Source organism: Triturus cristatus, chromosome 2_2 (genome assembly GCF_964204655.1).
Source record: "Triturus cristatus chromosome 2_2, aTriCri1.1, whole genome shotgun sequence".
Taxonomy (NCBI): Eukaryota; Metazoa; Chordata; class Amphibia; order Caudata; family Salamandridae; genus Triturus; species Triturus cristatus.
Genome location: NC_140582.1, coordinates 260,897,686 through 261,394,090, shown reverse-complemented (window position 1 = coordinate 261,394,090; position 496,405 = coordinate 260,897,686). Strand labels below are relative to the sequence as shown.

The following is a 496,405-nucleotide window of genomic DNA, read 5'->3' as shown; positions in this document are numbered from 1 at the left end:
ACCACGTTTCCTGTCTTGAGCTATTGTCTCATGCTCTCCATGGTGTTGCAGTGGCATGGTGGCTCAACCAACTGTGTGTTTCATGCCCTACATCGGTACCTTGTTTAGTAGATGTCAGGGATCTTCCTTTTCAGGCTATGCAATGTTACCTATGTAGATTGGACTCATGTGACTGATGTGTACAGCTGTCTGATTAATTTCTGTCTCTCCACCCTGCCCACAGCATCGTCGGGGGACACAGAGGGAGACATGGACACAGGCAAGGCGGAGGGACCGAGCACCAGTGCCAGCCGTGACATCGGGGCTGGCACATCGAGTGGGACAGAGGTGGAGGATAGTGCGGCCGAGGACCTGTCGACTGGCACGTCAGAATACGAAGCTGACAGGTCCGAGGAGGATGTCTCCGAGTGGGCGGTGGCTGCACCAGCAGCTGACAGCGGAACAACACCTCGCACCGCCCCCTCAGTTCCCATCAGCCGCCTCCCACTTGCTCGTGTCCCTTCCCAGCGTGCCCGGTCACAGCATGTCTCCTTCCTGCCAGGCACCGCACCCCCTGCCCCTGTCTCCACTGCTGCCGCCAATGCAGAGTCTGTGGACATCCAGCGGCAACTGCAGGTTGGTCAGGCTGCGATCCTTAATGTCCTCCATGCCCACGGCAAAACCCTCACCAACATCGAGGCATTCTTGGAGGGCATTCATTCATCGCAGGCTGACCAACGCAACTTGCTGAGGTCCATAGACTCCACACTGACTGCAGCAGTGGGTCTCCTGCAGCGCGACCTCCCCCCACCTACCCCTGCCCCATCCACACTTCCCACTCCCATGCCTGTCCCACGTACACCCAGACGTCGGCATGCACCCACATCAACAGACACGGGCACCACACCAGCAGGGAAGGTCCACCGCACTCCTCCTGACACGCACACACAGGGTGAGGTAGGCACACCCACTGGGTCGGGGGGCAAACGTGTGACACGCAGCCATAGTGGGAGTCCGCATTCCACCCAGTCCACTCCCTCCAAATCCCCTCCCCTCAGCTCTCCTGGCCACATCTCCCCCAAGGACTCCTTCATGGCCGCTCTGTCCCTGAGCCCCACAGTTACACCACCACGCAAGCGGTCAAGGAGGTCCCCGGTCAGGGTGGTTGAGTCTCCCCCCCTGTATCCACCCTCCCCCGGTGGCGCTGCGACCCATCCCTCTGACCCCCCCCCCCTCCTTGGGGCCTGAGGTCCCTTCGGGTGCAGGGGACTCCCTGGAGGACCTTGCAAAGGTGTGTAGTGCCATCCTGGCCTCCGCCTTTGGCACTGACCCACCCCCTGTGGTGGAGTCCTCCATCCCTGCACCCACAACGCCGCCCCTTTGCCCTGATGTCCCTGCGGTGCCTGTTGCTTCCCCCCCCCTGATGCCCTCACCAGTGTGGAAGACGATGCCATTTGACTGTGCAGGCAAGGTAGGGGACACGCATCCCACTGTGTCCCCCATCCAGCTGAGAATCATTGACTGCCCTATGGGCTTTGTGAATATTGAACTGCCTGCGATCCACGGACATTGTGCTCATGCTGAATAAAGCTTAATTTTGTTTTCATTATCACACTACTGCTATGCTGGTATTGGTGTTGGTGGGGCTGCTACATGGTTTTGGGTGGTGTTTAAGGGTTTGGGTGTGTGGGATATGTAGTAGTGTGCTGCTCATTGGTGGGACCCTGGGATCTGTGTGCCATCACAAGGTGTTGGCTAACTTTCTTTGTTCATGTAAGCAGTTACTGCATGGTGCACTTGTCCCAGGGTGTATTCCTTCCTCTGTGTACCCAGCTTTCTTCCCTGCAGGGTGTTCCCAATGTTTAGCGCAGAGCTGTGTCTACATGAGCTGTGTGTGTGACGGAGCCCTTCTACTTTGGCCATGCATGCAGGGCCATGTCTCCACCTGCAACAATCGTGGCATCCTTGGTGATCACTGTACTTGTGTGTGGAGTCTGTTGACATGAGTTCATGGGGACATGTTCCCTTGTAGGCAGTATGCATGTGGATAATTCTGGCCTCACACACATGTGTTACACCCCTCCTGTCTCAGGGCACTGCTGGGAGTGATAGGCACCCACCCCTCCTGTCTCAGGGCACTGCTGGGAGTGATAGGCACCCACCCCTCCTGTCTCTGGGCACTGCTGGGAGGACTCTGCACACACCCCTCCTGGCTCAGGGCACTGCTGGGAGGACTCCACACCCACCCCTCCTGTCTCAGGGCACTGCTGGGAGGACTCCACACCCACCCCTCCTGTCTCAGGGCACTGCTGGGAGTGATAGGCACCCACCCCTCCTGTCTCAGGGCACTGCTGGGAGTGATAGGCACCCACCCCTCCTGTCTCTGGGCACTGCTGGGAGGACTCTGCACACACCCCTCCTGTCTCAGGGCACTGCTGGGAGTGATAGGCACCCACCCCTCCTGTCTCAGGGCACTGCTGGGAGTGATAGGCACCCACCCCTCCTGTCTCTGGGCACTGCTGGGAGGACTCTGCACACACCCCTCCTGGCTCAGGGCACTGCTGGGAGGACTCTGCACCCACCCCTCCTGTCTCAGGGCACTGCTGGGAGTGATAGGCACCCACCCCTCCTGTCTCTGGGCACTGCTGGGAGGACTCTGCACTCACCCCTCCTGTCTCTGGGCACTGCTGGGAGGACTCTGCACACACCCCTCCTGTCTCAGGGCACTGCTGGGAGTGATAGGCACCCACCCCTCCTGTCTCAGGGCACTGCTGTTAGTGATAGGCACCCACCCCTCCTGTCTCAGGGCACTGCTGGGAGGACTCCACACCCACCCCTCCTGTCTCAGGGCACTGCTGGGAGTGATAGGCACCCACCCCTCCTGTCTCAGGGCACCGCTGGGTGGACTCTGCACCCACCCCTCCTGTCTCAGGGCACTGCTGGGAGTGATAGGCACCCACCCCTCCTGTCTCAGGGCACTGCTGTTAGTGATAGGCACCCACCCCTCCTGTCTCAGGGCACTGCTGGGAGGACTCCACACCCACCCCTCCTGTCTCAGGGCACGGCTGGGAGTGATAGGCACCCATCCCTCCTGTCTCAGGGCACCGCTGGGTGGACTCTGCACCCACCCCTCCTGTCTCAGGGCACTGCTGGGAGTGATAGGCACCCACCCCTCCTGTCTCAGGGCACTGCTGTTAGTGATAGGCACCCACCCCTCCTGTCTCAGGGCACTGCTGGGAGGACTCCACACCCACCCCTCCTGTCTCAGGGCACTGCTGAGAGTGATAGGCACCCACCCCTCCTGTCTCAGGGCACTGCTGGGAGTGATAGGCACCCACCCCTCCTGTCTCTGGGCACTGCTGGGAGGACTCTGCACACACCCCTCCTGGCTCAGGGCACTGCTGGGAGGACTCCACACCCACCCCTCCTGTCTCAGGGCACTGCTGGGAGTGATAGGCACCCACCCCTCCTGTCTCAGGGCACTGCTGTTAGTGATAGGCACCCACCCCTCCTGGCTCAGGGCACTGCTGGGAGGACTCTGCACACACCCCTCCTGTCTCAGGGCACTGCTGGGAGGACTCAACACCCACCCTTCCTGTCTCAGGGCACTGCTGGGAGTGATAGGCACCCACCCCTCCTGTCTCAGGGCACTGCTGTTAGTGATAGGCACCCACCCCTCCTGTCTCTGGGCACTGCTGGGAGGACTCTGCACACACCCCTCCTGGCTCAGGGCACTGCTGGGAGGACTCCACACCCACCCCTCCTGTCTCAGGGCACTGCTGGGAGTGATAGGCACCCACCCCTCCTGTCTCAGGCCACTGCTGGGTGGACTCTGCACACACACCTCCGATTTCAGGATATGTACGCTTGGAACATACACGGTGGGGGTACGCTCAATGCATTCGAGGTGAGGGTACGAGTCTACTTACACTGGTGTGGTGGGGGTACGCTCCATGCATACGCGGGTGAGGGTACGGGTTGTACTTACACTGTTGGGGTGTGGGGTACGCTCCTTGCATACGCGGGTGGGGGTACGGGTCGTACTTACACTGTTGGGGTGGGGGGTACGCTCCATGCATACGCGGGTGGAGGTACGGGTCGTACTTACACTGTTGGGGTGGGGGGTACGCTCCTTGCATACGCGGGTGAGGGTACGGGTCGTACTTACACTGTTGGGGTGTGGGGTACGCTCCTTGCATACGCGGGTGAGGGTACGGGTCGTACTTACACTGTTGGGGTGGGGGTACGGTCCGTGAGTCCGCGGGTGGGGGTAGGAGTCGTACTTACACTGGTGGGGGTGGGGGTTCGGTCCGTACGTCCGCGGGTGAGGGTTCGAGTCGTACTTACACTGTTGGCATGGGGGGTACGCTCCATGCATACGCGGGTGGGGGTACGGGTCGTACTTACACTGTTGGCATGGGGGGTACGCTCCATGCATACGCGGGTGGGGGTACGGGTCGTACTTACACTGTTGGGGTGGGGGGTACGCTCCTTGCATACGCGGGTGAGGGTACGGGTCGTACTTACACTGTTGGGGTGGGGGTACGCTCCATGCATACGCGGGTGGGGGTACGGGTCGTACTTTCACTGTTGGGGTGGGGGGTACGCTCCTTGCATACGGGGTGGGGGTAGGGTCCGTACATATACGTCCCCACGCTATGTGATGCTTGTGCGGCCCGTACCCAGGCCTTTGCCACGTGGGTGCGATCCGTCCCGCCATTGTTGGGGTGACGTGTGTGGGCGTGGTACGACTCGTACCCACGCTCTTCAGGCGTGGGTACGGGACGTACCTGTCTGGTTGTGTTGCCGGTTCGCGTGGTGACGGACTTCCGTTGTGGCGGTCGCTGGCTTATCAGGACACGCCCCCACCCCCTCGTGGTGACCAGGGCATGGGAGTCAGGTATGTCCAGGCCATGTGTGGTGTGTGACTTATGTGGTTGTTTTGTGGCCTGCCCTGGTCCTGCCACCCCCACCCCACCCCACTTTCCCCCCTCCCTTAGTTATTCTGACCTTCTGCGGCGTCTGCGTCGTAACCTGTAGAGGAGGTGGACTGCTATGAGGGCAGGGATGACTCGTAGGTTCGGGTCCATGTCTGTCCGTCGCGTACTAGTACTCCTTGATCGCGTCGTCCTGTCGCGTACGGGTCCTCCTTGGTCGCGTCGTCCTGTGTGTCCGTCGCGTACTGGTCCTCCTTGTTCGCGTCGTCCTGTCTGTCCGTCGCGTACTGGTGGTCCTTGTTCGCGTCGTCCTGATTTCCCGGCAGTTTTTGGGTGCCGGAAAATATTCACCGTGCGGGATGACGTCGGTGCGAATCGTAATTCCTGGGTCGTGAATGGCTGGCTGCGAGCGTCCCGACGTCAGGTCGGCGCTTTCCCGAATGGCATTGGTAGGGTTTTTTTGTTCGGTCGGGCTTTTTTACGAATCGTACGGTGATGGTGTACCCGTGCGAATCGTAATTCCTTGTTTGTACATTTTGACGACCGGGTACGCGTCGGACGGAGAATATGCTCCGTCCGACGGTTCGTACCCGGTTTTTACCGGATCGTGATCGGCACCCAAATCTTCCTTGAGCGCTTTTTATTTTTCCTTGTGAAACAGCACCTTGTAACTGTCTTGAGTCATGTTTTGACACAGTCCTGATTCTGCAAGACATGTTTGGTTTTCTTATATTTTCTTTGGGTCATGAGGTATCATTTTACTCGGGAGACTGAGGGGAATGCTGTGGGGTAGGACATTTGTGCCGGCACGATGATTCCACCCAAAAATATGTGGAAAATGTGTTTTTTTCACCTAAATTTGAGATTGGCAGGGTATTCTGGAAAGGGAAACGTTGGGGGATCCACGCAAGCCATAACTCGCTGGGCTCCCCCGGGTGTCTAGTTTTCATAAATGTGTGGGTCTGGTAGTTTCCCAAGATGGCGGCCGAGCCGGGGGCCAAAAACCCAGGTGACCCCCCCTTGCAAAACCAGGTTGTTTTGTGATAGGTAATTTTGATGTCTCCTCAATACGTTTTGGGCCCCTGCCTGTTGCGGGTACTTGACCCACTCACGAGGGTGAAGTATCATTTTTATCGGAAGACCTGGGGGAACACTGGGTGGTGGGAAGTTTGTGGATCCACGTAGATTCCAGAACTTTCCCACACAGAAATTTAAGAAAACATTTCTTTTTTAGCTAAATTTGAGTTTTGCAGGGCATTCTGGGTAGAAAAACGGGGGATCCATGCAAGCTATACCTCGCTGGACTCCCCCGGGTGTCTAGTTTTCAGAAATGTGTGGGTTTGGTAGTTTCCCAAGATGACCGCCGAGCCCGGGGCCAAAAACCTAGGTGACCCCCCTTGCTAAACCAGGTCATTTTTGGAGACATAGGGGACATCTGCGTTTTTGGTCCCGGGGTCCGCGGCCATCTAGGGAAACCTACCAAACCCACACATTTCTGAAAACTAGACACCCTGGGGAGTCCAGCGAGGTACGGTGCCGGCACAAATGTCCTACCCCACAGCGTTCCCCTGAGTCTCCTGAGTAAAATGATACCTCACTTGTGTGGGGGGGGCAAGGGCCTGTGACTGGGAAGAGCCCAAAACATAGGGAATAAGGGTATAGCATGAGAATTCTAAGCTCTAAATTTTTTTACGAATATGTTTTTACCCAATTCTGCATTCGACACCCACACAAGTGAGGTATCATTTTACTCAGGAGACTCAGGGGAACGCTGTGGGGTAGGACACTTGTGCCGGCATGGTGATTTCACGCAAATATATGTGGAAAATGTGTTTTTTTCAGCTAAGTTTGAGGTTTGCATGGCATTCTGGGTAGGAAAACGTTGGGGGATCCACTCAAGCCATACCTCATTGGACTCCCCTGTGTGTCTAGTTTTCAGAAATATTTGGGTTTGGTACTTTCCGAAAATGGCAGCCGAGCCGTGGCCAAAACCCCAGGTGCCCCCCTTGCAAAACTAGGTTGTTTTTTAAAAATTCATTTTGATGTCTTCTCAATAAGTTCTGGGCCTTTGCCTCTCGTGGGTATTTGACCCACCCATGCGAGTGAGGTATAATTTTTATCTGGAAACCTGGGGGAACGGTGGGTGGAAAGAAATTTGTGGATCCACATAGCTTCCAGAACTTTCCCAGACAGAGATTTGAGAAAAAAGTGATTTTTTACAGCTAAATTTGAGGTTTGCAGGGAATTCTGGGTAGGAAAACTTTGGGGGACCCATGCAAGTCATACCTCACTTGACTCCCCCGGGTCTGGTGTCTAGTTTTTAGAAATGTGTGGGTTTGGTAGTTTCCCAAGATGGCCACCGAGCCTGGGGCCAAAAACCCAGGTGACCCCCCTTGCTAAAACCAGGTTGTTTTGTGATAGGTAATTTTGACGTCGCCTCAATAGGTATTGGGCCCTTGCCTGTCGCGGGTACTTGACCCACCCACGTAAGTAAGGTACCATTTTTCTCTAAACACTTTGGGAAACGCGGGGTGGGTGGAATATTGAGGATCCAAGCAGATTTCAGAACTTTCCACCACAGAAATGTGAGGAAATGTTTTTTTTTGGACAATTTGTTAGGTTTGCATGGGATTCTGGGTAACAGAACCTGGTGAGAGCCAGTCAAGTCACCCCATCCTATATTCCTCTGGGTGTCTAGTTTTCCAAAATGTATAGGTTTGCTAGGTTTCCCTAGGTGCCGGCAGAGCTAGGGTTCAAAAACTACAGCTAGGCACTTTGCAAAAAAGGGTCATTTTTCACTGTGAAAATGTGGTGTGTCCACGTTGCGTTTTGGGCTGTTTCCTGTCTTGGGCACTAGGCCTACCCACAGAAGTGAGGTACAATTTTTCTCGGAAGACTTTGGGAAATGTAGGGTGGGTGGAATTTTGTAGATCCACACAGATTCCAGAACATTCCACCACAGAAATGTGAGGAAAATGTGTGTTTTGGACAATGTTTTAGGTTTGCAAGGGATTCTGGGTAACAGAACCTGGTGAGAGCCAATCAAGTCACCCCATCCTGGATTCCCCTAGGTGTCTAGTTTTCACAAATGTATAGGTTTGCCAAGTTTCCCTAGATGCTGGCAGAGCTAGGGTTCAAAAACTACAGCTAGGCACTTTGAAAAAAAAGGTTCATTTTTCACTGTGAAAATGTGGTGTGTCCACGTTCTGTTTTGTGCCGTTTCCTGTCGCCGTAACTAGGCCTACCCACACAAGTGAGGTACCATTTTTCTTGAAAGACTTTGGGGAATGCGGGGTGGGTGGAATGTTGTGCATCCACGCAGATTCCAGAACTTTCCACCACAGAAATGTGAGAAAAATGTGTTTTTTAGACAATTTTTTCGGTTTATAAGGGATTCTGGGTAACAGAACCTGGTGAGAACCAGTCAAGTCACCCCTTCCTGGATTCCCCTGGGTATCTAGTTTTCAAAAATGTATCGGTATGCTAGGTTTCCCTAGGTTCCGGCAGAGCTAGGGTTCAAAAACTACAGCTAGGCAATTGCAAAAAAAGGGTCATTTTTCACTGTGAAACTGCGGTGTGTCCACGTTGCGTTTTGGGCCGTTTCCTGTCATAGGTACTAGACCTACCCACACAAGTGAGGTATCATTTTTCTCGGAAGACTTTGGGAAACCCGAGGTGGGTGGAACTCTGTCGATCCACGCAGATTCCAGAACTTTCCACCACAGAAATGTGAGGAAAATGTGTTTTTTTTACAATGTTTTTAGGTTTGCAAGGGATTCTGGGTAACAGAACCTGGTGTGAGCCAGTCCAGTCACCCAATCCTGAATTTCTCTGGGTGTCTAGTTTTCAAAAATGTATAGGTTTGCTAGGTTTCCCTATGTGCCGACAGTTAGGGTTAAAAAACTGCAGCTAGACACTTTGCAAAAAAGGGGTAATTTTTCATTGTGAAAATCTGCTGTGTCCACATTGCGTTTTGAGACGTTTCCTGTCGTAGACACTAGGCCTACCCACACAAATGAGGTACCATTTGTATCGGGAAACTTAGGGTAACACAGAATTGTAGAGCAACTGTTATTACCTATTGACTTTCGATGCATTTCTGCCTTCCAAATTAAAGACAATGTGAAAAAAAAAGTCATTTTGAAAAATGACCTATAATTCTCATGCTAGTATGGGTATTCCCAATTTCGGAAATGTGCAAGTATCTATTGTTTCTAAACTCGATATTTTGTTCCCATTTCAGAAATACTTAGGTGTCTTTCATACCGATTTTTCCATGTATACATTTTCCCAGAATAATTTCTATATACCCTGTACATTATAAAAATCTGGTTTCCAGATCTGACTCTCAAGCAGATTACCCAGTTGATGGCCTGGAAGTTGGGAGGCTTGGGTTGCAGCAGTTAGGATGTTGGTGGAAGGATGCTTGTGAAATGCAGTCAGTCAAGAAGAATTCCACTCCTAAAGCATAATCCAAACGCTGGCAAATCTTTTTTTTTGGGTTCTCAAAAAAATCCTGTGATCTGGTTTTAGGGGATCCAGTTTTTTATTTTGGATTTTCTGTGGGATGGGTTCTTGAAAGGTTTGGCACCTTCCACCTTAGCGTCCTAGTGGGTTGCTACTAGATTGTGCAGTGAATCTAGGGGATGATATTTTAATGGCCTTCCTTTGGCAATGAAACTACTGAGGAGTTTTAGGTTGAGGAAGCCGGTTGCTTTGCGTCAGGTACCCTCCTGGGACTTATCGTTGGTGCTGGGAGGACTTGAAAAAGAGCCCTTTGAGCCTTTAGAGCAAGCAGGGTTGGCCTGTTTTTATCAAAAGTGGCATTCCTTGTTGCCATTACTTCAGCAAGGAGAATTGGGTAAATGTGCTCCTTGATTATCTCCTATCCTTACCTAATTTTTTTCCCGGATAGAGTTGTCTTGAGGCCTCATCCCAGTTCTCATCCAAAGGTTCAATCATCTTTTCATTGCTCTCATGAACTAATCCTTCTGTTTTTTCAGTCTACAGATGATAGTCCATCTTCCTTTAACCTAAGCAGAGCTCGTTTAGTATATTTAGATCATGCTAAGCCCTTTGGATATTCTCAGTCCGTGTTTGTTTCGCATGGTTGAGCATGTAAAGGGCAAAAGGCTTCAGGTTTAGTAGGTGGGTCAGGCAGGCGATTGCTCAGGCCTATTCATCTATGGAGGTGGATTTACTTAAGGGAGTTGTAGTAGACACATCTACCAGAGCAGTAGCCGCATCTTGGCTGAGACAGGTGGGGTTTCCTTACAAGTAATCTGTGGGGCAGCTACATGGACCAGTTCCAATACCTCTCTGTCTCATTACACATTGGATCTGTTCTCACTTGCTGCGGACAATTTTGGTAAAGTGGTGTTACAAACAGCAATTAATGAATTGTTGTAAATATATTTAGGATTCGTATGCACTTAATTGTGTCATGCGTGATTTTTGCACTTGGGTACATCTTCATGTGTCATAACTATGACGAGGACAACTTCCATGGGGGTAAAGAAATGGGGGCATATTATCAAGCCAGGCGATAAAATTATCGCCGCTTTAGCTGCAGAAAACTGCCACTAAAACGGTGATAATGGGCTTGATAATATGCTCTATGGAATTCCAATTGAAGCCCATGTTAGACGCCCTTCACATCTAACATGGACTTCAATTGGAATTCCATAGAGCATATTATCAAGCCCATTATCGCCGTTTTAGCGGCAGTTTTCTGCCCGTAAAGCGGCGATAATTTTATCGCCTGGCTTGATAATATGCCCCTATAGTTACTGGTGACCTTCATTACCCTTAGGATAGTTCTCCTCGTCATGGTAGGTTCCCGCCCACCCTCCCTTTCAGAACAGAATTCTATGGGGCATATCAACAACAACCGGCGATAATTATCTCTAAGCGCACTTAGCGCTAGGATAATTATCGCCGGCTAGCGTGAATTTTTATCTCTGAGATAGCGTGCTAGTAGCAACGCTTATCTCAATAGCGATAAAAATCCTCACGCTAACAGGCTAACGTGAGATTATCGCTGGAAACTCAGCGATAATCTCATGTTACCTTGTTGATAGGGACAGGCAAACTTAGCCATGATATCCTCCTTCCATAGGATATCATGGCTAAGTCAGAAAAATACCAGACGTAAAAAGGCAGCGTTAACCACAGTTAGCGCTTCTTTTTTTGTCTCTAACAGGATTAGCGACATTCTTGATAATAGGAGAAATGTCGCTTAGCGACATTTCTCCTATTATTTTACTCTGAAACGCCCCCTTTGCATCTCATTAGAGATGCAAGGGGAAGTGTAGAGTAAAAGGGTGCTAACATGCAAATTTGCATGTTAGCACACTGTTGTTGATAGGGCGCTAGTTTTATCTCTCCTTTCTTGGCTTTTAAAGCCAAAAAAGCAGAGATAAAGCCCTTGTTGATATGCCCCCAAGTGCTTGAAAACTACAGAAAGTGGAGCCGGAGGGGAAGAAGTTTTTAATAAAAGATAACAAAATAAAAATAAACAAAAAGCTTGTCTGTCTGGAGGCAGAACGGTCTCATGTGTCATTACTATGACGAGGAGGACTGTCCTAAGAGTAATTAAGATCACAGGTAAGTAACTCGTTCTATGCCGTTGGCGGGCTACGAGATGTGTTTTCGTGGCTCAGGTTTGTTTTATTTCACATCATACAATGTGTCCCATTCAGCACAAGTTTGCACAGCGACGTGAGAGAGATTCGTTAGCATATTCCCATTTCCCTCTGCCAAAAGTTCGTCGATGGCACACAGAAGCCTTTTGTGCCTCCTGGTTACATTTCCCAAAATATGCTTTAAAAAATCCGAGTGCCAGTCGCTAATCCGAATGTAAAACGACCAATGAAGTTTCCAGAACGAATAACGAAAAGCTTTTAGTAAGTGAGAGAGAGAGAGGCTTAATGCGATTCGGCAAAATGGCAAGGGTTATATTTAGGGAAAAAAAATGATGGCTGTGCGCCTGGAAATAATTTGCTGTAAATCGCACGCTGGAACACGCCCCACACTCCTTATTAAGAACGACTGCTGCGGCGGCAGCTGCTCGTCAGAATATCATACCTTACCTAGGAGTAACGGCTGAACTTTCCGCGAGGTCGATTAACTGGCGCGAGATGCAGGCTCCGCGAGCACAGGTAGGCAAATTCGTGCAAACGGAAAAGGGACCAAGGTGGTGCGACGTCTGGTTACACGGAAACGTGTTGATACGGGAGCCTATTTTTACGGTCTGTTCAGAGAAAGTTATTTCTCAAAGTTTCCTACATGCCATTTATTCCGATAAAAAACGGGAGACTTGATTTTAAGCTTATAATGATGTTTATGATTTTTCTTTCATTTTATTAAAACGTTCTGCTTCCCAAGGCAAGTTAATGAGTGTGCACTGTGTGTGTGTGGGGGGGATGGGGGGGGAGTTCTTGTCTGAAGTGACACAGTGGGCAAAAAAAAACGATGGCCTTGAATGTGGCTAAGAATAAGCATAGGACACTTACATTCATTTAATCATTTGGTTCATCACCTTTTTCAAATCCTGAGTCAATACCCTAAGTGCCACTGGTATTCCAAACACAGGTCCCGTGGTCTCTGTGGCATAAGAATCACGCTGCACCTCATTGACGAGGCAGAGTAGGATGAAAAACATTTGGGATTGCTTGTTTCCCGTTTACAGGGAAACTGGTGTTACGTCGTGGGCCCTTGGCCACATGCATAGAAATAATGGACACTCTGCGGCACACATAGAAAGAGAAAAATGCATCTCAGGAAGGTGCTCCTTCCTGTATAAAAAAATCTTGCCTAGAATGCAGACACTCTTGCAACATGACGCGTGGGAGCCTGGGCTGGCGCTACTCAGCCAAAAGTGCGCCAATGCTTGGAAAGGACAGGACTGCACTGTATAATGGTAAATACGGCGAATTAACTGCACTGTATAATGGTAAATACGGCGCATTATTGCCCTTTAATGCAGCACAGCAAGTTGGTTGACCATGCCTGATTTGCATGAGGGCAGTTACTGTTTGAAATGACATAGAGATGAAAAAGCACAATGCGCTGGAATGCGGCCAACAATAATTACTTAGATTAATTTAAGCATTCCACCCATCATATTTTCATTTTCATTATACATGGGAAGAGTAAATACGAGTCTACTTGATGGCGGTGTGCACCTATTTCCCCATGTGTAATTCCCTGCATAGTAGTAGTGTTGGGTTTTTGCTGCAGTTTCACTCCCTCGAATCCGTGGTGGCAATGATTGACTTGAGCTGGGTGAGTCCCAGATTCACTCGCAGGTGAGGAGTAGAGTCACTGAGAAAGAACTTCGCAGAGAGATGCCATATAAAACATGCTAACATTTGGGGACACTAAGAGTGAGATTCAGAAAAAGAAATATTGCACAATATTTGATCCATTCATGTGATTTGTTGAGGAGTAACGTTTAATACAGAAGAAAAATTAGAAAAGAATGTAATTGTTTTGCTGAAACAATATGGAGTCCCCTAAATCAGAAATGTTGGCAAGCAGGCCTTTAGTCGATTTCATTAGGAAAATAAAAAAATAGACATTTCAAAATGGCGTTTCTTCGCTTGAATAGGCAGAAAAGCAATACAGATTGCACAGATCCAACGTGCATATGGGATTTGGCTAATCTTTCATCGTTTTCTGCCTGGAAGAACCAATATTTAAAACAAAATATATGTTTCCTACATCTGTTAATTTCAGATTAACTGAAATATCTGAAACATATTCGAACCCATCATATGTTATATGTCGTATGTTCGTCGCAGTAGCAACATCAGTAGTCTGTTTCCATCATCCACATGGTACTCAGTGAAGTCTTCACATCAAAGCAACCTGTGTGATCTACCTGTACACTGATTGACACATGTCACATTTAAAATTGTTCTTGGGAAAATTATGAACCTGATATAGCCAGACTAATGACGTTGTTTCACAGTGCTTGTATGCCCTTGTCCTTTCTTTTCCCTACCCATTTAAAATAGTCAACCTTACCTTTGCAATATCAGCTACAGCATATATAGTTAATAACATTTGCTATTAACTAGTAAGTTCAACCCACAGCCAACCGGCCTCGGCCACCTCCTGACACACACTGACAACTCCCACAGCCACCTGCTCACCAATTGGACACCATTCACAAAGTCACTCACCACAGCCATCATTACCTCATTTGACTCTGGAGCACTGACAGACCCCTGCCCCCACCAGGCCTTACACCCGGGACACAAGGAAATCAGCAGCACACTCACCAACATCCTCATCTCATCCAACACCACTGCGACCTTCCCTGATGCATGGAATCCCGCAGAAATTATACCCCTCCACTGACCCCAGCAAGCTCAAGAACTCCCACCCGAACTCGCAGCTCTCATTAACGGCCACGGTCCTGGAGAAAGCCATAAATCACCAGCTCACGGACAACCTGAAAGGAAACAACCTACTCGACGCCTCCCAGCCCTGATTCTGCTCCAACCACAGAACCAAGACCACCTTGATAGACACAAACAATTACATCAGATCCATCCGCGACCTTGGTGAGACAGCAGTCCTGATCCTTCTCGACCTTTCAGCGGCCTTTGACACTGTATCCCACCACACCCTCATCACCTCACTCCACCACATCGGCATCAGAGGAAATGGCCTCAAGTGGATCGCCTCCTTCCTCGCAGCACACACACAGAAAATCCGCCTACATCCCTTCATCTCTGAACCCAAGAGCATCATCTGCGGCGTCCCCCAAGTATCCTCCCTCAGCCCTACCTTCTTCAATGCCTACATGACTCCATTTACTGACATCATCCGCACCCTTGGGCTCAACATCATCTCATATGCTGACGACACCCAACTCATCCTCTCTCTCAAGGGAGACACCGTCACCACCAGATACAATTTCCAGAATGCCTTGACCAACATCGCCGGCTGGATGAAATCCAACTCCCTGAAGCTGTACACGGACAAGATAAAAGTGGTCATCTTTAGATGGAACACCGCCCCATGGGACAACACATAGTGGCCCACTGCACTCAGACCCTCACCTACCCCCACCAAACACATCTGCAGCCTCAGCATCATCCTGGACAGCAACCTCTCCATCAAGCACCAGGCCAACACGGTACCTCCTCCTGCTTCCACACCCTCCGCATGGTTCATAAGATTTTCAGATGGATCCCTGTCAGCACCAGGAAAACAGTGACTGAAGCCCTCGTTACCAACCGACTGGACGACAGAAGTGCACTTTACACCGGAACCACAACCCATCTCCTCAAATGACTACAGACCATACAAAATGTCACATTCAGATTCATCCTCAACCTCCCCAAATGGACCAGCATCACTCCCTACTTCAGAAGCCTACACTGGCTCCCTGTCCAGAAGAGATGTTAGTTCAAGCTGCTGACTCTCGCCTACAAGGCCCTCCATGGCACCGGACCCTCCTACATCAACCACTGCCTGACTTTCCACCAAACGACCAGACAACTCCGATCCTCCTCCCTTGCACATGTCCTCGGCATCTGGCGGAGCCAGAGTGGAGGTCGTTCTTTCTCCTACCTCACTGTCAAGTCCTGGAACGACCTCCCACTCCACCTCTGAACCTCACCTTCACTTGCCAACTGCAGGAAGAGACCTGGCTGTTCGACTAAGGCCCACCAGACCTCAGTGCCTGGATCCCCCCTTCCCCCCAGGGTGATAAGCCGTGCTACACAAATAATGATTGATTGGTTAATGTCTGTTAAAGCCTGTTCTTATCAGTGTCTGTGGGAATTGGTTCAAGTATATCAGGGTACTGAAGCTACTTTGGGAGTTTTACTACTAATATTCCATAGACTACTGCTGGACCTAAAATGAAGTACCAAAGACACACCTTTATCACTTGATCCTTGGGTGAGCAAAACCATGATCCAAGGCTTACTCAAAAAGGTTGTAAGGGGTCAGAAACTAAAAACTGGGTATATCATTAATATTGTAATTGTAATTGCATTTATATATCGCTTACTGCCCCAGACGAGGCATTGAAGCACTGTACAGCGAGTAGTGTTCTACTCCTGAAGCTAAGGTTAGTGTTTAATCCAGTAGTTATTGTGAATTATTGTGATTAGTTATGTGCTTTCAACAAAAAATAACATGTATTTACTCGAGTTACAATGTGATAGATTATATGAATACCACTTAGGTTACCACTAAGGTATGATCGTTGGTGAGGGCTAGGTGGTTTCAGGTGAATGGTTTGTAAGGCAGATAGGCTGATGGCGATTAGATGGTGTTAAGTTGCAGGGATAGGGTTTTAAAGAAGGAGAGGTTGTGGTCGGTGCAACAAGGTGTCAGTCAAATGCAGAATCACAATGGGAAAGAGTAAGACAGACAGGCATGAGTCTGAGAGGAAGTTATACTCAGGAATAGTAGGCATGCAGAGGATGGAAGTTAGGAAGAGGGTCACTGAAAAAATGAAAGGAGAGGAATCAAGTGGTAGAAAGTAAAGGTCAATTTTTCATGCTCGGTTTTAGGAGTAGTGTGGGAAATTCTCTGAGATAGCTAGCAATCTGAAGATGTAAGTTGCAGAAAGAAACATTACATACAGCGCTCCATGTTTGGTGCAGGTAGCTTAAACATGCAAATCCAACTGTACACATCATTTAAACACCAAGTGCCCGAGCCTGGTGTGTGCCAAGCCTATGGTATCCCTTTAAAACATAGTCAGGATTATCCCAAAAATGCAGCACGATCTGTACATTAACCAAGAGGAGGTGACACAGACGCCTTTTTTAGGAAGATGCCTTCTTTAGAAAGTCTCATTCAATGAGCTTCCCAAACTATCCTACGTTAAAGGGAATTTTACTTCCTAAAAAAATGAGTTATTTGACACTGTCTGCGAGCTTCTGGCCAATGCCCTGTCAGACTACACCGTGATTAGTAACTTAATCCCATTCTAGGTTGTACCTATACCACAGTAGAGCAACTGCTGTATCCTTCCACCAATCCCTGTGGTGCAGGAGGAGCCCTCTGCCAGTCTCTGCAGCTGCCCAGCATGCCCAGGCTCTTGCTGTCCTTCCTCTAATCCCTACATTGCAAGTTGAGCCCCTCTGTTAGTCCCTGAACCTGTTCATCATACCGAATGGTATCTACCTCTGTCTCAGAAGATAAACCCAGAGTGAAGAACTACCCAGCTGCACAGATAGCACACCTGGTTTCAAGCGAGTGTGTTCCTTGTTATTTAAGTGTATTGGGACAGTTGTGTGCCAGCTCCTCTGCAGCACAGGTCCAACAGGAGAGAGAAAGTGCCGTACTCAGGTGACCTAGAGAGCGGGGCTCCGCCAACGCAACAGTTGCTAGAGTTTTTCCACAAGTTTTGTCACCGTTTACAATGATGTTTGAGTGTCTGTGCTGGTAATCAGTGTGTTTTCTTTTGTTTGTAACTCTGTGAGTACACATTGATCAAAACTTAATACATCATTCAACGACCAGAACAGATGAATCATTAAAAAGCATTTTGAGAAAATGTCCCAAGTAGTCATCTAGGAAGGCGACACTGACATGGGCCACCATTGCAGGGCAAGGAGACATCTCAATAAAACGTTAAAGACAAAAAAAAAAATAACCAAAAACTCACATTCAAATTGGTATAGTATTCCGTTTGTTTATAGCTTACTGCCTTCATTTCATATCACTTCGTGTCATTTCTACAAAGCAGTGGCAGCTCCTCCGCTAAGGCGGAGGAGCATCGCACTACTGCACAAAAGGAAAAATCAAATGATAATAACGTATCGTTGTTATCGTTTTTTTTTTCCAATTGCAGTCAGTGGCCTTGTTCAATGTGGGGCGGGGCTGGCCAGAGCAGGGGAGGAGTGGTTTGCACTCCCTAAGTGCGCATGAATGTGTGACCGTCCCTCTAGGGCCGGCCAAACAGTTCATGCGCACTTAGCATGTTCCTCACCAGGCTGTAATGCACAGCCTAGTAGGGATCATGCACAGGCTCCCTATGCCCATCTTAGCGCTGAACCACGGTGCTCAGACCAATTACAGCGCTGCATTGCAGTGTTTTGATTAGCTCTGGGGAGCCTGGGAGCATGGGTGCTTTCTGCTGCTTCCTTCTGCCAGGATTGGAGACAGGAAGAAGGACTATGAAGAGGATGGGGGAGGCGGTGGCCGGCCATTCCATGGTAAGGGTTTTTATTTTCTTCTTAGCCCCCCAAACCCACCACCCCGTCTGGTAGGAGCCAATACTGCTTTAAAGTAAATATCTGTGCCTCCTAAAAACCATGTTATGTTTTCCACACTGTGGATGCTACTGGCCGCTACCATTTAAAAGTAACTTGGTAGAGGAGAGCAAAAGGCATGAGCAAGGAACAATGCTCAAGTTTATGTCTCGGCAGACAAGCGGCCACTGCCAAAAGCAAGAAGCCATTGATGTGCAGCCTGGCACAGCCATTGCAGAAACAACCTACACAAAGCAGCAATAAGCAAAAGGCTTCTGTTGGTGTACGTAGAGTAAACATCTAACTCCTGCACTGTCATCCCCCAATACCTAACTCCTGTTAGTTCTTCAGACCTCTCCCACCTGCTAGCCACATGGTAGATACTTCTGTCAACAGCCAGGTCAAATCATTTTTCTCTCTCTCTTCCGACCTAGGCACACTTACTCTGAGAATGTAGGCTTACCACTGGTAAAGTATATTCTGATCCATTTTTAACAAGGGTAATCATCTTCCTACTCTGTTTCCTTGATCCTGGTCTTATTTATTATTCTTGCTCCCATTCATACTTTTGGTCACCCTTCTGTCTGGCATGGCCACTTCCATCCCTTGACCAGAATACAAGCCCTCTCCTCATCCCATACTGATATCCAACTTACTGAACAACCGACATGCTTGCCCACTTACTTGACTCCAATACTCTACACCCTCAATTCTTTATGCCCGTGCTCTGCTGTGGTACTTACTTATGTAAATGTTCTTTCCAAGTCCAGCTTGCTGGGGTTGACCCCTTTTTTGGGAGAGGATTGCGGAGAATTTGTTGACATCTCCTCACTCCACACTCCACTGCTTTCATCAGCCGATCATCATACTTGTTCCAATCAGCAGTTTGCACATGGCTCATAATGCATAAATGTACAACTAATGCTTTATTTTTAATCCAAACTAATATAGTTTATTCTATGCTCAATACAAAACTATACGTACATGTTAAGACCCAGACCAAGATAGTCCTCCTTCACAGAATCCTGGTCCACTTCAAAGGACTTTAGGATTATGCAAATGACTACTACGCTCATTCTACAATACATATGCCTACTGAGGAACAGGGACGTAGTTTAAGGGGAGATGTTTGGAGTGCCCTGAGTTGGGTCTGCCATGTCTGTTTTGTTTTTTTTCCACCATGCTGATTTCACTAAATTGTTTTAACTTGTTATTTTCTTAAACCAGGAAATTAAATATATCTATATATATTTGCACATTATTTTACCTTAAGTTTTAGTTATCTGGTATTATACTTGAAACTGGGACAAGGTTGGGTACTGTGTAGTGCTTAAACATGCTACATATGGAAATGAAAATCTGTTTTTAAGAATTAGATTTTTTAACAAGTATTTTACTATGTGTTTTACCCAAATGTATTTATACAGTTAATTGGCGTATTTTGCACATATATGGAATACTTGAATCCAATGTACCTACATGTACCCATATGCTGTAATTTTGAATAAGGGCAGGAGAAAACAGATGGGCAGTCTGTTTTCCATATTTAACAGCACTTGGCACTTTACATTTCTGGGAGGAAATGGTGGCACGACATGTAATCAAAGCCTCTAGGGGCCGAAACGCATCATGGCAGCACAACACGACAAAGAATAAAGAAAATACTTGCACATAAGAAGAGGTGTCCGTTCCCTTTCTGGTTCCCGGGGGAAGGGACCGTTGGAGAAAAGGTGTGTTGCATATATATATATGTGATCAAGGCCCCACGTGGGATGAAACGCGTCATGGCGGGGGTGGTGTCGGGCACTAAATGAACAATATTGCACCATCCATTGGGTTCGCTTCGTCTGTTTTCCAGTGCGTGACTGTACCTGAAGGACGATTAAACCTTATATATATATACATATATAACTTTCATTTGCCATAATTTGCACTGCCAATACTGATGCATTGTGGAACTTGTGGTGCCTGCTGATGTCACATGACGCAATTGGAGCACTTGCAATCAATAAATGTTTCCCACCTGTGAACAAGGCGTAAGAACGCCGAAACGCATAAGGAGTCAAGTGGCAGAAGGGAATTAAATGCCTGATTCACTCTCAATCCGGGCTCGGCTAATTTTCTTTGTATGTTGAGGACGGGACCCTCCATTCCCGTTGCCGCAGGAGCCGCCCTGCAGGGTTGGGGGCCCCCATCATGGAGTTGTGTTTTGTGATGTTGCCAGCATCTTTGGGGGCATGACCCACTCACTCTACGCCAGGCCAAACAGGACTGCCGTGGTATTACCTGGTGGTAGAGGTGAAAAAGGGAGTTGTGTGAGGGCACACCTCACTCGGACAGTTTTGGAGTATCATGTCATTTCATAATTATTTACTGCCACTTTTGAAACATTTTTTGTGCACCCAGATATTTTTCCACGTGTGCTTATAACGAACGCAATGATGGTTGAAAACGCTACTAAAGCATAACTTTCACTTGCCATAATTTGCACTGCCAATACTGATGCATTGTGGAACTTGTGGTGCCTGCTGATGTCACATGACGCAATTGGAGCACTTGCAATCAATAAATGTTTCCCACCTGTGAACAAGGCGTAAGAACGCCGAAACGCGTAAGGAGTCAAGTGGCAGAAGGGAATTAAATGCCTGATTCACTCTCAATCCGGGCTTGGCTAATTTTCTTTGTATGTTGAGGACGGGACCCTCCATTCCCGTTGCCGCCGGAGCCGCCCTGCAGGGTTGGGGGCCCCCATCATGGAGTTGTGTTTTGTGATGTTGCCAGCATCTTTGGGGGCATGACCCACTCACTCTACGCCAGGCCAAACAGGACTGCTGTGGTATTACCTGGTGGTAGAGGTGAGAAAGGGAGTTGTGTGAGGGCACACTTCACTCGGACAGATTTGGAGTATCATGTCATTTCGTAATTATTTACTGCCACTTTTGAAACATTTTTTGTGCACCCAGATATTTTTCCACGTGTGCTTATAACGAACACAATGATGGTTGAAAACGCTACTAAAGCATAACTTTCATTTGCCATAATTTGCACTGCCAACACTGATGCATTGTGGAACTTGTGGTGCCTGCTGATGTCACATGACGCAATTGGAGCACTTGCAATCAATAAATGTTTCCCACCTGTGAACAAGGCGTAAGAACACCGAAACACGTAAGGAGTCAAGTGGCAGAAGGGAATTAAATGCCTGATTCACTCTCAATCCGGGCTCGGCTAATTTTCTTTGTATATTCAGGACGGGACCCTCCATTCCCGTTGCCGCCGGAGCCGCCCTGCAGGGTTGGGGGCCCCCATCATTGAGTTGTGTTTTGTGATGTTGCCAGCATCTTTGGGGGCATGACCCGCTCACTCTACGCCAGGCCAAACAGGACTGCCGTGGTATTACCTGGTGGTAGAGGTGAGAAAGGGAGTTGTGTGAGGGCACACCTCACTCGGACAGTTTTGGAGTATCATGTCATTTCGTAATTATTTACTGCCACTTTTGAAACATTTTTTGTGCACCCAGATATTTTTCCACGTGTGCTTATAACGAACGCAATGATGGTTGAAAACGCTACTAAAGCATAACTTTCATTTGCCATAATTTGCACTGCCAATACTGATGCATTGTGGAACTTGTGGTGCCTGCTGATGTCACATGACGCATTGGAGCACTTGCAATCAATAAATGTTTCCCACCTGTGAACAAGGCGTAAGAACGCCGAAACGTGTAAGGAGTCAAGTGGCAGAAGGGAATTAAATGCCTGATTCACTCTCAATCCGGGCTCGGCTAATTTTCTTTGTATATTCAGGACGGGACCCTCCATTCCCGTTGCCGCCGGAGCCGCCCTGCAGGGTTGGGGGCCCCCATCATTGAGTTGTGTTTTGTGATGTTGCCAGCATCTTTGGGGGCATGACCCGCTCACTCTACGCCAGGCCAAACAGGACTGCCGTGGTATTACCTGGTGGTAGAGGTGAGAAAGGGTGTTGTGTGAGGGCACACCTCACTCGGACAGTTTTGGAGTATCATGTCATTTCGTAATTATTTACTGCCACTTTTGAAACATTTTTTGTGCACCCAGATATTTTTCCACATGTGCTTATAACGAACGCAATGATGGTTGAAAACGCTACTAAAGCATAACTTTCATTTGCCATAATTTGCACTGCCAATACTGATGCATTGTGGAACTTGTGGTGCCTGCTGATGTCACATGACGCAATTGGAGCACTTGCAATCAATAAATGTTTCCCACCTGTGAACAAGGCGTAAGAACGCCGAAACGCGTAAGGAGTCAAGTGGCAGAAGGGAATTAAATGCCTGATTCACTTTCAATCCGGGCTCGGGTAATTTTCTTTGTATGTTCAGGACGGGACCCTCCATTCCCGTTGCCGCCGGAGCCGCCCTGCAGGGTTGGGGGCCCCCATCATGGAGTTGTGTTTTGTGATGTTGCCAGCATCTTTGGGGGCATGACCCTCTCACTCTACGCCAGGCCAAACAGGACTGCCGCGGTATTACCTGATGGTAGAGATGAGAAAGGGAGTTGTGTGAGGGCACACCTCACTCGGACAGTTTTGGAGTATCATGTCATTTCGTAATTATTTACTGCCACTTTTGAAACATTTTTTGTGCACCCAGATATTTTTCCACGTGTGCTTATAACGAACGCAATGATGGTTGAAAACGCTACTAAAGCATAACTTTCATTTGCCATGATTTGCACTGCCAATACTGATGCACTGTGGAACTTGTGGTGCCTGCTGATGTCTCATGACGCAATTGGAGCACTTGCAATCAATAAATGTTTCCCACCTGTGAACAAGGCGTAAGAACGCCGAAACGCGTAAGGAGTCAAGTGGCAGAAGGGAATTAAATGCCTGATTCACTCTCAATCCGGGCTCGGCTAATTTTCTTTGTATGTTCAGGACGGGACCCTCCATTCCCATTGCCGCTGGAGCCGCCCTGCAGGGTTGGGAGCCCCCATCATGGAGTTGTGTTTTGTGATGTTGCCAGCATCTTTGGGGGCATGACCCGCTCACTCTACGCCAGGCCAAACAGGACTGCTGTGGTATTACCTGGTGGTAGAGGTGAGAAAGGGAGTTGTGTGAGGGCACACCTCACTCGGACAGTTTTGGAGTATCATGTCATTTCGTAATTATTTACTGCCACTTTTGAAACATTTTTTGTGCACCCAGATATTTTTCCACGTGTGCTTATAACGAACGCAATGATGGTTGAAAACGCTACTAAAGCATAACTTTCATTTGCCATAATTTGCACTGCCAATACTGATGCATTGTGGAACTTGTGGTGCCTGCTGATGTCACATGACGCAATTGGAGCACTTGCAATCAATAAATGTTTCCCACCTGTGAACAAGGCGTAAGAACGCCGAAACACGTAAGCAGTCAAGTGGCAGAAGGGAATTAAATGCCTGATTCACTCTCAATCCGGGCTCGGCTAATTTTCTTTATATATATATATATTCACTGAAAAAACCATAGGTTTCACACATGTTATAGTTAGCTGGACATTTTACTGATAAAAAACCAATGAAATTCCCCCGTTATAGTTACTGTAGGCAACTATAACTCACGCGACCGTAATCCTCTGCTGATGACATATGTGTCTTTATGAAAAAAAAATATTTGTAATATATGTATAGCTAAAATTTAATGGAAGAAGATATGGGCAAATAAGTGTCTAAATACAGTATTAGCATCAGCAGAGGATTGCGGTCGCGTGAGTTATAGTTGCCTACAGTAACTATAACGGGGGAATTTCATTGGTTTTTTATCAGTAAAATGTCCAGCTAACTATAACATGTGTGAAACCTATGGTTTTTTCAGTGAATATATATATATATATATATATATATATATATATATATATATTATCTACTGGCGGTCGCCAGTAGATAGTTATAGTTAGGATCGTGTTTCCATAGGAAATCAGCAACATTCTATTTGGAATAACTTTGGCGCCGATTGACGAATCCTCGCGAAATTTTCAAAATAGGTGGGGCGCTCCGCTCCGCTCCTTCCCTGAAAGTCTCGGAGGGATTCGTCAAGCGGGGGCTGAGAAAAAGGGGGGGTCCCAAAACGCGTTTTCCGCATGCATTTTTCCATAGGGCCTTTAGTCCAAGCTACAGCCCGAACGGCTAAACAGAATTACTTGAAATTTGGCAGAGAGGTAGTCCTCAGGTCAGGGATGTGCCTTTTGCAGGTCTGGTGTATATCTGTTCAGTATTTCCTGAGAAAATAGCATTTAAAAGCATATATATATCTATAGGCGCGCACCGCAATCCTCTGCTGATGACGTCAGATATTACATCACTGATGACATATGTGTCTTTCTGAAAAAAAAATATTTGTAATATATGTATAGCTAAAAATTAATGGAAGAAGACATGGGTAAATAAGTGTCTAAATACAGTGATGTAATATCTGACGTCATCAGCAGAGGATTGCGGTCGCGTGAGTTATAGTTGCCTGCACTATATATATATATATATATATATATATTCACTGAAAAAACCATAGGTTTCACACATGTTATAGTTAGCTGGACATTTTACTGATAAAAAACCAATGAAATTCCCCCGTTATAGTTACTGTAGGCAACTATAACTCACGCGACCGCAATCCTCTGCTGATGCTAATACTGTATTTAGACACTTATTTGCCCATGTCTTCTTCCATTAAATTTTAGCTATACATATATTACAAATATTTTTTTTTCATAAAGACACATATGTCATCAGCAGAGGATTACGGTCGCGTGAGTTATAGTTGCCTACAGTAACTATAACGGGGGAATTTCATTGTTTTTTTATCAGTAAAATGTCCAGCTAACTATAACATGTGTGAAACCTATGGTTTTTTCAGTGAATTTGTACGGTTTTTTAAATGCTAAGTTACTTTACGCCATTTGTGGCGTGCGCGCCCACTTAACGCATTTCGTTCCATGCGCGCACGGTGCGCTTCGCGCACCGTGCGCGCACAGTGAGCACGCGGTGCGCTTCGCGCACCGCGTGCCCACATTACGCTAGATGGGCCATGAACGCACGATGCGCTTCGCGCACCGTGCGCACATGGAGGACATATGAAGAGCAAACTCTTAAATCTGCTTTTCATTTTTTTTTTTTTATTTTTTTTACCGTACGCTTACCGTAAGCTTACGGTACGCGTACCCCGTGATTTTTTTTAAAATCAATAAATGTTTTTTTTGTACTTTTCTGTCCTTCTTTGACCCCCTTACAAATGTTAGGGGGTCTGTAACTCTCCTCATTGCCCCCTTTCCTTGTTTTCTCTGTTTTTTTTCTGAGTGAAACACACAAAATGGCGGCCGCCGCTTCCTGGTTTCGGCCGATTCGAATGTTTACTAAGATCTATGGGCCAATCAGAATCTCCTTCGCGCACGCCATGTTTCTTCCGTACGCTTACCGTAAGCTTACCGTACGCGTACCCCGTGATTTTTTTAAAAAATCAATAAATGTTTGTTTTGTACTTTACAGTCCTTCTTTGACCCCCTCACAAATGTAAGGGGGTCTGTAACTCTCCTCATTGCCCCCTTTTCTTGTTTTCACTCTTTTTTTTTCAGAGTGAAACACAGAAAATGGCGGCCGCCGCTTCCTGGTTTCGGCCGATTCGAATGTTTACTAAGATCTAAGAGCCAATCAGAATCGCGCTCGCGCACGCCACCGTACGCTTACCGTAAGCGTACGGTAAGCGTACCGTAAGCGGGCTCAGATATATATATTGATTTAAAGGCTATTTTCTCAGAATCTACTGAACAGATTTACACCAAACCTACAAAAGGCACTTCCTTGACCTAGGGACTACCTCTCTGCCAAATTTTGAGTAATTCTGTTCAGCCGTTCGGGCTGTAGCTCGTTCTAAAGGTCCTATGGAAAAATGCATGGGAAAAACGCGTTTTGGGACCCCCCTTTTATCTCAGCCCCCGCTTGACGGATCCCCCCGAGACTTTCAGGGTAGGAGCGGAGCGTAGCGCCCCACCTATTTTGAGAAATTCGCGAGGATTCGTCGACCGGCGCCAAAGTTATTCAAAATAGAATGTTGAGGTTTTCCTATGGAAACGTGGTCCTAACTATAACTACCTACTGGCGACTGCCAGTAGGTAATATATATATATATATATATATATATATATAACCTACTGACGGTCGCCAGTAGGTAGATATAGTTGGGACCTATTTTCCATAGGAAATCCGCAACATTCTATTTGGAATAACGTTGGCGCCGATTGACGAATATTCGCGAAATTTTCCAAACTTTTGGCCAGCTCCGGTCCGCTCCTATCCTGAAAATTTCACGGTCATTCGTCAAGCGGGGGCCGAGAAAAAAGGGTGGTCCCAAAACGTGTTTTCCCCATGCATTTTCCCATAGGACCTTTTGACGCAGCTACAGCCCGAACTGCTGAACGGAATAACACCAAATTTGGCAAAGAGGTAGTCCTCAGTTCAAACTCGTGCCTTTTGCTTAAATGGTGTAAATCCATTCAGTAGTTCCTGAGAAAATCAAAAGTAAAATCATAGATATATCTGTGGCCTCGGAGGATCCGCGCACCCTCCCTGCACCCAGCGCGCACCCTGCCGTGCACGAGCTGTATTCTAATTGGCTGTCAACACTCCAGATCAGGAAGTGTTGACCGCCATCTTGTGCCTCGGTAGAACCGAGGCACAAGAAACCTATAAACCAAACGCGAAAAACACAAAAAGGGGGCAGGGTAGAAACACCCTGACCCCCTAGGCCTGCTCAGGGGGTCCCACAAGGACCCCCAGGGCCAAAAAAAGTATTTTTTTAAAAACAAAATCGGCGTGATTCACGCACCCAGCGTGAATTTTGGCCGAATTACCAAAGAAGCGCGGGGCTCCCGCACTTCTTTGGTAATTGGCCCCCGGGGGGGGGCAGAATTTTAAAAAGTGTGGGGGCTCCCAATCCCACCCACACTGCACCGGGGACCGCCACCCCCGGGGCTCAAAGATAGTATATGCAGGGGGCTCACGGCCGCCCCACAGCCCTGGGGACGCCACCCCCCCGGGGCTGCTTGAAAATGGGTGGGGGGGCTCGCAGTCCCACCAGCCCCGTTGACCACCACACCCCGGGACAACTTGTCAATGTGGGAGGGGGGCCACGCGGCTCCCCTCCTGGAGCCTTGAATAGGACCTAGGGACCGCCACCCCCGAGGGCCGGCTCCTGCAGTGTCCCGGGGTGCCCACCCCCGGGACACTGTAGTTTGCAATGACAGGGCGGGAGCCTTGCGGCTCCCGCCCTGTCATTGCAAACTGCTGGATGATGTCATCAGTGATGTCATTTGAGATGTCATCAGTGATGTCACTGACCATGTCATGAATGATGTAATATGTGACATCATCAGCAGTGGATTGCGGGTGCGCGAGATGTAGTTAGTACAACTAACTATATCGGAGAAATTTCAATGGTTGTGTTAGAGTGAAATGTCCAGCTAGCTATAATACCCCTAAGACCTTTTGTTTTTTCAGTGAATTTCTAAGGTTTTTTAAATGCTAATTCCTAACTATATCAGGCCTGAAACCTATGGTTTTTTCAGTGAATATATATATATATATACATACATATATATATATATATCAAGTCCAATCCCCTATTTTTCCAAGAAAAACCGGGGCCGACACATGCTCAGCGTTGTCAGAAGCTTTTTATTTTCAAATTCAAGCGCTCCAGATACATAAATGAAATGCTAGGCAGACGCGTTTCAGCCTGACGGCTTTCCTCAGTGCCAATGTTCCATCAAATGATTGTTCTTTCACCTGGGGGCCAGTTAAAAATGGAGAATGGTTAACTCTGATTGGTGTAGTGTATCCAACCAGCCTCCTCATAGCGCTGCTCCCACCTAGTCCATGTCGGGTTTTGATACACTCCGTAGCGAGTGAAAAAATACAGTGAATTTTCACTCGAAAAGCCAAGTGGCTTCCCAGTCCTGCTGGCAAAGGCTTGTACTTAAACAGGACTGCCGCGGTATTACCTGGTGGTAGAGATGAGAAAGGGAGTTGTGTGAGGGCACACCTCACTCGGACAGTTTTGGAGTATCATGTCATTTCGTAATTATTTACTGCCACTTTTGAAACATTTTTTGTGCACCCAGATATTTTCCCACGTGTGCTTATAACGAACGCAATGATGGTTGAAAACGCTACTAAAGCATAACTTTCATTTGCCATGATTTGCACTGCCAATACTGATGCATTGTGGAACTTGTGGTGCCTGCTGATGTCTCATGACGCAATTGGAGCACTTGCAATCAATAAATGTTTCCCACCTGTGAACAAGGCGTAAGAACGCCGAAACGCGTAAGGAGTCAAGTGGCAGAAGGGAATTAAATGCCTGATTCACTCTCAATCCGGGCTCGGCTAATTTTCTTTGTATGTTCAGGACGGGACCCTCCATTCCCGTTGCCGCTGGAGCCGCCCTGCAGGGTTGGGGGCCCCCATCATGGAGTTGTGTTTTGTGATGTTGCCAGCATCTTTGGGGGCATGACCCGCTCACTCTACGCCAGGCCAAACAGGACTGCTGTGGTATTACCTGGTGGTAGAGGTGAGAAAGGGAGTTGTGTGAGGGCACACCTCACTCGGACAGTTTTGGAGTATCATGTCATTTCGTAATTATTTACTGCCACTTTTGAAACATTTTTTGTGCACCCAGATATTTTTCCACGTGTGCTTATAACGAACGCAATGATGGTTGAAAACGCTACTAAAGCATAACTTTCATTTGCCATAATTTGCACTGCCAATACTGATGCATTGTGGAACTTGTGGTGTCTTCTGATGTCACATGGCGCAATGGGAGCACTTGCAATCAATAAATGTTTCCCACCTGTGAACAAGGCGTAAGACCGCCGAAACACGTAAGCAGTCAAGTGGCAGAAGGGAATTAAATGCCTGATTCACTCTCAATCCGGGCTCGGCTAATTTTCTTTATATATATATATATATATATATATATATATATAACCTACTGGCGGTCGCCAGTAGGTAGATATAGTTGGGACCTATTTTCCATAGGAAATCCGCAACATTCTATTTGGAATAACGTTGGCGCCGATTGACGAATATTCGCGAAATTTTCCAAACTTTTGGCCAGCTCCGGTCCGCTCCTATCCTGAAAATTTCACGGTCATTCGTCAAGCGGGGGCCGAGAAAAAAGGGTGGTCCCAAAACGTGTTTTCCCCATGCATTTTCCCATAGGCCCTTTTGACGCAGCTACAGCCCGAACTGCTGAACGGAATAACACCAAATTTGGCAAAGAGGTAGTCCTCAGTTCAAACTCGTGCCTTTTGCTTAAATGGTGTAAATCCATTCAGTAGATCCTGAGAAAATCAAAAGTAAAATCATAGATATATCTGTGGCCTCGGAGGATCCGCGCACCCTCCCTGCACCCAGCGCGCACCCTGCCGTGCACGAGCTGTATTCTAATTGGCTGTCAACACTCCAGATCAGGAAGTGTTGACCGCCATCTTGTGCCTCGGTAGAACCGAGGCACAAGAAACCTATAAACCAAACGCGAAAAACACAAAAAGGGGGCAGGGTAGAAACACCCTGACCCCCTAGGCCTGCTCAGGGGGTCCCACAAGGACCCCCAGGGCCAAAAAAAGTATTTTTTTAAAAACAAAATCGGCGTGATTCACGCACCCAGCGTGAATTTTGGCCGAATTACCAAAGAAGCGCGGGGCTCCCGCGCTTCTTTTGTAATTGGCCCCCGGGGGGGGGGGGGGGTGGGGGGGTCAGAATTTTAAAAAGTGTGGGGGCTCCCAATCCCACCCACACTGCACTGGGCACCGCCACCCCCGGGGCTCAAAGATAGTATATGCAGGGGGCTCCCGCCCTGTCATTGCAAACTGCTGGATGATGTCATCAGTGATGTCATTTGAGATGTCATCAGTGATGTCACTGACCATGTCATGAATGATGTAATATGTGACATCATCAGCAGTGGATTGCGGGTGCGCGAGATGTAGTTAGTACAACTAACTATATCGGAGGAATTTCAATGGTTGTGTTCGAGTGAAATGTCCAGCTAGCTATAATACCCCTAAGACCTTTTGTTTTTTCAGTGAATTTCTAAGGTTTTTTAAATGCTAATTCCTAACTATATCAGGCCTGAAACCTATGGTTTTTTCAGTGAATATATATATATATATACATACATATATATATATATATATATATATATATATATTTATATATATATATATCCTCCCCAACGGTTCCAATTCACCGGTCATGCAGCGCTCAACATTGCTGCGGTCCCCTGCGGCAGAACCACGCCACTCAATATTTGCACACGATCCTCCTCACTAGGAAGACAATTGGGTCGCACTCCCGTAGTTTCTTTTGCAGTATTTAATTTATTTCCTCATTTTCAGGTGTAAAAGCAAAGACAACAATCTACGCGTTTCGGTATTGTATCGTGAACAAGGTATTTGCAATACCGAAATGCGTAGATTGTTGTCTTTGCCTTTACACCTGAAACTGAAGAAATAAATTAAAAACTGCAAAAAAAACTATAGGAGTGCGACCCAATTGTCTTCCTAGTGAGGAGGATCGTGTGCAAATATATACATATATATACATGTGTATATAAATATATATATATATATATATATTCACTTAAAAAACCATAGGTTTCACACATGTTATAGTTAGCTGGACATTTTACTCGTAAAAAACCAATGAAATTCCCCCGTTATAGTTAGTGCAGGCAACTATAACTCACGCGACCGCAATCCTCTGCTGATGACGTCAGATATTACATCACTGTATTTAGACACTTATTTACCCATGTCTTCTTCCATTAATCTTTAGCTATACATATATTACAAATATTTATTTTTCATAAAGACACATATGTCATCAGTGATGTAATATCTGACGTCATCAGCAGAGGATTGCGGTCGCGTGAGTTATAGTTGCCTGCACTAACTATAACGGGGGAATTTCATTGTTTTTTTACGAGTGAAATGTCCAGCTAACTATAACATGTGTGAAACCTATGGTTTTTTAAGTGAATTTGCAAGGTTTTTTAAATGCTAATTCGTAACTATAACGTGTGTGAAACCTATGTTTTTTTCAGTGAATTTGTACGTTTTTTTAAATGCTAAGATGTATTTATTCAATTTTTTTTTTCAGGTTTTTCACCGTGCGCGCACGGTGCGCTTCGCGGTTCGCAGTGCGTGCCGTGCGCGCATCTCGCGATTTAAAAAAAAAAAACAATTGTTTTTTTCTCCCTTGGGGTCCTTCTGTGACCCCCTGACCAAGGCTAGGGGGTCAGGAACTGTCCACTCTGCCCCCTTTTCACGTTCTCCACCTTTTTTTTCTCTCCCTCAGACTGCGAGAGACAAAATGGCGGCCAACACTTCCTGGTTTCGACCGATTCGAATGTTTACCGACATCTAACAACCAATCAGAATTGCGCTCGCGCACGGCAGGGTGCGCGCACAGTGCGCGCACGGTGCGCGCGAATAGATATTGATATGCTTTTAAATTCTGTTTTCTCAGGAAATACTGAACAGATTTACACCAGACCTGCAAAAGGCACTTCCTTGACCTTATGGCTACCTCTCTGCCAAATTTCACGTAATTCTGTTCAGCCGTTCGGGCTGTAGCTGCGACTAAAGGTCCTATGGAAAAATGCATGGGGAAAACGCGTTTTGGGACCCCCCCTTTTTCTCGGCCCCCGCTTGACGAATCACCCCGAGACTTTCAGGGTAGGAGCTGAACGGAGCGCCCCATTAGTTTTGAAAATTTCGCGAGGATTCGTCAACCGGCACCAAAGTTATTCAAAATAGAATTTTGATATTTCCTATGGAAACTAGGTTGTAACTATAACTATCTACTGGCGACCGCCAGTAGATAATATATATACATATATAGTTATTGACAATGATGAAGTAGGCCCACTTGGGCTTAATTTCACTAAAAGTCTACAATATGATTTATAAATTGTACAAATATATATTTAATTCACTGGTTATCTCTAGAACCCTAATATGAATTAATGTTTGATTGATGCAATTTTTTGCGTTGTACGAAAAAAGACACTAGTCTGAAGAAAGACTTATATATTTTTTTGCAAGTATTTCTTTTATGTCAATCTGGGTTGCTGGTTGCTAAGTAACTTGGGGGTTTGTTTCACATGCACGTAATTAGTATATAAGCATTGTTTTTGAACTTGGTCTGACACAGTGAGCAAGGCGGATTCGTTCGCCGAAACGCGTCTGGGCCACAGCTTTTTGAAATAAAGCAATTTCTTTGACAAACTTCACCCACGGAGTCAGTGCCTGTTTCGTATGTATGGAACCCGGTTTGGAGCCAATATATATATATATATATATATATATATATATATATATATATATATATATATATATACTCAAAACGCTGCAAGCAATCCCAGAAACAGCATGCCGCGGACTCAGTTACTTTGCAATAAAGTTAATTTATTTCAATAGTGACACACCACTCTACGCGTTTCGGAGCCCACGCTCCTTGCTCACGAGTATCCATTGTTGTGAAAATGCACAATTTAAAATAACCGTGTGACCTTCTGTTTTCATGAACATTGTGAACAGACTTTACATTTCAGTTGTATTTTCTCCACTCAAAAATGGCAGTTTAAATAAACAAACAAACCAACCAACCAATGTTTTGCATATTGTACAATCGAAAGGTGAGTGGGATAAAATAAATAATAGTTAATTACTATTTACAGGGTGATGCAGATTTTGTGAACATTTCGGTACAAATAAAGTTTTGGTGCCACCTTTATTGACTGTTCATATAGTGGACAGCAGACACTGTCTTAGTCACGGACTCAGGAACTATCGTTTCCATATCGGCACATGCCACTCCAATCAACTCATCTATGCACCTATAATGAAAGAGAGAAAAAAACCCCGAAATGATCAAAGGACACCAACAGATCTTGATGATGATATTATTATTCCGTCAATTATTGCCCCAGTGGTCACATGTTATACAAACTTATAATCTCACATATACATCCTGTCATGCCCCAGTGGGCCATTTACCACGTCATTGTTAGTCTGCTCATGGTATATATATTTTTTATATTCAAATTGTTCGTGACTTTTTAAGATACTGCCCCAGTGGCCTTACACTTACATCTTGCTGGCCAAGTTTCACCTGCATTAATTGTCATCTGTTCCGCCAAAAACTATAATTTCGTAATTTAAGTTCACTTTTCTGCATCCTTCGTTCAATTAGATATCTTTAGCTCTCTAGCCTTCCACTTGCCATCGAATCTGTTGTTGGTCTGCAAGATACAATAAACAGTCTGATTAACAGTCACATTCATCCAAATTCCAAGTGCTTCAACAAAATACCCAAAAACTAAAGCTAAACTGTGAGATTAAAATCAGATTAATGATATCATCATTTTACATTAAGAGCAAAGAGCTAATACTTCAATAGATCCTTTGATGTTGGTGTATTATATACTCTCAAAGTGGAGAATTATATTATCCTAAATGATCAATGACTCACCCACTCTAACACCGTAATTTCTTTTAAACCTTATCATTTTCCTGTCCAATAAATCTTCCTTTACAGAAAAATAGATATTTATAATCACGACTGTCGCAATCGAGCCAGTTTGCTTCCTGGTGAAGGAAAGGAGGTCACTTGAAGAACGGGACACTCAAGTGACAGGCCCTGTGGTGATTCAATCCACATAACCAGAGAGGCGGAGAATCAAAATATACACCCCATGAGGTATTGTGGTTGAGGGTCTTCAATATCGTCTATGTGATACTCTGGTTTATTGACACAAGTGATCCATTCCCTTTTGATGTAAATGTTCCTTCTCTATAAATTGGCAGGAACCACCCTCATGGCAGCTCCTGTCAAAGTATGAAAAGTTTGACAGAGAGATCTGTCAAAAATGATGGCCGGCAGTAAACTTTTCTAAAGATTCTTATTTTTTCAAAAAAAAATCCTAAAATGGGTGTTTGTTTCTGAAACATAAAAATAAATAATGACCCCCACACCGTGGAAGACCACATGATGTGAGTTATGTCTTATGGTGGGGGGTCATTTTTCTTTATTTCTACTTTTTTTCCTGTCCCTCACAGGCAAGATAAAACCGGCTTATCTATCCCTCCACTTCAAATAGGGTGGTCAGTAGGATGGCTTACCTCTCATGGCCACTACTCCATCGGACCAGCAGAGGAAGTTTTCCACTGACAAAGTAAATTTTATTCTGTCTTTGGAAAATAGCGGTCTACCCAACTCAAAATCAGGCTGGCGTAGCTTGAGTTTGGCAGACACTTTTGCAGTTGCTACAGTGTGCCCTGTACAGAAAACTCTAAATCAGCCCCAGAGGCCCTCCTAGTGCCATCAGTCCTACATCTGCTCCTCAGGAGAACAATCAAGAATGAGCCTTGGTTATCCCACCCATTCACCCTGTGGCTCACTTTTTAGTAGTTGTGAAATGTGATATTCACACGCCTGAATCTCATTGAATAAGCTATGCCGATGGATCTACTGATGGGTTACTTGAACATAAACCTGGCCCATTAATTATCTCCTTACTTAACACCCCCTCTCAGGGCATCTCACCCAGGAAGTGAGCTAAAAGGCAAAGTGAACAAGGGCATCTTCCCTGCTTGGGTCTGTTAGGGAGCAGGGAAGGGCACAGGGCCAGAAACCCTGCCTCTTCAAACCCAGAACACCAGGTAAATTTCCACATCACTAAATTGAATACTCACCACAGGACACCTACCCTGCTTTTAGCCTGCTGCTGTGCTAAACATACAGAGAGCTCATAGGTGTTTGTAACCAAGACTGGCCACATGATAAACATAATCCTATTTTAGCACAGATATACATGAGATAGAATGGTTTCACAGTGCCGTCATTACTCCTTGTCTATCTAAGACCACTGCAACTAACTACCCTACCGCAACTGGAGAGGCATACTACAAAGCAGGCCTTCCATTAAAAAGATCTCCCAAACAGTTCTGGCCAAGGGAAAAATCTAACAAAGACCATCATTGCAGGTCCCACTAGCTATATACTGTGAGGTTCACTTTTCTTCCTGCCATGATGATCACATGGAGGACTGTGTCAGAATCCTTCCGACTAGCTCTTTGACATTCTCTTCTTCAAGACAGAAACAGGACCAGAATCTCTCTACTAATTAGTTCAAATACTAAAAAGGGACCTAGAGAGCTAAATAATCCTGCCAGCATGTCTCAAAACATGTATAGCATGTCTGTCCCTCACACTCTTGCACTCACTACACTGCTATGCATTGCATCTCATACCAAGATAACGGTTCCACCATTGCCCCTGTTGCATGGATCGGAACCGGCACATTGCTCCTCTTGCGTGGATCGGAACTAGTGGCTCACTCCTGTTGTGTGACCAGAACCAGTGCATCGCCTACTGCATGGATCAGTTCCACCATAGTCACTACGTATGGCGTGGAAACAGTTCCTACATAGGCCCAAAACTCATCCAACCAAACACCCTACACAGTGTGGGCAAATGCTTCATCACCACCACCTAGTGGTAGTAAGATCTGTATAAATGGTACAGGATTCCCATGTTCCTAGAGTCACACTTGCAAACACACCTAGGTGACTCTGCCTCATATCTCTGGAGCAAACATCCATGCCACACATGGATGGAGGGAAGTATCTGGGTAAAATGGACGTGCAGAACCCTTTCATTACCAGGAGAGGTCAGTAGGCTACTTTTCCCATATAGATAACACATAGCTGTCAACTTTTGAATAGCAATATGAAGGTGATTTTTCTCCGATGTCATGAACATCCAAGGTGGTTTGCGGGATACCAGGGAGTGTCTGTGGGGGGCATTTTGGAACTATGATGCTTTTTAAAAAGGATTACGAAATGACTCTATATTATGGGGATAGATAAAGCTTCATTTAGAGTGGGACCATAATAGGGAAATCCTCCACCTTCTGTCTTCTTCTTCAATTACCCAATCCTCAGGGTTATAGTTTCGAAGGAGAATGTGACAATCCCCAAATAAATGATTAAACCTGACATCCTTAGGGTGGTCTTACCCCCAACTGTTTGGCTACCTCCTCCACTTTTCTGACCTAATGTATGCTGGCTTTAGGACTCTGTACACTTTACCACTGCTGACCAGTGCTAACCTGCTTGTGCTCTCTCCCCTAAGCATGGTAAAAATGGTTCATCCCCAATTGGTATATTTAAGTTACTTATAAGTCCCTCCTAACGGGGTACCATTTGTACGCAAGGCCTGTAAAGTAAATGCTACTAGTGGGCCTGCAGCACTGATTGTGCTACCTACTGAAGTAGCCCTTTAATGCCCAAACGTTCCCTTTTTATACATATGTTAGCCCCTAAGGTAGGGCCTGGACAACCCAGAGGGTAGGTGCAATGTATTCAAAAGGCAGGACATGTACTTTTAAGTTTTACATGCCCTGGTAGTGAAAAACTCCCAAAGTAGTTTTTCACTACTGCAAGGCCTATCTCTCCAGTAGGATAGCATTGGGATTCATTTATAACATTTTATAAACATAATTTTAAATTGGGAAGAGATAAGACCACCAAGTATAGTGTCTCTTTAATTCCCAATTTAAAATCCTAAATTATGGTGAAGTTAGATTTTAAACTACAAATCGGGAAATGGCACTTTTAGAAAACTGGCATTTGCTAATTTAGCCATTTGGTGCTTGCTATCTATCTTTGATCAGTCTTGGGTGGTTGACAGCTGAGCTTTGTGTATTCCCCAAAGACAGCCATACACAAAGGGAGCTGAGGTGTGACTTGATGGGCCATCCTGGGAGGATGGAAGGGAGGAGCTTGATCCAGCCTCACTTACACAAAAATTGGCTGTGTCCTGTCCCCATACAAAGGGCTGCATAATCCCCCTGCAGTGAGTCTGGAGCCCGGACAGGAAGTAAGGCATCTGTGAACTTCTTTTTTCTGTATTATCACAAATGAGTGCTCCTTTAAGCACTTGAATTAAGCATGTGCGCTATACAACCACCTCATATGTTTGATGTAATAGACTATAATGTTGCTCCATCTATAATAAGAATCTAGGCCACGTTTAGAGTTTAAAGGAACAGTGACTTGCCTCTCAGTTCACTAATGGCCTTGTCGTTGAGCCATGAATGTTTATAAAAACTCACTTTTAATTAATGCCAGTCTATGCAGGGGTACACTCTGATGTACGAAGGGGAAACCCTGCCCCATATTAAAAAACACTTTCTAAAAGCTGTGAAGAGATCATATCATATTTTGGCATTATTTTTGTTTTATGATATAGATGCAAAATGTTTTCATGGTGCGGCTTATTAATGGACTTTTAGAGCGAAGCCGGAGCCATGGCTTGGATCTGGCTTGGCTCGCCCTATTAATTTGGCTGTGAGCCCTCCTCTACTCGCGACTCAGGCTTAGTACATGGGGCCATCAGTCACTCGATAAATTATTTGTAAAAGGCGAGGACTAGAAACATGGAGCCCTGCCTACTTGCACCAATTTGACTACTCTACCATCAAGGCTTGTAGCAGAGGCGAAGAAGAGTGCATGCAGTGAAATTATATTTAAAATAAGTCATCCCAGGTAAGGGACTCCAGGCAGTTGTGTTGAATGTGACAGTAGTTTCAAGCTCTTAGGGGTAATTACCAGGTCTAGGTAAGACGGGCAGGGGTGTAGCTTCAGCTGAAGTGTTTGGGGCGTGACACCCCTCAAATGCATTCTTGGTTTGGACCTGAGTCAGGTCTCCTATGTCTGAGGTCTCTGAGTCGGGTCTTCTAGTTCTGGTGGCCCTGAGTCAAGTCTGATAATCCTTTGTCTGTTTTTCTCTTCATTCTCATTGCAGGTTTTTTCTTGTTCGTTTTTTTGGATCGGGATCTTAAGTTTATATAGTGATTTGTTTACCAAAAAAGTAGTAAATCTGCACCCATAGAGTTCTTCTGGAATGTGTACAATTTTACTACTTTTTGTGCCAGTTCTCAAGTTTCCAGGCATACTGCTGGCAATCAAACACCCAAAAGGTGATGGGAAGAATGCCTGCAAATAATCTAACAAGTGGCTCAGGGTAGGTGTAACCATGGGAATATAAACTGATATCCTTGCAGCACACTCAAGGCATACTGCGCTACTACTTAATTTGAGCAGGTGGGGAGGGGGCAAGGGGGAGGCACCAGCCCTTATTTTTCCAACATCAGATATTTACTAGGAGCAAGGGAAGGAAAGCACGCACATGGAAAAGACTGAGGAAGAGAAAGACGGAAAAACTGTTTGGGGGAAAGCAGGAACCTGCAAGAGTTAGATTAAAAGGCAGGGAGTGTCTGGTAGTGGATTAAAGAGACATGAGGTTTGTTCAAGACTACCAGTCTTGTTATTAGGTGCACCATTTAATTGCACCATCTGAGTGCTTCTGAGCAGAGCTTTGGGCATTGCCACTCTTTCTTTTGCAAATTAAGGCACTACCCTGTGCCTGCATGAATCTCTCCTATTATCTTATCTTTCAGTGCGCCTTTCTGTGAGGATTCAGCCTATTCGTTTGTCAGAGGCAAAACATGTCTTGAAATAATATACAGGTCATGACATATAAAAAGAGGCCAGCTTTTCCAAGATCTTCCTTCACAGCTGAGGAAGCTTGTTTCTCCACACAACCCTGCCTGTCAACCAAGCTGGTCTCTGCCTATCAAGCGCTACTTCAGCAGCACAAAGTAGCGCACCAGTATCACAGGACCCTGACTTATGGTGCAGTGAATGACTTGTCCCACTCACATTCCTTCCTTTCCTTGCAAGCAGTGGACTGCAGTGCCTCTGTGAAACCTAAAATTCAGGTGCGTGCCCCTGCAGCCTGCTTAGCCATTGTGGACATTGGACAACATTCTCAATGCCACTCTGACTTTACATTTTTCATGCAGGTAAAAAGGTGAACTTTCGGGTGTGTGAGTGCACGCATGAATTCGAGGGACACTCGGGTGTGTTTACGAGTATGATTACAGGAAAACACTGTGCTGCCACCATTGCCAGTATTTCCCAATATCTTGGGAAGAGTAACCGCTTCCAAGTAAAAGATGGGTGCACTTGGAGTACACCTCTCAACCATTGGTTCTAAACCTGTGGTTTGACGTCCCGTCCGTGAATCCTACTTGGGGGGTCCACAACTGTGTTACAAAATTAAATAATATTACAAGAAATGCATTAAGTTTAAGAAAGTATATACATATAAAGAAGCAAAATTGAAAACGTGAACTCTTTTTCTATATTCGATAGTGAAGTACACAAAATATTTCAATATTTGAGCATTTGTTTGGTGTATACTTGTTTTTTTTTTTAATTGTTTTGAGGTTCAAATCATAGCTTTTGCTTAGACTTGGAGTACCCAGCTTTCAATAATGACTGAGTGGGGTTTCCCGGATTCCAGTAATGATTCAGTGGGGGTCCTCAGAACTGAAAAGGTCAAGAAAAGCTGCTCTTAACTACAGAGTGCAGCTAGGGCTCTCAGTCCATTCTTACAGGTCTTTAGCTTACAGAAATTATTCTTGTGTGCACTGAGGCAAAAATTACAAAAAAGTTCAGCAGCGTGCGCTGGGAAACTTAGGACAAGTGTGGATGCTCTGTTGAGCCCCATAGGGGACATTCCTCTTTTAGCAATGGTTTTACACAAAAAAATTATATTTTTCTTATGGATTGTGGATGAAAGTTTTTAAAAATACGACATTAATCAAATCTAAAGTCTATGCCCCTTAATTATAAACAACACATTCGCACTCGTTTACAGTTTTCTAAATTCCAACTCAGAAGTAAAGCCTTGCACCTATTTATATGATTCACATTGTATCCAGTGAACTCATTTTTTTAACGTGGAAGCACTGTCTGCCATTTGTATCTAAGACCCTGAATTTAAACAAGGTCTTCTCAACAATGACAATGTTCGGAAGCAAAGTCCGTCTTTTCTTTCTCTGGCTCTGGCTCTGTATCTAAGTGATTCCACACCAACATGGACACTGAACATTTCATTGGCATTTGTTTATCTTATTTTCAAGAGCACTTTTGTAACCCTGGGGGACAGCCAGGGTCTTTTGGGCGGTAGGAAAGGATTAAAAGCACCTGCTGTAGGGTTCCCTGAGTGCCAAGCAATTTTCAGGCAGCTATCAAAATGCCAAAAATAACTCTTGTGAATAAAGTTCCTGCTGGAGGAAGATTGAGTTATGTCTGGTGCCAACTTTTAGTTATCATAAAGTATAAGTAGCACAGAGGATTAATGCGCCCGTTGCAAAGCACGCGTAATTTGCAGATCACAGAATTGTACTTTATGTAGCTAGCTCAGTAAGTTACTGCTTTTGTCACAGAGATCCTTTGTTTACTTGCAGTTACAGTCATTCTAATATAGCACAGTGAGCTATGAACTGGCATCAAATTGCTGCATGCAAACTGCAAGGCATGGATTTAAAACCGTATGTTTTCCCCCCAGTCTTTCATTATTTTAGGGTTGATAAAAAAAAGGGGTTTGTTTGGGTAGAAATGCATTTATATTAGTGAATCCAACTCCAACCACTGTGTTACATTTTAAATTCGGAGTTCGTGTTTCTCCATACTAAGCACTCTTAAATTATAATGCCTACACGTATGAATGGCATGTGACTCCTACACCTTGTAGTTCTCATTGTAGTATGTAATATGTCTCTGTATAATGTGTGTGTGATGTAAAGTGCTCTGACACTCTACACTGGTATCAGTAGCACTATAAAACCAATGAAATGCATGTGAGAGGGGTGCTGTGGAGAATGAGGGAGCCCTGTTGAAGTTTGGAGGTTAGGGAATCTGTTGAGGAGGTCATGGGGGGGGGGGGGGGGCGACAAAGATTATCGCACTGGACACCATCAGCATTAAAGCCGATCCTGGGAACAACAACCTCTTGTTGAACATGGTTGCAATACATTTTGAAGGACTGGAGGACACTGCTACATATCAAATACAGGCTTCATTTGTCAACTTTTAAAACTGCACATAGGTATGTTTCTTCTATGTAGACCTGATATATCTGCAGTCTCTATTCTGTTACAGGAAGCAGTGGACACACGGAGTCCCTGAAAGCATGCCTTGTGCAAACTCCTCACGTTCCTAGTACAAGCAGTTATTGGCTTCTTACAGGAAGAAAGATGAGCAAGAAAGCAACTGACTCAGCTATAACTGGGTGAGCCAAGGCACGCCCAAGCTAGTTCTGCCTCTGGCCTCGGCACTCCTCTTGCCTTGTGCATTTTTGTTTGGAATTAAAACAAGCACCATCCTGCAAATGAAGTGCAGCTGTGACACAATTCACACATGAATACAATAAATAACACACATTGGCAAAGCCAATAGGCCTGGCTGTTACCGCCAACCTTTTGGCAACTCTTGTTTTGTTTTGTCTGGTCTGGGTTGTTGTAAATCTTTATTGTTCAGGAAGTTGCCAGACCCTCATCAATCTAAAAACAAAATTTTGGCTAAAGGCATAAGGATTGTCTTGAGCTCAAAAAAGCACACTTTGCCATACTACGCTCGGGCACTGAAGAGAGTTACTTTGTATGTTGATGTGCTCCTTGTGAAAGGGTTGCAAGCCGTAACTAATAGTAAAGTCAGCAAATGGCTGAAGTCGACTGACACATTGACTCTTGATGCAGGCTGGAGTGGATGGAAGAACAAACTAATGATAGAACTACAGACTAATGGACGGAATCTGGCTGAAACCCCTAAAGGTAACTATGTTGTACACACAATGTTAGTAAAATCAAAAGATCTTGGCTAGAACAGGCTTAAAAAAGCCAATTGGTGTGGCATTGGCTGTCATCCTCTTGCCTTTGGGAAAGAATGTATTAGACCTGAACTCTTCAGGTAGCGTGTCCCTAAACTCTTTGTTGTTTCCTCCTGAGTTTTGCTGATTCTCTTGTAGTGCCCTTCAGGTTCTAGACACTTTCCCACTGTAAATGTAGCAGTGTGAAAGTGCACACCCTCCCTATGCACGTTAGGAGGTTGTGCTTACCTGATGTTTTCTACACACATGCCCAGCCTGCTATTGTAGGTTGATGTGCGCCTTTGCATATGTGGTGTTTCTATACATGTGTCCAACCTGCCATTGAAAGTTTGTGTGTGCGCCATTGTGCATCTACTTAGGCTGGCCTTTCTAAACCCCTAGCCATCCTGAGAGGACCGTTCACTAACACTAGAGCACCCCGAGAGTACACCACAAGGGGTGAAGAGAGTGGTAGGTGAAAGGCCAGGCAGATACACACAAGTGTTCCCTACCCTGGTAGTGAAGAATACCCATGTGTTTTTTCGCTACCTATGAGGTTTGCTCTTCCTGTAGGCTATCATGAGGAAAGAGTTGAAATTCCTTCAGGCTGCAATAGTGTATTGCGGTGGAGCAGCCTCATAATGCTTCCTATCATTGAGTTCACAGTGACAAACCCTTTCCAGTGGTAAAGATATTTTTGTCATGTCTAGCATAGAAATGCCACTTCTAGAAAGTGAGCCATTCTATGCTCTAAAACATTGTGTGCCTTTGTGCATGGCCCCAGTCCACATTGGAGATTGGAGGAGCACATCCGGGCATTCCTCAGCAAGAGCTATAAAACATTGGGCATGCAGTTGGAATTACATACGTCTGCCAATTGCGGGCTTGGCTGGATAGATTGGAGGAAGAGGTTTTGACACTTGGCCTCAGGAGCCAGATCATGGTCCCACTAAAGATTAAGATCTGCGTTCCATGGCCTCATGGCAGACAGGACTAAAATTTAGGGGAGACATCTGTGGTTCAAAAGTAGACCCTTTGAACCACCCAGTATAACTATTGATGCCATAATTCAGCAGGGCAAAGATACGCTTGTGAGGACGTGGGTCTGGAGAAACTGGATCTGCATGGTGCACACTGTCAGAAGAATCTGATGTGCACAAGGAGGATTACTGCCATTGAAAGGGACTGTGTGCCCTTCCTGAATAGTGTCTGGTGTGGTCTGACTATCTGCTGCTGTGTAGCAACCTGAAGTGTTGGCTTAACCCTTGTTCTTTCAGAGGTCTCAGGGACATCAAAGATCTCCTGCAAGGTAACCACACTGGCAACTTGTGACAACTGGAATGCGGTGCCCTCTCAAGTACCCACAGTGTTTGCTAGATCCCAACTGATAGCGTGGCATGAGCATAGGACTAAGAAATATGCCTTGAGATCGGATTGCCTGGTGCAGAGCACCAGTCTTGCCTGCACTTAGGCGTGTGAGCCCCACATCATGAGGACCTCAACACGCATTAGCGTCTTGTTGCTGGTGAGCGGATTTACCATTTGCGGGATAAAGCATGGGCCGCTTCATCGATCGTGCCGCATCTTTCCCGTGCGACACGCTGACTGCATGCTCATTGCGTGCGGTGTCCAATTCACAGATTACGACTGTGAGAAGTTGGCCTGGTATATGCTGTTCACTAGTTAAAGTGACCACCTTGTACCATGCCAAGCAACCCTTATGGTGTGGTTGTAAGTCAACCTTTTCGGACTAGCTGCCCTAGTGGTAGCGTAGGCTAAGCAGTCTTTGTGGCTAAACTCGTTAAAGCGTGTTAAGCAAGCTGTTTTACCATATGTAACCCCCCTTTATACCAATGAAAGGACACCACACAGATATATATTCAAAATATATATGTATTTATTACTCAAAGTATCCCCTAGACTCTTTATGAGCACAGGAGCACAAATCGTTAAACAAGACAATGTTATAATATACAGAAGTTGCACTTTATATGGATAGGCCCTGGTGGCCGATCAAACCATATACTAAAATAGTGGTATAAGTACCACGAACAGGAAAGGGAAAAGGCCTAGGGCCTCTAGAATCGCTGGGCCTACAAGGAGCTAACTTCAGTTAGTGACCAGGAGGTCCACGGGTCGCGTGTGCAGTGAGGAAAGTTACACGCGTGCTCCCATAGGTTTTCAATGGGTGCGTAAAAGTTCAAAAGTTACTGCTAGAAGGGTCTTCTGGATGGACTACGAATTTAAGATTCAAAACACAGACACTAGAGATGCTTCTCTACACTTGGGCACCAGAGTGCCAGCTTTACCTCACCCACAGGAAGCGGGTGCATAGGTCTCGAAGTGCGTCGGGTTTCTTCTATCGATTCAATGGAGCCTGATGACAAAGATGCTGCAGGCGGTCGGTCCAGAAGAGATGCGGTGGATCCAAGAGTGGATCGGAATTGTAGAAGACCTGAAAGCAGAGGGGACAGTGTTCACAGTCACTAGCCAGTGACCGGCGTGGCACCAGGTAGGTACCAGGCGATGTCGGGTGCAAACAGGTGATGAGGTGTAGATTGTCTCCGCAGCCACGTGGTCCCTGGAGGTCAACGACGTCCAGGAGTCGGTTCACGAGCTGTCTCACGCAGGTTCTCGCTGTCGGCGGTGTCGGCGACTCGAAGGAAGCAAACAAGCCTTGGCAAAGGCAGAAGTTGTGGAAAGTAAATAAAGCTGATTGTTCTGACCAGCAAGGTCAGAGGGGCTGCTCCTTTGGAGAGCAGCTGGGGCCAGTCTGGAGCAACCAGACCAGCATTGTTGATTTCAAGTTAGGTCGCCAAAATGGCCACTAGCCAACGGGCCAGGGACCGGACAGGCGCGTCGAGATGCAAAGTGCAGAGGGGCCCCACGCAGATCGTGGAGATGCTGGAGGGCTCACCTTTGGTGCAGATGCTGCTCGGGTGTTGGGCTTCTCAGGACCCAAAGCACAACTTGGAGGGAGCCTCTGTTGTTGCGCTTGCAGCTTGTCGTCGGTCTTTCAAGATGGCTGGCTCCACGTGTCTCGGTGCCTCCACGGGTTCCTTCTTTGCAGGGACTGTGGATCTGGCTGTGAGAGGTCTGGAGGTCCAGGTCTTGTTGGGCTCTGGGCTCGGGCTCCGGCGGGAGGCGGCGGCAAAGCAGACGTCGAATAGCTGGTTGGTGCTTGCGTTAGCAAGATGGTCACTCCCTAACCATAGGGGAGATTTCCTTCTGTCCTCTGTGCAGCAGAGCGTCGAAGTTCCCGTCTTCTTCTTGTGGTTAAGTTGATTCCAGAATGTCTGAAGTCTTAGGACACAGCTCCTACCTTTAAGCGGATTCTAGGGTCCGGACTACCTGCTAGGTCCCTCCCTAAGGGTGGGACCAGGAAGGGGGGTGGTTACACCCCCAATCCTTTGTCCAGCATCGCCCCAGGTCCGGGGCTGGTGTGCCCCAGGACCGGTTTGAACTGGCATATGCACCGAGGCTCCTTGTGAGCCTCAGGCATGTCTGATTCCATTCAAGCCCTACCTGACCAATACACAAAATCCTGTCTGGGGTGGTGCACGCACCTCCCCTGGCAGGAAACCCTTTGTCCACGTCTCCCAAGCTGGAAGGACTCCCAGCAGCAGGAGGGCAGACTTGTGTCTGGGGTGGCAGCATCCATTTTGTGGAGCTGAGGCTATGTCTGATTTTACCCGGGTTTCAGGTACTGTACATGTCGTGTCCCTCTAAAAGGGTGGAATGCTAACCCCGTCGCCAGAATTGGTGAGGGGTTAGTATTCCAATTCGTATGACACCTTACTCGACATGTTTTGATAAAGCCAAACCAAAGATAGCATTAAACCGCGAGGTTCATAATGCACTCAAGAGTATATGGTATGACGATATCTGGAAACGGTAGAAGGAAGTTGTTCCGACCACTGCAGACAGGCTCAGCTCATGCCAGAGCACCATCTCACATGGAACCAAGCACTCTGCCTTCAGGATTGTCAAGGCCTGCCATAGGAGTGACTTATAGGTTAACATGTGTCCCATTTAAGGTTAGGTATAGGTATACTACACCTAAGTAAGAGGTGGTTACACCAACTTACCCCAGCTGAGTGATCAGCCAGTTGTGTCAAATTTGTTAGGCCAGGCCTGGGGTGGCATAATACATGCTTCAGCCCCTGGCAGGCCTTAGATACACCAATGCCCTGGGTACCTAGTGTACACTGGTACAGGGGCTCACAGGGTGATCCAATTCCAATTGGTTATGCACCTAGGGTGCATAGTGTCAATTTAGTTAGAGAGAACAGCAGGCTGGGGGTCTGATTAGCAGGCCCACAGCCTCAATATGTCAAAAACCAGTGAAGCAAAAAGCAAAAATTTGGGTTGACCATAGGATAGCAGACCCTACTCTCCTACACAACCCCCCCCCAAACGCAGGGACATTAAACTAGCCTTGACCAGTCTCGTCTTCATGTCCTAAGTGGAAGTACCTGGAGAGACCATCTGCATTCCCATGGTCTGTACCTGGCCAGTGCTCCACTGTAAAGTCCATCCCCTGTAGGGAAATGGACCACCTAAGCAGTTTGGGGGTTTCACCCTTCATCTGATTTAGCCACAAGAGGGGCTTATGGTCGGTCTGAATCTTGAAGTGAGTGCCAAACAAGTATGGCCTCAGCTTCTTCAGGGCCCACACCAAAGCAAAGGCCTCCCTCTCAATAGCTGACCAATTCTTCTCTCTGGGGGTCAACCTTCTGCTAATAAAAGCAATGGGTTGGTCTTGACTATCTACATTAAGTTGTGACAGCACAGCTCCCACACCCAACTCAGAAGCATCTGTTTGGACAATAAACTCTTTGGAGTAGTCAGGACTTTTCAGGATAGGTGCAGAGCACATGGCCTTCTTCAGGTCATCAAATGCCTTTTGACAGCTTACTGTCCACTGAACCTTTTTGGGCATCTTCTTGGATGTCAGATCATTAAGATGAGTCACAATGGACCCATAGTTCTTAACAAACTTTCTGTAGTACCCAGTCAAGCCCAAGAAAGCTCGAACTTGAGTCTGGGTGGTTGGAGGAGACCAGTCCTTGATGGATTGTATCTTACTCTCCAGTGGTTGAACTTGGCCTCCACCTACAAGGTGGCCCAAATACACAACCTTACTCTGCCCTATCTGGCACTTAGTAGCCTTGATAGTGAGGCCTGCCTTTTGCAGAGCCTCAAGTACCTTCTTCAGGTGGATCAGGTGATCCTCCCAGGTGGAGCTAAAGACAGCAATGTCATCAAGATATGCTGCACAAAAGTCATCCAACCCAGTAAGGACTTGATTTACCAACCTTTGGAAGGTGGCAGGTGCATTCTTCAGACCAAAGGGCATCACCAAAAATTGATAATGCCCACCTGGGGTTGAGAATGCTGTTTTGGCCTTGGACTCCTCAGCTAACCTGATTTGCCAATAGCCAGCTGTCAAATCAAATGTGCTCAAAAACTTAGCAGAAGTCAGTTTATCTATGAGCTCATCTGCCCTTGGAATAGGATGTGCATCTGTCCTAGTGACAGCATTGAGTCCTCTGTAATCCACACAAAACCTCATCTCTCTCTTGCCATCTTTGGTGTGAGGTTTGGGGACCAGAACCACTGGGCTAGCCCAGGGGCTCTCTGAGGGCTCAATGACACCCAGTTCCAGCATTTTGTGTACCTCAGCCTTTATACAGTCCCTGACGTGGTCAGGTTGTCTGTAAAGTTTGTTCTTTACAGGCAGACTGTCACCAGTGTCCACCACATGGGTACACCAGTCAGTTTGACTAGGTATCAATGAAAACATATGCTGAAATGATTGTAGAACCTGTCTACATTCAATCTGCTGATGATCAGTGAGGTTGCCTCCAAGGGTCACTCCTTCAACTGAGCCATCTTCAGGGTTCTGAGACAACAAGTCTGGGAGAGGGTCACTCTCTTCCTCCTGTCCCTCATCTGTAGCCATGAGCAAGCCCATGTCTGCCCTGTCAACATATGCCTTTAACCTGTTAACATGGAGTACCCTGTGGGGACTCCTGGGAGTTCCTAGGTCCACCAAGTAGGTAACCTCTCCCTTCTTTTCCAGGATTGTATGGGGTCCAGACCATTTGTCTTGGAGTGCTGCTGGGGCCACTGGCTCCAACACCCATACCTTCTGTCCTGGCTGAAACTCAACCAAGACAGCCTTTTGGTCATGCCAAGCTTTCTGTAAGGCCTGGCTTGCCTCAAGGTTTTTGGATGCCTTCTCCATATACTCAGCCATCCTGGAGCGGAGACCAAGTACATAGTCCACTATGTCTTGTTTAGGCTTTTTGAGAGGTAACTCCCATCCTTCCTTCACTAAACATAGTGGGCCTCTCACAGGGTGCCCAAACAACAATTCAAAGGGGCTGTAGCCAACTCCTTTTTGTGGGACCTCTCTGTAAGCAAACAGAAGGCAGGGTAGAAGGATGTCCCATCTTCGCCTGAGCTTTTCAGGTAATCCTTTGATCATACCCTTTAGGGTCTTGTTGAATCTCTCAACAAGCCCATTGCATTGTGGGTGATAAGGGGTGGTGAACTTGTAGTTGACACCACATTCCTTCCACATAGCTGTCAAGTATCCTGACATGAAGTTGGTACCTCTGTCAGAAACCACCTCCTTAGGAAACCCCACTCTGGAGAATACTCCCAGCAGGGCCCTGGCCACAACAGGAGCTGTAGTGGTCCTAAGGGGAATTGCCTCTGGATACCTGGTGGCATGATCCACTACCACCAGTATAAATCTGTGCCCAGATGCAGTGGGAGGATCCATGGGACCCACTATATCTATTCCCACTCTTTCAAAGGGAACCCCCACCACAGGTAGTGGTATTAGGGGGGCCTTTGTTGTGCCACCTGATTTGCCACTGGCTTGGCAGGTCACACAGGAGCGACAAAACTCCTAGCTATCTTCATTCATGTGAGGCCAGTGAAAGTGAGGGACAAGCCTGTCCCAACTCTTGTTCTGGCCTAAGTGTCCTGCTAGAGGAATATCATGGGCCAAGGTAAGAAGGAAGCCCCTAAATTGCAGAGGTATAACCAACCTCCTGGTTGCACCAGGTTTTGGGTCTCTAGCCTCTGAATAAAGGAGCCCATCATCCCAATACACTTTATGGGTACTGTGGTAAATATTTCGTTACCGGTACTATTTTTAAGCGGTAAAGTCTTAGTGAGAATAACTCAGTAAAAATAAGAGGCAGAATCCGTGGTATTAGAGGTTTTAAAAGGCTTTATTCCTATACAAAGGAATACAATTCGAATTGTAGGCATTCTATTCCATCACCACGAAAGTTCAGGAAGGAAGGGCATATATTATTGACAGATAAGCAGTTTTAGAGACAATGCATTACAGTGAAACAGATGCAAGAGGCGTAACAGCTGATAATACAGATAAACTGTGCATACATAACTAATAGAGGCTTATACATGGGTGTAACTAAAATACGTCATTAAACATGATGTCACAAGTGGGTGGATCCACAGAAGAATCCTGCAATGTCAGCAGAAATATTTGGCAGAGATGTGCGCGCAGCCGCATGACGTGTGATTGACGTGCAACTAGAGGGTGAAGGGGACTTGACATTTAGCTCTACATGTGGAGACAGAAGTCTGGGGGTCATGTCAACCTAATCCCAAATCATATCTAATATCCTATGTTTAAAGAACTGTTATCCAAAAGGAAAGGTCTCTAGGATAGAATCTATTCTATACTGACTGTTAGTGCGTGTACAAGCGTCTAAGTGTCTACACTAGATGCGAGGGGGTAGGAATATTCCATGGTAACGGGGCTATGAATTACTTGCATGAGGACAGCGAGGCCTGGCCCCTTTGCACGGTAGCTGGAGGAATGTTTACCTAAACTGCTAGACAGGAATGCATCGGATGAGGAGGGAGGAGATAATCTTGAAGGTGAAATACAGTTTTTGGCAGGCGATAGGCTGGATCAGGCACCGTTAGCCGCGCAGGGAGTAGGACAAAGTTCATGGATACAGATGCAGGCTCATACTGGAGCTTTCAGAGGCAGAAGACAGGAAAAGGCTTGATGACAGAATTCAGGGCCTACTCGCCTGAATCTGTAAAATGTGGAAAGTGAACCACATAAAGTCGGTGGCCTTTCATACTTAGGAATGGAATATCTGACCCATTCATGGCGGATCTGAAAGAGGACATGTTGACGGTGGACGCACATATATTTGCGTCTTCAAAACTGGAGCAGGAGGGAACATACATGTACTTATAGCATGTACATGGAGCCGTTGGGGTCTACGATAGGGGACATAACTGATCACAAAATTCATATTTCCTCATTCCCTCCTTGTCCCCTACGGACCCTCAGGAGATATCGATCTTCATCAATCCATCGATCTGTTCATATAGCATCATTTGTTCTTCTTTCTTCTTCCGGGATCTTGAACGAAAACTTGGATGTGGGATACACGATGTGGCACACAGACCACAAATCGCTGGCCCGCATTGTAGACATAAGCAGCAACTGAATAGTATGAGAAAGCCAATACCTAGGAAGGATAGGATTCTCCATCCCCAGGCTGACAACACGCCCCAGAACCAACCGGACCAAGTCCAGGTGCCTGGACTCTGGTGTATCTGGCTTATAATCTTATGAAGGCGGGTTATGGCTTTATATACTGACGGCGAATTTTCTGGTATGAAAATGCAACAACTTGATCCGATGACCTTACAAGCTCCGCCCCTATCGGCCAGGATGACGTCAAGGACAAGACGATTTTGAAGCACAACAATCCGCATAGCAGACTGCTCTTCTGTTAAATTGCCTAAGGCGGAAATAGTCTCGTTCACTACTGCTTCAAGGGTTCTGGTTAATCTACGTATCAGCTTACTATTAGTGACTGTACCTATATAGGGGAAGAATCCTTTATTGAAATCTGTGTATTTTTCCCATGCTGTTTCAGTGTAATCGACAATTGGGAGATCTCTCTGTTGTCTATTGTGTACTAAATGGGTATTTCTATGATAATCAGGAGGAGCTAGGAAAACAGGTGGCAGAAGGAATGCTATGTAACAAGTACCATCCCAATCTAGAGGTAGACATATATATGCGGTCTGGCCACATATGAAGTAGGAATGATGGGAAGCTCTAAATGTAGACTTGCCTTGATCACTGAATTTTATTACAGTGGTGCATTTACTATGGCCCATGTGTATGGAACCATTCTTTCTTATACATAATTCCCCTTTTACTGGGAATACTGACATGGCGGGCAAGATTGGTGTAGCTTCAGATTCAACGTTCAGGATCATGAGGTTAAGTGTAAAATTACCTAATCCATATACTTCATTTTCTAGATCAGTTCCTGTTCTTTTGGGGAGTCCCTCCTTGTTAGGGTAGCAGACCTTAAGTAAAACTAGGTTCAGGTTTCCGTAAACCCAGTTGTCTTGATAAACTGCGGAATTTGAATCTAGGGAATTAATCAAACTAAACCATGCTCCACAGGAGCCATTGTGTGTGAACGGATATGGAAAGAGGGGCAAAACTCCCTTATAGTTTTGATAGGGAGGGAGTCGGCCACATATCCAACAATTTGTGGCATTGCTGGTCTGATGGGAATGATGTAACATACTAATAAATGTGTTGTTGCGCAGCGCAAATCTATATGGCAACTCATGCGGAGGTAATTCGCTAAAAGAATGTTCTGCAGTTACATTGTAAGCACGCTTAAGAATAGGGTAATACATATGCAATAGTATGCTAAAAATAATGATCAGAAGACTTAGAAAAAACAAAATTAATAATGTTACTGTGCAGTGACTACAAAGTGATTTACAATACGCATGCTTTTTAAGCTGCATTCGCTGATTTCTTTCTCTATTCCGGTCTAGAGGATACATGTCAGAGACAAATTCAACCGATTCACCTTGGAGAGGACTTAAACAATCAAATTGTCTGACTTACTTGACCTCAATTTTAGTTTATAAAGTTCTGGTTTTGATTTCTCAACCAAGGGGAGCTTTGAGTCTGTCTGTGAGGGAATACAGGATTGAGTATTCACACTGGATGGTAGTCCATAAAATTTCTTGATATGACTCGAGTGCAACCACCCTTTGCGACCCTCAATCTTCACGGCAGTCCTTGTAGTCAGTAGAACCAACTTAGGCGACTTCCACCTAGGATCCAGTTGGGTCTTCCGGTCGAAATTCCTGACCAAAACCAGGTCACCAGGAACCACGTCATGGGGCTTCACCTCAGTATTATCGGGAAAAGCTGCGGTTACCTGTGAACGACAAGATTGTAGTGCAGACATCAAGGAAGCCAGGTAATCTGTCAGCATATTACAGTCAACATCAGTGATTTTGCGAGGTATAGGCGTCCCCCACATATTTGGTGGTCTACCGAAGATCACCTCGTACGGGGATAGCCCAGTTCGAGAATGTGCTACCATTCTCATGTAAAAGAGCGCAACTGGTAAGGCTACTATCCAGTCGACACCTTTTTCCCTACATATTTTGGACAATCTAATTTTCAGAGTTTGATTATGGCGTTCCACGAGACCTGCGGCCTCGGGATGCCGGACACAGTGGAATTTCCATTGGTAGCCTAATAAAAGGGAAACGTGTTTCATTAGTTCGGATGAGAACGGCTGGCCGTTATCTGAGTAGACAACACGTGGTAAACCGTACCGTGGGAAGAATTCTCGAACTAACTGTTTGCCAGTAGTCGGAGCAGTGTAATCTGAAACCGGGTATGCTTCTGTCCAACGGGAAAGAGCACAGACAACTACGAGAACATATTTGAATCCTCGACATCGTTCCATCTGGATATAATCCATCTGGAGGACTTCAAAAGCATGATCGGGAGGTTGAAATCCACCCTGCTCTACGGGGATGCTTTTACCTGGATTAAACTGACAACATATCATACAGGTACGAACTTTTTGTTTAGCTGCTGCTCGCAAGTGTTTGTTGAACCAAATGTGTTGAATGCTGTCTAGCATAGCTTTTTCTCGTAGGTGCGCTGGACTATGTATTGTGTTAATGATGACTTGAACCATAGAGTCGGGAAGAAACCATATAGATTTTTCCTTCGTCATCCATCCTTGATCCGTTTGGATCCCTCCTAATTCAGTCCATTTCTTTATTTCTTCTGGTGTAGCATGTGTCTGTATGTCAATTACATCAAGGGCGGGATCCTTAACTGTCATGCAATGTGTTAGTGTCTGAACTATTGTCTTTGTCATGTCAGTTGTGAGAGTCTGATTCTGAGCAGTCTGTTTAGCTGTTCTGTCAGCTAGGTCATTACCCTGAGAAATGATATCGGTAACTTTTGTATGGGCTTTGCATTTCATAATCGATATTGCAGTAGGTAGATGAATTGCGTCTAATAGGGCTTGAATGAGGGGTCCGTGTTGGATGTGGGCACCGTGAGAAGTTAAATAACCTCTCTCTCGCCACAGTACACCGAAGTCATGGACGACTCCGAATGCATAACGTGAATCTGTGTATATGTTGACTTTCTTATTTTTGGCTTGAATACAGGCTTGTGTCAGAGCGATGAGCTCTGCTGCTTGAGCTGACAAAGTGTTAATACGATTTGTTTCAATGACTTCAGTGTCTGTTGTGACTGCGTAAGCGGCCACTAACTCTCCTGTACTTGTTCTCATACATGACCCATCTACATACAATGTCAAGTCTGGATCTGACAAAGGGATATCTGTCAAGTCTTGTCTGGGTTTCGTCGTGATAGTAATGACTTCGACACAATCATGTGCCAATGGATCTGTTCCGCCCACTGGTAACAGTGTGGCAGGATTTAACGTATTGCAACGTCTGATTTCTATGTGTGGCTGAAACAATGTCAGTTCGTAACCGGTGAGTCTCGCTATAGTCAAGTGTTGTGTTTGTGTGCGGTTCAAGAGAACCTCTACTGCATGTGGTACTTGTACTGTCAATTGATGTCCTAACACTATGGCATCGCTTTGTCTGATTGCTAAAGCTGTTGCTGCCACCGATTTCAGGCACGCAGGAAGAGCCTGAGCTACTGGATCTAATGTACTAGAGAAATAAGCACATGGTTTGTGTGATCCTGCTTGTTCCTGAGTGAGTACTGACAAGGCAGTACCTTCGCATTCTGTAACAAAGAGTGTAAACTGTTTACTGTAACATGGTGTTGCTAAAACAGGTGCTTGGCATAAAGCTTTCTTTAAACTTTCAAAGGCGTGTGTATGTTCTTGAGTCCAAGGGAGGACAGTCGATGTGGCTGCCTCCTGTGTTGTCAACTGGATGAGTGGTTTTGCTAGAAATGCATATTTAGGGATCCACTGCCTACAGTACGAAGTGAGGCCTATGAATGCCGTACCTCCTTTTGTGTCTTGGGTGGTGGCATGTTAGCGATTAACTGGATACGGTCGGGTGTAAGCTGCCTTCCCTCCTTGGACAGCGAGTGCCCAAGGTAAACAACTCGCTGGACACAGAATTGCAGCTTAGAAGGGGACACCTTGTGCCCCTTGTCGGCCAGAAATTTCAAAACCGTCAGTGACGCTGTTTCACATTCAGGTTCGCTTCGGGCGGTGATCAGCAGATCATCGACATATTGAAGCAAGGCAGTGTTAACTGGCATGTGGATACTGTCAAGTTCTCGTTTCAGTGCTTGGCTATAGATGCTGGGGCTTTCTGTAAATCCTTGAGGTGCGCGTGTGAATTTAAAACTTCGTCCATTTAAACTGAATCCGAACAAATATTGACTTTCCGGATCGATTGGGACACTAAAGAAAGCATTCTTGAGATCAATTACAGTGAAGAATGTTGCTTCTGAGTCAATAGCTGTTAGTAATGAAGAGATATCTGGGACCACGGGGTATTGTGGTACAATACATTTATTTAATTCGCGCAGATCAATAACTAATCGATATACTGGTGGTGCTTTTGGATCCATTCTTTTAAGAATCGGAATTATCGGGGAATTACATACATTGGAGTCGGTTTCGACAACCACTCCTTGTGCAATGAGCTCGTCAATAATTTGCAGTAAAGCCACAACAGCATCGGGTGGTAACTTATATTGTCGTATTCGTGGTAGTATTACTCCTGTTTTTAGTGTGACACGATATGGTGTAATATTCATGCAACCAACATCAGTGGGGCCTTGTGCCCATAAATGTGTAGGTAAATTCTGCAGTCGGTGATCCATGTCTCTGGACACATAGTGACCTTTAAAATCACGTAAAAATAGTCGTACTCCTTCCGGAGAACAATATATTATAGCTCCTAGAGCTTTCAATGTTTTTATACCTAACAAGTTTTCTGGACATGATTTAGTAAGCAATAAATCTGTAGTACGTGTCAATGGACCAATCGTAAGTGGAAGAGGTTGTGTTACGTCATTTATTATAGGTTTTCCTGAGAATCCAAGGGAAATATTCTGTGAGCCTGAGAGGGGTGCCCCTGGAACTTCACTGCGTCTTATAGTTGTTCTGCTTGCCCCTGTATCAAGTAAAAACTTCCTGTCTTCCCCTAATAGTTCACTATGTACATAAGGTCCCTCTTGGTCTACAGGAACCTCAAAAAGGGGTAAGCCAACTTCCCTCTCTAGACTATGTCATGTATATCGCTGATAATCGGGATAATCTGCTTGTGCATACTGATACATCTGTTGTGTTGTTGCTTGTGTTGCAGCCATAGGCTGCGCTTGTGGTGGTGCTATGGTCTGTTGTGGAGCTCCCTGTTGCGGAGCTAGTTGTTGCGGAGCTAACCTAGGTTGTGCATGCTGAGGGATTTGTTGTTGATTCTGATCCTGTCTAGGTGGCCGTGGTCTCTCCTGAGTTCTACCTGTAGCAATATTATGTTTCAGGACGGGACAATCGTGTATATAATGACCTGGTTGTTTACAATAGTTGCATGTCCCTTTCGTAGGACCTGCGGAATCACCCTTATGATGACCATCGGCTGGGACTGACTGAGCAACAAGCATTTTCATTTTTGTATCTTTCATACGTCTTTGTTCGTGTTCTTGCTCTTCTCTTATTCTATTGTGATGATATTGTAACATCTGTAACATCTGTGATGGGGTGTTACCTTGCCAGGTACTTTCGAATTTCAATACTCTATTCTTGACTTGTAGCAGAGAATTTTCAACTAATTTTGTCACGAACAGATGTGGATATGACTCACTACTGGCTTTTATGCCACTATTTATACCAAAACATTTTTCAAATCGGGAATAGAAATCACTAGTGTCTTCATCTGGCTTTTGTTTACAGGCTGAGATTGCACCCCAGTCTTCCTTTTTCGTAGTTAATAAACGTGGCAGTACCTGTACTAGTAGCCCTGCTAGTGCTGTAGTCTTTTCCCCAAGCCCTGATCCTGCAGCTCGGGCCTTTTCTTCGTTTTCTAATGCTGTCCAATCTATCTTTTGGTCTCCCACCTCCCATTCCTTTTCTTTGAGTTTCTCATAAACACCGGAGGGTAATAGGACTTTTAATATTTTCATAATGTCGGGGTAGGTATACTCTCCCATGAGTAACATGTCCTTTATTTCACGGTGGAAACCTGCTGGGTCCTTGTCATGGCTGGGTACTACTTTCTTCATTTCTAATAATTCCAGTTTAGTTATAGGCGTGTACACAAACACGCGTGTAAAGTTATTACCGTCACCTCTGATTGGGTGTACTTCGCGTAACGGGTTCTGTCTATCTATATGATACATTTTTCTTCCCATGATGGGAACTGGAACGTGTTCTGGGCATACGAAATTTAAATATTGGTTTCGGAATTCTAGAATTTCTTTAATCAAATCAGTACTTGACCCTCTCCATATATTCGTGAGCAGTTCTGTCAATATGTCAGGTAAGGGTCCTGGATCGGAGTGTTGGCTTTTATATAATATAAGGAGGTGTTGAATCATGTATATACTAGCTAAACGCTGTTCGTATGGGTCAAGATTCAGAAACGTGTGTGCAAGTACATCATCATTGTATTCGCTGGGACTGTCAGCCCATTGTACTGCTGACCTAGCTAATTCTTGTTCGTCCATGGAATCGAGCACATGGTACCCTCTTCGATCTCGGAGTAATTTATCAACGGCTTGGAATAGGTGTTCGGGGGATTTTGTATTTAACATAGGATTTGGAAAATGTCTATTATATTCTGGACGTATTGGACGTATCGTGTCGTTAAAGTCTCTAGTATTATTATGGGGTCTTCCTTTACCTACATAAGCTATTGTTTCTATTTGTTCTGATTCTTGCTCCTCCTCCTCTTCTGATTCTACTCTGTCTGTTTCTCGTCTTTCTTTATGTATTCGTTCTACTTCCTTGCGGATCTTTCGACTCATGGCGATTATACACGCCTGTCTATCGTGTTTCTCTTCTGATATGTTCTGACCCCATTTGACAAGTCTTTGCATGGTATCGTGATCTGCCCCGGGCCTGTCTTGATTCCTAATTACACAATTTATGAAAAAACGTAGTAGTTGTCTTTGGACATCCACTTTCTGATATTCCATAGCTTCGTTAATACTTTCTGGACCTCGCCCTGTTTGGACAAAGCGATATATTTCGTCTAGGTGTTCACCCATTCCTGGTATTGTCATTAAATATAATGTAGCTCGTCTTATACGTAGTGATGATATGAGCAATTTATCCTGTCTACCTGGTACTGGGTCGTATCTACAATCCACAAGCTGTTCTTTAAACATGTCGGATGTCGCTAATTGGGGTGTACGTTGGAGTGCTAAATCTCTAAGAGTCTGTTTATTTCGCGGCGGGGTGGCAAACATGTCTGTCGTACCTCCGGTAGCACCGTCTGAGGTGCTAGGCACGAAAGGATTCGTTGGGCGTAGGATAGAGATTGTAGATGCAGGAAAAACTGCAGAAACGGACGGACCTGTGGGAACTTGTGTAGGAGTTTGTAGTTGCGGGGATACAGACGGATGCTCTTGGTGTTGAACACCATCGGCAAGCGGTATGTGCGGTATGGCATTAGCATACTCGGGAGCTACGTCATCTAAATAGGAGGAAAGGAAAACGTCCTTTGCTGTTTTGGGATGTGCTTTTGTCGGGAGTAATGGAGGAGTTAAATCTTTTGGTATTTCCGGGGTAGCCTTAGGTAACCCTTCGGCCAGAAGAGGATACATACCATTCATAAGAGTGTTTCTTTGTCTATCTATTTGCTCTGATTTTACTCGGGTACCTTCCTCAAGTAATAGATTTTCTCGAGTATTATTTGAATTCTCTCTACCTTTCTCTTCCTGTCTGTGTGCTTTTTCTGTACGTCTGTATGATTCTTTACGCCATAATTCAATGGCATCTTTCTGTGACTGTCTGGCTTTCTTTTTCCATAATTCTTCTTCTACTCTTATGATGCAATCTGCATCCCAGGTCCCCGTTGCGGGCCATCTCTGACTCTCTGGTAATTCTTTGGTGTAGTCCACCCATAAATCAAGAAATAATACGGCATCTAGACCATGCTTATGATACATAAAGTATCCTGGAGTATCCCTAGGTGGAATGGGAACAGCTTCTTCGAGTACACCTTTTCTAGTTTTGATCTGTCTTAGTTTCGAAAAGAGCGGCATTTTTAGATCTTGTTTCTAGAACACACTTTATACGATGAACACAATAATGAACAGTCATTCACACCACAATGTATAGAACGTATTAAAACATTTAACATTTAACAGTTTTAACGAGCAATGATAACTAATAGAAAACTAGTTACTGACATAATACTGACACTAGATAATATTTATTTATATGCAAGACATACTATATATACTGCTAAACAGTACAGATACACTGCTGAAACAGTGCAGACCGGACTTGTGTACCCAAACCCGTCTTGACCGGCACAGACTATGTGCACGTTAAATGCCTCCCCGGTAATGGTACTCACCGGGTAGCTCGGAACGGAAGGCCTCGGAACGGAACTGAAACTGGACCGGACTGGACTCGACTCGACTGGACTCGGAACTTCGGAACCTGGTGGGCCTCTGTATACCTCGGATCTTGCTCTCTCAGCTAGGCTCTGGTCGGGATACTTCGCACTTCTCACCGCCTCGTCTGGGTGTTGATCGCAGCCTCAGTCGCTCCCGCTTGGCCGGAGGGAGATACAGGAAATCCTGCAGGTACGCGTTTTTGTCCGTTCAGCTGTGGCAGGAGACCGGGCCTGCAACGCACCGCCGGCGCGTGAGATGAGAAAGTGTCCCTGTTCGGGCGCCAATTTATGTGGTAAATATTTCGTTACCGGTACTATTTTTAAGCGGTAAAGTCTTAGTGAGAATAACTCAGTAAAAATAAGAGGCAGAATCCGTGGTATTAGAGGTTTTAAAAGGCTTTATTCCTATACAAAGGAATACAATTCGAATTGTAGGCATTCTATTCCATCACCATGAAAGTTCAGGAAGGAAGGGCATATATTATTGACAGATAAGCAGTTTTATAGAAAATGCATTACAGTGAAACAGATGCAAGAGGCGTAACAGCTGATAATACAGATAAACTGTGCATACGTAACTAATAGAGGCTTATACATGGGTGTAACTAAAATACGTCATTAAACATGATGTCACAAGTGGGTGGATCCACAGAAGAATCCTGCAATGTCAGCAGAAATATTTGGCAGAGATGTGCGCGCAGCCGCATGACGTGTGATTGACGTGCAACTAGAGGGTGAAGGGGACTTGACATTTAGCTCTACATGTGGAGACAGAAGTCTGGGGGTCATGTCAACCTAATCCCAAATCATATCTAATATCCTATGTTTAAAGAACTGTGTTATCCAAAAGGAAAGGTCTCTAGGATAGAATCTATTCTATACTGACTGTTAGTGCGTGTACAAGCGTCTAAGTGTCTACACTAGATGCGAGGGGGTAGGAATATTCCATGGTAACGGGGCTATGAATTACTTGCATGAGGACAGCGAGGCCTGGCCCCTTTGCACGGTAGCTGGAGGAATGTTTACCTAAACTGCTAGACAGGAATGCATCGGATGAGGAGGGAGGAGATAATCTTGAAGGTGAAATACAGTTTTTGGCAGGCGATAGGCTGGATCAGGCACCGTTAGCCGCGCAGGGAGTAGGACAAAGTTCATGGATACAGATGCAGGCTCATACTGGAGCTTTCAGAGGCAGAAGACAGGAAAAGGCTTGATGACAGAATTCAGGGCCTACTCGCCTGAATCTGTAAAATGTGGAAAGTGAACCACATAAAGTCGGTGGCCTTTCATACTTAGGAATGGAATATCTGACCCATTCATGGCGGATCTGAAAGAGGACATGTTGACGGTGGACGCACATATATTTGCGTCTTCAAAACTGGAGCAGGAGGGAACATACATGTACTTATAGCATGTACATGGAGCCGTTGGGGTCTACGATAGGGGACATAACTGATCACAAAATTCATATTTCCTCAGTACCTTGAGCATTCCCAGCAGCCTCAGCAGCAGCCAGCTGTCTGAGGGGTTCAAGAGATGGACAGGATAACTGAGCCTGCCCCAAGTCAGCCCTGGAAGGTCCCCCTGTCCCCAGAAAATCAACCTGATCAGGTTCAAGCTCTTCAGGGACAGTTCCTTCAGGGTTCTCTAGATCATCTTCCTGGGAAGGCTGATCATCACTTGGAGGCAGGGGGGAAGGCACAGCCTTAACCCTCCTGTTCTTCTTCTTGGTAGGTGCTTGGTCCATTGTTCCAGGATCCAAGACCTGTGGTTCAGTAAGGCACTTTTTGGCCTGTGACCTGGTCACAGCAAGGACATGTGGTGATATACCTAACATCTCTGCATGTGTCCTGTACTCCACTTCTGACCATAGAGAACTCTCTAGGTCATTGCCCAACAAACATTCTACTGGGAGGTCTGCACTAACCACAACCCTTTTGAGGCCAGTTACCCCTCCCCATGAGAAGTTAACAACTGCCACACTATGTGAAGTAGTGGCATTGCTGGCATTGGTCACCAGGTAATTCTCACCTGGTATGTACTGTCCAGGGTCCACAAAGCCTGGTGTCACCATAGTGACACTGGCACATGTGTCCCTGTAGGCTTGAGCCACTTTTTCATTTATTAAAGGAGTCTGTCTGTACTTGCCCAGGTTACTGGGGCTCACAGTCAGGGACAAATCCATGTCCCCATCACAGATCAAGACTGCCTGTGTCAGGGTTCTGTCTAAGTCAGAATCTCCTTCAGTTCCCATAGTGATTCCCACTACACCCTTTGTCTGGGGACCAACACTGCTAACAGTAGTACTGGGAGCAGGTGCCTTAGGGGCAACAGTGTTGGGGGCTCCACCCTTCTTACAATCACTAGTCCAGTGAGTTGTATTCTTGCAAGATTTGCACCAGGGTTTCTTTGGACCTTCTTTCTTCTTCCTTTTAGGTTGGGACCCACCCTCGTTAGTACTAGTTTGGGGCCCTGTTGAAGACTTCTGGTCTTTAGATTTCTGATCTCCACCCTTTTGGTCTGTTTTCTTCTGATCACCCCCTTGGCCCTGGTTCTGGTTCTTTTGCTTAACCCTGGTTCTGACCCATTTGTCTGCCTTCTTTCCCAATTCTTGGGGAGAGGTCAGATCTGAGTCAACCAAGTGTTGATGCAGTTGCTGGTTCTGACAGTTATTTAAAATCTGTTCTCTCATCATCAAATTGTACAATCCTGAATAATCAGATACCTTACTTCCCAGCAACCAACCTTCCAAAGCCTTAGTGGCACATTCAATGTATTCAGACCAGTCCTGAGTCTGTGTCTTCTGGGTGTCTCTGAACATTAACCTGTACTGTTCAGTGGTTAAGCCTAACCCATCAACTAGGACACTCTTCAGGGCTCTGTAGTTTCTGACATCCTCCTCCCTAACAGTGAGGAGTCTATCACTGCCTCTTCCTTCAAAGGAGAGCCATAAGATTGCTGCCCACTGGTCTTCAGGAACCTGCTGCACTTTGCAGGCTCTCTCAAGAGCAGTCATCCACTTGTGGATATCATCCCCACTTTTGTAGGGGGCACAACCTTGGACAGGTTCCTATTGTCAAAGACCCTATCTTTGTCCTTAGGGACAATGCTGCCACCAGTGGGTATAGACCCACTCTCTCTAGGTTGCCTAGCCTTACTCAGTTTCTCTTCCATCAGAGCTACTTCTAGCTCCTGTCTCCTGATTCTCAGCTGAGCTTCCTTCATTCTGGCCTCATGCTCCCTCCTCTGAGGGCTGGTCATCCCCCTTCTGGGTCGACCTTGAGAGCCTCTAGAGGTATGAGAAGCATTAGATTCACCTGAGTGATTCCTTTGCCTCCCAAACCCCTGGTTAAGTCCACTAGGGAGATCCAATGGGATGATCCCATTGTCAGTCCCCAGTAGCCTTAGGTTAGCTGGGCCACGTATAACACTGAGCACTGGGCTAGTTCTCCCTTCATCCCCACTACCATCTGTATCTTTATCCTTATCACTTTCATCCTCTGTAGTATGATTCTCATCTAAGGGGTGACTATTGGAAAGGGGTACCTCAGTAGCATCTTCAGAAGGGGGGCCTCCTGTTCCAGTCCCTAAGGGGCCTAACTGGGAGGCTTTCTTGAGAGCTTTCTGATCTTCATCAGCCTGTAAGAGCTCTCTGAGTTCAGCAGAGGTAGGGTTCTTGGGCTGTTTAAGGCCCCTGATATTTGCCAACTGCCTGAGCTCATTTTGGTTTAGGGTAGCAAAGATGGATGGTGCCCTCTGGGGGTCACTCTCAACAGAGATGGGTACATTGGACCCCTCTGCCCCAGCCATTGCTCTTAAGTGTGGGTGGATGTGTTGCAACTACCTACACTTGGGTTTTCCTACTAAACCTATCTAGTAGTTGTAGTCAGGGTGTGCTCTACAACAACTAAGTTCAGTAGAACTTAAGTATATCTATCTTGTTTTATATGTACCTAAAGGTACCTGTATGATCTTTCAATTGGTAACAAAGAGATTACAGAGGTAAAACACAGCAAGCTCAAATCCAACCGCTGCTCACCAATGTGAGAAGTTGGCCTGGTATATGCTGTTCACTAGTTAAAGTGACCACCTTGTACCATGCCAAGCAACCCTTATGGTGTGGTTGTAAGTCAACCTTTTCGGACTAGCTGCCCTAGTGGTAGCGTAGGCTAAGCAGTCTTTGAGGCTAAACTCGTTAAAGCGTGTTAAGCAAGCTGTTTTACCATATGTAACCCCCCTTTATACCAATGAAAGGACACTACACAGATATATATTCAAAATATATATGTATTTATTACTCAAAGTATCCCCTAGACTCTTTATGAGCACAGGAGCACAAATCGTTAAACAAGACAATGTTATAATATACAGAAGTTGCACTTTATATAGATAGGCCCTGGTGGCCGATCAAACCATATACTAAAATAGTGGTATAAGTACCACGAACAGGAAAGGGAAAAGGCCTAGGGCCTCTAGAATCGCTGGGCCTACAAGGAGCTAACTTCAGTTAGTGACCAGGAGGTCCACGGGTCGCGTGTGCAGTGAGGAAAGTTACACGCGTGCTCCCATAGGTTTTCAATGGGTGCGTAAAAGTTCAAAAGTTACTGCTAGAAGGGTCTTCTGGATGGACTACGAATTTAAGATTCAAAACACAGACACTAGAGATGCTTCTCTACACTTGGGCACCGGAGTGCCAGCTTTACCTCACCCACAGGAAGCGGGTGCATAGGTCTCGAAGTGCGTCGGGTTTCTTCTATCGATTCAATGGAGCCTGATGACAAAGATGCTGCAGGCGGTCGGTCCAGAAGAGATGCGGTGGATCCAAGAGTGGATCGGAATTGTAGAAGACCTGAAAGCAGAGGGGACAGTGTTCACAGTCACTAGCCAGTGACCGGCGTGGCACCAGGTAGGTACCAGGCGATGTCGGGTGCAAACAGGTGATGAGGTGTAGCTTGTCTCCCCAGCCATGTGGTCCCTGGAGATTGACGACGTCCAGGAGTCGGTTCACGAGCTGTTCCACGCAGGCTCTCGCTGTCGGCGGTGTCGGCGACTCGAAGGAAGCAAACAAGCCTTGGCAAAGGCAGAAGTCATGGAAAGTAATGAAAGCTGATTGTTCTGACCAGCAAGGTCAGAGGGGCTGCTCCTTTGGAGAGCAGCTGGGGCCAGTCTGGAGCAACCAGACCAGCATCGTTGATTTCAAGTTAGGTCGGCAAAATGGCCAGTAGTCAACGGGCCAGGGACCGGGCAGGTGCGTCGAGATGCAAAGTGCAGAGGGGCCCCACGCAGATCATGGAGATGCTGGAGGGCTCACCTTTGGTGCAGATGCTGCTCGGGTGTTGGGCTTCTCAGGACCCAAAGCACAACTTGGAGGGAGCCTCTGTTGTCGTGCTTGCAGCGTGTCGTCGGTCTTTCAAGATGACTGGCTCCACGTGTCTCGGTGCCTCCACGGGTCCTTCTTTGCAGGGACTGTGGATCGGGCTGTGAGAGGTCTGGAGGTCCAGGTCTTGTCGGGCTCTGGGCTCGGGCTCCGGCGGGAGGCGGCGGCAAAGCAGACAACGAATAGCTGGTTGGTGCTTGCGTTAGCAAGATGGTCACTCCCTGACCATAGGGGAGATTTCCTTCTGTCCTCTGTGCAGCAGAGCGTCGAAGTTCCCGTCTTCTTCTTGTGGTTAAGTTGATTCCAGGATGTCTGAAGTCTTAGGACACAGCTCCTACCTTTAAGCGGATTCTAGGGTCCGGACTACCTGCTAGGTCCCTCCCTAAGGGTGGGACCAGGAAGGGGGGTGGTTACACCGCCAATCCTTTGTCCAGCTCGCCCCAGGTCCGGGGCTGGTGTGCCCCAGGACCGGTTTGAACTGGCATATGCACCGAGGCTCCTTGTGAGCCTCAGGCATGTCTGATTCCATTCAAGCCCTACCTGACCAATACACAAAATCCTGTCTGGGGTGGTGCACGCACCTCCCCTGGCAGGAAACCCTTTGTCCACATCTCCCAAGCTGGAAGGACTCCCAGCAGCAGGAGGGCAGACTTGTGTCTGGGGTGGCAGCATCCATTTTGTGGAGCTGAGGCTATGTCTGATTTTACCCGGGTTTCAGGTACTGTACATGTCGTGTCCCTCTAGAAGGGTGGAATGCTAACCCCGTCACCAGAATTGGTGAGGGGTTAGTATTCCAATTCGTATGACACCTTACTCGACATGTTTTGATAAAGCCAAACCAAAGATAGCATTTAACCGCGAGGTTCATAATGCACTTAAGAGTATATGGTATGACGATATCTGGAAACGGTAGAAGGAAGTTGTTCCGACCACTGCAGACAGGCTCAGCTCATGCCAGAGCACCATCTCACATGGAACCAAGCACTCTGCCTTCAGGATTGTCAAGGCCTGCCATAGGAGTGACTTATAGGTTAACATGTGTCCCATTTAAGGTTAGGTATAGGTATACTACACCTAAGTAAGAGGTGGTTACACCAACTTACCCCAGCTGAGTGATCAGCCAGTTGTGTCAAATTTGTTAGGCCAGGCCTGGGGTGGCATAATACATGCTTCAGCCCCTGGCAGGCCTTAGATACACCAATGCCCTGGGTACCTAGTGTACACTGGTACAGGGGCTCACAGGGTGATCCAATTCTAATTGGTTATGCACCTAGGGTGCATAGTGTCAATTTAGTTAGAGAGAACAGCAGGCTGGGGGTTTGATTAGCAGGCCCACAGCCTCAATATGTCAAAAACCAGTGAAGCAAAAAGCAAAAATTTGGGGTGACCATAGGATAGCAGACCCTACTCTCCTACAACGACCCTTGGAGATGGGGGTGCAACCATAGTGATAATCATTCTACATCTTCAGGCAATGCTGAACTTGCACCTCTGTATGTGACCAGTGTCTGGTGCGACCCATATCAACGTGCACCGTAAATTGTGGCACATTTCCCATCCCGCACCCGATGTAGAGACCGCATTGCCTGGGTGCAACTCTGATCGACCCGTATCAGACGCTGTGGCTCCTTATTCTGAGAGTCTACCCCGCTTTAATCTCCATTAATCGATTTTTCCCTTTTTGGCCCTCAGCATGGCTGTCCAACTCCCGTTTCCTCACCCGGCCCCCCGACGACCCCGTGTGCCAGGTAGTATTGGCCGGCTCATGCCTGGGTGGTGCGAGTGATTGAATGGGCTGGAGGAACACTTCAAAGAACAATCAGAAGCAGGTCAAGAGTCTGTGTGACACCCCTCCTCGTGCCTAGTGTCTGGGGGGGGCAGGACGGGTTATCTCCAATCTGTGGGTGTAGGATTATCAGGGTGAGATTTAGGGTGAAGGAAAGCTTGGGTCATGGGGTCCGCAGTGCGTTATCAATTGACCTGCTGGGTATCAGTGTACCGCATTAGGATGCTGAGAGCATGTATGGAAGCGCATTCCGTGTGGACCTGTCTGACATCGGTTGCACCGCGCATCAGTGCGGAGTGAGTGTATGTGTGGGAGCGGCAGTCTGTGGACCGCCTGTAATTCACGACACTGGCATGGTGTTGTCTCACAAATTGATTTCTTGCCAAAACAGTATAATGTTTGACACTGGTTTTGCACGTGCTGCCTCGGCCAGCGGTGCTGCTAAAAAGTGTTCTAGTTCCTTGTATGTACATAGTTCTGATATTGTTGTGACCCCCCCAGCAAAAGGGTGCTGGGGGGATGGTGTAGATTAGGATCTGTTCCAAGTGTGCATATTACTGATGTCATTTTAACACGGTTGGGCCTAGTACTTCTAGTAATAATTCCAAATGTGATTTATGCCCATAAATACATGATGTTCATGTTATTTTTATTATTGTGGGTGTTGAATACAAACGTTATCTACATACATCATGTGTGAAGTCTCTTTTGTGATGCTCAGTTTATTTATTGTGAGTGAGTGCTTTGCCTCTATGATAAGCCTGACTGCTTAGTGCTAAGTTACCCAAGAGTGAGCGCAGGTTTTACAGTGTGTGTAATCATCCTCCCCGAAGGGGAGTGGTAGGTTCTGCTTGGCTAGTGTATCGCCTCAGCCAACCAGAAAGTGCCAGTTCCAACAGAAGGTGAGAAAGAACGAATGAAAGAAAGAAAGAAAAATGAGGAGGAAGGAAAGAAAGAAAGAAAGAAAGAGAAAAAGAAAGAGGAAGGTGAAAAAGGGAAGAACAATTCGGGAAAGAAAGAGGAAAGAAAGGAAAGAAAGAGAGGCAAGAAAGAAGGAAAGAAAGAGAAAGGCAAGAAAGAAAAAGGAATGAAAGAAAAAGGAAGAAGAAAGTAGCCACACAACTCTTCGACCAGCCCCCAACACTGGTCCAGGGTAACAGCATAAAACTTCAGAAGACTATAAAAAATAATCGTACCATCCATCTGGAGTCAGTAAACGTCACCTGATGTCAAAACCACTTTTTATGCAGAAATTGGGGTGAATAAAAATATAACTAGCGAGTAAGAGAATTAGTACTAATTAATTGTAGTACTCTTAGATCCATGTATCTAATGATGCAGTAAAGGACAGACGTCTACAATAGTCTTCTTTTACAGTCCTGAGTAGCAAAAGTCCTAAGAAACACAAATAGTTTGTAAACAATAACTGATCCCTTAGGTCACGCCAGCACCAAGTGGCTTGTGCTACAAGGAGACCCAAAAAGGAATAACCTTGCAACCAAGAACTAGATGATGATATCAGCTGATGGCACACAACACTACTTGAAAATGTCATCTGCTTCAAGCATTCAACACCTGCTGCACATCATCCAGGCTTGGATTTCCAGTGCGTGCCTGAAGCTCAACCCAAACAAGGCAGAAATCCTGTAATTTGCCAAAAACGAGCAAACAAGAAACCTGGCTCAGTGACACAAAACTTGATGACTTCAAACCCAAACTTTTACTAAATGTCAAGTCACTTGGATTCACCCTGGATCCCAACCGCCCCCTCAAGGAACACACTGCCAAAAAACACAAAAACTGCCTGGTACCAGCTATATTTTCTTTAAAATGTGACATGTTTTATTCAAGAAAGCAACTTCAGTACTGCTTTTCAAGCTCTCACAATCTTGTCTTTAATTTTATTAGAAAGGTACCTCCACAAATTGCAAATATGAGTTATAAAATGATCACAGTGAGTTGCAGCAGTTGGCACCAATTCCAATAAAGTGACTATGCATACTTATATACAACTATACTTCTTTCTAATACATTGTTTGTGTCTAAATTATGAGCATATGTCCAATTCTGATAACGTTTAGGGCATAGACCTATACTTATTCATAATTCATTGATAATATCAAAACATCAAACATATTTCTAATTTCAATAGAGTGACAGGGAATATTCACATTTGTCTATATTTTTGAAACTTTTACCATTTTGAATTAATCACTGTAGGCACATAATTTCTGTGATATCTCTAACATATGCAATATCATGCAATATACCCAAAATTCATACGTAGTGAGTCTCCACATTTTGTTTGCCAATCAGCTGCACATCAAAAGTATTTATAAAGTAAACGTAATCAGGGGTAGTCATAAGCACACTATTCTTTATTCATCAGTCATATCAAAAAGAAAGTGATTTCTCACAATCCAAAAAAGTGACAGTGCATATTCATATACAGCTTTACTTCTTTTTGATACATTAATAGATGTGATCATATCTCTAATTCTAATAAAATGTCAATGCTTCTTCATATAAACCTATACTTATTCATCAGTTATATCAAAACATAATTTGCATCACTGATTTTCATAACATAACCCAAATTATTCACTTATAGTTGTACTTCCAAAGCATTTCTCGTATTGAGTTGATCTCAAATGGATTTGCAATTCTAAAGTCTTTTAGTGATTTCCGATGTATACAGCTCCTCCATTTGGTACAATATGCAGAGATAATATTCATCCTAGCATGGTACCAAAATTCACACTGACAGACCCTTAGCATTTTATTTCCCCATTCATCATACCTAGGACAGTCCGAAGATGTCCAATAAGGTGTTATCAATAACCGAGCAGGCAGCATAAATAAAAATGTAAATATTTTTGCATTTTCATCCATATAGCAGCATCTGCCAAGTCCAAAAGACCCGTTTTCGGGGATGCTGGAGTAACCTTTTGAATAGTAATGCTGACTGCCTTAAATATTTATACTGAAATGTAGTTAAGGTGCTACAAGAGCAAAACATATGCATCAACCAAAACATATGTGTCCAGTTCCCTTCGACATTCAGGTCCTTCTTTGGCTACAGAAGGGAATACATTATTTATGATGTGTGGAGTGTGGTATAGTATCCATCCATTAAAAAAAGCAAATCAATGAATATTTGCCCACCTCAGACTGGAATTGCCACTTCTGAAATAGCTTTCCCAGTGTGTTTTGTCGAATCGTAACCCTGTTCTTTGATCCAGTTTTAGGATTATCTAACTGGATATAGATAGAGTTCTTTATACCAAAATGTTAGGGATATGTTGACTTTTTCCCATGAAAAATTTTGTTCACTAAACTGCTTGATGAACAAATGTCTTCTTTTGAATTTATTTGGACATATAAAAAGCAGTGGTACTGTCTATAGCCAAGATTAGCAGGGAAAAGGTTTTAAAAAGTTCGTAGACTTGCACACTCAAAGAAGTCAATTTTTTTTGTTATTGCTAGATCAGGCTATTTATGAATTGTCCATTCTATCAAGCCTGGTGAAGCAGCAAAGGGGGTTGGGGGGGGTCTATGTGTGTTTGATCAATTTCATATTTAGTATACATTTTCCACCGCATATTCCAAATATGATTCAGGGATTTATATCTTAATCTTTTGAGGGATTTTGGGGGTTTTAACACCTCAAGCTAGATTATTTATATCACATTACTAGGCATAATTGTTAGTAATGAATTGTTAAAGGAAGAGTTCCTTATTGAGAGGCTGCACCTCTGTTATTTAAAGGATACTGTACAACATGAGCAAATATTTGGAAGGCCTGATTCACCCTCTTCTTTATTCATTTGTAAGATTTTTAACTTCACTCAGGGACATTTCTGACTCCAAATAAATGAGACCAAAGCCCTCCTCAATTTGTCAAAATAGGAGGAATCTATATTACAAGAGGTGGTCATAAAATAAAATAAAAATAGGAGTGATATTGACTTTTTAATTAGCGCTATTCAATCAATAATTGTCAACGGAAGTGACATCCATACTTTAAACAGATTTAGAGTGTTTTCTTGGTAAAGGGCTGTCATTATTAAGGAATAAGTCATCCGTCAGTTCTGAATAATGCGTGCCTAGATATCTTTTAGGGCTCTACTAAGAAAAGAGTCTCATCTATGTACCATCTAAACAATTTAGGGGGTGTAGGCATAGAATAGAGAAAAACTACTTCTGAGTGGTCCCAAAACCATGTATGTCTATACAGGGAGGAGAGATGACCCTAAAAACGTATCAATCCTGGAGGCCACTATAAGGTGTCTTGACAAACAGGTATACGATCTAGTTGGTGGATTTTTGTTTGGTCTCCAAATATCACAGATCCGTAAGCAAGAGCATTTATCTGAAAACATCTTTTCCATGTTCCCCTTATGCTGATTTTGATGTGAATTTGAAGAATTTAAGTAAGAGTCCAGTAACAAATTGAAATCTCCCCCTAGAAAAATTCCCCAGGTAGTATTGTGTAGAAATAGTGGAAGAGAAAAAGATATCCACAAACCATGGATATTTAATATTATCTTGTTCCTTTCACTCAATAAAGTGTGTCGCGTATACCAAACAATGCTTGGGCTGAATTATTTAAACCAAGTAAACATGGCATGTCTTTTAAGTGTATTGTTAAGGCTGTTTGCATTAAAACTGATAGCTGTTAGTTTCTCAATAAATCAGCTGTAATGTTCACTAATGCCATATCCAAGACTAGTCACAATAAGTCACTATAAGCATATTTTTGCCAACATCCTTATATTGCTGCTCTATTATAACATTATGAGATTATCCTTTGTTTTATCTGCTTTACTTATCCCTCCAACTCCTCCACCCTGTGCCTCTCCTTGTGTGTCCCTCCTAATTTCTTTTGTGTGGCCCATCCCACCTTGCTCATATAAGTCTCCCATCTCTACCATGTACCCACCTCTCCCTCCCATATATATCACCCCTCTTTAGTGCACCTAGAACCTGCCAGCTAGGCACTCTAGTGCACATTAATGTGGTGCAGTTACTTTACACCTGTGAAGTCTCTGAGGCTTTGACTCCACCCCATTAAAAAGAAAAAGAGAAAAATAAATAAAATAAAAAATGAGACAAGCAGGTGTAATAATCATTTCTTCAGAGTCTCGTATGGAGGGCCAGCGGTTTATTGCTCTGAATATTTTGGCATTTTTCAGCAACCTGTTTAAACTCCCAGCATTGTTTGGAAGTTTTGAATGAAATATCAGAAATATTTTTTAATGAGAAGTCACCACCAATGTTTATAGTTTTAAGCTGAATTGCCTTCTGCCAAATTCTCTCCTTTGTCCTTAAGCCTTGAAAGTAGAGGACCATAGTGCGTGGTCTGGTTCCCCCTTTGGTTTTGTTAAAGGGCACTATATGTGCCCTAGCCAATAGACAGTTAGAATGAGATTCTTTCAAAACGCAAGAACAAATGAGCCTAGTAACAGGCTCCTTTGCATCTTCCTTCACCTCAAATCTTTCAGGGTTGCCAACAAGTGTTAAGTTTGATGTCCCGAACCCCTTCTTAAGGTCTTCTATTTTCATTCTATTTATATTCAGGTCTTTGTGTGACTGAGTGAAAAGAATTTGCTGGGAGTCTTGGGCATCTTCAAAAGTGGATACTTGTTCTTCTATCCCCTCACACCTTTCGTTCAAATCATGCAAATTTGTAACCCTTCTAATTTTAACTACATTTTCAGAGATATTGTCATTGGAGCTTTTTTTAAGTCCTTAATTTTTGTCATCAGTTGTTGAAGCAATTTGTATGGTAGCTGTAGAGTCAGTGTGTGGGCGGATGTAGAAGCCATTTATCCGATAAACCTTCTCCATCATACTCCTTTAATTATTCCACATGAATTAAGTCTTGATGAAGAGATGGTATGTTGCAGGACATGGAGAGTAAATCCTCATTAGAGGTGCTATCTTATCCATAGTCCAAATGTCCAATAACCCCCTTTCCGCTTTACATAGTTCCTAGTTGGGCCTCTGATATTGCGTCTGTTGTGCCCAGCTGCTCAAGTCGAACATTGTAATTCCTGCTGATATTGCTGCTATTGCTTTTGGTGTTCTTGGTGCTGTTGTTGCTGTTAGTACCTGATGTTTTAGTCAAACATTCCTGTATAAGTGGTTTAGATGCTCCTGCTATGTGAATTATAGAAAATTGTGGGCCCATAAGCTATGTGGTTCTCTATTTTGGGGGCCACCTTCTCTGTCAACTTCTTTCCATTGATCAGTGTGTGTCTCTTCTATTAGCATTTATGTTCCATTCAACGGTATCTGCTTGGTGAATTTCAGGATCATCCAGCCCTCTCTAAAAATTCTGCTATACCGGGCTCTCACTTTAGAGGTAAGGCATCAGCGATGTCTGCAATATCGATCTATTTTTTGCACCAATGTTTATGTTTGTCTCTGACGGCCCTTGAATCCCTCATCTGGATGGTAGTAATGACTTTCTCCATGGCTTCCCAGACTCTACACTAACACCCCTTAAGGGCTCCTACATGCCGTACCACGTCTGATCCAGGGCCTGAAGGAGTATGATCACATCACCCCCTGATGGAACTCCACTGGCTCCCCATGCTGGCCCACACCATCTTTAAAACCAGCTTAATCATTTACAAAGCAATTACAGCCAGCTCCCCGGCTCATCTTGCAGACAAGGTCAACATCTGTAGTGGTTCTCTCTGCACCTTCAGCAAGTACACAATTATACTGCAGACTAACAAGTGTAAAAAAGAAAAAAAAACAAAGCAACAGACCTTTCTCACCTAAGTTTCAAGGATTTCGAGCAACATCCGTGTATCCACCAGGACCCCCCCAACGCTGCTCCAATTTAGGAAAGCACAACCCAGCTACTTCTATCACTCATTGACTTTTTTGTTAGATTTTTACCCTCTACAGAGCTCTGCTGCCTTTTTTCTCTCCATAAGAAAAAAATTACCTATACCTCTAGTGACTTCAACACTTATTCATATGAAGTAAGATAAACGAAAATTAATACGTTTACCTAAGCAGTAATTTCTGCCTTTTATTTTTATTTTATTTTTTTTATTAATATCTTTGATCACAAAAAGAACACATAATGAACTACACGAAATACCACATTAGTACTTACACAATGAAAATGAACAACGTGAAGAATGTGTTTTGACATACAATTACAAATAAACTCATAATAATCAAACATTGAAGCAACCAAATGAAATGTCACAAAGAACAATCATTATATACACAATCCGAAATACAAAGTTGTCATACAAATTGATGAATTAGACAACTAACACCCTTATATTTGGAATAAATCAAATCCTCTGAAATATCAGGGACACAAGGGGGTATATTTGCAATAGTAACCAAGGAGTTGAGTTCCTTTGTCTGCCGACGCGTTTCGAGTGCCGGTTAAATCAATTGCCGCACTCTCATCAGGGCTGGATTAGTCTTTCTCACGAACAGACTGCATTATGCCAATTAAATGTAACTATCAGCAATATGTAACAAGCAGTGGTTGCCAATCTGGTTTTCAATATTGCGTGGCCAAGACGATTTATAAACAGTAGACAGCAATTGCAGATCTCTACTTTCAGGGAGAGGGGCCCAAAGGCGTGGCCCCACAGAGGAAGTGTTGTAACAAATGACGGTCCTTCACTCTCTTTAAAAATAGTTCGTGGCTAATAAAGCTTCAGGCTCGAGGTTTCAAGTGGGGATTTGTCTCCATTATTGCTAGCCGAAGGAACTCAACTCCTTGGTTAAATATTGCAAATATACCCCCTTGTGTCCCTGATATTTCAGAGGATTTGATTTATTCCAAATATAAGGGTGTTAGTTGTCTAATTCATCAATTTGTATGACAACTTTGTATTTCGAATTGTGTATATAATGAATGTTCTTTGTGACATTTCATTTGGTTGCTTCAATGTTTGATTACTATGAGTTTATTTGTAATTGTGTGTCAAAACACATTCTTCACGTTGTTCATTTTCATTGTGTAAGTACTAATGTGGTATTTCGTGTAGTTCATTATGTGTTCTTTTTGTGATCAAAGATATTAATTAAAAAATAAAAAAAAATAAAAGGCAGAAATTACTGCTTAGGTAAACGTATTAATTTTCGTTTATCTTACTTCATATGAATAAATGTTGAAGTCACTAGAGGTATAGGTAATTTTTTTCTTATGTAGTATAACTGGCCCTACCTACCCTCTAATCCTTTGGGCCAAACCCCTCCTTTTTTGATGGTAGTAATGACTTTCTCCATGGCTTCCCAGACTCTACACTAACACCCCTTAAGGGCTCCTACATGCCGAACCACGTCTGATCCAGGGCCTGAAGGAGTATGATCACATCACCCCCTGATGGAACTCCACTGGCTCCCCATGCTGGCCCACACCATCTTTAAAACCAGCTGCATCATTTACAAAGCAATCACAGCCAGCTCCCCGGCTCATCTTGCAGACAAGGTCAACATCTGTAGTGGTTCTCTCTGCACCTGCAGCAAGTACACAATTATCCTGCAGACTAACAAGTGTAAAAAAGAAAAAAAAAACCAAAGCAACAGACCTTTCTCACCTAAGTTTCAAGGATTTCGAGCAACATCCGTGTATCCACCAGGACCCCCCCAACGCTGCTCCAATTTAGGAAAGCACAACCCAGCTACTTCTATCACTCATTGACTTTTTTGTTAGATTTTTACCCTCTACAGAGCTCTGCTGCCTTTTTTCTCTGTTTCTGCTCTAGAAATACAATATACATACATAAAGATACTTGTGAACAACTCTGAAGGCGTTTTTAGTTCACTCCCCACTTTAGCAAGACTTGTGAATCACTATGGAACAAGTCAACCTGATGGGCGAACATCAGTGTCAGTCAGTAGGCAGGAGCAGCAAGAGCAACAAGGGACTGTGTGGACTACCCTACCAGGTACGTTGTCCATCAAGAATATCTTGGCAACAACACACCTATGTGCTCTGTTTCCTTTTCAATATGTCGTCCACTTCCATTCAAAGTCAGCATTTTTATTTGTCAGACACACACATATGAAAAAAGCCGCCAATTTGCCAAGAATAACCACTATTATGCAAGTGCCAATATTATAATGGTGTTGGGCATATCAGACCTTACCTCTAAAACATATAGGGCCCGATTCACAGAACTAACAAGACAAAATCCTAAACTTACTACCATTTTGGTATTCACAGAAGGCACTTACTCATTTTGGTATTCACAGAAGGCACTTACTCATTTCGGTATTCACAGAAGTTAGGAGTCCTAACTTTAGGACTCCTAAATGCCTTCTGTGAATACCGAAAGTCTTAAAATTAGGATTTTTCTCAGTTTAGTAGTAGTATAGTTAGGAGTCCTAACTTTAGGACTCCTAAATGCCTTCTGTGAAAACCGAAAGCCTTAAAATTAGGATTTTTCTCAGTTTAGGAGTCCTAAGGTTAGGACTCCTAACTTTACAACTACTAAACTGAGAAAAATCCTAATTTTAAGGCTTTCGGTATTCACAGAAGGCATTTAGGAGTCCTAAATTTAGGACTACTAAATTGAGAAAAATCCTAATTTTAAGACTTTCGGTATTCACAGAAGGCATTTAGGAGTCCTAAAGTTAGGAGTCCTAACTATACTACTACTAAACTGAGAAAAATCCTAATTTTAAGACTTTCGGTATTCACAGAAGGCATTTAGGAGTCCTTCTGTGAATACCAAAATGAGTAAGTGCCTTCTGTGAATACCAAAATGGTAGTAAGTTTAGGATTTTGTCTTAAGTTAGTTCTGTGAATCGGGCCCATACACTTGTGCATGCACACAGTCACAAGCAGGTTTACACACACACACACACACTTGCTGCAGCACCATTTAGGATACTGCAGCAGACAAGACTTTCCTGTTACATCTCTCTCCTTTACTCTGCCTTCAGCTACCTTCCCAGATTACACTCCTCTCATCTGCTCCTCATCTTCCACTACTTGCATACTAAAAGTGTGATAGACTCCAGAGGGCCTTAAATAAATACAATCACTCAAGTTACATGGCAAGTGGCATTGTGACAGGCCTTTTGTTCGAAGTAGGGTTTGATGTGGCATATGCCTGGTCGATATTGAGGGGGCTGTGAAACCACCAGAAGTCGAGCATGGAAGTGGAGATCCACAAAGGGAAAGTGCAACAGAGAGACATTCTGAACAGATTTGCCCGGTCCTGTCGAAACTCACCCAAAAATAAGGAAATCCTACAGTTTTGTTGGCTGAGCTCTGTTCATCACTTTTTCTGCGTTACTTCATACGTGGACATACTAGAATTTTACCTCAGCTTCACGTATCTGTCTGAGTATGAGGGTTACATCTTATTTCCTGTTTCACCTTGTACTTTGCCCCATAGCAGTTGGTCTTGGTTCCTCAGAGAGAGGCCTGTGATATTCAATCCTTGATTCAAAGTATGTACATTAGTGCTGTAGGTCTCCTTTCAGTAATCACCCAAGTGAAGTTCTCTTAGTTTCGCGGCATGTTACCTCTCAATAGGTTTTACCATTTAATTAACAAGAAGGAGTGTCAACTGTTAATGGTTATAAGAGTGACTGGTAGCAAAAGAACACCATCTCCATCGTTAACTAGATGGTTCACCAGTAGTTCATTTACGTTTGAGTTGTGGCCCTCTCCATAAACCCATTTAACTCTAACATGTCTGTAGTTCTGGTTTATAAAGGTTTGAGCTTGTTTCTTTGGTGCCCTACATTGAACCTACTAATTTCTCAAAACCTGTTAAGTCCCATGGCAACTGCCTGCTCCTTTCCGTTTCAGTTGTTCCATACCTGTTTACATTTCGCAAAGGAGTTAATTTTGACTTTGCCATAAAGATTATGAATAATAAGGGCCTCATTTATAAGGCATTGGCGTAGAAAAACTACCACAAGTCTTCCTACTGCGCTGCCCTACGGCAATATGAAAGGGCAGGAACGCATTGTATTTAGGCAATAAGGTGCATTCATGTCCTTTCCACCTGCGCTGGAACATAATTTTCTGCCTAGCACCAATGTAGGCACCCTTGCACTAAGGTGCAAGAGGGCCTCCGTTACAGGCAGGATTGTTTTTGTGCAGGAAGACCACCTTCCTGCACCTTCTTGCACAAAAACAATTCAGAGAGGCGTTTTACTCTTTCTATGTATGCTGAAGAATTCAGTGCACATGGAAGGAATTAAAAACAAGGAGAAATACAAATATTTCTCCTTGTTACGCCTGCTCTGAGGAGGCATAAGATTTGACCACTGCCCCAGGTTTTTGTGTTTAAGTAAATCTGGGGCAGCATCAAAATCCATGTGTCCTCCTTGAGAAAATGGAACGCCTTCTTGACGCAGAATAAGGCAAAGCAGTGACCTGCACTGCTTTGTCTTACTCCATATCTATGAGGTCATGCAAAGGCATGCATCGTGGCTACTTGTCGATTCAAAAATATGATTGAGAGCCCTGTGCCACCGGAGCGTCATAAAAAGTGTCACTCTAGCGGCGCAAGCCTCTCATAAATAAGCCCCTAATATTTTACGCTGTGTTTGCATCACAAAGTGATGCAAATCAACACAAAATCTTTTTTGATATATTTACTTTCCAGGTGCAAAATATGTTTTGTGCTGGAAAATCCCTTGAAAGTTACATAAAGCAGCGCCAAAGGGCAGTTCCATGGGTGGTGCATAGGCGTTTCCATGCAACCACCCAAAGTTTTGATGCACACTGTGTCTACTTGAAAAGTCGACATGGTTTTGCGGCAAAAAACTGCACCCATTTGAAATAGTCGCTATGAAGGAGAAAAGCTTTCATTTCTTCTTTCTTTTCTGACATTGCATGTGTGCTTCACTGTACAGCACACATACAAAGTGGGAAAAGGTTTAAAGTTAGTCTAAGCATACTATTTTGTACTAGAAGGCTATCCTTCCAGTACAAAACCTATGCTATTCTCACAGAGACACCCTTGCACTATGCTGCAAAGGTGTTTTAGTGGTACACGGCAGCACAGTTCTGCGCCGGCGCTAGGGAGAGGGGAGGAGAGTGCTATATTGCTGTAAATATGGTGCTCTCTTGCACTCTCCTTCTCGTGCAGCGCAACATTTGCGGCTGATGCACTGCGCTGCATGATATTCTAGTAAATCTGGGCCAGAGTCTTCTGCAGTCACCCTCCCGCCAGGTTACGAATGCATTGCCTTTGTAATCTGATTTGAAGACTACGATGTTGTGTCACTATTAGATCTGGGTTGAATTCATCATCGTTCTTTAGCTCACTTCGCCACCCCAGCCAACTGAGGGCGAACAAAGCAAATATAAGGAGATGATGGACAGAGCACTAAAACTTTTCAGACACTCAATGCCAGTCACAGACCTGGGTTGAATCCATTGTCGTTCTTTAGCTCAATTCGCCACCCCAGTTCAGACCCAGCCATATGCAAATCAGTCCGAAACCGGTCCTAGGATGCTTATTTTCGGTCCAGGGAAGACCTTGCTTGGCAGTTCGGGCTGAACTATTCCCATGAGGAATAGGGTCAATACTGATTTGCATATGGCTGTAAGATCGACAACCCCGACTGGAAAATGGCAATTGAGCAATACGGAATTGTTTTTTTGTCAAGAGACCTGGACACTGGACCCTTTACATATTGATGGTTTTGTTGGCTATTATATACCTGCTGTTCCATCAAGAGCGGGTCGAGCCAAAGTTTTTTTTTGTTACCTTTCTATCAATCGTTTGACAGATATCTTAGTCAAAGTTTTGTGTAAATCTCAATACTATCAACTGCTTTTAATTACCATATCCAAGCCACTTGATCTGCTTTTAATGAATCATTACTATAATGTTTTTGATCAAACTGTGACACGTATTGTTGATGATCTAAATGATGCTATAACCCAGGCCCAGAATAAATCATATTAAGGATTTGCAAATAATTTGGGCAGGGGATTTTAACATAGGAATTTGTGACCCACGGGTGCAGGAATCTTTTGGTATCCATGATGATAGGGAACAATCCCTGAATCATTTCAAACACACGCAGTATGGTGACTCACTAAATAGAATCTGAAATTGCACAAGATCTGAAAATGGCAAACACTTCTCAGATTCTAACGTATGTGGGCCCGATATCTTCCTCGACTACTGACCACATCTTGATAAGTGAAGAGTTATCACACCTTTGTAAGGGCTGTATAGTTAAGGCAAACTGTGTGAGTGACCATAGCCCTATTGTATTAACCCTTCATTTATCTGTGAGCAGAAAAGGGGATAAGAAAACAAAGCCCAGAGTAGCATATAATAGAAACAAGGGGTTAAATATTAAATGGACAAAGGTCGACAAAATACTTTCCTCACAGATCTCATGAAATATAATAAGGCTGACATTGAAGCAGTGCTCTTAGACTCTGTTCCACCCGAAGATGTCATAGGGGCTTTTGTAAATTTAAATATCACCATGTCAGACAAATTAACCACATCCAGTAGAGATGTTCCTGAGAACCCAAGATGGTTTAATAAGAGCTGCTCTGAAGCCCATAAGATCCTATGGTTAGCCCTAGAAAAGACCCATAGGGACAAGGACGAAATAGCAAAAGCCAGGAAAGATTATAAGACGGTTATCAGGGAAAGGAAACAGTTTTTGAAGAATAAGGCTTGGGAAGATTTAAAAATTGCATCAAGCCTCAAAGACTCATGGGCATTCTGTGAGGTTGCAAACTCATCCCCTATGACTGGTGACGAAACGACTAATATAGACACTCTAGTGCCAGCTGAAGATTGGGTTAATCATTTTTCGAACATTTTCTCACCAAAGCAAGGATTAGTGAAGGGTCCATCTGGACCAAAAATTGATTATGACAGGAGGTCGACTAAGGCTCTAAGTGATTCAATAGAGGTGGGTGATGTCATGTTGGCCATAGAGAACAGCAGCCCTGAGAAAGCGGCGGGCCCGGAAAGAATCCCGGTCGATCTATATAAGTTTCTTCCAGATTTTTGGGCCCGTTGATAACAAACGTCCTTAAGGCTGGAATAGTGGGTCCATTAGTCAAGACCTGGCAAGAAGCTATTATAGTTCCAATTTTTAAAAAGGGGAATGAATCCCAGCCTCATTGTTATCGCCCAATTTCCCTGCTAGATAGCTCAGTTAAAATCTTGGGCAGGGTAATTTTGGCTAAATTGTAAGTATGGGTACTTGAATACCAGGCACTTTCGATATACCAATTCAGATTTTGGCCCAGACTGGGCACTGTAGAACAAATATTGAACCTGGCATTAATTACCCAAAAGTACACTAAAGCCCTAGGGGGCAGCATTCACTTAGCTTTTATGGACCTAACCTGTGCATTTGACACCGTAAACCGATGCAAATTATGGTCCATAATGTCATAAATGGGAATAGATGATGCAATTATTACTCTGTTAAGTAGGCTCCATGAATGCACCTCAGCCTCAGTACACTATAGTAGCAGAGGAGACTTTACAGAAGAATTACCTTCTGATATAGGGGTAAGGCAAGGGTGTGTTCTGGCCCCTTTCCTCTTTTTATTATATATAAAACCTGTTTACTTTGCCGTATCTCTTCACGCCGCAACCCTGTCTGGGGACTGCATCCCCCAGTGGCCCTAGCTCCTGGAGGCGCCACGTCATCCAACCGCGCCTGGAGGCATATAAAACCGGCCCATGCCTCCCGCAGCGCGGGAGCCTGTTAACTTTGCCACATCTCTTCACGACGCAACGCTGTCCGGGGACTGTATCTCCCAGTGGCCCTAGCGCCTGAAGGCACCACGTGATCCAACCATGCCTGGAGGCGTATAAAACTGGCCCAAGCCTCCCGCACTGAGGGACGCTTGTGGGCATGCCCGGGCCACGCCCGGGCATAGCCCGGGCCAAGGGCAGGTCTGTCCACACCCATCAGAGCCCAGAAGAGGCTGGGCCCCCCCGACACACCGCTAATAGACTTTGACCACTCTTCTCAGCTCTCAGGTACTGTCTCGCCTAATCCTATCTTTGTCTATTAGCATTGCACCACTGTGTCCAGGCTATTGATTGCTTCTGATATCTGGTCCTACAATGAGTAAACACAAAGGAGTAGCGGGCACTCTGGATGCATTTATCATCAGGGCTGAATCACTGCTCAGTCACGAGATCAAAATGACGGAGTGGCGACTCTCATTAGTTCCTTTAATATTACAGAGACGCTCGTCATTAGGTATCTGCAATCCGGGTGATGATCCTCAAACGTGCCTGTCTACCATGCCCCAAAGTTTGTCCTCGACCCCCCCCTGCACCAACCTCGGACGCACTTCCTTCGGTTCTCTCAAATGGGCGAAGTACAACCACAAGGGCCCGGGTCTCCAAACCTCTAACTGAGAATAAGGTGAAAGAGCCACCAGTGAAGTGAAGGAGGGGTGCTGGTACTCAAAAAACTAGAGCCATAAAGGGGCTCCGATTTGCCAACTCCGAAGCAACACAAACTAACTCTGTTAGCACACAGGCAGATGCTGCATCTTCTACATTAAATTATGGCATCACAGGGGATGCTGCTCTTGTCACCGCTGTAGAGACTGCTTTGAAAATTGCATTAACTCGCATCAAAGAGTCGATAGATAAGAACTTTACTCTTCTCTGGGAACATTTAGAACACCTGGACACTGTAATGGATAATTTGAGTGGTAGAAAAGTGATTTCACAGTCTGATGTTATTGTGGGGGAGGGCTTGGTAATTCTAACAGATGCCAATCCGAGACTTAACCCACCAATTCGAACTCCCACTCTGCATAAAGAGTCTTTTTCTGATAACTCATGTGCAACATGCCGTAAAGCAAAAAAACTCTTTATGCCGAAATCTAGCTCTGAGCAGGGAAACATATGGGACGTATCCCGGGAGCCTAATACGGAGATCCCAGGATCATGTAGTACCTATCCTGAACGCTTACATACCGATACCACACTAAGTATCCCGAGTAGGAGCACAAAAGATAGCCTAAGGAACAATCATCATAGACCCAATACAGATGTTTTGAGCTTGCCCTCGGCCACTTGTCCATATGTACTAGTTTTGGCCGGTGTCCCTACCCTCACAGGGGACCAGAGGGAGTCTTGTGTTGACTTACATAATAAGAGTGTGGATTGGCTAAAAAAGCATAAAAGGATTCACCCATCTGACATGAATGAGATCATCATAGCCCGTAGAGTTGGGTGGGTTGGTCCATCCCATAAGAATATAGACGGTGACTGTATCGTGATTAACTTTCGTAAACCCCACATGGTATGTTGCCTATTGAGACTTTGTGAGCAAACATCTAACCAAAGCACTAGCATCTGTGCGTTATCTCTGGGTTAATTTTAATAAACCAATACTTAGGCCTATCGTGAATGAGTTTGCCCTCCCCTCTTTATCCAATAGGTTTCAGGCCCTTTCAGAATTAGACATCAAGGACTGACAACCACCTCCATTGGAACACCTATCATACCCTCTGGATAACTTCCAGGTCTCTGTATCCCTCCCCCTCGTTGATAAGCTAGACGATCAGCAAGTACCAACCAAGGCCCAGGCTGACAGAGAGTTGAGTATTCTGAGCTGGAATGTAGCAGGCCTTAAGTCGAGGCTGGGGGATCCAGACTGGCTACGCCTAGTAAATGAACAGCACATAGTCATGTTCCAAGAGACCTGGGCTACCCAGGGGCTACACATTAATGGGTTCCAATGATATAATATTGTAGCTCCTAGCCCTATGTTTGGTCGCTCTTTGGGGGCCTATCTATTCGGATCAATATAGCCGCTAGCGGCAGTATTAGGTTCTACCAACCAACAGTTGTAACTTCCAAGCCTTACTCTATAAAAGGAAAGTTTCTTTTTATTTGATTAATTTGTATAATAATGACTTTAAATCAATTACCAATGGGAATTTTGTTAAGCTTTTTGATTTTATTTCTAACTTAGACTGTCAGCAAGAATCAGCTAAAACCAGTGGTATCTTTTTGGGTGGTGATTTTAATGCGAAACTAACAGACATACCACATAGCATAGGGCTCCGCAATTCTGGCCCAACTTGTCATAGGGGCACAGAGCTGGCTGCATTTTTGAACACACACAACCTCACCAATGTCATGGAAACTGTGGGAGTAACACACACCAACAACCATCCTGAGCCAACATTCAGAGGGAGGAGATGCTCCTCCACCATAGATTTTGTCTTCAATTCCCCTCTTCTCGTAGACTATTTAATGAAAGCAGAACAGAAGCCATCGCTACCAGTCGTGGGGACCATAATCCAATTAAAACAGTGTTGAGATTAGCCCTCCGGCCTACATTTATCTCTGAATGTGGGGCCAGGAATTTGATGCCCTCCACCGATAATGTAAGACTGACTTGGTGAGGTATCAATAATAATGAATTGTTTCAGACATTGGCAAAGGCCAATATGCACCTCATAAGCTCATGTTTATCAGACCAGGATCCACATCCTGAGGCTGTTCATGATTTCACCAAACTTTGCCTAGCAATTAAAACCCTACTATCAAAGCCTATTTCCCCTTCTGAAACGTGGACCTAGATGGTTTGACCACGATAGCTCTTAGGTAAATAGACAATTGGGCAGAGCCTTGTCATCCAACCCAAGGTGTAACTTAGAGCTGAAATTAGCCAGGCAGAGGTACAAAACAGTGACTACTAGCAGGAAAGGGGAAATCCTAAAGGATCGTTGGGAAGCACTATCCAAAGCCGCAAGCATAAAAAAGGGTAATACATTTTGGACAGCTGTGAAGGATCTGAGAGCCATAGGGCAGCTACTAACTCTCATTAGCTGCACCATCACCAGTGAGTCATGGGAAAACCACTTTGCAAAAGATTTATGGTGCCCCTGCACAAGAGGCAGATTATACTGAGCCTGGGTCATTAACAAGGATTCAGATAACTCTTTCTGAGGTGGAGGAAGCCATTCAACAGAGCGTGGGTAACAAAGCTCCAGGCCCAGATGGGTTACCCATTGACCTTATTAAATATAAACCAGACTTCTGGGCGTCCCTTCTTTTAAATGTTTTTAACAATCTAACGCACGCCCCCTGGCTAGTACTTGGTCCACAAGTATCATCGTTCCGATTTTTTAAAAGGGTGAACGCTCCCAACCCAATTCCTACAGGCCTATCTCCTTAATATACAACACTCTAAAAATCTTGGGCAGAGTCCTATGCAATAAGATTTTAGAGTGGACAGAGGAAAACTGAATTTTAGAGCCCTGTCAATTGGACTTTCGAAGTAAAGTAGGCACCAACGAACAATGCCTAAATCTTAATTTAATTATGGGCAAATATACTATAGCGCGGGCTTCACACATCTATTTGGCCTTTATGGATTTGATCTCTGCCTTTGACCTTGTCAATAGGTCAAAGCTTTTGTCTATCCTTCTGTCCTATGGATTGGATGAGCCCTTGGTGCACTTTTCAGCGCACCTCCACAAAGATCTTAAGGCCCCGGCCAGGATTAGCAGCAGGGGTGAGCTCACCGAAGCAATTAAAGTAGGTAGGGGGTTAGATAGGGTTGTGTTCTAGCCCCCCTCTTTATTATCTATATCAATGGAATGCATAAAACACTAAAATCATTGACCTATGACGTCCCTAAAATAAATGGCAAAACACTTCCTGTACTACTCTATGCGGATGATGCGGACCTTATGGGCCGCACTCCTAATTCTTTAAGCATTCTAGTGCAGGGTTTTGTTGACCATATGGATAGCCTGGATCTAAGAACTAATTAAAAAAAATCTTTTATAATGTCGTGTGGACCTAGGAAACGTCATGTTAAGTTTATATCTGTGGGAGACCAGAAACGTATAAGTACTAGTACTTTTCCCTACCTTGGGTTGGTCTTTGCTGCGAACGGCTCCTGGACTGAACATATGGTTCACTCCAGGAGCAAGTTCTCAAAGGCCTCTAGCTCGATTCTCAGTCTCCCCAACCCAAAGAGAACAGGTGCTATTTTAGCCATTTTACATTTTTTTAAATCACAGTGTGTACCAACAGCCACGTATGGCGCTGAGGTCTGGGGTATTGCCAAGAGCCAATGTATACAGCAAGAAGAGAGTAAATTCTGCAGGAAGCTATTAGGTGTACCAATTTCCACATCTCAATTCATTTGCCACAAGAAATTTAATTTAAATTTCATAGAGGATTTTATCAGGGCTCGCCCTGCCCTTTACTGGCTATCCTTATGGAAAAATCCGGCTGCATTTCTAATGAGAGAGATCATAGGGGACTGTATTGGATGTGAGAAAGGGAAGGATATCCCGTGGCTGTCAGGAGTGTACCAAAGCTTATGTAGTGTTAACAAAGGAAGTCTTTTTTTAAATCCTAGGACAGCTGAGACCATGCATAAAAATGTCCTTATGAATGCACTTTATTCACTTTACAGCACGGAAAGGATTGAAAGGGAATCTAGGAAATCCTCCGTCCTGATTATTACAAATCCCTTAGCACACAACAATTCATAGCATCACAGTATTAACAGTGTAATTCAACAGAACAACATTTTCACACAGGTAATGATGCAAAGCTTAAGTCCTTCGTTTTTCTTTGGTCCTTCATTTATTATCACGAACTGTGATTCAGTCAGAAAGCCAATGTCAAATGCCAACACGTGTTTCGTTGCCTTCATGTATTTTACATGCGACTTTTTCAAAGGCTGAAACGGCTTCTATCAGTGAATATTATCGTGCGGTGTTAATTCCGACCCACACGGTCCTCCGGCGTGGGTAAACTTTCTCTAGAGGACGTTTGCAGTCGTAGATATATCAGAACAGAATTGTAGCGAACGTGTAAGTATAGCAATTAAACGTGGTGTCCTCCTCACGCCGGTTGTCTCGAGTGACATTCATTCGACCTCTTTTACTTGCTGCTGGGATTAGAAACCACAAAGTAGCTTCCTCTAGAAACAACTGAAATCATATATTGTCTTTTAAACTATCTTTTTATTACTTTTAAGATTCGTAGCAAACATTAACTAATGACTGTAATGTATAATTATCTGTGTTTGTGGACCTACCTATTGGTTTTTCTCGTTTTGAAATGAAAATCTGTATGTGCAATCTTTTATGGCTCTTTCAAGAGTTGAATAAAGTATTTTCTGACTCTAGTGCTTGTGATTCCTATCGCTCCGGCTGGTTTGATACCCAAGTCTTCAGAAAGATCTGAAATGTAAACCCAGAAATAGAAGACAAGATTGATAACTGTAGAATGACTATAAACCACACTGGCAAATAGGCAGAAAGAACTCCGTAAAGAGGCATGGGAGAACTGCTTTTCGACATGTAAACTAAAGAAAGGATACTAGGGGGCTTTAAAAGGTGGTCAACTCAAACAAATTATGTAAAACTTCAGACCAAAACAGAACAATAGTTTATCCATTTGGGAAAATAGAGTTCCTTGGGGGACTGACAGCTGTGACTCTGTGACTCTGAGCAGGAACTATCACCTTATCCCACTCCCATTCAGTCTAATTTACATGAAGCTCATTCCATGTCTTGGCTGCAAGGTAGGAGAAGGACCTTCCACCCGCTCTGTTCCTGTAGAAGCGTGGGACGGTGGCTAGGGAGAGGTCGGCTGATCGGAGGTTTCTCTTGGGTGCATGAAAGGAGAGGCGGTTGTTAAGGTATTGAGGTCCGATGTTGTGGAGGGCCTTGTATACGTGCGTGAGCAGATTGAAAGTTATCCTTCTTTGGACGGGGAGCCAGTGGAAGTCGCAGAGGTGTTGGGTGATGTGGTTGTGCCTTGGGATATCGAGGATTAGTCTTGCTGCGGTGTTCTGGATGGTCTGGAGTTTGCATATGAGTTTCTTGTTGAGTCCGGCATAGAGGGTGTTGCCGTAGTCCAGTGAGTGACCGTTTTCCTGGAGTCTGAGGGTATTCATTTGAATGTTTTACATTGTATGCAGAGGGTGTTGAAGCATGCAGAGGAGACGGCGTTGATCTGGCGATTCATGGTGAGCGTTGAGTCCAGTATGTGGCTGAGGTTACGTGCATGGTCTGTCGGGGTGGGTGGGTTTTCGAGGGCAGGGGGCCACTGGGTGTCGTCCCATGCTGAGGAGGTGGAGCCGAGGATGAGGACCTCTGTTTTCTCTGAGTTGAGTTTCAGGCAGCTGTTCTTCATCCAGGTTGCGAAAGCTTTCATCCCTTCTTGGAAGTTGTGACTGGTGATGTTGGGTTCCTTGGTAAGGGAGAGGATGAGGTGGGTATCATCAGCACAGGAGACGATGTTGAGCCCATGGTTATTGCCAATATTTGCAAGGGGGGCCTTGTAGACATCCAAGAGGGTGGGGCTGAGGGAGGATCCTTGGGGTACTCTGCAACTGGTAGCTGTTGGTTCTGAGAGGAAGAGCGGGAGTCTTATTCTCTGTGTTCTGCTGGTGAGAAATGAACATATCCAGTCTAGGGCCTTTCCTTGGATGCCGGAATCATGGAGTCTGGTGGCTAGTGTGAGGTGGGAGACAGCGTTGAAGGCTGCTGATAGGTCCAGGAGGATGCGGGCTGCTGTTTGGCCTCGGTCAAGGAGAGCGCAGATGTCGTCTGTGGCGGCGAGGAGGGCGGTCTCGGACTGTGGTTGTTGCGGAATCCAGACTGGGAGGTGTCTAGGATGTTGTTGGCTTCGATGAAGTGTGCCAGCTGGTTGTTGACGCCCTTTCTGATGACCTTAGCTGCAAAAGGAAGCAGCGACATGGGCCTGAAATTCTTGAGGTCTGTTGGGTCTGCAGAAGGTTTCTTTAGGAGGGGGTTGACTTTGGTGTGCTTTCAGTCATCGGGGGAAAGTGGTAGTCTTGAGGGAGCAGTTGATTGTCCGGCATAGCTCGGATGCGATGGCCGTGGTGCCTCTGTGAAAGATGTGTGGCAGGCAGGGGTCTGAAGGTGCTCTGGAATGGATGCTCTTCATGGTAGTGTCGTGAGTGGGGTCCACATAAGTAGGGTCTGTTGGTTGGCGTCGCTGGGGACGGGTGTTGGGCTGGTGCAGAGGTCTTGGTCATTGAAGTTGTCGTAGAGCATCTTGATCTTGAGGTGAAAGAAGGTGCTGAGGTCTTGGGAGGGAGGCACGCCTATTGTTTTGCTGTTGTGTTTTATGCATGGGTTTGGTTTTTAATGTATTTAATAATCCTGTATTATTTAGAACTTTTATGCACTTGTATGATTATTCTCTAATAATAAAATAAAGATGATTGATTGATTGAGAGTTGCTGGTGCCACATTTTCTAGCACTCACCTCCTCGTCATTCAACTCATGACTTCGGTGGCACACCATGTAGGAAGGCTGAGAGAAAGGTCTGTATGTTGTCTGTTTTCAGTTCTCAGGACAGTTTGGGCTTTGGTTTCATTCCACTTTATAGTCAATGCCTTCTCCTTTCTCTCCTTATGATTCTGGGGGCTTCAGCTCTTCCATCCATTGTAATCTTGGGTCAGGTCGTGGCAGGTGTCCAGAGCACACTGTTATGCGTCCACCATCTTGGCCGCTCGGCAGCAACCTAATCTTGGGTTAACTTTGGAATTAATGGGACAGCAGTTGCATATTCCCATTCACCAAATGTTGGGGCACATGTGCCACATTGCTCACAATTGGCTTGTGTTAGACCTGTCAGTCTTTAGGGTGATCTTCCCCCAAAACTTTTGCCTATTACTCTCCGTTGCTCATATTCGTTTAGTTGCCTTTAAAACTCTAAGTAGTGCTAAATTGCATGCGCTCTCTGGTTAAATTGGTTAAATTGTCCTACAAACCATGTCTCAGGCCTGCCATTGTATCCTGTGTGCAGTTTCAAACTGCCAATTCGACCTGGCAAAATGAACCTTTTGCCAGGTCTAAACCTCTCTTTTTAATACATATGTCACCTATTCTGTATGCCCTAAAAGCCCATAGGCCAGGGTGCAGATTTAAAAAGTTGGCTGTGTACTTTTAAGTTTTACATGTTCTATTAGTGAAAAACTCTCAAGTTCCTTTTTTACTACTGTGAGGCCTACCTCTCCTAAAGGGTAACATTGGGTTACCTTATGATATATATATATGATAAGTGATAGATTTGTTTTGAGAACAGGTAGAAATGTCATGTTTGGTCTCAAAAGAATTGTAATTCAAAATCCTCTTAAATGATAAAATGAGATTTCAAGTCACAATTCTGAAAATGGCACTTTTAGAAAGTTTAAATAAGAATACAATTGCCAACACTGGCTTTTATTCACAAATGATTCCTTGATCCGTGATCACACAACCAAAATAATTTGATCATCATTTATTTTGACACTTTTTCTTCACAAATCTTCTTTACAAATTCCACAATTTTAATTATTTTCAACACATACTCAAATTCATGATCATATAATCATACACAGCACTAAACATGACACAACTAACATGTGACTAACACCAATATGTACAGATGTATCCTGTTACACATGAAATATCATGATAAATTAACACAATTCTATCAACAAACATATAGCTAAGACAAATGTGCCCGTGTTCTGACTTTACCAAGCCTTACAGTAACCTCATTATTACATCATGTATTTAGTGCTCCTCAGACTGGTCTTTACAAACAAATGCTGCTAAAATGTAGACACAGATAGATGGTTCTGATACACTCCTTTGATCAATTACAACCCAGAGCCCCAATATCCCTTATTTTAAATGCACTTGTTTGTTGAAATACTGTTGACATGTTTCAAACCCTTTCAATTTTTGTGGGTTTTCCTCAGGACTCAAAACAAAAGGAGCACTGTCACAAAAGATCAAATAAACAATTTTCAATATTCTGCACATCCATCATCCATTAAACTCAATCACATACTTATACTATGCCAAACATCTGTTACCTCATCTGAATGAATCCCTTGCACATTCCAACTTGAAGAGCACTAGTCTGTGGTCATCTGTTTTCCATTTCTAAAATCAGAAATGAAAACTCAATACACACAAACACCTATCTACTTTTCTCTCACTAACAAGACTGGTCATATCCAACCATTAATACAGATCCTCTGCTTACTCAAATCAGCAGGTAGTCTGCTTGTTTACTTTGCAACCCATGGCATGGTGGTGTAACTCATCATAACTGGCCTCCCATTTCTGATCTAAAACCAACGTGGATAATCAATCGCTTTCAAAACCTGTCAGCGGCGCCGCACGCCAAAGACATTTCCGTACCGCATACAAGCTCCCAACATTGTCTCATTAAAACTTCCTGGAATAGCTAAAGCTCCTAAGCCTAATCTATACTGCCCATGATCGGACACTTACTTCGTGAAGCATCTTCTTTCTTCAAACCTTCGGCTACCGAGCATCCGCGTATTCAGCTGTTCTTTCCACCGGCACTCACTGATCTTATTTGAACACTCCACTTTTGCGTTTCAATTCATGGCACCAATGGGGGCATTGCCTTATTTGGCGCACTTCAGCACTGCGTGCAGGTATTTATTTTGAAGCATTCTGAGAATGTTCGTCCCAGACAGCAGTTTTTTACCAAAATACATGAAGTTATGAAAACTTCAACTGCCGATAAAGTTGTACTTATAACTCACTATTCTTTATTAGAAATGCATGCCTCTTCAAAAGTCCGATTGGTGGCACCACTAGGAGTGCCTTATTATTGGCCATTTACATATTGAAGCATTCTGGGAATGGTAGTCAAAGATAGTACTTTCAGATCAAAGTACAAACAGTTGCACTATACTCGTGAAAAAGGAGATTTACAAATTTCGAAACGCCATCATTTCATTCAACCCATCACTACTGTATTAAAGCGTGGAATTAAATGCGCTACCAACTTGACCAGTTGTCTTTCGAGGTCTTCTCCTCATGGATTTTGAAGAATTACTCCCAGAATTGTTCACCACAGGTCATTTTCAGCATGTTGTTTCTCTATCCAGTGATTTACTAATGGGGCTGCAGACATTTTACGTGGTATTCTAGATTTATGTTGGATAATCCTGTGACGAACTTCTTGAGTAGTCTTTCCAAAATATAATTTCCCACAGGGGCACATTATCCCTTAGACCACGTTTTTGATTTTGCAATTCGAAAAGTTTTATGTTTCCAAATTACATTTATGTGTGTGAACTCTGGTCCCACTATAATCTGATTGCAACAAATACACGTTCCACATGTGTGGTGTCCTTCAACTGGAGATAGATTCCAAAGCTGTTGCAAATCACTTTTCACCAAGGGTGGTTGTATAGGCACAGACCACATGATTTCAAATACTTTGTTTGTTTTTTTAGGGCAAACAATGGCCTCTCAAATGTTTTATCCAATTTTGCAATTAAATGCCAGTTTTTTGTGATGATCCTTTTGAGATGATAATTTTTTTGACAGTAAGTTGTTGCACAGGACATGCGTTCAGATTTTATTTTGTCCTTTTTTGCCAGGAGTGATTCTCGTGGAGTCCACCACCCTCTCTTCATTGATTGTTTCAACAACTTTTTGGCACATCCAGTTTCCTTTAGATTTTTAACCAAAATGTTAGCGTGATGAAGAAAATCAAAACAACTGCACCTTATCCTAAGAAATTGGCCATACAGCAGATTATCATGGAGGCTCTGAGGATGATTATTTGAATAATGTAATGCCTCATTGAAATCGGTTGGCTTAGAAAACAATATACTCTTCAAATGCCCAATAATTTCAAAAACCTCAAGATCACGAAATGTTATCTCGGAGGGGTTGCTGCTCAAACAAAACTTGACATCAGACGATATATGGTTCAACCAGCAAAAAAACTGGTTGAGTGAATCATCATGTCCTTTCCATACACAAAAAATATCATCAATGAACGTTGCACATTTTGAAATATGATGCTGGAAAAGATTGTTTTGGTAGTTAAAATGTTCCTCAAACATCGCCATGTACAAGACGGCCAGCTCTGGAGCAATGGGACAACCCATGGCAGTCTCTTTTACTTGTGCAGAAAAGTCCCCCCCAACTTGAAGTAGTTATTTTTCAATGCAAACTGGGCTAGCTCAATGATGAAACTATTTGGAACCTGATGTGGTCTCAGTCTTGCATCCAAAAATGTTTCTATGGCCTCAAGTCCATCCTCTTGCGGTATCTGAGTGTAAAGAGAGTCAACATCTAGGGTAACCAATATTTGGGTTCTGCAAATTTTCTATCTTGTTTATGAAGTCTGTAGTGTTCCTCAAGAGAAACAACACGCTGAAAATGACCTCCGGTGGACTGTTCTCGGAGTAATTCCTCAAAATCCATGAGGAGACCTCAAAAGACAGCTGGTCAAGTTGGAAGCCCATTTAATTTGACATTTTAATACAGTAAGTGATGGGTTGAATGAAATGACAGAGCTTCAAAATTTGTAAATCAAATTTTTCACGAGCAGACTACAACTGTTTGTACTTTGGTCTGATAGTACTATCTTGGAATACTATTCCCAAAATGCTTCATTATGTAAAACCTTCACTTAGTGTGTCCAACAAGGCAGCGCCCATAGTGGTGCCACCAATCGGACTTTTGAAGAGGCATGTACTTCTAATAAAGAATAGCGAGTGCCAGTTTTAAGTACAGCTGTATGGGCAGTTGAAGGTTTCATAGCTTAATGTATTTTGGTAAAAACTGCTGTCTGAGAGTAATATTCCCAGAATGCTTCAAATTAAATACATGCACACAGTGTGCCAAATAAGACAATGTCCACATTGGTGCCCCGAATTGGAACGCGAAAGGGATGTGTTCAAATAAGCGAGTTCTGGCGGCAATAACAGCTGGATTTGCGGATGTCTGGTAGCTAAAGGTTTGAATAAAGAAAACGCGTCACGAAGTAAGTGTCCTGTTATGGACGGTATAGATTAAGCTTAGGGGCTCTAGCTGTTGTGGGAAGGTTTAATGACACAATGTTGGGAGCTCGTATGCGGTATGGCAATGGCTTTGGCGTGCTGCGCCACAGTCAGGTTTTGAAAGCGATTGATTTTCCACGTTGGTTTTAGATCAGAAATGGGAGGCCAATTATGATGAGTTACACCATCATTCCATAGGTTGCAAAGTAAGCAAGCAGACTTCCCGGATATTTGAGTAAGTAGAGGATCTGTATTAACTGTTGGATGTGACCGGTCTTGTTAGTAAGAGAAAAGTAGACAGGTGTTCTTTTGTACTGAGTTTGTGTTTTTAGAAACTGAAAACAGTTGACCACAGACTTGTGCTCTTGAAGTTGGAATGTGCAAGATATGAATTCGGATGAGGTAATAGATGTTTGGTGTAGTATAAGTGTGTGAGTTTATTAGATGGTGGATGTACAGAATTTTGAAAATTGTTTATTTATTTTGTTCACAGTGCTCATTTGTTCAGAGTCCTGTGGAGAACCCCAAAAAATTGAAAGGGTTTGAAACACGCCTACAGTATTTCAACAAACAAGTGCACCTGAAATAAGGGATATTGTGGCTCAGGGTTGTAATTAATCAAAGGAGTGTATTAGAACCACCATCTGTCTGAGCCTATATTTTGGCACTGTTTGATTGTAAAGCCCAATCTGAGGAGCACTAAATACATGATGTATTAATGAGGTTCCTGTACGGCTTTGGTAAAGTCAAAACGTGGGCACATTTGTCTTAGCTATATGATTGTTAATAGAATAGTGTTGATTTTTTATGCTATTTCATGTGCAATGTTGGGATACATCCGTACATATAGGTGTGTTAGTCACATATTAGTTGTGTCATGTATGTTCTGTGTATGAATATATGATCATAAATTTGAATATGTGTCTAAAAGAATTAAAATTGTGGAATTTGTGAAGATTTGTGAAGAAAAAGTGTCAAAATAAATGATGAACACATTCATTTGGTTTGTGTGATTATGGATCAAGGTATCATTTGTGAATAAGAGTCAGCATTGGCAATTGTATTGATATTTACATTTATTAGTACCCCAGGCTTACAGACTAAGGGCCCAACCCCTGCGGTTTGTGTCTTACTTTTAGAAAGATGAAATTTTCTTGTCATAAACATTTGGTGCCTGCAACCTGTGTCCTGGGTCACATGACTTTGTTTAGACTGGCAGTTTGCTTTTTTTGTATCCCTCCCAGACAGTGAGACAAAAGGGTGACTAGGTGTTAGGAGGATGGGCCATCCTGCCAGGATGGGAGGAGTAGAGCTGTTCCCTGCCCCTCTTGCTTTTGAAATTGAAATTAAAATAACATTCATAGAGCTCTACTACCCTGGGGTGTCTAGGTGTGATAGCTCTGGTAAAGAGACCTCAGCCTAAGCAGACAACTATGAGAGAGGAACAGAGGTCTAACTGTTAAAAAGCCATGTTTTAAGAGCTTTCTGGAAAGAAAACAGTTCAGTTTTTTTCTTAAGATTTGAGGGCATCAAATTCCAAAGCTTGTGATGAAACTCCTCCCCCCCCGGGCCCTCCCCCCAGTTAGATCGTTTCGATTTGGGTACTGCTGAATTTTTAGCCGACAATGATCCAAGTGATCTACTGGGGGTGTACCATTGGAAGCAATGTTTAAGGTACTTGGGCCCCACCCTGTGCATCACCTCGAAGGTGATGTAGAGGGCCTCGAAGTCTATACTTCTTTTAATGGGAAGCCAGTGGAGCGGCCAGAGGCCCTGGAAACAAATTGGAACTTGGGAATGCCCAGGAGTAGTCGTGCCACAGCATTCTAAAGAATTTGCTGTTTTTTTGTCATCTTTTCTGGATGTTGGTAAACGAGGCATTGAAATAAACAGTCTCAGTCTCGCAAATCATTATTCGGAAAACATGAATCCATAGAATCAAAATTTCATTGCACCTTTAAGACAACAAACAATAAATATTATAAATCAATAAAATACATATACAGCAGTGGAGGCTTCTCCGCTATAGTGGAGGAGCGTTGGCCCACTGCTTTTGAGCAGTGCAAAGCACGAAACATAAAATGATAATAAATTTGCGTTATTATCATTTTATTCTTCATGCTGTTTTGTGGGCAGGCGGGCTCTCAGAGCAGGGCAGGTGAGGAGTGGTTTGCCCACGCCTAAGTGCAAAATGACTGTTTGCTTGGCCCTCCCGGGCCGCCCAAACCAGTCATGCGCACTTTCCCCTTCTCCATGCAGGTTGCATTACAGCCTGCATGGAGAACATGCCCACTCCTCCAGCCCCTGGCTGAGCGCCATGTCACGGTGCTCAGACCAATCACAATGATTTGGGGAGGGAGCCTTGCAGCCTGCTTCCTGTTCCTGTCAGAGAGGAGGGAGAGCAGAAGCAGAGAAGAAGCGACACCCGGCCTAAAGGTAAGTTTAATTTCAATATTGTTTTTTTAACACCTCCACGTGACCCCCCCGCATCTCACTCTCGCGACCCCCGCGCCCGCCCCCCACCCACATGACATGCCGGACGTCACTTATATACAGACAATACTAATGCTTTCATTATTTACAACCTTACTACAGATAGTCGAAAGCTCCCCCTCCTATTTAAAAATGGAACAAATATTTGTACTACATTTTCTTCCTCCGGCTTGCAAGTAGAACGTGTAAACAAACTATTTTAAAGTAACCCTGGTTACCTCATTTGAGAATACTAACTTAAAACTGTTATGAATACATAAACAGATGACTACATAAAACCTATTCATATCTCTTGCTAAGTGCTATGCATTTCTTCAAAGAATTTAGAGCTGCCCAGCAAACATCTTTACTTTCCATGCGTTGTCAATAGTGTAATCCTTTCAAAGGAAGTCTAACCTTCCATGAAATAGGTATTAAAAAACGTTTCCTTGGAGCCTCATATAAAGGGCAAAACAGGGCCAGGTGACATGTGATCTGTTTGGATGATTGATCACACACGCACAGAGATAGATCACGTGACCAACTATTGTGGTGGGAAAGGCTACCAACAAATGGATCGTACAGAATCTAAAAAGGGAAAGATATTGCCTGTAAACAGGATTTGTTATCCAAAATAAACAAGGTTCTATCTCATTTGTTGTTACCAATGGGACATATCTCGCCATGGCTGGCATGCTTTGTGCTTTCTTCAACCTCGTGTCGGTGCAATAACTTAGGAAATTACGTTTTACTAACTCTTTTGTATTTTCAGTGATAGTGGAGGGATTTACATACAATTCATTCATACCCAACTTTTCAAAAGGCTTATTTATATATGACACCAAACGATCTCCCTCATTCTTGCTAGGCCCAGGCACTCCGAGATGCATGCCCGCACTAAGGAGGCCTCAGGGTTAGACCAAGTCTTAACACATAACAATAAGGGGGAGAGATTTAGGAGATTTGGGGGCATATCTAAAGGCCCCGCGAAAAATATTGCTTAGCGATTCAAGTTATCGCCGGCTATCGCTGGATATTATCGCTGAGATAGCACGTTATCATCAACGGCTATCTCCAAAGCAATAAAATATCCAGCGATAGCGGCAAAATGCTGCAACATCGCTGGTAATCCAGCGATAACATGTCAGCGATAGGTTAGTCCTTGTTGATAAGCCATAGGGGATTCAGCATGACAATCCACCCCCCATTGGGCAATATGGGTAAGTCAGAAATTAACCTGGCATTAGAAACCAGCGTTAATTGAGACTTTGCGCGAATTTCATAGTCGCAATGCAGGAATGGGGCATCCTTGTTGATAGCGCGAAGCCGCGATATTGATGTTCTGACATGTAGTGAATGTCAGGAACGCCTACCTTGCATCTCATTAGCGATGAGATGCAAGGCATTAGTGAAATGTGCGATGACAGAAGGTAACACACGCTAAAGCCGGTTAGCGTGCCCTTGCTAATACTGCATTAGGATTATCGCCGATTTACGGCGAACAACGGCCGCTAAAGCAGCGATAATCGTCTTGATGATATGCCCCCTGTTCGGTATGAAAGACGAATAATCAATTCTGGAAATAATCGGATTGGAGACTACATTTTCCGTAGATCGCATGGGATGAACAGAATAATTTTCCTTAGTGTCTTAAGCTTGAAAAAAGACAAAGAAGTAATAGCATTGATATGCCCATCAAAGGAAAGACTGCTATCAAAGAGTACCCCTAGGTTCTTGGTCTGCCTCCAGCACACTCACAAGGAACTTGACACTAGTCTTTTGTCGCTCTAGACCTCTTTGAGCCTGGGCTGGGGAAGGACAGATATTTCAGAAGTGGATTTTTTGGGGAAGTCTAGAAGTTACTTCCACTTCAAAGGCTGGCAACTATCAAATCCTCAGACCAACTCTTTACTTCAATCATGCACCTGCAGAGGACACTCTGAAGGCCTGCCATGTATTTCAGAAGACTGATTTTTACCTCAAAGTCCTGCTCTGCTGCTACCAGAGGACTGCCCTGCTGCTTGAAGCCTCCCATGTACCCTCAGAGAACTGCCCTGATGCTTGAGGCCTGCCTTGCTGCTTGAACTCAGGAGTACCAGAGGGACTCTAAGGGATAGATGACTGGCTTCCTGTTCTACACCATAGGAGAATGAAAAGCTCAAACAACTTGAACCCTGCACCTGGACCCTATCTAAACAGAGTCCTATTTTCTAAGTTGTGCCCACCCAGCCCTGGACTCTTGTAACTGGTGCTAATAGTGTTTAAACAGCCAAAACCCAAAACATGGGTCTTGAACAATTATCAACTAAAAGATGATCTGAGAAAAGAGAGGAGACCGGGACCTAGCTGTTGCGATTACCACCCAAGGTGCATCACTGGTGGGCCTGACTTTGCAGTAGCTACTGCAACATTCATCTTCACAGAAGCAAATATTATTCAGTGACTCCTTTCGGAAGGGGTATCAGGACTCCTGGAGCCCTTGTCAGCTACAGCCTTCGTCCCACTGGAGATGTTTGACTTCCAACATAACTGACAAAGTGCAAACATAGAAATATTCACCGTGACTTCATCCAGTAGCTCCCCGATTATGTCCTTGGACATTGCCGGCTGCCTTGCCCTGCTGAACTTTACCTTCTCCAACTCTTTTCTTCAAAATTTCTGTCAAGTCCAAAGGTATGCGGAGACCAGGCTCAATAAGCTCCATCGTTATTGGCCATATCTTTCGACTTTGCCCCAGTCTTCTGCAACTAAATCCCCGCTGTTGGTGCTTTAATCTTTTAGGTGCTATTTTTCAATGAAAACTTTAAAAATGTATAACTCTGGTTTTACTAATTGGAATTGTGTCGTTCTGGCGTCAAATTATTTACCAAAATGTTGCCTATTGTTCTAAATTATTTTGGTTTTTTTCCTATGTTGTGATTTTACTTTATTACTATTTGTGTGCTGCATAAATACCTTATACATTGCCAATAAATCAAGCATGACTGCTTTTTTGCCAAACTACCACAGGGTTAAGCACAGGTCAATTTAGTGACTTTTTGTAGTTCACCCTGGCATGGGCTATGGTTGTTGATTGAGAAGGGCTCACAACCCCTTCAACCAACAACTCAGTTTCCTACACCTTGTTTATAGTTGCATGCACAGGCATCATCTCTTGAGGATGTCCCTTAGTTTTATAGTAAAAACTTTCAAAGTGACAAAGCAAACTCATTATATAGCCTGCAAATTAGGCAGCCCTCAAATATCTGCCAGACAAGGTAAACAAGCTTGAATATGAATTTTAATATTTTTTAAATATACATATTAAAGAAAGTAAAGCTAACAGGCATTGGAAAAGACAGTAGTAGGTCTGGTTCAGAGCTGACAGTGACATTTAATTGTTGGGTTTATGTGTGTCTGTGGTCTTGTGGATGGACGAGTGTGTAAATGCATGAACGACTGATAAGGTGGATGAATATATGCGTGGGTGAGAGGATGTGTAACAAAGTGCAAGGGTGCTAAGTGATTTGTGGATGAGTGCATGCATGGTTGGAAGTATCCACTCATTGAAGAGGCGTTTTACGTAATACGTTCGACTTCCGGACTTTGGCAAAAGTTATTTATTTTAATTTTCCAATTTTAGAGTTTGGCTGACTGTGCCCTTTGGCACACCACCTCTTTGTTCTCCACACGTCCCATTCAGAGGTACAACATTCTACCAATGAAACTATGGCACACTTAACTTTTAAGTAGCACAGATGCTCCATTCTGTAAAAGTGTTGCAGGAAGAAAGAGAAACCTGCCATCCTGTTCATATGAAGCGATCTCCAAGTAGGGAATCACAAATGTGTTCACGTTCTGTGAAGCAGTAAGTAAGAAGTGTGTGTGATTAGGGCCGGATATGCAGTGTGCAATTGATGCTGGATTGTGCTGTTACCTGAGTTGTTCTGTTTTTGTCTCCTGTTTTTGCCTCTTGTTAAGTCCTTTAAATTTGTATGTTTTTCAGATATGTGCATCCGTTTCATCAGGAAAGCAGCAAGAAAATAGCAAAATCTACGAATTGCGTACTTATGACGTGAAGCCAGGAAAACTGGATGAATACATAAAGACATGCATAGCCGGGGTTCACCTTCGAACAGTTCATTCTGAAATGATCGGCTTTTGGACAGTGGAGATTGGTGGTCTCAACAAGGTCTTTCACCTGTGGAAATACGGTAGGCTTCCTCCGACTCCTGTTGGCAAGCACCAGACAAATCCCCTCCAGGTGGCGAGTCACCCTGCCCCCTTTTCTGACCACTCCCAACCAAACTGCATTCCTATTACCTTAAATCACCACTGACAACGTGCTTTGGTGCCTTAAAAAGGTTGCACTTTATTCAACATCACATGCTAATACATTTTGCAACGTTCATGGTCATATCAACATTTACTGTCCATGCTACATATTTACATTTACTGGTCTTTGTTCTCATTTTGCTTGCAGTATTTACCCAGCTTCCTCAATTTCCTGGGAGGGGAGGGACCCCCTGTCTGGGCCTCCGATTAACAGGTCTAGGCTTCAGCTTCCTACCGACTTGGAGGGTGTCTGTCAGGACCTGCCCAGGCTGCAAGTGCCGTCCCTCTCGCACTGTACCCTTTCATGGGCCCTCCCTGCTCCCAGGCGTCCCTGCCATTTGGCATCCCAAGGACCTTACTTGAGCATCTACTCTACCTTTCCTGATGCTGAGTCCTTGCATTTTTCTCCCTCAGTACCCCTGCCGTGAGCCATCCTAAGGGTCCTGCGGGAGCATCACATCTACTCTTTCTATGGCGGCACGCCGCCCCTTGGCTCCCTCAGTGCCCCTGCCGTGAGGCATCCCAAGGACCCTGTGAGAGCCTTCCATCTACCTTTTAGTAAGTTCTCTCATTTTACTACCTTCCTTGTGTTTGTTCTGCCATGCTACGTACGGTTTCCTGATCGGAGGGAGCTCCCCCTACTCCGACCTCCGCCTTTCGCTCTCAGTTGAACCCCATGTGTTCCAGCACCCCTACAATGTTCAGTAGGAACATGTCCATTCCTACCCCAGTAAGGTGTACCCCATCCTCCAAGTGATAGCCTAGAGACTTCAAGTTAATAAAACCATGGCTAACGAAACCCCATCCATTGGCCCTACAAACCTTTGCCATGGTGAAATTGAGTTTCCATCTGGATTTCTCCACCGCCCCTAGGTCCACCGCCTCTGCCAGGCCTTCTGCACTATTATTTCTGAAAAGATTACTTTTGCTGGGTGTATTAGGCGTGCCAAGGCCGTGAGGCTTTTCTGCATACTTTCTAGGAGGGCCCGCCTACCCAATGCTACCGCGGGTAGCAGCTGGTCCCATTTCATTAATCAGCACCCCCACCAGTTTACTTCGGTGTCCCGCAGCCATATCCTGCCGAATTCACGTCTGGCCATCACCCATTGTTGGGCCTGCGTCACGTAGGAGTGCCCCATGATCCACACCTTCTTCCGTGAATTGTTCGGACCTAGGTGGGGTAGAAATCGGACTCAGTACATCGTGGGGCGTACGAAACGCTTAAATTTGCTGGATGCCCAGCGCCCTATCCCCTTGATTCGCTCACTATCCAAACCTAATCCTGCAGCAGTAGTGGCAGCCCCTATTCTGAAAGAGTGGGACCTAAACTCTTTCGCAGGGAGTTCCATTGCTTCCGAGGTCTTCCTCATCAATGCTATGAACTGAAAACGGCTGAGGAATGACCCATCCCTGTGCTTGAAGAGTGGCCCATTGCTTCCTTCCCCAGGTCCCAGGTATTCTTGCAGCAAGCACACCTGGCAGCAGGCTGCATCCTTAATGCTGTGTATTCTGGTCCATATTCCCCCTGCCTGCCTGGTCAGTTTTGGACCGTTGCAGCAGTATGTCCATGCACCCTTTGCCTATTTCTACGTCCCTTCTGTGGATGCATGCTGATCCTGGGTCTCTAACTGATGGGGCTACGAGCTTGCTGACCCTGTAAGCCCCAAAGAATGCCAGTGTAAATGCTGCTCCAAAGAGCATTGTCGCAAGCCTCGAGGCACATACTCCTGCCAGGGCCCCCAACATCCCTTGCAGCATAGTAAAGTGGATGGGGTGCCTTGCATCTTTTTCTGCTAGCTGTAACCTGCCCCAACCTCTCATTCCCATCCTGCGCTGGAAAGCCCTAGATGGGTCCTCCTTGGCTGCCAACTTTGTGTAATATGCCACCGCGTTTAAGTGTGCCTGGGCCCAGGTTTTTGTCTTGCTTGACGTGAAAGCCCACTCAATGAACTCTAGGACTTCCTCCTGTGTAGCTCACCGGCCCCCTTCTAAGCCTGTCCTGGCCATGAATGTCTCCCAACAGTTACGGTAATGGGTGTCTGTCTTTGGGGCCAGTTCATTATTGAGCAATGTCTTCAACCCAGGTCCACCCATGATCGCGCTTCCTCTGGCACTGGAGTCATCCCTTTGTCTGCGTCTGGGGCAAGCATTCGAAATTTTGCCCACTGAAAACATGAAATGGCATCCGCAACTGAGTTGTCTATCCCAGGGATGTGTCTTGCCCTAAGTGCGATGTTGCACCTCAGCTGGTAGCCAACCAGTTTCCGCAGCAGGGTTGCCACTGCTGGGCATTTTGCTGACCCTGTGTTAATTGACTGCACTACTGTGTGGTTGTCAGACCATAGCGTTATCTGCCTATTAGCCAGCCGCTGGGCCCAATTGTGGAAAGCCACCACTATTGGGAATAACGATGTTTTTGGTGAGGCCAGTGCTCTGACAGGCCGTTAGCCAGGCCCCCACTGACCATGGGGTCCATAGGATTGCCCCAAACCCCCCGGCCGAGTCCGTGTAGAGCTCCAATTCGTCTGCTTGCACCCTGGGATCTCGCCATATTGGGGTGCCATTGTGGTAGTGGGAGGGTCACCCAGGGAGGGGTGCAAGTACTCGATAGCTGGCTTTCCGTTAGTGTCTTGCCCCTCTCCTGTCTTGGTAGCACTTGAACTATCCCCCCAGAGGCCCGAGCAACCTCTTGTGTGGTTGCCTCGGTTCTTGTCCATTCCCCCTGCTGCGCCTGGTTTGCTACCCCTGTTTCCTGGTTTGTAGCCCCATTTGTGTGGCTTCTCTTGTCTGCCTTTTGGTCTGGCATTGGGCTGCCCCCTTGCCCCCCTGTGCCACATGGGGTGTTCCCAGGGATTATGGAAATATATTGTGAATGTAAAACGTCAGCAGAAATATTTCTCAATGCAACTGATCTATTTCCATTGCACTCAAAAATAACTGGCAAAAACAGAATTGGAGGCTACTATGTTTCAGTTAGCTTTCAGTAGAAGTTTCATTTTAGCATATCTGAAATGATGGCTACTTCTCTCTATGAAGGAGGCGCACTAAGGCAGCAGAAGTGCAAGCTTCTCTTATAAACAGAACAGCCACAGTGAAAACATCTCTTGCACAGCCTATGCAGAAAGAAGAGGCATCACCACTGCAAGCTTCTATCAGATACAGAGCACCCAATCAAAGGATGGGTGAAGTTTGCAATGACCCTTCATGTGCACAGCAGGTCAACATGGCCTGCAGCACTGCAAGTGTACCGGACACAAGGAAGATGCGCAAAGAGTTCAAGGAGGCCTCACACAGACCAGACAGCATCAAGCGCAAATCTCAATTACACATAGGGGAGGCACAGCATATATGCAATGGAACTGAAATCTACCTTAACACACAAAACTGGTTCTGCGCATGTACAGACACCAATCAGGCTTTCCTCACACAAAGGTGACCAAGTCTGATCAGGTAGAGCAGAGTAGCTGTGCACTATGCATGTAAGTGGAATGAGGACCGTGCAATATGCTGAGTGTAGTTGTCTTTCGTTTAAGGAATGCAATATTGAAACATTAAACTTGCAGAGAAAGGCGCTGTCACCAATGATTCTTGTTGAGGAAGCTCAAGAGGGGAGAGGCTATGTGCCACTTTATTAATGTTAACATGTCCTAAAATACTAAAATATAGAGTAGGTGAATAGGCTAAAACAAAATGTAAATATGTGCCACACACTGAACCGTATTTTAAATATCTTTACATCTAATATTCACAATGTGTGTCCCAGAAGGGAAAAAAAATAGTGACTTGCTTTCACTATTATGATCATTTTTATTATCACAAATAATGTCTGTGGAAATCACTCATTACTCTTCAGTGAGGTAGTTTTCATCTAAAATAATATTTGCTATTGTACTCAGTTAAACAATATGGTAGAAAGTTTCTTTATGACATTTCTGTAATTAATTCTCACATTACCTCAGTTCCTCTTAAAAATTAATTAAATGAAAATGGCAATGTTGGACTTGGCCCTTTTTGCAGGGTTATCCCAGAAGTTTTGGCCTTCCTCCTATAATTTGTCTCAGCTGTTTTTGTTGGTTTTATGACTCTGGGCACCTAACCACTGCTGATAAGTGCTAAAGTGCATGTGCTCTTTAAGGGAAACTTGGTAATATTGGTCTACACCTGTTTAACATTTTTAATTTACCTGTAAGTCCCTTATACAGTGGTATCCCATATACCCAGGGCCTGTAAATTTAATGCTACTAGTGGACTTGCAGCGCTGCTTGCGCCACCCACCAAAGTAGCCTTTCAAACCTGTCTCAGGCTTCGGCCCCTGCAGGGCCTGCGCGGGCAGTATTGCCACAGTGACGTGGCACGTAAAGTGGTCTTCACGTCTGAAACTCCCCTTTTACTCTTATAAGTCACCCCTAAGGTAGGCCCTAGCTAGCACTATGGGCAGGGTGTGGTGTAGGTAAAAGGAAGGAGATGTTCCCACACTGTGTGGCATTTCCTGGTAGTGACAAACAGCCTATTTGGTTTCTCACTGCTGAGAGGCTGCCCTTTCATAGGTTTGCATTGGGAATTCCCTGATATGTGTTCCAGTGGTAATTTCTGATATGAAAGGGGTTGCGTGACCATTTCTGGGATGTTTGGAATAGTAGTAATAAATCCTGCTTATTGGTGTAAGCGTATTTGTCATTACTATTTTAGAAATGCCCACTTTTAAAAGTGTTGCAAATAGAGGGGGAAACCTGGTTGTTTTTTTGCAATACGTTATAAGGCCCTACCTGGTGTCAGTCTCTTGGGCCTAACCCCTTTTTGTTGCTACACTTTTAGAAGTGGGCATTTCTGTGTGCTTATGAGTCTTGGTGCCCTGCCTGGATGTGTATTCACCGTCTGGTTTTGACTGATAGGAAAGAGGGGATGTGCATTCACTCTAGACAGTCGCAAGGGGGGTTGAGGTGTGTCCTGCCTTTCCTAGGTGAATCAGCACTAGGCGAATAGACCTTGGCTGCTTTTAGAGTGGCGTGAGGAGTTTCCCTTGCACCTGAATAGCCCTACTCTGCCTTTAGAGTGGTGGGAGGAGTTGCACCTGCTTCTTAATAGGGCTGTGCCCGCCTTCTACAATGCTGTCTCTACACCCCTGTAGTGTATCTGGGGCCTGGCCTTTGGTTGTGAATGGGAGTGTTGTGCACTTCAAAACAGTGAGTTAAGTGCCCCCCAGAATAAAGACTTTTGAACTATAAGTACAGAGGCTGTGGCCCCATGATTTTAGTTTACTTCAAGGAACAAGAGAACCCTGTCAAGAAGAAGAGAGGAAGGACTGTGTGAGGAGCGCTACCTTTTCTGTGTGAAGGGTGGGCTAGCCTGCAGTTGCTGCTTCTGTCTGTGGAGGAGGAAAAGGACTGACTCTCTTTACCCTGCTGTGGTATCTTGCTTGTGAAGGACTCTCCTAGGGCTTGTGTGTGCTGGCCTCCTGTTCTTGGAAACTCAGGGACATCAAAGTTTCTGTGTGCTGTGCTTGATCTTTTAGACAGTAGCTCTGTGTGTGGTCTGCGTTACGAGCTTTTTTCTGTACCGAGCTTGTTGGGCGGGCCATTGCAAACTCCGCTCCAACAGCATGCGGTGTGCTCTGATTTGTGAAGAGCGCAGTGTTTGACCCTGCTCCAGCACTGTAGGCTCTCTGTGGTGCACCTGGAATAAGTCAAAGCTCGCTGGGAGTGCTGCTTTCAACACCACCTGGGGCCCAAGTCTGTGGCAGGACACCGACATGGAGTAAGAAATCCCGAGATCACCGTGTGGCCGCTCCCCCCACCACCGCAGGTTGCTAGGTGTTGCCTAGCAACCTTCCGACATGAGGGCAAGCAGCCCTGACTCACCCTGCCACTCCCAGCAGGACACCGGGACACTCAAGCAGAGGGATGCGCTATGATCTGCAGAAGCTCTGCTGCCGTCACAGCCAGAGGAAACACCTTGCTCCGCTTGCTCTTTGAAGCAGAGGGGGCGCCTGACCAGGGAATCTGTTAACTCCAGCCCGGGGACCGGGTGAGTGCAATTCTCCCTCCTGTGACGTCATGACAAGTGCCTAGTCAGACCCTTCAAGATTTCACGACTTCGCGATTAGCAAAAAAAATTGCGAAATCGGCAGTTTTGTAAAAATGCAGCTATTTTTGCAAAACTGCTTGCGAAATTTGGAAAATGTGATCATTTGATTTTGTTGCTATAGCTGTTGAAATGATAAGCAAGGTAATGGTGGGCCAAATACTGCACAATACTTAGGAATGCAAAACTATTTTGCAGAGAGGAATGACAGCCCCTCAGTACCTTTTTAATTAACTCGATCTCCTGCCCTTCTTAAAAGTCAGTTCGATTAATCAGGTGAAGACATTACGTGCTTGGATCCCATGCGAAATTCTTACCTTAGTGTGCAGCAATGCTTGCTAGAGACTACTGGAATAAATAGGGGGGTCTACTCGAATATTGGCATCAAGTCTTTGTGACCCCACTACTAGCGCTGCTGGGATATACTGAACTCTTTGACAAACCCTCTCGCAGATATGTTGTCTTGGCATTATTGATGGCCAAACGCCGCGTGGCATGTAGATGGGGATGAGGGAGGGCTCCAAAGTTCAAAGATTGGATCACTGACTTAATTTTCTGTCATGAACAACTGTCCAATGATGCCGAATGGTTTCCCTTGGTCTCTCGTCCTAAAGATATATGGGGACCTCTTCAGAGCTACCTACTCTCCCACCCAGGGAACACAATATCCACAAATGTTGTGATCGTTAATATGATGATTATAGGCAGAATGACTGTTGACTGTAATAGACATACTGAGATGGCTGTATGGCTACATGGGAACGGGTAAACAAACTATGTCACGACTGTATTCCCCCTCTGCTGAGATGTTAATCAATTTCGATCCTCGATGTATATTTGAATCTGCCACACAAATCCTAATCGACGGTGTAGATATAATGTATCGTCCACTGTACTATGCCTTTTCTCTTTTTAGGCTCAAGAATGTATGTAACAACATATTGATCTACAATGCATTGCGAATACCATCTCTGTTAAAGATGCATGTGCTCCTGGAGGATGCATGTATTTGTCTGTAATGTCTGTACACTACATGTTTGATGTTGTTTATTTTTTTCTTTTTTTCCCTTCTTCATAAAACTCCAATAAATACATTTAAAAATAAATAAATAAATAGGGGGGTCACATGGGTTAAAGAGTCTATATGGCATCAGAGAAGAAGAACTCAAACTGCAGTCGAAGAGGGCAGCACAAATGGCAATTGTTTTGGGCAATATTCTGTTAGTCGATATCCCCTGGTATTCTGTCGACAGCTATAAAACAAGGACACCTTAGTTTGGCACCTTTAGCTGCAATCGTTGAACAAACATGGACTGCATTTGGGCTTTGGGAGTGTTCCCAACTCGAAGCAGGCAGTGAACTGTGAGCGCTCTATAAAGCAGAGGACAGAGGATTTCGGCCAAGCTATTTTAAGTGTGTTCGAGCCTAAAACAAAATATGCCTTTGTTCTCCTGGAGGGACTTGTGAATTTGGGTCTTAGTAATTTATTCAGCAATTGATCTCTCCAGCCAGTGGTTGAGGGGCTGAGGATTAATTCGGGAATCTGTGGAGGAGCTGTCATTTATTTGTACACTTCATATGGAAAAAAACTGAAGACTTATTTTTTCCTGTTGCATAGTTGCTCGTTTTAGGATCGGTCTTAGCGGCAGAGGGCAGTTTGCACCGTAGCGCGGGGAAACACTGGCCTAGTGTAACCAGGCGCTTTATAACATTTAATTATTATTATTATTTATTTGTAAAACGTCAGTGTGAACAGACGTTAATTAAGTTAATTAACATTAAAAACTAGAGCTTCGAGTAGCGATGGATGAAGTGAGCTCCAATCACAGTACTGCACACAGGCGAATCACACCTCTTTTCACGAAGCCAGCAAGGAAGAAACAGAAATAAAGGGTCTCATTATGATGTAAATACATATGAAGCATATGCCACAACCAAGTGTTATTTAAACATTTTGAATACCTATATGACTGCATATAGGAAAAGGAAGACCCCCACTAATATTCTAGCAAACACCGAACTGCTATTCAAATTAATCTTGGATGTCACATTTGATAGCTTGTGGGTAGCCGCAGCAGCGGTTGGGGCTTCAGTAGCTGGTTCTATACTGCTTTGGATGAAGTCATGGAAACTAGACTCCACTCAGAGAGGTCTACTTAAAAAAATTACATTTTAGATGATCAAACCTATTTGGTAATGAACTTGATGACATGGTGCAAAAAGCAGCGGAAGAGTAAAGAATTCTCAAACCTTTTAAGCCTGTTTTAAACCTGAGGGCTCTGACTAATTACATCTCAGTGGACATATTCAAGATGATTTTTCTCCAGGAAATCACCCCTACTGGTGAGAACGATTTCCTGATGACGTTTGAGCTTAAAGATGCATACTGTTGCATCTGGATTGATCCCTCCAATCAACAATTTCTGTGGCTTGCTGCAAGAAACCAACATTTCCAATTTCAAGTCCTTCCTTTGGTCTGGCAACATCTCCCAGCAAGGTACTAGCTCCTGTTGTTGCTCGTCTTCAATTTTATGGTGTCACAATATTCTCATTTCTTGATGATTGGTTGCTTTCTGATCTGTCTTTTTTGAAGGCTCAATAACATGTTGAAATGGTGACTAGAGTTCTGCACAAACTGGGTTTCATTATCAGCAACTAGAAGTCTTGAGCCAACTCAAGAGAAAATATTTATTGGGGCCCAAATCAACACTGCCCTGGGCTGTGTCTTCCTGCCTTCTCTAAGGATTTTGGCAATTCAACACGTTACTCATCTTTTGAGTCAGTGTGCTTCTACAGCACAGCTGTTGTTCCTTGGGCATGGACGGTATCATTTAAATGTTGTTGTAAACACATTCTATGCTGGTGGTCCTTGGCCATGCAGGATTACGGGGCCCTTATTCCCATGACTCCTGACATATCTCAAACGTTGGGTTGGTGCATGGTTGAGGGCAATTTGTCTGAAGGGGCAGTACAGTTCTAGGAGGTGTTTGGCAGTCCTGAGTGATAGCTAGTGTGCGTCTTTGTGGCTTATGTAAAATACCCAACAGGTGCTATTGATTGCAACTTGGTATTCTGCTTCACACTGACAACTTCCTCTTAGGTTTGGAGATGCCTCTGTGTATTATGCACAAGGAATAGTACCAGGGTGTTAGATGTATGGTCAAGTCGACCTATGAGGACTGGACTAGGTAAACAGGAGGTGACCTCCCTATGCAGTCTGCCTCACTTATTTGGATCAGCCACTACGATCCTGCACCTTAGGTTGCCTGAGGAAGAGGTGGCCTGCCTCACAGATCCGGAGTAAGCGTCAAGGGTGCATACATGGGCACTAGAACATTCCAGGGAGAAATACAGCTCCCTCCACGATGTTAGGACTGGAGCTGTGCTTCCATAGAGCTGCATACACTTTAAACATGGCTATTTTAAAATGGATTACTCTGCTAAAACAGTTTCTAATGTTTTCAGGCTTAAAATGAATGATTCTGAGTAAAATAAAGAGCCTAAAAAATGCGCTAAATTTCCATATTTGTGCCGCTAAATTTCTACATTTGTGCCACAAAATGTGCTAATCCATGCCGCAATATCCTGGGGGGTCTGCCTAGTGGCACAGTGATCTATGTGAATGTGGTCTAATGTGTTTTATGTACAATACAAAGGATATTTTTATATAACCTTTTGTGGAGTCTCTTTTTGTGGTGTGCCTAGTGTGTCACACTTTTGTGTTTGTGTGTGTGTGTTGTGCAAATGCTTTAAACATTGCCTCTGTGATAAGCCTGACTGCTCTGCCAAGCTACCGATGGATTTAGCAGGGATTATCTTAGGTGTGTAACTCCCTTCTACTGACTAGAGTAGAAGGTTCTGCCTGGCTTAGGTGCATTCCCTAGCCAACCAGAAACCCCATTTCTAACAGGAATTTAAAAGGATCTATGTTGAAACAACATTTCAGGTTATCATGACAGGACTATGAGCAGAATACAGTGGACACAGGCAAACATTGAGAAGGTCCTCATCTTTTTAGGAGCCCTCTAAAAGGCTTGTTCGGCAGCCAGAGCCTAGTTTACCTATGCCTTAAAACATCTCTGGGTGTGCTCTCATTTGCATGGGGGAGTGGTCCCAGGCAAATGATAAACCACTTTGTCTTAGTTACCCCGCCGTATTGTAGACCTGGGTGCAAAGGAACTGTCAAGGGAGCGATCTTACTGTGCCACAAAGAGGTGGCGTACAGTCAATATGACCCTTGTAGACACCACAGGGCAGGTGTGAGTTTGTAGCTGTTCTGTTGTAATAGGGTTCTCTGGCATGGTCAATGCTCAGTGCACCAATTTAAAGGTGACCCTGGACTCAATAACCCAAGAATCACAAATGTGTTTAAAATTCATGCCCTTTTCACTTCATCCCCATGTGGAAGTCCACCACCTGGTGAATTCTGCAAGATAACGTTACAAAGATACAAGTTGAAAGGTAGAAGGCACATGTGTGCCACTCCCAGGTGGCATAGCTGTCTGGCACTGCCCTCCTCACCGCCACAGATGACGTCCACACCCTCCTCTACTGAAGCTAAACTGCAGCCCTCATACTCCCGGACCTCTCAGCTGCCTTCAGTACCATCTCCAACTGCAACCTATGCACAATAATCCACAACGCCGGCCTCTGGAACAAAGCCCTGTAACGCTTCCACTCCTTCCTCACCGCCCGAACACAGAGAGTCAGACTTCCACTGTTCCACTCTGAACCTACCGAGATCAGCTGCGGAGTGCCTCAGGGCTCCTACCTGAGCCCCACTCTCTTCAACATCTACATGGCCCCGCTCACAGCGATCATCAGGAACCACAGACTCAACATCCTCTCCTATGCTGACGACACCCAGCTGATTCTTTCCCTTACAAATGAACCCACAGTCTCCAAGAACAACTTCCATGACAGAATGAAGGCTGTCACCACCTGCATGAAGAACAGATGCCTCAATCTCAACTCAGAGAAGAGAACCTGAAGTCCTCATCCTGGGTTCCACCCCCCTCTGCTTGGGACGACCCTTCCTGGCCCACAGCACTTTAACCCCCCCACAGACCACGCATGAAACCGTAAAATCATCAGGGACTCCTAGCTCACCATGAACCACCAGATCAACTCAGCCTCATCATTCTGCTTCCATACGATACACCTGCTCGGAAAGATCTTCAAGTGTATTTTAATCGAGTCAAGAAAGACGCACTCATCAGCAGCACTCTACGCCAGAATCACCCAGAAAATCTTCAAGAAACTGCAGAGCATTCAGAACACCTCTGCCAGACTCGTCCTCACCATCCCCCGCCAAAGCCACATCACCGCCTACCTGAGAGACCTCCACTGGCTCCAAGTCAACAAAAGAATCACCTTCATGCTCCTCAAAGACACCTACAAAGACCTACACAACGTTGGACCTGCGTACCTTAACCATCGCCTTGCATTCAATGCACCCACCATAGACCTCCGCTCTGCTCAACTGGCCTTGGCCACTGCCCCACATATACACAAGACCACAGCTGGAGAAAGATCCTTCACCTACCTCGCAGAAAAGACCTGGAACACCCTGCATTTCCACCTCAGGCGATCACCGTCACTGCCCAATTCAGGAAGAACCTCAGGACCTGACTCTTCGACTGAACCACAGCGCCTTCAGTGGATCAGCAGTCCCCTCCCACTCCCCCAGCACCTTGAGACCCTTACAGGTGAGTTGTCACACTGCACAAGACACTTGATTGATTGATTGACACCTGCATACCGGTTTACATTTTTCTCCCTAAATAATAGTCCCTGTAAGTTGACATTGGGCAACTTTAGTGCCTCTAAATTTCAGATTTTGTGACCACAAACTTGGATTTTTTGAGCAGCGAGATATAAGATTTTTATCTTTGCAGCCAGTCAGTGCACATAGAAATGTCTTTAAGGAATTCAGGACTTTCTAATGAACACATATGCACACATATATGTCTCTATACCACACAAGCTCTGTGTTTGTGTTTATTTTGGTTCCATAAACCTATTACATTGTTTGTCTTCCTCCTTATCTAAGAGAAGATCGGCATGGGTCTGGCATTCTCAGCTCCCCACATTGATTAATTACTCTTCTTGAGGAGCTATCTGGAGATGAATGATGCAGTACCAGGAACAGCCATTACTTCCTTTCCAGTGTTGCAGTCATCACCAAAACTAGTCATTGATTCAAACTGTCACTGAATCTAGGAGCTCACTCACCTATACTGTAGTGTTAGTGAGCTATTTCATGGCACAGTATGTTATAGTTAGGCATTTGATGATGAAATTTGAAAAAAGGTGGCAGAGTGTGGATTTTTCAGCACACTTTCTCTTGAAATTGGCCCCTGAGCTATGGATATTACAGACAGGTAAAGCCATTCTGATTATGGACATCGACATGGTGCATATGTTTTCTTTAAAAAATGTAGAAAACATTTTTCCACACTTCATTTTCTATTCTGCACCCTTAAAATCAGATTCACAGTCAAATGTTATGACTGAGTATCTTCTTTGATTGAACAGTTTTGAGCAGTTGTACAAATATCACAGGTCATAGCCAGCAGAGTTAGACAAATCCTACAACCCTGCATAACAATTCGAACTCCCAATTACATAAAATGCACAATGTTGGGACAGAAAAGTCCTCTGCATGGTAAAGACATGCACCCCTGCCCTGAGTGCCCAACTGTATTGATGTCTGGATCCCTAATGCAGAGTTTTCTCATAACAAACAGATAATATGTGGGCATACCATTATATAGCCCATTCTCACAAATTTCTTTCTTGCTGGACTGGGAGGAGTGCCCAAAGTGCTACCCTCATAGTGGTGGAAGGTTACTACCTTCACCAGGACTTAAGCTGCATAAGCACGTTGGTGGCAGCATACTGTGTAGTGATCAGTAGGAGTAAACTGAACCTTTTTACCTGGTGTCACTGGAGCGAGGCCAATTGGCTCCCTCACATTTTAAGTGTTCTGCTGCTTTGCGCTGCTTTGTGCTTAACTCACTCTTGGCCTACTTCACAATGGTGTGAAGGGCTGTGCAGTGCAGAAATGGTGGATCTGCACTGGGTGTGTGTGTACCTGGGGAGAGTACCATATAGGGATAATGTAGTACCGAATTGTACCAAATAGTGCGTGCATGGTGTATGCATGTGCGGGAGGTGCATGTGCCCATGAGTGGGACAGTGCCTGAAGAATATAGTGCTGTTCAGTGTGTGCATGTTAAATGCACGTGCTGGTTGTATTTTACCTGTGAGTGGTGCAATACATGAAGGGTGCAGTGTTTGCATGTTAAATGCTCATGCTGGATGTATGTGTGCCTGTGAGTTGTACAGTACATAATTGATACAGTGCTGGGCAGCACATGCATTTTAAATCCATATGTTGGATGTATGCATGCCTATGAGTGGTACAGTATATAAAGGATACAGTACTGTGCAGTGTGTGCATGCTGTATGCATGTACTGGATGTACGTATGCCTGTGGATGGTACAATACATGGAAGGCTCTGGATACCATTTTGGAAGACCCACTCGTGCATTGTGAAACATGAAGTGGAGGTAGCGAGATCCCCTCCAGACAGATGTGTGGATTGCTGCATTCCTGTGAACTGGGTGTGACACACATTGGGGAGGAGATTACCAGGCCACCCCAGTACACTTCAAGAGTGCTCTTTGATTCATAGAGTGGTCATGAGGAAGAGGTCTGGGCACTTCTAAGAAAGGAGATGGGGCTGCTATGAGAATCATGAAGATTAGGGCTGGGAGCACTGGGTTATATTTTTAATGCACATATAACTGTGGTTGACATCCAGGTGTGAACTCTAGTCACCCCTGTTGTGACAGACTGCTTTTCAAGAGGAGGAGCAAGCAGAAGAGTATGCCTTTCAAAAGAAGCAAAACCCCAGCATTAAACTTCAGACTCAGACCCTAAATAACATTAGGTGTCTAGAAATGAGATATGATAAGGGGAGGATAAGATCCCAAAAATTGTCATCTGCCGAGCTGCCAGACGTGCTGTGTGAGGAGGGGAAGCTCTTCAAGACTTCTGCCCGTCACCAGGACTGGGGGATAAGGCCTGCTAGTTTCTCTGCTGGGTGAGGGGTCATCACCTAAAGAATCCATTACCACCTGCCCTGAAGCCTGGAGAATCTGTGCCTGCCTGCTAGCCATGACCAGTGTGACATGTGAGGATGAGGAGAACGTTGGAGGGAGTAAGGTGCAGTGGGAAGCCCTGTCAAGAGGCCACCCTGTGCGAGGTATGAGGAAATGGCTGCTGCAGTTATTGGGGATGTTGCCTGTGTGGAACACTGAGACAACAACCCAGTCAGCGATGCCAGACGAGGGCCGCTGTGAAGATAGCTGTGGAAAAGACTGCCATGTGGTAAAGGCTTAATCAATCCATGGTAGTGTTGTAGCAACCCTGTATGCCAGGAGGGGCCGCCGTGGTAAATATTGCTGTGCAGTAAGGGCCAAAGCCTTGTGTGGCAGCTGTGAAGCAATGCTGCCAGGACAACATGTGTTGATCGGGTTGGAGCCCAAAGATTTGCAAGCAGTGGCAACCCGTAGGGCACTGGTAGCAACGAGGACTGAGACTGGTCGGACCCCATTGAGCAAGTGAGGACATCGTGGGCGCATTATGACCCACGTTCGGAATCGAGGACCCGAGTGTCGGAATCACGATCCCCCCTCTGGAGCTTGGAGACACTTACCCTGCAGGAGGAGTGCAGGAAACCTCTGGTCGCTGCCGGAGCACGACCACGAAGGAAAGAGAGCCTGTGCCTGCCAAGTGCAGCAGCCGAGTCCATGTGTAGGCGACCCACCTGATAGGGACCTGAGTCACATCAAATGCCTGTGGATGGGGCACACTCCAGGACTCGTACTTCACTCCTACCGGAGCAGGTAAGATATGTTCTGTACCTATTGGCCCATGAGAACTCACTGCTGAGAGCGCTGCAGCGTTAGGACATTTCTTTTACTTGAATTCAAGAGTCAGTGTGGACTCTTGAAACATGGACTTCTTTGTATGTTGCCAATAGTGAATGTGGCATAACCACTATTGCTAACAAAAGGAAGGAGTAGGACCGGAAATTGCCATTGAAACACCAGAGCCATAACCTCAAGAGGAATTGTGTTATTGTGTGTGAATGGCGTATTTTTCCTTTCTTTTGGTAAGACGTATAAATAAAATACTTATTTCTTTCCATAAAAGTGAGTATTTGGCTGGGCAATGCTCTATTGCTGCTGCTGCATGCATTTTGAGTTACGGCTCGTGTTCACTAATCTGTATCAACAACTGCCCCCTGGGGAAGCCTTGGACTACTCTACCACAGATACCCTGACAGATACCCTGACAGTCAAGTGCAGAAGAGGTATTTGGCCCATTGCTCTGAAATCAGAATTCATAGTAAGTCAGGCCCTGGGACATCAATAGTTAAAGGACTGAACCTCCACGGTTGGGCCCAGTAGCCCCTGCGTGCCCCCTGTAACGTGTTCTGACAAACAAGCTCAGAAAACAGATGGTTTCCACTAATCTCATATGTTCAGGTCCCAGATAGTATCTTTTTTCTTAACTGAAAAAGCAGAAAATATAATTTAAAAATATTGAAATTCTTTCTATCAGTTTATACAATGGTTCATCATTATATAAAAATCACATGATTGATGCTTGCTGAACAAATGTACATTTAATACATTCCTTCTTTGATTCAACCATTGTGAAAATGGCCTCCAAATTGCTAACCCCTTTCACCTGCCATTACTGTCCTTTCCAGTGCTTAACTTGAGCCGGTGGTTTCCGGTGCTCAGCACTGGCACTTAATTGTCAACACGCACTTAGGACAGTCTGCCACATGGTGGCGCTGCTCATCTAATTTAGACTGAGCAGAATAAAGATTGTTTATCAATACAATTCACATTAAAATGACTAATTCCTGCCTCCCCAGCCATTCCTTTAGCTTTGGGGACCTGGAATAATCAGAATTATCGCACTTGCAGGCGAGAGTGCTGGTTAGTAGTAGGTTTGGCAGCGATGACAGGAGCAATGTGTGGTGCAAGCTGCAGTGGCGCCCTGGGCAGGGCCCAGGCACTTATTATTTTACAAATTAAACACTACCTTTGTCCAACAAATCACTTTTTTAAAACTTAATTTAAACTACAAATGGATGACCAAGGTATTGCGAGCAAGGGGGGTTTTAAAAGAGAGTCAAGCTGCAACAATTGCAATGAAATATAGACCTGCATATAGGTGATCTGCACGTTCTTACAGACTAAAGATAATTGTTGACTCGTTAAAAATAATCTCAATTTGGGTGATATTACTTACTGCCAGAATAAATGTTGGCCAAAACTCAATAAGGCTTTTTGTATTTGCTCCTATCAAATCTAGTGCAGTTGGAATTGCTTTGACACCTCAATTTCTATAGTATACCAAGTGGATAATACATTGATGGTGCGAAAGAGCAGTAATTGTAGCTTTGCTCCCGTGAGTACCTCAATCCGTATTGGATTCCTTCTAGAAGCAAAGTTTGGAAATGTCAATATTTAATTTATATGACCATCGAGAGAGTATATCTTCCATATTTTCTTTTTCTTTTTAATTCTTTTTATTTGCAGAGTGTTCATATATATATATATATATATATATATATATATATATATATATATATATATATATATACATATGCACGTAATAAAACTGACAACACATTTCAAAACAGTAGAGCACTCTTTTTTGTTTTCCATTTTACCGCCAGCCCACCCACCCCAGGGGGCAACAGGGATCTCCGTTTGTCTCCCTGACAGACTTGTCCAATCATTAGATCATAAGGTATTTATTTCTTAACCTATTTGCAAGGATATAAATGATCCTTTTTGCATTACTTTCCCCTAAGTATTTTAACAGTTTCCCTCTACCCACTCTGTTACTGGCGCCCACCTTTTAACATCCTTAGTTCGTGCAGGGGCCACTTTTCTCACAAACTGCGCTTTTTCTACATTGTATATTGCCAAGAAACTGGCTAGCCATTGCTGGAAAGTTGGGGGATTAGGATCCAACCATGCAGATGCTATACAAAGTCGTAAAACTGCCATGGCTATAAACAGTAGCTCTTGACCCATGTCCCCCACTTCACCCTCCGCCACCCCTAAAACCATCATGCAGGGAGATAGGGTACATTCTATTGTAAGAGTTTCCTTAAAAAATGTAGTAATGTCTCGTTTTATGGTCATAAGTGTGTTACAGTAATAAAAAAGGTGTACCAAATCTGCCTGGTATAGAGCGCATCGAGGACAATGTGCCCCTTTACCATTCCCCGATTTAGCTATCTTCTTAGGAGTGTAGTATAAAGAGAAGCAGGTTTTATAATATTGTGCCTGTAACCGTGCCGGGATTAGTATCTTCCGTGCCATCTTGAATGAGTGTTGACATAGGACCTCAGAAATACCAATTTGCTCCTTCCATCTTTGCGACCATCAGTCTAGATCGTCTTTCACCAGAGCATTGAAGAGGTTATAAATGGTGCCTATGGTGGGATCCCTATCTTTTACTATCATGTCAATTATATAGTTTTTAGAAAAGCCAATTGGTCCACCTCCCTTTTAAAGTGCAAAATCCCGAACTTGAAGATATTTAAAAAAAATCCTTCCACTCTATCTTAAATATTTCGCTGAGGTTTTCAAAGGAAGCAAATCCTTCACCAGTAAAAAAAGACCCACATTTTGCCAAGCCTAACTCCCCCCATTTTTTTAATCGTTTGATCTTGAAATATTCCAAGTAGATTTTGGTTGTTTAGCAAAGGTGTATAAAAATTCAATCTTCCAATGCCCAGTACTCTATGTACAGCTTTCCAAACTTTAAATTCCCCTGGTAAAGTCTTAAATCTAGGTTTTTTATAGTGGTTATCATTCAAATATCACCATAGCTATCCCCAAGCTTCATCCCCAAGTGTAAGCTCAAGAGGGTTCGGAATCTATCCGATGTGTCTATCAGTTGGTTTCTCTTGAATCAAGACCCGGTTATATATCAATGTGGTGGCCCAGTAATATAATCTGAGGTTGGGTAATGCCCATCCTCCTCTTTCCCCCGTGAGCGTAAGAAATTTGAAGGGCTTTCTTGGCTTGGTATATGCCCAAATGAACTGGGAAAACATATCTTCCATTTTCTTAAGATATTCATTCGAGAATTCCAGTGGAATTGCTTGGAAAAAATATAAAATGCTAGGAAAGAAACCATTTTTATAACATCGCATCTTCTAATGATAGATAAATTAAGATTATTTAGCCTATATAAATCTTGCTGAGTTCTAGCTATTAGTGGTTCTATGTTATCTTTGACAATATCATCTATTTCTGCGGATATATCTATCCCTATATAAGTTCCCTTTTCCGTGATTCTACCATAAATCAGTTTTATATTTCTATTAATTACTAGCTGCATTTTAGACCGATTAAGAGTATATCCGGAAAGTTTCCAAAATCTATCTGCTTCTTTTTCAACCTCCTGAAGAGTCTTAAAAGTATCTGGGGTTACAATAGCGATATCGTCCGCATACGCCAGCACTTTTGTCTCCCAGCCGTGAGTTACTATGAGTGTAATAATATTATTTTTTCCTAGCTGTCGTAAAAAGGAATCAATATAAATTGCAAATAATAAGGGTGAGCTCAGGCAACCTTGTCTGGTCCCTGGGTTATGTCAAATGGTTCAGATAGTGCGTCATTAACACAGACTCTGGCCACCGGCTGACAATAAAGCATCCTGATAGCCTGTAAGAACCCATCCTTAATGACGACCTTTGACAGGGCTTCGCAAAGGAGGGACCAGGAGACCCTGTCAAAGGCTTTCTCTGCATCCAATAAAATCAGGGCCAATGGGTCATTAGATGTTGTAGTGGCATCTAAAAGCGTGATTACCCTTCTGACATGGTCAACCGTCCTCCTTCCTGGTATGAATCCATGCAGTTGCTCTGAGACTACTTTATGAATAATTGGCACTATACGGGATGCCAAAACTTTGGAATATATTTTACTATCACTATTTATTAGTGTTAGCGGTCGGTAAGATCCAGGCTCACTCGCCTGCTTATTCTTTTTAAGGAAGATTACAATTTTGGCGGAAGACCAAGAGCCTGGTGGTTCCCCCCTTTAAATACATGATTAAACATGGCCTTACCATTAGAAAGGCTGTTAATAATTTATAAAATCTCAATCCAATCTGAGGAACCTTCTAGTTGTTGTTGATCTTCTGCAAGAAATTGTACTCCCAGAATTGAATTCAGTTAATCCTTTATTTTAACTGGTTCTCCTGAGTGGTCATCCTGATATAACTTTGTTAAAACGTATTTCGGATATATCATCAGGATCCGAGACTAGTCCACGTATAGGATCCAATATCTCCTTTATTGTATTTTGAGTCGCCTTTTGTCTGGCTCTCACGGACAAATGATGCCAAATCTGCTCACTACACTCATAGGCAGCCTCTTTCCAGACAGAAAGTCTGTCTGCAGCATCTTTAACTATAGTTTCCATAATACGTGATTTTGCTACTGTTAGCTTGGCCTATGCCTCCTCTGTCCCCCCTCCCTTTTGAAGCGTTTTGACCAGATCTTCCTCTGCTTGAGCTAATGCGTTTTGTGAATCATGAGTTTGTTGCCGTTTCCTTTTATTGAGATTCAAAGAAAATCTAAGGGTATCCCCCCAGATACCTGCTTTCAATGTGTCCCGGACATAATTGATTCCTGTACTACCTAGGTTTTCCATTAAGAATAGAGGTATCCATTTCCTAATATGTTCACAATATTCTTCATTCAAAAGTAAGGCTCGTTCAAAACTCCAGGAGCGGGGCTGGAGTCTAGAATCTTTCCTCTTGATTTCTTTAACTAAAGGATTATGGTCAGAGAGTATGCGTGGAGCCTTTTCAATCTTACAATAATGAAGAAGGGAATAAGATACAAATATAAAATCAAGTCAGGCCTGCATATTGTGAGGACTAGAAAAAAAGTACAACCAGGGTCTGTCGCATTTTGCCAATGCCATACATCATTCAGACCGTGATCTATACATAAAGCTCTTAATGTTTGGAATACTTTAGGCTTCTGGCCATTATTGGGCCCCATGGATTTTAGGTTCAAATTCATGTTAGCCGGAATATTAATATTAAAATCCCCACAAAAAACAATAGGGAGTGGCCAAGCAGCAAGCTCACTATTAACTTGATCAAATACCCAGGGTCGTCAAGGATATTGCCATAGATTGAACAAATGGTTAGTGATTCTCCACTAGACATACGGCATTCTGTTATCATCCATATCCCTGCTTGGTCAACCATTGTTCGCGGAAATTGTAATGTGGTATTAGAGGACAAAATCCCCACCCCTCTTGTCCTTGTATTTTGTGATGTCCCGCCAACCACTCTGTATCCTAATGATTTGAGAAGATGTATTTGTGCTCCCTCTATATGAGTCTCCTGTATGCATACTAAATCAGCCTTTAGTAGGCAAAACCCTATGGCTGTATGGCGTCTTAACTTAGGATCATTCAGCCCACTAATGTTAATGGTGGCTATGCGTATCTTATCCATTAAAGATATAGTAAAACAAAAAAAGCCTGATTAAGGCTTAGCAAATATCCTTGTTCCCACTAAGTATCCAAAAACAGCAATTGATGGACAGAATGCAGAACAATGTCATACACTCACCCCAGTACAGAGATCTGGGCCTAAATCCATCGTTTTTTTGCTCACCATGCCATTCCAGTTTGAACCCAGCCTTATGCAAATCAGTCTTGACCCTGTGCCTCATGGGAACAGTCCAGCCCGAACTGCCAAGCCAGGTCCTCCCTGGACTGGAAACAAGCATCCTAGGACCGGTTTCGGGGTTTCACCCCTCTTCAGCCAGGATAGCTTGATTCCAGTGGCATGGAGAGCACGGGACTTACGTCTGAGCATACCCGTCCCACTCGGGGTGACAAATGCAAAAACAACAATTGATGGACAGAATGCAGAACAATGTCATACATTCACCCCAGTACAGAGATCTGGGCCTAAATCCATCGTTTTTTTGCTCACCATGCCATTCCAGTTTGAACCCAGCCTTATGCAAATCAGTCTTGACCCTGTGCCTCATGGGAACAGTCCAGCCCGAACTGCCAAGCCAGGTCCTCCCTGGACTGGGAACAAGCATCCTAGGACCGGTTTCGGGGTTTCACTCCTCTTCAGCCAGGATAGCTTGATTCCAGTGGCATGGAGAGCACGGGACTCACGTCTGAGCATACCCGTCCCACTCGGGGTGACAAATGCAAAAACAACAATTGATGGACAGAATGCAGAACAATGTCATACATTCACCCCAGTACAGAGATCTGGGCCTAAATCCATCGTTTTTTTGCTCACCATGCCATTCCAGTTTGAACCCAGCCGTATGCAAATCAGTCTTGACCCTGTGCCTCATGGGAACAGTCCAGCCCGAACTGCCAAGCCAGGTCCTCCCTGGACTGGAAACAAGCATCCTAGGACCGGTTTCGGGGTTTCACCCCTCCTCAGCCAGGATAGCTTGATTCCAGTGGCATGGAGAGCACGGGACTCACGTCTGAGCATACCCGTCCCACTCGGGGTGACAAATGCAAAAACAACAATTGATGGACAGAATGCAGAACAATGTCATACATTCACCCCAGTACAGAGATCTGGGCCTAAATCCATCGTTTTTTTGCTCACCATGCCATTCCAGTTTGAACCCAGCCTTATGCAAATCAGTCTTGACCCTGTGCCTCATGGGAACAGTCCAGCCCGAACTGCCAAGCCAGGTCCTCCCTGGACTGGAAACAAGCATCCTAGGACCGGTTTCGGGGTTTCACCCCTCTTCAGCCAGGCTAGCTTGATTCCAGTGGCATGGAGAGCACGGGACTCACGTCTGAGCATAACCGTCCCACTCGGGGTGACAAATGCAAAAACAACAATTGATGGACAGAATGCAGAACAATGTCATACATTCACCCCAGTACAGAGATCTGGGCCTAAATCCATCGTTTTTTTGCTCACCATGCCATTCCAGTTTGAACCCAGCCTTATGCAAATCAGTCTTGACCCTGTGCCTCATGGGAACAGTCCAGCCCGAACTGCCAAGCCAGGTCCTCCCTGGACTGGAAACAAGCATCCTAGGACCGGTTTCGGGGTTTCACCCCTCTTCAGCCAGGATAGCTTGATACCAGTGGCATGGAGAGCACGGGACTCACGTCTGAGCATACCCGTCCCACTCGGGGTGACAAATGCAAAAACAACAATTGATGGACAGAATGCAGAACAATGTCATACATTCACCCCAGTACAGAGATCTGGGCCTAAATCCATCGTTTTTTTGCTCACCATGCCATTCCAGTTTGAACCCAGCCTTATGCAAATCAGTCTTGACCCTGTGCCTCATGGGAACAGTCCAGCCCGAACTGCCAAGCCAGGTCCTCCCTGGACTGGAAACAAGCATCCTACGACCGGTTTCGGGGTTTCACCCCTCTTCAGCCAGGCTAGCTTGATTCCAGTGGCATGGAGAGCACGGGACTCACGTCTGAGCATAACCGTCCCACTCGGGGTGACAAATGCAAAAACAACAATTGATGGACAGAATGCAGAACAATGTCATACATTCACCCCAGTACAGAGATCTGGGCCTAAATCCATCGTTTTTTTGCTCACCATGCCATTCCAGTTTGAACCCAGCCTTATGCAAATCAGTCTTGACCCTGTGCCTCATGGGAACAGTCCAGCTCGAACTGCCAAGCCAGGTCCTTCCTGGACTGGAAACAAGCATCCTTGGACCGGTTTCGGGGTTTCACCCCTCTTCAGCCAGGATAGCTTGATACCAGTGGCATGGAGAGCACGGGACTCACGTCACAGGGTCAAGACTGATTTGCAGATGGCCATGTCTAAACTGGGGTGGCGTAGTGGGCAAAAGAACGATGGATTTAACCCAGATCTCTTGACTGGGGGAGAATGTCTGCATTGTCAGCATTCCGTCCATCATTTGTTTGTTGTAACGCTTTTTGCCCTAAGTGGGATGGGTATTCCCAGACGTGGGACCCGTGCTCACTACACCACTGGAGTCAAGCTATCCTGGCTGATGACGGCTGATAGCCAGAAACCGGTCCTAGGATGCTTGATTCCGGTCCAGGAAAGACATGGCTTGGCAGTTCGGGCTGGACTGTTCCCATGAGGCACAGGGTCAAGACTGATTTGCATATGGCCATGTCTAAACTGGGGTGGCGTAGTGGGCAAAAGAACGATGGATTTAACCCAGATCTCTTGACTGGGGGAGAATGTCTGCATTGTCAGCATTCCGTCCATCATTTGTTTGTTGTAACGCCCACTAAGTATCCCCCCTTTTGCCCCCACCCTGTATCCGAACCCTTCCCCATCCCCCCTCCCTCCACCTCTAACTGAGGTAACCTGGCTCGACCCGAGCCAGGATGATGACATCTAAGTGACCGTGACCTCGTCACTCCTCGGGCTGGCCAAAGAAGCAGGGAGTCTTGGTCACTTACCTGTGTCCTCGAAGCTCGGCCTCCGTAAGTTTTGGCCTGCCTGGGAGCTTCCTCGAGGAGACGTGGTGGACACTTGAACGACCGGAGCAATTTGCGCTGGCTGGCCTTCGGTGGGCTGACACTGCACGTCTCTCGCCTCAGGCGTTCTCGGTGATCTCGGTGATCCCGGCTGTCCTGTGGTGGAGGCGCATGTCGGATTAAGTGTAGCTGTCTGCCACAAGTCTTGCCACAAACGCAGGAGCGAGGAGAAGGCACGGGCACGGGCTTGGGAAAAAGAAACTCTTTCTTTCATTCTTCAAGTTGCTACATTGTAGCATTTTCCAGGATATGTCTGGCCGACAAGGGAAACCCGGTGATGCTACAAGCAATCAACAAGCCATGGCAGATCCAAACCAGCCCTCAGATTAAAAAGAGCCCCTGACTGAAAATTGTGGCAAAAAACCAGAAGGGTGCAAAGAAAAGGAAAAAGGAGGGGAAAAAATTGAGTGCACCCAATAAAATGGAAACAATTAGAAAAGCCCCATTTAAGGGATCAAGGGACACAGCGGACTGCCAGCCTTTAATTTCCAACCTTTTTGGTGCTGCTATTCAAAAGGGGGCACCTCCATCAGGAACAGTGGAGCAGGGCAAGGAAAGTAAAGAACAAGCAACAGCTAACATTAATTCCACTTCTGTGGCTGAATTTTCTTTCGATGCCCAGGATAACTCTATTGTATGCCAGGCTGTAGCCACAAAGGATTTCACTCCCATAAGTCTCTGCAGCGGACCTCAGAGGGGGGAAAAAATATCCAAAATCAACTTGGAAGCTACTGAGGCTGTGAACACCCCTTCAGCACAGGCTCGATCTCCGGACACACCTGAATTTTTTTTCTCTCTTACAGACGAATCAGAGATCTCGGATGTCAGTCTATCGGCCTCCAGTGAAGGTGAGGGGGCTAACTGGAATAGCAGCTCAGAGCCTGGGTTTCCCTTATCTACGCTAGGACAAAAGAAGTCCCTAACAAAAAAGTAAAGGAAGAAAAAATTACCTGAAACATCAGATTGTGGCAGCCTCAGGGATCTGAAATGGGATTACTCCGCTACACTATTAACGTCACAATCAGGTCAACTGGCCAGAGTGGAAGGGACCCCTGCTGGCAAACTGGTTTGCGCAGGGCAGATGAATGAACCAGCTTTATCGGTGCTACTGCAAACAATCAGAAGTTTCCAGGAGGAGGTGAAGATGGACAGTTGGAGGGCACGTTTGGCGGCAAATAATCTGCAGGGGGCTGTTAGGAAGGTCGGCAAAACCTGTGCAGATATTGTGGACAGAATGGCCTCTCTAGAGGTACACACTGAGCTGCTTGAAAAAGATGTCACCGCTGTAAAGAAAAATGACGAGCACGAGGGAATTGTAAAAGACCTGATGTGGAAGATGGTAGACCAGGAAAGCAGGCAACAACGCAACAACCTTCGCTTTCTGGGAGTCCCTGAGGGAGCTGAGGGACGTGATCCCAGAAGCTACATGGTCTAGCTGTTGAAGGGGGCTTTCCCTGAATTGAACACCTGGGATTGGGATAAGGAGATCCAATGATCTCACAGATTTCCCTTAAACCCCTCCAAACGTTTAACGACTACACCGGAACGACCACGAGCTATGCTGGTATATTTTGGGAACTTTCTACTACGCCAAATTCTATATGACCTAGCCCTCCCAACTGTGGAAAAAGAACACGAAGGAGTGAGTTTCTTCACCAGGCCTGATTTTGCTCACGCCCCCATGGAACGGAGGTGGAGACATACTGGCACATGCATCAACGTAGGCTTTTGCGATTCCTTAATTGCGATTATTAAGGAATCGCAATTAAGGAATTGCAAAAGCCTATGCATGTAGGAATCGCTAAAAAAATAGCGATTCATACACATTCCTTAAATGCGACTCGCAAATTGCGAGTCGCAATTAAGGAATGCCAACCCATTCATTCCTATGGGCCTACAGGCCCATAGGAATGAATTGGAGATTGCATGAGCAATTTGCGAGTACCAGTAGGTACTCGCAAATTGCTCATGCAATTTCAAGGGTGCAAGGGTGTCAAAATGACACCCTATTGCACCCCTGAAATTGATCTGTGCACATATGTTGCACACACATGCCTTCAGGGCATGTGTGTGCGCAACATGAAACTTTGAAAAATGCACAAAAGTGCATTTTTCAAAGTTTTTGCAAATTACCATTAAGTTCAACTTCATGGTAATTTGCTCCACCTATTAGCGAAATCGCTAATTTTTTTACTTTAATGCATTGCATTTAAGGAATCTCAATTTTGGATTCCTTAAATGGAATCGCAATTTAAGCAATCGCAATTTAGAGATTCCTTAAATTGCGATTTTTGCATTTGGGATGATGCATCCCAAATGCAAAAATACCGGTCGCAAAGGGGCAGATTCTGAGAATCTGCCCGTTTGTGACCGGTTTTTCCTTTGATGCATGTCCCTTTTAGACAACTTTTTCCCCCATTCCAACAGATAGGCGCTGAGGTTTATTTACAGAATCCCGCTAGACTCAAGATAATTTTTAAGGGAACAACCCGTAGCTTTGTCTCAGAGATCCAAGCACAAGCTTATCTGAAGGAGATATCCGGCAGCTCTAGGAAAAAGGAATGAAAGAAAGTATAAACACAATATAATGACCCATATCTTCCATATTTTCAAGCAGCAAAAAAACATAAACTACAGAATGTAAATTGTCATAGGAATTGATCCAGAATGCAGTTTTTTCAAATACTTTTTTTTTTTTGTTAAAACCCTACTAGGTAAAGCAAATTCATTTTGTAAGTCTTGGAACTGCAAAGCACACCATTTGTGAACTATTTGCTCCATGTTCGTTACCACGAGTTACCACACAATGATGACTCGAACCTCAGAGGAATGTATCTGTTATACTTCTTAATCCTAAACACAGAAGTGTTAGTGGGAGCAGACCCTGAATCATCCCAAAATTCTGACAATTCTAGCTTTATCCAAGCCTCTCTCAGGTATTTTAGCTACGGGACCCTCTATGCTACTGTCTTACTCGAGGTAATGCAACTAAAGCCAAACCTATAATGACTGAGTTCTCTTATGGACCGTATTCGGACCCAATACTACAGTGGTCTAAATCCTGCGATTTTCTTAACTAGGTGAATTCCCAAATCCAGTGTAAGGGACAGCAGCGGGGTCCACTTCCCCCTGTGATGGCTCTAAGGAAATTGTTCTTCCCCATCTAAGGCTGCTCTCCTTGCCTGCATTTTGTTGAATTCAACCGATGGGTTTACTGTAGCCCCTGCTCGATGGCTAACAATTTGGGAACTATTGGTTATCTGAGAGGATCGAGATCCAGAGTCTGCCTGTCTAATACCAAAATAATCAATCTCAGTTACTCTCGCCAATACCTCATTATTAAGACAAATCACAGCTTAAAGCCTCTTCTTTTTGGTGTAAACCATCAGCTTGTTCTTAGTAGTGGTGTCTTCCAGTCCAAAGTCGTTACAGAATAAATCAAAACAATTCACCAGATTTTGCAAGCCCATCCTAGTTTTGGCTAATAGGAGGGTATCATCAGCATAAAATATCCCAGGTATTTTCTGGCCAGTCAGTGATAGAGAGTCGTTGGTACAATCGTTTAGGTATCTTATGCAATTGATAATATAAAGGAGAAAAAGTGTGGGAGCCTGAACGCATCCCAGTGGTGTAATGAAAGTTGAAGAGGCCCCCCTGCAAGGTACACAGAGGGGCCCCTACTCCGGATTTAATCTGGAGGTCTCAGGCCTGAGTACTGTGCTGAGGGTGACCCCTGCAGCTCGGGGGCTTCCCCCTACCGCGGAGGCTGCGGGGACCTGTGTTACGCCCCTGACACATCCTTGTTGGACCCTCTTGTTGACTGTTACCGGGTCTGTAAGTTATCCCTTAACACCATAATGAATACTTGTGTAGTTCCCCTAATGCAATCGTTTAAAGATGCCCAAAAGTTCTTTTGAGACCCCATCTCCTCTAAAGTAACCCAAAGTTTCCCTCTAGGAATGAGATGAAAGGCTGCATGGAGATCTACAATGCTACAAATAGATGTCCACCTACTAAATCAACAGTTTTCCATTTAATCTGCATAAATCTTGAAACTTGGTCAATAAGCTAATTAGGGGTCTGAATCTTTGCCAAGTGTACCATGAGTCTTCACTTACTCCCCCAAAAAACTGGCAAACAGATAGTTGCTGTAGCAATTCCTTTCATCTGATTCTTCTCAGTGGGCAAAATTTGAAGGGTGATCAGAGAGAGTGGAAGATACTGCGGCAAAAACCCCCAGAGACTCCATATACTTTCCCCTGGTTTGTGTAGAACTGAGGGAAGCATGGGAACTGTGCCTATGCTTGGCAGCACCTTGTTTACTCTGGCAGGTGTAGGAGGAGCATGCACTGCAGAATGTGGTGCTGCTCCTCCAACCTCGAGAGCAGGAGCACCCTGCTCTTTTTATACATTAATCACTAAGTAAGTTGGCGGACAGTGGCATAACATCGGCTAGTTTTATTTACATTTTCTGTATGGGGGTACAAACAGAAGGAGTGTTGCAGCACTATTTTCTGGGAGGGTAGGGGAAATGTAACAGGATCCTAAGGGAGTCATGGGAGAGTGGCAGGAGAGCAAATATATTTTGACATATATTTCAATGTAGGACACATTGGGAAGAGGGTTGAGTGATAGTATATTTTTGTGGATCATGTTCTATGGTTACTCCATGTTAGCTCTTTTCAGCCCTTCTACGTCAGGGATTTGAATGAAATACGTTTTTTTGATTTTTATTAATCTGTAATGTCTACTTCTTTGTGAATAATACTCTTGTTTATAGCACTGCCCTCATGGTGGTGAAAGGCTACTGCCTTTACGAAGGAGTTATGTAGTACAAGCGCGGTGGTGGCAGCTTACTGTGTAGTGATCAGTAGAACCAAACCAGCCTTTTTACTTGTGTCACTGAAATGAGTCCTACAGGCCCACTCATGTAAAGTTCCACTGCTCTGTGCTTCACTCACCCTAGGCCTCCATCAGCTTAGTATGCAGCGCTGTGCAGTGTGCATGTGGTTGCATGCATGTGCTAGGTGTATGTGTGCCTTTGAGTGGTACATCCCATGGAAGACTCTTGGTTTCATTTTGGGATACCCAGGACTGACTGGAGGAGCAAGAGGAGGTAGAGGATTTCCCAGAGACCGATTTGTGGATTACTGTGTTCCTGAGAGCCGAAAGGAACACACTCTGAAGGAATGAAGAGCCAGGCTCTTTAGTACACTTCAGATATGTTAGGAAGGCCCTTTGTTAACCCTTTGATCTACATATCACTATGGCTGAAATCTAGGTGTGACCCTCTAATCACTCCTATTACCTGTGACAGACTGCTTTCAAGAGGAAAGGCAGGGCAGATGAGTGGGCACGTCAAAACTAATCCAACCCCCAGTACAAACATATTGAGGCCCTAACATAGTCAACTGTTGAACAGCCATTTGGGCTGTAGGTCGAGGAGGAGAAGCTGTACACGACTTTTACTAGTGACCAGGACTGGAGGCTAAGGTCTTCTAGTTTCCCAGCTGGATGAGGCAACATGATACAGGGAAATCCATGAACATCTGTCCTGGAGCCTGAAGCACCAGTGCCAGCCTGCCTGTCAAGACCAGTGTGCCGTGTGAGAAAGAGAGCTTGGAGAGAGCGAGGTCCAGTGGGGGGACCCCGGCTAGTGGATACCTGCAGCAAGGTGTGAGGAACCGTTTGCTACACCAATCAGACCGTTACCTGTGTGCAGGTTTAAGTCAACTACCCCAGATGCCAAATGGGCCACCATGAAGTTAGCCATTGCTGCAGTGATCAAGCTGTTGCCCATGTGCAGGTTAAAGTCGGTGACCCCGTATGCCAGAGGGGGCTACTGGAATGTGTTCATTACTGCTGTGCCAATTGGGCCATAGCCTGTGTGTGGAGTAAAATTGGTAATCCTGCATGCCAGAGGGGGCTGCAGTGTAGAGTGCATACCTGTTGTGCAGATCAGTCTGTAGCCCATGTGCTGAGTAAGTCAGTGACTCCATATACCAGAGAGGGGGTCCCCGTGAAGAACAGGGGTCCTCACCTGGTTTGGCTGATGCCAAGAGGGAAGGCTGCCAAGATGACTTGCGAGTGCCTGAGTCCCAACCAAAGCATCTGAACCTGAGCAATCATTCCCCTACCTGTGAGAGGGATCAAAGGAACTTACTGACTCATCGAAGGAGTGCCACGGCCAACCAGCCGCTGCCTCTGCAACACTGAGAGCGCTACTCACTGCTGGAAGCCGCTACAGACCTCTGCCATGTCTGAGCATGGAATGCTTCCGGGGACTCCAGTATAGAAATCCCGGCGGAGCGGGTAAGACTAACCCCAGTGCCAGGGGATTTTTTTCTGCCTCACAGCACTGTGGGTACAGGAATACCTTTGACTTTGAAAGAGTTGGAGTGGGACTCCTAAGACTCGGACCTGCACTGGGGCCTAACCTGAATGTCACCTATCATGAAAAGGGAATACCTACTAACTATAGAGAGAGGGAAGTGGGACTCGGGGACCTGGCAATCTAACACTAGAGTACTGACATCAGGAGGACTGTTTGCATTATTGCGTATATCATATTTTACTTTGTGTTTGTATATAGATACTGCTTTTTTCATGAAAGCAAGTATTTGACCGGACAATCATTTATTGCTGCTATAGACATGTACTTTGTGTCTTGAGCAAAAACCAAAGGAAATGATGGACGGAGTGTTGAACATTGCAAGCACTCACCCCCAGTCAACTGATCTGGGTTTAATCCATCACCGTTCTTTAGCCCACTCTGCCACCCCAGTTCAGACATAGCCATATGCAAATCAGTCTGACCCTGTGCCTCATGGGAACAGTCCAGCCCGAACTGCCAAGCCATGTCTTCCCTGGACCGGAAACAAGCTTCCTAGGACCGGTTTCTGGCATTTCAGCCGTCTTCAGCCAGGCTTGCTTGAATCCAGTGGCAAAGTGAGCAAGGGACTCACGTCTGAGCATATCCTGCCAATTTATGGCGAACAAAGCAAAAACCAAAGGAAATGATGGACGGAGTGTTGAACATTGCAAGCACTCACCCCCAGTCAACTGATCTGGGTTTAATCCATCACCGTCCTTTAGCCCACTCTGCCACCCCAGTTCAGACATGGCCATATGCAAATCAGTCTGACCCTGGGCCTCATGGGAACAGTCCAGCCCGAACTGCCAAGCCATGTCTTCCCTGGACCGGAAAAAAGCTTCCTAGGACCGGTTTCTGGCATTTCAGCCGTCTTCAGCCAGGCTTGCTTGAATCCAGTGGCATAGTGAGCAAGGGACTCACGTCTGAGAATACCCTGCCAACTTATGGCGAACAAAGCAAAAACCAAAGGAAATGATGGACGGAGTGTTGAACATTGCAAGCACTCACCCCCAGTCAACTGATCTGGGTTTAATCCATCACCGTTCTTTAGCCCACTCTGCCACCCCAGTTCAGACATGGCCATATGCAAATCAGTCTGACCCTGTGCCTCATGGGAACAGTCCAGCCCGAACTGCCAAGCCATGTCTTCCCTGGACCGGAAACAAGCTTCCTAGGACCGGTTTCTGGCATTTCAGCCGTCTTCAGCCAGGCTTGCTTGAATCCAGTGGCAAAGTGAGCAAGGGACTCACGTCTGAGCATACCCTGCCAACTTATGGCGAACAAAGCAAAAACCAAAGGAAATGATGGACGGAGTGTTGAACATTGCAAGCACTCACCCCCAGTCAACTGATCTGGGTTTAATCCATCACCGTTCTTTAGCCCACTCTGCCACCCCAGTTCAGACATGGCCATATGCAAATCAGTCTGACCCTGTGCCTCATGGGAACAGTCCAGCCCGAACTGCCAAGCCATGTCTTCCCTGGACCGGAAACAAGCTTCCTAGGACCGGTTTCTGGCATTTCAGCTGTCTTCAGCCAGGCTTGCTTGAATCCAGTGGCAAAGTGAGCAAGGGACTCACGTCTGAACATACCCTGCCAACTTATGGCGAACAAAGCAAAAACCAAAGGAAATGATGGACGGAGTGTTGAACATTGCAAGCACTCACCCCCAGTCAACTGATCTGGGTTTAATCCATCACCGTTCTTTAGCCCACTCTGCCACCCCAGTTCAGACATGGCCATATGCAAATCAGTCTGACCCTGTGCCTCATGGGAACAGTCCAGCCCGAACTGCCAAGCCATGTCTTCCCTGGACCGGAAACAAGCTTCCTAGGACCGGTTTCTGGCATTTCAGCCGTCTTCAGCCAGGCTTGCTTGAATCCAGTGGCAAAGTGAGCAAGGCACTCACGTCTGAGCATACCCTGCCAACTTATGGCGAACAAAGCAAAAACCAAAGGAAATGATGGACGGAGTGTTGAACATTGCAAGCACTCACCCCCAGTTAACTGATCTGGGTTTAATCCATCACCGTTCTTTAGCCCACTCTGCCACCCCAGCTCAGACATGGCCATATGCAAATCAGTCTGACCCTGTGCCTCATGGGAACAGTCCAGCCCGAACTGCCAAGCCATGTCTTCCCTGGACCGGAAACAAGCTTCCTAGGACCGGTTTCTGGCATTTCAGACGTCTTCAGCCAGGCTTGCTTGAATCCAGTGGCAGAGTGAGCAAGGGACTCACGTCTGAGCATACCCTGCCAACTTATGGCGAACAAAGCAAAAACCAAAGGAAATGATGGACGGAGTGTTGAACATTGCAAGCACTCACCCCCAGTCAACTGATCTGGGTTTAATCCATCACCGTTCTTTAGCCCACTCTGCCACACCAGTTCAGACATGGCCATATGCAAATCAGTCTGACCATGTGCCTCATGGGAACAGTCCAGCCCGAACTGCCAAGCCATGTCTTTCCTGGACCGGAAACAAGCTTCCTAGGACCGGTTTCTGGCATTTCAGCCGTCTTCAGCCAGGCTGTGTCTTGAGCCTGAGTTCACCCCCTGCATTTACCTCCCACCAAGCTGCATTTGACTCCTTGACCCATGCTACCATTGAGAGTCAAGTGCTGAAAAGGTACTTGTCCCAGTAGCTTAAGACCCGTAGTAGGTTGGGCCTCAGGACATCTGGAGTATAAGGATGAACCTGGTTCTCCAGTTCCAAATTCAGCAGCTCTGGCCATAGTGCCACATCCTCTCCCCCACTGAACACCATACTGCCCCACTGAGAAAAACTCAGACTGCCTTCAACTACAACCCAATTGTTGCCGGCTTCAAACACCTGGATGCGGTTCAATTTAAATTACGCACTGGACAAGAGCACTATGTGGCCTACCAAAAAAGTGACAGCATACTGGAAAAAGCAAACAATCATAGGGAATGCAAAATTTTGCAAACCATGTGAAATGTAAGCAGGAACAACACGGTTACCTTAACGCTTTTACACTCACTGTTCAGAAATCAGTGAGTGCTTTTGCCTGAAAAGTTAAGGACATGACAACAGGGCCCTGAATGGACCCATTTCAATGGCCATTGCTTATATCCTTACAAAACGTAAGCAGTATTGTAAAAAAACAGACAACATCCCTAGATACAGAGCAGCAGTACAATTTTTGTTTTTCAATCCTCACATTGCAGTACCTCCAGGATTGGTGCACTAGTTCCAAGCCCAGGGAAAACAAAGCCAAGACGACAAAAATAGCGCTTCACTGGCAAACTCTGTAAAAGTGGCGCTAATCTGTTTGGGTGTGAATAAAATCAATCTGGCCAGTTTGCTACCACTCTGTCTTACTTTATTTAGTTATTTATTTTTCATCTTTTTAAACTTTTATTCCAGATGCTGCACTTTGGAATTAAATGTCAGAAAAATACGACATTGATTTCCGGCAAAAGTGATTTTCTTTTTTGGATCCATTTCACAGGGAAGCAAATAAAAGAAAGGAGAGGAGACAGTGCGCGCTGCGCACAGGCACCTCCTCCTCCTGAAAGGTTAGGTTGCTAGGCGCACACCGGCCCTGTTGGTGTCACCCCATGTGAGGGTGTCTCCCGGTGCGGTCCGCACCCCTCGCACCCCCATAGTGACGCCGCTGAAGCCAAGGAAAAGCAAAACAAAGTTTAGGGTATTTGGGAGAGTGGGGGAAAATTAATGCATCAATGCAATCCTTAGCAAGACACATGGGGCCCCATTCATAAAGGTAAAGTTATGCTTTTGTGTAGGTTTACTATCTTCCGGTATTCACAAAGGTAACGTTATGATTTGCTTTACCTTAGTGAATACCCAAAATTAGTAACTTAGGCTCAAATCTAAGTTTACCTTAGTGCATTGGGACAATAGTTTCCAGGAAAAACACTGTTCTAGTAGTGACTGCTGACTTTAGCCCAACTGTAGTACTACCCAAACCAGAAGCAGTTCCATCCATGTCCCTGAAACACTGTTGCGTTAAACTATCTTCCTCTCCGCATTCTCAAGGTGTCTTTCCTCTAGAGGTGCTGCCCCGCACCCAGCCCACTTTCCTGCATACTGGTTCTCCTGGTCCCTGTGATGTAAGGTGTACCTTTCTTACATTATGGGTTTAACAGATGCAGTCAGAAATATGCTTGCCTAATTAACTGATGAACGTTGTCCATCTGTGTTGCCATAACACCCCCGCAGTCCTCCTGAAAAACTCCTGCTCAGTCTACTGAAGGTTTCAGGGTGCCTACGGAGCAAAGCTGACCGTGTTGCCAGGATCTGACTGAGGCATTGCTGTCCTTCCCTGCTATCATATATCGGAAAAACTTTGAGATACCCAAGATTCCAAACTGATTCAAATTCCAGGGAGCCATCTACAATAACTGATGGATGTGGCCATGCTCCCTCCCTCCTTGCTGGTTTCACTTTAGACACATGCACTACTGGGTGCATTTTCCAGCGAGGTATTAATTTAAAATCACAACTGCTTGTCCCACTTAAGTCTCAATTGCAAAAGGGCCCAAAAATGAAGTGGAAACTTGGAATGTCAACTAGTTCTCGAGAGGAACTTTGAACACAACCACAACCGCACCTAGTCATTCTTATGAAAGAATGCATTTGCAATACTGTGATGGTCTCCTATTGCTTGTATTCTGTCTTTTTTTCTCTCATTGTTCTCATCTGTTTTAATAGTCGTGAAACTGAGTGGAGTACATATGTGTTCCTACATGACCGTAATCTCTTTGAGAGTACTCCAAAGAGGCAATGAAAAGGTGATAAACTCAAGTAACTAGGGAGGGCAAGGCCTGTTGTTTTATGTGCGGATTGCTCTACTCAGACTGAGGAGTCTCCCCAGTCGTGTACTTACTATTATCTTGTAGTGTGTGAATAATAAAAAAATAAAAACTTACACACAAGTGTAAGTTTACCTTTGTGAATCAGACCCCCAGTCTACCCATCTGTCTATGGATGGTAACTAGTGGAATGATAGCAGACGGTTGTGTGACTGAACCACGCATGCAGTTACCACGCATGCTGGTTCCACGCGATCTTAACCACGCAAGTCTTAACCATGCATATGCCTTTACCACACATGCCTTTACAACGAAATATACGTTTTTGAGGCATGTATGGCAAAGACATATGCGTGGTTAAGACTTTTCAGGTAAGTGCTAAGCCTCGATTCCTGCCCCCTGCCCTGAGACCTAAAACTACCCCCCTCCCTCCAGAAAACCAATGTCCTCCCTGCATCAGCCCTAAAAACGACCCGCCCTCCCCTAAGCCCTAAAAACAACCCCAACCTCCCCTAAGCCCTAAAAACTACCCTACGTAGTGGCATGTACTAAGCAGTGCCTTCCACATGCTGCAGGGATATGTAGGGGGGTACCATAGATGTCAGAGGCCCAGGTGGGAACAGGGGCTCTGCTACGGGCCCCAATGTCCCTTTCCGCCTGCCTTTTCATGACGGATTCACCTCCATGGGTGCCTGCCAGGCACCAACACCATTTTAGGTATTACTTCACCTCCGACGGACTGGCTCCTTGAGATCCGTGGCGGTCAGCCTTTCCGACCGCCACACATCTGCCACTCATTCTAACATGGCAGGTGGAAAACACCATTAAGATGGCGGTCCCACCATCATCGTAATCAGGTCTTAAGTTCTGATTGTCAGTTAACACCACAGTAGAATGTAATTCTCCTTCTAAATATTGACAAGAGCGTGCAAATCCCTATTTAGCGGCTAACAGCTCTCTTTCATAGTGCAGTTCCTTTTGACTGAGGTTAAGGGTTTGGAAAAGAAAGCAACTGGTGCATGTATCTGGATAATGTTGCAACAGAATGTCCCCAATTACAAAGGCAAATGCATCCCTTTCGACAATAAAGTGTAGGTGTGCATTAGGATTTTTTACTGAGGAAGTTAAAGTGGACTTTGTTTATAGCTTGAGAAGTCCCTCCTCTGATCCCTGCTCCAACAGGAAGGGAACTCCTTGTAGTGTCAGTTAAGTGATTGTTTTAATGAGTTGCAAAAAACTGTGAATAAAATATAGAGGTTTGCAAACTCGCAAAACATTGAATTTCCTTCATGGTATGGGATTGAGTCTACTCAAGTACTGATCCAACCTTTCCAAGGTCCATACTGATCCCTCGTGCCGATAGGAAGGAGGAACCCAAAGACTCTAAAATCTCATTTTTTACAGATGATTCTGTTATAAATGAAAACGCTCTTAATGAAAGTGTGTTCAGCAGTGATCCAAGCTTTCCTAAAAGAATTCTGATATATGATGAAGGAGAGGTCTAGTATTTCCCAGAAAATGCCAATAATCATGTGTGAAATGCCACTGGGATGTTAAACAATCCAAAAGCATCACTATTTATTCAAAGGACCCATACTTGGTATGAAAGGCTGCCTTTCTCTCAAATCCAGCACTTTTGCAAGCTTAACTTGGTCAAGTAATATAGAAATCAAAGGAATTGAGTACCTATTGTAATAGTTTACCTGTTGTAGGCACGAATGTCTGACAGAATATCGACGGACAGAAAATCGACCTACAAAAATATCGACACAAAAATATCGATGACAAGAATATCGAGATCCTATCTACAACATGGTAAGTACAAAAATATCGAAAATAAAATATAGAATGTCAAAAATATCGTTATTAAAAATATAAAGTATTTTTTAGTTAAAAAAAAATATGTAAAATAAACCAAATAATACTTATAAATAAAATAAACATAATTAAATATATTTTATAATGTTTAAAATTAATAATTAATATATATAATGTAATAAACATTAATTCAACATATACATATAATATATAATATTTTTTATTACTTGTCACTTAGTACCCCAGTACTATTGCACTCTTGTCCAGAACCAATAACCTCTATGAGTCCAAAACGTCACAGGAAGATCGTTTTTATTCCATCATAAGGAGCATCAGCCAGTTAATACCCAACACGTTTCGGCGAACTCGCCTTGGTCACGGGTAATGTACGTCTACAAAACCACAAATTAAAGTTTTTAAGACTTCTTGTTGCGTGTGACGTCAAATACATAAACATAAACAACAGACTTCTACTTCAGTCCGTGAGATAGACGTGGCGGCCATCTTTGAACAGTCTCATTTATACTGTAAACCAAATGTTTGTTAAATAAAGTTATAATTCAAACAAAAATCATATATATCCTTTTTATACCATCATCGTATTTTAACCATATTGTTAGGGTGTCAATATATAATACTCTCCCATTGTGACTCTTATTGTTCTCATATTATCGAACTTACTGCCTACAATACCCAGTGGTGTTACACGGTGATTTCATTATGCACAGTGATTTGTTTATAAAACATACTCAATGACAAGTGTCTTCAACTGTCTGTCACTGGCATACAAACACTTCCATTCAATGTCTGTAAGAGCATATCGGTCAGTCCACTTCCCTTCACATAATATGTTGTGAATCTAACATTACTGTTGCAAGTTAGCATCGTTACAACTAAACATGCAACTAAACATGCCTTCCCAAGTGGGATTAAATTCATATGCATTGCGTGATGAAAATTCATAAATTACAGAATACATACCAATAGCTAACAAAATCCAAATCCAAATAGACAGATTCCCTGGCCATTTGTCAAAATACTACACTATCGGGAACAGGCAGCTAACTGATATTCTGGAATCAAAGTCAAGTGACAGATTCTCTCATTACATAACAGTCATGCTGCAACGTTGAAGGCAAAACCATTAATTCCAAGTGGACAACAGTGTGTTCCAATAGCACGTAATTTGCAATTCCAGGGCTCCTTCACAGTTCATAAGGATCTACAGGAATTGAAAAAGGAAGAAAAGATCCAAATGAAGAAATCACACTATGAATCGTACCAATAGAACAGAAGCAAAGAGACTGTACTTCATATTACAAAACTCCCCCTACCACAGGATACTCCACGGACGTCATGCAACATAAATAAACAAATGGATTAACATATACATCTAATCACACAGATACAAAAAATTACTTGTTGACAAATTCATCAATACTAAAAAGTTCTGCAGAGACTGTTGTGAGGAAATACGTTCCAAACATAAGTATCATCCAAAACCTAAATGGAATGTCAGCATGGTAATGGTAAGAGTTTAGACACTAAGGATCCCTCACACACCCTCTATCCAGGTTCACCTAGGTGCCAGGACAACTCCTCTTCAGAATTTAAACCTTCAGGAATTTTCGTGTTTAGGTCTATGATGTACCTAGACTCCAACTGCCTGAGTTTGCGTATCCTGTCGCCTCCTCTCACTGTTGCCACCACCCTATCAATTACAAAGAATTTCAATAAATTTCGATTGCTTTTATGAAACCCCTCAAAGTGTCTGGCAACTGGAGACAGTTTGTCCTTGTTTCCTTGTTTTGGATTGCCCTTTGATGCTCTAAAACCTTTTTCTTAGCAGTAAACATCGTGCTACCCACATATTTCTTTCCACATGGGCAAATCAGAACATATACACAGAAGTCTGACATGCACGTCAGATGTTTACTTATGTTTCTCTCTGTATTACTGACAGGATAATGCACTTTCTTGACATTGGTACTAAACTTGCATGCCTTACAAGACATGCAGGTGAAAAATCCTTGGATATCATTATTGGTGTTATGGTGACTAGATACCTCATTCTTTCAAAGCTTGTCTTTGAGGGAATCCGCCTTCCTATAAGTAATGTTAGGGAGGGAGCCTATCTTCTCTTTCAATGTGGGTTCAGTTAATAAAATCTTCCAATGTTGGTTTAGACTCTTACGAATTTCCCAAGAATTGGAATGATACGTGGTTATAAATCTAATAACCCCATTGCTCGAACCTTCATCCTCTCTTTCTTTAGGTACCAGCAATTCACTTTGTGTGAATCTTTTCGCCTTAGATAATGCCTCCTCAATAACTTTAGAAGTGTACCCTCGCTCCAAAAATCTCTGGGTCATACACTCACTTTCCAAAATGAAATCACTATCCAGACTACAGTTTCTCCGAGCCCGGAGGAATTCCCCATAAGGAATACTGCGGATCAGTGACTTAGGATGCCCACTATCTGCGTACAGCAACGTGTTCCCTGCCGTGGATTTCCGAAAGAGTTTGGAAACCAATCTATTTCCTACTACCTGTACTTGTAAGTCCAGAAATTCCACACTACAATTGCTTATAGTACCTTCAAGTTTTAGGTTCATCTCATTTCGATTTAAAATAGAGATTAATTCATTAGCCTGTGATTCAGACCCATCCCAGATGATAAACAAATCATCAATATACCGCAGCCAGAGTTTTACATGGCTACGGTATGCATCCTGTGTTCTCGACACATGCTGCTCCCAGCTCCCCATAAATAAATTAGCGAAGCTGGGAGCAAAGCAGGTGCCCATCACAGTTCCTTGCTTCTGCCTAAAATAAACTCCATCAAAGATGAAAAAGTTATTTTCCAGGCAGAAGGACATCATCTGTAAAAGCATCTCATTATGCTTCAAAAAGGAGATAGAGCGAGAATTGAGGAAATGTTGGCAGGCTTGAATACCCTGTGTGTGTCTGATTGACGTATAAAGGCTACAGACGTCTAATGTAATCAGAAAATAGCCCTCTCTCCACTCAAAATCCTTAATCAGACTCAAAAAGTGTCTGCTATCCTTTAGGAATGATGGTAGTTCTTCCACATAAGGATGCAGGAAGTAGTCAATGTACTTAGATGTTTTCTCCAAAAGGGAGCCCATTGATGATACAATGGGCCTCCCTGGGGGACTTGTCGCATTTTTATGCAGTTTGGGCAACAGATATAATATGGCAATTTTGGGATTCCGATTCATCAAAAAGGCAAATTCGTCCCATTCTAAAATGCCACTCGATTGCCATGATTTCAAAAGCCCATGGTATCTTACATTTGATTCTTCAATGATAGTAAGTGACACTTGTTCATAGCAGTCCTTGCATTGTAATTGGCGAATTCCCTCCCTAATGTAGTCATTGGTGTTCTGAATGACCACATTACCGCCCTTGTCCGACTGGCGGATTACAATGTTTGAATCAGACTGCAAAGATGTTAAAGCCAGCCGCTGTTCTTTAGACAAATTATCGCCCTGCCATAACTTCTTTCTGGCAATGTCTTTTAATTAATGGTTTTGCCTTCAACGTTGCAGCATGACTGTTATGTAATGAGAGAATCTGTCACTTGACTTTGATTCCAGAATATCAGTTAGCTGCCTGTTCCCGATAGTGTAGTATTTTGACAAATGGCCAGGGAATCTGTCTATTTGGATTTGGATTTTGTTAGCTATTGGTATGTATTCTGTAATTTATGAATTTTCATCACGCAATGCATATGAATTTAATCCCACTTGGGAAGGAATGTTTAGTTGCATGTTTAGTTGTAACAATGCTAACTTGCAACAGTAATGTTAGATTCACAACATATTATGTGAAGGGGAGCGGACTGACTGATATGCTCTTACAGACATTGAATGGAAGTGTTTGTATGCCAGTGACAGACAGTTGAAGACACTTGTCATTGAGTATGTTTTATAAACAAATCACTGTGCATAATGAAATCACCGTGTAACACCACTGGGTATTGTAGGCAGTAAGTTCGATAATATGAGAACAATAAGAGTCACAATGGGAGAGTATTATATATTGACACCCTAACAATATGGTTAAAATACGATGATGGTATAAAAAGGATATATATGATTTTTGTTTGAATTATAACTTTATTTAACAAACATTTGGTTTACAGTATAAATGAGACTGTTCAAAGATGGCCGTCACGTCTATCTCACGGACTGAAGTAGAAGTCTGTTGTTTATGTTTATGTATTTGACGTCACACGCAACAAGTAGTCTTAAAAACTTTAATTTGTGGTTTTGCAGACGTACATTACCCGTGACCAAGGCGAGTTCGCCGAAACGCGTTGGGTATTAACTGGCTGATGCTCCTTATGATGGAATAAAAACGATCTTCCTGTGACGTTTTGGACTCATAGCGGTTATTGGTTCTGGACAAGAGTGCAATAGTACTGGGGTACTAAGTGACAAGTAATGAATTAATCGGGTGGCTTCGGACCCGTAATTGCACCGACGTACAAAGTGTCCCGGATGTTACCGAAGAAGTGAACAGTGATAATATATAATATATATACTTACTTAATAATACATTTTAATAATTGTTTTAATAACTTATAACTTGTTAAAAATTATTATAAATTACAAATACATCATACATATAAAACAATAACATGAATAAAAATTAAATAATTATATATAACACATTTAAAAAATTACATTTAATTTGAATATTGTTAAAATTAATTATATATTACATTAGCTAAAATAATACAAAAAATATTAAATAGCACCGACAATAAAACTACTACTCCAATGTTGGATAGCGTAGAGCTAAAAATTACTATTTCCACTCCAGGGAGTGTAACAATAGGGAAAGTGTTGGATAACGTACAGGTATAAATTACTATACCCACTGCAGGGAGTGCAACAGTAAGGAAAGTGTTGGATAGCGTAGGGGTAAAAATGACTATTCCAACTCCAAAGAGTGCAACAGTAGGGAAAGTGTTGGATAGCGTAGGGGTAAAAATTACTATTCCCACTCCAGAGAGTGCAACAGTAGGGAAAGTGTTGGATAGCGTAGGGGTAAAAATGACTATTCCCACTCCAGAGAGTGCAACAGTAGGGAAAGTGTTGGATAGCGTAGGGGTAAAAATTACTATTCCAACTCCACAGAGTGCAACAGTAGGGAAAGTGTTGGATAGCGTAGGGGTAAAAATTACTATTCCCACTCCAGAGAGTGCAACAGTAGGGAAAGTGTTGGATAGCGTAGGGGTAAAAATTACTATTCCCACTCCAGAGAGTGCAACAGTAGGGAAAGTGTTGGATAGCGTAGGGGTAAAAATTACTATTCCCACTCCAGAGAGTGCAACAGTAGGGAAAGTGTTGGATAGCGTAGGGGTAAAAATTACTATTCCCCCTCCAGAGAGTGCAACAGTAGGGAAAGTGTTGGATAGCGTAGGGGTACAAATTACTATTCCAACTCCAGAGAGTGCAACAGTAGGGAAAGTGTTGGATAGCGTAAGGGTAAAAATTACTATTCCAACTCCAGAGAGTGCAACAGTAGGGAAAGTGTTGGATAGCGTAGGGGTAAAAATTACTCTTCCAACTCCAGAGAGTGCAACAGTAGGGAAAGTGTTGGATAGCGTAGGGGTAAAAATTACTATTCCAACTCCAGAGAGTGCAACAGTAGGGAAAGTGTTGGATAGCGTAGGGGTACAAATTACTATTCCCACTCCAGAGAGTGCAACAGTAGGGAAAGTGTTGGATAGTGTAGGGGTAAAAATTACTATTCCAACTCCACAGAGTGCAACAGTAGGGAAAGTGTTGGATAGCGAAGGGGTAAAAATTACTATTCCAACTCCAAAGAGTGCAACAGAAGGGAAAGTGTTGGATAGCGTAGGGGTAAAAATTACTATTCCCAGTACAGAGAGTGCAACAGTAGGGAAAGTGTTGGATAGCGTAGGGGTAAAAATTACTATTCCAACTCCAGAGAATGCAACAGTATGGAAAGTGTTGGATAGCGTAGGGATAAAATTTACTATTCCAACTCCAGAGGGTGCAACAGTAGGGAAAGTGTTGGATAGCGTAGAAGTTAAAAATAACATAGTTATAAATAAAATAATTATTTAAAATAATTAGTGATTTAATTATTAAATAACTCAAAATTATTTACAAATACCAATAAATAATTATTACAAACATAACTACCAAAGAATAATTAATTAACAATACATTAATAATAAATACCAATAAATAATAATTAATAAATATTAATTACCAAATAATAAATATTAAACGATAAAATATTTTTCATAACCAAAAACATATGAATTTTTAAAAAGTAAATACCAATTAAAATATATTTAACAATTTTAAAAAATATATACTGCAAAATATTAATTATGAAACATTAATTACCAATTAAAAAATATTGAACTATTAAATATTTTTCATACGCCAAAATATTACACATTAATTACCAATTAATAATTACTTATTAATATATTAATTAGAAATATCAATGCATAATATTTAATTATATTTAATTCACAATTAATGATTAATCAACAATTAATTATTTTTCATAACCAAAATATTATAATTTAAAATATTTACCAATTAATATTTACTGTCCAATTAATTAATTATCAATACCCAACAACTAATTTAATAATTACTTAATTAGATTTCAATTACTTCCAACAATATTCCCCTATAAACGCACGACACACTCCACTAATAAAATAATACACTTAACATAATTATCAATTAATCAACTAATTCAAACTAATTGCCAATTAATAAAAATTAATTACCAATTAATACTTAATTAACAATAATATAATTATCAATACCAATAAATGAAAATAAATTATTAATTAATTACAATTAAATTACTTCCCACCCTATTCCCCTATAAACCCACAACCCGCTACAGATCTTAAATGCAAAAATGTATTAAAATCAATTTATATTTCCTAAAAATGTATAATTAATTCCATATAATTAAATTACTTCCCACTCTATTCCCCTATAAACCCACAACCAGCTACAGAACTTAAACGCAAAAATTAATTAAAATTAATTTATAATTCCTAAAAATGTATAATTAATTCCATATAATTAAATTACTTCCCACCCTATTCCCCTATAAACCCACAACCCGCTACGGTACTAAAACACAAAATTTACTTAAAAAACCATTGTTAACATATAAAAATTGTATACATATATGTTAAAACCAGTAGAACACTTAACTAAAAACATATAACACATACATATTAAATACATAATAAAATACATAACAATAATATAAATATCGATATTAGTAACATCAATATTAGTAAAATCGATATATTTGATGTCGATATTACTAACTTCGATATTACTAACATCGATATTAAAATACTTACCTTAGGATCGATATTCTGTCCATAGATATTATTGACATCGATATTCTGTCCCTTCGATATTTAAAACTCGATATTAGTGTAGGTAGATATTTTAGTTTCGATATTTTGGCTGCTTACCGTAGGCACAAAGGCGCCGATCACGATCCTGTAAAAACCGGGTACGAACCGTCGGACGGAGCATATTCTCCGTCCGACGCGTACCCGGTCGTCAAAATATACAAACATGGAAATACGATTCGCACGGGAACACCATTTCCGTACGAATCGTAAAAAACCCCGACCGAACAAAATAAACCTACAAATGCGATCCGGGAAAGCGCCGACCTGACGTCGGGACGCTCGCAGCCTGCCATTCACGAACCAGGAATTACGATTCGCACCGACGTCATCCCGCACGGTGAATATTTTCCGGCAGCCAAAAACTGCCGGGAAATCAGGACGACGCGAACAAGGACTACCAGTACGCGACGGACAGACAGGACGACGCGAACAAGGAGGACCAGTACGCGACAGGACGACGCGAACAAGGAGGACCAGTACGCGAAGGACAGACAGTACGACGCGAACAAGGAGGACCAGTACGCGACAGGACGACGCGAACAAGGAGGACCAGTACGCGACGGACAGACATGGACCCGAACCTACGAGTCATCCCGGCCCTCATAGCAATCGACCTCCTCTACAGGTTCGGACGCAGACGCCGCAGAAGGTCAGAACAACTAAGGGAGGGGGGATAGTGGGGTGGGGTGGGGGTGGCAGGACCAGGGCAGGCCACAAACCCCCCACCAAAGTCACACAGCACACATGCCCTGGACATACCTGACTCCCATGCCCTGGTCACTACGAGGGGGTGGGGGCGTGTCCAGATAAGCCAGCGACCGCCACAACGGAAGTCCGTCACGACGCGAACAGGCAACACAACCAGACAGGTACGTCCCGTACCCACGCCTGAAGAGCGTGGGTACGAGTCGAACCACGCCCACACCCACGTCACCCCAACAATGGCGGGACGGCTCGTACCCACGTGGCAAAGGCCTGGGTACGGCCCGCACAAGCATCACACAGCGTGGGGATGGATATGTACGGACCCTACCCCCACCCCGTATGCATGGAGTGTACCCCCACCCCAACAGTGTAAGTACGACCCATACCCACCCGCGTACGTATGGAGCGTACCCCCACCCCAACAGTGTAAGTACGACCCGTACCCACCCGCGTACGTATGGAGCGTACCCCCACCGAAACAGTGTAAGTACGACTCGTACCCCCCACCCGCGTACGTATGGAGCGTACCCCCACCCCAACAGTGTAAGTACGACTCGTACCCCCCACCCGCGTACGTATGGAGCGTACCCCCACCCCAACAGTGTAAGTACGACCCGTACCCACCCGCGTACGTATGGAGCGTACCCCCACCCCAACAGTGTAAGTACGACCCGTACCCACCCGCGTACGTATGGAGCGTACCCCCACCCCAACAGTGTAAGTACGACTCGTATCCCCACCCGCGTACGTATGGAGCGCACCCCCACCCCAACAGTGTAAGTACGACCCGTACCCACCCACGTACGTATGGAGCATACCCCCACCCCAACAGTTTAAGTACGACTCGTACCCTCACCTCGAATGCATGGAGCGTATCCACATCCGTGTATGTCATGAGCGTACATATTGTGAAATCGGAGAGGTGGGTGCAGAGTCCTCCCAGCAGTGCCCTGAGACAGGAGGGGTGGGTGCAGAGTCCTCCCAGCAGTGCCCAGACACAGGAGGGGTGGGTGCCTATCACTCCCAGCAGTGCCCTGAGACAGGAGGGGTGGGTGCAGAGTCCTCCCAGCAGTGCCCAGACACAGGAGGGATGGGTGCCTATCACTCCCAGCAGTGCCCTGAGACAGGAGGGGTGGGTGCCTATCACTCCCAGCAGTGCCCTGAGACAGGAGGGGTGGGTGCAGAGTCCTCCCAGCAGTGCCCTGAGACAGGAGGGGTGGGTGCAGAGTCCTCCCAGCAGTGCCCAGACACAGGAGGGATGGGTGCCTATCACTCCCAGCAGTGCCCTGAGACAGGAGCGGTGGGTGCAGAGTCCTCCCAGCAGTGCCCTGAGACAGGAGGGGTGGGGGCCTATCACTCCCAGCAGTGCCCTGAGACAGGAGGGGTGGGTGCAGAGTCCTCCCAGCAGTGCCCTGAGACAGGAGGGGTGGGTGCAGAGTCCTCCCAGCAGTGCCCAGACACAGGAGGGGTGGTTGCCTATCACTCCCAGCAGTGCCCTGAGACAGGAGGGGTGGGTGCAGAGTCCTCCCAGCAGTGCCCAGACACAGGAGGGATGGGTGCCTATCACTCCCAGCAGTGCCCTGAGACAGGAGGGGTGGGTGCCTATCACTCCCAGCAGTGCCCTGAGACAGGAGGGGTGGGTGCAGAGTCCTCCCAGCAGTGCCCTGAGACAGGAGGGGTGGGTGCAGAGTCCTCCCAGCAGTGCCCAGACACAGGAGGGATGGGTGCCTATCACTCCCAGCAGTGCCCTGAGACAGGAGGGGTGGGTGCAGAGTCCTCCCAGCAGTGCCCAGACACAGGAGGGATGGGTGCCTATCACTCCCAGCAGTGCCCTGAGACAGGAGGGGTGGGTGCCTATCACTCCCAGCAGTGCCCTGAGACAGGAGGGGTGGGTGCAGAGTCCTCCCAGCAGTGCCCTGAGACAGGAGGGGTGGGGGCCTATCACTCCCAGCAGTGCCCTGAGACAGGAGGGGTGGGTGCAGAGTCCTCCCAGCAGTGCCCTGAGACAGGAGGGGTGGGGGCCCATCACTCCCAGCAGTGCCCATGGAACGCAAAGGGTGGAGTAGTCACAGATACCATGCCCACAAATGTCAGTCAGGTGCACAAAGACCCTGCAGTACATGTACCACATGTGTTCGAGGCTGGGAGTATACGCATGCATAGCGCAGAAAAGAAAACATGTACACATGAAGTCATGTCAATAGGCCGCATACACAAGTACAATGACTACCAAGGATGCCACGAATGATGCAGGTGGAGACAACGCTCAGCATGCATGTGCAAAGGTGAAGGACTACGTCACACACCCAGCTAATGGACACTCAGCTCTGTGCCAAAGTCAGGAGACACCCTGCAGGGAAGAAGTCTGGGTACACAGAGGAAGGAATACACCTTGGGACAATTGCAACATGCAGCAACTGCTTACATGAATGGAGAAAGGTAGCTAACACCGTGTGATGGCACACAGATCCCAGGGTCCCCCCTATGAGCAGCACACTACTACATTTCCCACACACCCAACACATGACCAACACCCACAACCATGTAGCAGCCCCACCAACAGCAAGGCCAGCAATGCAGGAGTGTTCCAAGGCCAAAAATAAATAGCTTTATTCAGCATGAGAAAAAAACTAGTATGACGTAAGTCCAATTTTAACAAACGCCATAGGGCAGTCCAGGAGTCCCAGCTGGATGGGGGACACAGTGGGATGCGTGTCCCCTAGCTTGCCTGCACAGTTACAATCCATCGTCTTCCACAGGGGTGAGGGCATCATGTGGGGGGGAAGAAACAGGCACCGCAGGGACAGGAGGGTGAAGGGTAGGCGTCGTGGGTGCAGGGATGGAGGACTCCACCACAGGGGGTGGGGCAGGGCCAAAGGCGGAGGCCAGGATCTCGCTGCACACCTTAGCAAGGTCCTCCAGGGACTCCCCTGCACCCGAAGGAACCACAGGCCCCAAGGAGGGGGGGGGGGTCAGAGGGATGGGTCGCAGCGCCACTGGGGGAGGGTGTGGACAGGGGGGGGACTCAACCACCCTGACCGAGGACTTCCTTGACCGCTTGCGTGGTGGCGTCACTGTGGGGCTCAGGGACAGAGCGGCCATGAAGGAGTCTTTGGGGGAGATGTGGCCAGGAGAGCTGAGGGGAGGGGATTTGGAGGGAGTGGATTGGGTGGAATGCGGACTCCCACTCTGGCTGCGTGTCACACGTTTGCCCCCCGACCCAGTGGGTGTGCCTACTGCACCCTGTGTGTGCGTGTCAGGAGGTGTGCGGCGGACCTTCCCTGCTGGTGTGGTGCCTGTGTCTGTTGTGGTGGGTGCATGCTTACGTCTGGGTGTATGTGGGACAGGCATGGGAGTGGGAAGTGTGGAAGGAGCAGGGGTAGGGGGTGGGACGTAGCGCTGCAGGAGACCCACTGCTGCAGTCAGTGTGGAGTCTATGGACCTCAGCAAGTTGCGTTGGTCAGCCTGCGATGAATGAATGCCCTCCAAGTATGCCTCCATGTTGTTGAGGACCTGGCTGTGGCCATGGAGGACATTAAGGATCGCAGTCTGACCAATCTGCAACTGCCGCTGGATGTCCACAGACTCAGCATTGGCGGCAGCAGTGGAGACTGGGGCAGGGGGTGCGGTGCCTGGCAGGAAGGAGACATGTGGTGACCAGGCACGTAGGGAAGGGACACGAGCAAGTGGGAGGCGGCTGATGCCAATGGAGGGGGCGGTGCCAGATGTAGGGCTGCTGTCAGATGGTGGTGCTGCCACCGCTCACTCGGAGTGATCACCCTCGGACCCGTCAGCTTCATAGTCTGTTGTGCCAGTCGACAGGTCCCCGGGGTCACTCTCCACTGCCTCTGTCCCACTCGAAATGCCAGCACTGATGTCACCGCTGGCACTGGTGCTCGGTCCCTCCGCGCCGTCTGTGTCCATGTCTCCCTCCGTGTCCCCCGACGATGCTGTGGACAGGGTGAAGAGACAGGAAGTTATCATACACCTGTATACATAAGTCACATGAGTCAAATCTACGTAGGTAACAGTGCATAGCCTGAAACAAAGGAAGAGTTATATCTACATCACAAGGTACATATGTAGGGCATGCAAGACACAGTTTTTTGACCCACCATGCCATTGAAAATCCATGGAGAGCATGACACAATAGCAAATGAGATGACATGGAATTTTGACTGAGGAGCATGGCCCTGGGGACAATCCAGCAATGCATCTGCACCACACAGCGTGGCAGGAAATTGGGATGAGCAGGGACAAAATCCAGGAACTAGAGGCACATGCAGCATAGGTAATACTGAGAACATGGCCACCCTGACTGGCACACTGCACCTTGAGTGTATGTCCAGGCAAACATCACACACTGGGCAGTCCTAGCAAGGAGTTATCAGGTCTTGACATGTCGGACATGCCCGCACCACCCACCCCCTACATGAGACAAATCAATGGAGACACAGGAAGCACGTACATCTCTTAGTCTGGGTGAAATACACATAGGATGCTAAACTTCTATATTGCACACAAACTACCCAAGGTGCGGCAGTGCAAATTATCATGTACAAATGGGCAGCATCAGATGATTGCAACAAGACACAAAGGCAATGGCCACCGTGAGTATGTAATAGGAAAATCAGGTCAGGCTGTACAGTGGACACTTGTAATACATCTCACGTCAATATACATGTTTGCAGGGGACAATGGCACAGAGCACAACCTATGCTGTAGACACAGCGATTGTCGACATTCTCGGCTTACACACATGAGACCTAGGAAAAAATGACCCTGGGGACAGTAGTGGCCACACAACTCCATGCTCCTGAATGGGAATGACTGCGACACACGCTAACATCCCTGCACTAGGCCTAACGCACAATCATGCACATCATGTCACAGGCCACCACATGGGACATGCCTGCTGGAAGGCCTGCCACTCGAGAGATTAACTCCCATGTCTGGACTCAGCATTAGTGCCAACTGACATGGAACCCACAAGTCCAGAACTGGACAGGGCACTGGCAAGGTCACACAACCTGTTACACACCACCCCCACACATGATGCTGCAGGCATTGTACACTTGGAGAAGGTGTCAGGCAACATAACCTTGTGATGGAGTGACTACACACAGACCAGGGAACACATTGCAAGGAGGGGAAGGGAGGCAGGAGAACACTGCAATACTGAGGGGAACATGATCTGCACAGCACCATAAACCCTGGAAGTGTATCCATGGAACAGTGCACATACAAATGCTGGTGAAACACAACAAACACACACATGTACCTACCCCTTTCCGGCTGCTGCATCTCCCGTAGACGCCTGTCCAAGTCAGGAAAGACCACCGCCAGCACACGTTTCTGGATGTGGGAGAGACGGCGGCGCCCGCGGTTCTTGTGGCTCTCAGGTGAGTCCCCCAGCAGGAGCCGTGCGATCATCCACGTCCAGCACCGGATATCCTGCCAGCGTTTCCTCACCTGGGTCAGGCGCCGCTTCCGACCTTCCGCCCTCCTCACGGCGCTGACGGCGTCCAGCCATATCTGCTCCTTGGCAGAGGCGTCTACCTGTGAGGATGGACAAGTGACACTACATCAATACACCTGGCACATGTCACAGGGACACAGATTGGAACACATTCACTGTTTACAACAAGGCCCAGTATGCATCCAACGCATTGCACCTTTGTCATAGGGACATGATGCTCTGGGGGAAGGCCATAAGCAGTACGTGCCATTGAAAGGACACAGGTGGAATGAGGGCAACTACACAATCAATGATCCAGGCTCACACTGTGCATCACACCCACCCCTCCTGTCTCAGGGCACTGCTGGGAGTGATAGGCCCCCACCCCTCCTGTCTCAGAGCACTGCTGGGAGTGATAGGCCCCCACCCCTCCTGTCTCAGGGCACTGCTGGGAGTGATAGGCCCCCACCCCTCCTGTCTCAGGGCACTGCTGGGAGACATCAGGCATTCCCACCCCTGGGACCCCCCTACAGTACATAGCATGTGGGTCACACCTGGACACAATGCCAGAAGTCACAGTCACGAAAAAGGGGCACAGTCTGTGCCAGTGGACACTGCACTCACCTGATAACCTGGTCGCCCATACAGCATGGGGTACTGTGGGAGGATCACATCCACCAAAGCCATGTTCTCCTCCAGGGTGAATGGCTGTGACCTCTCCACAGCCCTTGACATGGTTCCAGGGACCACTCACATTTGCATCCTATGTTTCCTCCAATCACTTCAAACCTAGCAGTCTGTGGGTTCTCTATCGGTTTCATTCTCCTGCATGATGTCAGCCCCACAAACACATTGCAACAAAGTAGAAGAATTCCAACTGACTTCTGCTGTGCACCTTCCAGAACAATTTCGAAATTTGAACTTGGTCTCCATGACAACCAGCATGCATGTAGGCCTTAATACTTGTCCCCTATGTAATTTTCAGCGTCACACACAGGTACGGTGCGTTTCGGGGCCCTAGGGCACCCCAAATGCATTGCAACGGCCCCTACACGCGTGCCTACGTTCACTATCATTATGGGTCTCCTCGCGTATGCGTACTCGTCGTGGTACGGGCCGTACACACGCCTGTACGCTCACTATCACTACGAGTACGCATACGCGAGGACACCCATAGTGATAGTGAGCGTACAGGCGTGAGTACGGCCCTATCACTATGGGTGGCCTCGCGTATGCGTACTCGTAGTGATAGTGAGCGTACAGGCGTGTGTACGGCCCGTACCACGACGAGTACGCATACGCGAGGACACCCATAGTGATGGGGCCGTACTCACGCCTGTACGCTCACTATCACTACGAGTACGCATACGCGAGGCCACCCATAGTGATGGGGCCGTACTCACGCCTGTACGCTCACTGTCACTACGAGTACGCATACGCGAGGCCACCCATAGTGATGGGGCCGTACTCACGCCTGTACGCTCACTATCACTACGAGTACGCATACGCGAGGCCACCTATAGTGATGGGGCCGTACTCACGCCTGTACGCTCACTATCACTATGGGTGGCCTCGCGTATGCGTACTCGTAGTGATAGTGAGCGTACAGGCGTGTGTACGGCCCGTACCACGACGAGTACGCATACGCGAGGACACCCATAGTGATAGTCAGCGTACAGGCGTGTGTACGGCCCGTACCACGACGAGTACGCATACGCGAGGACACCCATAGTGATGGGGAGTGTACAGGCGTGTGTACGGCCCGTACCACGACGAGTACGCATACGCGAGGACACCCATAGTGATAGTCAGCGTACAGGCGTGAGTACGGCCCTATCACTATGGGTGGCCTCGCGTATGCGTAGTCGTAGTGGTACGGGCCGTACACATGCCTGTACGCTCGGCATCACGATGGGTACACATACGGCAGCACTCCCATAGTGATATGGGAACATACACAGGCCCTCTTCGCAGCAGTACAGCGGTTTTCACACATCACAGTGGTGACAGGCGGCACACAGGTAGGGATAGGGCGGACATACTTGTCCATGGATGGACATACTTGTCCATTAATTGACATCAAGGCATCATCTGTGCATTACTACATGTGTGGGGCACAGGTGTGACGGCCTGTGATGTGGCACATGACTCCTGAGTGGAGAAGGCACCAGATGTATGATGAGATGTGTACAGATGTACCGTGTGATGGTGCAATGTGTGCCAGGCATGGCCTTGACTCCTTTGACATGTGTGCATGTCGTACTGCACACTTGGGGTTAGCGTCACTGGCATGGCATGGACACCAACACACGGAAGTGTCCCCTGATGCCCGGTACAGGGGTTATCACACCTGACTTGTCACTACCCACGGTGCACAATGTGACTATGTCATGTATGTGTGGGGGCTTCCCATCAGGTTGATGTTGGAGCACCCTCAAAAGCTGCAGCCGTTGCAGCAAACAACATGTGTCTGTGTGTAGATTGTCATTGCACACTGTTCCGCACACCATGCCACATGTGGTATCGGAAGTGAGGTGCACATGTATGCATGGGACACGGAGTAGCGTAACAAGGACATGTCAGCATCCTCACAAGGAATGTGTGGTGAGTCATGACATGTGCACCTTCATGGCAAGGTGTGTGGGCTGTCCTAGTGTAATGTCATGTGACCTGTGGATCCAGTGTTCCGCTACCAGTCTCTGCAATCGGCATCCTACTGCTGCTGATGTGTGGGCGTATGTCACTCCTGTCTTGCGTCTGGCTGTTCACTTGCACTGGGACACAGCTATTCCCATGGCGTGGCATGGGGAGGTTCTCAATCTCCGTGTGTAGCTGGGTCTTGGTAGGAGGGTCACCTGGCAGCCATACGTGTCCTGGGCATGTAGCACATACCTGACTCCCTATGTAGCATATGTGTATTGACAGATTAACATGTGCTCAGTACATATGATTTGTTGTCGTAGTGCCCTCACTCTTCCTTGTCATTTCCTAATTACTGCAGAGCGCCGCCTCTTGCCCGACCTATTCCGGACTTGGCTGCCATGCAGGAGAATGACAGCATCCGGCTCTACCGCTTCACCCAACTGTTGATTGTGGAGTTGACGGCGAGACTGGCACCACACCTGCAACCGCAGCACAGGTATCCTACGGCACTGACACCCCAGCTGAAGGTAATGGCTGCCCTACATTTTCTTGCCACGGGTACCTTTCAAAATACCATAGCTCATGTTGGTGGCATGTCCCAGAGCATGTTCTGCCGTGTGCTGCATGATTTCTTAGAGGCCATGTTGATTCACCTGGATGACTTCATCAAGTTCCCAACCCCTGAACAGATGACTGAGGTCAAGCGTGGATTCTATGCCCTGGGAGGGATGCCCCATGTCATTGGGTCCATAGATGGAACACATGTAGCTTTGGTACCACCACACGCACGGGAGGTGGCGTACCGCAATCGAAAGCACTACCACTCCATTAATGCCCTTGTGGTGTGTCAGGCCAACATGGTGATTTCACATGTCTGTGCTCGTTTTCCAGGATCAGCACACGATGCCTACATCATGAGGCGTAGCAGGATGCCTGAAATGATGATGCAGCTGCGCAACGAACGGGCATGTGTTGTTGGTGGGTACAGTCTGTCTGTCCTGTATTTTGCATAACCTACCAGCACGACCGCTTCACCACTTCTAACGATGTCCATGTGCTTCCCATGTAGGGGACGCTGGCTATCCCAACATGCCTTGGCTGCTCACACCTCTCCGCAACCCCATCACGCCGGCCCAGCTCCGCTACAACACCGCCCATGGCCGGACAAGGCGAGTGATCGAGAGGACATTTGGCCTGCTGAAGAGCCGATTCAGGTGCCTACACAAGACCGGCGGCGCACTCCCATATGCCCCGGCGAAGGTCTGAAAGATCTTCATGGTCTGCTGCATGCTGCACAACATGGCAGTTGAAAGAGCTGTGCCACTCATCCTGAATCAACATGACGAGGACCATCCACCCGTGGAGGACGAAGGGCTTGGCAATGTGGCTAGTGATGTGGAGGATGTGGAGCCGCAAGAGGACATCCGGACTCGGCTCATACGCGACTTCTTTGCTTAGTGGTGAGTACCAGTGTCTGAGTGTGCACGCATTGGTCCCCGTGTGCCATGTGTTGTGATGTGTGTGTCCACCTGCATGTATGGCACGTGAGTCAGAGGTGTGTGTGGGTGTGTCACTGGAGTGATGGTGGCAGTGATGGTTGTATTTCCCCAGTCATAATTGTGACCTAGCATGTTGTCATCCATACATGTGTCGAGTCAATGCACATGCAAGTGGCTGTGCTTTTTGTGGCCTACTTCTTGTGTGTCTCTCTTCCCCAGGTACTTGCGCATGCCGTCTGCTGCTTGCATTGTTGTGGCACTGCTATTCCTCCTGGACACGACATCGTGGGCTGACTCAGCGTTACAGGCACGGACACGTTTGGAAGTCTCCATAGGGTAAGGGATGCATCAGGGGTGTATTGGGTGTGGCAGGTGTTCACGATGTATGCACACTGGCCCTGTCGATGTTTGGTTCCTCTGCAGCCATGTGGCATCAGCATGGGACAAGACATGCAGCTGTGTACACCTGAATAGATGGTCTGCCTGGTAGACAGTCATCAGTGATGGGATAGGGGATTGTGATGATGGCATCAATGTGTGTGACACTGCCCTCGGACACATACGGTTAGCATTGGCTTGACATGGTGTGGGACTTCCACATCAGCGGATCAATGGTGTATGGCAGTCTCTCCGTGAGCAGCTGTGGGTGTTGAGCTGTTAGCCGAGGCTTGTGTGCCAGTTCCATGGCGAACACACATTTGTGCTGCAGAAGGGGGGTTCCAGTGTTGGACCCACATGTTACTCCACATGATGTGTTCATGTGTACTTCAAGTAGCCTCTGCACTCCCGAAAACATGACTAATAAAGGTGTCCCTATGCCTCCAAGGTGCCTCTTCTCAGTCAATGCTGGTGTGTTGCCACGGTGCATCCAGCATGTCTGCCATGGTATTCCCTGATTGTGGCTATGTGTCAATGTGTCGAGTAGCAAGATGCAAGCTGTGTGTGTGTGCTGAGACTGTGTATTGGGCATGATGTCCATGACTGTGTGGGTATTGTGACATGTGCCATCCCCATGCATCCAACGTTGTCCATGACCCCATTCTCTGCATCCACCGGACTCAAGCTTGCAGGACATGGTTCTGCCACCTGTCTACACATACCTGGGTGCCCCCCAGGACACTGGACTGGATCCCTGACCTCTGCGCATGACTGTTGCTGTACTCAATGTGTCTGTCAGCACGGTTGTTCGGCCACTCCCTCAGCTGGTTGGGCCCATCACGGGTGTGTATGGTGCTCTATGTCTGTCTTGCCTAATACACTGTGACCCATGTGTCCTGTGCCAGACTCAGGCCCCAGGGTGTGGATGGTTGAAGACAATAGATGACTCAGGCATGTTTAGACTTTACAAGACACATGTTAGGTAATAATGCAACCAGCAGGCATCTACTCTTCATAAGGTGATTTATTATGGGGCGGGGGGGGGACAAAGTGAGGGGCTTTCCGGGAGTTTGGAATCCAAAGTTCAGTAGGGGAGTTGGTGTCCTTGCCATTTGAAATCCTCAGAGTCCATGCCACAGTCTTTGTCAACATTGGTCAGCCAGTGACCAGCAGGGCCATGTGGCAGAGAATGTCTCTTGATGCTGTGATGCTGTTGGTCCAGTGGGCCAGGTGCCAGGCCAGGTGTCCTGGGAGATGGTGATGTAGCGCCGACCCTCACGGTCCTTTCCGTGGACGACCCGGCCTCCTGCGGGGACCCTCAGCAGCAGGCCGTGACGACGTCTGGGATGCTCCATCGGATGTTTCCTCCTCCTCCTCCTGATCCCTCCCTGTGGGTGGTGATTTTCTCCGCCTTCTGGCACAGGGAGGGTCGGCCATGTTGTCGGCCATCCGACGGAGTGTATCGTGAATCCCCTGGAACGCCGTCACTTGCTCAGCCTGTCTGTCCTCCATCCTCCGTTGGGGTCGCAGTAGACAGGCATGTTGCTCCGCATGTTGCTGGGCCTGCTGGGTCCTTATCTCATCGAGGGTCCCCTTGATCTCATTGAGGGTGGACACAACCTGGGCCATGCCCGTGGTGTCCTGCCGGTATGTGTCCATGATGTTTCGGACATGGGCAAATACCGGTTCCCCAGCCAACTGGTCAGGCTCGCGCCTCCGCCGTCCTCCACTCCCACCACCCCTGCCCACTTGCACCTGGCCTGCACTTGTGGGTACATCGGGTCTCCGGGACCCCTGAGGGGTGGCATTGGCGTTGTCGCCTGCCTCCTCCTGGGTGCCCGGGACACCGTGTCCCTCCTGGCCAGCCTGGCTGCATTGTGGTGTTGGGGCAGGGATCCTGGGTGTCTCCTGGGATGTGGCAGGAGTGGGGGTGGTGGTTGGCACAGTTGTACCTGATGCAGGTGCTGCAGGTGGTTGGACACCAGAGGTGCCAGGTCGGTCGGGGTCGTCCACAGAGTGGTGAGAGTGGTCGCTGCCGGTGGGATCGGGCTCCCGCAGATCCGGGTCCTGTGAGTCTTCCCCCCCAGTGTTGGGGGGTGAACCACGACGTTGACCTGTGTGTGAGAGAGACAATGTTAATTTTGGTCCATGCAACATCCATGTTTCATCTGTTTCAAAGTTGGGACATTTCCTCTTGGAATTGGGATCCGTCTTGCATTCCACTCACAGTGCACTTGTGCATGGGTGTGTCCCTTGGGAACCACTTTGGCCCCTTTAACTATGTGTGGCACAGTCTTACTTGCTGCGTCAAGTGTGACTGCAGTCAGCAGTGGAGTGGGCAGGTGTGGCGAGCCATGCATTGGTGCCTTCCGTGTAGCACTGTACATGTGCACATGGAGTGGATCCACACACTTATATGATCCAGGTAGCTGTCGTTGTGCTCGTGAACAGGTTGTGACATAGCCCTGTGTTTTGCCATGGGGAAGAGGGGGGGGTTCTGGGACTGGCCACCCTTGTCTACATGCACGCAGTCTACCTGCTGACGAGCAGACATTCGCACACGCCACACGGCTGATTTGCTCTCCCTGTGTCTCGCTCCCTCTCTGTCCCCCTCTCCCTCCCTCCGTGTGTCACCCTCCTCCCTCTGTCCGTCTTCCTGTGTCTCCCTCCCTCTCTGTGCCCCTCTCCTCCCTCTCTGTCCCCCTCTCCCTCCCTCCGTGTGTCAGCCTCCTCCCTCTGTCCGTGTCCCTGTGTCTCCCACCCTCTCTGTCCCCCTCTCCCTCCTTCTCTGTCCCCCTTTCTCTCCCTCTGTGTGTCACCCTCTGTCACCTCAGGCCAGCTTCCTGGGCACACACTGTTAGCAGATCTTTGAATGGGCCTTGGCTTGTTGAAGTGAGTATGTTTCTGATCTCCAGGCACCCATTGGGTGTGATGTGTGTCTGTGCGCTGCTGCTGTGGTGGTGTGTGCTGCCACTCTTTCACAATGTTGGCTGTTCATTAGCTGCTGTCATGTGCAAAACAGTGCCTTCACCCCCATGTGTTGATGCAAGGCGTCCGCCATTTGCTGGCAAGTCATTCCTGTGTTGGGACACACTGTTTGTCTGGCTGTGACCTGGGCCATATGGGCAGAGGGCATTGTTGTCTGCTTCTGAGTTGCACTATGTGATTTTTGGTGCCCAGCCTCCCGCCATCCGGATTACCGTGTCATGTGTTGGTGTCTTCTGTGGCCTGTGACTTGACATTGTCCAGCTGGGTGCATGGGGCATGGTGGCAGCAGTGACATGTGCGTGTTCATGGAGTGTGGTTGAGTCATGCGATGGCTTGGGGTGGTTGTGTGCCTGTTAGTGATTTTGGTTGTGGATGCCGTTCCCCCCATGTGAGGTGCGTTGTTTGTGTACTCACCCGGGTCTCGGAGTCCTTCTAATCCTTCGACTGCCTCCACCGGCAGTATGGCCATCACCCTCTCCTCCCAGGGCTGGTAGTGTACGGGTCTGCGGGAGGGCCCTCCTCCGGTGGCGTTGGCCTGGTCGTGTTCCTCCTGCCTCTTGGCTCTGACCCTCCTCCGCAGATCGTACCACCTGTTCTGGCATTCCTGCCTGGTCCTTCTGGTGTCCCCAACAGCATTCACAGCATTGATGATGGTCTGCCACATGGCTGTTTTTGCTACCATGCTGGTGTTTCTGACCAATGTTCCAAAGAGCTGTGGCTCGACTCTGAGGATTTCATCAACAAGAACCTCCAACTCTCGGTTACTGAACTTTGGATTCTTGGTAGTGGGCATGGTGAGGGGTGTGGGTGTGGATGGTGGGGGGGTGTGTGGATGGTGGGGGGGTGTGTGGATGGTTGTGGGTGTGTGGGTGTGGTTGTGCAGGTGTGTGTGTGTGTGAATGTGATGAGGGTGTGTTTGTGAAGGTGGTTGTGTGGAGATGTGCAAGTGTAAGGTGTGGTGTAGCTTGTAGTAAGGTGCTGTAAGTTGTCTGTGGTGTCTAGCAGCAGTGAGTCTGTTGCAAAGGCTCATGGTTTGTGTGTGTGGGCCCTTTTTATTGGTCCATTGGTGGGTGTGGCTGTTTTTTAAGTTTGGGTGGGTGTGTTATAAGGAGTGGTGGTGTTTTGGGCCTCTGTTTGTTTTTGGCAGTTGCAGGTCAGTGAAGGTGTGTTTTTTAGTGTTTGTTGGCCATGTTTAGTGGCTTTGTGCCATTCGAATAGTGTATTCTTGTGTTGTTTTGGTTTTTCCTGGTTGTGTACGTGCGTTTTGAGCGTGTGTACGGTGTGTTCATGGGCCATTTGGTGGTACGGTGCTGTCCTTGTTTGTGGCTTGGTACGACTCGTATATGCGGTTGTGATGTTGGGGCCTGGGGTGCGCTCCGTACTTAGGAGGTTGTGTTGGGGGTGTGACTCTGACGTACAGGGGTGTACATACACGGGGGATCGACACGTACAGGGGTGGGGGTAGGACTCGAACGTACTGGGGTGTACATACACGGTGGGGGTTCGACACGTACAGGGGTGGGGGTAGGACTCGAACGTACTGGGGTGTGGGTACACGGTGGTACGACACGTACAGGGGTGGGGGTACGAGTCGAACGTACTGGGGTGTACATACACGGGGGTACGACACGTACAGGGGTGGGGGTAGGACTCGAACGTACAGGGGTGTGGGTACACGGTGGTACGACACGTACAGGGGTGGGGGTACGAGTCGAACGTACTGGGGTGTACATACACGGGGGTACGACACGTACAGGGGTGGGGGTACGACTCGAACGTACTGGGGTGTGGGTACACGGTGGTACGACACGTACAGGGGTGGGGGTAGGACTCGAACGTACTGGGGTGTACATACACGGGGGTACGACACGTACAGGGGTGGGGGTAGGACTCGAACGTACTGGGGTGTACATACACGGTGGGGGTTCGACACGTACAGGGGTGGGGGTAGGACTCGAACGTACTGGGGTGTACATACATGGTGGGGGTTCGACACGTACAGGGGTGGGGGTAGGACTCGAACGTACTGGGGTGTGGGTACACGGTGGTACGACACGTACAGGGGTGGGGGTACGACTCGAACGTACTGGGGTGTACATACACGGGTGGGGGTTCGACACGTACAGGGGGGGTAGGACTCGAACGTACAGGGGTGTACATACACGGGTGGGGGTTCGACACGTTCACGGGTGTACATACAGGGGGGGGTGTACATTAACGGGGAGTACGACTCGAACGTATGGAGGCTGGGGGGTGTGTTTGGCGCGTATGCGGGCACATATCTCCATGGTTGCAATGGGAGTTCGGTGCGGACGGTGTTTTTACCATACGGTTGTGAGTTCGGACGCACGGGTGGGATCGTGATTCCTCGTCGGACTTGACTTTTCACGTTTGTACGGTAAATCGTCTGAGGACATGTCGGACACATTTTCCGACCCGAGGACGTGTGGGGAATTATTCCAAATGCGGTTCGTATGGACTTTTTACCATGCGAATCGTGATTGCCAGTTCGTACGGGACTTGTACGATTCGTACGGTAAAAAGACCGGATACGAGTCGTACGGGATTTTTTTTTACCGGATCGTAATTGGCACCAAAGTATTCCCCTCTTCGTTTTGGGATAAAAAAGAAGGGAAATCTCATTGGGGATCTGGAGTGCCTAATTCAACTTTGGGCTACATTTTCCTAAAAATTGATTTTCAAAACTTCATGGTCTTTGAAAATAAGCGAGTAAATCCTGCAAGTAAAGCATTTGGACCTTAGAATCAAGTCTATGGAGAAATAATATTTCGAATTTGTAAGGTGGTGGCTCCTGTGATGCTAAGTATGTCTTCAAGCCCTCGCACTGGGGAGGCAGGTTAGAACATACTGGCTTCTGCACAGCAAAGTGACTTAAGGTTTGAGATTTGAAACTAAAGGGCAAGAGAAGCAGTCCTGCACACAAAACTTCAAGAGAAATTGTTTTCTCCCGCCATCTGATAAGGGCGTCAAGGAGTACAGGAACAATGGAAAATGAGGGGAAGAGATTATATCAAACTGCACTATCTCCAAGTGCCTAGTAGAAGAGGGCATAAATATTCTGAGCAGGTTCCCTCACTTTCTTCTGGACACTTTGCAAAGTATACTCTTTTTTTAACCTTACTGTCCAGAAAAAACCCCTAAAGCATCATAAGCAAAAATCCTTAATAGTCCTTCCGGAGTAGATAATAAAATAATTAGATGAAAATGTATCACTTCATTGACATTCATTGTAAATGACCACACTCTGCCTCTGTCTGTCATTCAAGACTGATCATACCCTTTTCCTGACAGAAGAGAGTTCTGCACATAATGACCTGACTTTCAAGAATAAAGACAATGTCCAACCTTTTTTACATATCCTTTGCTTCTGCTGACAAACATCTATGAAGGTGGACTCTTTTCATTAGCCCCACTGTTGGTACTTCAATTAAACTGATCTCTTGTGATGTTATGAACAAATCCCTATCATAGGACCATATCTTTTCCAAAATGTGATGTCCATGTTCTGCATCAATTTATAATGACAAACTAATAAGAGCAACAGAGATCTTTGGGCTGCTTGTAACCAATGGCAATACATCCTTCTAATCTTCTATCAGTCCCTGCTGCAATGCTTTTGCAGCAGCCTCCTCTGCCCAGAATGCTTCCTAGATGAACTGTGGAAACTGGCCAATGTACTGCACCAAATGTATCCTTGCTTGGAGATGTGTTGCTTTCAACAGATTACTCTAAATTGGTCAAGGGATATTGTGTAGTCAAATGTCAAATAAATGTTATTGCATAATTAATTAAAATCTTACAATTAAAACAATCTTCAATACACACCCATTAAAACATAGCAATAAATCAAAAATTCATACAAATCTTAATCAGACAATTCACACAAAGAACATTATATACATTAGTTCAGGCAATATAGAAGGGTGGCAATTATAATTTCATAATGTATGTGCAAGTTTGCAAAAGTCATACAAAGTTCATCCCTAGCTGTTAACAACGGCCGAATGTAATATGCTTGAATCACAAGCATTCAGTTTCCTTTTTGCAAATATAAAAAATGTGGTAAAATTTGCATTCATCATAACGTCCATTGGTTTAAAACAAACTACCATGGCTTGTCTACATGTTCGAATACCTCTATGAATGAAACAGTTCTTCAAATATCTCTTTCTTTCAGCCTTCATTGATGCACATATGCAAACCAGATGAATAATATTCTCTTCCCACTGATTGCATAGTCAACAGGGAAGCAGCATAGTTGGTCTCAACTAAGGCAATGCATGCATTAAGCCTGGCAGGTTGCCGACTCTTGCTTTCATAAATCGGTTTTTGGTTTGTACTGTCCAAGGTATTTCTAAGTATGCTTGAACTTTAAGAGTTGTATATTCGTTCACTATCATCCAGGTGTGCGTTCGTTTAATAAACAATTCTTTGGGGGTTATTACAATAGCGGGCGGATCGCCACCGCCCATATGGCGGTGGCGATCCGCCCGCAAAAAGTCACCACCCGCAACCCATCTCCCACCGCCATATTACTATGCCGGGGGGAACCACGGCGGACGGGAACACCGTCTGCTGGTTTTCCGCCGGTAGGCAATCCGCCTGATTGCCTACCGGGCGGAAAAGCCCAGCATTATGGTGTTGGTGCCTTGCAGGCACCGCCATCCATATTACAATAATGGCGGATATGTGCCATTCTCCGCCATGGAAAGGCATGCAGTTTTTTATTTGGGGGCCCGTTGCGGGGCCCCAGGGTGTTGGGGGGGTAGGGGTGCACATGGGAGGTACCTATGGTACCCCCCTGCATTTGCATGCACAAGGTGGCAGGCACCGCACGGTGCCTGCCACGTTGTTCATGCAAATGCACAACATGCATTTCTGACATTGCGGAGGGTGCTGCTGAAAGCACCGCCCACCGCAATCTCAGGAATGCGGGATGCGCCCGCCAGTATGGAGGGGGCATCCTAATGCCTAATGCGGGACTGCCGCATACATAGCGGGCGGTCCCATTTCCCGGGCCTATGTCTGCCCGTCATACTAATGAGCTCCTTTGTCTTTCAGAAGGGATAAATGTTTTATTGATTTATTAAATATTTTCTTAAACGCCTATGGCTTTAGAGACATTTCCCAGATATCATGAACTGACAATTCTTTCAATGCCATGTGGAGATATTTATAAAAGACAGAAGTTTGATTCCGTTGCATCTCTTGCCAAAGAAGACAGCACATTGTATTTTTTTTTTTTTAACAACATATTTTATTGATTTTATTAAACGAACAACCAGCACAGTTATCCAGAGATTATGGTGCAAGTACATCCCCCAGGGTACACATTGTGCTGATTTACTGCCCCCAACCCCTAGTCTGCAAACATCAGACTCCCACACCCACCTCACCCACCCCGTGTCAACACGTAGTCCCATCCGTTTCCGGGATGGCATCATTACTATTATCCTAATATGTTTGTACACAGTCACCCCACACCTTGTATTTATCTCTCCTGTCTCAACAGGCGTTCTATGGGATCCCCTGAATCGTCTGGAGTAAGTTGTGGCAGGTCCACACCCCTGTATATGGCCCATTTTCCCCATATCTTCCCATGTTTCCGGGGGCAGCCACGTGCCACAAAGACCGCAATCTCCGCCATCATACATTGGTCCATGGCTTTCTTCCACTTGCCTAGGCGTGGCGGGGAGGTCCCCTTCCAGCTCTTCGCTATATCCCGCTTCGCCAACACGAGCCCCAGAAGCACATTGGATTTTTTATATTGGTTTTAGTTTGTTTCCATGTCTTTACATATTGACCCATCATTGCAATTTGCTGGTTACAGAAGCCAAATTCCAGCCGAATCTGAGCTGGTGATGCATTATGCGGAAGTCGAAACAAGTGTTTGAGAATTTTTGTTACAGCCTTGTTCAATAGTATAGAATCCAAGCCGAAAAGTACTTGACCTCCATAGGTAAGGCTAGGGAGCAATGTTGCTTTTATTACTTTTAGAAGTGGTAGATAGGTTGGAACACCCAGGGAGCAATGTAGTGAATGAAAGGCCCCTTGTAGACAGTTGCCTCTTTTTTTCATCGCTGATTTATGATGTACAAAAGATCTGTTCTTGTCAAACAGTATACCAAGGTATTTATAGCATTTCACTTTTTCTAACTGCCGATTTTGAAGATACCATTTATGTTTACAGCACGTCAATACCCTTTTGCTGATTTCCATTACTTTAGTTTTTGTTTCATTCGTTACCATCTTATTCTTAATTGAATACATTGATATTTTGTTTATAAGTCGCTGCAGCTCTGTCTTTTTTTGACTAATCAAAACAACATCGTCGGCATATAATAAATTCAAAATTTGTTTATCAGCCAGTTTCGGTGAATGAGCCAACTCATTGTCCAATGGTTCCGTAAGGTCAGATAAAAATAAATTAAATAAATATGGGGCTAAAACACAATCTTGCTTTAAGCCTTGGGATGTATTAATCTTTCCAGAGAGCCTAGAGGCATTATCTAGTCAAACCCTAGTCCAGGTCTCAGAATATAATAATTGAATAGCTTTTAAAAGACCTGGACTAATTCCATAGTGATCCAATTTCCTCCATAAAAGTTGCCTATCCACACAGTCAAAAGCTGATTTAAAATCCACACAACATAAATATAGCGGCTGTTTTTTCACTTTATATATTTCTATTAATATTCCCAATATTAAAATATTTGTTGCCGTCCCTTGGCCTTGAACAAAACCAGATTGATTCTGCAGGATTAAGTGCCTTCCTCTTGCCCAGTCCATTAATTCTTTGAGTGGAACTGATGCAAAAAGTTTAGCTTCAATCTCCTATACCGTAATTAATCTATAGTTCGCTGGTATTGACTACTCCCCGCTTTTGTAGATAGGTGAAAATATTGAACCCTTCCAAGACTCTGGGATGGTCAATTTCTGCAATGCTTGATTGAATACTGGTGTTAGGTAACTAGACCAAATTAATGCATTCTCCTTATAGAAGACAACTGGAATCCCGTGCGGGCCAGTGGCGCCATTGGATCTCTGTTTTTTAATAAGTTTGCATACTTGACTTTCCGTTATAATTATATCAGTATTCATATTGACCACTGTTCTACTTATGTTCTCAGCAATGGAATTCATGTCCATATCTGGATTATGATTCAAATGCGAGTGTAAAAACTTAACCCATTCAGATTCAGTGACTGTAGAAGAAGTAGCTTTCCTGCTGGATCTGTTCATATTATTATTTAATGCCCAGAATTCTCTTGCGTTACTCTTTTTACAGGTATATAAAGCTTTTGCCCATAGTGCTTGTTTTGCTTGCATTGTATCATTCCAGGTCAGTTTCCTTACCTCTGCATTTAGCTTCTTTAGTTTTTCTCTGTAAATTCGATTACCTGGGTGCTTTTTTACCAATCTTAGAGTTCTATTGTGCTCTTTTTTAATAGATGACATTCAGGAGATAATTTAACAAAGATCAATGATTTTCTTTTCTGATGCCCTTTATTTCCATCTTTTTGAAACAGATGTGAGATTAATTAATTTTTTGTAAAAAGTGACCATTTTTCAATAGTGTTAGAAAAGTCTCCATTAAAATAAATCTTAACCATACTTGCGCCTTAGCTATAATTGATTCTTTAGGAGTTTCTGACCAATAAAGTTTCTTACATTTGCTGTTGTTAAATCTCCCGGAAATGTCATATATTTTTTGTGCCTTATGCCATTTAAATTTAACTCTATTATTTGTTGGTTATGACCATTTGGACCACCAATCCGGTAAGCCACAATTTTATCAACTAAACTATTGTATAATCTATTCAGGACTGTTGTGTAGTCTGATAGCTTTGGGATATTGTCATGTATGAATGGCATAAGTTAAGCTGTGGCTTAATTAGATAAGCAATAAGGAAGCTACCTTGGGTTTATCTGTGTTCCAGAAGGGACTAGAATAAGTAGGAGCCTCCACTCTTTTTGCTCTTTTAGCGATAAAGCTATACAAGCTCCATAAATACCAGACCCACCTACCCCTGAATGGTTAAGTTAGACATACTTTCTCCTGTCTAAAGTTTGACTGAGGGCTCTCATTGAGCATAAGTTCGGTAATTCATATTGACGAGGAAGGCTCACTCCACAGAGCTGTCTCTATGTCTTGCGGAATCTTATTGATGCCAAGGAGCATGGCCTGTATGAGGTTCACTTCAAGATTTACTGCAAGAATGGGCCTAGCAAACAGAAGAGTGAAATGCAGTTTATTGAAGCTAACCCCAAATTCTGCTTTTTGCCAGAACCTATGCCTAATACACCCACAAGACATGGCCTAGAGTAGTCAAGACAAAACAAGGGAAGGGGAGAAGAAAACAAAAGACAAACCAAACAAAAAGTGTTTTTTTGCTGATGGCCTATTATGCGAATTTAGGCTTAGGCCGGAGGATGATCCTATAGTGGCAACAAACACGGTTCGCAACCTGGGTGTTATGGTGGATGAGGACCTTCAGATGCAATCTCAGGGCAATAAAACAATTGGCACATGTTTTGTCTTGTTAAGAGCCCTTCTGCAAATTCTCCCTCTTCTACCCAGTGAGGCTAGACCCCTAGTGGTTAGAAGTATAATCCTGAGCAGACTGGACTATTGCAACTCCCTGTATTTGGGCGCCCCTCAATACATCCTGCAGGGGCTGCAAAGAGTCTAGTCCATGGCGGCCAAATTGGCTCTTGATAGACAGCGTGGCTCTTCTGCTACTCTGGCCCTTAGGGACCTTCACTGGCTGCCCATCAGAGACAGAATCAGCTTTAAGTCTCTATGCATGGTATATAGGGTATTACATAATACAGGCCCGATAGCCCTGCAAGAGAGATTCTCCTGGTACGAGCCCAAAAGACTTCTTCGATCTACTAGTCAAAGCCTGGTTTCTACTGCTAGAGTTAAGATGGCCAGGATGGGAGGCAGGGCCTTTGGTACAGCAGCAGCATGTCTCTGGAACGAGTTACCCCAAAACATCAGAAAAACCGACTCCCTGATGGGCTTCAGGAAGAACCTTAAGACCTGGCTATTTGCCAGGAATAGGAAGTAAGTCTCCTGACTAAGAGCTCAGCCGGTTCTCGCTGTCCTAATTTCATCATGGTCTTAAGCACCAGGATACCCGTCGGGTGATAGCTGCGCTATACAAGAACTCCATACAATACAATACAATACATTAACTTTAGAGCTGTTTGATGAATCTTCACAAGACTTTCCGTCAAAAAAGTTCATCACCCTCAACTCCTTCCTGGATAAACTTGCAGTGATCCATCAAGCAGGGGCCAAGAAAAAGGGGGGGGGACCCAAGAGACATTTTCATTATGCAAGTTCCAAAGGGAATTTTAGGCAGCTTTATAGCCAACATGGCTGAAGGGAAACGCACAACATTTTTCAGAAAGCTAAATCTTTAATCCTAAAGTGGGCATTTTGTGATTTGTTGTACATCTGATCAGCTGTTTATGAGAAATTAAGGATGAAAAATTAGAGATATCTGGACAGTAGTTCCCTTTAGAGTCCCTTGGGACTAGGAATTTAAAAGATAAAGAATTGTGTTTGGCTGAACAGGCTCTTTCTCCTATCTGTCATTTCATTCCGAAGGAATGGGGATCTGTCCTGTGGGAGCGAGGTCTTTGATCTGTGAGTTGCAACATCAGAAAAAATGTTGTGGCTACCATTACAAGACATTGTACTGTAGTGTATCTTTTTATTTGTTTGATAATGTGCAAACAAGGCAATACGACGATATATATTGATATTCAAAACACTTATAAACCTTCAAAAAATCCATTATATACATTTCCAAACATGGAAAAGAAAATTAATTCTTCATAACTACCAGAAATAGCCAGGTGACACATAAAACAAGTCCCTAAAAACCCATGGAGTGCAAACATTATCCTAATAAACATAAGATCAAAATTTCATATTATAAAAACTTGCTAGTCGATTTATCTAATTGTTTCGATACAATAGATAAGAATTTCCCTATTCCATAACATAATCTCATATTGTCACAACTAAAAAAGTTTTCTTTTAAATCTTGAGATTGAGACAAACCTTTAAAACCCTAAAAATATGTAATAAACTTTTCCTGTCCCTCTCAAAAGCTACACAAAAACTAATAAATGAGCAAGTATCAATTGGGAATGTTTACAAAATGGGCAAAGAGAAATATCCACACTATCCTGATTCATCATACTCCACTGATGGAAGGCTGATACATGTCTAAGCCTAACCATCAATAACCATCTTCTAACATATGAGCTCTGTACATCACACAGATATTTTTGTGAAACACTCCTATAGTCTGTTTCCAATAGATGGAGCAAGTTATTTCTTTTGTCCACATCTTCTAGATCACAATCTCTAGATTTCTTGCTAACCACAAATTGTATTACCTTTTATAGCTGGCCCACGGATATACAATGGAAATCAAACAATGTTAGTATATTCAAACTATCCTTGATATTATGCACATTTATGTTCCATGGTGATGTTGAAAGAAACTGTAAGTGATCACTAATTGACTGACTCAGCAAGCCATCAGCTGCTTTAAATAGACAGACCCAATAATTAAGTATCCTTTGTTGATACTTAAATGTTATATTAGGTCAACCTCAAGTCTCAATGACCTATTAACAGTGCCATTCGGGAGGTCTAGACATCTTTTCCAAATCTTCATTTCATTAACTGGCAAACAAATATTTTTTCTAGGAGTACTCCGCAACCATACAAGAGCAGATTTACTATTTTTGAATTATAGGTTTCTTTGACCACTTCGACAGATTTATGGCCAAGTTCCAAACGCAGTCTTTGTAGGACACCTGCTATGGCCCTTGCTCTTAACTCCTGTTGTTCTAAGCATGCTTTAAAATTAAGATTATATTTAAAAAGAAGACCCAAGAACCTATACTCCTTCACCACCTCTATGTGTGCCCCATTTAACCGGTTGCATGTGATTTAATAGAAAAACAATTTCATGGAATATCGTTCAGGAGAAACCATTTCATCTAAACTGTTTAATGGAAATTTTCAGAATGAATGGCATTTACCATTTTGTGGAAATCAATTAATAGAATGTCTTTTTGGTCAAAATTGGCTTTTGAATGCTTATTTTTTAAGTGTAAAAACAATGGATGGTGGTCTTTCTCCAGAAACAGTTGTGTCTGAAATATATTTTCAGTGCTTTACTTCAGAGGAAATTATTTGATATTTATATCTTTTATATTGTCAAACAATTACTTCGAACGTTTTAATTTGCCGACCCATCACCAACAGTAAACATCATCAATCCCTGGCCCCTAAAACTTATCATCATACCTAAACTACACTCATCCCTGAAGCTTAAAAGCCCTTTCTAATCCAAATATCCACCATAAAGTCACTCACTATCCCTAACTCCACTCATTCCTCAACCCTAAAAACCCCTTCTATGCCTAAACCCCACCCATTCCATTCCCCTAGAAAACACCTCAGCACACCCAAACTCCACCCATCTCTGAACCCTAAAAAACCCTCACCACCTTTAAATACCAGCGATCATGACTCATAAGAACTCATCACCCATAATTACTCGCTTAACCCCAAAAACCCTTTCAATATCTAAACTCCACCCATCCCTGAATCCTTAAAACAAAAACTCTTCACCACACCAGTTGCTACCCATAATTGAACTTTAAAAACCTCACTAGCCCTGAACTCCGCCAATACATGAACCCTAAAACTATTCAACACCCTTACACTCCATGCATCCGTGCAACCTAAAAACACCTCACCCACCTAAACATCACTCATTCGTGTACCCTAAAAATCCCTCACCACCCCTACACTCCACACATCTTTAAACCATAAACCCCTTTCTATGCCCGAACTTCAATTATTCCTGACCCCTAAACTCTCCTCAACACCCTAAACATTATCCACCCTGACCCCCACCCACAAAAAAAGCTATAGTAGTCATAAACTCCCCCAAGGTTTAAGTAATTTTGGACTTTTCCTTAACATTATCTTTCCTTTAAAATGTTTCCTTTAATTTTTGAATTCTTTTATATTGCCTTAAAATTGTCTTTCCGTAAAATTTGTTTTCCATTATTTGGTTTCCTCCAATGTGGTTCCTCAGTTTTCTTTTTCCGTTAATACACACACATCCCATTTAACCGCCACTTCTGGGTATCTATCCCTATACCAACAGACTTTTTAAATGCTGGCAGTACAATAGTTTTAATGCTGAGCAGTTTGGCAGAACACACATGTTACTTTTCCAAACAAGTTCAAGTGTAATTGGTCCCAACTTTGAAAACCAGCCACATTTGTAACTATTACAGTCTTAGGACGCACGCACATCAGAGTGTCATTAAATCAATAACACCGTCCCTAGTAAATTTGGGGCCAGATGTACGACCACCCAATTTGGGACTTGCAAATTGCATCGCAATTGCAAATCGCAATTTGCGAGTTGCAAATTGGGATGTACAACAGTGTCAGAGACACCGTTAGCGATTGCCAATGGGGTCGCAAAATGCGAGGCTCATGAATATTAATGAGCCACTCGCAATTTACGACCCCATTAGGAATGGCAGGCCCTACCAGGTATGGTGGCCTGCTGGGATCAGCAGACCACCATGTCTGGGACTGCTTTTACATAAAGCAGTTTTTTTTTTATGCAGCCCATTTTCCTAAAAGGAAAATGGATGCATTTAAAAAAAAAAAAAAAATTGAAACGTTTTTGTTTAGTTTTTTAAGGGCAGTTAGTGGTCCCTGAGATTACTTCCTGCCCTTAAAAAGTATTTTCAGAGCCAGTCACAAAGGGGAAGGGGGTCCGTTGGGGAACCCTTCCCATTTGCAAAGCCATTACCACCCTTTTAAAGAGGGTGGTAGTTTGCAAGTGTTTTGCGACCGCAATTGCGGACGCAAAACTATTGTACATGGCTTTGCGGTCGCTATTAGGAAGGGAACTCCCCCTTCCTAATAGCGAGTCGCAAAACCTATTCAGCGAGTTGGAAGTAAATTGCAACTCGCTAAATAGACTTTGTACATTGCCCACGAGGTCTTTGCATGCGCAAACCCATTTACACATGCAAAAACGGGTTGTACATCTGGCCCTTGATTTTCCAAGAAACCCTAGTGGAGTTGTCAGAAATTGTTCTAGAAATAAATAAATAAGCAAAAAAGAATTTATCACCCACTGTCACCCCTGTATTTTTGTCCCATGAGTCTGCTCTAAACGAAAATAAAACTTAACATCTGAATTGGAATTGGCCACTTCCTCCATTGCCTTTGTTTACAATAAGAAGTAGTGGAGGGATCCCATAGTAACTTTGGTTATACCTAGTGAACCTATAAAAAGACAACATATTCTACAACTGTTTCACTGTATCCCTGTTTTAAAGGAGATCTCTTTCATTGATATAATACCAATAGGCTGTGTAAATTCGAAATCTGCCAGAAGAATAACAATGATGATAATCGACTCTACCATAATCACCAAAACATTTAGAAATGCAGAGTGCAAACTTGGCTTTGTTGGGTTGAAGCTGCTTTATCCCAATGAAGTGCCAGTCATTGAAGTTAACAAGGAAATTGGGAAGCAAGCATGCTTAAGTCTTTGGTCTTCAAATGCTGGCAGAGGGGCAAGGGTGTGTGATTACAAACACTACTGATGATTCTATCTTAGCCACAACACAAACTCTTCAAGTGAGATTCTGTAACCCAGCAGGGAACGAAGAAAGACAGGTGTTTGGAGATAAAATAGACTCACCAAGAAGGGCTGAACCATCTTGGTTTAGAAATTGGAAGTATGAATCCTAGCCTGACTGAAATCGACTTTAAATGCTGGAATATTATTGATATAAATACTGAGTAAATGGTTTCTGAATGATTGTCATTCATAAATTAAAAAGATGTTATATTGTTCCAGGAGTCGCGGTTTAACAATGATTATTTTCATGATAATTTTATATCTTTCAATTAACCAGCAACTAATCTTAATGGCAAAATCTTTTAGGAGGTCTGGTAATAATTGATCTCTTTCAGGGTAAAATGTAAGGTTAAGGAAATCTGGAAATGTAATCATAATGAGTTTACGCAATTTTGATGAATTTTATTAACACACGTGTTACATTTAAGCAAATGCTTATGCTAAATGTTTATCAACATGCTAAAAGGTAGAATTTTGAGGCAGAGCTACATCTTTTCAAAGCAAATTTGTTATACTGGTTATTTAAATATCAAAATGTGCATTGGTTCGGGGTGGGGGGTGGAGTGGAGTGATTTGAATGTTAAATGAGATCCAAGAATTGGAAGATCTTACAGAGGATCTGATGGTGCATGTTTCCATCCACTTGGGTACAACCGCCCAGTGAATTAATCTGTGAAGGCCAAAAAGATATTTATCTTTGTTTAGACCTTCAGTTGGTTCACACCAATGACAGATTTCCTGGCTACCTACAAGCTGGCAAACATTTAAAAATGTTTTGATATAAGCACAAATCACAGAATGCTTCCAGAAACATCAAAAAAATCTAACATTGTTCCAGAGGTGTCCAGGGTTGTACATATAATGGGACAACCATGTGGTTTGATAAAGATTGCATAGCTGTAAAAAGAGTAAACTATTAAGCCTCCAGATAATTACATTTGCGAAAATGATGTAAATATAGCATTTTTTAAATAAAAGAGACTTTACCTTTAAGATGATAAAAGCAAACAAAAGTTGTTTTTCAACACAAAAACTAGGAAGAGATGCTAACCGTTATTCAGGGGAGGGACTTTTGCTGATTTTGGATTAAAATAAACATTGATATACAAATGTTGTATTGTACTTTAGAATGTAGCATTCTTGAGTCTTGAGACTGATGAGACAACAGAGCCTTCTTTGTGAATGACCCTGTATAGTGTTAACAAGATGCGCCTGGAGCAAATAACAATTGAAGCAATTGTTAAAATACTTACGTTTTTTAATCTCTTTGGAGTGGTTGGCCCTGACTGTTTCACAGCATGTGTCCACTGAAAAAATCGCAAAGAGTTACACATTGTTTGTTCCCACATTATGCCTAGATTCTGCAGGATAGAGTGATCACCCACTCATGGAAAGATTTCAAAATTAAGCCTCTTTTCTAAAAAGTTAGCAGGAACGAGCCTTAAAGGTACTATTTCATTTCTCTAGTGGATATGGCCCAACACCTCAATATAATATGTTGGTGCTGTAAAATGGTTTTTTCCCTTTAGGACAAACTGGATTTCAAAATAGGCAATCCGCAACGGATCATTGCTTTATATTATGGGATATACCTTGGAGATTCATTGTGATTAATAGGCTGTCATATTAGTTATGTTATGCTATACCGATTTTTATAGTGCACTAATCACCCAAGAGGGCAATCAGGTGCTTTGGGCAGGTACGTAGGTGTATGGTCCCTGGGGTGCTTATATGGAGATCCAGGTCTTCAGTTTCTTGCAGAACTCAAGAAGTGAAGAGGAGACTCTGGCTTGTTGAGGGAGCTCCTTCCATGTCTTGGGTGTGATGTAGGAGAATGAGCATCCCTCAGTTTTGCTTTTGTGGGTGCTGGGAGGGAGAGTGAGGTAAAGCGTAGGTGTCTGTTGTGTTGGTGAAACTGTATGCTGCTATTCAGGTATTCTGGTCCTGTGCTGTTTAGAGCTTTGAAGGTGTGCGCGAGAATTTTGAATTGGCTGCGCTTGCGAACGGGGAGCCAGTGAAACTGCTTGAGGTGCACTGTGATGTGGGTGCGGTATGGGAGATTGAGTATGAATCTTGCAGTAGTGTTCTGGATGCCCTGGAGTCTGTGTAGGAGTTGTTTGGAATTTTCAGTGTAGAGTGTTAGCGTAGTCCTACCTGCTGATGATGTGGGATGGTCCAACCGGTGTTCTGAGACAGCCATTTGAAGATCTTTTGTGGCATGTGTAGGATGTTGAAGCAAGGGGTGCAGACTGCATTGACTTAAGCTTTCATGTTGAGGTTGTCATCTCTAGATTTCTTTCGGGGTCTGTTGGTGTTGATCGTAGCGGCAATAGCCACCAAGCGGAGTCTCATGGGGAGGTCTTCTTGCCGAGGACCCGAACTTCTGTCTTGTCTGAGTTGAGCTGCAGGCAGTTTGTTCATATCCAGTCTGCTACAATGGTCATGCAGTCGGTGAAGTTGGTCCTGGCAGTGGCTGTCTTGTCGATCAGGGAGGTGATGAGTTAGGTGTCATCGGCTTAGGAGATGACGGTGATGTCTTGTGATTGATTGATGTTGGCGAGCAGTGTCATGTATATGTTGAAAAGTGTGAGGTTGAAAGACGATCCCTGTGGGACTACAAATATCAATCTTCTGGTCTCTGATGTGAAGGTTGGCAGCCTAACCCTTTAGGGTTTTCCCGTGAGGAAGGAACAGATCTATTTGAGAAGAGATCTTTGTATGCCCATTTTGAATTTTTTGAGTCTTCTGATGAGGTTGTTATTGGAAGTAGTGTCGAAAGCGGAAGAGAGGTCGAGCAGGATGAGGCCGCTGTTTCTCCTTGGTCCAGGAAAATTCAAAACACTGGTGCTGTGGTTCTTCCTGAATCCTGATTGAGTGTTGTCTAGAAGATGATGGTGATGTCAAAGCAAACACAAGGAGATGATGGACGGAGAGAGCTGACACTTTTCAGATACTCACCCCCAGTCACAGACCAGGGTTGAATCCATCATCGTTCTTTAGCTCACTTCGCCACCCCAGTTCAGACCCAGCTATATGTAAATCAGTTTTGACCTTGTGCCTCATGGGAACAGTCCAGCCCGAACTGCCAAGCCAGGTCTTCCCTGGACTGGAAACCAGCATCCTGAGACCGGTTTCGGGGTAACACCCCTCATCTGCCAAGCTAGCTTAAATGCAGTGGCAAAGTGAGCAAGATACCCACGTCTGGGCATATCCTGCCAACTTAGGGCGAACAAAGCAAACACAAGGAGATGATGGACGGAGCACCTTTCAGACACTCACCCCCAGTCACAGATCTGGGTTGAATCCATCATCGTTCTTTAGCTCACTTCGCCACCCCAGTTCAGACCCAGCTATGTGCAAATCAGTCTTGACCCTGTGCCTCAAGGGAACAGTCCAGCCCAAACTGCCAAGCCAGGTCTTCACTGGACTGGAAACAAGCATCCTGGGACCGGTTTCGGGATAACAACTCTCATCAGCCAGGATAGCTTGAATCCAGTGGCAAAGTGAACAAGGGACCCACGCCTGGGCATACCCTGCCAACTTAGGGCGAACTAAGCAAACACAAGGAGATGATGGACAGGGCGCTGAAATTTGTCAGATACTCACCCCCAGTCACAGATCTGGGTTAAATAGACCATCGTGTTTTTTAGCTCACTTTGCCACCCCAGTTCAGGCCCAGCTATATATATATGTCTTGTGATCAGATGATCTTGGCGAGCAGTGTCTGGTATATGCTGAAAAGTGTGGGGTTGAAGGAAGATCCCTGTGGGACTCCGCATATCATTCTTTTGATTTCTGATGTGAAGGTTGGCAGCCTATCCCTGTGGGTTTTTATCATGAGGAAGGAAAAGATCCATTTGAGAACAGATCCTTGTATGCCAATTTGGTGGAGGATTCTAATGAGGGTGTTATTGGAGGCAGTGTCGAAGGCCACGGAGAGGTTGAGCAGGATGAGGCCTCTGTTTCTCTTCCGTCCAGGATAATTCAAAATACCGGTGTTGTAGTTCTTTCTGAATCCTGATTGAGTGTTGTCTAGAAGATAGTGAAGTTAGAGGTGGGATAGGAGTTACTTATTGATGGCCTTCTCAATCACTTTGGCTGGATAAGGGAGCAGGGAGATGGGTGGAAAGGTGCTCAGTTGATTCGGGTAGGATGTGGGCTTTAGGAGGTGGGTGTTGATTTCTGCAAATTTCCATTCATCTAGAAAAGTGATGGAGGTGTAGATGATTTGGGACAGGGTGGTGCTGGTTGGTGAGTATCCCAGGTTGTAGATGTAGTGGGTGCATGGGTCCATTGGTGCCCTCAAGTAGATGCTCTGCATGATTGCCGCTGTGTTGTTTCCTGTGAGCATTACCTATTCGATCAAGTGGCCCTCTTGGTTGGTGGTGGGTAGGTTAGAGACAAACTCTCTGGGGTTGGGTTGGTGTGTGAAGTTGCTTTAGATGTTCATGAATTTGCTGTGGAAGAAGGTGAATATGTTGTTGCAGAGATGTTGGGAGTCAGCGATTTTGTTGACAGTGGCTAAGGACAAGGTGAAATCCTTAAAGATCGAGAAAATCTCCTTGCAGCTTCTGGAACTTCTTTCGCTGCGGTCCACTAGGGCTTTTTTCTTGGTGTCTCTGGTGATAGCATCTGAGTGCAATCTTGTAGGTCGTTCTGAATGTGGTGTCGTGGCTAGCTCTCCATTTTCTTTCTAGCTGTTTACAGTGTTCTTTGGTTTCTCTGAGGTCCGCTGTGTACCAGCTGGCCTGCTTGTTTGATCTACTGTGCTTGTTGGGTTTGATGGATGTGAGTGAGTCTTTGCAGTTTATGATCCAGATGTTAAAGTTGTTGATGTCCTTTTCGGGATTGTCTGTGGGGCTGGGCTGATTCGTAATGAGGGCACTGTGCCAGTCTGCTTTTGTGATTTGACTCCAGCTGAGGCTTGGAATGCTAAACCTGATAGCGGTGTTGACTTGAGGTGTATTGATTTGGAAGTGGATAATGGAGTGGTCGATACATGTGAGTGGTGTTGTGGAGTTGTATTTGATGTAGTCCCTTTTGGTGAAGATGGGCTCCAGCGTCTGTCCTGTGGTATGTGTTGGTTATGGGATGAGCTTGGTGAGTCCAATGTTGCTCAAGCGTTTGAGGAGTGCTGTGGAGCAGGGGTCGTTTTGGTCTTCCAGGTGAAATTTGAGGTCACCGAAGAGAACGTAGACTCTGTTGACAGTGAGTGGGGCGATGAAGCTGGTGATGAGGCTGGTAAAGGTGGCTCATGGTCTGGGTGGACTGTAGGTGAGGGTTCCATTTGGGGTGAGGTTTGCAGAGATTTGCAGCTTGAAGTGCAGGTGTTCCATGAATGGGGTGGCGTTCTCTGAGAATGGTGCCCATTTGATGGATTCCTTGTAGATGATAATGAGTCATCCTGGCTTCTGAAGGCAGTCCTGTATAGCATTCTTGTAGCCCACAGGAATTGCCATGGCAATGTCGGGCCAAGTTCAGCCAGGTTTCTGTGATGAACAGGACATTGGATACATCGCTACTCAGCAGGTCCCATATTTCGGTTGTGTGTTTGCTAAGTGGTTGTGTGTAGAGAAGCATGCATGCGAGTGGATGTTGATGTGTGAGTTTGCTGTGGTGTGTGTTGTAGGGTTGGGGTCTTGGTGTTGTTGGTGCTTGCGTGACATGGGTGTTGGGAGGCTGTGTTGAGGGCGTTGTTACTATTTGCGTGGGGGGTGTGGGTGAGTGGCTTCTGGAGAACCAGCAATGGGTGAAGGGTTCAAGTTCCTACAGTGGAGTGAGGTGCAGTGTAGCAGCAGTTAGGCAAACGGCGTCTGGGGTCTAGGGACCTAAGGAGTGCAGTGGAGTTTTGCTGGGTGGTGATTGGACAAAAGGTTTCTGGTACTGGGCACGTCTGCTGCACATCCATATTGCAGCTGCCATTAAGTAGTTTCTGGGAGGGGGGAGGAATGCAGGGTGCTGTCATGTCATTTCCTTTACTGATGCATAATGGTAAATGAAGTCTTCTTGCCTGACTTCTTCTTTTAAAGACAGTTTTATCAGAAAAAACAGTAATGTCACTTTCTGTCAAGATGGTTGATGGGAACTTCAGTGATGTCATTTCTTGTGTAGGTGGGTGATGGGAGAGCCAGTAATGCCTCTTCCTGTGCTGAGGGATGATGGGTGATGGGAAATGAAGACTTCTTGCTTGGATTCTTCTTTTAAAGACGGTTTTGGCAGGAAACCCAGTAATGTCACTTCCTGTCGAGATGGATATCTGTTTTGCAGATTTTAAAGCAGTCTTTTTGTTCTCTAAATCACACTCAAATATGGTTGAATACTGAACATTAAGACATTCCCCTGGGGGTGTTATCCTTAATAAACTTTCTTCACTCAGATACCTAGGCGAGGTTGGAAGATTTGATTAATAGGACACTAACAGAAGAAAGACCTGTGAGAAACGCCCCTAAGCACGGCTGTTGCTGTCTCCTACGTTGTTATCTCTATTAGTAGCTCATATCCTAATTATATTTACACAATCTCTGCCCTTTTCTCCCAAAGTTGGAACATTGCATATTGGTTCTCTTTTATTTGCTGGTGATCCTTCTTTATTAAATGGAATTCCTATAGGACTTCAGAGAAGAAGTGTGTCCTCTAAAACATATTATGATATTAACAAACTGAGGATATATCCAGAAAAATATGATTATGTGCTTGGTCCAAAAAATAAATAAACAGTGTTGGTGACTCGAAAGAAAGAACAAAATTGAAGGTGATTAAGGAATAATAATAGGGCTGTCTTTCACCTACAATCTTTCATGGAAGTCACATTGATGTGAAACAAAGATCTTCAATACTTTGGAAGCATTATCTTGTTATAAGAAAATATATGGTAGCTTTACATTGATTGCACTCTAAAAGGTTGTCAGTAAAACTCTACCTATGATATTACATGGTGTGAAATATGAATGATGGATGCATGGCTAACGTTTACTGAAGTAGCCTTAAAGTTCCCGGGTGTGGCTGTGCTAAATCTATTAGAGTAAAGCTGGGTTCACAAGCATTTGGTTTCCTGATTGGGCACTGAATAGAAAGTTTAATCCTGTATCGTTTTTTCTAGCAGATGTCTCTTCTATGTAAGCATGTGTACATTTATACAGTGTCCACCATTCTGAACAGGGTTTCTTGGCACAGGACACTTCATCTCGTGAATATCTTGCATTCCTAAAACAGGTAAGTTCCTTGGTAGATGCCTATAAAAGCGTTCCATATTCAGCTTGGGCGCATATGATGTTTTATTCAGTGTTTTATTTTTGTCAGGAAGGATCTTTGTTGCATGTCAAGCATACAACTTCTATCTCCCCCAGTGTGGACCCTCAGTAGTTGAATTTAACAATAGATTTGGCCATAGTGGCAAATCCTTCAAGTGCAATTTGTGTCGTGTGGGACATTTTGGTAGTTGATGCAGGGTTCTACTTTGTACCCACCATCACAGACAGTTTCGAGCACCGAAACAGAGTGAACACTGCGCTGCTGCAAGATAAAGCCTGGCAAGATGTTGTGTCTACTTTAGTGACATTCATCGATAAAATGGATGTTGAGATTGCTTACCTCATGCCTTGGAGTCAGCTTGGAAAGACCGAAGAGAAGGGTGAGTATATGCAGTTACGTTTCACATATTCTGCTAAATTGATATTTTTCTGTAGAATATATTTGCCAGTATAATTAAGAACCATAGTCACAGGTTATGCTATTTAAAAATCCCTTTCCTGTGACACTGTTTTTCAGCTGGTGATTTTATAACAGCCAGCATCATTAGTATATGTAAACATTGTGCTTCCCTCCTCAGGCTCTCGTTCACCAGTACTTCAAGTTGCATGGTCTGAGTAGCTTAACAAGCATTGGCAAAATCAGTAGGTCTGCTTTAGATATACAAGTCGTGCAAACACATGCGTGCAGAAATAATATTTCCATATAATAACATAATATAGTGAGCTCTATTTGCTTTGCCAATGCTTGGAGGTGGTATTGAAAGAGTTGGTATACTATTAGTAGTGTTAATATTACTACTGTGGTCATATGTTGGTGGTATGTTATTGGTGATGGTCATGTTTGGTGGTGGTGATATTTATGATGCTTGTTGTTGGTGGTAATGAAGATGCACTAATAACACCATCGCTAAGAAATTGCACTTTGGATTATGAATTTAGACAGAATGTTACTATTCTGTACTAGATTACAAATTAATATGAATTTTTAGGTACATATGTTCTATTACTGATCATTTGTGATTAATGTATATTTTGAATTAGAGTTGAATATTCGTAATAATATATATTCTCCTATTTTGTATCTTCTAAGGTTGCACATTATATGAATGTAAGTGATTATACTATATCTTGACACCCACCAATAAGATAGTCTTTTTAAAATCTTGATCTAACATAGTATCCTACATAGCATACTAGCAATTGTCTGCCACTGTAGAGGATGGCAGCACCAGGATACCCTCATGGGGAATAGTGCACTTTACAAATACACATAACATACCACAACACATTAGATGCTGCAGTCCACGAGTAGCATTTAACTTACAGGCCCTGAGAGCACTTTTTAAATGGTACGCTAGGGACTTGCTGCCAAGTTAAATGTGCCAATCAGAAGTAAGGCAATGTAACCATGGTTAATGTGGAGCAGAGCTAGTTTACTACTGATTAGATGGATGATTAAAGTACACAGTACAGAGGAACACAGATTTCAAAAGGCAACAGAAATATTGGGTCCAGCAAATGGTGAAAATTCCGAGGTGACACGTAGAAATTATTAATTTCTTCAAACGCCCATCGCATTGGTGTGAGCCATAAGATTGTGTTATGTTGTGAGGGGCTACCCACCATCCCAATGTATAGGTGATGACGTCCCAATGATATGTGGGCTCTCATCAAGATGCAAGTTTGCGCTGTTGTATGAGAATGACATCATGATGTAGAATGGATGCCTGTCTGATGTGAGAAGAAACCCATTGCAATGTGAGATGTTGTCACTCGAGTTAGGATGCAAGTTCACATAAAGATGTGATAGAGGCCCTCATTATGATGTTGGGCAGACACCATTTTGGTGAGGGAACTACCGATCATAGTTTGGCGGTTCCGCATACCGAATTGGGATGCAACTGCACATGGTGCCGTAGCAAACTTCCATTTTACATTGGGAGCTTGTGTGGCAGTCTGAAACCGCCAGCAGCACACGCTCCCATTATGAAATGGAAGTTTTTACACATCCATGTACCTCACGGTGCCTGCCTCACAGTGCAGGGATGTGAAGGGGGCACCTTAGAAGCCCCCAGGACCTCACCTGTAGGGCCAGGAGAGAAGGGGACCCTGCTAGGGGCAGCAAAAGTCGCTCCCCGACAGACTTTCCAAGTCGGAAAGGCTGACATGGGAAGGTTGTCGGAAACCGACATCATAACCCTGACAGGCGAAACAATGTCCTTTAGGTATTATGTGCAGCTTCCGGCTGGCGGATGGGCTCCTTGAGCCTGTCGGAACCTAGTTGGTTTCCCCGGCTGATTTACACTTCGACCGCTGAAATTATAATTCGGTACAAAAAACAATGGTCCTGAACCAATATTTCAATTGAATCAATCAAGAAATTTCATTTAACATATTATTGAGTAAAGCAATAAACATAAAAAGTGCAACAGAAGACCATAAACTGGATCACCATATATTTATTTAAAGCGATTAGGTGAAGACCAGACAGTACATAATACAAAATAGCAATTTGAGGCTGCTCCAGAGGGAGACGTGCAGTGAAAAAGAGTGCTCAAGAGTGACGTGGTGAAGAGAGAAACTTCAACAAAAAAATATAAAAAAGTTCAATATGTCAAGGCAAATAGCAGGGGGACCGGTTGTAAATCATCGTCCTTAGGTAACCTAGCCCAATTATATTCACAAACGATTGTTATATCAATTCAAACTAGAAATCAATTCTAGATTAGCACGTGAAAGAAACGGAGGGTCCAGGTTAGGTTAAATGGGCGTCGACGTTTCGATCCGACTTATGGCCAAAAAGGGGATTTTGGTTCCTCGGCCTGGTGGATCTGCACCTTAGGCATTGCTACGAGCCTGGAGACGGCCGCAAATTGAAGACGCATCTGCTTAATCCCCCGGAGAGAATTGATTACACGACCCATGATAGTGTCTGTGAATCGCAATCATCTCTTTTGGCCCACCGGGGTGCATTTATTGAAACCAAGTGTGAAGATTACGTTGGGAGACGAATACCCCCATATTGGATCCATAAAAGAAACCATGGACTCCTGTTCTCACTTATAACTGATGGGTTGCCCAGTTTAGTCCTGATGAAGATCCGCCAGGCCGAGGAACCAAAATCCCCTTTTTGGCCATAAGTCGGATCGAAACGTCGACGCCCATTTAACCTAACCTGGACCCTCCGTTTCTTTCACGTGCTACTCTAGAATTGATTTCTAGTTTGAATTGATATAACAATCGTTTGTGAATATAATTGGGCCAGGTTACCTAAGGACGGTGATTTACAACCGGTCCCCCTGCTATTTGCCTTGACATATTGAACTTTTTTATATTTTCGTTGAAGTTTCTCTCTTCACCACGTCACTCTTGAGCACTCTTTTTCACTGCACGTCTCCCTCTGGAGCAGCCTCAAATTGCTATTTTGTAGTATGTACTGTCTGGTCTTCACCTAATCACTTTAAATAAATATATGGTGATCCAGTTCATTGTCTTCTGTTGCACTTTTTATGTTTATTGCTTTACTCAATAATATGTTAAATGAAATTTCTTGATTGATTCAATTGAAATATTGGTTCAGGACCATTGTTTTTTGTACCGCATAATACCCAGGTCCTTGATTACTTTGGGTTACCCCGTTCTTTATAATGGGAAATTATAATTCGGCGGTCGGAATGTAAACCTACCATGTCGGTCGGAAAGCGTCTGCCGAGCGGTTGGAGGCTTACCGATCGACATCGCAATTAGGTCCATAGTCCATAATGTCATCATGATCTTGGATGATGCAGTCATGTGCAAAGGGCATCATCATAATGTACTGGATGTAGAACTGAGGACCTTTTCTACCTTTATAGAGCATGAGGGATGCTTGTCATGAATAGCAATGTTTTATGTACCAATACTTAATTGCACCTCCTCTGCTAATACATGGACAGGCTCGCCTTAGAGAGGCAGGGTGCTGAACCGTGCACCAGTATATTTTGGAATACTACTTGTCCAAGGAGGAAGTTTGAGGTGATTTAATGAACACAAGAGTATGTAGTCTGATGAAGGTGCCTGTGTTCTTCGAAAGACAATTCCTGTGGTGATTTTAAATAGGCATCTGATGATGATGTTGGAGCTGGGGTTGATGACCATCATGGAGCTATGGCAATGATGCCATGGCCATCTGACGAGGACTTGTATGCAGCCACTGCAGGTAAGAGCAGTGAGGGGGTGGTGGGGCTGGCTGAGGGGGGATTTCAAGAGTTGACCACAAGAGAAAATGTAATAAATAAAAAAAATTCCCTTGTGGTCGTCTCTCAAAATCCCCCCCAGCTGGCCCCACCACCCTACTGCTCTTACCTGCAGTGGCCGCGGCCGCAGCTGCTTGCATATGTCCGCACCACAAGGGCTCCCATTGGAGAGAGGAGGATTGCCATGGTGATTTAAAAAATATGGGCATTGTCATTTAAGAACAAGCCTGTGCCTGTATGGGTGGAAGGTCAAAATGTTGCCTCAGGAGCAATCCACTAGTGGAATAAGCGTTTCACTTGGTGGTGTTAGTCAGTAGCCCATTTGTGTCCTAAGAAAGCTAGCCACTGGCCTGCTGAGGAAATCTGCCAACTTTGGTGTGAGCTTGGCGCCATCAGGGAGGGCTTGAGGCCTATTCCATCCACAGCAGCTTGGAATTACTAGTATGATCTCCAAAATAACCCTTTCTAGACTCTTTTCTCCTCTATCCCTCCTTGGCTCATTGCAAACCTCATTTTACTGTTATGACCTCCCAAGCAACCCTCTCTAAATTTTTCCCTCGTGTATACCTCCTTTGAATCATCCCAAACCTCATATTACTACTATGATTTCCCTAATCTCTTTCAACAGACCCTTCCCTTCTCCATCTCTCCTTTTACGTCCCAAACCTCTTCTTACTACTCTGAGCTACCAAATAACACTTTCTAGACTCTTCACTCTTCTATCCCTCCATTATCCTAGTCAATGAACAAACTCTCATGTCCACCGCTCAAATAAACTCATATTTCCCTATACTAATCCACCACTAATCCTTCTTGGGTTCTGGCATAGTGTGCTACTCACTGATAAGTGCTTTGACCCCTCATCAGGGGTGGTAAGCGCTATATAAACAAAATTATAATTACAATATCAATTACAATTGCTGTATAATATATGTTGTGTTCTGACACTTTTAAAGTAAAATAATGTTTTTTTATTGTAACAAAACAGGATATGGTTCACATGTTGCAAAATCTTTATAAAATATGTGTGAGAAGTAAACAGATACATATTTCAATAGAAATTGTTTATTTACTCCGTTTTTTAAACTCTGATATCAAAACATGTTACCAGCAAGCTTTTTTTTGAGGTATCATTACTCTCACGAGAGGATTGCGAGAATCTCGCGGGACACTCCCGAGATCATAAAGATCTAAATTTCATTGTCATCTATTGTATATGGTTGTTTATCATGTTTTCAGCCTCCATATATTTTCTCACATTGTAGTTTTCTTGTTCACAACTTCTGTTCTCCATTTTCCTCCTACAAAAAGAGAAAATAACCCAAAAATGTAAAAGTTGCATGATAGTTAATAAATCATAAGGCATTCTTCACTATATTCTGTAAAATGCTCTACCTCTTTCAACCACAATCACCTATTTATATCTAATGTACCGTTAGCTTGTAACGCCTTTCTTGGGAAAAATTCCACACCCTCACCCTGTGCCTTTTATTTTCACAAATAAATTATAGCATGCCATCAAACCTTATTACATAAAAGTTAATAAAGTAACACATTACTCTTGAGACACCTTTGCTGACACTAAACACAGTGGTTCACTCCAGAAATAGCAATATCACCACTCAGACATAACAAAGGGCTAAAGTATATGTTCAGTGAGGTTCATAAAAACACTAGGGCTTGAATAAACACATTCCACATTCTTTGGTTTATAATTTGAGGAACACTGTCTCCTTTTTTTACAAGTACATACAGTCGGAACACTTCATTTTTCAACACAGTATGCAAACCTTGCTCACATCTCTCTAGATTGTAATGTGCACCTCTCAAAAGCTATATTAACACAGCTATACTTCCCCAAACAGCTTATCAATCTGTAAATATGATGTAGAATACATTTACCAACATTACTATACCTACTGATGCTTGACAACCACGTTTCTAAAATATAATATTAAATATCTGAACTTGGAGTTCGTCTTAAATGCAGATGAAGACACCTGTCCTTTTCAACTCCAAATTAAGTCACATCTGCTGAGTACAGGGCAGAGAGACATTTTTCTCCTCCAAAGCACCAAGGACACACTGAGCTATTTCTGGTTCTCCACCCAATCACATCACAACATTTCTCCACCCATGTAATAAGAATAATAGCTCTTTTTAATGGCTCTTTTTTCATTCTCTCCACACAGTCTCATGAGACTCTCGCAGGATCATAAAACACCTTGTGGCAAGCCCAGTAATTTTCCATACAGGTCTCGCGAGATGTCAGTGAGACTGCATGAAACCCATGCGGCAAGCTTCACTCCCTGAGGTTTGCACTCTACTCTTGCAAGACCATATTGGAATCGCAACAGACTTGTAGGGAATCAGTAGTATAGGGAGGGACTAGCCTCTTTAACGAGACTACTTTCTTCGATAAAGGCGATGTTTACTAGGGCTTGATAAGAGACTGCCCTCTCCTTTCAAACCTCTCAGTAAAATGACAAGTATGCATAGTAGGATATATGAAGGGACGTGCCTCTCCATTGAGACCTCACTCTTGGATGAAGGGGGTGCATATTAGGGTGTGTGGCAGGACTGCCGTCTCCAATGAGATCTCTCTCTGTCAGATCACAGATATGCATAATAGGGTGTGTGGAGAGAGACTGGCCTCTCCACTGAGACCCCTCCCTTGAATGACAGGTGTGCATAGTAGGGTGTGTATTTGGAATTACCTCTCCTTTCAGAACTCTGTCTCAGATGACAGGTGTGCATAGTAATGAGTGTAGAATGACAGGTATGTCCTTTCAGACCTCTCTCTCTCAGATGATGGGGGTGCATAGTTGTGTTCGGGAGGGACTTGCCTCTCCTCCCAGACCTCTCTCTCAGATGACAGGTGTGCATAATAGGGTATGTTGAGGGAGACTGGCCTCTCCGCTGACACCTCTCTCTCAGATAACGGGTGTGTGAACAAGTGAGTGGCGAGAGACTGTCTTACACATGACCATAGAGTTGACTTATATGTACTAGAAGACAAGTTAAGGGCTTGGCAAAGAGTTACCAACACCAAGTTGACCTGTCATTAAAACTACACAGACAGGCTCTGAAGTAGCAAGCCCATCTCATGTTAAAAGGTCTACTTGTCTGGATGGGTGACAAGGAGTGTCAGTAATTGAGTACATATTTAAATAAGTCTTACTGTCTCTGGGAGTCTGTATATCTTTATATAAGTGGCTGTATGGATTGGGTATTGGATGTATTAGTGATTGTACAGGTATGTAACTAGATGTGTAGGTGAATACATGATTATGTCAATTAATTTATTGATGTCCCTTTTAGTGTGTCAGTGTCAATATGTCAGTATCTGTTTAGGTGAAAATCACATATTTTCAAATTATATTGTGTGATAAATCACTCACGTCTACTTCTAAACACATGCATTCAATAGACCTTAATAGAATAACTATATTTGCTCTTCCAACATTTATATTTCTCCTTTGTTGTTTACTATCATTTTCCTTAATATCATCATCTAGACTCCCTTTTATTTTCTCTTTTCAAGCTGAGTATAACCTATATATGTTATTCACCGTATATAAACTTATTACTTCTTATATAGATATACGTTTTAAAAGTATGCCCAATTCATACACCTGTGAAATGTCTTTGCTGTTTTCCAGTTGTTTTCTCAGTATCACTTATAATCTCTTTTCAGTGATAATGTGAACTCAATTGTGCAGGAATTATATACCACTCCCAGTACATAAGAACCATTAATGGCAACCCTTCCTACTCTGCTTTCAGTGATGCCGATGTTGAAAGCAACTCACAACCTTCCTTTCATGTTTTACTTTTGTTATACTATTTCTGAATGGTCACTGTTTTTTAGCCCTTTGTAAGACTCCAGTTGGGAAGCCCAAATTGGTAGTGGATTTGAGCTGATTCACGAATCCGCTGCAGTTTGCAGTGCTCAGTGCATAACCTTGTGTAACTCCCCAGCAGCTTCACAGGTCCACATGAGAGCCCATAAACCCTCTTCACAAACTTCTGTTAAAGCATGGCAATGATACTTTACTAAGCAAAGAAATACTAAAGTACAACCCAAACACTCACTAATGAAAATTATTTCCATACCACTCTGCTTCTCATTTTTCTTCCCTTCCCCCCAGCACTTTTACTCCATTTCCATGGGAACCATGTTGAGAACACTTACTGATAGCACTAGGGCAAAAGTTCATATCCCTTTCTCTGAACACCATACTACCTTCAAATTGAACTGTAGCAGGTGTGGTTGACTGTGTAGAACTAGAAGCATATCCCAAACAGCATAACCTTTTTTTTCAGGGCCAATCACAGATCTACTTACTATTTACTCAAAATCACTACCTAATTTTAGGTATATGCATAAGTATACCATCCCATCAAATAGGTTATTTATTAAATTAGATGCTGTTCTTCATTTGAACTGCTTTCCATCATGAAACCTGTCTCATTCAGCTTCGGCTTTCTCCTGTGTGCTATTCCTCCTTGGCCTCAAAACTGTTACAGTGTGGATTGTGGGTCACAGCTTTGTGTTTAGGGTCCACGAGGGTGCTAGAAAGAGTGGCATTGGCAAGGACTTGGGTTTAGGTATGTGGACATTACTTGGGATGTCCAGAGAGGGTTAACGTGGCATCAATTGATGCCTTTGTTTGAAAGCATTGTGGATTGCCAATATCCATACCTCGTGATTGTGCACTGTGGTGGCAATGGCCTAGGCACACATACTGAGGAAGGACTAGAAATCCTAATGAAGCATAGCTATGGTCAATTAATTGTACTTTCCCCTCACACTGCCTTGGTGTTCTCCAACATTTGTAAAGTACAGAAATGGAAGCTGTGAAACAAATTCTGTCCACAGATAGACAAATCCAGAAAACATGTTAATAAAACTGTTTATGCATTCCTCAGAGACTATAACATGGACACTCACTCACCCACTTACAGACCCACTTAGATACTCACTCACCCACTCACAGACCCTATCAGACACTCACACACACACATACACACACACACACACTCATGTCACAGACACACGCTGGCACTCACAGACCTATACACACAGTCACACACCCACTCACAGACCCACTCAAACACTCATGCACCTATTCACAGACCCACTCAGACAGTCTCACACCCACTCAGAGACCCACTCAGACATTGATACACTCACAGACCCACTCCCACATCCACTCACAGACCTACTCAGACACTCTCACAACCACTCACACAGTCACACACCCACTCACAAACCCACTCAGACATTCACACACCCAGTGATGGACTGACACAGAAAATCATGGACCCACTCAGACATCCATACACCCACTCACAAACCCAATCACTAGCACACCCACTCACACAGCCATTGATACACCCAGAGAGTCGCGCACACCGTTGCAAATCCTACATGTTTCTCTGGGTGCCTCACCCCCCCAGGGAACCTAGTCTGTATTAGGACTGCTGGGGGACCCTGAAGGCCCTCCACGGGAGCCAGCATTGCTTTCAGACACAGGGACCTACTAACCATGCAGCTCCCTCTGTCTGAAAGCAATTAATCTTTTTCCCTGCTTACTGGACAGCAGGCAGGGTAACAGACGAGTTTACTGCTTCCAGTAAGCAAGAGCGTTTTCACGCTCATTGCTTGTTAGTAGCGGAGTGTTTGGTCTGTCTTGGCGGGAGCGGTTAAAGCTCCTGCCAAGCCACCACAAACATCTATGTCCCAGCTGTAGGCACCACAGGACACAACAGGACTTGGCCCTGGGGGATGTGGGTGTCCAGGGCCACATATGGCACCATGAGGGGGCTCCGCTGCCCCCTCCATCGTAAAACTTTGCCCTGGGGAGGTGGCAGACGCCCTTTATTAATTTATTTCAGCCCTGGGGAGGTGGCAGTCCTCAGGCTGCGGTGGGGGGTCACAAGCCCCCCCTTAATTGCAATAGATTGCCCCGGGGAGGTGGCAGTCCCTGGAGCTGTGGAGGGTCTGCCCCCTGCATTAATTTAATAACCTGCCCAGGAGAGGTGGCAGTCCCCGGGGCGCAGATGGGCCCATTGGGCCCCCCACATGCATATATATTTTGATAGTTCCCCATGGAGGTGGTGGTCCCATGAGCTGCGATGGGTCTGAGCAGGCCCCCACATTTATTTAAATGTTTACCCCGGAAATTGGCGGTCCCCAGGGCGTGGGGGGTGCTGTGACGGTACCACACACATATTTATAAGGGCTCATGCACCCAGGACCTGGCCCACTCTTGGGCCCATTAGAAAAGAAGAGCTGGAACCAGCGCTTCTTTTTATTTGTTGTTTTTCTGCGGGAGCTGCAGCTCCTTCCACGACTCCAATTTTGTTTTTCAAAAAACGTTTTTTGCTTTGCCCGGGTACTGCAGGGACCCCTTTAGGGTGTCAGCGTATTCCTACCCTACCCCCTTCTCATTTTTCTTAAACGTTTTTTGTTTTTGTGGGTTCAAGCTGAGTCCCAAGATGGCTGCCAACACTTCCTGGTTTGAGGTGTGGGCAGCCAATCATATCTCTGCAGGAGATCAGCAGGGAATTGACAGGTAACATATTCAGTGGAAAAGAGGTTCAAGACGAATAGTTGGCCAGCAGTTTGTTTTGGATTTGAAAGGCACTGTGCGGGAGATTATTAAGGGCAGATTGGTGTTAGTTTCATATGTAGGACTGAGTGCTTGAGTGTTGCCTGTAAATCGATGTCTGGGTGTATTTATTTTATTAGTGCAGACATTTCTATTTTAACTAGCTTTTCACAAATAACTAAGGGGCATATTATCAAGTAAAGGCGTTAAAATTATCGCCGATTTAGCGGCAGAAAACTTCCGCTAAAGCGGTGATAATGGGCTTGATAATATGCCCTTGAGAATTCCAATAGAAGCTCATGTTCTGGTGTCACCATGGCTTTTATTGGAATTCTCAGGGGCATATTATCAAGCCCATTATTGCCGCTCTAGCGGCAGTTTTCTGCCGCTAAAGCGGTGGTAATTTTAACGCAGTGCTTGATAATATGGCCCTAATTGTGTTTCAGGATTGCAAGCATGCGAATCCTCACTTCACATAACGAAGGTCCTATTACGAAAGCGCCAAAGCGGGGTTTCCTGGCTGTCTCTGTCAAAACACAGAGGATCTATTTTGCACGGACCTACAAATCCTCGACACACTTCTCGGAACTAGGGCGTTGCATTTACAGATTACAACCCCATGGGGCACATACTGCCAGTTTATCGGTCACGCTGCTTTCTTCTGTGCCTTGTCTGTTGCTCAGCCTTAGTGGGAGGTGAGCATGGTGTCTCTGACACTCGTTATTCTGCGCTGGCCCCCACCTACAGGGCACTCAATGGATAATGAAACGCATACCAACAGAGACGTTTTAAGGCATGGGCAAAGTGGGCTCTGGCCCAGGGCCCCAGCCTTTTAGGGGGCCCCCTGATAGAGCCAGCTATGTTCTGCAGAGAGTCTTGCCCTGATGACTTTAAATAATGTTTTAACAGATTGTTGTAAATAGCGTTTCTATAATTTTTTTAAATGTGTGAAAGTCTATTACAGACATTTTGCAGACAAAATGTGTTTATGTTCCATGCAACATCCATATATAAAGTTTATTTTAGATCAATACAGGACCTCACTAATGAGAAATGGGTGGGTGTGACAGGGATTATTTGCATTAATGTTAGTGAGCTTCTGCTGTGTTACAATACTGAAAACACACATCACTATCCCTGAATATCAGATGCGCACACACATTTAGAATTTGACAAAAGAAGCCATGAAAGAGCTGAAACTGCTTCATAAAATTAAAGCTGTTTCAAACAGGGGCCCCCAAGATCCATAAAACGTCCCTGCATACCAAGTCCTTTGAACTCGGCCCGCTATGCACCTGGTACAAAATTGGAGTCAACGAACAAGTGGAATGCAGCTCTAAAAAGCTGGAGTACTAAATAAAATTGATTTATTATGAATTTGTATTCACATGGGACTTATGTTTTTTAGATTGTGTTTAAATTTACTGCATTTAGGGTTTTCTGATAAATGGTGATATTTAAGGTGTCACGTTGTTCATTTTTTCCTCCAGTAGGAGTCTACGAATTGGCCAGCTTTCAGATGAAGCCAGGCGGGCCTGAATTTTGGGGTGAGGCCTTGAAGTCAATCATTAAGTCTCAAGTTCGTCCCGGCTACTCAAACGTCATTGGAGTCTTCCAAACAGAATACGGATTGCTTGATAGAGGTAATGTTCATGTGAATTGGCCAATTACTGCTTCCATTTATACTATTTTTACGAATAATAACAGAGGAAACATAGTTTGGAATTAAAGTGCGGTTCTTGGGGTGTTGCATAATTAATTGCTTTAATACAGTCGCCCAAATATGCCCAAGTTTGGCATGGAGGCTATAGAATATTTTTTTAATTGAATACTTGATAAAGTTCTATTGTTATTTCATTATTTTAGGCAATCACAGATCAAAGGATTATAATGTACTATTCAGGACTTCAAAAATAAAAAAGGTTCCAATTATAATTGGAATTCTATGGAAAATTCCACCCACTGTGTACGTTTTATGTTGATTTTAAACACTTTGGGGCTTATTTATGAGCCCTTGCGTCACTTTTACACCGCCTGTGCGTCACTTTTTGTGACTCACCATCAGCGAAAAAAATGCACCATGTTGCGTCATATTTACAAAGTGACACATCTAGTTAGATGCGTCACTTTGTAAACCCATGCGCCACATTATACCTGCACCAGGTATAATGTATGCAGGGTGGGCGTTCTTACGCAAGTAAGCCTTGTAGAAGTGACGGAGTGAAATCTATGAGATTTCACTGCGCCACTTCTAGGACGCAAATGCGTCAATGTCTTACGCCTGCCTCACAGCAGGCGTAAGACTGACGCAGGCACATTTAAAACGGGACATGCCCATGTGAAATGACCCATTGATGGAGTTGCGTCACTTTTGTGACACACATTTTTGCACCTACAGATACATCCGAAATACTGACGTATCTGTAACTCCTTGCGACATGATGCGTGATACTGTAAATATGACGCATCCCGCATGTCGCAAGGAGGGCGCAATGAAAAGTGACGCATCGCTGTTTTCACGCAGCGATGCGCCACTTTTCATATATGAGGCCCTTTGTGAATGTGCCTTGAGCAGGACCTGTTGTCAGAACTTAAAGATTTTCTTAGCCAGTTGGACAGGAAAAGAGACCAGTTCAGTCTACCTACCCACCAGTCACATCCGGTGGATCTGGAGTTTCCATTTAAAAACAAGCCCCAGGCACATGCTGTTGTTAAAAAACCAGTTATTTGAGACCACTATCCTAAGACCAGAATTATACTGCACATGTGGAAAGTGATCACCTTATTTTACTTCATGTTCCTTATATCTTGTTGACCTTTAAAGTTGTAGAGTGTTGTCTAGCATGCGTGAAAGGCCTGCCTTCACTAATGATGGATTCACACATTGCCACTCTGCCTCGGCACTAATGCGTAGATCTTTTACCGAACCCCAGGGCTTTGGCATACTACATTCACACTAGGCCTAAACATGTCTTCTTCTGATAGATACAGATAGATTCCTCCTTTTTCAATCCCCATCGGCCTGAGAATTAACCTGGAAACTTTGCAATAGCTTCTAAAATTGTTAGGCAGCTCCATGTGACTGCACTCTCTCCTGTGAAGATGACAAAAAGGAGCCATACAAGGCATGTCAGGATGGAACCAAACTTTTTGTGTACTAAAAAACCATAAAAGATTTACCCCCATGATCTTTAATATTTGAGACCCCGTAAACAGGACAAGGGCTAAAAGCTTGGAAACAATGGTCACAGAATAATTCCATCATGATCTTCTAGTTGGAGCTCCAAATCAGCCTCGTGTGTCCCAAGATTAAACACAAGAGATCCTTGGTGGAGAATTAATGAGCTGCAGGCTCTGTCAGTGTCACGCTTCCACTAAACTGTGTGGAGTTTAGTGTCCTGTCAGAGCATCTGTATGCAAAGAAGTTTATAACCTAAAGCCCAGACCTTATAGTAATTCCTCATTTTAAGGGAATTTCGTGACCATCTTTTTAAAGCACTTCTCTAGGAAGATAGAAGAGCGTTCTATAAAATGGGAGAACAAATGTGAAAACCATCCTATGAGGAGAAAGAGAGAAAGGAGCAATGAGCTTCTTCTAAAGCAATCTCTTCTTATCACATTACCATGCCCTCTAACTCTTCGAGGACACCCCTGGAATCTGCGGTGTAGAGGATGAAGGGCTACTGGGCAATCCACTTAGGCTCCTGGGAAAAGACAACCCAAAGTAAGGCATTTCTCTTTGATATCTTCATGTTATTCTAGCAATTGATAGGTACCGCCCTACGCTCCCTTTGGCATGGATCCTAAGCTTCACTGTAGTACCAATGGAATCCTATCCAAACATTTCTTTGGCGGTGCACTTTAGGGTCATGTCACCTGCCAATTTGTCATGTTTCACTCATTGACGAACTTGCCTTAAGCAGAGATGGAGCTTGAATCTTCACATCATCCGCCTGTGGTCACTAGTCCAGAACCAAGACCAGAGCCAATGAGGAAAGCAGGCTCATGCACTCCGATGTGATAATGGTGAGGGAAGCCAAGTTTTAAAGAGCTCAAATCTGAAAACAGTGTGAATTTTCCACTCCATATGTACCTCATCAGGCATGGCTTCCATTTCTCTCCCGTAAAATGCTCCTGTTCCATAGACACGTCCAAAATTGGCACACTTCTCACACATTTGATCTCAACATTATCGTCATAGCTGGTGCCAGTTTTGGAGAAGTTGCAGATGCTATCAGCCAGTCCACAGGCAGTCGTGGTCTTCACTCAGGCCATGCTCCAGATCTTGATGTCTGCTGTGGTGCAATTTCTGGCTCCACAGACTTTGTTCATCAGCCTCGTTGACATTGATTGACCTATCACGGAGCCATTCCAAGGCTGCTATATTTCTACTAAATGTCTGCCCTTTGTCCCAGCAGCTGCACCATGCTCAGAGGGGCTGACACCAGTCGTGGAGTCAACTCCTTCTGCTCCTCAAATGCAGGTCATTTTGGTTCAGGGCATGGAAGCCGAGGCTTCCTTTGAGGATGAGCCATTGTTTAAACCCATAACACACACATATGTGTGCCTGGTTGGAAGCTCTCTTCAGCTTAGATTCTGATATCCTCCAAATTACCTTAGGGTGTCCGACACTAATAATGACGAAAGTAAAGTACATGCAATTCTTTTCCCCAACACTTCCCTAAACTTGAGTTGGAGTGTCCCCCTAGTCATTCTATCGCAGAGGGTGCATCTTTTACTGCCATGATCTGTAAAGCTCTGAAACTACTGGAACTTCTTTTTCAGGGTAAAAAGTCTATGGCTAACTTGTTCGGACAGAGTCTGCAACTAGCCTCCTCCTGCCCTTAAATAAAGATCTCTAGGACACCGTGCTCGCAGCTTAGAACAAATCCTTTTCTACCTTGTTGATGAACAGTCGGGTAACTGCACGCCACAATCTCACACCAGTCCCTGAAAGTTTGGTGGTTCAGACCTTGTCATCAAACGAAAGCCCCAAAGCTTTTCCCACCATGCCTCTAGGCCAAGAGTCCAAGTGCATCAAAAGTATGGGGAAAAAGTCTCCTCCATGGGGAGTCTGTCAATGCGCTCCTCTAATGCCTCTTGTTTTTTGGTGTGTGCCCCCAAGTAGTTTGGGTAATTAACCGCGAGCATCTGGTTGAAGAACACAGCCAAACAAACCTTGAGTGTTGGACTGAATATGTCCGACTTCAAGGCCGGGGCTCTGAACCCATGTACTTTGTTTCACCTGGATGCATCAAACTGACTTTTTTAGGGACGTCCAAGTAAACCATATGGAAATGCTGTTCAATGTCGTGCAGCTTTTTGGCAACAAAGCAGACCTTGCACTGGAACGCCTTACACTGTGCCATGCCACAGTGCGCTGACTGGGCCTTGCATCTCTGGCATGCCAGTTCCACCAACAGTGCCCCAAGTTCTGGGACTTTTTGAAAGTCCTGTCATCTAAAGCTGCCCTGCTAGCTAGAGCTACAGCTGCACCACTCTTTTTGCCTTTTCAAGGGTCAGAGCGGTGTCAATCACAGGCATAATCAGCGACATCTTCTTCCCCACCGGCCACTTTTTCAAACTAATTGTAATTTGCCCTCACTTGACTTCCCATGTTTTGTGGGGGCCACATATCTCCTTTTGCAGGAAACTGGTGGGCCAAGACTTTGAATCGGGGTCTGCCAGATTGAGGAGAATGGGCGTGTCCTCCTGTTCCATGATACACCTGCTCACATTCCTCCTGTTTATTGGACACTGTCTCAAGCTCATGCCGAGATTCTTTTGGTTGGGGTGTTGACTCCCCCGAGCAAAAGGGCGAAAAGTGCCAAGTATTTTATTACCACTTCTTTTCTAAGAAGAATGGGGTCATCATCCTATACTGGATTTAAGGGTGCTGAATTCCATTCTCTGCAAGGAGAGGTATAAGAAGCTCTCTCTTGTGCAGGTTCTCCTGGCCTTGAAGTCCGACATATGGATGGTGTCCTTGGACTTTCAGGATGCATCTTTTCATGACCCAGTCCTATTGTCCCCCAAGTGATGTCTGATATTTGATGAGGCTTCAACCTTACATCGATCCCTCCGGTCTTCATGCAGATCATGTAGTTGCTTGCGGCCTGTACACGGGCTGGAATGGCTGTACCCAGCATCCGACATTTCCCTGGGAGGCTGGAAGGCTGGGGGACGGTTTTAGAGTGGTGGGGGCTGGTTTTGTTTCTGGGGGCCGGTTTTGCAGCAGTGCTGCAATATCGTCCCCCATTAACAAAAGGAGCACATACGCGTTTCCATCCTCCTGTGGAAGGCAGTGCTTCTCCAGGGGCTGGTCTGAGAAAACTACCAGGGCACTTTGAGATTTTCATCCTGTAACAGGACATAATGCCTGTGGGTCATGTAAGGCCGGACCGTTGACAATCAATGCCTAGTCTGTAGAGTTGATCATGAGATATCTGTGGATATTGACAAAACTTACCATATGCAATACTGAGAATATGGTATATCTCATTAGATGCCCCTGTAATTTAATGTATGTGGGTATGATCACGAGGTGAGTGAAAATGTGGATAATGGAACATATGAGCAATGTCAGATGCAAAAAGACAATGATGAAATTGACCTCCCATTACTTAGAGATGAACCACTCAATCGCAGATTTGAAATGGGTAGTGATTGATAAACCCCATATTCCGATTACAGAAAAGGATGTAAAAATGTTTTGTTCAGACGTTCACAAAGGTGGATTTACAGGTTGAATAGTCATGAAAGGATAGAATGATGAGATCCAGTGGCACCATTTGAATAGTTTGTAGGAGGGATGAACAAGGCAACCATATATCATCAGCTTCCCTAACAGTAAGGTGGTGTTTACAACAGCGATAATCCTAGTTGTAGAGGAATTAGGCATGGGGATGAATAAATAAATTGCCCAATGACAAAAGTAAGCAATAAGTCCATATCCAGCAAGACCGGGCTCACAGAGCAGGAAGACATTTAAGTATTGTACTATAGTGAAAACACATCACCAGTCCACGTGCAGGTATGCCCCACCTAGAATAAGCTAACTGATATTATGAAGCGGAACTAATTGAAAGAAGCAAAAGGGATTTCTATACTGTAATAACAGTGTTTTATCTTGATAAGCAGCTCGCCTATATAAGGAGCTGGAGATGTATGCAAAATGAAAACCCAGGGGTTCATGTGACCATATGATCAAAACACAGTAGTCATAAAATTGCCAAAATGGTAATGTCCTGGTTAGCAACATCTTTTAGACCATGTGACAGCAATAGACAATAAATATGGAGGTGAATACAGGCTGCAGTGTGTTCACATCAAGGAATAGTGTAGAAATACAGTCTTCGCGAGGCAAAACATTCAATAAGAACGCTTGTAGATAGATAGGAATATAGGAAGATAATACACCACTGTTACATGGCTCAAATAACCCAGCACGGCAAGCGATCAGGCGCAGAGGCGTCTGAATGACACACTATGGGTTTTGAAGGAAGGCAAGGCAGTCCCATGACTTGTTGCCCCCGACGCTCCGGGTTAAAATGGCAGCCGGAGACAGTCACAACATTCATCGGTGGGCTGTGAGTGGCAGTGATTAGAGGTGTCGGACTCTTGGTGAAGCAAGTGTGAGTAGACAGAGGCGAGTCACAAAGTATTCTCGATAAACTCGCCCCCTTCTCAGGGGCTCTTAGCAGGGGCAGGTCAGGGCAGGGCAATATCCCATGTTTCGATGGCAGCAATGGACCGCAAATAACGGATGCACCGGGGGCTGAGATGTTGACGAAGGCACACTTAGCTGAGTGGCACATTGAGTGATGACTAGGGACTGAGAGAGTGACATGCTAACAGGGTGCAGTCTCTGCGACTAACGTACAGAGTGAAAACAGGAAGCGTAAGAGAGAGCTCACCAGTAGTAACTAATTAGTATTGGCTGTAGGCAATGATCAGAGTTGTACTGTTAGTGCTACATGAGTAACATGCAACAGCAAAATGGTGTGCAGTTAAGGCCGTTCGCGTACAGAGTGAAAGGGGGGGGGCTTAAGATATAGATTACCATTACTATGCACCTCTTCCAGCTCTAGCCTGTCCTGAGCTGGAATTTAGTCGATGCAGCCCTCACTTCCTGACCGGATAGAGCCCTGCGTCTGCCGCCCTGCTTTATAGCAGTACCTCTGCTGACCACTACTTCATCATGTAACATCACCACCACCAGAGATGGGGATGGGGGAGATTGCGGGGGGTGGTGGGGGGGGGAGTTTTTCTCTTTGAATTTATGTTCTTGCCTGAGGGACCCTCCTCAAGGCTTGCCGTCCCAAAATTTGGGTCCCCTACACTATCAACGGGGGGTTTGTATGGACTCTGGGCCGTATAAAACTGGGCTCTAATTAAGTGCATATTTTTGACCCCAGGCCCTACAAGCCCTACTGTATCCATGTTGTCATTTTGGCTTCTGACGCTCAATAAAAAGAATTTTGACAACAAAAAAAAGATATAGATTACCAGTAGTACCCATTTGGTATTGGCTGCATGTAAGGACTAGAGATGTACTGTGAGTGATACAAGAGTAACACACAATAGCAATTCAGATTGTAGATTGGGGGTATATTTACGCAAGGCGATGGGAGCACAGGCATGTGGGTCTAATTTTTCATGTAACCATGCAGTGTTTAACTACAGAGCAACAATCCCACTCCTTCCGGTTTGGGAAAAAAGAGAGTGAAACTTGGGTAAGAGACCCATGAGCCTTTCTCTATCTCAGGTGTATATGTTTCACATTGGTCCACTTCTGAGTTTTTGCACACAGGGGGTGATGATGGTAATTCACCGGAGTGATTGTTAGTGTGGATGTTGGATACATGAGCAGCAAAAGCTGTCTACCCTCCTGTGTTTTTTGACGAATACTGACATATATTATTGTTGCCGGTAATTTCTGGGTGTGTTCCTAGAACTGGCAAGTATGGCCCCATATCCAATCCCTACCTCAGCATAGGTAAAGATTAAGGAGAGGGACTTGTGGAGAAGCAAGGTATGTAATCTACATCCTGACTATCCATAGTGGCAGTAGGAAGGCCGAAACATGTTGATAACAGCAGAAAGGGGGACAGGGAACTAATTACCCAGGTACAACCCAAATCCTAATTTTTAACTCTGCCAAGGGGGGCCAGGAAAAACATAGTGAGGGAACCAGTGACGGCACTGCCCCGGTAAACCGCCATACACGGGCCGTCACTGGAGAGAACCCTCTTGGGTAGCTTTATATTAATTCTGGATAGTGGACAGTAGTGGCTCCTTCGCTAATGCTCCTCTCGGGCTGGCCAAACATTCAGGCACACTCTGCATGTTCTTCATGCAGGCTGCATTAAAGGCTGCATGGAGAACATGCTCAGGCCCAAATTCCCTAGATGAGTGCTGGACAACGGCACATTGACTAATCACATTGCAGAATTGTGATTGGTTATGGGGAGCCTGGGAGCTGCTTCCAGTTTCCACAGAAGAAGCTAGGAAGAGGATGGAGGAGAAGCAGCGGCGACTGGCCGCACGTAAGTGATTTAATTAAAATATATATTTTTAACCCTCCTCCCCCTTTTCCTCCCTACTGCTGCTTCTCAGGAGCAGCTGCCACTGGTAGTGAATACCTTGTAAGGTTCGGGCATTAGCTCCATCAATTATACTTTGCTCCACACTTAGCGTTGGTCTGTGCCAGAGTGGTGTAGCATGCCCTATGATGAAACATGCCACTATTGAGTGTGTGAGGGCAATTTTAAAGCCACTGAGGGTTTCCCAGAGAGTGTTAGTCTTTGTTTTTGTTTTTGTTTTCTTCTTTCCCTTTTCTTTGTGTGGTAGGATATTCATATGGGAGGATAAGGGAAGAGTGGGACCTCTCACCCCTCTCATGTTGTGTGTGTGGTGCACTAATCATGCCACCTAATTAAGTAGCTCTCCAACCATGGCACATGCCCGTCATTGCAGAGCCTGTGTGTACAGTTTAAACTGTCATGTCGCCCTCTCAAAATAAACCTATTGCCAGGCTTAAACCTTCAATTTTTATACATATAAGTCACCCTAAGGTAGGCACTGGACAACCATGAGGGCAGGGTGTAATGTATTTAAAAGGCAGGACATGTACTTTTTAAACTTTACATGTCCTGGTAGTGAACAACTCCCAAAGTCATTTGGGATTCCCCTATTACATGTTATAAATGTAATTCCCAATTATGAGGGATAGACTTTTCAAGTTTTGTGTCTCTGAAATCACAATTTAAAATGTAAACTTATGTTGACAGTGGATTTTAAATTGCAATTTGGAAAATTCCACTTTTAGAAAGTGGCCATTTTCTTACTTTAGCCATTTGATCCCTGCTGCCTGTCTCTAATCACATTTCTGGTGTGGGTGACAGTTGGGCTTTGTGTATTCCCCCTAGACAGCCACACGCAACAGGAGCCTAAGTGTTACTTAATAGGCCATCCTGGCAGGATGGGAGGGAGGAGCTGGACCCAACCTCACTTACACCAGAATAGGCTGTGTCCTGTCCCCACACAAAGGACTGTATACTCCCCTGTTGTGAGTCAAGAGTCAGGGCAGGGAGGGAGGACCTTTGTGCACTTCAAAGGAATGTCTTTGAAGCCTCCCCACATCAAAGACAAAACTGGATATAAGAACTGAAACTCTTAACATCACCACGTCAGTACATTTCTGGCCCTGTAAATACTCTGCCAGGAAAAAGGACAGCTGTGATGCTGAAGGATTGCCACTCTGCTGGACTGCTACTTTGCTGGACTCCTGTCTTGCTGTGCTGTCCTGCTACCTGCAGTTCCCCTGCCTGTGTGAGATGGACTGGACTTGCATCACTTGAACCCACATTGACCCCAAGGGCTAGTTGGCAGCCTAGCCTCCTGATCTGAAGTCTCAGGGATATAAAAGACTTTCAACCAACCAGTTTCAGCATCTGAACTCCGCCATCTGTGAGTATGCCCTGCCAAGTGGTGCCACCCTAGTACTGGAAGGTATGTGCTCCAGCTGAACCTATGCATTCTCAGTCTAACCGGTGAATCGTCACTGCTGCACGGATCAGAACCGGTGCATTGCCTCTTTCACGTGGATCGGAATGGGCACATCGCATCTGTTGCATAGATCAGCACCGACACATCATCGCTGTTGTCTGGACCAGACCTGACGCAACACCTCCAGAACCTTCACAGCGTGACGCTCTTCCCAGCGCAAGGTCTTTGTATCCCCTTCGACAGCCAACTCGACGACGATGATAAACCTCTGCATTGTAGCTCATCGGAGCCAATACAATGCCACTGCTGCGCTGATTAGGACTGGCATATCGATGCTGCTGCGTGGATTGTCACGACGCATCCCCTTGGCTGCACCCTGCATCCTCAATGTTGGCGCAACCATGATTAAGGTACTTTTGTTCAACAAGCCTCACTGGGTCCCTGTATCCGGCCCGGGCACTATCGTAGTCAGCCTGAACTTTTGACTTTGTCCCGGTCTGGCGCCACTAGATATCTCAAATAAATGATTATTGCTTTCAAGCGCTATTTTGCAGTTTATGCTTTAAAAATTCATAACTTAATTTCTGCTTATTGGATTTTTTGTCCTGTTTTATTTATTAAAATGATGTTCTATTTTTCTAAACTGGTGTGGAATATTTTTGTGTGGTGTTTTCACTATTTTACTGTTTGAAGTGTTGCACAAATACTTAACACATTACCAGTGTTCCATTTGTAAAACAGTAAGTGCCAGGGCTCTTGTCAGGTGGTCACTGCAGCTTGCACCACACATTGCTCTGCCATGCTGCCAATAATAGTAATAACACAACTTCTAACCATCACACTCCTACAAGTGTGACAATTAGGACCATTTCATGCCCTTCAGCTATAAGAATGGCTTGGATGGCAGGTAATAGTCATGTTTAATGTATATTGAATTGATAATTAACTGTTGTTGTGATCATCTCTAAATTAGCCAGACAGCACCACGTTTTGACAGACTATCACAAGCGCCAGTATTGACAATTGGCACCGGCCAAAATTAAGCACTTCAAATTGCCTCTAAAGATTAGCCTGACTGCTCTGTGCCAAGCTACCAGAGGGGGAGCACAGATCAATTTAGAGTTTGCCTTCTTCTTACCCTAACTAGGATTGTGGTTCCTGCTGAATAGGGCTCTTATCCCGGTCATCCTACAAACCAATTTCTAACATACAATTGAGTTATATCATAGAAAAGTAAGTTCTAAAAGCATCACTGCAGAATCCGTATCCTATAAACCTATTCCAACATTTGAAGCCTACATAGATGCTATTACTCCTTACCAAGCCAGAATCTTGTATGTAAAACTGAGGATGGGCTTCCTACAGGTAGGCCTATTTTTTAGCAAATGGAAACAGTATCTTGGGATACAAGCTCGCTATTCTTTTTTGTAGGGATGTAACAGAAGACATAGATCGACAAAAAATGCTAGAAGTACGTGGGTCAGACCCTGTTATAAGAATCTAGGTATCAGGCATTATGTAACTGCTTCCAGGATTCATCCGACTAAAACGTATTCCCTTGATGTATACTCTGTTTGCAGATACCGTTATGCTGAGAGTATCAGCTCTAGATAATGACCACTTGTGAATATTACAGATTTTATATTTTATGAGTTACTGATGTATTTTTTGACTCTGCGTGATAACTGCATCATTTATTTTGGCTTTTAATTTTATGCATATTGATGGTCACTTTTTGTAAACATTCTTTATTATCTATATTTTTAGCTTTGGACTAGAACACGCCTGTGCACTATACGACAAGTGCTCTCTACTTAGTTCGACGAGGCTTTTGCTCCTCTATTTTATGTTAACTGCTGATCTGCTAATCGAGTAAGGCCTATGATACCAAATGTGGTTGGGGACATCTTTTATCTATAGCCTTTAAAAACTAAAATGGTCTTGTCCAGCAGCTGACTTTTTTTTATCCAGAATAGAGTCTTGTATTTTGAAAATTAATTGTGACATTATGAAATTATATACATACTATGTGATCATTATTTCTTTATAGTATGCAATATATGCACATGCTATGTATATTGTTACTATTATTTAATGCTTTGTAGGTTGGGATTTTTATCGCCAAAATAGACATGAGAAAAAACTGTAAAGTAAAGCCATGGATACTGAAAATGACTGAATTTCCGCCGCTAGGTGGGAGCACAGCATTACTTAAGTAACGTGATTGCAGCCTACCAAAATAGAACGACCCTTAAAGTTGTATACACCTCAGTTTAAAGTGCTGATCTGTTAAAACGGCAGGCTTTGCCTTCAATTATACTTTTATAGCTAATGGCCCCTCAGTTTGACGCGTGTGCCGTGGCACCTGTCGCTCCGTCCTAAAGCTGGTCCTGCTTTTAATATCAATGAGCATGTAAACAAAATTTGTCCAACATTGTACAAGACGCTATTCATGAAAGTATTCCATTTTATTTAAGATCGTCAATTTATTATTCATAAACTTGCACAGTTTTTTTGATGCAGTGAACCACTTCTGAACTATTGCAGGCACAGTATTTTTCAGTTTCTCTTTAGATCCGCATGGTGTGATTAATCCACTCTTCTCCATGGTGGTTTATACATTAATGGTTATTTACAGGCGCCATGCAAAGTCGAAGCAGCGCTACAGGATTATCAGCTGTGTTTTTTGTCCACACATCAGCTTCCACCATGCAAGAAAGATATGCGTTACCAGATCTCCTTACTAACAAGGCCATATCATGTTTAACGCGTCACTGGTACCACACACTGAAAGTAATACCCAAACTCTTTCTTTGCATGATTGATCTTCTTGAATGATTCGCCTCACTGTTAATGGACAGTACTATTTTTATGTCTTTTCAGATGTATAAAATGCAAAATGCGATTCAGTAACTTGTTACCAAAGGGCTTTTGCGATTCAGTAATTGGAACGGGCATGTTTAGGGCGTCCTTTCAAAATACCACATTTGTATGGTTTATATTACTGTTTTGTGACCAAATTCCGGTCGCAAAATAGTAATACTTTACCACCAGTTTGAAATCTAGTGGTAACCCATTCACAATGGGGAAGGAGTCCCCAAGGGACCCATTCACCTTTGAGAATGTAAATAATAATATTTTTAAGAGCAGGCAGGTTCCTATGGACCACTGCCTGCTCTTAAAAAATGAATCCTCAAGAATCTTGGATAATTTATGCTATTTTTCACTGGCAGTAGTACAGACAGGAGGAGTTCAGTCTTTAACCTAAATGAACGTTTAGGTCTGGCTTAACAGTGCAACTGTCACCTGATCTTTTAACATTCACCAATCTATATTATTCCACAGTTCTTTGCTTCTATACAAATATACAAATACGTATCCATTTCCATGCTCTGCACTTGTAATGCTTCACATTACAGTGCAACATTTCTTTAAAGCCAGACCTATTGGCATTGCAAATGCTTGTTTAAATCGTATTCACCAATCCTTGCATTGGTTGCTATGTCTCTGTGTTGCCACAGCGAGTAGGATGGTGAAAGAGCACCCCCTGTGCTGTGGTCCAAGAGGAAGCACGTGTCTTTGGCTCATGGGCCTCACTAAGAGAACATGAGTGCTTCTTGGCCCTGTGTATAGTAAAGACTATTGTTTCAGCCGGCACCTAAGCTATGATGTGATACTCTTTGTATCTGTGCTCCAAGATCTTCATTCTATGATCCATCATCTGAAGCTCTTAGCATTTTTAGGAGGGTGGAAACATTAATGTGACACACAATAAGGGCTCGGTGAGCATATAGCTGTAAGCAAAAGGGTTAACCTCAATGGCTTACTTGAGCTTTTCCTTTGTGTTTTCTTGACACCATCTTTACTGCCTCTCACAGGGAACACTGCATAGTTTCCTTGGGCTGACAGATTAATTCAGCTGCATGATAGCGAAGGACAGCACAACCAGTAGAACATTAGTGTTAGTGGTCTAAAGGCAACTTGCAAGTCTCTCCTAATGTCCAGTAATGTAAATGTTCAGTATTTGTAAAGTGCGAACAATTAAGGTGCTGGGGGCCGTCAGGAAGATGAAACGAGCTATTGCCCAGAGTCACATGGTGCTGGGCTGATCTGCTGCCATCCCCTGGGATCGAACCGTGAGCCCCTGGGTTCCGGAGTCAGTTGCCCTGGCCGCTGCGCCACACCTCTTCCACTATGGACGTATTTTAGAGATCTCCAGGGGTCGCAGGTGAGACCCCTGGCTTGCCCCTTGCAACCCCTGGTACTACTTTTGCAACCCCTGGCCTCAGAGGTGGCAAAATCAGTGCTTGGAACACAGGGGCAGCTGTTTGTAATGGATGCTGGTTGGAGCTCCACTTGCCTGGCTTCTGTCAATGGTTATACTATAATATTATTCGCTATTAGTGTAATAAAGAATGGAGTACATTAGCAAGGACTATGACCCTTTATGGAAGCTAAGGTAAGTAAAAAATGCTGTTAAATATATGTTGTATGCATGCTTGCAGGTGAGAACATGTTTACGTGCACGTGAGTGTGTGAATATGTTAATATGTGTAAGCATGTGTGTGTGAGTCAAAGTAAAGGTCAAATGGCATGTGATGTCATCCTTGGCATTTTGGTGAATTGACGTTCATGCTTATGACTATCATTATGTGAAACTTCATTGTGCCAGTTGTTTGTGACTGTGACCAGCAGCAGTATCTGACTCATTTCCCATGGAAAAAGCCAGAAACTAAGAGATAGCCAATGGATTACTGTGAGAAAGTGGCTCTGTATATACTGTTCCCAAATAGGTACAGGGTGTACAGCGTCCACAGTCCCCAGAGGTTTGGCAGAGGCTAAAGTTAGATATAACCTTACTCTCTAAAGTGGTAGCTTGGTCGAGCAGTAAGGCAGTATCAGAGGACAGTGTAAAGCATTTGTTGCACACACTTAGCCAGCAAATGGTCTCACACACTCAATAACTGAACTCTAGGACAATGGTTTATATATAAAAAATATATGCTTGTTTTATTTTAGAACCAACAATGGGTATTAAAATATACTTTCTCAGAACGAGATGCTTTATACAAATACTTTTGCAATATGCAATTGACTTTTGTAGAAAGGAACAAGTGGTTGCAATAGGCAACACAATTCTAAACACAATAATGCATTGAGTTCAATGGAAGTTTCAAGTTATTTGCCACAGATTACTTTTAGGATTACTTTTGGAATTCCAGGACTGGATCCTAGATTCATTCCTGGGTCAGTACTTGGAATCTAGTCATAAAAGTCGAATTAATTACTGTGATGATTTTTAGACAATATTTTGCTATTTTAAAAGTTGACACTTAGAAAATATTTCATAGAAAACAGTCAATGATTCCCTATGGCTGAAAATTCAAGTTGCAGGTATAGTATGTTCTCGTTACTTTTGTAATCCAGTACTGGGTGCCTAGACTCAGTACTGGGACCTTTATCCAAAACAGGTAAGTGTTGGAAACAGCCCACTCCCACTCCGCAGGGTGGTGGTGGACTCCCCGAACACACTGTGGTAGCTTGGCTCGAGTGGTCAGGAAACAGGCGCAGTGCTAAGCATACAATATACCCATACAAGAACCATGCGTGCATCCGTTCCAAAAACGACTCTACACCGTAAAAAATTATGAAAATATTCTTTCTTTATCTTTTTCTCTTAGTTGCTGATTGGAAAAATAAATAGGTCAATCACAATATACAAGTTTCAATTAGTGCAGGTCAAATAAATATTGGCTGTTTGATGAAATAAATAGGGGTGATCATAAATAACAGGGCATAAATACAAGTGCAATATATACAGACAATTAAATACTTTGAGGCAATAAATACTGTACCAATAAATATTGTACACCAACAAGTCCTGTGGACCTATAAATATAGTGCAGCAATAAATAGGTAAAAACTCAATAAATACAGTATCCCCAATAAATAATTAAAAGTATACAGCAACACTCATGTAATCAGATGACACTTCAATTCTTAAGGGCAGATTTGGCCCAGGCACAGCTTGTAGGGTTGTGGAAGGCTTGAGGGGGGCTACTCCCTGGCTGGGACAAGGCTGAGGCCTAAACTGAGGTAGATCAAAGGGGGGAATACCAGTGCCCTGGCTTTCTCTCTCCACACAACCTCTCTAGGTTAGTCCCAGTTCACCCCAGGCACAGTCAGGTTGGTTTCAGCACCTCCCTAGCCCCTTAGAGTAGTCTCTCAGGTCTCCACAGGGCCTTAGGCGCCCTCTACTCCACTTACTGCCCTTTTTCTGATGTTCCGACGCCGCTGGAGTCGTGTCGACGCCGTGAGGCGGTTCCGGTTCGGTCTCGGCGGCCTCGGCACAATGTCAGTTCTTTGACGACGCCGGCAGGCGGTTCCGGTCCGATGTCGGTGGCCTCGGTTCGATCTCGACCTCCGATTCGACGGCGTCGGGCAGTCTCTTCACGATGTCGACTTCGGGCGGCTCCGGTCCGATGGCGCTCTCGGCTCCGATGACGTCGGCCGGCCTGGCCTCGATGTCGACTTCCGGCGACTCCGGGGTGCGATCCTCACCCCCGACCTCCGGTGCTCCTCCACACAGGTTCCGGGCGACTCCGGAGTGCGATCCTCACTCCCGACCTCCGGTGCTCCTCTACCTCGGTCTCCGACGACTCCGGAGGGCGGACTTCACTCCTCCGATGACGCCGCTCGCTCGACCTCGGTTCACTTCCTCCTCGACCTCTGGTATTCCTCACGACCTCCGTCGGCGCCCTCTCACGACCTCAGGCGGCTCCGGGTACGACGTCTGCTACTTCAGTCAGCGCCGCTTCTCCACCTCGGGCTCCAGGTCTTCAGGCTACTCGCCGCCGGACACCAGGGAAACCAGTTCTCAGGTCAGAATCTTGCTGTTTTCTTGGTTCTAAGGCCTGTTCCTGCTGTCCAGGTCCTTAGGATAAGTTTCTTCTGTCTTCTTCCCACACAGGGCTATAGGCTGGGATCCATCAGTAGGGACAAGTATCAAGGGTGGGTTTATGGACCCCACTCCAGGCACAAGTTTCCACCCCTGCTGCTTCACTCCTTCCTCCTTCACTGTTGTGCTCCTCTCTCTTCACCAGTCAGGTGCCAACTGCCAGCTCCAACTGCCAACTGCCTCTCTTATCCTCCCAACATTCTAAACGGTCTACAAATGTCACAGAGTTCTGGAATCTCCTGGAATGTTCTGGAAGGTGCTGGTAGGTTCCAGTGGATGCTGGTGATGTCACAGGTGGCCACCATTTTGTGCTCCAGGCCCTCAGACAGAAGTTTCAGGGGTAGCTAAAATGGCTCCCTGAATCTGCAGCAACACTAAAAAGTCTGGTGGTTCCCAAAAAGGAAAAATTCAAACTGGGTTTGAGGCAAAAGTGGGACAAAATAAATAATGATGAGGAGGGACCACCCAAAGGGCTGACAGGTCTAACACGCGTCCCCCCAGCTGAAAGTGGGGAGAGCTACCCAACCCCTTGGGAGTTCTCATCACTAAGGCGGAAATACCTTGAGAGACCGTCTGCATTGGCGTGGTCCACTCCAGGCCGATGTTCCACCTGAAAGTCCATCCCCTGTAGGGAAATAGACCACCTCAACAACTTGGGATTCTCCCCCTTCATCTGCATCAGCCAGCGAAGGGGTCTGTGGTCGGTCTGAACCAGGAAGTGCGAGCCAAACAGGTATGGCCGCAACTTCTTCAGAGCCCATACCACTGCAAAGGCTTCACGCTCTATTGCACTCCACTTCTGTTCCCTGGGAAGTAGTCTCCGGGATAGGAAGACCACGGGTTGATCCAGACCCTCTTCGTTGAGTTGCGATAACACTGCCCCAATGCCATGTTCTGATGCATCTGTCTGGACAATGAACTTCTTGGAAAAGTCTGGGGCCCTTAAGACCGGGGCCTCGCACATGGCTTTCTTCAATTTCTCAAAGGCTTGCTGACAAGCCTCCGTCCAGACTACCCGTCGAGGTTGTTTCTTGGACGTGAGCTCCGTGAGGGGGGCTACGATGGTACCGTACCCCTTCACGAAGCGGCGGTAATATCCCGTGAGGCCCAAAAATGCTCGGACCTCAGTCTGTGTCTTGGGGGGCTCCCAGGCCATGATGGCCTCGATCTTCGCCTGGAGGGGTTGCACCGCTCCCCTACCCACCAAGTGTCCAAGGTACACTACCGACCCCTGCCCGATCTGGCACTTGCTGGCCTTGATCGTCAATCCAGCTTGTCTCAGGGCCTGGAGAACAGCTTGCAGGTGACGCAAGTGATCCTCCCAGCTGTTACTGAAGACGGCTATGTCATCCAGATAAGCAGCAGAGAAACTCTCCATTCCGGTGAGGATCTGGTTTACCAGGCGCTGAAACGTGGCAGGTGCGTTCTTGAGCCCAAAGGGCATCACACAGAACTGGTAGTGGCCATTGGGCGTGGAGAAGGCTGACCTTTCCCTTGCTCCATCAGTCAAAGAGATCTGCCAGTACCCCGAAGTAAGGTCAAAGGTACTTAGATATTGGGCAGCTCCCAGCCGGTCAATTAATTCATCCGCCCTAGGGATCGGATGTGCATCAGTCTTTGTCACTGAATTCAGTCCCCGGTAGTCCACACAGAACCTCAGTTCTGGTTGGGCACCCGGTGGTGCAGCTTTTGGTACTAACACCACCGGACTGGACCAGGGGCTGCTAGAAGGTTCAATCACTCCTAGCTCCAGCATCTTAGTGACTTCACTATGAATGCTGGCCTTCACCTTGTCTGACATCCGGTAGATCTTGGACTTCACAGGTGGGCTGTCTCCTGTGTCCACGTCATGGACGCACAGGTGAGTCCTACCCGGGACAAGGGAGAACAACGAAGAATACTGCCCCAGGACCTGGCGACAGTCCTCCTGCTGTTCAGGAGTTAGAGATGGGGAGAGAATCACTCCCTCCACCGACCCATCCTTTTCTTGAGACGCAAACAGATCAGGGAGAGGCTCGCTTTCCACGTCCTCTCCTCCGTCAGTCACCATCATCAAGATGACTTCGGGCCTCTTGTGGTGGGGTTTGAGGCGGTTGGCATGCAGCACCCGCAGGGGCTGACGACGGGTCTTCAGGTCCACCAAGTAGGTAGCCTTACCCTTCTTCTCCAACACCTCAAAGGGTCCTGACCAGCGATCCTGGAGGGCACTAAGCTCTCCTGGTTCGATCACCCACACCTTCTGGCCAGGCTCCAACTCCACCGGGTGAGCGTTGTGGTCATACCACGCCTTCATCACTGCTTGGCTGGCTTCCAAGTTGTCAGAAGCTTGCTTCCACAACTTAGCCATTTGGCTCCGGAAGGCCAGCATGTAGCTCACCACATCCTGGGGGAGCTTTCTGGGAGTTCTTTCCCAGCCGTCTCTCACCAGGTTAAGAGGTCCGCGTACAGGGTGCCCATACAGAAGCTCGAAGGGGCTGAAGCCCACTCCCTTCTGTGGCACTTCCCTGTAGGAAAAAAGTAAACAGGGTAAGAGGACGTCCCATTTCCTCCGCAGGCTTTCAGGCAGACTTCTGATCATGCCTTTCAAGGTTTTATTAAACCTCTCCACCAGACCATTGGTCTGGGGGTGGTAAGGAGTCGTGAACCGGTAGGCCACTCCACACTCCTTCCACATTGCCCGCATATATGCTGACATGAAGTTGGTCCCCCTGTCGGACACAACTTCCTTGGGAAAACCCACTCGGGTAAAGATTCCCATCAGGGCCCTAGCCACAACAGGTGCTGTTATGGTCCTCAGAGGTATTGCCTCTGGGTACCGTGTGGCATGATCCACCAGAACCAGGATAAACCTGTGACCAGCTGTAGTTGGTGGATCTAATGGACCCACAATGTCGATGCCCACCCTTTCAAAGGGGGTGCTAACGACAGGAAGTGGTTCCAGGGGAGCTTTCAGCTTCACCCCTGTTTTCCCACTGGCTTGGCAAGACACACATGTCCGGCAGTAGGTATCGGACGACACTTTCATCTGAGGCCAATAAAAGTGTGGGACAAGACGGGCGAAGGTCTTGTCTTGCCCCAGGTGTCCTGCCAATGGTATCTCGTGAGCCAACTCTAAAAGGAAGGCTCGATAACGTTGAGGAACTACCAAGGCTCGTGACGATCCATGTAGGGGTGCCTTGGGTTCACTGTAGAGGAGGCCATCCTCCCAGTAAACACTGTAGTTCCCTTCAACGTTCCCTGCTGCCTGGGCTTCGGCCTGTCGCCTCAGCCCCTCAAGGGTAGGGCACTCCCTCTGGCCCTGGCAGAATTCCTCCCTGGACGGGCCTCCCTCCACGTGCCACTCGGCCGGGATAGGTAGGTCCTCCAGGTTGGTAACGTCCCCCTCCGCAGACTCCTGGTCCACCACCTCCGGTGGCCTATCCGTCCTACGGGGTGGAGACGCCGAGGCAGGCTCCTCCTGTCCTCGGTTCTTCTCTTGACTGGCAGCTGGCTGGGCCTTTGTTCCAGGCTCCAGCCGGAATGAACTCCCTCTTCGGGTAGTCGCGGACCTTGTGCTAACACAGGCCCAGTCAGGTGTACCCAGCATCTCGGTGTGAGTCCGGTATTCCACCTCCTTCCAAGCGTTGTGCTCCATGTCATTGCCCAGCAGACAATCGACTGGCACGGCAGGGCTTACGGCAACTCGAAGTGAACCTGCAACCCCCCCCCATTCAAAGGGAACCTCGGCCACTGGATAGTGACCTGTTCTGCCGTCAGCCATCGCGGCTGGGTGGAGTACATCGGGAATTACCTGCTCTGGAGACACCAGCTGGCTACGCACCATAGTCATACTGGCTCCTGTGTCTCTCAGAGCCTCCCCTCTTTGGCCGTTGATGGTGATCCACTGCCCATACTTTGCGGTATTTGCGGGCACCTGGATCTTAGGAACCATCTCCCGTTCTCCCAGGGACACTAAAGTGACACCCGCCCACTCCCTTCCCTTAGTTAAGGGCATCTCCTCCCCGAGCACTACACTAGCTACTCCGGGGGTCTTTCCTCCAGTGGGAGGGGGTGATCGTTTCTGACACTTCGGATCTCCTTTATAGTGTCCAACGCCACCGCACTCGTAGCAATGGACAACCCTTGGCTGCTGACTCTGGCCAGGATTAGGGTTTCTGGGTGGGTTAGCCTTAGAGGTGAATCCTGTTCCCTTCCCTTGGAAGTTATTTTGGGGGCCTTTGGAGAACTCCTTTTTCTTTTCCCCTCCCTCTTTCTTCTGGGGGGCGCCCTGTCCGGCCTTTTGAGTATCCCCTCCAGTCCCCCTTGTGGACACCCGGGTACTAGCCCAAATGTCCGCCTCCTCAGCAAGCTTCCGGGGACTGGTCAGCTTGCTATCCACCAGGTGTTGCCGCAGTTCAGGGAAACATTTCTCGAGTAGGTGTTCCTTCAGTACTAGGTCAAACAGCTCCTCGTAGTTCCGTACTTCACTGCCCTGAATCCAACCTTCCAGTGCCTTCTTTGCATAGTCCAGGAAGTCCACCCAATTCTGTGTGCCCAGTTTGTGACTACCCCTGAACTTCTGTCTGTACTTTTCAGGTGTTAGTCCAAACTTTCTGATGAGCGCCAGTTTCATGGTGGGGTAGTGGGTCTGCTCATCCTCTTCGAGGGCCAATAAAGCATCCCTACCAGCTGGAGGCATGTACCTATACAATCCTCCTCCCCAATACTTCACTGGAACCCCATGGGCCCTCAACGAGACCTCATAGGCTGCTAGCCACTTGGCGATGTCGTCACCCGCCCCATAGCTAGCTACTATGTCCTTTGGCAGGTAAGGTTTGGATTCCCTGGTGATTTCTTGGTCTTTGCTGCCACCATTAGGAACAGTTGGTGCCCCAATTCTTAGGATCTGAAGCTCTATCTCTTTCAGTCTTATCTCATGAGCCATCTTCTGTTTCTCCGTCTCATGAGCCATCCTCTGTTCCTCCTTCTCCTTCTCCAGCTTTGCTAAGTCCCATGTGAGCTGTCTTTTCTCCCTCCGATCTGCTAACTCCACTTCGGATAAGCCCCCACTAGAGACAGTGCTGCCCTTCCTAGAAAGTGTCCTGGGCCCTGCTGACAGGTTCCCCACCTCAGGTTGGTACATCTCAGCCCCCTCGGGGTCAGGCTCTCCATCCCTGTCTTCCTCCTCAGCCTTGCTTTCCCTGCGTGCCTCCCCCCAAGCCCTTAAGCTGGTTTGGAGTGCACCCTTCTTTGCTCCTGGGGGACAGTACACCCCCTCCCGCTGGCAAAACTCCCTGAGTTGGGCCACAGTGTACGTTTCTAGATTTTCTAGTACAAACTCCATCTCGCCCACTCAGGTTAGAGGACAGGTTTTGTGCAGTAACAATGCAGGGGGGTACCTTTAATAATACCTCCTCCCACCACCAGAGTAAATTTGGAAAAAACAAAATCCCACAATTAGGAAGGCCGCTTTGAGAAAACTCCCGGTGTAGGCCTATGGACTACCCACAGTTATTGTTGAGTATATGTAGGCACAGCTCTATCCCACCACTGAACACCAATTTATGTTGGAAACAGCCCACTCCCACTCCGCAGGGTGGTGGTGGACTCCCCGAACACACTGTGGTAGCTTGGCTCGAGTGGTCAGGAAACAGGCGCAGTGCTAAGCATACAATATACCCATACAAGAACCATGCGTGCATCCGTTCCAAAAACGACTCTACACCGTAAAAAATTATGAAAATATTCTTTCTTTATCTTTTTCTCTTAGTTGCTGATTGGAAAAATAAATAGGTCAATCACAATATACAAGTTTCAATTAGTGCAGGTCAAATAAATATTGGCTGTTTGATGAAATAAATAGGGGTGATCATAAATAACAGGGCATAAATACAAGTGCAATATATACAGACAATTAAATACTTTGAGGCAATAAATACTGTACCAATAAATATTGTACACCAACAAGTCCTGTGGACCTATAAATATAGTGCAGCAATAAATAGGTAAAAACTCAATAAATACAGTATCCCCAATAAATAATTAAAAGTATACAGCAACACTCATGTAATCAGATGACACTTCAATTCTTAAGGGCAGATTTGGCCCAGGCACAGCTTGTAGGGTTGTGGAAGGCTTGAGGGGGGCTACTCCCTGGCTGGGACAAGGCTGAGGCCTAAACTGAGGTAGATCAAAGGGGGGAATACCAGTGCCCTGGCTTTCTCTCTCCACACAACCTCTCTAGGTTAGTCCCAGTTCACCCCAGGCACAGTCAGGTTGGTTTCAGCACCTCCCTAGCCCCTTAGAGTAGTCTCTCAGGTCTCCACAGGGCCTTAGGCGCCCTCTACTCCACTTACTGCCCTTTTTCTGATGTTCCGACGCCGCTGGAGTCGTGTCGACGCCGTGAGGCGGTTCCGGTTCGGTCTCGGCGGCCTCGGCACAATGTCAGTTCTTTGACGACGCCGGCAGGCGGTTCCGGTCCGATGTCGGTGGCCTCGGTTCGATCTCGACCTCCGATTCGACGGCGTCGGGCAGTCTCTTCACGATGTCGACTTCGGGCGGCTCCGGTCCGATGGCGCTCTCGGCTCCGATGACGTCGGCCGGCCTGGCCTCGATGTCGACTTCCGGCGACTCCGGGGTGCGATCCTCACCCCCGACCTCCGGTGCTCCTCCACACAGGTTCCGGGCGACTCCGGAGTGCGATCCTCACTCCCGACCTCCGGTGCTCCTCTACCTCGGTCTCCGACGACTCCGGAGGGCGGACTTCACTCCTCCGATGACGCCGCTCGCTCGACCTCGGTTCACTTCCTCCTCGACCTCTGGTATTCCTCACGACCTCCGTCGGCGCCCTCTCACGACCTCAGGCGGCTCCGGGTACGACGTCTGCTACTTCAGTCAGCGCCGCTTCTCCACCTCGGGCTCCAGGTCTTCAGGCTACTCGCCGCCGGACACCAGGGAAACCAGTTCTCAGGTCAGAATCTTGCTGTTTTCTTGGTTCTAAGGCCTGTTCCTGCTGTCCAGGTCCTTAGGATAAGTTTCTTCTGTCTTCTTCCCACACAGGGCTATAGGCTGGGATCCATCAGTAGGGACAAGTATCAAGGGTGGGTTTATGGACCCCACTCCAGGCACAAGTTTCCACCCCTGCTGCTTCACTCCTTCCTCCTTCACTGTTGTGCTCCTCTCTCTTCACCAGTCAGGTGCCAACTGCCAGCTCCAACTGCCAACTGCCTCTCTTATCCTCCCAACATTCTAAACGGTCTACAAATGTCACAGAGTTCTGGAATCTCCTGGAATGTTCTGGAAGGTGCTGGTAGGTTCCAGTGGATGCTGGTGATGTCACAGGTGGCCACCATTTTGTGCTCCAGGCCCTCAGACAGAAGTTTCAGGGGTAGCTAAAATGGCTCCCTGAATCTGCAGCAACACTAAAAAGTCTGGTGGTTCCCAAAAAGGAAAAATTCAAACTGGGTTTGAGGCAAAAGTGGGACAAAATAAATAATGATGAGGAGGGACCACCCAAAGGGCTGACAGGTCTAACAGTAAGTAATTACGTTTTCAGATATTATACGATTTTTAAAGAGTATTTAAAGATTTGAAAAGTCCACACTTAGAAGAAATTTCAGGAAAAAGCCAGTCCATTTTACCCTATGAAGAAAACTGAGTTATCGGTTTAAAGGTAAGTACTCGACTGGCAGAGTTAAGGATCTGGGCATAGACTCAGGGGTCTCCCAGGGTCAGGTAGGTACAGTTGGTTCACCCTCAGCGACACAAGGGCGGCCGGGTGCAGAGAGAGTTAGGCCCAATGTTATCCTATGAGAGGTAGGGGGGGGCCTTGGTTGGTGGCTGCTGACTAGCAGGCTACGTGGCTGTGGGAGCTGGGCTTCTGGTCACTTACTCAGGGAAAGTGGGGAAGTAGATAGGTGTAGAGATTACACTGCCAGGGCCACTCGGGCGGCTGGGTGCAGAGTGCTTTTGAGCCTTCGAGCGCTCAATTGATTTCAATGTGAAATCTCCGGTTTAGAAAAAGACTGCAAGCTCGGGGACGAGGATTCTTCAGGTGCCAAAACCACTTCGAGAGGTAAGTTGGGTAGTTGGAGGATAGGTAGGTACCCCGGGATTGGGCACAGGGGGCCGCGGGGCGCCGGGTGCCTTTTGGTGTCGGGAAATCTTACACTCTGTTGATCGCGGTTGGGGGGCACCTTGTTCTGAGGCTGCAGGCTTCTTCAGGAGTGTCGAGGGAGGTCCTTGGGTGCCGGACTCGGGGTCACAGCCGCCGTGGGGCCGTCCTCGTGGTCTTTGTTCACTCCGGCACAGGCCAGGCTTGGCTGGTGCAGAGTGTGCTGGGTTCGCGGTTTCGGGCTGCTGCCAGGGATTAGGAGTAGATTTTGAGTAGAGCCTCTACTCGTGGGAGTCCTAGGGGTTTAGAGTCAAAAGGTAGCCAGGTCATCCGGGGTTTGTGAGGTTGCTGGCCACAAGAGATGCCGGGTTGGTGCAGGAGCAGGTTCAAGGGTCGACAGGCCGGTAGGGCTGGGGCCAAAGCAGTTGGTGTATTCCTCTTCTTAGCAGCTGCAGGGCAGGTCTTCTTTCTCCTAGCTCTTCTTCGGATTTTGGAATCTGGAATCTGGGGAAGGAAGGTTCAGGGTGCCCCTAAATACTATATTTAGGGGTGTTACAGGTAGGTGAAGGGCAGGGACCAATGGGTCCCTGTCCTGGGGTGGGTACACCCCCTATCCTGCCCCTCTCCTGTGGGAGGGGGGCAGTAGCCTAGTCCTGATAGGGTAGGGCTTTCCATCTTCAAGATGGCGAGAGCCCGGAGATGTGCTTCACCTCGCCTCCCCCACCTGAGGGGTGGGGTTGGCAGGCTGGCACATCCCCTGTCCTTATTTGGGGTTTCTGGCCAAGCTTCTCGACAGAGTGGGGGGTTGCAGTGGCCTGGGGAAGCTCACAGAGGTGGCATGCCTTTGAAGCTTCCCCCTGCCCATCCTGGGGGAGGAGATTTAGCACCTCGCCCAGGATGTGCATTGTTGCAGGCCCAGGAGAGCAGGGGCTCTCCTACCCAGGGGTCCAGCAACATGTCTGCTGTGTGGCAGCCTAGGCAGCCTCAGAACAGACGTGGATTGGAGGTTAGGTTTTAGGGGGCATCTCTAAGATACCCTCTGGGGTGCTTGGTACATTAAATCCCACACTGGCAAGAGTGTGGGTTTAATGTGCTGGGAAGCTTGATACCAAACTTCTCAGTCTTCAGTATTGCCATTATGGTGCTGTGGAGTTCGTGTTTGAAGAGCTCTCAGCACCATATACTCTTAAATGGCAGCACTGCACTTACAGTGCCCAGGAATGGACCTGGGTACTGTAGGGGCACAGGGCTCCTGCTCCTGTGCCCACACCATTGGCATAGAGCACCCAGGTAGAGGGGTGGCTGATGTATGCCATGGCAGTGTAGGTGATGGGCAAGGCACACAGGGATGTGTGCCATGTCGACTCTTTGTTTTGTGTTGCACCCAGACACCCAGCCTGCAAGGGCAGTGTGTGTGTGTAAGGGTACAGGGCCTCTAAGGGTGGCACAATGAGTGCTGCAGCCCTTAGAGGCCTTTCCTGGTCACAAGGCCCAGGGTACCTAGGGTACCATTTACCAGGGGCTGACATGTGGCCAGGGTTTGCCAATTTGTGTTTTGTGTTTTTAGGGAAGGAAAATAGGCCCTGGGCACCTGATTGGCAGGAGTCCAGGGTACACTCAGTCAAAGTACATTCAGAAATTCAGCAAAAAGTGGGGGAATACCATGCAAGAAAGATGGCAATTTTTCACAATTACCCTATAAACAGGATAATGTATGCTCGCATCAATAGCCCATTTACCAACCTTTCTAATGCTACCTTTCTACTGTAGTTCCATATGCTAGACACGACACCTGCTGAATTCTTACTCCAATCTGGACCTCGCAACACACTTATCCCTACCACCTTTACTTTCCTCCGACTTTCTGAGGGATCTGGTCTGCTCCAGTGGCAGCTGGTGATTGCAAAAACTGGTGAAGTGGAAACCCATACACAGTCTTGCACCACGCAATTGAGCATAGCGAGCAAACCTGATGCCTGATTTTCTTGGAGAGTCTGGCTTGGAGGAGAGGGTGAACACTGATGTTCATTTTTACACTACTCAATAGTTTTCCTTTTAATCAACCCTGAGAGGATGAAAGGCTGAGTGGAGTACTGGAGTTCAACCTGTGGGGTCAAACACAGTTCATCAGCCTTGTCTGAAGGCTTAGTAGATGCATTAGTCCAATGAGCCTTTGGACCCAGCTAAGACACAAGAGGCCTGAGACTGATCAGATTCCCTTCAAACCTTCACCAATATTTCCAATGTATGTTCAGCAAAATTGATCATCAACTCGCATTTATCCATCCATTCATACACACTCATTCCCCCACTGAACTATATAATCCCATCCATACCCTCACCCATTCTACTATTCACCAACTAAGTCATACTCATTCACACACTCAATCATACATTCCCCACCCTACCTACCCCATTCAACAACTATTTCACTTTCTCCCACCATACATCATTCACATACCCACTCATATATTGCATCAAGTTCCCACTGCCATTCACCCAATTCACATAACCATCTGTAAGAATTGGGTCACTCCAAATTGATGTAGAAAGTAGGTTTATTCACAAGAAAGGATCCCATCCACAAGCAGCAGTTACAACAAGCTGTTTCAGGTTTCACAGCTAGGCTCTCAGTCCAGAACAGCCTATTCACATCATCACATTCTAAAGCACTTGGCAACAGGCATAGAACTCTAAGATGCCACACATCTCCCTTCTTAATAAACAACAAAATTGTACATATTCAAAAGCATAAAAATAAATTACAAAGTGAACTAGCTTACCAAAAAGGAATAGCTGAGAAACAATTAGTCATAACTATTTAACAAAATCTTTTAAATAACGTGGAGAATGAGATAATCTGGAAGACTTTCGAATGACATTGGGAGCATTTTGGGTTGAAGGTGACATGCTAGAAAACTTGTTAGAATCAGAAACAAATTCTTTCCTAACCACCACCACCCTCTTCAAATTCCAGATCCGGTGATCAGTGGTCTTAACAGCATTGTTGAAAGTCTTAATAACTTGAATTGGTTTCAAAAATGCAGTAGAAGAACTTTTGTTGGAAGGATTTTTTATGAGAATCCAATCTCCAACCTTGACCACTGTTTTCTTAACACTTTTTCTTAAATCATGAACCCTTTTTCTATATTCAATTTTTTTTTACTCTGCCAACTTCCAGTTACTTTTTTCATTTTCAAGAAATCGGTCCAGTTGCATGTCATTAACCCATGGAGGGGTAACTATAGTGTTGGCACACCTACCTCTAAAGAGCTCAAAAGGCATTCTCTTGGTGACAGCATGTGGAGATAATCTGTAAACCTCAACCTTCCTCCAAACTTCAGGACGCCAATCTAAACCAGACGACTTAGCCATTTCAATGGTTTCTTTGAGCACACGATTAAACCTCTCAACAATTCCATTTGTCTCTGGGTGATATAGCGAGGATTTTTTGTGTCTAATGCCATGCCTGGACAAGAACTTTTCCATTTCCCTAGAAACTAATTGGACACCGTTGTCCGTAAGAATGCTGCAAGGTATTCCTTCCCTGGCGATGAGCTTTTCTAGGAACGAAATGACATGTTTTGTTTCAATTCCACGAGTGATAGCTATTTCTGACCACCTTGAATAAAAATCAACAAGAACTAGTATATACCAGTCTGTACCAGAGGAGCAAATGGGACCAACAATGTCCAAGCCTACTTCTTTCCAGGGTCCATCAGGACGATCCCTTATGATCATGGGCTGCACCTTGGGTTTAGCTACTCTTTCACTTAACGCACAATCAACACAGTCCCTAATTTTCCTCTCTATCTGTAAATCCATCCCAGGCCACCAATAAGATAATCTCAGTCTTTCCTTTGTCTTAGAAATCCCTAAATGTCCTATGTGTGCCAGAGAGATAAGCTCTTCCCTGATAGAATTTGGGGGAACAAGTCTCATACCACTAACAAGCAGACCATTCTGTTCAGACAGTGGATCTTTGACATGCCAAAACTTCTCTAAAATGTCATTATCTTTGGGTTTAACCCTCCAGCCTACTTTAATACACTCCAATACTTTCATTAAATCAATGTCAGCGTGCAAGGCTTCTTCCCATCTTGCCTTGTCAATGATATTTTCTTCAACAGCACATGCTAATTCCTCATCTTGCTCGTGCTCATTTTCACCTCCCATATCCTCTTTAAGGATAAGATGAGATAAGGCATCAGCCACTTTGTTCTCTACACCAGGTAGGTACTTGATGTCCAAATTGTAATCTTGTAGACCCACGACCCATTTAGTGATTCTACTAGAGATGGCATCAATCCCCTTTTTTAAAAAAAATCTCACATAACGGCTTGTGATCAGTTCTGACCTCAAAGACACTTCCCCACAACAGATTTTTAAGTTTCTTCACAGACCAATAAATCGCTAGGGCTTCTCTTTCCACTACAGAGTACCTCAGTTCAGCACCCCTCAAACTTCTAGACAAGAATAGAATAACATCATCATTGCCATCACTTCTTTGAAGAAGGACTGCGCCCAGGCCTTTCAGACGGGCATCAGTTATAAGAATGGATTTCTTCTCTGGGTCAAAACTGCTTAACTTAGGGGCGGAGTTTAACTTTTCTTTAAGGAAACAAAACTCTTTTTCGCAAGACTCGTCCCAAACAAACTCACAACCCTTGCGCAATAAAGCTCTCATATTAACACACAAAGAGGCAAAATTCTGAACAAAATTACTGTAATATTCTGCCATTCCTAAAAAGCTCATTAATTATTCCTTATTTGTGGGAGAGACCATTTTCTGTATAGTGGTGATCAAACTTTCTTTCGGCAAGACGCCACCCTCTGAAATAGTGTGACCAAGATAATCAATGGAACTTCTTCTAAACTTGCATTTGTCAATCTTGACAGTCAATCTAAATTCACTAAGTCTATTCAGAACTTCTAAGAGTCTCGCTCATGATCCTTATTGTCCACACCAATGATCAATATGTCATCTTGATATATTCTAACACCACATAGTCCTTTCAAAACGTTTTCCAAAGCCCTCTGAAAAACTGAAGCGGCTGATACTAAGCCAAAAGGAAGTCTAAGAAACCGGTACGTTCCATAAGGAGTAACACAAGCAGTTAAATCTTTGGACTCCTCATTTAATCTGATCTGATGATATGCCGACCTCAGATATATTGTGTTGAACACCCTTGCCCCTTTTAATAACATTAACATGTCAGCTATTTTTGGTAAAGGAAAACGATCAACAATCACATTCTTAGTCAATTCTCTAAGGTCCATACATAGACGGAGAGACCCATCGGAGTTTTGGGCGGCCACAACCGGAGCAAGCCATTGAGTTGCCTCAACTTCTTCAATAACTCCTTCTCCTTTGAGTCGCTCCAATTCAGTTTTAACTTTTTCTCTGACTGCAACACGGACATTGCGTACTTTACAGCATACAGGTTTGGCATCATCAATTAAGCGAATGTGATGAATGTAGCCCTTGAGGCAACCTAGATTAGCACAAAAGACATTTGGAAATTTTTCTCTCAGCATGTGTGAGAATTCGCTATCTGAAACTTGATGAATGGTAGAGATAGACTTAGAATGAAAATTTTCTTTCAGAATAATGGACGGTGAGGCATTTGGATCTAATATTACACCTAGATCTTTTTGGTGAAACCAACTTAATATGCTATCACCTTTCTGTTAAATATAACTTTGGCATTTGTTAACCTGTTCTTGTAATCTATCAGACCCCAGAAATAACCAAATAAATGTATTAGTTCACCGCCATAAGCAAATGGTCTAATGTCTGGACGAAAAACCTTAGTTTTACTTTTCATTTCCTTAAGATAAAATGCCTTCGATTTTATGGTGATTTTGGCACCAGAGTCGAATAGGACTTTTGTTGGTTTTTCTTCAACAAGGATTTCATCTGTAGGACAATTTTTACTTTCACCATTTTGTATGACTTGAACCTGAATTTGACCACAGTCCACCTCTTCTAAATTTACATAATCATCATCAACATTATAATATACTTCATTAATCTTCCCTTTGTAGTTTTTACCTTTACATGCTATAGATAAATGTCCCTTCCTCTTACATTTGCTGCAGATGGCCTTCCAACCAGGACATTGCTTATCATTAGCAAAGTGACCCATTTTTCCACAGCGAAAACATTTAACAAGAGACAAATTGAATTTGCGTTGTGCTTCATTAAACACTCCTGTCTTCTTGACCTCTTTATGGTCCATATTCTCCTTCGTGTTACTTTTAACTGCTTGGACCGAGCTTTTATCTTTAACTTCACCATTTTTCTTAATAACATCTACACATTTTATTGAATGTTCAATCCTTTTAGCAATGACTATAACATCGTCTAGGGTCGGTTCATCTTTCTGCCACAACTCTTCTTTAACACGCTCAATATTGCAGCCTAACATAAATTGGTCTCGTATTCGCTCATCAAGAGTGGCACCAAACTTACACGAGGAGGCTAGTTTTCTAAGTGATGTTACATAATTCTCAATACTTTCATTCTCTAATTGAGACCTGCGACCAAAATGGTACCTCTCGAGGATAGTACTGACCTTAGGTAAGTAGTGTTTGTCCAATTTCTATGCATATCTCACATTCATTAAGGTGACGATCTTCAAGGTCAGGAAGGGGATCAAAAACGTCTTGACCTTCCGAGCCCAAACAATGAAGCAGCAAAGCTGTCTTCCTCTCTGCACTTAAAGAAGAGCCACATACTCTAGTGTACCTCTCAAACACCTTCCGCCATTTTTGCCATCTAATGGGTGGATCACCAGGTGATGACAAAAAAAACGGAGGTGCAGTTACATTCTGCATACTGTTTTATAATGTAATAGAAATAATTAACAGGTTTAGTTTTCCTCACACCCCCTTTCTTTTTTTAAATAATAAGTTGCGGATTATGTGTATAATAGAACTGCTGGGATTTTAGAACGTATGTTTTTTTTTTATTAAACCCTACTGGCTGTAAATGAAAATGTCACCACTTTATGCACAATTTTGCATTTAAATAGAAATAATTACGTAGTATTAAACAAAGTGTTAAAAAAAACATAGAGAACCACATATTTCCAATTGTAATACAATTGTAAATGAATAAGTGTGCGTGTCACTGTTGAGACACACTGTGACTTGTAGAGGCAAGTGTTAGTTTCTTATATAATTCTCTATAATTGCCACACTCACTGGCTTGAAATTAAATAGTGAGCGTGTCACTGGCAAAAGGTGTAAAGCTGCACTATTTGAAAGTGTGTGTATCACTGATGGGATACACGAGGAGATACCTGTTGAAGAAGAAGGTGTAGTGAAGAAAGACATGTGTAACCGCTCCAATATTTCTTCGAGCGTGTAAATAACGTCAAATCAGCCGAGTAGAAGAAATTCGCCGCGTTGCTTAGCAGTTTCCAAGATGGTCGTCACGCTGACGCGGAATGCGTGCACAGCGTGAACAACACCATGGTAACAGGACGCCTCGTAGCGGGATAACGTGACTTCCGCAGAACGAAGGCGGAAGCAGCGCGATGGCAGTAAACAATGGAGGCTGGAGAAAACGCTGCTCGAGCTCGGCGATGGCAGCAAACAACGGAGGCCGTGGAGAACGCTGCTCGAGCGCTGAGTACTCTAGTTCTAAGGTAGGAAAGACATATTTAAAAGTAAACAGAGCCGTTCCCTTCCTCCTTTTTCCAATGATTTCGTGATGTAGTCCACAACAGATTCAGAAAGGGCACTCCTCTGTGATAACGGACAAATCACCAATCCCAGTGCAAAGTGGAAACGATCAAATACTCAAATTAGCACACCAACTGGCACAGTGTGCAAAGTTTCCAACTGACAAAGTGTGCACAGTTTCCAAAGACTAAGGAATGTACTGAAGTGCAGACAACACGCCCAGAAGTTTCTAAAGTCAAGATAGGGAGCTTCCTTCTCTTTGAGAATCCATAAGGCAAAATTATTTATATAAACAGTACCTTAGGTTTGTAGAAGGTCAGATTCAAATATTGTTCTCCTTAAAGTCCTTCTTGAATTACTGTTGAGATCCTTCCAGAGCCATCCTCGGTCGCCAAATGTAAGAATTGGGTCACTCCAAATTGATGTAGAAAGTAGGTTTATTCACAAGAAAGGATCCCATCCACAAGCAGCAGTTACAACAAGCTGTTTCAGGTTTCACAGATAGGCTCTCAGTCCAGAACAGCCTATTCACATCATCACATTCTAAAGCACTTGGCAACAGGCATATAACTCTAAGATGCCACACCATCACAATAACCTATTTACACAGTCAATCGCCACATTCAATGACTCACCCATTCACACTAACACACCAAACATCACTCATTGAGTAGCTAGCAATTTCATTAATAAAAAGTTACACCTTGTTACCTTGTTAGCGCTCCTTTTATTCTCCTGGCAGATTACATCTAGATGCCTTCTGTCACAACAATAACCACATATAATCCACAATGGAGAAAAAACAATCACATGTATTTGTGGCAGTAAAAGGTTTTGCATTGACTCCATTGGTGCTGCAGAGAGACACCAGTTAGAAAGTAAAAGAAAAATAGACGAGAGAAGGAACAGATTTTAACTTTTTCCTCCAAACTTACTTATGACTTTTTTTTTGTTGCAGCAGCTGCTGATCTGTTCATCCTGTTTGTAAAGGTTACGTTAGGTCACAACTATCAGGATTTCTTTTTTTTACAGTTTCATATAGGGCAAACTCAACCTGTTCTGGGCAGCTCGCAGTTCAGGATCAGATCTCCGCGTAGGAATGTGCTTGTAAACACACCAAATCTAGTGCGCCGTGACACCACAGACTAATGAAAATAGGTTTGTCTGCAGCGCCTTTTGGAAACTTCCTACATCCACCCTTTCACATCTCATCACAAGGTCGGGTTTGGTCAGTCAAGCTTGCTGGCCCCATCTTACTTTGGGATGATATATCAAAGGGTGGGGTAGCTGCTGCTGAGTGGCATGCAAATTTGTAGAGCTAAATGTCCGAGGCTGTTTTTAATGGGAATTCTGGAAGAAGGTGGAGAAATGGAATCAACATCACGGCGCTGTGAAGAAAAGAGCAGGGCTGTGCGTGGATAAGCCCTGCTTTGGCTGAATCAGGCACATCCAGGCTCACGAAAAGGGCACACCTTGCAAAAATGCCTAGTAACGTAACCTTCATTTTGATTGGGTTAAGCGTTTTCTTCTAGGAAGCTATGAAAGTAAAGGGGGTGCAGACCTTGTGGTCGGACACAGGAGACGCTGCTGCTTAAAAGTGTATTAAGGAATTCCCAACGTTAATCTATGAGAGGAGTAGGCCTCACAGTAATGAAAAACTAATTTAGCTGTGACTACCAGGATATGCAAAGCTTACAAATATATTTTCTAACTTTTTGTCTTACACAGCGCCCTGCCCTTAGGGCTAAAAGTGTTACAGCAAACAAATGATGGACGGAATGCTGTCAATGCAAACATTCTCCCCCAGTCAAAGGATCTGGGTTAAATCCATTGTTATTTTGCCCACTACGCCACCCCAGTTTGGACCCAGCCATATGCAAATCAGTCTTGACCCTGTGCCCCATGGGAACAGCCCAGGCCGAAATGCCAGGCCATGTCCTCCCTGGACTGGAAACAAGCATCCTGGGACCGGTTTCAGGGTATGTCACCCTTCTTCAGCCAGGCTAGCTTGAATCCAGTGGCACAATGAGCAAGGGACCACTGTCTGGGCATACCCATCCCACTTAGGGCGAAAAGTGTTACAGCAAACAAATGATGGACAGAATGCTGACAATACAAACATTCTCCCCCAGTCAAAAGATCTGGGTTAAATCCATCGTTCTTTTTCCCACTACGCAAACCCAGTTTGGACCCAGCCATATGCAAATCAGTCTTGACCCTGTGCCCCATGGGAACAGTCCAGACCCTCCCTGGACCGGAAACAAGCATCCTGGGACCGGTTTCAGGGTATGTCACCCTTCTTCAGCCACTCTAGCTTGAATCCAGTGGCACAGTGAGCAAGAGACCCACATCTGGGCGTACCCATCCCACATAGGGCGAAAAGTGTTACAGCAAACAAATGATGGATGGAATGCTGACAATGCAAACATTCTTCCCCAGTCAAAAGTTCCGGGTTAAATCCATTGTTCTTTTGCCCACTACGCCACCCCAGTTTGGACCAAGCCATATGCAAATCAGTCTTGACCCTGTGCCCCATGGGAACAGTCAAGACTGAACTGCCAGGCCAGGTCCTCCCTGGACCATAAACAAGCATACTGGGACCGGTTTCAGGGTACGTTACCCTTCTTTAGCCAGGCTAGCTTGAATCCAGTGGCACAGTGAGCAAGGGACCCAGTGGGCATACCCATCCCACTTAGGGCGAAAAGTGTTACAGCAAACAAATGATGGACGGAATGCTGACAATGCAAACATTTCCCCCCAGTCAAAAGATCTGGGTTAAATCCATTGTTCTTTTGGCGACTACGCCACCCCAGTTTGGACCCAGCCATATGCAAATCAGTCTTGACCCAGTGGCCCATGGGAACAGTCCAGACCGAACTGCCAGGCCAGGTCCTCCCTGGACCGGAAACAAGCATCCTGGGACTAGTTTTAGGGTATGTCACCCTTCTTCAACCAGGCTAGCTTGAATCCAGTGGCACAGTGATCAAGGGACCCACGTCTGGGCATACCCATCCCACTTAGGGAGAAAAGTGTTGCAGCAAACAAATGATGGACGGAATGCTGACAATGCAAACATTCTTCCCCAGTCAAAAGAGCTGGGTTAAATCCATTGTTCTTTTGCCCACTTCGCCACCCCAGTTTGGACCCAGCCATATGCAAATCAGTTGTGACCCTGTGCCCCATGGGAACAGTCCAGACTGAACTGCCAGGCCAGGTCCTCCCGGGACAGGAAACAAGAATCCTGGGACCGGTTTCAGGGCATGTCACCCTCTCTCTTCACGTCATGTTCACGCTCGATTTCCTACAGAAAACTGACGTAGACGACGTACGGAAGCGGCCATTTTAGAAAGTTGGGAAGAACTTCCTTGCCAAGCATAGGATCTACAATGTTTTTTCTGTTTTAACTATCTTCACGGCGGACATCGTTGTAAAAGTCTCCCTTCTTCAATAACTTCCTCACTTCTCATCGGACATAAGACATCGGACATCGCATTAGGATGTAAATGATGAAAACGACCTTTACAATTGTTGCAGAGAGCATTGGATACATGTTGAGTTCAATATGTTGGTCATATTAACTGCTTCATCATACAAGGTTTTTATTTTAACTTTTTATGTTAGTTTATTTTGTATACTAACATTGGTTTCTTGCAGGTGAACTTTATCAAGAAAGACTGTGTACTAAGGATACTTGTAGTGAAAATTTTGTCAAACAAGGCTATTTTATTATTCATACTTATTCATATTGAAAGTATACTTTAACGTTTTGTTATGGCCGATCAAGGTTTAGCTGCTCCTCCTTCTTTCCTTCCTACCCCTGGAGAGCCTGTCATTCCTTGGAAGGATTGGAAGAAGCTATTTTTAACGTATGTGTTCGCGTCTGGTGCAGATAAGTATGGTCCCATACGTAGACAAGCCATTTTACTTCACCACTTGGGTGTTGAGGGGCGCCACTTGTATGAGAATCTTCCTGAGGTTTCTCTTGGTGTGGGTGATGGTCAACCTAGCAATGTTTATTATATGACCATGCAGATGCTGGATTTAAGGTTCATTACTAAAGTCAATGTCGTGCATGAAAGGCATGCGTTTTTCTGTTGAACGCAGAAAGTGGATGAAGACATTGCAACGTATGTCGCTGCTCTTAGAGGGCTTTCTTTAACTTGTTGTTTTGAGAATTTGGGTGATTCTCTTATACGAGACCAAATAGTAAGGTGTACAAATAATAAGAGGGTGCGTGAAAAGTTGCTCATCAAAGATTCTACATTAGAAGAGGCAATACAGATAGCCAAGGGTCTTGAACATGCCGATTGATGGATAAAAGAAATGGACAAGTGTAGTAGTTCACTAACGTCCAAAGATCCTGCATCAAAGAATGTAGCTTCTAAGGGATCTGACATCCATGCATGCATTGATGAGACTGAAGCTACACAGCCTGTTGTGAAAACGCAAATTAAACAATCCCAATTTAAGCAATCACAATTTAAGCCTTTTAACAAAACAAATTAAGCTCCTCATACCACTAATACTGTTCCTGGAGCAAGCGCACGTGCGGTCAAATGCTATCGATGTGGTGCGCCAGGTGATATTGCTTCCAGCACTATGTGTATGGCTAGGAACGCATTTTGCAGGGCGTGTGACAAGAGAGGTCACCTTGCAAAAGCATGCAGGACAAAGACCCAATTCGTGCAAGAAGTGGATGGCTCTTGTGAGAGTTTTCGTGAATTGTTTTTATGTGTGGATGATATTAATGTTCCTGAAGAAGTTAGTTACAATGGAGTGATGGAAGATGACATTGCCACGGAGAGTACTGATAAATTGGAAAAACCCCATTGTACCATTAGTTTGGATTTGTATGATGTCAAGATGTTGGTTGATTCGGGGAGCTTGTATACATTACTGTCCAAGGAAATGTATCTCAAAGTTTGGGGTGGTATGAGTAACATGGAATCCTGGTACATGCCAGACATCAAGGCTGCAAGGTATGGTGGCAAAACTATTGACATCTTGGGACTTAAGTGGATGGTTATTTGCTTTGAAGGGAAGAAAGTGTATGGACGTATGTATTTGACAAAACTGGGTTCCAACTTACTAGGTTGGTGTCACCAAAAGTATTTAGGGATTATATATACTATCCCAATGCCACTGAGCCTGTCAAATCTACTGTAGTGCACAATGTTGATAATTATGATTCATATGCGATGGAGAAATTTTCTAAAGTTTTCTCTGAGTTGGGAAAACTTATAAACTTTTCTCACAAAATTATTCTCAAAAAGAATGCAATACCTTTTGTACATAAACTTAGGTGTGTACCTCTTCTCATGAGAGGTCCTCTACAAAAAGAGCTTGAGAAATTATCAAAGCAAGGAGTTATCAAGCCTATTGAGGCTTCAGAATGGTTGGCACCCACTGTTGTCATGCCCAAGGATGGAGGGAAGATTAGTTTATGTGTCGACTTGCGCGATCTGAACTAAAATATATGGCTCGACAGGCAACTCCTGCCTAATATTTCTGAAATGTTGACCGCTATTGGTGGTGGCGCTATATTCAGCGTAATTGACATGTCTGCAGCTTACCACCAGATTGATCTCAGTGAAGAATCCAGACACCTCACCTCGTATGTAAAACCGCTGGGTTCATTTCGTTATTGCAGAATGTCATTTGGTTTGGCGTCTGTGTCAGTGGTGTTTCAAAGGGTCATGTAACAGGTTTTTGTAGGGTTGCAGGATGTTTTGTGTTTTCAGGATGATGTGTTGCGTGTGGGGAAAAACTATGAACATCATGACAAAGTTATGGAGGAGGTCCTGACTCATATGCAAAAACATGGATTAACCATGAAGAAGGAAAAATGTCAATTAACAAAAGGGTGTGTGACATATCTAGGACATGAGATATCCAAAGCGGGGATCAGGCCAAAGAAAAGGATTGTTTCTGCTGTCAGGGACGCCCCTATTCCCCTTAATAAGGACCAGTTGAAATCTTTCTTAGGATTGGCAGAGTACTGCTCCAAATCTGTGAGTGGTTTTAGAGAAATTGTGGAGCCATTGAGGCTATTGATGAAAAATGGAGTTGTATTCAATTGGAATGAGGCTTGTGACAAGGCATTCAATAAAGTAAAATCTGGTATTCTTCATGCGCCTACTTTGGGACATTTCAATGTTAAGGCAGGGACTTTCATTACAACAGATGCTAGTGCTGTAGGAATTGGTGCTGTTCTAACTCAAGTGAACGATGGTGAGGAAAAGATTATTGGGTTTACCTCTAGGAGACTTCAAGGAGTGGAGACATCGTATTCGGTGATTGAAAGGGAGGGTCTGGAATGCTGTTGGGGTATTAAACATTTTAAGTATTTTGTTTGGGGTTTGCCTTTTAAGGTTCGTACTGATCAGAAACCCCTTGTGCATTTGTTTAAAGGAGGCAGAGGTCTTGAAGGAAGCGTAACTCTCAGGATTTCTAGGTGGATATTGTCAGTGTTCGAGTACAGTTTTGAAATGGAGTATATGAAAGGTTTAAAAAATGTAGTGTCTGACTACTTATCTAGAACGCCGGTAGAGGTTACCAGAGAGGAATTGGAGGTTGTTGATGACGTGATTAAGTGCAGTGAGGAACAAGCCTTTGATAAGGAAGAGTGGGACAATGCCATGTTGCATGATAATATTTTGCAGTGGGTCATGAATGGTGTGTCTGAAGGATGGAGAGGTGATCTTGTTCAAGATGCCCATTTTAGGAGCTATTGCCATGTTGAGACGGAGTTGAGTGTGAGTGAGGGGAAGTTATGGAGAAGAAACCAGTTGGTGCCACCGGCAGCCTTAAGGACTAAGATTATAAAGATTGCTCAGGAGGGACACTTGGGCAGAAACATGACAAAAAGATGTGTACGTCAGTCATTTTGGTGGCCAGGCATGGATAGGGATATTGAGGTAATTGTCAAAGATTGTTATGCGTGTGCTATGAATGATAAAACGAAGGTTGCGAGAGAGCACCCTCTTGCTTTTGTGAAGTTTCCGAAACGTCCTTGGGAAAGGGTGGCAATTGACTTTCTTGGTCCTGTCTCCAAACTCGGTTCACATTGCAAGTTCTTGATGGTTCTGGTGGACTACCACTCCAAGTGATTTGTTGTTGAATAAGTGGATTGTATTGATTCTGAGTAATTGGCTTAATGGAGAGAATTTTTATGAATGAAGGGATTCCTAAAGTACTTGTATCTGATAATGGAGTCCAATTAGTGTCAAGAAAGATGCAAAAATTTCTCTGCAAGTTGGGTGTGAAGCATGAGAGAGTTGCCATGGTCAGGCCTCAAGCAAATGGATTGGTTGAGAGAATTAACCGACTGATTATGGAGAATATTCAACTCTCGATTTCTAATGGGTTGTCATGAACCGATGAGCTTAAGAAGTTGGTATGGTCTTACAGGGTGACGCCTCATTCAGTCACTGGGGTGTCACCGTTCATCTCTCTCAAGGGGCGTGAACACGGTATAAATGAAGTTCCAGGATGGCTTAAGAGTAAGGATTGTGTATGGGTTGATCGTACTGCAATTGAGAGTGATGTTGCCAAACAGCAAGTGACTGCCGCAAGATACTACGTTTAAAGAGGTGTCAAACCTCCTGACATAAAAATTGGTGATTGGGTAGTTGTAAAGCGTGGGGGAATAGTTAGCAAAGGTGACAGCAAATCTTCCAAGCCTATGCAAATCAGAACAGTAAACAAGAATATTCTCATGTTGTCTGATGGCTCTGCTTAGAGTGTTGGGAATGTTTCTAAATGTTTCTAAATGTTGTCCTCCCCGGCCAGTTATTTGTGATTAATGTTCATGCAATAGACTCTTTGTTCTTTTCTAGTGTTATTAAAGTGGTAAATTTTTTCTAGTGCTGCCATGTATAAAGGGGGGAGATGTGTGGAGTTTTCCTATATATAGAATGTAAGGTTCGTTGCTAGGGTAGAATGTTGCTGTTTGAAGTAGCTGCAGTTAGAGCCGTGAAGCTGGAGGAGGAAGCTGGATGTACCTGCTCTTATCCACTACAATAAAGACTACTTTCTTCATACCCTGTGTGGAGTAGATCTTTACATAAAGTCTTAAGCCCAGCAAAAAAATCAGCAAAAAGAAGAGCAAAGCAGGCTAAATATTTGAGGCCACCCTAAGGATGACAGGTTTAACATCTCCTATTTATAAGGTACAGTAAAAACTGGTGAAAGCAAATCCTCTAAATAAACTGCTCACTTGGGCACAAATGTCTCTGTTCATGTAGGTAACATGCCTTTTTAAATTTGGATTTTTACCTTCAGGTCGCTGGACGAATCAAGCACACATGCATCATTTTCTGCATGACTGCAGACACATTTGCTGTGCAATGAAGATGGTTCTCGGTTTCCCTTACAAAATCCGACCCCTTTTTGCAAGAGTCAAGTTTCTTAGAGTGTTCTTCCGTAAATTGTTTGATCTGTATAGGGAAGTTATGGGGTGTCTTAGTACTCAGTCAACTGATGATCCATACTGAAAGCACGTATTATGTGCAGCAAGATTGAGCTTTCCATTGTTTTGCCTCTGGATACAATGGACATTGAACCAGGAATGCTAGTGGGTGAAGGCAGTGAAGTTCAAAACCCACCATTCAAACACTACTTCTGGGCTTATTTAAACCCTTTGTTTCTGACCTCGGTAGAATCATGGAAACAGTTTCTCTCATAAAGAGACCACACATCCTCCCTATACTTTAGATTGCTGCAAAACAATGGGACAAGCAGAAGGGCATCCTCCTGCAGAGTGCTCTCCTTGTGCTCAATCTCTGAAGAGCTGTCAATGGCATCAAGCCCCATCCCCAACAGAGGATGAGCAAGAATTTGATTTTGATTGTAGGGGGGAAGAAAATTGTTAGGGAGAAGAAGAGAGTGATGCGAGATACATAGTTGCTTTAGGGAGAAGACCATAGGTGAAAGAGACGGCGATAGGAGTGAGACAAAATATTGTGAGAAATGGAAAGCTGTTAACAGGAGTGAGGTGAAAGGAATGAACAAAAATGGGAAAGTGTAGGTGAGAGGAGTATATACTGAGAGATGAAACCCTCTTATCGGTTGTTTTCAAGGGTTCATTTTTATGGCTGTCAATAAAACGTGCCACTTTTTGGAAATGCATTTGGAAAATTGTTCTATAAAATGTGCCATTTGGCCTCATTATTTTCAAACATTTCTTGGGGAGAGCCTGTGGAACCGCTTAAGGATTGGATTAGCTCTTTATGCCTGCTGCAGTTCATGTAACGAATATAAGTGTGGAGATTCCTTTAAGATGGAATGTTAGACATGTTGATGTTGCTAGGATGGAATGTTGTGGTTCAAGGAAGGGGAGGTTGGAGCTAGAGAGCTGGAGAAGGAAGCTGAAGGTACCTGATACTCTGTACTACCAATAAAGATATTCAACTTTAAACTTATGTAGAGAGATCTTTACATTGGCGACGAGTAGACCATTCTGCGCAGGGGGCAGACAAGAAGTACCTCCACCCCTGGAAACGAACCTACATATCGAGATCCATTTTCATGAGCCCAGCGTTTTCAAATAAAAAGAAAAAAGAGGTCTGGATACCTAAAGTAACTGGTATGTACCTTCTCTACAATTCTGAATCCTGAACTCTACGTATACTGCTTCACCTCGTACCTACACCGACGTTGTCTGCACCTAGCTGTTTCTTGCCAATGCTGTCCTGTTTCTTGCTAATGTGGAGGTGTCCTGGGATTTACATCGTGTGTTGCTGCACGTGTTGAATTGAATGTCCAACATTCTTCTACAAGATTATAAACTTAATAAGAAGATTGCTTCAAGTGATATACTGTAGCCATTACCGTTGAGACTACGTTGTCTACAGCTAACTGTTTCTTACCAATACTGTCTAAATGTGGAAGTGTTTTGGGATTTTCATCGTGTGTCACTGCAATACAAAATTGGATGTCCAGCACTCTTCTTAAACTTGTGAAAAACGATTGCTTCTAGTGACATACTGTTGCCACGTTGCCATTGCATTTTCTGAATCGGAAAACTGCACGTGAGTCTAACGCCGTCATTGGATCTGCGAAGAAGACACGAGTCCGAACACCATCTCGATCCAGCACGATCTGCGCATGCGTGAGGAGAAGTAGCCCAGAGAATGCGCATGCGTGAAAGCGTGCATACGTGGTCCGCATGTGAAATGTGCCCAATCTTCTTGAGAAAATAGGCCCAGTGTACGCGCATCCGTGAATACACACGACTCTTTGGACATTAAGTAAAGACTCTCCCAGTGCATACGTTACCCTCCAATTCCTATTCTGTAGTGAGTGCGCTTCGTTTCATTACTGTGTAGCAGCTGTTCACCCTAAAAGCAGAGACTTCATATCGACGGCCAGGTGGAGTGTTCACCGCATTTATGACAGTAATTGAATTTATGTTTTCTGCAGTAACTGATATTTCTACAGTTTCCACACCAATTTCTTATTTTAATTTTCTTATTTTCACTAATATAAATTTCCTTTTTTAGGTCAATTCCTTGATTATTGTTATTGTATCCCAAAGAACTGTTTAAATGGCTGATCAGGGCATAGCAGCCCCTCCTTCCTTTCTTCCTACTCCTGGCGATCCTCCTATCCCCTGGAAAGAATGGAAAAAATTATTTCTCACTTATGTCTTAGCAACAGGTGCAGACAAATATGGCCCTATACGGAAACAGGCAATACTACTTCACCACGTAGGAGTTGAAGGGCGCCGTCTTTATGAAGACCTCCCAGAAATATCCTTAGGTGTAGGTGATGGGCAACCCATAAACGTTTATGACATGAGCATGTTAATGTTGGAAAAAAGATTTGTTTAGAAAATTAATACGGTGTTAGAAAGGCACAAATTTTTCTGTCGTGCACAGAAAACGGATGAAGACATTGCAACTTATGTTGCTGCGTTAAGGGGACTTTCCTTAACTTGTCGCTTTGAAGGATTGGCAGATTCACTCATACGTGATCAGATTGTGAGGTGCACTAACAATAAAAGAGTACGTGAGAAGTTGCTCATAAAAGATTCTATGTTAGAAGAAGCAATTCAAATAGCAAAAGGTCTGGAACACACAGACCTGTGGATAAAAGAGATGGACAAATGTACTAATTCTACAATTCCTAGAGATGTGCGGTCGAGTGATTCAATTCCAAAAAATTTAGATACTAAGGAACAAGAAGTTCACACGAGTGTCAACGAGACAAAAAGTGCAAGGCCTATAGTGAAACCGGTGGGGAAGCTGCATCCTAAGCCCTTCAATAAAACTATTGAGGTTCCTAATTCAAGCAGTGTGACTTCACGAGCCAACACCCGCGCTTTTAAATGTTACATGTGGTTCGCCTGGACATATTGCTTCTAGCAGCAGATGTATGGCCAGGAATACATTATGTAGAGCGTGTGGTAAGAGAGGCCATTATGCAAAAGTATGTCATTCTAAAACCCAATACGTGCACAAAGTCGATGATACCTGTGAAAGCATCCAAGAATTCATGTTATGTATTGAAGGTTTCTCTGTTGTTGATGGAGAGTGTTCCAACATTGTTGGTAATGTTGATATAGCCACTGAAAGTATGGACAGACTATAAAAACCGCGTTGTATTATAAGCTTTGATACGAATAATGAAAGGATGCTAGTGGATTCAGGTAAGCCTGGGCGAAGCACTACGCTACGCTCGAGTAGTTTGCGAAGTTCGCGCTACTTCGCACTACGCGAACTGCACGTAGCACAGTGCGAACACGCGTAGCGTAGTGTTGCGGTCATTTTTTGCTTGCTCGCGGTCCTCAACGTCAAGTTGGCGACCGCGAGCAAGCAAAATGACATCCCGGCGAGACTTTTTCCTTGTTCGCGATCAGCAACATCAAGTTGGTGATCGCGAGCATGGAAAATAAACCTCCCGACGAGATTCCCAACGCGACGAGGTCAGGTTTCTCATTGCGAGGGGTCGCGTATGCTCGCGACCGCTCGCGATGAGAAACTACCAGTTCGCCTTGAGAAAGCTGCCGCTCGAGTAAAAATCTACTCGAGTAGCAGAAAACTATAGCTCGCACTGTGCAAGATGCCATTTTCAATGATTGCACAGTGCCGGTTGCTTGTCCGCACTGTGCAATCATTGAAAACAACATCTTGCACAGTGCGAACATGTTACTACGCAGTTCGCGAAGTGCTACGCGTAGCTCACGTAGTGCGAACTTCACATTGCGTAGCTTCGCGAAGTGCTTATTCGCGAACTACGCCCACCCTTAGATTCAGGGAGCTTATATACTTTACTGTCCAAAGAAATGTATCTTGAAGCATGGGGTGACAAGAGCGATGTGGAGTCTTGGTGTAAACCCGATATCAGAGCAGTAGGTTACGGAGGTAAATCTATTGACATCTTGGGACTGAAATGGATGGTAATTGGGTTTGGAGGGAGGAAAGTTTTTGGTCGAGTCAATCTCACAAAACAAGGTTCCAACCTGTTGGGTTGGCGCCATCAGGAAGATTTAGGAATAATGTTGAATCCAAACGCCATTGAACCGGTTAAATCCACAGTCATTCATGATGTTGATGACTTTGAGGCTAAAGTAATGGAGACATTTTCTAACGTCTTCTCTGATAAGCTAGGAAAACTTGCAAACTTTTCTCATAAAATAATCCATCCTCAAGAAGAATGCAACACCTGTGGTTCACAGAGTAAGGAATGTACCTCACTTGATGAGGGGTCCCCTTTAAGATGAATTTAACAAATTACTGCGTGAGGGGATTATTGAGCCGATTGAAGCCTCGGAATGGTTGGCTCCAATTGTAGTCGCACCTAAGGATGGTGGTGCCAGGATTCGTTTATGTGTGGACTTGCGCGATTTGAACAGAAACATTTGGGTCGATAGGCAACCTCTACCCAACATATCAGAAATGTTGACTGCCATGGGTGGAGGGGAAGTTTTTAGTGTTATCGATATGTCTGCAGCATATCACCAAATTAATCTTAGTGAGGAATCAAGGCATCTTACTTAATTTGTAACGCCTCTAGGTGCGTTTCGTTATCGAAGGATGCCTTTTGGTTTAGCGTCTGCCTCTGCAGTATTTCAAAGAGTCATGCAACTGATTTTTGTGGGTGTAAAGAATGTCTTATGCTTTCAAGATGATGTATTGATTGTGGGAAAGAATAGTGATCACCACGATGAAGTATTGTATGAAGTACTGAAACGTATGGGTAGTAATGGGTTGACCATAAAAAAAGAGAAATGTCAACTGAAAAGGAAGTGCGTAACTTACTTGGGCCATGAAATTTCGAAAGATGGGATAAAGCCTAAGAAAAGCATTGTTTCTGCCATTAATAATGCTCCTACTCCCCTCAATAAGGATCAACTAAAGTCCTTCCTAGGATTGGCAGAGTACTGTTCCAAATTTATAAAGGGGTTTACAGAGATTGTTGAGCCATTAAGGTTACTGATGAAAAATATAGTTGCTTTCGAATGGAATGACTTATGTGAAAAAGCATTCTCTAGTGTGAAAAGAGGTATCCTTCATGCACCCACTCTCGGACATTTTAACATCAATGCTAAAACTTTTGTTACTACCGATGCAAGTGCAGTAGGAATTGGGGCAGTTTTATCTCAAGTATGTGATGGTGTAGAAAGAATCATAGGGTTTGCCTCTAGAGGACTCCAGGGTGCCGAGGTTTCATACTCTGTAATTGAGAAGGAGGCTCTTGCGTGCTGTTGGGGAATTAAACATTTCCGTTCTTTTGTCTGGGGTTTGCCCTTCAAGGTCCGCACAGATCACAAACCCTTAGTGCATTTGTTTAAGGGAGGTAGAGGTCTGGAAGGAAATGTAACTCCTAGGATCTCGAGATGGATTTTATCTGTGCTTGATTTCAATTTCGAAGTAGAGTACGTGAAAGGTTTGAAAAATGTAGTAGCTGATTGTTTGTCCAGGATGCCAGTGGATGTTGTGGATACTGATTGTGAAGATGATGTGGATGTGATTAAGTGTAATGAAGAACAAGCCTTTGGTAAAGAGGAGTGGGAGTCTGCCATGTCGAATGATGAAGTCTTGCTGGAAGTAATGAGATGTGTATCAGGAGGATGGAAGGAGAGTCACTGCCCAGATTTGCGCTTTAAGAGTTACTGTCATGTGGAAAGTGAATTGAGTGTGAGTGAAGGGAAGTTGTGGAGGAGGAACAAATTGGTTCCCCCGACTACCTTAAGAGGTAAAATAATGAGTATAGCTCATGAAGGACATCTGGGGAGAAATATGACCAAGAGGCGTATTAGGCAATCTTTCTGGTGGCCAGGTATGGACAACGAGGGGAACAACCTTTACAACGCCGTTAGTACAACGCGTGCCGTTACATCGCATTCGTTACAACGAACGCGATGTAACCACGCTATACCATTACAACGCAAGTCTTTACATCGACTTGCGCTAGATGGCGTGCTAACATTAGAAATAGTGTAGTTTACTATCCCAACACCTTCCCTACTGTTAAGTGGACTGGAGTTGGAATAGTTAATTACACTTTTCTAATGTTAGCACGCCATCTAGTGCAAGTCGAGGTAAAGACTTGCGTTGTAATGGCATAGCGTGGTTACATCCGTTCGTTGTAACGAATGCGATGTAACGGCACGCGTTGTAAACAATCGCGTTGTAACATCATACATCCGGACAACGACATAGAGGAAGTTGTGAAGGAATGTTATGCATGTGCAAGGAGTGACAAAACAAAGGTTGTAATGCAACCTCCTCTTACGTGTAGGGATTTTCCAAAGAATCCGTGGGAGAGATTGGCGATTGACTTTCTTGGTCCCATTTCTAATCTTGGTCCACGTGGAAAATCCTTGATGGTGCTTGTGGATTACCATTCTAAATGGTTTGTTGTTGAATCTACTGACTGTATCAAGACTGAGAAGGTAATTGGATTTTTGGAAAGGACATTTATGAGTGAGGGAATACCTAAGACTCTTGTTTCAGATAATGGGATCCAGCTTGTTTCTAAAAGAATGACAGATTTTCATTGTAGTTTAGGTATTGTTCATGAGAGGGTGGCAATGTTCAGGCCGCAAGCTAATGGTTTAGTTGAAAGAGTTAATCGTTTGCTGATGGAGAACATTCAGCTCTCATTAGCGAATGGGTTGTCGTGGTCTGAGGAACTTAAGAAATTGGTATGGTCTTATAGAGTGATGCCACATTCAATTACTGGTATCTCTCCATTCGTATCTCTTAAAGGGCGTGAACCAGGAATAAAAGAAGTTCCGGGGTGGCATAAAAACAAGGAATGTGTCTGGGTGGATCGAGATGCAGTGGGAGAAAGTGTGGTGAGGCAGCAAGAGACTGCTAAAAATTATTACAATATGAGGAAAGCAGTAAAGGACACTGATATAAAAGAAGGTGATTGGGTTGTAGTGAGAAGAGGTGGAGTTGTCATCAAGGGAGAGAGTAAATTCTCTCAACCAGTACAAGTGAAGTGTGTAAACAAGAATGTCCTCATTCTTGCGGATGGATCTGCTTGGAGCACAGGGAATGTTTCTAAATGTCGTGCTCCTTGAAGTACTTGTATAGCAATGTAATTTTTCTTTTAGTTACTGAATAAGTATATTTTCATTTTTTATTCTCAATTGTATTTTGTGTTGGGGGGAAATATGTGTGGAGATTCCTTTAAGATGGATAGACATGTTGATGTTGCTAGGATGGAATGTTGTGGTTCAAGGAATGGGAGGTTGGAGCTAGAGAGCTGGAGAAGGAAGCTGGAGGTACCTGATACTCTGTACTACCAATAAAGATATTCAACTTCAAACTTATGTGGAGAGATTTTTACATTAAGCTCTACCAGTTTCTACATTCAACAGCCGCCTCTACCGTTGGTAAGATTTGGCAGAAGGTTTTCGGTTAGGCCTATTATGTATGGGCAGTGTTTGAACCATGAGGCCATGCCACTGGTGGCTTCTGCGGAAGCCCACCTACCATTCTGCACAAATCCCCATCTAATTCTCATGTAACACACTAGGGCCCTATAGGCGTCTTCTAAATCTGGTGGAAAATATATGTCATTCAGAACATATATTTTTGTTCCCAGCACATCTGAGCAGCTGAAGCTTGCATAAATCTACTGCGCTCTTATGGCTTGCTTAACGAATTGGAATAGCATAGTGCACATTTGGAATGGAGAGTGTACTTAATATTGCTGAAGCTACACAGCGGCATTCTTCAGCAAAATGTGCATTGTCAGAGCTTCCACTCTTCCATTGACCCTGGAGTGGAGAGCTCTAAATAGGGTGACCACCTCACCTTTGCTACTGATACTATTGGGTTCAGCCCATCATACGTTTCTGTAAGTAACATGTTTAATGTAACATGCATCATTATTCTTAAGACGACTGTGGATAAGACAATAGCTGTATTATCCGTGTCATAGCTCTGGTAGTGGTTATAGCAGCTTATACCCATATACCCATAACCATATACATTACAACCATATACTCATTTACCATGTATGCTCATATACCATATATACCCGGGGACACCCGAAAGCAAAGAAAGATATTTGATGTGATGAGCCCTCCTAGAAGTTGGTTAGTACATTATTTAGCTAAACAAATTGGTAACTTGTTTCTCTTAAAGTTTACCTGGAGTCCTGTGTAAGCCTAAAGTAACATAACATCTGTATCATCCTTCGCTGCAAACAACAATACATTTTCCTCAATTGTCTTTCCAGTCCATGTCCTTTGGTGGCATAAAGATCCAGACAGTCGTGCAGCTGGTAAACGCATTGCCCAAGAAGATCCACAGGTAGTAGCAGCTGGTAAGTGGCACATCCCCTTTTGATTGTGGCACATCCAACTTTGTCAGTGCTTGAGCAACAGATTCAAGGTCACAATGCACAAAACATCTTCTTGCAAATGGCACAGTTACACAAAAACAGTTAACAGGGGAACATCATGGTGGATGCCATGAATGAGGGCATGTGTTGTGTGTGTTCATAGCCATAACTGTCAAACTTTGGTGGTTTTACAGCTTAGAGCCAGAACCATGACTCGGTTTTTAACTGTGATCTGATACAAATCTCTTAAGGGTAGCAATAACCTTTGCAGTCTATGTTTTTGAAAAGTAATCCCAGTACATCTCATGGAAATATAGCTGAATTTAGAACTTCACTTTTTAGAGGTATATGAAAATTATGATTTAAAAAGCTTCTAGCTGTAGTTATTCTGGTGTATTCTGATAGCATTCAAAGCTAAATACAAACCAATATTTAATTTTGGTTTTATAGATTCTGAAGTAGTGGTGACTGAGTTGACACTTAGGGCCCGATTCACAGAACTAACTTAAGACACAATTCTAAACTTACTACCATTTTGGTATTCACAGAAGGCACTTACTCATTTTGGTATTCACAGAAGGCACTTACTCATTTTGGTATTCACAGATACTTACTCATTGATGAGTAAGTGCCTTCTGTGAATACCAAAATGGTAGTAAGTTTAGGATTTTGTCTTAAGTTAGTTCTGTGAATCGGGCTTGGGGCCTGATTCACAAAGATAAACTTACACTTTTGTGTAAGTGAAAACTCTTTGGGGTATTCACAAACTATGAGTAGATAGTAAGTTTATGGCTGCTGAGACTCCGCCATCCGGCCAGAGAACTTTGCACATAAAAAGATAGACCTGTCAGGCCATTACTTTATGCAACAAATTTGCCATTATTGCTGAACATTTCAATGTCATTAGACTAGATTAAATGTATGCAGGGAAATACAATCAACACAACACTGAGGAGTCCTAAGAGTTGTGATTGTGAAGGCTGTGGTCTGTTTTTGTTGATTTCGAAACACAACAGCGTGTGTTGTTTATGGCAAAGCTCAAACTTCGCCTTTTAGCATGCAATATAGTGTCCATACAGCCAAGATGTATTAGGAGAAGATGTAAACAGGGAATGCTGTAGTTTATTTAACAGTGGCTTTGCATTGGTATTGTCTATCATTTTGAAACTGTTGCAGTGCTTTCATTGGAGGATGCCCGGGGACAGTGGCGGTGCGTCCATTGGGGGCGTTGGGGCGTAGCCCCACCGCCCGTAGCTCCATCGGCGTTTCTAAACTTAAGTAAACTGAATCAGTTTACTTAAGTTCAAAGACGCGGAGGGAGAACCAACTGACAATCATGTCAGTCAGCATGACGTCGGACCGCCCACCCCCTTCAGAGTCTGAAGGGGGTGGGCGGTCTGGCGTCATGTTGACTGACATGATTGTCAGACCAGGGGCAACAGGCAGCAGCACAAGTGCGCATGAGTGGGCAAGGTGAGCGAATTTTCACCCGTGCCCAGACATGCGCACCTGTGTTTGCACTGGCTTGCGCATGCCCATTAGGAGCCCCTCGGTCTCCTAATGGGCAGGCGGCGGGCGTAGCGTAAGCTGTGCCCTTAACCAATCCTGGCGCTGCTGGCAGCGCCAGGATTGGCTGAGAGGGGTTGGCAGGCCCCTCCAGTTCCGTTCGTGAAGGCGCCCAGCCAGGGGATGGAGCAGAGGTCTGAGAGGTGGCGTGGACCCGACCGGCTGCGAGGTAAGTTTTTTGTTTAATAATATTTAATTCCCCCCGTGCGCGACCCCCCCCCCCCCTCGTTTGCAGTAAAATATATTTTAATAAGTTTTAGGTGCTTTTGAAAAACTTTCTTGCAATTGCTGAAAAGCTGGCCCTCCGAAAAGGCGACGTTGATCTCCACGTGCCCCTGGCGCTGTGAATTTTCTAAAGGCTGTGATTTATGTGCCACATAAATAATTTTTCGGGGAACATGTGGTGAGAATGCGGCACAGTACGCAATCCGAGAGCCGTGCCCGTGAAATCTGGAGCCTGCACAGAGCTGTGGGGGCAGAGGATGAATGGAGAGCGCTCTGGGAACAGGAGCTTCGCAAACTGGAACCGAAGCGCGAGGGCAGCAGCTGGGCGGTAAATACCCACCAGGGACGGAGTGACTGAGTGAGGGTCCACAAATAATACATAAAGTGGGAACGGGGGTACCTGGTCTGAGAGAGAAGGCTCGGGCCCATGGACACTCACTCGATAGCCGCCGGTCTGTGAGCTGCGAGGGCTGGCAGCCCCGGCCGCCCCACCTGGGCTGGTGCATCTGGCAAAGGGCACTGACAAAAGTGAGGGCACACAAGTCGCTAGGTGTCAGCATGGGCATGTTTCCTTAAAAAGTCTTAATACAAAAAATAGTTCTTCACACACTTGCATACGCATGCCCTCTTCATTCATTGGTCTGTCAACTGTCAATCACGTTTTCCATTAATTGGTCTGTCAACTGTCAATCACATTTTCCATCCGCCTATCACAGTACACAGCATGGGGCCATCGACCGGCTGCGAGGTACGTTTTTTGTTTAATGATATTTAATTCCCCCCCCGTGCGCGACCCCCCCCCCTTTCCCCCCCGCGAGCTGCGACTGGATGAGTGGGTGGGAAGACCTAGTAAGTAAGTGTACAATGTGAAGAGGGCAACAGGGCTTATTGGGGCAGGTGTAAGGTAGAGAGTGAAGGGTATAGCATGAATAAACACAAGATTTTGAGACTTAAACTACTCTTTTCACGATAGTCGACAAGCTGCTTGTTTTCCGATCACGTTGTTCAAGCCTACTTCAGCACGCAGTCTTTTCATCCCTTGAAAGCTTGCAGTCTGAATATATTGGATCAGTAAAATGGGTCAATATTCATTTTCATTTGCAGTGGCCACTCCTAACCTGCCATTGCACCTGGTGATTGCACCACAGTGGAAAGTGATTGCTTGTGAACTAGTGACCTGAGATGATGAAAGGTGATGCTGGCGGTAGCTCCAAATAAACGGGTGCCTGATTGGACAAGAAGTTGTCTTCTGTTCCGCAGCGGCACAACTGAGGGATGGGAGGTTAAGTCATTTCCTCCACACGTGGGCGGCTGGACTGAAATAGGACCGTGAGCATAGCACACCGTTATTTCCACCGACCTATTGTCGTCCCTTATCTTCCCAAAGTAAGATATCTGAGAAGCAGACACAGCCTATTTTAGACAGAGCTGTAACCGTGCCTTGAGGGGACACGGCGTCTGAAAAAACGAATCTTTAATCATGCTACTGTATTTCCAGTTACGTAAGCCACAGATTCGTGTGAAAATGTCAAAGGTACGATGTTCACAGTGAACTCTGGGCAGTGTGTGTATTAGAATTCCGATGAGCTCACCAGTTATAGCTGATTTCATCTGTATAGTGATTTAATTTATAGGTTCGCCACATTGCAAGCATTTGTAACTCTGATATTTTATGCATAGCTGTTTGCAACTTTACCGTAACAGGGATATATCATATTTCAACAGTCAAATCATACCTAGTGCATTTTGTCTGACGTGCTAGTTTTCACTGGTAAAGTGTGCAGTCTAATGCGATTCTCAGGTTTTATTTTGCTTGATTATAACAGGTAGTGTCTTGCAAAATAGGTGGGACTGAGAGAAGGAGTTTGGTTTAACAACAGTTTAGTATCGACTTGTTCTCTGGCACTCAGACCTCAAGTTCCTTGAGGCTCTTGAAGGCAGGCGGAAAATGGACTTGTGTTTGCGACGCAATGGGGGGTTAGCAGCAGGAATACAAGTGTAAGTGCAGGAGGTCTGAGCATAGTAGTTACTTGTACCCGGGATTTGATGCACATGCTGATAAGGAGGGAGCACAAGGAGACGCCGTTGGTCTGTTCCTCAGTCTTCAGCTCTTGGTGTGGTCCTATAGGACACATTTAAAGCATTAGAGTTAAAGGTCTAAGACTTTATCCACTGACTAGAGATTGCGAAGGAAAATCCACAATGCACAGCACCACAGATGGTGGAAGATTCTGGTGGAACTGGTGCGGCCGTGCCTGTCGCCTGCAAGCTAGCTCAGCAGACTCTGTCCATGACCCGGACAGAGGAGGCCCCCACTACGGCAGTCTGCAGAGGAGCAGGGTTCAGTAGTCTGGTTCCTGCCTGAATGCTGTCATGTCTCACCTACAAGCCCATACTTGAGTACACACAGTCAGTAGGTTGTTTAGGCTCGCTCGCAACACCTGCTCGCCACAGTGCAGTACGAAAATAATTTTACGCCACACCACTTTCAAATGTCACCAGCCGCCACTGCCCGGGGAAACACACAGTGTGCTAAGAATCTACTCACAAATAAAAAAACTTTCACGCTATGCCTTCATTACAGTGCTTTCTCGAGGAACAACACATCATCCTCCAAATATTAGATTTTTTCATGTGTTTGATGTGAAAAACCAAAACAAAACATGAAACTTTGAAGAAGCTGGTAGGTATAAGCATCTAGATGCCTACCAGCCAATCAAAGGAGAAGACTGAAGCAGTGGCTTAGGAAAAACCACTAGGCGGAAATCAAACATCTGGTTATTGACATAGGTTTCTAGTCAAATGCATTGTTTTTCAAAAGTGGGGTGGTGTACTAGGGTACTCTTACTTTTGCTTAAAGCCGTTTTTGCAAGTGAAAATACACTTCGATAAATCTTCTCCGGTGAGTGCAGGATGAGTGTTCAAAGGCTGAATTACACTTGAAGTTTCTGAACCCTCACAATTTAAAACATTTGTGGGTATTCCCAAACTATTTTCTATCCCATTCCTACCCTGCAAAAATCCAGACTTTGACTCCGGTCAAGTGAGATTTTTTTCGCGGTTGGAAATGGGAAGAGATCAACCCAACAATGGTGGGGTGTGGTGGAATTTTTTTTTTTTATTACATGGAAAATATTTACCTGTGGAGAAAAAAAGAAGATTGCTCCCCACACGTGCACATATTCGCATAAGAAAAAAAAGAATCAAAAAACCGTTACCTTGATTACTTTGGGGGAGTAGCACCTTGCCTAATTTCAGGTGTTAACTGGAAAAGTTTTATCATTTCCTCAAAATCGAAAATATAACACAATAGTAAACATTGGGGTGTAGATTTACGACGTTTTTGGGGATGAGGATTCATATGATTACCAATATGAAGCCAATTCTAATTTGATGAGATGCTGACTACAATGAGACCACCGGTGACCAAACTATACATGTCTGAAAAGTGAAGAGTGGTTCTGGCCTGTCTTCTAAACAAGATAGCTTCTTCCATTGGGGTGCAAAACTTTATGTCTTAATATTTTTCTGACGATCTACTCTTTAATTTGCTTAGGGTAGATGCACATCATTTAGTGTTTTTTATTTAAAAAATGTCACTCTGGTTACAGAAAAAATATTCCCCAGTAGCTTCTTAAAGAACTAAGGGCCAGATGTATCAAGATAGTTATTTGTGATTCCCTAATTGCGCATCACAAGGATTCGCAATGAGGGAATCGCAAAATGCAATGCCTGAAGATGTATAGTACACCTTTTGTGATTCCTAGGGGGGTCGCAAATGACCTACCTCATGAATATTAATGATGTAGGTCGTAATTTGCGACCCCCTAGGAATCGCAAAAATCGTGGGGATGGTGGCCATCTGAGATCAGCAGACCACCATGTCCGTGATTGCTTTTCAATAAAGAAATCTTATTTTTTTGTTAGGCAGCCCGTTTTCCTTAAAGAAAAAAGAAATGCTTTACAAAACGAAAAATTAGAGGTTTTCTTTTCATTTTTTAAGAGCAGGCTGTGGTCCGTGGGACCACTGCCTGCTCTTAAAAATGGTTTTATAAACATTCACAAAGAGGAAGGCCTTCCCATTTGCGAATGGGGTAGGTGGTAACATGCAAATGTTTTGCGACCGCAATTGCGGTCACAAAACATTCCTGCATACCTATGCGATTCGGTATTAGGAAGGGACGTCCTAAACATGTTCCTTCCTAATACTGAATCGCAAACCAATTTTGCGATTCGGTAACAGGTTACCGAATCGCAAAATTAGGTTTGCTGCATCGTACAAGCAATTTTTGCATTTGCAAAAGGGCAGATTCTGTGAATCTGCCCCATAACTTTTACTGGGAGTAAAAAAAACAACCCAACTTGAAGGTGCCAGTTCCTGTCTCTGTTTCAAATTTCCATCACACCGGGACAACCCTCATACAATATTTTAGGGCATTCCAGACCACTGTTTACAAAAAAGAGTTTCAGCAGTCCATTTTGCATGAATTTGAATTAACTGTGCTCATGAAGAATGCATAACGTTGCATACCGCAAGCCGAGCAACAACTACAGGCCAAAGAAAGCAACAAGAATAAGGGATGTCTTTGCTGGGTAGTCAGAACCAGAGGTGTGTTGCTTGTCTGGGTGGTTGAAGTATTCGTACTTGAGCTGTCATTGACTGGATATGGTGTCTACATAGATAAGTCATGTCACTTCCTATGTTCTTACTCAAAATGATATAGATTTTAGTACATAGTCAGACAATGTCTTACTGTAGGTCTCGTTGAGCCTCGTCTACTTAAGGGCCATTTGTGATGCAGACCTTGCTTTGAAATGCTAGGCCAATACATGTGATGGGTTTAAGAAGGCCACTCAGTGATGATGGAGGTGGGTCACCTGCTGTGAAATCATAGTCATCTGAGAATGAAGGACTACATGCTTTGTGGCAGGGTGCAATGTAGGATACCTCTGTGAGAGTTTGTTCTCATGGTTTCAGATTCTTGTTGCAGTGAAGCTTGATGTCTCTGGACTCTGCTTTGCACAACAGTCCTTGTTGTGCGAAAGCCCCTGAGTACAGATATTTTTTCACTTCCTATATTTAATTAGGAGATGGGGCCATCTCAGCCTGGTAGTATTAGTCTGACACTCTTCCATCATAAGTCCTGTATAATTGTGCACCATGAAATCTAGTCAATATTGTCCCATGCAAGCTAGCGATGGCACTACATGTGTGCAGCACTATTATTATTTTAAAAAGGGTCTGCACAAGCTGTCAGAACATGGGGCATCACTAGGAGCCCAATCGGGCATGAGCGCAGACCTGTTTACAGCTAGATAAGGAGTGTCATTGGTGAAACTGCGCGAGGTGTCGGTAGGAGCGGAAGTGGACATTTTTTGTTCCGAAGATATGCATCGCCAATCAGAAATGCAGCGAGTATTTACAAGTAAGCATATGGGAACATATAGTGGGACTAGATTTCAGAACAGCGCTTGTGCGTAGGGCGCCCACATAGCGTTGCCACCACCCCAGTGGGTTCACAATGATGCTGGAATGGGGAAGTTTGCCACATTGGCGGTGTGAGAATCTACAGTTAATCCTAGGGAGAACAGGGATTGCACCTAATGGGCAGCCGCTGGGTGGGGGTGGGGGCGGGTTTGGGGGGTTGGGTACAGAAATGTTAATGTTAAAAGACACAGTTTTGCTATCTAAGTTGACAAACCCTTAATGGTTCACAGAGAAGGCATTGCATGCTAGAACATCCACAATGGCACACAAGGTAGATATGCGCCGGAGTATGAAAGTCACACTCTTGACATGGAACGTACAAGGTCTCAATACTCAAAAGAAGTGTATACTAGTGCTTCAATATGTGCGAAAACACAACGCTGACATTGTTTTCTTACAAGAAACACAACCTATCACCAACTTCCCAGTCTAAATTTGCATCTTCCTTGGGACCCCATAGCTTCTTCTTGAGCTACAGCTCCTATGCTCGAGGAGTATCAATATTGATTAATAAACGACTGCCTTTTGTACACACAGCCACGCTCACGGACCCAGAAGAATGTTTTCTTTTAGTAACGGGGGCTTTGGCGGTACACAAAGTTTTATTGGCTAACATAAACTCCCCGAACACAGATGACCCAGCCTTTTATGAACGACTACAATCACAGTTAGATACTCTGCAGACTTATCTCGTTTTCCTGGGAGGGAACTTAAATATCCTGTTAGAACCTAGGCTGAACGATACTGCCACGTCCCCAGTCAACAAACCCTGATCTCAAGTAATGCTAACAGAAATATGTCAGAATTGGGAATTACAAGACACTTGGAGGCATCTTAACCCCCAAAGCACTGAATATACACACTATGCACAACAATACAATACCTAGACACGACTAGATTACTGGTTGCTATCGAGGTTGACAATTCCATGGGTCCAAACAGCAGCACACTTACCCCATGCCCTATCTGATCACTCCCCTGTACTTTTAACATTACAATTACCAGGCGAGGAAGGATTTGAAAGACAGTAGCGATTCCCTTCCATGGCGCTAAGAGATGCAGTCTTTAGAGCAGAGCTGCATACAGCAATATTAGATTACTTTGCTCATAACACAGGGTCGGTCTCCACACAGGGTGTCCTATGGGAGGCTATCAAAACATGTATCAGGGGAGTGTGCATTTCCACACACACAGGGGTCCTACTGGATCTGAGACGTGGCCTCGCCAAACTGGAGGAAGAGCTTGCTAACCTGGATAGAACATAGCACGGAGGTCCCATGACAGCCTGACCTATATGAACCGTAGGACAGACCTACTAGCCGAGTACACTGAAGCGGCAGTGCGTGAAACCCATTACTTGGGGAAATAGTCGAAGGCCCAAAGATATGGGGAAGGGGAGCGACCGGGTCTCACTCTTGCGTGACTCCTCCGACCACACTATAGAAAGAGTTACATTACTAAATTGCAGGCACAGGATGGAACGGAGTCCGTGGGAACGGCTGCTATTGGACAGACATTATTGCAATATTACATGGACCTTTACACTGCAAGAGCTACTAATAGCCTAGATGAAATCATGGAATATTTAGGCAAGATAGCCATGGTCTTGGTTCCTGAAGCCCACAGGTAATTTTGAAGCGAACCTTTCTCTGCCGAAGGGATAGAACAAGCCATTGAAGACATGGACGGCTCGAAGGCTCCTGGCCTCCATGGGTTTTCTGGTGCCTTCTACAAAGCCTATAAAGTTAATTGGCCTCCACCTCTTAAAGGTATATGCAGAGGCCTTAGAAGAAGGAATTCTCCCCCCATCGTTTAGAGATGCGGTCCTTAGCCTGCTACCGAAACCCGGCAAAGATCCCGAAAAGAGCGGTTCCTATCGGCCACTTTCACAGTTTAATTTTGATTTTAAAATATTAGCATAGATGCTGGCGACTAGGCTGTTCCTCCTTATGGAGCAGATTATAGCGCCAGCGCAAACTGGATTTATACGACATAGATCTACAGCATTTAACTTAAGGACCTTTTTTTCAGTAGTCAACAGAATAAACCTGGCAACTCCTGTGGTAGCAACTTTTTTAGACGCCTAAAAGGCATTTGACTCCATGGAGTGACCCTTCCTACACACCGTACTAGCCAAGATGGGTGTCCCGAAGGGCTTTGCTGCACTGATTAAGCGATTGTATGCTGCGCCATCAGCCCGTATTTGATTTAATGGCACGATAACGGAGCCTTTCTCCATAACTCGAGGCACCAGGCAAGGATGCCCAATGTCCCCGTTACTTTTTATAATTGCAATGGACCCGCTCATTCACTAGTTTGAAAAAGACCACACGCACAGAGGACTTCAGTTTAAACATGGTCCGGTGTTAGTGACTGTATATGCTGACGATGTAGTGCTATATGTTAGAACACCAGCAGTTAACCTCTAGCTGCTATTAGTAAAAATTGAGCGGCTTGGAGACCTCCATATCCTTTGGGGCAAATCTGAACTGGTCTCCTTGATGGAAGTGCAGGACCGATCAGGTGGAGAATTCCCTCTTCACTGGTGTGAAACTGAGACCAAATATCTAAGAATCCACTTACATAGGGACAAAGAACAAGTGCTGCATCTAAACTATGGCCCAGGGATGGATCAATTACAAACACAGGTGGAGCGGTGGGTCAAATTACCACTGTCCATGACCGGGCGGATAGCCATTATTAAAATGGTGGTACTACCCCGACTCCTCTTCCTCTTCTCAAATATAGCCATCTCGCTCACAAACGCTTTCTTTAAACAGATCCAAACACTCCTGATAAAATTGGTATGGAGGAAACAGCCAAGTGTGAGCTGGGACAGGCTTACCCTACCTTAAGACAAAAGGGGATTCGGGATAGCAGGTATGCAATTATACTACCTTGTGGCACAGTGTAGCTATGCCTGGAAATTGTACCACCCGGATGCACGAGTGCCATACGCTAAACCGGAAAGAGATCTAGCTGATCCCACCCCACTGAACACACTTTTACCGGTAGGGAGACCACAAGACCCGTAGGACATCCAAACGCTATCCACCACCTGCTAGGCATGGCAAAAACTATTCAGGAGGACTGGGCGTTATACTCTCCCGCACTGCCAATACTCGCCAACCCATGGATACCTCTGACACTGGACGCCTTGACTAGGCGCACTCTGGGTCAATTGGGGATAAATTCCATAGGAGACTTATTCCCTAATGGGCACGTGTTCTCCCATTCTGAAGACCCCCGCTTCTCATCAGCCACACTCATGGATCATTTTGTCCTGGCCCGTATACAGGGCACACTCAGGGACATCATACCAACTTATCCTATTGAGCCTCAAGAGTTTGCACCACTCACATTAGTAATCACTCACAGCAGCGGGGAGCACATAACATCCCAACTGTACAGGGCTTGCCTAGCACTAATGCCACAGCATGATACTAAAGTCAGAGACGCTTGGACAGCTGATATAGGTCACCCTATCACAGACAAGATATGGAAATGATACTGCATGCAAACCAAACTTGTTTCGTGTAACCACAGACACAAATTGCTTCATTTTAAGATACTAAGAAGGGCCTACGTAACGCTGCAGCTGATGGCCCAGATAAACAGCGCCAAGTTTGCACCATGTCCCAAATGCAAAGCACATGCGGCCCCCTTTATACATATGACATGGACATTTAACTTAATAGCCTCCTATTGGTAAGACATATTTAGTACAGTACATCAGATGACTGGGCTACAATTGAATTCCTCCCCACTGCTAGCACTAATGGGATATGTTGACATACTGCCCAAAAGTACTCGCAGATTTGTGGCAGTGGCAATCTACTGGCAAAATGCGAAATTGTTATTCGCTGGGGCACCAAACAGAAGCCCACAGTTAAAGGCTGGATCAAGAGTATGTCATATTGCGATACCACAAGCGAACTATACTCTGAACTGCAACCCCCGACATCACGCCCAAAGGACATATGGCAGCCTCTAAGGGAATATCTTAGACAACAGGGAGAATGTGACACACAATCCAGGCAGGAGAGACTGGCTGTAGAGCAGGGTTCACAAGAATGTGAGTGATAACTCCAGGAACCCCATGAGTGGGCTATGTCAAGCAGGCTGGGTAGGGGCTCGAGGCTAGCTGAAATGGGCAGGGGATGTAAATAGGGGATGACAAAGGTAACACGTACACGTAATACACTGTAACGGCAAAGAGATGATTGTCAAATGTGCCGAACAAAATGCTGATTGTGAATTTGAGGGGAAACATACAACTGTACTATTGATGTCATTTTTTTGCTTACTGTTTAACAAAAACGATAAATAACGTTAAAAAAAAAACTTTATCTCTGTGGACAGTTGTTGCTCCTTGGATGGAGCATCCAATTCACCTAGTGCTGTCCGTAATTATGTCTGTGTGTAGTCTTGGTGCTCATATGGAGGGAGAATGTGATGAAACAACCAACACAGGTGAGGAAAATGATGTTTCAATCAAGGCCCCTGGCTTCTCAAGACTGATCTTTTTAATCAAATTTTAACAAGCTTTCCCTTTGAGGGTAAGGGTCTTGAGTCTCTTCCTTCGAGCTACACTGGAAAGTCCTCTGCTACCAGCCCCAAATGCAAGACTATGCACCCCTACAGCTGTGAGATCCATCTTTTCCGGGCGAAGCTCATCCCATTGCTTTCTTCAGTCTTTGTGTATATTCCATGGTCTCTGGGTCCTGTACGTTTCCCATCGTCAGCTCTCTCAGCTCTCTCCGTTTTCCTACAAACTATAATTTAATTGGTGTGGTTGATGTGTCCACTACAATCAAGAATTTCTGATTGCTACTTCTCCTAACATGACCACCAACGATTACACGAAGACAGATGCAGCCATGCCATGTGACAGATTCCACACATTACTTTATTAAGGATTTTAAAAATGTAATGGTCAACCTATTGAAGTTTTAAACAACATTATCACTTTGCCTTGATAAAAGCCTTAGGAAAGCCTGAAGCCTGCCAGCCACCATAGAAGGGAAAATGTGCTGACTAATTGAAATGTAATCGGTACTTAGATGATTGATGTTTCAAATAAATCTAAACGACAATTAAAACGATTGCTTTTTTAAATATAAAAACGGATGTCATGCTCAAACATAAAGTGCGATGCTCCTGTTGAAAATATAAAAGCAGGCCGTAAATTAAACATGGTAAGTGCCAATTATGGGCTGGCCATTAACTGGAGGATTAGTGGTCCTGAAGTTACTGACTCTGCCTCTTCTGTACTCCGCTGGCGTGGGCTACTGTCAGCTACAGTACCCTGAATGGGGAATAACACAGAGATCACCACATGCGGTTCTTGATATCAGGCCCTTTTATGCGCACATTGTCTTTGTACTTTATCAGGAAGATAATGGGGGCAGAAATGCATTAGTTGTTCTCGCACTCCGTGAAACTCAGAATTGTGTGCGCTGGTATCTCCTGTTAACATACCCTTCTGCACCATTCCGCTGAAAGTCCTTAATACTTTAATCCGGTTCACTGAGATCCTTTATTTAATGCTGTCCTTGCCGAAGTGTGGATCCACTAGTTAAAAGTTTGGCTGCGCATTACTCTTTGTATGAAATATGCTGTTATAACAACTTGTATGATATAATTGAATATATTAACATAAATACGACTTGTTCTGCTATCATACTGCTTTCTCGGGTTCATACCTTTGTACTAGACGTGAACACGATGTACGGTGTAATTAAAGTTGTGTGGCATCGTTTTTAGAGAGTGATGTCCTGCGTAGCAATTAGAAGGAGTTCGCCATTGATGCACAAAGAGGCCCATCTGGATTGCGAGGCGTTGGAGTGGAGGTCTGGGCCTGTGCTAGTCAGGGAAGTCAATACTATACTTGAGTATACTACACCGGGTAACTGCAAGCACGCAGTTACCCGGAAGAGCAGGTTGGCAATGCAGAAAGAAATTTTTATCTGTGACTGACAACTCTGTAATTACTAATGACATCAGCAAAGTCCATGGCAGCTAGCTCACTGACACCTGCACATGGTGTTTTGCAAGTCTGGAACTGAGACGGAGTATTAATCTGCATGATATGACTGAGGTAGAGGTGGTACTGATAACATTAACAAGCATTTTCAATCCATTAAGTGTTGCATTTTCGAGATTTAAAACTATTGCTGTTTAAACATAAAAGCAGGCACCATGCACAAACATAAAGCATGGCGCCTGCGTTGTAAATATAAAAGTGGGCACGAAGCCCATGCACAGTAATCAAAAAAAATGATGAAAGCGGGCGCCGTGCTAAAAATAGAAAGCGTGACACCTGTACATATTCAAGTGATGAAGCGGGTGCCATGGTTATAAAAAAATACATGAAATCAGTTGCCGTTTTAGGCGCCATGGTGACAGAATATCCGTAGTACAAATAAAAGACGTAGGGGCATATGTATCAACATCACCATTTGCGATTCTCAAATAGCGATTTTTAAAGAATCGCTATTTGAGAATTGCAAAACGGGATGTATTTAAAAAATTGCAAACTTTTTGCGATTTCTTAAAATTCCTTAATTGCGATTAGCAAATTGCGAAATCGCAAATAAGGAATACCTGCCCATTCATTTCTATGGGCCAGGAGACCCATAGGAATGAATGGGAAGTAATTCTCAAATAGCGAATCGCAATTTGCTAATCGCTATTTGAGAATAATTTCAAAGGTGCAAGGGTGTCATGATGACACCCTGATGCACCCCTGAAATTAGCATGTGTGTGCATATGGCGCACATACATGCCCTAAGGGCATGTATGAGCGCCGCGTGGCACTTTGTAAAATTTAAAAAAGTGCTTTTTGAAAGGAAATCGCAAATTACCACCAACTGGAAGTTGGTGGTAATTTGCGATGTCTTAAGGATAATTCGCACAACTTGGGTGCTTTTTACATGTCATTTAAGAAATCACAATTTGCGATTTCTTAAATGCTTAGGCAAAATTAAGAAATCGCTAAATTAGCAATTCCTTAATTTTGCGTTGGGAATTTGCCTAATACATCCCGTTTTGCGAATTTTTAATCGCAAACGCTGTATTTTGCGAATCGCAGCGTTTGCGATTAAAAATTTGCTTGATACAAATGCCCCGTAGTCCATAAACACAACACATGAACACTGACAACGTGACAAATCTGTAGTTGGTCAGTCCTCCGTGCGATTAAACAGAAGTGATGTATCAGGAGCACCAACCAATAAGGAGCCAGGAAAAAACAGCAAAGCAGGAGTTGACCAATGGCAAACAGCAGGCAGAATTACACTCACTATACTGCTTACAGCAGGTCTTGCATATAGCGCATGAACACTGCCTAGGCTCGACCCAAAAATCTGAAGACCCCCACCAGAATTTGAATCTCAAAATCAGTATCTCTATGAATTCCTAAGGTTTATTAAAAAAAAACATGTTAATGTTTAAGCATATCACAAAATACAATTTTGTGGTATATGCATCCCCAATGCCACTGAGTTTGTCATTGGCTAGGTTTAAGGGCTTCCACCTGGATCAGATGCATAAACCAACATGAAATAAAAACAGCACTACCGGATATCAGAACAGTGTAGCTCCTTTGGCCAATAGACCTTCGTCATACATCACATATTTTCCTTAACCTGACTGCATTTCTTGTTAGCAATTCTATCTAGCTTGAGTGGTGTCTATTCCCAAGCACAGACTAACATCTTGGAGGTGTGTGGAGTATGACCAACCTACATGTTTCTGATTACTGACAAGAGATCTTACCTACAGACATCCCCGTAACAAAGATTGATTGGGGCTCACTTCAACAAAGACTTAGTACAGTGTATTTCTACCCGATTTCATGTGAAGCTCCAGGCGGCTCTTTCTGTTGATGGAGGAAGCCACTGTCAGAAAATGATGTAAAGTACACAGGAAATGGAGGCCTGCACTTAGGTGGTCCCTTAGCCTATGCTGTTCATGAGTATTCTTTTCTCCCACTACTCCCCCTGTACAACACAGTTTAAGGATCTGCTTCCTGTTCCAGACTAGGTCTGCAAATTCCTGCCTGCAATTGCTTCCTATGTAACTATCAAAAGTGTTTAATTTGCTTTATCTCTGTTTGGAGTAGTGAGGCCTGGTCAAGCAAGAGCCACAATCCTCTGCGGGGTGAACCACAAAAGTCACAAAATTAGCCTGTGCTTAACCTTTGGTTGGCTTGGCGCAAAAAGCAGTCGGGCCTAACTTAGGGGCAATGTCCAAAGTATTTTTGCAGCGCACAACCATTAATAAAGTGAAAACACAACACTAGAAATATTCCAAACCAATTTAGAAAAATAGTGTACTTTTTAACCTCTTCGCTGCGGCGCAAATTCCGCCCAGCGCTCCCGCAGTGCTGACATTCCGATCGCGGGCGTGGTCATGACGTCTCCCGGCCGTCGTCCGCACATGCCCATCGTGACTCATGACGGCCGGGAGACGTCACGAGCATGGAAGAGGTTAATAAATTATCTGACACCAAAACGACAACAATCCAATTAGTTGAACCGGAGTTATGAATTTTTAAATGTTCAAGTAATAACTAGCGTCTAAAAGATCAAAGTGTCAACCGTGGCCATGCGAGACCGGGTCAAAGTCGAAATTTAAGGCCGACAGCGATGGAGCGCGATTCAAATATAAGAAGTGGATTAGGCCTAGTCGGCGCTTACCTTCCTTACATTCTTGACGAAAAATGTCATGAGAAGTTAAAGTTCAGTGGGCAAGGCTGCAGGAGGTGTTCGAGGAGTGTGCGTCGTCATCGGATAGCCTTGGGTCGGAGTTGCGGTGAAGATTTGTATGTTTGTACTTAGTCGCCGAAATAAAGGTCGAAAAAACTCCAGCAGGACAAAGCAGAGGCTGTATCCAAAAACTGTTCAACAAGGTCGGATACGCCTTTGACGAAGGGCTGCTGAAATGGAGTTGCTACTGCGGAGAAGAACGTAGTGGGAGAAGCCTATATCAAGATCAAAAAGTGCAAGAAGCTAGGAGAAATTATGATTCCAGTTTCTACTATGAATAGTCAGTCTCTGTTACTATTCCAATGTGAAATTAAATCAGTAAAGTTTTATGGTCGACATGTTTCATACCTCTGCTGTCCCGTAGGGTCAAGTTGCATTTCATCAGGATCTATCAAATAATACCTAATCTTCGCTGTGTGTGGGGATCCTGATTGTATGATAGAACCTGGTCCCCACCTCTGTGAAAAACATTAGAAACTTTGGTTACCTCAACAACGTACACTTCTATGTATAGGCTTATATTTCATTACTAGTGACCTGCCTCCTAAGTAAAGGGATGGGCGCCTTGGAGTACATGGGCAGGTTTTTAATATATTACCTTGAAGCCATCATTGAAACAGTATACCCTTTTGAATTTTTTCTATTATATGGGAGATTGTATACTGGACCGTCAAATCTCTGTGTCCTCCCATTTTTGTGATAGCTCTAAACAGGAGACTAGCAAACTAACCCTTGAAGTCACTTCTGACAATTTTGGATGCAGGTGAAGATGCAAGGCCCAGCAGCAGAGTTGGCCTCAGAGGGTTCAAGGCAGGCTCCAGGCAGCAAAGCAGTCCTTCCATGTACAGCAGCAGCCTGGCAGAGTGCACAGCAGGTGGCAGGCGGCAGTTCTCAGAGAGGCCTTCCAAAGGCCCAGTAGTGAACTGAAGAGTGGGTGTGAAGGCCCTATTTTTTATACTCCGGTGCCCTTTTTCTGGAAGGTGGGAGAAGCATCTGGGAAGGGTCTTTGAAGTGCATGGACTCCCCTGCCCTGGCTCCAAGCTGGCTGCAGTGACAATGCAGGGTTGTTAGGCCGTTTGTGTGAAGACAGAGCACAGGCTATGCTGTTTAAAATGAGTGTGCTCAGCTCCATCCACCCCCCATCCTGCCAGCAGATGGCCCATTGAGGCACACATAATACCTCTATTGTGTAATTGTCTGAGAGGGATTTACAAAGTCTAACTATCAACTACACCCGGTCATGTGACCCAAAACAGGCTGCAGGCAGAAAGAGCTGAGGGCAGGAAAATGCCAACTTTCTAAAAGAGGCATGACAAATCTGACTTTACTATTAAAGAGAGTTTATCATTGCAATTACATATCCACCTGCTCCCAATTGGGAATTGCAGCTTATTAAATATAATAAGGAATCCCCAATGTTATCCTATGGGAGGGGTAGGCCTCACAGTAGTGAAAAACAAATTTAGGAGTTTTTTTACTACTAGGGCATATACAATTTAAAAGTTCATGTCTAAGCTTTTAATTCATCCAAAATGCTGCCGCAAGGCTTCTTCCCCCATCTTCACCCAAGAAAATGCATGACTCCAGTCCTGCATTCACTTCACTGGCTAACAGTAGCTAGAAAGGCAATGTTCAAGGCCCTCCGTATTGTCCACAGAGTCTCCCAAGGAAAAGGACTGTTATACCTACAAGTTAATTTCAAGCAATACAAACACATTGAATACAGGCTTTGGGATTGCACCACTTATCATCGTATCGCCTTAACTGAAAAATATGTAGGTGGCTTTCTCAGAACAAACTGCCAAGTTCTGGAACCAGTCAGCATTAGAAGACCTTAGGAGCATATCCTCTTCAGCATACATTTGAAAACGTGGCTATTTTTTAGATTACCGCACCACCTGCAACCAGGCAACAAAGCACATAAAACAGTCACACCCTCAAGAGCAATCTTCACTTTAAAACTCACAAACTGCAAACTCAACCAGCAAACTGCTTTTATTATGCAGGTAAGCAAAAAGGGTTTACCTACGGTTTACTGTGGCATTATATATAATTATGTACTTCCATATATAATGTTATGGACCACAATAATACTAAAACCATAATACTCTGTGGTCAGCAAACAATTGTGACATGCACTTGAATTCATATAATACATACCTGCTATGAAGGCTGTCCATCACTATCACTGTACAGCCAAAAAACAGAAACACCACGAAATGTTCAGGCATGGAATACCTGAAGAGATAAGTCACATATTACTGGATGATTTTAGAGAACTTTAATATAGTCAATTCACTGCAGGTTCCAAATATCTATATAATCTAACTGCTTCTTTACATCTCATATACTCAGATTTGGGATGAAAATGAAAGTGCCCATTGCTAACACAACTCTCTGCTTCTTGCTCCCTCCAACTATGCCAGCTCAGGACCACAACATACACAAAATCTCAAATTGGACTACTCAGTGCAGTAACCAGCTAGACAAACTACATGAAATACATAAAGGGACCTACAGAGTTAGTCAGATCACACAACATACTGAAAACCATACAGCTGCATTTCTGTCTCTTACACTTCATTATCCAACCCATTGCTATTCACTGCATATCATAACGAGATAACCGTACCTCGATGTTTATCATGCACAACATGTAAAGACTTGCCAGGTAGGAACAAAACAAAAATGACATCTTTTCAACCATGCACCCTACATGCATGCTACTCATTTAGGAAAGTGTTTCAGTGCCCACAAAGGTGTGGTAAGCACTATGTAAACGCTGCTGTGCAATACAATGCATGTCCCTTTTTCTATATTAGAAATCAGTCACTCTACCTTTCCAAGGTATATATTTTTTTTACTGGCTCTGTATCACAAAAAAAAATGCTTGTTTGCAGATTAAATGCAGAAGTTGCTGGACCTACAATGTTTGCGGGAGGTTTGTAGAGCATGGAGCAACACTGCAAGGGTGTGTCCAAAACAAACTCCTTAAACATGTGGCTGGGTCAGCTTCTCGAAGGAGCTCTGGCAGACTATGTATTTTGGTGATGTTGGTGACCTCCTCCAAGTCTGGAGAGCACCAGCAGACAAATGCCTCCTTTAATTTCCCCCAAGGCACTGCTATGTCAGTAGATGGATCCCTCTGATCTCTGCTCCTTGTGTGATGACTGGTTCATTGCCTCTAGAGAAGGACTCCTTCACTTTTTGGTGATCATGCTTTCCCACTGTGTAACTGTACGTAAAGAGACAAAATGCCATCACTCAATAAGAGTGACACTCCAATTAACAAATAGCAGTCATATGGCCTCATTTAGAATGGAAATAACTTGTCTAACAAAGCAATGGCTCAAGGTTGATGCTCATTGCCCCATTCTATGTATACTGACTTGACGGATGCCCTGGATTGCGACATTGCTCCAGAGGACTGGCTGGGCCACTTCCTGCGCATTTATGCCTTGAAGGGTAATGCCCATGGTGAGGTGTTTCCTGCCCAACCAAAGTTCCCTATAGAGCATGATCTTCTCTGTAAGAGGTTACCACAGCTATACAGCACAACCAGGCCAATGAAGCCCCTGGACAGATGGCGTTCAATGGACCTGTACAAGGCCAATACTAATTTCTGGGCCCCACTGCTTACCAATCTTTTTAATGCCGTCTGTGAGGACAGGTTTCCTGAGTCACGGGGAATAGCTACTATTGTCCCAGTTTTAAGAAAGGGAACAGACAAGGCTAAGCTTATCAGCACTTTCCCCTTTTATACTCCTCTGTTAAAATCGTTGGCCGTATTATACTGGAAAGGCTGGCACTTTGAATACATGAGAACAACGTCCTGTCTGAGATTCAGTTTGGATGCTACCCCGGCCTGGGGACGATTGAACAATGTGTTAACCTCCACCTCATAGTTTTTACATATAAATTGCTAAAGCATAGTGTTATCCATCTCTGTTTTATTGACTTATGCTCGCATTAACAGATCCAAGCTGTGGGACCTTATGATCAAAATATGTGTGGACTAGGGACTAGCGCAGTTCCTGAGGGAGCTGCACTCGAATTTCCAGGCCAGGATGAGGTATGCTAAAAAGGGCGAACACACTGAGCCTCTGAGCTGGCAGAGGGGAGTCCGGCAGGGGTGTTTGCTAGCACCAAGCCCCTTAATTTTGTACTTCAACAAACTAGAGACAGCTCTAGTAGATTTAGTGATGTCCCTTATATTAAGAATAGGTTGGTACTGGCATTACTTTCTGCCGACACCATCCTATAGGCCAGAACCTCTAATTGTTTGAAGATCCTCATTGATGGCTTTGTTGACTTCATGGAGGACTTCAGCCAGGAAACAATAGGTCTGAGACATTGATAATGTTATGCTGCCCTAGGACTGTGAAGATCCGTACTATCCATATTAAAGCTCATCGAGTTGAGCGTGTATGATCCTTTCTCTACTTAGGTATCACTTTTGAAAAAAACCTAAGCTGAACTAACAGGTGCTCCAGCTTTATGTGGGCCACAGGCTCGATTTCTAAAGTTTCAGCAAGTTTAGGGAATAAGCCTAATCGCCCTCTCGTTGAGATCGATAAACGAAGATGTATTCCTGTTTTAACATATGGTGCTGGGATCTGGGGTGGTTCAGATTTGAGTAACTTGCAGCTAGAAGAAAACAGAGTGCTGCATAAGCTTTTTGGGGTTCCTCCTACCATTAGCAACAATAAGGTGCATCTGAGTTTGGTTTAGATTATGTTGAAGATTATGTTAAATTAGCCCCGTTAGTACTCTGGTGTTGAATTTTGTCTAATGTGAAGGTGTCCCTTTGTAGAGCTGAAATTGATGATTGATTGCAGTGTGCCCGGGCACTTTCGCTGCCATGGTTTCAATATATTCAAAATAATCTCTCTAGCCGTGATAGGTCTAGTCTTTTTACAGACCCTACAGCCATCATGAAAGAGGATAAGATATGGATTAAGTAAAATTTCTTGCTGGAACGGTCCAAGGCCAGGACCTCATCTTATCCTCCTCGGATTCTTACAGAGAGTACGTGATGATTAAAACGAGTCCTGGATTTGAACCTTACCCCGAGTGGGTTGATGGTCATATGGATCGATCATTGCTTACGGGGTTCCACCTGACTTCTGTGAGATGGAAACTGTGTTTTCCCCTCAGACAGTATGATGTCTCCACTATTGTCGCTGCCTATGTGACAAAACTTCAGATCAATCCCTACTGCACTTTTCGTTTAACTGCAGGTTTTACAGGAAACTGACAATGGGTTTACATATTTCGGCTCTACGGAAAGTTAAGATTAAAACATGTAGAGCCCCGTTTTATTATCTCCAGTCACTGCTAACCCAAGACATCTGTTTTAGAATGGGCCTACTTTTTAAGTCTGCTGTTACACACCGCAATTCTTTGATGTTTTAACTGAAGTTTTATCATTTTATGCATTTTTATATGCTGTCATGGAATGTGTTTGTTTTTTTTTCATGTATTTTCATTGACTTTCCACAGCAAATATCCAGACATCAAATTGCGAGGCATTGACATTCTCGAGCCGAGCACTGGTTACATAGAATTACAACAAGCCAAAGGAATACGCAGTCATTTTTAGAGTACCTAGGGGAGGACTTCAATTTCAGTGCATAAAGTCTAGGATACATGGAATGAGTCCTTATCTGCAAACATTAAATAAATGTACAACACAATCTCCAGCATCTGAATACTCAATACGTCATTTTTGGTTTTACAGTGTAACATTTTGCTCAAAACTATACCCTTCTATGAAACAAAAACGACCCCCACCCTCCCCCCCTGCAAGCCCGGCCAACAATTTCCAATAATAACACATTTGCATGCCCAGTACACGATCCTCCGTGTACCCTGGCTCCATGTTCCCTTCCGTATGCATCCTGTATCCCTGCTGTAGTGTCGGATATACCCCCCGGTAAAGCAAGGGGCCTGCGCGACCTCTAACCAGCGGTCTGAAGCCTGGGTAGACACCAACATGGCTCCTCAATAGGATAATATATCCATCGCCGCATATTCTTCCATCATTGCGTTCCAGTCCGTTGATATCGGTGTTTTACGTAGGCCTCTATATTCCTCCCTTTGCAGTTCAGCCCCTTCCACCCTACCCCACTGAATCACCTCCGCGTGCCAGTCCTGCAGGGACAGAGCTCTAGCGGCCTTCCACCTTATGGTTATCGTCCTTTTAGCCCGGAGGAGTGCAAGGTTAGCAAACCTGTATATAGGGTTGCTCTTTTTCCCCCGGGGGCCTAGTCCCAGTATGCAATATTCCAACGTGTCGTTACTGTGCATTGGGGTAATGTCCTGCAGTATCTTGCTTACAGTCATCCAGTAGTGCCTCAGTCTCGGTCAGTCCCATACCATATGTATCAGTCCCGTATTGGGTGCGTAGCAGCGTGGGCATGCATCGCTGCCACCGGGAAACATAGCGCACAGTCTACGCGGAGTCAGATAGGCTCTGTGGAGTAGCATCAATTGGATACATTTAAACTTAGGGTTACGAGACACTTTCTTGGGGAAGCTCAGTACAGTTTCCTATTCCTTGTCTGTGAATGGACGACCTATGTCTCTTTCCCATTTATCGCGTAGTGAGCGTAGCGAGATCGCTGTTTCAGTTCGGATCCCATAAGTTAACCATTTCATCAGTCGTGCGCCATTACCCATTAGATATTGCATGGTGAGCAGCTCATTTGTGGTGGGTTCGGTGCCCTCTGGTGACCATGTATTGCGTATAAACCTGGAGATATGTGCATGTAATAGGAACAGTGTGTTGGGGGGAGCATGTTCGCGCACAAATGTGTTGTGTGGCATTAGGATACCCTCAGAGAAGAACTCCCCACGGTGGTGATGCCCACTTCTGACCATGCCCGTAGAGCTCGGCTAGTGACCACTCCGGCACATGTGGGGACCCCCAGTAGCGGAATGGTGGGAGCATATGGTGGTGTCCTACCAGTGTACCTCACTGCGTTTCTCCAGTAGGAAATGGCTATTCACAGTAGGTGGGGCGCTGATGCCAGAATCAAGGCCTGGGGTAGCAATAGTCTGTGGATGACTCCTTTATCCCTATCTTGCTGTGACATGTCCAATTCCTGCAAGTTACGTCCTGTCAACCAGTACCCCAGTCATTGCAGCTGACTAGCGTAACAGTACGCTCGCAAGTCTGGCACTCCCAGTCCCCCCTGTTTCGTACTCAATTGCAACTTTGCCAGGCTTATACGTCTGTGTCCTGCGTCCCAGATCAGCTCTATCAATAGAGAGTTCAAGGATTTGAAGGTCCCCGTAGGCACTAGTATGGGCAGGTTGGTGAAATGGTAAAGCAACCTTGGTAAGAGCACCATTTTGGTTATAGCTACACGGCCCGCCACTGATAGGGGCAACGAGGTCCAGAATTTAACTTGGGATTTAAGAGCAGTGATTGCGCGTGTCAAATTGCTATTCAGGAGATCCGCAGCCTCGTGGTATACCTGTATTCCGAGGAATCGGAAGGTGTCAGGCGCTATATGGAAGGTCCAGGGGCCGAACGTGTACTGTCCTTCAAGTGCAGGACCATCAAAGTAATAGGCATAAGACGTGGTAGCATTGATAGCCAAGCCAGAAAGTTCCTGGAAGGTCACAAAGGTGGAGGGCATTGGATCAAGGTCCCCGTCCATGTCTCTGATATAGAGAATGAGGTCGTCCGTGTAAGCGGAGACCACATGAAACGTATGGCCTCGCAATATCCCCTTGCAGCCTGAGCCGGAACGGAGTCTATGCAGCAGGGGTTCCAGCGCCAAGATAAATAATAGCGGTGACAATGGGCAGCCCTGACGAGTGCCTCGGGCCACAGTATATTGCCGTGATATATGTTGTCCCGTACGCGCCCGTGCCTTAGGGTCTGTGTATATTAATCGCTCCCATGCGATGTACTCTTCCGGTATGCCAAACTGTGAGAGGGCATAGAACATATAGTCCCAGTGCAACGAGTCAAACGCCTGACGCAGATCAAGCGAGATGCAACCCTCCGTAGTACCCGTGCCAAGTGTGCCCAGCATAATTTGGTGTAGGCGTCTGATATTCAGCGCCGTATTCCTGCCAGGCACAAACCCACATTGGTCGGTGTGTATCAATTCGGGAATGAGCTGACAGAGTCGGTTAGCCAACAGTTTACTCAATATTTTATAGTCTGAGTTAAGGAGCGATAAAGGCCTATAACTCGACAGTTCTAAACCGTCCCTCCCAGGCTTCAATAAAGAAACCACCACCGCTTGTAGTGTAGTGCCGGGGAGCATTCCTGCCCCCAGCGACTCGTGGTAAACGCACTGTAAGTGAGGTATTAGCAAATCGGCATATACCGCATAGAATTCAAACGGCAAGCCGTCGTTACCCAGGGTCTTATTACGTGGCATAGCTTTGATCGCTTGTCGGATTTCCATCCCTGTTATTGGTCGTGTTAAGTCGTCGCTCTGCTGCTGCGTGAGCTGTGGTAAGTGTAACCCGTCAAAAATGGGTTCAAAGTCCGAGTTAGTATGCCCATCTGGCGGTCTGTAGAGGTGCGCATAGTAATCCCTAAATGCGGTGTTGATATCTAGTTGCGTGTTAACTGTGTTACCCTCACTATTTTGAATCTCTAGTATAGGAGAGGGTGAGGGAGCATTTCTAACTAGCTGTGCCAGTAGTGGTCCTGACCTGTCTGCCTGCGCGTGCTGTTTCTGTGTGTAGAGCCGGTGGTCCACAACGCGCAGCTCTTCAAGGAGCTCCGCGTACTGTATGTTAGCCTCCCGTAGTTGCGTCAATTGTTCATTTGTCCCCGCCGCTTCCCCCTCCAAGGGAGCCAGCTTACCCTCGAGGTCAGTGAGCCGTTCTAGAACCGCAATCCGAACTCCTGTCTTTGTGCTAATAGCCATTCCCCGTATAACTGTTTTGAAGGCGTCCCATTCCATCTGACGAGTACTGGCAGAACTGGCGTTCTCCACAAAACAATGGGTAATCGCCTCCGAGAGTGCCTGACGGAAGACCGGCTCTTCCAACAGAGTCGGTATTGGGTTGGGGACCTTACCCCATTGAAGGGTTAACTCCACGGGGTTATGATCCGATAAGGTCTTGCCCATATGAAGCCGAGCCAATAAACAAAGGGGGCCCCCTAAAGTTGAAATATAAAGGTAGAGACTCAGGGGAAGAAACCAGTTCAGTGCAAAGAGAAATAAACTCTACCCTTTATATGAAAGAAGTACAATGTATCAAAAATTTAAATACAAGCTAGAGACACTCAGAAAGAAACAAACATAGAAAATGTAAGCATACATATATATACAACCACTTAACTTTGTGTTTAGTACAAATTTGATTTCACTAATTTTGATGTTTCATATATACATGTTTTACACATTAGAAAAATTCAGTGCAACAGAGAACGGAGAAAGCAGGTTCCCATAAAGAGAAAGAAAACTAATCGCACATACATTCATTCACAAACCAAAACAAACATTCATACAAAGTCACACAGATGTACTGTTCATACTAGTGCAAATAGAAAGCACTAAAAGGTCCCACCCATCAAAAAGGTCTTCACAACAGAAAATTGCTCAAAAACACAAATGAGTATATAGGCCTCGGTGGAATCAAGGGTTTCTGAGTAAACCGTTTTTTCTTGGTGTTAAATCCGGTAAAGAGAAAAGAGAGGGTGGGGACCAATACAAAACGCCGACGCGCGTTTCGGTGAGACAACTCCAGATGACGGAGTACCACCTTCTTCAGGGCGTAACAGAACCACACAAATCAAATCGGGACCTGTATCGATAGAAGAGAAATTGTTCAGCGTAATAGTTTAAAACGAAGCTTCAACGCGACCGAAGGATGCCATTCTAAAATAAATACGGATACACAAAATCTTCAAAGTTAGTGGACAGAACGAAGTCAAAGCGCCAGGATTCGATCTTTAAGGAGAGGGCGAGACAAATACACACCCTCCCAGCAGGCTCAAATCTACTGTCGAAGCCCGACCCAAAAAGGAGCAGAAGCGCCGAACGCTTTGAATTAGGAGAGGCAGAATCGCCAAATGATTAGTACCCCAGACGGAGCAGCAATAAGCTCGGAATTAGCTTCAAGGATCAACGAGCGTCTGAAAAGATCAACCGACGTCTCAACAGCGGCGTCCAGGAGAAGCGATCGCCCATATGAAGCACATTAGTGACAAAACCTAATAGGGTCGCAGAGCACAGAAATCTGTCTAGTCGGGTATGCAGCCTATGTGGTGCGGAGTAAAAGGAATATTCTCTATGGTTTGGGTGTTTTGCTCGCCAGGCGTTGTGTAGGCCCCATCCCTCCACCCATCCTCTTAGTGCCTCAGCTTGTCTTGTACTGTCAGTTGCGTGTAAAGGGGGGTGGGATCTGTCGAGCTCAATGTCCATTACAGCGTTAAAGTTGCCCCCTATCACTCAGGGATAGTCAGACCACTCCGTCAGGACCACCCCTAGAGCCGTCAGATATCTATCCTGATCAGTGTTTGGAGCATAAATGCAGCCCATAACCACATGAGCCCCATCTAGTAGGCCATGAATCAGCACATATCTGCTGTTGAGGTCTATCTTTTGCTCCAGAAGCTTAAAAGGGACATTGTTGCGCACCCATATCGCCGCCCCCCTGGCAAATGCGGAGTAGGTCATGGCAAACAGCTGACCCCTCCACTTTTTCTGTAACTTAGAAGCTTCAGCAGCGTTGAGGTGAGTTTCTTGTAGGAAAGCTATAGCAACCCTCCTCCTGTTTAATTGCGCCAAGACCCGATGTCTCTTATGAATCTAACTCATGCCCCTCACGTTCCAGGTGTAGTAGGTGTATTTATTATGTGATGCCATCATCGCGCAGGTAGCATAGTTGTCGTGTAGCATGTGGAGTGTGAAGTCCTGTGTATACTAGTTGCATTCGGGCCGAGCATGCATTCCCTAACAAATTCACCAATACTAGGTTCCCCCAGAGAACAACCGAGGACCAAACTGGAAACAAAAAACCAGCAGTCGCCAGGGGGGGTAGAGGCAACAACTGCTACGATCCAAAGGAACGTCACTTTGCTCAATAGAAAGATGAGCCTGTTATGTCGATACATTTCCCTATACAGCTTAGTCATACTAGACCCACTAAAGCAGTTACCAGCAGCTAAATACATCACAATACTGTTTATACGTTACCACTCCCGGACATCTCGGAGCCCATTACTAGAAGTCTCGGGCCATTTGCCCAGTAATCGAAGGGAACAGTGTCAAACTAGTATCAGAGACAGAGTGGACCGTGGCCGCATCCGATGAGTGTGTCGAAGTCACTGCAGTCTGTGCATCATGGACGGCCAGCACCGTTGCCATCAGAAGCGCATCGTTTTGACTGTTTGTGATCTGTTCTGGTGTAGGGCCATTGTCAGTAGTTGCCACGACTTGTCTGATCCCCGGTGTGTGTGTCCCAGTAGTCCGCAATGAGGGGGTCCGCTGCAGTTGTCCCGATGGATGAGAGGTCTGAGAGGTTTCCGGCGTAAGGGTTATTTCAAGCCAGTCCGCCGCTTCTTCTGGGCTGTCGAAGAAAATGGATTTTTGACCATGCACAATTTTTAGTCGAGCTGGAAAAAGCAATGCATACTTCAGGTTGCGCGCCCGGAGGTTACTTTTTACTTTAAATGTTGCTCTAGCTTTCTGCACCGCTGGGGTGAAATCCGGGTAGAGGGAGATTGTTCTATTTTCTAAACAAATTGGAGCATTTTCTATGGCGGCCCTCAGAATCGTGTCACAGTCTTTATAGTGCAATATGCATGCTATTAGTGGTCAGGGCGGTGCGCCAGGCTGTGGCGGCCAGGGCGGCACTCGGTGAGCTCGTTCCACACTGTATATGGCTGTAAGGCCTTCCTTCACCACATGATCTCGCAGCCAGTCCTATACAAATTGGGTAGGATTAGATCCCTCGCTGCGCTCTGGGATTCCAATGAATCGGACATTGTTCTGGTGGGACTTCCCTTGCGCATCATCCACCCTGTCTTGCAAGCCCCTTAGCTGTCGTTGGAATTGCTCAAGTTGGGAGGTATGTGCAGTCTGTTGGGGTATGATATCATCCAGAGCTAATTTGTTCGATTTGACTTTGTCGGTGATCTTATTGTGGTCCGCTTGGAGCAAGCCCAGGCTGGTGGACAGTGACCCCATCTGTGTTTCTAGTGCTGAGCGTGAGTCTCGCATCTCCTTTAAAATTAAATCCAGCTTAGCGGCATGGGGATCCGTTCCCGTAGGAGGTATCACGTCACTGTCTGAATTATTGGAGGGGTCACTGCAGAACACAGGCTGTGTGTCTTTGCTCCAGGATGAGCACTGGAGGAACTACCGAAGCTCCACTCCACATTCACAGACACACAAGTAGGCCCAGTCCATTGGTTCAGGCAAGTAGCGCCCACAGTGATGTGCCCTAGGCCACAACCCCCAGCAATGCACCAGGCTCAGTCCTACAGGGCGTGTTAACACCAACGCCGTTCTGCACGCTAGGTTGGTCAAGAGGCCCGTCTCAGCAGTGGCGGTTCAGGCACACCTCCAGCACCCCCTCAGCACGGTCCACAAACAGTCGGGGGACAACTCGATAGACAATGTCTTTGCTCGCAGATGAGGGGAGCAGGGGACCCCCGGTGCCCAGGAGCCGCTGCAACAGCGCTGCAGTCTCCCAGTCCCAGTAGCAGCCCTCGTTCCCACAGACACAAGCAGTAGTAGCAAATACAGCCCACTGTCCCCGGGTGGCGCGCAAATAGCCAGTCCTGTTTCACTCACCAACGGGGCATCGCAGTAGTATCAGTCATAATGCCCCTGGCGTCCCCGCAGGTAGGCCACGAGCAGGACTCCTCTCTCAGGCGTGCAGTGCGGTCAGCAGGGGAGGATCCGTAGCCTGAAGGGCCACCCTCCCAAGACAGGCCCCACAGCGCTAATTGTCCAGCATATGTCCGCAATTACAGTAGCGGGACGAGCTCGCGTCCGCCGGCAGCCGCCATTTTGTCCTCCTTGCGTGAGCTATGTCATTGGAAATCGGGCCGCAAGCCGCCTGCCGCGGGGGTCCCCCTGCTGGTATCGGCGGGGAGCACACCCGCCACGATCGCCAGTGGCCGCTATCGGCACCTCGGGAACCGTGGGTTCCAGTGGGGACTTCCCGGTTAGTCGCAGCTCTGCGTGTCTTTTCGCCCTGCTGGCCCCGTGCCGCTCGGGGGACTCGTGTGGTGAAAAACACAGGATCCAAAGAGTTTACAGGCGGCAGCTTGTGGCCATCCGTTCCTGGATCAGTACGCCGTCAGGAGTGGTGGAGTGCAGCCGTGTGGGTCCAGGTAAAGGCAGGATTTTAGCAGAATGTTAGGGTATGGGACGGAGCTCTCTCAGCTCGCGTCCGCCATGCCCGGCAGTTGGCCACGCCCCCCATGAAATGTGTTTTTAGCAGAATAATATGGTTTTAAACCTTGTACTTTTAATGTTTATTGTTTATCGTGTTTGTGCTTTTATGGTCAGTATTCTTGGCCGAAATAAAGATTATTCTGATTCAAAATGTGGATGGCACTTCAGCAGAGCAATGGCTGAAAATTGTTGATCCCCATTTCTTTCTATATATTATTCTTTTTTGTTTTTATTATGCAGGTCTTGCGTTTTTCCAAAGTTGTTTCTAGGCCAGATCTAAAATAAGGTGAGCAGGAGAAAGTCCAGTGAGCCATGTTCAAGCAGGCCTGGTTTGAGCCTGACATTTTTAAGTCGAGCCTCGGCAGCACATGCTCTGCTCTGCGGGGCATGCTGTATTGAGGTAGGGACTTGAAGCTCCGCCCACATTTTTCATTGGCTTGTGTCAATGTCCACTGTAAACTGTGGCTGTTCATTGGTCAAAAGGCTTAGTAGTCCCTCCTCTGTACCGCCTTGACTCATTTTGTAACCTCCCATGGCGAGACCCCATGTTACCTGTGTTGTTGCTCAGTAGGCTTTAATTACAGCCTCTGAGCACTATTTTCTCAAATAGATTGACACGCTCTCCTAATGCTTTTTTTTTAGACCATGCATTTGCCATGCAATAGGTCTCGCATTCGTGAGACTTTAAGCTATTGGCATTGTAAATGAGAATGCCTTTTATTATCTGTTTTAAAAACAAGACATAAATAAAAGGCATTGTCATTTACAATGCCAATAGCTCAAACTCGCATAAATGCAAGACCTATTGGATTGCAAATGTTTGTTTCTCTATTCACTAAGGATTGTGAGAAAGAAGACTTGGTAGTAGAATAATGAAGGCTACTGCGACATAAGAAGGCGACGTCCTTTTAAATGATTCGTCCTGTAGTTTTCGAAGTGCATAATCCTTTCAGAATTGGGGAGAGGGGAGTTTTTTCTGCACCTCCTTTAGTGGCATCCTCCCACTTTTTCCTTTCCACCTCTATCTGCTATATTAAAGTGGATGCTTGGCATATTAATACGTGTTTTCACCTTTTAATAATTTAAAACTCACAAAACTAATCGAGGTGTATGGGTCTATTAATTGTATTATTTCCCATGGATAATATTGAGCAAAGGCTGAGTAAGTTGTTTTTTCTCATTTCAGTTCGGGAGTTTACAGGATGTCTAGTGTCCCAGAAGAACATGCTCCTAATTCCTGCGTCCTTCTCTCCTCTCCAGTAGTCCTCTAAAAGCGGATGAAAAAAAAACCCTGTTAACATGGACAAGGCATCTTTGTTACTGACATTAATTTTTCATATTGTCAATTATTAAAATTAAATGTCAAACGATTATACATTTTGAATGAAACGCATTACTTTTTGTCTACGATTAAAGCATTTTATAACGAATTTCAGGTTGTATGTGTTTTAAATCAGCCAAGCCAAATCACTTAATAGTCCTGTAAACACATCATGCTTTCTGCTTGGCCAGAGCCATCCTATCGTTTCTGAAACGTAGCATCCAAGCCTAGAACACCATGACAAAATAGATCCCTGGCCAGACACCTTTTAGAACGATAATCAAGAAAACCTCAATCAACATTTTCAGTCAAAAAATGCAATAATCAAATACCATGCCATACTGGACCCGCAGTGTTTTGTTTTACATGTGGTTGGCATGGTTAATGAAGACACGCCTCTCCATAGTACAGATAATTCCCTCCCAGCTCTACACATCCAGTACATGTTCAAGGCACCATTATTGATGGAATTTATGTTCCAATCTCTTCTCCAGGTCCAACACTTCCATCAAGAGGATTCCATCACTAAGTAAGGCCTTTGTTGGAGGATTAATACTCTTCAAAATCATAGCACTGCGTTTGTGTATTCACCAGTATTTCCCGGCCAGGATGTAGCTAGTACTTGAATTTGCATTTCATTGTTTGGGGTACTCATCCGATATAATGGTAGAATATAAGGTTGGGTTAGAACAATCACTGACACTCAGTAATTCTTCCCAGGGTTTAAGAGTTTTGGTCTCGGTTTTCCCTGACCCTAAGATGGTCACTCTCAGTGCCCCAGCATGCATGATTACCATCCACATGTCCTTAGCTTTTTTCTCAGACTGTGTACCGTGTTCCTCATCAATAATTGTATTCCCTACCACTGATTTCCTGTGCCTGCGAGGAGATGCATTCCATTCTTTTCTCACATTCTCACGGTTTGAGGGAAGCACAATTCAGTGACGTTTTCACCCATACTTTCTTTGAAGTATCCCCAAATGTGAGTGCATCTGGGTGCGCTTTCTGGTTCTCCTGCCAGTGACAGCCAGCAGTCGCGGCCGGTACGACTCGCAGGTGGGTGTGGAGGGGGGGGGGGGCAGCCTACATAGAGAAAATGCAGCGTGCACATGACTGGTTTGGTCATCCCTGGGGTCAAACAGTCAGCACCCACAACAATGGGGAAGCCACTCCTCCCCTGCCCTCCAGCAGACACGTACAACCGCCCGCCCCCAACCAAATCCTGCCTTCTACTTTCTCGTAGTGCGAGAAGCAGAAACATAAAATGGTATTTAAAATACCATTTTATGTTTCTGCTTCTCGCACTGCGAGAAAGCAGTGGGGTGACGCTCCTCTGCTCGCATGGAGGAGCTGCCCCTGCAGCCAAGTCTTCCACACAGGGTTCCGACCGCCATGAGTGCCTTTTCCAGTATATGACGTTCAGCAGTTAGGCCCAGCAGTCATTGCAAGTAGCATGCCAAAAGATTAAGGCCAGTGTTTCTCCAACTCTCTCACTGATGCCATTATTACCTCCCTCCCCTCCATTGCCTTTCTTCTTAACAAGTAAGAGGCCCTCCGCCTCCCCCAGACCCACCCCCACCCTATAAAAACAACGCCCGCCCCCACCACCTCCTGTTCTTTTTTGTCTCCCTGCTGTGAGACTTACCTTCGGTCTTTCCTCTCTGTGGTGGTGCTGGGAAGTCTTCAGCTCCTGGTTCTGCAGGTGGCATTCTCCCAGCAGCGCGGTGTCCCACGGAGCTCTTCATTTCTGAGGGGTGAGGCACTAGCTGGTGGACGCCGTGACTTAGTCCGTCGGTCCTCGTGCGGCTGTTGTTCTGGGTCGTGGTCACTGTGTGACCAGCTCCCCTGGGGCAGGAGCATCCTGGAGACCCGGTAGGACGGGTTGTATCCCGTTTTTTTTATGTATTTCTTGCTTGATTATCGAACTTTCTGATCGGAGGCGTTTTTTGAGACCAGATCCTCAATGGCTTATGGTTGGGTTTCTCTGGCCCTATATCTTAGTTTCTGGACAGGGGAACTTTATTGTTCAAGAAGTAAAACGTGGTGTCCTCTACCTTCTCCGTTGAGTCTCCGGTTCCCCTAAAAAGGCCTAGGGTTCCTGGCAATGATGAGAGTGACATGCTTCTCCTGTCCAGGCAGGACATTCAGGGCATGATTGAGCTGGTTGTTCCTTTACCAGTGGGTCCATCCTGGCCTCGGACAGTGGATCACGGTGCCGAGTTGTCCCCTCCGGATGGGGAGGGATCTTCTACCTCCTCTGGCAGAAAATATGTTGCCAGGGATGAAATGTGGGACATTTTGGCTCATGTGCAGGACAATTTGGAGTTTCCTGCTTTCCAGCTGGGTGAAGATGATGGGACTCTTTTTCCGCAGTATGTGAAGAACTCCCGGTTAGGCATGCCTTTTCAGGGTCCTGTTCAGGAGATGGTGCTGAGGGAATGGCGTGAGGTGGACAAGGTTCAGGTCCCTCGTTTCCTCCAGTAACTGTACTTATTAGAGGGGGATGACCCCTTGCCCCACACTATGCGTTTGAACTCAATTCTTGCTTCATTGATAGGTGAAACTGCTATTCAGCCAGAGGATTGTACCCCAACAGAGGCTACCGATAGAAGAGGAACTCTGGCCTTAAGAAGGCGTTTGCTGCGGAGAACTTGGCTCGGATGGCTAGCCCTTTTACTGCTTATTGTGCCCATTCCTTGGTTCAGAATTTTGACAAATTGCCATGGCTGTGCAGGATGGTTGGGAGTGTTCTAAGCTTCTGGCTGCCATGGAACAGCAGGCTAAGCTTTTGGCGGACTTTTTTTCTGATATTATTAAAGCTTCAGCTTTGTCCACTGGGGCCTTGGTGGCCACTAGACATTCCTTGTGGCTCAGGCAGTAGAAGGCAGACCCTGGGGAGAAGGCAGCCTTGCTGAAATTGCCATTTGAGGGACAGGCTCTCTTTGGGGATCAGCTGCCAGCCATGATTGCTAAGGCATTCAAGGAGTGGAAGCATGCCTTGCCTAACAAAAGGGGGTGCTTTGTCTTCTGGTATGCCTTGAAATAGGTCCTCCAGGTCGTCCCCAAAGCATGAGTCCCCTCAGTCTTTCTGGAGGAGGCGTTTCCAGTTTTTCTCCCAAGCATTCTGCCCCTATTCCTAAATGTTCTCCCAAGAAGGACCCCTGACAATAGCTGTCAGGAGGGATCTCTGCCTGTCAGGGACCGGCTCAGTCATTTCCTTCTGGTTCGGCGTCTGGATGTTTTGTATCTCTGTGTCCTGGACACTGTGGAGCATGGTTGTGTCCTGGACACTGTGGAGCATGGTTACAAGACCGACCTTTGGCAGGCTACCCCAGATACAGGGGTTCGGATGACTTGTGTTCCTTCCACCAAGCTGCAAAGGCTGGCTCTGCTGGAAGGGGTTGAAAATTTGCTTGCCAAAAGGGCTATTTGCTAAGTGCCGGTCTCAGAAATCGGCGCTGGGACTTACTCCATTTTGTTCTTGATGCAGAAGGTATCAGGAGGTGTTCGGCCTGGGTTCCAGCTTCCCTATGTTGACTATTCAAGTGATTATCCATCTGGTACGACCAGACAAGTTTTTGGCCTCCTTGGATCTCGAAGACGCTTATTTGCACGTCCCTGTCGTGACCTCTTCTCAGTGTTTCCTAAGGTTCGGGATAGAGGAGGCCCATTTTCAGTTTTGTGTTCTCCCCTTCGTGCCTCAAGTCCTCTCCCAGGGTCTTAATGAAGGTCCTGGCACCACTCATGGCTCTCCTTCATGCAGAGGGGGTGTTCATTCATCCCTACTTGGAGGACCTTTTGCTTCATGTAGCAGAGGAGTCTCCATTGCTTGCTCAGGTCGAGAGGGTCTTGAAGGTTCTTTAAGGACACAGGTTTATGGTGAACTGGAAAAATCTTCTTAGGCCCCGTCTCGGGATGTGGTATTCATTAGGGCTCGTTTTCAGATTTGGAGGGACATGTTACATTGTCCGACCGACGCCTGGTCTCCTTACAGACACAGGTTCTGGCCTTGATGTCCCAGGAAGCTCCTCCAGTAGTGGAATGCTTGAGGTTACAGGGGCATTTGGCTTCTGTGGTGTTTCTTGTGCCCTGGGCCTGGTTCACCTTCTTCGCCTGGCCAACTAGATTCTGGCTGGGTAGTCTACAGGGGCCCAGAGTCTGTTGTCTCCTCTGCAGATGATGCACCAGATCTGGGAGGGTCTCTCCTGGTGGCTTTGCCGTCATCATCTTCTGACCGGGGTCTTGTAGTCACCCCCGGCTCCGATAGTTGTGACTTCGGATGCCAGCCTGTCCGGTTGGGGTGCTTGGCTGGGGTGGGAGCAGGTTCAGCGGTGCTGGTCTCTGCAGGACTCTCGGATGTAATCGAACTGGAGGGAGTGGCGGGCAATTTGGCTCACTCTGCTCCATTTTCAGGACTCTCTCCGGGGTTAAATGGTGGTGGTCCAGATGGACAATGTGGTGGTGAAGTCCTATGTCAACAGACGGGGGGACTAGGTACAGGTCCTTGAACTTGGTGGCCAGCGAGATTTTCCTACGGGCTAAGGTCTGGGTTCTGGGTCTGTCTGCCCTATACATTCGGGGATGGAGAATGTTCGGGCTGATTGTGTGAGCAGAGACATCCCATTATCCAAGGATTTTTCCCTACTTTCCAGTTTGTTCAGCCAGTTGGTGGTTTGTTGGTGCCTCTCGGTGTTGGACCTGTTTGCGGTCCCAGGGAATGTCAAAGTGGAACGGTTTTATTCTCTGGGTTGGTGTCCCATGGTTTCGGGCACCGACGGCTTGACTTGCCCTTGGCCTCAGGGTCTTCTTTATGCTTTCCTTCCGTTACAACTGGTCTGGGCTTTTCTGGTACAGGTGTGAAAGGAGCTGGTGCAGATGGTGTTGATTGCACCCTGGTGGCCTCGTGCAAATTGGTTTCCTCTCCTCGGCCTGTTTAGTTGCGACCTGGAGTGGGTCCTTCCTGTGGTCCCGTCTCCATCAATATTTCTGGCTCTTCCCCTGGGCACTTTAAGGAAGCTGCACTTGATGGCCTGTCGGTTGAACGGCGGGGCTTAGCTGGGTTGGGGGTCCCTGACCAATTGGCTGGACCTTTGCAAGCTTCTCGTAGGTCCCTACGCTTCTCTATTATGATAGGCATTGGCGAGCTTTTTCAGCCTGGTGTGCTGATAAGGAGGTTGATCCTACAGTTCCTGCAGGATGGATCCTGGTTGAATTTGTCAGTGGCTTTGCTGTCGGTAAACTTGGCACCATTCAGGCTTTTAGGGGCTCCTGGTGTAATTTGCAGGATGACGGGAGCCTGATGCTTTTTTTTTTCACGGTCTTTTTAACTTTTGTTCTCGACCTGTTTGTTCCTTTCAATGTTGGAATTTGCAACTTGTATTGGATGTCCTTTCGAGCCCTCCTTTTGAAGCTCTCGAGGGGCTGGAGTTGAAGCTCTTAACTTTTAAGGCTTGTTTTCTGGTCGCCATCACTTCGTCTAGATGGTTGGGTGATTTGGGGTCTTTGTACTGTAAGTATCCCTTCAGCAAGATCTTTTCGGACCACGTGGTGCTGGTACTGGTGCCGTCCTTTGTTCCTAAGGTTAATTCAGCTTTTCATCCGTCAGGAGGTGATTTTGCCTGAATTTTGTCCTGATACCTCCTCGGATAAGAATTGTCGTTTGCACTGTTTGGATGGGGGCCGGACCTTGTTGTGGTATTTTCATGTGGTGGAGTCCTTCCGGAAGAGGGGCGCTTTGTTTGTGAATTTTGGTCCTGCTAAGAAAGGTGAGAAGACATCCACAGCTACTTTGAGTCATTGAATTCGGTCCACTCTCCTTTTTGCTTATGGGGTGAAAGGTGTGGATCCTCCTGTGGGGGTCCAGGGGTGTTGTACCTGCAGTGTGGCTGCTACGATTGCTGAATTAGAGGGTACTTCAGTGGTGGAGATCTGTCGGGCTGCAACCTGGTCTTGCTGCAGATCAGAGCATATAAATTCTCCCTACTCCCACGGACAGAGTAATTCCACAGTCATACGCACATATACTCATCATTCGCTAGGGCCCATCACACTAACATTCATTCTATTACTCTATCCACACTGAATATACGAGAGAAATCCTAAATCAATCTGCATCTAAACTGAGGTCAATGTAACCTAATTGATATGTCTTGAGTCATGATTTAAACAATAAGAACACATTTGGGAACTCAATAAATGACCAGAAATAACCACCCGACACTGTAATTCAAACAAGAAATTGCTTTATCTAAATTAGTTCAAATGGAAATTATTCAATTGCAAAATCATTATTCTCATAGTTACCTATTCTAGCTAAATGTCGTAAATAGGGTCAGGACAGGTCTCTCAGTAAAGTCTGTCTCCCGAGTCGCCGTCCTCTCAATCAGCGTTGATCCTCTCGAGCATAGGTTCAGGAAGAAGTGGTCTTAGACCCTCTCTGGTCTAACAATATTTATACCTAAACTTACACATTAAAGTAACAAACAAACTCTGAACGTCCATTGAGCCATTGAGCAGAGCGAGCCGGAAAAGATGTTGACTCGCAACATTTAGAAAAAAAAAACCTCCACTCTCGAAAATCTCAAAAATAAAAACACGGAAGAAGGAAGCATAAACTAAAAAATGTAACATCCATGAATGCTCTTCCTCGGAATCATAGTGAAGCCACCGCAAGTTTATCAAAGTTCATTGTGGCTTTTATTCTCTCCCAAGGATAACTGGTGACAACTGGCATCAAGCCCGGAGCTGCTGTCCTCACGGAAACTTTCAATACAGACAGAGGCCGTGGTCAGGATTTCAACCATATTCAGCGAGGCCTCACTTCGTATTTCAGCAACTCAAATGCAGGCTGTAATGGTCGGCCATCTTTTAGTAGGCCAGAACGGACAATCTTAATTAAAAGAAACACAAAACAACGTTACTTCATCGTAATGATTATACAGTGTTAATTCCCACTAATACCCTTATGTGTATGTAATTATCTAGCCATCTGCAACATAGAGAAGCATTTAAAGCGTATTATTTCAAAGCGTTTGCGCTTAAACAAATAACTAATAGCACATTTAACCTCACGCATCTAATTAGTTTGCTCTCCAACTTAGTTCACATATTAATAAAGCAACACAAATGCATCCCCACGTGTAATTCTTTCATTAATAAGGTTGATTACTCAGAAACTCCAACAAATTTAATATCTAGTAAATTAATTATTAGTCATTTTAATTATGACATATAAAAATATAAGCTGTTGTTTGGATTTTGACAGAAAACCCTGCTCCAGCAATCCCCCCTTTGGTGATATATTATCACCACAATAACCAAACCCAAAAAAAAAAAAATTAGTCCCCATTTCTTAGGAGAAATTGAAATTTCTTTTTCAAAACACTACACATCAGATTCTCTTTCATCATCCCTTTTCGATTCCAAATACATACTCTCCCTAAATTCTTCTAATTCTATTTCTCGTGGGTCTCTCTTTGACCTCTTTTGTTTCTTTTCAATATTTTCTCTCATTATCTTCTTTTTCCCTCCCCTGTTTTTACAACACAAACACCCTAATCTAAGAATCAATAAAGCAACAATCATACATGTCAAAGGAAACAATATCTTACCAAATATGGTACTACTTATTTTAGCTATAAAGTTCTTAACAGCAATCATCTTATTAGCTAACTTAGTCCAGATACTTTCAGCTTCCAGTGGTACTAATTCTTCATGTAGATCAGTAATATTTTTGATATAGACCTTTAGATCTTTGCTTTCATCGGGAATGTAAGTGCAACAATGTTGAACTTTCAGCATTCCACAGACTCCACCCTCTTTGGCCAATAGAATATCAAGGGCAAGTCGATTTTGCATAGACATGGCGCGTAAGGCAACCATCTCCGTATTCACCAAAAGAAACCCTCCAGCGGTGCTTGTCGATAAGCGATCCACCACTGTTGACAGTTTCCGAATTCCATATGCATTTAATGAAATTCCCACTGCTGGTATCAAAGCTCCAAAAATATCTCCTACAATTTCCGACCAAGTTTCTCTCTTAAAGCGTGTTAGTAGATTAATCTGTTCTGCATCTTCTATCTTATCTATATGAAAAATCTTTGGAAAGACCAGGCCAACATAACATGTGCCATACCAATGGTCAGGCAACCTGTAATAAGCCTTATTCCCACAAATAGAATACACTCCCGGGAAAACCGGATCTTCTCCTCCTTTAAATCCCCATCCCGTTGCAATGAAGTATGTATCATGGCACTCACTAACCCCAACAAAATAAGTATCATATTGGGATTTCCTTCTGGTAATGCATAGTTTACCCTTCTGTGGTGCATCTAAAGCCAAAGTTGGACTGGCCCCATTCTTCAACTCCCTTCCCATCTCAATGTCCCACACTGTCTCACTCATCTTATATTCTCCCGCCTTTTCATGCATGCTCACTCTCCTTTTCTCTACCATGTCTAGGAAAGCTTTTTCTTCTTCTTTCAAACTACAATTTAAATTGTTTCTAAAAATATAATCTATTGTTAATTCTTCTGTTTCAATAAAAATCTCACCTAAAATGTTAGCTTCTTCAGCAGGATTTAATTTCTTATTCATAGGCAATTGCCCAAAAATGTTATTCTTATTAGACATCTCATAATCTATTTTCCCTAGCAGATAAAAAATACTAATCAGCACACTATATGAAATCCCATAAGTAGCTGGAAGATGGTGATAAGTAACTCCTTCTGAAACGGATGCAGGCAATTGCATACAGACGTAGCAATCCCTTACTTCCATTGTCTTTACGTATTCGTACAACAACTTTGAAAAAACATTGCTAGAAAAATCATTAATTGACCTATCTTTGTGTAAGTATATATTACTAATTCTAGTTGCCACTACTCTTTGTGAACTACTCCCTATATTAGTCATATTCTCAGTATGTATTCCCAAAGTATCTATTGTAACTCTAAAAGTAACTAATAAAGCAAGTACACTCCATAATAGCATTAATAATCCTATACAGCAGCAGCACATTCTGCACCATCTTTTCAGGAAGGTACATCTACTTTGATTATTTTCTGTGTTAGCCATCTTATTACTTTGACCGTGTCTTTTGACTTAGCCTCTACTACTCCACTACCAAACACTGGATTATTACAATCTGTTAATTTTCAGAACTCTTCTTCACTCTTCTCCAAGTGACTCTTTTAGCTCACTCAATTTGGGTTCTCATCACTTTTCACTTCTTCTTTAGCAACATCAAATTGTATCAGATCTTCAATATCCTGAGCATCCGACTCTTCTCCAATGTCAGTCAAGATAACTTTCAGGATTTCAACGTTCTCCTCTTCCTCAACCACTCTTCGTAAGGTCCCCTCTGGATTTCCTTGACTCTCTGCCTCTTCTTCTTCTCCTTCAGGCAGTGCCACATACGTCCATTCCGGTGACCTGTACTTCTGGTTGGGCTTTCTGATTCTTTTGATCTCCTCTGGTTCCTTTGATTTCTTTTGTTCTTCTTCTTTCGCTTGATTTTGACTTGACACCTCTTTCACCTGTTCAGCTTTTGATGAATTCACTCGTGTCAGTCGATACCTCAGCCTCTTTATCTTGTTAGGCCAAAGGTCTCCTTTTACACTCCTTTTCTGTTTCACTTCTCTATTGTTTCTCTCTCCGATCCAAGTTCTCTTTCTCAGAACTCGACCCTCCGGTTTCTCATTCTCACTCTCATCAGATTCCGTCTCATTTGCATCAACGATTTTCTCTTTTTCCACAATCTTTTCCTCCACCGATTGAGATTTCCCTACTACTGTCCCTCCTCGGGTCTCCGACACGCAATCTTCTTGCTGTCTACTTGTCCCTTCACCTAGCTTATCAGGAATATTCCCTACACCTCCTCGGGGGTCTTCCGCAATCTGTCCCTCTCTATCTTCTTCTGACCCTACTTCTTCAGAAGTAATCTCAGGTAGATCTCTCTCATCTGTCTCTGTGGAACTGCTTTTCCCTTTTCTTTTTTCCTTTTTATTTTCTCCACTGCTCGTTGAAACTTCAGGCACCTTTCCAGAATCTGATCTTTCTTCTGAGGTTCGCAATGTTCCTCTTGAAGCTCTTGAAACTTCGTCTGGTAAGAAAAAAGAATCACCTGACTCTCTTTCTGACTCTCCTTCCCCCCTTTCAGGATTCTTTTTTCTTCTCACTGTTTCAGTGTCTTCGTCATCACTGGAATCCGACTCTTCAAAATACTCTTTCCCGGTCCCATCCTTTGGATTTGGAACTCTCAGAGTATGGCTTGCATGAACCCAGTTCTTCACTCCAGCACACTTCACAGCAGTCGTAGTAGTCAGAATGACTTGTCTTGGCCTTCCCCACCTTGGAACCAAGCAATTTCTTGTGCACTTTTATTCTCACCTAGTCCCCTGGACTCAGATCATGGGCTTGCTTCTTTTCAAGTGTGGTGGCGTCTCCTCCAACCTGGTGAAACACAGAATGAACTGCGTCAGCCAGGCCTTTACAGTAATCCAAAACCATGTCATCAGTTATTGTCATCAACTTGTTGACAGGCACGAATGCATGTCTCATTGCACGTCCCATCAATATTTCATGTGGACTCAATCCTGTAGTTCTGTCTGGAGTAGATCTAATAGTCATTAGCACTAGAGGCAAGACATCAGGCCATTTCATTCCAGTGGCTAAACACATCTTAACAATTCTGTTTTTGATTGTGCCATTCATCTGCTCAACAACACCAGAAGCCTCTGGCCTATATGCACAATGTAGCTTCTGCTGTATGCTCAATGCTCCACAAATCAAACCCATGAGCTCATTGTAGAAGTGTCCCCCTCTGTCTGACTCAATTGTCACTGGGAACCCATACCTAGGAATCAGCTCTCTTAGTAGCAACTTTGCCACTGTTATTCCATCATTTCTCCTAGTCGGATAGGCTTCCACCCATCTTGAGAACAAACAGACTACCACTAAAACATACCTCAATCTATTGACCTGGGGCATTTCAATGAAATCTATTTGCATTCTGGTAAAAGGACCTCCTTCTCTACCTATTGTTCCTAGGCTCACCACTGTCTTCTTTCCAGTATTGAATTGCTGACATATCAAACATCTCTGACAGATGCTCTCTGCAATCAGCCTGAACTTTGCATTGTACCAGGTTTGTTTAAAGGACCTAATCATAGCGTCCCTCCCCAGATGTCCCTGGCCATGATACATTCTTGCCATTGTTGACAACATTGAGTTAGGCATAACTGGTCTTCCATCTCTATAGATCCAAACATGATCTTTCTCTCTTGGAGCACAACCTGCCTTGATCCAATCCCTCATTTCCTCATCTCCTGCTTCATCCTGCAACTGTTTCACCTCATCCCATGTTTCCAGGACGTTAGTAAACATCACTGAGCAAAAAGATATTTCCCTTTCTCTTCCCCGGTTAATCGAATGATCATTCTTTGCACAATACTGTGCTATGTCATTTGCAAAGCGATTACCAAGGGTAACAAAATCATTTCCCTGTCCATGAGCAGCACATTTTACAACTGCTAGTTCTTTGGGCAGCTGTATCGCCTCAAGCAACTTTCCAATCACTTCAGCATTCTTTATAGGAGTTCCACTCGACGTCAAGAAACCTCTCTGTAGCCAAAGTTGGCCAAAATCATGAACCACTCCAAATCCATACTGACTATCAGTCATCACAGTCACTCTCAAATTTTTCCCAATCTTGCAATCTTTCGTCAATGCCACCAATTCAGCCACTTGAGCAGACCTTACTCCTTTCAAAGACGAAGCTTCCATTACCTCTGAAACTTTACACACCGCATATGCTGCACTCAGCACACCCTCATCAGTCCTCAGACATGATCCATCCACAAACAACACATGATCACTCTCAGGCAGTGGCAGATCTCTTATGTCTGGTCTCGGTTTTGTACAGTAATCAAGCACATCCAAACAATCATGATCAACATAATCTCCCACACTCACATTTTCAGCATCTGGCAACAGTGTCGCTGGATTCACATTCACACATCTCTCAAGAGTCACATTTGATGCTCCCAGAATGATTTTCTCATATTTAGTCAGCCGACTATGTGACATATATTGAGTTCTGCTTCTGGTCAAAAGAATTGCCACATCATGAGGTACGAATACCCTTACAGAATATCCCGTTATTATACCCTCACTCTGTTCCAAGCTTCTGCATGTAGCAGCTACTGCTTTCAGGCAACCTGGTAAACCCACAGCTACTGGGTCAAGCGTTGATGAGAAGTACGCAATTGGTCTTCTCAGTCGTCCATGTTTCTGGATTAACACTGAAAGTGCACATCCATTTCTCTTACTACAGTACAATTCAAACTCCTTCTCATAGTCTGGCATTCCCAAAGCAGGAGCTTCACACATTCTGCTCTTTAATTCTTCAAATGCTGCCATTTGTTCCGCATTCAGTTCCAATGGGTCTTTCACTTCACTTTTTGTCAACTTAATCAATGGCTTTGCTATCAGGGAGAAATTACGTATCCACTGACGACAATAACCCACCATTCCCAGAAACATCCTTACTTCTCTCTGGGTCATTGGGGCTCTCATTCCTCTGATAATCCTGATCCTGTCATTGGTCACTTTTCTCAGACCTTTCTCAATATTGTGTCCAAGATAATGTACTTCTTTCTTGCAAAACTGCAATTTGGCTGGAGATACCTTTAACCCTCCATCAGCCAGATGATTCAGTAAAGCTATGAGATCTACTTCACAAGCTTCACGTGTCTTCGATGCCACAAGTAGGTCATCGATATACTGTACTAGTACTGAGCTTTCAGGCATAATCAAACTCTCCAAAGACTTCTTCAACAACTGATTGAATATTGATGGACTCTCTGTATACCCCTGTGGGATACGGCACCATGCCAAAATACGCTGTCCAAACCGAAATGCAAATATCGGCTGGCTGTCATGATGCAATGGAATTGAAAAGAAAGCATGACACAAATCAATCACCGTGTACCATTCAGCATCATGAGGAATCTGATACAAAATCACTGATGGATTTGGCACAATGGGACAACATGACACCACAATTTTGGTAACTTTTCTCAAATCCTGTACTATCCTGAACTTCCCATTTGGTTTCTTCAGCCCCATTATTGGTGAATTACATGGGCTACTCAGTAACTCTCTCAAAACACCCTGCTGTATCATCTTGTCAATTATAGGTGTTATTCCTTCAATTATTTCTGGTGTCAGTCTGTATTGTGGGATATTAGGGTAAGTGATTCCCTCCTTCACTGCAATTTTCACTGGATCTACATTATTCATCAATCACACATCCTCTCCAGTAAAGTCCCAAACTGCTGCTTTTACTGTATTCCTCAACTCTTGAGGCAAATCATCTGGATTAAACACAGCATAGGTCCCAACAATCTCACTTTCTCTATTATCTAGAGTCATCCTGTACAAAACATCCTCATCTGGTGTCTCAAAGGCTATTCCAGCCGGAGTACAAAAAATTGTGCAATTCATCTTACACAATAAGTCCCTACCTAACAAGTTCACTGGACTAGTGTCACAGACCACAAATCTGTGCATATCTGAAAATTTCCCTATTCTTACCCTTACTGGTTCAGTAAGACGAGTCTTAATCTGTGTATTAGCTACACCAACCACTTGGATTGCTTCGTCCGAGAGAGGAAGATTTCTTATATCTGCTGACCTGACAGTTGATCTCGTCGCTCCTGTGTCTACTAAGAAAGTAACACTTTCCCCATTTATTTTCCCATCTACAAATGGTCCTGCCTGGTCTATTTCTAGAGTTGCACCAAGTATGCACTCTTCCTCCTCTCTTCGGCACCGTCAGTAGTCCCCTTCAGACTCACTCCCCTCATTCTTTAGCCAGTACTGCTGTACTGGGTTAGAACGCCTCGGTTTGTTTACCTGCTCATCATTGTAGAATCCTGAGTCCTGGTTATATTTCTGGGACCCTCTATTCTGCGGCAAAGGCGGCTTTGGCTCTTGACTCTGCTGTCTGACAACCTTCTGCTGTTGCTGCTGATGATTACACCCCTCGTTCTGCACCTGTTGATTCAATGATTTATTCTCATTACTCACTAATGGTGGATTCGTACACTCGGATCTCCAATGCCCCAACTGTCCACAGTTGTGACATGGGAACTTCTTTTTGGCCTCTTCTAAGTTCCCCTTTCCTTTTCCTGTGCCATATCTGGGCCTATTTCATGGATTATTTGCTTGTTCCACCCGCTGTGCTTCTTGTCTTTCTGCAACTTTCACCTGTGCCCACATTGCTTTCTCCTTCAGCTTTCTTTGTTTTGCCTCAATCTCATCACTAAAGTACTTCGCATGTCTCAAGATTTCATCAATCTTCTTACTCTGCCAGTCGACTGTATGCTCACGTATCATCTCACTGATCTCAGGTCTCAAGCCATATACAAACCTGTATACAAAATGACTCAAATCCTTATCACCCAGGTGTTCAGCTCCACTGAACTGTTTAAAAGCCAGTATTAACCTTTCATAAAAGGCATGAACTGATTCTTTTGCTTCTTGATGTGTTCGATCTATCTTAACCCAGTCTGTCTCTTTAGGAGGTACCTTATTCTTCAGGAACACAATAACCTGCTCGTATTTTCTCATAACCTCCGGGTGTGGAGCTCCTGTTCTTTGATCCCTCGGGTATTCTTTAGTGGGCCAATCTATGACTATTTTACACTCTGCCCACAAGTCTGCTGGAACAATTATATCGAACAGACTATTCAGGTCAATCCACAGCACTTTTGACAATTTCACAAACCCATCTACCTGCCTATACCACTCGACGGGCTTTTCTCTCAATCGAGGGAAATCATTCGTAAATGACAAAATATCCTGTCTAGTCCATGGAACATGTACATATCCTCCTCCAGGAATCTCTCTCATAGGATAGGCATCCACTGTTTTTTCCTTTTCTCTCATGGGAAATGCTGAGTAAGTCCTGTCCACTGAATCTTCCCTTTTGTTGTACCACCTATCCTTCCATTTTTCCACATCACCCCATTTTCGCAATAAGGAAATCATTTCCTTTATCTGCCCTGTTCTGCCAACACCATTTAGATTCTCAATGTCTTTGTCTGAAAAGTCCACCCTGTAAGGTTTCTGCAAAGCTTTCACCTTATCCATATCAACTCCCAGTTCACTCGCTATTCCTTTTAACCTGTCATGTGTACTCTTAGCCCTCCAGGTAATACTCTTGCACATGAATAACAACTCTCCATCATGATGATTTTTCAACATCTCTGTAGGAATTGTTCCTGATATAAGTTCCTCCAGTCCTATGCGCAACCTGGCTACATCAATTGCCTGTGAATCTTTATCCTTCTTTTGGAGAACTTTTAACCAATCATTCAAATCCTCAGCCGTTATTTCTGTAGACCTTTTCACTGTACTCGCTTGTTCTGTAACCCTCTGTGGTTCCATAATCGATCCTCCCAAACAACCAGTATTCAATCCTGAATTAGGCTGTACATTTAACTCTCCACCACATGTGTCATGTCTCAGCTGTCTCAAATGATTTTCTTCCATCCTCATTCCTGACTCTCCTGAAGAATTAACCAAACCATTTCCTACGAAAGGAACCGTCAAACCATTTTCACCCATTCTTTGTTTATCAAAAATAGGCATAACCGGACCTATGGTTACAGGCACTGTAACAGCTTCTAGATTCTTTGTTAGCGCTCTAATTTTCTCAGTCAACTCAGATGTCGTTCTTGCTAATTCTCTTGTTTTCTCACTCCCGATTGCACTCTCTCTCTCTCTGTCGCTCTTCCTCTCTCTCCCTTTCCGTGAAAGAGCTACCACCTTTCAAATCAGGTGTCACAACTTCTGTTTTAACAATTCGCAAAGTATCTCTCATGGGAGTAGCAACTGGCGTTCTCTCTTCTGGTTCTGGACTATATGGAGGTGGTCTCTTGTAAATCATGTCATCCAAGACTTCATCCTCATAATCATTAGCCCCATACCTTCTCAATTCTGCATCAGGTACCTTTTCTGCACCTTTCCTCTCTTCCGTCTTTTCAACAGTTCTCATAGGATATAATCCCTCTGACATACTAGCATCTCGCCATCTCCTCATTCGATCATGATGAATTTCACGATCATATTTCCTCCCAAAAATATACCTATAATTGCCTCCACTACTCTGCTTTTCTCGCTCATGCACCCATTCCACCAATGCCTCAAACTGTGTCGGCATTGGTCTAGGCTCTAGACACATCATTTTCTCCCATAAATTTCTCAACACGGCCAAATTAAATGAACCATATTCCGGGAATGCTAAAACACCATCTTCTTTAGTGTACTTAGCCCAATTATCTAACCATATACAGGTATGATACCCATATTTCGCAACCATGAAGGATGCAGGGGTTCTTGTCGGAGGTAATAGTTCACCTTCTCTAGTTATTATGTCCTTATCCTTGTCGAACCACCTTTTAATTTTACCGAACAAGGATTTCTTTTTCTTTTCCTCCGTTTGGTAATACATTTTAGCGTTTACCCGTTTACCACAACTCTCTAGTCCCTTCCGCAACCGTACGATCTTTTGTCCAAGAACAGCGCGACTCACACTAACGCACCAATCCTGGAACGTCTACGTCACCCTGTACTCCTTCCAATCCCTGCGCGGCTCACACCAACGCACGAATCACAGCGCGAGCACTGTTCTAACCCACTGCCCAATCACAGCGCGGTCTTTCTGACGTCAGTAGTCGCTGCAGTCACTTCTACTCCTGTCTCTTGTCACTCGTCTACCCCTCCTTTACAAAAGCCTTCTCAGTAGACTTCGTTTCAGATTCTACAAAATCTATCAGTTACAACATATAAACATCTCCATTGTCTGCTTCGCTAACCACAGAATAGTAAAGACCTTTTTCACAAGAATCCCGCCTCTCTCTAGAACAGCGCTTACCTCTGTTCCACTACGGAATTATTACTTTAGTTGACACAGTAGCACATCCCTCTACTCTGCCCTTCTAACATGCATCCATTAACTGTTTTCTCTCGGAATGCTCCTAAGAGTTTCACAATCAACTAAATGCTCATACATTCACTCACTTTCACACCAGAAAATGCAGTACATCCACACAGAATCCTGCCTTTCCCGAGAACAGCGAACAGTCTGTCCCACTACAGAATTATAACACATGTTAACCAAGCAGCGCTTACCTCTGCCCAGTCCTTCAAACAAGCTCAGAGAATACCTATTACTTCTCCAGCGATAAGCTTTAACGGCAAACCTTACGGATCCCTGGGACTTAAGACCAGAGTTTCACAGATAACCCTCGCTACCATACACCCCCCTTTTATACTGAAAATACATCTCTAATAGTAACACACGACGATGTCACTGATTCCGAACCCAGACAATGCGACGCGCAACTTCAATTGTCACACGCTTTTCCCTGCATACGTACAGGGCCAACAATCCCGTTTTTCCCGAGAGCAGCACTCACTTCCCTCTGCCCTACTACGAAACCGTCACCAGCTCCCTACGTTCCAGAAGCCGTACACACTACATAAAACTCAATACGACCTCAACATTTAGTGTTAACCCCTTCAGCGCTGGGCGAATTCCGCCGCGGTGCTGAAGGGTTCGAGCGCGGGCGGGACCATGACGGAACGGTTCCGTCATGAGCACAGCTCAACCGTGGCTCATGACGGAACCGTTCCGTCATGAGCATGGAAGGGGTTAATACATATATCAACATCAATCAATAAACCAATAAATCCAAAAGCCTATGTACAAGCAATCTATCAGATCAAGACAATAATCAAACCATCATACTGCTACCAGGAAACTGCTGCAGATCAGAGCATATAAATTCTCCCTACTCCCACGGACAGAGTAATTCCACAGTCATACGCACATATACTCATCATTCGCTAGGGCCCATCACACTAACATTCATTCTATTACTCTATCCACACTGAATATACGAGAGAAATCCTAAATCAATCTGCATCTAAACTGAGGTCAATGTAACCTAATTGATATGTCTTGAGTCATGATTTAAATAATAAGAACACATTTGGAAACTCAATAAATGACCAGAAATAACGACCCGACACTGTAATTCAAACAAGAAATTGCTTTATCTAAATTAGTTCAAATGGAAATTATTCAATTGCAAAATCATTATTCTCATAGTTACCTATTCTAGCTAAATGTCGTAAATAGGGTCAGGACAGGTCTCTCAGTAAAGTCTGTCTCCCGAGTCGCCGTCCTCTCAATCAGCGTTGATCCTCTCGAGCATAGGTTCAGGAAGAAGTGGCCTTAGACCCTCTCTGGTCTAACAATATTTATACCCAAACTTACACATTAAAGTAACAAACAAACTCTGAACGTCCATTGAGCCATTGAGCAGAGCGAGCCGGAAAGGATGTTGACTCGCAACATTTAGAAAAAAAAACCTCCGCTCTCGAAAATCTCAAAAATAAAAACACGGAAGAAGGAAGCATAAACTAAAAAATGTAACATCCATGAATGCTCTTCCTCGGAATCATAGTGAAGCCACCGCAAGTTTATCAAAGTTCATTGTGGCTTTTATTCTCTCCCAAGGATAACTGGTGACAACTGGCATCAAGCCCGGAGCTGCTGTCCTCACGGAAACTTTCAATACAGACAGAGGCCGTGGTCAGGATTTCAACCATATTCAGCGAGGCCTCACTTCGTATTTCAGCAACTCAAATGCAGGCTGTAATGGTCGGCCATCTTTTAGTAGGCCAGAATGGACAATCTTAATTAAAAGAAACACAAAACAACGTTACTTCATCGTAATGATTATACAGTGTTGATTTCCACTAATACCCTTATGTGTATGTAATTATCTAGCTATCTGCAACATAGAGAAGCATTTAAAGCGTATTATTTCAAAGCGTTTGCGCTTAAACAAATAACTAATAGCACATTTAACCTCATGCATCTAATTAGTTTGCTCTCCAACTTAGTTCACATATTAATAAAGCAACACGAATGCATCCCCACGTGTAATTATTTCATTAATAAGGTTGATTAATCAGAAACTCCAACAAATTTAATATCTAGTAAATTAATTATTAGTCATTTTAATTATGACATATAAAAATATAAGCTGTTGTTCGGATTTTGACAGAAAACCCTGCTCCAGCAGTCTTGCCCTCCACTTTTGCCTCCCACTATCGGATTGCTGGTCTGGAGCAATTGGATAATGTCCTGGGCCACAGGGTTGTGTCCTCTATGAAGGTGTGGAGGGTTTTTGGGTTGTGATTGGGCATTTTATTAAATTGGTGTTCCTTTGCACTCAGTTGTCCGTCTCTGTTTTTGGCTTGCTATGTCCTCACTTGTTAAAAAGGAAGGCGAGGGAGGGACACGAGGTAATAATGGTCACAAATAAATTACGTCAGCATTCAATGTAATGCATCCATTGCTTAATGATAATGGCATTACTCTTAGTCCTACTCCCCCGCCTTCCTTCTAGGCCGCACCCACCCACCCGGTGCAGTCCAACTAAGTTTTAGGCTCGGCTTGTTTACGTGCAGGAGGTGGTGCGGGCGGACGGTGTTTTTAATAAGCTGGGGTGGGTCTGGGGGAGGCGGAGGACCTCTCACTTGTTAAGAAGGAAGGCGAGGGAGTAGGACTAGAAGTAATGCCATTATCATTAAGCAATGGAAGCATTACATTGAATGCTGACGTAATTTATTTGTGACCATTATTAGGTCTCGCGCCTAGCACTGCAGCGCATGCACTGCACGCTTTGCGAGGCTTATGGTATATACTTTAGTGGGGAAGCTTCGCGTAAGCTCTGCCCACTCTCCCCCCATCTTTTTGTTTGGCTTCTATCCTAAATGGTGCCTTCTGATTGGTTATTCCCTTGTTAGTCCCGCCTCCTAACGTCCATAGCGTAATTTGTACACATCCGAGGCTATTGGCCCCTTTACTGAACATAATTTTTTTACCTGTGTCCCCCCTCCCCCTCACGCAGTCCGTGATTTTTCCCCAACCCTTCATCCCCCCACTCCCGTTCGTGCCTTCTTTCACACCCGCACTCGCATTTTTAATGCAATCCCTCTCGCGTAAATGCGAGTGGTATTGCATTGCAAATGCTTGTTTTAAAAGAGTGCACATGCTTCTCAGAAGTGACGTCCCTGGGGTGCACCGGAAAAAAAACCTTGGTTGCTCCGGAAGTCTTGTTATGGCCAAGCCGTTCTGCTGTGTACTTTTATTTGAATAGTTTCACTTTCACTCTGTTCTATTTTTAAGTCCAACACACACGTGGATCCTCATTCAAGCAATGCATAATAAGTTTGCAGGGTTAAGAGGCTGGCTGTGGCAATTTCGCTGTGCTCGCATCACCGTACGGTAAACAAACTTTTACAATCAGTGTTGAGCCCCACGACTGCCGGACAGACCTGGACCCAATCACAAGGACCAGGGCTGCTGTGGAGCTCAGAACACCACTGTGTAGCCATAGGATGTTTGTCGCGGGAGCCCGTAACTGAAATGCCACTCTGCTCACCTAAAAAAGTAAGTGTGCCGGTGCCCTGAATTGTGTATATTTTAACAATCTACTCTCTGCTAATAAAAATGTTTGGCTTATAATAATTTATGAAAGATAGGTTGTAGCATGGTCATCAGCTGCCTGCCCTATGTGTTACAGCTGAAGTTCAGACAAAGTCTGTGGTGTACAGTTACCTTTCAGGAGCTGCGCGACATAGTTGAAGTCGCACTTACTACCGGTTGGCAGGTGTGGGGGGATGTTAACCGAACACTCGGGGTATAATGATTTTAGCCATCAGTAAGTCCAGTCAAGGAGTACCTTTTTAAATATTTGCTGCCGACTTTGGGGCATATCAGCAAGGGCCGGCGATAATTATTGCTCAGCGCTCTTGCGCGAGGATAATTATCGCCGGCCAACTCTGAATTTTATCGCGGAGATAGCGTGCTATCAGCAACACTCATCTCCAAAGCGATAAAATTCTGAGCTCAAGCTGCCAATTGTGAGATTATCGCTGGAAATACAGCGATAATCCCACAAGGTTTGGCGATAGCTTGCTGATAGGGATAGACATACTTAGCCATGATATCCATCTTACATAGGATATCATGGCTAAGTCAGAAAAATACCAGACGTAAAAAAGCAGCGTTAACCGCGGTTAGCGCTGCTTTTTTTATCGCTAACAGGGTATCCTTGATAATAGGAGAAATGTCGCTTAACGACATTTCTCCTATTATTTTACTCTGGAACGCCCCCTTTGCATCTCATTAGAGATGCATGGGGAAGCATAGAGTAAAAGGGTGCTAACATGCGAATTTGCGTGTTAGCACCCTGTTGCTGATAGGGCACTAGTTTTATCTCTGCTTTTTTGGCTTTTAAAGCCAAAAAAGTAGAGATAAAGCCCTTGTTGATATGCCCCCTAGGTAGTTAAATGTCGCTCATAAATACACTGAAAACCTGGCAACAATGAGGTTTTAATGTATCATATTTACAGGTTTCTCTCGTCTTCATTACTTGATTTTGCTTGCGGGAAAGTGTCAGTCATAGTCCCCGAATAGCACTCATAATTACACTGATATGAGGGGCTGGGGGGGAGCGACCGACCAAAGGGAAGTGCCCCCTGGGCAGTCTGGGAGGGGAGGAGGGAGGGGGGGTGGCAGGCCATGGGCCGGCCATTTTAAGTTGGGCTCCGTAAATTTGTAGCCCAAAAAGAGCCCAATGGAGCCCAACCATAGGTAGGTTGGGCTCCTGCTCCCAGCCACCATTTTAGGTTCGGTGACCTGGTGGCTGGGAGCTTAGCGGGGATTATTATTTTTTGGATAGCGTGAGAAGTGTCAGCTAGGGTAGCTTAGCGGGGTCTTGTGGCTGTTGGTACACGAGCTTTGCGTGGAAAAAATCGGGCATAATGTCGCAGGAGGATTACCGCGTGTTGGAGGCCCTCCGGCTCCTGAGTGAGGCGGGCCGGATGGACCTCGTGGTGGGAGAGGTGGCTGGGCCGTCCCGCCCCACGTGATGGGCCTCGGCAGGTGTAGCGGCGGCAGTGGCCGCCTGCACGTCCCCGAAGCGGTCCCGGTTATCGCTGGTAAGTTAACGGGGCCGCCCTCGCTCCAAAAAGGCGGCCCGGCATATATACGGCAAGCGGTAGAGGGAGAAATGTCTGGGGAGGCGGGCGGGCGGAGCGCCGCTCCGATTGGCGATAGGGAGCTGCACATGGCGAGGGAGCCTCGAGATCGGGCCGTTTCCGCCCCCACGATGAAAAGTAAGCGGGCGGTGGAGCTAGCAAGCGGCGTTTCCCATCGCTCACATTCGTGGCAGATGGGCATGCGGTGGGGAGGCTGGGCGGCTCGGGGGCCCGGGGCTTTCCTTTTCCCCGAAAATAACAGATGCCAGCGGCTGGGAGGAGGGGGTGGTGGGCCCTTCCCCCCTCGTGCGTGCACCTCTGTCAGCAGACGTCCCCGGCGGTGTGGAGGGTGGGGCTGGATTTCTAGCATTAGGCCCGGCACTGGAGGCGAGGGATCTGGGCAGTATGCAGCCCGCGGGTCAGGCAGGTCGTGCGGCCCCCGTTACAGCGGAAGAGTGCATATCAGTTAGGGGACATATTTCCAGCCCCCTGCTTTCCTTGCCGCAGGGTACTTTGAGGGCCGAGGTGTTGTCGGTGGGGGGGTTCCATGGGGAGGGGGAGTGGGCGCAAGTGGGAGGATGGAGGAGCATGCCCAGTTTGTTCCCATGCAGGGTCTTCGGGATGTCAATTTGGGTCCTCAATTAAGCCAAGGCGGGCCAGGGGCCTTCGATTTGGGCAGCGGGGACCAGGTTTGGGGGCCAGACAACAGAGGCGGTATTTCTGGGGGGGAGGCGAACTTGCAGGTGGACCTTGAGCCAGCTGGGGGCGGCCCGGCATGGGAGGGACTGGATATTTTCCCTGCCTGGGCGGAGGGGGTTCAGGGCATCGAAGGGGGTGGGCACTGCCTGGGCCAAGCCCCCCGGGGGCGGGGGGCAGGTATCAGGGGATCCAGCAGGCCATTTATGGGGGAGGGGGCCGTGGGAGGGGTGCACGTGGGGTCGGAGGTGCGGTGGGGGCGGGCAAGGGCTTGGGCCCCCCCGGTAGGTACAGGAAGGTCAGGGTAGGTCAGGGGCAGGCGAGCATGGGGGTGTTCACCGGTCTCGCGTGGGGAGGGGGCTACAGGTAGCAGTGAGGGGCCCAGCACATCAGTCCAACCTTTTGCTTTTCAGGTCCGGGAGCGTGGCGGTGCTGCGGACTTGGAAGGGCTGGGTGCGGCCCATGTACACTGAGGAGAAGGGAGGGTAGAGCCCTGCACGGGGCAACCCATACCAGCGGGGGATTCCATCGCGGCCAGCACAAGAAGGTCCAGCACGACCACGCTGGCCCCAACTACAATCAGAACGAGGTGGTCAGCCTTATCGGAGGAGATGGATTTTCAGAGAGGTCAACGCAGGGGGAGTATCAGCGTGTACAGTCGGCTCCTCCGTATGGACATAAAGAGGCCGTTAAGGCCAGCATAGGGCAGGTTGGGCTCGGTAAGGCCCGTGGTGTGGAGTTTGCGCACGTTGAACAGCAGGCGGAGGAGCCTATTATGCTTGATTACGATGAGGACAGCCCCGAGGAAGGGGAATTGAGAGAAACAGAGGAGGGGGGGTCCTCTCATGTGTTTCACAGTATCTTAAAGGCAGCACCGAGCAAAAAGGCAGTGGCGTCTAGACCCAGGAGAGAGCACGGCCCCTCGGTAAGGGCTCCTCGGCCAGTGGATCACGCGGAGTCAGTGACATGGTGGTCGGCACCAGTCCGGGCACCCTCCTTAGAGCCAGGTGAGACTAATGGACCACGGGCCAAACCAAAAATGGTGTCTGTGGGGACAGGGGGCGAAGGGGGTGGGGAGGTGATTGAGGGGAGACTACACAGAGGTAAATATGTGAAGGACACGGGGTGAGTATGGATGTAGAGGGTGCAGCCTTGGGTGCCAAGGTGGAGGGCGGGACGAATATGGAGGGGGTTGGGTGGGGCAAGGAGCCGTTGCCGAGCAAGGAATTGAAGATTAAGAAACTGCCATACATGGGTGTGACGAAACCTTTGGGGGCGCATTTAATGCTGGCTACTAAAGAGCGTATTTGGAAAGGGGAATATGTGGAGCTTTTGAAGCTGTTACACAGGGAAGTACGGGCTAAAGAGGGTTCTAAAGAAGAGGAATATGAGTTGGCCAAAAGGCCTAAGGTGCCGGTGACAATTGAGAATTGGACGGCGGCATTTTTAATATACGCCAGTGTATACTGTGAAAAGTTCCCTGAGCGCTGCGTAGCCATTTTTAAATACATGGATGTAATTAGGAAGGCTCAGATCACGGGGGACGGATACGCTTGGGCTCAATATGACGAGGAATTTCGGGGCCGGATGGCGTGGGACTCGTAGGCTAAATGGGGGGAACTGGACACGGACCTGTGGCAACATACCATGGGGTTGGCCACGGGTGGTAAGACTGTATTTACGGCTAGCGGGCTGCCATTGGTGTACCGGCCCTTTTAGGGGAAGCCCACCCGGGGAGGGGTGGGAGGTGCAGGGTCAACGCAAACTGCGACAGGAGTGTGCTGGGACTTTAATAAAGGCCTTTGCACGAGGGAATACTGCAGGTTTCGGCATGAGTGTTCAAAGTGTGGAAAGCGCCACCCCCTTGTTAACTGTTGGGGCGTCAAGCCACAGGGCGGCCAGCAATGGCAGCAGTCAGGGAACAGCACCCATGGCCCCTCACAGCAATTACAGAGCAATAGGGGGCAAGGGCCTGCAGGGTACTGGGCCCAAAAGCTCCTACGCCAGTTAGACTAGCGAAATTGGTGGAGGGTCTGCATGGGTATGGGGATCCGGGAGCAAAGCAGGTTTTGATGGAAGGGTTCCAGTGGGGGTTTCATTTGGGTTACCGGGGACCTTGGCGGAGAAGGTGGGCAGACAACTTGAAATCAGCAGCAGAACACAGGGTGGTGGTACAAGAGAAACTGAACAAGGAGGTGCGCGAAGGGAGAATGGCAGGCCCCTTTGAGGATTGGCCAACTGAGAACCTGATCATATCACCGATCGGGGTTGTTCCCAAAAAAGAGGAAGGGCAATACAGGCTGATTCAGCACCTTTCATGGCCCGAGGGGTCTTCAGTTAATGACTTCATTGATGAGGAGGCAGCCTCAGTTTCTTATTCCTCAGTTGACGTGGCCATGTCACTAGTTGTGACCGCGGGCGCGACTGCAGAGATGGCAAAGTGCAATGCAAAGTCGGCCTTCCGGTTGTTTTCAGTCCATCCAGAAGATTGGGATCTTCTGGGTATCCATTTTAAGGGAAAAGGGTACGTGGACAAAGCTCTACCGATGGGTTGTTCTATATCATGCGCATTATTTGAATGTTTCAGCACCTTCTTGCAGTGGTACTTCACGCGGCACACGGGACACACATTGGTGACGCACTACCTGGATGATTTCTTCTTTGTCGGTTCACCGGGCTCCACGGAGTGCCAGGCAGCTCTGGACACCTTCCATGAGCTCATGGCTGACATGGGGGTGCCGTTTTCACCCGAGAAGACAATGGGTCCTTGCAAGGCTATGTCCTTCTTGAGGATTGAAATTGAATCTGTGGCAATGCGGGCTCGCTTGCCAGAGGACAATAAATTTAAAATGTTGAAGTTGTTGGACAGAATGCTGTCAAAACAGAAGGTGACAGTGAAGGACATTCAGGTGCTTCTCGGGCATCTTAATTTTGCATGTAGGGTGGTCAGAGCAGGAAGGACGTGTTGCAGGAGCCTGGGGCGGGCATTGGCAGGAAGACATTCACCTCACCACCACATTCGACTATCAGCGGGGGTGAAGGAGGACTTGCACATGTGGTCGGTTTTTCTGCAGTCTTTTAATGGAGTGCTTTTGGCGAGGGAGGAGGACGTACACTGGGATGTGCAAAATGTTTTGGATGTGGCAGGCGGTGAAGGATTTGGCGTGCAGAGTAGTGGCCGCGGCAGTGGAAGGATGGTGGGAGGAGCATAGCTTTCCTTGAGCTTTTCCCGTTACTGGTAGCATTGACACTGTGGGGCAAGGAGCTGGCACACAAGAAGGCGTTGTTTCGGGTAGATAACATGGCGGTGGTGGAGGTCATTAACAGACAGTCCGCAAGAGATGAGCAAATCCTGAAGTTGCTGCAGGTTTTTGTGGTTGGTTGCCTCAGACACTACATTGCTGTCAGGGCCTTGCATATACTAGGTGTGGACAATGACATAGCGGATGCTTTGTCTCGTTCACAGTGGGTGAGATTCCGTGGGCTGGCCAAGTAGGCGGACAGGACACCGACCCCGATGCCAGAGCACCTTTGGTATGTAGGCAACGTTGGGTGCTACAACTGGTGGCAGGCTCTCTGGCAGCTTCTACATGGGCGGCGTATCAACTAGCCTGGAGGGAATTTTTGGCATCTGGGGCGTGCAAACGAGCGGAGGTCTGGCGTCGGTCTGAGGATGTAATCCAGTTTAAGTGGGTAGGAGGATGTTGGAGGGTTGGGCTCCGGAGGGGGGAGAGAGTGCGGCGCGTCACCCCCTTTCCTGGCAGAAGCTGGCGCATATATTGGAAGCCCTACCGGTGATCTGTAGGGATGATTTGGAGACCTGTTTATTTTCCAACCTTATGGTATGGGTGTTTTTTGGGGCTTTCAGGGTGTCAGAACTCCTGGGCAGCAAGGTCAAGAACGGCGAGCGATGGGAGTATGTGGCCATCGGCGAGGAAGGTATACATCTCTGGTTGGCCAGTTCAAAAACGGACAAGAGGGGTGTGGGGAAGGGGGTTAGGTTGGAAGCGGCAGTGCCAGACGCAACGTGCCCCCTGCGGTGGTCCCGCCGGTTGCGAGCTTTGTCGATAGGCCTGGGGCCAGAGGCAGTTTTTAGGCACGCTAATGGGAAAAGGGTAACAGTTTACCAGCTGCGCATGGTGTTGCGGAAAGCTTTGGTCAGCATTGGGGTGGATGGTGCGGAATATGGGACGCATTCCTTCAGGATTGGGGCGGCAATAGAAGCGCATAACATGGGTTAGACGTGAGGGGACATAATGAGGCTGGGGCGCTGGTCTTCCGACTGTTATCATCGTTATGTATGGCAGAATGCAGAGGAGGCGCATGCGTCATCCTCTTTCGTGTGAATCTTATTCCTTTTTCTCGTTACAGGTTCGGTGGCGGGGCCCCAGGCGAAGGAACTGACCATTTGGATTGTGGGGCATTCTTTTATCAAATGGGCACAGGTCCAGGCATGTCACTTTATTTTGGGGGAATGTTGGGCTTTAATGACCGGTTGTTTAACATCGTTTGGAAAGGTAAAGGGGGGATGCGGTGGAAGGAATTGCTTCCGTGCCTTAATAAATGGATGGTGCAGGGGCGGTGCCCAGACATTTTGTTGATCCATCTGGGGGAGAACGACTTGTGTGAAGTGAAGGGTGTGGTATTGATGAGGGCCATGAAGAAGGACTTGTCGAGGTTGAAGGAACAATGGGCTGGGTGCCACGTTTTGTGGACAGAGTTGGTCTCGCGCAGAGTGTGGAGGGGTGCTTTGAACCCGAGGGGCATTGACAGGGCTCGAAGGAAAGTGAATTCGGAAATTTTTAGGTTCTGTTGTCATCTTGGTTTTGGAAGAGTTGCACATACGGAGCTGCGTTTTGAGGCTGTGGACTTTTTCAGGGGTGACGGGGTGCATTTATCGAGGGTTGGCATGGATCTCTACTTGTTGGAGATTAGGGAGGTGTTAGCGAGATGTTTGAATGTGCAGGCGCATTCCGATTAGAATACAAGCAGTTGCCCTAGTTGGGGGGCAGAAGGGGGGGTAGTTTCTCTCCCCACCTGCTTTCTGGGTGGCGGGGGTTATTGGAAGTTTGTGTCAATGTTGACAGAGGTTTTTGGGTTATTGTTGGATCTAGGTTATCGTCATGGAAAGGGTAGGCAAGTTACGTTATAGTTAGGTTACGCATGTTCGGGGTTTGACGGGGGTAAAAGTAGCAGGCAGGGTAAGTGGTTTACGGATGGGTGGAATTTAAAGTGCTTATGTTTTGATGCATTGACGTTTATGGTTGTAATGTTGTAATGTATGGGTGGGGGCAGGTTCAAAGGAAAATGTTAGGGGCGGAGTTAAAGGTCAGTATTTGGTATTTAGTGAGGTTTAGTTTTGTAAGGTGTTTGCCGAGGAATTTTAATGTGATGCGCACCTGTTTTCAATAAAGCGGCCTTTTACACACAGCACCGAGTTTGTGGTCTGCTCCCTCCCACGGGGGGCTTGGGGGGAGTGGCCGACCAAAGGGAGGCACCCCCGGGCAGTTTGGGAGGGGCAGGGGGAGGGGGGTGGCAGGCAACGGGCCGCCATTTTAAGTTTGGGCTTTGTAAATTTGTAGCCCAAAAAGAGCCCAATGGAGAAGGTGACAGTGAAGGACACGGGTGGTAAGACTGTATTTACGGCTAGCGGGCTGCCATTGGTGTACCGGCCCTTTCAGGGGAAGCCCACCCGGGGAGGGGTGGGAGGTGCAGGGTCAACGCAAACTGCGACAGGAGTGTGCTGAGACTTTAATAAAGGCCTTTGCACGAGGGAATACTGCAGGTTTCGGCATGAGTGTTCAAAGTGTGGAAAGCGCCACCCCCTTGTTAACTGTTGGGGCGTCAAGCCACAGGGCGGCCAGCAATGGCAGCAGTCAGGGAACAGCACCCATGGCCCCTCACAGCAATTCCAGAGCAATAGGGGGGCAAGGGCCTGCAGGGTACTGGGCCCAACAGCTCCTACGCCAGTTAGACTAGCGAAATTGATGGAGGGTCTGCATGGGTATGGGGATCCGGGAGCAAAGCAGGTTTTGATGGAAGGGTTCCAGTGGGGTTTCATTTGGGTTACCGGGGACCTTGGCGGAGAAGGTGGGCAGACAACTTGAAATCAGCAGCAGAACACAGGGTGGTGGTACAAGAGAAACTGAACAAGGAGGTGCGCGAAGGGAGAATGGCAGGCCCCTTTGATGATTGGCCAACTGAGAACCTGATCATATCACCGATCGGGGTTGTTCCCAAAAAAGAAGAAGGGCAATACAGGCTGATTCAGCACCTTTCATGGCCCGAGGGGTCTTCAGTTAATGACTTCATTGATGAGGAGGCAGCCTCAGTTTCTTATTCCTCAGTTGACGTGGCCATGTCACTAGTTGTGACCGCGGGCGCGACTGCAGAGATGGCAAAGTGCAATGCAAAGTCGGCCTTCCGGTGGTTTTCAGTCCATCCAGAAGATTGGGATCTTCTGGGTATCCATTTTGAGGGAAAATGGTACGTGGACAAAGCTCTACCGATGGGTTGTTCTATATCATGCGCATTATTTGAATGTTTCAGCACCTTCTTGCAGTGGTACTTCACGCGGCACACGGGACACACATTGGTGACGCACTACCTGGATGATTTCTTCTTTGTCGGTTCACCGGGCTCCACGGAGTGCCAGGCAGCTCTGGACACCTTCCATGAGCTCATGGCTGACATGGGGGTGCCGTTTTCACCCGAGAAGACAATGGGTCCTTGCACGGCTATGTCCTTCTTGGGGATTGAAATTGAATCTGTGGCAATGCGGGCTCGCTTGCCAGAGGACAATAAATTTAAAATGTTGAAGTTGTTGGACAGAATGCTGTCAAAACAGAAGGTGACAGTGAAGGACATTCAGGTGCTTCTCGGGCATCTTAATTTTGCATGTAGGGTGGTCAGAGCAGGAAGGACGTTTTGCAGGAGCCTGGGGCGGGCATTGGCAGGAAGACATTCACCTCACCACCACATTCGACTATCAGTGGGGGTGAAGGAGGACTTGCACATGTGGTCGGTTTTTCTGCAGTCTTTTAATGGAGTGCTTTTGGCGAGGGAGGAGGACGTACACTGGGATGTGCAAAATGTTTTGGGTGTGGCAGGCGGTGAAGGATTTTGCGTGCAGAGTAGTGGCCGCGGCAGTGGAAGGATGGTGGGAGGACCATAGCTTTCCTTGAGCTTTTCCCGTTACTGGTAGCATTGACACTGTGGGGCAAGGAGCTGGCACACAAGAAGGCGTTGTTTCGGGTAGATAACATGGCGGTGGTGGAGGTCATTAACAGACAGTCCGCAAGAGATGAGCAAATCCTGAAGTTGCTGCAGGTTTTTGTGCTTGGTTGCCTCAGACACTACATTGCTGTCAGGGCCTTGCATATACCAGGTGTGGACAATGACATAGCGGATGCTTTGTCTCGTTCACAGTGGGTGAGATTCCGTGGGCTGGCCAAGTAGGCGGACAGGACACCGACCCCGATGCCAGAGGACCTTTGGTATGTAGGCAACGTTGGGTGCTACAACTGGTGGTAGGCTCTCTGGCAGCTTCTACATGGGCGGCGTATCAACTAGCCTGGAGGGAATTTTTGGCATCTGGGGCGTGCAAACGAGCGGAGGTCTGGCGTCGGTCTGAGGATGTAATCCAGTTTAAGTGGGTAGGAGGATGTTGGAGGGTTGGGCTCCGGAGGGGGGAGAGAGTGCGGCGCGTCACCCCCTTTCCTGGCAGAAGCTGGCGCATATATTGGAAGCCCTACCGGTGATCTGTAGGGATGATTTGGAGACCTGTTTATTTTCCAACCTTATGGTATGGGTGTTTTTTGGGGCTTTCAGGGTGTCAGAACTCCTGGGCAGCAAGATCAAGAACGGCGAGCGATGGGAGTATGTGGCCATCGGCGAGGAAGGTATACATGTCTGGTTGGCCAGTTCAAAAACGGACAAGAGGGGTGTGGGGAAGGGGGTTAGGTTGGAAGCGGCAGTGCCAGACGCAACGTGCCCCCTGCGGTGGTCCCGCCGGTTGCGAGCTTTGTCGATAGGCCTGGGGCCAGAGGCAGTTTTTAGGCACGCTAATGGGAAAAGGGTAACAGTTTACCAGCTGCGCATGGTGTTGCGGAAAGCTTTGGTCAGCATTGGGGTGGATGGTGCGGAATATGGGACGCATTCCTTCAGGATTGGGGCGGCAATAGAAGCGCATAACATGGGTTAGACGTGAGGGGACATAATGAGGCTGGGGCGCTGGTCTTCCGACTGTTATCATCGGTATGTATGGCAGAATGCAGAGGAGGCGCATGCGTCATCCTCTTTGGTGTGAATCTTATTCCTTTTTCTCGTTACAAGTTCGGTGGCGGGGCCCCAGGCGAAGGAACTGACCATTTGGATTGTGGGGCATTCTTTTATCAAATGGGCACAGGTCCAGGCATGTCACTGTTATTTTGGGGGAATGTTGGGCTTTAATGACCGGTTGTTTAACATCGTTTGGAAAGGTAAAGGGGGGATGCGGTGGAAGGAATTGCTTCCGTGCCTTAATAAATGGATGGTGCAGGGGCGGTGCCCAGACATTTTGTTGATCCATCTGGGGGAGACCGACTTGTGTGAAGTGAAGGGTGTGGTATTGATGAGGGCCATGAAGAAGGACTTGTCGAGGTTGAAGGAACAATGGGCTGGGTGCCACGTTTTGTGGACAGAGTTGGTCTCGCGCAGAGTGTGGAGGGGTGCTTTGAACCCGCGGGGCATTGACAGGGCTCGAAGGAAAGTGAATTCGGAAATTTTTAGGTTCTGTTGTCATCTTGGTTTTGGAAGAGTTGCACATACGGAGCTGCGTTTTGAGGCTGTGGACTTTTTCTGGGGTGACGGGGTGCATTTATCGAGGGTTGGCATGGACCTCTACTTGTTGGAGATTAGGGAGGTGTTAGCGAGATGTTTGAATGTGCAGGCGCATTCCGATTAGAATACAAGCAGTTGCCCTAGTTGGGGGGCAGAAGGGGGGTAGTTTCTCTCCCCACCTGCTTTCTGGGTGGCGGGGGTTATTGGAAGTTTGTGTCAAGGTTGACAGAGGTTTTGGGTTATTGTTGGATCTAGGTTATCGTCATGGAAAGGGTAGGCAAGTTACGTTATAGTTAGGTTACGCATGTTCGGGGTTTGACGGGGGTAAAAGTAGCAGGCAGGGTAAGTGGTTTACGGATGGGTGGAATTTAAAGTGTTTATGTTTTGATGCATTGACGTTTATGGTTGTAATGTTGTAATGTATGGGTGGGGGCAGGTTCAAAGGAAAATGTTAGGGGCGGAGTTAAAGGTCAGTATTTGGTATTTAGTGAGGTTTAGTTTTGTAAGGTGTTTGCCGAGGAATTTTAATGTGATGCGCACCTGTTTTCAATAAAGCGGCCTGTTACACACAGCACCGAGTTTGTGGTCTGCTCCCTCCCACGGGGGGCTTGGGGGGAGCGGCCGACCAAAGGGAGGCCCCCCCGGGCAGTTTGGGAGGGGCAGGGGGAGGGGGGTGGCAGGCAACGGGCTGCCATTTTAAATTTGGGCTTCGTAAATTTGTAGCCCAAAAAGAGCCCAATGGAGAAGGTGACAGTGAAGGACATTCAGGTGCTTCTCGGTCATCTTAATTTCGCATGCAGAGTGGTCAGAACAGGAAGGACGTTTTGCAGGCACCTGGGGCGGGCATTGGCAGGAAGACATTTACCTCACCACCACATTCGACTATCAGCGGGGGTGAAGGAGGACTTGCACATGTGGTCGGTTTTTCTGCAGTCTTTTAATGGAGTGCCTTTGGCGAGGGAGGAGGACGTGCACTGGGATGTGCAAATTTTTTTGGATGCGGCAGGCAGTGAAGTATTTGGCGTCTACTGGCAGGGCAGGTGGTGCACGGAGTAGTGGCCGCGCCAGTGGAAGGATGGTGGGAGGAGCATAGCTTTCCTTGAGCTTTTCCCGTTACTGGTAGCATTGACACTGTGGGGTGAGGAGCTGGCACACAAGAAGGCGTTGTTTCGGGTAGATAACATGGCGGTGGTGGAGGTCATTAACAGACAGTCCGCAAGAGATGAGCAAATCCTGAAGTTGCTGCGGGTTTTTGTGCTTGGTTGCCTCAGACACTACATTGCTTTCAGGGCCTTGCATATACCAGGTGTGGACAATGACATAGCGGATGCTTTGTCTCGTTCACAGTGGGTGAGATTCCGTGGGCTGGCCAAGGAGGCAGACAGGACACAGACCCCGATGCCAGAGCACCTTTGGTATGTAGGCAACGTAGGGTGCTACAACTGGTGGTAGGCTCTCTGGCAGCTTCTACATGGGCGGCGTATCAACTAGCCTGGAGGGAATTTTTGGCATCTGGGGCGTGCAAACGAGCGGAGGTCTGGCGTCGGTCTGAGGATGTAATCCAGTTTAAGTGGGTAGGAGGATGTTGGAGGGTTGGGCTCGGGAGTGGGGGAGAGAGTGCGGCGCGTCACCCCCTTTCCTGGCAGAAGCTGGCGCATATATTGGAAGCCCTACCGGTGATCTGTAGGGATGATTTGGAGACCTGTTTATTTTCCAGCCTTATGGTATGGGTGTTTTTTGGGGCTTTCAGGGTGTCAGAACTCCTGGGCAGCAAGGTCAAGAACGGCGAGCGATGGGAGTATGTGGCCATCGGCGAGGAAGTTACACATGTCTGGTTGGCCAGTTCAAAAACTGACAAGAGGGGTGTGGGGAAGGGGGTTAGGTTGGAAGCGGCAGTGCCAGACGCAACGTGCCCCCTGCGGCGGGCCCGCCGGTTGCGAGCTTTGTCGATAGGCCTGGGGCCAGAGGCAGTTTTTAGGCACGCTAACGGGAAAAGGGTAACAGATTACCAGCTGCGCATGGTGTTGCGGAAAGCTTTGGTCAGCATTGGGGTGGATGGGGCAGAATATGGGACGCATACCTTCAGGATTGGCGCGGCAATAGAAGCGCATAACATGGGTTAGACGTGAGGGGACATAATGAGGCTGGGGCGCTGGTCTTCCGACTGTTATCATCGTTATGTACGGCAGAAGGCAGAGGAGGCGCATGCGTCATCCTCTTTGGTGTGAATCTTATTCCTTTTTCTCGTTACAGGTTCGGTGGCGGGGCCCCAGGCGAAGGAACTGACCATTTGGATTGTGGGGCATTCTTTTTTCAAATGGGCACAGGTCCAGGCATGTCACTGTTATTTTGGGGGAATGTTGGGCTTTAATGACCGGTTGTTTAACATCGTTTGGAAAGGTAAAGGGGGGACGCGGTGGAAGGAATTGCTTCCGTGCCTTAATAAATGGATGGTGCAGGGGCGGTGCCCAGACATTTTGTTGATCCATCTGGGGGAGAACGACTTGTGTGAAGTGAAGGGTGTGGTATTGATGAGGGCCATGAAGAAGGACTTGTTGAGGTTGAAGGAACAATGGGCTGGGTGCCACGTTTTGTGGACAGAGTTGGTCTCGCGCAGAGTGTGGAGGGGTGCTTTGAACCCGAGGGGCATTGACAGGGCTCGAAGGAAAGTGAATTCAGAAATTTTTAGGTTCTGTTGTCTTCTTGGTTTTGGAAGAGTTGCACATACGGAGCTGCGTTTTGAGGCTGTGGACTTTTTCAGGGGTGACGGGGTGCATTTATCGAGGGTTGGCATGGACCTCTACTTGTTGGAGATTAGGGAGGTGTTAGCGAGATGTTTGAATGTGCAGGCACATTCCGATTAGAATACAAGCAGTTGCCCTAGTTTGGGGGGCAGAAGGGGGGGGTAGTTTCTCTCCCCACCTGCTTTCTGGGTGGCAGGGGTTATTGGAAGTTTTTGTCAAGGTTGACAGAGGTTGTTGGGTTATTGCTGGATCTAGGTTATCGTCATGGAAAGGGTAGGCAAGTTACGTTATAGTTAGGTTACGCATGTTCGGGGTTTGACGGGGGTAAAAGAAGCAGGCGGGGTAAGTGGTTTACGGATGGGTGGAATTTAAAGTGTTTATGTTTTGATGCATTGACGATTATGGTTGTAATGTTGTAATGTATGGGTGGGGGCAGGTTCAAAGGAAAATGTTAGGGGCGGGGTTAAAGGTCAGTATTTGGTATTTAGTGAGATTTAGTTTTGTAAGGTGTTTGCCGAGGAATTTTAATGTGATGCGCACCTGTTTTCAATAAAGCGGCCTTTTACACACAGCACCGAGTTTGTGGTCTGCTCCTTCCCACGGGGGGCTTGGGGGGAGCAGCCAACCAAAGAGAGGCCCCCCCGGGCAGTTTGGGAGGGGCAGGGGGAGGGGGGTGGCAGGCAACGGGCCGCCATTTTAAATTTGGGCTTCGTAAATTTGTAGCCCAAAAAGAGCCCAATGGAGAAGGTGACAGTGAAGGACATTCAGGTGCTTCTCGGTCATCTTAATTTCGCATGCAGGGTGGTCAGAGCAGGAAGGACGTTTTGCAGGCGCCTGGGGCGGGCATTGGCAGGAAGACATTTACCTCACCACCACATTCAACTATCAGCGGGGGTGAAGGAGGACTTGCACATGTGGTCGGTTTTTCTGCAGTCTTTTAATGGAGTGCCTTTGGCGAGGGAGGAGGACGTGCACTGGGATGTGCAATTTTTTTGGGATGCGGCAGGCGGTGAAGGATTTGGCGTCTACTGGCAGGGCAGGTGGGGCACGGAGTAGTGGCCCCGCCAGTGGAAGGATAGTGGGAGGAGCATAGCTTTCCTTGAGCTTTTCCCGTTACTGGTAGCATTGACACTGTGGGGCGAGGAGCTGGCACACAAGAAGGCGTTGTTTCGGGTAGATAACATGGCGGTGGTGGATGTCATTAACAGACAGTCCACAAGAGATGAGCAAATCCTGAAGTTGCTGCGGGTTTTTGTGCTTGGTTGCCTCAGACACTACATTGCTTTCAGGGCCTTGCATATACCAGGTGTGGACAATGACATAGCGGATGCTTTGTCTCGTTCACAGTGGGTGAGATTCCGTGGGCTGGCCAAGGAGGCGGACAGGACACAGACCCCGATGCCAGAGCACCTTTGGTATGTAGGCAACGTAGGGTGCTACAACTGGTGGTAGGCTCTCTGGCAGCTTCTACATGGGCGGCGTATCAACTAGCCTGGAGGGAATTTTTGGCATCTGGGGCGTGCAAACGAGCGGAGGTCTGGCGTCGGTCTGAGGATGTAATCCAGTTTAAGTGGGTAGGAGGATGTTGGAGGGTTGGGCTCGGGAGTGGGGGAGAGAGTGCGGCGCGTCACCCCCTTTCCTGGCAGAAGCTGGCGCATATATTGGAAGCCCTACCGGTGATCTGTAGGGATGATTTGGAGACCTGTTTATTTTCCAACCTTATGGTATGGGTGTTTTTTGGGGCTTTCAGGGTGTCAGAACTCCTGGGCAGCAAGGTCAAGAACGGCGAGCGATGGGAGTATGTGGCCATCGGCGAGGAAGGTACACATGTCTGGTTGGTCAGTTCAAAAACGGACAAGAGGGGTGTGGGGAAGGGGGTTAGGTTGGAAGCGGCAGTGCCAGACGCAACGTGCCCCCTGCGGTGGGCCCACCGGTTGCGAGCTTTGTCGATAGGGCTGGGGCCAGAGGCAGTTTTTAGGCACGCTAACGGGAAAAGGGTAACAGATTACCAGCTGCGCATGGTGTTGCGGAAAGCTTTGGTCAGCATTGGGGTGGATGGGGCAGAATATGGGACGCATACCTTCAGGATTGGCGCGGCAATAGAAGCGCATAACATGGGTTAGACGTGAGGGGACATAATGAGGCTGGGGCGCTGGTCTTCCGACTGTTATCATCGTTATGTACGGCAGAATGCAGAGGAGGCGCATGCGTCATCCTCTTTGGTGTGAATCTTATTCCTTTTTCTCGTTACAGGTTCGGTGGCGGGGCCCCAGGCGAAGGAACTGACCATTTGGATTGTGGGGCATTCTTTTATCAAATGGGCACAGGTCCAGGCATGTCACTGTTATTTTGGGGGAATGTTGGGCTTTAATGACCGGTTGTTTAACATCGTTTGGAAAGGTAAAGGGGGGATGCGGTGGAAGGAATTGCTTCCGTGCCTTAATAAATGGATGGTGCAGGGGCGGTGCCCAGACATTTTGTTGATCCATCTGGGGGAGAACGACTTGTGTGAAGTGAAGGGTGTGGTATTGATGAGGGCCATGAAGAAGGACTTGTCGAGGTTGAAGGAACAATGGGCTGGGTGCCACGTTTTGTGGACAGAGTTGGTCTCGCGCAGAGTGTGGAGGGGTGCTTTGAACCCGAGGGGCATTGACAGGGCTCGAAGGAAAGTGAATTCAGAAATTTTTAGGTTCTGTTGTCTTCTTGGTTTTGGAAGAGTTGCACATACGGAGCTGCGTTTTGAGGCTGTGGACTTTTTCAGGGGTGACGGGGTGCATTTATCGAGGGTTGGCATGGACCTCTACTTGTTGGAGATTAGGGAGGTGTTAGCGAGATGTTTGAATGTGCAGGCGCATTCCGATTAGAATACAAGCAGTTGCCCTAGTTTGGGGGGCAGAGGGGGGGGGGGGGTAGTTTCTCTCCCCACCTGCTTTCTGGGTGGCAGGGGTTATTGGAAGTTTGTGTCAAGGTTGACAGAGGTTGTTGGGTTATTGCTGGATCTAGGTTATCGTCATGGAAAGGGTAGGCAAGTTACGTTATAGTTAGGTTACGCATGTTCGGGGTTTGACGGGGGTAAAAGAAGCAGGCGGGGTAAGTGGTTTACGGATGGGTGGAATTTAAAGTGTTTATGTTTTGATGCATTGACGATTATGGTTGTAATGTTGTAATGTATGGGTGGGGGCAGGTTCAAAGGAAAATGTTAGGGGCGGGTTTAAAGGTCAGTATTTGGTATTTAGTGAGATTTAGTTTTGTAAGGTGTTTGCCGAGGAATTTTAATGTAATGCTCACCTGTTTTCAATAAAGCGGCCTTTTACACACAGCACCGAGTTTGTGGTCTGCTCCTTCCCACGGGGGGCTTGGGGGGAGCAGCCAACCAAAGAGAGGCCCCCCCGGGCAGTTTGGGAGGGGCAGGGGGAGGGGGGTGGCAGGCAACGGGCCGCCATTTTAAATTTGGGCTTCGTAAATTTGTAGCCCAAAAAGAGCCCAATGGAGAAGGTGACAGTGAAGGACATTCAGGTGCTTCTCGGTCATCTTAATTTCGCATGCAGGGTGGTCAGAGCAGGAAGGACGTTTTGCAGGCGCGTGGGGCGGACATTGGCAGGAAGACATTTACCTCACCACCACATTCGACTATCAGCGGGGGTGAAGGAGGACTTGCACATGTGGTCGGTTTTTCTGCAGTCTTTTAATGGAGTGCCTTTGGAGAGGGAGGAGGACGTGCACTGGGATGTGCAAATTTTTTTGGATGCGGCAGGCGGTGAAGGATTTGGCGTCTACTGGCAGGGCAGGTGGGGCACGGAGTAGTGGCCCCGCCAGTGGAAGGATAGTGGGAGGAGCATAGCTTTCCTTGAGCTTTTCCCGTTACTGGTAGCATTGACACTGTGGGGCGAGGAGCTGGCACACAAGAAGGCGTTGTTTCGGGTAGATAACATGGCGGTGGTGGATGTCATTAACAGACAGTCCACAACAGATGAGCAAATCCTGAAGTTGCTGCGGGTTTTTGTGCTTGGTTGCCTCAGACACTACATTGCTTTCAGGGCCTTGCATATACCAGGTGTGGACAATGACATAGCGGATGCTTTGTCTCGTTCACAGTGGGTGAGATTCCGTGGGCTGGCCAAGGAGGCGGACAGGACACAGACCCCGATGCCAGAGCACCTTTGGTATGTAGGCAACGTAGGGTGCTACAACTGGTGGTAGGCTCTCTGGCAGCTTCTACATGGGCGGCGTATCAACTAGCCTGGAGGGAATTTTTGGCATCTGGGGCGTGCAAACGAGCGGAGGTCTGGCGTCGGTCTGAGGATGTAATCCAGTTTAAGTGGGTAGGAGGATGTTGGAGGGTTGGGCTCGGGAGTGGGGGAGAGAGTGCGGCGCGTCACCCCCTTTCCTGGCAGAAGCTGGCGCATATATTGGAAGCCCTACCGGTGATCTGTAGGGATGATTTGGAGACCTGTTTATTTTCTAACCTTATGGTATGGGTGTTTTTTGGGGCTTTCAGGGTGTCAGAACTCCTGGGCAGCAAGGTCAAGAACGGCGAGCGATGGGAGTATGTGGCCATCGGCGAGGAAGGTACACATGTCTGGTTGGCCAGTTCAAAAACGGACAAGAGGGGTGTGGGGAAGGGGGTTAGGTTGGAAGCGGCAGTGCCAGACGCAACGTGCCCCCTGCGGTGGGCCCGCCGGTTGCGAGCTTTGTCGATAGGCCTGGGGCCAGAGGCAGTTTTTAGGCACACTAACGGGAAAAGGGTAACAGATTACCAGCTGCGCATGGTGTTGCGGAAAGCTTTGGTCAGCATTGGGGTGGATGGGGCAGAATATGGGACGCATACCTTCAGGATTGGGGTGGCAATAGAAGCGCATAACATGGGTTAGACGTGAGGGGACATAATGAGGCTGGGCGCTGGTCTTCCGACTGTTATCATCGTTATGTACGGCAGAATGCAGAGGAGGCGCATGCGTCATCCTCTTTGGTGGTGTGAATCTTATTCCTTTTTCTCGTTACAGGTTCGGTGGCGGGGCCCCAGGCGAAGGAACTGACCATTTGGATTGTGGGGCATTCTTTTATCAAATGGGCACAGGTCCAGGCATGTCACTGTTATTTTGGGGGAATGTTGGGCTTTAATGACCGGTTGTTTAACATCGTTTGGAAAGGTAAAGGGGGGATGCGGTGGAAGGAATTGCTTCCGTGCCTTAATAAATGGATGGTGCAGGGGCGGTGCCCAGACATTTTGTTGATCCATCTGGGGGAGAACGACTTGTGTGAAGTGAAGGGTGTGGTATTGATGAGGGCCATGAAGAAGGACTTGTCGAGGTTGAAGGAACAATGGGCTGGTTGCCACGTTTTGTGGACAGAGTTGGTCTCGCGCAGAGTGTGGAGGGGTGCTTTGAACCCGAGGGGCATTGACAGGGCTCGAAGGAAAGTGAATTCAGAAATTTTTAGGTTCTGTTGTCTTCTTGGTTTTGGAAGAGTTGCACATACGGAGCTGCGTTTTGAGGCTGTGGACTTTTTCAGGGGTGACGGGGTGCATTTATCGAGGGTTGGCATGGACCTCTACTTGTTGGAGATTAGGGAGGTGTTAGCGAGATGTTTGAATGTGCAGGCGCATTCCGATCAGAATACAAGCAGTTGGCCTAGTTTGGGGGGCAGAAGGGGGATGGGTAGTTTCTCTCCCCACCTGCTTTCTGGGTGGCAGGGGTTATTGGAAGTTTGTGTCAAGGTTGACAGAGGTTGTTGGGTTATTGCTGGATCTAGGTTATCGTCATGGAAAGGGTAGGCAAGTTACGTTATAGTTAGGTTACGCATGTTCGGGGTTTGACGGGGGTAAAAGAAGCAGGCGGGGTAAGTGGTTTACGGATGGGTGGAATTTAAAGTGTTTATGTTTTGATGCATTGACGATTATGGTTGTAATGTTGTAATGTATGGGTGGGGGCAGGTTCAAAGGAAAATATTAGGGGCAGGGTTAAAGGTCAGTATTTGGTATTTAGTGAGGTTTAGTTTTGTAAGGTGTTTGCCGAGGAATTTTAATGTGATGCGCACCTGTTTTCAATAAAGCGACCTTTTACACACAGCACCGAGTTTGTGGTCTGCTCCCTCCCACGGGGGGCTTGGGGGGAGCGGCCGACCAAAGGGAGGCCCCCCCCCCGGGCAGTTTGGGAGGGGCGGGGGGAGGGGGGTGGCAGGCAACGGGCTGGCCATTTTAAGTTTGGGCTTCGTAAATTTGTAGCCCAAAAAGAGCCCAATGTATCCTAACCATAATTAAGGTGGGCTCCTGCTCCCAGCCACCATTTTAGGTTTGGTGACCTGGTGGCTGGGAGCTTAGCGGGGATTATTGTTTTTCCCTCCCTCCCTCCCTGTTATTTATTTTGTTATTTATTCTGTTGGGGCTTTTTCTTCCAAGGGGCTAGGCGGATTTGTTGGGACAGGTGTGCAGGGGTGTGACTATGTATTGTCGCTGGAAACAGGTGCCGTGCGGGGTTATTGGAAGTTTGTGTCAAGGTTGACAGAGGTTGTTGGGTTATTGTTGGATCTAGGTTATCGTCATGGAAAGGGTAGGCAAGTTAAGTTATAGTTAGGTTACGCATGTTCGGGGTTTGACGGGGGTAAAAGAAGCAGGCAAGGTAAGTTGTTTACGGATGGGTGGAATTTAAAGTGTTTATGTTTTGACGCATTGACGTTTATGGTTGTAATGTTGTAATGTATGGGTGGGGCAGGTTCAAAGGAAAATGTTAGGGGCCGGGGCGGGGTTAAAGGTCAGTATTTGGTATTTAGTGAGGTTTGGTTTTGTAAGGCGTTTGCCGAGGAATTTTAATGTGATGCGCACCTGTTTTCAATAAAGCGTCCTTTTACGCACAGTCCCGAGTTTGTGGTCTGCTCCCTCCCCCTGCTCCCTCCCAATACGCAAATGTCATGCATAAGCACTTGGTAGCTATGCACTGAGAGGGTTCATTACTATGGGCACAAGACTGCAGGTGGCAGGCTGAGGGTTAAAGTGCTTCCATAGAAGAACTATAAAGAAAGGCACTGGAGAAATACGCTTTTCACATTTATTTAGAGGGAACTGGAATTGGCTCCGTAGCACTGTGATGGGAAGTGCCGGGATAGCAATCGTGCCAATTCACACCCTTTTTATTGTCATCAATACACTGTGCTGAAACTGACGAGGGTTGCTTCTCTGTAGTATTCGATAAATTGAATAACTCAGCTGAACAACAGACCTCTCTAAGGAAGCCCCATGCCACTGTACACGCAGACATTTGTTCTGTTGTACAGTTTGTTCCGCAAGTCCAGGCCTCATCTGTTTCTTTCAGTTAAGCAGAGCTATAACGGCTGTGCCAAAACAGAGACTAAAAATAATTCTGACCATGCAACACCAGCATACACGCCTTACTGCACATGGTTTACATTCAAACTCTGCATGGTTTTTTAATGAATCGAGGGGACTGCCTCGTCACTGTTTTGTAGTGTTGTTTGTATGTGTTTCTTTGCATATTTCAGGAAGTTCATGTAGTGAGTGGTGTCTGTTTCTATTGTAGTTATGTTTTTGTTTGTGTGTGAAGAGCCTCTTCGTGTTTCCTTGCGGAATTCTCTTTATTTTGTGTGTCTGTGACTTAATAGTAAATTTCAGTATGTTCGCGTTGCAGTCCGTGTTTTTTTTATGTGTTTGTGTGAGATTCTGGACTTTTTGAGTTGTGTGCGTTAATCTGATGTTTGTGAGTTTTCTTGAATGTGTATCATTCTACGTTTGCATGTTTGTGCTTTGTTGTTTTGTGTGTGAAAGTGTTTGCCCCCTTGCGCACAGCTGTCACTTTATAAAATAATACATGCTGGTGCCCAAAACTTTGTTTAAAGCCAGCAGACTGCACACACGAATGTCATCATTGCCAGATATCAAGAATGTGTCTGGATTCCACCTCATGCGTCATTCTTCCACCGCCAGGCATTCTGCCCCTTTATTTTACACCTGTGTTATTTTTTTTTTTTAGGTCGAGACTAGCAGCGTGCATGCGCTCCTCTGCAAGGCATGGTGCTTCTCTGGTCCCAGTGGTAATTAGTCATTCTTAGTCCTCTAGCCAGTGCTGTTAGTTGCTTCTCTGGTCACAGTGGTAATTCCTCTTAGCTGCTCTGGCGAAAATCTGTTGTAGTTCGGCACAAATATGTCCTTGCATACCCCCCAGGGCAGGACTGGGAACCAAAACCAGCCCTGGCAAAGTGCTCGGTAGGCCCCCCCCCTAACAAAAACGGCCCCCAGGGGCCCAAAACCGGCCCCCACCCGTGCGGAGCACTGGGGGGATTGCCTGGTGCCCGCTACAGCCAGTCCGGCCCTGATACCCCCCACAGTCAGCTATTCTGCCTATGCTAACTGTAGAAGAGCAAGAAACAGGACGGGTTCCTATAAAAAGTGCCACACCATCTTGAGGTGAAACATGCCTAGCATCGGCCATAACGAACTGCGTTACGGGACAAATTGTTTTTTATGGATTCTGGGTAACTTCATCAATGAAATTACACCATCTAAAATATTGTATTAATAAGGATAGCAAAGGTGCTATATTTGATCGATGTATTTGCTGAAACTGCTTTTAACATACCAGATATTACATGATTTGTTCACTATGTGGTTTCCTCACATATCCCCTTATATTTTGGTTAAAACATCTTGCATCTGTGAATGCCTGTTTAGCAGAGAGATGCCAGCTTCTTCGGCAATACTATAGTTAATTTGTAGCCAGTCACTTCCGCTCATATAGATCTCAATACCCAAATTGCTTTGCTAAAATTTGTGTGCACGTTTTGTTCATTGGACCATACCACAATTTCCAAACACTGATCGTTGCAGATTGCCTAGCTCTCCCGTGTTGCTGCATTGCTCTCTCCTGCTTTTGCCTCGTTTTTAGCTGCACTATCAATTTCACCTTTCTCTTGCCCTCTCTCTCTCACACACACTCTTTCACACACACATTCTCTTTCTCAGACACCACACTTTCCCAAACAGACCTATATCTGAAATACTTCTTAAGTTGTTTTTCAAACACATTCTCATGCACACGTTTTCTCTCACACGCACCCAATTTATACTCACACACACACATTATTCTTGCACATGAGATCAGACCCCCTCTCTTCTCTCACACAGTTTCACCCTCACACACACACTCTCTTGCTAAAGCTCTCTCACGCACACTCTCAGCTTGCCCTATCTGATACATTCCATCACCGGTGACCCTCGACATTTTGAACAGGTAAAATAAAATAATACCTTTTTCATTCTTCATTCTCCCTTTAAATATGTTGCTTTAAGCAACCCCAAACTTTGGGAAAAATTCCATGTTAAAGAACAATAGATGTTGCAGTGCCCAGTATAATGTACTGCATGGCTAAATACTTATAAGGTCCCAAAGGCAAGACCGATTGCATTGCAAATGCTTGTTTTTAATGTAAGTGAGGGATCATGCTTACTTTGTGCCAATGGTTGCAAGCGGTCAACACAGGCATCCATTTTTAGGGACAGCTAGAAAGAGACAGGAAGAAAATGCAGAAATAGGAGGGAGAAGTTAATAACCGTGACAAATTGAAACATCAGCCATAAGAAACACCTACGAGTGTGAGATAAATAGACAGGGAGTGTAAAGCTGTGGAAGAAGGAGGCATGAGGTGAAAAAAAAAAACAGCCTTCATATTTGCAACCTCTGACAGTGGGTATAGGAGGAAGCCTAGTTACTATATCTTCATGGAAGGATGGATGAGCTTACTGATTATGTGTGAGATGTGAGTGAATGATTGGCTGACAGCAAAAGTTGAATGGAGATAAGTTTTGTAATGCATTGTCTGTTGTTTTTATATGAATGCACTGGAAAATTTCATGGCATTTCAAAGATAGAGTTAGGATCATCCAGGAACGTCTGCTGTGGGACGTTTGCTCTACTGGCCTGCATGGCCAGTGTGAGAGGAAACTGAACTGGCATTGTGTCACTCATTGGCAGTGTGCCAGACTCTCAGGTTCCAAGCCCTGGAGGGTCTTGTATAAAACTAGGTCCAACCCATTAGTGATGAAATTACCCAGGACCATATTACATCCACCTCTTCTTCATGGGGCTCAGAGGACAGCGAGAAATCTGTGGGATCCCAATCTAATAACTAGTGGATGACATGTTGCATGCCAACATCAAGGGGATTGAGATAGGGTAACCTTTGCAGTCTGTGCTTGGAGTGGGACACACCCCAAGCTACTTTTCCATTAATGCTCCGCTAAGCTCAATCACAGCCTCACATTAGGTGGGCAGACACGAGACATATGAAGAAAGGACGTCACAGTTACTCATGGATTCTGTTCAGCTTCACTGCTAAGTGTCTGCAAACCCCACAGCAGCTGTAGGACCCTTCTAGGTTACTCATGGGGATAGTTGTGGTGCCCAGGTCGTCAATGAGCGTGGGCAGGCCTGTAAGGCCCAAATGAGTGTAATTATGTCATTTCTTATCGTAACTGCATATGCCCTCTTGTGTCATGGGCACAAATTAGTTGTAAATAAGCACCTGTTAATTGCACTCAGCCAGATGAACATGAGTTATTATTGAAGAAGAATGGGGTAAATGTATATAGGGTTCCTGGACATCAGCTAACTTGGTGGAACATTAAGTATGTATATAGTTAGTTTACAATGATTTCAACTTTGCAAACCTTGCTGTGCACAGGACCAGGTCATGAGTCTTCTCCATTTCAAGTAGGCACCAACCAATGCATGCTGGCAACAGGGTGGGCGCTATAGATATGAGAAACCATGGATACAGAAGAATTTACATGAAATGTATTTAGAGGATCAAAATAACTGGGTCCTGTGTTCATAAGTTGTTACCTACCTCTATTGTTTGGATGAAATTCCTTTAATCAATCCTCCACACGTCTTGCTTTTTACAGCAACCTTTGTCTGTGCAGGATGTCAGAAGCATCCTGGCAGTCTGCAAAACAGCTGGGCATTTGACCTTTTGCTCGTGTGGACCTCATGGCATCAGGCCATAGGAATAATCATTTGTCAAATGTGTTCAGATCCTTACAAAACAAGCACTGGTGAAGCCAATAGGCCTGGCTTTAATATGCTAATGCATGATAAGAAAGCCCTGCAAGGGCAGGCAATAGAGAAAGGTAAATTGTTTACTGCAAACTTTAGTACTCTCCCAATTGAGCTTGCATGGCAGGTCTAAGGGTTGGTGTAGGGAAGTGCCTCTTTTGACATGGTTAGCCCCCACTTTCTGCCTGGTGACTGATGTGATTTCGAATTGAAAGTGCACTGGGTCCATGCCAACCAGGTCCCAGTGCCAGATCTCTTTCCTAAAACAGTACCACGGTTGATACAAGTTCAGTAACCCCTGTAAGTCCCTAGTAAGTGGTACCTGTTAGAAATGGGGATCTCTAGTTGGATCTCTAGTTGGCAGAGGCTGGCACCAGTGTCCAAATAAGGACCCTTCTTCCTAAGTCAGAGTAAGGGGGCTACACCCTTTGATAACCCCTGCTCATCCCTGTGGTAACGCAGCACGAGCAGACAGGCCTATCTCAGAGGCAGTGTGTGAAGCATTTATGACCATACACAATAACGCAGTGAAGACACTACAAAGGGACACCACACAAGTAGTTATAGAAAAATTAGTATCTTTATATAGGCTTAACACAAGGCTCAAAAGCGATCAGGGAGCCACAATGCACATAAATATAGATGCATTTAAAAAGCAATAAAAGCAATCAAAAGCGTGTGAAACAAACTTAGTTCGAGGCCGGGGTCTACGCGACCCAGTGATGCACAATGTACCTGAGGTTTAAAGGGGCACGGCACGTAGCTTCGGGAAGGAGCTGCGATGATGACAGGCGGACTCGCAGTGGCCACAGCTCCCAGCTGTAGCCGTCCACGGCGTGCACTCACGATGATCCTGAAACGGTGATTAAAGGATGGCACTCAGCGGCACAGCTCCTCAGCTGCAGCGGCCCACAGTAGCGATAGCGATGATCCTTGTAGCACAGACAGATGCGGGCTCTAAGCAGCCACAGCTCCTCAGCTGCAGCGGCCCAAAATAGCATTAGCAATGATTCTCGTAGCACAGGCAAAGGCGGGCTCTCAGCGGCAACAGCTCCCTAACCCGGTCAGTCACTCAGTAAGCCTTGTGCTTAACAGGAGGACTGTCCCCAGTGTCCACTTCATGGACACACCAATCAGTGACATAGGCACCAGGGAGAACAGATCACTGAATTGCCCCAACAATTGGCGACAATCGCTCTGCTGCTCAGGGGTCAGGGTGGTGGAGAGGACCACACCCTCCTCTGACCCATCTTGCCCCTTTGCACACAGGTCAGGAAGAGGCTCACTCTCCTCCTCCATCCCAGCATCTGTGGCCAGGAGCATGCTCACTTCGGACCTCTCAAAGTGGGGCTTCAGGCGGTGGACCCGCAAGGGGTTCCGGGGAGACTGCAAGTCCACCAAGAAGGCAACAGGACTCTTGCGCTCCACCACCTCAAATGGTGAGGTCCACTTATCTTGGAGCGCAGAGGGCTCCACTGGGGCCATGACCCAAACCTTTTGACCAGGCTCAAACTCATTCAGAGTGGCATTCTGATCGTGCCAACGTTTCATCTCCTCCTGGCTGGCTTCCAGATTTGCCTCAGCAAGCTTTCTGAAACGCCGAGTCTGGTTCCTGAAGGCCAGCATGTAGCTAAACACATCCTGGGGAGGTTTCCTGGGAGATTTCTCCCAGACTTCCTTGACCAGACTCAGAGGCCCTCTTACCGGGTGACCATAGAGCAGTTCAAAGGGGCTGAACCCTAGGGACTTCTGTAGCACCTCACGGTAAGCAAACAACAGGCATGGCAAGAGGACATCCCACTTATGCCTCATGGACTCTTCCAGGCCCATAATCATGCCTTTGAGGGTCCGGTTGAATCTCACAACCAGCCTTGGGGGTGGTGAACTTATAAGTTACCCCACACTCCTCCCACAGAGACTTCATATATTTGGAAATGAAGTTAGTATCCCTAACCAACACCACCTCTCTGGGGAAACCCACACAGGAGAAAATCCCTATCAGTGCACGTCTCACCACGGGGGCCGTCGCTGTCCGGAGTGGGATGGCTTCAGGGTACCGGGTGGCATGGTCCACCAAGACCAGGATGAACCTGTTGCCCATGGCTGTCTTGGGGTCCAGAGGCCCCACAATGTGAATGCCCACTCGCTCGAATGGGGTACTGACAACTGGAAAGGGCTGGAGTGGGGCTTTGATCTTCCCCCCACTCTTCCCACTTGCCTGGCAAGTTTCACATGTCCTGCAGTGAGCATCTGAGCTCCTGCACATCTGGAGCCAATAAAAGTGGATGACCAGCCTCTCGAAGGTCTTAGTCTGCCCCAGATGTCCTGCCAATGGCACATCATGAGCCAACCCCAGTAGGAAGGCTCTGAAGCACCGGGGTACCACCAGCACACGGGCTGACCCAGGCTCAGCAACCTTAGGCTCGCTGTAAAGGAGGTCATTCTCCCAATAGATCAGATGTGACCCTGACTGATCAACTGCTGCCTGGGCGGCAGCCTGTCACCGCAGCCCCTAAAGAGAAGGGCACGTTCTCTGCTGTTCACAAAATTCCTCCCTGGTGGCCCCTCCTTCCTGCTGCAATGGGTCAGCTCAGGCAGGTCCCCCAGTTTGGCTACTTGTTCCCCTGTAGGCTCCAGGGCATCCACCTCAAGGTCTGCTCCCTCCTGGACCGTGGGGACCATGGGGGACAGTTTCCCGCACCCCCTACCCCTTCTCTTTTCGGCAGGGGCCTGGGCCATACTTTCAGGCTCCAGGTCCTGCTGAGCATCCTTACTGGCTGCCATGGACTGAGTGGTCGCGCACACCCACTCAGGCAGACCCAACATTTCCAAGTGAGATTTCCTCTCCACCGTAACCCACGGGGAGGTCTCTAAATCGTTTCCCAACAGACAGTCTACCGGCATGGCTGTGTCAAGAACGGTAAATTGTGTGCTTCCACGGTTCCCCCTATGTCTGACCGCAAAAGGAAACTTCTTAGTTACCCTTGGAGTCGGCTGCGCCACTTCCCGTCTTTCAGACGATTTAGGGGAAGACTAGTCAGTCAAAAGACCACTACCAACAGGGCGCCCGTTCGCGGAGCGATCTAGTTGGTTAGCGGTCTAGTGTTTGTAAATAATTTTCTAGAACGTGCGCGCGTTCCCTGACCGCGACGCACTTCAACTGTAGTTTTCTGTGAGGAGGCTGTGTCGTACTTTTCTCTCACAGAGTTCTGAAGGACTCGTTGGGGGCGTGAGATTTCGTGAGTCTACGCTGCCTAAAACTTTACCAGGAAGAGGTGGAAGGTCCGTTTCCAGAGAAACCTGAGGATTCCAGTTATTTCCAGAGTTAGGAAATTCACCTGAGGAACAACCAGCAGAGGCAGCCTTGAATACCTGTCAAGGCAAGAACTTTTCAGTCCGAGCAAGTCACCATTATTCCCCGGTGAGTGGAAAAAGTTCAACGCGCTTTGGTCGGGAGCAGAAGCGCGTAATTAAGCAAACAGCAAGTTAGAGACTAAGAAGGCTACTATATTAAATGCTGCATTCAGAAAGAGTAGGAGAAAAGATTCACTAGCAGCCTTCAGCATTCAGTTGCCAACAGACTTAATGCAATTCTGGGATTTGGTGACTGACAGTTTTTTCTTAAAAGAGCACAGAACTGTAAAAGACTACTAAAAGAGCCGAGCTGAAATTCTACTCAATACTGCAATCAGATAAGGAGCAGCATCTTCAACTACAGTATGTAGAGATATATATATACATATATATTTACTTACCACCAACTGTCGCAACAGTCTTCATCCAATACTGCAGTACTCCAGCTCAGCAAGGTCTTATATATCAGCAGCATAAAAAGAGAGAGGCTTATCCACTGTAAGAGCCAGGTAAAGGAGTGGTAGATAGGGAGAGGGTTGCAGGGGAATTGGGAGGAGCGTTCCATTAATTCCTTGTTAATTGTATTGCAGATGCCTGAGCAACCCACACTAGAGTCCAGAAGAAGCAGGCATAGCAGTGGCGTCTCTCTTGTTATTCCAATTCCCCTTTCCCCCGTCTTGCTGGAAGTGAAGTAATTCGCTGTAGCGAGGCAGGGGAGCTGGGAAGATAGTCTTCGCACAAGTCCAGGCCTTCTAGTTCAGCTGCTCCTGTGGTGGTACAGAACTTCAGGTGCGTGGTACCTTCTTTCGTTTGATCTTGACAGATTGAAGTGCCCTCACTAAATTCCACCTGAGCAGTATGGCGGAGGGACTGGATGTTAAAACACTGGCTGTAGTGTTAGAAAGCATACAGGAACAGCTAAATGTTACTATGGAGGCTAATAAGACTCTCAGTGAGGAGGTCAGGAAGTCTAGTCAGGAAGCGAACTTCCTTAGACAGAGGTTGGAAGAATTTGTTTCAGGAGCGGGTGTTGAGTTTAAGGCCCCAAAACCTTTCCACTTCTCGCCCACTCCTTCTACATCAGAACAAACCACTCAAGTTATACATGCCATGTCTCCCACTATACCTTTGGCAGCTCCGGAAAGATTTACTGGGGACCCACATAAGGCGCAAATTTTCCTCACCCAATGCTCTTTGCATTTCCTATGCAAGCCAATAGTTTTTAAGGAAGATCAATCCAAGGTGGCCTTCGTACTGTCTTACCTGAGCGGAGATGCGGCAGCCTGGTCTATGCCGCTAATGAGTAGCAATGACCATATACTGTATAATTTTGAGGAATTCAAGGAGGAATTCCTTCGCATTTTTGATCGCCGAACTGTATCTCAAATGACTGATAATGAACTATTGGATTTGAGACAAGGGAATCGGGAGTTAGTAGCGTACATTGCACAATACACCAAACTAATTGTGGAAACCCAGTGGCCAAAGGAAAAGAGGGCGGCAATTTTCTATCGAGTACTCAAAGATGAAATTAAGGATGGGTTGGCGCAAATTCCAAGGTGGCCCACAGAGGTTTCTGAGTTGATGGATCTCGTACTCCAGATCGATTCGAGACAAAACGAGAGACGGAGTGAGCGTCGCAAGGAGGTGCGGCCCCTCCCTCCGCGCTTTGATAGAGCAAGGTCGGATCCGGTCAAGTCTCTGGAGACTACTTCGGGAGAAGAACCAATGCAAATTGGGTCAGTAAGGGGCCCATTAACTAAGGAGGAAAGAGAGAGACGACGTAATGGGAAATTGTGTATGTATTGTGGAACAGCTGGGCATTTTGTCAGGGAATGTCCACAAAAGCCTAAGATCGGTACAGGGCCAAAAGACAGGCCCCACCAGTAGGAGGAGTTGCTCTGGTGGGCGCAGGAGATAAGTCGACTCCAGATCCCCAATTGGTTGCTAATACTCTTCAGTCTGCGGCCCCTCATTTGATTATATCTTGTTGGATAAAATTTGGAATGAAATCTGTGGAAAATATTTCTGTGATGATTGACTCAGGGGCAACCGGAAATTTCTGCGACATCAAATTTGCCAAATCCTTAGGAATCCAGTTTGTTCGCAAGATCAAGCCAGAACCTGTACGGGCAGTCGACGGCACCAACCTCTCTTCTGGCCCCATCACTTGGGATACTGAAGAAATCATCTTGGAAGGTCCAGGGTGCCATAGAAGCATTTTAAAGTTCGCCTTGATTGATGCCCCTCAGTTTCAGCTGATTTTGGGTCTTCCGTGGCTCACTGAGCACAACCCAAGGATCGACTGGGCTAGAAGATCGATGGATATGAATTCGGACTATTGTATGGAACATTGCTTTCATGAAAAGGAACCCAGTCTTCGACCATCCCAATCAACGTATCTGGCGGAGCCGCCCATGGAGGTCTGTGCGTTGGAAGTCCCAGCGATTCCCAGTGAGTATCTGGATTTGAGAGCAGTTTTCGATGAACTGGAGGCAAACAAATTACTCCCTCATAGGGAGTACGATTGCACAATTGAATTGGAACCAGGGGCACTGTTGCCGTGCAGTAGAATCTATGCCCTCTCTGAGGCTGAGAATGTTCATCTGAAGGAGTATCTGGATCAATATTTAGCTAATGGGTTCATCCGGCCTTCTCAGTCTCCAGCATCCTCTCCTTTATTTTTCATTCCTAAAAAGGACGGAAAGCTTCGCGCGTGCATTGACTATCGCGCCTTAAACCAGGTGACAAAGAAGAACAGATACCCGCTGCCGTTGATCTCAGAAATTTTGGATCAGGTAAAGGATGCTCGTATATACACTAAGCTGGATCTTCGTGGAGCCTATCACCTGGTGAGAATGGCTGAGGGGCATGAGTGGAAGACTGCCTTCCGAACTCGGTTCGGTCTTTTTGAATACCAGGTGATGCCTTTCGGCCTGTGTAATGCCCCAGCTGCCTTTCAGCATTTTGTTAATGATATCCTCCGAGAATTTCTTGACCGTTTTGCAGTGGTTTATATTGATGACATCCTTGTTTTTTCTGCCAACCTTGAAGAACATATTCAACATGTACGTGCCATCTTGAAGAAATTACTCGATCATCAGCTTTTTGTTAAGTTGGAGAAATGCATCTTTCACACCACAGAAGTTGAATTTCTGGGATTCATTTTGTCTCCTGAAGGAGTGGCAATGGATGATTCGAAGGTGAAGGCAATACGAGATTGGCCCCCTCCTCATAACGTCAAAGAAATACAAAGGTTCATTGGGTTTGCTAACTTCTACAGATGATTTATCTCGAATTTTTCAGAGAAGGTTCGTCCAATCACTCTCCTTTTAAGGAAAAAAGAACCTTTTGTGTGGGGACAAGATACTGAGGAAGCCTTTCAGTCCTTAAAAAAGGCCTTTACTTCCGCCCCGATCCTGCAACACCCAAATACAGAAGAACCATTCTATGTGGAGGCCGATGCTTCGGATCAGGCTATTGGAGGAATCTTGTCGCAGAGACATCGAGAAACTGGTCAACTCCATCCAGTCGCTTACAGATCACGCAAGCTAACTGCAGCCGAAACCAACTATTCTATTGCAGACAAGGAACTGCTGGCGGTGAAGGATGCTTTCCAGGAATGGCGGCATTACTTGCTAGGGGCCAAGCATGAAGTGACAGTTTATACGGATCACAGAAATCTGCAGTTCTTGAAGTCAGCTCGAACTCTCTCACCACGACAACTGCGATGGTCATTGTTTTTTGCAGACTACAATTTTGTTTTGACATATAAACCTGGAACAGCCAACGGGAAGGCAGATGCCTTGTCTCGATTAAATACAAAAAGAAGCCTCCCGAGAAGATCATTTAATCCCCGAGGAAAAGATAATAGGTGCAATTCATTATTCGGAATTTGAAAAAGAAATCAGAGCTTCAATATCTGAGGAAGAACTGGCAAGATGGTTAAAGGAAGATCCAGAGAGAGAAATTAGAGATGGGAAACCTTATCATCATGGAATCTTGTTCGTCCCAAAAGCCGAATTACAAAGAAAAGTGATACAGCATTGTCATGATGACCCTTTAGCTGGCCACAAAGGAGTCACTAAAACTATTGAATTGATAAAACGTGATTTTTGGTGGTCCGATCTGGAAGCTCAGGTGAGACAGTATGTGGCATCTTGCGCTACTTGTGTCAAGGGAAAAGCAGTAAGACAGGCCCCACAAGGTTTGCTCCAACCTTTGCCCGTAGCACCAGCTCCTTGGCACACAATCTCAATGGATTTTATTGTGGATCTTCATTCCAGTCAAGGGTTATCCAATATATGGGTGGTGGTAGATCATTTCACCAAAATGGCACATTTCGTTCCATTAAAATCACTCCCCACTTCAACTCAACTCTCCACTTTGTTTATTCAACACATAGTCAAAGCACATGGGATTCCTAAGGTGGTTATATCAGACCGGGGTTCCCAATTTATTTCACGATTTTGGAGAGCGTTCTTGAATAGACTAGGGGTGGATTCCCGTTTGTCCACCAGCTTTCACCCACAGACTGACGGGCAAACGGAGAGAGTCAATCAAGAGCTGGAGCAATATTTGCGCCTGTACTTGATGGACCATGAGGGAGATTGGCCAGAGTTAATTTGGGCAGCTGAATTTGCATACAACAATGCAGTACACTCATCCACAGGATTTTCCCCGTTCTTCTTGAACTCAGGCAGGCATCCCAACACCTTAGTGGATAAGTCAGAAAGTTTAGTACCAGCAGTAGAAGAGAAGGTGCGTAAATTACAAGAGACCTATAAGGTAGCAACTCAGAATTTGGTCAAAGCAAAGGCAACTCACAAGGTTCAGGCTGACAAGAAAAGAAGGGAGAATCCACTTTTTGAGTCTGGGGATAAGGTCTGGTTATCTACTCGATACATGCGCCTCAAGGGTAATCGGAAATTCCAGCCTAGATTTGTAGGTCCTTATGAGGTAGAAAAAATGGTAAACCCAGTTAATGTTAAGCTCAAGCTTCCTACCAGCCTAAAAATACATCCAGTATTTCATGTATCCTTAGTAAAAAGGAACCCTGTGGGTATGAGAATGGAGTTGCCTCTAACTCCAATTCAAAGCCAGTCTGGAGAAGAATACGAAGTAAAGAGGATTCTGGACTCTAAGTTGAAGAAAGGGAAGATCTTTTACTTGATTGACTGGAAAGGGTTTGGTCCAGAGGATCGTTCTTGGGAACTTAGTGCGAATGTCCATGCCCCCAGATTGGTTCGCGAATTTCATAGGACACATCCCAATAAACCAAAAAGGGGAGGAGGAGAATTCTTGGTGGGGGGTACTGTCAAGAACGGTAAATTGTGTGCTTCCACGGTTCCCCCTATGTCTGACCGCAAAAGGAAACTTCTTAGTTACCCTTGGAGTCGGCTGCGCCACTTCCCGTCTTTCAGACGATTTAGGGGAAGACTAGTCAGTCAAAAGACCACTACCAACAGGGCGCCCGTTCGCGGAGCGATCTAGTTGGTTAGCGGTCTAGTGTTTGTAAATAATTTTCTAGAACGTGCGCGCGTTCCCTGACCGCGGCGCACTTCAACTGTAGTTTTCTGTGAGGAGGCTGTGTCGTACTTTTCTCTCACAGAGTTCTGAAGGACTCGTTGGGGGCGTGAGATTTCGTGAGTCTACGCTGCCTAAAACTTTACCAGGAAGAGGTGGAAGGTCCGTTTCCAGAGAAACCTGAGGATTCCAGTTATTTCCAGAGTTAGGAAATTCACCTGAGGAACAACCAGCAGAGGCAGCCTTGAATACCTGTCAAGGCAAGAACTTTTCAGTCCGAGCAAGTCACCATTATTCCCCGGTGAGTGGAAAAAGTTCAACGCGCTTTGGTCAGGAGCAGAAGCGCGTAATTAAGCAAACAGCAAGTTAGAGACTAAGAAGGCTACTATATTAAATGCTGCGTTCAGAAAGAGTAGGAGAAAAGATTCACTAGCAGCCTTCAGCATTCAGTTGCCAACAGACTTAATGCAATTCTGGGATTTGGTGACTGACAGTTTTTTCTTAAAAGAGCACAGAACTGTAAAAGACTACTAAAAGAGCCGAGCTGAAATTCTACTCAATACTGCAATCAGATAAGGAGCAGCATCTTCAACTACAGTATGTAGATATATATATATATATATATATATATATATATATATATATATATATATATATATATATATATATATATATATATATTTACTTACCACCAACTGTCGCAACAGTCTTCATCCAATACTGCAGTACTCCAGCTCAGCAAGGTCTTATATATCAGCAGCATAAAAAGAGAGAGGCTTATCCACTGTAAGAGCCAGGTAAAGGAGTGGTAGATAGGGAGAGGGTTGCAGGGGAATTGGGAGGAGCGTTCCATTAATTCCTTGTTAATTGTATTGCAGATGCCTGAGCAACCCACACTAGAGTCCAGAAGAAGCAGGCATAGCAGTGGCGTCTCTCTTGTTATTCCAATTCCCCTTTCCCCCGTCTTGCTGGAAGTGAAGTAATTCGCTGTAGCGAGGCAGGGGAGCTGGGAAGATAGTCTTCGCACAAGTCCAGGCCTTCTAGTTCAGCTGCTCCTGTGGTGGTACAGAACTTCAGGTGCGTGGTACCTTCTTTCGTTTGATCTTGACAGGCTGGCCTCACAGCTACTTGAAGAGTTCCTGAGACCCCCCACTCAAAGGGAACTTGAGCCACCTCACACTGGCTCTCAGAGTTGTCTACAGACATAACTGGGCAGAATGCATGGGGGACAACCTGCTCTTGGGACACCAACCGGGAGCTGTCAGCAGTCACACTAGCTCCTGTGTCCCTCAGAGCCTCCACACTATGGCCATTGATGGTCACTCACTGCCTGTACTTCTTAGTGTTATCAGGCAGTGTGGGGTTAGGGACCTTCTCTAAGTCTCCTAGCGAGACAAGGGTCAATTCTACAGGATCCCACCCCTCTTGGACACCCATCTCCTTTGCTCCCAGGGCTACTCTAGCAAGCTGGCGGGTTGGTGCACGGGGTGGTGCATTGAGGTCCCTCTGGGGGCACTGAGGATCATAATAACGATGGCCCACTTGACCACACTTAAAACAATGAAGGGGCCCCCTATGAACAGGCCTACCTGTCAGAGGCACTGGCTTCTTCTCAGGGGGAGACTGGGACACCACTCCTTGGTTCCCTTGGAAATTACTTTAGGGCCCTCTCTTGAACTCCCTCTGTTTACCTCCCACTAAATCCACTTCGTCATCCTGCTGCCCTCCAGCATTCTCTCCCCCATCCACAGGGGACTCCCTTGCCTCTAACCAGGCCTTTAGCGCCTTCTGATACTCCTCCTTCCTAGAGAGACCTGCAATAGGGACGGCGAATTGTTTGCAAAAAGACATTAGCTGTTTGGCAGTGTAGGTTTCTAACCTCTCTTCCTCAAAGGTGAGATCCTCCGAAGCATTGGATGTTGGCTTACCCATTGTAAAAATAGATGGCAATTACGATCAAAAATAGAACAAAATCAAAAACGTATGTGGTTGCGTTAAGGTCTGCACCCACTAGTAGTGTACACCAGTTATTGTATGTGGATCACAAATGTGAGTCCTGATCCCACCGCTGCCACCAATGTTAGAAATTGGGATCTCTAGTTGGCAGAGGCTGGCGCCAGGGTCCAAATAGGGACCCTTCTTCCTAAGTCAGAGTAAGGGGGCTACACCCTTTGATAACCCCTGCTCAACCCTGTGGTAACGTAGCACAAGTAGACAGGCCTATCTCAGAGGCAGTGTGTGAAGCATTTATGACCATACACAATAACACAGTGAAGACACTACAAAGGGACACCATACAAGTAGTTATAGATAAATGAGTATCTTTACATAGGCTTAACACAAGGCTCAAAAGCGATCAGGGAGCCACAATGCACGTAAATATAGATGCACTTAAAAAGCAATAAACACAATCAAAAGCGTGTGAAACAAACTTAGTTCGAGGCCGGGGTCTACGCGACCCGGTGACGCACAATGTACCTGAAGTTTAAAGAGGGCACGGCATGCAGCTTCGGGAGGGAGCCGAGAGGATGACAGGCGGACTCGCAGTGTCCACAGCTCCCAGCTGCAGCGGTCCGCGGAGTGCACTCACGATGATCCTAAGATGGTGATTAAAGGATGGCACTCAGTGGCACAGCTCCTCAGCTGCAGCGGCCCACAGTAGCGATAGCGATGATCCTCGTAGCACAGACAGATGCGGGCTCTCAGCGGCCACAGCTCCTCAGCTGCAGTGGCCCAAAATAGCGAAAGCGACGATTCTTGTAGCACAGGCAAAGGCGGGCTCTCAGCGGCAACAGCTCCTCAGCTGCAGCGGCCCACAATAGCGATGATTCTCGTAGCACATGCAAATGCGGGCTCTCAGCGGGAGCAGCTTCTCAGCAGCAGCGGCCCACAATAGCAATAGCGATGATTCTCATAGCACAGACAGATGCGGGCTCTCAGCGGCAACAGCTCCTCAGCTGCAGAGGCCCACAATAGTGATAGCAATGATTCTCATAGCACAGGCAAATGCGGGCTCTCAGCGGCAACAGCTCCTCAGCTGCAGCGGCCCACAATAGTGAAAGCAATGGTTCTCGTAGCATAGACAAATGCGGGTTGTAGGAGAGTAGGATCTGCACTTATGTTGCCCCCACTTTTTTTCTGATGTATACACTGGTTTCTGGCTATAGTCTGGCTGGGTCCCTGCTAATCAGGGCCCCAGTCTCTCTGTTCTCTCTAAACAACTTTGAGTGCATACTAGATGCACTAGTGATTGGATACTGTGGTACCTTATGAGCCCCTAGTATATGGTACCCTAGGTACCAAGGGCATAGGCACTTCACAGGCCTACCAGGGGCTGAAGCATGTATTATGCCACCCCTGGGAAGCAGACTAAATCTTACACCACAGGCCTGCTACTGCAGCCTGGGTGAGGTAGTGTTAGCACTCCTCCCAGAGGTATAGGTTCCTATATCTCACCATACACACACATATAAACCTATCAGTCACCCCTAAGGCAGGCCCTATCAATCCTGAGGGCAGGGTGCTGGGTTTACAATGTGAGGGGGTGCCTCTGCCTGAGCAGGGCCCCTCTGCAGCTGGCAGGGTCTATTCCCTGTGGCTGTTTGTGGATGCGGTTAAACCATATACTCGTAAGTGCATTATAACCTCCCGGTTAATGCTAACTTTGGAATGACTGCATCAAAACATGTCGTGTTTGGTGTCAAACAACTTGGAATCATACCCCCACACCAGTAACTGGTGTGGGAGTATGATCCCACCCTTCTAGAGGAGACGACATGTACCTACTGTGGTAACACGGTAGAAATCTGAAAGAGACCTGGCATCACAAAATGGATGCCACCAGCACAGACACTGGGCTGCACTCCTGCTGCTGACTGAAACTCGCAGTGGAGGAGGCCCACCAATAGGCATCCTGTCACAGGGAGGTGTCACCACCTTCCAGACAGGATTTAGTGCATTGGGGCTGGGTGTGTGCACTTCTAGAGTGCTTTGAATTCCTGCACTGGGGGAGCAGTAGGCTCCTCTGTGCATATGCCAGCTCAAACCGGTTCAGGGGCTACCTGTCCCTGCTCTGGCGCGAAACTGGACAAAGGGAAGTGGGTGTAACCACCCCCTACCCTGACACTCCCAGAGGAGTGGTCATAGAGCTAGTCCCACCCCTATCTTCAGTATAAGATAGGAAACCTTGCCATTGCAAAGTAGATAACCCCTGGACGACGCTTTACAAGAAGAATCCTGGCCCTTTGACGTTCCACTACCTTTGGAAGACAGAAGAATCTCCCTTGGAGTCAAGGAGTGACTCCCCTGCTTGGCAGGCACCAAAACTTGAATCAACAGTCACAAACTTTCCCGCTCCTGCTAGAGTCCGAAGTCCTTGCAGCCCTGGAAGTAGATTTCCTGACTTCTCAATGGCCATTGTGAGTCCCCAGCAGAGCTGAGGCGAGTGGACCCCACGAGTGATGAGGAACAGCAATACCCGGGTACCGTGCACTATTGTCAAGTGCAACCCCTTCACGACATTCTATGAACTTGTGCTTTGAACCACTTATGGCCCAAACCTCCAGCAAGTTTTGCAGTGAAAATTAGAGGCCTACCCCATCCCGAGTGACCGTGGGCTCCTGTGAAGCATTTCCTCAAGAGGCACCTTTGCAATCCCTTGCCCATTGGCTTGTGGGTCCCCAAAAGCCTTTCTTATCAACTAAAAGGGCTCCCCTGGTTGCTCCAGGCCTGCCCTCACTCACCCTTGCTGGGTGAGTCCCTCAGACCTTGCTGGTCTGCACCATCCACTTTCTTCACTCTACATGAGACTTGCTGTTGCCAAGGCTTGTTGGCTCCAATCTGATTGCCGACACCGCCATCAGCTGTAGACGTTATGGAACACTCCGAATCCAGCTGCTGGTCATCATTGATCTCTCCTGGACCTCGTGAGCGAAGAGTCAAAACACCCTTGATCATCTGAAATCACCCGACATCCGTGGGCATCCATCTTCCTGGCCCCGGGTCACTGGCAAGTGACTGTGAACATTGTCCCTTCGATTTTCAGGTCTTCTACATCTTGAATCCAGCCTTGGATTCCACCGGACACTTCTTCAGTCTTCGCAAGCAGCAAATCTTCTTTGGCCTCCAAAGAAAACAGCGACGCGACCCGACACCAAAACACACCTATGCACCCGGCTTCCCTGGGTGAGGTAACCTGTGCACTCCGGTGCCCTAGTGTGTGTTGGCCCTCGAATTACTTACCTTGTAAGTGGCTTGCTTGTAGACTTCCTCAAAGTACCCTAAAGCTTTAAAAATCAAACCGTGACTTGTTCCATTGTAATCAATAGGGAACCCACGGCTGTGTTCACACACTGCATGCGTCTCCCGTGGGTCTGTTACTTACCTGCTTTCACTGCAGTAGTGAAGCCCCAGCGATTCTACAGGCCCTGGGCCTTGTCATTCTGCAAGTCGACTTTCCTAAACCTCTTTTTTAGTATATGGTCTGGTACGCCCCTAGGGCCCCAGTCATATTTGTGCTTAACCTATTGTGAAACGTTGATATTTGAATGTGTTCCTGGCTTCTAATCTCATATAGAGATTAGTAGATTGTGTCTAGAAATAAATACATATGTATTTGATATATATACCTGTGTGGTGTCCTTTCATTTGGTAATTCAAGAGATTATAAGGTAAAACAAGCTGTTTTACATTCCTCTGAGACTTAGCCTGAAGGCTGCTCTCCACAGCTATCACTAGGATAGCTTTCTTTAAAAGGTTGTCTTAAACCTATTTACCATAAGAGTCGATTTGGACTGGTGCAAGGTGGCCACTATAACTAGTGACCAGCATATGCCAGGCCAACTTCTCACACGGGCTCTCAGCGGAAACAGCTCCTCAGCTGCAGCAGCCCACAATAGCGATAGCGATGATTCTCGTAGCACAGGCAAATGCGGACTCTCAGCGGCAACAGCTCCTTAGCTGCAGCAGTCCATAATAGCAATAGCGATGATTTTCAGCCCGCGTTCCCTGCAATAGACCCAGAGGCTCTGGAATTCTCGACAGAAGCCTCACCTGCGAGTAGAATCCCCCTCAATAGGGATTCAGAAGGCTGATGGGTGAAGTCTAATGTCCCTGAGACTTCAGCAGGAGGCAAGCTCAAATCAGGCCCTTGGGTAGTTGCTTCAGCAAGATGGATGACATTTTTCAAAATCCTTTCCCTCTAGTTACACGGACAGAGTTTCTTCTTGACATCCCGAAGTAACACACCGTGTAGGGGTTTTTGCACAGATATTTATACCCCAAAAGTCTTTGTTCTCAAAAGTCACAAGTCACTGAACCCATCCAGAACCAGTTCGGTGTGGTCCCTGAGCACTTTGTTTACAAAGCTGCATCCTGCCTTTCAGGAAGAGGGGGTCTGCCATCAGACGCACAGAGGGAGGTGGAGCCATCATTCACTTTACCAGGCACAGCCCTGCTCAGATCAAAGTGTCACCCCTCCCCATACTCCAACTGCAGATCTCTCTATTCAATCCAGGTTGGGCTCAGCCTGCCCTGTCCCTCCAAAACCAGACAGTCAATACACATAACAGCAGAGCACACTGGAAGACTTAGGCAAGAAAATACCTCCTTTCTAGAAGTGGTACTTTCAAACGCCGAATACACAAATAATCCTCACTAAAATATTCTGAGCTCCGGCATACTAAATTCGACTTTCCAAAATTGTTCCTTGGGTCAGCTAGGGTTATAGGGGATACCAATTCATGCAGTCACTTTACAAAAGGGACCATTTGCGCTGAGGCACTGAATGGCAGTGGCCCAGCGCCCAGAGCATTTAACACCAGCAAAAACAGATGATACAAAAGCGAAAGAGGGAAAGGAGACCCACGCCAATGGTGCCAGGTCTAACATTACCCCTGGTACCTAGGGCATTGGTACCGAAGAGGGTCCTCTAAGGCTGCAGAGCAAATTGTGCCACCCAGAGACCCCTCACCAAGACTATACAAACTGTCATTGCAGGCTGCATCTCATGGTGTAGAGAAAGCCAAAGATTCAATATGGCACACTGCCCTGTGTGCCATGCCCACATACACTGCATGAGCTATAGATAAGTCACCCCTGCTGCAGGCCTTATAACCTGAAGGCAGGGTACATTATATCCCATGTGAAGACAGAAGTGAATGAGCAGATTTCACCCTACAGTATCAAATCCATTCTTGGATATTGTAAGTGCACAGGGAAGGTATAGAGAGTACATGGGCTGGATACTTGTCATTATAAGTTTCCTAGCTCCATGATGCTTCACTGTACCCTAATATGTTTGGTGCCAAACATCTTGTCTTAATAAATGCTCACTGATGCCAGTGTTTGATTTATTCATAAATGCACACAGGAGATCCTTTAGAGTCCCCTGTAAACCCACCAAGCACTGGTGTGGTCTCTGACTAGTCTTAGCCAGTCTGCCTCCACCAGACATGTTTCTGCCATCATTGGGTGAGAGGCAGCGCTCTCAGAGGCCAGAAATAAAGCCTGTTCTGGGCGGAGGTGCTTCACATCTCCTCCAGGCCAGGCCACACATAGAAAAAGGAAAGCATGAGGCGAAATAAAAACATTTCTCCTCATTGTGCCTACCTAAAGGCCCCCCTGGGGAGACGTTAGGCTCTGATGTATTCCCAGGTTTACGATTTCTCGTAAAAATGGAAATGTGTCAGGTTCCATGGGTATTGCATGGGAACACCCACAGCAACACCCATGGAACGCCCCTTCCACGAAGTTTTGCGCGTGAAAGGGTCACATATTTATAAGGCCATGAAAAGCCACTTATAAATATGCCATGGCACATTGCGCACCCGTAACGTCAAAAAAGTGATGTTCTGGCAGAGCAAAAGTGCCAGAAGGGCCTCACAAATGATGCCCAAAGTGTGAATCGAAACACAGAAAGCGATTATGCAGAGCACAGTGGCTGCTGTGATCAAGGTGGAATTGAAGATGGAACCCTTGGAAACTGAGGTGAGGACCTCTAGCCTCACAATTCTGAGCTCAACTCCGGTGGAAGCAAATGAGGACATGAAATTAGCAGTGCAGAATTTCTTTCCGAAAGATGTGCTGGATGTTGACTTTGCTTTACAAGTTAGAGTCCTCAGGCCAATAGGCTCACAACGAGAGGCTCCTCTGGAAAACAGGGAGCTGGACATCATTTAGGGGTCACCAGGGTTTGCTGCTGCGACCCCTGGCATGCCCCTTGTGTCCCTTGGCACTGCCTTTGCGACCCTAGCATCAGCAGTGTCAGAATCAGCGGCAGGAACAGAAGCAGCTTGTCCTTATGGAAGTCAATGGGGGCTTCACTCACCTCGTTTTTTGCCAATTTCTTATTATACTAATAGTGAATAATATTACATTATTCGCTATTAGTTCAATAAAAAATAGAGTACGAATAGCTGGAATATGCCTTTTCTTGGCAGCTGCGGTAATAAAGAAAATGCTTTTAAATGCATGTATAATGTGTGCATGCTTGCAGTTTTGAGTGTGTTTATGTAAGAGAGAGTGTGTATTTGTGAATGTGTATGCATGTGTAGGCAGATTGTGTTTGTGTGTGTGTGTGTGTATGTGTGACTGTGTGTGTATTTATAAGCATATGTGCGTGTGAGTGAAAGTGAAGGTCAAGGGGCATGTGAAGTCACCCGCTACCCCAGGCATTTTGGTGAATTGACGTCCATGAACAGGGTTGTTGCTGGTGGTGTTTTCTGACTATGGAATGAAGTAATCCTGAATGAAAGCAGCGGAATCCCCATGTTAGGTACTAAGGGGCAGATTTACAAGCCCCGTACGCCACTTTTTCACCGCCATTGCGTCACTTCTGTGACGCAGCGGCGGCGTAAAGACAGCGCCATGCTGCGGAGTATGTACAACGTGACGCATATAGAGAGATGCGTCATGTTGTAAAGCCCTGCTCCCATGAAACCTGCGTCATTTTCATGTGGGCGTTTTGGTGCAGGGGGGCGTTTCGGCGCAGGAACGCCTCGGAAAAGTGGCTGAGTGAAATCTACAAGATTTCACTCAGTCACTTTTCCGACCCCCCTGTGTCAAAACCTTGCGCCTGCTTGATGCAGGCATAAGGCTTGACGCACCATGTTAGACATAGACAGGGTTGGCACAGTGCTGGAGTTGTGTCGCGCCCGTGACATAACTCCAGCACTGCGCCAACCTTACGGCAGCAGATGCGACACGCATCTGCATTTCCTTGCGCCATGAAGCGCCGCATTGTAAATGTGGCGCATCCGTGGTGGCGCAAGGATTGAGATGCGTATCGCAAGTTTCCTGGCGCATCCCTGCTGATTTGCAGGGATGCGCCAGGAAACGTAAATCTGCCCCATAGTCCATATTTTCCCGGGCTCTAGATATGCAACGCTCTTTGGAAGACAGGACTTACACAATGTTAAAAGGGAAATACTTTCCAAAGGACTTGAAACCTCTCTGTGGTTTCCTGCGATCTTGGTGGCACTTTATGAAGGAAATACATTTCTTTTCCAACAGGAATCTCACAAGGGGGGACTGAACAGCAGTGAGGGGTTGCACTGCACCAAAGTGTTGCTGATGTATGGATTATGTTTTCTGTGTATGCTGCTTATGTCGTCTGATGTTGTCCTCTTTGAATGGGCTGGGGGCTTCACAGAAACTAACCAGCACAGTTTGAACTCTTTTTGTGGAGGGTATAAATAGACTAGTTACAAAATGATGATAAGGGGTTCCTGTCTTTTCATTATCCCTTAAAACCCATTCTTCATTGACCATTGGCATGGGACAAGCTCTCATGCCCAGTAGTATCTTGTATAAGAGTTGGTTTTGGGCTTTCCATAAAAGATAACAGAGATAGTTTTGGTCTATTTCAGGGCTAGCAGGCTGTTTCTGGACATTAGCAGAACAGCTGATGTGATTCCCTAATGGTGCATTATTGTGTGCACTCCAATAAAGGATATTTAACACTGAAACTGTATCTACAGCATCTATTATAGATATGTTCCTGCTTCTTTTTAGTACTCCTAATAGATTTAGTATGGAGATAGAATCTGCAAGGGGTTGTTACTATACACAAAGATGGTAGAGGGGTCAGTGTATTGTTCTTGGTGGGTTCCCACTGCTTACACCCCTCCCAGTCTTACAAAGCTCAGGTCTGGTTCAGAAGTCCTGGAATTCTGGGACCAGTACCCCCAGTTCGCCTGCTGGCTGGATGAAAGCCTCAACTGGCTATGGCCGGAAGAAAGTCTGGAAGGGATCTGGCTGGAATTACAGCTGTGCCCCTTCTCTCCTCTACCAATCCACGCCATCCACCAATGAGGGACATTTTAGAGGTTCCTTTGGATAACACAGAGATTGATTTGCCAACTTCTGAACATACATCGTCAACAATTGGCCAGTTCTTTATCAAGAAAGTACACCACCTGTTTGTGTCGCTTTGTCCGATCACATAGGACAGTCAGGTTTTGGACTGTTAGGTTTGAAGCTAACCCGTTGGACGAACTGCTCACTAGTTCACTTGTGATTAAGTTGCTCCAAAAACACTGATTGGTTAGGCTTAGTCACTGTACCCATGAATCGAGTGTCTTCTGTGTAAATAGGAGCATGGCGAGCACTCTGTTGAAATTAAATCCAAGTGAATATTTGTATGTTTGGAGATTCCAAAGGTTCCTGGCTTTGTGGGCGGGCAACCACGTCTCTCGCCCCAGTGCAGTTCTACCTCTGGGCTAATGCACAAAGCTACCATTTGAAATCATAGGTGATTTTAGAGCAATCCCTTTGGATTTCTCGAATGAATGTCTCAAAACTTTTGATACTATTTTTTCCAGATTTTTATGGGCTTATTCTAAACCAAGGAGAGAGCTGAGGTATTTATCGCTCCCAAAAGTGAGAGGAGGTTGGGCTCTCCCAAATCTTAAATTATATTATTAGGCCACCATGCTGCAATATAGCCGGATTCTGCTAATGGAACCCTTGTCAAAGGCTCCCCCACATTCTAGCCCTACCATATTCGAATTACTAATTGGAAAAGAGACTCAGGGGTGTCTTTGGAGTCAAGTAGAATATAGTTACTACAAAAAGGTACAGTTCAAGTGTCTCCTGGGCGGGTTCCAGATTTGGTCAGCTCAACTAAAATTGCTGGGTCTGGGGAGATTGAACTTCTATACTCTTATTCAGAATAATCCAAACCTGCCTTAAATCTTTAACAATGGCTATATACAAAACTGGTCCCTAGCAGGGATAGATAAATTAGGTACATTTTTCGCTCCTTCAGGCTTGGTCTTGTTCAACGAACTAAAGGCTGAGTTTGGTATCAATAACAAGGAATTATTTTTTAGTATCTACAAATGAGGGATTACCTACAGCAAAAAGTGGGCCCAGTGGATTTGATAAAAAAGCACTGGTGGAAATTTTAATAACTTAGAACTATATTTGTACTAGTACAATTTAGCATTGTTTAAATAACAATATGAAGGATGATCTTGATAAACTGTGCTGTAAATAGTAAGAGAAGATTGCATTTTCAGAAGCCGAATTTGCGAAGGCTCTTAGTTTATCCCAATCTGTTTTAATGTCCGCCAATTTACAAATACAGTTTTTTAAGACCTGTTTTATGTAATATTATACACCTGCAAGAATTACGAAAAGTGGCTCGGGCCAGGGAACCAACTGTCCTTGATGTGCCACTTCATGCGCTGATATTGTCCGTATGTTTGCAACTTGTACTTCTATAAATCTCATTAAGAATGAAATTTAAAAAAATGTATATAGTAAATTAAATATAGAAGTCTTATTGACTCCAAAACTAATTTTATTTGGAGTACTTGAACAGGAACAAAGCGCGGGATATAGATTTTTTTTCTTGCTGTTGCAATGGCGATTTTAAAACTTGCAGTCGCTACAGCTTGGCTCGATCCACAGCCTCCTCTGTTTCTACAGTGGTTGGCTCACCTGTCAGCTCTTTCCAATTTGGAGAAAGTGATATATCTTAGAAAAGGGTTCAAGGCAAGGAAAAATGGGGCAGATAATTTGGGCACCTTTATCTAGATTGGAAAGCTGATGTCTCATGCAAACCCAGTATAGATCTCGCGGGAAATTCTTCTTTTACTACTTCTTCCTCTATCGCACACTGCACTTTAAAATTGTCCGATGCCTACATGTGTTCTATACGGATTGATTTAACAATATTTTTATGACTCCCAGATTAACTGCAGGAACTTTTTGAATGATTGTTTTATCGCAGCGCTTCATATGTATTATCATCTGGATGGTTATAATATATTTTGTTCCTCTGTTTCTATCTATTCCCTGATCGTGGGGGTGGGGTGGGTGGCAATATGCCATTTGTGTTTGTATTGTTGGAAAATGTGCAATAAAGATACTTATAAAAAAAATGAAATTAGAGGTGCACATGAAGACCTGCCTGACAGGACCACCTTACCTTCACCCTCCATGGCAGCTGGAGCCAGACCAGCCACTCAAAACCAATGCTGCGCTTGTAGCATTTGGAACCATTCAAGTTTGTGAGTTTCTTTCTTCTGCTATTCTCTAGGCAACAACCATTGTATACATCTTTAACATCTCATGAGCCTTTTAGTGCCTATGATTCCCTGGCAATGCCGTGGGTAATCACCTCACTCCAGGCCATTATGGATACTGTTTGCAGCCCTAGACCTTTTGGGAGAAGCCTAATGCATTGTCTGTGTTCAGTCTTGTTTTGCTTCCACAGAAATAATTGGACTAAAACATCAAAAATCTGTGATTTATAGGACTGGAGATAGTGTCCGTAATGACCAGAAGTGTCTAGGTCACCCTAGTGATGCCAGACCACCAAAATTTACACCACAGAATTTTGATTCTCTCTAGAAATTTATAAATTGTTGATGTCATTAAACTCTCTTCTGACAGGGCTGACAGGACGTGGAGATGGGCAGACAGCATATCTCTGTGGATCATGTAATTAAAATGGCCAAGAAGACTGGGATCTTTTTTAATCAGAGTGTAATGATACCTGTACTGTTTTCTACACCTTTTCAGTCTCTTTCTGCCCCTAAGATTTTGTTTGCCTCCTACTGACTCTGTTTCTAGTGAATGACTATTTGCGCTTCTTGATTCCTAGTTTGTTCCCTTAGCTTATCTCAAAAGATTCCTTTATAAAGTGCGCTATCTTCCATTATGACTAATTGAAAGATTGACATATCCCTTTTCCCTGAATGACTTTGCACGTAACATTTTTTTGATAAATCTGCCTGTCAATTCTTCCACTGAGCTGCAAAGTCTGCACCTACCGTTGGCCCTTGTTCATAAACTGTTTCCATGATGCAATGAGCTGCATATCTGCCATTTGTTTTCCAAACCCTGGATGTCCTGGCTTACATTTTTCATGCCTCCTGTCATCCATGGTTGGAGATTGCTAAGGATTTTTTGTATTTCCTGGTCCACTCATTTGCAGTGGTAACACAGGTGCCTACTGACAACTACTGGAAATTGTTTTCCTGTTGTAAAGTTTATACAAACCTTTTTAGTCTTCTGCTTAAGAGGGGTCAGAGTTCCATGGTTTGCAGATTTCGAATGACTATGACTTTGAAAGGTCTCATGTCTCAAGATATTGCATTTGTCAATTGTGAATACGATTCTGAATTTTGTGGTGGTCTTGTTTAGACTGGCATGATAGTGCTGAATGTTGTAATGTGTGTAGGGTTCTGCGCAGCTTCCTAATAATAGACGTTGCCTCAAGCAGGAATAAACAAAGTCAACTTCCCAGTGGTCTCTAATGTACATTTGTTGTATGTGAACCAAACGGTATTCTGTCCAAAGGGTGTGTGTGGAAAATGAACTCAGAGTACAGTAGCAGAACAACAGCCCTACAGGCCAAATCCCCCCTTTAATTGTTATTCACTTCCTTTATACATGCCTCCCCTCCCAGTGTCATGTCGGACTCTGGTAAGGTGGGGATGTTGTCTTAAGGCTCAATGTGACATGGACATTTCTGTGACATTCAAATAATAAGAAGTAGTATTTGGATGGAGCATGTGAACCTGTGACCTAGAGATGGGTCACCGATGTTTCTTTCAAGTGTGTTTCTATTAATAGTCCCACCAGCAGTGCTGTGCTTCCAGGACTGCAGTTACTTATTTCCAGGCACCCTCCTGCTTGAATATTTGTGAAATGGGATCATATCGGTTGTCTTCTTCCATCCTCCAACACCAATCCTGCTTCTGGTTGCCCATATGACAGAAAATATCTCACTTAGGTCGTAAAGTGTTCTTTGAGATGTCCCATTCAGCCTCGTATAATCTTTATATTTTGCAGTCTTGCCATTTCTTTAATTAAATAAAGCAGCATATTTTTTTTTAAATGCAGCCTGTGTTCCTTAAAGAAAAGGGGGATGCATTTAAAAAACAAAAATGAAACATGACAACTTCCTACTCGTTGCAACAATTTATAAAAGGGGAGAGGGTCCCCTGGGAACCCCTTCCTGTTTGCGACTGGGTTACCACCTACTTGAAGAAGGCAGTAAATTGCGAATGTTTTGCGACTGCATTTCGCAAAACATTCTCACATACCACTGTGAGTCTCTATTAGGATGGGAAACCATAACACAACCCTTCCTAATGCCGAATTGACACCCATTTTGCGATTTGATGATAGGTTACTGATTTACAAAATGGGGTTCTGTACATGCAAAAGTTGTTCTTGGGGTAGTAAATGGCCTGGTTCTGTGAATCAGGCCTTTTGCGACAACAAAAAAACTATATGCATGTGGCCCTTAATGCTGATTATTGCAGGTGTCTCCAGATACTCTGATTAAAGTGGTGATAACAGCCTGGAATGGCTGTATGTGGATATATTTTTTAGAATGGTAGAAATCTTTGCTTGCTCAAACTTTATAGTTATTTAGTGATGTTTGTAATTATTGGTTTTTGATTTTATGTTTAACAAATTTTGGAGTATCGTACTTTTTTTATTTGGCAGGTAGACTAAGGAGATGTTGGAGTTTTGGTATTCTCCATAAATGTGTAGATTTGTGTGAATGGTGGAAGGCATGATTTGAGTGTGTCATTTCTCATCCACATATTGCTCTAGGTTGGGTTAGTTTTAGTAGGTTGTTGCCAGTTACCTATATAATTCATCTTCTTGCATTGTGACTATTGTTGTATAAAAGGAAAGTATTATTTCTTTGTGCTAGGGTTTGGTTAAGAGGCTGTTTACATCCTCTAAACCTTTTGGAGCACAATGTGTTTCCATGGCTGCTTTTCTAATTCTGATTTTGAATTTTCTAATTTTTAAATTGATAATTGCAGAGGGTTTGCCTCTAGTGTACTCAGGGACATTGGCATTATCTATTTTTTTTTATTGTTGCCAGTAGGCTCTTGGGAGCTGGTACTACTATTGCTGAATTCTTGCAGTACTTTTCTTACTTACATTTGTGTTATATTGGGGGAATGATTATGCTCTCTAATATTTTCAACAATTCAATATGTTGTAGTTGCCCTCCAGTGAAATTCATTACAATAATATTTTGTACATTTGCAGTGTGTTATTTTACTGCTTCTACTTTCTTTGCTGTACGTGCATCCCATGTGGTTTATTAATAGTTTTCCCTTCTGAGATCTTGTGTAAGTGGCTGTGTTAGACATTTTATCTTTGAGTTATACAGTATTAAAGTATTGATAAATATTGATAACTTTATTTTTATTAGCTACTTACTATGCATTCGTAAAATATTTTTGTATATTTATAATTACAGATTAGAGGTTTTTGAGTGTTTGGAAACATAACTTACATTTTTTGTTGGTTTAGTTTTTTTTGCAACAGGTGTTTCTTTTGAACTGTAGGAAAAACAATGGTAGTATTAGTTGTGTATAATAAATGATTAATTATTTATTTTTTAACTCTGAAGCAACAATAAGACAGTCCATGTTTAACTTGATCACCCCATTGATGTGCTCATGCAGTCTTTCCTACTCTCACTCCAGTTCCGCTATCGTTGGTGTCCCTGTGTCTTGTATTCTGATGCATCTGTGACATGCACTCACACAACAGCCCCTGGCCTTTCTACTGCGCTTTCCTGCTGTTGAAAACCCAGAAGTGATTTGGTAAAGAGAATCCCAGTTTTCTGGGCCTCTGTTATGGCATCCAAATGCCATGTCCCTCATTTTGTATTTTACCGACCCTACCTCTGCTTCTCCGCTCACATTTCTCCGTTACATTGAATCTCAGTTGGAATTAGACCACTTAATCCAGTTAGTGTCAACTACTGAGAAGCCTATCGTCCTCTCCAGGCCTTGCTCCTCAGAGGTACCACTCTCCATTGACTAGGCCTAAATGTGAACAGCCAGTAGTGTAGCAAAGGCACCAGAGGCTCTGGTGGAAGTAAAGTAAATGGCGCCCCTGTGTAGTGGCTGAGCAGTCATAATGTGTGTGCATTGGGCTCCCAACACCACAGTGCCCCGGTGCCACTGCACCTGCTGCACTATTGATAGCACCGCGCCTACTAGCTACTCTTCCACAGCAAGAAAAAGCATGAGCGGGGGAGCCCTGTGCAACCCCAGCCGTGAATCCAGTTATAAGCAACCTGGAGTTCTGTAAGTTCTCTTTCATAAAGCTTTGACCCTGGCTTCTTACTCACCTGCAATATCCAGATTTCTGCTCAGTCGAAGACTATCAGCAGCCAGTATGGAAAGGTTCAGAGTCCTTAGTGCCTGACACCAGGTTTCATCACAGCCATCGTCAGCAGCTGCCCTCACATTCCAAAACACAGATACAGCCACTTCTTATCACGACTACTTTTATAAATAGCGGTGATAAAAGCCATAAACCATATTTCGTCAAACTAACTTTTGAAATTCTTAACCTGCCATGATCCCTGAGATTCAAGTGACGGAGGTGGGAAAAATGGAAGAGGTGATTGTGTTTGAGTAGTCTAAAAGGGATGAGTATTCATATTAACTTTTTGAAACATAGCACTCTCGACACACTTCTGCCATCTATAAGCGCTATAAATATGTAGTAGGACTGTGCAGCACATATATTCAAGCTTCTATCGCCACCACAACGTCACTTTTATCAACTTTGTGGTGGCGATACGGGCTCAGCCTTATTTACAAGGCAGCGTTAAGCCACTTAACGCGCTTTACGCTGCCTTTTGAATAAGGGCCCCTTTCACGCTATGGTTAGCATGAAAGGGGTGGGCAGTAGGTGTTGCGGTGGGTGTTCCACCGCAACACCCATTCATTTTGACGCTGTCCCCTATGTACAAGGGCAGCATACATAGGAGGCAGTGCCAAAATTGAGACCAGGTAAAAACCTGGTCTTAAGGACAAATGCATTATTTCTCCTCGTTTTTGCTTTTTCCTTGTGCACTGCCTTGTGCAACACACATGGAAAAAGCAACATGCCATTGTTTGTTTATGTACAGGAAGGTGTCCCTTCCTGTACATAAACAATCTTTAAAAGAAATTACATTTTGTGACTTTCATGTGTGCTGCATTAAGCACCACAAATGAAAGTGACACAATGGCATTTCAGGATTGTTTATGTGCAGGAAGGGATACCTTCCTGCACACAAACAATCCTCCCCTGCACGCAGACACCCCTGCACTACGGTGCAAGGGTGCCTGCGTTGGCACTACACTGCTAAGTAGCGCCATCGTAGGGGTAAACGCAAGGCTGCACCATATCATTGTAAATATGGTGCAGCCTTGCGTTTCAGAAGTGACGGAGTGAGGTGTTAAGCCATGACGGCTAATGCCTCACTCTGCCAATTCATTGTACATATCCCTCTTATTCTCTTGTGTACCGCTCAAGTGCATCTGCCTATTTAGATCTGGCTGCGGACAATGCTACATTTCTGGAAGACCTATGTCACCCATTTCATCCATTTATGGGCTGCTCATCAAGGCCAAAGCCCTCAATTAATGCTAATGTTAGACTAGAGCTAGCGTGTACTCTTGATTGATTGACTTTTTTTTTATAACTGAAACTGCTTATTTTTATTGTTGACTTTATGTGTGTGTGATTGTGTGAACAGGTGGGAGGGTGGATGAGTGTGAAATGATCCAACCAATGGATGAAAAGTGAGTGCATGAATGAATGGGTGATTGGCTGTGTGAAAAGGTGAAGGCGAGTAGCTAGGTGCGTAGATGTATTTTACAATAAGGGTCACATGGATATGTGAGCAGGAGGAGAGCACAATCTTCTGGCACTAATAGATCTGCTGCAGCCTAATCAACCTCTCCTCAGTCATCTCCCTTACATCACCTTCCTTGCATATTCATTCAGCCATGCTGTTATTCATTCATCCATCCATGTACTCATGTATTCATCTAGCATTCATTTGTGGTTTCATTCACCTGTTGATGCATCCAATCCATTCACACATCCACTCATCAATCCCTGAACCAAGTCCCTTAATCATTTATCCATCTATGTTCTCACTTGCTCACACATTCCTTCATCACTGTTACCACTCATCCATGCATTTATACACACATTGACCGATGTCGCTCTCAGTGCAACAAGTGAAAAATAGAAAAAACTGATGGATGGAATTCCACTTATAATTACTCAGGTCTACATCGTAATCCATCCTTTTTTGCTCACCATACCGCCTTAGATTAGACCAGTGGAGGCTCGCCGAGGGAGTGCTGCGGGGCTGTGGGGCGGGGAGGGGAGGGGCAGGGTGGGGGGGTAGTAAACTCTGGCATATGGAGGTACGTAGTTAAGTAAATAAATAAATAAATAAAACAATTTACATTGCGCGTGCCACATCGCCAACTCAGCACAGATACTTTACACATTGCCTCTTAAGTTAAGCCTACCTGCTCTGTGCCAAGCTACGTGAGGGTGAGCACAGGATAATTTAGGGCATGTTGTGACTTACCCTGACTAGGATTGTGGCTCCTACTTGGACAGGGTGCATACCTCTGACAATGAGAAACACAAAGTTTAACACTGTCTTCTCCTAACGCTGGCACACTTTTTGGCTGACTAGCACCAAGGCAGGCACCATTGAGCCATGTTGCAAAGGTACCTGCAATGTAGGCAGGATTGATTTTGTGCAGAAAGGGTCACCTTCCTGCACAAAGACAATATTTAGAGGCATTTTCCTCTTTGTATGTGTGCTGCACATCTAGAAAGAGGAAACAACGAGGAGAAATAAAGATATTTCTCCTCATTATGCCTCACCTGAGGAGACATACCACTAATGGTAAATCTGGGAATGTACAAAAATGGATGGGTGGATGCTTGAAAATTCCCACGCTCCATCCATGGAGTGCCTCTCTGCCAAAGAGTAACGCAAGACAGTGATTTGCGCTGCCTGTGTTACTCTAGATTTATCAAGCCACGCAGGGCCACGTAAGGTGGTCTTGTTTGGCTTGATAAATCTCACTTAGTATTTGCGCCCCCTTGTGTTGTGCAAGGGTGATGCAAACCTTGATAAATATGGGCCTCTAGTCTCAAACGATGAGCGATCTTCAGGATATGCAGATCTCGGAAGGAAATCCTCGTGCATTCCAGTTACATCCCTGATTGCAAAGCCTCGTGGGTCTAGCCACCACACAGCAAAGCGAACAGTCAAACAGCAATGCATAAAAGAGCCTGACTCATACTGAGTAGTCCTTTAAGCATGTGCAAGGCTGAGCAATGGTATGGGCCTGAATGGTGTTGTACTCGATTGAGTGGTTGAATGTGTAGTGTGGTGAGTGTATAAGTGGTAGTCACTGTGTCTTACTCTGCAGGAACTTAGTACGTGGCAGTGGAGTTCCACTCAGTTGCCTGGCCCTGCAGTGCCAACTTTAGCAATGATCGTTACCTAACAGTGCCCCTTAAGCCTGTAGCTTAGAACGCTACCCAGTGTACAACTCTTACTGTCCTCGGCACCCTGTCCTTCCACATCAATGAATCACCTGCCATAGTTCTACATTGTGACTTAGCAAAGTTGCAAACAGAAACATGGCCCAACACTGCTACTGGTACCACCAGCGTACAATATGAGATGCAGGCACCCTGCTGCGCGTGCCAGAGCTGCAGCCTACTGTGATGTGTGCCCTTGAGTCAATGGGATCTGGTCCCAGGTAATATGCGTGACAGACATTTCACCCCGAGAGTTCCAAGACACGCCAAGTTATTGGTAACACAATGCCAAATTGTTTTATTCTGCACACTAGGGGAAGCACAAACACCAGCAGAAACTTTTTGTCAATGCAGCACACAGTACAACTCAACATTCCCTCAAGCAACAGCCACTGTGATCAATCCATGTGTAAGCTTGTCAACTACTACACCACCTGTTGCACATCTATGCCCATGACCAATGATCACACATGGTTTGGGGCTTGCATAAAGTGTAGAGGAAGGGGGTCATGTGACTGCACTTTGTTAATGCAGCTGTCTTGGTAAGTAAGCCTTTCAGGCCCTCAAACTAAAATCTTACTCAGCTTTGCTTGAATTCATAACCTCAAAAATTGTCATGGAAATGCTGATGAAGTAACAACATGAGTCACTTGGGTGATGGCCCGCATGGCCATAAAAATGCAGCACAATGTCTACAGTCCTAGTTAGTCACAACCAGAAGCTCCACCCAACGTTCCTGCGTGGCACAATACTGACAGATTCAAAATGGAGTGTGGCCATATGAACAATGTGACCAGTGCTTATCTGTCTATCTGCAGGTGCTGACTCACTTCCAACACCTGACCCGGTGACTGCAGCAGCAGATTACAGTCACATGAACACCACAGCTGTCACTTGTTTGAAAGCTAAGGCACCTCTTGCGGGTGTCCTCTCGCTAACACGTGTAATTATGGGGTCGCACCTGCTAAAACGTAGTAGGCTTTTGTAAATGCATTATATATGTCTCCTTGAAATTTACTTGCAACAAATATACTTCCCCATCTGCAGCGTGTGTCAACAAGTGGGGTCATGGGTGGAAGGGGCGGGGGGGTCATGGGTGGAAGGGGCGGGGCGGGTCCCCACTCTCTCCACCAGGGGATTATTGGAGGAGGGCAGGTGCAGGCATGATGATCAAGCGTGCGAAGGTCTGCTTATGATGTCATTGTGCTTTTCCTGAGGAGAACACTTTCCTACAGTAGAAAAATGGAGGAGAAGGACAAATCATGAGTTCCCTCCACTGAGGAGATTTCGGTGGCCCTAGCGGTCTTGCGGGGGGGGGGGGGCAGAGAACCAGTTGCTTTCTCATTGCCAGGACCATTTCAGGCATTACAAAGCCCCCGGGGGCTGTTAGCAGGCCTCGCAGAGTGACATCAGTAGAAGTGTTTGCCGCGGATGCAGCTTGTCGAGCCCCTATAGAAAGGGGTTCAGTGAGTGACCCATTTTTCATCCCACAGCAATGTCACAAAGGAGTGTGAGCCCTGGACGATCGACATTCCATAAAATGTGCCCTGGGAAGAAAAGTGATACTTTCAGACCTGAAGAAGGGTTACGTAGTTAGATGTTCAGAAGGGAATCGTTGCGAGCAGGGCCGGCATTAGCCCTGGTGGCACCTTGTGCGACAATCTTTTTTTGCGCCTCCCATATGACCTCCTCCTCGGATTCCCTCACTACTACCAGCGAAAAGTATTCCTCATCTCTTGATAGCCCCTCTCTAAAATACATTTAATTTGTTTTAACGCTCTGGTAAAGGCTGGCTTTAATAATCCACTTAGCTATCCACATAAAATACAGATCTGTTCTTTGCAGCAGGTAACCCTCTGTGTTACTTGATAACGAGTCAAAACTCCCACTCGACAAAACACACTCTTTCTCTCTAGCAGGATTCTTAAGCACAAGAATTAGCATGACACATTTATTTCTGTCTGAAAGCTGGGCGCACAAGCAGCAGTTGCTATAAATCGAACATTATTGCAAAACAAAGCGCGCCCGCGAGATCAGTGCCCCCCCCCCCCCTACAGGTCAGCACCCAGTGGCTGCACTGCCCTAAAGCCCGCCCTATTTGAGAGTCAAAGAAGAGGTGAGGAAGACGTACCCACCCTCTGCGTAGAGGCCGTATATTCTGAGGTAGAAGCCGTCAAGGGTGGTCAGAGGCTTTCATGGAGGAGGCTATAACAAAAGAAGACACTGACCGGAAAGAAATAGGGCATTATTATGGATGACAATTAACAGCCGAGAGTGCACATATGGGGACAGTGCAGTCAGAGACAAGGTAGGAATGCAGGGCGATGGAAACTGAGTGGGCAGGGGGCAGAACCCTTCTGCCACACTGCCACATTCTCCTAAAATGAACATGGGAAGAGATTGGGGAAGCAGACCAAACAAGAGCAGAACCCAGGGACGTCTCAGGTGTGGCCTGAGGTTTTCATGTCAAACAGTTGGCTCAATCGTCAAAGGTTTCTGTACTATTAGGTAAAGGTTCCAGGGTGGCCTCACTGAAGAACATGAGCAGCAGCTTCCAGTACAGCAGAAGAAGAAGACCACACTCTGAGACAATGACTACGGCACACAGAGAATGACAGAGATACCCGGTACAAGAGACAAAAGGGTACTGTGACAAAGCAGGGTGTGAGGTAGGGGAGAAATGAGATCAGTGGTAGTGGTAGTTCACTCTTAAAATGACAGGAGTAGACATGACAGAGAGCGGTCAGGATCAAATTTTGAGAGAGCCAAGGGCAGCAGGTAGGCAGGCAGGCCTGAAGAATGTTATGGTGGAGTCAGAGGCAGATTATAATTCACAGGATAGTGAAGGAGGATTTACATCCCCATCAGATAGGGAGGATGATGCAAGGAGAGGATGAGTGGCTGAAAGTAGGGACAGACCTGCCAGTGAACAGGAGGATGGAGGACAAGTCAGAGGACAGCGCATTGAGGGCACCCCTTCATGGCAGGTTAGACCAGAAGACCGTGAAAAGAGACAAACAGTACCAGGCAGTGTAAGGAGAAATCAGGTAATTGGCCAAAAACAATCCAGGAAAGCAGTAACATCGCCAAAGGAAATGGATTGTCAAGACAGTGAGTATGAAGATTAATCAGTGGCGGCTCCTTCGCTAGGGCGGAGGAGCATTGACCCACTGCGTTGCAGCAGTGAAGGAAACTAAAAATAAATTGAAAACTTGATGTTATTATGATTTTATTTGTTCCTGCTGTGGCAGCATGGGGGCGGGACTGCTCTGCTCACAGAGCAAGGCAGAGGAGGACTGGTGAGCGCACTGTGGTGCGCATGACACTTTGGCCAGCCATCTCGGGCCGACCAAACAGTCTTGCTCACTTAGCATGTTCTCCACCCAGGCTGCATTGCAGCCTGGGTGGAGAACATGCCAAAGCGACCAGTCCCTGTCTGAGCACCAAATTAAGGCACACAGACCAATCACAACGCTACCTTGTAGCTCTGTGATTGTCTTAGGGGAGCCAATGACAACGCTGCACTGCAGCATTGTGATTGGCTCAGGCTGCTACCTGGTCGGCCAACGGAGGAGAGACAACGTGGGAGAGAGCAGCGAAGAGGTAAGTGTATTTTTCTTTTTTTACATCCTCTTACCACCCCGCCCCCACCCAACCACCGCAGATCTGTGCCGGCCGCCACTGAGATTCACGGTGGTCAGGGAAAGGTACAATAGGAGGATTATCAAAGAGGGATAAGGCGAGGGATGGGCAAAGAAAAAGGAGGCACGGTGAAAGAGGGTGGTTGGATTTTCAAAAAGAACTCTTCAAGTCATGGGAAAAATATATCACAGCTAAAGTGCATGGGACAGACACAACCAACAGTCCAAGACAGTTTTCTAAGATTGCTGCAATGGCCCACGGGATATGGCCATCATTCCCTGAGGTCCCTCAGGAATCTCAGACATTGAGTACCTTGCTGAATATGGCTGGGGACCAGGGACTGATCTCGAATGTCTATAGGGCACTGAGAGAGGATTTGCCTCTGAGTGTCTTGCCATACACACCAGGAGGCATGGGTTACTGGGGACTCCTCTTTCTGCTGAGTAATGGGAGGGACTTCATGAAAGGGTGAAGGGGACCTCCACAAACTTGAGATTTAAGCTGCTCCAGTATAATGTAGTGCCTCTCACCCGAATACACTACATGCAACTTATCCGGCGTGATGGGCCTCGTGTCCCCGATGTGCCCGGCAGAAAGCTGACTTTCTGCATATGTTTTGTTAGTGTCCTGAATTAGTCCTTTCTGGTAAACAATGTTGGAGTCCTTGAATGCAGTCACGGAGTGGGCCATTCCTAGAGATATTAGACAGTGCCTGCTGGAACGAGTTCCGGCTCGTAAAGAGAAGAAGCTTAGTAGGAAGTTTCTCCTCTTGGGTCTGGTGCTCGCTAAGCAATGAAAAGCCATCAGATGGTTGTCTCCTGTCACTCTGAAAAGGTCTGAATGGCTGCGAGATATGGCAGTGGCCAAGGAAAGCCATATGCGTAAGGCATGCAGAGATAAAAAACTGATCGATGAGCTACAGGCCTGGGCAGCAATGCTTGGAACCCCCAGATGCCCTTCCCCCCTGAGCTCTGTGTCAGACTTTAGCATTGTGTCATTTCCTTTGTACAACATGTAATACACAGGAGTGTTCTAGTAGAGTTTGCACTTCATAATGTCGATTTCCATTGATAAACCTGTCCTTTCTTTAAATGTCAATAAAAAACTTATAGTCAAAGGGTTAATGTCAATAAGGAGGGGGGATTAAGGAACAAATGGAACAGAAGGAGAATACGTGAAAATAAAAAGGGAGAGAGGTGCTGTATGCAGAACAGACACAGGAGATGTTTGAAATGTATCCATTTCAACTGTTCTGGTTGAAAAGAATAAGGACAAAGAAGGGAACGACAAGGACAATGGAAATGAGGGTTAAAGAAAACTAGCATATTCAGGGGTGTCAGATGCAATAGGTAACTATTTGCTCATAAGTACCAAAGAAAAGATACGGGCAGAATAGTCTGTGGATATATTTAAGCTTTTTAGATAGGGAAACGGTTTGCAAGGAAAGGTCAAAGGCAGAAGAGAGGGAGTTAGCTAAAAGGCCAAGAGTGCCCATCAACACAGACATTTGGACAGCAGCGTTTACCATTCATGCCAGCGTTAGACGTGAGAAGCAATCAGATGAAAATGTAGATCTTTAGAAATATTGTGATGTTATTAGGATGGCCAGTATTAGGTGTGGCAGTTTGGTTTGATTCCGATATTTGAGGAGTTCCATTCTAGGATGAGTTTGGGTGGAGCTAAGGCAAGGGTAGAGTTGGATAATGAATTATGGTTAAAACAAATGACCATTACCGGCACATCAAACAGCATGTGTTAATCCTCTCCCTATTCAACAGATTCCAGTGTGTCCCAACCCCATGTGGGACATGCAGAGAAGAGAGAAACAATTAGGGCCTACTGGAACTACAACAAATGAGCTTCCTACTGATACCACGGCAACTTCAGACATGAATGTCAAAAACATAACAGGTTCCACTATCTTCCACAGTTTAATGGTGGACATAATACACATCAGGGTGGTAAATTGTGAAAGGTGGCTGGAAAAGGCAATTTTGCCAATTAAGGTCGAGGTGTGGAGGAAATGCTTGCATCTATAGGAGATGCTTGCATCTATACCCTGACCATAGAGCTGTGGGTATCTGAAGCGGAGTTTCAGCAATGTTTTTTAATAAAATATACAGGATCAAAATGCAAGTGTTGGACGAACAATCTTATTTGAGGAAAGAATGATGAGTGCAATAAAAATTAGATGATGAAGTGGTGTTGGGGGCAGAATGGCTGGCCCATCTATGTCACATCCAATTGATAAGGTTATTATTTCACCATCAGGCCTGGTTCATAAAAGGTGCAAGGAGACTATCCCAGACTATTGCTTGGTTCATCATTTGTCATGGCCAGAGGGCATGTCAATCAATAATTATACTGATCAGAATGATTGCTCAGTAGATTATACTAGTATTGATGAAGCTATAAGAATGATCATAAATAGTGGGAAGAGGAGCGGAAAAGCAGATAGCAAGTCAGGGGCATATTATCAAGGACGGCGTTAAAATTATCGTCGCTTTAGCGGCAGAAAACTGGCGATAATGGCCTTGATAATATGCCCTGGAGAATTCTAATAGAAGCCCATGTTGACACCAGAACATGGGCTTCTATTGGAATTCTTTGCGGCATATTATCAAGCCCATTATCGCCGCTTCTTTTTTTTCTGCCGCTAAACCGGCGATCATTTTTAACGCTGTCCTTGATAATATGCCCCTCAGCCTTTTTTATCTCTTCCCATTTCACTCAAATGGTGTACCATGGTTGGCATCCAATTTCAAGGTTGATATTATCTTGATGGGTCATTGCCAATGGGGTGTGCAGTGGCCTGTGTGGCCTTTGAGACTTTTAGCACATTTTTGGAATGGCCAGTAAAGAGGGTGACAAAGTCAGAGCAACAGTTCTTCAGTATCTTGTTGATTTTCTCATGTCAGGGAAAGGTGAGCAATGTTGAGTGTGCCAGGTATTTACATTTTTTTTTAAAGAAATGGGATTTACATTGGCATTTGAAAGACAGATGTTCCAATGGCATGTTTGATATTTTTGGGCATAAAGTTAGATTCTGTGGCCATAGAGTCACGTATGCATGTAGAAAAAAAAAATCATTACGAGAACTACTGGATTATGTGCTGAAGATGAGCAAATGTAAACTACATTTCATTCAACAGTTATTAGGGCACCTCAGTTTTGCAGGGTGATGTTTCCTGGTAGACCCTTCGTTTGGATCTTGGCTTTTACAATTAAAGAGGCTTTGAAGCCCCACTATCACATGTGCCGAACTGGCCATGTGAGAAAGGATGTTTTACTATGGCAGTGATTTCTTTCAACATATAATTGGGTGACATTTAGGCAGGAAGATCAATTGGCCTGGTAATTTGAAATATATATATATATTTTTTCTCTCTTTTTTTCTCTCTTTTTTAATTTTATTTAATCCACAGTATCAAAACATCAATAAATACAAATAGATCTGACGTCAGAGCACAGTAGCAATTCAATTCATTCAACTATAGCAAAATTAATTTCAACAGGTCATATGATCAAATATCGCCCCCCATACATACAAACCTAATTTACGCTTTCTTGGTCCTTTAACAGAATACAAGCTAAACCCCAAAATAAATATTCTATAAAACCTGGCACGCCACATTTCAAAAGATGGTGCTTCATACTGTAGCCACGAAGACGCTGAACACAACCGCGCTACTGCCATGGCGATGAAAAGCAAATACCGAAATATGTGCATCCGGCTCCCTTGCCCCAGATCTTCACCAATCCCAAGCAACATCCCGAGATTTTAATAGCGACACCAGTGACCTCTGTCAAAAACTTCTCAATATATTCTATATATAAAGCGAGTTTAGCACATGAATACAATATATGAAGAATATCAGCGTTATCTGCACCACACCAAAAGCATTTACCGTCGTTCGCACGGCCCCCATTTCATCATGTTGGCTGGGGTGTGGTACAGATTAAACATTGTTTTATAATGCTGGGCTTCTGAGATTCTCCGCTAAGAAGATTTTCCCAGCAATAGTAATCGCCTTCTCTAAAGATCCAGTTTGTTCTCCCAAATAATTCGCCCATTTAAGGCTATGCTTATACATATCATCCGTCCTAGAGGCTAACAGAATTTTATAAAGAGCCCCTATTTTTCCCTGGCGCCTAACGGCTTCTACTAATTTATGCAGTATCATTAAAGTGTGCTGTTTAACCAGGAAATCGTGAATCTGTAAAAATTAGAAAAACTGAGTCTTCAGAAGATGATATTTGTCCGCTAGGCTTGAGAAAGAAGAGTATAGCCCCTTAGCCTCATAAGAATCCCTAATTTGCGTGATGCCTTTGAGTCTCCAGTTAGCAACCACGTGATCCAAGAAAATCGAAGGGGGTATCCCAGCGGCAGTGGTAGGAGTATAAAAGTTAGCCCCTCGATCTGGAGATTTTTTTGCACTATATTCCATACCTTAAAAACTGCACCCAGGATTTTAAAGTGCATTTTTTTATAATAGCTACCATCTATTCTTTTAAACAAACAATTTTTAACCTCGGTCCCTAGGACAATCTGAGATATTGAAGGGGCCTCGGCCAGATTACTCACTTCTTCTCCAGTCAGTAATTTTCGTATATTAAATAAGATACACGCATAATAATAGAGTGAAAAGTCGGGGACCGACCACCCACACCTCTCCCTAGGAAGAGTCATGAAACGCGAAGCTCTACGTGGTTTTCCCAGAGCCCATAAAAATTTGGCACAAAGTGCTTGTAAGTTTTGTAGTTGTCCACGAGATAATTCCAAAGGGACCGATCTAAAAAAATACAGATCCTTAGAGAGTATATTAATTTTAAGGACATTGGATCTACCTACCAGAGAGAGGTGTAGACCCTGCCATCTCTCCAGTAATTGCTTTACATTACCAATGATTGCTCCACAGTTGACCTCAACCAACTCTTTCAAACACACCTGGATCTTAATTCCCAGATAAGTGACTTCCCTAACCACTCTAGAGTCATTAGCCATAATAATGATCCTTCTGAACAAGAAAAGATTTAATCTGGGGACTCCTCTACAACATGTTTAAAAAAGGATTGATGTACAAGGCGAACAACAGCGGGGAGCAGGGACACCCCTGCTGTGTGCCTCTAGATATCTGTATAGGGTCAGATATAAGCCCCATTGAGCATGTCCTGGCCATGGGAGATTGAAATAAAACCCGCAGAGCCTGAATATACCCCTGGCCAAACCCCATCTGCTGCATGACCCCCCAGAGAAAATCCCAAGCGACACGATCGAACGCCTTTTCGGCGTCGAGTAAAATCAATCCTAAATCCCTGGACTCCTCCTGAGCAATATCAAATAAAGTCACTACTCTTCTGATGTGATTCACTGTCCCCCTGCCAGGAATCAAACCGTGTTGTTTTGGGGAGACCAGAGGAGAGATGACTTTAGCCAATCGATTCGCCAGAATTTTGGTGTAGATTTTTCCGTCACAATTAACAAGGGAGATCGGATGATAGGACCACGGCAGATAAGATGGCTTATCTTTCTTCCTAAATATAACAACATTAGGCTCATTCCAAGATTGTGGTGAGCCACCAGTCTGTGCTGCTTGGAAGACGGCCAGCATATCCATTTTGATATCTTGAAAAATTGTCCTATAGACCTCCGAGGGAAGCTTATCCGGAAAAGCCGCCTTACCGATCGTCATAGCCTGCTCTAATTCATCCATAGTAATAGGACTGTCCAGTATCCCAGCATCCTCCTGATCCAACCGCTCCAGTAATAAATGTTAAAGCCCAAGGTCCCTGGTATGCTGAAACGAATCCTGTTCTGTATACAGATCTTCATAAAAATTGTAAAAGATCTTGAGGATCTCCTGGGGATCATGTACCATACTGCCCAGAGCATTATTCCTGCCGTCTATTCTATGAGTAGCCTCCTTTGAGCGTATCCTTTGAGCTAAGCACCGCCCTGTGGCCTCGCCATACTCGTAACAATCCTTTTTATACAGCAGAGATTTGAGTGCTATTTCCTTGCTGCATAGTAGATTAATATTAGCCTTACATCTAGCCACATTAGTTTGTAAATCGGTAATGTTGTTATCGATCGAAATCCCCCGTGCAAGACTTTCTTCCGCTGCTTTGAGTTTGGTGTAAAGTTCTTGTACTGCTAGTTTGGCTCTCTTTTGTTTATACAGTCCATAACTCAGAACCTCCCCTCTAAAGCAAGCTTTAAAGGTATCCCACAAAACCCCCATCAACGTGGAATGCCGATTATTTTGAAGGAAGTCCTTAATCAAAACCTTCATGTGATCAATAAAAGTATTATTAAGAAGAAGCTTCCTATCGAAAGTAAAAACCCTTGGGGTTATGCAAGAACCCAGTGCGGGAATATCTAAGACTACTGGTGCATGGTCAGAGGTAATTCTTGGGAATACTTGTATTTTAGCTCCAGTAAATAATAAAGGAGATACAAAAAAATAATCAAGACGTACTAGCTTCCTATGGGGGTGAGAGTAAAACGTAAACCCGGGATCAAGCATATGGAGTGAGTCCCGAACATCACCCAAGCCATGATCTGCCAATAAATGATATAATGCCTTAAAGACCCTGAGTTTCCTCCCTTTATAATCTTGGATACCAGATTGAAGTTCCTTACTAATCAAAGTAATACTGAAATCCCCACACAACACCAGTGGAGTAGGCCATAGTGCAAGTTCTGAATTTAGTTGTTCCAGAACGAGGGCCTCATCAAAATTAGCCATGTCTGAAGTGGGGTGGCGGAGTGAGCTAAAGAATTATGATGGATTAAACCCAGATCAGTTGACTGGGGGTGAGTGTTTGCAATGTTCAACACTCCGTCCATCATCCGCTTTGGTTTTGCTTTGTTCGCCCTAAGTTGGCAGGGTATGCCCAGACGTGGGTCCCTTGCTCACTTTTCCACTGGATTCAAGCTAGCCTGGCTGATGACGGGTGATTAGCCAGAAACCGGTCCCAGGATGCTTGTTTCCGGTCCAGGGAAGACATGGCTTGGCAGTTTGGGCTGGACTGTTCCCATGAGGCACAGGGTCAGACTGATTTGCATATGGCCATGTCTGAACTGGGGTGGCGGAGTGAGCTAAAGAATGATGGTGGATTAAACCCAGATCAGTTGACTGGGGGTGTGTGTTTGCAATGTTCAACACTCCGTCCATCATCCCCTTTGGTTTTGCTTCATCAAAATTAGAGCCATACACTGTACACAATGTTAACTTTACCCCCCCTAAAATGCATTCCAGAATGGCCCAGCGCCCCTGATTATCTACTAAAACGTGTCCTGATGTTTGTACGGCTGGTTTAGCTAAAACCACCACCCCCGAGTCATTGTGGATTGTTGTGAATAGGCCTGGGCTAAAATTTCGTTCCGTTCACGGAAATTGCGATATTTTGACATTTTCGCGTTCCGCGGAAAGCGCGAAAATGTCAAAATTTCCGCATTCCGCAGCTTTGCGATAATTTGGTTCTTGCTCGCGCTGTAAAATAATACATTCTCGCGCGCGCGCGATCGCCTTACCTGATTCCTTGCGTTCACCGACAAGTTTTCTTGATCCGGTCGCGTTCTCCATGAGATGTTGTATTGTTTTTAGCCATTTGCGCTGTCTCGCGACAGTTCGCGCCCGCAGTGACGTCATGCGTCGCGCGATCACGTCTTTCTTCTCGCGATCATGCAGCGCGAGACAACTGAAAACAAGATGGCCGCACCCGCGAGCAACCGCATGGGTAAGTTGGCGAGCCGCAACCATGCAGAAAATCTCGCGAACATGCAGGAAAAAAACTTCCGCATCTTCACGATATTTCTGCGTGTTTGCGATAATTTTTAACATTTTCGCGATAATTTGCGAAAGTGGATTTCGCAAATTCCGCCCACCCCTAGTTGTGAAGCAGCCAATATCACATAGACCATTTCTGATAAAATTTCCCGCTTTCCCCATGGTACATGTGTTTCTTGTAAACACACCACATTGGGCTGAATCATGCGGAGTTCTGAAGCAACTCTTTGTCTCTTGTTATAATTATTTAAACCATAAACATTTAGGGAACAGATTCAAAGCCCTGATTTAGCCATTGATAAAATAAGGGAGCGAGCCCTTGCTCAATCCTCTACTAAAAAAAGACATTAGGCCTATCAAATTCATAAACTTAACGATACTGTGGATTAATTTTCTAGTTTTACCCCACCTCACCTCACCCACCCCACCCCACCGTGAAACCCCAACCTACCAAACTCCCCCCCAAACCCAGCCAGCCCCCCATCCCCAAACCTTCAAAAAGGCTTTAGGACCAATGGTCCCTGTGATGACAAGCTCCCGCCACCCGGCGTAACACAAAGCAACAATAAAGCAACAAACAGCCCAATATATCATGTAAACGTTGCAAGTACCACAAAATTAATTTTATGCATATAGACAAAAAAACGCATAGGGTGTGATAATACAAGGAAGGAGGAGGAAGTACCCAAACCACAACTATACATCCAACAACTAATCTAAGAAGGAAAGGTAGAAAAACATATGATTACAAATTCTCAAACAAAATAACCTGACTTTAAACATCCCGACAGGTGTATCAGAGGCCTGAGACAGTTAGAGATATTCTACATAGATTGTAAAAACTCTTTTGCTTGCACCACAGAGGTGAAAAATTGAGTGCGTTTTTTGTGTATCTCTTTCAATTTGGCTGGATTTAATAAAAAAGCTTGAGCGCCTTTGGCCTGAAGTGGTGCAGTAAGCTGGCGTAGCTGCCACCACAGTTAAATGACAAAAGTCAGGTCTAGCAAAAAACTCCACCCCTTTCCCAACCCTCTTTTTGTCACGACGTGCCAGCAGATATACATCTTCACGAGCCAAAAAGCTGTTGAAAGATATCAATATTGCTCTTGGTCTAACTAAGGTTTGACCAGATGTAGGATGGAGGGAAAAAGGGAAGCGGTGTGCTCTTTCTATTTCTCTCTGCCAGTCCCACTGTGTAAGTTCTGGGAAGGCCTCCGTAAACAGATCGATGACGAACTTGCGAGGATCCTGTCCTTCCATGCCCTTGGGAATTTGCAGAACTCTGAGATTATTCATGGGGGACCGATTTTCCAAATCAGCTAGCTTCCATTGAGTATCATCTTTTAAGGATCGTATGGTCTCTCTCATAGCCTTCTGTGCTACCAATTCATATTCAAGACATGAAATTCGAGCTTCCACTTCATTAACCTAGATGTAAATTCTGTGCTGGTCTTGGCTATACGTCGCACTGAGTTCAGCAATTTACGACAAGAGCTCTGCGCTCTCTGACTCTCTGCCTGTGTCTCCTCCCTGTGAATCATGATAGTTTGATAAATCAGGGCTAGTGAAATGTCTTCTGATGAATCGGCTGGACTTTCTTTATCTGTCTCAGGACTGCTCCCATTACCAGTGCCTATGTCAGTTGAACAAGAATAGTCCCATTGTAAAGCATTAATGCCATTACCACCATCCACCAACTTGGCTCCTTCTCCGTGCATACCGGTCATAGCCTGGGCATTGAAGATTGACTTTAAGTCATCACTAGATGAGTTTGAGTGATGCGATATAGAGAACAAATAGTCCCCAGCTTCTATCTCCTTCAATGGAGATTTTGAGCTTAAAGTATCCGTTTTCGCACCAGGCCTGGATTTCCCAATATTATCAGCATTTGAAGCATTTAAGGCATGAGTTGTCTCCGGGGCATCGCCGTTTGGAGCACTTTCAGGGGTAGAAATACTAAATGATGTATCATGCTATCTGCCCCCCCTACAACATCTTTGGTCACTTGAGTTGTGTCAGATAGAGATACGAGTCCTGAGTCAGAGCTGGCAGTGTTAATGTGGACAGAAGCAACATCTTTTTCCCTACCACCATGTTCTGTCGCAGGATCAAAAGTTTTTCTTCCCCATGTTGCTTGCAAAGATGGCTCACCCTGGGGGGAATGCATAGCTTTCCTTTTATCCTTTCCCACAGAAAACAGAAGTGGGATAATGCGCTTACCCATGTCTTTCAACGGCTTCTCTCCAGTTGCTGCCGGGTCATTTTTGGCAGTTTTACTGACACTGGCGGAGCTGGCCGAGTTCTTGAGACCCACAGCTCCAGTGGAATCCACCTGAGGACGAGCCCTCCCTCTCGCGGTCTTGAGAGGCATCATCAAAACAGCAAAGCCCTCTCCGGCTTCTGTAGCACATAGCAGCCGAACAGCAACACCAACGCAGGCCCTACGATGCGCTCCAACAGCCCAAACACAAGCGTCGCAGCTTTGCTGAGCTAACTGCAGCCACAATTCCCAGCATGCTGAAAGGATCAATATCAAGGCCCGGCTCCAGTAAGTAACTTTTTCCAAAGTCAGTTTCCTCCTCCTTCCCCTTAGTGCCTCATCAATGCAGTGTGCGGGTGCGAGCACCTGGGAGCAGCCAGCTCACACGTCCGAGCTTGCGGACGCCATCTTGCCTCCTAGTCTTTTTTTCGGATCCTGAAATATTTTCTGATACGTCTGGCAGATGTGGGCTTAGTTTATACTGGAAAGGAAAATTGGGTGTAGAAAGTTGGCCAGAAAATTTGAGGAAAGAATTATACAATATTGCTTTTTTGAATTGTTTTACTGTACTGGTGGCAATTAGATTGTTGCTGCAGAATTGCCAGACAAAAAATGATTTTTTTCATATTGATAATGAATCTGTAGTTCATGTGATAAACAAGCAGACCAGAAAGGACTGGCATACCCTTCGTTTTTGGAGAAATGTGTCTTAATATGTTTACATTGGTTGGAATATCCAGTTCAAAGCAAAACATATTCCAGAAGTAGAAAAGCAAATAGTTGACACTCTGTCTCGTTCACAGTGGGAGAGGTTCTGTAGTTTGGCCCTAGGAGCGGATGCCATGCCAACAACAGTCTCAGAAGAGATGTGGAAGCTTAGGTAAGAGTGAGAGAACTGTTAGAGTGGTCATTGGCAGATTCAACGCAGAGGACTTATCGATGAACATGGCTGGAGTTTGTGCAATCTGTGGCACAATGCAAAGTCAGGAAAAAAGAGGGCCTTAGGATAAGGCAAAAAAGCAGTTTGTTACATTTTCGCATTGACCATAGCTGGGAAAATGGCTGGGATAGCCTTTTATGGACAGTGTTTTTGGAACCATGAACCCGCTAAGGGTGAATTGGTATGTAGCATTTTGGAAGACTGGTGGAGAGAATATGGAAGACAAATGATAAGCAGACCTATAACAGAAAATATACTGGAAGTGGTAGTAAGAGAAGTGAGATTTGCATGTCCATCCGCTTGGGAATTGTATCCGTTTTATTAACTTTTTACATTGTTTTTTGGGGGGCTTTGAGTGCTTTGGCAGTGGTAAGTTTACAAGATTCTGAAGGACTTCGTAAACAAGATGTACAAATACAAAGAATTCAGGTGTGGATACAATTAAGGAGGAGTTAAACAGATCAAAGGGGAAATGATGCATGGGTCTTCATATGGAAAAAAAAGAAATCGACTATGTGCTCAGCGCAGGCATTAAAGAAATGGTTGACAGAAAGAGGACATGGAGATGGACTATTGTTTGGGCATGTGGACAGAACAAAGGTGATTGCTAGGTAAGTGTTAGACATTTTCCAACATTTCTTACACAATGGTGGATGGAATGGTTTGGACTTTTGGGCTCACTCTTCTAAGATAGAGGTGGCAACTGGACGTTACCAAAATGGTTTGAATGAGAGGGACTTAAAACGTTTGAGGAGGTGGAGTAGTGATTGCATTTGGGGATATGTGAGACCATAGTTATTGAGCAAAGAATTTGTTCCTCTATCAACTTGTGGTCACAGATAGGAGACTGTAAAAAGGAAATATCGATATTTGGCCACTCCATTATTAAAGGGGCTGGAATAGAAGTGGAACAGTTGCAGGAAGGAGTGCAGCTCGGAGAAGATTCTAATAAAGAAATACTGAGATGGTTCTCGCTGTCGGCAATAAGGTGGAAACAGTTAAAATCAGAGCTGTTGAACACTCAATAATTGTGAAACAAGCTGGATGTTCTAGTGAAAGATCTAGTGAATAATACAGGGCTGGAGTTATTAAAAATTATAAAGAGGGATTTGCGTACACTAAAAGAATGGTTGTTAAAGCTCAGATTTGGTGGACTGAGTTACTTCCCAGGAAGGTTTGCTTGGGGGGCAATAATCTGGCTGCCCTCTGTAGAGCCAGAAGAGGGATCAATAAGGATGTTTCTGATTTTTGTAGGACCCAAGGTTTCAATTTTCTGAAGCATTCTTGGTAGTTTATGTTCAACCGGAGTTATATAGAGAGAATGGTGTTAACTTAGCTCCCTTGGCAAATTGCATTTACATTCAAGGACTCAGGGAAGTTCTGGGTACATTTGGTCAGCGGGTCGGGGCACAGAAGCACCATCTGTCACAGGGATACCTCTGATGGCCTTCAGAATGGTGCTCAGGATTAATATGGGGTATCAGGAAAGAGTCCAGCGAAAGGTTAAGAAGTGATGTAGCGTGCACCCGCATATAATCCTTTGTTGTATTAATGTAAAGTGTTAGAATTGTGAAATGTATTAATCTGAAACATGATGTGTTAGACCATTGAAAAGTAACATGGAGAATTAACGTAGAAAGTGAATGTAACTTGTGTTGTGAAAATAACAATTATTCATGTATTAACTGTGTTTATTAATTATGTTGTTTTATATGAAGGTAAATGCATACATTGAAAGTGCTTTATTCTCCATGCAAATTCGTAAGCTCATGTGATGCTTTCTTACGTTAGCTGAATTTTGTTGGCCTGAATTGCAGTTCCCTGGAAACTCTCGCTTTGGAATTATTAATTTGAATTTCATGTGTGCTGTAAAGTTTGTTCTTTCTCACGTCTTGTGTTGCAGGTGAAAGGAGCGCTTTTGTTAGCTAGAATAATGTCTTTGTTTTACTAAGTCAGGCAAGGAGAGAAGAAGTTACTATTGTGTGGCTTGAGTCGATAAAAGAAGGTTGTTGTGATACATACAGGAGAAGGCCTGGGAACCAAGGACAAAATGTTGCAAGCAATGAACACCATTGTCCCATGGAAAGTTTCCTTCAGGATTATATTCAGAGCAGAAGGCGTGATCTGCAATGGATTCTGGGGAAGTTACCTATGAATAATGTGATGTTAGAAGTAGGGAGAGCGCACACTTTATTCTTTTCCTTCGGAGAGAGAGCATCTGAGATCAAGCTCTGTCTCGATAGCTTTATGCTATCTGACCCATTAATGGTGCAGAGACTTCATAGGAAATAGCACATGCTGACACCTTTCATCTTTCCTCCTAAAAATGCATAAGTAGGGCTGTCATCCTAGAATCAGTGTAGGGACAGATTAATGCTTTTACTCATCAACCCTCGATGCAGGGAAACTTGGACTCATGCTTTCTGATCCTCTGCATTTTACTTCTTGAACTAATTGTATTGCTTATGCTACATCGTCTTAATTGGATACACAGATTTGGCTTTATGCTAATTCCGATGTATTTCTACACTCTCGTATAAAGGTGTCTTTATGTTCAGTTGTTTTTGGCTTTGTAATAAATCAAACTAACTTTACATAGTTGTTTGTCGTTACTGTATGTCCAAGAGGATTACGGTTCAGTTGTTTGGCTTAATAACAAATGTTCTCCCCTCTACACTTTCATGCTGCTAACAAGAACCATTGGATTGTGTTTCTAGAACAGGTTCATAACTTATGGGCCTGACCCTTTCAGCGGCAAGGAGTGAATTAAAGGATTGCAGGCTTGTTCCATTTTCAGGCAAGTCCACCAGGCCCTGGAAGGCAGAGGGGGACTAGAAACAGGCAGGCAGAGGTGCCTCAGAGAGGCATAAGGACTGATATGGTACAGAGGTAAAACAGGAAATTTTAAAACCGGTGGAAATTGTTTAGGAGAGGTGGTATGGGTGAATGGATTTATTGCTTAGTTCTTTCTTCAGCTTTTATTCTTTGTGTGGCAAGAAGCAGAAGGGTATTTGTTTTATGCCCAGCTTGCTCCTTAAAAAGCAGTATTTTAACATCCTTACTTCGTGTCTGTGATTGATTTCTCCTCCATCTGTCCGTGCCTCTACATAAGCTACTTTACAGGTCTTACCGATATTCACTCTACGTCAGGGAAGCACCCACCATGGCTCGGGGCTGCAAATTTGCAAGGTTGGATTTACACCATGCTTCCTGGATCTACCAGGGGCCATGATGTGGTGTGCACTGTTTGCTCAGTGCCGGACTGGCCATTTATTCCAGCTGGCCTTGCTCCAGCGGACATGAGCAATTGGAGGCACGTTTTAAAAGCCCAGGGCCGCTGATGGTGCCTCTATCACTTTCCTTACTTCCCCGAGGTTAAATGCAGCAGGCAAAGAGGGGCTTAAAGAGAGAGAGAAATTTAGTGGGAGAAAGAGGGCAAGAGGGAGAGTGAGAGAAAAGGGAAGAGAATTAATGGATGGCTGGAAAGGGAGCAATGGAGCGAGTAGAAGGGAGCAGGGCTGATTTTAGCATTTTTGCTAGGGCTGGTTCTGTTTACTAGTCCAGCCCTGGTACCTTCTTTGAGATTCTGTTATGGATTTTTAATAGCTCATAATTCTCATAATTACATCATGCACTCTGAGCACTATCTTTCTTAACATTACTTTATTAGTATCGTGGTGGAAGATCTGCAGTTGAAAATGCACAACTATTTTTAGGAATCCTTCTCTCTCATTTTTCTAGTTTTTCATTTGGTTACATAGGCCTCAGACAGGGAACACTACCAGTTTACACGTTCACGTTTTGAAGTTGACATCTTTCTTAAATGCTAACTTTTGACACACATTTGCTTGCAAGCCCATATAGGATAATAATCTCTGAAATGGATTTGCTTACATTTACAGTAGGCATATTATCAGGGCTTTGAACATTCTGTGCCAGCCTTAAGTTCGCTGTGCAAAATGTTGGTGTTTGTTGTTGCCTGCTCGACGACAGCCCTGCAAGGGTAGAATCAATAATGACGGCCTGACTAGAGCTCTGGCACAGCAACATGGGTGAAGTTCATTATATAAACAACACCAATCCTTTGCTTAGACAGAGGAGCATTTGGCTGTTACTGGCGAGGTCATCCCATGCCAGAATTCCAGCCAAGCTGAATTCTGTTTATCATCCTGAGAAGGATGATGGCCTGCTCTGCACAAGAACAGGCTCCTGGACAGCGGAGGCAACTCCTCTAAGGCGGAGGAGCGTTGCCCCACAGAAAAAATAAAATGATAATAACAAGATGTTATATAATCATTTTATTTTTCAGTTCCGGCTCTGTTGTGTTTCTTTTAAGTGTTAGGCGGGCCATGGCTGGGCTGCCCACAGAGCAGGATGGGGAAGTGGTGATGGGCACTTTCTAAGTCTAAGCATGATGGTGTGCCGACCGTCTTGGGCCGGCCAAACAGACATGAGCACTTAGCATGTTCGAACCAGGCTGTATGGCTCAGCTAGGTGAAGAACATGCACAGGCTCCCATTACCTGTTGGAGCATTGAGCCAGGCTGCTCGGACCAATCACGATGCTGCTTGGCTTAGGGGAGTCTGAGAGCCTGCTTGCTTCCTATGTCGACCAAAGTGGACAGAGTAGAGGCGGCGGCCGGCAGGTAGGTGAAATTTTCTTTTTTTCCTTTTCTTTTTTTTAACCCCTCCCTTCCCCACTATTACTGCCCTGTAGCAGCCACTGCTGTCCCAGAATAGACATACCCACAGGCAACTAGGGAGTTAGATCTCCCTAGCGTGTTCTGGCAGATACACACCCCCTAGCCCTCTAGGTTAGGAAGCGGTAGTGTTAGAACTGGGATTTCTGGTTGGCTAGGACTTGCGCCAAAGCCAGGCAGAAACCACCACTCTAGTCAGGGCAAGGAAGTTACACGCCAAAGATAACTCCTGCTCACCCCCTTGGTAGCTTGGCACGAGCAGTCAGGCTTATCTCTGAGGCAATGTGTAAAGCGTTTGCGCGCGCACCCAGCAACAACACCCAAGGCCCACCACAAAGGAAACTTCACACAAGGTATTCTATAAAAATAGCCTTTGTATTATACACAACACATTAGATAAAAACACACACTTTACTATGTGCCAACAGGCACGGGCAGAATTTACAAGGGATTATATGTACAGGGGACAGGGCCACATGGACCACTGTCAAGAACCAGCACTTTTAGAATATAAAATTACTGTAGCACAAAATACACAACCAGTAACTACTGGTAACAAGAAAGTACCACCTACGCAACCCTAACCACCTTAGGAAAATGTCACGCAGGGAACTAGAACCTCACTAGCACCACCTGTACTAGGAGGAAACAAACAACCACCTAAGTATCACAATACCTGTAGGGGTAATAGAACGTTACGCATGATGCATCACATTCAGAGGTGTAGGGAAGGAAAACACATGATGCATAAAAACACATTCAGAGGTGTAAAGCCATGGCACATGACGCATAAAACACATTCAGAGGTGCAAGGAAAGGAACAATTGCGCAAGAACTCATATGCCACCATCTGTGGCAGTCCCTAGGCCAACTGGCCCTGTCGGGGCTAGGACACTCTGTCCCTGTCAGGCTGCGCCAGCTGCGCAGGCCAAAACGTAATTATCCCAACCTAAACGTTGCAGCTGCCCACTAAGTGCTGGGCAGCTGTAGAACTGAGCGTGGGCACCACCAATGTGCCCTGGGACACGTAGGAGCGGCCCGCTGCCTTCCGGGGCCGCTCTACCTTGGTTGCAGTGGCCCGCTACGGCGGCACCGCCACGGGGGGACTCGACCCCGGCACTGCGGGCGGACTGGGCTTTACGTTGGAGCCTCACGGGGCTCGAAGAGAATAATGCCCCCGTCTGTTGGAGCGCCACTCGCGCTCTTCCCACCACAATGCGGCAACGTTAGAGCCTCTCGGCTCTTAACTGAAGAATGCCTGACATCGGAGCGGCCCGCTGTCAGGTGCGGGGCCACTCAGACAGTACGACGTGGAGCCCCAGGCATCCCCCACTCACCGCGAACTCTCGTCGGCTCCAGGGGCACTTCGGGGCTGGGGGGCAGTCACGGCGCCTCTTCCTTCGGATATCTGGGAAGCGCGGGGTAGGCTCCCATCCGCTTCCGTGAATCAGAGCGTCGCTTCCTCCGGTGAGGCCCCGGTCACGTGGGCAACACTCCCTCCCGCTGGACCAATCCCAGCGCGGCAGGGAGATGACGAGGCGGGGACTCCGGGCCTGCGGCGGTGATTACCTCTGCTCTTCTCCGAAGCGCGGGGTGGGCTCCCGCCTTCGCATTAACGTACAAGTCAGCGGCAATAAGCGGGGTGGGCACCCGCCAACGAACGCCACAACAATGTCCCAGGCAGGGTGGGCACCTGCCAGGGGACCCCAGGATCAGCGAAGACGGGGCAAACGCCGGGTGGGCACCGGCTTCCTGAAATAAAGCGCTCACAGCGCTATAAAAGCCTAAACAGCGCGCCCAGCGCTATAAAGTCCAAAGAGCGCTCCCAGGCGCTACACAGCCAAAAATGTCCAGCCACAAAGTCTTTCAAGAGCAGGGGGGCAAAGACTGGGCCCAGAGCCAGCTCACAGGGCCCTCCAGCAGGGAGGCAGTCCCCAGTGGCGGTCTCTCCTGGCGCCCAGCAGCAGCAGGCCCCCCCTCAAGTTGATCCTGCAAGAGAACACCAAATGTAAGGGGACACAGCCCCTTTTTATACAGTAAATCCTTTGTCTGAAGGTGCAGGGAAGGGGCGAACCAGTTTCAACAGGTTCCTGAGCACTTTGTTTTGCTCAGCCCCTCTCCCTATTCACTGGCAGGGCTAGGGTCATTAGACGCACCACAGGGGCCGGAGTCAGCATTGTGTGGAGAAAGCCCTGTCCTATTCAGGACCCAGCTATACTCCTCCCCAGCCATCAGTATGCTAAACTCCCCATTCACCACTGGGTGACTCCTCCTGACCCTGGGGAATCCCTAGCCCATCACATGACCTCCACCAGCCAATCGCCAGACAAGCCACACATTTCACACTGCACACAGAAGTGCCCACTTCTAGAAGTGGCACTTCCACACTAGGTACATGCACGCCGCACACATCATCGCGCAGCATTCAATCACATGAGTCCGCACATACCAAACTCGAGCCTGCACACCCCACGCATCAGGAACTACCAGGACACATACATTCCCCCATGCATTCCTATGGGAGGGCAGGCCAACCTCACAACACGCATGCACTTTACCCTGGGACACAGTGGTAAAGTGCGCAGAAGTCCAAACATCACTAAACCAAGTCACCAATAAAAAGCAAAAAGTTTCGGGGTGAACATGCCAGAAGGGCCGGGTCCAACAGGTAGGTAGGAGTATATATGCGTATTATCAATGTAACAGCACAATGGTTGAATTGTTCATCTCCTTTACCATTCTAGTAATGCTGATTTCTCTGTTCTGTTTCTTCTATTAATCATTGCAGCACATATATTTTACATAAGAATCATATTGCTTCAATAAATGTTTGAAATACCAATTTGAGTATTTCGTGTGTCTCCTTTTAGACATGCATGATGAAAGGGACTGATCTGATTCCACGATTTCCTTGGGGAGTCAGAGTTGTCATGTTCTGAGGTTGCTCATACCATCCGGTACCTTGTAAGGTCAGAGGTCCAGACGATGTACTGTGAGCTAGCCAGAACTAAAGCCAACATATCCTGATGGTGTGCATGGACTCAGTCTCACACAGTTTTGACGTTTATATTGTACAAACGCACAGTCTTACTGATATAGTATGAACCATACAACATGCTTTTTTGTGAATTAAATGGCTAATTGAGGTTAAGAAATCCATGGGCTAATAAAAGGAACTCTTGTGCATAGTCACAGAAAAGGGGCTTTTTGACTGCAGTTGCAGATGTGTCTTCTCATGTTCCTGGCATTTCTGTGCTTAACCTGCAGATGTGGCAGTGTGGGGTGTGCAGGAGGGAGATTGAGAGGTAGTAATATGATTAAATATGAGAGAGGGACTTCAACTTGCATGTATGTTAACAATTGGTCACAGATAAGAGGCATATTTTAGGTGGAGATAGAGGTAGACTTTTGCTCCTGACTCAGGGCCTGATTACCATCTTGTCGTATTGCAAATTTGCATAGGATATAATTGAATTGTAAACGGCCGACGGGAGATCCGTCACTTTTGTGATTGAGTAACCCTGTCTGCCAAGATCGTAATGAGGCCCATGGATTGAACTGACTGAATTTTTGGAAAGAGAAAATTTGAAAAAACAGTAAAATAATGAGAATATACAAAACTTTTAGTGAAAATAGCAAGGTGTTGAAATATAAACGGGGAAGGTTAGCATGTAGTTGGATAAATGTATCTGTAAAATAAATCTACATTTGATAGTTAATTAAAACCATTCAAATAAATTGATACATTTATTACAATTTTGTTCAATATGTTGGCAATATAAAATCATATACATTTTACCCATGGGTCTGCTAGTGTCTGTATTTGATGTCCATAAGTTCCAACACCATCATATAGACCCTGTTAGAGACAGCATGAATATTCCTAAATATAGATGTATATGCATAATGATAGTTGGGGCACCTTACGAGTAATAAAGGTATTGTGTGGGGGGGTCATATTTCCACTTTTCAAATTTGCTTGCTAATATACACTTTTACCTATTTCAGTTAACACCCTTTCTCAGGTTCTGGCAGAAATATAAAGAAAAGTTTTCCGCAGCAAATTTTTTTGTCTTTTGCATTGGGTGTCAAGAGCCACAAACTAGGCCTGGTCAATCTACCCATAAATGACTAGTGCCTGGATACCTTGTTTAAGCTACATTGAGAGTCTGGGAGGACATGAACGGTTGTGTGTAGAAGGGAGGGTAAAGATGAGAGAGTGCTTTATTGTGAGGCGGTCCTCTACCTTGCAAGCTAGCTTAGTTTTTCAGTCTCTGCAAGCTTTGGATCAGGACAGTGCCAGGTCAGCCTCATGTCATTACCAGTTCGATACAACATACACCACTATAATGCCAAACTGTTATACTATAATTGAACTTCTGAGAGACTACAGTTAATTGGATTACATGTAAAAAAAAGAAATGGTCAATACAGTGGTAAGATGGCACCACTATAGCACTTCGGAACAACCTTAGGAGATTTAACTTCATGGCTCCTTCCACCTTGTGGTGTCTTTACCTCATTCCATCTATCCTCCTTCCTCTCCTCCTCATTCTTCGGTTTTCTTCCTCTCGCCTCTCCTCCTGCCCCTCACTTATTTAATTTATCATTGCAGTTGCATGAAGGAATTGTTCCTCACTGCATCTAGAACCAGTCCATCCTTCTCCACTCACACAGGTTTACTTACCCTTATGCAGACAGAATGTACTGAATGTTATGAAGCTCCGATATATCCATGTTGGTCTCTTTTTCCTTACACAGTTCTTTCATGAAGAAGGTTGAAGCATACGCCAAGGTAGGTTTTTATAGTAGTTATAAAACAAGTCAAACATTTGTCTCAGGCTTGTCATTAAGTCCATTAACTATGTTTATTGTTCTCCAGAGGGCTTCACGATTAAACAGTTGTTATGTTGTTATAAATGGCAAAGTTAAACGGCTAGGTAGAGAGAACAATCGACATGTGTTTTGTCCTCATCTGACTTTATTAAGGCCGAAGATACCATTTTGTTTATTGTCAACAGGAAAGGCAAGCAACATATGTCCACAATCGGCAAATTAAGTTATGATCGCCGAAATCACATATAGCAAAGTGCTTAGTAGGCGCATTCACTAAGTTGCTGTAGTGTAGTTGTAGAGCTTGATTATTTTTAACATGCAGCCATGATAAGCCAATTGGTTTACGCAAGTCACAGTCAGCTAACTTTTCACACAAGACGACGCACAATTTGATGACTGCAACTCACATATATCGATTGGTTTATCATTTCCCCATGATAATAAACAGATTAGTATCTTAAGCCATGAAAAAGTGATAACCTTTGAAGAACAATAAATGTAGTTAATGAACTTAACAACAAGCCTAAGACAAATGTTTGACTACTTTTACAACTACTCCCCAATCTGGGGTAACCCATATCTAACACCTCATGTAGCAAGGTGGTTTGGACTATGAGAGCTTCTCAACTTTGCTCATACTACTATTTTTTAATACAACCACTGTTTCTTCATACTGCAAAAGGGGTGTGCAGCAATCTATTGTTACTGCTACCACTGTAATAGCCAGTTCTTCATGACTTTCATACAAAAACAGTCAAAGGGATTTTGATTGTGGTAGGACAAAATCCAAGGGAATACCAATTCTAATGTGAAAACCCTCTTAACAGACACTGTGGGGCAGATCTACAAGCCCCATGCAACAACCTGCCACCCCCGTTGCATCACTTCTGTGACGAAGCGGCGTTGTAAACAATGCACCACGTTGCAACTTATTTACAACGTGATGCATCTAGGGAGATGCGTCACGTTGTAAAGCCATGCGCTACATTATACCTGCGTCAGGTATAATGTATGCAGGGTGGCCGTTCCAACGTAAGAAAGCCTCCTAAAAGTGGCGCAGTGAAATCTTTAAGATTACACTGAATCACTTTTACGACGTCGCTGCATCAAAACCTTGCACCTGCTTGAAGAAGGCGTATGGTGTGACGCAGTGTAATGGGAATAGGCATTCCTGACCATTGCTGGAGTTGAGGCGTGCTTGCGACACAACTCCAGCAATGCGCTGCCCTTACGCCAAAAGATGCGTCACACGTCTGTCTATCCTTGCGCCACAGTGTGCCGCATTGTAAATGCGACGCATCCATGGTGGCGCAAGTTTTTTTTTTTACGTGTTGCAAATTAACTGGCGACTCCCTGCTAAGATGCATAGATGCGCCAGTTCTTGTAAATCTGCCCCTGTATTTGTAGCTACAATTTAAATATATCAACCATAATATGTTTAAAAACAACTGCTTCAAAATTCATTTAGGCAATGCAAATATCAGATAAACAAATCACAATATATTTCATGCACTGCACAACTAAATGAACTATTTGATGCTATTGTGTTCCTAGGCACTATGTGGTATCTTAACTATGATGTGTTCTTCTGCTTTTGTTGTATTGTATTGTACCATTTGTATAGCACTCACACTGAAGCACTTGCCTGCATGGGTAGCACGATACACGGCAGAGATTGTGTGGTGGGAAGAGTGTCGGATTCGTTTTGATCCTGTGTGAGAAAAGTCTCTATGTTGTCTGTGATGATCACTGAGGTGCAGTTATCATGTTGTGGGATGCAACACTTAGCAGTGTAATGGGTGAAAAAGGGTGAAAGACAATCATGCAGTTTATAGTTGTGGTACGCTGGCAGCTTTGATCAGCACTACAAGTCCTTTTAAGGTATTTCTTATGACTATTGTCCACAGTTGGAAGGTGGATTATTAGTAGGGGTACGTATGCACCAACCACTAGTAATAATGCCACCAATGTAATATAGGGTCCAGAAAAGGTCTCAATCAATTATTCCCTTGCTCAACCCTTGGTAGCTGGCAACGAGCAGGCAGGCTTAACTTAGGAGACAGGTATGTAAAGCATTTAAAAACACCACTGCATTAAATAAGTAAGACAGAAAACACAATAAAGATGCCACACCAATTTATAAATATAGGAAATATGTTTAACTTTAAAATGACACACAGCAACAAAAATCTAATATATGTGACCAGAGAGGTGAATTTGTAAAGCTTAACCACTTTGTAGTGCTTAAAAACATATAGAGTCAACTTGGGACATCTAATAAAAGCGTGAGGCTGACTGCGATGGAGCCCTGGTCGGATAAGAGGGAGGCCCGGTCAAAATGTTACCTTCGTACTTAAAAACATTTCTGGAGGATTTTCTTTTGACATCGGGTATAGGGTGAGCATCAGTCTTAGTGACTGCATTCAGTCTTCAGTAGTCCACGCAGAACCGCATCTCATTTTTTCCCCCTGGGGGTTAGGTTTGGGTACTAACACCATTGGTCTGGCCCATGGACTGTCAGGGGACTCATTTACCCGCAATTCCAGAATCTGAGCTACCTCAGCCTTAATGCTGGCTATGACCTGGTCAGACAACCTGTACAACTTGCTCTTGACATGTAGGCTGTCACCAGTGTCAATGTCGTGTATACACCAGCTGGTGATACATGGGTCAGAGAGAACAGACCAGCAACTGCTCCTACATCTGCTTGCAGTCTCTGTGCTGTTGCTCTGTCAGTTTGAGGGAGAGTACCACTTTCTCCCCTGACCCATCTTGCACATTGTTGGAGAAGAGGTCTAGCACTGTCTCAGTCTCCTCCTCTCCTCCCTCACCTGTGACCATCAACATTGTCATGTCTGTCCTGTCTTGGTGGGGTTTCAACCTAATTACATGCTGGGCCCGGTGAGGTTTTCTGGGAAGGGTCAGGTATACCAGGCAACCACATCCTTTCTCTCTAGGATTGGATAGGGTCCAGTCCACTTGTCCTGGAGGCCCTATGGGCAATAGGTTCCAGCACAACACCAATTGTCCTGGAGTGTACTCAGGCATGGCAGCCATTTGGTCATACTAGTGCTTCATGAGCTCCTGGCTGGTCTCCAATTTTGTGCTTGCCTTGTACATGTACTCTGCCATGCGAGATATCAGGACTAGCACATAGTCCAGCACATTGTCCTTGGCTTTTTTGAGAGACTTTTCCCAAGACTCTCTCGCCAGGCACAATTACCCCTTAAGGAGGTAGAAACAACAACTCAAAGGTGCTAAAGCCAATCCCTTTTTGTGGGACCACCCTGTAGGAAACAGTAGGCATGGGAGGAGAACATCCCATCTCCTCTTGAGTTTGTCAGACAAGATGTTGATCATGCCCTGCAGGGTTTATTGAACCTTTCCACCAGACCATTAGTCTGGGGATGATATGAGGTGGTGAACTTGTAAGTAACACTATATTCTTCCCACATTGTCTTCAGATAGTTGGTCATGAGATTCGTGCTCCTATCCGAAACAACCTCTTTTTGGAAACCCACTCTGGTGAACACACCAAGAAGGGCCCTGGCCATCAAAGGAGCAGTGGGATATTGGGGTGAGGGGTATTGCCACAGAGTACCGCCAAGATAAACTTGCTCCCTGATGCTGTTCTGTGATGCTGTTGGTGGTTCTAGGGGACCCATAATGCCCACCCCCTCTCAAAGGGAGTCCCAACCACTGGCAGTGGTATCAAGGGAGCATTTGGCCTGACAGGTTGTACAGGAGTTGCAAAACTCCTTCACTTTGGCAGACATTTTGGGCCAATAGAAATGGTTAACTAACCAAAATGACCTGCCAAAGGGATGTCATGGCTTAAAGTCAGGATGAATTCTCTGTACTTCTGGGGGACCATCAACCCCCGGTAGCCCCTTCTTTGTGGTCTCTAACCTTAGTGTAGAGAACTCCATCCTCCCTGTAGCATGGTGGAAGCCATTGATCACCCTTCTCTTTCCTTGAGGCAGACTGCCTCATGCTCTCAAGGGTGGGACACCCTCTCTGTCCCTGACAAAACTCCTCTCTGGAGTGTCTACCAGCTCTTGTCAATTCAGCTAACTCTGACAGACCTGGCAGAGATGGAATACCTTATTCAGAGGGCAGATCCTCCCCCAAGGGGTCAGATTCCTGCTGCACCTTTGGAGTTCCTTGGTCTGGCTCACCAGACCCATTGCACTTTCCCTTGCCATTGGATGCTTGGCCCATTGTTCCATGGTCCAAGTGTCCAGCATTTCTCTTCTGGGTAGTGTGTGACCTGGTCTCAGCACCTACCCACTTTGATAGATCCAGCATCCTTGCATGGACTATACTCTCCACCCCTGGCCAGTCAGATGCTTCAAGATCATTTCCCAGTAGGCAGTGTTCAAGGAGTTCAGGAGGGACAACTACCTGCTTATAGCCTGTCACACCTCCCCATTCCAAACTCACCATTGCCATGAGATGACTTTTGGCTCAGCTGTCTTCATAGGTTACCTTTTGATACACACCAGTCATGATTTGCTCTGGGTAAGCAAGTTTCTCTGTGAACATAATCACACTGGATCATGTGTCTCTCAGAGCCTCAACCTCAGTTCCATTGATTTTAGGCCTCTGCTTATACCTCTCCATGCTGGGAGGCAAGACGGCCAGGGTTCCAATTTCACCCCACCCAAGGACACTAAGTTTGCCTCTGTCAACACCTTCCCAATCTCTGGGACAATCTCTACCCCCAACCCTATGCTGTCAATCCCCTGGGACTGCCCGCCAGTGGGTGGGGGCTTCTTTGTACAGACAGCATCCCCTCTTTTGTGTCCTGACTGCAACCAAACAAAACACTGACCTATCATCATCAGGTCACAGAAAGTTCCTGCCTTTGCAGGGTCAAAAGAGTTCCCCTGATACCCCTGATACCCTGCCTTCTTGAAAGTGGTTTGGCTCCGGGTCCCTTAACACTGCACAGGTTTTTGTGGATCTTGTGAGGACGCTTTCTGGTTTTGACCTTCTTTCCCCTGGGTTTTCCCTGGGGGAGAACCTGCTCTCCCTTCTTCTCCCACCCCCCTGATGCTGATGGGAAACCTGGGTTCTCAACCACTCATCAGCTAGCTTCCCCAGTTCTCTTGTGCTAGTCAGCTTTGAGTCCACTAGGTACTGGTGGAACTTCTCTTGTGAACAATGAGTCAGGATGTGCTCTTTCAACAATAAGGTGTAAAGCCTCTCATAAGTGATCACTTGGTTAACACTAATCCAGCCTCTAGTGCCTTCACTGAGAAGTCAACCTAGGACAGTGTGTTAACTTTCTGTGTGTCTCTGAGCCTCACCCGGTACTGCTCTAGGGTCAAACCAAATTTCTTGGCTAAGGATTGCCTCATGTGGAAGTAAGTAATTGCCTCATCCCCCTGTAGGGTCAGGAGCCTATCCCTCCCAACTACTGGGATCAGTTCCCACAGGAGTGAGCCCCAATACTTGGACCTGACCTCTCTCATCTTAAGGGCCCTTTCAAATGCAGTCAGACGTTTGTCAATATTAACCCCCCTGTTGTACATGGGAACTATTCCTTTGCGGAGCCTGGGATAAACCCCACCACCCCTGGGCATTTCAGCATCTTCTTCATTGTTGCTTTCACCATTTCCTTTTCCATTCCTCCCTTACCCACTTCTTCTCCTCTAGGGCCAACTTCCTTTCTTCCAAAGCTATGGAAATTACCTAAGCCACAAGCTCCCTCTCTGTAATGGACATCAGGGGGCCTTGTACAGGAGAACCTGTCATCCCCCCATTAGCTGGAAGCATGAACTTGGTGCTAGAAGAGATGTAAAAGCTATCATCATCCACCTCCTGGAGGTGGTTGGAGGGCTCGCCCTGCCCTTCTTTCTAAAGAGATGTCTGTGCCCAGGCCTTAAGGGACCTAATCAACTCTTCCTTCCTGATCTTATTGCTATAAGGTAGCCCCCTGGAACTACACTGAACCCTAGGCTCAATCACTGTGAGTTAGTTCAATTTAGCCAGCTCCAGCTCCATGGTATCCCTAGTTTTGGGCCACACAATTTCACAAATCAGCAATAGAACAAGTTTAGAAAAATCAAAAACATGGATTACAAATCAGTTTTTGTCTAAATTTCAACAATTCAAAATTCAACAGTTTTGTTCTAAGTCAATTTAATAGATTTTAAAGATCTTAACTCACTTTACTGTATAATGTAATTTAAACACAAATCCGTATCCCACCGCTGCCACCAAATGTTGGAAGGTATATTATTAGTAGGGGTTGGTCTGCACCTACCACTAGCAATAAGGCCACCAATGCAATATCTGGTCCAGACAAGATCTCCAACAAATATTCCCTTGTTCAACTCTTGGTAGCTAGCAATGAGCAGGCAAGCTTAACTAAGGAGACAAGTATGTAAAGCATTTACAAGCACCAATACATTGAATATGTAAGACACATAACATAATAAAAATCTGACCCCACTTTATAAAAATAAAAAATAAATGTATCTTCAATATTACATCAAAACGACAAAAATCCAGTATAGGGAATCAGAGATATTAATGTTTAAAAATTAACACTTTCAAGTGTTTCAAAACATGTAGCGTCAACTTGGGACATCTGGTCACACTTGACCGGGACAAAGTCAAAGTTTGAGGCTGACCGCGATGGAGTCCTGGTTGGATACACTAAGTGGGAGGCCCAGGTCAAAATATGACCTTCAGACTTCAAACCTTTTCTGGAGGACTTTCTCTCAATGTCGTGCGATCCTCTCCAGCAGGCCAATTTCTGGAGCTCCGGAGCTTTCAGCCGGACCAAATTGAAATCCAGCCCAGGCCACGGTTGAAGGTAGTTGGCTTGACTCTCGACGTTGAGTTGGTATACTTATGGAGCTTTTTCCAAAAGTTGTTCCAAACTTCTCCAAATTTCTGAAACTTCTTCAAGAAGTTCCTCTTGAGGATTCAAAGTGTCCGAAACACCATTCCAAGGGTCCAAAAGCTCTGAGATGGTCCTTAGAAGTTTGGGACTGCAGTTCCAACAATGCACCTGGCCAAATACTTAAAAGTCCACAGGAAACACACCAGGCTGGGGACATCTTGAGACAGAGAGTGCAGGGTAGCTCTGTTCATCTGTTGCTTTCAGGAAGTCCACTGTTTAATCCTTTTGTGAAGCAATGCAAAGTCCTCAAATCTGTATTTCTAAGTGTGCAACAGGAGCGGTCCTTCAGAGAGCAATCCATTGTGGTGCAGACCAGAGTTCCAGAAGGGCAGTCTTCCTTCTCCTTGTAGTTTCAGGCAGCAAATCCAAGTTGCTATACAGCTCTCACATATTTATTTATTCAATGATTTGGGGCAACAAGCAGGAGGGCACCCCTGTCTAATAAAACACAGGGTGGCACCCAAAAGCATGACAGCTTCCTTCAAAGTGTGGCATATCCTTGTCCCACAAAGCACTGCACTTTTAAAATTCAATATGGAGAGTTTCTTTCCTTTGGGTAAGAGATGGCTAAACCAACGTACTGGTGTGGCTCAACTCCAATAACACTCCCCCTCCTGAAAATTCCATTTCTGGGTCTGCCATCTGGCTGGGGGTACTGGAAGAGGGGGTAGGCATTCCTTACTGTCCTGCTTTCTTTGAAGCCAAGTGTGATTTACCCAGCCCGCACCTGGCCTGTTCTCTGCAGCTGCAGATCTCTCCCCATCGAATAATCTTTGTTCTATGCAGGCTACTTATCACCTTATAAAAACAGCCTGGCTAAGCCTGTTAAGGCTGACCACTCAGGAAAGGCTGATAGAAGGCTGGATTTTGGCTCACAGAAAAGAAAGTCCTAGAATTTATTTTCGGTACTTGTTATGGCAATTTCAACAGTGGCAAGTTGTTGGATTTATTATTGCCAATCTTTTAAGTCCTTGAATGACACTTTTAGCCACTTCCTAGCAATATTTATAATTAAATAACATATTGTAATGTTAGCCTATGAAGCTAAATATTATCTACAATAGGGTAATAGAAATTGGCAGTTTTTCCCTCACCAGGGCATATAAAAACATATTTTATAATAGCCCTGCTTATAGTTACATGGCACCCCACCCCTGGGGGACCTAGGAGAGACTTTCAGGGTAAAGTATATGTAAAAGTATATATATACTTCGGATTTCCGTGCCTTTTATGTGGGACATTGACTTACTGGATTGTAAATGCACCCATGGACGGAGGCCCATCTGAGGGCTTTCATTTCTTCTAGAAACAGCGGTGAATACAGTGCACCCATACAGGGTTTGAATCACGAGGCACACTACGTGTACCAGAATTCGTAGCCCATGAGAGGGTGTGACATTGCTATAAAGGAAGGTGTGTCTCTAATAGCATATGGGAGTCAAGCCTTTGAAAAAGAAGAACAGAAGCTTCGAAACGCTTCAGTGTTATCGACTTGAGCTGCAGAATGCAGTGAAACCAACCATTAAGCTGCGGAAGCAATCTGTTCATGGGAAGCATTTTTACCAATTAATAGATTTATTCCTGTCAATGATCTGAGTGCGTTCCTGCCATATGGGTACTTTGGAGCTTGATGTTTAACGTGGCCGCCCTTGCCGCGAGGACACGCACCAACCAAAAATGACTGGGTGCCACGAGGCTTCGGATTTCCGTGCCTTTTATGTGGGACATTGACTTACTGGATTGTAAATGCACCCATGGACGGAGGCCCATCTGAGGGCTTTCATTTCTGCTAGAAACAGCGGTGAATACAGTGCACCCATACAGGGTTTGAATCACGAGGCACACTACGTGTACCAGAATTCCTAGCCCATGAGAGGGTGTGACATTGCTATAAAGGAAGGTGTGTCTCTAATAGCACATGGGAGTCGAGCCTTTGAAAGAGAAGCACAGAAGCTTCGAATCGCGTCGGTGTTATCGACTTGAGCTGCAGAATGCGGTGAAAGCAACCATTAAGCTGCGGAAGCAATCTGTTCATGGGAAGCATTTTTACCAATAAATGGATTTATTCCTGTCAATGATCTGAGTGCGTTCCTGCCATATGGGTACTTTGGAGCTATATATATATATATATATATATATATATATATATATATATATATATATATATATATATATATATATATATATATATATTTATTTATTTATATATATATATGTAAAAGTATATGTAAAAGTAAGGTAGGTCACCACTTTGGAAGTACCTTTAATTCCAAAGTCGTCAAATATGCACATTATTTACTTTTAAAGACAGTCTGCAAAGCAGGGCTGCCTAAAAAATGACAGCAGGCAACACAGTAGTGCACACTCTAGTGCAGGAAATCTACCGGACCTCTAAACACCCCTGCCCTATTATATGCTAGGGACATATAGGTAGTTTGAATCCCCCCTAGCCTTATTACATACTAGTGGGCAGATTTATAAGAAGTGACGCATCACTGCATTAAAGCCGCGATGCGTCAGTTTTCATGCGTCTGCAGGAGAAACTCTTGCGCCACCATGGATGCGCCGTATTTACAATACGACGCATCGTGACGCAGGGTTTTTTGGCACATTGTTGGAGTTGGCATGAAAACCAACGCAACTCCAGCAATGCGTCAAAATTAGAGGCGATGCATCAGTTTTAACTGACCCATCGACTACTGAATGGGGAACAATGTGTTGGAGAGTAAAAAGGTGACAAAGTCCTATTGCACTCAAAGATATTGGTCTTGGATGTGACGCTTACAAGTGGGCATAGTGCCCACTTGTATGTCTGACATCAGCACGTAGTGTCACATATTGTGACATTACGTGCATATACTTTTTTTAAGGTGGCCCACTTACCTTGCAATCAAGTCACCACAGTTGGTGTGGTCCCTTGGGGACAGCCAATGAGTCATCCCTACGCCTGGGTTTGGCAGGCGTAGGGATTGTGACGCATTGGCAGTGCAGCTAAAGGCTGCGCCATAAAAAGACAAAGTTGTAAATACCATTATGGCATTTTCAAGGTAGCGGTTCCAATGGAATGCCTACCTTGCATAAATTAAAATCTAAGGCAGCGCATGATTTTCACGCAGGTGAAAACAGACGCAGCCTGTAGAAAAGTGACGCATCTGCATCCATGTAAATATGGAGCAGATGCAGCGCCACCGTTGCATCAAAAAAAGTGACGCAATGGCCTAGCAAGGAGGCGCAAGGGACTTGTAAATCTGCCCCAAGGGATTTACAGGGGCCTGCCATTGCCTATTGTAATTATACCTAATTACTATATACCTTTTTATCAGAGCACAGGCCCTGGGCCTGGTTAGCAGAGCCCAGGGCACAGTCAGAGTCACTCACCACCAGTATCAGTATCAGTCTGGGGATGTTTAGGGCAAAATGGATGACTTTCTCTCATCCACTAAGCTTGTCACTGCACAGGGTTATATATGAAGTTGTGTAGAGTGGAGTGCCATAGCACATACTGGAATGGAGTGACATAGAGTAGGTTGGTATGGAATGGAGTGGAGTGGTGTAGAATAGAGAGGCATAGAGTAGAGTGGTGTAGATTAGAGTGGGATGGAGTGGAGTAGTGTGGGGTGGAGTAGAGTGGAGAGGCAAAAATTGCCGCAGAGTAGAGTTGCCTAGAGGAAAGCGGAATGGTGTAGAGTAGAATGGCTTCGGGTACAGTGGCAAAGTGTGGCATAGCGTGGTAAAGTGCAGAGTGGTGTAGAGTGGAGTGGCATAGAGTGGAGTGGCATAGAGTGTCATAGAGTAGCAATATGTGGAGGGGAGTGGTGTAGAGTAGAGTGACATTGAGTGGAATAGAGTGATATCGAGTAGAGTAGTGTAGAATTGAATGGAGTGGAGTAGAGTGGAGTGGAGTAGAGTGGTGTGGCTTGGAGTAAAGTACAGTGGCATGGTGTTGAGTGACGTAGAGTGGAGTAACCAAGATTGGAGTGGTGTAGAGTAACGTGGAGTGGCACGGAGTGTCATAGAGTAAAGTGGTGTGGCGTAGAGTGGCATAGAGTAAAGAGACATAAAGTCCAGTGGCATGGAGTGGAGTGACCTACCGTGGCGTGGTGTACATTAGAGTGGTGTGGCATAGAGTAGAGTGGTGTAGAGTGGAGTGGCGTAGAGTGCCGTAGACTAGCATTGTGTGGAGCAGAGTGAAGTGGAGAGGTGTAGAGTAGAGTGGCATGGAGCGGAGGAGAGTAGCATAGAGTAGAGTGGCATGGAGTGTCATAGACTGGAATGGAGCAGAGTGGTGTGGAGGAGAGTGGCATTGAGTAGAGTGGAGTAGTGTGATTTGGAGTTACATACAGTAGAACTGAATTGCTTACAGTCAAGTGGCATAGAGTATAATGGCGTAGAGTCTCTGTTAGAGGGGAGGGGAGCATAATAGAGTGGTGTAGATTAGAGTGGCGTAGAATGGCATTGTGTGGGGTGGAGTGGTGCAGAGTAGAGCATCATAGAGTGGCTTAGAGTGGAGTGGCATAGAGAAGAGTGGCATGGAATAGACTGGCATGTAATACAGTAGTCTAGGGTAGAGTGGCAGGAAGTAAAGTGGAGTGGAGTTGATTGGCGTAGAGTGATGTGTAGTAGAGTGGTGTGGAGTCAAGTGTAGTAGAATGGCATAGAGTGGCATAAAGCAGGTGGCATAGACTAAAGTGGAATGGCATGCAGTGGCATATGTTGGAGTGAAGTAGAGTAGAGTGTCATAGAGTGGGGTGACATGGAGTGGGATAATATCGAGTGGAATGGACTGCAGTATAGTGACGTGGAGTTGAATAGCGTGGCATAAAGTAGAGTGGTATAGAGTGGTGTGGAGTGGCGTAGAGTAGAGGTGCGTGGAGCAGAGTCAGGTGGCATTGAGTAGAGTAGTGTAGACTAGACTGGCATAGAGTGGAGTGGTGGCATAAAATGGCATTGTGTCGAGTGGAGTGGTGTAGAGTAGAGTGACGTTGTTTAAAGTGGCATGGAAAAGAGTGGCATGGAGTAGAAAGGCCTGGGGTAAAGTGACATGCAGTGGCATAGAGTAGAGTGGCATAGAGCAGAGAAAGTGGAGTAGCGTGGAGTGGTGAAGAGAGGTGTGGAGCGGGGTGGTGTAGAGTGGGTTAGAGTGGAGTGATGCAGAGTAGAGTTGTGTGGCATAGAGTGGGTAGAGTAGATTGGTGTAGAGTGGCAAGGAGTGGTGTAGAGTAGAATGGAGTGGCGTAGAGCAGCAGAGAGTGGAGTGGACTAGCATTGAGTGGAGTGGCATAGAGTGTCAATGGTGGCATAGAGTGTCAAGAGTGGCATTATGTGGACTGGAGTAGAGTAGAGTAGAATAGCATTGAGTAGAGTTGTTTTGAGTAGAGTGGAGTGGCTTTGAGTAGAGTGGCATAGAGTAGAGTGGCATAGAGTTGAGCGGTGTAGAGTGGACTGGCATAGAGCAAAGTGGAGTGGCGTGCAATTGCATAGAGTCTAGTGATGTAGAGTAGAGTGGCATATATTGTAGTGGAGTAATGTACAGTGGCATAGTGCGGAGTGGAATGGCATAGAGTAAAGTAGCATAGAGTAGTACACCTGTAGGCGAAAGTAAATAAAGTGTAAATAGAGACAGTAGATACAGTGAAAGCACCATAGACACAAAGCTGTATGCCTGTGTTAAAAGTAGGAAAGCACATTGCATGTCTAGGAATAATCCCTAAAACAGTTATAAAAAAAATAGTGCATTGCAAAAAGAGGAAGAAGAACAAATACAAGGAAGAACAAATGTACTTGTAGCATGCTCCAGGGAGGAGTTAACACAAGAAAGCACAGAAAGCTTAAGGCAGATAAGCAACCAAATGACTATAAATGAGAGTGACAACGAAAACAACTAATGGTATGCTGTGGGCGGGTTGAATGTCCACTAAATTGTAAGCAATATGTTTCACAGCACAGTGCATGCACTGTGTAGGGGAACCCCAAAAATGACTTAATGAAGAATAGTTTCAAATGGACACAATGTGGCATGCTGTGAAATAGCAAGTGTCAGATAAACAAAGGGCACTCCAAAAAGAATGTGCAACACCATTAGCAGGAGACAGGAACTGATAAAGATGGAATGTGCCATGTGTTCAACATGGAAGAGCTGGTAGATAGTCGCCTGCTATCACATCAGACTCTAAACACAAAGGCAACACCAAAGCATTAAAGTAAAGACATGAAAACATAAGATTCATGGTTACTTTATTTTCACCCCAGGTAGTTTAACCTGGTGTATGATGAAAAACATGTGAACCTAAATGTGAAACTCAAACAGCTAAATAGTGAGTGATGTGGAGATGATAATCTCAGTTTTTCGACCGTGCTGCATACGCATAGAATGAATCACTATAATAGGCATTAATAAACACATGATTGCTATTTAACATGTACATACAATGTATATGTGGTAAAAGCTGTTTTTCAATAACTCCAATAGGCATGAGGCATGCATTTCAAATCACTGTGATGCTCATTCCAAGTGCCCAATAACCCTGCCCTCCAGATTTACCAACACTGGAGGAGCACAAGTGGGGCCTTGGTGGTCCCATTACAAATGAGGGATTATGAGTATTATCAGTAATTCAGGTCCCAATTCCACATTACAACCTGGAATTTCAGCTCGTCATTTCAACTGTTTTCACCAACCAAAAAGAAAATTGGTCAATACATTTACAGCAGGTCAGGTCATTTCTTTGATGATGGTAACACAATTTACTGGGTGCATTGGAATTAAGACAAGACTAGTAATTGAGCTTTTAACCTTTTCAAGTACACCTTATTTAAACACTAATTCCTGGAAACCTACTCAATACATTTACACCAACCCAATCAAAAATACTTCCTTAAGTAAATTTTACTTTTATGCCATGTTTTTCTGTATCCGAAAGCAATGATTTCCATGAAAGTTAAAAATGGGAAATGTCACGTTTTAACTACTGTTAGGCCCCCGTACTCCAGCTCTGGATCTTTATAAAATTTGCCAAGCCATTCTAAATTGGATGAATTTATTTCAGAAAAATGTATGCAGATATGTTGAACTGTATCAAAGTTAATAACAAAAACAACAACAAAAATGTCAATGGAAATGGTGAACTATTTACAATTACACACTGGCTGCAGGCAGTGAGAAATCTGTATGTATCTAAAGGATAATTCCAGATAACTGTGTCACATTGCCTCTATTAATATGGAGAGGCTAGGTGACATTATAAACCATAAAACTGAGGGGTGAGTGATCTACAAATTATACCAGAATCTGTCTGAGATGTTAGATGCTTGGAAGTATGATGGCGAATGTGATGATTGCTGATGGTGGTTGTGTGGAATATTGATGGTGGTTGTGTTAACAGGTGCTGTTGCTTGAGTTGATGCTCCTTCCAAGTGTCCAGTAACTCCATTGTAGTTGTATGATATTGGCTGCAGGGATGTATGATGTTGGGTGTGTTTGCTAAGGACGATGGTTTAGTGGAGGTATGATGATGGGTTTGCTCTACCCCCCTGCTGTCACTGAGTTCTCTGTATCTCCCACAACTGCCCACAATCGCCTCATTGTGCCCTACCTCACTGTAGCCCCTCTATAATCTTGTATTCTCCCTGCAACCTCTGTGTCCGATCTCTTAAGGCCCCTCTCTGTGCTGTACCCAACACCAAAGCCCATCTATGTGCCTACAGATCCCTACTGACCCACAGAGTGTCCCCCGCCTGCCTGCAGCAGGTGTGTGCCTCCGTAACCTGTACCTGTAGCCCTACTGAATCTCCTTCCGGCCCCCTTCTGTCCCTCTGTGTTCCCCCACCTCTTCATCTCCTCTTTGTGCTCCTCACACAACTGCAATTCCAATGTGTTCACGTTCCTTGCTGCTCCTGTGTTATGCTGCTTGCTCTTTGTGTGATTGTATGCCCCTGTAGTTCCTTTGTGTGTCCCCAATAGCCCTGGAGCCCTCTGTGTACTTACAACCCCCCACACCAGTTCCTCTTTTTGCTTTAGCTATCGCTCTACTGAGGACAGACCTGCCCATGAAATTGTGTGCACAATCTCCAAACGTCTACATTTTGATCTCTGGAGGATCTCGTCTTCCTCACAGCTTTGACACCTTTCTACTTGCAATGCCTGTCTTTAGCAGAAAACATATCTTTAAAATGAGTATTTCTCAGGCTCCGCACCCAATTCTAGCACTCTACTCTGCCTTCTAGAAGCACTATTTCCTCCTCGCCTTCAGTCAAATAGGAGTTAACACAGTTCCGGCTAAAAAAAAATTCTTCCCTCACCTCCATGCAGTACTAGTCTCTTTAAAGTTTGGGCTTGATGTATTCATCTGCTGGTAATAGGTGTAGTGTATCTTCTAGAAAGAGTTCCACATTGTGTAATGTAAAGTATAGTACAATTGTAAGTATGTGCACATAGACCTTCCTCTCAATGCCACAGTTGCCCATGTTGATTTTTTCTTTAAATGTACAGGTTTTTTATGTATACCACTTTTTCACTCAAGGGCACTGTAGGAGCTATCTCAAAATATTTTTTAAAGTAATAAATAAATAGTTCATAAATTGCCTCGCTGTGCCTGCCGATTAAGTAGGTGATTTTTTATTCATTGATGTGTGCTTGTTTTGTACGTGCATAACGAAAGATTCTAGATTTCTTTGATAGGAGTAGTCTCTTAAATAATTAGAATTTTTGTAATAGTATGTCAGATATATACACTGTTTTTAAAAACAATGGGGCAGATTTACAAGAACTGACGCATCTCTGCATTTTAGCAGGGATGCGTCAGTTCAATTGCGTCAGGCAAATAACCCTTATGCCACCATGGAGGCCTTGCATTTACAATGCGGCGCAAGGATTGACAGATCCTCGAGCCGTGTTGTAAGCACGACGCAGCTCCAGCAATGCTCAGGAATGCCTATTCCTATTGTGCTGCATCGCTCCTTATGCTTGCTTCAAGCAGGCATAAGGTTTTGACACAGTGGCGTCGTAGAAGTGATGCAGTGAAATCTTGTAGATTTCACTGCATCACTTTTACAAGGCTTTCTTGCATCGGAACACCCACTCTGCAAACATTGTACCTGACGCAGGTATAATGTGACGCAGGTCTAGATGCGTCATGTTGTAAATGTGTCGCAACGTGGTGCATTGCTTATGCCGCCGCTGCGTTACAAAAGTGGCGCAACGGCGGTGTAAAAGTATCGCAACGGGCTTGTAAATTTGCCCCACTAAGCCTAGCGCCTGTGTGTATGGAAACATCTTAGAAACTATCTTATCTACAGGGATAACAAGCGGCAGCTATGACCCTATATCACATCAAGGCAGTACATTTATCTTAAGAATATTTGCCTTTTGTTTACTGGGTATATGGTATCCATGGGAATTTATTTCTCAATTATAAATGCATTTCCATTTATATCTGGATAACCTTAAAAAACACATCCTTGTATAATACATTGTTGGCTTATTTGTTACATTTTTTTAGAAACAAGTCCTTACTTCAACATTTAGTGCCCTTCTAATTTTGATCATGCATAAGTAAAAATATTACATCACAAAAATAAATTACGAATTGTATGAACTAATGTACATTAACACAGTCAGACCTACTCACTTTCATAAAGGCTAATTTGTTGAGGAGACGGGCACAGATGGAAAAGAGAACACTTTACAGCAACAAACTAAAAACAAGTTGAATTAGTAAAATCATTTATAAAGAAAATGTAATTTCCCATCCACCCATATGCATAGCGGCCAAGTGATCAGACAATTTTTATTCTGGGATTTGTGGTTTTGTCATATTGGCTGAAACATCAGGTCTAGCTGAGATACCTCACATAACTTGGAGCCTGCTGCAGCCTCGAGAGGTGTACATCTGTGCACCATTTGTGTCCAAAGTAGGTGCTTTTACAAAACATGACATAATAGAAATCTACCCACAGATTCCTGCTCCTATACAGGAATCACTAAATGTGCTCAGTAGTGGCTAAAATACTCTGCTTTAACCAGGGCAACTGAAAATATGCAATGGTGCGGCTGCGGCGTTCTTTTCTATTTATAGATGTGTTTTAACTGCAAACTATTTCTATCTCAAACGCTTCAAAAGTTGCTAAAAAAAACAACACGTGTTGCTGTGCAGTGGGAGAACCTTTGCAAAGGTTTTGTGAACACCTTTCTGTTGCTTATGGCCAGTGCTTTAAATGGGGAAAAATAAGTGCAGGTACTCATTAAAATAGAGGTGTGTCAAGTGGGCGGGGCTATGGGCGGGGCTAAGGGCAAAATAACATCATACATAGAGACTTCTGTACCAGTTGCAGCACATATTAAAACACATGATAAATGTGTTTATGTCAAAAAACACAGATTAACTCATAACACAAAATGAAAGTCATGAGGCACTTTCTCCCGAATGGTCGCTGCGCATCTGATTGACAGTGCAGGGTCTTTCTAGAGGCCCTGCTCTGTTAATCACAGCGTAACACAAACCCTCTCATCCCCCTGTAGTTTGGGGACAATGAAATGGGCGCTGCTGGAATCTTCACCGGCAACTCTGTAAAAGTATACTTCAGCCAAGTTAATTACAAGCTCCTTGGAGGCAGAGAGGCCTCTGCCGTGCACTGGAGCAGAGTACCGGTACTCTCCCTGGCTACAGAGAAGTGCCGGTACTGACGGCAAAAAAAATCGGAAGTGCCGGTACTCAGTACCGGTGAGTACCGGCCCATTTAAAGCACTGCTTATGGCGATGTTTGAGCGTTAAACTGATACTAATGATGTGCAATCAATGCCCAAGACATACTATCGCAAAATCGCAAAACATGCCGCATTATGCTGCATTAATTGCCTTTCTTGACGCATAACTTATTGAACCCTGCCACATAATTTGGCCCTCTCCTGCCACATAATTTCAGTGGAATAGAAGTGGTCCCAGAGTATAAATGGAGATTTAAGAAAGATCAACAAAAATTGCAACAATTATAAGGCAAAACCATAGTGTTATTTAATCACACTAGGAACAGGCAAATAAATGCATACAGTAAATCACACTATTTACAAATGTGCAGGGTGCCACGGGGGTGGGAAGGGAGTGAAGGAATGGGTAGGGTATTTGAGTAAGTGACATAAACAATTTCAAAACAATGGTACAAATCAATTGTTGGGCACCTTAGTGGCGTGCCAAAGGTTCAAAAGTCATTCATGAACAAAATCAAATATTATTGCCAAGAAGCCATATACAAATGAGAGTTCACAGTGCTCAACGCACTATTGAGGGTACTGGCATGATGGGATGTCGACGTTTCGACCCCTCTTCAAAGGTAGGTAAATTAATTCCTTACAGGTGGGGTCTTCCTCAGGACGGAAGAGGATGGTGAACCGGGGAAGGTAGGCACCTATGCAAAGATATAGGTGAAGATTAAAAAGGGAATAGTGCCAGGCGGACATTCAACTGTAGGACTAGATAAGGATATGACTGCCATAATTACCAGAGAAAAAGAAGGCATCAAGTCAGTGACAGCTTGGCATCTGGGCACAGAGGCTCAAAAGTCAGGTGGGAGTGAAAGTCACCTACAAGTTAATTTAAAAGCGACAGTAAGGTCAAAAGTGCAAATGGCTAGAAAAACGGGAGGTGGGTGATGACTCCAAGTAAATCTAGACTCACGTTTATTATTTGAAAAAAGGAGGAAACGAATACTCCATCGGAAACACACCGCTGTATAATCGGTATGTGGGGTGAGACGAATCACCAAAGAAACAGCCTCTAAAAACAAATGGAGAGAGCGCTCTATAAATGAGTGAAACAGAAGGTGGTCCTAAACTAGAGAAATACAGAGCTAACAGGACCTGGTAACCCACATTATCATCCGTAGACTGAGATGTCATGAAACGGGACTAAGAAGTCCAGTGAAAAGCAAAACTGGGAAAATGTATAAGTCGAAACCAGCAGGAATTGCTTATACCCAAAGGAAAACCAAAAAGGGCGATTAATCATATGGTGCACATAATAAAAACAATATATGCGTCCGAAATTAACTGTGAGTGATAGAGGGGGACTAAAGAAATAAACAGGGACAGAAATTCTAGGTCAAATAATCCAAGTAAACGGAGTGTCATCCGACAGGTTCCCTTACCTAGAGACGGCGTACCAGACTGAGCTCGCTCGATTCTAACAGCTAACTGAGGACGCGGAGCGGCTCCCAGATAAGGAGAACGCTGAAACCGCGTGACGTTCAACCGGGTGCAGCAGCTGGATGCTGCCAACAACGGGAGATTAGAAGAAAGACCATTCGAGTCGGTCATTTGCAAAGTTGGGAAAAAGAAGGTGGGTAAATAAAGTCCCACACTAAATAAATAGAGTAAATAGAATAATTTCAAATTAAATGTGTACACGGAAAATACAAAACTGAAAGGGCATCGTCAGGGCCCGGGGGAACAACCTTAATCAAAGGAATGTATACGTAGGGGATCACGTAGAAGTAACAAGAGAGAATCGATTGTACACTTTGGGATTGCAACATGGCATAATATATACAGTGAGGCTCTTGATCAATTAAGTAATCACATAAAAGAAAAAACAATTGTAAAATGAATGCATTTGGTTCAAAGCGTCTCAGGGATGAGAACCGGCACAATATATTAACGAAAAAAAGGGGGAACAGTGGTTGTTTAAAACAGACAGACATATGTGCTCATTTCGGTCAGCAATTACAGATGAGAAAGTAAAAAGAGGTTACATTAGAAAAATGACATCAAAAAGTAATGTTACTACATGTCAATGGATACAAGCTTGCTGGATAAGACAGACTATGGTTCCTGTGAGTGAAAAACAATGCATGTGCATAATACGTACATTTGGTCGAAAAAGCTCATGGTCAGCATCATACAGTGTCTAAGAAATAACGTTAACCACAGGTTAGAGAAAGGGCTGGGGAGAACAGAGCAAAAGAGAACCTAGTTCATGTGCTACCGAGGGTAGCTAATTGGGCATTACTCGGGTCTTGCTCATTTAAACCAGTTAGGATAGTGTCAAAACGGATCATCATTTTTGACTCTCTAATGAGCAGGATGGAGGATATATTACCTCCCCGAGGTCCCAGTTCTGTCTTTTCCAAGACGATCCATTTCATTTCTTCGGGATGGTGTCCCAGTTGGTGATAGTGATCAACTAAGGGTGCACCTGTCACATTACATCTGATTCGACTTTGATGTTGAAGGATTCTTGCCTTGACTTTCTGTTGTGTCTGGCCAATATATAGTCGGTCACATGGACACAGGATCCCATAGATGACGTTGCTAGAATTGCAGTTGGTATGTGATTGTAAAATAATGGTCTGATGCTGGTATTCGAATTTCTTTGATTGCATAGTTGTGGGGCATGCTTTACACGAGCCGCACTTGAAGTGACCTATGATGGGTGGTAAACTCCAGAGTGATAGAATCGTTGGTTCAACCGGGTCCTCAAGGAAGGAATGTACCACGTGGTCCTTGATGCTCATTGCTTTCTTAAAAGAGTGCATCGGTGGGTCAGGTTGGTCAATCTCCGTGGATATAATGTTCCAGTGTTTATTGATGATCTTTTTCACTGCATTACTGCGCGTGGAGAATGTTGTAACACAAATCATTTTGTTATTTTGACTTGATGTATCGCGATGTTTAGGCGAAAGCAGAATGTCCCGTGGGTTGTACCATGCCCTCTTCCGGGCCCTCTTAACCAGGCGTTTAGGGTAACCTCTTAGTATTAACCTGGCTGTTAGGTTCTCAGACTCTGTAGTGTAGTCAGATCGTTTCGTGCAGTTCCTGCGGATCCGCAGGAACTGTCCCACTGGTAGATTGTCGCGCAAGCCGCGCGGATGGTGGCTACTGTATCTCAGTAGGGAATTCCTTTCCGTTGGCTTCCTATACAGGGTAGTAAGAAGTTTATCATCTTCGTGGAAGATTTTTAAATCGAGGAAAGGTATCTCCTGTGTGCTGGACTGCATAGTGAACTGAATGTTAGGGTCGCACTGGTTTAGCCATTGGTGGAACAAATTGAGTTGGATAGTCTCACCATTCCAAATCATCAATATATCGTCAATATATCTCTTCCAAGTGTTGACATGTGCCAAAAAAGGGTTGTTGGTGAGGACAAACCGCTTCTCAAAGTTGTCCATATAAAGGATCGCTAGATCTGGTGCGAAGGCAGCCCCCATCGCGACTCCTTTTGTTTGTACATAGTACTTCCCTTGGAAGTAAAAGAAATTCTTTTTCATAGCGATGGTCAAAAGAGCTATGATAAAGTCTGTAGGTACCCTTGTTGGTGCTGGTCTTAGATCCAGTGCTTCTCGCATAACTGTCAATGCAGGCTCCTGCGGGATGCTAGTATATAGTGAGACTATGTCGCAAGTGACAAGTAACTGCTCGCATGGGTTGAAGGGTTGTTGATCAATCATTGTAATAACTTGCATGGTGTCTCGGAGGTATGTTTCTGTTTCTTCTGCCAATGGTTTCAAGAAAATGTCTATGTACTTACATAGAGGTTCCAAAAGTGATCCGCAGCCGGATACAATGGGACGACCTGGTGGATGTAGGATATCCTTATGTATCTTGGGTAACGTATAGATGGTGGGTAGTCGTGGATGTTGTTGATTCAGATACTCATATTCCAATTTGCTTAAAAAACCACAGTTTAAAGCATCCAGAGTTATTAAATGGATTTCCTCCATCAGGTCCTTCGTTGGGTCAGACCTCAACAGTGAGTAACTAACACCGTCTTGTAATTGCCGTAGAATCTCCGATCTGTATGCAGTCGTATCTTGCACCACTATAGCCCCGCCTTTGTCGGCAGACTTGATCACAATATCTCTGTTATTTCGGAGGGTTTGGAGAGCCGCTTTCTCAGACTTACTGGTATTCGGTATGGTGTGTTTGTATGTTGAGAGTAAAGTGCCAACATCGTTCAGAACCATGCTCTCGTAAGCCAAAATCCTGCTACTCATAGCATTAGCCGGTGGAAAAAACTTCGATGGAGGCCTTAATCCAGTGACCGACTTGGGTAGGATGTCTTCCTTGTTTTTAAAAAAATACCTGAGACGGATCTTACGGAAAAACCCTTGGAGTTCAGTTTTAAGGTTGAATGTGTTCGGATGGGCAGTTGGGACAAAAGATAGGCCCTTGCAAAGTACCGCCTGTTCGTCGGCGTTGAGGTTGTATGTAGAGATGTTGACCACTGGACTGTCACTGGGCTCTACCATCTGTAGACTTTGCGCCTCGTCGATATCTCTCCGTGGTTCTCTGGCTGGAACCGAACTTGTTTCGGGGTTGTACCTCGGCCTCTGTCCCAATTGGCGCTCGGTGGGTTCTGCTGGCCTCTCGGAGGCCCTCTTGGCCAGTTGCCACCTCGTCCTCGCGGTGGTCTCCATTGGCCTTCCCCTAAAAAAGGGAAATAACCTTGGGGGGGGTTGTACCAGTTGTCTCGGTAATTATACTCGTAGCTGGGGCCAGGAGCCTCCGGATCACTATCAGAACTAACCGTAGAATCGGAAAAAGTGGTGTAGTTCCTTCTTCCTCTGAAGGCTCCTCGTCCTCTGCCTGTGAAGCGGCCAGAGGTATCCTGTTTATAGTAGTCTTCGTTGAGATAGGGATATGTGTTCTTTTTCTCATAGAACCTGATGTCTTTGGAGAGTTTATCCAGTTTTTTATTCTGCGTAGTGGTTTCAAAGTCTTTGAGTGATTTTGTGAGATTCTCAAGAGCACTTTTAGCATTGGTCAAGGTTGAATCCCCTGCAATTTCTTGTTTGAGGGCGGCTATTTCCCTGGTCAAAGTCTGAACTTGCTCAGCCGCAGTTTCTACTCCGAGAACCATCCAATGTCGCGAAGCATTGTTCGCAATGAAACTAAAACCCTCCTTGAATTTTGGTAGATCTACAAAAATAGCAGGTTCATTTCTAATCTGTAGCCCAACTGGTATTATATTCGCCTGTAGATATTTGGTGAGTAAGTGACCATGAAGTTTTGTACGGATTAGTTTCTTTTCCAAGCGTTCAAGTTTAGCTATTTTGTCATTGAGTGTGAAATCGATATTGGGTGTATCGGATGACAGAAAGAGATTCCTGGGGTCCTGTAGCAGCTGGTGAATGTATTCCTCAGTGTAGGAGAGGGTTTCACTCTCCACCATTTTATAGAAGGGGGAAGAATTCACAAAGAAAACCTCGCAGGTGTGCACCTGCTCATTAAAGCGTTAGAACTAAGGGTAAACCCAATAATCACTGGGACCTGGGTAACATACAGTGGAATAGAAGTGGTCCCAGAGTATAAATGGAGATTTAAGAAAGATCAACAAAAATTGCAACAATTATAAGGCAAAACCATAGTGTTATTTAATCACACTAGGAACAGGCAAATAAATGCATACAGTAAATCACACTATTTACAAATGTGCAGGGTGCCACGGGGGTGGGAAGGGAGTGAAGGAATGGGTAGGGTATTTGAGTAAGTGACATAAACAATTTCAAAACAATGGTACAAATCAATTGTTGGGCACCTTAGTGGCGTGCCAAAGGTTCAAAAGTCATTCATGAACAAAATCAAATATTATTGCCAAGAAGCCATATACAAATGAGAGTTCACAGTGCTCAACGCACTATTGAGGGTACTGGCATGATGGGATGTCGACGTTTCGACCCCTCTTCAAAGGTAGGTAAATTAATTCCTTACAGGTGGGGTCTTCCTCAGGACGGAAGAGGATGGTGAACCGGGGAAGGTAGGCACCTATGCAAAGATATAGGTGAAGATTAAAAAGGGAATAGTGCCAGGCGGACATTCAACTGTAGGACTAGATAAGGATATGACTGCCATAATTACCAGAGAAAAAGAAGGCATCAAGTCAGTGACAGCTTGGCATCTGGGCACAGAGGCTCAAAAGTCAGGTGGGAGTGAAAGTCACCTACAAGTTAATTTAAAAGCGACAGTAAGGTCAAAAGTGCAAATGGCTAGAAAAACGGGAGGTGGGTGATGACTCCAAGTAAATCTAGACTCACGTTTATTATTTGAAAAAAGGAGGAAACGAATACTCCATCGGAAACACACCGCTGTATAATCGGTATGTGGGGTGAGACGAATCACCAAAGAAACAGCCTCTAAAAACAAATGGAGAGAGCGCTCTATAAATGAGTGAAACAGAAGGTGGTCCTAAACTAGAGAAATACAGAGCTAACAGGACCTGGTAACCCACATTATCATCCGTAGACTGAGATGTCATGAAACGGGACTAAGAAGTCCAGTGAAAAGCAAAACTGGGAAAATGTATAAGTCGAAACCAGCAGGAATTGCTTATACCCAAAGGAAAACCAAAAAGGGCGATTAATCATATGGTGCACATAATAAAAACAATATATGCGTCCGAAATTAACTGTGAGTGATAGAGGGGGACTAAAGAAATAAACAGGGACAGAAATTCTAGGTCAAATAATCCAAGTAAACGGAGTGTCATCCGACAGGTTCCCTTACCTAGAGACGGCGTACCAGACTGAGCTCGCTCGATTCTAACAGCTAACTGAGGACGCGGAGCGGCTCCCAGATAAGGAGAACGCTGAAACCGCTGAAACCGCGTGACGTTCAACCGGGTGCAGCAGCTGGATGCTGCCAACAACGGGAGATTAGAAGAAAGACCATTCGAGTCGGTCATTTGCAAAGTTGGGAAAAAGAAGGTGGGTAAATAAAGTCCCACACTAAATAAATAGAGTAAATAGAATAATTTCAAATTAAATGTGTACACGGAAAATACAAAACTGAAAGGGCATCGTCAGGGCCCGGGGGAACAACCTTAATCAAAGGAATGTATACGTAGGGGATCACGTAGAAGTAACAAGAGAGAATCGATTGTACACTTTGGGATTGCAACATGGCATAATATATACAGTGAGGCTCTTGATCAATTAAGTAATCACATAAAAGAAAAAACAATTGTAAAATGAATGCATTTGGTTCAAAGCGTCTCAGGGATGAGAACCGGCACAATATATTAACGAAAAAAAGGGGGAACAGTGGTTGTTTAAAACAGACAGACATATGTGCTCATTTCGGTCAGCAATTACAGATGAGAAAGTAAAAAGAGGTTACATTAGAAAAATGACATCAAAAAGTAATGTTACTACATGTCAATGGATACAAGCTTGCTGGATAAGACAGACTATGGTTCCTGTGAGTGAAAAACAATGCATGTGCATAATACGTACATTTGGTCGAAAAAGCTCATGGTCAGCATCATACAGTGTCTAAGAAATAACGTTAACCACAGGTTAGAGAAAGGGCTGGGGAGAACAGAGCAAAAGAGAACCTAGTTCATGTGCTACCGAGGGTAGCTAATTGGGCATTACTCGGGTCTTGCTCATTTAAACCAGTTAGGATAGTGTCAAAACGGATCATCATTTTTGACTCTCTAATGAGCAGGATGGAGGATATATTACCTCCCCGAGGTCCCAGTTCTGTCTTTTCCAAGACGATCCATTTCATTTCTTCGGGATGGTGTCCCAGTTGGTGATAGTGATCAACTAAGGGTGCACCTGTCACATTACATCTGATTCGACTTTGATGTTGAAGGATTCTTGCCTTGACTTTCTGTTGTGTCTGGCCAATATATAGTCGGTCACATGGACACAGGATCCCATAGATGACGTTGCTAGAATTGCAGTTGGTATGTGATTGTAAAATAATGGTCTGATGCTGGTATTCGAATTTCTTTGATTGCATAGTTGTGGGGCATGCTTTACACGAGCCGCACTTGAAGTGACCTATGATGGGTGGTAAACTCCAGAGTGATAGAATCGTTGGTTCAACCGGGTCCTCAAGGAAGGAATGTACCACGTGGTCCTTGATGCTCATTGCTTTCTTAAAAGAGTGCATCGGTGGGTCAGGTTGGTCAATCTCCGTGGATATAATGTTCCAGTGTTTATTGATGATCTTTTTCACTGCATTACTGCGCGTGGAGAATGTTGTAACACAAATCATTTTGTTATTTTGACTTGATGTATCGCGATGTTTAGGCGAAAGCAGAATGTCCCGTGGGTTGTACCATGCCCTCTTCCGGGCCCTCTTAACCAGGCGTTTAGGGTAACCTCTTAGTATTAACCTGGCTGTTAGGTTCTCAGACTCTGTAGTGTAGTCAGATCGTTTCGTGCAGTTCCTGCGGATCCGCAGGAACTGTCCCACTGGTAGATTGTCGCGCAAGCCGCGCGGATGGTGGATACTGTATCTCAGTAGGGAATTCCTTTCCGTTGGCTTCCTATACAGGGTAGTAAGAAGTTTATCATCTTCGTGGAAGATTTTTAAATCGAGGAAAGGTATCTCCTGTGTGCTGGACTGCATAGTGAACTGAATGTTAGGGTCGCACTGGTTTAGCCATTGGTGGAACAAATTGAGTTGGATAGTCTCACCATTCCAAATCATCAATATATCGTCAATATATCTCTTCCAAGTGTTGACATGTGCCAAAAAAGGGTTGTTGGTGAGGACAAACCGCTTCTCAAAGTTGTCCATATAAAGGATCGCTAGATCTGGTGCGAAGGCAGCCCCCATCGCGACTCCTTTTGTTTGTACATAGTACTTCCCTTGGAAGTAAAAGAAATTCTTTTTCATAGCGATGGTCAAAAGAGCTATGATAAAGTCTGTAGGTACCCTTGTTGGTGCTGGTCTTAGATCCAGTGCTTCTCGCATAACTGTCAATGCAGGCTCCTGCGGGATGCTAGTATATAGTGAGACTATGTCGCAAGTGACAAGTAACTGCTCGCATGGGTTGAAGGGTTGTTGATCAATCATTGTAATAACTTGCATGGTGTCTCGGAGGTATGTTTCTGTTTCTTCTGCCAATGGTTTCAAGAAAATGTCTATGTACTTACATAGAGGTTCCAAAAGTGATCCGCAGCCGGATACAATGGGACGACCTGGTGGATGTAGGATATCCTTATGTATCTTGGGTAACGTATAGATGGTGGGTAGTCGTGGATGTTGTTGATTCAGATACTCATATTCCAATTTGCTTAAAAAACCACAGTTTAAAGCATCCAGAGTTATTAAATGGATTTCCTCCATCAGGTCCTTCGTTGGGTCAGACCTCAACAGTGAGTAACTAACACCGTCTTGTAATTGCCGTAGAATCTCCGATCTGTATGCAGTCGTATCTTGCACCACTATAGCCCCGCCTTTGTCGGCAGACTTGATCACAATATCTCTGTTATTTCGGAGGGTTTGGAGAGCCGCTTTCTCAGACTTACTGGTATTCGGTATGGTGTGTTTGTATGTTGAGAGTAAAGTGCCAACATCGTTCAGAACCATGCTCTCGTAAGCCAAAATCCTGCTACTCATAGCATTAGCCGGTGGAAAAAACTTCGATGGAGGCCTTAATCCAGTGACCGACTTGGGTAGGATGTCTTCCTTGTTTTTAAAAAAATACCTGAGACGGATCTTACGGAAAAACCCTTGGAGTTCAGTTTTAAGGTTGAATGTGTTCGGATGGGCAGTTGGGACAAAAGATAGGCCCTTGCAAAGTACCGCCTGTTCGTCGGCGTTGAGGTTGTATGTAGAGATGTTGACCACTGGACTGTCACTGGGCTCTACCATCTGTAGACTTTGCGCCTCGTCGATATCTCTCCGTGGTTCTCTGGCTGGAACCGAACTTGTTTCGGGGTTGTACCTCGGCCTCTGTCCCAATTGGCGCTCGGTGGGTTCTGCTGGCCTCTCGGAGGCCCTCTTGGCCAGTTGCCACCTCGTCCTCGCGGTGGTCTCCATTGGCCTTCCCCTAAAAAAGGGAAATAACCTTGGGGGGGGTTGTACCAGTTGTCTCGGTAATTATACTCGTAGCTGGGGCCAGGAGCCTCCGGATCACTATCAGAACTAACCGTAGAATCGGAAAAAGTGGTGTAGTTCCTTCTTCCTCTGAAGGCTCCTCGTCCTCTGCCTGTGAAGCGGCCAGAGGTATCCTGTTTATAGTAGTCTTCGTTGAGATAGGGATATGTGTTCTTTTTCTCATAGAACCTGATGTCTTTGGAGAGTTTATCCAGTTTTTTATTCTGCGTAGTGGTTTCAAAGTCTTTGAGTGATTTTGTGAGATTCTCAAGAGCACTTTTAGCATTGGTCAAGGTTGAATCCCCTGCAATTTCTTGTTTGAGGGCGGCTATTTCCCTGGTCAAAGTCTGAACTTGCTCAGCCGCAGTTTCTACTCCGAGAACCATCCAATGTCGCGAAGCATTGTTCGCAATGAAACTAAAACCCTCCTTGAATTTTGGTAGATCTACAAAAATAGCAGGTTCATTTCTAATCTGTAGCCCAACTGGTATTATATTCGCCTGTAGATATTTGGTGAGTAAGTGACCATGAAGTTTTGTACGGATTAGTTTCTTTTCCAAGCGTTCAAGTTTAGCTATTTTGTCATTGAGTGTGAAATCGATATTGGGTGTATCGGATGACAGAAAGAGATTCCTGGGGTCCTGTAGCAGCTGGTGAATGTATTCCTCAGTGTAGGAGAGGGTTTCACTCTCCACCATTTTATAGAAGGGGGAAGAATTCACAAAGAAAACCTCGCAGGTGTGCACCTGCTCATTAAAGCGTTAGAACTAAGGGTAAACCCAATAATCACTGGGACCTGGGTAACATACAGTGGAATAGAAGTGGTCCCAGAGTATAAATGGAGATTTAAGAAAGATCAACAAAAATTGCAACAATTATAAGGCAAAACCATAGTGTTATTTAATCACACTAGGAACAGGCAAATAAATGCATACAGTAAATCACACTATTTACAAATGTGCAGGGTGCCACGGGGGTGGGAAGGGAGTGAAGGAATGGGTAGGGTATTTGAGTAAGTGACATAAACAATTTCAAAACAATGGTACAAATCAATTGTTGGGCACCTTAGTGGCGTGCCAAAGGTTCAAAAGTCATTCATGAACAAAATCAAATATTATTGCCAAGAAGCCATATACAAATGAGAGTTCACAGTGCTCAACGCACTATTGAGGGTACTGGCATGATGGGATGTCGACGTTTCGACCCCTCTTCAAAGGTAGGTAAATTAATTCCTTACAGGTGGGGTCTTCCTCAGGACGGAAGAGGATGGTGAACCGGGGAAGGTAGGCACCTATGCAAAGATATAGGTGAAGATTAAAAAGGGAATAGTGCCAGGCGGACATTCAACTGTAGGACTAGATAAGGATATGACTGCCATAATTACCAGAGAAAAAGAAGGCATCAAGTCAGTGACAGCTTGGCATCTGGGCACAGAGGCTCAAAAGTCAGGTGGGAGTGAAAGTCACCTACAAGTTAATTTAAAAGCGACAGTAAGGTCAAAAGTGCAAATGGCTAGAAAAACGGGAGGTGGGTGATGACTCCAAGTAAATCTAGACTCACGTTTATTATTTGAAAAAAGGAGGAAACGAATACTCCATCGGAAACACACCGCTGTATAATCGGTATGTGGGGTGAGACGAATCACCAAAGAAACAGCCTCTAAAAACAAATGGAGAGAGCGCTCTATAAATGAGTGAAACAGAAGGTGGTCCTAAACTAGAGAAATACAGAGCTAACAGGACCTGGTAACCCACATTATCATCCGTAGACTGAGATGTCATGAAACGGGACTAAGAAGTCCAGTGAAAAGCAAAACTGGGAAAATGTATAAGTCGAAACCAGCAGGAATTGCTTATACCCAAAGGAAAACCAAAAAGGGCGATTAATCATATGGTGCACATAATAAAAACAATATATGCGTCCGAAATTAACTGTGAGTGATAGAGGGGGACTAAAGAAATAAACAGGGACAGAAATTCTAGGTCAAATAATCCAAGTAAACGGAGTGTCATCCGACAGGTTCCCTTACCTAGAGACGGCGTACCAGACTGAGCTCGCTCGATTCTAACAGCTAACTGAGGACGCGGAGCGGCTCCCAGATAAGGAGAACGCTGAAACCGCTGAAACCGCGTGACGTTCAACCGGGTGCAGCAGCTGGATGCTGCCAACAACGGGAGATTAGAAGAAAGACCATTCGAGTCGGTCATTTGCAAAGTTGGGAAAAAGAAGGTGGGTAAATAAAGTCCCACACTAAATAAATAGAGTAAATAGAATAATTTCAAATTAAATGTGTACACGGAAAATACAAAACTGAAAGGGCATCGTCAGGGCCCGGGGGAACAACCTTAATCAAAGGAATGTATACGTAGGGGATCACGTAGAAGTAACAAGAGAGAATCGATTGTACACTTTGGGATTGCAACATGGCATAATATATACAGTGAGGCTCTTGATCAATTAAGTAATCACATAAAAGAAAAAACAATTGTAAAATGAATGCATTTGGTTCAAAGCGTCTCAGGGATGAGAACCGGCACAATATATTAACGAAAAAAAGGGGGAACAGTGGTTGTTTAAAACAGACAGACATATGTGCTCATTTCGGTCAGCAATTACAGATGAGAAAGTAAAAAGAGGTTACATTAGAAAAATGACATCAAAAAGTAATGTTACTACATGTCAATGGATACAAGCTTGCTGGATAAGACAGACTATGGTTCCTGTGAGTGAAAAACAATGCATGTGCATAATACGTACATTTGGTCGAAAAAGCTCATGGTCAGCATCATACAGTGTCTAAGAAATAACGTTAACCACAGGTTAGAGAAAGGGCTGGGGAGAACAGAGCAAAAGAGAACCTAGTTCATGTGCTACCGAGGGTAGCTAATTGGGCATTACTCGGGTCTTGCTCATTTAAACCAGTTAGGATAGTGTCAAAACGGATCATCATTTTTGACTCTCTAATGAGCAGGATGGAGGATATATTACCTCCCCGAGGTCCCAGTTCTGTCTTTTCCAAGACGATCCATTTCATTTCTTCGGGATGGTGTCCCAGTTGGTGATAGTGATCAACTAAGGGTGCACCTGTCACATTACATCTGATTCGACTTTGATGTTGAAGGATTCTTGCCTTGACTTTCTGTTGTGTCTGGCCAATATATAGTCGGTCACATGGACACAGGATCCCATAGATGACGTTGCTAGAATTGCAGTTGGTATGTGATTGTAAAATAATGGTCTGATGCTGGTATTCGAATTTCTTTGATTGCATAGTTGTGGGGCATGCTTTACACGAGCCGCACTTGAAGTGACCTATGATGGGTGGTAAACTCCAGAGTGATAGAATCGTTGGTTCAACCAGGTCCTCAAGGAAGGAATGTACCACGTGGTCCTTGATGCTCATTGCTTTCTTAAAAGAGTGCATCGGTGGGTCAGGTTGGTCAATCTCCGTGGATATAATGTTCCAGTGTTTATTGATGATCTTTTTCACTGCATTACTGCGCGTGGAGAATGTTGTAACACAAATCATTTTGTTATTTTGACTTGATGTATCGCGATGTTTAGGCGAAAGCAGAATGTCCCGTGGGTTGTACCATGCCCTCTTCCGGGCCCTCTTAACCAGGCGTTTAGGGTAACCTCTTAGTATTAACCTGGCTGTTAGGTTCTCAGACTCTGTAGTGTAGTCAGATCGTTTCGTGCAGTTCCTGCGGATCCGCAGGAACTGTCCCACTGGTAGATTGTCGCGCAAGCCGCGCGGATGGTGGATACTGTATCTCAGTAGGGAATTCCTTTCCGTTGGCTTCCTATACAGGGTAGTAAGAAGTTTATCATCTTAGTGGAAGATTTTTAAATCGAGGAAAGGTATCTCCTGTGTGCTGGACTGCATAGTGAACTGAATGTTAGGGTCGCACTGGTTTAGCCATTGGTGGAACAAATTGAGTTGGATAGTCTCACCATTCCAAATCATCAATATATCGTCAATATATCTCTTCCAAGTGTTGACATGTGCCAAAAAAGGGTTGTTGGTGAGGACAAACCGCTTCTCAAAGTTGTCCATATAAAGGATCGCTAGATCTGGTGCGAAGGCAGCCCCCATCGCGACTCCTTTTGTTTGTACATAGTACTTCCCTTGGAAGTAAAAGAAATTCTTTTTCATAGCGATGGTCAAAAGAGCTATGATAAAGTCTGTAGGTACCCTTGTTGGTGCTGGTCTTAGATCCAGTGCTTCTCGCATAACTGTCAATGCAGGCTCCTGCGGGATGCTAGTATATAGTGAGACTATGTCGCAAGTGACAAGTAACTGCTCGCATGGGTTGAAGGGTTGTTGATCAATCATTGTAATAACTTGCATGGTGTCTCGGAGGTATGTTTCTGTTTCTTCTGCCGATGGTTTCAAGAAAATGTCTATGTACTTACATAGAGGTTCCAAAAGTGATCCGCAGCCGGATACAATGGGACGACCTGGTGGATGTAGGATATCCTTATGTATCTTGGGTAACGTATAGATGGTGGGTAGTCGTGGATGTTGTTGATTCAGATACTCATATTCCAATTTCCTTAAAAAACCACAGTTTAAAGCATCCAGAGTTATTAAATGGATTTCCTCCATCAGGTCCTTCGTTGGGTCAGACCTCAACAGTGAGTAACTAACACCGTCTTGTAATTGCCGTAGAATCTCCGATCTGTATGCAGTCGTATCTTGCACCACTATAGCCCCGCCTTTGTCGGCAGACTTGATCACAATATCTCTGTTATTTCGGAGGGTTTGGAGAGCCGCTTTCTCAGACTTACTGGTATTCGGTATGGTGTGTTTGTATGTTGAGAGTAAAGTGCCAACATCGTTCAGAACCATGCTCTCGTAAGCCAAAATCCTGCTACTCATAGCATTAGCCGGTGGAAAAAACTTCGATGGAGGCCTTAATCCAGTGACCGACTTGGGTAGGATGTCTTCCTTGTTTTTAAAAAAATACCTGAGACGGATCTTACGGAAAAACCCTTGGAGTTCAGTTTTAAGGTTGAATGTGTTCGGATGGGCAGTTGGGACAAAAGATAGGCCCTTGCAAAGTACCGCCTGTTCGTCGGCGTTGAGGTTGTATGTAGAGATGTTGACCACTGGACTGTCACTGGGCTCTACCATCTGTAGACTTTGCGCCTCGTCGATATCTCTCCGTGGTTCTCTGGCTGGAACCGAACTTGTTTCGGGGTTGTACCTCGGCCTCTGTCCCAATTGGCGCTCGGTGGGTTCTGCTGGCCTCTCGGAGGCCCTCTTGGCCAGTTGCCACCTCGTCCTCGCGGTGGTCTCCATTGGCCTTCCCCTAAAAAAGGGAAATAACCTTGGGGGGGGTTGTACCAGTTGTCTCGGTAATTATACTCGTTGCTGGGGCCAGGAGCCTCCGGATCACTATCAGAACTAACCGTAGAATCGGAAAAAGTGGTGTAGTTCCTTCTTCCTCTGAAGGCTCCTCGTCCTCTGCCTGTGAAGCGGCCAGAGGTATCCTGTTTATAGTAGTCTTCGTTGAGATAGGGATATGTGTTCTTTTTCTCATAGAACCTGATGTCTTTGGAGAGTTTATCCAGTTTTTTATTCTGCGTAGTGGTTTCAAAGTCTTTGAGTGATTTTGTGAGATTCTCAAGAGCACTTTTAGCATTGGTCAAGGTTGAATCCCCTGCAATTTCTTGTTTGAGGGCGGCTATTTCCCTGGTCAAAGTCTGAACTTGCTCAGCCGCAGTTTCTACTCCGAGAACCATCCAATGTCGCGAAGCATTGTTCGCAATGAAACTAAAACCCTCCTTGAATTTTGGTAGATCTACAAAAATAGCAGGTTCATTTCTAATCTGTAGCCCAACTGGTATTATATTCGCCTGTAGATATTTGGTGAGTAAGTGACCATGAAGTTTTGTACGGATTAGTTTCTTTTCCAAGCGTTCAAGTTTAGCTATTTTGTCATTGAGTGTGAAATCGATATTGGGTGTATCGGATGACAGAAAGAGATTCCTGGGGTCCTGTAGCAGCTGGTGAATGTATTCCTCAGTGTAGGAGAGGGTTTCACTCTCCACCATTTTATAGAAGGGGGAAGAATTCACAAAGAAAACCTCGCAGGTGTGCACCTGCTCATTAAAGCGTTAGAACTAAGGGTAAACCCAATAATCACTGGGACCTGGGTAACATACAGTGGAATAGAAGTGGTCCCAGAGTATAAATGGAGATTTAAGAAAGATCAACAAAAATTGCAACAATTATAAGGCAAAACCATAGTGTTATTTAATCACACTAGGAACAGGCAAATAAATGCATACAGTAAATCACACTATTTACAAATGTGCAGGGTGCCACGGGGGTGGGAAGGGAGTGAAGGAATGGGTAGGGTATTTGAGTAAGTGACATAAACAATTTCAAAACAATGGTACAAATCAATTGTTGGGCACCTTAGTGGCGTGCCAAAGGTTCAAAAGTCATTCATGAACAAAATCAAATATTATTGCCAAGAAGCCATATACAAATGAGAGTTCACAGTGCTCAACGCACTATTGAGGGTACTGGCATGATGGGATGTCGACGTTTCGACCCCTCTTCAAAGGTAGGTAAATTAATTCCTTACAGGTGGGGTCTTCCTCAGGACGGAAGAGGATGGTGAACCGGGGAAGGTAGGCACCTATGCAAAGATATAGGTGAAGATTAAAAAGGGAATAGTGCCAGGCGGACATTCAACTGTAGGACTAGATAAGGATATGACTGCCATAATTACCAGAGAAAAAGAAGGCATCAAGTCAGTGACAGCTTGGCATCTGGGCACAGAGGCTCAAAAGTCAGGTGGGAGTGAAAGTCACCTACAAGTTAATTTAAAAGCGACAGTAAGGTCAAAAGTGCAAATGGCTAGAAAAACGGGAGGTGGGTGATGACTCCAAGTAAATCTAGACTCACGTTTATTATTTGAAAAAAGGAGGAAACGAATACTCCATCGGAAACACACCGCTGTATAATCGGTATGTGGGGTGAGACGAATCACCAAAGAAACAGCCTCTAAAAACAAATGGAGAGAGCGCTCTATAAATGAGTGAAACAGAAGGTGGTCCTAAACTAGAGAAATACAGAGCTAACAGGACCTGGTAACCCACATTATCATCCGTAGACTGAGATGTCATGAAACGGGACTAAGAAGTCCAGTGAAAAGCAAAACTGGGAAAATGTATAAGTCGAAACCAGCAGGAATTGCTTATACCCAAAGGAAAACCAAAAAGGGCGATTAATCATATGGTGCACATAATAAAAACAATATATGCGTCCGAAATTAACTGTGAGTGATAGAGGGGGACTAAAGAAATAAACAGGGACAGAAATTCTAGGTCAAATAATCCAAGTAAACGGAGTGTCATCCGACAGGTTCCCTTACCTAGAGACGGCGTACCAGACTGAGCTCGCTCGATTCTAACAGCTAACTGAGGACGCGGAGCGGCTCCCAGATAAGGAGAACGCTGAAACCGCGTGACGTTCAACCGGGTGCAGCAGCTGGATGCTGCCAACAACGGGAGATTAGAAGAAAGACCATTCGAGTCGGTCATTTGCAAAGTTGGGAAAAAGAAGGTGGGTAAATAAAGTCCCACACTAAATAAATAGAGTAAATAGAATAATTTCAAATTAAATGTGTACACGGAAAATACAAAACTGAAAGGGCATCGTCAGGGCCCGGGGGAACAACCTTAATCAAAGGAATGTATACGTAGGGGATCACGTAGAAGTAACAAGAGAGAATCGATTGTACACTTTGGGATTGCAACATGGCATAATATATACAGTGAGGCTCTTGATCAATTAAGTAATCACATAAAAGAAAAAACAATTGTAAAATGAATGCATTTGGTTCAAAGCGTCTCAGGGATGAGAACCGGCACAATATATTAACGAAAAAAAGGGGGAACAGTGGTTGTTTAAAACAGACAGACATATGTGCTCATTTCGGTCAGCAATTACAGATGAGAAAGTAAAAAGAGGTTACATTAGAAAAATGACATCAAAAAGTAATGTTACTACATGTCAATGGATACAAGCTTGCTGGATAAGACAGACTATGGTTCCTGTGAGTGAAAAACAATGCATGTGCATAATACGTACATTTGGTCGAAAAAGCTCATGGTCAGCATCATACAGTGTCTAAGAAATAACGTTAACCACAGGTTAGAGAAAGGGCTGGGGAGAACAGAGCAAAAGAGAACCTAGTTCATGTGCTACCGAGGGTAGCTAATTGGGCATTACTCGGGTCTTGCTCATTTAAACCAGTTAGGATAGTGTCAAAACGGATCATCATTTTTGACTCTCTAATGAGCAGGATGGAGGATATATTACCTCCCCGAGGTCCCAGTTCTGTCTTTTCCAAGACGATCCATTTCATTTCTTCGGGATGGTGTCCCAGTTGGTGATAGTGATCAACTAAGGGTGCACCTGTCACATTACATCTGATTCGACTTTGATGTTGAAGGATTCTTGCCTTGACTTTCTGTTGTGTCTGGCCAATATATAGTCGGTCACATGGACACAGGATCCCATAGATGACGTTGCTAGAATTGCAGTTGGTATGTGATTGTAAAATAATGGTCTGATGCTGGTATTCGAATTTCTTTGATTGCATAGTTGTGGGGCATGCTTTACACGAGCCGCACTTGAAGTGACCTATGATGGGTGGTAAACTCCAGAGTGATAGAATCGTTGGTTCAACCGGGTCCTCAAGGAAGGAATGTACCACGTGGTCCTTGATGCTCATTGCTTTCTTAAAAGAGTGCATCGGTGGGTCAGGTTGGTCAATCTCCGTGGATATAATGTTCCAGTGTTTATTGATGATCTTTTTCACTGCATTACTGCGCGTGGAGAATGTTGTAACACAAATCATTTTGTTATTTTGACTTGATGTATCGCGATGTTTAGGCGAAAGCAGAATGTCCCGTGGGTTGTACCATGCCCTCTTCCGGGCCCTCTTAACCAGGCGTTTAGGGTAACCTCTTAGTATTAACCTGGCTGTTAGGTTCTCAGACTCTGTAGTGTAGTCAGATCGTTTCGTGCAGTTCCTGCGGATCCGCAGGAACTGTCCCACTGGTAGATTGTCGCGCAAGCCGCGCGGATGGTGGCTACTGTATCTCAGTAGGGAATTCCTTTCCGTTGGCTTCCTATACAGGGTAGTAAGAAGTTTATCATCTTCGTGGAAGATTTTTAAATCGAGGAAAGGTATCTCCTGTGTGCTGGACTGCATAGTGAACTGAATGTTAGGGTCGCACTGGTTTAGCCATTGGTGGAACAAATTGAGTTGGATAGTCTCACCATTCCAAATCATCAATATATCGTCAATATATCTCTTCCAAGTGTTGACATGTGCCAAAAAAGGGTTGTTGGTGAGGACAAACCGCTTCTCAAAGTTGTCCATATAAAGGATCGCTAGATCTGGTGCGAAGGCAGCCCCCATCGCGACTCCTTTTGTTTGTACATAAACCATTGGCAGAAGAAACAGAAACATACCTCCGAGACACCATGCAAGTTATTACAATGATTGATCAACAACCCTTCAACCCATGCGAGCAGTTACTTGTCACTTGCGACATAGTCTCACTATATACTAGCATCCCGCAGGAGCCTGCATTGACAGTTATGCGAGAAGCACTGGATCTAAGACCAGCACCAACAAGGGTACCTACAGACTTTATCATAGCTCTTTTGACCATCGCTATGAAAAAGAATTTCTTTTACTTCCAAGGGAAGTACTATGTACAAACAAAAGGAGTCGCGATGGGGGCTGCCTTCGCACCAGATCTAGCGATCCTTTATATGGACAACTTTGAGAAGCGGTTTGTCCTCACCAACAACCCTTTTTTGGCACATGTCAACACTTGGAAGAGATATATTGACGATATATTGATGATTTGGAATGGTGAGACTATCCAACTCAATTTGTTCCACCAATGGCTAAACCAGTGCGACCCTAACATTCAGTTCACTATGCAGTCCAGCACACAGGAGATACCTTTCCTCGATTTAAAAATCTTCCACGAAGATGATAAACTTCTTACTACCCTGTATAGGAAGCCAACGGAAAGGAATTCCCTACTGAGATACAGTAGCCACCATCCGCGCGGCTTGCGCGACAATCTACCAGTGGGACAGTTCCTGCGGATCCGCAGGAACTGCACGAAACGATCTGACTACACTACAGAGTCTGAGAACCTAACAGCCAGGTTAATACTAAGAGGTTACCCTAAACGCCTGGTTAAGAGGGCCCGGAAGAGGGCATGGTACAACCCACGGGACATTCTGCTTTCGCCTAAACATCGCGATACATCAAGTCAAAATAACAAAATGATTTGTGTTACAACATTCTCCACGCGCAGTAATGCAGTGAAAAAGATCATCAATAAACACTGGAACATTATATCCACGGAGATTGACCAACCTGACCCACCGATGCACTCTTTTAAGAAAGCAATGAGCATCAAGGACCACGTGGTACATTCCTTCCTTGAGGACCCGGTTGAACCAACGATTCTATCACTCTGGAGTTTACCACCCATCATAGGTCACTTCAAGTGCGGCTCGTGTAAAGCATGCCCCACAACTATGCAATCAAAGAAATTCGAATACCAGCATCAGACCATTATTTTACAATCACATACCAACTGCAATTCTAGCAACGTCATCTATGGGATCCTGTGTCCATGTGACCGACTATATATTGGCCAGACACAACAGAAAGTCAAGGCAAGAATCCTTCAACATCAAAGTCGAATCAGATGTAATGTGACAGGTGCACCCTTAGTTGATCACTATCACCAACTGGGACACCATCCCGAAGAAATGAAATGGATCGTCTTGGAAAAGACAGAACTGGGACCTCGGGGAGGTAATATATCCTCCATCCTGCTCATTAGAGAGTCAAAAATGATGATCCGTTTTGACACTATCCTAACTGGTTTAAATGAGCAAGACCCGAGTAATGCCCAATTAGCTACCCTCGGTAGCACATGAACTAGGTTCTCTTTTGCTCTGTTCTCCCCAGCCCTTTCTCTAACCTGTGGTTAACGTTATTTCTTAGACACTGTATGATGCTGACCATGAGCTTTTTCGACCAAATGTACGTATTATGCACATGCATTGTTTTTCACTCACAGGAACCATAGTCTGTCTTATCCAGCAAGCTTGTATCCATTGACATGTAGTAACATTACTTTTTGATGTCATTTTTCTAATGTAACCTCTTTTTACTTTCTCATCTGTAATTGCTGACCGAAATGAGCACATATGTCTGTCTGTTTTAAACAACCACTGTTCCCCCTTTTTTTCGTTAATATATTGTGCCGGTTCTCATCCCTGAGACGCTTTGAACCAAATGCATTCATTTTACAATTGTTTTTTCTTTTATGTGATTACTTAATTGATCAAGAGCCTCACTGTATATATTATGCCATGTTGCAATCCCAAAGTGTACAATCGATTCTCTCTTGTTACTTCTACGTGATCCCCTACGTATACATTCCTTTGATTAAGGTTGTTCCCCCGGGCCCTGACGATGCCCTTTCAGTTTTGTATTTTCCGTGTACACATTTAATTTGAAATTATTCTATTTACTCTATTTATTTAGTGTGGGACTTTATTTACCCACCTTCTTTTTCCCAACTTTGCAAATGACCGACTCGAATGGTCTTTCTTCTAATCTCCCGTTGTTGGCAGCATCCAGCTGCTGCACCCGGTTGAACGTCACGCGGTTTCAGCGTTCTCCTTATCAAGGAGCCGCTCCGCGTCCTCAGTTAGCTGTTAGAATCGAGCAAGCTCAGTCTGGTACGCCGTCTCTAGGTAAGGGAACCTGTCGGATGACACTCCGTTTACTTGGATTATTTGACCTAGAATTTCTGTCCCTGTTTATTTCTTTAGTCCCCCTCTATCACTCACAGTTAATTTCGGACGCATATATTGTTTTTATTATGTGCACCATATGATTAATCGCCCTTTTTGGTTTTCCTTTGGGTATAAGCAATTCCTGCTGGTTTCGACTTATACATTTTCCCAGTTTTGCTTTTCACTGGACTTCTTAGTCCCGTTTCATGACATCTCAGTCTACGGATGATAATGTGGGTTACCAGGTCCTGTTAGCTCTGTATTTCTCTAGTTTAGGACCACCTTCTGTTTCACTCATTTATAGAGCGCTCTCTCCATTTGTTTTTAGAGGCTGTTTCTTTGGTGATTCGTCTCACCCCACATACCGATTATACAGCGGTGTGTTTCCGATGGAGTATTCGTTTCCTCCTTTTTTCAAATAATAAACGTGAGTCTAGATTTACTTGGAGTCATCACCCACCTCCCGTTTTTCTAGCCATTTGCACTTTTGACCTTACTGTCGCTTTTAAATTAACTTGTAGGTGACTTTCACTCCCACCTGACTTTTGAGCCTCTGTGCCCAGATGCCAAGCTGTCACTGACTTGATGCCTTCTTTTTCTCTGGTAATTATGGCAGTCATATCCTTATCTAGTCCTACAGTTGAATGTCCGCCTGGCACTATTCCCTTTTTAATCTTCACCTATATCTTTGCATAGGTGCCTACCTTCCCCGGTTCACCATCCTCTTCCGTCCTGAGGAAGACCCCACCTGTAAGGAATTAATTTACCTACCTTTGAAGAGGGGTCGAAACGTCGACATCCCATCATGCCAGTACCCTCAATAGTGCGTTGAGCACTGTGAACTCTCATTTGTATATGGCTTCTTGGCAATAATATTTGATTTTGTTCATGAATGACTTTTGAACCTTTGGCACGCCACTAAGGTGCCCAACAATTGATTTGTACCATTGTTTTGAAATTGTTTATGTCACTTACTCAAATACCCTACCCATTCCTTCACTCCCTTCCCACCCCCGTGGCACCCTGCACATTTGTAAATAGTGTGATTTACTGTATGCATTTATTTGCCTGTTCCTAGTGTGATTAAATAACACTATAGTTTTGCCTTATAATTGTTGCAATTTTTGTTGATCTTTCTTAAATCTCCATTTATACTCTGGGACCACTTCTATTCCACTGTATGTTACCCAGGTCCCAGTGATTATTGGGTTTACCCTTAGTTCTAACGACATAATTTCAGTGGCCTTGCCTTTAACTTACAAAATGTCAGCCATGAGTTGGTTATCCGGTCCTGATATTCTATTATTTTCCCTTACTTTTATTTTCCTTCTGTATTTATACATTTGAAAGTGCTACAGGTCCCAGGAGGCAAAGAAAAAAATCACAGGACTTGGCAAACAGATTACACCTGACATAGAACAGCTCGAAACCTCTTTAGCGTCACTCCATTGCTGCAACTGCTCTGCTGACGCAGATCACCCACTCCTCATTTGAGGCACATCACTCAGTACTCCTGTCAGGTGGATCTCCCAGTGCCCTGATGAGGTGCATCACCCACTTCATCCCTGAGCTGCAACACTACTGCCTCCTTGTGCACATCACCCAATACTTACCTGCTGCAATCACCCAGTGCCCCCCGCATGCACACCACCATGTGCAGACTGCTTCACATGTTATGCATGACTTCTGGTCCTTGCGCTCTGATGTTGATATTGAACTGTGAGCAATGAGTGTCTGTGTGCCTATTGTGGGACTGGCTGCCCGTAGGTGTGTCTGTTTGTGAGCATGTTTCCCGTGTTTTGTTTGAGTGTCTGCACTATACAAAAATCAAACCCATTGTCTTTGTCTGTATTTGTTGTTGCAGCATGTGCATATCGATCATTAATTCTTTCTCCTCAGACAACCTTGGATTCAGGTCCACTTGAAACCAATATATTGAAAGCCGAATGTCATCGAGGATTGACATCTGTCATTGAGACATTAATAGACAACGCCCTTTTTTTTTAACAGGTTTACAGATTGAGTCACAGGTTTATAGTGTGTTGTCCAGTCCTGAAGCACAATTTACAAACCTCAGTTTGCCTGTTCAAAGGTCAGCAACTCAAGGGCCGGTTCACGTCTCCTGTCGCCACTGACGCATCCAGCATGTCGCAAGGAGGGCGCAAGGAAAGGAGGGCCTCATTTATGAAAAGTGACGCATCGCTGCGAGAAAACAGCTATGCGTCACTTTTCATTGCGCCCTCCTTGCGACATGCAGGATGCGTCATATTTACAGTATGACGCATCATGTCGCAAGGAGTTACTGATAAGTCAGTATTTCTGACGTATCTGTTGCGCAAAAATTACGCATTGCTGGAGAGTGTCACAAAAGTGAGGCAACTCCATCAATGGGTCATTTCACATGTGCAAGTCCTGTTTCAAATGTGCCTGCATCAGTCTTATGCCTGCTGTGAGGCAGGCAGAAGATATTGACGCATTTGCGTCCTAGAAGTGACGCAGTGAAATCTCATAGATTTCACTGCATCACTTCTACGAGGCTTACTTACATCAGAATGCCAACCCTGTATACATTACACCTTGCGCAGGTATAATGTGGAGCAGGGGTTTACAAAGTGACGCATCTACCTAGATGCGTTACCTTGTAAATATGACGCATAATGGTGCATTTTTTACGCTGATGGTGCGTCACAAAAAGTGACGCACCAGCACTGCAAAAGTGACACCAGGGCTCATAAATAAGCCCTTCAGTTTCTATCATCAGGATATGGCATTTGGGTAAGTATGAGTCCAATCAATTAAATCTTGTTTTCCTTATTCTTTATGTACTCTGTTAATTAATCCATTGCTTTTCTCTGCCATTTTCTTCACGTTATCTTCAATTCATTTTACTCATTGACGTTCGATAGGAGATAAATCACCAACACACAGGAGGCAAGATGATTTTCAGATGTCACGTGTTTTATTAAAATACCCAATGCATTTCGGGATGAATCCCTTCGTCAGGGGTATCTAAAATACACAAATTAATGCATGTTTACATAAATGATACACATCAACCTCTGTGGTACTCTTCATATATTTGAAAGAAACATTGTACCCATAATTCGTGCTCAATACATCAGCAAACGCACTAAAACCGCACCTATTACTGTCAAAAGAGCAACAGGCCATCTATAACAATACACTCAACAAACCTCCCGAATCCTGTTCACCTTCGGTATTGGAGCTGATATAGGGTCCACAGGTTTTGTTCATATTGCGGCGCAATTGGACAGAGCGCTTACCTGGCATGCACGCCTACCATGTATAATAAGTTAAGTTTCAGAATAATTTTTAAGGACACAAAAAAGGTGTGCATCTCGCTACTCATGTTTGTATTTGGGTAAGTATGCCAGAGAGCAAAATTGTTGTTGAAGTGCATTCAAATAGGTTCAGTTCCCTCCAAATAGCAATCAAGATTTGAACTATCAATCTCAGCACGCGCTCCTATGATGGCCAACCAACGACTTCAGAATAGCTGGGAGGGGCATTAGGCTGCGGCATAGGTGATGACGTGTAGGTGCTGACGGCGCCACTGTTGAAATTCTGGTGGTGCTGCTGATAAGGATGAGGAGTCGGGTAAGCGGGATACTGGTGCCAGGGTCCCATTGGATGATTTGCTGCAGGTGCAAAGGTGTGGGTCGGTGCCGCTGTCGGGTGGTTAAATTGCGCATTTATATTTGGAACTGCGTTGGTCCCAACAGCCACGGCATTGGTGTACTGCTGTCCATATCTTTCAGATATGCTCCTGTTGACGCAAAATTTGGCCACAGAGCATATTAACATGAGTAGGAAAAAAACAACAAATATTGGCCAAAAAAAATATGGAGCGTCCATCACTGAGGAAAACCACTCCAAAGGGCAGTGGGATGAGAATTGGAAATGTGGAAGATCAAATGCTCGCTTTTCTGTACAGCTACACGTAACGGCAGGGAATATTCCTGGGGTGGAGGGAGTGCTCAGGAAAGGATGCACAACGTTTCCTTCTTTTCTTCCCTTTGCAGTTCGTTAAGGCCCTAACCCAGTGGTTTCCAGCTGCAGCACTCCTAACTTAATCTTCAGAACCAAACAGGATGGCGAGTTCTCGTTTACAATCTAGGAACACTGAAAAGAAAAAAATGCGATTAAAGTGTAAGCGAGCATGTATTTAACATTAAACTATTTTGTTTAAAAGATTCAAAGAACCTGTGGTGAATCCAGCCTCCAGGACTGGTTGCAGCTCCAGAACAGTTTTTGCTGATAGATAGAGCCGATAAAAATGGCACTCACGTTCTTTAAACAAGAATTGCAATACAATCGGTCTCGAATTTGTGAAAGTTAGAGCTTTTAGTGTTGAAAATGACAATGTTTTCTACTTTTGTGTTTTTTGTATGCAGAGCAGTGATGTTATTTGTTTAGCGCCATTGCCATTGGTCCGACCTTGCGGTGCTGGAGAACCAGAAACTGGGAGGGAGTCGAGACAGGAGTAATATGCTTGGTGGAAGAACAACATCCTGGAAGAAGCAAACACTAATAGGGAATGCAAGTTAAGTAAAGCATGGGAAATGTGAGCAGGAACGACATGGTTACCTTAACTCTTTTACTCTTAATATTGAGAAATGAATGAGTGTTTTTTGCCTGAAAAGTTAAGGACATGACTATAGGGTCCATTGTTTATATCCTTAAAAAAGTAAGCAGTATGGTTAAAATAATACCACATCTCTGAACACAGCCGCTATGGAATGGGGTACAGCTAGCACTCAAATGTGGTTACCTCAGAAATTAAGGCAGCTCAGCAGCTGGTGATATTGTGCGAGCATTAGATGTGTGTGAAGGAGAGTGAGTTTGTGAGGAGGAGAGTGAGTTTCTGTGGAGGGAATAAGGGACTTCAGCTACATAGAGTGGGGATAAGAGAGGGTGAGAGGCAGGGGTAATAACCCCAGGCTTTTAGCATGAACATTACCTCACGAAGTTGTTTTCTGCCTGAACGCCCTAAAAGGGAAGGCTAAGAGAGGAGAGCTGACTGGAAAAATGGTGGCAAAGAGGGTGAGAGATTAAGGGGTGGGGCTGGGTGAGGGCCAAAGTGCACGGTAAGGAGTGACCCCATTGGTTGGGAGTGCACAGAAGAAATCAAACAACTTGTGGAGGAGGCAACTTTATGAGCCACCCATAAATAAAGCCTATAGTTATAGAGTAAGATTTATTTTCCATTTAATAGAGTAATCTGGTTACTATGTATGTGAGCTATTGAAACAGCAAGGAGTTCCTTATAGTCAGGCGCTTTGGAAAAATATAGTTTCAGCCCTTTACCAGGTAGAAAATGCAAACCCTGAAGGAACAGTCAGGCTGCAAGTTTCTTAGCATTGTGCGGTGAAAAACTAGACATCTTCCAAGTTAATATGGAAGTTATAATCTCGGTAGCAAAACCTGCAAATACACTTACATTACAACCTGCCGAAAAGGAAGAAGACTAAACAGCATGCACAAAGACCAGTAGAAACAAAACCGACTGCTACCAAACCACAGTGGTTATTTTGTCCCAATAGAGAATCTCTCGAAGTACTACCAACTGACAAGCTGTGCAAACATAAAAGGGTGAAAAACAGGACCAAAAGACCCTCACAGCAACCATGCAACAAGTTACAATAAAACACGTTGAATGTCCAATGAGGTGAATGGGGTCACACTTTTTAACTTAAAGCAAACAGGGAATCAACAGGTGGTCTGCCGGTAGACAAGCGTAAAGCATTTGTGCTTCTGGTGTATTTTTATCCCCAATTTAGATTTTTTTACATTTGAAACCCCAAAAAGAATACCCCGGTTACCTGTTGATGTTGCCTCTTTACCTGTAAAGCAGCTGGAGCAAGTTTCTCCTTTCTGCTAAGCGTCCTTCCACAAGGCTTTTCACATACTTTTATGTGTGCAAGAGAACAAACTTGAATGATGTGGCAGAGCAGAGGCACAACGCACATGACTCAGTTCTTCTTAACAGTCTCAGCCCTACTGGGTTGCCCGATGCCCTTCCTCCTTGTCTGTCCCACTCCCAGTGGTGTTGAGCGCTCTCAAGTGCTTTGAAGATAAACCGCGGCGTGCCACGTTTGTTTAAACAACATATAATATCAGCTAGCTGCGCACATATGTCAGCCTCTGGAGTTGCAGGTGGTATAGTGTGGTGTAATGGGTGCGTCACACTTAAGCAAAAAAAATTCAATTTTGTGCTGTAACTTCTAAATATCCAATAAGTGTGCACTGAAAAGACTTACAATCTTACATTTCTGTACTCAATATTATTAGTCAAAAAACTGTCTCCTGTACTTTATCAAAATTGTTTATTCACATAAATATTTAAAAATCCTTCCACAGCATAAATATATTGACATGCTATTGAACATGCATAAAAACCTGCATAAACAAGCTGGATATGCCTAGAGTCTCTGGGGTAGATTTACAAGAATTTAACGCAGCACGGTGCTGCAAGTAATTTTGCTGCGCCGTGCTGCGTTAGTTTCGAGGCACAGGAATGCAACATATTTGCAACAATATGTCGCATCTATGTGCTTATCCTTGCGCTGGCGCACAAACTGCTGCCATGCGCCGGGGTAGGCACCCTTGCACCATCGTGCAAGGATGCCTGCGTCGTGAGGAGATTGTTTTTGTGCAGGAAGGTTTACCTTCCTACACAAAAACAATAATTTGAGGTGATTTCCTCTTCCAATGTGTGCTGTAGAATGCAGCACGCATTGAAAGAAAAAAAAAACTAGGAAAAGTGAAAATATTTCTCCTTGTTGCCGCTGGCTACCCCACCCCTATGGTAGCGTAGCATTCTGACGAATTTCCAGATTTGTAGCATTCTAACGAATTTCCAGATTTACGATTCCTCGTAAATCTGGAAATGTATCAGTGGACTTGGGTGTTGCATGGGAACACCCACAGCAACACCCATGTCACACCCCTAACACGCTAAGTGTTGCATGAAAAGGGGGATTATTTACAAGCACAGGTAAAGTCACCCAGGGTGGCTTTACCTATGCTTATAAATATCACTCAGCAGGTTGCACCGCCGGTGCGTCAATGCAGGGGGCTTGTAAATCTGCCCCTCTATATATTAAATAAGTCCTCTCAATATTGCATACAAACTTTAAAACTAATCAGCAAATACTCCGTTCTTAATATCATCACAATTTACACATCACTTTTCAGTTATAAAAACATCATCCAAAGATAAGAAAATATAATAAATAACACATTCTATATCTTAAAATTTGCATTTTCATCATAATTCCTAATTCTTTAAAAATATTGTTGACTCCGCGTTTTGGCGGTACTTGGAGTTAACCCCCTCCCTTCATCAGGAGGAATTCATATATGTGAGAACATCATACGTAAAAATAAAAACTGAAGGAGACAAAAGTTACAAATATACTGTTGACTGGTTCAAAGTCCCAAGATTACATTCCTTACTAATTCAATTCAGTGCAGACTTTTGACTACGTCTCCATACCCCAGACTGTATCTTGACAGTGAGTACTAGAATTATAGTTATCATTTTATATGTTAGGTCCATAATCATTAGACATTCCACATATTCATGGATTCCCAGGGCACGTATAAAAAATTATCTCACACGTAGTCTAGTCTGCCAATGTGACCTCCGTAGATCTTTAATTTTATTTCTTAGGGGGCTTCTATAGTTTGTACTTAATTGCTCTCCCCCCATATAAATATGAAGAAATATGTACCTTTACTATTCGTTTTAGCAAGAGTCAAGGATTAGTCTGGATTGCCTTTTGTCCAATATTCGATGATTTACCTACAACACATATATCTTGTTAGAGACACCTATTTATTGTTCAAGGTTATATGCATTTTCCTAGATACGTTTTCAATGAATTAATTAAAATATATGATTGCTTACTTTATCTCAGGATCCAGGAAAAGTAAATTCTCAATTCTCTGGTTCGCTGGTGTACATTACATTTCCTGCTTCATTGTACCTGATAATATACAAGATGATCAATAAAAGTAATTCCTATAAGTGTCTCCCCCTCTCTTCCTTCATCCATACATTCTTAGCTTTTATTTACCTTTTTTTTGGTTTGTATGTTGTAATGTGTCTCCCTCATTTCACAGAAAAGGGAGAGTCCCCACAATCGACGGTAGTGCCTCAGACTCCTATTGGTATTCGCTCCCTGGTCTTTAAAAGATCCACTAGGGGCTGCGAAATCAAAGACAACAAGCAAAAGTTGTTATAGGACATTACTTTTTTGTTCAATCAGAGCCTAGTTGTTTCGTTAAGAAGCATCCTCTGCAAGGACTTCCTTTCCTCCTATTTTACTTTAAACAGCCCCTGCTCCGGGAGCCTCCTAGTTAAATACTTCCACATAACCGTTTCACTACAGTGGTCACTGCACCCGCACCAGCTAGAACTCCATATAAGAGTTGCTTCAGGAAGCTGTCCGGTGGATGGGGGTGGGGGGGGGGGGGGGGGGAGGCAGCACTGATGGCACCTAAGCTGACCAGGAACAGACGTCTTTTAGGTTGGAGTAGGTGGGTGCGCGCATTTCTTTTATGAACACAGTGCCCACTTGTCAGCCTCAAACATAAAGAGTAGCGGCCAGGAAGCTTTCATGTAGGGAGGGCAGCTCTGATGAGCACCAAAGATGACCAGGAACAGCTGTTTTAAGGTTGGAGGAAGCGGGCACATGTCTTTCTTTTATTTTATGAACACAGCACTCGCTTCACAGCTTCAAACATAAAGCGCAGCGATTGGGAAGCTGTCGGGTGGTGGGGGGATGGCACTGGTGGGCATTGAAGCTGACCAGGAACAGCCATTTTAAGGTCGGAGGAAGCAGGCGCATGCCTTTCTTTTATAAACGCAGCTCCGGCTTCTCGTCTTCATGAAACATAAAGCACAGTGGTCAGAAAGCGCCCAGCCATGCTGATAAAAGAAAACACATGCACTAGTGACACACAGCAGATCTCCCCCAATGCAGCAATCAGTGACTGTGGAAAGTAACTAAAAACAGTGACAGATGAAGAGGGCAGAGGGAATGGGAGGGGAGTAGAAGAAATAGTACTTGCATCATAGCGGACGGCCACTAATCAAGGGAAATTAATATGTTGGAGCTGTACAGCAAGAAAAAGGAAGTGATGTATCGGGTTGGGAACCAATTAGAAAACAGTAAAGAAGAGCAATGCTGGAATCAACCTATGGTAAGCAGCAGGCGGACTAGAGTCCTTTTGATGAATAGGCTCGAGCAAAAAATGGCCTCTAAAACTATCAGTAAGTATTGCAAAGTGCCCGACATTCACAGAACCCCTTAAAAACTTTTTAACTCTAGTCTCATATTGCCTATCCCTTAACGAGAGCATAAAACCAAGATTCATGTGAACTGGTAACATATTTTTTGTGGCAGAAACAAAATACATTGCACATGAGCGTTTATGGGTGCTTGGTGCAGGTGAAGATAGTCTTCACAGCACATGATATTTATGGACGAGCTGTTAGTAAGGCATGTCACTCGAGGTAGACACGCTCTAAAAGACACAGCAAAAGTGAGTGAGCTCTTAAAGAAGCATGGTTTTAGACGATGGACTCTCAGAACCGCTTGCCACTGGTTGTGGTTGCTAAACTCTAAAAGACATCACAGATTATTTACAAGCCACTTGCGCTGCCATTGCATCACTTTTTTTGATGCAATGGCAGCACTTAATTTGCTCCATATTTACATGGATGCAGATGCCTCACTTTTTTATAAGTTGCGTTGGTTTTTACATGCGTCAGAATCGGCTGCGCCAAGGTAGATTTTAATTTATGTAAGGTAAGCGTTCTGTCAAAATGCCTACCCTAAAGCTGCTGCAGTGGTATTTACCACTTTTGTTTTTCCACTTCATTCTGCTGCTCTGCCAATGCATCACAATCCCTACACCTGCTAACCCAGGTGGGATGACGCATTGGCTGTGCCTAAAGGACCACACCAGCTGTAGTGACCTGATTGAAATATGCAATCAAGTCACGAGGTAAGTGGGCCACAGAAGGTAGGCATGTGCACGTAATGTCACAGTTTGTGACATTACCTGCTAATGTTGCACATACAAGTTGGCACTATGCTCACTTGTATGCGTCACATACAGGACCAATATGCGTGAACGCAAGGTGACTTTGTCACCTTTTCACACTCTAACGCATTGTTGCCCATTCAATAGGCGATGTGTCAGTGTAAGCTCCTCCTAGGCGGCGAGTTGCCTACCCCTCCCATAGCCCTTCAATATCACCCTGCTCAGCTTGCGGCCTGCTCCCCTGCTTGGGGTAGGCTGGGTTCCCTTCGGGGCGACCAATCATGGTCGCCCCATTTTCCCGGGCTTGCGCCCCATGGGAAGGGAGGGCTTCCCACTTCCGTGCGGCGTTTGGCCCAGGCCCCCATTGGGTACGGATTTGCCCTCCCCGGCCCGGGTTCCAACTCCTCTGTATTGTGAGGCATTGTTAGAGTTGCATTTGGTTTTCCCACCATCTCTAGCAGTGTGTCAAAAAACCCTGCACCTTGGTGAGACGTATTGTAAATACGATGCATCTATAGAGATGCAAGGCTTTCTGGTGCAGGCACAAGTAAACTCTGTGCGGCGTTTGGCCCAGGCCCCCATTGGGTCCGGATTTGCCTTCCCTGGCCCGGGTTCCAACTCCTCTGTATTGTGAGGCATTGTTAGAGTTGCATTTGGTTTTCCCACCATCTCTAGCAGTGTGTCAAAAAACCCTGCACCTTGGTGCGACGTATTGTAAATAAGATGCATCTATAGAGATGCAAGGTTTTCTGGTGCAGGCGCAAGTAAACTGGAGCATCGCTGCTTTAACGCAGCAATGTGTCAGTTTTTTGTAAATGAGGCTCAGACGTGGATCCAGTGCTCTCCATGCCACTGGAGTCAAGTTAGTCTGGCTGAAAAGGGGTGAAACCTCGAAATCAGTCCTTGGGTGCTTATTTCTAGTCCAGGGAGGACCTGGCCTGGCAGTTCGGACTGGACTGTTCTCATGGGGAGTAGGGTCAAGACTGATTTGCATATGGTTGGGTTTAAACTAGAATGGCATGGGGAGCAAAAAAGGATTTAGGCCCACATCTCTGTACTGGGGTGAATGTTTGACATTGTTCAACATTCTGTCCATCGATTGTTCTTTTTGCGTTTTCCCCAAGGGAGGCGTAAGGGAGGCACAATGAGGAGAAATACCTTTATTTCTCCTTGTTTTTCCATTTTCTATGTCTGCTGCATTGTTTAGCACACATAGAAAGAGGAAAACACCTCCTGTGATTGTTTTTGGGAAGGAAGGTGTCCCTTCCTGCACAGAAACAATCACCAAGCACAGGGAAAAGGACAGGAATGCACTGTATCTTGTAGATACGGCGCATCCCTTCCCTTTTCTTTTGATGCACGGCAGTGCAGCAGTAAGGCTTGCTGCTCTGCCGTGCATCAAAATATTGCAAATGAGTCCCATAAGATGCTGGTGAGTGAGTTCATAGAAAAACATGGCATTAGTGGATGAGTTCATATTGAGTCTTGTCATCAGTGAAGCACTCTGGTGTCCTTGTGGTTGATGAACTATTCCCTTTGAGGTGCATGTCATTGTGTGAGAAACAGACATAGAAGTGGTGTACAAACTGCTAAAGAAGCTGGACATTGCTGGTGCAGGAGCTTTTAGAAGGCAGACCATTAATTGTACTCTTAGTGGGGTGTGGTATTGAACCAGTTGGCAATGATTGGCACTGGTGGCGAATGAGATCTTCAGATTGAGATGCACAGCATAGGAAGGTGAGATCTTAAAAAGGGTAGGCATTGAAGGAGAATGGTATGGTGCTGTGTACGAACAAACTTTTTTTAGAAAACTATTGCAGGGTAAACTCCTTGAAAGGGTTGGCATTAGTGAAGATGGATAGTATTGCTGGACAAAAGACACGTAACAATGTAGGATGTATTTGAGGTTGGGTTTATTGTTGCAGGGTAAGCTCTTGGAAATAGTTGCAACTATGACTGTGTAGAAATCGTTGGAAGGTGCTCTTATGAAGTTTTGCAAGAATTATCTTATTATCTTTCTTTGTGAAAAGCATGGCAAAAACTGCATTTTTTCATTTTTACCCTGCATGGGTGTCACCTTTAGCTGCTTAGATTGTCACTTACTGTTGAAGGAATGTGGAAATCTTTGGACCTTACATGATTTTTTCATTGATACGTTGTACCTGTGTGCAATCACAGCCTTGGGAAAGCACCAGGTCCAGACTCCACTGACAGATGCTTAATTTCCACTTAGTGGTCCTCCAAGATAGTATTTCCTGTATTTATCATTAGAATTTTCCATCTTAGGCCAGATTCCAAGTTTGTCAGAATCAAGGTGCTATTCATCCCACCTCCTAAATAACAATACTCCATGGTATATGTTTTATCTGGAGTAATAAATAGCGCCTATTCCGAAGTTTTAACACACCAAAATCCACATGGTAAGGTGAATATTATACAGTTTTCCCGTGTTAAAATTTGATCTGTTGGCCTTTACCGAAGGGTGAGGTGTTTAAAGCATCCAGTGATTAATGGATGGTTTAAATAACACACAATTCAGGATTCAGGCCACTGTTGAAACAAGAGTTTGTGCATGGGTCGGAAAACACCAAACCACTTACAATCAGGGCCTAACTAAGTGTTGGTTTCTCTGTTCACCCCAGCCCTCCACCGGCGGCGGCTGCAGGCTGGCAGCACAGGGAAAAATAATAAAAAGAGAAAATAAATGTACACCTGCCTTTCGCTGCCGGCCGCCGCCTCTGTGATCTTCTACTCCCGGCACTGCAATCACCATGACACAGGCTCCCAGACTCCCTACACAAATGTTTGCTATTACTCCCAGCATGAGAGAAGTGCTAGGATTGGGCAGACCAGGCTGGTTTCACACTCCAGTATGGACCGGGAGCCTGTGGCCCTGAGCACTGCTAATATCTCTAAAGAACAGCCAGGAGATATCCAATTGCCCATGTCGGTTTGGCTGTCCTAAGATGGCCGGTCAAACCGACATGCGCACTTTTAGTGCCTACCACTCCTCTTCCCCCTTCTGCTGATGCTGCGACCTGTCCCCGCCCCACCCTAGACTCCACGGACTGGAAGTGAAAAATAAAATGACAATAAAATAGTTAAAATAGTTTTATTGTCATTTTATTTTTTTTCTGTCTGCTGCCTTTCAGCAGTGGGGGGACGCTCCCATGCCACAGCGGAGGAGTTGCCCCTGCCCTCCACCCTAATGATCATCTCTTGCTGAACGCCCCACTTGTGAGATCATGTCACCAAACCCCTGTCCTGTTTTTTTAGTTGTCTGTGAAAAGAATGGTTGGAAAATATGAGCTGGCAAACATACTGATTGCATAAAGTCAAAAACCTGCATTTTTGGTTTTTCTGGCTGTCTTGTTTATCTTTTGATGTTTTCTTCATTGTGTTTTGCATTTCTTACATGAAAACTCCCACCTCAAACTACAGCCAATTTCCCCTCTCTTTTTCTTTTTGTTTTCGTGTGGCCCAAATTTCCCCACTCCAACCCTTGCACTTGTAGTGCTTTGGCTCTTGTTCCCCTACTCCGTGCATCATTTTTCCGCATCATAATCTTTATGTTCAGTTGTTCCTGCAATGCTGTGGTGCATTAGCAACAAAAGGGAAAAGATGATAATCCCCATCCTACTCTCTATGGCAGAGTACAGAAATTTGGAGAATCAAAAATAACAATTAGTTAAATTTGATGATTGTGTCAATGTTATTCTGAGCAAAGTTTTGGCGTCAATTACATCACTGAATGTGATTTCAATATCCTAGCCAATCTCTTCCTCTAGCTTGCCTCTTGCACTCCTCACCTCACTTTCCCTTATTTGATTTTTCAGCTAGTAGATCTTACGTGGCTCCAGGTCAGGAGGATGCCTTTTAGACAGTCTTAGTTTTGCAGCTGGGAGAGCAGATTTAATGGTTACATTTTAAATGTTGTTCATTTTGTATGTTTAATTTAGCATAACCAGGCTTCAAAAATCAAGTCTGCCTGCAATTTCTCATTTCACATTTACATCTGAAGACCAGGTGGCTTTTAAAAGCGCAATGGAAAGTTTTCCGTGTGCATGTTTTACTCTCTTTAGTGCCTTTCTTTTCATCAAATAATCCAAATAGGATCTGTTCTGCAGTGCTGTGCTGAAATGAAATGACATTTCTTTTGTAACTTTCCCTGAAGCCGTACTGTACCAACGTTTGTTACAAGTCAAGGACTTTTCCTGTTCTTGTGGTATTGTATTTAATACATGAAACGATGTAGTCATTCTGTTGTCTATAGGTTAGAGGTTAGCATTAATGTTGCACTCTGAAGGTATCTCTAGCAATGTTGCAGTAATGGATCATATGTTTGTGAAAATCTGTTGGTTGTTCTCATTGTTACTTGATGTCACACTTTGTCATGAGTGTGACATTCACTGCTTAAAAGTCTCTAAAATGTGCTACTTTTGTGTGTCAGACCTATCCTTGCTTTCTTACCAAGCGGTTTCCATGTCAGTTTACTGTTTAAATAATGTACTAGGAATATTTTTGAAATAACTTTTTGTCTATTCTGTTGAGGCAGACTCCATTGTGATCCTTTTGATGATTCTATATTTCGATTTTCCTTTTGGCTTATGATATATATTGATGGTGATTTGAAATTACTATTTGACGTTTTTGCTTTCTGTAATGATTCTTACTTTTAAATAAACCTTTATGTTTTGGATTTTGACGGTTGTTTTGTGTAGGATTTCTTTATTTGCCTTGAACTATCGTACTTTGAGACTCACATGGCCCTGTTCCGCCCAATCAGCCCTTTGTTAAGTTATTTATAGAAAGCGCCAAAACATCCAGCAGCACCGAACAAGTTGAGAACTATAGAACAATATTTTTAAAAGGAAGAAGGAATATAAAAATTTCAGCATAAGTAATGTTTCAATTACTTACCAGTAATTACCTTACTCTGAGTCATTCCTTCCTCGTTCCTGTTATCATCATTGAGGTTGGGCCCGGCTCCCCAGACGCTATGTTGCTCTACCTTCCTTTCTTTTAAGAGAAATCTTGTATCCCTCCTCATCAACTCACAAGTGAATTAAAAAACGCCCACCAGAAAGACATCCTGTAGTGTCTCTAAGCTTCCCTCAACATAAGGGCCACAATTGGCAACCAAATGGGTGGGAGGTTCAGTCGTAATAACGGCAATGAGGAAGAATGGACTCTGAATAATGGAATTAGTAGGAAGTAATTGAAATATACCCTGCTCATCTACTTTCTCACTGCAGTGGCGTAGTGAAACTGGAGGCGACCCTCCTGCAAAGTGCATGCAGCCCCCCATGCTCCGGACCCAGTCCAAAGCCGTCAGGTCAGTGGCCTCCCAGTGCTAGAGGATGCCCCCGAGGCTCGCCCCGCACCGCTGGGGCTTTTTTTACACCACTATCTTACTGTATTCATTACTCATTGAGGAATGTCAAAGCAATATCAGAGCAGTACGGGTCACCAATAAATATTGACACAAAGAAGTATATGGAAAACATTCATTGATGCTACTCGTGTGAAAGTTTTATTCTGCAATGTGCAAAAGCAACAATCTCTATGACACAATTGAAACACTGTGCACAAAATCACCATATCCTACACCCTCACACAAGTTATGATAATTGTTAGACCTGGCATCATTGGCATGAGTCTCTCCTCCATTTTTTTTTCTGTTTGCCTCCTCCGTTTACGATGTTTTTGCTGGTTTATTGCTTTGGGCACTGTGCCACTGCTGATCAGTGCCACAGTGCAAGTGCTCCCTATGTTAAATTGTTATATTGATTGGTGTTACCATGATTGGCTTGGTTGACTTACTGTTCAGACCCTAGTCTAGTGCACTGCGTGTGCCAAGGGCGTGTAAGTTAACTGCTGCTGGTGGGCTTGCAGCACTGGTTGTGCCACCCACAGAAGCAGCGTGCAAAATGGGTCTCAGGCCTGCCACCGCGGCGCCTGCGTGCAGTCCCTGACTGCCATGTCGACTTGGTAAGGAAACCTACTTACCAGTCTCTAAACCTTCACTTTGCCACATTTCAGACACCTCTATGGTAGGCCCTAGGGCAGGGTGCATTGTTGGTAAAAGGTAGGTCATGCCCTGATGTGTGTGGCATGACCTAATAGTGAATTACAGCCATTTTCGTTTTTCACTATCGAAGGGCTACCTGCCTCCAATAGGCCAGACTGGGCAGACTGATTATTAACTCCATTATAATCTATCTGACTCAGGGAGCATGGTAGCAAGTCGAGTTTAGTATCCCTGAACTCAGAATTTAGTAACACACCCTTTAGGATGGATGGTTTTTAAATTCTATGTTTGAAAATAGCACTTTTAGAAAGTGGCTATTTTCTTGTCCAACTATCTACCGGTCTCTGCTGGTTTGGTGTGTGTGTCAGGGGCTGGGTGGCTCCAGAGGTCTGAGTGAGTCAGTGTGGGGTGAATGGGGCGTTTACACGTAGAGTGAGGGAAGAGTAGCCTGCCCTGCCTGACACAATACTGGCTCCGCCTCCTGCTGGGCGACTGATAGCCCTGCTCCTGCCAGTAACAATACTGGCTCCGCCTCCTGCTGGGCGGCTGAGGACTCTGCCCTGCTCAGTGAATAGGCCAGGTGCCTCTGCCTGGCAACACCCACAACAAACCTGAGATGGTGGGAATCTCCCTGCTTGGACAAAGGGAACAAAGGGAAAAAGGGGTATAAGAGACGGACCCCTGAACCAAGAACGCAGATCACTTCTGACAAGGAAACCTGTACCAAGGACAAGAAGCCTGCTGATCTAAGGACTTGCCTCCCCTTTCTGCCAGAGTGCTGTTTTGCTGTGGAGGAACCTGAAAGCTGCTTCTTTATTTTTGCCAAGGAACAAGGAGAGAGGAACTTGGTGTGTACTCTCTGAACACTTGCTAGAAAATCTCCAAGGACTGGAAGAGTGCCAGTCTCCTGTTGAAGTCACAGGGCCAAAGGACTTCACCATCTACGGAATTGCTGAATTGCTGGAAAGTGTTGTTTCCAGTACACAAGGGAAAATCTGCAGTCTCGACGCCAGCAGCAACGCCAGTGAGCAGTGGGTATCGGCCCCGGCTCCAAGTGACCCCGTCTCGACGCCGGTATCGACGCCAGTGAGGAGTGAGTATCGGCTCTGCCTCCAAGCGACCCCGTCCCGACGCCGCTGCTGATCGCATCGACTCGACGCCCGTCTCGACGCCGTGAGCGCTGCTCCGGCCCGACATCCCTCGACGCCGCTGCGGATTGACCCGACTCCGAGGCACGATCGACGCCGACCTCGACGCCGACATCTCGACGCCGTGGATCATCGTTTTCTTCGTTTCTCAAGGTACTGTACTTGTGGGGTCTGTTGCAACTCCAGGCTCGACGTAGCGCTCCTCGCGGTCGACGCCGAACCTTGGGAATCTTGTAGACTCGACGTCGTGTGACTCCTGTGGGGGTTACATTGTTGCCAAAGAACTGTGCTCAGAAGAATACTTTGCTAAAGAACTATTTGCCAAGAAGAAACCTTACTTGAACTATTATTTTTCCTTCCAAAGAGTATTTATTAAGACTGTGGTATATTTTTGTCGTTATTTGGTCTTGTGCTAAGCCTTATATAAAAATACTATTTTTATAATAACTTCTGTGTCGTGTCCATCTGTAGTGTATCCACTTTATTACTGTATGTGGTCATAAATGCTTAACACACTGCCTCTGAGATAAGCCTGTCTGCTCTGCCAAGCTACCAAGGGGGTAGCAGGGGTTATCTGAGTGTGTAATCCCCTTTCCCTGACTAGAGTTGGTTGGTCCCTATTTGTCAGAAGTGTATACCTCTGCCAACTAGAGACCGCCGGTTCTAACATTGGTGGTCAGCGGTGAGGATTTGAACTTTGCATTTATGACTCATGTGCAGTGATTAGTGTACGCTACATAGTGAAAGCAGACCATAACGCAGCCACAGTCTGTTTGGTAGGATTGCCTATTTTTGTTCTCCGCTTTCCTGGAGCTTATTTTCTTAAACACTGCCAGTTTTGACCATGGAGAATGCCGGAGCTGCTACACCTGTGGAGAATGTTGTGGGGGAATTCGATAAGGAGAAGATAGATTCCTACACGCTAAAAGATCTAAAAGGTTTTTGCAAGCAGTTTAAAGTTCCTACCACAGGTGTCTCAAAGAAAGAGGGCTTCCTCAAAGCGCTGAAGGCCTGGTTAGAGGCCAGAAATCCCTCTGATCCGGTGGTGGTACCGGAAGAGGAAGAAGAAGAGGAAGAGGAAGAGCCCACAGGTGGGCCAGTGTCATCTCCAGGCAGTAGTGCGTCCTCTAGGAGCCTTTCCCCCGAAGAATTAGAAGACAGGGAGAAGGAGAGGGGGTACAAGTTAGAAATGGCGAAACTTAAATTAGGAGGGCAGTTGGAATTAGAGAATGCGAGAAGCAAGAGAGAAGCTGAAATGGAGAGCAAAAGATTAGATTTTGAGAGAGAGAAATTAGCGTTTGAACGTGAGAAGATGGTGAGGGAGATGGAGCTTAAAACTAAGAGTTTAGAGTTGAATCCCTCTGGTGGCAGCACTCCATCCGTGCCTGCAGAAAGTAGGTTTTATTTTCCTAAGGATGTGATCAAAGATTACAGTAAGAATGAAGATATTAGCCAATGGTTTAAAGCGTATGAGTTAGCATTGTTGGCCCACCGGGTCCCTGAGAAGGATTGGGGAACGGGGTTGTGGAGCCGCTTTACAAACGAGGGGAGAGATACCTTGTTGAGCCTTCCTGCTGAGGATAGGATGTCTTATACTCATATGAAAGATGCTTTAATGCTGAGATATGGCTTAACCCCAGAAAAGTACAGACAAACCTTTAGAGAATGTAAGAAGTTGCCTGGTACTACGTGGGTTGAATATGTGTCTTTTTTCTGCAGAACCATGGATGGTTGGATAAAGGGTAGCAAGGTTGATAGTTATGATGCTCTTTATGATTTGTTTGCTTGGGAGCACTTGTCTAATAACTGTTTTCCAGAGCTACGCCAGCACCTTGTTGACAGCAAGCTATCTAACCCTAGAAAACTTGCTGAGGAGGCGGACCGCTGGGTCAGTACCAGGGTCCACAAGGGTCCAGTGGGAGACTCAGCCAAGGGTGGGCAGGGTCCCCAGCAGAAGAGTGGGGGGGACAGGGGTAAACAGAGGGAGTTTCAGAAAGGGCCCCAAAGTAGTCCCCAAGGGAACCAAGGGAAGGGTTCCCAGCCTCCCCCTGTAAAGAAACCAGAGGCCCCGACAGGTAAACCTGTTCACAGGGGCCCCATGACCTGCTATGCCTGTAAGCAGGTGGGACACCGTTATTATGATCCCCAGTGTCCCATGAAGGATTCGAATGCACCGCCGCGTGCACCCCCTCGTCAGGTAGCGAGTGTAGCCCTGGGAGGGGAGGAGATGGGTGCCCCCGGTGGGTGGGGTCCCGCAGAAATGTCCCTGGTCTCTTTAGGAGACGTGGAAATGGTCCCTCCAACCCCTCTGCCTAGTAACACTAAGAAATATAGGCAGTGGGTGACCATTAATGGCCATAGGGTGGAAGCTCTCAGAGACACCGGAGCGAGTGTGACAGCTGTCAAGTGTCACTTGGTGTCCAGAGAGCAGGTGATCCCTCATGCATTCTACCCCGTTGTAGCTGCTGACAACTCACAGAGTAAGTGTGAGGTAGCTCAAGTTCCTTTTGAGTGGGGGGGGGTCTCAGGTACTCTTCAGGTTGCTGTGAGGCCCGCCATGCCTGTTGATTGTCTCTTGGGCAATGATTTGGAGGACTCCCCTTGGGCTAAGGTGGAGAGAAAAGCGCATCTGGAAATGTTGGGTCTGCCTGAGTGGGTGTGTGCGACCACCCGGTCCATGTCAGTCAGTAAGGGTGTTGATGGGGGCCCGGAGCCTGAAAGTATGGCCCAGGTCCCAACCGTGAAGAGAAGAGGCAGGGGGCGCGGGAAACCGTCCCCCATCGTTCCCGCGGTCCAGGAGGGAGCAGACCCTGAGGGGGATGCCCTGGAACCGACAGGAGAACAAGTGGCCGAACTGGGAGACCTGCCCGAGCTGACCCATTGGCAGCAGGATGGTGGTCCCTCCAGGGAGGAATTTTGTGCTGAACAGAAAGTGTGCCCTTCTCTTGTGGGTATGAGGCAGCAGGCCTCAGCCCAAACGACAGGTGATCAGTCAGGATCACATTGGGTCTACTGGGAGAACGACCTCCTGTATAGCGAGCCTAAGGCTGCTGAACCTGGGTCAGCCCGTGTGCTGGTGGTACCCCAGCGCTTCAGAGCCTTCCTACTGGGGTTGGCTCATGACGTTCCGTTAGCTGGACATCTGGGGCAGGACAAGACCTATGACAGGCTTGTCACCCATTTTTATTGGCCTCAGATGAGAAGGGATTCAGATATCCATTGTAGGACATGTCAAACTTGCCAGGCAAGTGGGAAAAGTGGGCGGAAGCAGAAGGCTCCCCTCCAACCTTTTCCCGTCGTCAGTACCCCCTTTGAGCGAGTGGGAATTGACATTGTGGGGCCACTGGACCCCAAGACAGCCATGGGCAACAGGTTTATCCTGGTCTTGGTGGACCATGCCACCCGGTACCCGGAAGCCATCCCTCTCCGAACAGTGACGGCCCCCGTGGTGGGACGGGCACTGATGGGGGTTTTCTCCTGCATGGGGTTCCCCCGAGAGGTGGTGTCAGACCGGGGCACCAACTTCATTTCGAATTATATGAAGTCTCTGTGGAAGGAGTGTGGGGTAACCTACAAGTTTACCACTCCTTACCACCCTCAAGGTAATGGGCTGGTTGAGAGATTCAACCGGACCCTAAAAGGCATGATCATGGGTCTTGAAGAACCAATGAGGCGTAAATGGGACGTCCTCTTGCCATGCCTGCTGTTTGCTTACCGTGAGGTGCCACAGAAGTCTCTAGGGTTCAGCCCCTTTGAGCTTTTGTATGGTCACCCGGTAAGAGGACCTTTGAGTCTGGTCAAAGAAGGCTGGGAGCAATCTCCCAGGAAACCTCCCCAGGATGTATATAGTTACATGCTGGCCTTTAGGAACCAGACTCGGCGCTTCAGAGATCTTGCTCAGGCAAATCTGGAGGCCAGCCAGGAAGAGATGAAGCGGTGGTACGATCAGAATGCCACTCTGGTTGAGCTTCAACCTGGTCAGAAAGTTTGGGTCATGGCCCCTGTGGAACCTTGTGCGCTCAAGGACAGGTGGACTGGACCGTTTGAGGTTGTGGAGAAGAAGAGCGATGTCACCTACTTGGTGGACTTGAAATCTCCCAGGAACCCCTTAAGGGTCCTGCATGTCAACCGGTTAAAGCCCCACTTAGAAAGGTCCGAAGTGGGCATGCTCCTTGCCACAGATGCTGGGATGGAGGAGGAGAGTGAGCCTCTTCCTGACCTCCTGTGTGCAAAAGAAAAAGATGGGTCAGTGGATGGTGTTGTCCTCTCTGACACACTGACCCCTGAGCAGCAGCAAGATTGTCGCCATCTGTTGGTACAATTCCCTGATCTGTTCTCCTTGATCCCTGGTGTCACTCAGTGGTGTGTCCATGATGTGGACACTGGGGACAGCACTCCTGTGAGGCACAAGGCCTACAGGGTGACTGACAAGGTCAGAGCATACATCAAGGAGGAGGTCTCCAAGATGTTCGCCTTAGGGGTGGTTGAGTCCTCTAGCAGTCCTTGGGCCAGCCCAGTGGTCTTGGTCCCAAAGGCTGCAGCGCCTGGTGCTTCACCAGAACTCCGGTTCTGTGTGGATTACCGAGGACTCAATTCGGTCACCAAGACTGACGCGCACCCCATCCCCAGAGCTGATGAGCTCATCGATCGGTTGGGGGCTGCCCGGTACCTTAGTACGTTTGATCTAACGTCTGGGTACTGGCAGATCGCCTTGACTGATGGGGCAAAAGAGAGGTCTGCATTCTCCACACCAGATGGGCACTACCAGTTCCGTGTGATGCCCTTTGGGATGAAGAATGCCCCTGCCACATTCCAGAGGTTGGTTAACCAGGTATTGGCCGGGCTGGAAGATTTCAGCGCCGCCTACCTGGACGATATAGCAGTGTTCAGCGCCAGCTGGGAGGAGCACTTGCGCCACCTCCAGGAAGTGTTGTTGGCTCTGCGCAGAGCAGGCCTCACAATCAAGGCTAGTAAGTGCCAGATTGGGCAGGGTTCAGTGGTGTACTTGGGGCACCAAGTAGGGAGTGGCAAGGTGGCCCCCCTGCAACCCAAGATAGATACCATCCTGGCTTGGGAACCGCCCAAAACCCAGACTCAGGTGAGAGCCTTCTTGGGTCTCACGGGTTACTACAGGAGGTTTGTCAAGGGGTATGGCAACATTGTGCACCCCTTGACCTCGCTGACTTCCAGGAAGCAGCCGAGACTTGTGATCTGGACTGACGCCTGTCAGAAAGCCTTTGACACCCTGAAAACTGCAATGTGTACAGCACCGGTCCTCCAGGCACCCGACTTTTCAAAAGAATTCATTGTCCAGACGGACGCTTCAGAGCATGGTGTGGGGGCTGTTCTAGCACAGATGAATGAGGAGGGCCGAGACTTACCTGTCGCCTTCATCAGCCGGAGGTTACTTCCCAGGGAACAAAGGTGGAGTGCGATAGAGCGTGAGGCATTTGCTGTGGTCTGGGCGCTGAAGAAGCTAAGACCCTACTTGTTTGGGTCTCACTTCCGGGTTCAGACGGACCACAGGCCCCTCAGATGGTTAATGCAGATGAGGGGTGAGAACCCAAAGCTGTTGAGGTGGTCCATTTCCCTACAGGGGATGGACTTTACGGTGGAACACCGCCCTGGTACAGATCACGCCAATGCTGATGGTCTGTCCAGATTTTTCCGCCTTAGTGATGAGGACTCCCTGGGTGAAGGGTAGTTCTCCCCACATTTCAGCTGGAGGGGACACGTGTTAGACCTGGCATCATTGGCATGAGTCTCTCCTCCATTTTTTTTTCTGTTTGCCTCCTCCGTTTACGATGTTTTTGCTGGTTTATTGCTTTGGGCACTGTGCCACTGCTGATCAGTGCCACAGTGCAAGTGCTCCCTATGTTAAATTGTTATATTGATTGGTGTTACCATGATTGGCTTGGTTGACTTACTGTTCAGACCCTAGTCTAGTGCACTGCGTGTGCCAAGGGCGTGTAAGTTAACTGCTGCTGGTGGGCTTGCAGCACTGGTTGTGCCACCCACAGAAGCAGCGTGCAAAATGGGTCTCAGGCCTGCCACCGCGGCGCCTGCGTGCAGTCCCTGACTGCCATGTCGACTTGGTAAGGAAACCTACTTACCAGTCTCTAAACCTTCACTTTGCCACATTTCAGACACCTCTATGGTAGGCCCTAGGGCAGGGTGCATTGTTGGTAAAAGGTAGGTCATGCCCTGATGTGTGTGGCATGACCTAATAGTGAATTACAGCCATTTTCGTTTTTCACTATCGAAGGGCTACCTGCCTCCAATAGGCCAGACTGGGCAGACTGATTATTAACTCCATTATAATCTATCTGACTCAGGGAGCATGGTAGCAAGTCGAGTTTAGTATCCCTGAACTCAGAATTTAGTAACACACCCTTTAGGATGGATGGTTTTTAAATTCTATGTTTGAAAATAGCACTTTTAGAAAGTGGCTATTTTCTTGTCCAACTATCTACCGGTCTCTGCTGGTTTGGTGTGTGTGTCAGGGGCTGGGTGGCTCCAGAGGTCTGAGTGAGTCAGTGTGGGGTGAATGGGGCGTTTACACGTAGAGTGAGGGAAGAGTAGCCTGCCCTGCCTGACACAATACTGGCTCCGCCTCCTGCTGGGCGACTGATAGCCCTGCTCCTGCCAGTAACAATACTGGCTCCGCCTCCTGCTGGGCGGCTGAGGACTCTGCCCTGCTCAGTGAATAGGCCAGGTGCCTCTGCCTGGCAACACCCACAACAAACCTGAGATGGTGGGAATCTCCCTGCTTGGACAAAGGGAACAAAGGGAAAAAGGGGTATAAGAGACGGACCCCTGAACCAAGAACGCAGATCACTTCTGACAAGGAAACCTGTACCAAGGACAAGAAGCCTGCTGATCTAAGGACTTGCCTCCCCTTTCTGCCAGAGTGCTGTTTTGCTGTGGAGGAACCTGAAAGCTGCTTCTTTATTTTTGCCAAGGAACAAGGAGAGAGGAACTTGGTGTGTACTCTCTGAACACTTGCTAGAAAATCTCCAAGGACTGGAAGAGTGCCAGTCTCCTGTTGAAGTCACAGGGCCAAAGGACTTCACCATCTACGGAATTGCTGAATTGCTGGAAAGTGTTGTTTCCAGTACACAAGGGAAAATCTGCAGTCTCGACGCCAGCAGCAACGCCAGTGAGCAGTGGGTATCGGCCCCGGCTCCAAGTGACCCCGTCTCGACGCCGGTATCGACGCCAGTGAGGAGTGAGTATCGGCTCTGCCTCCAAGCGACCCCGTCCCGACGCCGCTGCTGATCGCATCGACTCGACGCCCGTCTCGACGCCGTGAGCGCTGCTCCGGCCCGACATCCCTCGACGCCGCTGCGGATTGACCCGACTCCGAGGCACGATCGACGCCGACCTCGACGCCGACATCTCGACGCCGTGGATCATCGTTTTCTTCGTTTCTCAAGGTACTGTACTTGTGGGGTCTGTTGCAACTCCAGGCTCGACGTAGCGCTCCTCGCGGTCGACGCCGAACCTTGGGAATCTTGTAGACTCGACGTCGTGTGACTCCTGTGGGGGTTACATTGTTGCCAAAGAACTGTGCTCAGAAGAATACTTTGCTAAAGAACTATTTGCCAAGAAGAAACCTTACTTGAACTATTATTTTTCCTTCCAAAGAGTATTTATGAAGACTGTGGTATATTTTTGTCGTTATTTGGTCTTGTGCTAAGCCTTATATAAAAATACTATTTTTATAATAACTTCTGTGTCGTGTCCATCTGTAGTGTATCCACTTTATTACTGTATGTGGTCATAAATGCTTAACACACTGCCTCTGAGATAAGCCTGTCTGCTCTGCCAAGCTACCAAGGGGGTAGCAGGGGTTATCTGAGTGTGTAATCCCCTTTCCCTGACTAGAGTTGGTTGGTCCCTATTTGTCAGAAGTGTATACCTCTGCCAACTAGAGACCGCCGGTTCTAACAATAATCATCAACAAAACAGAAGAAACTGCCCAAGTTGCAGGGCAACAGATCTCCAAAAACCATTCACCCAGAACTGCAGCTGGTGGTGCAGAAATGCTTCAATTTAACTTCCCTAGAACCCTACCAGGACAAATAATGCTATTTTCTGCATAAGCTGTAGAAATAGTGGGGCAAATCCACCGTTTCATAGAAGTAGAAGAATACTTCAACCCTCTCCTAGCTGGATCAAAGATCACAAAGAAAGAGTCCACCTGTCAGAAAGAAGCCACATACTCGAGATAAATCAAAATAGCTCTTTTTGCATCTAAACAATGAAGTGCTTCCTGTTCTGTAGTATATGTTTTGATGTATCTCCATATATGAAATATTCGATTATGAGGAGCACAAACAGATTTTATAATTAGCCCAAGAATAAGCAACTCATAACAACTGGCATTGCTACTTGCACGTTCTCTGTCTGGATGGTGAGATGAGTAACCAAAAGCAGAGTGGGGGGGCACTCAGCCCACAAATATATCTGGACACTCAGTCGCCCTATTCACTCCATGTCAGATCAACTGTGTAACACAGGAATGATCATAAATGTCCAGGCTCTCCCGCTTTTATAAACATATGCGGTTGTAGCTCGTAATAGCGCGCAACATGGTTTGTGATCAATAATGAAAAACACTCCTTGCTTTGTAATGCTCAAACTCACCAGCACAGCCAGAGTAAAAAATAGCGGATTGTATAATAAAGTTTTTCTGAAACAATATGAAAAACTACTAAACCCATAATGCACTAGTGAAATAAGAATGTATATAACTGGGAATTGAAAAAGGACTAAAAAACACTCTACCATGATCAGGAACTTCGTTTCGAAACGCGTAGGAGGAAGTCACAAATTGAATAATTGAATAAACAACATTTATCATCAAGAGGAGTGCCGCGTTTTTGTCTTTGGAGGATATATATATATATATATATATATATATATATATATATTGCACAGAAGTTCTCTCCACAAATCCACTGGGAAAGAAAGCGAGCCACACCGGTCTTGCTGGAAAAAGTGTAAAGTTTATTCACACCAGCGGCAGAAGACGCATTTCGGCTGACAAGCAGCCTTGGTCACATGACCTCACCTGTGAACCAGGAAGTATATATCACAGTTTCGATTCAGGCACGTCGCAGCGTGCACTAATAAAAAGTGAAAACAGACTTGGTCACAAATAAGGTGGTTTACAAGGTTTTGCAGTGTCGTTCATTCCATAAAGACTGTAGTAGTCAGAGAAAGAAAAATGATTTAAACAAATGTCTTATGACCCATAACATCATTATTCAGTTAATAGTAGGGTCGGCAAATTAAAAGTATGGAATAACGTGAATTACTGAAACATTTCACATGGCATTTATAACAGTAACTTTCGAAATGGTATTGGAATAATCGTCAATGCATAAGAGTTCTGCAGAAGGGGAGTGTTGCTATGTAATGTTTTAACATAAACAAGTGGCAATTCCTTCATTGCTATAGTGCTAGTGCATATAGGTATAGTACCAAGGTCAATTGTCCCAGCTCCGCGCTATGTGTCTATATTTATAAAATAAAGGGTGCAAATAAAGGTATAGTACCCTTATCTTAATACAGTACATGTCTTATCCAGTGATGGATGTGCGCATACCAGGAACTTAACCAATACATCATATCTGTGACTATTCGTTGTGAAATCGTCTATCCATGAGCCCCCGAGCTGCAGAAACAATGAAAGAAGATAATAATACATTAGTGCTTTGACATATATTAGATACAAAGTGGTCATGTTACATCGAAAAATCAAGATAAAGCAAAAATGTTTCAGATTCGTGAATAGTCCATTTGTTCGACACATCAAAAACAAGCCACCAAGGACCAACAGAAATATGCGAGTGAATTCAGAAATCAGAATTATAAAATTAAACTGGTTACAAAAAAGGGGGCCAAGCCTGGCTAAAAAACATACAAGAACATTTTACAAATGTGAATACATTTCTTCATCTATATATATATTTTTTTTTTTCTTGGAAAATCGCAATCCAATATTACAGACAGAATCGAGCCCACACCATCAGTTTCTGCAGGTATGTTCTTTATTTAATTTGCAGACAAGGAGATGCGTTTCGACCACGTCAGTGGTCTTGGTCACATGACCTCCGCCTCCAGTCACACGCTATTTAAAGATATAGTTGGCATTCGTCATCATAATAGACATAAAAGAAATAAACATTGAGTCACATTACAAAATAATAATTGGTGCCAAACTGTGTTACAACTAGTAAAATTAAGACTAGCAGTTCTCGGTTTTTTAAGTGCATTAAGAGTGTGGTATTGGATGAATGTATGTTGTTGTTTCCTCTCATCACCATATTTTACACCGGCATCTCTCATGCTGTGTTGGTGATAACCTTTGTATACTAGGTATAGTACCCCTTTTACACGGAAACCATCAACCATATTGGTTCTATAATTAGTCATGGTTTGGTTGGAGTTAATTACACTGTGTTGATATACTGGAGAGAGAAGGCCCAATATATTTAATTCAGCAAGATTGTTGTTTCCAATGTTGTCAACAAAGTGGTAGTATCAACCAGTGAAGTGACTAATTTAAACATAATGAGGGTGTAGTACCCTGTTTTCATTGCTGAAACTATACGGTGACTCGGAGTAGATTGGGGGGTGATGAACCCGTCACTCCAGTGCTCACATCTCTAACACGAACGTGCAGGTCAGATGGTTTGCAGAGGCCCTACCCTGAAAAAAACAAAGTCAATCCACATGATTAATATCCCTTCAATGTCCATCGATAGGACACAATACACATGACAGTTTAAGATTTAAATCACAATCACTTTTCATCAATGATGTGTACAACTCCAGATACTGCTAAACTTTTGTTAAAAACATAAAGGGTGTGAAATGTGAAGAAGAAAGAAAGGAGCGAGTGTTCAGTCAAGGCAAGATTAAAAATGTATATTCAATGATTTACAGGTGGCTGTACAATTCCTCATGCTGATTCAGGCCATTTGAGAATTGAGTACCTGCTAGAAGAATAAGGCGTGATTCTCGTTTACGTAATGCAGCTATTCTATTTCCTCCCCTTGGATTTGGGTTGGCTGTATCCAGTCCGAAAAATCTGGCTTTGGTCCAGTCACTCCCATGTCCTTTGGAGAAGTGTCTCGCTGTACTATAGCTCTGATCATTATTTGTGATCGCACGCCAATGTTCCAAAATTCGTTTTTTCACAGCGAATGTAGTAGAACCTATGTACCAGAGGCCACAAGGACAGACAATGGCATACACTACGTACTCAGTATTGCAATTTATTGCACTGGGTATTCTCCATTTGGTCTTGGTCCTTTCAAGAACAGTTTCGGTGACATTACTACTATGTTTGCAGGCTTTGCATTTGCTGCATCTGCGGAAGCCTTTACTTTTCATGAGCAAATTGCTGCCCTTGGGCCCAAGGTGACTATGTACTACAATATCTCTGAGTGATGCACTCCTTCTGAAAGTAATCGATGGGGAAGTGGTTATTTCGTTACGCAGGATGGGATCCTGTCTAAGGATATCCCATCTGTTCCTTAAGATCCTGCGTATTTGGTTGGATTGGCTGCAGGATCTGGTAATGAACCTTGTTGGTTCCTTAGTTTCTGTTTGTTTTCTTCTTTTGATTCAACTCTTTTCTAGAATTTCTTCCCCACATAGTGTTTCTACACGTTTTTCTGCTTCATGTAATGCCTTTCTCGAGTAACCTCTTTCCTTAAACCTTGCTTTCATCTCCTGCTTAGTTCTGGTATATGCTACCTCAGTACTGCAATTACGTTTGGCTCTAAGGAACTCGCTATAGGGAATTCCCCATCTGAAGCTAGGTGGATGTGAGCTGGAGGAGTGTAAAATAGAATTGCCTGCTGTTGTTTTTCTAAAGAGATTAGTACTGACTTGCCCATTCTCAATAGTCAACTTTAGGTCTAGAAATTCAATGTGGCTTTGACTGTAGTGTCTTGTGAATCTTAGATTAACATCATTCTGGTTTAAGCAATCAATAAAAAGGTTAAGGTCAGTTTCAGATACACTCCAAACAAAGAAAATGTCGTCAATATACCTCAACCACTTCGAAACATTACTATACCATTCTTCTATTAAGTCATTCCAGAGCACCTGCTTCTCCCACCAGCCCACCAAGAGATTGGTGTAGCTTGGGGCGAAGCAGGTGCCCATGGAAGTTCCTTGCAATTGTCTGTAATGTATATTCTCAAACATAAAAACATTTTCTTTGAGGCACATTGCAATCATTTCCAACAACATGTGTGTGTGTTGTAGGGATTCAGCTCTGCGTTTCCTAAGAAAAAACGTGCATGCTTTTAGACCATCTTCATGCCGTATGCTCGTATACAGAGCTTCGACATCTAGACTGACCAACCACTCATTCTCCCCTATTGTGATGTTTTGTATTTTGTGGAGACAATCGGTCGTATCTCGTAAATTAGACATAAGTTCTCTGACAAAGGGAAATAGGAAATAATCCACATAGATACTGGTATTCTCCATTAGACTAATTTTGGAGGACACTATAGGTCTACCAGGTGGATTACTACTGTTTTTATGTACCTTTGGCAGTAGATATAGTGTGGGAGTGGTGGGGGTGTCATTTTTTAGAAATAGTTTTTCATCCCACGTAAATAGGTTTTCTTCATGCCATGTCTCAAGCTTATCATGGTACTGAATTTTCAAGTTGTTGAGATATTTCTAGTCAACTTTGCCATAGCAAGTATTATCATTAAGCTGGCGGTACGCCTCTTTGGTATACATGGTCCGTGTCATCAGGACCACGTTACCTCCTCTATCGGAGGGTTTGATGACCAATTCTTGATCTTTTTGTAAATTGTAAATTGTTTACCGCCTCCCATTGTGATTTGGTCAAATTGGTATTCTCCTTAGTTTTATTGATAAGTTTGAGTAGATCTTGAGCAACAAGATCGCTAAACACGTCAATGTTATCTCTAGTATGGGTACATACTTTGATTTGGCTCTAAACTGTGTGAGGGAAGCCTCACCAGTGTCTATGCCTAGGAGATTAGAAATCTCGGTAGTATGTGTGGGATTAAAGGGGTCTAGGGGAACAGTGTTGGATTCTTGAGATATTTGTTGTTCTAGATTTGTCATGATTTGTAGGGTTGGGATATCTGCAATGGTTAAAGCTGAATCACAATCAATATTGGGTGCTGTACATTGTTGGTTACTTTTTGTTTTTTGAGCGTGCATCTTACAAAGTTTTAATTTTCATTCAAATTTGTACAGATCAACCCTAGCTTGTGCATAATCAAAATCCTGTCTCAGGACAAAACGACAAACCAAGTTCTAGTACACTCATTTCGTCATCAGTTAGAATCTTATTGGTTAGATTCATTACCGTTAATTTTGGTGCAGTGTTCTCCATTATGGGTTCTTTGCTTTCTGGCCTCTTGTTCCCATACCAGTTGTTCTTGGATTTTCGGCGCCTGATGTTTCATTTCTGATTTTGCCTGCGTTTTCTTGTTGTTTTTCTTTCGGCCTTCCTCTCTTCGAATGTTCTTTTGCTCTCTGTACGAGCAGAAGTTCCCGGGAAAAAGACTGTTGTTCAAAACTTTCTGATGTTGCGCTATCTAGCGATTCCTGATCGGAGCTGAAATCAGTGGTGGACCCCTCTTTGCTTGTTTCCAGGAGTTCCAGAGCTCTGTCTTTCTTCAGTTCTGTTCTAATTTTATCATATTTTCTCGCAAAAGTTAGTATACATCCTGAAGCATAATCTATTTCATCATGTATGAATTTACGCTGTTTTCTAGCAACAACATCTTTTTCACAGGCTCTCATTCTATCATCCACCAGTTTGATATTTTTTTCCACCTCCTGTTGATCTGTTTCTTCTTTCAAATCATCCAAAACGTCCTGTATTTGTACTAGCAAGTTCTTCTGTTCCTCCCAGGCATTAGAGATCAAGATTTCTACCATTCGTCTTGAGCATGCAGTTGTATTTTCAACCCAATCTTGTAATACTTTAGGTTTGGGTACTGACAGAGTGGGGGTGATGAAAATCCGGAGTCCTCTTGGTATCCGGTTGACCTCTAAATAATTCTGCAAAGAGGTCGCCTCCCACCATCTGCTTATTTCTTTACGTCGCAACCGTTCAAGTGAATTGCCCTTTTGTCGTATGTTGATTGGTAATTCGTTGTTTGCTATGCTTCCCGAAGGTTGTGCATCCCGCTGTGTTCTCACAAAGATTGCCTTGGCTGATGCCTCGCGTCCCTTTAGCAACTCGTCTGCCATTATATTCAATGTGTTTGTTAGGTGCTTGATGCGCACCTCTGCTTCCGAAACTGATTTCACGCTTGGAGCCGCCTGACTCGCATGAACTCTGGTTGGCCTCGCACTCGGCTGGGATTGGATATCGGGACAAAGTCAGGCGGAAGTACAGTCAAACACCGTGCCTCACGCCGCGCCTCTCTCCGTTGCTTTCAAACAAACGGCCCGGGATCGGGGCCTGGGAATCGCACACCTTAGCGCACGCTCACCTCACCTCTCTTCCCATCCGGTAGTTGGCTCCGTATCAAGAGTCCGGATGCGGCTCCGTTTTGTCGCCTTGATGCTGTGTGCGCTTGTGGTCAACCGGCGGGTACTCCTCAACAAAGGGCTCCAATTAAATGGTGGACGGACATGGAGCACCCTTCCTTCCGAGTCGGGGCTTCGTTGGCGGACACCGGAGCCACTGTATTCTTGGAAAATCGCAATCCAATATTGCGGACAGAATCGAGCCCACACCATCAGTTTCTGCAGGTATGTTCTTCATTTAATTTGCAGACAAGGATGACGCGTTTCGACCACGTCAGTGGTCTTGGTCACATGACCTCCGCCTCCAGTCACACGCTATTTAAAGATATAGTTGGCATTCGTCATCATAATAGACATAAAAGAAATAGATGTTGAGTCACATTGCAAAACAATAATTGGTGCCAAACTGTGTTACAACTAGTAAAATTAAGACTAGCAGTTCTCGGTTTTTTAAGTGCACTATGAGTGTGGTATTGGAGGAATGTATGTTGTTGTTTCCTCTAATCACCATATTTTACACCAGCATCTCTCACGCTGTGTTGGTGATAAACTTTGAATTCTTTATTTATATATATATATATATATATATATATATTCAATGAAAAAACCAAAGGTTTCACACATGTTATAGTTAGCTGGACATTTCACTCGTAAAAAACCAATGAAATTCCCCCGTTATAGTTAGTTCAGCTAACTATAACTCGCGCGCCCGCAATGCACTGCTGATGACGTCACATATTATATCACTCATGACATGGTCAGTGACATCACTCATGACATCACTGATGACATCTCAAATGACATCACTGATGACATCACTGATGACATCATCCAGTGAATGTGTGTTTTTCTGAAAATTAAATATGTTTTATATATGTATATCTCAAGGTCGATGGAAGAATAAATGGGTATATAAGTGTCTAAATGGATGATTTTTTTTTGAAAAATTGATTGTGTAACTGACTGATTAAGTGTATCATAGTGAATACATGGCTTAGTGAGTAATGTATAAATATTTAAATATCTGTATCAGTCTCTCTCTTTGTGTATAAGTGGCTGCATGGGTTGGTGAGTAGCTACATGGGTGTCTATATAGGTTATTTGTTGGTTTTTTGAGTATCAGTGTCTGATGTCTGTATGGTTTGGTGGGGGGTATTACGTAGTGCATAGGTGCATGAATGAATGACTCAGTCTTTGTATGTGTTGAAGACAGCATGTGTGCAGGACTCTATGGGTGCATGAGTGTGTGCATGGGTGTGTTAGTGAGTGAATGACTGTCTCAATAGTGTCTCTATGAGTAACTACATATGTTTTAAACTAGTATATGTGACTATTGGTGTATATAAGCGAGTATATGTGAGAGTGAGAGATTGAAAGAGTTCCTGTATGAATAAGTATGTGTTTCGTTAAGTGATTGTTTAAAAGACTAAGTATGTGTAAGTTTCCGTAGAAGTAAGTGTGGTGGTGTGTGTATAACTGTATATGCAAGTAAATGGATGTTTGATTCTTTATTAGCATGAGTGACTATGTGTGTGAGTAACTCTATGGATGAGTGGCATTGTGTAACAGGGTGTATAGGTGTATGAGTACATATGATGAGTGAGTACATGTATGAGTGACTGTATAGGGCTGTTGGTGAATGAGTGGATGTGTATGTGGATCTTAGAATTACTGTATAGGTTGTTGTAACCGGTATTGGTATGTCCATTGTTTTTAAAATTAAAATTTCTCTTTTTTTAAGTGTTTGTATCAAAGGTTATATTAGGGGAAGAGGTGGTCTGTCACTCTTACACAAGGATGATGTTATCAGTGATGTCATCAGTGATGTCATTTGAGATGTCATCAGTGATGTCATGAGTGATGTCACTGACCATGTCATGAGTGATGTAATATGTGACGTCATCAGCAGTGCATTGCGGGCGCGCGAGTTATAGTTAGCTGAACTAACTATAACGGGGGAATTTCATTGGTTTTTTACGAGTGAAATGTCCAGCTAACTATAACATGTGTGAAACCTTTGGTTTTTTCATTGAATTTGCAAGGTTTTTTAAATGCTAATTCCTAACTATAACGTGTGTGAAACCTATGGTTTTTTCAGTGAATTTGCAAGGTTTTTTAAATGCTAATCCCTAACTATAACGTTTTTGAAACCTTTGGTTTTTTCAGTGAATTTGTATGGTTTTTTATATGCTAAGTTATGTATTTTTAATTAAAGATATTTTTTTTTATTAAAATAAAATTACTATATATTCATTTATATATTATCTGTATTTTTTTATAAATTATTTTTTTAAAAAATTCAATTAGGATATTTTTTTTTTTTTTAAATTTTTTAAATTATTTTATGTCCACTTTTTTTTTTTTTTTTTTAATAAATTCTTGGGGTGCGCGCTCTGAGCGCGCTCCTAGTACTATTTCGTAAGTTTTTTATGAATTCCGGCGTACGTTATTTACGTGCGCAAATATACTTCATGGTGCGCGCTGGGAGCGCGCACCCAGTACGTATGCGTACGTACGTACGCATGCGTCCTACGCGCTCGACGCGGTTTACTTCCGCATACGCTAAAATTATGCGCAATAACGGTCCCGTATACGCGTGTTCAACGTATGCGCGCTAGGTACGCGCATATGACGTATGCACCTGCGCGTTTACGCGTTCGTGCATACGTCATCACGGGGTGCGCGCTCGGAGCTTGCGCAGTGCGCGCACCTTGGGTTTATACATAATAAAACAATATTTCTTATTGGTTATCATTACTTTCAGTTTCTAATTGTTTCAATACCACACCCAATCCCCTCATGGCAAGTCATGTGATCAAGAATCATCACTTTTGATTGGTTTGAAGTACTTTCTGTTCCAGATTCTTCCCAAACCACACCTACTCCCCTCATTATTAGTTCTGATTCCTTTGGAGAAGGAGCTATTCTGTTGTTGAGAGACAATGGCTGAACAGCAACCTACTTCAGACAGTGACCAGGACACTCTTGAGAGGCAGAGGAACAGGAAGCAGAAAGACAGCTTTATATGGCAGTTTTTCTCTTTTCCAGATGGTGAGAAAAAGGTAAATGCACCGAAAGTTACATGTTTACTTTGTAAAAAAGTCTTATCTCGTGGGAATCCTAACAAGAAATATTCTTTTAGCATTCACACTATGTTGAGACATGTTTACAAAATGCATCCAGTAACTTATCGTCGAGCTTCTGGAGAAAACCCTCCACCTGCTCAGCCGACGACATCAGCAGCAGCTCAGCCGAGCACATCTTCGGCAGCTCAGGGGAGCACTTCAGCTGCGATGGTGCCTTCACCTGTTTCTATACCTCTTGTTGGTCCACCTTGTTTGGCGAGGTTGTCTACACGGTGCACTGATTGCGGTTCTCTTATTTCTGTGGGGGAGACCAGTCTTGATCTCCTTCAGAGAAAATTTGATGCGCATCCGTGCACTAGGCCATAGATGTTTTTTCTTTTTTTGCGTTTTTCTCTTCCTGTTTCCCTCCATTAACTCAAGGGCTCTTTTAAGAGCCACTTATAAACTTAACCAAACAAATTTTTTTTTTTGAAATGTTTTTTGAAATTTTTTTGAGGTGCGCGCACCCTGCGCGCACCCAAGGTTTTTTTTTTTTTTTTGAGAGACTACAATTAAAAATTGAAAATGTGATTGTAGAGAAGTAGAAAAAAAGGAACCATGATATTGGTGACTTACCATACCCACTCAAAAAAATATTTTTTCATTTATTTTTCTAAAAAATTGCTTTAAAAATGGTTCTAGTTTTCGAAAATTTTCTATATCAATCTGAAAAAAAAGAAAAAAGTATTAATATTTTTTAAAACATTTTATAATACAGTACACATATTTACATATTTATCAAAAAATATTTTTGCCTTATTTTTGCTGTTTTCAGAATATATTGCATTTCACTATAAATTGTGAAAGCAATTGCATTCATCATTTAACAGCGGGCAAAAAAAAAATAACAATCTCAAAGATTGTATTAAAAAAGCCCAGAATCTCTTCTCACTTAAACTTAACATTATAGAAATGCATAATATTCTAAAAAAATATCATCTAAAAACAATACTTATTTATTTAAAATACCGTCTGATATTTTTGTTTCAGAAGTATAATCACAATATTATATCTCAAATAACTCCACAATACATCTGATTCCATTTCCTTTAGGCCAAATAGTAATTTTAAAATTCTTTTTTGATTAAATTCCCAATGGTAATCCAATAAAATTCTAAAGTTAAATTTGTACAGATCTCACCGATTCTCTGTAACATTTTGGTTCCCGAAAGATTTATTAATAATTTAATAGGTCCACAATAGAATTGGTTACTTTTCCGCATGGCCAAATAGTAATTTTAAAATTCTTTTTTGAAAAAATTTCAAATGGCACTCCAATAACATTCCAAAATTTGAATTGTGCAGATGTTACCAATTTTATCTAAATTTTTGGTTTTTGAAAGTTTCATAAAAAATTATAAAAGTCCACATTACAATTGGTTATCTTTCCATTAGGCCAAATGATAATTTAAAAAGTCTTTTTTTTGAAAATTCCAATGGTAATCCAATAAAATGGTAAAATTGTTTTGTCCAGATTTTGCCAAGTCTCTCTAAAATTTAGGTTTCAGGAAGATTAGATAGGAATTTGCTAAATCAAAAGGCAAACGTTGCTTAAAAACCAATTGAGAATCATTACACAGTGTCCAGCCTTTCTCACATTTAAGATAAACTGTGTAATGTCCAGAAGTAACAGTAGGTCCTTCATGGAAAATTATTGCAACAGTTACAAAAGTTTTTCCTGAAATTGATAATTGCTGTCCTGTAAACTTCTTTATTAAAGTATCCAATTTTGAACCATCAGCTCTACATCGTTGCATCATTAAAATTACATACTGTCCGTGTTCCTTTAAAATTAATGTTGAAAACATGTCAGATTGACACTCACCGCATTGCATGCTATGATTAGCATCTTTAACTAATTTAGCAAAAGTGACTGTTTTACTCTCTGGTAATGTCAAATAAATAAACCTTTCATTATCAACATTAGAGCCACATATATTATAACAGTTTTCACAAGTATGTTCCCATTTATAAGAGAGACCAAATAAAATATCAATTGCAACTTCTTCTTCTTCCAGTACTTGAAGAAAATACATCAAAAATTCATGTGCATCTTGCTGTTCATTTTAAGAAAACTGTGTTCGTCCTGAACATACATCTAAAAGTTTTCTAATTTCAGTAGCACTTTAAATTTGACTTTTATCATTACTCAGCTTATGAAAAAGGAGACTCAGCTCAGAACAGAATCTTTTTCCCTGATTTACTATTATCTGCTCTTGCAAACTTTCAAGATAAAATGCAACATTCAGCACTACATTAGCGTAGCAGTTGACACCAGAGCTATTTTCAAAATGACATCCTACAACCTGTTCTTCATTTTCCTTTTTCTTTTTGCTTGCAATTACATCACTCCTCTTTTTTTCCTCCTCTCTACATCTTCATTACAGATATTCTCATTTCTCCTTTTACGAGAAACTACATGTTTCTCCAACACAGGATACTGACCTAAATGAGGAGCATAGGTTCTTCTTAATCTATTATACTCCTTTACACAATTTGCATCAGCACTAACTTTTGAGTCATCAAAGTCTATCATGAATAAACCAGATAATGTTTTCACTCGTGACAAAGCTACATAAGCCATACCTTCTTTGAACACAGTTGAACCAATGTTCACAAATGCACAATCTACAGTCAATCCTTGAGACTTGTGAATAGTTACAGCATATGCTAGAGAAAATGGAAACTGCTTTCTACGTACATATAAGTCTTTCACAAGCATGAAACGAACTGAACAACGACAAATATCTTTAACTTCTTCTATCTGATCAAATTTTATTTTTAAACATTCAATTCCATCTTTTTTCTGATAATTAATAAAACCCACAACTCTTCCCATAGCTCCATTAACTAAACCTTTTTCAACATCCAAATTTCTCCTTTAAAATACTCTACAGTTCACGCAAACATATAGATTTTTTTCTAATCCAGCTGTTTTGGAAATGTTCTTCTCTAGTGAATTCAATTTATTTTTCAGTGTGCCTGTTACTGTGACAGTAATTCTTCCATCCTCAATTTTGTCAACTGCTTCCAATTTCCTGATCTCCTCCTTTTCCAATTTCAAAAGCTCCTCATTGAATATTGAGCATTCACGTAGAGTTGGCATTAAGCAGATGACACTTTTGTTTTCTGCAATGTTCTTGTATATCTTCTCTGCAACTATTTCTTCCTTTGGAAATAAATTATGTAGCAGCCGACTCTGTAATGCTTTTGTGCCAGCTTCAGTGAGTAGTCCAATTCTGATATCTTTCAGAATACTTCCATATTCTTCATCGTTTGCTTGCCTCATATTAGTAGTAAGTTCCTTGTACTCAAAGAAGGACCAAATATTTGTATTACCGATGCTTCCCAATGACTTCTTCGTGTCTTCATGTGTGACAGTATTAAACACTGGTTGTCCTTTAACTGGAGTAAGTTGCAAAAGATCTCCAAAAACTATGACGTGTTTTCCACCAAATAACATGTCATAGTCTGTCTTCAAAATTTGCTGCATTCTTAAATGCACAAAGGCAAGCATTAAGTTTGATACCATGCTCACCTCATCAATAATGAGAACTTTCATCTTCTTCAATACTCTTGAAACTTCCAAGGATGCTTCTCCAGTTAGCTTGTTGTATTGTATTTTGTTCTCATGCTCCACTGGTAACATTAGCAAACGATGTAAAGTGATTCCTTTTATGTTATATGCTGCTAACCCAGTTGGAGCAGTAACCACACAAGACAAAGTAGAATCCGTTTTTTGCTGTAGGTAGCTTCTGATGACTTTTATAAGGAAACTTTTCCTAGTTCCAGCTTGTCCGCTTACATACATCCTGATTGGATGAAATGATGTGCATGAGCACTCTTTTTTTTCATGTTGAAATCCGTGATCAATTTTGCTTCTGATCTCTTCATAAATTTGTTGCTGCTCTTCATTCAGTTGTCTTTCCAAATTTTGTAAGTCTATAAATTCTTCTTGAGCTTGATTCATAGCCGTTTCCACTTCATTCATGGCTATTGATGCTTCATTTTCAACGATTGGTTGTCCTAGAGGATCTTGACTGAGTGTTCCTGAACTTTGGCTGTCTTGAGAACTGTCTCTAGCTACTTCTGCTGCAATTGTAGTTTCCTGTTCAATTTCTTCATTTAACATTTGCAGATAAGTTGTGAATGTACTGCATTGTATGCTGTCTTTGCAAGCATTAAAAGAATCTTCATAGCTTTGAAATTCTCCCAGTAGTTCGTCCTCTGAACGCCATGGTTTAAACAGCTGTAAAAGAGCCAAGTAGTAAAATTCCTTTTTGTCAGTAGTGTCGCAACTCAGCTTCATGTGATTTATCAAACTTCCTTTTGTTTGCTTCACCAAACATCCTTCCTCACCAATCACTTTATATTTTCCATTGTTGATGTCTTCTGCGGCTTTCCGTGAATAAATGTAGTTCTGCAGCACTTCATAGAGACACATGTTCTCCAGATGTTGACTTCTTTTTGGATAATATGTGTCCAACATGTTTGATTTCAAAATATCTGTACTTTGTGGGTCATTCTCGGCCAAATATTCAATTTCTCCAACAGATTTCAGTACCCGATTTCTCATTGCTGCAAGGCCTAAACTTGCCCAAATTATTCTTCTTGATTTCGAGTAGAGACTTGCAGAAGATAACCTATCTGAACATTCGTAGGATCCAATTTCTCGATGCGATAACATCTTCAAACTGAAACTGTACAGCTTCTTACTGACAGTCTTCTCGTGAGAAATCTCTTCCCACATTTCCTTCAATTCTGTTTTTTCTGATTTCGTAATGTAAGACGTTACATATCGAGCAACAGCAATGGAATTGTCAGCTACATACTGTATATCCATGTTAGCGTTCCACATGGATAAAATGACTGGGTTGTAGTCATTTATATTTTTTGATTCTTCTTTTCTTTTTAGGTTGTAGGTATTCTTAGGTGATTTTCTTGTGATAGTATGTCTCACAGCTGACATAAAACTGTTTACTCTTCCATTTGAAAGAACAGGTCTAGGAAATCCAAATCGACATTTAGTGTAGTATTTATCTTTGCTCTTGTATTTCCGTCGACAGTACTTTCCACACCGATGACTTTGGAAACGTAAAACTTGCTCCTTTAACTTTTTCTCTTCTGTGCTTTTTGGTATAGCACATGTTGCATATTCTTCAATGTAAGATAACACTGCTTCATCAGCATCTGTTCCAAACTTTGGGGCATCCTTGATCCACAACAGCATATGAATATGAGGAGCACCTCTTGCCTGGTACTCTTTTCTCCAAAAGAAATCTACAACTTCTCCAAGAGGTGGATTTTTTTTATTGCAGATGAAGGACATCATAGCCTCAAATCTATGATTGAAATATCTGCAAACATTAACCGGATCCAATGAGCACAGTTCTCCTGCTGTCTTGTATTCGATGTTTTTAATGTTTGAATTTGCCTCTCGTAGAAAATCCAGTAAATCATCCCAAGCGTACTCGGCACAGCTTAGGGTAAGGAACCATGTTGGTGTTCCTAAATTCCGTAACATGCATTTTAATTCACCATGGCGTCGGTACCAATATTCATTTGTCCCACGCTGACAAGCCATCAGATTGATCAGTTGTGTTTCCAAATGATCATCTCGGTGCTGCACTTTCTCCATAAAATCCTTAGCAGACACATTTTGTAAATGTACTCCACTTTTTAAAATGTGATTTACTGCATAAGACAGTGCAGACAAGTCGCTTTCAAATAAAAGATGGAACAAATAAGGAATACTTTGTCGAAATCTGGGATCTTCAGCATATAGTCTTGTAGTCCGATACTCAGAAGCTGGAATCTGTTCCGGACGTTCATCGTATCGTCCTCCTTTTCCTTTAGGAAACAGCTGGGGAAAACATCGAGCTTCCAAGCTCTCCTCCCATACACTCACGGGAGTTCCTTTTGCTTTCTTCATCTGAAACAGATCAATATTGTCTCCCATAACTTCTTTTGAATGGAGAGGATGTATGCTAAAATGTTCATATATTTCTTCTTCCTTTGACTTGTCCACTTTTTCAATTTGTCCAGTTGGTGTTTCTGTGTCTTCTTGTAAATCTTCTTCTTCTTCTTCTTCTTCTATATAAATTGATTCATACCATTTGTTATTCCTTTTCAAATACAAATTTGCTCTTTGTACTTTCCGCACATCTACCAGCTCCTGCCAAATCTTCTTATTCTTTGTAGGTACACCATTAACCAGAATAATTAATGGTTCAGTTTCCAAAGTATCCGCATCAATAGTTTCCATATTTTTTTTCAAATCCAATGGCAAATACACCACTCTTCCTTTTAAACCTCTCAGTAAATCTGAAGGAGGTAATTTACCAGTTTTGGGCTCCATACGTACTATGGTCTGGAACGGATGAACACATTGAATGAGTATAGACTCATATGTATTTAATTCAGAAAGTTCAGCAGGAATAGCATCCAATTCTAAATTATTATGTACAGCTCTGGTCGGCATTCTATTTTCCTCTAACTTGTTGTAACAGTATTTACAAATACGCTGATCTTCACCCAAATCAAAACAATTTTCAAGAAATATATATGTGGCAAAATCCTTCCACTTATAATTATCTTCATTTTCACTCTTTCTGTAGAGATCAACATTCCTAGTTTGTTTTCTATAATGAGTTCTGCGGCAACAAATACAAGTAAAATTTGGTCTTTCATTAGAGATTATTGCAAATTTTGTTATGTGATCATTAAATGTGTTACTTACAGAGGGTTCTACATTCTCTTCCACTTCTTCCTCATTTACTGTGTCCTTCTCTGCACTGTTTTGTTCAGGACCAAAGTAACAAAACTGAATTTCATCAACAACCTTCTCTACATCTGATACCGTTCCTCGGAACAGAGCCCTATTCAATTCATTTAACTTTATTGCTGGACTTTTTGCAAAATACAACCGTCTCACAAACTTTCTCATTTCAGTATGATGAACAGCCAGCATCCTAAAATGATGGAAAACACTATTACACACTTTTCTAGATAGACAAGCCAGAGAATGACCCTGCAAACCAGTATTCTCTCTCACTCTGCATGGATCCAGACTTTGAAGCACCTTAATCTTCTGTTTTATACTTTTTTTACTATATTCTCTTAGAAACTCACGAAATTTGTCAATAGATTCCTGACGCACAGTGCAAATACTACTACAATTCCAAGTGTACACTGGGGCTTTAGGACGTCTCCCCATAGCCTCATCCGCCATCACTTGTACCTCATCTCTTGGAACCATTATCTCCTTCTCCATTATGCAACCATTTGTCACTTCGTAACCACGACCTCTGGTGTCAACTGCATGCAGCAAACTATTACTTTGAAAATAGCTCTCTTCATTAAAAAAAGGTTCACTACTTGAAGTATGCATCCACTTTCCGAAAAACACTTTACAAAAGTTTGTTCTGTTCACTACTCTTTTCCTTTTGCTATGTGATTTCAGTACATTAACCATTTTGTCTAATGTACGCATCCTATTCAAAATTAAAATGAATAGTTTCCTTTTTAATTCTAATGCCTTTGCTGCAATGACTTCAATTTCTTTTTTTCTTTTATAAAACTTACTCTTTTGCTTATATTTCTTCACATCCTTTATCAAATTGGACATAACTCTTCTCTGAAACATTTTTCTACGTATCTCTTTAAACGCTGTTTTTCTGTTTATGTAAATCTTTTCAGTTGCAGAAGGTATATTTGCATTAACTAAATTCTCAATTTTTTCCTGTCCTTTTCGTTTCATAACATTCTTTCCAGTACAGACATTTTGTACATTTTTCCTTCCTTTGAATATATTTTTAAGAAATTGTTTTTTCTGCTTACCAGAAGATTTTTTCTTTTTCCCAACATGAGCATCTTCTACTAACTTTGGTCCTCCAGTTGTCTTCAAATATACGTTTTTTTTCTGGGTTTTTTTAACTCTGGATTTTGTAGGCATCTTAAATTTTGTTCACTGCTCTTCAGCAATACCTGAAAAAAACTAAAAAAAAAATCCTTTATTTTATTTAAATATATTACTACATTTCTTTTCACATTAGTCACACAACGAAATTTCTTTGCCAATTTAAAAGCTCACTTACTGCTCTTTTTTTTTGACAAGCAATAATCACTTTTACAGACTGACACATTATGAATCCACTTTTCAGATTTTTTAAAAAGCCCATGTCCAGACTTCTTTTTCAGACCACCACCATATGTATGCTGGGTGACTGCCTACACTCCAGCAAGGGCAACCAGCCTTAGTGATGCTGAATGTATTTGCATTACAGACTGAAACCTCAAACCCCACTCGCTTGTGAATACTGTGCATGATTATACATGGAAAGGAGCTGGGTGTGTGCTAAGAGTCTGCTTCTGCACCAAAAAAACGCTCCCCCTTTTTCCTACTAATGCAACTGTGAAATCACCAGAGCAAAACGCAATAAATCTCTGCCTGTAATTCCTATTTGCACACAGAGTCATGTTTTCACATTAGTCACAAAACGAAATTTCTTTGCCAATTTCAAAGCACACTTACTGCTCTTTTTTGTTGACAAGTAATAATCACTTTTACAGACTGACACATTATGAATCCACTTTTCAGATTTTTTAAAAAGCCCATGTCCAGACTGCTTTTTCAGACCAACACCATGTGTATGCTGGGTGACTGCCTACACTCCAGCTTGGGCAACCAGCCTTAGTGATGCTGAATGTATTTGACATTATGCAACCATTTGTCACTTCGTAACCACGACCTCTGGTGTCAACTGCATGCAGCAAACTATTACTTTGAAAATAGCTCTCTTCATTAAAAAAAGGTTCACTACTTGAACTATGCATCCACTTTCCGAAAAACACTTTACAAAAGTTTGTTCTGTTCACTACTCTTTTCCTTTTGCTATGTGATTTCAGTACATTAACCATTTTGTCTAATGTACGCATCCTATTCAAAATTAAAATGAATAGTTTCCTTTTTAATTCTAATGCCTTTGCTGCAATGACTTCAATTTCTTTTTTTCTTTTATAAAACTACGGGGCATATCAGCAACACCCGGCGATAATTATCGCTCAGCGCTCTTAGCGTGAGGATAATTATCGCCGGCTAGCGTTGATTTTTATCACTGAGATAGCGTGCTATTAGCAACGCTTATCTCAATAGCGATAAAAATCCTCACGCTAAATGGCTAACGTGATATTATCGCTGGAAACCCAGCGATAATCTCACGTTAGCTTGTTGATAGGGACAGACAAACTTAGCCATGATATCCTCCTTCCATAGGATATCATGGCTAAGTCAGAAAAATACCAGACGTAAAAAAGCAGCGTTAACCGCGGTTAGCGCTGCTTTTTTTGTCTCTAACAGGTTTAGCGACATTCTTGATAATAGAAGAAATGTCGCTTAGCGACATTTCTCCTATTATTTTACTAAGGAACGCCCCCTTTGCATCTCATTAGAGATGCAAGGGGAAGCGTAGAGTAAAAGGGTGCTAACATGCAAATTTGCGTGTTAGCACCCTGTTGTTGATAGGGCGCTAGTTTTATCTCTGCTTTTTTGGCTTTTAAAGCCAAAAAAGCAGAGATAAAGCCCTTGTTGATATGCCCCTTACTCTTTTGCTTATATTTCTTCACATCCTTTATCAAATTGGACATAACTCTTCTCTGAAACATTTTTCTACGTATCTCTTTAAACGCGTTTTTTCTGTTTATGTAAATCTTTTCAGTTGCAGAAGGTATATTTGCATTAACTAAATTCTCAATTTTTTCCTGTCCTTTTCATTTCATAACATTCTTTCCAGTACAGACATTTTGTACATTTTTCCTTCCTTTGAATATATTTTTAAGAAATTGTTTTTTCTGCTTACCAGAAGATTTTTTCTTTTTCCCAACATGAGCATCTTCTACTAACTTTGGTCCTCCAGTTGTCTTCAAATATACGTTTTTTTTCTGGGTTTTTTTAACTCTGGATTTTGTAGGCATCTTAAATTTTGTTCACTGCTCTTCAGCAATACCTGAAAAAAACTAAAAAAAAAATCCTTTATTTTATTTAAATATACTACTACATTTCTTTTCACATTAGTCACACAACGAAATTTCTTTGCCAATTTAAAAGCTCACTTACTGCTCTTTTTTTTTGACAAGTAATAATCCCTTTTACAGACTGACACATTATGAATCCACTTTTCAGATTTTTTAAAAAGCCCATGTCCAGACTGCTTTTTCAGACCACCACCATGTGTATGCTGGGTGACTGCCTACACTCCAGCAAGGGCAACCAGCCTTAGTGATGCTGAATGTATTTGCATTACAGACTGAAACCTCAAACCCCTCTCGCTTGTGAATACTGTGCATGATTATACATGGAAAGGAGCTGGGTGTGTGCTAAGAGTCTGCTTCTGCACCAAAAAATGGTTCCCCCTTTTTCCTACTAATGCAACTGTGAAATCACCAGAGCAAAACGCAATAAATCTCTGCCTGTAATTCCTATTTGCACACAGAGTCATGTTTTCACATTAGTCACAAAACGAAATTTCTTTGCCAATTTCAAAGCACACTTACTGCTCTTTTTTTTTGACAAGTAATAATCACTTTTACAGACTGACACATTATGAATCCACTTTTCAGATTTTTTAAAAAGCCCATGTCCAGACTGCTTTTTCAGACCACCACCATGTGTATGCTGGGTGACTGCCTACACTCCAGCAAGGGCAACCAGCCTTAGTGATGCTGAATGTATTTGCATTACAGACTGAAACCTCAAACCCCACTCGCTTGTGAATACTGTGCATGATTATACATGGAAAGGAGCTGGGTGTGTGCTAAGAGTCTGCTTCTGCACCAAAAAATCGCTCCCCCTTTTTCCTACTAATGCAACTGTGAAATCACCAGAGCAAAACGCAATAAATCTCTGCCTGTAATTCCTATTTGCACACAGAGTCATGTTTTCACATTAGTCACAAAACGAAATTTCTTTGCCAATTTCAAAGCACACTTACTGCTCTTTTTTTTTGACAAGTAATAATCACTTTTACAGACTGACACATTATGAATCCACTTTTCAGATTTTTTAAAAAGCCCATGTCCAGACTGCTTTTTCAGACCACCACCATGTGTATGCTGGGTGACTGCCTACACTCCAGCAAGGGCAACCAGCCTTAGTGATGCTGAATGTATTTGCATTACAGACTGAAACCTCAAACCCCACTCGCTTGTGAATACTGTGCATGATTATACATGGAAAGGAGCTGGGTGTGTGCTAAGAGTCTGCTTCTGCACCAAAAAATGGTTCCCCCTTTTTCCTACTAATGCAACTGTGAAATCACCAGAGCAAAACGCAATAAATCTCTGCCTGTAATTCCTATTTGCACACAGAGTCATGTTTTCACATTAGTCACAAAACGAAATTTCTTTGCCAATTTGAAAGCACACTTACTGCTCTTTTTTTTTGACAAGTAATAATCACTTTTTCAGACTGACACATTATGAATCCACTTTTCAGATTTTTTAAAAAGCCCATGTCCAGACTGCTTTTTCAGACCACCACCATGTGTATGCTGGGTGACTGCCTACACTCCAGCAAGGGCAACCAGCCTTAGTGATGCTGAATGTATTTGCATTACAGACTGAAACCTCAAACCCCACTCGCTTGTGAATACTGTGCATGATTATACATGTAAAGGAGCTGGGTGTGTGCTAAGAGTCTGCTTCTGCACCAAAAAATGGTTCCCCCTTTTTCCTACTAATGCAACTGTGAAATCACCAGAGCAAAACGCAATAAATCTCTGCCTGTAATTCCTCTTTGCACACAGAGTCATGTTTTCACATTAGTCACAAAACAAAATTTCTTTGCCAATTTGAAAGCACACTTACTGCTCTTTTTTTTTGACAAGTAATATTCACTTTTACAGACTGACACATTATGAATCCACTTTTCAGATTTTTTAAAAAGCCCATGTCCAGACTGCTTTTTCAGACCACCACCATGTGTATGCTGGGTGACTGCCTACACTCCAGCAAGGGCAACCAGCCTTAGTGATGCTGAATGTATTTGCATTACAGACTGAAACCTCAAACCCCACTCGCTTGTGAATACTGTGCATGATTATACATGGAAAGGAGCTGGGTGTGTGCTAAGAGTCTGCTTCTGCACCAAAAAATGGTTCCCCCTTTTTCCTACTAATGCAACTGTGAAATCAACAGAGCAAAACGCAATAAATCTCTGCCTGTAATTCCTCTTTGCACACAGAGTCATGTTTTCACATTAGTCACAAAACGAAATTTCTTTGCCAATTTGAAAGCACACTTACTGCTCTTTTTTTTGACAAGTAATATTCACTTTTACAGACTGACACATTATGAATCCACTTTTCAGATTTTTTAAAAAGCCCATGTCCAGACTGCTTTTTCAGACCACCACCATGTGTATGCTGGGTGACTGCCTACACTCCAGCAAGGGCAACCAGCCTTAGTGATGCTGAATGTATTTGCATTACAGACTGAAACCTCAAACCCCACTCGCTTGTGAATACTGTGCATGATTATACATGGAAAGGAGCTGGGTGTGTGCTAAGAGTCTGCTTCTGCACCAAAAAATGGTTCCCCCTTTTTCCTACTAATGCAACTGTGAAATCACCAGAGCAAAACGCAATAAATCTCTGCCTGTAATTCCTCTTTGCACACAGAGTCATGTTTTCACATTAGTCACAAAACGAAATTTCTTTGCCAATTTGAAAGCACACTTACTGCTCTTTTTTTTTGACAAGTAATATTCACTTTTACAGACTGACACATTATGAATCCACTTTTCAGATTTTTTAAAAAGCCCATGTCCAGACCAATACACCTTAATTTATCGTGAAAACATAGTCCATATTATTTTACATGTTCCTCACATTTAAATTTCTCCCAAAACAGAAAATAATAAACACAACTTCAACAAAAAGAATTACATTTCTATTATTCATTTCTTAATTTACCATATACATCTCCTCTCAAACTCTAACCTCACCTTTAAAATTAGTTAGTTGTGATAGAAATGTGGCACTCAAACAGCAGATTATCAGAGCCAGGACCTCTGTTCTCTACACCTCTCTCCTCTCAGCAGAACCAGATAATGGCAAACTTTCCCTCTGTTTTTCCACACATATACATGTTAATTTCAAATCTCAGTGCTTCCCCCTTTTTTTCAAATGTAATCACACATTTCTATTGGTTGAAAACCAACCCTTTTCCAAAAGTACCCTTCCCCCTACTTGACTTCTGCCTAGTACCCTTCCCCCAACTTGACTTCTGCCTGCTACCATAGCAACAGCTCATGGAACACTGCTGTGTGGAGTTAGGTCAGAAGTTCGCCACACAATGTTTCAATTCCACAGAGCAAGAGTGCTTGACTTTTCAAACCTTACAGCAAATCCATAGTACTGTTCTTTGGTAACACATTTTTCTGTACCAATACAAAACATGCTTCTATTATTTTACACATACAGCCTAGTTTTTAGTGTAGAATGGTATGAAACAGCCAATCAGTTCTTTTTTTTTATAAAAAAATATGTATGCCTCCATTTCCAAACTGTCTTTCATTTCTTTTTACCATTCTACTGAATTACACCTCCTGAGTGCATCCAGATCTCCTTTGAAGATGTTCACAGTGTGGATTGTAGGGCACAGCTATGTCTTCTGGAGTGAAAAATTTGCAGAGAAAAGAGGTATGGTGAGAGACCTTGCTTTGCCAAATGTAGACATCAAATGGATTGGTCAGAGAGGGTTAAAGTGGCACCAATTAATGCCTTTGGTGAAAACCTTTCAACATCTCCCACAGCCTAACCTTATTATTGTGCACTGTGGTGGTAATGATCTAGGCACTTTAACTGGGGTAGGTCTGGAAATGCTTATTAAGGACACCTTTGTGCAATTGATGTCGCTTTTTCCACAAACTGCCTTTGTATATTCTAACATATGCCAAAGGCAAAAGTGGAACTGGTCCAACCAATTTTGTCCGCAGATTGACAAAGCAAGGAAGCACGTCAACAAATCTATTTCTGCTTTCCTCAGAGACTATGGTATGGGTTCCATTTACCACAACAACTTGCGTTACGACATGCAAGACATTTATAGAGGAGATGGTGTGCACTTCAATGATGAAGGGAACAGAGTCTTCCTCTTGAACCTCAGACTCTGCATCGGTACTTACTTGTAGGTACCAAAAAACAAACAATAAACACAAGGGCTCTTTTTAGAGCCACCTTATATCTAAACACTTAAATGCGATTTTTTTTAATTTGTTTTTTTAAGTTTTTTTTCGGGTGCGCGCTGGGTGCGCGCACTCGGCGATATTTTTTAACAAAATATTAATCTTTTTTTTTGCCCTACAAGGTCCTACTTTGACCCCCTTACAATGCCTACTGGGTCTATTTCTACCCACTCTGCCCCCTTTTCAAGTTCCCCCCCTTTGTTTATCACCCCCTCTTTATGCGATAGACAAAATGGCGGCCGCCGCTTCCTGATTTCCACCGATTCGAATGTTTACTAAGATCTAACAACCAATCAGAATTGCGCTCGCGCACGGCGAGGTGCGCGCACCCAGCGCGCACGGAGCGCGCTTAGATATATATATATTGATTTAAAGGCTATTTTCTCATAATCTACTTAACAGATTTACACCAAACCTACAAAAGGCACTTCCTTGACCTGGGGACTACCTCTCTGCCAAATTTCTAGTAATTCTGTTCAGCCGTTCGGGCTGTAGCCCTGTCTAAAGGTCCTATGGAAAAATGCATGGGGAAAACGCGTTTTGGGACCCCCCTTTTATCTCAGCCCCCGCTTGACGAATCCCCCCGAGACTTTCAGGGTAGGAGCGGAGCGTAGCGCCCCACCTATTTTGAAAAATTCGCGAGGATTCGTCGACCGGCGCCAAAGTTATTCAAAATAGAATGTTGAGGTTTTCCTATGGAAACGTGGTCCTAACTATAACTCCCTACTGGCGACCGCCAGTAGGTAATATATATATATATATATATATATATATATATATATATATATATATATATATTCACTGAAAAAACCATAGGTTTCAGGGGTGTTATAGTTAGCTGGACTTTTCACTTGTACAAAACCATTGAAATTCCCCCGTTATAGTTAGTTCAGCTAACTATAACTCGCGCGCCCGCAATGCACTGCTGATGACGTCACATATTACATCACTCATGACATGGTCAGTGACATCACTCATGACATCACTGATGACATCTCAAATGACATCACTGATGACATCACTGATGACATCATCCTTGTGATAGAGTGGCAGACCTCCTCTCACCCTAATATAACCTTTGATACACACATTCAAAAATAGAGACTAAAATTTTCAAAACAATGGACATACCAATACCAGTTACAACAACCTCTTCAGTAATTCTAAGATCCACATACACATCCACTCATTCACCAACAGTCCTATACAGTCACTCATACATGTACTCACTCATCATATGTACTCATACACCTATACATCCTGTTACACAATGCCACTCATCCATAGAGTTACTCACACACATAGTCACTCATGCTAATAAAGAATCAAACATACATTTACTTGCATATACAGTTATACACACACCACCATACTTACTTCTACGGAAACTTACACATACTTAGTCTTTTAAACAATCACTTATAGAAACACATACTTATTCATACAGGAACTCTTTCAATCTCTCACTCTCACATATACTCACATATATACACCAATAGTCACATATACTAGTTTAAAACCTATGTAGTTACTCATAAAGACACTATTGAGACAGTCATTCACTCACTAACACACCCATATACACTCTCATCCACCCATACAGTCCTGCACACATGCTGTGTTCAACACATACAAACAGTGAGTCACTCATTCATGCACCTATGCACTACGTAATACCCCCCACCGAACCATGCAGACACTCAGACTGATACTCAAAAAACCAACTAATAACCTATATAGACACCCATGTAGCTACTCACCAACCCATGCAGCCACTTATACACAAAGTGAGAGACTGATACAGATATTTAAATATTTAAACATTACTCACTAAGCCATGTATTCACTATGATACACTTAATCAGTCAGTTACACAATCAATTTTTCAAAAACAAATCATCCATTTAGACACTTATATACCCATTTATTCTTCCATCGACCTTGAGATATACATATATAAAACATATTTAATTTTCAGAAAAACACACATTCACTGGATGATGTCATCAGTGATGTCATCAGTGATGTCATTTGAGATGTCATCAGTGATGTCATGAGTGATGTCACTGACCATGTCATGAGTGATGTAATATGTGACGTCATCAGCAGTGCATTGCGGGCGCGCGAGTTATAGTTAGCTGAACTAACTATAACGGGGGAATTTCAATGGTTTTGTACAAGTGAAAAGTCCAGCTAACTATAACACCCCTGAAACCTATGGTTTTTTCAGTGAATTTCTGAGGTTTTTTAAATGCTAATTCCTAACTATAACATGCCTGAAACCTATGGTTTTTTCTGTGAATTTCAAAGGTTTTTTAAATGCTAATTTCTAACTATGCCTACAGAGATAGGACATGTGAAGAAAGAAGAAAAAATGCACAGAAAGAAACAAAAGAAGTGCAGAAAGAAGCAACAGAAGTCCTCAAATACGAAGATAAGTGCAGGAAGAAGGATAACGTGCAGAAAGAACAAAAAGAAGAGCAGAAAGAAGCCTTGTTGCAAAATCATCCTGTACCCTCAACTTTTTCAGACGGATACTGGTGGTAACTGAGTCTGACTAACCAGTCCTAGAGCCAGTGCTATGTTAAAAGACACTTAAAATACAGTGAAAACACCTACATACACTAGGGAACATTATGCGTTGGGGTCCCCCTGTGATTAGCATGACCTCCTCTGTAAGCCCCTAGTGTATAATAGGGCATGGGGATTAAAACTACCTCTTAAAACAGGCCACAGGGCGTTTTTGCACACGTTAACTCAGACCCCGTCCCCTCCCTTCACCACTGTGTAAACACGCCCTGTGTCCATTTTTAGTTGGGAGATTAGGTTCATTTGAATCCTGAGGGTCCCTAGGGTCCAACTAGCCCACTAGGTACCTCCAGTAAGTGCCACAGAGCTGCGTTGCAGAGAGGTGTAAAAAGTGGCACGGCCTGGACCACCTCTCTGCAATGCAGCTCAGTGGCGCTTACTGGAAGCACTTGGTGGGCTAGTTAGCCCCCAGGGGCCCTCAGTATTGAAGGGAAATTATATCCCCAATTTAAAACGTGCCATAGTGTGTGTTTGCACACGTCACCTCAGGCCCCGTCCCCTCCCTTCACCACTGTGTAAACGCGCCCTGTGGCTGTTCTAAGTTGAGAGATTAAGTCCCCCTGAATCCTAAGGGTCCCTAGGGTCAAACTAGACCACTAGGTACCTCCAGTAAGCGCCACAGAGCTGCGTTGCAGAGAGGTGTAAAAAGGGGCTTGGCCTCAGAACACCTGGCTGCAGCGCAGCTCCCTGGCGCATACTGGAGATGCCTGTTGGGGGCGCGTTTGCAGAGTGCTGCACGGAGGGGGCATGGCCTCCGGCACGATGCCAGTATTTTATTTATTTTAGTTTTTTAAGAAGGGGGGCTGTTTGGTTCCCCTTCTTATTCTAATTTATTGGCCCTGATGACCCCATCCCCCAGGGCCAGTCTCCTAATTATATTTTTTTGACCCCAATCCCCAGGGCCGGCCACTGTTTTTTATTATTTTTAAAAAATATATATTTATAGACACACCTAGGACATGCTGGACAAACCGTACGTACCTATCACCATGACGATTTGCGTGATATTCATTAAAAGGCGACTATGCATGCAATGAATCCACGTGGAATGTATTTACACCACTAGTGAAGCTCTGACATGTCTGATGCCCTACCGTGCCTAATCCTGGTAGACACCCTTGTCGTTTATTTATACAAACATGGGTAGCTATTGACGGGCACATTTAATACACATGCACACCAAGCCATTCAAAGGGGATTCGACAAAAATTCGACCAAAACTATGCAAGAAACCCCCCTCACGGTTAATAAAACACACATCCACTGCCGGATGTGTAATACTTTTTATTTTACTCTCTGGAAAGGGGACGAACATCACTTGAGAGTCACAGCGTGCTCCTGACAGAGCCCAATGCTGTGTTACACCCACCATTGCCTGCCGAGTGCCACACACCTCTGTGTTGTATTCCACTAGCTAGTGCATATGCTATGACACTCTCTAGCCCATGTGCACTGTAACACCACCTCATGAATATGTCATGCCACACTTGTCTTCGCACGGGTTATATTGCCCCATCTAACGTGCCTTTCTCGATGCCTATGTTATAATGCACAGTGCTATGCCATACATATTACAATCTGGGATCCATATCTTTGTCACAGTGCATATGCAACGTTACACTCCCCAACACATATTTTATATTACAACTTTAGAGACTAGTTAGGTTACACAACACTGCCCTGTGCATATTACACTCCAAGGCGCATATCGCATAGCACGTGCTAGTGCCTGTGCTATCTCGCGCTCTCCAATGAATCTGTCATTGCGCACAATGTATTGCATATTATATTTCACGCCCGGTTCATCTTATATCACACTTTTTGGTGCATAGTTTATACCATACACTATATCTAGTTTTCATTTTCAATCGTGCTCTCAGGACTATGTTCTATATAACACTGTGTTCACCTACCCTTTTCACGGGCATTACATTTTGCGATAGGGGGTGGAGGGTCAGGGGGTGTTTCTGCCAAGTGAGCCCGGAGTCACAGTCACAAACGTCCTCTTCTTCCTGAATAAAAGTGAGATTATGCTGCATACTTGTTCATATTTTAAGTAGTTCGCACAGACACAATGTTTTAAAAACAATAAAGTTCCTAATACCCGCCTTCTCTGAACAGTTAGCTTGCTGCCCCATCCCCTTCCTCCCTATCCTCTGTTGTGTGAATCCATGGACTAGCCTCCTCCCTCCTGCCATGCATGGTCTGATGTGCTGCCACTGCCCTCAATTTAGTATGATGTACCAGTCCACTCCTCCTGCCCTCCATTGCCCAATTCTATGCCCCATCATTGACCTCCTGCTTAAACTCTGTGCTTAGCTTGCTGCCCCTATTCTCCTTCCCCCTGCCCTCCGATGTCTTTGTGCATGCCCCTGCTCCATCCTTTTTGCCCACCATGTCCCATTGACCTGCCACTCCTATCTACTCTGAGTGTTCTGTTGAGCTGCCACTCCCCTCCCACCTGCCTAGCATTGTCAGATGACTGTAACCTGTCCCTGCCACCTCCACCCTGCCTGTCCACATGCCATGCCCCTATCCTCTTCCTCCTGTCCAACATGGTCCATTGTACTGCCACACCCTTCTGCCCTCCCTGGTCTGTTGTGCTGCAACTGCTCCTCCTGCCTGCCCCGTTCGGTCTGTTGTGAGTTCCCTTCCCCTGAACTTTCTTGTCTGTGCACAGGTCCTGACCCTTCCTTCTATCCTCCATCGTCCTTTGTGCATGCCCCTCCACCCTCCTTCTTGCCCATCATAGCCATTGTGCTGCCACTAACCCTCCCACTTGCCATGCATGGTCTTCTGTGCAGCCATGGCCCCTCCCACCTTCCCTGTGTGGTCAGTTAGCTGCCCCTGACCCCCTCCCACCTTCCCTCCATGGTCCGTGTGTATGCCATCACAGTCTCACTGTTGCTCTTCATGGTGTGTCTTGCTTCTAGTGCGCATCCTGCCTGACCTCCATGGCTATCTTGCTGCTCCTGCCCTGCCCCCTTGCCCCCAGCCCTACTCCCTCCCTCCTGGCTTGTCTGTTCCATTGTAATGCCCCTGATCCGTCCCTCCTGCCCTTTATGGTCTGTTATACTGCAGCTTTCTCTCCTGTCTGTCCATTATGGTCAGCTAGCTACCATTGCCTCTTGCCCCTCTATTCTCTGTTGTCCATGTGCATGGTCCTGTCCCCTCCCTCTTGCTTTCTATGGATTGTTGTGCTGCACTCCCGTCCTGCATGCCCTGTGTGGTGTATTGTGCTGCTGCAAACCCTGATGCCTGCCCTGCAGGGTCAGTTTGGTGCACCTCTCCATGTCCCTCCTGTCCTCTGTTATCCAAGTCCATGTCCCTATCCCATTTCCTTCCATGATCCAATGTACCATACTTGCGAACATTTTGAACTTGGTAAGAGGGAGATTTTGAAAAAAAACTGGGGTATTGATTTTCCCCTTTGAGTTACATTGAAAAAGAGGATATTGTAGACAGGAGACAGATCAAATAAAGCCCATTTGAGCTTAAAAACATTGGACGTTTCCTGGCTGAATCGGGTCTGTTGGCATGTATGGTTGTACTACCATTGCCTCTTCCTTCTGCCCACAATGGTCTATTACATTGCCACAGCCTTGAAGGAGGGTAGATTTTGTATCACAGGGGGCCCCTGGCCCGTTCTGTCCACACCTGAAGTATGAGACCCTTGTCCTTGCCCTGCCAGCTGCATTTGTAGGCCGTATTAAATTGACCAGCGGGTCCTGTGTTGCTATATAATTATCCTGAGACATCCTTACCACTCAGCCAGCATAAAACCCCTGTGTAGGCCCTTCTGTTCAATATGTAGGCCTCTTTGTTAAATTGACCATAGCTCTGCAATTTTAGTGTATAGCAGTCTGAAGGCAGGTCTGCGAGGCCTTCTGATCCAAACTAGTAGCCCCCCCCTACCCGAGTGCTCCGTGCTCGGTATCAAAGTTCAACATCCCCCTGAAGCTGTCGACATACAGTAGGCTGCATCCTGGACTGGTACTTGCTTCCTGGGCAGGTTTCCCGCTTTTAAGGAAGTGGCAACCGCAGAGCATCAAGTTAGGAGAACTGAGGAGATTTTATACATGAATATATTGAATTCCCGTACAATACCCATTATTTTCTGCTTGCTCTATGGAACTTACGATAAGCGATTGGCCTGAGAGACTGACCTTTTCACCCAGTCCATTGTCAGCATTAAGTGGGTAAATGACGAAATGTCTGGTAAAATCTGCAGACGAAGCTTTTGGGTAGCATACGTAGGTAGATGTAGCGTGCAAAGGAGCCCACAAAATGATATAAAAAGGGAGCACCCACAGATATCGACGGACTACCTCGCCGTCTGTATGTAGGTTAACAGGCAGTGCAGGTTTTCCCCAAGAGCTGGGAGCTCTTGTCTTCCTTTGCTTAAAATGTCTTGCTCTGCTTTGCTTGAAGTAGCTTATTCTATTTTACCTATATGAAATGTCATGTTATGTTTAACCATTGTTCTCTTTACTTTTGCATTTAAAAGATTAGTATTATAATTGCAGGAATGCTTGCTCTAAGAGTAAACGTGAGTGTTCCTAGGTAACATTTTCCTTGGTGTAACTTGTTTCTCATGATGCATTTATAGATGTGTTTTCTCTCTCTCTCTGTCAGTACATTAATTGAGATACAGAGAATATTATGACAGCTGTATGATTATCTGGATTCTGTATTTTGTACTTTATGTCTCTATTCTGCGGTTTCTTTGAAGTTGCATCCTCTCATTAAACTGCCATTGTATTCTGCCTCCAATTCCATGTCTCATATGTCTGTTTTCTTCATTTTTGGAGCAAGCGTTCCTAGGCACCCCGGCTCAAATTAAGGTGCCCCTTTTGTCCCTGACTCACTCTCCTGCTCAGTTCTGTGGTGGCTCCCGGGGATCTGGGGACCGCCCCTAGCTTCCTTGACCCGTAATAGATCTTCCCTCCAACAGCCTCTCTTGCAAGTCCTGTATTGTTGGTTTGTTGCCCCTGCCCCCCTTTCCACTGCCCTCCATAGTCTGTTGTGCTTCCACGGCCCTTCCTGCCTGCTCAGTGTGGTTAAATTGTTGCCTTTGCACCCTCCTACCTGCCTTCAATTTTCAGAGTCCGTGCCCCTGGCCTCTGCCTCTCAACAGTATCCTAATGAACAACTAGATTGCTAACATTCTATATTTATTACAAAAGTGTGGAACGCCTGACATCATCTTGATGTAATCAAAACTGTAATACCTAGAGCATTTCCTTTAGAAATGACATATATGAGAGGGTCTTATTGGCATCAAAATTATGGTTAGTGCTCTAAAAGACTAAAATAAGGACATATTTTCTGAGTTTTCAAATAGCGACAAAGCACTTTTAAATTATTTGTTATCTTTATGTTTTTTTATCCAGTTGACCACTTGATTAAATGTTGCACTTAGGGGAGAGGATGTGGTGTTACTTCCAGAACTGCAGACTTTGCAACTGGGGAACCAGGTTGAAGTTTCTGCTTCAGCTCGACATTCTGTGATTCTGGTCAAATCACTTAGTCTCCCCATGTCTACAACCAAAATGAATTTGTTCTTGTGTGATGTAACCAATGCTCATGTAAAGCACTCCAATACCTGACAAGTCTGCACTATATAACACTGCAAAAACACAAAATAATAAGTGTTTTGCACACTTCTGTCATTGGGCTATATTTGGGCTACATCTGGGTGATTTTGGGCTACATTTGGGCTCTTTTGTCTCCGGTGGCCATCTTGGGAGATTTATTTGTTATGAAGTTTCCTAATTTCCTCATGTACTGCAGTCTCCTCAGTAGGAAATGCTTTCAGTTTTTTACTTTGATTCCATCATGAAGGTATTCAGATATGTCACACATTTGCCATAAATACTGAATGTTAGCACTCTAGTTGCTCATTAGATCACTGTAGTAAAACTACTGCACCATGGAAGTCTGCTCCTGGTATTAAAAGTGCATGTTTCAGTCTGCATGTCAGAATTTTTTAATGAAATAGAAGAGGATTTGAGAAGTCACTCAAAATGTGCCCTCATTTTCTTTCTTCAGCATTAATCATAATTTCTATGGCAAAATGAACCTCCTCATTGTGTTCCTTTTTAAATTAAATGTTTTAAGTGTTACCAGTTTATTCCAATCAAGATGGCTTCAGGTGTGCCTTACTTTTGTCATAATGAAGACAGTAAGCGCTCTAGCTGTTTTTAAGAACATTCTGGGACATTCTGTCATTGGGCTATACTTGGGCTACATCTGGGTGATATTTGGGCTACATTTGGGCTCTTTTGTCTCTGGTGGCCATCTTGGGAGACTTATTTGTTATGAAGTTTCCTAATTTCCTCATTTACTGCAGTCTCCTCAGTAGGAAATACTTTCAGTTTTTTACTTTGATTCCATCAAGAAGGCATTCAGATGTGTCACACATTTGCCATAAATTCAGAATGTTAGCACTCTTTTTGCTCATTAGATCACTGTAGTAAAGCTACTGCTCACCAGGGAAAACTGCTGCTGGTATTGAAAGTGCATGTTTCAGTCTGCATGTCAGAATTTTTTAATGAAATAGAAGAGGATTTGAGAAGTCACTCAAAATGTGCCCTAATTTTTCTTTCTGCAGCACTAATCATTCTTTTTATGGAAAAATGAACCCCCTCATTTTGTTCCTTTTTAAATTAAATGTTTTAAGAGTTACCACTTTAATCCAAGCAAGATGGCTTCAGGTGTGCCATACGTTTATCATAAGTAGGACTGTTAGCGCTCTAGTAGTTCTTTGGAACACTCTGGGAAGCTGCAGTAGAACACAAAGGAATCAACTGACAGTCTCTGCCCTTGTTGGATGTACATGTTTTACTGAGAATGTCAGACTTCATTCTCACATGACTGAGAAAGATAATGTGAATTTACAGAAAATAAGCTCTCAGTTTAGCCTATAGATCACCTTCCAAACCTCTGTGGTAAAAGCATGAGAAAATATTTTTCTCTCAATCATGATATCCCAGCAGAAGGCTTTTTCACATGGTGAAATCCCCTTAGAACATACCACAATTCCTAAAATGAGCATGGTACCATCAACAAATGATTTATAATGTAACTAAAGTCTTAAAACCTTCTATTAACTGCAATGCTTTTTAATGAGGTGCTATCATGTATATTGGTCCCAAGATGGCTGCCAACACTTCTTGGATGAAGTACTGACAGCCAATCAGATCTCACGATGAGATGTGTGGTTAGGCTCCGCCCACATATATATATTGATTTAAATTCTATTTTCTCAGGAAATACTGAACAGATTTACACCAGACCTGCAAAAGGCACTTCCTTGACCTTATGGCTACCTCTCTGCCAAATTTCAAGTAATTCTGTTCAGCCGTTCGGGCTGTAGCTGTGTCTAAAGGTCCTATGGAAAAATGCATGGGGAAAACGCGTTTTGGGACCCCCCTTTTTTCTCGGCCCCTGCTTGACGAATCCCCCCGAGACTTTCAGGGTAGGAGCGGAGCGTAGCGCCCCACCTATTTTGAAAATTTCGCGAGGATTCGTCGACCGGCGCCAAAGTTATTCCAAATAGAATGTTGCGGATTTCCTATGGAAACAGGGTCCTAACTATAACTACCTACTGGCGACCGCCAGTAGGTAATATATATATATATATATATATATATATATATATTACAGAGTGGCAGTAGCCACAATAACTTTGTACCCGTTTAATGAATGTCTGCTAAACTTAGCAAACCTTGTGCCCCGGTTTATTCTTGGAATCTGTAACGTCTTGTGGTGTTACGTCAAGGGGGTGCAAAGAAAAAGGGTGATCCCAAAGGGGTATAAAATCAAATGAATTCTACATAGACTTTTGTATTTTGGATTGTAGAAAAACCATCAGTCGGATTTTGATTTGGAAGGATTATATATTATGGTGCGCAGATAATTCTGTGGGGGTACTGCAGGTAAGTAGGGTAAGCATTTCATAAGTTTGAAGTGTTTCTAATTTTGTTATATCTGTGGCACTCCCGAGGTACATAGCGATAAGACGTCATTTGAAGATTGACTGCCTTTACAAAAGAGGACCTGGCCTGGCAGGTCGGGCTGGACTGTTCCCATTGGGCACAGGGTCAAGACTGATTTGCATATGGCTGGGTTCAAACTGGAATGGCATGGTGAGCAAAAAAACGATGGGTTTGGGCACAGATCTCTGTACTGGGGTGAATGTATGACATTGTTCTGCATTCTGTCCATCAATTGTTGTCTTTGCATTTGTCACCCCGAGTGGGGCGGGTAGGCCCAGACGTGGGTCCCGTGCTCTGCATGCCACTGGGGTCAAGCTATCCTGGCTGAAGAGGGGTGAAACCCCAAAACCGGTCCTAGGATGCTTGTTTCCAGTCCAGGGAGGACCTGGCCTGGCAGTTCGGACTGGAATGTTCCCATTGGGCACAGGGTCAAGACTGATTTGCATATGACTGGGTTCAAACTAGAATGGAATGTTGAGCAAAAAAATGATGGATTTAGGCCCGATCTCTCTATTGGGGTGAATGTATGATATTGTTCTGCATTCTGTCCATCAATTGTTGTTTTTGCATTTTACAAAAGTGTAGGCAGCCATCATGTTGTTCCCCTGAGTTTCCCTGTGTTCGGCGTTACGCTATTCAATGGAAGTAAGTATTAGGTTTGCTATTTTCCCCATACCTATTATCCCTTTAGCAAAGTGGTAATAGGTAGGGAAAAATATTTATACGTTTATATATATGTTGATTAAATTATAAGGAGGTTCGTTGGAGTACCACGATACCTAAAAAAAGGAGAAAAAATGGAAGTTCTCTATAAGACACTATATTTAATTGATTTTTGTGCACATTTTTGGATGTAGAATATGCACATACCAGTGCATGGAGTAGCATGGTAATTACTAAAGGTTATTTTGCTACTTTAAAAAACACACTTCACAGTACAATGGTATAAAAATGTAGAAAGAATTAGAAACTAAAATGTGCACCTTTGAAAAACAATATTGGGGGACCACAATTCTTCTGTGCTACTTCGTAAAAAATATATAGAAAGTTGATCTCATTTGCTCTACCTATTACCACTTTACTAAAGTAGTAATATTTAGGGCAGAAATACCAAACATTATACTTACCGACATCGGCAGGCGCAACACACAACAGAGGCAAACTGTACCTAAAAACAACATGGCTGCCTTTAACTTTTGGAAAGCCAATGATTACCTAATCAGATCATGACTATTGATAACTATGTACCATGCTACTATTGCTAACTACCCCCACTGTTTTCGCCAAAATAACACAATAACGGATGTCACTAACTTTAAAAACATTAAAAAGTTTAAATAAATTACATTACTTATGTGCACTACACAAAATAAACATCTGCACACCATAATAACTATTCAGGACAAATTTAAATAAAATAACACTCATATTTTCAGAACAATACAAAAGCGATAACACATATCACTAAATTTATATACATTAAAAATTACAAAATAATGACATAACTTACTTCCACTGGACAAAAAAACATTTGTGCAACATAATATTTAATCCTGTTAAGTTTAAACAAAATACCACTCCTGGTTTAACACAACACACAATATAAAACTATATAGCTGATTGTTACCTTTGGTAAACACAGCCTTCAATCCATCACACCACCAGTTCCAAGCCCCATGTATCGTGGTATACTGTGAACTGTACACAATGCTATATAGCACAATATGTAAGTATGTTTTATAGACCTTCTAAGTTTACAAATACTTACACTATTTAAATATACAGTCACAAAAGTAACATTTACATATTATAATTGATATTGTGGAGATATGTATGTATGTATGTATGTATAGATATACTTGTATAGCGCAATGACTGTCACCCAAAGGGCATCCTGGCGCTTAGACTGATGGTGAAAGAAGCCTGCATGAAAAGAAACGATCCACTGTATAAGAAAAAATTACGCCGCTCTTGGAAAAAGGTGAGTTTTCAGGGCTTTTTTGAAGGAGGGGAAATCTCCCGTACTCCTCAGTGCAAACGGCTGAGAGTTCCACAGCGTTGCTGCTGTGAATCGAAAGGACCTGCCTCCCAAACGAGTCCTTAAGATTTTTGGAACTACAACCAAACATGCCGTGGCGGAGCGGAGAGACCTACGCGGGACATACCACGAGAAATATTCTGTAAGGGAAAAGGGCCTTGTTCATGAAGAGCTTTAAACACCAAGCAGAGGGCTTTAAATTCAATCCGCTGAGGGACAGGTAACCAGTGGAGGTCCCTGAGCGCAGTAGTGGAGGAGTCCACGCGTCGGCGTGACAGAGCCAGTTTAGCCGCCAGATTCTGCACGCGTTGAAGTTTACCCACCAGGGTCACCGGGGCTCCCAGAAGTAGTGCGTTACAGTAGTCAAGTCTACTTAGGATGGTACTCCGCACTACCTCTGGTCTTGCCTGCGCTGGGAGAAAAGGCAAGATTTTCCTTAACGTGCGAAGCAAAGCCATGCACGTGGCCACTGTTTTATTAACAGAAACATCCAGTTGAAGGTTGGAGCCAAAATAGACTCCCAAGTTCCGCACACAATTTGTTGGTAAACTGGTGCCCTGGAAGGATGAAGGCCAGAAGTTCGATGGAAAAGGCCTCGGGGTGCTGCCAGATGGGCAGTATAGGACCTCAGTTTTTGAACTATTAAATTGCAGAGAGTTGTGGCACAGCCAGTCTGCCGTAGAGGTCATGCAGCGATGGAAAGTCTCTTGTGACACCGCCTCCTTACCCTCAAACGAGAAGATAAGTTGGGTGTCGTCCGCATAGTTAGTAACTGCAATGCCGAAAGATTTTATCAGCTTAATCAGGGGGCGGAGGTAAAGATTAAAAAGGATAGGGCTGATGGCTGACCCTTGAGGCACACCCTGACCAACGCTTCTGATGGTTGATTTGAACGGAGGAAGGGCCACTACCTGGTGTCTATTATCCAGATAAGATGTCAGCCAGTCCAGGGCCAAGCCAGTCACCCCCACTTCCTCCAGCCTCCTGAGTAAGATCACATGGCTGACCGTATCGAACGCGGCCGACATATCTAGCAGCACTAAAAAGGCTGCCCGACCTTGGTCGGTACGCGTCCTGAGGTCATCGAGCACGGTCACTAATGCTGACTCTGTCCCATGGGCTGGTCTAAATCCAAATTGAGCCACATCCAGACAGGCGTTACTCTCCAGATAGCAGGAAAGATGTTTTGTGGCCCATTTCTCCAAGATTTTGATTGGAAAGGGGAGAAGGGAAATGGGCCTATAATTGGCAGGGCAGGAAGGATCCAAGGTTTCCTTTTTGAGGAGAGGAGACACCACTGCCAACTTCCAGCAGTCCGGTACTCACGCAGACCTGAGGGATTGGCAGCATGTCGCGAACAATGGCAAGAAGAGTTCTACATCTATAACATTGATTTGTTTTCATGGAATTGTACGGTACATTTTATTTAATTTACACATTTCACTTTACGCCACTATACTCTACGCTATTTACAGTATGCCAGGACACTTTACAACACTCCACTATATGCTACTATATTCTACTCTAAACCACTGCACATTACTCCACTGTACTCCAGCCAACTACACTGTACACCACCACAGTTTACACCTCTATATTCTGTTCACTACCGTATTCTATTACATGCCATTTTACTCACCACCCCTACACTATACTGCTCCCAACTGTATGCTATTCCACTGTACGCAACTCCACTTTGCGCTATTTCACTATATGCTACTCCAGTATGCCCCGCTTTATGCTACACCACTGGAGTGTATGCTATTCCAGTGCATGCCAATCAAGTTAATTAAAATGCAGCATACGCCACTGCAGTGTACCTCAATATACTGTGTTCTGTTGCAGTTGAAAACTGCATTCTGTGCCACTCCTGTCAACGACACTGCAGTCTACATTACTAGACACTGTGCTTCAATAGTTATCCCTATTTAATTCTACAACACTATATGCCACTGCAATGTATGTCTCAAGACTTAACGCAAGTAAACTCTTCATTCTTACAGTAAACACTACTTCATTGAATAACTACTCCACTGTACGGCACTAAACACTTAATGGTACTATTTACGCCATTGCACTGCAGCCTATTACACTATACCCCGATGTAGTGTATGTTGTTCCACTCAGCACTACTGCCCTGTACGGCACAGCAATATACACCACTACACAGTTTTAATCTACAACACTACACTTTACCACAGTCAACTTTACGCAAGCCCACTGTACACTGCTCAACGGTACACCACTCCACTGCATGACACTCCACTGAACACCGTTTCAGTCTATGCTATTCCAGTTTATGTTACTCCACTCTACCACACTCCACTGTACGGCACTCCACTGTACGCTATTTTAGTGTTCGAAATTGCAATATGAGCCCCTACAGCATACAACACTCCACTCTATACTACTCCACTGTACCCCACTACAGTGTATGTGAACTCCACTTTACCACACTCCACTTTATGCTATCTCACTGTATATCACTAAACAATCTGCTGCTAAGCTTTATACCACTGCAATATACAGCACTCTACTGTATCCAACTTCAGTGTATGCCACAGCACTGTATCCAAATCCACTCCACGCCACTCCGCTGTATGCCATTCCAGTGAACGCCACTCCAGTCAATCCCATTAAACTTTATTCAAGCCCAGTCTACCAAACTATACTGTACCACAATAGACTTTACAACACTATCCACCACTATATTGTACCACACTCCACTTTATAATACTCCACTCCAGAACAGTAAACGGTACCAATATTACACATTTGTTACTAACATTACAAAAACCATTGAAATTTACACAAATACCAAAGGTTAAACATAAGTTATAGTTAGGCAAATTTTATTTATGTTTACTATATAAACCCAACTTGAACGCCAAACATTACAACTTTTACATTTATAGTTATATCCTAAATTTATCATTTAAGCACCACTTTCGTAGTCACATTTCAACTTACGCACCATCTTAAAATTCACAAAACTAGTGCACTTCTGTACACAGTCTTCACACTCACCACACTACATTAACTACAACTCACAACTGTATCATGCAGTGTGTAATTTGACATGTCATAAGTGTTGTTATTAATGCAATGATTTCACATTCTTTAACATCTGTGCTACGCAAAGGTATAGATAGTGGATGCAGAAGGGGCATGTTATAGGTAATGTAGTGAGGTGAGAAGACTGGGTATAGAGGTGCTCAAGTTATGTAAACTTTAAGGTGGAGCCTAACATGTAGTGGAGCCTCTGACTACAGCACTATACGGGTGCTGTGTTGGTGTTCTCTGACCTTTCTTAATGAACACAGTCACTTGGGCATTTCAAAAGGAAATTGTTTCATATTTTATTTTGTAAGACAGGTATTATAAGGCACATAAAGAGTGACATGCATCCCTGTCTTCAACATATCATATGCAGCATGAAAATATGCAATGATTTTGTCATGCCTTCTCATGTTTCTCCTTAGGTTATAGACAATGTGTTAACCCCTGAGAAACGCTAAGTGATTGTACTAACTTAATAGTGTTATACTGATATTATAAACAGTGTTAAACTGTCTTTATATCCAGTTCAGCGATCTGTTTATTTAAGGTCCTGATGAAAGCCGTATGACCCGATTGGGCACATAATGACTGAAACATGTAGACCACGTTTTGTATAAGATATAAGGGATCATTGACCTACCCCTCGTTTACATCACTTACTGTTTTTAACCTTACCCCAACTCCTGACAATATTAAAGGCTAACACAAAGAGTTGGAGGTAATTGTAACCTCTTTTTTCACTTGACTGCAGATCCCGTTGAAAAGACAACAAAAGTTTGGAACCACTCTCTCCTGGTACAGAATGAGCCCACCCCGACAAATTAGTTGTTTGGGTGGCTACCCGATGATAAAGCATGCCAGTGATGAATACTGGTGGGTGAGGGTCTTTCAAAAATGTTCTTGATACTGTATTGGTCTGTTTTAGAGGTCCCACTCTGGTAATATTGTGCTGACTTCACTAATAGGCCTGCTTGTCTGGCGTCTGAAAGGCCTAGGTGTGTACTGCATTGTTAGGGGGGGAGAGGAAAGGTTTCTCCTTGGTCTGACAGATATGATTAGTGCATTACCCATACACATCTAAATGAATAGAACTGAATACAAATCAATTGACATGAATCAAGTAATGCAAACGCCTAATTTGTAAACATTAAGTTATGTACTACTCAGACTTCCATTACCTTATTAATTACATACATTAGTACTGTGCTTGTTGGCTGGCCTAAAAGATGATCTGAGAACATAAACACTTACAGGGGCCTAGGCTATTGTTGGAGAATATGAGATGGCCAGCTTTAGGTTGGAAGCTTGTGTCACAAAACATGTAAACTTATGCATCATAAACTTAGGCCTACAATTTGATAACACGTACCAATATTGTGCATAGAAATATATGGAAACTGAAGATTTTTTGGTGTCTATCCTCTATGCAATGTATACCCAACAGATTCTTCATTTGATGGAAATTTACAAAAGCACTTTTTTTTCTTTATTGCCCCAGTACCAGATCAGGAGTATGGGTCTTCTCTTACATCGCTACCAAAAACGTGAAACAACCTTCCTTCTCCTCTCTTCTTACATTCCACATGTAGCTGAAGACCTGGTTTTCCAATTCACCAAACTATCCTATGCAGGGTTAGGTGCACACACCTACTCAACGTCAGGATACCCTCGTTGGTGATAGTGCGCTTTACAAATACAGATAAAACTACACAACATGAAATAACATTGCATGATATAACAGTGGTTAAACATTTTTCTTGAGGTGGAAGCGCTTTACTCTCACATCTACTGAGGTATGTCCTTTCCCTTCTAACCCGACAACGGCAAATACACATTCTCATTACAAGAGAAACATCCAGGTTGGAAAAGAATCTACAAAAAGCTTCAAAATGTGTGTGCGTGCCAACAAATTTGCGAGTAGTCCTAGCGTTATTAGCCTTGTCTTAGAAATTTCCCAGATACCACTTGTAGCCTCGGGATTACTATTCTTTTTTTGTGGTTTTTTTTTGTGTCCTCATATCACCAATGTCTGCAAAACCAGGCCTTAATATACAACCTATTCCGACTTTTGGCCACTTGCAATTGAACATCTGGCCCTGCTGATCCAGTCCTACTAGTTTCCTGGTTACTGGTTTCAAGCAGGTGTACTCATAGGATGCCTCCTTAGGCCCTTGCTGTTCCAGACCAAATTTGGGAATTGTCCCATATCATGCTGCGAGAGCCCCCTCAACGCCGGTATCCATTTTGCATATAGTTCTAACCGCCTGGAGCCAACCAAAACCCTTAGGGGGAAGAGGATTTGTTCATCACTTACAAATCTTTCTCCTATCTAGAAGCATCAGATAAAAAAGCAGGTCCCTCCTGACTGCCGATAGGGGCTGACTGGGACGATCCTCCAATCCCATGAGTACCAATGTTGAGCTCATTGTTATATTCAACCGGAAAATGTCCACCTGGTAAAGTAGTTTTAAGGAAAGTTGTCAAATTGTTTGTGGCTCTGTCATCTGGATAACTCCTTCCCATATCGAGTATGGGGCTTTCAGCATCTTGTCTTCGGTTTCTAACAAAGTACAGTATCAATCAACAACTTCCTTTTACCTGGTGGCCTCATCCTGTAGTTTTAAGTCAGATTCCCACATCCCGCTGATCTACTGTCCATTGGCCACCAACCAAAATGACAAATGCAAGTACTTGAATCTTGAGAGGGAATCACCCGTTTTTGCCACCAGCACTTACCAAGGCACCATACCCTGCACTGTCAGGAGATCCCTCCATACTTCAATTCCCGCCGTCCTCAATGGGAGACTCAGAAGATCTTGAAAGCACGCAGGCGTACTTGGTGAGTCCCAAATTGGGGAGAAATCTGAAAAGTAGCCCATTCAAAGCATCTTCTTTACCCCCAACCAAAAAGTAAGTGCAGCCTTCAGGATCTTCAGCCTAACTTTTTTGGGGAACTTCCTTGCCCCAAACTTATACAAAAAACCTTTAGAGTCCGACTCCCTTACCATTTCATCTAGCAAACCTCCCACTGTCAAAGACCCCGGTTTACCAAGAAGGATTCTACAATTTTTAAACTGAAAAGCCATACAATATAACTTTAAAACTGGGAGAGCCAGTCCGCCCTTCTCCAGCTTACGGTTCAGCTATTTCTAGGCGTGCCAGGCTCCCTTTGATGCCCAAACAAAACGGACTAATTTCCTCTGTATCTTGTCGATCATAGACTTGGAGAACGTCAGAAGGATACAGTTAAAGAGGTATGTCAATTTAGGAAGTATCACCATTTTATTTAAATTCACTCTCCCATATATAGTCAGGGGCAGATTCTTCCATCTAGCTAGTGATGTGTCAACCTCTTTTGCTATCCTCTCCAAATTATACTGAGGAATATCCTCCAATGGTTTGACAATCCTTATTCCAAGATATCTAAGCTCGTTCTGTACATTACCCCTCCAGTTTGGAACATTCCAACACATTATCCCGGCCTTTGGATTATTCTCCAAATTGCCAGATGATACCCTGAATTATTTCACCAGAGCTTCCACCCTGGGCATAGTTAGGACCGGGTCCAAGGTAAAAATTGCAAGATCATCCACATACAATGCGACTTTATTATTTTAGGCACCTGGACTGAAAGCGATGACCTGGTCATGTTGTCGCAATACCTGGGCAAATGGCTCGATATAAATATCGAACAACAGTGGGGAGATAGTGCAGCCCTGCCGTGTCCCTCTGGAAATCGGGAAACGTGTTGTAAGGGAACCATTGAGAAGTATCCTGGCTGTTGATTGTTCATACAGAGCTTTTAACGTTGTGATAAAACAGGGGTCAAACCCCCTTTATCGCCAAAGCTTCCCATAAATAAGCCCAGCAAACATGGTCGAAGGCCTTAGCAGTGTCCAGTGTAACTACCACCAAGGGAATCGATCGCGCTGTAGCCAGGTCTATGCTATTAATTAATTGCTGGGTAAGTTCATGAATCTGCCTCCCTGGAACAAATCCTTTCTGGCCAGGGTGTATAAACTGGGGAGCCAGTTTGACCAATCTCCTTGCCAAAATGCTAACGAAAATCTTATAGTCTGCATTAAGCAGGGATATCGGATGGTACGATTCCACCTTCCTAGGATCTTTAGCTGGTTTTAGGATCAAGACTATAGTGGACTCTTTCGGTAACCCAGGCACCTGCACCTTCCCTGTACACACCAGATTAAGCAAATGTTCCCAAACTGAGAGTACTTCCTGAGTAATCAGAGCTTCCGCACTCTCCTTCTCTTCTCTAGCCAATAGAGTGAGACCGATCTCCCCCAACCAACCTTTAAGCCTTCGGGGTTCTGGAAAGATGCTATAAAAAGCAGGGAAAAAAGGGAGACCACATGATTCTGCATATCTTCCCAGTTCTCTAACACCTCACCCAAAGGGCATACCAGTTCTTTAATCGCGTTCCTAGTGTTTTCTACCATGGCCTTTCAGGCCAGTATAGCCCCGGCTTTTTCCCCATACTCAAACTGTCTCATACTTCCAGCCTGCCAATTTGCCTTACACTTAGAATCCAATTTGATTCGATAATTTAACTGCGCCTATTCAAGTCTTTTTAACAACAACTCCGTATCTCCCCCCCCCCCCACTTGAGGTTTGCACAGAGGCTTCAATAATACCCACTTCTTTTTTCCATTCCTGCTAGTTCTGTCCTCCCTTCTTTTCCCTTAGAGCAACCAAGACTTTTTAATACCCCCGGATGCATGCTTAAAAAACATCCTACTGCGATCCGGGGAAAGGGGTGCCCGTATTGATCAAAAACTACTCTTAGTGACCTTTTTTTAGAGCAGGCACCACGTCCTCATCTAAAAGGAGAGCACATTTTAATGTCCACCTTATCTTGGGCTTAGTTCCTGGGACCTGTAATGTCATAGTGACAGGTGAGTGGTCCAAAATATGAGCTGGATGGTGTATGATCTTCTTTATGTTTACCGCTAGGCCTCTTCCCACCAGAAAATAATCCAATCTGGAGTAATGTCCACATTTTTTTACTATGGTATGTATACCATCTCGACTGTCCTCTTAGATGTCTCCAAACATCTACTAGCCCCAGATCTTGCATCATATTTTTAAGAGCCTGTCTTGTTTTAGGCAACAGAGCACTATTCCTTTGTGTGGAACGATCCAAAATGGGATCCAGCAGAATATTAAAATCCCCACCCTAAATCAACGGAACCGTAGTCTTTACCTAGCTTTAGCTCCAAATCCACAATATGCTGTGGATCGTCCTCATTAGAACAGCAGAACCCAGCATGGATAAATCCAAAGTCTCCGGATTACTATTCTTGACAAGACTCCACATTAGCAGCTTGTCCACTGTAGGTATTTCGATCTATGGGTGCAAATGTTCCCTGACAGGATTCTGTTGCTTATCTGCAGGGTGACTTTTGTGAATTATACCAAATGTAACACTCTTCATCTTACTAAGGGATGGGTTTAGAGTTTTGGCGAAAGTGTGACATCTACCAAAAAGCAGTACATACTGCTGCCATTGCTACAATAACTCACTCAAATACTCCTGCAAGTTAGATGCACAAAATATTCTGTATGCTCAGATTCCAGCAGTAGGGGCTAGAGTAATACCAAACACTGATCGCAGATAGGGATTGACACTAGCTGCACATGAGGGTCGGGGTTCAGCTCATGCAGGGATCACTGCTACAGTTTCACTACCAAAGCAGCATTATTGGTGGCCAGGTCTTACTAACCAGACCAAGGACTTTGTCCTCAAATATGACATATGCCAGCAGATGAAGGGCTCCACCATAGCAAGTCCGCCACAAACATCTTTATTGATCTCGGATAAAACTCCCACATGTGTATATTTGGATCACTGTGGCCCCTTACACTCTGATAGGGCTTAAAAGTACATATTGGTGGAAGTGGATTCACACTCCAGATTTCTGTGGGTTTGGCCCAGCGCTCGGCTGACGCTCAAACTATTATGAATGTTTTGCGAGTCTTTATCAGCACATACACAATTGGCACACTACATTCCAACCAGAGTCCGGCTTTTAGCTCTCGGGCTTGCAAAGAAGCCTTGGGAAGTTTGGGTGTGGCCTTGTGGTACTACTCCATATATCATCCTGAGGAAAATGTGTTCGTTGAGAGGGAAAATCGTGACTTAAAGCAATCCTTGACAGCGAGGGTATTAGGCTTGGGTGGCAGGGTGGCTCAATCATCAATATGGGGTCTAGAGATCATGTAACAACACCTGATGAACTCCTGTTTGGGGTGAGGATGTGGGTACCCAACCTTAATAGTATCAGTACAGTAGCAACTGAAACCCCATTTCACATTATTGATCGTTTGGATGTTTTACAGGACCTTAAAGAATACTGAGCTTTACAAAGCACCGTCCAAATAAAACGCACCACCACTGGGGAAATGAAAACAGTACCGGCAGGACGTGCCTGGGGCCCAAAGATTGGGGACCTGGTCAGAGAGAAAATTGTGGACAAAAAAGAATTTGGGCCATCTTACTGAGCGCCTGTACCTGTCCTGGCTGTCGAAGGTACCAGAACTGTACTTCTTTCACAACTTGCCGGTCACCGAGACAAGAGGTTTGTCTCGATTGATCTGATCAAACCACACTATGCAGCCAATTCTCAACAATAGGCCACGTGGGCTCCTGAGTAGCCGCCGCTCTCCTCTTCCTACCATGCTGGAAGTTTAGATGAAAGCTTTAACAACTGAAGACTCCAATTTCCAAAGAGAAGCTGTAAACAACAACGAAATGATACTTCTCCTGGTTGAAACAATTACAACTGTACAGTCAACAAGTACAGAAATTCGGAAAATTCAAAAAATTGAGGACGTCTATGTAAACATGCCACAAATCAAGTCATCTTCAGTTCTACAAAATCTGCTGAGCCGCCAAGAATAGACCACACGGCATCTGGCTACTTTGTGCATTATGACAATTTTTCATCAGATCCAAGTGAACCTGAACTGCCAACACCGCTTCTCCCTTTCAAGCTACGAGTATATGCTTTCTATCTTTGGCTGAAAAAGACATATTTTGTTTTTACCTGGATACATCTCTGGATTACAACTGGATTGCTTTACCTGGTACTTTGGATTGGTATAGTGACTGTCTTTTTTCTACTTCTGAATGGACACTTTCTCCCAGAAAGCTCCCCAGTACTACTCGTGAACTTGGTTCTTAAACCACATGCATCATCACACCATGAACTGCGGAACTTGTCGCTGGTGAACAATACAGCAGTTCCAGGTTCTGAAGGAATTGTATGGAACAGGGTATCGTATGATGTGTATGGTCCTACTGAACATTTGCAAATTCCTTTTTTATTTAAGATGTCTTTAAATGACATGATCACCTCTAGTACTTTCTCTGATGATTGGGATATTGAAAATGTGCATAATTTACTTTCAGATTTAAAGCAATCAGCTACATTTTCTAATGATGAATTGTATAATGGTACGAGTAATTTTGGAGACATGTTCTGTTACCAGCATTGTGGTCACCATTTTGTACATAAAGCTAGTATCCCACATGGTGTTTATAATTACACACAATAGGAACACTGCCCAAACCCGCCGAAAGGTAGTTCAAAGACCTTTGCACAGCTGTTTGCTTATTTTTCAGGTTTTACAACATCAGACCCAGCCTCGTATTATTATAGGCTTGCACCTACACCTGCTAAGACAAATATGCAAACAAACACTTAGCTGATATACTCTGCTTCCTTTAATTCCCACTGTCTAAACAGTGTTTCAACTTTTGGAAAGACACCATAAACACAAAATCTGTCTCGGGATAAAAGATTGGCAGGTTCAGGAAACGGAGGCCTTATTTAGGTCATGCCTCATACCACATCAAATGATTTTCCTGAACAAGACAATGCAACAAACTTGCTTGTTGGCTGGCCTAAAAGATGATCTGAGAACATAAACACTTACAGGGGCCTAGGCTATTGTTGGAGAATATGAGATGGCCAGCTTTAGGTTGGAAGCTTGTGTCACAAAACATGTAAACTTATGCATCATAAACTTAGGCCTACAATTTGATAACACGTACCAATATTGTGCATAGAAATATATGGAAACTGAAGATTTTTTGGTGTCTATCCTCTATGCAATGTATACCCAACAGATTCTTCATTTGATGGAAATTTACAAAAGCACTTTTTTTTCTTTATTGCCCCAGTACCAGATCAGGAGTATGGGTCTTCTCTTACATCGCTACCAAAAACGTGAAACAACCTTCCTTCTCCTCTCTTCTTACATTCCACATGTAGCTGAAGACCTGGTTTTCCAATTCACCAAACTATCCTATGCAGGGTTAGGTGCACACACCTACTCAACGTCAGGATACCCTCGTTGGTGATAGTGCGCTTTACAAATACAGATAAAACTACACAACATGAAATAACATTGCATGATATAACAGTGGTTAAACATTTTTCTTGAGGTGGAAGCGCTTTACTCTCACATCTACTGAGGTATGTCCTTTCCCTTCTAACCCGACAACGGCAAATACACATTCTCATTACAAGAGAAACATCCAGGTTGGAAAAGAATCTACAAAAAGCTTCAAAATGTGTGTGCGTGCCAACAAATTTGCGAGTAGTCCTAGCGTTATTAGCCTTGTCTTAGAAATTTCCCAGATACCACTTGTAGCCTCGGGATTACTATTCTTTTTTTGTGGGTTTTTTTTGTGTCCTCATATCACCAATGTCTGCAAAACCAGGCCTTAATATACAACCTATTCCGACTTTTGGCCACTTGCAATTGAACATCTGGCCCTGCTGATCCAGTCCTACTAGTTTCCTGGTTACTGGTTTCAAGCAGGTGTACTCATAGGATGCCTCCTTAGGCCCTTGCTGTTCCAGACCAAATTTGGGAATTGTCCCATATCATGCTGCGAGAGCACCCTCAACGCCGGTATCCATTTTGCATATAGTTCTAACCGCCTGGAGCCAACCAAAACCCTTAGGGGGAAGAGGATTTGTTCATCACTTACAAATCTTTCTCCTATCTAGAAGCATCAGATAAAAAAGCAGGTCCCTCCTGACTGCCGATAGGGGCTGACTGGGACGATCCTCCAATCCCATGAGTACCAATGTTGAGCTCATTGTTATATTCAACCGGAAAATGTCCACCTGGTAAAGTAGTTTTAAGGAAAGTTGTCAAATTGTTTGTGGCTCTGTCATCTGGATAACTCCTTCCCATATCGAGTATGGGGCTTTCAGCATCTTGTCTTCGGTTTCTAACAAAGTACAGTATCAATCAACAACTTCCTTTTACCTGGTGGCCTCATCCTGTAGTTTTAAGTCAGATTCCCACATCCCGCTGATCTACTGTCCATTGGCCACCAACCAAAATGACAAATGCAAGTACTTGAATCTTGAGAGGGAATCACCCGTTTTTGCCACCAGCACTTACCAAGGCACCATACCCTGCACTGTCAGGAGATCCCTCCATACTTCAATTCCCGCCGTCCTCAATGGGAGACTCAGAAGATCTTGAAAGCACGCAGGCGTACTTGGTGAGTCCCAAATTGGGGAGAAATCTGAAAAGTAGCCCATTCAAAGCATCTTCTTTACCCCCAACCAAAAAGTAAGTGCAGCCTTCAGGATCTTCAGCCTAACTTTTTTGGGGAACTTCCTTGCCCCAAACTTATACAAAAAACCTTTAGAGTCCGACTCCCTTACCATTTCATCTAGCAAACCTCCCACTGTCAAAGACCCCGGTTTACCAAGAAGGATTCTACAATTTTTAAACTGAAAAGCCATACAATATAACTTTAAAACTGGGAGAGCCAGTCCGCCCTTCTCCAGCTTACGGTTCAGCTATTTCTAGGCGTGCCAGGCTCCCTTTGATGCCCAAACAAAACGGACTAATTTCCTCTGTATCTTGTCGATCATAGACTTGGAGAACGTCAGAAGGATACAGTTAAAGAGGTATGTCAATTTAGGAAGTATCACCATTTTATTTAAATTCACTCTCCCATATATAGTCAGGGGCAGATTCTTCCATCTAGCTAGTGATGTGTCAACCTCTTTTGCTATCCTCTCCAAATTATACTGAGGAATATCCTCCAATGGTTTGACAATCCTTATTCCAAGATATCTAAGCTCGTTCTGTACATTACCCCTCCAGTTTGGAACATTCCAACACATTATCCCGGCCTTTGGATTATTCTCCAAATTGCCAGATGATACCCTGAATTATTTCACCAGAGCTTCCACCCTGGGCATAGTTAGGACCGGGTCCAAGGTAAAAATTGCAAGATCATCCACATACAATGCGACTTTATTATTTTAGGCACCTGGACTGAAAGCGATGACCTGGTCATGTTGTCGCAATACCTGGGCAAATGGCTCGATATAAATATCGAACAACAGTGGGGAGATAGTGCAGCCCTGCCGTGTCCCTCTGGAAATCGGGAAACGTCTTGTAAGGGAACCATTGAGAAGTATCCTGGCTGTTGATTGTTCATACAGAGCTTTTAACGTTGTGATAAAACAGGGGTCAAACCCCCTTTATCGCCAAAGCTTCCCATAAATAAGCCCAGCAAACATGGTCGAAGGCCTTAGCAGTGTCCAGTGTAACTACCACCAAGGGAATCGATCGCGCTGTAGCCAGGTCTATGCTATTAATTAATTGCTGGGTAAGTTCATGAATCTGCCTCCCTGGAACAAATCCTTTCTGGCCAGGGTGTATAAACTGGGGAGCCAGTTTGACCAATCTCCTTGCCAAAATGCTAACGAAAATCTTATAGTCTGCATTAAGCAGGGATATCGGATGGTACGATTCCACCTTCCTAGGATCTTTAGCTGGTTTTAGGATCAAGACTATAGTGGACTCTTTCGGTAACCCAGGCACCTGCACCTTCCCTGTACACACCAGATTAAGCAAATGTTCCCAAACTGAGAGTACTTCCTGAGTAATCAGAGCTTCCGCACTCTCCTTCTCTTCTCTAGCCAATAGAGTGAGACCGATCTCCCCCAACCAACCTTTAAGCCTTCGGGGTTCTGGAAAGATGCTATAAAAAGCAGGGAAAAAAGGGAGACCACATGATTCTGCATATCTTCCCAGTTCTCTAACACCTCACCCAAAGGGCATACCAGTTCTTTAATCGCGTTCCTAGTGTTTTCTACCATGGCCTTTCAGGCCAGTATAGCCCCGGCTTTTTCCCCATACTCAAACTGTCTCATACTTCCAGCCTGCCAATTTGCCTTACACTTAGAATCCAATTTGATTCGATAATTTAACTGCGCCTATTCAAGTCTTTTTAACAACAACTCCGTATCTCCCCCCCCCCCACTTGAGGTTTGCACAGAGGCTTCAATAATACCCACTTCTTTTTTCCATTCCTGCTAGTTCTGTCCTCCCTTCTTTTCCCTTAGAGCAACCAAGACTTTTTAATACCCCCGGATGCATGCTTAAAAAACATCCTACTGCGATCCGGGGAAAGGGGTGCCCGTATTGATCAAAAACTACTCTTAGTGACCTTTTTTTAGAGCAGGCACCACGTCCTCATCTAAAAGGAGAGCACATTTTAATGTCCACCTTATCTTGGGCTTAGTTCCTGGGACCTGTAATGTCATAGTGACGGGTGAGTGGTCCAAAATATGAGCTGGATGGTGTATGATCTTCTTTATGTTTACCGCTAGGCCTCTTCCCACCAGAAAATAATCCAATCTGGAGTAATGTCCACATTTTTTTACTATGGTATGTATACCATCTCGACTGTCCTCTTAGATGTCTCCAAACATCTACTAGCCCCAGATCTTGCATCATATTTTTAAGAGCCTGTCTTGTTTTAGGCAACAGAGCACTATTCCTTTGTGTGGAACGATCCAAAATGGGATCCAGCAGAATATTAAAATCCCCACCCTAAATCAACGGAACCGTAGTCTTTACCTAGCTTTAGCTCCAAATCCACAATATGCTGTGGATCGTCCTCATTAGAACAGCAGAACCCAGCATGGATAAATCCAAAGTCTCCGGATTACTATTCTTGACAAGACTCCACATTAGCAGCTTGTCCACTGTAGGTATTTCGATCTATGGGTGCAAATGTTCCCTGACAGGATTCTGTTGCTTATCTGCAGGGTGACTTTTGTGAATTATACCAAATGTAACACTCTTCATCTTACTAAGGGATGGGTTTAGAGTTTTGGCGAAAGTGTGACATCTACCAAAAAGCAGTACATACTGCTGCCATTGCTACAATAACTCACTCAAATACTCCTGCAAGTTAGATGCACAAAATATTCTGTATGCTCAGATTCCAGCAGTAGGGGCTAGAGTAATACCAAACACTGATCGCAGATAGGGATTGACACTAGCTGCACATGAGGGTCGGGGTTCAGCTCATGCAGGGATCACTGCTACAGTTTCACTACCAAAGCAGCATTATTGGTGGCCAGGTCTTACTAACCAGACCAAGGACTTTGTCCTCAAATATGACATATGCCAGCAGATGAAGGGCTCCACCATAGCAAGTCCGCCACAAACATCTTTATTGATCTCGGATAAAACTCCCACATGTGTATATTTGGATCACTGTGGCCCCTTACACTCTGATAGGGCTTAAAAGTACATATTGGTGGAAGTGGATTCACACTCCAGATTTCTGTGGGTTTGGCCCAGCGCTCGGCTGACGCTCAAACTATTATGAATGTTTTGCGAGTCTTTATCAGCACATAAACAATTGGCACACTACATTCCAACCAGAGTCCGGCTTTTAGCTCTCGGGCTTGCAAAGAAGCCTTGGGAAGTTTGGGTGTGGCCTTGTGGTACTACTCCATATACCATCCTGAGGAAAATGTGTTCGTTGAGAGGGAAAATCGTGACTTAAAGCAATCCTTGACAGCGAGGGTATTAGGCTTGGGTGGCAGGGTGGCTCAATCATCAATATGGGGTCTAGAGATCACGTAACAACACCTGATGAACTCCTGTTTGGGGTGAGGATGTGGGTACCCAACCTTAATAGTATCAGTACAGTAGCAACTGAAACCCCATTTCACATTATTGATCGTTTGGATGTTTTACAGGACCTTAAAGAATACTGAGCTTTACAAAGCACCGTCCAAATAAAACGCACCACCACTGGGGAAATGAAAACAGTACCGGCAGGACGTGCCTGGGGCCCAAAGATTGGGGACCTGGTCAGAGAGAAAATTGTGGACAAAAAAGAATTTGGGCCATCTTACAGAGCGCCTGTACCTGTCCTGGCTGTCGAAGGTACCAGAACTGTACTTCTTTCACAACTTGCCGGTCACCGAGACAAGAGGTTTGTCTCGATTGATCTGATCAAACCACACTATGCAGCCAATTCTCAACAATAGGCCACGTGGGCTCCTGAGTAGCCGCCGCTCTCCTCTTCCTACCATGCTGGAAGTTCAGATGAAAGCTTTAACAACTGAAGACTCCAATTTCCAAAGAGAAGCTGTAAACAACAACGAAATGATACTTCTCCTGGTTGAAACAATTACAACTGTACAGTCAACAAGTACAGAAATTCGGAAAATTCAAAAAATTGAGGACGTCTATGTAAACATGCCACAAATCAAGTCATCTTCAGTTCTACAAAATCTGCTGAGCCGCCAAGAATAGACCACACGGCATCTGGCTACTTTGTGCATTATGACAATTTTTCATCAGATCCAAGTGAACCTGAACTGCCAACACCGCTTCTCCCTTTCAAGCTACGAGTATATGCTTTCTATCTTTGGCTGAAAAAGACATATTTTGTTTTTACCTGGATACATCTCTGGATTACAACTGGATTGCTTTACCTGGTACTTTGGATTGGTATAGTGACTGTCTTTTTTCTACTTCTGAATGGACACTTTCTCCCAGAAAGCTCCCCAGTACTACTCGTGAACTTGGTTCTTAAACCACATGCATCATCACACCATGAACTGCGGAACTTGTCGCTGGTGAACAATACAGCAGTTCCAGGTTCTGAAGGAATTGTATGGAACAGGGTATCGTATGATGTGTATGGTCCTACTGAACATTTGCAAATTCCTTTTTTATTTAAGATGTCTTTAAATGACATGATCACCTCTAGTACTTTCTCTGATGATTGGGATATTGAAAATGTGCATAATTTACTTTCAGATTTAAAGCAATCAGCTACATTTTCTAATGATGAATTGTATAATGGTACGAGTAATTTTGGAGACATGTTCTGTTACCAGCATTGTGGTCACCATTTTGTACATAAAGCTAGTATCCCACATGGTGTTTATAATTACACACAATAGGAACACTGCCCAAACCCGCCGAAAGGTAGTTCAAAGACCTTTGCACAGCTGTTTGCTTATTTTTCAGGTTTTACAACATCAGACCCAGCCTCGTATTATTATAGGCTTGCACCTACACCTGCTAAGACAAATATGCAAACAAACACTTAGCTGATATACTCTGCTTCCTTTAATTCCCACTGTCTAAACAGTGTTTCAACTTTTGGAAAGACACCATAAACACAAAATCTGTCTCGGGATAAAAGATTGGCAGGTTCAGGGAACGGAGGCCTTATTTAGGTCATGCCTCATACCACATCAAATGATTTTCCTGAACAAGACAATGCAACAAACTTCATGTCTTGGTATGGCAAAAATCAAGGATTTGAATGCACCACATATTCCTGAATTCTCACGCTTCGAGAATTGTAAGCACTTTACACACTTCAGTGAGTATACACTAGATACAATGATATGTAATGGTTCATTCATTTCATCAGATCCCAATTGCAAGGGTTGGTTGGTTTGGCCTGTGAACACAAATGGGTGTCAGTCTGGATTCCTGGGTAGACCCGAAGGGTTTAGGATCAATACATCAACTATATGTACAAACCGATCACTCAGGGGTGGTGACATCATGTAGTGTTGGGAAGTTATGCCTAGATTGGCTACAGACCTCAACACTCTCCCAGGTGAAACACTTGTCCTTCTTTCTGATGACATGGATCTCAGGGATTTTTTTTTTAGGCCCACGGAATCCACATCCAAATGGCTTTTTGTACTGAATATACAACGAGCTCTGGAAGATTTCTCAACAGGAAGCTGCTGAGAGTTTGGTAGAGATTGATAGAGCTAACTTAGAAAAGGCTTAGGCTGTGGTGACCACATAGTCATCCAGAATTGATGCACTGGCGAACATAGTGTCTTCCGCAATTGACATAATGCAACAAGACCTGTCTATATTACAACAGGGACAGTCACAATTTCAGTCAATGGTAATACTGAGCTTGACGTAACAAACATACATTCTGGCCACGTGCCATGGTGTTACATCAACAGTACAAGTCCGTTTTCTGCATACGATCTAACAGAAAGACAGATAATGATGGTGCATAGAGATTTGAAATATAACTTGAAGGATATGTGCACGAACATTGGGAATTACCGTTGAGGTTTAGATGCAGGATTGAGTTAGCTGTTCTGACTGAAGATGTTTTAAGCAGATCCTTAGTTTGCAAGGATAATTCCCTCCATAGTGCATGCAATGCTTCAGAAGAACATTTGTCTTATTATTTGAAGGGTTCCCCAGCTGCTGTGATTCATCCGGTGTTCAGGCTGCTCTCAAATGGGTGCTATTTGATGCTTATTGGTCAAGGTTGCTGCTGAATGGACAGTTAATTCCATAGTAATTTGTTGTACATAAGTACTGTTTCCACCATCCCGCACAGTTGGGGAAAGCAAACACAAGGAGATGATGGATGGAGTGTTGAAACTTTTCAAACACTCACCCCCAGCACAGATCTGGGTTGAATCCATCATCATTCTTTAGCTCACTTTGCCACCCCAGTTCAGACACAGCTATATACAGATCGGTCTTGACCCTGTGCCTCATGGGCACAGTCCAGCCCGAACTGCCAAGCCGTGTCTTCCCAGGACCGGAAACAAGCATCCTGGGACCGGTTTCGGGCTAACAGTCCTCTTCAGCCAGGCTAGCTTGAATCCAGTGGCAAAGTGAGCAAGGGACCCACGTCTGGGCATACCCTGCCAACTTAGGGCGAACAAAGCAATCACAAGGAGATGATGGACGGAGTGCTGAAACTTTTCAAACACTCACACCCAGTCACAGATCTGGGTTGAATCCATCATCATTCTTTAGCTCACTTTGCCTGTCAGAACCAGCTCTTCTCTTTCGCTAGTGGGTGACACAGGAGCAGAACGTCGTAAGCTCCCAATTCCTCCTCCGAACTCCACAGCCACGCACAGTCTTAAATGCGTAGCCAGAAAAGCCCGAAAGGGGAATTGGACAGAGAAGAGAATGCACACACGTGTAGTCTTCCTTTCTACTTCTTCTTATGTTGTCTATTCTTTTCTTCTGCTCTACTGTTCTTGTATGCTGAAAAATAAATTACATGTAAATCACTCTCTGACTCCTCTTCTCCTTCTAATCTTATTCTTCTCATTCGCTTGATAACCCACCCAGGAGCTGTGTGCCTTTACTTCTCTTCTTAGGCTACTTGTTCTTCTGTTCTTAGTATTATTCACTGTAATATAATGGGCTTGTGTTATTGGTTATTCTTTCTCTTATCTCTAATCTCAATTTCTCTTCACTGGTGCTCACTTACAGGACAGAGAACTGAAGCCTCGTTAAGTATACTCTTTCTTCTTCACCTATGTGTATGTATATCTTATTATGTATCTTCTGCTGCTTCGCTGTGGTATTATATTCTCTCACTTTTTCGTTGTCATATGGTTTCTACCTCATGCGGGTTTCTACTCTCTAAGTTGTGTGAAAAAACTGTTAGGAAACGGCATTAGCTTCAAACGAAAAAGCCGTCGCCTCTCAGAACCCACGTTGAATTACCTAGTACTATTTTTGTTCAAGACTTGAGCTGACTCTAAAATCGCACTTGAAATCTACTTCAGAAGAAACTGCGCACTCGCCCTTAGGAAGTGGAGCTTCTGGCAAGCATGCGCTGTTACCAATTTAACGGACCGCTTTTCGGGTAAATAGGAATTGTCTTACTTAGGATTGCTGACTGTTCACGAACTTAAATATTTCCTCAGGAGCTTCTGGCAAGCATGCGTTGTTACCAGTTTTAACGGACCGTTTCTCAGGTAAAACTGGAATTGTCTTACTTAGGATAGCTGGCTGTACACAAACTCAAATATTTCCTCAGGACTCTCGCGACGCGTAGCTTCTTTTCCCTAAACTAACGCAACGCGATGAAGACACCTCCTACTCCTCCTATAGTTCAGGTGAAGTGCGCAGCTCTCCGCGCGCCTCACTGGTAACTCTCCAATCTGCCAATCTGACTAGAGCGCTGACCCATTTCCTATTATGGAACACACAGCCGCCATGTTGCAATCGCCCTTGCACCCAATGCTTTTTACACAGTTTGGACAACACGGCAACCATCATTCCTTTCCTGACGTAGGACCTCTTAGTTGGGGACCTGACAGTACCCTCCCTCAAAGACCTTCCTTCCTTCTGGATCTTGTTTGGATATCTTCTATGAAAGTCGGCTATTAGTCGTGGAGCATTTACTTCAGATTCTGACTCCCAAGATCTCTCCTCAGGACCATAACCTTTCCAGTCTAGTAAGTAATACAACTTTCCTCTTTGTAGCTTAGAGTCTAAGATCTGTTGAATTTCAAACTCCTCTCCTTTCTCAGTTTGAATTGGCTTTGGGGTCTTACTTAGTCTAACTTCTGGTACTGCCTTTTTTAGTAAGGAAACATGAAAGACTGGGTGTATACGTAACCTCTTGGGTAATTTTAACTGATAATTTAATGTGCTTAACTTTTTCTCTATTGGATAAGGTCCAATAAATCGTGGTTGAAACTTTCTAACCCCTTTTAGTCTGAGCTTTCTTGTATTTAACCAAACTTTGTCTCCCACTACCAACTCAGGTTCTTTTCTTCTCTTTTTGTCTGCATAGTGTTTTTAATTTGCCTTTGCTACAGTTAAATTTTGGATAGCTCTACTATGTACTTGTGCCAGTTGTTCTACCAAATCAGATACTGCGGGAACATCAACTTCTTGAAAGTTTAATGAATGTTGTGGGTGTCTACCAGCATTCAGGTAGAACGGAGTGTAACCAGCAGAAGCATTTGTAGTGTTATTATGTGCAAATTCTGCTGCCCATAGATAATCTGGCCAGTCTCCTTCCTGTTCTAATAGACACATTCTTAGATACTGTTCCAGTTCCTTATTGGTGCGTTCTGTTTGTCCATCAGACTCTGGGTGGAAACTAGTGGTGTACCTGTTCTCTATGTTCAAACGCTTAGTGAATGCCTTCCAGAAATGTGACAGAAACTGAGAGCCCCTATCTGACACCAAAACCTTAGGTATGCCATGTGCGCGAACTACATGCTGGCTGAAAGCATCCGCTAAAATCTTGGCAGATGGCACCCCCTTTAAAGGTACAAAATACGCCATCTTTGTAAAGGCGTCCACACAAACTAAAATGGTATCATGACCATGGCTAGAGGGTAAATCTACTATGAGATCTAAGGTTACAGTGTGCCAAGGAAAAGGAGGGGTGGGTAAAGGCTGTAACAGGCCTTGTGGACGTCTTCTTTCTCATTTTCCTCTTGCGCAAGTCTCACAAGTTGCCACATACTGATGTATGTCCTTGATCATGTTTGGCCCCCAGAATCGTCTGCGCACCAATTCCTTAGTCTTGTTTATGCCTTTGTGTCCTGCTAGGATACTATCATGACATTCTTTTAAGGCCTTTAATTGCATCTCTGGAGTGGGTAAGTATAATGCTCCATTGTGATAGGGTAACCTTCTCGAATTTCTCTCCTGGAATCTTCCTTTAACCAACTCCTCATTTCTTCACAACTCAGAGTATCAGTTTTCTCTCGATTCTCTACTGTTTCTACTGTTTCTTGTAATACGGCGTTGATTACCTTTTCTGCTGGAATAATTGCCTGATCTAGAATCTTTTACGTAACTCCTTCCGTCTCTAATCTGGATAGGGCATCTGCCTTTCCATTCTGGGTTCCGGGTCTATAAGTAATTACAAAGTCATATTCAGAGAAATACAAGGACCAGCGTAGCTGTCTGGGAGTTAAAGTTCTGGCTGATTTTAAAAATTTCAAATTTCGGTGATCAGTATACACTGTTACTATGTGCCGAGCTCCCATCAGATAATGCCTCCATTCCTTGAAAGCATCCTTAATGTCCAGTAATTCTTTTTCTGTGATAGTATAATTAATTTCTGGGGGTGTTAATTTTCGAGAGCGGAAGGCCACTGGATGGAGTTGGCCCGTAGTTTTGTGTCTCTGTGATAACACTCCTCCCAAGGCCAGATTCGATGCATCCGTTTCAACAAAGAATGGTTCCGCAGGATCTGGATGAAACAGAATAGGAGCTGTGGTGAAATGTTTTTTTTAATCGCACAAATGCTGCCTCAGCTTCCGCATTCCACTGGAAAGGAACTCCCTTCTTCAATAAACGTGTGATTGGGATTAACTTTTTTGAGAAGTCTTGGATAAATCTCCTATAGAAGTTGGCAAATCCTATGAAACTTTTGATTTCCTTAACTGATGTAGGGGACTTCCACCCAATCACCGCCTTTATCTTGTGTTCATCCATGGTGATTCCTCCAGGAGCAAGTACAAATCCCAAAAACTCGACTGAGGTTACATCAAAGGCGCATTTGTCCAATTTGACAAATAACCCATTCTCACGAAGTCTTTGTAGTACTTCCTTGACATGTTCTTCATGTGTCTTTACTTCCGTCGAGTAAATCAGGATATCATCAATATATACAATCGCTATCTGATCTATGCAATCCTTCAACACATCATTTATAAAATGTTGAAATGCTGCTGGTGCATTGCATAGCCCATACGGCATCACCTGGTATTCAAATAAACCTTGCTTAGTTCTAAATGCCGTCTTCCACTCATCTCCTTCTCTGATTCGGACCAGGTGGTTTGCTCCTCGTAAATTTTGTATAGATTTTAGCTTCTTTCACCTGGTCCAGAAGAGTGGAAATCAGAGGTAAAGGGTAACAGTTCTTGATTGTTATCCGGTTTATTGCCCTGTAGTCTATGCACGCGCGTAATTCTCCACTTTTCTTTAGAATAAAAAACAAGGAGGAAGAAACTGGAGACTGCGAAGGCCGAATTAAACCATTCTCTGGATATTCTGCCAGATAATCCTTTAAATGTTTATCCTCTTGTTCGGTCAAAGCATAGATTCTACTGCAGGGTAAATTCTCTCCAGGTTCCAAATCTATTTTAAAATCATACTCCCTGTGAGGAGGTAATTTCTTTGCTTCAACTTCATTAAAGACATCCTGGTATTCTTGATACTTTTCAGGTAGGGTTACCGTGTCTATCAGACAGACCGAATTTTCATTTTCACTTAAATGATAGGCAGGAGGTTTATCTGTTCTGATTTTACAGTCTTTGAGACAATTTTCCTTGCAGTAGTTTGAGTTCAAGGTTATCGTTCTTGCTGCCCAATCTATGGTGGGGTTATGCTCGGTGAGCCAAGGTAACCCTAAGATCCTTTGAAACTGTGGGGCGTCAATTAAATTGAATTGTAAAATTTTGCGATGACCTTCAGTAGTTTCTAGTTGCACTGGTTCTGTGTGACTCACGATGGGGCCTAATGACAGATTGGTACCATGTACGGCTCGGACTGGCTCACTCTTCTCTTTCCGGATTGCTTGTAATCCAATTCTCTCAGCAAATCGTAAATCGCAGAAATTACCCGTTGCTCCAGAGTCTATCATCACAGCAACCTGTTTCCCTCTATTTTCTCGATAGCTCAGAGTTACAGATATCACCAAATGAGGAGCGGCTGCTTGCAAGGTATTCGCCAAAGCATGATTCTTTGGAACTTAATTTGTTTCGGCAACCACCAGTCCAACTCCATCTACTGGTGGCGCGTAGCGTTTTCCGCCGACTGTGTCTTGGGCTTTTTGGGGCAATCCCGAACAAAATGCCCGCTTCCTCCACAATAGAGACACAATTTATTGTTCCGCCTCTTTTCCTTCTCCTCCTTTGTAAGAGGTCCACGAATAGTTCCTATTTGCATGGGCTCGATTCCACGATAGGAATCATGTTCTTTGTGAGGTTCATATCTGGCTCTATCAAAACGCAGAACACAGGGTCGATAATCTCGTTTCTTCTCGCCCCTTCTCTCGCTCTGTCGAAAATCAATCTCCAATACTAGATCCACCAAAGCGGAGATGTCAGTAGGACGATTGGGAACTTGCGCTAAGGCATCCTTTAATTCATCCTTTAGCCCCCGATAAAATACTGCTGCTCGTTTGTTCTCTGGCCCTTCCGTCTCTAACACCAACTTGTTGAATTGTGCCAAGTATGCCACTAACTCTCTGTTTCCTTGTCGGATCTCCAAAAGTTCATTATCTGTAGCTTGAGACACCTTTCGACGATCAAAAATTCGCATGAACTCTTTCTTGAAGTCATCTAAATTAAATAGCACAGGGTCGGTTCTGGTGACCAAGGGCATTGACCAAGCTGCGGCATCCCCACTTAGGTAAGATAGGATAAATGCCACACGAGACTGCGCATCAGGAAACAGGGCAGGTCTGCACATAAAGTGCAAGGAACATTGTGTTAAAAAGACTTGAGCCTTCTGGGGGTCTCCACTAAAGCATTCTGGGGTTGCTAGGGGAATCACCGGAGATAGTGAATGTATTACTTGTGTGTTTCCTTTTGACGGGGATGAAGCTGATTCCCCAAATGAACCCAAAACTGGGGAAGATATCTTAAACCCCTCTTCTGAAACTAAACTCCCTTTTCTTTGTGCCAATTCTGTGGTATCTTTTTTGAGTTCTCTATTTTCTTCTCTAACTGTAATTAATTCTCTTTGTATCTCATCCAAAATGTTCCCCAACTCCTTTAAATCCAAACCTTCCGCCATTCTGCTCAGGTGCCTATACCTCGTGGGCACTTCACTCTGTCAGAACCAGCTCTTCTCTTTCGCTGGTGGGTGACACAGGAGCAGAACGACGTAAGCTCCCAATTCCTCCTCCACACTCCCCAGCCACGCACAGTCTTAAATGCGTATCCAGAAAAGCCCCAAGGGGAAAAGGGGAATTGGACAGAGAAGAGAATGCACACACGTGTAGTCTTCCTTTCTTCTTCTTCTTATGTTGTCTATTCTTTTCTTCTGCTCTACTGTTCTTGTATGCTGAAAAATAAATTACATGTAAATCACTCTCTGACTCCTCTTCTCCTTCTAATCTTATTCTTCTCATTCGCTTGATAATCCACCCAGGAGCTGTGTGCCTTTGCTTCTCTTCTTAGGCTACTTTTTCTTCTGTTCGTAGTATTATTCACTGTAATATAATGGGCTTCTGTTATTGGTTATTCTTTCTCTTATCTCTAATCGCAATTTCTCTTCACTGGTGCTCACTTACAGGACAGAGAACTGAAGCCTCGTTAAGTATACTCTTTCTTCTTCACCTATGTGTATGTATATCTTATTATGTATCTTCTGCTGCTTCGCTGTGGTATTATATTCTCTCACTTTTTCGTTGTCATATGGTTTCTACCTCATGCGGGTTTCTACTCTCTAAGTTGTGTGAAAAAACTGTTAGGAAACGGCATTAGCTTCAAATGAAAAAGCCGTCGCCTCTCAGAACCCACGTCGAATTACCTAGTACTATTTTTGTTCAAGACTTGAGCTGACTCTAAACTCGCACTTGAAATCTACTTCAGAAGAAACTGCGCACTCGCCCTTAGGAAGCGGAGCTTCTGACAAGCATGCGCTGTTACCAATTTAACGGACCGCTTTTCGGGTAAATAGGAATTGTCTTACTTAGGATTGCTGACTGTTCACAAACTCAAATATTTCCTCAGGAGCTTCTGGCAAGCATGCGTTGTTACCAGTTTTAACGGACCGTTTCTCAGGTAAAATTGGAATTGTCTTACTTAGGATAGCTGCCTGTACACAAACTCAAATATTTCCTCAGGACTCTTGCGAC

At 44.8% G+C, this 496,405-nt stretch overlaps 3 protein-coding genes and 2 long non-coding RNA genes across 6 annotated transcripts; 2 read left to right on the top strand and 3 right to left on the bottom strand.

The window, feature by feature from the left end:
• Positions 1-11,954: 11,954 nt before the first annotated feature.
• Positions 11,955-270,736, top strand: LOC146862117 (protein NipSnap homolog 3B-like). Of its 2 annotated transcripts, none has more exons than XM_085641307.1 (6): positions 11,955-12,076; positions 99,317-99,524; positions 178,683-178,838; positions 190,801-190,953; positions 239,764-239,850; positions 270,493-270,736. In XM_085641307.1, the coding sequence occupies exons 1-6, from the start codon at positions 12,056-12,058 to the stop codon at positions 270,567-270,569; spliced, it is 702 nt and encodes a 233-aa protein (XP_085497433.1). In that variant the 5' UTR covers positions 11,955-12,055; the 3' UTR covers positions 270,570-270,736. The 2 variants fall into 2 exon arrangements, with proteins under 2 accessions (XP_085497433.1, XP_085497434.1); XM_085641308.1 differs by having other exon boundaries at positions 11,964-12,076; positions 190,804-190,953.
• Positions 270,737-288,737: 18,001 nt separating this feature from the next.
• Positions 288,738-317,001, bottom strand: LOC146862115 (uncharacterized). Its single transcript, XR_014978101.1, has 2 exons — positions 316,814-317,001; positions 288,738-289,397 (listed from the first exon to the last, which is right to left on the bottom strand). It is a non-coding gene; the product is annotated as an uncharacterized LOC146862115 (long non-coding RNA).
• Positions 299,624-300,625, top strand: LOC146862116 (uncharacterized). The gene has a single exon (XM_085643390.1). The coding sequence runs from the start codon at positions 299,624-299,626 to the stop codon at positions 300,623-300,625; it is 1,002 nt and encodes a 333-aa protein (XP_085499516.1).
• Positions 317,002-411,525: 94,524 nt separating the features above from the next.
• Positions 411,526-414,614, bottom strand: LOC146862114 (uncharacterized). The gene is made up of 2 exons (XR_014978100.1): positions 414,453-414,614; positions 411,526-412,731 (listed from the first exon to the last, which is right to left on the bottom strand). It is a non-coding gene; the product is annotated as an uncharacterized LOC146862114 (long non-coding RNA).
• Positions 414,615-439,248: 24,634 nt separating this feature from the next.
• Positions 439,249-453,536, bottom strand: LOC146862113 (uncharacterized). The gene is made up of 3 exons (XM_085643389.1): positions 453,380-453,536; positions 448,351-451,518; positions 439,249-440,223 (listed from the first exon to the last, which is right to left on the bottom strand). Exons 2-3 carry the CDS (start codon positions 451,474-451,476, stop codon positions 439,249-439,251), a joined length of 4,101 nt encoding a protein of 1,366 aa, XP_085499515.1. The 5' UTR covers positions 451,477-451,518; positions 453,380-453,536.
• Between the last annotated feature and the right edge of the window lie 42,869 nt (positions 453,537-496,405).

Coding starts and splice junctions, on each gene's coding strand:
- LOC146862117 (XM_085641307.1), top strand. CDS start 12,056: ATGCAGGCTCCGCGAGCACAG. Junction 12,077..99,316: donor TGCAGGCTCCGCGAGCACAG/GTAGGCAAATTC, acceptor TATGTTTTTCAG/ATATGTGCATCCGTTTCATC. Junction 99,525..178,682: donor CTTTCACCTGTGGAAATACG/GTAGGCTTCCTC, acceptor CCACCATCACAG/ACAGTTTCGAGCACCGAAAC.
- LOC146862116 (XM_085643390.1), top strand. CDS start 299,624: ATGGCAGGCCCCTTTGATGATTGGCCAACTGAGAACCTGATCATATCA.
- LOC146862113 (XM_085643389.1), bottom strand. CDS start 451,476: ATGCCTACAAAATCCAGAGTTAAAAAAACCCAGAAAAAAAACGTATAT. Junction 440,224..448,350: donor CTAACATGGATATACAGTAT/GTAGCTGACAAT, acceptor ATCCAATCCCAG/CCGAGTGCGAGGCCAACCAG.